The 576,716-nt window shown below is 37.2% G+C and overlaps 1 protein-coding gene and 2 non-coding genes across 3 annotated transcripts in view; 2 read left to right on the top strand and 1 right to left on the bottom strand.

Moving 5' to 3' along the window:
• Window positions 1-275,388: 275,388 nt before the first annotated feature.
• TRNAC-GCA (transfer RNA cysteine (anticodon GCA)) lies at window positions 275,389-275,460 on the top strand. The gene has a single exon. It is a non-coding gene; the product is annotated as a tRNA-Cys (tRNA).
• Window positions 275,461-352,162: 76,702 nt separating this feature from the next.
• Window positions 352,163-352,235, bottom strand: TRNAG-CCC (transfer RNA glycine (anticodon CCC)). The gene has a single exon. It is a non-coding gene; the product is annotated as a tRNA-Gly (tRNA).
• Window positions 352,236-574,227: 221,992 nt separating this feature from the next.
• The window catches only part of MGAT4C (MGAT4 family member C), a 12,169-nt gene continuing 9,680 nt past the window's right edge, over window positions 574,228-576,716 (top strand). Inside the window, exon 1 of the mRNA XM_069586360.1 lies at window positions 574,228-574,374. Within this exon, the coding sequence (XP_069442461.1) occupies window positions 574,228-574,374 (147 nt within the window). The remainder of the gene's footprint in view (window positions 574,375-576,716) is intronic.

The raw sequence follows: 576,716 nt of genomic DNA, 5'->3' as shown, positions 1-576,716 counted from the left end.
GAAATTTACCAAAGAAATAGACCCCCTTAAGAGATGATACTATTGGAGACCTCTTGATTCAAACCAATAAATATTAGTTGAGTACCTTCTACATTGCTAGTATCAAAGGAAAAATAGCTCTATAAAGACGACTTCACCAGTGTGGAGCTTGTTTCAACTTAAGTGTGCTTTCTTCACTTTCTTACCATAATTTCATTTGACCATCCATTATATAGATGCTGAGGATACAACTGAAATAAGCAGAAAATGATTCTGTATGACCTTCATGAATTTAACTTGTAGTGTGGAAGGCATCACTATAAACCAAACATACACATGCATGCATGTATGAGTATCTGTGCATGCATTTATTAATATAGTAATCTGAAGATATTCAGTGATGGAAAATAACAAGGAGGCAGGAAATTTCTTTATCTGGGAAAATGAGAATAGAATTCTCTCAAAACCGACATTTGAACTGAGATCTGAAGTACAAGACAAAATCAACCAAAGTGTTGTATAGGGAGCACTTTCAGTAGAGAAATTATCCTGTACTATGAAGCATCTTAATGTATTCTGAAATATGTAATAAATACATTCTTCCCCCAGAAAACAGGGAAGGTCATTTATTCATTTCTCTTTGTGGTTAGATTGGCCTATTCAGACATAACTTAGCAAGACTCAGGGTGTTTTCACCCTAGTGACTTGAATCCACTATTTTGTGGTATTTTACCTGTATTGTGTTTCAGATTAACTCTACTCTAAAACACAGATAAAATTATCAAATATTTATTTAATTTTGTGGGGAAATGAAACTGGCACAAGTTTAAACTGTACACTGTCATATATGATATGCAATTGAAATTTGTCTGAATAGCTTTGAGTGCTTTCTGTGACAGACATTTGTAGAAGCAGAAGCAATTAAGTCACTGGGCAAAGTGGCCATAAATTCCTGCCCTAATGGAGATGATAATTTCTTGGAACATTTTTATTTGTTAGAAGTGAGTCAGGAATATTGGATTTGATATGAATAAAAGGATAGAAGAGAGAGCAGAGGATAGGAAGATAATGAAGAGGAAATAGAAGGAAAAGCAGCCTCACTTCAGCGAAGGCTATAATTATAAAACTTTGACATAAGCAAGAAAAAAATACTGATATATAAAATTTTGTACTAAAATTGACAGAGAAAGATATTGACTCTGATGAAAATCATTATAGTAAACTGAAAATAAAATGAAAAATGGAAAATTGTGGTTTATGGAAAAGTAATCAAAAACTGTATTTTCTTATTTAATATCCTTGGGTAAAATTAATTTTTAACAAATAAATCAGTGATGACCAAATGCCTTGTATTGCTTGAAATGTGTTCACAATTTCCTTAAGTTAAAATTGCAGAAATATTACCATAGACTCAGTCTGCTATCTTTTCCTCATGCCTTTTCTCCAGCATCTCTGATTTTTTTTTAACTTTTAAATTAGTTTTTATTGTAATATAATTGATTTACAATGTTCTGTTAGTTTCTGCTGTACAGCAAAATGAATGAGTTATGCATATATGTCCATTGGCAGATGAATGGATAAAGAGGATGTAGTACCTATATACTGCGGAATATTAGTCATAAAAAAGAATGAAATAAAGGCATTTGCAGCAATATGATGGACCTAGTGATTGTCATATTGAGTGAACTAAGTCAGACAGAGAAAGGCAATATTATATGTGGAATCTAAAGAAAGTGATACAAGTGAACTTATTTACAAAACAGAGTCACAGATGGTGAGAACAAACTTATGGTTACCAAGCCTGGATACTGAGGAGAAGAGTTAAATTGGAATCGACATATATGCACTACCATATATAAAATAGCATTTCTGTTCTTAGCATATCATTTTCATGTGGCATCTAGATACTGACTTTTCAGGGATGCCTTCTTAGCTATGAGTATCTCCACCATTATTTTGGAAGGCTTCTGTGATATTTCAGTTTCTGAATCCAGAATTTCTTTTCAGATAAATGTACATGTGTCCATGTATTTACAAATTAGAGAAAAAGGAATTTTTTTAAAGTTTTCTAGTAAATAAACTTTCACAGAAGGTAGTCTTTAATCGTATAGATTTTTTCCTAAAATGTATTTTTTATTTGTCTTTGCTTAATTTTCTGACGTTTAAGTCAAAGGCTAGCATAACTTGAAAACTATAAAAGAAGCATTTTGTATATTCAAAAAACAAATATGTATGTATGTTCAGAAAAACATTTTTCAAAATGGTTCCATTTTTTTTTTCACCAAACAATAAAAAAATCTTCTCTTACAATGTTTGTGCTCATGCAGAGTTGCAATTAAAAAACCAAGCATTCCCCTCCTTATCCTGTATCTATGGCTATTAGATATATGAAATAATACATGAATATTTAAACATTTTTTCTTTTCCATTTTAAGATACAGTGATTAATGGTGATAAAGCTGTTTCACAATTTTTGACAAGAAAAAAATTGTAAAGAATTCTTTTTAAGGAACAGTGATGGAAACTACTGAATATCAGATACAATATGGAAGAAGAAAGTCAAACACATAAACATGCTTCAAACTTCAGTACAGTTATACAGATTTATACTACTCCAGAATTCTGTACTTCAGATATGATCAAAATAGGAATATAACCCTGATTCAAAGAGGCCACTGTCATGAGCACTGGGATCTATTCCTTTAATTAATTTCATTGTAGAAAACATGGCATAGAACTTAAAGAAGATATCTCTGACAATTTTTATTATGCATTGAGAAAAAAGAAAGTCCTCTGAAAACTGTTTTTCTTAATGAATGCAGTTTGAAGCTTCCAGTATTGCTGCTGTACACTGACACTTTCATAAAAGAAACAGAAATGTTCTTCTGGTGACCATGTTCTTACTACCTTTATTTTTTTATATTGATTGTGTACCTAAATGTTTTTTCAAGTACATTTCATTTTTTTCTGGTCAAAATACTATAATTCTATTCCATCAAGCTGAGATTTAAAGATTATTTTTCATCTAGTTTCTAGCATTTGTGCTTTCAAATATTACCAAAATAAAGGTTTATTTTATTTTATTGCTTTCAGGAAAAGGCCACACTGTTTCTAAAATCTTAAATAAACATTTAGAAACATATGGTAACTGAATAGTCATAATCTGGCACTATAGTAACAGCCTGTTTATATAAGAGGATTTTGTGATTTGAATATTGCTTATCATCTGATCTGGCAAGAAGATGTACTATCAAATATGTGCTTTATTTAGAAAAGACACAGCCTGTGGTTATGTAAAATTATTCAAACCATATTGAACTATAGACCAAGTTCTAGTTGAAATAAATATTTTGTGATATAGCATCTACCTTGGTTATCAAAGTTACTATATCTTATAAACCATTTTAGAAAAAATAATTGTAATATATTATCCAATTATCACTGCACCTATGGATTGATATTTAATGAGGTTTGCAATTCAGTCTTCATGTCAATAAGTTGTATTACTCTTTAGGCAAGTGTATAAATCATCATTTATAAATCAATTTATATTTTAATATGACAGAGGATGGCTATTGGAAAGAATATTGTGACAAAGAGACATGTAAATTAAATGATCATTACCTAATTTATCCTTTTAGATCCAGATAGAAAGATGTTTATTAATCTTTCTAAGTTCAAAGCACATTCTAGATCCAGAATTTTTGGAGACTCACTAGAAAAAATTAACAGGCTTAAAATGAGTTGAAACAAGTTAGCAGTGATTATAAAGCAATCACTGTTAAATACAAAAAGGGTTGCATGGGGAATATAAAAATAGAAACAAGTGCTTCCCTGGTGGTCCAGTGGCTAAGACTCTATGCTCCCATTTTAGGGGTCCTGGGTTCTATCCTTTGTCGGGGGATTTTGCATGCTGTGACTAAAGACCCCAAATGTGACAACTAAGACACAGCAAAGCCAAATAAATAAATTATAAAAAGTAAAAGTAGAAATAGATAATATACCTGTGTGAATATAACAGTTATCTAATCATGTGATGCTATTCACTAATAAGATAATCTGTTTCCAAGTTTCAGTAAACAAGCGTGTGTCTCCCTTCTCCATAATGCTATGCTAAGACTTTTATGTCTTCTTCTTAGCAAGCTGTGTCCTGCTTCCAAACATTGATTTGACTGGCCAAGTGATGCTCTATTTAGTATACGGTGTTCTAATTCTATTCTTACTTTACTTGATATAGCAAAAATACATTGTATACATCGGAAATAAAGCAGTGAAAGGTTTTCATGTTACACTGTGTTCTCAAGCATACTGACCGACCACCAACCAAAACGTTTGTATAGGGGATATATTTTAATCAACAACTCTTTTGACTATAGAATGGTTTTCACTCTTCAATTACTATTTTTCATAAACTTTTGGAAACATAAGACAATCCTTATGAAAATAAAGTATACAATATTATAGAAAAGTAAATTAGGGTCCAAATCATTTCACTAAAAAAGTATGTCAGCATAAGTTTTGTAAATTTTTATTAAAATGTAAATGAATAGATTAAACATATTTTTGAGTAATTATATATGTCTCCAAACAAATAATTATCAAATTTTGGTCTCCTTCCATGAGTATATTGGATGTCTTCTCAGTTATACATCCAGGAATTTAATTGTCTCTTAAGTATGTGCGATTGAAATTATTTGGATAAAAACACAATTCAGACCTTATTCTAAAAACTGTATAGTAGAAAGTTTCTCCTTTCTTTGAATCTAGGCTCTGCCATATGACATGATTACAATCATTCTGAGTTTAATGTGTTCTCTGTGTCAATGAGATATCAAACATGATGCAAGCAGAGGTTGAAAGGTATGTACTGGGGCTTGCTCTCTTTTTGAACTTAGAATTCTGATCTAATCACGTGAACAGCCTGAGCCAGCCTGATGGAAAGTCCACGTAAAGAAGCACCCGTGGCAGATTCATGTTGATGTATGGCAAAACCAATACAGTAAAGTGAAATAAAAATATAAATTAATTAATTTAAAAAAAAAAAGAAATGAGGGACTGTGGTTGATGGCCAGCTGCTGGGCCTGTGAGTGAGGTTTATACTATACTGAGTAGAGTCAGTCAAGCCACCAACTGACAATAGAGATGAGCTAGAATCTAGAATCCAGCCTAGACTGAAAGAACCATCAGTGACACATATGATAGAATTGTAGAAATTATCGAATGTTGACTGTTCTAAGGCACTAGAGTTATTACACAGCAAGAAATAACTCATCCGTTAGAGGAATCAAATGGACTTAAGTAAATTTCTTAGATGTAAAACATACTGATGACTTCACCTTAGTTAGACAAATTACTGATATTTTCAGACACTTATTTTCCCGTATTATAAAAAGGGAGGATTAAAAATCATTTCAGAACATTATAAAATGCATAATATTATGCCTGGCAAAACAACATATTTTAGTCTCATTATTTCTAAAATCCTATAAATTGGATAACATATGTTTTAAAATAATAAAGAAGAACAACGTAGGGAAACATCTCAAATTTTATGATAATTTCTCTTACATCTATTTGCAGTCAGAGCCTTCTCTCTGAGTTAATCAGGGAGGCTTCAAGGCTTATAAAAGAGCAGAAATGTGAAACTTGTCAGAGTCAGGTCAGAATTATAAAAAGAAATTACATATAGGGGCAAAACTATTTCAGAACATATAAATGACTAAATATCTATAACTTTATTTTTTTTTATTTAAAGGAAAAGTTAAGACAGGGAAAAGTAGTCTCAATAAATTAGCAAAATTTTTAACTGACCCAAAATTTGTTGCATTCCCAGCACATGTCCAGTACAATAATAGTTCAGAACTCAGTGAAAAGTGAGACAGACAAGCCAAGCACTTATTCACCTCATTTATTCCTTCATTCCACACATATTTATTCTGTCTACAATGCTGTTGTTGTTCAATTGCTCAGTCATCTCCGACTCTTTGCAACCCCATGGACTGCAGCACACCAGCCTTCCCTGTCCTCCACTATTTCTCAGAGTAGGCTCAAACTCATGTCCATTGAGTCAGTGATGCCATCCAACCATCTTATCCACTGTCATTGCCTACTCTCCCTGCTCTTAGTCTTTCCCACCATCAGGGTCTTTTCTAGTGAGTCAGCTCTTCGTGTCAGGTGGCCAAAGATTGGAGCTTCAGCTACAGCATCAGTCTTTCCAATGAATATTCTGGTGTGATTTCCTTTAGGAAGGACTGGTTCAATCACCTTGCTGTCCAAGGAACTTTCAAAGGTCTTCAAAACCACAGTTCAAAAGCATCAGTTCTTCAGAGCTCAGCCTGCTTTATGGTCCAACTCTCACATCCATACGTGACTACTGAAAAAAACATAGCTTTCACTATACAGACCTTTGTCAGGAAAGTGATATCTCTGCTTTTTATTACACAGTTTAGATTTATCACAGCTTTTCTTCCAAGGAGGAAGCATCTTTTAATTTGGCAGCTGTAGTCACTTTCCACCATGATTTTGTAGCCCAAGAATATAAAGTCTGTCGTGTTTCCATTTCTTCCTCTTCTATTTGTCATGAAGTGGCGGGACTGGATGCCATGATCTTTGTTTCTTTGAATGTTGAATTTTAAGCCAGCTTTTTCACTCTTCTCTTTCAGTTTCATCAAGAGGCTCTTTAGTTCCTCTTCACTTTCTGCCATAGGGGTGGTGTCATCTGCATATCTGAGGTTATTGATGTTTGTCCCAGCACTCTTGATTCCAGCTTGTCCTTCATCCAGCCTGACATTTCATGTGATAAACTCTGTGTATAAATTAAATAAGCAAGGCAATAATGTACAGCCTTGATATACTCATTTCCCCATTTGAACCAGTCCACTGTTCCATGTCTGGGTCTAGCTGTTGCTTCTTGACCTGCACACAGGTTTCTCAGGAATCGTTATGGTGCTCTGGTATTTCCATCTTTTTAAGAATTTTCTGCAACATATCAGTCACTAAACTAGTTTCCAGATACTTGATATAAAGAAAAAGGACAGGGACACTGCTCTGAAGAAACAGTGGGAGGAAAATATATATATTAAATAATAAGACAAACAAAAGTGTTTATCACACTCCTTTAAGTTTTGTGGAAAAAAAATAGAGATAACTAAATGGCTAAGAATAAAATGTGGTAAGGGAAGGACCCTTTCATAGGAACAGAGGAAAGGAGCATTGAAGATATTTTGGGGTATTGAGAAGAAAGATAATGAGGTGTCTTTTTGAATGTACCTGCAGCAAAAATCAGGTTAAGGCTTAAAAACTAAAATTTGATTAAAATTGTTAGATTGTTTCTCGATGAAACAGAGATCTTTGGTCATTATTTTAAGAAAATTTTCTTAAGCTTGTGTGAGTCTCTGGAATGTAAGACATTAGCTTTGTCTTTATTCTTACTTGGCTTCCATGGTGGCTCAGTGGTAAACAATCTGCCTGCCAATACAGAAGACACAGGTTTGATCCCTGGTTCAGGAAAATATCCTGGACAAGGAAATGGCAGCCCACTCCAGTATTCTTACCTGGGAAATCACAGGGATATTGTGGCTGGAGTAAAACTTTGTGTTTCTGAATTAGGAGTGGTTAGTGAATCTGAGCCAAAACTTCTTCCTATTTATTTTTGGAATGTAAGTTTTTTTTTGTTTGTGTGTGTGTGTGTGTGTGTGTGTTTGTTTTGTTTTTGCCAATAAGCATTCATAGCTTTGATTGTGTACAGTATTTTTTTTAAGGTTCTCATTTGTACTCAATCTTTACCATTTTTTGAATCACATGGATGACTTATTGAAAGATTGCTGAGCCCTCTCTATGAGGTTTCACATTCTGTATGTCTAGATTGGGGTCCAGCAGTTTACATTCAGAATAGATGCCCAGGTAATGCTAGCGCTGGTGGTTCAGAGACCACACTTTGAGAACTTTGTTCCAGTTAGTGAAAATTCCCCTCAGACACTTGCAAAGGTTTAAATGTCATGTTTTTATTAAAAAGTATTGATTTTTTAAAAACTCTATATCATTGGGGATATTTCAATAAAAATTTGGGTTACCTACAAGGTAATGCAATCTCTACAAAAACTTAAACCACAAGCAACTATAGTAATTGCATTTACCTGAAAGACCCATATTGATTTGTCTTTTAAGAGCTAAAGATCATAAAACTTAAGATGAGAGTGAAAATCTGGTTGGGGAATGAATCAGTTGGCAACCATTGTTGACATGCATTGTTGAAACATATTTTTAAACCATTACAAATATATGCCTTTCAAAGGTTATCTTTAAATTACTATCACTTATAATAGCTGTTGACAGAGTGACATATAGCTTAAAATATAATTTGACTTCTAAAATTACATAAATGTATAGTTTCACTGGGTTTGTTATAACTCTTTCATAAAACTTAGACTCCTTGAGCAATTGATCAATGTATTTTAATTTCTCATTTAAGCTGCCTATTTATAAGAAAATACAGTGGTATTTACATATGGACTGCTTCAGGTTAAATCAATAGCAATAAAATCAATTAATTTCTTTGGGAAATAATTTTGAACTTTTTAATCAGTTTTTGAACTCTTACATAATCCGCCATCTAGTGTTTAATAGTCATCAATAAGCTCAATTGATTGCAGCACACAAATTACTTGAGGTTCAAATTCTGGCTGTCTTTAATAGATTTAGTCTAGTTTTATGTGAACTGATTTTGATGTTCAAATGTATTTATACTAGTTAAATGAATTTTAGAAATTTCCAATTGGAGACTTTTTTGGAAGCATTTTCTCCTACACTGTAATGGTTTATTCTCCCTATTGAGAAAAGCATGAAGGATTGGGAAGATTAAGTATATTTACTTTATTTTCAAATATCCTATGTCAATATTTCCCTATGTTTGGGCTCCTTTGCAAAGAGCTAACTCACTATAAAACACCCTGATTCTGGGAAAGATTGTGGGCAGGAGGAGAATGGAGCAACAGAGGATAAGATGGTTGCATGGCCTCACCAACTCAATGGACATGAGTTTGAGCAAACTCTGGGAGATAGTGAAGGACAGGGAAGCCTGGAGTGCTGCACTTCACAGGATTGCAAAGATCGGGACATGGCTTAGCAACTGAACATCAATGACAATTGACTCGACTAGTACACTTAGTGGAGTCATAGATAGGTTCAATGAAAAATGCCTTAGAAAGCAACTCTATGATAGCTTTTGTGTTTCAACTTTGAAATCTTAGTTTGCATATTTATGGTGAAAATAGACCAAAGAAAAATATGACTACTTAAATATTTTTGATGTTCCTCCCTACTGCAGTGTACTTCTACATGGATGTTTTACTTATTATTTATGTATTATTTATTGCTGCCTAACAAATTACCTCAAAATGTAGTTTAAAAGAGCAATAAACATTTATGACTCCATGGTTTCTCAGTGTCACAAATTTAAGAATAGTTTAGCTAAGTCATTCTAGCTCTGAGTTTCTCTTGAGGGTCAGTCAAGATGTTGGCATGGATGCAGTCATATGATAATTAACTTGGACTGATATATCTGCTTCCTATATGGCTCGCTTACTTGCCTGGCAAATTAGTGCTAACTGTTGGTAGGAATCTCAAGTTCCTCATTATGTTGACCTTTCCTTAGTGTTGCTGGTTTCCTCAGAGTGAGTCATCCAACAGAAGGCATGGGGGAAACTACAATCACCTCAAGGACCTAGATTCAGAAGTCATACTCTGTTATTCCTGTCATATCCTGTTTCTTCCACAAGTCAGTTCTCTTCAGTAGAGGAGAGAACTAGTCAAGGAAATGGATACCAGATGGAAAAAATAATTGAAAATCATCTTGAGGATAGTTATCACAGATTATAAGCAAAACCCTAGACAGTTCTCTTATTTATCTTAATTTTGTGGGAATAGGCCAGGATATTGAAAAATCATAGAATCTCATCCATTTTATTTACTTTTATTTAGAATGGAGATAGATTTTCTTATGCTTACCTTTATCTCTCCCCATAACAGCTTATCTTACGTTTATTATGCACACCTATAAATTACTTATTTCATATTAACATCAAACCTCTGTATTTTATTAGGTAATATTTTATTAGGCCAATAAATTAATTTGTGGTCATGTGTTAATAAATTCCAACAGGCATATAAACACACAAATTTTCTGGAGGAGATTATTTTATCGTGAATATTTCACAGTAGGAATAAGACATCTGGCAATCAGCAGAGATCAATGACATAAATATCACCACAATGATGTTTTGATTCAGGTCAGTTGAGTTGGTTTACATGGGCCACTAAATCCATGGGGGAATTCTAAGATCTCATATTTTCTGTCAGAAAGTAACTTTTCTTCTTTAGACTAATAATGATACTGCTTTTCCTAAGTGAATGAAATTTATTCTTCAAAAGTATGGATTCAACTACCTTCTGTACATTATGTTGACTCAACCTATATTTCTTGGCAAATCAGTCCTGAGCTTGCAATTCAACTTTCAACTGCCAGTTGGAGAGCCTGAAGTACTGAAAATAGAATGCAGTCTGGAATCAGACATGAATTTAAATACTGGTTTCATAACTGTATTGGATTTGCAGCATTAGGCGCATTATCAAATTAATTCTGAGCCTCAAATTCTCATTTATATAATGATAATGATATTTTCCTAGCAAATCTGTTATGAAGATTAAAGACGATATATGGCTAGTTATCAACCAGACACTTTTTTCACCTGGAGGACATTTACAATGCTTAGAAACCTTTTGCTGTTGTTTTGTTGTCACATCTGAGTAAGAGGGGTATTTAGAGGCTAGAGTTGATGCCAAACATCCTCCAACACATAAAAAAAACCTTCTGCAGTGTAATGGTTAATATGTGTGTCACTGGGCCACAGGGTGCCCAATTATTTAACCAAAATTTAATTTGTGAAGAGTTCAGGAATAAGATTAACATTCAAAGTGGTAAACTAAATAAAGCTGTCCCTATAGTGTGTGGCCTTAATTCAGTCAGTTAAATGTCTATCGCGAACCTTAAGGCCTGATCCTCCTTCATTAATTGAGAACTCCTCCTACACAATGGCCTTCAAACTGAGACTCAAGCTTTTTCGTGCCTTTGAATTTGCACTAAAATATTAGTGCCTGTTATCCACCGAACTGAAAATGCACACTATCAGCTCTCCTGGGTCTCTGGCTTGCCAACTAGTCCTGAAGATTGCACACCCACACTTTTCTCATGTCGTCAAACACAGATATAGAAAACAATAATGAATAAACCAACCAACTTAAAACGAAACTAGAAATTCACGAAAGTGAAGATTAAGACTACCAAAACATCAGGAAGTCAAAATTTTACAAATGATATAACTATAAAAGTCTACATATGCATTTGATGGTAACTGTCAGTTCAGTTCAGTCACTCAGTCGTGTCCAACTCTTTGCGACCCCTTGGAGTGCAGCACACCAGCCTTCATTGTCCATCAGCCAACCCCCAGAACTTACTCAAACTCAAGTCCATTGAGTCAGTGATGCCATCCAACCATCTCATCCTCTCTCATTCCCTTTTCCTCCTGCCTTCAATCTTTCCCAGCATCAAAGAGTCAGTTCTTTGCATCAGATGGCCAAAGTATTGGAGTTTCAGCTTCAGCATCAGACCTTCCAATGAATATTCAGGACTGATTTGTTTCAGGATGGACTGGTTGGATCTCCTTGCAGTCCAAGGGACTCTCAAGAGTCTTCTCCAACACCACAGTTCAAAAGCATCAGTTGTTCAGTGCTCAGCTTTCTTTATAGTCCAACTCTCACGTCCATACATGACCACTGGAAAAACCATAGCCTTGACTAGATGGACCTTTGTTGGCAAAGTAATGTCTCTGCTTTTTAATATGCTGTCTAGGACAGTCATAGCTTTTCTTCCAAGGAGCAAGTGTCTTTTAATTTCATGGCTACAGTCACCATCTGCAGTGATTTTGGAGCCCCAAAAATAAAGTCTGTCACTGTTTCCATTGTTTCCCCATCTATTTACCATGAAGTGATGGGGCCAGATGCCATGATCTTAGTTTTTTGAATCTTGAGTTTTAAGCCAACATTTTCACTCTCCTCTTTAGTTCTTCTTCACTTCTGCCATAAGGGTGGTATCATCCACATTTCTAAGGTTACTGATATTTCTTGATTCCAGCTTGTGCTTCATCCAGCCAGGTATTTTGCATGATGTGCTCCGCATATAAGTTAAATAAGCAGGGTGACAATATGCAGCCTTGATACACTCCTTTCCTGATTTGGAACCAATCTGTTGTTCCACTTCCAGTTCTAACTGTTGCTTCTTGACCTGCATACAGATTTCTCAGGAGGTAGCTCTGGTGGTTTGGTATTCGCATCTCTTGAAGAATTTTCCACAGTTTATTGTGATCCACACAGTCAAAGGCATTGGCATAGTCAATAAAGCAAATGTAGATGTTTTTCTGGAACTCTCTTGCCTTTTCCATGATCCAACAGATGTTGGTAATTTGCTCTCTAGTTCCTCTGCCTTTTCTAAACCTACCTTAAACATCTGGAAGTTCATAGTTCACATACTGTTGAAGCCTGCCTTGGAGAATTTTGAGTATTACTTTGCTAAGTGTGTGAGATAAACACAGTTGTGTGGTAGTTTGAATATTCTTTGGCACTACCTTTCTTTGGGATTGGAATGAAAACACCCTTTCCAGTCTTGCGCCCACTGCTGAGTTTTCCAGATTTGCTGGCATATTGAGTGCAGCACTTTCACCCCATCATCTTTTAGGATTTGAAATAGCTCAACTGGAGTTCTGTCACTTCCACTAGCTTTGTTTGTAGTGGTGCTTCCTAAGGCCCATTTGACTTCATATTCCAGGATGTCTGACTTTAGGTGAGTGATCACACCATCATCATTATCTGGGTCATGAATGTCTTTTTTGTATAGTTCTTCTGTGTATTCCTGCCACTTGTTATTATCTTCTGCTTCTGTTAGGTCCATACAATTTCTATAAATTATTATAAATGTTATTTTATGGTGATTTCATTATTTTCACCTATAATCTTAGGTATTGTATTGAAATATAGATTTGTATTAAACAATGTTATTTTTTTTTAATTTATTTTTTTAATTTTAAAATCTTTAATTCTTACATGCGTTCCCAAACATGACCCCCCCTCCCACCTCCCTCCCCATAACATCTCTCTGGGTCATCCCCATGCACCAGCCCCAAGCATGCTGCACCCTACATCAGACATGGACTGGCGATTCAATTCTTACATGATAGTATACATGTTAGAATTCCCATTCTCCCAAATCATCCCACCCTCTCCCTCTGAGTCCAAAAGTCCGTTATACACATCTGTGTCTTTTTTCCTGTCTTGCATACAGGGTCGTCATTGCCATCTTCCTAAATTCCATATATATGTGTTAGTATACTGTATTGGTGTTTTTCTTTCTGGCTTACTTCACTCTGTATAACTGTATAAACAATGTTATTTTTAACTAAGCAGTTGACTTGATTTTCCAGTACAGACTATAGGTACTTTCATTCATTAACATTTATTTTTCAATTAAAAAATTTGTTGATGTATAGACAGTTTCATCAATGTTTCTTATAACAGCCACCAAGGACATCTGGGGCCAAACAATTATTTAACTCTTTGCTGTGTGTATTACTTAGGATTTTCCAGAAATCAACAGGCTATAGGGGTGTGTGCGTGTGTGTGTGCATGTATGCAGGGGGCTAGTTTCTGTGCTCAGATGAACAGCATTATTTCCAGTAATGAAAAAGTAACTTCATTTATTATGAGTTATACAGATCTCTATTTTTATTGACAAAACATATGGCTGTCAATCTCTTAATGAGAGTTAGCAATGTACTGTCTCATTTACTATTACAGAAACATTTATTTTCTTAACCATGATAACATTAGGAAAACTTTCATTGTTGATTCCCTTTTATCTTGTCTGTATATATATATATATATAAAATATTTGAATATTTCATTTTGATTTTACTGTCAAGAAAAAGGCATATGGGTGATGTATTTTCTATAAATTTGTCTGTGAATGACAACTCTGTTGGGCACCATATTTTCAGCTTGAAACTCTCTAGAGATTGTTACATTGTCTATTGTCCTCAGTTAGGTTTTATTTCTCTAGTAGTAACCCTTTTATTTCTCTAGTAGCAACCCATTTCTCACTGCCGAAATATTTAAAGTTTTCTTATTTTATTTCTAATCTTCAGTATACATGGTTCATCATTTTTTTTCAAGTTGTGTTTATAGACATATAGTTGATTTACAATGTTGTGTTAGTTTCAAGCAAAATAGTACAGTTATTCAGTTATATATCTATTTATTCTTTTTCAGGTTTTTGTTATATGTTATTGCAAAATATTGGATATTGTTCTCTGTGCTGTACTGTAGGTCCTTTTTGGTTATCTATTATATATAGTAGTGTGTATATGTTAATCCCAAACTCCTAATGTATCCTTCTTTACCATTTCCCCTATAGTAACTCTGATTTTGTTTTCTATGTCTGTGGATCTATTTCTGTTTCTTACATAAGTTCATTTGTATGATTTGGGGAGGGAGGATTTCACATGTAAGCTATATCACATGATATTTGTCTTTGGCTTTCTTCACTTGGTATGATAAACTTTAGCTCCTTCTATATTGCTGTGAATGGCATTATTTCATTCTTTTTAATGGATTAGTAATATTCCATTGTGTATATGTGTGTATGTGTGTATCACATCTCCTTTTTCCATTTATCTGTCAATGGATATTTAGGTTGATTCCATGTCTTAGCTATTGTAAATAGTGCTGCTGTGAACATTGGTATGTATGTATCTTTTTAAAATTTTGTTATTATCCAGATATAGGCACAAGAGTGGAATTATAGGATCATATAGTAGCTTTATATTCTTATTTTTGTTTCAGTTCAGTTCAGTCACTCAGTCGTGTCCTACTCTTTGGGACCCCATGAATTGCAGCACGCCGGGCCTCCCTGTCCATCACCAACTCCCGGAGTTTACTCAAACTCACCTCCATCGAGTCAGTGATGCCATCCAGCCATCTCATCCTCTGTCATCCCCTTTTCCTCCTGCCTCCAATCCCTCCCAGCAGCAGAGTCTTTTTCAATATTTTTGTTTAGTATACAGTAAATTCTCAACTAAAGACTCACTTCCAATTGAATAATTTTTTATTCACTTCCAATTGAATAATTTTATGTTACTATAGCTTATAAAATATGATTTTCTTTTTTTCAAAATAGATATTGAGAACCTGTGTATGATCAGTTTACTAGGCTTCCACTAAGGATTATGTTTTAACAAGATTACATGTCACTTGTACTTCCAAAGGTTAGTCCCAAGGACTATGTAATTTATGAACTTGGGAATTCATATTAGCTGTATAATGAATTGTAATAGTCATGTATGTTGCAGTATCTAGTAATATGTTTCCCTTTTTCTTTGCATAACACAATTGCCTCACTGGAAGGCAGCATTGATGGTGTTAAACAGTACATACTTTAAAAAAATTGTTTCTATTTTGGCTGTGCTGGATCTTTGTTGCCTGGGATTTTTCCAGCTGCAGCTTTGGGGCTGCTCTTCATTGCAGTGCACAGGCTTCTCATTGTGGTGGCTTCTCTTATTGTGGAGTACATGCTGTAGGGTGCCCGGACTTCAGTACTTGTGGTCCATGGGCTTAGTTGCTCCACACATAGAATCTTCCTGAACCAGGGAGTTGAACCTGTGTCCCCTGTACTGGCAGGCAGATTCTCAACCACTGGACCAACAGAGAAGTTCCAAATGGTACATTCTTAACATGGTAAATAAATTAAAGGTCAGTTTGCCATTTCCATGAGATTGTGTACACTTGACATGGATGGTCCTTTTAATGTAGTCAGATAATTTTCACTTTTCATGTACATACTAATTATTTTTTTTCAGTTTTCAAATATTTATTTGCAGTTATATTTCTATAAATTCAATTTTTATTAAGAATATGACTTCATAGGCATTTCCTCAAAGAAAAATTCCAAGGAGATTAACAATGAAATATCTAAAATAACTTTGTTTATTTTATTATATGATTTTATTTTTACACCTCTCTTTCAAATTCCAACTTTAAATAAAGGCTTAAGGAAATGTAATTATTAATGAAACTAACTGTTCTTAAGGATAGAGGAAGAAATGTGGCAATCCCAAGCTTGAATTCACAAAAGAATAATTAATGTGTGTATTTGCCTTTCTGGGTAGCTTATTAGTGATTTCAGTGGAATGTTTCAGAAGGATAAATTGCTTGGATTTGCAGAAGTTCTTTATTTATCATCATTAAAAGGCCTGTTGAAGGAGGATTTTTATGGCATAATGTATCACTCACTAAAATTCTTTTTAGGCAAACTGACAAAAAAAATATCTTAAATGTTATGTAGTCTGATTACATGGCTTGAATCTAACAATTATTTCTAATTTGTTGGCCTTAAGATATGGGGATGAAGAAGCTGAGTGAATCAGATGTTACATCTCTTTTCATGAGAGCTATACCTATATGTTGTGAACAAAGAATCTTAAGAACTTTAATATATAATGGGTTGATACTAATACTGGAAATCTGATTGAATTATCCTTTTATGAGACAACTATTGATAAAGAAAATTATGACTTAATATAATCACTTTAAGTTAATTCATAATTATGAGTCATAAAATAATAACAATAATGCATAACATAAATATTGGTTAAAATTCCATAATGTTTCATGTTTCCTCTATTGAATTAAAATGTCATTCCCCTATGCATAAAATAAATGGGCAATTGGCAAGTGATATTAGTTTAAACAAACATATTAAAGATGTTTCCAAGGCAACATAATTACTATGATATGAATAATTAGACTAAAAATACTTCCCCTGTAAATTATGTATTTAGAATATTTCCTCATTTGACGCTTGCCTTGTTTTCACAGTGTCCTTCTAGTTCAGGGTTGATTGCATAATATTTAGAACTCATTCTGCATAAATATTTTCCTAATTATCCCCTTCATATGGGTTTTACACTCAAAGATAAGAAAGAGAAATCAATTTGACTGAATAATTTATTTGAATGGTCATATTTCAATTGAGGAGTCAGAGCTAGCTTAAGTTATTTGCAAACCTAAAGCAGAATATAAAGCCAAATTGCTAGATCAAGGAAACTATTTAAGTTCATAAAAATAATACCAAAATATAGGCAGAACAGCTAGAAATAGAAAATGAATGGGAATTATAAATACATCTATTGTGAATCAAAATTTATTGTTATAAATTGGTAAGAATTATATTCTAGGGTGAAATGGATTTGGAGTAAAAAGATATAGGTACCCTCTGAGTTCTGCCATTTATTTGTTCTATAACCATTGTCCAATTATTTAATTTCTCTTAGCCTTTCTAAAGAAAATAATAAAATTTACTTCATATAGTTATGGTGAAGAATAAATGAGATAATATTTATGGCATAAAACTTTTACCTAGTATATTGCAGATCCTCAGCAAATTTTAAGAGAGCCTGAGATGAGAAAAGTCCTCCTTCAGGTTAAAAGAGATGGCCTAGAATATTCTGAAGAGAGGTGCAAGTAGGCCAAAAATAATTATGAAAAATAACTTTTGAACAGTTCAACTAACTCTTTCTCCACTGAATGAGCCACACTTGGAGCTAGTAAGGCCTTCAGTGAAAAGTTGTGTAAGGACTGGGTGACAACCTTGTTGAGATTACAGGGAAAGTTATTAGACTTGAGACTGGAACATGTCAAGGTCTTCTCCAATCCAAAGATTCAATGGTTAATGAATATGTTCATCTGACTATTTTGCAGACATTTATTCTACCAGAACTAGGAGCAATAGAACAAGATGTTTAAAAGTTGAAACTCTGAAATCTTAGCTGACTGTGTTGATATTCTGACATAATATCTCATGATTATATGAATTTGGGAAAATTATATGACCCCTCTGAGGTTCAGATTTCTTATCTATACATGGTACTAATCATTTCTATTGGATGTGAAGATAAAATGAAATAGTGCATGTTAAAGGCTTAGCCTACAACTTAGTAATGGATCTCCATAATTACCAGTGTTTTATCATTTATTAATCTACCAACTTGATGGAACTGATAGACCAAGGTTCTATAGAACTGATAGACCAAGTGATTTAGACTCTAAATCACTATGTGAGGAAACTTGAGAAAACAAGGTTTACAAATACAGTGACTATTTCAATAATGAAACGGGATCAAACAGTAAGTTGTTTACAAGAAACAAATGCATAAAATATCATCCATATTAATCAAAATATGGTAATCCAAAGATAGCTTTTATGATGCAGATTTATTAGGAGTGTACCCAATGTGTAGTTATCAAATCCATACTATTGCTTAAATTTACAAATATCTACATTGCTGAGCTCTTAAAGTTACAAGCATTTTAGTGTACAACCCAATCTACAGGTCATCTCATGAATGTACAATCAATTATTACTGCTGGTTATTGCAGTTCTCTTCCCTTAAATATACTTTTTAGCTTCTTTTCCTTCTTAGGCTCATCTTAAGTACAGAGACTTCAGTCACTTACTGTAATGGCTAAAAATTTATCCTATTCTAAGTTAAAGAAACCATAAAAGTAACATTATTTTTTTCTAAGTAGAAGTTCAGGTGTTAATAAAATTACGTTGATTTGCCATTCACCAATTAGATGGTTGTATAGTGCTGAATCGGAGAAGGCGATGGCACCCCACTCCAGTACTCTTGCCTGGAAAATCCCGTGGACGGTGGAGCCTGGTATGCTGCAGTCCATGGGTTGCTAAGAGTCGGACACGACTGAGCGACTTCCCTTTCACTTTTCACTTTCACGCATTGGAGAAGGAAATGGCACCCCACTCCAGTGTTCTTGCCTGGAGAACCCTAGGGACGGGGGAGCCTGGTGGTCTTCCATCTATGGGGTCGCACAGAGTCGGACACGACTGAAGCGACTTAGCAGCAGCAGCAGCAGCAGCATAAGGCTGAATAATCCATTTAACAATTTATGAAGCCAGTTGTTCAAGTTCCATTAACTGGTATGCCAGGGCACTGTGAATTTCACATTTGTCAGAAAATTTATTGTTTGTCTTAATTTGAAAGTTTGAGCTGCTACCAAAAGCTGTAAGAGCAAAACTCTTAATAAATATTAACTGAAACATTTAATTTCAGAAGTAATTAAAATAAAAAATGATGTGAGTAAAGTATTTTCCCTACTATGCTACCTGAAGGAAGAAATCTGTGAAATAGAAAGGCAAGGGGAAAACAAAAACAACAACAAAAACTTGTCTTCTGAGTTCCACAATTCTGTAATGGGGTAGAATGTTTGAAGAAAAGTGTCTTGAATATAAAAGTCTTAAACTTGAGAAGTTTGAGAGTTAAATTTTAAACCTTCAATTGATTGTCTTCCTTGTCTTAACTGTGAATGAAGGAAAGGGCAATCAGTAAACAGTGAAGCCCTTTACATAAGCCACATTCATAACTGCAGGCAATACCTCCTATCACACTGGGAAGCAAATTGATAGTCATTGGAGACTGCTGTGCCTGGGTGAGATATTCCCTGAGGCTAAAACCAGTCAGCAGTCAGGTTATTCTAAACCCCATGAAGCTTAAGAGTGGTTTCCAGGGTCAAACTCTTTGAGAGCACATTTGAATAATCTAATTTAGAATTTTAAAAGTGAGGGAAATGGTGGAAAAATCACTTGCTAACTGGCAGCATCCCTCAAATTGCAATAGAAGGACTCTCAGGTCTGCAATAGTTTATAAGGCATGTTTGTAACAAAACCAATGTTGCATGAGTCATTTGATATTGTAGGGAAAAAAATGCATTCTTAGTGCTCTTTTGTTTTCTCTGAAGATGAATTTACTTCTTCCCTGAGTACTTAAAAGGTGACCCTCTCCTTTGAAAATCATGAAAGGGAAGTTATCATTATCCCTAATAGCATTAAAGAGATTTCAGAAATTAGAAGATTGAAAATTTGCAAACTCTTATGCATTAATCATGTTAGGAGTTGGATTTTTCTATTTGTGTAAAAAATATGTATCACATGCTACATATTGTGTCTAGTTAGCATGGTTATATCCCTCATAGAATGCATATTATTTTCTTCAAGAAGATTGAAAAGCAAGTGATATTGAAACCATTAACAGAGTGATGATTCCTCTTCCAAAGGACTCATTCACAAAAGGAGAAAAGTGAGCAAAATTCTTGTTATGTGAAACTGTTCAGGCTATTAAAATGCCTATGGAAAGATGAATGCTTTTTTAAACTGATATATGCTTAAAAAAAAACACCAAGAATCACCAGAACTTACACAGGACTAGGGAAACAGATTCTTGGAGGGCACAAACAATACCTTGTGCACACCAGGACCCAAGAGAAAGGAGCAGTGACCCCACAAGATACTGACCCAGACATGCACATGAGTGTCCTGGAGTCTCCAGCGGAGGCATGGGTCAACAGTGGGCTGCTTCAGGGTCAGAGCCACTGAGTGCAGCCCTGTGTCCATGGGACCTTTTGAAGGAAGTCATTATTACCTTCATTAACTCCACCATAGTTTGGCCTCAGGTCAAGCAACAGAGAGGGAACACGGCCCTGCCCATCAAGAGAAAAATGGATTAAAGAATTACTGAACATGGCCCCACTCAACAGAACAAGACACAGCTTCCCCTTCAATCAGTCTCTCCCATCAGGAAACTTCCATTAACCTCTTATCCTTATCCATCAGAGGGCAGACAGAATGAAAACCACGATCACAGAAAACTAACCAAACTGATCACATGGGCCACAGCTTTGTCTAGCTCAGTGAAACTATGAGCCATGCTGTGTAGGGCCACCCAAGACTGACGGGTCATGGAGAACAGTTCTGACAAAATGTGGTCCACTGGAGAAGGGAATGGCAAGCCACTTCAGTATTCTTGCCTTGAGAACCCCATGAAAAATATGCTAAGGCAAAAAGGTTTGACACTGAAAGATAAACTTCTCAGGTCGGTAGGTGCCCAATATGCTACTGAAGAAGAGTGGAGAAATAACTCCAGAAAGAATGAAGAGATGGAGCCAAAGCAAAAACAAAACCCAGTAGTGGATGTGACAGGTGGTAGAAGTAAAATCCAATGCTGTAAAGAGCAATATTGCCTAGGAACCTGGAATGTTAGGTCCATGAATCAAGGTAAATTGGAAGTGGTCAAACATGAGATGGCAAGAGTGAACGTCAACATTCTAGGAATCAGCGAACTAAAATGGACTGGAATGGGTGAATTTAACTCAGATGACCATTATATCTACTACTGTGGGCAGGAATCCCTTAGAAGAAATGGAGTAGCCATCATGGTCAACAAGAGTCTGAAATGCAGTACTTGGATGCAGTCTCAAAAACGACAGAAAGATCTCTGTTCATTTCCAAGGCAAACCATTCAATATTACAGTAATCCAAGTCTATGCCCCAACCAGTAACGCTGAAGAAGCTGAAGTTGAATGGTTCTATAAAGATTTACAAGACCTTTTAGAGCTAACACACAAAAGAGATGTCCTATTTATTATAGGGGACTGGAATGCAAAAGTAGGAAGTCAAGAGATACCTGGAGTAACCAGTAAATTTGGCCGTGGAGTACAAAACAAAGCAGGACAAAGGCTAATTGAGTTTTGCCAAGAGAATGCATTGGTCAAAACAAACACACTTTCCAATAACACAAGAGAAGACTGTACACAGGGGTATCACCAGATGGTCAATACTAAAATCAAATTTATTATATTCTTTGCAGCCAATGATGGAGAAGCTCCATACAGTCAACAAAAACAAGACCAGGAGCTGACTGTGGCTCAGATCATGAACTCCTTATTGTCAAATTCAGACTTAAATTGAAAAAAGAAGGAAAAAACCACTAGACCATTAAAGTATGACCTAAACCAAATGCCTTATGATTATACAGTGGAAGTGGCAAATAGATTCAAGGGATTAGATCTGATAAACAGAGTGCCTGGATAACTATGGTTGGAGGTTTGCGACATTGTACAGGAAGCAGGGATCAAGACCATCCCCAAGAGAAAGAAATGCAAAAAGGCAAAATGGTTGTCTGAGGAGACCTTACAAATAGAGAACCAAAAGGCAAAGGAGAAAAGAAAAGATATACCCATTTGAATTCAGAGTTCCAAAGAATAGCAGGGAGAGATAATAAAGCCTTCCTCAGCAATTAGTGCAAAGAAATTAAGGAAAACAATAGAATGGGAAAGACTAGAGATGTCTTCAAGAAAATTACAGATACCAAGGGAACATTTCATGCAAAGATGAACACCATAATGGACTGACATGGTATGGACCTAACAGAAGAAGACGATTAAGATGAGGTGGCAAGAATACACAGAACTGTACAATAATATCTGGATCTCCACAACCCAGATAATCACAATGGTGTGATCACTCACCTAGAGCCAGACACCCTGGAATGTGAAGTCAAGTGGGCCTTAGGAAACATCACTACAAACAAAACTAGTGGAGGTGATGGAATTCCAGTGGAGCTATTTCAAATCCTAAAAGATGATGCTATGAAAGTGCTGCACTCAATATGCCAGCAATTTGGAAAACTCAAAGCAGTGACCACAGGACTGGAAATGGTCAGTTTTCATTCCAATCCCAAAGAAAGGCAACGCCAAAGAATGCTTAAACTGCTGCACAATTGTACTCATCTCACACAGTAGTAAAGTAATGCTCAAATTTCTCCAAGCCAAGCTTCAACAGTAAGTGAACCATGAACCAGATGTTTAAGCTGGATTTAGAAAAGGCAGAGGAATCAGAGTTCAAATAGCCAACATCTGTTGGATTATCAGAAAAACAAGAGAGTTCCAGGAAAGCATTTACTTCTGCTTTATTGACTACATCAAAGCCTTTGACTGTGTGGATGACAACAAACTGGAAAATTTTTCAAGAGATGGGAATACCAGACCACCTAACCTGCCTCTTGAGAAATGTGTATGCATGTTAAGAAGTAACAGTTAGAACTGGACAGGGAACAACAGACTGGTTCCAAATCAGGAAAGGAGTACATCAAGGCTGTATATTTTCACCCTGCTTATTTAACTGATATGTAGAATACATCATAGGGAATGCAGGGGAGGATAAACACAAGCTGGAATCAAGATTGCCAGGAGAAGCATCAATAACCTCAGAAATTCAGATGACACCACCCTTATGCTAGAAAATGAAGAAGAACTAAAGAACCTCCTGATGAAAGTGAAGGAGGAGACTGAAAAAGCTAGCTTAAAACTTAACATTCAAACAACTAAAATCATGGCATCCAGTCCTATCACTTCATGGCAAATAGATAGGGAAACAATGGAAATAGTGACAGACTTTATTTTCTTGGGTTCCAAAATCACTGCAGATGGTGACTTCAGCCAGAAAATTAAAAGACACTTACTCCTTGGAAGAAAATCTATGGCCAACATGAACTGCATATTAAAAAGAAGAGACATTAGTTTGTCTACAAAGGTCCGTCTAGCCAAAGCTATGTTTTTTTCCCAGTAACATGTATGGATATGAGAGTTGGATCAAAAAGAATACAGAATGCTGAAGAATTAATGCTTTTGAACTGTGGTGTTGAAGACTCTTAAGAGTCCCTTGGACTGCAAGGAGATCAAACCAGTCCATCCTAAAGGAAATCAACTCTGAATATTCATTGGAAGGAACGATGCTGAATCTGAAGCTCCAATACTTTAGTCACCTGATGGGAAGAACTGACTCATTGGAAAAGACCCTGATGCTGGGAAAGATTGAAGCCAAGAGGAGACGGGGACAACAGAGGATGAGATGGTTGGATGGTATCACTTACTCGATAGACAGAAGTTTGAGCAAGCTCTGGGAGTTGGTGATGGACAGGGAGCCTGGTGTGCAGTCCATGGGGTCACAAAGTGTCAGACACAACTGAGCGACTGAACTGAACCAGTGTTCTTGCCTGGGAAATCCCATCGAAGGAGTATCCTGGAGAACTGCAATCCATGGTGTCGCAAAGAGTCAAGACACAATTTAGTGACTAAACAACAACAAAGTAGGAATTAAAAGGGCTTAGGTTTCAGGACAGGTCTCTAGACTTAAAAAAAAAAAGAAAAAAATGGAGATAGCACAATAATGACCAGCGTTTTAAAAAAGGTTGCATTTCAATAGACAGCTCTATAGTTCTCTATGTATTTCAAATATTATAGTTCAACATGTATTCCAAAAATACATATTTTTATGTGCAAAGAGAAAGCTAAAATAAATATTTATGATCTTTAATTTGAAAAGGTCTGCCACAGAAGAATACAAAAAGAAGCCAGTTAGGGGACCTAAGAGTCAAGGTAGTTGGTGGAATGACAAGAGGCAACAAAACCAATGATGTGCACTAGAACTGAGGTATCATTTAAGTGGTGGTTGATAGTGCAACTGACTTGGTGCTAAGGTAAGTAATCATTGCCTTTATGGTCCTTAAATCTTCTCCCAAAGGAAAATGACTTTTTGCCAGCTATTGGAGCAAGGCTGATGTCTGGCAACACGCATTAAATAGGCAAGCAATCTCTTACCTAAGAATATGTTGTATTACCTTCCCGAGAGAAAAGGAGAAGGCAGACTGCCCACATTGCTGCTCATGCATCTCAGTAATAATGGTATGCTCCTCAGGTACAGCCAATTGCTTTCTATCCGAACAGAACAATGGCATTTATCCCTAAAGCAGATTTTATTCAGCTGCACTCAAACTTCATGAGTGGAGGCATTTCTCCCTAAGTACATAATCTAGAATTGAAAACAGTATTTTATGGAGCCAAGTGCAAGTTTGTATATCTAAAGCACTTGTCCCTTTATGATCAAGCCTAGCAAACCAAAGAAGAAGAAAAACAGTGTATTTCCTACTCTAACACTGGTCTGTTTGTCTTATCAAACTTGAAGAGAGTTTTGTCTTTTATACTGAAATTCCTTGTAATATGAATTAATGTTGCTCACATTGCTTTCATGTAATAGCTCCCATTAATATTTGCCAAAAGCAGAATCACAAGTTAATAAAGAGTTAAGTGAAGAGTAAAAAGGAAAATAAATATGTGAATAAAATGACTGAAGGATACACCAAAGTCTTAAACCTTTGAGAGTATCTTAGGGATCAGGGATGGAATATTTATGATTATATTTCTCCAAGAATGATAAATATATTCCCCACAGTAATACTTAGATTTTGTTTAATTTTTGTAAGTTTAAATTATTAGTGAAATTATTTTGCTACCACTCATCAGCAAAATGAATAACAATAGCAACAGGATGCAGAATAAAGTAATTGTATTTTCAACAAATTTTCTAAGCTAAAGACAATTTACTTTTTAATACTGTGTATTATTTAGCATGAATACCTAAAAAGAAATAAAAGATAATGTTTAAATCTGTCTTTTGAGCATTTCCTAGAAAGTCAAATACATATTTGACTTTAAGATCATTGCACACTTTGCTGTTGTTTAATAGTTAAGTCACATCCACCTCTTTGCAACCACCTGGACTAGAGCCCAACTGGCTCCTCTGTCCATGGAATTTCCCAGGAAAGTATACTGGAATAGTTACTATTTCCTTCTCCAGGGGATCTCCCCACCCAGGGACTGAACCCAAATCTCCTGCATTGGCAGGCAGGTTTTTTTTTTTTTTTAACCACTGAGCCACCCAGAAAGCCCTACAATACTTACAGATATAACATTTCCTGTTTCAGAAAAAAAGCATGAAATTGTCAGTACAGTAAAGCCATCTCTGTTATAAATTAGCAATTGGTTTGGTGGTCATGCATTCTTCAGGCTGTCACTATAATTTCCTTATTCACAATAATAATCTTCCTTTAATTTTGATCTCATAAAAAGATATACATTGATTATTCTATTATATGTATTTTCAAAACCATTTCCTAAGTCTTATTCCCTTAGTAAGCGAGTAATATTTTATAGAAAATAAAATTATAGTATGTTGGGTGATGTTATGTTTAATAACTTAAGTGAGGTATAATTTTTATGTGGTCAAATATATTTTCAGCAAACATTTTGATGAGAGTCCCTTGGACTGCAAGGAGATCCAACCAGTCCATTCTAAAGGAGATCAGTCCTGGGTGTTCATTGGAAGGACTGATGCTAAATCTGAAACTCCAATACTTTGGCCACCTCATACGAAGAGTTGACTCATTAGAAAAGATTCTGATGCTGGGAGGGATTGGAGGAAGGAGGAGAAGGGGATGACAGAGGATGAGATGGCTAGATGGCATCACTGACTCGATGGACATGGGTTTGGGTGAACTCTGGGAGTTGGTGATGGACAGGGATGCCTGGCATGCTGCAATTCATGGGGTCCCAAAGAGTCGGACACGACTGAGCAACTGAACTGCATTGAACCAATTCACACCCCTGAGTAAGCGCAATTTATTTATAAAACTTTTTCTTTAAATCAAAAAGTATTTTGCTCAGATGGTAAAGATCTGCCTGCAGTGTGGGAGACCTGGGTTCAATCCCTGGGTTGGGACGATCCCCTGGAGAAAGGAATGGCAACCCATTCCAGTATTATTGCTTGGAGAATCCCATGGTCAGAGGAGCCTGGCAAGTAACAGTCCATGGGATCCCACAGTCCGACACAACTGAGTGACTAACACTTTCACTTTTACAACCAATTCACACACCTGAGTAAGCACAACAATTTATTTATAAAACTTTTTCTTTTCATCAAAAAGTCTTTTGGTATTCTTTCACAGACTGTACCTACTTTCTTTCCTGTTCCCAGATGAGCCAACTGTCTATTTACTTTCATTCTGTATTAGATTTGTCTTTTCTGAAATGTCAGATAAACTGGAATCATTAGGTATATGCTCTTTTATATCTGGATTATTGTGAGCAGCATATTTTCTTGATTCATCCATTTTGTTGTCTGTATCAATAGCTTATTTTTATTACTGAATAGGATTACATTGAATGGATAAACCACACTGAATTGCAAATATACTTCTTGATGGACATTTGTTTCCAAGTGGGATCATACTGAATAAATTTGATATAAACATTATTATGCAAGTTTCTGTGAGCAAATATGATTTAATTTCTCTTGGGTAAAGTCTAAGATGGGTCAAACTGTAAGTATATCTTTAATTTTATTAGGAAATCCCAAATGATTTGCCAAATTGGCTGTGTCATTTCGCATTTCTTTCATTAATGTTTGAGACTACCGGTGCCTCCCCATCCTCTTCAGCACTTACTATTGAGTTTTTCTGATTTTGGCTAGTATGAAGGATGGATAGAGATATCTCATTGTTGTGTTAATTTTCATATCTCTCCTGAAACGAGGTTGAGTATATTTCATGTGACTACTAACTATTTGTATAGCTTCTTCTGTGAAGTAACCATTTAAAATTGATCTATTTCTTTAAAAAAAATCAAACAAACAAACAAAAAAAACCTCTGACCTATTTCTTTACTTTTGTTGTCTTTTTATTGATTTATAAAAAGTATTTATTTTGGACAAGTCTATTAAATATATATTTAGAATTCCTAGTCTGTGATTTGAGTTTCAAAGAAGTTTGTTTTGAAGAGCAAAAGTGTTTAAGCTTGATGAAGTGAATGCTGTCAATTTTTGTGCTTTTATTGAACCCACAATGTGTGATCTAACAGTCTTTATTCCAAGTGTAATGAAATTCTGACTCCATCATTTTATGTATGGTGATAATTTTTAAGTCCTACTTTTTTAGCTCCCCATTTCGCTTCATATCTTAGCAAGTTGATAAGAAGGTCGAGATTCTCCTTTAGCAGCAGTGAAAAGTTAAAACCCCGTATGCAAGGGAACCCTACTCCTGACCCAGCTCTCTCTACCATAAGGACACCAAGTCAATCTCCTTTCCTGACTTTTTCAAGCTGTTTTTCCACTGAATTAGTAAGCCTATTCTGCTCTTCCATAATGTCTTATCTTATGATTAATAAACTGTTTACTTTCAAATTTTCTGAGTCCTTTTTCTGCCACTTCAAATTAGCTATTAGACCTCTCCAGTGCATATTTCATTTCTACTTTTGTACTTTTAAACTCTAGTATTTCTATTTTTAAAATAATTATATCTCTTTATTGATATTCTTTGATAGATATCATCTTCATATTTTCCTTTAGTATCTTAAACATGATTTCCTTTCATTATTGAACATATTTAAAATAGCTTATGTAAAATATTTCCTAGTAACTCTAAAGTCTGGTTTTCTCAGGGATCGCTTGGGTTGACTACTTTTTCTAGTGTATGTGCTATGCTTTCCTGTGTCTTTGTACATCTCAGAATTTTTTTTTTTAATTTTAGTTTTTTATTTTTTAAATTTTAAAATCTTTAATTCTTACATGCATTCCCAAACATGAACCCCCCTCCCACCTCCCTCCCCATAACATCTTTCTGGGTCATCCCCATGCACCAGCCCCAAGCATGCTGCATCCTGCGTCAGACATAGACTGGCGATTCAATTCACATGATAGTATACATGTTAGAATAGCATTCTCCCAAATCATCCCACCCTCTCCCTCTCCCTCTGAGTCCAAAAGTCCGTTATACACATCTGTGTCTCTTTCCCTGTCTTGCATACAGGGTCGTCATTGCCATCTTCCTAAATTCCATATATATGTGTTAGTATACTGTATTGGTGTTTTTCTTTCTGGCTTACTTCACTCTGTATAATCTGCTCCAGTTTCATCCATCTCATCAGAACTGATTCAAATGAATTCTTTTTAACTGCTGAGTAATACTCCATTGTGTATATGTACCACAGCTTTCTTATCCATTCATCTGCTGATGGACATCTAGGTTGTTTCCATGTCCTGGCTATTATAAACAGTGCTGCGATGAACATTGGGGTACATGTGTCTCTTTCAATTCTGGTTTCCTCGGTGTGTATGCCCAGCAGTGGGATTGCTGGGTCATAAGGTAGTTCTATTTGCAATTTTTTAAGGAATCTCCACACTGTTCTCCATAGTGGCTGTACTAGTTTGCATTCCCACCAACAGTGTAGGAGGGTTCCCTTTTCTCCACACCCTCTCCAGCATTTATTGCTTGCAGATTTTTGGATCGCAGCCATTCTGACTGGTGTGAAGTGGTACCTCATTGTGGTTTTGATTTGCATTTCTCTAATAATGAGTGATGTTGAGCATCTTTTCATGTGTTTGTTAGGCATCCGTATGTCTTCTTTGGAGAAATGTCTATTTAGTTCTTTGGCCCATTTTTTGATTGGGTCGTTTATTTTTCTGGAATTGAGCTGCAGAAGTTGCTTGTATATTTTTGAGATTATTTGTTTGTCAGTTGCTTCATTTGCTATTATTTTCTCCCATTCAGAAGGCTGTCTTTTCACCTTGCTTATATTTTCCTTTGTTGTGCAGAAGCTTTTAATTTTAATTAGATCCCATTTGTTTATTTTTGCTTTTATTTCCAGAATTCTGGGAGGTGGATCATAGAGGATCCTGCTGTGATTTATGTCTGAGAGTGTTTTGCCTATGTTCTCCTCTAGGAGTTTTATAGTTTCTGATCTTACATTTAGATCTTTAATCCATTTTGAGTTTATTTTTGTGTACGGTGTTAGAAAGTGATCTAGTTTCATTCTTTTACAAGTGGTTGACCAGTTTTCCCAGCACCACTTGTTAAAGAGGTTGTCTTTACTCCATTGTATATTCTTGCCTCCTTTGTCAAAGATAAGGTGTCCATATGTGTGTGGATTTATCTCTGGGCTTTCTATTTTGTTCCATTGATCTATATGTCTGTCTTTGTGCCAGTACCATACTGTCTTGATGACTGTGGCTTTGTAGTAGAGCCTGAAGGAGTTTAATAATTATGTGGAAACTCTGGAAGTTACATTTCTCCTGCCCAGGGTTTTAATTTTTGCTGTTTATTTATTTAATGACTTTATTGAACTAATTCTATTAAGTCTGTTGTTGTTGTTGTTGTCATCGTTGTTGTTGTTTTTGTCCTGTGTGCCCACAGAAGTCTCTGTTCAGTTAGCTTAGGGGTCACCTGGTAATTAGAAATTTCCTTAAATGCCTTGAGCTAGTAATTCTCTTAATCTTGATTCCCGTGCACTGTGTCTATGTGCTGGTGTGTGCTTTCAGCACTCAGACAGCGGTTGGCAATCTGCCTTAGCCTTTATTCTTGCTTGCACATTCTGCATGTCACATGATGAAAGTTTTCTAGGGATTTAGTTTTTGGAGACTTGAAACACTTTGTGTTCCCTCAAGTGATTCTGAAGCTGCTGGGTTTTCTGGCTACCATGATGGTAAAACAGTTGGTCTTCAAAGCTGCTGTGAAGCTGAGGAAGATGGGAATAGGACTAATTAAAATGCCATAGAACTCGCCTTTCTACCTTATTCTGATATTTTTCTTGATTGAACCCTCCAAGAATCTAGTTCATTTACAGAGTTTTGGGGGAAAAATTGAGCATTTTTCCTTGTGTTTTTATTACTGTTATGAAGGAGTAGACATAGACATCCTTCCTCTATCTTCTGGCCCAGTGGAGAAGGGAATGGCAAACTACTTCAGTATTCTTGCCTTGAGAACCTGATGAACTGTATGAAAAGGCAAAAAGATATGACACTGAAAGATGAACCCCCCACATCTGTAGGTGCCCAATATGCTACTGGAGAAGAGTGGAGAAATAACTCCAGAAAGAATGAAGAGATGGAGCCAAAGCAAAAACAACACCCAGGAGTGGATGGAATTGGTGATGGAAGTAATCTCAGATGCTCTAAAGAATAATACTGCATACAAGAACTGGAATAATCTTCCTAGTCATTAGCCCATGGACTTACTTGTAAAAATTGACCATGATATATTTTAAGACCTCTTCTGAGATAGCCCACAGTCTGTGGAATGTGTTTCTCTGTGAATAAATCTACTTCTTATCTATCCCTTTGTCTCTTGAATTCTTCCTGCAATGAGACATCAGGAGCCTGAACTTCACTGAAGTCCTGAGACCACAAGTGTGATCTCAATTAAAAGACTGTGGGTTCAAATCCCAATGTGGATTTTGGCCAGGTTTGAGTTACGGTGTGTGGTTTCAAGTCCCAATCTGCATTGCACAATTTCATTACCGTGATACAAATTTTACAGTTGAAGAATAAATATTAATACAGTATTATTAAATAAAGCTCATACTTTACAAGAAGGTTCACTTTTTGTGTTGTACTGGTTTATGGATTTTGTCAAATGTACACTGTCATGTATCTGCCATTACAGTATCATACAGAATACAATCACTGCCCTTAAAACCCCCTGTGTTCCACCTATTGACCCTTCGTTCCCATCCCCAAACTCCTTTACTGTCCCTATAGTTTTGCCTTCGAATCTCAGATGTCATATACTTGGAATCAAAAGTATTTAGCCTTTTCAGTCTGGCTTCTTTCACTTAAGAATAACCATTTAGATCCCTCCTAGTCTTTCTGTGGCTTAGTAGCTGATTGACTCACTGCTGAACAATATTCCATTCCAAAATATGTCTGTAGCCTACTTATCCATTGACATATTGAAAGGTATCCTGTATGGATTATTTTTCATTATTTTAGTGGTATTTTTGTCAACCTTAATTTTAATTCCAATTTGTCAAATGGAGTTCCAATATGACAAATTCCAATGTAATGAAGATATTTTTCTATGTTATAGAAGTTTTTCCCTCTCTTTTAAAAAATTCTTTCCCATGCCATATAATTAGAACCTATCTTTGTTTATGTGATGATGTAGAAATTAATATCATTTATTTTTTTCTGTATGAATAGACAAATAAATTCCATTTTTAAAAGACCATCCTTTCCACCACAGTACTATAAGAAAGCTTATTCACAAATCTGGTGACTGTATAGGCCAGTTTCTGAACCCTATTCAAGGCAGTGTGCAATACAGGCAAACATTAAAAAAAGAAAGTCCGGAAAAACCCTGTGGAGATTTGTCTCTTAATCTAGACATCATTGTCTATCCCTGAAGTTATAAAACAAATATTCAATAGTACATCATTAAGTATGACATTTCTTTAAAGCTCATTTTTCCTAAGTAGACTTTTATATTAAGAAAGCATCGCCTATTTTTAATTTACTAGTTATTTTAAAATTATTTAATTATAATAAGGATTTGAATTTCTATTGAAAGGCTTTTCTTCATCCATTATATTATTTTTCTCTTTTATTCTTTCAATTTAATGACTTGCTTTGGCTCATTTTTCAAATGATAAATTAAATTTTCATTGAAGGAATAAATATAATTTGATTATAGCATATTATTTTTACATTTTGGTCAATTCAGCTTATTAGTATTTGCTATTTTTGTGTTTATATTCATACAAGATGCTGGCTTATAATTTTCATTTGTTGCAATGGCTCTATTCAGTGTTGATAAGTAGGTTCTACTGGCACCATTGATTGAAGTAAACTGTGTGTCTTTTCTTATGTCTTAAAGAGTTTATATGATATTAATGGATTCTTTCTTCCTCAACTGTTTGAGAAAATTAACTACAGAGCATTTTGTTTGTGGAATTATTTGTATTAATGGAGTAATTTCCTTAAAGTTCCACCTATATCTTCTCTATTTTCTTGTGTCAGTTTTATTATGTTTTGTTTTTAAAGGACTTTTTCCATTTCATATAAAATTAAAATTATTGGACTGATTTTTCATTATCTCTCTATATTTAGGCTCTAGAAGATTTATTTATGTGTTTTCTTTATCCCTAATATTTATAATCTCTTCTCTGTTTGATTGATTTTGCTAGGAGTTTATTTATTATATAAATAAATCTTATCTTCAGTATTTCCTTCCTTCTAGATTTTTGGATTTAGTTTGCTGTGCTCATTCTATTTGGAACACAAACCCACATACACACACACACATATTTAAGACTGTAAAATTGCCTCTAAGCTTTAGAAGCACTGTGCAAGTTTTTATATGTTAAAAAAAGCAGAATGTTTTCTACTTGATCTCTAGGCCTTATAAATTGGAAAGCTCTAATGGGAAAAAGAATAAAATTCCTACTTCTCTGTACTGGCAGAAGATGCTTTCTGGTACAGTAAGTTTTCTTTTAGTCTATTTATTATATTCTCTACTTGCTCATAGGAGAATGTTATTTTAATAAAAGTTCTTGCATCATAGTCAAAAGCAGAAGTTCTGATTTATGGTTGCTCTATGAAATAAATTATTCTATGAATAGAAAAATGAGAATTATTAGGAGGCTGTTATATTAGTTAAGACAAACATTGTATGTAGCATTGACTACATCAGGTATAATGGTGGCAAATAATTCTTTTTGATATGTCTTTTAAAATATGTCTGGCAGTAAGTTCCAGGGTATTAAAAAAAATGATTGAAAATGACTTCAAATATTTTTGCCTTAAGAACAAGAGAGATTGTTTTTCTCACTTTGCTCAGTCTGAGACAGATTCTCCTATCATAGAAGCAATATGGCTGTGGAGGTTTGATCTTCTCTGTTTTTTGTGATATATATATATATATTTGGGCTCCAAAATCACTGCAGATGGTGACTGTAGGCATGAAATTAAAAGACACTTACTTCTTGGAAGAAAAGTTATGACCAACCTAGATAGTATGTTGAAAAGCAGAGACATAACTTTGCCAACAAAGGTCCGTCTAGTCAAGGCTATGGTTTTTCCTATGGTCACGTATGGAAGTGAGAGTTGGTCTGTGAGGAAGGATGAGCACCGAAGAATTGGTGCTTTTGAACTGTGGTGTTGAAGAAGACTCTTGAGAGTCCCTTGGACTGCAAGGAGATCCAACCAGTCCATTCTGAAGGAGATCAGCCCTGGGATTTCTTTGGAAGGAATAATGCTAAAGCTGAAACTCCAGTACTTTGGCCACCTCATGCAAAGAGTTGACTCATTGAAAAAAACTCTGATGCTGGGAGGGATTGGGGGCAGGAGAAGGGGATGACAGAAGATGAGATGGCTGGATGGCATCACTGACTCAATGGACATGAGTCTGAGTGAACTCTGGGAGTTGGTGATAGACAGGGAGGCCTGGAGTGCTGCGATTCATGGGGTTACACAGAGTCGGACATGACTGAGCGACTGAAATGAGCTGACTGATACATAACTCTGATTAGGTTGGCTATCTACCCTGAGGTAATAGCCATGATGAGGGATTTTTAAAAAATTCAAACCAGTTTGTACACAACAGGCCCCAGAAATTTATGGTAGGTTTGTACTAGAATAAAGGAATGGATGCTTACAATGAAAATACCAAAAAACAAAAAAAAAATCAGTTCTACCAGTGTAATGATGAATAAGACAATCACAGGGAAAAACAGAAATAGATTATTCAAAAACAGAAGATGATTTAATATTTACAAGCTGAGGATTTCATAAAGTGAAGTGAAAGTCACTGGGTCGTGTCTGACTCTTTGTGACCCCATGGGCTACACAGTCCATGGAATTCTCCAGGCCAGAATACTGGAGTGGGTAGTCTTTCCCTTCTCCAGGGGATCTTCCCAACCAAGGAAATGAACCCAGGTCTCCCACTTGCAGGCGGATTCTTTACCAGCTAAGCCACAAGGGAAACCCAAGAACACTGGAGTGAGTAGCCTATCCCTTCTCCAGAGGATCTCTCCAACCCAGGAATCAAACCGGCGTCTCCTGCATTGCAGGCAGATTCTTTACAGCTGAGCTATCAGGGAAACCTGACAATTTCATAAGGAAATTAAAAACCTGATAATGATGAAAGAGCTAGTTTTTTCATCACCATGCTGATTAAGATTAGTGGGTCACTATTAGATTAGACAGTAAAGAATCCGCCTGCAATGCAGGAGACCTGGGTTCCATCCCTGGATTGGGAAGATTCCCACTCGAGTATTCTTGCCAGGAGAGTTCCCCTGGAGAGAGGGGCCTAGTGGGCATTCCATGGGGTCACAAAGAGTCGGACAGGAAGGAGCGACTAAGCACAGCACAGCATATTAGATTGAACTTCATGAAGAGGTATTTTGTGGAAAGAATATGAAATTTTACAGAAGAAACATAATTGTGCATCCTGGAAGCTCTATGAAGTTATCAATTATTATGAAAACGATTCCAGCATATTCTGGGGGTGTCCTGAAACTTACTGATATCTCTTACAGCTTCTAGTGTTACTATCTAGAGATAAAGGTTTTTAGCGTGATTTAGAACAGAGCATCAGAATCCATTTCTGGAAAAGAGGGATTTGAGTAGTTTCTGTGTACTGGAAGTAAATATTAGAAATATATTTAACAATGAAAATAATAAATATTTCCATTCAGTTCTATTAAATATTTTTATTCAGTTGCTGTTATGCAAAACATTGATAAAGGCAGTTTTTATATTCACTTTCTCTTCTCCTGGTCAAAGCAAAAAACTGGCTGCTCTAATTTTGAAATAACATGGTTCATAGGTATATATTCCTAAGAGGCAAATGTATCAAAGCTTAATTCTTTGGATTATTTTCTTAGTGGCAAGTTGGTTTTGTTAATGACATAAATAATGCAGGAAGGAATCAAGCAATTTAAAATCAATTATAAGAAAGTGTGTATTTTGAATTCAAAATAATTGCAGCTAACTAAATCCTTGGCAATTAAAGGCACCTGGATTTTCTCAGAAATACTTGAATTTTGGTAATAGCTGATATTTAAAAAGCTATGCAATATGTGTTTAAATTTTTAGTACCCTTAATTCAAGACTGTAAATGGAAGAGATAAAATTTGATAATTTTTTTCACTCTGAAAATAAACCTACTAATATATACTCAAATTAGATCTCTCTGCTAAGATTACTTTAAAAGCTTTATAAATATGATTTTATGAGAGACCCATATGGTAGCAGATACATTTTCTAGCATGAACTACAGTGCTTACAAAATTACTCAGAGCAATTACATGATTCATAAAATATTTAAAAGCATTTAATGATGAAAGTTTTTAAATGGCTAAATGGCGAACCCAATTACACTGAGCCGATTAGCTAAAGAAGTGTTTTTCCATAATCAGTGTTTACCTTTAAATAGAACTTCATGTATATACAAATATTTATTGTGTGACTTTCTAGGCAATCAGGTTTGTTAACCATTTTTCAAATACATAGCTTCCTTTTCTTGAAAACACACTTTTAATGAATGAATAACAAAAAAACCCACATTTATCTTATTTTCACAGGCATTTTTTTAAATCCTGAGAAAATGTTATTTATTACCTCATAATTTTGTATATTGACACTCATATCTCTGTGTCATGTACTTTACTTTAAAAACACTGAGAAAGTGAATCTCAATATTTTCCTCAGAGAGTTCATTTTCTCTTTCAGGTATATTGCCAGTAATCTATCTAATTATTTTTATTATATGCATTCATTTATTGAATGGCTTTTATAAGATAATTACTAGGCAAGTAGGATAAGTAAAATAAGAAATGGGCTTGAATATCTGAGAGATCGAGTCAATCTAAATTTTTCTTATTCATGTGGTAGTTAGCAGAACAGCATTCAAGGCTCCTTCCACTCTTGCCTTTACTGTGGATCATCATTAGCCAGAGAAGGAAACAATAGGAAAATTTTTAAGAACTCAGTTTGGAAGTGTTTCACATAATTTTTACTCAGTTACTGAAACTTGGTTATACAACCACACTTACGTGCAGGCAAGGTTGGGAAACTTGGCCTGTTTATCTAACTAAAATACCTAAAATAAAGAAGGGATCTACATTTATGAACAGTTATGTAAGCTTCACCATGCTAGGTAATACATTCAACTCTGTATTTATATATAAGAACTACTTTCTACTATCAAGGAACTTGACTTAGTGGTAGGAGACAGCAGAATTAGGTTACTGGAACAAAGCAGTGTAAGTGATAAAATAAGGTGCACATGAAGTTCTTTAAAAATAACAAGGGAATGAATGGGAAAGGGAAGATGTTTCACAAAGCAATTCAGTTTTGTTTCGAAGATTAATATAAATTCAGACAGTGAATCTGTTAAAAAAAGTGTGTAAAATTATGAAAGATGTTGTAGCTTAATAACTAGTTAATTATACTATAGTTAATTTTAAAATTTGAAAGTAGTTGTAAAACACAGAAAAGCAAAGGAAAAGTAATATGGACACCCCCCCGTACCCCCCTCACCAACCATCCCCAAACCAGGGTGCATAAATATTGACATTTCTCACATTTGCTTCAAGTATGGCAAATTTAATTATTGACTTCTATTTTTCAATTCTCCATTCAGCTTTATCTTGTTCCATTGTGGTTGGGCCTGTCCTCTGTGCCTCTGTCATCCCCATGAGAATTTCCTCTCTGTACCTCCTTGGGTCCCCCCTTTTTTTTTCTTTTCCCAGGAAAAATTGGTATGCAGATAATGGAGGCTTTAGATTTTTATTAAGTTCAGTTTAAGAATTAAACTTCTAGTTTTACCTCTTAAGAGAATATCTGTTTCTTTATCTGTTGATATGTAAATATACAGTTTTTAAAGAAACCCTACTGTTTAGACTGAGAATTTTTCATGAGTAACTTTAGCGCATACTATTAGCAGTAGAATCACTAGAACATTAAAGGTTCATATATTCAAATTTATTAGAAACAGCTTGTATTTCCAACTTCATTCTCTCCAACTCTTGGAAATATTAGGCCTTTCAAATTTTGTCCTCAGATGTTTATGCAATCATTATCTTATTATTACTAACAGTTAAATTTTCTCTAGTTAGTGTAAAGTTGAGTATAGTTTATACTTTCAAGGAATTATTTATTTTCCTTCTGCGAACTGCTTGTTTTTATTGCTAACCATTTATTTAATTTCAATTCTCCTTTTGTTACTCCTATGTCAAAAAAATTTATATTTTCTGAAACTAAATCTTTATGTTAAAATATTTTCTCCTTTATTTTGTTTTAATTTTTAATTTTAAAATACTTGTTCTTCCTATTATATTTTCTGATTTGTGCTATTTGTGTTTTTGTTTTAAAATATTTTCTATTCTCAGATGCCAAAAGTTTCTAAAATATTTTTTCTCTAATGCTTCAATTTTTTTAAATGATCAGTCTTTTGAAATTATTTTGATTTGATATGTTTGTATGAATTTAGTTTAATAAAACTAGAGATTGTGTACATGCTAGAGAGAGGAAGGTATATGACTGAAAAGGCAAAAATGAAGTGAACCAAAATCTGAGAGTCTTATTTTAAGTAAGTGTTTGGATTTTATTCTGTAGATCAGTGCTTCTAAACAAATATGTGAAAATTTCTAGAGGATGGAATTAGGTTAGGCAAATTTTTTGCTTGTTTGTTTATTTGAATAATATGACCCAAGCAGCCCAAATTATTAAAGAACAAAATGGATAACTGCACATTATTAAAATTACAATTTTTGATCTTTGGAAGACACAGTTTAAAAAAAGGCAAACCTTATGAAATAAAATATTTGCCAAGTATACCTAGCAAAGAGACAGGGGTTAGAGGGCATCCATGATTGTAAAGAGTCACAAGGTACTTTTTAACATGAATTAAATGTTTTATATCTTGATTGTAGTGGTGGTTACTATGACTGTATAAATTTACCAAAATGTGTCAGTTTTATATTTACAGTGAATACATTTTACTGCATATCAAACACAACTCAAAATCATTATTAAAGTTTTCTGTAGCTAAACAAATTTTGTTCCATATGTACAGATGCTAATTTTAAATACATATTTATATTTTTTGTTGTTAAAATACAATAAAAATATCTTAGAATATTGCTAACTAAAATATTAAAGATTTTAATATTTTTAATACCATGGAGGTATTTTAGAGTATTATTAAAGTATTTTAGAGAGTATCCATTTTAAGTTATTATTCACTTTATTGTACATTTTACAGTAGCTGGTATAGCTACATTTGTATTGCTGCTGCTGCTGCTCAGTCACTTCAGTCGTGTCTGACTCTGTGCGACCCCATAGACGGCAGCCCACCAGGCTCCGCCGTCCCTGGGATTCTCCAGGCAAGAACACTGGAGTGGGTTGCCATTTCCTTCTCCAGTGCATGAAAGTGAAAAGTGAAAGTGAAGTGACTCAGTCGTGTCCGACTCTTCGCGACCCCATGGACTGCAGCCTTCCAGGCTCCTCCGTCCATGGGATTTTCCAGGCAAGAGTACCGGAGTGGGTTGCCATGCCCTTCTCCCAGGGAAGGCCCCTAATCTTCTTTGCTGCTGCTGCTGCTGCTAAGTCGCTTCAGTCGTGTCCGACTCTGTGCGACCCCTTAGACGGCAGCCTATCAGGCTCCGCCGGGCCTGGGATTCTCCAGGCAAGAACACTGGAGTGGGTTGCCATTTCCTTCCCCAATGCGTGAAAGTGAAAAGTGAAAGTGAAGTCACTCAGTCGTGTCCAACTCTCAGCGACCCCGTGGACTGCAGCCCACCAGGCTCCTCCGTCCATGGGATTTTCCAGGCAAGAATACTGGAGTGGGGTGCCATTGCCTTCTCCGGTATGGAGTGGTAGACCTTGATATTTCTTACTGTTAAAAGGGGCTATCATTTGAAAAAATTGTGGAAAGAATATTGTCGCTGAGAATAATATTCAAATGAGAGGTAACATGTTTCCTCGTGGATTTTAGAATGATGATTCGCATTAGGATAAAAAAATCAAAGGACTGGAGAAGACTGAAACTTACCATATTATTGGAAATATAACTTCCACACTGTTGGAAATAAAATGTCAAAAATGTCAAGATAAATAAAATTGTCTTACTTTGGGTATTTTGAGAAAGAAAAGTCTAGGTATTTGTGGGATTATTAATTTACATCATTCTGAAGTCACCACTGATTTCAAATAATTCTGTCATCCTTAATTTGTAGCTTATGAATTGTGAATTAAAGCAGGCATTATAATTATTTCAATTCTGAGTTCATTCCTAATGGATTTCTCTAATTTACAAATAATTTAATTGTTCAAAATATATTTGTTTTTATTTTCTAAAAATGTACTGATGATTTCAAATAAATTCAGTCTTAATGCATATGTAGACAAACTGATCTCTATCCTTCTATCTAGTAAAATTAGAGAAATAAATATAAAATAAAGTAAATCTCAAAGGAAACTGCTCAGGAAACGATATTTAAAATAATACAGAAATCTTTATTTTCTCTGTTGTTTTGTTTGTAATTGTATTTGTACTTTCAACTGCCATAAAAGTCAAGTTATCTTAAAAATGACAAAATGTTAATTTATTGACATTTACTCTGAGGTAATTTAAAACTAGAAAATCTTCAGGTATTTCTTGTGCCACATATTAATGTAATCAGCTCCTGGAAAATTTAGAACTTCTGTAATGTAATGCTGGACATCACAATTCAGAAATAACTGTTTTGTAAATGAGATAATTTTTTGACAGCCAAAGTAAATAACCACTCTGAAACTTAAGAATAAGAAATAAAGACCATCTCCTGAGAGTTCAAATAATGTAGAGAAGAAAATCTGACGTGCACTGTCACCTTTTGAGGAGAAACAATTTCCAAGGCTAAGACCTAACTGGATCTATTCAAGGGATGAATACATGTATAAGAATGTAGAGTTGGGGGGTGGAAAGGAAGGATTATGTCTTAGTATCTAATAATACCCTACTTATGGACAAGAGTACTGTAGTTCCTAAGATAACAGATCCCTTTCACAGAAAAAAAGTGATCCCTTAAACAATGGAACCAACCAGCTGACACCAGTTATTTTTTCAAGAAATCATCATCTAATCATCCTACAAGGAGAGAAATGCCTGGCTGTGACACAGAAGTTTTCCTGTCTTTCTGTTATAGTTTTTGTTATAAATTAGAACATGATCTGGAGTCTCAGTTTATTCACAAGACTCTTGTGAGCATTTGATGATATTGGTCCTCCATCTGAGAGATGTGCCTATTTTAAATGTTAAAACTGTTCAGCTGAGGCCACACATCTGAAGATTGATTAATTTAGCACAGCTAGGCTCTTGGCAGGGACTCCTAGGGTCTGCTCACTGGACTCAGTGAAAATAGTAACTTTAACTGGCTTTCTTTTAAATTTATAAAATTATATTAGAGGTCATAGTCTTAGCTTTAGGAAACTTTATTAGATTTCATAAGTTAAACAATATTATAAAATGAAAAATAAGGGATTTTCTTTTGTGCTTTCTTAAGTGCTTTTTTTGGCAGGATGGATATTTTAACATCTTAATTATTGACAATGTATCAGTGAATGTGTATTATTCCCATTATAAAGTAGAAAACATACGTACTTATTCTCTAGCTCTCAATCAGATCTGGGATAGATCTTCTGATTCCAAAGTATGTTATTCTTCTCTTACAAAGTTTCCTTATTTTTTTTTGCTTGGAGCCCACAAACTTAGACTGCCTTGCATCTAGCAGTACTTTAGACCTATATTTTTTTAATTTTGATCTCTGTAAAAGGGCAAATAAATAAAGGTCAAATAACATGATGAGTTTGAGAATTATTTATCTACATTAGCAAATAAATGCAGTATTTTTAATTTGTTCTCAATTTTCATTTAAAATGAAAAGCAGTATTTGATTGTGCACTTTCTTCTATTACAAACCAGCTTAAGTGCTTTTAATCTATTAGTAACTTATTACAATTCTAGACTGATTGTGAGTACCAGAGCTACCATTCTTAAACTATGGACCTTTTTCAGATAATTTTAAGTGGGACTAGAAAGCAATAGTCTAAGTTCCAAACATTATCCTAAGAGCTTTCAATATTTAATCTGGTACTAATATTTTAAGGAAATTCCAAGCAATGGGTCTTTGATAATTATATTAGCGATTTTTTTTTTACTTCAAATATTATGCTACAAACTATTTGACACTTACAGTCATATAAAGTATCTTATTAATTGTAAATTTCCAATGGGTTAGCATAGTGGTTGCCGTATTCTCTGCACTTCTGAATGGATGAATGAATAAAGCATTTATAGCCTACATATAGACTTCTGAGTGAGTGACATGACACAGACTTAAATCGATCATTTATTCTTTTTTTTTTTTTCAACCAAACAGAAATTTCTTTATGTTTAAATAATGGTCATAATTACTCAAATACAACAAAAGCATGTATATTCTTTTTAAATATTCTGTAAAGGAACTGCTTTTTACTTTTTAAATGAGCATTCTTCCATTTATTTGGAGAGGGTGCAGTTGATTTTTTTTTTTTTTAAAACATCAAATCATTTATTCTTTAACATATTTTAGACCACCTTGTTCCTCTCCTTGTTTTTCCTGGGGAAAAGGGAAGGAGAAATTTACTCAGATATAATGAGTTGGACAAAGAAATTTTGGTAGAAAATAAGATTCTCCAAAATGCAGGGCTTTATGTTGGGCAAATTAGCAATGTCATTTAAACCAGTTAGTGTAATGCTGGGGAACATTTTGGACGAATGGTGTTACATAGGATGCTATCATGAAGTAATAACTGAAATTAATTCACAATAAGTGTAAAGACAATAACCTAGTCACAACAGAAGTATGAGAAAAAATATCCCTTGAAAGAAAATCAAATAGAAAAATGGAAGATAAGTTAGCATGGCTACCATTTTGCAATTCCTCTGTCTCATCAATTTCAAGTTAAGTTTTATCACAAAAAGCTTCTAACATTTTATTTTGTCTTTTTTATTCATATATTCAATATTATTGAGCACTTATTATCTAGAGCACTTACTATCTAGAAATGTATGATTTGCTGGGGAGTACAATGACATTCCCAGACAAAAATCCACATTCTTATATGGGAAATAGACAAATAAATGACAAATTAAAATGACAAAGTTTACTTTTGAAGTGTAAAGAAAGTGCTGTGGTAATATATGCAGATGAGTTGTTAATTGTTTTTAAATGAGAAGAAAGTTTAGAAATGGTTTCCAGAAGAAATAAAGTTTTACCCAAATCTTGAAAGAAGAATTGGTTGTAATAAGCAAATGAGAAAGTGAAGTGGAAAGGCTTTCAAAGTGTTGCAGACACACTTATTAAGGAATACTGATATGTTATGTTTATGAAACTATGGCATCCAATTTGTTTATAAGCATAGAGTGCATGGTAATGAGAGGTAAGCTGAGAAGAATAGACAGGACCAAAAAGAGTGGATTCCATTCTGTGTACAGGGAAAATCTATTTAGAATTTTAAGCACAGAAATGAATTTATTAGACTTACATTTCATAAGAGATCATTCATTAGACCATGGGAAAAAGTCAAAAAGGCATGGATGAGCAAGGCAAAAATTAAACAAAGCATGAGGCTTATAGTGTCTGCTAAAGATTGAAGTCCCTAAAATTAAAAAAAAGTTCCATATGAGAATGAAGGAGTGGATTGATTCAGAAAATAAGAGAATCATTCTCAAAACTGCAAATGAGCCCTTGTTGTCTAATGAAAAAAGTACATTTTTTCATTTTTAAGAACCTTGGGCTCCAAAACTCCTATTGATTTTTTTTTCCTGAAGAATCTTAATTTTTAGTTTAGAATATGAATACCACACAGTAATCAAAGGATGCCTTTAATAAGTATTTTTAAGCATATTTTTTAAAATTAAACTTTAACCTCTGTTAATGGAAAATCATATTCTAAGTTTTTGTTCCATCTCACTCAAAGTAGACAGAATGTCTTCAATTTCCATGTATCAATATATACATGAATATATTCAAGTCATTAGGTCAGTATGTGCCCAATATGCTACTGGAGATCAGTGGAGAAATAACTCCAGAAAGAACGAAGAGATGGAGCCAAAGCAAAATCAACACCCAGTTGTGGATGTGACAGGTGATAGAAGCAAGTTCTGATGCAGTAAAGAGCAATATTGCATAGGAACCTAGAATGTCAGGTCCATGAATCAGGGCAAATTGGAAGTGATCGAACAGGAGATGGCAAGAGTGAACATCGACATTTTAGGAATCAGCAAACTAAAATGGCCTGGTATAGGTAAATTTAATTCAGATGAACATGATATCTACTACTGTGGGCAAGAATCCCTTAGGAGAAATGGAGTAGCCATCATAGTCAACAAAAGAGTCCAAAATGCAGTACTTGGATGCAATCTCAAAGACAACATAATGATCTCTGTTCATTTCCAAGGCAAACCATTCAATATCACAGTAATCCAAGTCTATGCCCCAACCAGTAAAGCTGAAGTAGCTGAAATCAAATGGTTCTATGAAGACCTACAAGACCTTTTAGAACTAACACCAAAAAGATGTCCTTTTCATTATAGGGGATGGAATGCAAAAGTAGGAAGTCAAGAACACCTGGAGAAACAGGCAAACTGGGACTTAGAGTAAGAATGAAGCAGGGGAAAGGCTAATAGAGTTTTGCCAACAGAAAGCGTTGGTCATAGCAAACACCTTCTTCGAATAACACAAAAGAAGACTCTACACATGGACATCACCAGATGGCCAACAGTGAAATCAGATTGATCATATTCTTTGCAACCAAAGATGGAGAAGCTCTATACAGTCAGCAAAAACAAGACTGGGAGCTGACTGTGGCTCAGACCATGAACTCCTTATTGCCAAATTTAGACTTAAATTAAAGAAAGTAGGGGAAACCACTAGACCATTCAGTTATGTCTTAACCAAATCCCTTAGGATTATATGGTGGAAGTGAGAAATAAATTTACAGGACTAGATCTCATGGACAGAGCGCCTGATGAACTATGGACGGAGGTTCGTGACACTGTACAGGAGACAGAGATCATGACCATCCCCAAGAAAAAGAAATGTGAAAAAGCAAAATGGCTGTCTAAGGGGGTCTTATAAATAGCTGTGAAAAGAAGAGAAGCAAAAAGCAAAGTCAAAAAGGAAAGATACTGATTTGAATGCAGAGTTCCAAAGAATAGCAAGGAGAGAAAAGAAAGCCTTCCTTGGTGATCAGTGCAAAGAGATAGAGGAAAACAATAGAATGGGAAAGACCAGAGATCTCTTCATGAAAATTAGAGATAGCAAGGGAACATTTCATGCAAAGATGTGCACAATAAAGGACAGAAATGGAATGGGCCTAACAGAAGCAGAAGATATTAAGAAGAAGTGGCAAGAATACACGGAAGAACAATACAAAAAAGATCTTCACGACCCAGATAATCGCAGTGGTGTGATAACTCACCTAGAACCAGACATCCTGGAATGTGAAGTCAAGTGAGACTTAGGAAGCATCACTATGAACAAAGCTAGTGGAGGTGATGGAATTCCAGTTGAGCTATTTCAAATCCTAAAAGATGATGTTGTGAACATGCTGCACTGAATATGCCAGCAAATTTGGAAAACTCATCTGTGGCCACAGGACTGGAAAAGGTCAGTTTTCATTCCAATCCCAAAGAAACACAATGCCAAGGAATGCTCAAAGTACCGCACAATTGCACTCATCTCACAGACTAGCAAAGTAATAATCAAAATTCTCCATACTAGACTTCAGCAATAGATGAACCTTGGACTTCCAGATGTGCAAGCTGGTTTTAGAAAAGGCAGAGGAACAATATATCAAATCTCCAACTTCTGCTGGATATCAAAAAAGCAAGAGAGTTCCAGAAAAATATCTATTTCTGCTTTATTAACTATGCCAAAGACTTTGTCTATGTGGATCACAATAAACTATGGAAAATTCTGAAAGAGATGGGCATACCAGACCACCTGACCTGCCTCTTGAGAAACCTATATGCAGGTCAGGAAACAACAGTTAGAACTGGACATGGAACAACAGACTGAATCTAAATAGGAAAATGAGTACATCAAGGCTGTATATTGTCACCCTGCTTATTTAACTTGTATGCAGACAGAATACATCATGAGAAATGCTTGGCTAGATGAAGCACAAGCTGGAATCAAGATAGCTGGGAGAAATATCTGTAGCCTCAGATAAGCAGATGACACCACCCTTATGCCAGAAAGTGAAGAAGAACTAAAGAGCCTCTTGATGAAAGTGAAAGAGGAGAGTGAAAAAGTTGGCTTAAAGCTCAACATTCAAAAAGCCAAGTTCATAACATCTGGTCCCATCACTTCATGGCAAATAGGTTGGGAAAAAGTTGATACAGTGGCTGACTTTTGTTTTTTGGGGTTGGGGGCCCAAAAATCACTGCAAATGGTGACTGCAGCCATGAAATTACAAGACGCTTACTCCTTGGCAAGAATGTTATGACCAACATAGAAAACATATTAAAAAGCAGAGACATTGCTTTGTCTTTAAATGTCCATCTCCTCAAGGCTATGGTTTTTCCAGTAGTCATGTATGGTTGTGAGAGTTGAACTATAAAGCTGAACACTGAAGAATTTGCTTTTGAACTGTGGTGTTGGAGAAGACTCTTGAGAGTTCCTTGTCTATCCCAAAGGAGATCAGTCCTGGGTGTTCATTGGAAGGACTGATGCTGAAGCTGAAACTGCAATTCTTTGGCCACCTGATGCAAACAGCTGACTCATTTGAAAATACCCTGATGCTGGGAAAGATTGTAGACAGGAGGAGAAGGGGACGACAGAGGATGAGATTGTTGGATGGCACCACTGACTCAATGGAGATAAGTTTTAGTATACTCCAGGAGTTACTGATGGACAGGCAGGCCTGGCATACTGTGGTCCATGGGGTCCCAAAGAGTCGGTCGTGACTGAGCAGCTGAATTGACTGATATATATGAATGAAACATTAGTATTTGACCATATTTTCTCCTTTCAAATTCCTAAACAAGTATCATTAGCAAGATACACATCACAAATGTACATTCTCTAGCTAAAACATATATATATATATATACACATATACATATACATATAAGCCAAAATTGTAAATTCTGTGACATAACCAAACTATGGATTTCATACATTACTGTAAATTTACCAGACCTCTTTATTGGTCTCTGCAATCATCTCAACTAGATCAATAAAAATCTATAGGCTCTAAGAACCTGAGAAAATGGGTTTTGAAAATCTGATCCATTCTAAATAAGAAAATACTCTGAAAATCCTATATTTACAAACAATGCATTTCTTCCTAAATCCTTTCTTGAAAATAAGTTTAGAATTCTTTTGAATGTAGATATGCATCAAGAAGGTAGAAAATGGAAATTATGTAAACTCAAATCCTTTGACTAATCCATCATTTCTTATGAGATTATACTTATCCTGAATTTATTTGAAATTTAAAAATATACATTCACTTGGTCATGTTGAATACTGTAGAAAATGTTATAACTCTGACTATCTGCTAAGAATAAAGTACTGAACTGACAGAAGCATTTGGATTCGCTTTTCAAAGGATTTTCACTGGAATGTGATAACATTTATAAATTTTCTCACTCTGGCATATTTGCAGATTGCAATTTTCATGAAGCTGATTAAAATTGTATATAAAATCAGAATAGTTTTGCTGTAATACTTATAAGTAAGAGTAGAAATATCCTAATCAAATCTGGTAATGACTTAACAATTCTTCTGGAGTTTAAATACAACTTTACATTTTATTAATTTTGTTCCCTAAAGAGCAGGTGTGTGCGTGTGTGTGTGTGTGTGTGTGTGTGTGTGTGTGTGTGTGTGTAGTGAGAAACTTAAAATATAAATAATAAAAATCATTTCACTTACTAAGGGTGCCCTTAACTGGCTGGAGATTATTCATGACAGATAATGAATATTCTGTATCACTCCAGTTATCTGCTAATCATTCCTTTTACCATCTAAATCAGATTTGGTAATAGTTGTTATTGCTCAAAATACTTAAAGTATAGAAAAAAAAATAAGGTTAACATGGTATGTGACCTTTTAGAAGATAAATCAATGTGAATTTCTTTAGAATTTGTCTATAATACTTCTTTTACTGTCCAAAGATTTCTGCTATTGCTGGTGGTCCAACAGTGTGAAAATCACGACAGTTGCCTTACCACAGGTGGTTTTGCCCATTTTTATTTTAGCATGCCTGTTAAAGACTTGTTGTTCAGCTACTCAGTCTTGTCCGGCTCTTTGTGACCCTGTGAACTGCAGCACGCCAGGCTTCCCTGTCTTTCGCCATCTTCTGGAGTTTGCTCAAACTCATGTCCATTGAGTCAGTGATGCCATCCAACCATCTCATCCTCTGATGCCTGCTTCTCTTCCTGCCCTCAGCCTTTCCCAGCATCAGGGTCTTTTAAAATAAGTCCACTCTTCACATCAGGTGGCCAAAGTATTGGAGCTTCAGCTTCAGCATTCAGTCATCTCAATGAACATTCAGGGCTGATTTCCTTTAGGAAATCTGACTGGTTTGATCTCTTTGCTGTCCGAGGGACTCTCAAGAGTCTTCTCTACCACCACGGTTTGAAGGCATCATCTTCAGCACTCAACCTTTTTTATTGTCCAGCTCTCACATTCATACATGACTAATGGAAAGAACTTAACTCTGACTATACAGACATTTATCAGCAAAGTAATGTCTCTGCTTTTTAATACTCTCTAGGTTTGTCATTGCTTTTCTTCCAAGAAGCAAGCATCTTTTAATTTCATGGCTGCAGTCATCATCTGCAGTGATTTTGGAGCCCAAGAAAATAAAGTCTGTCACTGTTTCCATTATTTCCACATCTATTTGCCACGAAGATATGGAACCGGATGTCATGATCTTCATTTTTTGAATGTTGAGTTTTAAGTCAGCTTTTCCACTCTACTCTTTCAACTTCATCAAGAGGCTCTTTAGTTCCTCTTCATTTTCTGCTATAAGGGTGGTGTCTTCTGCATTTCTTAGGTTATTGATATTTCTTCCAGCAATCTTGATTCCAGCCTGTGCTTCATCCAGTCCAACATTTTGCATAATGTACTCTGAATATAAGTTAAATAAGCAGGGCAACGGTATACAGCCTTGACATACTCCTTTGCTAATTTTGAACCAGTCTGTTGTTCCATGTCCTGTTCTAACTATTGCTTCTTGACCTGCATACAGGTTTTCTAACAGGAAGCTAAGGTGGTCTGGTAAAATTCTCTTTAAGAATTTTCCACAGTTTTTTGTGATCCACACAGTCAAAAGCTTTGGCATAGTCAATGAAGCAGAAGTAGATGTATTTTCTGAAATTATTTAGTTTTTTCTATGATTCAGTGGATGTTGGCAATTTGATCTCTGGTTCCACTACCTTTTGTCAATCCAGCTTGAACATCTGAAAATTCTCAATTCACATTCTGTTGAAGCCTAACTTGACGGATTTTGAGCATTACTTTTCTAGCATGTGAAATGAGTGCAAATGTGTTAGTTTAAACATTTTTGACATTGCCTTTCTGTATGACTAAAACAAAAACACCTTTTCCAGTCCTGTGGCCATGGCTGAGTTTACAAATTTTCCTGGCATATTAAGTGCAGCACTTTCACAGCATCATCCTTTAGGATTTGAAATAGCTCAGCTGGAATTCCATCACCTCCATTAATTTTGTTCCTGGTGAAGCTTCCTAAGGCCCACTTGACTTCACAGTCCTGAATGTCTGGTTCTAGGTGAGTAATCAAACTACTGTGGCTCTCCAGGTCATTAAGATCTTATTCTGTACAGTTCTGTGTATTCTTGCCACCTCTTCTTAATATCTTCTGCTTCTCTGAGGCTCATACTGTTTCTGTCCTTGATTGTGCCTATCTTTGCATGAAATGTTTCCTTCGTATCTCTAATTTTTTAAAAGAAATATCTATTCCTTCCCATTCTATTTTTTTCTTCTATTTCTTTGCACTGTTCACGTAAAAAAAAACAAACAAACAAACAAAAAAAACACTTTCTTATTTCTCCTTGCTATTCTCTGTAACTCTGCACTCAGAAGGTATATCTTTCCTTTTCTCCTTTGCCTTTCACTTCTCTCTCCTCTCAGCTAATTGTAAGGCCTCCTCAGAAACCATTTTGCCTTTTTGCATTTCTTTCTCTTGGGGGTGGTCTTGATCACTGCCACCTGTACAATGTCATGAACCTCCTCCATAGTTCTTCAGGCACTCTGTCTGTCAGATCTAATCCCTTGAATCTATTTATCACTTCTACTGTATAATTGTAAGCTATTTGATTTAGATCATAACTGAATGGTCTAGTGGTTTTCACTACTTTTTTCAATTTAAGTCTGAATTTTGCAACAAGGAGTTCATAATCTGAGCCACAGTCAGCTCCCAGTCTTGTTTTTGCACTGTAGAGTTTTGCCATCTTTGGCTACAAAGAATATAATCCATCTGATTTTGCTATTGACCATCTGGTGATGTCTATGTCTAGACTTGTCTTGTGTGTTTGAAAGAGGGTGTTTGCTATGACCAGCACGTTCTCTTGGTAAAACTCTGTCATACTTTGCTTTTGTCCCTCTTCATTTTGTACTGCTGACCAAATTTGCCTGTTACTCCAGGTATCTCTTGACTTCCTACTTTTGCCTTCAAATCTCCTATGATAACAAGGACATATTTGTTGGCATTAGTTCTAGAAGGTCTTTGTATGTCTTCATAGAGCCAGTCAACGTCAACTTCTTTGGCTTCAAATTAGTCGTTGGGGCATAGGCTTGGATTACTGTGATATTGAATGGTTTCCTTGGAAAGGAACCAAGGTCATTCTGTTGTTTTTGAATTTGCACCCAACTACTGCATTTCAGACTCTTTTTTTGACTGTGAGGGCTACTCCATTTCTTCTAAGGGACTTTTGCCCATAGTAATAGATATAATGGTTATCTGAATTACATTTGCCCATTCTTGTCCTCTTGAGAGATTTCCATAAAAGCAGTACCCAAAATATCAGTTCTCCCATTTCCTAACTGCTGCTTTTCTGTTGAAATAGAATGTTTAGAGCAACACTGAGCCATATATTATAGAAAACATTTTATGTTTATTATTTAAAGAAATATATATGACTGGAACAAATTATTTAAAAAACTGCATATTTTTTATAATATATAGACTCTGCCTCACACAATTATGCCTTCTTAAATAAATATTTTCAAATTAATGAATAACAATTTATTATTATTTTTTTTATTTTTTATTTTTTTTTATTTTTTTATTTTTTAAATTTTAAAATCTTTAATTCTTACATGCGTTCCCAAACATGAACACCCCTCCCACCTCCCTCCCCATAACATCTCTCTGGGTCATCCCCATGCACCAGCCCCAAGCATGCTGCATCCTGCGTAAGACATAGACTGGCGATTCAATGCTTACATGATAGTATACATGTTAGAATGTCATTCTCCCAAATCATCCCACCCTCTCCCTCTCCCTCTGAGTCCAAAAGTCCGTTATACACATCTGTGTCTCTTTCCCTGTCTTGCATACAGGGTCGTCATTGCCATCTTCCTAAATTCCATATATATGTGTTAGTATACTGTATTGGTGTTTTTCTTTCTGGCTTACTTCACTCTGAATAATCAGCTCCAGTTTCATCCATCTCATCAGAACTGATTCAAATGAATTCTTTTTTACGGCTGAGTAATACTCCATTGTGTATATGTACCACAGCTTTCTTATCCATTCATCTGCTGATGGACATCTTGGTTGTTTCCATGTCCTGGCTATTATAAACAGTGCTGCGATGAACATTGGGGTACATGTGTCTCTTTCAATTCTGGTTTCCTCGGTGTGTATGCCCAGCAGTGGGATTGCTGGGTCATAAGGTAGTTCTATTTGCAATTTTTTAAGGAATCTCCACACTGTTCTCCATAGTGGCTGTACTAGTTTGCATTCCCACCAACAGTGTAGGAGGGTTCCCTTTTCTCCACACCCTCTCCAGCATTTATTGCTTGCAGATTTTTGGGTCGCAGCCATTCTGATTGGTGTGAAGTGGTACCTCATTGTGGTTTTGATTTGCATTTCTCTAATAATGAGTGATGTTGAGCATCTTTTCATGTGTTTGTTAGCCATCCTTATGTCTTCTTTGGAGAAATGTCTATTTAGTTCTTTGGCCCATTTTTTGATTGGGTCGTTTATTTTTCTGGAATTGAGCTGCAGAAGTTGCTTGTATATTTTTGAGATTAGTTGTTTGTCAGTTGCTTCATTTGCTATTATTTTCTCCCATTCAGAAGGCTGTCTTTTCACCTTGCTTATATTTTCCTTTGTTGTGCAGAAGCTTTTAATTTTAATTAGATCCCATTTGTTTATTTTTGCTTTTATTTCCAGAATTCTGGGAGGTGGATCATAGAGGATCCTGCTGTGATTTATGTCGGAGAGTGTTTTGCCTATGTTCTCCTCTAGGAGTTTTATATTTTCTGATCTCACATTTAGATCTTTAATCCATTTTGAGTTTACTTTTGTATGCGGTGTTAGAAAGTGATCTAGTTTCATTCTTTTACAAGTGCTTGACCAGTTTTCCCAGCACCACTTGTTAAAGACATTGTCTTTACTCCATTGTATATTCTTGCCTCCTTTGTCAAAGATAAGGTGTCCATATGTGTGTGGATTTATCTCTGGGCTTTCTATTTTGTTCCATTGATCTATTTGTCTGTTTTTGTGCCAGTAACATACTGTCTTGATGACTGTGGCTTTGTAGTAGAGCCTGAAGTCAGGCAAGTGGATTCCTCCAGTTCCATTCTTCTTTCTCAAGATTGCTTTGGCTATTCGAGGTTTTTTGTATTTCCATACAAATCTTGAAATTATTTGTTCTAGTTCTGTGAAAAATGTGGCTGGTAGCTTGATAGGGATTGCATTGAATTTGTAAATTGCTTTGGGTAGTATACTCATTTTCACTATATTGATTCTTCTGATCCATGAACATGGTATATTTCTCCATCTATTAGTGTCCTCTTTGATTTCTTTCATCAGTGTTTTATAGTTTTCTATATATAGGTCTTTAGTTTCTTTAGGTAGATATATTCCTAAGTATTTTATTCTTTTCATTGCAATGGTGAATGGAATTGTTTCCTTAATTTCTTTTTCTACCTTCTCATTATTCGTGTATAGGAATGCAAGGGATTTCTGTGTGTTGATTTCATATCCTGCAACTTTACTATATTCATTGATTAGCTCTAGTAATTTTCTGGTGGAGTCTATAGGGTTTTCCATGTAGAGGATCATGTCATCTGCAAACAGTGAGAGTTTTACTTCTTCTTTTCCAATTTGGATTCCTTTTATTTCTTTTTGTGCTCTGATTGCTGTGGCCAAAACTTCCAGAACTATGTTTAATAGTAGCGGTGAAAGTACAATTTATTATTATATATATCATATGTAATATATATAGTGTTGTATAGACTCTGTATTTGGAGAAGGAAATTCAACCCACTGCCATATTCTTGCCTGAAAAATACCATGGACAGAGCAGCCTGGCAGGCTATAGTCCACGTGGTCCTAAGAGTTGGACATGACTTAGCGACTAAACCATCACCACCATATACTATATATTAATACATATATAGTCCAGTTAATAATAATTACTAGATTAAAATAACATATATATTTCATTATATATATTATAGATGTGAAATTACACAGCCCAAATAGTCTAGTTATGATTATGATAAGACATCAGTTGTTTTTTTTTTTTTTTTTTACTTTATTTTACTTTACAATACTGTATTGGTTTTGCCATACATCAACATGAATCTGCCACGGGTGTACATGAGTTCCCAATCCTGGACCCCCCCTCCCACCTCCCTCCCTATACCATCTCTCGGGGTCATCCCAGTGCACCAGCCCTAAGCATCCTGTATCCTGCATCGAACCTAGACTGATGATTTATTTCTTACATGATATTATACATGTTTCAATGCCATTCTCCCAAATCATCCCACCCTCTCCCTCTCCCACAGAGTCCAAAAGTCTGTTCTATACATCTGTGTCTCTTTTGCTGTCTTGCATACAGGGTTATTGTTACCATATTTCTAAATTCCATATATATGTGTTAGTATACTATATTGGTGTTTTTCTTTCTGGCTTACTTCACTCTGTATAATTGGCTGCAGTTTCATCCACCTCATTAGAACTGATTCAAATGTATTCTTTTTAATGGCTGAGTAATACTACATTGTGTATATGAACCACAGCTTTCTTATCCGTTCATCTGCTGATGGACATCTAGGTTGCTTCCATGTCCTGGCTATTATAAACAATACTGCGATGAACATTGAGGTACACGTGTCTCTTTCAATTCTGGTTTCCTTGGTGTGTATGCCCACCAGTGGGAATGCTGGGTCATAAGGCAGTTCTATTTCCAGTTTTTTAAGGAATCTCCACAGTGTTCTCCATAGTGGCTGTACTAGTTTGCATTCCCACCAACAGTGTAAGAGGGTTCCCTTTTCTCCACACCCTCTCCAGTATTTATTGCTTGTAGACTTTTGGATTGCAGCCTGGTGTGAAATGGTACCTCATCAGTTTTATCAATTGATTGTTTATATATTTATAAATTGAGGTAATATTGATTTATAGCAATATATAAGTTTTTTTATAAGTTTACATTCCCACTTTTGTATACCCTATAATGTGCTCACCACCAAAAGTTTATTTTCCATTCATCACCATACAGTTGTTTCCCTTCAGTCACTTTGCCCTTTCTGCACCCTCATCCTGGCCCCTCACCCTCTAGTAACCACTATTCTCTTCTCTTTGTGTTTGTTTTTGCTTTTTTCAGATTTTTCACTTATTTTGCTTTAGTTTGTTAGCTAATCAGTTGTTTTATATTCTACATGTGAATGAGATCATATGGTACCTTGTCTTTCTCTACCTGACTCATTTCATTTAGCATAATACACTCAAGGTCTATCCTTGTTGTTTCAAATGGCAAGATTTCAAGACATCGATGTTATAAATAAAAATTATTCTCTGTGCAACTTAAATGTGGGTCCATTTTGAAGGAATATATAAATTCTTTATTATCATTATGTTTCCAGTACACCAAACAATTATTTTTCTGTGATTATTCTGTATCCAAATTCCATTTAGCAATGATTTATACAATACATATTATGTCCTGAGGATTATGCCAAATACTAACAAACCTTTGAGTTAGTGAATTTTATTCCCATTTTTCAGTTGAAGAAGCTGAGTTTTAACAAGTTTAACAATAGTTACACAGCAAGTATGATTACTAGAATTTGAAAACAAGCATTCTGACTTTGAGTTTAATTTTTAAGTTATTCTATTCCTGTTATATGGTTTATTATTTTTCAAAATGCATAGTAACATATATGCAATTAAAAGCTTAATTTCTAACTTTTCTTATTTTTATTGTTCTTTTAGGATGTTTGATCAGCTAATATGTGTGTTTGAGGACATGACTTTATGTTGTATTTTACCTATTGACTAGTTAGAAATGAAAGAACCCAAATTTTATTTAATTTCTGCAGTACAAGGAAAGAAACAGCCACATAAATGAAGTAGTTCATATCTCAGCAAAGTGCAAAGATAAGGTGCAAAATATGCATAATTTTGAATTCAACATTAATCTGACCATATCCCCATATGCCTCTATGGGAGACCTTTCTGTTTACTATTAAACAATGGGCCTTCATGTAAGAAAAATAAATCTGAATAGCCACAATATGAATCTTCTTCAGTAAAATGGAGAGTTTTTGTCAGTGAAGCAGTTCATAAAAGCAGTTTAACCTCCTTAGACATGAATGTGTATTTATAATTTAGATACTTAATTACTTCTAGTCAAGAGGGAGGCTTAAACATTTCTGTCCCTGACTTTCTGTTTGCTAAAGAAAGAGATCTCATTATTATAGTCTATCCTGGGGAGACCCTGGGAGAAGATCAGAAGGGAGTATGATATTGTATAGCAGCACAGGGGAAAAAAAGCTATAGCACAATCTTGTTTTTCATTTTATCCATTGATAGAAATTTCTGGTTTCTGTTGAACAGTAGATCATTTTATATGAATTCTCCATAGTCTGAAACAGATTTTGTGAACTATCATGCTTCAGTATATTTGGTATGAAAAGGCCCATTGTCACATCTGAAATGTCTAGTATTTCCTCCCACTTGTAATTATGTGTTAAAGGTAGACTTTATTCATTAAACCAGAAAGGAATGAGTATGCCTCTATCTCAGAAAAACAAATTTAGAGTATATTAATGTAAAGTTCAATAATAAATGATGTAGTGAACAGAATTGCTAACCTTTTAAAAATAATACTGTTAAGGACTATTCTGTTATTTTAATTAATCCTCTTAACACTGCTTTACACAGTTTCTCAATGCTCCTGAAGCCAGTCAATGGAAGATTCTTGGACTTGTTATTCCAAATTTTGTCTTTTTTAATGACAAGTTCAACATTTTTTCTTAGTTATAACATTGTTGTCTCCATATCTCTCTGGAAGTGTCATCTTTGGAAAGTAAGTACCAGAAATATATGGCATGCATGAGCAAAGAATATGTGTCACAAATCTCGAGAGTTTTTGTTTTTCCTCTCTTTTTTTCAGATTCTTTATAAATATGTTGTAGCAGGTTTTCTTCCTTGGAAAAAATGAAAGTTAGTCGTACAGGCGTGTCTGACTCTTTGCGACCCCATGGACTGTTGCCTGCCAGGTCCTCTCTCCATGGGATTCCTCAGGCAAGAGTACTGGAGTGGGTTGACATTTCCTTCTCCAGGTGATCTTCCCAACCCAGGGATGGAACCCAGGTCTCCTGCATTGCAGGCAGATTCTTTACAAATCAGCTACTAGGGAAGCCCCTCTTTCATAGAAAAACTGAGTATAAAAAGTGAGCAGTGCTCAGAAACCTACATTTGTCATTTTACACTAAGAGTCTTTCTATAAAAACACATTTGAAGCACTTCTTTTGTAAGATGCATAGCATTTTATTGTATGAATATCCCAGTGTATGAATCTAATCCACTAGTGGGGAAGTTTGTCTGAAGGTGGAGTTTTAAATCTTAGGGAGTTTGATTTTCTGACCCAAGGTTACACAGCCACAGCCTTTCGCTTTATCTGGAAAAGAAGCATTTTCTATGACATCGACAGTAAATTAAGTCTCTAGCTCTCAAGTCCCGACCTTTTGCCTCTTTTCTGAAAACAAGTTAAGGTACAGTCTATATTCAGATTACAGTATTGATTTACCCATAGTTTGCCATTGCCTCTTACATCAGTATCATCTCAGAATTTTTTGAGACTTTCATTCCTGCTTAAAGGAAAGCCTATTAATATCTACCTTCTTCTCCTCTCCCTCTTTTTCTCCCAGTTATAGCTACTTATCTACTATCCAGTAGTACAATTTGTTTCATTTGAAAAATCTTCTTCCAATTATTACTTTTTTCTCCATTTTTAACTGAGCCCTTAATTATTTTTTGACTGAAAGCTTACCTTTGTGGATCCCTTAAGCAATGGTTATTTTACAAGACTATATAAAAATTACTTTCTAATAGAGAACTTAAAGCTTCAAAAATCTTAATCTGTACTAAGATTATTTGTTACAAGGTCATGTTCTCCAGAATATATCATATTAAAGTGACTAGGTAGTAGTACGTTTAGAACTTGTAACCAGGAAGAAAAATATTTTTTAAATAATTAGATTTTAGCTATGGAATAAAACATGAAAACAATTCACATATTGGTGGATGAAAAAGTTGCAACTTCATTTTTCTTATATGGGGTTTCATTAATGAATACAGGATGTTAATTGAGTTTAATACCATACTTAGCTGAAGATGAGGCTTTCACAATGTTTGGTATCTGAGAAGCAATGGTATACCCAGATATAAGGCAAAAAAGTCCTCTGACTACTCATGAACACAGTTGCTAAAGATCTTACGCTTCCTTAGGCACTTGCCTTAAGCCAATTTACTGAGAATCCTATGTAAACAACCTTAAGTCTTTTCCTGAACCTGATGATTCAGTTTTCTAGAAAGCCAGAATACTAGCAGCAATAGTTCAAGAATGCCTAATACTGCTGGAGGCATACACACAGAAAGAAAAGATAGTGTAGAAGCAAAAGCTTTTGAGGTCATCACTTTATCCCAGCCCATTGTATCACTGGGGTTTCCTTGGTGGCTCAGATGGTAAAGAATCTGCCTGCAATGTGGGAGACCTGGGTTCGGTCCTTGGGTTGAGAAGATCCCTTGGAGGAGGGCGTGACAACCTACTCCAGTATTCTTCCCTGGATAGTCCCCACGGATAGAGGGACCAGGTGTGCTGCAGTCCATGGGGTCATACGACTGAGTGACTAAGCATAGCATAAGCATATTGTATCATTAGTTTTATTAATGGGATTTTTTTAAATTACAGAATTGTTTACCAGGAAGCAAAGTCTGTTATATGAAAATTTCTGCAACATGCAGTTAAAATACAAAAAAAAAACTCTTGTTACTTAAACATTATACTCCAAATGCTTGCATTGTAGAATACTATATTAAAAATTGGCTAATATTATAGTCATTAGAAATATCATAATTAAATTAGGTATCTGGAAAAAGCACTGCTATGATTCATAGCATTTTCATAAATAGTAGATAAATTACAGTGCTTGTGAATAATAGTTAATAAAAGGCAGTATCCTGTTTGCTCACCAAAATTCACTGTCTCCCCAACTCAGCTTCTGTCTCCTACATTATGTTAAGGGCTCACTCATTGGCACTGAGGCTTCCATTCTGTGCCTGTCATAATTCCCTCCAAAATTTTCTCACATCACTTGCTCATCTTCAGGTCAAGACTTTTTCAAATACTATATTCTGTACAGTGTATATTCTAATTTTACCCCTTGATTTTCCTTTTTTTCCTTTCTTATTTGAATATATTTAATTACTATTTTAAGTAATTATTGGCTTTTTAGCTGTAGACCTTTGTATTTTTTTCAGTTTCCTCTAGGAATTACAATATGCATATGTAAATTATCACAGTTTATCCAGAGTTAACGAAGTACTACCTCAATTAAACTTAGAAGACTTATAACCATATAGGTCACATTACCCTCCCTTATTAATCTAGGTTTCCGTGATCATACGTATGATGTGTGCATACACAGAAAATTCTACCCTATTTTTCTTTTCACTTTATATATATATATATATATATATATATATATATATATATATTTTAAAGAACCTTGTAGCAGAAATATAGTTATTTTTATCCATATGTTTACCATTTCTATTGGTCGTTCTTCATTCATGGAGATTTAGATATCCCTCTGGTCTAGAAAATATGATCTAGATTTTCCTTTTGCCTGAGGAATTCCCTTTAACATTTCTTTTGGATTGGGTTTTCTGGAAATAAATACTTCAAGTTTTTCTTATCTGAGATTCTCCTTATTTTTTCTTTATTTTCTGAAATTTTTTTAGTTGAATATAGAACAAAAATGGTTCTTTTTTTTCAGAGGTTTAAAAATGCTCTTCCATTAATTTGTGGCTGTCTTTAGTGTCTGAAGACAAATCCATGGCATTTTAATGTTTCCCTGTCCCAAGAATTTAAGAATAATACAAATTAAGTATTTGTACATATTTGTTTATATTTGTATTTATGAGTGTGTGAATATATATACACACATATGCACATGCATATGTAGGGAGAGAAAGAAAGATAAGTGAACTAAATGTATGCTATTATTTTGATAAGAATATATGGATTTAAATGACAGGAAATTATTTTTTAATATATCATTATTCCAATAATAACTGTAACAATGCATATGTCATAAAAGAACAGCTATAAAATTGCAAACATTCATAACATGATGTAAATTATGATTATAACAATTGAATTAGGTCTAAATGGTCTGTGTATTTTCTGCATTGATCCCCAAAATATTTAAAGTTAATAGAGATATGTATCAGTTTAAAATAGGTACAGTTCATAAAATGAAAAGCAATTAAATCACATGAAAAAAATTTCTCTCACACTTATAAAAATTTGATCATGGTTCATAGATTCTCATTTAGTGGGGGTGAAGGATAAGCTAGCTTACTTTATCCTCACCATGAAATTCCTTCCTCCTCAAGTTCGTCTGTCACCCAAGATGAAGTCCTGTTGTCATATCTGAACTTCAGAGAAGTAAAAAGAAAAAGACGACCGAAAGAATTCAGTTCCCAATTGAGTCAGTGGTATTTAAGTACCTCTCCTGGGAGACACCTACTGGTCATCTCTAGATGTAAAGACTGGAAATTATGGTCCTTTAGTTAGTTGTGGAGAAGGCAATGGCACCCCACTCCAGTACTCTTGCCTGGCAAATCCCAGGGACGGGGGAGCCTGGTGGGCTGCTGTCTATGGGGTCACACAGAGTCGGACACGACTGAAGCGACTTAGCAGCAGCACCACCACCACCACCAGCAGTTAGTCTTGTACCTTTTAGGAGGAACTTATTTGGAGTTTGAAAGTGAAAGTGGAGGTCGCTCAGTCTTGTCTGACTCTTTGCGACCCCATGGACTGTAGCCTACCAGGCTTCTTTGTCCATGGGATTTTCCAGGCAAGAATACTGGGGTGGGCAACCATTCCCTTCTCCAGGAGATCTTTCTAATTCAGGGATCGAACCCAGGTTTCTGCACTGCAGGCAGATTCTTTACCATCTGAGCCACTGGGAAATTATGATCCTTTAGGTAGGCTTGTTGCTTTTTGGAGGAACTTAGTTTGAGTTTAATTAGTAAGAAAGCAGGACTGATGGAGATAGGGCCAGTAAGTTGTAGTTATTTTTAATTTGCTTTAATTTCAATAATTGAGATATGTTTAGTGTTAGAAAAAAGCATTGAAAGATTATCCATGTGCTCTAGAATTTCACATCCTATAGGGATAGTAGTTCTAAACATAGTTGCAAAGTCCTATAAAACGATAAATCTGGTATTAGGAAGGACTCCAAAGAGTAAGGAAACCAGATGCTCCTTGTTTAGATCAGGGAATAGAATTCCACAAAGATTTTGGATTGGCTAATCTCTCAAGGTCAGAGTGAGAAAACAGAATACCATCTCTTTATTTAAGTTTGATTTTATGTCCAGAACACTGTACTTAATTGAAAAATCACTGCATTTTCTAAGAATGTACATGTGCTTTCTGAGGTAGGTGATAATTTAAATAGTGTTGCTCTTAAACTGTTGTTCAGAAGTTTTATCTGGTGTGCTTTTCCTTTATAAAATTTTGTTAAATGATAAAGAGACATTGAAAGTCAACTAATTGATCTGAATGCCAGTTGTAAGTAGGGAATTACTTTAAAAGTAAGAAGAGGTGAGGCATGTTTGCATATGGCTACATATATTGAGTATTTTATCACTAATGAAAGTCATCTTTGGAACCTTTAAAGTGTTAGTCTTTCAGTTATGTCTGATGCTTTGTGACCCCATGGACTGTAGCCTGCCAGGCTTCTCTATCCATGGAATTCTCCAGGCCAGAATGCTGAGTTAGTAGCCATTCTCTTCTCCAGGGGATCTTCCTAACCCAGGATCAAACCTGGGTGTCCGGCATTGCAGGCAGATTGTTTACCATCTGAACCATCAGGGAAGCAAAGGACTATGAAAAGAGGGAAGTACTATAAGTTAGCATAAGTTTTAAGTAGTATTTTATGTTTTATGTAATTTTTATACATGAGCAACTAAAGGAAACAATAGACACTAAAAATTTAAACATTATTTAACTTTTAAGATTTATGTTTAGGTCTGACTAGCAGAAAAGCACAAGACAAGATGGTGGATATGAGTTGGCATTACCCTGATGTGGGTTAAAAGTTGAGGTATGCCTTCACTAGATATCAACTTTACATTGGAAGAAAAACCAGACACTCTCTTTCCAAAGTTCCTATAGGACGATTTGGTCTTTATGCAAACATACATTTTCGTGTTGAGAATTATTTTAGTAATTTACTCTTGTGCAACAATTAATCTCAAAGATTAGTGGCTTAAAAAATCATTTTTTTTTCCTCACAGTTTCTATGGGTCAGGAATCCAGGTGCTGCTCAAGTGGGTTCCCATGATGCTGCAGTCACATCAAGGCTCAACACGGAAAAATAGTTTCTTACCTCATTTGCATGACCATTGGCAGGATTTCAGTTCCTTGCTGACTGTTCCAAGACTCTAGTTGCTAACTGTTGGTCAGAGGACTCCTTCAGTTTCTTCCCTAGGGAACCTCTCCACGGAGGATCACATAACATAGAAGCTTAATACATCAGGGAAAGTAAGGGAGAGAAGAGTGAGGGCCAACAAGATATAGAACACTAGCAAAACAGAAGGCACAATCTTCTGTAACTTAAAAACAGAAGTGACAGTCCACCACATTGACATTTTCTATCCATGAAAACAAGTCTCTAAGTCCAGCCTACAGTTAAGGTGAGGGATTATACAAGGATGTAAGTGTCAGAAAGCAGGTATCCCTGGACACCATCTTAGAAACTGCCTACCACAAGATTAACTGATATTATATACTTTAAATGAATAGTACTATGACTCAAATACACCAGGTGTTTAGCATTTCAATAAATACATTGTTGGCAGATCCAGTGTGTCTGAGGTACGTGAGACATGTCAGACAACAAATTAAACAAATCCCCTGACCATGAGAGAGAGAGAAAGGAAAGAGACAATGAATAATTAAAATGAATAATTAGTTTTATACAAGAAGAGGGTATTTGTTGTGGAAAGAAGATGGAGAGAGTCTGGAATATAGATGGGAAGTTGGGGATGAATTATTGTATTAAGAACACTATTTATTGAAAGCATAGCATTGTAGCAAATACTTGACAGGGTGAAGTAGGTAATGAAATAGGTATATGGGGAAAAGGCACACCAGACAGAGAAAAAGCTAGAGTAAAGCACTAAGTTGGGAATGTGACTAGAGTATCTGTGAAACAGCAAGGAAGCCAGTGTGACTAAAACTTAGGACAGGGAAGATTTGTGGAAGAAGATATTGGGAAAATAGCAAGGGATATGATTATATAAGGCATTATAGATAAGGTATTCCAAGGACTTGGACTTTTAAATGAAGGGAGAAGCAATCATAGTATGTTAAACAGAGGAAATTAACATGATACACCTTACATTTTTGAAAGACATCACAGGCTCCTGAATTTATGTGTGTGCGTTTATACATAATTTTATATATATGTAAAATAGATACTTACGTGAGAATGGGGACAGTTGGAACAGAGAGATAAGTTATGAGGCTATGGAAGAAAGCTAGGAAGATGTGATGCCTGTGCACAATGCTAGAAAAGAAAATTCAATGATTGTATTCTAGAAAAGCACTTAAAATAGAGTTCCCTGGTGGCTCAGATGGAAAAGAATCTCCCTGCAATGCAGGAGACCCAGGTTCAATGCTTGGGTCGAAAAGATCCCCTGGAGAAGGGTATGGCAACCCATTCCAGTATTCTTGCTTGGAGGAGTCCATGGACAGAGGAGCCAGGCAGGCTACAGTGCATGGGGTCACAAAGAGCCATACAGGACTGAGTAAATGACACCTTCACTTTCAAGATAGGAGTGTAGGATTAAGAGATAGAGACTACTCTGTATAAAATAGATAAGCAAAGGATATATTGTATACCATAGGGAAATATGCCATTATTTTGTAATAACTTTAAACTGAGTATAACCTATAAAATATTCAATCATTATTTGTACACATGAAACTAACATAATATTGTAAATCAACTATACATGAATTAAAAAAAAAATAGAGGTAAGAAGGTTCTATGATAGACTAAACAGTCAGTGTGGAGGAAAAGGAGACAAAGACAGTCCCAGTGTTTTTGGCTACACATTTCTTGAAAAGTAAAACTACAAGGACGGGATCATCATCAGCTGCCATGAGGAAGGCTGTACGTGTAGCATGTTTTATTTTACGGTGGAGGGATTCAGTATTCTGGTTTGAATATGTTTAGTCAAAATGCCAAGTAGACAATAAGGTATATGAATTTTGAGTTAAGGAAATACTTTATGGCTATGCAAATATATTTGAGACATGCCACTGTATAGATAGAAAATAGAAATGAATGTAGCTAGTGAATAGAACTAGGAATGCAGAACTATTGGTCATTTAATAATGTGGAGAAACACAATAGCTTAAATTAAAGCTATTCTGAATTCTTAAATTATTGCTATTCTGATTAAATAGCAAACACAGCTACGTTTTATTTAACTTAATTTGAGCTTTGCAAATCTTCCATGCATTTAGTTTTGGCTCAAGAGCTGGGGTACATTTAGATTTCCCTGAATGAAGGGAGACCATTTCCTTTTTTCTCTAATATTACAGAGAAGTCTGAAAACATTATTTAAATTGATAGTGGAAAGGATAAACATATCGATACTGAATAGAAAGCTGTTTTCAGTTATTGTTCATTAACTATCTAAAATATATATTTATTGTTACAAAATATATATTTAATTATAAACATATGTTAAAATAAAATTAAAGCATATAAAAATAGAATTCTGAATTAACTCTATTTTTGAATAGAGTTACACATGTATTACAAACATGTATATGAAATAATAATTTAAATTATGGACTTGGAATGTTATTACAAAGGTCCAAACATAACATTGATTATAAAATATAGAACTTATTTTGCAGTGTGAAAATATATATTGCAAAATTTTTCCAAAGGCTCACGTGTTCCTACTTGATTGTACTCTGCTGTTCTGCCATCCTCAACATGGAACTTCCTTCTCTCAGTCTAAAAGAGCTACTCTGATTCTCACAACATGGACACACTAAGTCTTTGGGGAATGGAAATAAAAAATATCGATGTCTTACAATTTGGTAAATTCACATAAACTGCTGCAGATTAGTGAAAACCGCACAACTTTGAATTTTATAGAAATAAATGGAAATAATATTAGTTTTCAAATACTTAGCATCACATAGAAATGAAAGTATGTTTTCAGTAGAAAGAGTCCAAGTCCTTGATACAGAAAACCCAGAGCTGATCCTTCACTCCCTGTTACTAGCTACTTAACTTGTGCTAATTATCTTACTGTCATGAACCTCAGTTTGCTCACTTGCAGTAAAAGGTAAACAGTAATTCCACTGCTTATATCAAAGAGTTGCTAAATGACCCAACAAAATATTGTGGACATTGAAGCATTTTCTATAGTACAATATATGTATAAATAAAATATATTATTCACATATGAATATTAACCTGACCCATATCAATGTCGTAGATTTGTTTGTGAAGACTGAAATGGTGTTCGTACTCAATGAATAATTAATTTTTATTTTTTCAATAAAAGGGGGGCAGTAATGTTCTTTATATGAATGTTATTGTTTAGTAGCTCAGTCATGTCTGACTCTTTGCAATACCATGGACTGTAGTCCACCAGGTTCCTCTGTCCATGGAATTCTCCAGGCAAAAATACTGGAGTGGGTTGCCATTTCCTTCTCCAGGGGATCTTCCCAAACCTGCGATCAAACTCAAGTCTCTAGCATTGGTAGGTGGATTCTTTAACACGGAGCCACCAGGGAAAGTTATGAATGTTAATTCAGTATTAAGAACTTTACAGGATACATTCTCTATGTGGAGAAACTAATTGAGTAAACAAATAAGTACTTATTTAAAAACAACAACAACAACAATATATTTGGATAGATAGGCTTATTTTGCTTCTACAAATTTTGAAGGGTAATATCTTGAGGGCTTGTGTTCCTAAACATTTTCTCTAAGAACATCTGCAGAAATTTGAATGTACAATCATCAAAGTAAAATTTTAGTGCAAATGAATTAGGTGTAGATTGAGTATAGATGGTTATTTGAAAGGCTGATGTTACAATCAGATATAAGCAGGTGCACATATCTGAATGATCATGACTTCCATATTCACTGTTTTCAATATAAAATCACTTTAAGAAGTACAGATGTAGTTTTCTGTATTCCCACTGCTTGTGTGTTCTTACTTAAATACTGCGAATGATTCGGTAATGTTTAAGTAAACAGTTTGCTGTAACTTTAGACAATTTCGTTAGATTAGCAGAAGACTGAGCACCAGCCCTGTGTGATATTCTATGGGGTTAAATTACTGCATATTCTCCAAATGACCTAATAAACTTTGCTCAAACTCATCAATGAGGTGTCACGGAAAAAATAATGCAAAACTACCTCCCAGTTCCACCATCTTGTAGTATGGCAACACCTGTGAATAAACTAGATGATGAACCAAGCTTAAAAAGTGCCCAGGAGAGAAGGTTGGCTAAATTAAAAACTCTTTAGCTCTGTGGTTCTCATTTCTTAAGCAACAAAAATATTTCTGAAATAGCATAAAGAACTGGATATAGTTAGTAAGTTACAAGAAAGAATAGGATATACTGATTTAAACAAAGTATTTTACTATGTATTTTATACACTATATTTTGCATTTATTTCTACCTATCAATGTTGGCAAACCACCGTCCCAATACATACAGATACAGGAGAAAATTAGCCAAATAAGATAGCATTTTACTTAATCTAAGAGAGAGAGTATACAATGTTTTTCTTTTTTGCTATATCCATTAAGCACATAATTATTATGTTTGCATTCTTGCTACACATGGTGAATATTAAGCAAAGAATTAAAACAAAGTAAGATGAGCATTCTTAGAGAAAAACTTTCAATATGAAGGTGTTTCAGGTGAATCTAGCCTAATTTATATCAGGAAGATATACCTGAAAAAGTCAAGTACTGGTGGATAAATGGGAGCTTGCAAAGACTAAGTCCCAAAAGGATAAAAGGGATGGGGTGTCCCTGGCAAGAACAATAACACATAGAAAAGGAAACCAGAATTGAAAGAGACACATGTACCCCAACGTTCATCACAGCACTGTTTATAATAGCCAGGACATGGAAACAACCTAGATGTCCATCAGCAGATGAATGGATAAGAAAGCTGTGGTACATATACACAACAGAGTATTACTCAGCCGTTAAAAAGAATTCATTTGAATCAGTTCTGATGAGATGGATGAAACTGCAGCCAATTATACAGAGTGAAGTAAGCCAGAAAGAAAAACACCAATACAGTATACTAACACATATATATGGAATTTAGGAAGATGGCAATGACGACCCTGTATGCAAGACAGGAAAAAAGACACAGATGTGTATAACGGACTTTTGGACTCAGAGGGAGAGGGAGAGGGTGGGATGATTTGGGAGAATGGCATTCTAACATGTATACTATCATGTAAGAATTGAATCGCTAGTCTATGTCTGACGCAGGGTGCAGCATGTTTGGGGCTGGTGCATGGGGATAACCCAGAGAGATGTTGTGGGGAGGGAGGTGGGAGGGGGGTTCATGTTTGGGAACACATGTAAGAATTAAAGATATTAAAATTAAAAAAATAAAAAACTAAAACAACAACAACAACAACAAAAAACACATAGAAAAGCCTAGACACAAAGGAAAATTCCAGAAGTATTCCAGAAACTATAGAAAACTGAATAAAACTTAAAGTGAAAGTGTTACTAGCTCAGTCGTGTCCAGCTCTTTGCAACAGCATGGACTGTAGCCCACCAGGCTCCTCTGTCCCTGAAATTCTCCAGGCAAGATTCCTGGAGGAATCGCCATGCCTTTCTCCATGGAATCGTCCCGGCCCAAGGATTGAAGCTGGGTCTCCCTCATTGCAGGCAGATTCTTTACCATCTGAGCCCCCAGAAAAACCCCAAATAAAACATAAGCCTAGTTCAAAATTGTTGAAAAGATATGACAGAAATCATCTTCTCCAGGCAAGATAAATGCAAGATAAGATCCCAAGAAAGATACTAATACAGATTTCCATTACATGAAGTTTTGATTTTTCAAATTTCTCAGTGTTTAATTTTTTAACTTATTTTTAAACATATTTTGATGAAAGTGAAAGTGAAATCGCTCAGTCCTGTCCAACTCTTTGTGACCCCATGGACTGTAGCCTATCAGGCTCCTCCGTCCATGGGATTTTCCAGGCAAGAGTGCTGGAGTGGATTGCCATTTCTACATAGTAAATGCATGGCCATTAATTTCTTGTCAGTCGTCACTGTCTACAAAATAGGGCAAAATATCTCCTAGGCTCCTGACCTTATAGAGTTGGCTCGATGGCCAATTTGAAGCAGCTATCAGAGTTGCAAGTCTAGATCCTGGAAGGTCTGAAAATGCCACAGCTCCATTCACTACATACAGAAGTGCTCCAGATGCTCTCTTTGTGTCAGTGTTTTCTATCATGTCTGCATCCTCTCCACCAGATCATGATCTCATCATAAAGGCAGGGACCCTGTCTTATTCACCTTTATAAGCAATTCATTTCTAAGCACAGTGCCTAAAAATAACAGGTGCTCAGTAAATATTTATTGAATAAATGACTACATTTTTTTTAAGTTTGAAAACTCTTAGGAGTAAATCCTAACAGTGTATTTCCTCTTGTAGAACAACTATTCCTGAAAACACATTATGTGTAATGTATTCCAGAAAGTCACAAGCCCATTTTATAGTGAACTAAACTTCTGTTATATTAAGGAATGCATGCAATACCAGTTATTTTAATGCTCATCTTATTTTAAACTGAGCCTTTCACCATCTGTTCCAACTCTTAAGCCGTGGATACAAAAGAACACATTTCCCTATTGCATTTGTAAAATGTAAATATAAATGATTTAAATACATTTATATACCCATGAAGTAATGCTGCATGCAGCTGGCATGGGGCTCCCTTATGTTGCAAAAAGAAATAATAAAGGGGAAAGCCTGCTGAAACAGAGAGTTTTACTCTCTATGACTTTTTGTTATGGCACTGGAAGGTCAAGTCTTTACTATAGAAAAATATTGATTTTTCTCAGTAATGAATTTCATTTGCAAACTATAATTTCTCTTTTGTTCATTTTGTTGAACTGTTCTTGAATGGATTTCAGTTTCTCTACAGAAGTCACAAAATTCTATGAAGTCCAAATTAATGGACATTTGGGTCCCTAATAGAATTCTGAGTGCACTTTGTGAGCTTTCATTGATTTTGCTTTGGATTCTTTGCAATGAGGCATAAAGTCCTACCAAAAGAATTGTTTACTGAGCCTAATTAAAGTATAGTCATCCATATAATCTTCGGCAAGAAGACACTTTAAAATTTAACAAACGTGCCTTTTTTAACCTACCTGCATTGGGAAGTTACTGTAACAATAATAAAAAAGAAACATAAAATATGTGCTCTAGTGCTGCTTGTTACATCAATATCCATTCCCTATAATAAACACTTGAAAGGGTTTGAGACCTATAATTTTCTAGAGAGCTACATCCAAATAAAGGATATGAGGCATAACAAATATGTATATTTCATATTCTAAAATATGTATATTTTATATTATATAGGAAATGAGAATTGACCAAAAAATATGCCAGAACTTTGCAACTCTTTTGCACTGTGTTAAAATAACATGTTTATCCTCACCCTCTGAAAAGAATGAGACATAATTCTCATTAGAGTGTGGTTAGTAATGTGTGCTATTTAGGCCATCACCTTGTTTACTGCTGTCATTTAGTGATAATACTTTAAAAAATGGCAAGAACAAAAAATTAACAGCTTAATATCCTTGAATTAGACTGGTGGCTCCCAAAACCTTTATTCACAAAGTACATTGCTCAGGGAAAGAAAAACCTAACAGAGTATATTTTACTACTTACGTCTGAGTTATCTTCAGCTATAGACAATCCATAATGTGCTATTTTCTATTATTAAAGATAAACCTTACACATACAAACACATATAGACACACACACTCACTATCCTGCAATGTGGCAAAAATATTATAAGACCACAGAAAGTAGTTCAAAAAAGGGGTCATAAAAATTCTACCAGAAAAACTATTAAGTATCAGGTTTAAAAATGTTATTTGTAAAGCATTGTCTTCTATTTTTGTTTTAAACATGACAATTTAACTACCTATACATTGATGGTGTACTTCTTCATTTTCTATATTCCATAATGAAACCCCCAAAAGTGTCGATCTATTGAATTAAGGCAGCATAGATTTAATATAGGACAGTTTGCCTCTTTCTCCTGTTACCACTCCAGCCCAAGAGGTTGAAGTGTTTAGAAAACAGGTATATTTCATACAAATTCAGCTGCTTTATCACTCACAATGTTTCTAGGATTGAAGAACTAGAATTACAAGTCTTCAGAGTACAATGTCAGTATCTAACTAAATAAAGATGTCTAAAAATCATAAAATATAAGGAATAAACATTTTAAAATAGGAAGCTTCTGAAGAGTAGGTTCTTTATATAATTGTTGGTGTTACATAGTGTTTATTCAGTAAATTACTAATCTCTCTAAGCCTCCATTTCCGTAGTATCCTGGGGTGAGAGTAGAGGAAGGGAGGACAAGCAAATGGGGTTTAAGGAAAAGAAAGTTAAGTCGCTCAGTCGTATCTGACTCTTTGTGACCCCATGGACTGTAGCCTACTAGGATTCTCCATCCATGGGATTTTCCAGGCAACGTACTGGAGTGGGTTGCCATTTCCTTCTCCAGGGGATCTTCCCAACCCAGGGACTGAACGAACCCTGGGATCGATCTCCGTCATTGTAGGCAGACACATTACTGTCTGAGCCACCAGGGAAGTCCAAAGGAGTTTATTTCTGTGGATAAAGTTGTAGATGCTTCTCCTTAACTCAAGTTAGATTTTCTTAGACCCAGGAACCATGTGAGTCTTTGTATATTGATGTAGGCTCGCTGCTCAGGTGTTTCCAGGCTGACATGAAGGTATCAAGGTGCAGTTCTCATCTAGGGGCTTGAGATTTTCTTCAAACATAACTAGCTGTTTGCAGATTTCATTTCCTTGTGATGTGTGAGTGAGAAATGGAAATCTCATTTCCATTCTAGCTCTTGGCTAGAGTCTATTTTTAGCTCCTAGAGATCACCTGCAGTTCCTTTGAAATGAAGTCGCTCAGTTGTGCCCAACTCTTTGAAACCCCATGGACATTAGCCTACCAGGCTCTGCTGTCCATGGGATTTTCCAGGCAAGAATACTGGAATGGGCTACCATTTCCTTCTCCAGGGGATCTTCCCAACCCAGGGATGGAAACTGGGTCTCCTGCATGGCAGACAGATACTTTACTGTCTGAGCCACCAGGGAAGCCCAATGGGGCAATTTGCTTTTGGGCGAATTTACAACATAGCAATTTGCTTTCTCCAAATAATCAGGAGAGAGTCTTGTGAGGGTTCACTTTCTTTTGAGGTATCATCTGAACACCCACCCAGGATAATCTCCATTTTGGTTAATTCAAAGTGAACTGATTTGTAACCTAATCACTGCTGTGATGTTCCTGTCATAGTCATACTTAAGGGAAGGGAATCTCACATCAGGTACAGAATACTTAAGGGCCACTTAAGAAATCTATCACCTTAATGATAGCGTAGAGCTATCTTTATTAATATTTGGCTTTAAATTCTATCTCATTCTTCTAAAAGTTCCAGTTGTGTGTTTATTTAAATGTATTATTAGCATATTCTATTAGCATAATAATTTTATGATATAGATATGTTTTGATATAGATTTATGTTTATATGATTTATAGTTATATAATTAAGATATATGTATATGTTGGGATACGTTTTCAAAATATCTTACTATTTTTCTACTTCTCTAAGAATTTAGTGTGGTGATGAGGTTGTGGTGATATATGAAAATATTTTTTTTAGAAAACCGAAACGTCATTTGAAGTCGAATCTGAAAACTTGCCTCACTCTTTTCATGACCATCTCTAAGACTAAAGCCAAAGTTAAATAGCCTGGCTTTATTGTTCATATATTCCAAAAGTATTCTACACATTATTAAAAATATTTTCTTAAATAACTTCCATAAAAAGAGAAGAAACATTTGCCTGCAGGAATCAGTGTTATAAGATAATTGCAGTTTTCCCAATTTTTACATTTGTCTTACTCTGAAAGAGCTCACTGCTACTCATGACACATATATAGATCATACCTGTTTATGGCTTTTCCACAGTCTCAAGTGTGGCCTTCCTGAGTCATGAAGAGTAGACTGAATGTACATGAAATAATCTCACATACTGATATGCACATATTGTGCACCCAGTGAGTAACTGTTTTTTTCCTTCCTGTTCCATGCCCGTAAGTGGGCATTTATGACAGCCCTCATGTATATAAATATTAAATGCAAATAAGACATAACAACAACAAGGCTGAGATAGATTCATGATGATACTGTACTGAGAACTGGGAAACGGGGAATCTGGCATTGCTGAGAAAGAGGCTGGTTGCATTTCTAAGAGATTTTAGGGAAGGAATGGCAAGGGTTATGCGGACACTCAGGCAATCAAGGCAGTAAAGACTAAGAATCTGGATGGGGATGTAGAATAAAATAAACACAAAAAATGAGGCATGTTTTAGTTTCACAATCTCTAATGATTGTATTTTTAAACATATTCTACAATGCATCTAAGGTAGCTGCTAAAATAGGTAGCAAATAGCATATTACTATCCTATAAGGGTGATATTCTAAATTCAGAGCTTTATGAGTTATTTTCTGTGCTTGCTGTTAGTAATATTTTTTTCTTTTAATTTTGTTCTTTGCTTTATATTGGTGATGAAAAATCTAATACAAGATTTTCTGACTTTAAAATTCTAGCTCTTTAAAATTACTGTTTAAAAAATATTTTTATAGTATTATGGCAGTAGATATTCACTTGGGTTATTGCATACTGTATCTGTCATTTTATTTATTATTTTTATTGTATTTTTTGTATTTTGACAAAGTTCTGCTAAAACACAACCTTGATTTTCCTAGAGATATCTTCATTCTTTAGCAAATGGGAATTGGAGTAATTGCTAACAGAATCATCATCAGCCATAGCCCCTACAGTCTAAGATCTCTGACAAGAATTCTCTCTGGCTGAATAAATCAACATGCTATTTTCTTTTCCTTTAAAGCTAGGATGACATTTCAACTAAACAATACTGAAAATAACTTTCCAAATCAAGCGATCTCCCACATATATGTATTCTTTTTATCACGACCTGAAAGCAGATTGATAGTCATAAATCAGATGGCTTTTCTGCCAGATTTTGGTATGGCTTAGCTGAAATAAATGTACTCAGAAGTAAAATTGACCACTTCATAGAGACAAGCAGAAAAGTCTATTATTTTAAAATGATCATTTTAATCCTGGGTTTTATGCATTTTTCAAATAGGTCAGTAGGATTGAGTATTAATTTGCATTTCTCTTCCACTAATTATCTTATGTGCTTTGAGAAAGTAAGTAATGGAAGTTAAATAATGAAAACAGGTATGCTAAAATTGGGCAAGAAAGTGTTATAGTGCTCTAAGAAGTATGCCAGTTATGAAATTGTCTTATTTTCTTGGGATAAAATGATGGTCTATTAGATTTAATAATTCAAGAGAATTTTTTAAAAATTGAATCTCTTCTAAAATTATAATCCTGTCTTAGTTTTCTATTATATATATTTAGTATATTCTACAATTAACGACTGTCATAGTCACTTACGTTCAGTGAAATAGGGGTTTCCCAATATATTAATACTATATATACCTGAGGTTCCAGTGCAATCAGTTTGCAGTAGGATCCAGGAAGCCAGGAATCTGAGTTTTGAAAATGCTCTCCAGCTGTTTCTTATGAAGGTAGTTGAATGCCTATCAGTAGACTGATAGTGGAACCACTATTTTACCAGACCATGGTAAAAGTTCTAACAGACATTTCTGATAGGGCATAAGATAAAGAGCTAAGACACTACAGGATTCTTACAAGATTTTACATCATGTAATTTTCAGATGTTCATTTTCTGCTTGATCTACTTAACTTCCCTCCAGGGTCATACTAGTATCCTCTACCTGTGCAGGTGAGTTTGCCTGCCCCCCAAGTTTTCCTCAGTAAATGATCAAATAGAAGTTGGCTGAAATAGACATACCCTGAGTCAAAATTTTAAAACAAATTAAACTCTACCTCTGTTTTGTGAACTTTTTATCAGGATTACATTGCACTATCAAAATTCTTAATATGTAGAACTCAGTTCATTATAAATCTTAGCTATTGTTGAAACATTTCCTTTCTGGCAGGGTGCTGAGGAAAAGAACAATGCCAGACTTTACCAATAAGGATAGGAATGTACCTGGGTGTCTGGAAGCTATATACTATTAATTTTAGAATTAAAAACACCATTTTAGGTTAATATGTAAAGTTATCTTTTTTTTTTTTTTTGTCTTGGTCTGCAGGCATGGATATGTGACTTTACTTGCATATTTGCCATGTTAAGATTATATGGTTTTGTGATTTTATATGGATGTATATTCAGTCCTTTCAAACGTAAAACTGGGAACTTCCAAGTGATGCTTTTCATCTGCTTATTTTCCTAAAATCAGATTTTCAGAGAATTCTCTTTAGGAACACTTCATTGTCCCTATGAAGGAAGAGCCTTCCTTGTGTGTGTGTGTGTGTGTGTGTGTGTGTGTGTGTGTGTGTGTATGTTTTACTTTCAGAAAGAGTAAGAGGTTTAAAAAAAAGTCCCATTTCTCCAGTAAAATGATATGAAAGAAATAAAACTTTCAGTTTAGTAAAAGGAATTGAACCAGGGTCAACCTCATCCAGAGAAGCAAAAACTTTTCTCAAATAAGTATTTCTCCCACAAAGAGTGATTCAATTACTGTATTAGTATATATAACCTGGGTTGTTGGAAAGACAGAGAATCGTGTTGAATAGTTGGGACATGTCTTTGAAGGACATTCTGCTTTTGTGGCTAAGTTATTTGATAATCAAATATATCAGAAATTAATCCCTTTTCATTCAAACACATTTACTACTCCTTATTTTTAAATTTTTTTCTGAAGCTATAGATTTAAAAAATGATGAAAGGGTATTTTCAGTTAAATAATGGATAAGAGGACTCATAATCAGCCAAGCAGGTGATCTGAAAATGGCATTAAAGCCAGTGTAATAAAATAACTCAGTCATCAACTCAAAAACAGTACTAGTCCCTTTGTATGGTTTATTGGTTTAGAAATATATAAGAAAAGATGTGTTAAGAGAGACAAGGGAATGCAGGAACATGTTGAGACAGAAACAACGTAAAATATAGTGGATAAAATACCTCAGTGTTAGAACTTGAAGTTCCTTATTTAACACGAATGCCTTCAGATTTTGGAAAGTTCATTCTTTTTATGAATTTGTGATTTTAGAAAACCAAACCACTACTGCCATTTTTAAATTGTTCTCCATGTCATTGAATTTCTTCTTTGCTTACTGCCCCAGCGCTGAAAACACTAGGTTCTCAGTGACTATTTTATTCATTTCGCTGCTGATATAAAAAAAAATTATGTTCAAATTGTTGAGTTAATACAATCTATGTGGCATTTGTGTAATAATATCTTCATCATCTATCTCTTTGCTTATATGTAGTTACATAAATGAGTACATATATAAGTCTGTACTTTTAGTATAAACTATGATATATAAACTGTGTGACAGTTTCCCACTATGATATAGTGTCTCCTAAAGAGTAGTAGCCCTCTGTATTTATAGTATCTTACCAAAAATAAACATATTTTCTAAAAAAACTGTGAGAATGAGAAAATAACAAATAATTTTTGCAAGTATTTTCTGCCAATTTTATCAGCTTTTTAAAAACATTATCAAATAGGTCCCAAATGTATTGAGTCATGCAGTTTCTCCCCCTACCATGATTCATCATAATTTGTAAGACAATAGATAATAATAATTTAATGATATGCTTGGCACATATGAGTAATTTGTGGAACAAATTTGGTTTGGGCAGATAATATACCTAGTTAAAAGGGTATATGTTCCAATGGTCTTTACAGTAATGTAAAAATTTCTGGTAGGAATCCAGTGAACAGACCTCTGTTTTTTATTTCTGCGTAACTTAGTTTCCTTGACTTAGGGGTGACCATCTTGTTGCAGCCAACTTCTATAATGCCTGTAGGGGGCTGGAGAGGGATAGATTCTATGCCAGAAGAAAGCACAGTTGACAGGACAATGAAAATGCCACAGCTGTAAATGATAGAATCAAAAGTTTGAGGGACTCAAGTTCCCAATGGAATCTTTGAACCACTACATCAGTCTCACTTGCCCACCTGACATTGTGGTGGTGGTAAATTGTTATTAGTATCCATTAATGTACAAAGCTAGTAATCATAACCTTTGCCCTTTATTAATCATTTACACTGTGTTTGGCAATGCACTTTATATACGAGATCATGCATGTTATTTAAGTAAATCCTCTGAGTGGTTATTTTATTCTCATTTAAGAAAAGAAAGCCAAGAATTATAGAGTTGAAATAACTTGCTCAAACTTTCATTTCAGAATACAGTGATGGACAGATAATAGTCTTAATCTCACATAGAGCAACAATAAAAACGAGCTACATTAAGAGAAACTAAGTAGAAAATAGCTGCTAAGGGCTTCAAAAATAAACAGAGAACTGGCAGTCACGTGGAATTAGGAAGTCAACATTTGGAATTCAGGACTAATAAGGAAGAATGACTGGTTAATACCCCATATTTTCAGTGGAGACTGCAAGTTCAGTTTAGTTCAGTCACTCAGTCCTGTCCAACTATTTGCGACCCCATGAACTGCAGCATGCCAGGCCTCCCTGTCCATCACCAACTCCTGGAGTCCACCCAAACCCATGTCCATTGAGATAGTGATGCTATCCAACCATCTCATCCTCTGTCGTCCCCTTCTCCTCCTGTCTTCAATCTTTCCCAGCATCAGGGTATTTTCAAATGAGTCAGTTCTTCACATCAGGTGGCCAAAATATTGGAGTTTCAGCTTCAACATCATTCCTTCCAGTGAACACCTGGGACAGATCTCCTTTAAAATGGGCTGGTTGAATGTCCTTGCTGTGTGAGAGACTCTCAAGGGTCTTCTTCAACACCACAGTTCAAAAGCATCAATTCTTTGGCACTCAGCTTTCTTCACAATCCAAATCTCACATCCATACATGACCACTGGAAAAACCATAGCCTTGACTAGACGGACCTTTCTTGGCAAAGTAATATCTCTGCTTTTGAATATGCTATCTAGGCTGGTCATAACTTTCCTTCCAAGGAGTAAGCGTCTTTTAATTTCATGGCTGCAGTCACCATCTGCAGTGATTTTGGAGCCCAAAAAAATAAAGTCTGACACTCTTTCCACTGTTTCCCCATCTATTTTCCATGAAGTGGTGGGACTGGATGCCATGATACTAGTTTTCTGAATGTTGAGCTTTAAGCCAACTTTTTCACTCTCCTCTTTCACTTTCATCAAGAGGCTTTTCAGTTCCTCTTCACTTTCTGCCATAAGAGTGGTGTCATCTGCATATCTGAGGTTATTGATATTTCTCCCAGCAGTCTTGATTCCAGCTTGTACTTCTTCCAGTCCAGCATTTCTCATGATGTACTCTGCATATAAGTTAAATAAGTAGGGTGACAATATACAGCCTTGATGTACTCCTTTTCCTATTTGGAACCAGTCTGTTATTCCATGTCCAGGAGTTCCACCTAAAACCTAAAAACAAATAAAAATTAAATCATCTCTAAATAAATCAAGTGATCTCTCTATGAATTTCTGCCTGCTACCAAAAGTAATAAGCACAAGTAATTGGTTCCGCTAGAAGATATCACCAAATGACTGAATACCAAGAGAATGTGTATAATGTGAAGGAAATCCTAGAACAGAAAATTCTGATAACTGAAATAAAGAATTCAATCAGTGGGTGTAAAAGAAAATTAACATTGCTGAAGAGAGGATTACTGTCTAATCTTCTTTTAAAGCAATCTATTGAATTAAGCAATGAATATCCATCATGAAGAACAGAGACCAAAAAAATTTCAAAAAAAGAGAGAGTTACATTTAATTAGAATCATAAGGGAGAGAAAAGAATAGGCCGAAGCAAAATTCAAAGCGATACTCATATATAATATTCCAAGTCTGATGAAAGATAAGAGACTGAAGAAACTATAAAAATCAAAAATGAGAAGAAATTCTAGCTACTTCATGTAAAATCTGCTGAAAAATGAACACAAAAAATCTTTATAAGGAGTCCAAGGGAAAGGCATCTTGTCTTCAAAGGAACTAAATGAGATTGAGATTGACAGCTGACTCACATTCTTTATAAAATCACCAGGTGTACAACAGATATAACCTCAATAAAGTAAAAATGAAAAAATGACGTTTTCAATATCTACCACATTTTACAAAAATGCATATAATACATATATAACATGCATTATATATGGTATTATTCCAGTATTAAAAATTTCAAAAGCAGATGAAGTTAGTCTATGATAACAGAAGTGAAATAAGTGGTTACTGCAAGATTGCGGGGAAGATTGATGCCTGGAAGAGACCATAAGGCAAGATTTCATGCTCCTGGAAATATTCTATAATTTGATTTGTTAAAAACCAGAATCAATAAATATGTTGTTTGTAAAAATTCATCAAGCTAAATAGTTAAGAATTGTGCACATTCTATATATTTTTTAATTATCTTTTTCAAGTTAAAATTTTATTTTTATAACAGTGTTATGATCACAAGAAAATTGAGTAGAAGGTACAGAGATTTTTCATATATGCTGTTTGTCCCCACATTTACATAGCATCCTCCATTATCAACATCCCCCACTGGAGGTGTATATTTGTTACAATCGATGAATCCACACTGATATAGCATTATCACCCCTAAATCTACAGTTTACATTATGGCCATTCTTGGTGTTGTACATTCTGTGTGTTTGGAGAAATGTATAATGGCACATATTCATCCTTATGATATCATGCAGAAAATTTTCTCTGCCCTAAAACTCCTTTGTGCTCTCTTGTTCATCCTTTGTCCCCTCTCCTAAATGCAGATCCTTTTTTTCCTTAACTTTGTAGTTTCGCAGTCTCAGTGAATTTTCCAGAGTGTCATATACTTGGAATCATACAGTATGTAGTTTTTTCAAATTGACTTATTTCACTTAGTAATATGCATTTGAAATTATGTCTTTTCATGGCTTAATTTTAGCACAATATGTTAATAACATTCTATTGCATGGATGTACCACTGTTTTATTTTTTTATCATCCATTCAATTATTTAAGAACATTTTGGTTAATTCCAAGGTTTAGCAATTATAGTTAAAATTGCTGTAAATATCTGTGTGCAGATTTTCGTGTGGACATCAGTTTTTACGTCCTTTAGATAAATACCAAGAAAGATTGCTGGATTATATGCCAAGGGTATGTTTAGTTTTGTAAAATGCCATCTAACTGTCTTCCAACATTGTTGTACCGTTTTGCATTTCTATCAGCAATATATGAGAACTCCTGTTGCTCTACATCCTTGCCAGTATTTGGTATTGTCAAACTTCTTTTAATTTGCATTTTCCTGATGACGTATGATATGGAGCATCTTTTCCTATGCTTATTTGCCATCTGTCTATCGTCTTTGTTTAAGTATCTTTTATTAAAATTTTTTTGCCTACTTTTTAATCCAGTTGGTGCTCTCTAGTGATTTTAAGAGTTATTTGTGCATTTTAGATAATAATCCTTTATCAGAGGTGTCTTGTAGAAATATTTTCTCCCTGTTTATGGCTTGTCTTCTCATTGTCTTGACTCTGTCTTCTGAAGAGTTTATTTGTTAGATGTTACATGTGAATGTTTATTGATATCCCAAAGTGTAACTGAAACAAAGGGAGATAAATTACTTTGGAAGTGAAAATTGAAGGACCTAATAAAGAATGAGATATGCAGACAAAAGAAAGAAAATAACATGTATTATACTGTGTAAAGCAGTTGAGCTAGCACCTGTCTCATCAGAAGGATTCGATAAATATTAACTGCTACAGTAATGAGAAAGAGTAGCAGAAGAAAGAAGAAAATGCAGCAAGGAGAAGGGTTGATTGAGAGAGAAGTCAGAGGAAAAAAAGGGATTAAAAAAAGAAAAAAAGCAGCAGTATTAACTGTGAGAATTGCCATTCAAATTCAGTATTCATTTAATTATCATTTATTTTTTGCTTGCCACTTTTTAATGTTTTATTTTATAGTGATACTCAATGTTGTTACATACATACGTGTTGTTCCATACATATGTGTTGATACATGTATTTGTTTAAAATCTTTAAAACTAATATGAAGACCAGCTTATTTATTTTGAAGGAGTTTATTATAACTGACTAAAACATCATTATCATAAGCTTTTTGTACAAGTACAGTTTTGTACATGGGCTGCCGTCTATGGGGTTGCAGAGTTGGACACGACTGAAGCAACCTAGCAGCAGCAGCAGCAGTTTAAATTTTGGAATCTATGCAAATGAGACAAAGGGAAAAGAAGGTGCATCTGACAACTGTTTCATAAAAAACATAGAGTTTTAAATGATATGAAGGAACAAAGTGTGGTATAAAGGACCATTGTGTTGCATAACTTCTTGTGCACCATTTCCATTTGTAGAAAGCAATTTTTTGGAGTTGTACACTACTATTGTGATCCATCTGAAATTCAACTCCTTTTACTTTTTCTGGCCTAGCCCTTATAATTTTTCTTAGTATTAATAATTTTATGGAGATATGGTTTAAACAATAAAATATAAAGTATAACCATTTCAAGTACATATTTTGATGAGTTTTTATAAATGTGTGCCACTGTGTAACAACCTCCACATTATGATACTGAAGTTTCTTCATTTTAAAATATGCCCTTTTCAGTCAGCATTTCTGTCCCCAATCCCTTTGCAGCATATTGTTAATCTACTACTCTCTGACATAATCTGGATTTCTTTTTTGTAACTATACAAAATATCACAAAATTTATTTTGCTCTCAGGTAGAGGTAATACAATGTTAAATGACTTAACTATGAGATGATTAGTCATATACATATATTCTGGAATACTAAGTTGATATAAAGTTATGGCATATATATATCATGGCCCACAAAATTAGTAAAGACATGACCCTCAATGGGATTTTATTTATATATATTTTTCTTACTCTTCACTGCTTTTATTTTTCTTATGTATTTTCTTTTTTCTCTCTTTTGTTTTTTCTTGGTCTCCTCACTATTTAAAGAGATCCCATTTTCTTCTAAGGAAATTTTGAAGGAGACCAAGTCTACTTAAAGCAAGAAAAGTCACAATGAGATCAGTTACCATGACCAGTTACAACTGGTCAATCCATGGGGTTATTGTTGAAAGCAATTCCATTAAACTTGTTTACTTTTTACCTATAAGTGATTCTTGTGCAGTGCAGTGACTTTGTGATTAATTTAGTAATGAATAATCTCAAATTTTATGACTCTATTGACACAGTTTTGTTATTTTAAGTTATGGCCGTGGTGTTTCCAGTTATTCTTTTTAACTCAGACCTAAGTGTTCAGTCACAATTGTAGATACAGAATTCTGCTTATTCAGAGAAAATGTGCCCTTTGGAATACTGTTTTTGCTTTAGGGCCCCTATTCTATATACTATGTTCTCCTTGGTACTATTCATCTCTTGATTCATTTGTATCTTTCTATTTCAAATTTATCTATTATGTAAAACTCTAGTGATGCATGATCAAACAAGCCATCTTCTTACTAGTGTATGATCTGATAATGGTAAATGTTTAGATTGGAATTTAACTTGTAGGTTTGCATACAGCACTTTCGTTTCCAATATGCAAGGCCTGTTCTAGGCATTTCACATGTTTTATTTTCTTGTCTCTTTACAATCAATGAAGAAAATGAGTGCTACTATCTCCTTTTGATAGATGAGAAAAATTTAGCATAGAAAAAATATAAAACTCATAAAATTTTACATATAGTCAAACATATTTTGTTATCAGTGTGATAGGCACACTTTTCCACCATAGCTAATTGCATTCATATAGATCAGAAGAGTGAGTTACATGATTAGCTTTAAGCCATGATAGCAGTTTTCTTCTTATTGAATGAACAGTAGATAATATAGAAAACAGTACATAATGTTCAAATTAGTAACGTGAGGAAAAAGCATCAAGATAATACAAATGATAAGGTACTATTTTATGTTTCTCCTGTTTTCTAAGACATTGATTTTGTAAATCTTTCCCCCAAAGCAAGTCTTTTCTCTGTCGGAATCTCAAGAAGTTTTGTAAAAAGGTAATGCAAAATGAAAGCAGAGTAATATCTGTGCTATACCAGTATATTATTTTGAAAAATAAATGCATTATTTACCTTGACAATGTCATCTGTAACATCCTTCCAGGGATAAATATGATTATTCACATGGCTATTTTCCTACTGGGACATTTTAACCTGATCTGTATGATTGTTTTCACTATCAGGACAAAATGGCCTATTCCCTTAGCAGTGTGTTTTCACAACCTTTCAAATTCGAAAGAACATATAACATATGATTTTATTATATATTTTTGTGTCTATATATATACATATATATGCATTGTGTGTTTATATATATAAGTTTTTGAAACATACATATCTAGAAAAGTACAAACTCTTAAGTTAATGACTCACTAAATTTTCACAGGGACCATATCTCTATAAATATAAACCTAATAGGAAAGAAAATATTACCAATATTTCAGGAAACCATTTCATACATCTTCCTAGCTATCTTCAGTTTAGCCACAAGATAACAAGTAAGCTGACCTCTATTACCATAAATTAATTTTGACCATTTCTGAAGACTATATAAATGTTATTATAAAAGATATACACACCAAGGAAACCAGAATGGAAAGAGACACATGTACCCCAATGTTCATCGCAGCACTGTTTATAATAGCCAGGACATGGAAACAACCTAGATGTCCATCAGCAGATGAATGGATAAGAAAGCTGTGGTACATATACACAATGGAGTATTACTCAGCGGTTAAAAAGAATTCATTTGAATCAGTTCTGATGAGATGGATGAAACTGGAGCCGATTATACAGAGTGAAGTAAGCCAGAAAGAAAAACACCAATACAGTATACTAACACATATATATGGAATTTAGGAAGATGGCAATGACGACCCTGTATGCAAGACAGGGAAAGAGACACAGATGTGTATAACGGACTTTTGGACTCAGAGGGAGAGGGAGAGGGTGGGATGATTTGGGAGAATGACATTCTAACATGTATACTATCATGTGAATTGAATCGCCAGTCAATGTCTAATGCAGGATGCAGCATGCTTGGGGCTGGTGCATGGGGATGACCCAGAAAGATGTTATGGGGAGGGATGTGGGAGGGGGGTTCATGTTTGGGAATGCATGTAAGAATTAAAGATTTTAAAATTTAAAAAATAAAAAACTAAAATTAAAAAAAAAAAAGATAACACGCCTTGTGTGTAACATCTTTTCTCAACATTATGTTAAAGAGACTCACCCGTGTTGTCATGTATAGCAATAGTTAATTCTCATTGACAGATTTTATTATATTACATGGATATTCTGAAACACATTTATTTATTTTACTGCTAATGAACAAATTTTGTATAGTTTTCAACTTTCAGCTATTGCAGAGTTCATGCAAACAATAAAATGTACACCTTCTGATCCCATTTTCTTATATTTTTTGAGTATGCAATTAGCATTGTGGTTATTGGGTTATAGGATAAATATATTTTTAGCTTTACTGTATACTGACAGATTTTCAAAGTACTTGAGCCAGTTTGCTAAACAATAACTTTTAATAAGAGTTCTACTTGTTCCACATTCTTCCCATATCCTGAAATAATGTTTTAGACATTTTTTTCAATAAGGTGGTCATGCATTTCCCTGATAAGAATTGCTGTTGATCACACTTTCACTTGGTATTTGCTGTTTGGACATTGTCTTGCATGGAGTGCCTGTACAATTTTGGCCTTAAAGTATTAGATTGATTGTATTTTTCTTGTTAACTTCAGGAGTTTTATGAATATGTTTACTATAAATATTATTGAAGCATAATTGCCATAAATTGATCTATCCATATGTAAAGTGTGAAAGTTGATTAGTTGTAATGTATTTATAGACTCATGAAACCATCAAGACAATCAAGATAAAGAACTCATCTTTTACCCACAAAAGGTTCCTTATGACCATTGATTATTCCTAAGCTCTCTTAACCCATTTTCTAGTCTCCAGACAACAACTAATCTGCTTTCTGTCGCTATGAATTAGCTTACATTTTTAGAATTTTATATGAATTAAATCATGCATGATGTACTCATTTTATTTTGCTTCTTTCATTCAGTATAATTACTTAGAGATTGCTCTATATCATTGTACATATCAATAGGCCATTACTCTTGGGGAGCTGTTGTTTACTGAACACAGAGTTTTGGTTTTGCAAGATGAAAAAAGTTCTGGAGATGGTTGTACAATAGTGTGAATATACTTAACACTATCAAACTTAAAAATGGTTAAGATGGTAAATTTTATGTTATGCATTTTTAACACAATAAAAATAAAATTAAAACTACTTTTTATTTTTAGCTTAAACAATTGGTAAATTTTACAAATAGAAAACAAACAAGCAAACAGACTGGAGAGAGGCAACAACTGCGAAGACATAGTAGAATCTATTGTTTTGTTTTGGTTATGTTGAATTTAAAAATACATGTTAGAGAGGCAAGAACTGACATCAGTAAGCAGATGGAGAATCTCCTTTGGATTACAGTGGAAATGTCAGATGTAAGTTTGATAACCAAAAGGATATAGATAATAATTAAAGCCATGGACCTGAATGAGAACACCTACAGGACAAGTATAGATTGAGAAGAAAATGTGTTTCAGGATCAACAAAGTAGTAGTATTCAGGTAAAGGAGCACAAGCCAGCAAATGAACCTAAAATGGAAGGCCTGGAAATTGTGATAAACATCACAAGCATATGGCATCACTAAAGCCAACAGGAAACAAAGCTTCCATAAGGAATTAGTAAACCAAGTTCAGAAACTATTGATTGATCAGTTAAGATGAGATTTATTTGAATGACTCACGAGTATGGGCTCTATAAGGGTTAATTGAAAAGGAATTGAAAAGTGAAAAAGACCTTTTGAGATATTTTCAAATGAAGAACTATACTGACACAGGAGAGTGTGTATATTAAATTGAAGAAATACATTGTTGGTGGGAGGGTTTTATCTCTAAATACAGGAAAATGTTAAAACAGATTTAAATGATGAGAATGATTCAGTTTAGGAAGGAGAAATGATGTGAATGAAAGATTAGCAAGCGAAAAGTTCTCTGAGCATCTAAAAGAGTTCATGGTTATAATTCAGAGGAGTTTGGCAGATGGTTAGAGTGGATTAGGTGAATTGGAGAAGGCAATGGCACTCCACTCCAGTACTCTTGCCTGCAAAATCCCATGGATGGAGGAGCCTGATAGGCTGCAGTCCATGGGGTCTCAAAGAGTCGGACATGACTGAGCGACTTCCCTTTCATTTTCACTTTCATGCATTGGAGAAGGAAATGGCAATCCACTCCAGTGTTCTTGCCTGGAGAATCCCAGGGACGGGGGAGCCTGATGGGCTACCTTCTATGGGGTCACACAGAGTCAGACATGACTGAAGTGACTTAGCAGCAGTAGCAGCAAATAGTGGTTACTATTTTCTCAGTGAGGAAAACTTAGGTCAATTCTGTCCATTGTAATTAAGAAGGTAGAAAGTGACATAAAGAAAGGAAAAATACTTATCTTCTTCACTATTTTATCCTAAAAACTTAAAAAGGAATCTGTTACCTAGTAGGTATTTAATAGGTAACTCTTAAATTTTAAAAAATGCTTAAATTAAATCACAAGAAATTATCTTTTCAAAGTTCATTTGCTAATCATTTCCAAAGTTATTATGTACAGGAAGAGACCTTTTGTTTCTTCAGTGTGTTGCAGCTGCAGATACATTATAATTCTCTAAATGTTTATTCCCCATTTCACATCAGCAAGCTAAATCACATAAACTGTCTCGTAAAATTTTTTTTTTTTAAGATCGAAACATAGTTGACTTACAATATTAGTTTCAGGTGTACAACATAGTGATTTGATATTTTTGTGGACTATACTCCAATATTGGCTGTTTCCCTGTATTGCACATTGTTATCTCTGTAACATTTATTTTATACATAGTAGTTTGCACCTCTTGATCTCCTTCACCTATCCCCCCTTCCTCCCACACTTCTCCCTATTTTTTTAAATTCCAGACATAAGTGAAAACATAACAATATTTGCCTTTCTCCAATTTATTTCAATAAGTGCCACAGCATCCAGATTCATCCATTTTGTTGTAAATCGGAAAATTCCATTCTTTTTGTGGCTAATATTCTGTTGTGTATATATATGTGTATCTTTATACCTTCATCTGTTTCTTAAATTGCTTTCATAGCTTGGTCATTTTAAATAATGATACTATGAATATTGTTATGCACATATCTTTTTGAAGAGTGTCACCTCACACCTGTCAGAATGGTTATTGTCAATAGGATAAAAAACGGCAGGTGTTGGCAAGGATTTGGTAAAAAGGGAATCCTAGTATACTATTAATGGGAATGTAAATTGGTTCAGTCACTATAGAAAACAATCTGGAAGTTCCTCAAAAAATTAAAATTAGAACTACCATATGATTCAGCAATTCCACTGGAAAAAAACTGAAAGCAAAAACTTTTTTTCTTTTTTCATCTTGGAAATCCTGTTTTAGAAAAAGTGGTTTAAGACCTAGTTGACAACATCAGAAGATCCTATCTTTAAGAATTTAGTAATTTGTCAAATCATTTCTTTTTATGAGCCTTATTTTTCTCATGTGTGAAATAGAGAAACTTAACACCCTCTTCATTATTCTGATGAAAGAATTAAATGAGAATATGTTAGTGGAAAATTTTATAAAGGCAAATGAGACAATTGTTCACAGATACAAACCTTAAAATAAGTATGAAGGGCTTCTTCCCCCACACTCTGCCTCTCTAAGTAACATAATGAGAAGATAAGCCGTCTGTGTTCTTGGAAGGGTAGTGTATGTATATCCATCTGTAGTATTCTGAATTATATTTAAATTTTTAAATGGCACTGGTATCTACAGATAAAAATAAGGAATGTTCTGCTTTCAAGGATTTAGGTTCTTTAAATTTAAAGATTTTACTTTTAAAGACTCAGAAACACATAGAATTTTACGCTTGTAGAATATCTAGATTTTTACCTAATTCTAGGAGACATATCTTATGAATTATAATTTTTAACTTTTAGACCTTTATGCAATTATAATTGTATAGTTGTAAATTATTTTGGTATACTTGTTTAATTTGTATGATGAAAAATAACCTATCAAATATGAAAATGCAAAATAACCCTACAATCTTCTATGTAATTAATTCATACTTTCAAAAGGTGGCACTGCTGATTGTTTAACCAGACCTTACACTCATGGGAAGAAAGGCAAAGATCACATACTCATGTAGTTGTAAGATCGATGTATTGCTCAGATATTGTTAGAAATGATACAATTTGAGACTGGTTTTTATTGAGGCTTATTTTTTGATCTAGTGTTCACTTTTTCTTGGTAACAGAAATATGTCACTCATAGTTATGATCAGTTAATGCTCCTGTAAATATTTAAATTTTAAAAAATAAGAAAAAAGTCCAGGCAGTTTAACCCCTTCATTGCTGTCATAAAAATTGAAGGATGTGATTGTGTTTGGACCCCCTTGGAGGTCTCAGCAGAGGAATAGTGGGACATTTAACAAGACTTAAAAATCCAAGTGAGTTGGTCTCAGATTCTAGGGTAAATTGTATGCATTATCGGTATGGTTTCTGTGCAGAGCAGAGATGTGATAGGTCACTTGATTTTGATCAAATTGTGAATTATGGAGACCTAATAATATTGGTTTCCCTTAGCATATAAATAATAGACTGAATATTGTCCAATTAAAAATGAAGACATACAGATACCAAGTAAATTTGTTTAATGATGCCATATTGATTTAAAATGCTTTTTTAAAAAATCTTGAACCACACTTTCAAAACCCAAAGATATTGACATAGTATTAATAGTATAACTGACACTCACAATTTTATGGTTTCTTTAAAGACACTAATCTCAGCAATGAATAGAGGAAATCAAACAGCAAGTATTGAAAGACACAACATCAATTGGCCTGTTTAGAAAAAGTCTACCAGGGTAACAGTGACTAGATTCAACATGCAAGTACCATCATGAGGAATATTTATAACACTTTTTTGAGAGCCAATTATACTGTTTTTTGTGGTGTGTGTGTGTGTGCATGTGTGTGCACGCAGAGACTGGAGATCACCCAGATCAGTCATGTACACAAAGCCGCTTTGGGTCTGTCTTTTCAAACAAGAGCTGCAGAAAATGTTATAACAAGTTTGAAGCTTTATACCACTCTGGTAAAAGAAGCTTTCTTTTTCTTTACAGTGGTGAGAGTTTGATAAGAAATCCTTTTAAACCATAATGTGGTCAGGGAGTGGAGAAGCTATTCTATGTAACAAGTCATAAAATGTTTCCTTTTCTTTTGAACTGTTTTTTCATGATGCTTTTTGCCTGTATGTTATAGTGAAATAAAACTGGAACACTAAGTCATACTGCACATGTTAAATTTGTACTGGAGGTAGGGGAGTCTTAAAGTACTCGTTTCCAGAATGAAATGTGGTGTTATTTTGCGTTTTATACTCTAGATCTCCTGGTCAGGACAAAAGGAAAAAAGTCAGCATTCTGACACTGTGGCTGAGAGTGAATCCATGTATAAATTTTCCCCTGACCAGTGTTGTTATTAATGCTCTGAAGCTCACCACCATAAAGCTTCAAGAACGCAACCAGATTTGATGTCTGGGTTTACTTGAAAGCATTTCCAATCCACTCTAACTTCTTTATCTTTTAAACATTGGAAAAGCTGGGGATGGAAATGCTGGATGAGTTTGTCTACTACGGCATTTTTCTACTATGGCATTTAAGCTCTAAATAATATAAATGCACATATATATAAAGAATATAAGGTTTTGTTTTTCATAATAATTCCTTTTATCTGTAATGTGAGTTAGTATTTCCAGAAAAAAAAAAAACCTCCCTATTATTAATTCTACTTGAATTCATGTCTGTCTAAAATGACAGGAAACAGTTGAGTATATCAATAAATGCATATGCATATATATACATTAATATATACAAATATTTGATATATGCACATTTAATTTAAGATAATGGCAGATTTATTCATTATAGTAATATGAGTCCCACAGAAACTAATCATTTTAAGTTTGCATTCATGTAAATCATTTTCTTGGTGAGCATTTGTTCAGAAAAAGATGCATTAAATATCAAAAAGACTTTAAAACCAGTCAGCTGCATTGAAGGCTAAATCTATGTTTTAAGGTGTACTTTGTAGTTTCCAGTACTTTGAATATATCTGTGACTATATAAGTACCCATGAATATGAATATGAATTTTTTAAGAGTTTATTCCAGAGTTGTGCTCCCAGCTTCAAAGATGTAAGCAACTGGTAATGTCACTATACAGTTACAGTTCAGTCACTCAGTCATGTCAGACTCTTTGCAACCCCATGGACTGCAGCACACCAGGCTTCCCTGGCTATCACAGATTCCTGGAGATTGCTCAAACTCATGTCCATCGAGTCGGTGGTGCCATCCAATTATCTCATCCTCTGTCATCCCCTTCTCCTCCCACCTTCAATCTTTCCCATCATCAGGGTCTTTTCGAATGAGTCAGTTCTTCTCATCAGGTGGCCAAAGGATTGGAGTTTCAGCTTCAGCATCAGTCCTTCCAATGAATATTCAGGACCAGTTTCCTTTAGGATGAACTGGTTGGATCTCCTTGTAGTCCAAGGGACTCTCAAGAGTCTTCTCCAACACCGCAGTTCAAAAGCACCAGTTCGTAAGTGCTCAGCTTTCTGTCTGTCACAAATTCCATTCTTTCCCTATCTATTTGACATGAAGTACTGGGACTAGATGCCGTGATCTTAGTTTTCTGAACGTTGAGTTTTAAGCCAGCTTTTTCACTCTCTTCTTTCACCTTCAACAAGAGGCTTTTCAGTTCCTCTTTGCTTTCTGCCATAAAGCAGAAATGAAAAATCAGAATTGAAAAATCAGGTATATTATTTTCTTTGCAGCTGAAGATGGAGAAGCTCTATACAGTCAGCAAAAACAAGACCAGGAGCTGACTGTGGCTCAGATCATGAACTCCTTACTGAAAACTTCAGACTTAAATGAAGAAAGTAGGGAAAACCAGTAGACCATTCATGTATGACCTGAATCAAATCCCTAACAGGTATACAGTGGAAGTGACAAATAGATTCAAGGGATTATATCTGATAGAGTGCGTGAAGGTCTATGAACAGAGATTCATGACATTGTATAGGGGTCAGTGATCAAGACCATCCCCAAGAAAAAGAAATGTAAAAAGACAAAATGGTTTTCTGAGGAGGCCTTAAAAATAGCTGAGAAAAGAAGTGAAAGACAAAGGAAAAAAGGAAATATATACCCATCTGAATGCAGAGTCCCAAAGAATAACAAGGACAGATAAGAAAGTATTCCTCAGTGACCAAGGCAAATAAATAGAGGAAAACAATAGAATAGGAAAGACTAGAGATCTCTTCGAGAAAATCAGAGATAAAGCAAGGGAACATTTCATGCAAGACAGGCACAATAAAGGACAGAAAGAGTATCGACCTAAGAGAAGCAGAAGACATTAAGAAGAGGTGGCAAGAGTGCACAGAACTATACAAAAGAGATCTTCATGATGCAGATAACCACAATGGTGTGATCACTCACCTAGAGCAGAGATCCTGGAATGCGAAGTCAAGTGGGCTCCAGGAAGCATCGCTACGAACAAAGCTGGTGGAGGTGATGGAATTCCAATTGAGCTATTTCAAATCCTAAAAGAAGGTGCAATTTAAGTGCTGCACTCAATATGCCAGCAAATTTGGAAAACTCAGCAGTGGCCATAGGACTGGAAAAGGTCAGTTTTCTTTCCAATCCAAAAGAAAGGCAATGTTAAAGAATGTTCAAACTACTGCAAAATTGCACTCATCTCACACACTAGAAAAGTAATGCTCAAAATTCCCAAATAAGGCTTCAACAGTACATGTATCAAGAACTTCCAGATATTCAAGCTGGATTTAGCAAATGCAGAGGAACCTGAGATCAAATATCCAGCATCTGTTAGATCACAGAAAAAAAACAAGAGAGTTCCAGAAAAAAAATCTACTTCTGCTTTATTGACTACACCAAAGCCTTTAACTGTGTGGATCATCAGTTCAGTTCAGTTCAGTTCGGTTCAGTCTCTCAGTCGTGTCCGACTCTTTGCGACCCCTGTAAAATTCTTAAAGAGATGAGAATATCATAGCACCTTATTTGCCTCCTGAGAAATCTGTATGCAGGTCAAGAAGCTACAGTTAGAACTGACCATGGAGCAATGGACTGGTTCCAAGTTGACAAAGGAGTGTGTCAAGGCTGAATCTTGTCACTCAGTTTATTTAACTTATATGCAAAGTACATCGTGTGAAATGCTGGGTTGGATGAATCACAAGTTGGAATCATGATAGCCAGGAGAAATACCAATAACCTCAGATATGCTAATAATACCACCCTTATCGCACATGCAACTCTAATAAGTCAGTAATAAATATTCATGTTCATTTGATCATTTTAATAAGTATTTATTGAATATCCACCTTCCTTAAGATCAAGGAGAAGAAATATGCAGCTTTTAAATAAATGTATAACACATGTAGATTTAAGAATGACTCAACAGACGTACTTGAAAATAATTTGTATTGAGGTTTTATCCGAGGAAAACTAAAGGAGAGTATTTTACATGCAGCGTCAGAAACAGTCAGGGACAACAATAAAGGCAAAGAGAATTAATTTTTCAAGTTTAAAATATAATTTGAGCCTTTAATACATGATCCCAAACTACTGTTGCAATGCCATTTTCCCCTTTTATCCTCTTTTAAATTATGCATCCATTGAATATAACCCATTTTAAATACTTGTGCTGTGTACATTGTAGTAAAAGAAATATAAAGCAGCCCTGCCCTTGAAAGAGAGTCTGGTCTAAAGGGGAGCTAAGGCCAAAGAAAATTATATCACCATAGGTCCTTATAGCTAATAAAATGATAACAATATCAATACTTCAGTTAACATTCTGTGGTTTCTGCCCTCTTAAAAAGTGTGTGTTGCCCTTAGGCACCTGCAGCAGGCAACAACGACAGCAAAAAGTAAACATATATGTGTGTGTGTGTGTATATATATATATAGTTTCATTATTACCTTTACCTTTAGAAATATTTATCACATGCACACACTCAATTTCACAAGTCAGAAAAGAAAGCAAATGTATGATGCATGTAGCTCCTGTGTGTGAGTATAGCACAGCAGGACCTCCCAGAATTTTTCGCCTTTATCCCTTTACTTTAGTTATTTATGCCAGGAACATGGTTTTTCTATTGTCTGGTGTCCAGGTTTTATGCATCCTTTATAGCTCAGCATAGAGGCTACTTTATATAGTGATGTCTTCCCAGCACACCTCATGCTCACTTCAGGTAAAATTATCTCTTCCCTCTTGAAACGTTATTATCAGTTTATCATTGCACAGAAAGTTCAGTTCAGTTCAGTCGCTCAGTTGTCTGATTCTTTGTCACCCCATGATCGCAGCATGCCAGGCCTCCCTGTCCATCACCAACTCCTAGAGTTTACTCAGACTCATGACCATCGAGTCGGTGATGCCATCCAGCTGTCTCATTCTCTGTCGTCCCCTTCTCCTCCTGCCCCCAATCCCTCCCAGCATCAGGGTCTTTTTCAATGAATCAACTCTTTGCATGAGGCGGCCAAACTATTAAAGAGTTTCAGCCTTAGCATCATTCCTTCCAAAGAACACCCAGGATTGATCTCCTTTAGAATGGACTGATTGGATCTCCTTACAGTCCAAGGGACTCTCAAGACTCTTCTCCAACACCACAGTTCAAAAGCATCAATTCTTTGGCACTCAGCTTTCTTCACAATCCAAATCTCACATCCATACATGACCACTGGAAAAACCATAGCCTTGACTAGACAGACCCTTATTGGCAAAGTAATGTTTCTGCTTTTTAATATGCTATCTAGGTTGGTCATAACTTTCCTTCCAAGGAGTAGGCGACTTTTAATTTCTTGGCTGCATTCACCATCTGCAGTGATTTTGGAGCCTCCAAAAATAAAGTCTGACACTGTTTTCACTGTTTCCCCATCTATTTCCCATAAAGTGATGGGACTAGATGCCATGATCTTATTTTTCTGAATGTTGAGCTTTAGGCCAAATTTTTCACTCTCCTCCTTCACTTTCATCAAGAGGCTTTTTAGTTCCTCTTCACTTTCTGCCATAAGGGTGGTGTCATCTGCATATCTGAGGTTATTGATATTTCTCCCAGCAATCTGAATTCCAGCTTGTGCTTCTTCCAGTCCAGTGTTTCTCATGATGTACTCTGCATATAAGTTAAATAAGCAGGGTGACAATATGCAGCCTTGACGTAGTCTTTTTCCTGTTTGGAACCATTCTGTTGTGCTGTGTCCAGTTCTAACTGTTGCTTCCTGACATGCATATAGATTTCTCAAGAGGCAGGTCAGGTTGTCTGCTATTCCAATCTCTTTCATGATTTTTCACAGTTTATTGTGATCCACACAGTCAAAGGCTTTGGCATAGTAATAAAGCAGAAATAGATGTTTTTCTGGAACTCTTGCTTTTTTGATGATCCAGCGGATGTTGGCAATTTGATCTCTGGTTCCTCTGCCTTTTCTAAAACCATCTTGAACATCTGGAGGTTCACAGTTCACATATTGCTGAAGCCTGGCTTGTTGAATTTTGAGTATTACTTTACTAGTGTGTGAGATGAGTGCAATTGTGCGATAGTTTGAGCATTCTTTGGCATTGCCTTTCTTTGGGATTGGAATGAAAAATGAGCTTTTCCAGTGCTATGGCCACTGCTGAGTTTTCCAAATTGCAGGGAAATGTTGAAGTTTATGAGCAGCATGCAAATGTCTTATTTCATAATCACAAAGACAATGAGACACCTTTGTTACACATTCTCTCCTTCCAGACATTGTTTTCAAAGTCTGCTCTTTACTTGTTAGATATTCCTTCCCCTTCTTTTCATTTCCTTCAGATGACAGTCTTTCCTTCTGTTTCACTGGGAAAGTAGGTGTCATCTGGTGGGGTCTTCTCATGTTCCTTTACCTCCAAATATAAAAAGCTTACTTCATTCTACACCCATTCTTCTCTTTGCAATTTTCATAGTGAGAGGAAAGCCCCAGATTTCTATCAGTGTTCAACCTCTCCTCTACTGCTGACTTCTGGGGTAGTCACCTCAGGCAAGTCAAATCTCTTCTAAGCATCAGTTTTATTTTCTCCATAAAATCCTTCCCACTGGAAGTCTGTGTTAACTCTATATTCCTATGAATTCATGGCTGGGATGGCACTTTCTCCTCCGGCTGCATCCATATTTCTGCCTGTATCCACAAACTTCTCAAAGGGGTTTTTGTTGTCAGATACCACTTTCACAACCCTGCCTGCCCCCACTTCTCTTCAGTCTTACTCTGCCTCCATGCCTCTTCCAAACCTTCTCAGGTAGCCACTTGACTTTCTCGTTGGTAAATCCATTGGGCACTTTTCAGTTCTCATCTTGCTTTCCCACTAATATATAAACATTGACTATTCAGTCCTTTTTGAAACATATCAACCTTTAATTCCCTGATTCCACATTTTTATAAATGTAGTTGATTTTCCTACTTTTTGGTGGTTTCTTTTTCTATTCTTTCTCTTTTACTGGACCATATGTTTAAAAGGGCTACAAAACTCAGTCATGAGCCTCATACACCTCTCCTTGTTTTCTCTTTCCCTCCCTCCCTTTCTCCATGACCTTTATCACTCACATTTAAACACATTTTGAAATATCAGCATTCTTACAGTGAATTGTACCAAGAGCTATGTTCACCCTTTGATAAAATGGAGAGATACCCAACAAGCATATTATATTTTGGGTCAGCCAACAAAATACCCTCTATTGTAAACAATATTTGATTTAAATGACCATGTTTCTATTTTTATTTTTTTTTATTTTACTACTGAGCATCACTGTCTTGTTTCATATATTAACTATTTCTTTAGATAAACAAATTAATGGAAAGAGAAAGCATCGAAAGGGAGTAGAATAAACAGATTTTTTACTATCATATTAATAATATATTCTTAACTTTCGACAAAATAAGTAATAAACGAGCCAACATATGAGAAATGGTGCAAATGCTGATGTGGTTATCTTTGTTTTGAGGTCTGTGAGATTTAAGCAAAGATTCCTGGTGGAGAATTTTTAACCAAACTGAGAAGCAACATCTGAAAAGAAATGTACAGATAAGGAAGTTATATCAATTAAGCTCTTTTGGGTTACAATAAATAGGGAGAAAAATTATTTGCTTCAATCATTATTCTAGAAAATATATTTCAAAGTAGAATTCACTTAAAACTAAAATCACTTGCTTTTTAATATTAATAATTATAGAGTAAATACCTTTAGATATTACAGTATTTGGACATTTACCTAGAATAAAAAATTACAGAGAAATAAGACTAACAATAATGTAGATATGATGAGAAATTACAGGGGAGGGGGATAATGACTTGTAACTAATGAGTGAATACAACCTACTTTGAAATAGACAGTGAAAATTTCAGCCTGGGAAATAAGAGGTCAAGGAAACTTTACTCAACTGCAGGTTAGAAGAAAGGAAGAGAAGGACACTGAGCACAGAGTTAAATCTGTCTCTAGAAGAAAATAAAGGGATTATATGAAATACCAGTGAAAATATAAAGGTTAGTGTGAGTGCGTATATGTGTGTGTGTGTGTGTGTGTATAACATGTACTCTGATATTTAGATTAATCTCTATCCATCATAGACATGCTTCATATTGCTTTGACTTGAGTTTTCTAGGTGCATTATTTCTTGTGTTAATATAAATATGATAATTCTAACTTTCCTTGTGTCTTTAAAATTCAGACTATATTCTAGGAATTATAAAGAGTTTTCTTTTTTTTTTCTATATGTCTTTCAAATGTGGTTAACCCCATACAACAGATTCTTGACAGATAAATTTGTTTTATGTGTGATCCACTGATAGATAAACTTAAAAGTTTGCTATCAGTTTTTATAGAATCAGATGAGCACTACTCAGGAAGATATAACAACTGATTTCTGTTCAAATGAGTTAAGCTGGATCATGGAGACCAAGAGAGATATTCTAACATCTTTAGAGTATTTCTGATAGCAGGGAACATGGGATGGTTTTTCTCTAGGACAGTTAATAAGCTGACAAATGATCTCTAGGTGTGCATAAGTAGGTTTGGCTTAAAAAATTTTAAGGCAGATACCCTTACTGATAACTCCCTCATTTATCTATATGCGTCAAATACCACCTCCTCAGAAAGACTGCTGTAGCTTCCCCCTCCTGTGATCACTCTGCATTCCATCACCACACTTTCTCTACTTGATATTTTATTATTTACTTGATTATTATTGTCTACTAGACTAAGGGAAACTAGGTTTAACACTGTGCGGTAAATGTGGGGTATTAACAGAAAAAAACACTGTGGTTATTCTACATTGATAACCATGGCTATTCTTTTGTGGCATGGTCCATTATGTAATTATTGTGACAGGTAAAAAACACTCATAACATTATTTAGTTAACATTGACACTTTATGTCCAACACTAACTGATACACACACACACACTCATATACACATATGCGCAGTATATTAAAGAAGCTTATGACATTTAATTAGAAAAGTTTTATAAAAAGCTGGATTTTTTTATTCTCATTAATTCATGTATCTTTTCTGAGATAATACTCTATGTCATGACAAGAAAATAAAATTGACTCCTATAAGTAACTTGGAAATTGTTTTCATTTGTTACTTTCAATTCTTCAGGCAAGGCTGGTTACTATGGCTGCAAGGTCCTGTGTTTGACAAAGTTTATTTCAGTTCTTCCACCACTATTTGTGAATTTAGGCAAGGGAGATAAACTCCCTCGTCACTGTAATGAACATAACATTTCCATCTCTACAAAATGATTAAGATTAAATAAGAAAAATAAATAAATACCAGCTACAAGAATGCCTGGCACACATTACTACAAACAGGTTAGTCACTATTCTTTTGAGGTACTTTTTATATCTCAGATATCCACTAACAATTGTCTTTATGTGATAATTCTCAGAAGGCAACCGTATTTTCTTCCATTCCTAATATTTTTATTAGGTTACCATTGCACTAACCATTTTGCCCCCATGATTTTAATAGCCATCCTTCCCACTGTTAGTCGGTCCCTAAATATTATCATAGTCTTTTCCTCTGTCATGTGTGACAGACATGTGTGGCTGCTCAGCTGCTCGGTCATGTTCAACTCTTTGCTCCCTCCTGGACTGCAGCCCAGCAGGCTCCTCTGTCCATGGAATTTGCCAGGCAAGAATACTGGAGTGCGCTGCCAATTCCTCCTCCAGGGGATCTTCCCGACCCAGAGATCAAACCAGCCTCTCATGCATCTCCTGCATCGGCAGGCAGATTCTTCACCACTGAGCCACCTGGAAAGGCCCATATGATTGACAGAGTGCCCTATAATCAAATGTTAAATCATGCAATTTCTTTTTCTCAAGGTCTCTCACACCTGGTTCATTTCTTTCCATTTCCATGACATCCCTTTGATTAGAAATAGATTTGGAAAATATATTCAAAGAAGTTTTTGAAAAGAAGCAAGGAGGCTTTTATATTTATAAAAGACTATTTGCCTTAGGGAGTTTTGTATCAGAGAATGGAAAACGAAGACTACAAGCTAAAGATAACCTGAAATAGAACAAGAATCAGTGGTGTCAGATCCTTCATCAGAAACTAAACGGAGAGTAGCACTCTGAAATCTATAGAGATGACATGGAATGGTATCAGTACTGTGTGCGGACTTACCATTTTCACAATACACAATGCTTGAAGTCTCCCAGAGTAAACATAACATTAAGAAAGAGCCATGCCTATTTTTCAAAATGTATTTTCTCCTTAAAATATCTAAATTATGCTGGCATAACGTAATTTTGGATTCATTAGTTTGTTGTTTCGGGATGAGAAAAACTTCAGAGCATTTGACTCATTAGGATGAAGTTTGTAAATATTTAGGAATGATATTCAGATTTTAAAAACATCTTTTAGTTTCAAATATAACTGTAGTACAATCCAAATATAGCCCCAAAAGCTTCATGGAACACTGTCTGAAAATCCCTATAGTTCTAGTATGCAAGACAGAGGATATGTTTCAAGGACCAAGAACATAAAGAAGCATCTAGAATAACAGCTGGAGGTCAGGCTGAGGGTAACATTCAGTGAAGGCTGAAGCTGCTGATCCTGGTGATGTTCATTTTTGGACACCAAGGTAAAGACTGAGACTGGTTTCATGTTTTAGTTAGCAAGTCTTGGAAATAGCCGCAGAAGACAGTAGTTTTTATACTAGACTCTAGTTTTCACTCTTACTGATTTAGAAATCTTGATAAAATTACCTTAAGTTATTGAATCTCAGTTTATTCAGTTGACAGATATAAAACAATTACTCTCTTATAGGTTACAGTAAAGATGGAGTACAAAGTTTTAGTAGTCATTTAAAAGTGTTAGTAGGATTTTGAATGGAACTGTATGAAAAGTCAGAGAAATCATATGTGCAGATATTTGGAATTACAATATTACAGTTGCAAGGAAATTATGACTTTTCTTTCAAGTAATGGTTAAAACTTAGATTTTGTTGAATACCAAGTACATCAAATCATCTCTTCCTTAACCTAGTTCAACCTGGAAAACCACATATAAATGTATGGATGATGACTCTGCTCCTGCTACTGCTGCTACTAAGTCACTTCAGTCGTGTCCGACTCTGTGTGACCCCATAGACGGCAGCCCACCAGGCTCTTCTGTCCCTGGGATTCTCCAGGCAAGAACACTGGAGTGGGTTGCCATGTCCTTCTCCAGTGCATGAAAGTGAAGAGTGAACGTGAAGTCGCTCAGTCGTGTCCGACTCTTAACGACTCCATGGACTGCAGCCTGTCAGGCCCCTCCACCCATGGGATTTTCCAGGCAAGAGTACTGGAGTGGGTCACCATTGCCTTCTCCAGGATGATGACTCTAGGTGACCAAAAAGAGTTAGTCCAAAATGAATTATTCCTAAAAAAGATAAAAATAGATCAGTAGTTGATGTAGGTTTTAAAATCTCATGTCCTATTTATCTTTCAGTAATATATTTTTAAAATCCTAAATTTAACCTGGTCATGAATTAAATTATGTAGTTCATTGTTTGGAGCAGAAGAAGTCTGATGCCAAATATAAGACTTTATACTATATCTAACTTTTATTTTATAGCTGCTAATTACTTTATAAGATTTAAAATAAAAATGTACCAATTATTTAATCGTGCAAATATATACATAATAAACAGATTGCTGAGAGCTAGGTGGGTAGATGGAGTCTCCTATATTAGATATGTTAGATATTAGATATACTTTTGATAAAATGTTATTGATTTTATACTCTGAAAAGTAAATGACTGTAAAAACAATATTACTTCCCTCATTACTTGAATTACATTTACCATTAAATTAAAAAAATCAAGATGTTTTAGTACCAAGATCTTGACGCCTAATTCTTTACTGTACCATCAAGATGACAGAAACAGGATTTTGCAACACTTTCTGAACAAGCAATGATGAAACTGAGGCCTGCATTCAGAAATTATTTTCTGTTATGCTCCCAACTTGTTCTTTCTAGATACACAGTTAAAAACAAGTATGTGAGGATCAGGTAACCTTAGTTCAAATCCCAGTTGCAATACCCACCAGTTGTGAGAAACTGAACATGTAACCTAAACCCGTGACAACTACATTTTCTAACATGGAGATAATAGCATCTATCTTATAGAATCTAATGAGACCATCAAGATAAAGAATTCAGTCATGAATTATATATAATGCATATTTTTCCCATTTCTATAACCTAATATAACATAAGTTGACACAGAGATTTTATACTATATTAGATTTAAATATTCTATATGGGCAAAAAGTTTCACCTTTGTGACATTTTAAAACACGTGTGAGAATCATGTATTTCACTTACACCAATATAAATGGAACAAAATTTTCTATTATTTGACATCTAAAAATATGACTGCTAATGATATGGGGGCAAGTTATATGCAAAGTACATCATGAGAAATGCTGGACTGGAAGAAACACAAGCTAGAATCAAGATTGCCGGGAGAAATATCAATAACCTCAGATATGCAGATGACACCACTCTTATGGCAGAAAGTGAAGAGGAACTAAAAAGCCTCTTGATGAAAGTGAAAGAGGAGAGCGAAAAAGTTGGCTTAAAGCTCAACATTCAGAAAATGAAAATCATGGCATCTTGTCCCATCACTTCATGGGAAAGAGATGGGGAAACAGTGTCAGCCTTTTTTGGGGGGGCTCCAAAATCACTGCAGATGGTGACTGCAGCCATGAAATTAAAAGATGCTTACTCCTTGGAGGAAAAGTTATGACCAACCTAGATAGTATATTCAAAAGCAGAGACATTACTTTGCCGACTAAGGTCCGTCTAGTCAAGGCTATGGTTTTTCCAGTGGTCATGTATGGATGTGAGAGTTGGACTGTGAAGAAGGCTGAGCGCCGAAGAATTGATGCTTTTGAACTGTGGTGTTGGAGAAGAGTCTTGAGAGTCCCTTGGACTGCAAGGAGATCCCACCAGTCCATTCTGAAGGAGATCATCCCTGGGATTTCTTTCGAAGGAATGATGCTAAAGCTGAAGCTCCAATACTTTGGCCACCTCATGCAAAGAGTTGACTCATTGGAAAAGACTCTGATGCTGGGAGGGATTGGGGGCAGGAGGAGAAGGGGATGACAGAGGATGAGATGGCTGGATGGCATCACTGACTCGATGCACGTGAGTCTGAGTGAACTCCGGGGGATGGTGATGGACAGGGAGCCCTGGCGTGCTACGATTCATGGGGTAGCAAAGAGTCGGACACGACTGAGTGACTGAACTGAACTGAACTGTGTGTAAATGTGCAGTGTGTGTGTGAGAGAGGGCTGAGAGAACCAAAATTTTCTATAATTTAATCAGAAAAATACTTCAATTGGCCACGCACAGGCTTTGAGGTGTTAGAAACTCTTCATTTTGAAGGGATGGAAAGTGAAAAGCAGAAAATTATTTTAATATGTTGAAACATTGTCAGTGTATTGATATGGCATTATAATGATAGTGTATATTACTCCTTACCTTTCCAGTAAGTGGATGATTCAAATCTTCGATATAAGTGTGGAGTACATGTCAATTTTTACTGCATGCCATTCCACAGAGAAATCTAGAACAAGAGCATCCAATCTACACACCAAGGGATAAGGTGACCCCTCCTTAGGAAATACACCCTCTCCTTTCCTAGAAATACACAGAACAAAGCTATAAGAGGAGGATCCCAAAGCTGATGTTTTCCTTTCTTTCTTAATACTTTCAGCCCCTGCCAGCTGACATTAACAAGGCACAGACCCGTTAAATATGTGCAGTTGTTTGTATGTCAGTTATATCTCAATAAAGCTGTTCAAAAATAAATAAATAAGGCACAGACACTCAAACAGGACAATTACAACAGAAGATATTTTTATTTATGCCTTACAGCTATAGACATGTTTCCATACAGCACTGAAATACATGCTCATTAGGAGCAGGGACTTAATCCCAGAACCATTTCTGCTGCCCAGGTTAGCTGTATAACACTGGGCAGGTTGCCTAAAATTCCTAAAGCCTTTGTTTCCTTATCTGTGTTAAGGTAGATGATACTTGTTTATTCTACATATGATTGTTACACTTTATATGTGAACATAGCCTGAAATGATATGCATATTTAATATAGTACCTGGTGTCTTACAAATGATCAATAAATAATAATTATTAGAATTTTATTGTGATGATGTTTCCTCTTCTACTGTTCTCAATGTTTAGTAATAAGGCAACAGGCTTTGAGTCAAAGGGTGAAGGAATGGCAGCATAAGGTTCTCCATTCTCTTCAAATGAAAAAGTATACTAAGACTCCAGGAACACTGCTGAAATAGAAAATACCCGAGAATCACTGGCAACAATGGAGCCCACATTCAGAGTAGTGACGGGGCAGATACTAGTGCTCTCTAAGTGAGCACTAAATGGGTGATATCCCTCTAGTATTGAATATATGGTAGTTTCAAAGTGAAAGATCCTCATTAGAATTTAAAAATGTGTATTACATTTACATAGCCTGCTTCTATTATGGAAAGAAGAAAAGGTTTTACCATCAAATATATAGTTATTATTACGGGAGTGTGTGCTAAGTCGCTCAGTCATGTCTGACTCTTTGAGACCCTTTGGACTGTAGCCCTCCAGGCTCCTCTGTCTGTGGAATTCTCCAGGCAGGAATACTGGAGTGGGTTGCCATGACCTCCATCAGGGGATTTTCCAACCCTTGGATCAAACCCACATCTCTTATGTCTCCTGCATTAGCAGATGGGTTTCTTGTCACTAGCGCCACCTGGGAAAACCCAGATACTGATATGTGTGTAGATTATTACTTTCATTAGTGAGCATACTAAGAAATAGAGTATATAGTTATTGATATATGTATAGATTATTACTATTACAATCAGTAACTTTATTAGCATATTTAAATTATACAGAGACAGAAAATAAGTTGTAAAATCCCTCTGCAATCAGAAGTAAACTCTGTTAAACAAAAGCAAGTTTAATACCCTTCCATTGACCTTGCAAAACTCTAAGGTGTTGATGAAGTTATTTGCATCCAGTACTTTAATACTCATTGGCATAGGATCATCAAATAATTTTCTTTGGTATTTGGTGCAAGACACTACAGATCTGAGAGAATGGACTCAGCACTACCTAAAATGTGCCACAGTCAGGATCCAAATCATCAAAAGCAGGTGTAATATTTGCAACAGGTTTGAAAGTACTGAGCTAGGGCATTTCTTATTCTTCTTAAAGTATGATGAAACTGTGCTTGGTGTCATGTTCAAAACAAGACATCTGGAGCCACTGCTTTGTAGCCTGAGCTTGAGTTCAGGTTATACCACTTAATGGCTGTGTTGCTTTTAACAAGTTACTTTATCTCTATGTGCCCAGATTTATCATATGGGCAATTGATATGTGTTCAACAGTTATAAAAATTAAAAAATTTAATAAACATGATCTTTAGAATCTTGTGTCTGGCATAAGAGATTATACTGTATAGAAGTATTTGTAATGATGATGATGATGTTCATGCCTAGCCAGTCTTACTCATGAATCAATTGACTTCAATGATTTAGGAACCTAGAACAATCAGATATTTCCTAGTTATGACTATTGAATATTAATTAGTTGGTAAATGCATCATAATAAAGGAAAACTTGAAAGCTGATCCTCAAATGTAACAACATCGAACAAACCAGTAAATCCTAAAGGAAATAAACCCTGAGTATTCATTGGAATGACTGATACTGAAGCTCCAGTACTTTGGCCACCTGATGCGAAGAGCCAACTCGTTGGAAAAGACCCTGATGCTGGGAAAGATTGAAGGCAGGAGGAGAAGGGGACAACAGAGAATGATATGGTTGGATGGCAACACCGAATCGATGGACATGAATTTGACCAAGCTCAGGGAGTTGGTGATGGGGTCTCTAAGAGTCAGACATGGCTAACTGAACTGAACTGAACTGATTTGTGCTGATAGAGTTAAAAACAAATTTGTTTACCATATGTTTTCTGAAACTTCCCAAAGGTATTCTTTTAAATTTAAATAGAATATTTTAGACTGATATAATGTTAAAACTATGGCTTAAATAAGCAGAGACATTACTTTGCCAACTAAGGTCAGTCTAGTCAAGGCTATGGTTTTTCCTATGGTCATGTATGGATGTGAGAGTTGGACTGTGAAGAAGGCTGAGCACCGAAGAATTGATGCTTTTGAACTGTGGTGTTGGAGAAGACTCTTGAGAGTCCCTTGGACTGCAAGGAGATCCAACCAGTCCATCCTAACGGAGATCAGTCCTGGGTGTTCATTGGAAGGTCTGGTGCTGAAGCTGAAGCTCCAATATTTTGGCCACCTCATGCAAAGAGTTGACTCATTGGAAAAGACTCTGATGCTGGGAAGTATTGGGGGCAGGAGGAGAAGGGGATGACCGAGGATGAGATGGCTGGATGGCATCACAGACTCGATGGATGTGAGTCTGAATGAACTCTGGGAGATGGTGATGGACAGGTAGGCCTGGTGTGCTGTGATTCATGGGGTTGCAAAGAGTCAGACACGACTGAGCGACTGAACTGAACTGATGGCGTAAATAATGTTATTTCAGGTTTAATGACAATAATAATGCTTTAAAGCTTTAAAAGTATTTGACATTTAATGTTATTTTGTTTACCCCACTCTGACTACATAAAGCAATGAAACACATAACATTTGACACTAAAGGGAAATATTTGTGTAGTCTTAAAATGTTCATTAACTTACTAACATAATAAAATTAGGAGTAATTTACATTCAAGCAAACAGCAGTGGCAAAGAGAGACCTGCAAGAAGAATCTTATAGAATACAGTAACTAATTTTTCTTGAATTTTTCTCATAACTGTGCTGTAAAAGGGCATTTATTTTGATTTTTGTGCTGATTGCTTTCTGCCCATTTTCCATCTTTCTCTCTGCACTGCACAAGAAAATGTATAGGTGATAGCTCTCAGCATTTCACACTGGTGGGAGAGATTAGCAGGAGTGGTGACTTTGACAAATCAGATATATTAAGCCTTTGCTGGAGGGATTTACTGCAGAAAAGCTGGTCTGTCAATGTAACCAAGATCCTTTACTTTTCCCAAAAAAAGGCAACATTCTTCAGAATACTATAAAGAAACTGAACCTAATTGCCTGTACGTCAAATTATTGTTTTGCAATATCCTTGTAGAGCTTTGTAACATTAACCAACTATTGACCTATATCATCTTATAAAGAAAAAATACAAATTTTATGTATCATTTCTACATGGGAGTTACCATGGGCATAAAAATTGATTTAAAAATACTACTTCTTGGACACAGAAGTTGCTCATTGGTCAGAATATTTCGGGTCTATTGCAGTCTTACAACCAAAGCTATTGACATGTTTGTGTTTTTATATGCTACAGCAATTTTTAAGATTGTCAAGAGCTGAAAAATGATATTTTTCCGAATGCATGACTCTTTCAGAGATATTGATGTTCTTTTAACTGATCTGTGAGTAAGTTTGGCAAACAAATTGGTTTCCCTTAAATTCCATTTTTAGTGGTTAAGGCAGCTACCCAGGGCTTCTCACAGTTTCAAGGTTGTGAACATCAGCTCTATACCTGCTGATAGAATTTTGTACTTCAGTTACCTGTGCTTAAGCCAGCATGAGAGTGGGATAAAGGAGTGATAGGGATAGTGGCAAAGCAGATTTGAGAAGAGTGTTTAAATGGTAGAATATTTATTATGAAATCTGTCTCCATTTATCATAGTTCTGAGAGTCCTTGATTGTCATCATTCTGCCTTATGTATCCTTCTATCTCTGAAAGGAATTCCAATTCTAAGCCTCCATTCAAGAAAAATCATACTTTGTACCTAACCTTTGGTAACCTTAGTGTTTTACTCTGCACTAATCTTGTCTATATACTAAGTTATTTGAGAGTGATTCTTGTGAATGATTTACAGATTAAAACATGATTTCTGTGCATGCTCCATATTTACATGTTTCCTTAAATCTATGCTAGATATATTTGACATTATGGGATGTTATATGGGACATGTTGTATGGGGTTTATATTTTTTTCTCCTTAATTTTAGGTTTGGAAAAGACTTCTTGATAAATTCTAAAATATGATTTTTAGAATAAAATATCTCTAAAGTTCATTCAGAATAAAGTTACTACATGCAGAAGATAGATGTTGAGAACCAAGGTAATAAGACTCAGTCGAATTCAAAATTTAAAGACTAATGATAGATTTGATAAATGTAACTAAGGGCCCAATATCTGGTCATCTAAATGTCATAGTCACTACATCAGCAAGGGTATAAGCGATACTCTAATCACTGACACATCCTAAACACTTTTTAGTATAATTGAGTATTTGATCATTAACAATACTTCATAAAAAGCTTTCTCCTATGTCAGCCATGGAGAGATACTTAAAACAAGGACAAAGAAGACTCGAGTTTGAGATATGTTTTATCCAAAAGAGCTGTTCAGATTCTGACCCAAATTACATTTTGTCTGGTTCACTCGAAGTGGGGAAAAAAATGAAATGTCTACCAATTTGACAGTATATTCAGAGCTTTAACCTAACATTGAGTTGGCTGTGATTCAGATTTTACCAGAAACATTAAGTAAAGAATTATCCACAAGGCTAAATTGTTCACGCTATAGGCCATGTGGCATTGCATTATATTCCTAGAGTTGTTATAAACTATCAGTGATTTTGAATGCAAATTGTTATATGGTACAAATTACAATGTGACTTGTAGGGTATTTTGAATGTTTTTATGGTTTATTTCTCAGAAAGAGAGAGACATAATGTTTGGAATTCATCTAGAGAGTGATTTCATATTATAAGCTGCTAAATCTTGGCCCAACCTATTTTGTGGGACCATAAATTTTGCTCAAATTTAGAGAATTTATTAATAGGATTTGCTACCCAAAATTGTTGTTCAGTTGCTAAGTCGTTTCCAACTCTTTGCAACGCTGTAAACCCTAGGCTCCTCTGTCCTACATATGTTATCTCCCAGAGTTTGTTCAAATTCATGTCATTGAGTTGGTGATGCTATCTAACCATCTCATCCTCCACTTCTCCTTTCTGCTTTACTTCAGTCTTTCCCAGCATCAGGGAAAGATTGATTTTTTCAATGAGACATCTCTTCATATCAGGTTGGAGCCTCAGCTTTAGCAACAGTCCTTCTTATGAATATTCAGGGCTGATTTCCTTTAGGATTGACTGGTTTGATCTTGCAGTCCAAGGACCTCTCAAAAGTCTTCTCCAGCACTGCAATTGGAAAGCATAGATTCTTCAGCGCTTATCCTTCTTTATGATCCAACTCTCACATTCATTCATGACTACCGGAAAAACCACTGTTGTTGTATTTACATTTATCAAATCTATCATTAGGCTTTATATTTTGAATTCAGCTGAGGCTTTTTGGTTCTCAAAATCTATCTTCTGTATATAGTAATTTTATTTTGAATAGCCCTTAAAAAATTTATTCCAAAATAATATTTCCCAATTAGTCAAGAAGCCTGATACTTTTAGAAAGAACATAGTTTCAGATCTAAGGAGAAAAAAATGTAAATACCATACAACATGTCTCATATAACATCCCATCACGTCAAATATATCCAACATATGTTGCTTTTTGTGACCCCATGGGCTGTAGCCTGCCAGGGTCCTCTGTCCACAGGATTCTCCAGCCAAGAATACTGGAGTGGGTTGCCAATTCCTATTCCAGAGGATTTTCCAGACTCAGGAATTGAACTCAGGTCTGTTGCGTTGCAGGCAGATTCTTTACTTTCTGAGCTATAGGGAAGTCACCTATGAATTAGGTTAAACAGTAAACTTTTATAAAGCGTATTTTCGTAAAGGCTACATGAATAATCCAGAGTTTCACAACCAAACAAAACAGTTAACTTAAAAAGAAATTTGGCTTTATTGGCAATTCCTTTACTAAAGGGAGCATATTCATATTTGTGTGAAGTATGGGCAACTTTTTCTATCACACTTGACTTCATATTTGCCTCTCCACTCAAGGCATGCATACAAAGCAATCTCCAGCCCTGGTTTACAGCGGTCCTACAACAATTCCCTTAAGTGAAGTGAAAGTTTCTCGGTCATGTCTCAGTCGTGTCTAACTCTTTGTGACCCCATGGACTGTAGCCTACCAGGCTCCACTGTTCATGAAATTCTCCAGGCCAGAATACTGAACTGGGAATACTGGACTGGGAATAGGTAGCCATTCTCTTCTCCGGGGATCTTCCCCAACCCATTGACTGAACCCAGGTCTCCCACGTTGAAGGTGGATTCTTTACCATCTGAACCACCAGGAAGTCCAAGAATACTTGAGTGGGTAGCCTATCCATTCTCCAGCAGAACTTCCTGACCCAGGAATTGAACTGGGGTCTCCTGAATTGTAGGCAGATTCTTTACCAGTTGAGCTACCAGGGAAGCCACCTAAATGGCTCCCATACGACCACCCAGTATTATACTAGCATAATCATACGACCACCCAGTATTATACTAGCACAATCATATTGATTCCTTGAGCATTTGGGGCTCATTTTTGTTAAATTAACCAACTACTGCAAGACAACTGTGTGAACTAAAATGGCTTAACCCATTCATCTCCACTTAAATTTATAAATATTACCGATCATTGCTCTGTGTGGATTCTGACTTTCCTATTCCCTGTGGTTCATTTCCTAAAACTAAAATATCACCCTTATTCTCTTCTATTCTCCTTTAAAAATTCAGAATAAGGCTCTTACTCCATTCCTTGGTATAGGAAGCTGGAAAACTGGCTGAGCTGCAAAAGTGTTCATGTGACTTTATATAGTTTATATATTTATATACGTCTACATTTACATTGTATATGTATACACAAACACACACAAGCTGAAAAAAAATATATATAGGTTTCTTTTGCTCCTTTATAATATTGCTGGATCCAAGCCTTTGGGTTTGAAATGGAGGAGTTTTCAGTAGGGAATTTTAACAGACCTGTAAGGTTAAAGCCTTTCCAGGTGGCTCAGTGATAAAGAATCTCTGCTAATACAGGAGATGCTGATTTGATCCTTAGGTCAGGAAGATCCCCTAGAGAGGGAAATGGCAACTCACTCCAGTATTCTTGCCTGGAAAAATCTCTGAAGGGCTACAGTCCATGGGGTCACAAAGAGTCAGACATGACTTAGCAACTGAACAACAAAGAGGGTTTGTACCTAAATCCTCTTAATTTAGGTACAAGAAATTGTACAATTTAATAAAATTCTGCATTTTTCCCATATTTAGATAGTAATTATGTAATAGATCATGAAGCTTTGAAATATGAAGGAAAAATATTTTTGTTTCCTTCATGATTTCTATAAATACATTTGATTGAAATAGAGTATCTAATAAGTGCAATATTTTGAAAAAAAATTACTGTTCTCTAATGTAAACCTTTTTGCAATAATTTTAATAACCCCCAAAACTAGAGAGATCTGACAGTTGTTCCCATGAACAAAAAAAAAAATGGGATTTTTCTGAAAGTCATTTCAGCAGAAGATTTGACCACAGCCTTCTAGCAGCATTATTTTACAGAGTCATAAATAGTTTCTTGGCAAAATCCAATCAATTTTCTTCCTTTTCCCAGTTGTATTTGCAAATCTTTCTAATACCTTTTTCTTCATTATCTTACCTGAAGCTTTACTTTTTTTTAACTTTGTTTTTCTTTACTAGCTCTTCTCTTTATAATCAATTTATGATGTACTCAGTTCCTTGCAATATTCTCTAAACATTAAACATTTGCAAACTCATTTTTCTAAAAAAATGAATAATTATTCATTGTCAGTTTTGTGTTAAATACTTAGGCAATCTATCAACTACTCTCCTGGACTTAAGTTTGTTTATATTTATGGCTCACGAATCTTATGTTCTGATCAATCAGTCTGTCTCCAATTAGTTACAAGTAGATTTGAAATGAGAAAATTAAGATCATAGAATATTTTATCAAAATCTTTTAAAATGGCTTCTTCTGTTTTAACAAAGGCAAGGAGTTAGTTCTGTGAATGTAAGAGCTTTGACTATATAATTATGTAATTTACTCAAACAGTATGCTACTGCTACTGCTAAGTCACTTCAGTCATGTCCGACTCTGTGCGACCCCATAGACGGCAGCCCACCAGGCTTCCCCATCCCTGGGATTCTCCAGGCAAGAACGATGGAGTGGGTTGCCATTTCCTTCTCCAATGCATGAAAGTGAAAAGTGAAAGTGAAGTCGCTCAGTCGTGTCTGACTCTACGTGACCCCATGGACTGCATCCTACCAGGTTCCTCTGTCCATGGGATTTTCCAGGCAAGAGTACTGGAGTGGGGTGCCATTGCCTTCTCCATCAAACAGTATAGTGATTAATAATAAAAGTTCTGGAATGTGAATGGGCTGTATAATATTTGCAGCAACTTCTAAGTTTTGTTTGTTTTTCACAGATAAATGAGAAAGGTCTTGTAAATTGTGTGATATAGTAAGTACTCTTTAAAGCCTAGGTCTAATAATGATCATCACAATTGCCTTAATAAGTGTGATCAAGAAATCTGTCTCAATTCCTCTCTGGACTATACATACTCCAAAGTGACAGTAAAATTCTCAATATCATATACTATCTGTAAATATCTCATTCAAATTATAGAATTATACAAGTAATTATTTTTAGAGTCAAGCATTTATTAATCAAAAAATATGCACAAATAGCCACATTTAGAGTCAGGATAAATATTTAAACACAAAATATTTTTGTTTTGTTCAATTTATATAAAGTATAATTTAATTAAATAAGTGTTACATAAATGTGTATGGGCATGCCTAGTTAAGTTGGACTGTTGGAGACCCTATGGACTGTAGCCCACCAGGCTGCTCTATACATGGGATCATCCAAGCAAGAATACAGGAGTGGATTGCCATTTCCTCCTCCAGGGGATCTTCTGGACCCAGGGACTGCATCTGCTGCACTGGCAGGTAGATTCTTCACCACTGAGCCACCTTACATCTGCAAAACTCTATTTCCAAATGAGGTCACACTCACGGGTACCAGAGGTAGCATTTTCATATATCTTTTTCGGAGACACAATTTAACTCTAACACTGACCATCTTGTTTTATTGTTCCTTCCTTCTCCCAGTCTTTCACAGCCTTTTCCTGGATGCACTATCTTGTCTATACATCAAGCAGTGTGCCAACAATACCCATAATTTGTGTTCTTCCTATTCTGTGGGATCCAATTTAATAATCTTTTGTCGCTGCTTTTCGGTTGCTAAGTCATGCCTGATTCTTTGCAACTCCATCAACTGCAGCATGCCAAGCTTCCCTGTCCTCCACTTTCCTGGTGTGCTGTGTTCATAGTCACTCAGGTCCACCTCTTTTTGATCCTGTGAACTGTGGCCTGCCAGGCTCCTTTGTCCATGAAATTCTCCAGGCAAGAATACTGGAGTGTGTTGCCATGCCCTCTTCCAGGGGATCTTCCCAACTCAGGGATCGAACCTAGGTCCTGCATTGCAGGCAGATTCTTTACTGTCTGGATTCTTTATTCCAACAAGCCCTTTGGAGTTTGCTTAAATTTGTGTCCACTGAGTCAGTGATGCTATCTAACCATCTCATCTTTGGCTGCCCCCTTCTCCTGGCCTCAATCTTTCCCAGCATCAGGGTCTTTTCCAATGAGTGGCTCTTCCCATCAGGTGGCTAAAGTACTGGAGCTTCAGCATCAGACCTTCTTATGAATATCCAGGGTTGATTTCCTTTAGGATTGACTAATTTGGTATTCTTGCAGTCCAAGGGACTCTCAAGAGTCTTCTCCAGCACCACAATTCAAAAGCATCAATTCTTTGGCACTCAGACTTCTTTACGGTCCCATTGTCACATCCCTCCTTGACTAATGACAATACCGTAGCTTTGATTCTGTGGACCTTTGTCAACAAAGTGATGTCTTTGCTTTTTAATATGCTGTCTAATTTTCCTGCCAAGGAGCAAGTGTCTTTTCATTTAATGGCTGCAGTCACTGTCCCCAGTGATTTTGGAGCCCAAGAAAATAAAAACCGTCATTGTTTCCACTTTTTCCACTTCTATTTGCCATGAAGTGATGGGACTGGATGCCATGTTCATAGTTTTTTAAATGTTGAGTTTTAAGCCAGCTTTTTCACTTTCCTCTTTCACCCTCGTCATTTAGTAACCTTCCTGCCCCCAAATCTGGCAAAAGGCTTTCTTTTCTTTTTCACATATGTAATTATAGGGTTCTGGAGTCAATTTTGAAACTTTTAAGGCAGCTACCGCTACCCAAGTGTAGTGTCAGTCTTCAACTGAGTAAACACTGCCATTTGTCAATAATTCTTGATGTTATAGCTGGCCCCTCTTCTGGTCTCTACTTAGTCATTTAAAAACCTTCAGCATTTTCTCTAAGTCCTCTACCATTTCAAGATAAGCTTAATTCATGATTAAATCAAATACTGGTTTGTAAAGGAAAACTTGAACCTCAGAAGGTAAATTCATCCATCCCCACAGACAATTTATCTGGAAAAGCTATAACACATTTATTTCAACCCCAGAAGAATACCTATTTTTCTCTTCTAATAAGATATGCTTCCCATTGGCTTTATTGTTCTCTGGTGGTTCAAACAGTAAAGAGTCCACCTACAATGTAGGGGATCCTGGTTCAATTGCTAGGTTGGGAAGATCCCCTAGAGAAGGCAGTGGCAACTCACTCCAGTATTATTGCCTGGAGAATTCTCTAGACAAAGGAGCCTGGCTGGCTACAGTCCATGGAGTAGCAAAGAATTGGATATGACTGACCAGCTAACACTTTCACTGTTTTCACTTTTGATTAGCAATCTCAATTTAGTTAATATTATCTTTCTTAGTGCATTATCAATCTCTATCTCTTTTGGATTTTTTTTTCCCTTAGCATAAATATTTGTGTACATATCCCTCAATATCAAATTAAAAAAAAAAAATCTTTCCTATGAGAGCCTGGGCTTCTCTAGTGGCTCATTTGGTAAAGAATCTGCCAGCAATGCAAGAGACCCAGATTCAATCCCTGGATTAAGAAGATCTCCTTGAGAAGAAAATGACAACCCACTCCACTATTCTTACCTGGAGAATTTCATGGATAGAGATATCTGATGGGCTACAGTCCATGGGGTTACAAAGAGTCAGACAAAAGCAAATAACACCTTCGCTTTTCATGGGATCCTAATTTTCCACCTTGCTATTCTGTTTCATTTTATTTCCTTGTCGTTGTTGCTGTTTATTTGCTCAGTCGTGTCCAGCTCTTTGCGGCCCCATGGACTGCAACATGCCAGGCTTCCCTGTCCTTCGCTATTTTCCAGAATTTGCTCAAGCTCATGTCTATTGATTCAATGATGCCATCCAATCATCTCTTCCTCTGTCTTTCATCTTATTCTTTATTAACTAATGTAATAGATTGCATACTTCAGAGGTTTGTATACTCATTAATCTTTTTACAGTTTTGCCAGGATGATTTTTCTAAAACTCAAATATTAGGATATCATTCCTTGGCTACTAAAATCTTCAGTTATTTATGAACTTACCATTGTCTACTGGTAAAAAACTCTAAACTTAGATTGTTATCAAGATCTAAATACTATGGAGCTTGTCTACCACTCCAAACTCAGGTTCCTTCACTGCTTAAAATATGCTACATGCGTATGTATTTATATGCCCTCAACCTTATTAGCGCCTCTCGCCATTTACCCCCCTCTCCTCACAGGCATCATGTTGTACTTATCTTTTTATGTGTGGTAATTACCATAACATCTAGTGCACCATGGAGATTAATAAATGTAGAATGAGTGGTAATTGAGGAAAAGAAGTCTGATGTCCATGCCATTCAAGAGGCCTTTCTAAATCTGCCCTGGTTAGAGCACCTGAAGGTGACTGTGCTCTCTTCTAGAATTCAGACTTTCTGATGTAGTGAAGTAATTCTTGCTAGATTTGAAGCATAAACATTTCATCGGGGTCCAGTGTCACTGTGGCTCCCATCCATTTCTTTTCCTCCCCACAGTTTTCACATAGATTACTCATCCATCACTGCTACTAGGGTGGGGACATAAAGTAAAGAACAGATATCTTTGCCTCGATTCTGTTTCACCAACTGAAACTCAAGATGCATCCTGCCATAGATCATTGTTATAAATTCTCGTGTGTGGCAGTACAACTAGAACTCAGTCACATTATGGGTTAAATTTGCTTTGTAGGGAAAAGGAGCATTTGGCCTATAAAATGAGCAATCATTTATTACACTGAATTCAGCTTCAAATAGCTACTACTTCTGCTGATTAAATTAGGGAAATGTCAGTTTGGGAAATGTAGCTTGAATTAATAAGCAGTTCTCCCCATCTGGTTCAAAGCAAGACAGCCCTATAACAAGTACACTTGTAGCACCTATTGAACAGTCAGCCATTAAGGTACATAGTCAGGAAACCAGAAAAGGCACCGTGCTTAGGATTATAGATCTTCAACATGGACTAAATTTATTTTTGCTCAAAAAAGTGACTAATCATTGTTTTAAAGCATCTACAGTTAAGGAAATTTTGTTACAGCTCTAAAAAATGAGATTTCTTTTGACAACTCATATATTGTCTAAATCAATAAAAAGTAGCTAATATGTGCCTAGCATTTTATAAAGGAGACTCTTGGGTTTGAAATTATTCTTATGAGAATAGGATTAACTTGCTACATTTTGCTGAACAAGTACAATATTGTAAACACTGTGTTCGTGAGGCGAATAATGAAAAGCAAGAATCTATTTTTCTGTACACTTTTTCGATTGATGCATATGATTTCCTGGTCTGAGAATATGTCTAATGCTAATTAAAATCCATTCTTAGAAGCTACAGGTTTTCTCACAATAGTAAATTTAGCTCAAGGTCTTGATTCTTAAAATTAATTAGCTGCATGGAAATTAACAAATTATTTGTTTTACCTTTTTCTCTCTTTTCATACTTCATTCAAATTTTTTCTTAAATACTTGCAAAAGAAATTAAAAAAAAAACTTTTGAATTTCATTGATCATCTTTTTGATGTTTCCTCCTTGAAATGCTTTCTTGTTTGAGACAGCTAAAACTGCTGTTAACTACCATTAACGTGCAGGTCTGGTTAGTATAAACATTACTGAACAAAAATGTTTCTCTCTCTAAGTTTCTTTCTCTCCTGCCCTCCCTCTACCCTCTTGCTCCTCCATTCCTCCTTCCTGTTCCTCACAACTTCTGTTATACTAACTTGGTCAAGTTCCAGCCAGGTTAAATCTAACCTTCATGACCAAATGGGGAACTGAAGGAGCAGACAGAAATTGCACTTTGCTGACTGGTTTCATAATCAATTCATGAGCATAATTTAGATGGGCCCCTTGGTGTGACATGGTCTTACAGCATTTTCAAGAAAAGTTACTCTCAGAAATCTATTATTTTATAACATCTCTGATCTGTTCAAATGTCCCACACCACCCCTGTCTACCATTCAGCTGCCTCCTCTTTTTCCATTAATGCTGAAACAAAAACTCTCAAAAGAGAACTCACGCACCATTTCAATCTACCATCCATACCTCTCAGCCTATAGATCTCATTCCTTCCCACCTAATTTAGAACATAATTCCAGCAATTTGTCATTTGCAAGCTGGTGTTTCTTGCTATGAATGCTCTGCTGAGTTTCAAAAGCTTGTATTCAAATATTAGGCATTCTGTCTTCAGGTCTGACATTTCATTTTATTCTTTTGCCTATGAACAGTCTTCTTTGCTTCTTGTTATTACTTTTTCACTTAGCGTTTTGGCCAAAATCTAGAAAAGTCAAGTCATTCTTCACCGTTTCCTCTTCTTCAACAGCACCTTCCGCATTAATTTTAGTTCTATCTATGAAATTACTGTAATTATCTTGCAACCTCTCTATTCTTATTTCAAGTAGTTTTTTTAATACTTGGACTTATACCTGGGATCGTACAATGGCTCTACAATCAGTCTCTTTGCCTCCATACCAGATCTGAAGTGCATCTTGCACATCACTGTAAATGGTTATCAATCTAACAGCAAAATATGGAGTCACATTTCATGACTAAAATGTTTTATACTAATTCATTATGCTCTGAAGTCGGATAAATTTATGAAATATTTCTGCCATTCTGGGGTCTTTTCTTAAAATTTTAAATTTTCATGCTCCTGTTTTCTTGCAAATTAGGAATAAAAAGAATAACTTTTAAAGGCTTGTTTTAATGATCAAATGATATGATACATGTAAAAATCTTAAGTGCCCAGAATACACACGCATTCTATAAATGCTAATTTGCATTATTGTTATTAATCTTTTATCTTTGGAGTTTTTAGTTTTTTCTATCATGGTATATTATTCATGTTGTTATTGTTTCTAGTATTTAGTACAGTTGATAGAACACAGTATTTCTTACATAAATTTGGTTGTCCCAGTGAATAAACTTTGAGTTATTCTTCATTAATATTTGCATTAGCTAATTTCGAGAAATAAAGTGACCTAATAGAAACAGATAATCATGATGGTGTGATCACTCACCTAGAGCCAGACATCCTGTAATGTGAAGTGGGTCTTAAAAGACATCACTATGAACAAAGCTAGTGGAGATGATGGAATCCCAGTTGAGCTATTTCAAATCCTAAAAGATGATGCTGTGAAAGTGCTGCACTCAATATGCCAGTAAATTTGGAAAACTCAGCAGTGGCCACAGGACTGGAAATGGTCAGTTTTCATCTCAATCCTAAAGAAAGGCAATGCCAAAGAATGCTCAAACTACCCCATTATTGAACTCATCTCATACCCTAGCAAAGTAATGCTCAAAATTGTCCAAGCTAGACTTCAGCAGTACATGAACCATGAACTTCCAGATGTTTAAATTGGATTTAGAAAAGGCAGAGGAACCAGAGATCAAATTGACAACATCCATTGGATCATCAAAAAAGCAAGAGAGTTCCAGAAAAATATCTACTTCTGCTTTATTGACTATGCCAAAGCTTTTGACTATATGGATCACAATAAACTGTGGAAAATTCTTCAAGAGATGGGAATACCAGACCACCTTACTTGCCTCTTGAGAAATTTGTATGCAGGTTAATAAGCAATAGATAGAACAGGACATGGAACGATAGACTGGTTCCAAATCTGGAAAGGAGTACATCAAGTCTGCATATTTTCACTCTGTTTATTTAACTTCTGTGCAGAGTACATCATGAGAAATGCTGGGCTGGATGAAGCGCAAGCTGGAATTAAGATTTCCAGGAGAAATATCAGTAACCTCAGATATGCAAATGACACCACCTTTATGGCAGAAAGTGAAGAGCTAAAGTGCCTCTTGATGAAAGTGAAAGAGGAGAGTGAAAAAGTTGGCTTAAAACTCAACATTCAGAAACCTAAGATCATGGAATCCGGTCCCATCACTTCATGGCAAATAGATGGGAAACAGTGGAAATAATGGCAGATTTTATTTTGGGGGGCTCCAAAATCCCTGCAGGTTGTGACCAACCTAGACAGCATATTAAAAGGCAGAGATATTACTTTGCCAACAAAGGTCTGTGTAGTCAAAGCTATGGTTTTTCTAATAGTCATATATGGATGTTAGAGTTGGACTATGAAGAAATTGAACGCTGAAGAACTGAGGCTTTTGAACTGTGGTGTCGGATAAGACTCTTGAGAGTCCCTTGGACTGTAAGGAGATCCAACCAGTCTATCCTAAAGGAAATCAGTCCTAAATATTCATTGGAAGGACTGATGTTGAAGCTGAAATTCCTATACTTTGGCCACCTGATGCGAAGATCTGAGTCATTTGAAAAGACCCTGATGCTGGGAAAGATTGAAGGCGGGAGGAGAAGGGGACAACCAAGGATGAGATGGTAGATGGCATCACTGACTTGATGGACATGAGTTTGAGTAAGCTCTGGAAGTTGGTGATGAACAGGGAAGCCTGGTGTGCTGCAGTCCATGGGGTGGAAAAGAGTCTGACAGGACTGAGCTATTGAACTTAACTGAATGGAAACAACTTAGCAACTAAACAACAATAACAATGGAAACAGTATTATAGAATTAAGTTCCTTACAGAGCATGTGATGAAGTGGAATCCTTCGCTCTCACTCTTTCTTACCTGTTAACTGTTTCTATTCAGAAGCTTAGTCCTGCTTTCTCTACTACAGCTCTGCAGCCCAACTTGCAAACACACTTGTGGCATCCAAGGAAAATATATTAGAATGAAAATGTCTAAAGTCTTTTCCTAGTCTTTGTACAAATTCACTGAGTGCCTGAACCTAAAAAATATATAAACCATTCTGGAAGAAGATTCTGAAACTTTGAAAAAAATAGCTATATACTGTTTGGTGAAATCGCTCAGTCATATGCAGTCCCATGAACTGTATCCCATCAGGCTCCTCCATCCATAGGATTTTCCAGGCAAGAATATTGGAGTTGGTTGCCATTTCCTTCTCCAGATACTATTTAGAGGACAGCAGAAATAATCAAAGGTCTAAAATGGGCATTTTATTCTGGGAAAATAAGGACTACAGTTTTATCTTTCAAATAGCACTGCAAATAGTGAGCTCAATTTAAGTGTTTCTTCAAAGAGGAAAAGGAAAAATAAATCGTTTAATAAGCTTGATTTGTTGAGAGTCAAATATTGTAGGATTTATTTTTGATACATCCCTACCTACCAAAATTTCTTATAATTCTTTCAGTGATAGTCTATTCCAGAAAGAGAACCTAGCTATGATAGACCAACTAGGAAAGCAAAAAAATAAATAAAAAAGAAATAAAAAAATAAATATCAAATATGTAAGAAGTTTTGTGCATACCATTTCATATATTCCACTTGTATGAATGATTGGGAAAAAAAGATTATTTCAGTTTGTTCAAGTTAATATTTTCTTTACCATAATCTTCTAAAACAGTGATATAAATCCCCTAAGAACACTCACTTATTCCCAGAAAATAAATGGTTTTACCCTTTAAATTTTGAGTGAATGAAAGTCTATGGATAGGTCATATTTCTATTAAAGGCATACCCCAAGGAGCATATATTTTATAAAATAATTTCATTTTGATGTCAGCCACATATGTATTCAAATGCATTTTATGGTCACAGTATTTGTTTTACTTTGCTCTGTGTGTTTAGTTCTGGCTGTGCTGGGTCATTGTTGCTGTGTGCGCTTTTTTTCCTCTAGTTTTTCTCCAGTGGTGAGCAGGCAGCTACTCTCTAACTGCTGTGTTCAGGCTTCTCATGGCAGTAGCTGCTCTTTATGTGGAGCAACGCTCTGGGGCAAGCAGGCTCCAGTAGCTGCAGCAGTTGGGACTCCCAGACTCCAGAGCAGAGGCTCAATGGTTGTGGTACATGGACTTATTTGCTCTCCATGAGGGATCTTCACTGGATCAGGGATCAAATCTGTAGCTCCTGCATTGGCAGGCAGATTCTTTACCACTTGAACCACCAGAGAAGCCTGGTCACACTATGTTTTAAAACGCAAGAGTTTTGGTCGTTCCTGCAAGTGTGTGTGTGTGTGTGTGTGTGTGTGTGTTTCTTGTTGCCATCAAATTACAGGAAGTATTTTTAATCTATCCTGGGAAGTTGCCTGGCAACAACATTAAAGTCAATTGCATTGCAGGGTGCAATATGTACCCATGTTTGGATTGCTATTTATCTTCATTATAACTAAGTAATTTAGGCTGTCAAGTCTCTTGTGACTATTGGATATCTGTTAACTATACATTTAATGCTTGACTACACTGTGCTTCCAAAAAAGAAAAAAAGCAGCTATAAATTTCTGTGTTGAGTTTAAACCTTATGGCAGATATAATACTACGATATGTCTTCATCTTCTTGAAAAAACATTGTCTTTCTACCAAGTGTGTACTAAATGGACCTTACAGAGTAGTGAGGGGTGTGATTTATTCACAAATTCATACAGAATAAACAGTTTTATGACACTGTCTCCAGTTGCACCTGAGGGAATTGTTAAACCAAACAGCAAAGTGACTAAACTTAAAAAAAAAAAAAAAGCAATATCCAAGGCTAGGAACCTCCACTGTAAAATGTTATTAATACTACTGAATCAGAATACAGTGCATTTTTTAAGCAAATAAAAACTTTACCCAAACTTTTTTTTCTTCCTCAAGAATATTGAACTCTGCATACTCAATATTCTCATATTTCACAGTAAAAAAGAATAGTAAAATGTGATGAAATTACTTCCTCTTTACACCATTGAGTTATATCCTAAGAGCATTTATTATCTTAAATAGCATCTTCAATTGTAATCTGGTATATAATACCCAAAATTATAATACTGAGGAAAGATGCTTTTTATATACCCTATAAACATGCTTTAATAAAGATATTAAATTCTATCATGCTTTAAATCACAATATTAAATAAATTACATAATAAAATTGATAGAAAATATGTGAATAAAATAAAAACTATTTTTTAGTGTTTGCATGTTGAATATATCATAAACAAAGAAGATAATTTTATTTAAATAAATTAAATCACCTTTAAAATTTTGTGTAGTAATGTAAGTTACTTTGGTTTTTACATCTAATAAAAGAGTACTAAGTACTTCTGCTGCTGCTGCTGCTGCTGCTAAGTCACTTCAGTCATATCTGACTCTGTGTGACCCCATAGATGGCAGCCCACCAGGCTCCCCCATCCCTTGGATTCTTCAGGCAAGAACACTAGAGTGAGTTGCCATTTCCTTCTCCAAGGCATGAAAATGAAAGTGAAGTCGCTCAGTCGTGTCCGACTCTTAGCGACCCCATGGACTACAGCCCACAGTCTCCTCCATCCATGGGATTTTTCAGGCAAGAGTGCTGGAGTGGGGTGCCACTGGCTTCTTTATTTATTTGCAAATCTTAAACACTAATGTCTTTGGTCATCATTAAACTATAAAATGCTAAATGTCAAGGTATGGTATATGGGAAAATAACACAAAAAAGAGTAGAGATATAACTGATTGACTTTGCTGTACACCTGAAACTAACAATGCTGAAAATCAGTTGATTGGGAACACATGTAAGAATTAAAGATATTAAATTTAAAAAATAAAAATTAAAAAAAAAAAAACAAAAATGCTTTAAAAATAAAAGTAAGTTATGGTAAATGAATTTGAAAAAATGATAATAGTTTATAAACCTTTCATTTGCTTTGAAATAAACTCATTAAATGTTACAAAACTATTTCAGCCTAGTGAAGTGCAGGTAAGTTTTTCTAATTAAAGATATGATTTTATGAGGTCAGCATCCCTCTGAACTAGACCAAAAAAAAAAAAAATAGAAAAGTATAAGCCAATATCACTAATGAATATAGATGCAAATATACTTGACAAAATATTAGCAAACTGAATCAAACAATACATTAAGAGTATTGTACACCATGATAGGCATTTTCCTAGGGATGCAAGGATTTTTAAATATTTGAAAATAAATGTAAATAAATAAATACATACATAAAAATATAAATATACCACTTTAACAAATGAATAAAAATCATGATCATCTCAATAGATGCAGAAAAAGCTTTTGACAGAATTCAGCATCCATTTATGATAAAAACCCTCCATAAAGAGGGTATAGAGGGAACATACTTCAACATAATAAAGGCCATATATGACATCATCACAGCTAACATCATCCTCATTGGTGAAAAACCAAAAGCATTCCCTCTAAGATCAAGAACAAGACAAAATGCTCACTCTTCATGACTTTTATTCAACTTAGTTTTGGAAGTCCTAGCAGTAGCAGTCAGAAAAGAATAGAAAAGGAGTCAAAGTTGGAAAGGAATAAGTAAAACTGTTCCTCTTTACAGATAACATGATACTATACATTGGAAATTCTAAAGAGGCCGCCAGAAAGCTTCTAGAGTTCATCAGTGAATATGATAAAACTGAAGGATACAAAGCTACAGAAACATGTTGCATTTCTATACACTAATAGCAAGCTATCAGAAACTGAAATTAAGGAAACAATCTCATTTACCATCACATCAGAAAGAATAAAATATCTGGGAATAACCTATATAAGGCTTCCCTCATAGCTCAGTCAGTAAAGAGCCTGCCTGCAATGCAGGAGATTCGGGTTTGATTCCTGGGTTGGGAAGATCCCCTGGAGAAGGAAATGGTAACCCTGTCCAGAATTCTTGCCTGGAGAATGCCATGGACAGAGGAGCCTGGCAGGCTACAGTCTAGGAGGTCTCAAGAGTCAGACATGGCTGTGCAAATAAGCACACATAAAAGGAGGAGAAGGACCTGCATTCCAAAAGCTATAAGATGCTGACTAAAGGCAATGAAGATGACACAAACAGATGAAAATTTATACCATGTTCTTGGGTTGACAGAGTTAATATTGTTAAGATGACCGTATTACCCAAGGCAAACTATAACCTCCATCAAAATACCAATAGCATTCTTACAGAGCTAGAACAATTAATTTTAAAATTTGTATTGAAATGCAAAAGACCCTGGGGGGGAAAAAAAAAACAATCTTGAGAAAGTGGAAAAGAGCTGGAGGAATCATCCTCCCTGACTTCAAACTATGCTACAACACTGTAGCCATCAAAATAGTATGGTCCTGGTACAGGATAGAAAGTTGAGAAATAAACACACACACATATGGTCAATTAATCTATGACAAAGGAAGCAAGAGTATACAATGGAGAAAAGACAGTTGAAGCAAGAATATACAATGGAGAAAAGACAGTCTCTGCAATAGTGGTGCTGGGAAAACTGGACAGATACATGTAGAAGAATGAAATGAGAAGATTCTCTAACAACATACACAAAAACTACCTTAAAATGGATTAGACCTAAGTGCAAGACCAGATACTCTAAAACTTCTAGAGAAAAACATAGGCAGAACACTTTGGGACAAAAATCACAGCAATATATTTTTGGATCTATGTCTTAAACAAGAGAAAATATACACACAAAAAAAGAAATGGGACCTATTTAAACTTAAAATCTTCTACAGCAAAAGAAACCACTGACAAAAGGAAAATATACCCTACAGAACAGTAGGAAATATTTGCAAATGATATATCCAATAAGGGGTTAATATGTCACTTTTATAAACAGCTCATGCACCTCAACATCAGAAAAAGAAAAATTAAAAGAGGGACAGTAGAACTTAATAGACCAATTTTTCCAAAGAGGAAATGAAAATGGCCAACAGGCATGTAAACAGATTCTCAACATCAGTAATCAGCAGGGAAATGCAAATCAAAAGCACAATGAGATATCACTTCACACCTCTCAGAATGGCTGTCATCAAAAAGAACACAAATCGTGCACCACATCTGTTGAGCCTATACTCTGGATCCCAAGAACCACAACTACTGAACCCACGTGTCACAACTACTGAAGGCCACGTGCCCTAGAGCCTGTGCTCTGCAACTAAAGGAGCCCCCACAGTGCAACAGAGAGTTCTGTTTTCTGTAACTAGAGAATAGTCCATGTAGCAATGAAGACCCAGAAGAGCCAAAAATAAAGAAAGTAAATTTAAAAAATAATAGAACACAAATGAATAGAGTTGCAGAAGATGTGCAAAAATGGGACCCCTTGTATGCTGTTGGTGGCAGTGTGAACTGGTGCAGCCACTGTGGAAAACAGTATGGATATTTTTCAGAAAGCTAAAATTAAAACTAACATATGACCCAGCAATTTCATTCCTGGTTATATAACCCTCCCTCCGTCCCCTGCCGAAAAAAAAATCACTGATTTGAAGACAAACATGCACCCAAATGTTTATAACAGCATTATTTACAATTGCTGAAATATGGATGCAACCTAAGTACCCTTCAACTAATGAATAAAGAAGATGGAATGGAATACTACTCAGCTATAAAAGAAATGACATTTAGCCATTTGTGGCAACAAGGAGGGACTTGGAGAACATTATGCTGAATGAAATAAGTCAGAGAAAGATAAATACTGTATGATATCACTTTTATAAGTGGAATCTAAAAAATAAAACTAATGAATATAACAAAAAGACACAGACACAGATACAGAGAGCAAACTAGTGGTTAAAAATGAGGAAAGGGAAGTGGTGAGGAGAAACATAGGGATGGGAGATCAAAAGGTACATGCTAGCAGGTGTAAAAATTGTACAAAAATATAGTGTACAACATGAGGAATATATATATATAATACATATAGATGACTAATAAAGACCTACTGTATAGCACAGGGGACTCTATTCATTACTCTTTGAAGACCTATATGAGAAAAGAATCTAAAAGAAACTGAATATATGTGTATATTTATAACTGCTTCTCTTTGCTGTATAGCAGAAACTGACACATTATAATCAACTATACACCAATAAAATTATTAATAAAAAATAATTCTTCTGAAAGGGTTGTCAAAGTCTATACACAGTTGGTGTCCTTTCAACTGTTTCAGGGTACACATTTTCTTTATAATTGACTTTTTCTTCAAGACTCTAAAACCCTTTTTATTTCAGTGTCAAACCTCTGATGCACTTTTCTTTAATTAAAAATTAATTTTGAGAAATTTAGAGTTCATGAAGTTACATAGTAATAGAGATATCATGTATTGATTGCCCAATTGTGACATCCTGAAAAAAATATCACAGTAGGGATATTAATATTGTTACAATCAAGATACTGAATGTTTTCATCAGCTCAGGGATCTCTCACATTGCCCTTTTTAGCCAAATACTCTTCCCTCTAATTTCCACTCTGGATTTATCCTATGACAAACACTGATCTGTTCTCAATTATATAATTTTGTCCTTTTAAGAATGTTGTAGTAATATAAACTGAATAATGCAGTTTTTATTATTACTGCCTTAAATTTCATTTTATTTTATTCCAAATTTCCATTTGGAATTGACTTTTTAAATTCAGCATTAACTCCCTGGAGATTCAACAAGGTTGCTCCATGTATCAATAGTTTATTTTTCTTTGTAGCTAAGTACTCACATTAAAGGGCTTCCTAGGTGGTGATTAAAGAATGGTCTCCTTGCTCACATAACATACAGTCACATTACTAAAGGATTATTTATAGTAGTTCTTTTCACACAATATATTATTAATATGTCTGGCTTTTAAGAATAACTACAAGGTATGCTAAAAGGTAAAATAAATAAATAAATAAAATTTTAAGAAACATACATTTTGAAGAGGAAAAGCAAGCGTCAAAACTAGACTCAGATATGGCAGGGATGTTGGAATTATCATGCCAGAAATTTAAAATAACTGATTAATACACTGGACTTCCCAGATGGCATTAGTGGTAATGAACCCGCCTGCCAGTGCAGGAGACATAGGAGATGTGGGTTTGATCCCTGGGTCAGGAAGATTCCCAGGAAAAGGGCATGGCAACCACCCTAGTGATTTTGCCTGGAGAATCCCATAGACAGAGGAGCCTTGCAGGCTACAGTCCTTAGGGTCAGACATGACTGAAGCAACTTAGCACACATGCACACACTCACGCTAAAGCTATACCTTATTTGTTTACTTGCTCGTGTATAGATCCTGGGTTAAAAACTATAAATAAATCTGATATAACATTCATGTAGAACTTGTTTATTTTATAAACTTAGATTTTTTTAAAAATGATAGTATACATGTTTCAATGCCATTCTCCCAAATCATCCCACCCTCTCCCTCTCCCTCTGAGTCCAAAAGTCCACTATACACATCTGTGTCTTTTTTGCTGTCTTGCATACAAGGTGGTCATTGCCATCTTCCTAAATTCCATATATATGTGTTAGTATACTGTATTGGTGTTTTTATTTCTGGCTTGCTTCACTCTGTATAATCGGCTCCAGTTTCATCCATCTCAACAGAACTGATTCAAATGTATTCTTTTTAACGGCTGAGTAATACTCCATTGTGTATATGTACCACTGCTTTCTTATCCATTCATCTGCTGATGGACATTTAGGTTGTTTCCATGTCCTGGCTATTATAAACAGTGCTGCGATGAACATTGGGGTACATGTATCTCTTTCAGTTCTGGTTTCCTCGGTGTGTATGCCCAGCAGTGGGATTGCTGGGTCATATGGCAGTTCTATTTGCAATTTTTTAAGGAATCTCCACACTGTTTTCCATAGTGGCTGTACTAGTTTGCATTCCCACCAACAGTGTAGGAGGGTTCCCTTTTCTCCACACCCTCTCCAGTATTTATTGCTTGCAGATTTTTGGATCGCAGACATTCTGACTGGTGTGAAGTGGTACCTCGGTGTGAAGTGGTACCTCATTGTGGTTTTGATTTGCATTTCTCTAATAATAAGTGATGTTGAGCATCTTCTCATGTGTTTGTTAGCCATCCGTATGTCTTCTTTGGAGAAATGTCTATTTAGTTCTTTGGCCCATTTTTTGATTGGGTCATTTATTTTTCTGAAATTGAATTGCATAAGTTGCTTGTATATTTTTGAGATTAGTTGTTTGTCAGTTGTTTCATTTGTTATTATTTTCTCCCATTCAGAAGGCTGTCTTTTCACCTTGCTTATATTTTCCTTTGTTGTGCAGAAGCTTTTAATTTTAATTAGATCCCATTTGTTTATTTTTGCTTTTATTTCCAGAATTCTGGGAGGTGGATCATAGAGGATCCTGCTGTGATTAATGTCTGAGAGTGGTTTGCCTATGTTCTCCTCTAGGAGTTTTATAGTTTCTGGTCTTACATTTAGATATTTAATCCATTTTGAGTTTATTTTTGTGTGCGGTGTTAGAAAGTGATCTAGTTTCATTCTTTTACAAGTGCTTGACCAGTTTTCCCAGCACCACTTGTTAAAGACATTGTCTTTACTCCATTGTATATTCTTGCATCCTTTGTCAAAGATAAGGTGTCCATATGTGTGTGGATTTATCTCTGGGCTTTCTATTTTGTTCCATTGATCCATATTTCTGTCTTTGTGCCAGTACCATACTGTCTTGATGACTGTGGCTTTGTAGTAGAGCCTGAAGTCATGCAAGTTGATTCCTCCAGTTCCATTCTTCTTTCTCAAGATTGCTTTGGCTATTCGAGGTTTTTTGTATATCTATACAAATCTTGAAATTATTTGTTCTAGTTCTGTGAAAAATATGGCTGGTAGCTTGATAGGGATTGCATTGAATTTGTAAATTGCTTTGGGTAGTATACTCATTTTCACTATATTGATTCTTCCAATCCATGAACATGGTATATTTCTCCATCTATTAGTGTCCTCTTTGATTTCTTTCATCAGTGTTTTATAGTTTTCTATATATAGGTCTTTAGTTTCTTTAGGTAGATATATTCCTAAGCATTTTATTCTTTTCATTGCAATGGTGAATGGAATTGTTTCCTTCATTTCTTTTTCTACTTTCTCATTATTCGTGTATAGGAATGCAAGGGATTTCTGTGTGTTGATTTTATATCCTGCAACTTTACTATATTCATTGATTAGCTCTAGTAATTTTCTGGTGGAGTCTTTAGGGTTTTCTATGTAGAGGATCATGTCATCTGCAAACTATGAGAGTTTTACTTCTTCTTTTCCAATTTGGATTCCTTTTATTTCTTTTTCTGCTCTGATTGCTGTGGCCAAAACTTCCAGAACTATGTTGAATAGTAGCAGTGAAAGTGGGCATCCTTGTCTTGTTCCTGACTTTAGGGGAAATGCTTTCAATTTTTCACCATTGAGGATTATGTTTGCTGTGGGTTTGTCATATATAGCTTTTAATTTCTCTATTAAATGCCTAAGATTTAATTGCTTGCTGTGTGGTGGTTACATGTGTAGTTTTTAAAGTAAATGCCAAACAAATTTCCAGATAGCCTGTACTGTTTTTTTTCCTACAAACAATGTATGAATGATTAATTTTGCTATATCCTCACCAGCATTTGGTTCTGTCACTGTTTTTTTGCATTTTAGCCGTTCTGACAGGAATGTACTAATATGACTTGCTTTTCTCTAACTGCTAATTATATTGAGCATCACTAGCTCATTTGCTTATTTTACCTGCTTATTTGCCATTTGCATATAGCGTTCAGTGAAATGTCTCAGTGTCGTTGGCTCATATTCTGATAGGATTGCTTGCTTTTTACTACTGAGTTTTGAGAGTTCTATATATATTTTAATACTATGGTTTTGTTGAATAGGTGCTTGGCATATATTTTCTTTCACTTTCAAATGTCTCTTCCTCTTAGTAAGTAATTTTACAAAGCAAAAGTGTTTAATTTAGGTTAAGTCCAGTTTATCAATATTTTGTTTTGTTCATCATCATTTGAGGGTCAAACCTAAGAACTTTTTGACTAGTCCTAGATTCCAAATATACTTACCTACATTCTATTTTTTCTAAAGATTTATAATTTGTTTCATATCTTACATTTCCACGTAAAGTTAAATTTTTTTCAAGATATAAGACTTAGGTCAGAATTAATTTTTTTTGTGGGGGGAGGGGGGCAGACGGTGTCTGTGTATGTCAAGCTGTTCAACCATTTGTTGAAAAGACAAACTTTCCTTCCTTGAATTGTTTTTTCAGTTTTGTAAAAACTTGATGAGCTTCCCTGATGGTTTAGTGAAGAATTCTGCAATGGAGGTGACCCAGGTTCCATCCCTAGATCAGGAAGATCCCCTGGAGAAGGAAATGGCAGCCCACTCCAGTATTCTTGCCTGGAGAATCCCATGGACAGAGGAGCCTGGCCGGCTCCAGTCCATGGGGTCTCAAAGAGTTGGATACGACTGGGTGACTAACACTTTGGGTGAGATATGTTTATGTGGATTATTACAGGGTTGTCTATTCTGTTCTGTTGATCTTTGTCTATCCCTCTGCCAGTCTGTAACTTTGATTATTGTACTTATATATTAAATCTTGATATCAACAGACTAGTGTTTTCCCACTTAATTGTTCTTTTTCAAAATCGTTTTATTTTTTTTTATTTATTTTTTTTTAATTTTTAGTTTTTTATTTTTTAATTTTAAAATCTTTAATTCTTACATGCATTCCCAAACATGAACCCCCCTCCCACCTCCCTCCCCAGAACATCTTTCTGGGTCATCCCCATGCACCAGCCCCAAGCATGCTGCATCCTGCGTCAGACATAGACTGGCGATTCAATTCACATGATAGTATACATGTTAGAATGTCATTCTCCCAAATCATCCCACCCTCTCCCTCTCCCTCTGAGTCCAAAAGTCCGTTATACACATCTGTGTCTCTTTCCCTGTCTTGCATACAGGGTCGTCATTGCCATCTTCCTAAATTCCATATATATGTGTTAGTATACTGTATTGGTGTTTTTCTTTCTGGCTTACTTCACTCTGTATAATCGGCTCCAGTTTCATCCATCTCATCAGAACTGATTCAAATGAATTCTTTTTAACGGCTGAGTAATACTCCATTGTGTATATGTACCACTGCTTTCTTATCCATTCATCTGCTGATGGACATCTAGGTTGTTTCCATGTCCTGGCTATTATAAACAGTGCTGCAATGAACATTGGGGTACATGTGTCTCTTTCAATTCTGGTTTCCTCGGAGTGTATGCCCAGAAGTGGGATTGCTGGGTCATAAGGTAGTTCTATTTGCAATTTTTTAAGGAATCTCCACACTGTTCTCCATAGTGGCTGTACTAGTTTGCATTCCCACCAACAGTGTAGGAGGGTTCCCTTTTCTCCACACCCTCTCCAGCATTTATTGCTTGCAGATTTTTGGATCGTAGCCATTCTGACTGGTGTGAAGTGGTACCTCATTGTGGTTTTGATTTGCATTTCTCTAATAATGAGTGATGTTGAGCATCTTTTCATGTGTTTGTTAGCCATCCGTATGTCTTCTTTGGAGAAATGTCTATTTAGTTCTTTGGCCCATTTTTTGATTGGGTCGTTTATTTTTCTGGAGTTGAGCTGCATAAGTTGCTTGTATATTTTTGAGATTAGTTGTTTGTCAGTTGCTTCATTTGCTATTATTTTCTCCCATTCAGATGGCTGTCTTTTCACCTTGCTTATATTTTCCTTTGTTGTGCAGAAGCTTTTAATTTTAATTAGATCCCATTTGTTTATTTTTGCTTTTATTTCCAGAATTCTGGGAGGTGGATCATAGAGGATCCTGCTGTGATTAATGTCTGAGAGTGGTTTGCCTATGTTCTCCTCTAGGAGTTTTATAGTTTCTGGTCTTACATTTAGATATTTAATCCATTTTGAGTTTATTTTTGTGTGCGGTGTTAGAAAGTGATCTAGTTTCATTCTTTTACAAGTGCTTGACCAGTTTTCCCAGCACCACTTGTTAAAGACATTGTCTTTACTCCATTGTATATTCTTGCATCCTTTGTCAAAGATAAGGTGTCCATATGTGTGTGGATTTATCTCTGGGCTTTCTATTTTGTTCCATTGATCCATATTTCTGTCTTTGTGCCAGTACCATACTGTCTTGATGACTGTGGCTTTGTAGTAGAGCCTGAAGTCATGCAAGTTGATTCCTCCAGTTCAATTCTTCTTTCTCAAGATTGCTTTGGCTATTCGAGGTTTTTTGTATATCTATACAAATCTTGAAATTATTTGTTCTAGTTCTGTGAAAAATATGGCTGGTAGCTTGATAGGGATTGCATTGAATTTGTAAATTGCTTTGGGTAGTATACTCATTTTCACTATATTGATTCTTCCAATCCATGAACATGGTATATTTCTCCATCTATTAGTGTCCTCTTTGATTTCTTTCATCAGTGTTTTATAGTTTTCTATATATAGGTCTTTAGTTTCTTTAGGTAGATATATTCCTAAGCATTTTATTCTTTTCATTGCAATGGTGAATGGAATTGTTTCCTTCATTTCTTTTTCTACTTTCTCATTATTCGTGTATAGGAATGCAAGGGATTTCTGTGTGTTGATTTTATATCCTGCAACTTTACTATATTCATTGATTAGCTCTAGTAATTTTCTGGTGGAGTCTTTAGGGTTTTCTATGTAGAGGATCATGTCATCTGCAAACTATGAGAGTTTTACTTCTTCTTTTCCAATTTGGATTCCTTTTATTTCTTTTTCTGCTCTGATTGCTGTGGCCAAAACTTCCAGAACTATGTTGAATAGTAGCAGTGAAAGTGGGCATCCTTGTCTTGTTCCTGACTTTAGGGGAAATGCTTTCAATTTTTCACCATTGAGGATTATGTTTGCTGTGGGTTTGTCATATATAGCTTTTAATTTCTCTATTAAATGCCTAAGATTTAATTGCTTGCTGTGTGGTGGTTACATGTGTAGTTTTTAAAGTAAATGCCAAACAAATTTCCAGATAGCCTGTACTGTTTTTTTCCTACAAACAATGTATGAATGATTAATTTTGCTATATCCTCACCAGCATTTGGTTCTGTCACTGTTTTTTTGCATTTTAGCCGTTCTGACAGGAATGTACTAATATGACTTGCTTTTCTCTAACTGCTAATTATATTGAGCATCACTAGCTCATTTGCTTATTTTACCTGCTTATTTGCCATTTGCATATAGCGTTCAGTGAAATGTCTCAGTGTCGTTGGCTCATATTCTGATAGGATTGCTTGCTTTTTACTACTGAGTTTTGAGAGTTCTATATATATTTTAATACTATGGTTTTGTTGAATAGGTGCTTGGCATATATTTTCTTTCACTTTCAAATGTCTCTTCCTCTTAGTAAGTAATTTTACAAAGCAAAAGTGTTTAATTTAGGTTAAGTCCAGTTTATCAATATTTTGTTTTGTTCATCATCATTTGAGGGTCAAACCTAAGAACTTTTTGACTAGTCCTAGATTCCAAATATACTTACCTACATTCTATTTTTTCTAAAGATTTATAATTTGTTTCATATCTTACATTTCCACGTAAAGTTAAATTTTTTTCAAGATATAAGACTTAGGTCAGAATTAATTTTTTTTGTGGGGGGAGGGGGGCAGACGGTGTCTGTGTATGTCAAGCTGTTCAACCATTTGTTGAAAAGACAAACTTTCCTTCCTTGAATTGTTTTTTCAGTTTTGTAAAAACTTGATGAGCTTCCCTGATGGTTTAGTGAAGAATTCTGCAATGGAGGTGACCCAGGTTCCATCCCTAGATCAGGAAGATCCCCTGGAGAAGGAAATGGCAGCCCACTCCAGTATTCTTGCCTGGAGAATCCCATGGACAGAGGAGCCTGGCCGGCTCCAGTCCATGGGGTCTCAAAGAGTTGGATACGACTGGGTGACTAACACTTTGGGTGAGATATGTTTATGTGGATTATTACAGGGTTGTCTATTCTGTTCTGTTGATCTTTGTCTATCCCTCTGCCAGTCTGTAACTTTGATTATTGTACTTATATATTAAATCTTGATATCAACAGACTAGTGTTTTCCCACTTAATTGTTCTTTTTCAAAATCGTTTTATTTTTTTTTATTTATTTTTTTTTAATTTTTAGTTTTTTATTTTTTAATTTTAAAATCTTTAATTCTTACATGCATTCCCAAACATGAACCCCCCTCCCACCTCCCTCCCCAGAACATCTTTCTGGGTCATCCCCATGCACCAGCCCCAAGCATGCTGCATCCTGCGTCAGACATAGACTGGCGATTCAATTCACATGATAGTATACATGTTAGAATGTCATTCTCCCAAATCATCCCACCCTCTCCCTCTCCCTCTGAGTCCAAAAGTCCGTTATACACATCTGTGTCTCTTTCCCTGTCTTGCATACAGGGTCGTCATTGCCATCTTCCTAAATTCCATATATATGTGTTAGTATACTGTATTGGTGTTTTTCTTTCTGGCTTACTTCACTCTGTATAATCGGCTCCAGTTTCATCCATCTCATCAGAACTGATTCAAATGAATTCTTTTTAACGGCTGAGTAATACTCCATTGTGTATATGTACCACTGCTTTCTTATCCATTCATCTGCTGATGGACATCTAGGTTGTTTCCATGTCCTGGCTATTATAAACAGTGCTGCAATGAACATTGGGGTACATGTGTCTCTTTCAATTCTGGTTTCCTCGGAGTGTATGCCCAGAAGTGGGATTGCTGGGTCATAAGGTAGTTCTATTTGCAATTTTTTAAGGAATCTCCACACTGTTCTCCATAGTGGCTGTACTAGTTTGCATTCCCACCAACAGTGTAGGAGGGTTCCCTTTTCTCCACACCCTCTCCAGCATTTATTGCTTGCAGATTTTTGGATCGTAGCCATTCTGACTGGTGTGAAGTGGTACCTCATTGTGGTTTTGATTTGCATTTCTCTAATAATGAGTGATGTTGAGCATCTTTTCATGTGTTTGTTAGCCATCCGTATGTCTTCTTTGGAGAAATGTCTATTTAGTTCTTTGGCCCATTTTTTGATTGGGTCGTTTATTTTTCTGGAGTTGAGCTGCATAAGTTGCTTGTATATTTTTGAGATTAGTTGTTTGTCAGTTGCTTCATTTGCTATTATTTTCTCCCATTCAGATGGCTGTCTTTTCACCTTGCTTATATTTTCCTTTGTTGTGCAGAAGCTTTTAATTTTAATTAGATCCCATTTGTTTATTTTTGCTTTTATTTCCAGAATTCTGGGAGGTGGATCATAGAGGATCCTGCTGTGATTAATGTCTGAGAGTGGTTTGCCTATGTTCTCCTCTAGGAGTTTTATAGTTTCTGGTCTTACATTTAGATATTTAATCCATTTTGAGTTTATTTTTGTGTGCGGTGTTAGAAAGTGATCTAGTTTCATTCTTTTACAAGTGCTTGACCAGTTTTCCCAGCACCACTTGTTAAAGACATTGTCTTTACTCCATTGTATATTCTTGCATCCTTTGTCAAAGATAAGGTGTCCATATGTGTGTGGATTTATCTCTGGGCTTTCTATTTTGTTCCATTGATCCATATTTCTGTCTTTGTGCCAGTACCATACTGTCTTGATGACTGTGGCTTTGTAGTAGAGCCTGAAGTCATGCAAGTTGATTCCTCCAGTTCCATTCTTCTTTCTCAAGATTGCTTTGGCTATTCGAGGTTTTTTGTATATCTATACAAATCTTGAAATTATTTGTTCTAGTTCTGTGAAAAATATGGCTGGTAGCTTGATAGGGATTGCATTGAATTTGTAAATTGCTTTGGGTAGTATACTCATTTTCACTATATTGATTCTTCCAATCCATGAACATGGTATATTTCTCCATCTATTAGTGTCCTCTTTGATTTCTTTCATCAGTGTTTTATAGTTTTCTATATATAGGTCTTTAGTTTCTTTAGGTAGATATATTCCTAAGCATTTTATTCTTTTCATTGCAATGGTGAATGGAATTGTTTCCTTCATTTCTTTTTCTACTTTCTCATTATTCGTGTATAGGAATGCAAGGGATTTCTGTGTGTTGATTTTATATCCTGCAACTTTACTATATTCATTGATTAGCTCTAGTAATTTTCTGGTGGAGTCTTTAGGGTTTTCTATGTAGAGGATCATGTCATCTGCAAACTATGAGAGTTTTACTTCTTCTTTTCCAATTTGGATTCCTTTTATTTCTTTTTCTGCTCTGATTGCTGTGGCCAAAACTTCCAGAACTATGTTGAATAGTAGCAGTGAAAGTGGGCATCCTTGTCTTGTTCCTGACTTTAGGGGAAATGCTTTCAATTTTTCACCATTGAGGATTATGTTTGCTGTGGGTTTGTCATATATAGCTTTTAATTTCTCTATTAAATGCCTAAGATTTAATTGCTTGCTGTGTGGTGGTTACATGTGTAGTTTTTAAAGTAAATGCCAAACAAATTTCCAGATAGCCTGTACTGTTTTTTTCCTACAAACAATGTATGAATGATTAATTTTGCTATATCCTCACCAGCATTTGGTTCTGTCACTGTTTTTTTGCATTTTAGCCGTTCTGACAGGAATGTACTAATATGACTTGCTTTTCTCTAACTGCTAATTATATTGAGCATCATTAGCTCATTTGCTTATTTTACCTGCTTATTTGCCATTTGCATATAGCGTTCAGTGAAATGTCTCAGTGTCGTTGGCTCATATTCTGATAGGATTGCTTGCTTTTTACTACTGAGTTTTGAGAGTTCTATATATATTTTAATACTATGGTTTTGTTGAATAGGTGCTTGGCATATATTTTCTTTCACTTTCAAATGTCTCTTCCTCTTAGTAAGTAATTTTACAAAGCAAAAGTGTTTAATTTAGGTTAAGTCCAGTTTATCAATATTTTGTTTTGTTCATCATCATTTGAGGGTCAAACCTAAGAACTTTTTGACTAGTCCTAGATTCCAAATATACTTACCTACATTCTATTTTTTCTAAAGATTTATAATTTGTTTCATATCTTACATTTCCACGTAAAGTTAAATTTTTTTCAAGATATAAGACTTAGGTCAGAATTAATTTTTTTTGTGGGGGGAGGGGGGCAGACGGTGTCTGTGTATGTCAAGCTGTTCAACCATTTGTTGAAAAGACAAACTTTCCTTCCTTGAATTGTTTTTTCAGTTTTGTAAAAACTTGATGAGCTTCCCTGATGGTTTAGTGAAGAATTCTGCAATGGAGGTGACCCAGGTTCCATCCCTAGATCAGGAAGATCCCCTGGAGAAGGAAATGGCAGCCCACTCCAGTATTCTTGCCTGGAGAATCCCATGGACAGAGGAGCCTGGCCGGCTCCAGTCCATGGGGTCTCAAAGAGTTGGATACGACTGGGTGACTAACACTTTGGGTGAGATATGTTTATGTGGATTATTACAGGGTTGTCTATTCTGTTCTGTTGATCTTTGTCTATCCCTCTGCCAGTCTGTAACTTTGATTATTGTACTTATATATTAAATCTTGATATCAACAGACTAGTGTTTTCCCACTTAATTGTTCTTTTTCAAAATCGTTTTATTTTTTTTTATTTATTTTTTTTTAATTTTTAGTTTTTTATTTTTTAATTTTAAAATCTTTAATTCTTACATGCATTCCCAAACATGAACCCCCCTCCCACCTCCCTCCCCAGAACATCTTTCTGGGTCATCCCCATGCACCAGCCCCAAGCATGCTGCATCCTGCGTCAGACATAGACTGGCGATTCAATTCACATGATAGTATACATGTTAGAATGTCATTCTCCCAAATCATCCCACCCTCTCCCTCTCCCTCTGAGTCCAAAAGTCCGTTATACACATCTGTGTCTCTTTCCCTGTCTTGCATACAGGGTCGTCATTGCCATCTTCCTAAATTCCATATATATGTGTTAGTATACTGTATTGGTGTTTTTCTTTCTGGCTTACTTCACTCTGTATAATCGGCTCCAGTTTCATCCATCTCATCAGAACTGATTCAAATGAATTCTTTTTAACGGCTGAGTAATACTCCATTGTGTATATGTACCACTGCTTTCTTATCCATTCATCTGCTGATGGACATCTAGGTTGTTTCCATGTCCTGGCTATTATAAACAGTGCTGCAATGAACATTGGGGTACATGTGTCTCTTTCAATTCTGGTTTCCTCGGAGTGTATGCCCAGAAGTGGGATTGCTGGGTCATAAGGTAGTTCTATTTGCAATTTTTTAAGGAATCTCCACACTGTTCTCCATAGTGGCTGTACTAGTTTGCATTCCCACCAACAGTGTAGGAGGGTTCCCTTTTCTCCACACCCTCTCCAGCATTTATTGCTTGCAGATTTTTGGATCGTAGCCATTCTGACTGGTGTGAAGTGGTACCTCATTGTGGTTTTGATTTGCATTTCTCTAATAATGAGTGATGTTGAGCATCTTTTCATGTGTTTGTTAGCCATCCGTATGTCTTCTTTGGAGAAATGTCTATTTAGTTCTTTGGCCCATTTTTTGATTGGGTCGTTTATTTTTCTGGAGTTGAGCTGCATAAGTTGCTTGTATATTTTTGAGATTAGTTGTTTGTCAGTTGCTTCATTTGCTATTATTTTCTCCCATTCAGATGGCTGTCTTTTCACCTTGCTTATATTTTCCTTTGTTGTGCAGAAGCTTTTAATTTTAATTAGATCCCATTTGTTTATTTTTGCTTTTATTTCCAGCATTCTGGGAGGTGGATCATAGAGGATCCTGCTGTGATTTATGTCTGAGAGTGTTTTGCCTATGTTCTCCTCTAGGAGTTTTATAGTTTCTGATCTTACATTTAGATCTTTAATCCATTTTGAGTTTATTTTTGTGTGCGGTGTTAGAAAGTGATCTAGTTTCATTATTTTACAAGTGGTTGACCAGTTTTCCCAGCACCACTTGTTAAAGAGATTGTCTTTACTCCATTGTATATTCTTGCCTCCTTTGTCAAAGATAAGGTGTCCATATGTGTGTGGATTTATCTCTGGGCTTTCTATTTTGTTCCATTGATCTATATGTCTGTCTTTGTGCCAGTACCATACTGTCTTGATGACTGTGGCTTTGTAGTAGAGCCTGAAGTCAGGCAAGTTGATTCCTCCAGTTCCATTCTTCTTTCTCAAGATTGCTTTGGCTATTCGAGGTTTTTTGTATTTCCATACAAAGCTTGAAATTATTTGTTCTAGTTCTGTGAAAAATGTGGCTGGTAGCTTGATAGGGATTGCATTGAATTTGTAAATTGCTTTGGGTAGTATACTCATTTTCACTATATTGATTCTTCCAATCCATGAACATGGTATATTTCTCCATCTATTAGTGTCCTCTTTGATTTCTTTCATCAGTGTTTTATAGTTTTCTATATATAGGTCTTTAGTTTCTTTAGGTAGATATATTCCTAAGTATTTTATTCTTTTCATTGCAATGGTGAATGGAATTGTTTCCTTAATTTCTTTTTCTACTTTCTCATTATTCGTGTATAGGAATGCAAGGGATTTCTGTGTGTTGATTTCATATCCTGCAACTTTACTATATTCATTGATGAGCTCTAGTAATTTTCTGGTGGAGTCTTTAGGGTTTTCCATGTAGAGGATCATGTCATCTGCAAACAGTGAGAGTTTGACTTCTTCTTTTCCAATTTGGATTCCTTTTATTTCTTTTTCTGCTCTGATTGCTGTGGCCAAAACTTCCAGAACTATGTTGAATAGTAGCGGTGAAAGTGGACACCCTTGTCTTGTTCCTGACTTTAGGGGAAATGCTTTCAATTTTTCACCATTGAGGATAATGTTTGCTGTGGGTTTGTCATAAATAGCTTTTATTATGTTGAGATATGTTCCTTCTATTCCTGCTTTCTGGAGAGTTTTTATCATAAATGGATGTTGAATTTTGTCAAAGGCCTTCTATGCATCTATTGAGATAATCATATGGTTTTTATTTTTCAATTTGTTAATGTGGTGAATTACATTGATTGATTTGCGGATATTGAAGAATCCTTGCATCCCTGGGATAAAGCCCACTTGGTCATGATGTATGATCTTTTTAATGTGTTGTTGGATTCTGATTGCTAGAATTTTGTTGAGGATTTTTGCATCTATATTCATCAGAGATATTGGCCTGTAGTTTTCTTTTTTTGTGACATCTTTGTCAGGTTTTGGTATTAGGGTGATGGTGGCCTCATAGAATGAGTTTGGAAGTTTACCTTCCTCTGCAATTTTCTGGAAGAGTTTGAGGAGGATAGGTGTTAGCTCTTCTCGAAATTTTTGGTAGAATTCAGCTGTGAAGCCATCTGGACCTGGGCTTTTGTTTGCTGGAAGATTTCTGATTACAGTATCAATTTCCGTGCTTGTGATGGGTCTGTTAAGATTTTCTATTTCTTCCTGGTTCAGTTTTGGAAAATTGTACTTTTCTAAGAATTTGTCCATTTCTTCCACGTTGTCCATTTTATTGGCATACAACTGCTGATAGTAGTCACTTATGATCCTTTGTATTTCTGTGTTGTCTGTTGTGATCTCTCCATTTTCATTTCTAATTTTATTGATTTGATTTTTCTCTCTTTGCTTCTTGATGAGTCTGGCTAATGGTTTGTCAATTTTATTTATCCTTTCAAAGAACCAGCTTTTGGCTTTGTTGATTTTTGCTATGGTCTCTTTTGTTTCTTTTGCATTTATTTCTGCCCTAATTTTTAAGATTTCTTTCCTTCTACTAACTCTGGTGTTCTCCAACTCTTCCTTTTCTAGTTGATTTAGTTGTAGAGTTAGGTTATTTATTTGACTTTTTTCTTGTTTCTTGAGGTATGCCTGTATTGCTATGAACTTTCCTCTTAGCACTGCTTTTATAGTGTCCCACAGGTTTTGGGTTGTTGTGTTTTCATTTTCATTAGTTTCTATGCATATTTTGATTTCTTTTTTGATTTCTTCTGTGATTTGTTGGTTATTCAGAAGTGTGTTGTTCAACCTCCATATGTTAGAATTTTTAATAGTTTTTCTCCTGTAATTGAGATCTAATCTTAATGCATTATGGTCAGAAAAGATGCTTGGAATGATTTCGATTTTTTTGAATTTATCAAGTTTAGATTTATGGCCCAGGATGTGATCTATCCTGGAGAAGGTTCCATGAGCACTTGAAAAAAAGGTGAAATTTGTTGTTTTGGGGTGAAATGTCCTATAGATATCAATTAGGTCTAACTGATCTAATGTATCATTTAAAGTTTGCGTTTCTTTGTTAATTTTCTGTTTAGTTGATCTGTCCATAGGTGTGAGTGGGGTATTAAAGTCTCCCACTATTATTGTGTTATTGTTGATTTCCCCTTTCATACTTGTTAGCATTTGTCTTACATATTGTGGTGCTCCTATATTGGGTGCATATATATTTATAATTGTTATATCTTCTTCTTGGATTGTTCCTTTGATCATTATGTAGTGGCCTTCTTTGTCTCTTTTCACAGCCTTTGTTTTAAAGTCTATTTTATCGGATATGAGTATTGCCACTCCTGCTTTCTTTTGGTCTCTATTCGCGTGGTATATCTTTTTCCAGCCCTTCACTTTCAGTCTGTATGTGTCCCTTGTTTTGAGGTGGGTCTCTTGTAAGCAGCATATAGAGGGGTCTTGTTTTTGTATCCATTCGGCCAGTCTTTGTCTTTTGGTTGGGGCGTTCAACCCATTTACGTTTAAGGTAATTATTGATAAGTATGATCCCGTTGCCATTTACTTTATTGTTTTGGGTTCGGGTTTATACACCCTTTTCATGTTTCCTGTCTAGAGAATATCCTTTAGAATTTGTTGGAGAGCTGGTTTGGTGATGCTGAATTCTCTCGGCTTTTGCTTGTCTGTAAAGCTTTTGATTTCTCCTTCGTATTTGAATGAGATCCTTGCTGGGTACAGTAATCTGGGCTGTAGGTTATTGTCTTTCATCACTTTAAGTATGTCTTGCCATTCCCTCCTGGCCTGAAGAGTTTCTATTGAAAGATCAGCTGTTATCCTTATGGGAATCCCCTTGTGTGTTATTTGTTGTTTTTCCCTTGCTGCTTTTAATATTTGTTCTTTGTGTTTGATCTTTGTTAATTTGATTAATATGTGTCTTGGGGTGTTTCACCTTGGGTTTATCCTATTTGGGACTCTCTGTGTTTCTTGGACTTGGGTGATTATTTCCTTCCCCATTTTAGGGAAGTTTTCAACTATTATCTCCTCAAGGATTTTCTCATGATCTTTCTTTCTATCTTCTTCTTCTGGGACTCCTATAATTCGAATGTTGGAGCGTTTCATATTGTCCTGGAGGTCTCTGAGATTGTCCTCGTTTCTTTTAATTCGTTTTTCTTGTTTCCTCTCTGATTCATTTATTTCTACCATTCTATCTTCTATTTCACTAATCCTATCTTCTGCCTCCGTTATTCTACTATTTGTTGCCTCCAGAGTGTTTCTGATCTCATTTATTGTGTTATTCATTATATTTTGACTCTTTTTTATTTCTTCTAGGTCCTTGTTAAACCTTTCTTGCATCTTCTCAATCCTTGTCTCTAGGCTATTTATCTGTGATTCCATTTTGATTTCAAGATTTTGGATCATTTTCACTATCAATATTCGGAATTCCTTCTCCGGTAGATTCCCTACTTCTTCCTCTTTTGTTTGGTTTGGTGGGCAACTCTCCTGTTCCTTTACCTGCTGAGTATTCCTCTGTCTCTTCATCTTGGTTATATTGCTGCGTTTGGGGTGGCCTTTTTATATTCTGATAATTTGTGGAGTTCTCTTTATTATGGAGCTTCCTAACTTTGGGTGGGGTTCTATCAGTGGCTTGTCAAGGTTTCCTGGTTAGGGAGGCTTGTGTTGGAGTTTTGGTGGGTGGAGCTGGGTTTCTTCTCTCTGGAGTGCAATGGAGTGACCCGTAATGGGTTATGAGACATCAAAGGTTTTGGGATAATTTTGAGCTGCCTGTATATTGAGGCTCAGGGGAGTGTTCCTGTGTTGCTGGAGAATTTGCGTGGTATGTCTTGTTTTGGAACTTGTTGGCCCTTGGGTGGAGCTTGGTTTCAGTGTAGGTATGAAGGCATTTGATGAGCTCCTATTGCTTAATGTTCCCTGAATTCAAGAGTTCTCTAATGTTTTCAGGCTTTGGGTTTAAGCTTCCTGCTTCTGGTTTTCAGTTTTATTTTCACAGTAGCCTCTAGACTTCTCCATCTATACAGCACCGATGATAAAACATCTAGGTTAAAGATGAAAAGTTTCTCCACCTTGAGGGACACTCAGAGAGGTTCACTGAGTTACAAGGAGAAGAGAAGATGGAGGGGGTAGTTAGAGGTAACTGGAATGAGATGCGGTGAGATCAAGAGAGGAGAGAGCAAGCTAGCCAGTAGTCACTTCCTTATGTGCGCTCTATAGTCTGGACCGCTCAGAGGTATTTACAGAGTTATACGGGGAAGAGGAGAGGGAGGAAGTAGATAGAGGTGACCAGGAGGATAAGAGAGAGGAATGAGTAGGAGAGAGACAAATCCTGCCAGTAACCAGTTCCTTAGGTGTTCTCTACCGTCTGGAACACACAGAGATTCACAGAGTTGGATAGAGAAGAGATGGGGGAGAAAAGAGACAGAGGCCACCTGGTGGAGAAAAAGGAGAGTCCAAAGGAGGAGAGAGTGGTCAAGCCTATAATCTCGCTCTCAGGTAAAATTGGGTAGTGAAGTTTGGGTTTTTAAATGTACAAAATTGACAACAAAGATTAAAAATCTGGAGTAGAGGTTGGATTTTCAAAGATACAATATTAAAGAAAAGCAGAAGGAAAAAGGAAGAAAGAAAAAAAAAGAATTATTAAAAAACAAACAAACAAACAAAAAAACAAAACACCAACAACCATCCAAAGAGTATATATGGTGTTTGCCTTAAAAAAAAAAAAAAAGTCTTTTTTTTTAAAAAATAGTAATACTAGGTTATAGAAATAAAAATTAGAGGAGAAATAGAAGACTTAACAATTAAAAAAAAGCTCGGAAAAAAAAGAAAAAAAAAAGCAAAAGGCAAAAAAAAAAAAAGAATGATTTTAAAAATATTTAAAAATTAAAAATATATCTGGCTCTTCTCTGATGTTATGGGCCGTGTGGGCTCACTTCCAAGGTGGTTCCCTCTGTTTAACTTCTTCTGTTTGCTGGTTTTTAGGCTCACTAGTTCAGTCGCGCTGTGGGGAGGGGGGATGCTGCAAACAAATAGCACTGCCGTGTGTACACAGTATCTCTGCCCCGCTTGACCTGTCCTTTCTCGCGGCGTACAAACCGCTCCGGCTCTATGATGCTCAGCCGGGAACCGTCTGGGGCCGGCCCTAGGCTGCGTGCACTTCCCCGGTCCAAGCCGCTCAGGTTCGGCCCTCAGGCAGCCCTCAGAGGCACAAATGCGGCTGGGACTGCGCTTTGTGCCCTTCCCAGGTCCGAGTAGCTCAGGAGTTTGGCGAGCGCGATCGCCGCGGCTTGTCACCTTTTCCGCCGCTACCGCTCAGCTCTCTGGGTGGACCGCTGGCGCACCCCGTGAGGCAGACTGTGACTGTCCAGCACCCCCAGAAGTCTTAGCAAAGGAGCCTGCTTGCAGTTAGGTAAGTAAAGTCTCTCCGGGTCTGCAATTGCCCCTTTCCAGTCCTTACGGCTCTGGCTGCCTGTCCCCGGCGGGGAATGGTCTGCAGCCGGCTTTTTCCGCTCCGTCCTTTGTTCTGTGCTCAGTCCTGGCGGTGTCTTATGTTCGAGCTTTTCGCGTGGTAGCTATCCCACAGTCTGGTTTGCTAGCCCAAGTTAGATCGTTCTGGTTGCGCTTGGGGCGTTCCTGCCCGATTCTTGCAAAGCTCTGCAGCCCGCGCCTCCCGCGCGTCCCTGCCCTGCCCCCACTTCCCAATGGCGGATGCAGGCGTCTGTGCTGCTTTTCCGCTGGGGGAGTTACTGGTGGGCTTGTAATCTCTTGGTTTTAATTATTTATCTATTTTTCCTTCCTGTTATGTTGCCCTCTGTGTTTCCAAGGCTCGCCACAGACTCGGCAGGGAGAGTGTTTCCTGGTGTTTGGAAACCTCTCTTCTTAAAATTCCCTTCCCGGGACGGGCTTCCCTTCTCGGGACGGAGCTCCCTCCCCACCTCCTTTGTCTCCTTTTTCGTCTTTTATATTTTTTCCTACCTGTTTTTGAAGACAATGGTCTGCTTTTCTGGTTGCCTGATGTCCTCTGCCAGCCTACAGAAGTTGTTTTGTGGAGTTTGCTCGGCGTTGAAATGTTCTTTTGAGGAATTTGTGAGGGAGAACATGATCTTCCCGTCCTATTCCTCCGCCATCTTTTTCTGTCTCCTCATGCAAACTTTAAAAAAATAATTTACGATGCCGTAAAATTCACTCATTTTTTAGCAAATTTACTGAGTCGTGCAGCCATTACCATAATCCGATTTTAGAAGTTTTCCATTCCTCCCAATGAGATCCCTTGTGGCTGTCTCAAAATCGTTTTAGACATTTGGACTCTTTTACTTTTCCTTATCAATTTCAGAATAATATTTTATTATAGTAGTTCTCTCCACTTTTTTGCATCTTTTTTTATTTCAATAGACTTGTATAATTTTATTGTATAAAATCTGTGCACATTTTGTTGTCTTTATACCTAAATATTTTTGAACAGTTATTAAGTGGTACTTTTGTAATTGAAGACTTTTTTTATTTTTATTTTTTGGAAAAATTTAAGGTTCTCAACAAAATTGAGTGGAAGATATAAAAATTTCCCATATACTTATTGCTCCCATACATCTATAATCTCCTCTATTATCAATGGTGTATTTTTAACTTCAGTGTCCACATGCTAGTGTATAGAAACATGATTTATTTCTGTATGTTTATCTCACATCACTTGAACATACTTTTTATTTCTATGAGCTTTTTGTAGATTTCCTGGTATTTTCTACATAAGTAATCATATCATCTGCAAGTACAGTTTTATCCCATCATTTTCCTTCTTGCTAATATAAATAAAATAGACATTAGATATAGATATTAGTTTGAATGGGCCCATGGGCTCCTTTATGAACCTTTCAAAAGTCGAAGTGAAGTCACTCAGTTCTGTCTGACTCTTTGCTCTTTCCAGGCAAGTGGAAAGCCATTTTCCAGGAGTGGGTTGCCATTTCCTTCTCCAGGTGATCTTCCTGACCCAGGGATTGAACCCAGGTCTTCCACAATGCAAGTAGATGCTTTACCCTCTGAGCCACCAGGGAAGCCTCTTTAATTGGTGGCAAAAAGTCAGGGGAAAATCTCAGAGAGAGGTGAATATGAGGCATAAACATGTAAACTGTGGAAAATGGTGAATATAAAGATGCTTAAAACAGAATTTTGAATGTGGACATACTCAGTTATCTTTGAGCTTAAATGAACGTGAAGCTGACTGTTTTATTGAGCCATCCCTTTATTCTGGACATATATATCAATATGAAAAAGGACCATACTAGTTTCTGGGGGCATAAAGGAAAGAACCCATTTCCTGCTCCCCATGAGACTCTTCTGTATTTTGAATCAGTTCAGAAGTAATAGTGGGCAATTTGATACTGCTAAGGAGAATAGTGTATTAAAAGATTAGCAAGTATAATAGTCAATATAATAACAATAATTTTTAAGCAGCCATCAATACTTGAGAATTTGTATTCATTATGTGTGAATGAAGCTTTTAAATATGTAGGTTTTGGTAGCTTGGATACAAGTGGTTTTCAAATTGTACTTTGAAAAATGCTCCTATAGAGCAATTAATGAGTACACGCCAAGGAACATCTGTGAGTTTAAAAAAAAAAATGAGAGAGAGAGAAAAGACGAGCCAGAATGACATAAAATAAGTAGGTAAAGATAACTGCTGGAAAACCACAGAATACAGTGTCACAAAGATTTTTTTTTATTACAAATTGGTACAAACCTGCTTTAATCTTTCATGAATAGAGCCAATTAATGTTAGTTTCTTCACTCTAATGGGATAATTAATTTCACAGTAACAAGGTGTGTAACATGATATCATAGCTTCATCTCTCTCTACCTCATCTGCCACTTCTTGCTTTCCGGCATGCTACCTACCCCTCCAGTGAGACACAAAGCTATGGCATTTGGAGGAAAAGATATTTCATATATGGATATCAGCCTTCCATAGAAATGTGATGTGAGCTGAATAATGGGCATCTAGGTAATTGCCAATAGAGTTAATTTCCTGCTGGTGGTCAAATGCGACAATGTCCTTTCACCAAAAGGTACAAAGGAAAATCAGTCTTTTAAGATGTGTAAAACTTGATAATCTTCAAGTCTTTTATGCTTTCAAATTCTTTAGACTTGCAGCATAAAAGCACTTATTTACATAAATGAATGATTATAAATGAATAGGTTTTTTGTAAAGATTCTCAATTTGGCAATGCATAAGAATCAGTGGGCTGCCGTCTATGGGGTCGCACAGAGTCGGACGCGACTGAAGCGACTTAGCAGCAGCCGCAGCAGCAGCAAGAATCACCTGGAATGCTTTTAAAAAGCAGGCAGACATGCTTCACTCTGGAAAAATTAATTAGAATTTTTGGAATGTGAGCCAGGCATCCATATTTAAAACTATCCCAAATGAATCAAAAATATAGCTATTTTTTTAGATCAAAGAGTTGAAAATAAAAATTTACCTTTTACTCTTTTACTCATTTTACATTTACTCTTCATTTTACAGTATCTGTCATCACAGAATCAAAAACGTTGTTTAATACTAGTTATTATCTGGAGAAATTAGTATTCTATAGGAAAAAATAGCAAAATAAGCACAAATCAATAATTTACATTTAAATATGGGCTAAGAGAATTAGTTACAGGAAAATATACTAACTATAAATGTCCAGCATACAGTATGTGAAGTTACAATTAGACTGTATTTCCACATAATACTTTTCTGTTGCATTTTTGATTAATGATCAATTTGTGATAGCAAATTATTTTTGTGAAACTTTGAGATATATTGTTAGCACATTCCACAAACACATATTACTACCAACAAGCACACAAAAAACAGATGTATGTTGTGAAGGCACTCACTTTAAGACTATGTTGTACTTTTCAAGGAAAAGAAAATCAAGGACTTACTATGGTATTATAGTCAATGTGCATTGAATTGTACATCCAAAAGGCCACTGCACATTAAAAATACAAGATCTCTATGATACTTTGGTTGGCTATGCATAGCAAGGCACAAATTTTACTGAAAGATTTTCCTTGAATATTGTTTTGGAATTTTAACCTAAGCTTAATAATTCAGCTCAATGCTTTCTAACATTTTGGGTAGTATACACTTTTGAGGTATGTAGAGTAGTTTCCATTTTATGTGTTTATGTTAAAGCAGATTTTTTAAATGTGTTGAATGTGCATCAGTTTAACTATTATGACATTTTTTGTTATGAGTACTTAAATTGATTAGGAAAGATAAGTAAATCATGAACTGTATGATAAACTAATAAAATATTAATATTTTAATATGATTAATAAAATAAGTAAAGTAATATAAGATAAAAAGTAATGAAATATTGTTAATAAACAATGATCTTTTTTTCAGTTCTAAAATTTAGCAAGATTTTCTCATATGTGAGAAAGAAACTGTTTAGAACTCAAATTATAAATTTTTAGTATCAAAATTAGTTGGATTCTCTGTTTTCTGGAAGTCATTTATTATGTACAAGTTTTTGCTTAATCTTACATCACTTTACTAAATTATTAAATGTCCCTATTTATCATCCAAAAGATTATATTTTAATTTTTAAGCTCTTAGATATATTGTTTCTTGGCAAGAGAATACTGATAAAAGTGAGGAGGAAGGGACTTATGAATGTACTCCCACATTATCCCTTAAACTGTTGTTCTTCAGTCACTGTGTGATTCTGTGACACAGTGGACTGACTGTGACTGACTCCACGTCCGACTCTGTGACCCCCATGGACTGCAACACATCAGGCTTCCTGTCTTTCGCTGTTTCCCAGAGTTTGCTCAAAACTCATGTCCATTGAGTTAGTGACATCATCCAATCATCTCATTCTCTGTCTTCTCCTTCTTCTCCTGTCCTCAGGCTTTCCCAGCACCAGGGTCCTTTCCAGTGAGTCAGTTCTTCATATTAGGTGGCAAATGTAGTGGAGTTTCAGCTTCAGCATCAGTCCTTCCAATGAATATTCAGGGTTGATTTCTTTTAGGATTGACTGATTGGATCTCCTTGCTGTCCAAGGGACTCTCAAGTATCTTCTCCAACCTCCAACTTTCACATACATAAATGACTACTGGACAAACCATAGCTTTGACTATATAGACCTTTGTTGGCAAAGTAATTTCTCTGTTTTTTAATATATTGTCTAGGTTTGACATAGCTTTCCTTTCAAGAAGCAAGCATCTTTTAATTTCAAGCCTGCAGTCATTGTCTGCAGCAATTTTGGAGCCCAAGAAAATAAAGTCTGACACTGTTTCCACTATTTCCCCATCTATTTGCCATAAAGTGATGGGACTGGATGCCATGATCTTAGTGTTTTGAATGTTGAGTTTTAAGCCAGCTTTTTCACTCTCCTCTTTCACCCTCATTTAGAGGCTGTTTAGTTCCTATTCACTTTCTGCCATAAGGGTGGTATCATCTGTATATCTGGGGATGTTGATATTTCTCCCCCAATTTTGATTCCAGCTTGTGAGTCATTCAGCCCAGCATTTCTCATGATGTACTCTGCATAGAAGTTAAATAAGCAGGGCGACAATATACAGCTTTGTCAAACCCCTTTCCCAGTTTTGAACCAGTCTGTTTTTCCATGTACAGTTCTCACTATTGCTTCTTGACCTGCATACAGTTTTATCAGGACACAGGTAAGGTGGTCTCGTATTCCTGTCTCTTTAAAAATTTCCCACAGTTTGTTGTGATCCACATAGTTAAAGGCTTTAGTGTAGTCAATAAATAGTGAAATGATATTTTCTTTGTTCACACATAATATTTCTCAAAAGAAAAAGAACACAATCAAACATGGAGCCAGGAAAATATTCAGGGGCCTAATATCAGTAAAGTTCCCAGCTTTTTTTTTAAAACAAGCAATAACATTAGAATGGCTTAACAATAGCTAAACAATGTTTACATTTCTTATTTCCAAACAACAAATTTACCCAAGATATCTCTTGTGTCAGAGCAAATGACAGATACCATAACCAATATCATATAATCAAATGGCTATGTTTTTCTGTTAATTGAGAAGTACAGAGGTATGTATTCCTTGCGTTCATTTTATGACTTTTCTCTCCTTTTCTGCCACACTTTCATTATCATGTTAGAGACCTCATCACCACATCATGGCTGTTCAGCTCCATCTACCTTATCCTGTGAGAAGAGTGCACACGAAAATGAGGCAGATTCTGGGAGAAAAGATGAGTTGTCTTCACAGGACTATCTCTTTATTTCAGGGAGAAAAATCACTGAAATCTATGACAGACTTCACTTTCTGTTTCATTTGGTCTGAATTGGGTATTTGGTCTGACTATGCCCATCCCTGTACTCCTTCTTGGCACAGTGGGACAAGATCATTATGACTCGTTCAACCATTGTTGCCAACTGGTAACACTGGCATTCTGGATGAGGCAATTCTGTATATTGTAGGACTGTCCCTGGATCCCTAAGCACTAAATGCTTATAGCTAATCACAACAGCCAACACCATTCTTCATATTTCTTGGAGGAACACTACTGCTATCTGTTGAGAACCAGTAATTAGGACATCCGTGATTCATTCTCTTGGCAAACAGAGAATAAATTCATTTATTGTTTATCAAGGGAAAAGGAAGACTGGTCTTGGGTAGATGACCAACAGTGTCTGCCATATCCTAGAAGGAAATAAGTTAGTGATTTGATTAACTTTTACAGATAATAGAGAAGAAAATAGGAGGTTCCAACTTTTGTTGGCTAATTGTGTTTTATTGTTTTATCTTGCCAAACTTTAATTTTCTCATCTCTGAAACGATGGCTTTGGACTGCATGATATCTTGCATTGCTTCCAATCCTAGAGAACCTCAGGTGTTAGATATATTGTAACTTAGAGATGATGCATACGATAATTTAGAGATTTTCTATGAGATTCTATAGCTTTCCACAAAAGGACGCTTGCCACAGCAATCTCTGGAGAGTAAAATAAGAACATTTACTTATCCAAACAAATTTAGAAAATATATACTGCCTAATTTTAATGATAAGAAAAACAAAGTTACATAAATGTTTTTTATTTAATTTTCCAAAAAGCTAGAAATATAATAATGCTTTACCTGGGAAATTTAACTATCTAAGTTTTGTTAAATTCATGTTTGCATAAATATGGGAATACTTTAAACAAGCAAATATTTTTTGCAGTTATTTGTGTACTGAAACACTTCAAAATAGCAGTGAAACCTTAAAAACATAGATCACCTATGCATCAAATTTATTTAGATTTTTTGTAATAAGCTTATTTATATTATACAAGTTACAGAATGTTTTCTCAACAATGATAATTTTGAAAAAGAAAAAGAAATTTTGTCAATAGGTAAAATCTTCAATCATTAACACATATGTATTATATTTATATTTATCAATCAGGTATTTACTGGATGTTTATTGCATATACCAAAGACTGTGAGCAATTTGACTTCACAGTTTCAACTATCTTGCATGCCTAGCTCCTATACATTCTTTAACTCCGGGAGTGTCATTTGCTCTCAAAGTCTCCTCTCAATACTTTTCCATGATTAAATATTCTCCTTTGTGGTTTTTGTTGCACTCTGTACTCCTTAGGCTCCTTAGTGCTCCTTAGCCTCTTAGGTGCTCCTTAGGACACTTAACCACTTACAGAAATTCCCTAGTTACTTGCTCTTCCTCTATAAGATCATAACTTTTTTCTTGGTATCTCTATTGCCAAACCTTTTGCTTACCTTTTAGATACATATTATTTAATAATCATCACAATCTTATAAGACAGGGTTTTATTATCCCCACTTTATTGGCAATAAAACCAGGATATAAAGAGGATAGATAACTTACTCATTAAACACTGCTAATATGTAGCAGAACTTATAATAAAGCACAAATGAACTTTGCTCCATGATCACTTATAAATGCCAATTTTTGATTGATTATATTAAGATACCAACTTCCTCAGTGAATATTACTACTAGACCTTATCAGACACACATACAACTTCCTTTAATCCAGAAATCAATGCTATTTCTTCTCTCTAAAGAGAAAAAGCTGGCATTGAAAACATTTGCTATTTCTGTATTAAACATAAATGTGTCCTCAAAAGAATTATTCTTTGGAGACTGCAATGATAAAATACACATAAATTATGTTATCTTGTTTTAAAATGTTAGTAAAATTTTATACATTAAAATATGAAACATTTCTGCTATTATTATTTCCCATAAATATTTGCCTAAATTAGATAATACTTACTAACCTATTACCCAACAATAAAATATAAAATATTAAACCTTAAAATATGAATTTAATTAACAAAAATAAATCTTTCTTAACTACTGACCTGCCTCTTGAGAAATTTGTATGCAGGTCAGGAAGCAACAGTTAGAACTGGACATGGAACAACAGACTGGTTCCAAATAGGAAAAAGAGTACATCAAGGCTGTATATTGTCACCCTGCTTATTTAACTTATATGCAGAGTACATTATGAGAAATGCTGGGCTGGAAGAAGCATAAGCTGGAATCAAGATTGCCAGGAGAAATATCAATAACCTCAGATATGCAAATGACATCACCCTTATGGCAGCAAGGGAAGAGGAACTAAAAAGCTTCTTGATGAAAGTGAAAGTGGAGAGTGAAAAAGTTGGCTTAAAGCTCAACATTCAGAAAATGAAGATTATGGCATCTGGTCCCATCACTTCATGGGAAATAGATGGGGAAACAGTGGAAACAGTGTCAGACTTTATTTTTGGGGGGGGGCTCCAAAACCCTGCAGATGGTGACTGCAGCCATGAAATTAAAAGACGCTTACTCCTTGGAAGAAGAGTTATGACCAACCTAGACAGCATATTCAAAAGCAGAGACATTACTTTGGCAACAAAGGTCCGTCTAGTCAAGGCTATGGTTTTTCTTGTGGTCATGTATGGATGTGAGAGTTGGACTGTGAAGAAGGCTGAGCGCCGAAGAATTGATGCTTTTGAACTGTGGTGTTGGAGAAGACCCCTTAGAGTCCCTTGGACTGCAAAGAGATCCCACCAGTCCATTCTGAAGGAGATCAGCCCTGGGATTTCTTTCGAAGGAATGATGCTAAAGCTGAAGCTCCAGTACTTTGGCCACCTCATACGAAGAGTTGACTCATTGGAAAAGACTCTGATGCTGGGAGGGATTGAGGGCAGGAGGAGAAGGGGACGACAGAGGATGAGATGGCTGGATGGCATCACTGACTTGATGGACATGAGTCTGAGTGAACTCAAGGAGTTGGTTATGGACAGGGAGGCCTGGCATGCTGCAATTCAAGGGGTCGCAAAGAGTCGGACACGACTGCACAACTGAACTGAACTGAACAGTAGTTAAGAAAATGTAATAGTCTCTTAACAATAATCAATACTCCAGAAAGTCATATTTCTAAACTACAGAATTATACTGCTGTATTATAAATTTTTTTTTTTTTTTAATTCTGGCTTACAATAAAGTCACAAATCTATGAGTCAGCTGCGGCTCGGTGGGATTTTGTTGAAATCAGTTAATTGACTATATCAATCCATGGTTCAACTGAGCCTAATTCCAGAATCTCATTTGTATCCAAATCTATTTCTTTGAGTTTGCATCATGAGTCTGGAGCCAGGTTGAAATGTCCAGCTGATAATGGAGTGAATGCTCTCTCACAGAGGATCCCAGGAGGACATAATTAAATCAAACTGCATGGGTGCATTGAAGATATCTCCACTCTTGTGTTTCTTTCGTATGGCTGAAGCAAGTCACATGCCCACCTCTTTGTTATGAGGAAGTATACTATAACTTGAGAGAAAAGAGAGAAAGCAAACATTTATTAAATAATAATTTCATTAATCACATATAACATTCTTTTGGAAATATAGAATTTGACAATCATATTTTGAAAGAAAAAACCCTCAGCGTTAGACATAACAAGTTGTGAAATGTTAATATTTTATTTTTAGACTCAACAGCTTCAGTGAGACTCACCTTATACCTCTCATGTTCTTTCCATATACTGGAGGGAAAAAATAAATCTCATGTTTAGAAATGAAACTAAGATCATCAAGTTTCAGTGATAGTGTGTTTCAGTGGATATATTTCTTAATTGGGAGGCAGGTCTTATATAATTTCTATTATCTCCTCTGATAAATCTAGGAGGCTCATGTATAAAGTAAGTTTCATGATTTGATGTCTAAGTATTGCTTTAAAAATTACATTTGCTCTTTAAAATATTACTTCATTGCCACCAATATTGCTTTTCATATGAAAATAAAGAATCCTAATGAGCTAACTTCTCACTCCAAATCTTTAAAAAATACATGCAAAATGAAGTAATTGTTCTCCTGTTGGAAATCATAGTATATTTCCTTTCCTAGAGGATGATAAAATTAAAAATTATGCAGTAAGTATTGGTTTCTTTATCACATTCATATTTTCTGCTCCAAAACATACATTCAAATCTAATTAAATACAAATTCATAAATAACATGGTAAAAGCTTCTGACTTTTCCACATTTTTCTGATAGAATACAAATCTAATGTTTTAATAATATATTATTATTACAGTCTCATGCTGCATTTATAAAAATGCTTTGCAGAAATCATTTAAGATAAATGTTTTGAATATTTATATTACTGAAGGAGAAAGAAATTTCAGCACCCATGTCTGAAATATAAGCATCTATTTGGTCTTGCACATAAGTGCCTTAGCATTAGTGTCTTGAAACTGCACTCTTACTGAATTTCATAATACTAGTTCATGTTCCTGCTTCGTAAAACAATAGGGCATTTTGTCATGGTGCCTTTGCAATATACACATTCATCAAATTATGATTAGCTAAGGTCAAGCTTGCAGCTACAAATAACATTCACAGTATTTGATAAATAATGCAATAAAATATCATTAACTGCTCAGTGTAATGGATGATCTACTTCTTTCCCCTTCTTTTGCTCAGATATAATCTTTGGGCTGCAAAAGTCACACTACATCTCTGGTAATAATGGCTTGTTATTGAATCCATTAACTTAATATTTTCCCATTTTATTGCACATTTTAGATAAAATAACCAATTGGCAGCATTTATAAATAATGCCATTGAACATTGAACACTGTAGGTTTTTACCATGCTTCCTTCCTCATTTGCTTTTTGTATGTAGCCTATGGATTTATTTATAGATATAAAAATCATAAATGCAGAATATAAATATAGAAATTATGTATAATCTAAGCATAAATATTCTCAAAATTTCTTGATCTAAAATGTCAACATAATGTGGTTGCAAGTATTATTCATATTTAATTCTAAATTGATAATAATAGTATAGATATTATATATTGGTGAAATAAAAATACACATTTCTTACTACTATGAAAATCCATATGTAAGTTTATACATATAAATATATACACACACACACTCATATATATTTAGTAATATATATGTAGATGCACACTCACACATAGAGTGTAATAATATTAAGTAAAAGAGGATGCCCTGAATATTAACTTATATGAATCTTGAATTCAAATGATGCACAATCATTACCTCTGGGGAGATTATGACTAGCAAGTAAGTAGGCAGTAAAATTTTTGGACACAATCATTTGGAAATTCTTCAAGACATGAAAGAATTAATTCAGACAACTATTTTGTTTTGAGAAAATCTGTTAGAAGGGAAAGAAGCTCATTATAGTGCCTGAAATATTGCCATTAGATAATATTCATAAAATTGCAACAATATTTAAGCCAGTTTATATAAAATGAGGAACAAATATGATAAATTTTATCCATGCAACTCTCTTCAAATTTTAATCATTTGGTAGTTTAGACTTCTGGGAGGAAATTTATGTAAAGTGATATGTTTAAATAGCTATGCAAACACAATAGCTAAGTTGAGCATTTTATGAATATATTTGCATTATGTATTTAAAAATTCAAGTAGAAAAAGAGAATTCCTCTCAATACTTGGCGTATACAGTGGCATACATGACTGGCATGCTCACTCGTGTCCAATTCTTTCACAACCTCATGGACTGTAGCTCTTGCCAGGCTCCTCTGTCCAGACAATTTTCCAGGCAAGAATACTGGAATGGGTTGCCTTTCCCATTCCAGGGAATCTTCATGACCCACGGGCCATCCTTTTTCTCTTGCATCTCCTGCATTGGCAGCAGATTCTTTACCACTGTGCCACATGGGAATCCCTGGCATATACAATGACGTAATCCAATTTTTATTAATATTTTCCTGAGGTCCACCAAGATATTTTAGCCATTATCAACTTTGTTCTATAGTGATTTTTTTCCTTTAAGAATAGTAATCCAAAATATTAAGTTATTTGAACTTAAGCAATTTCTTACAATTTTTTGCCTTTAGTCACCAGATGGTGCAAACTTTGAAATAAGCAGAAACAATATAACTGCAAAGAAAAGGAAGAAGCTATTTACACAATTCTGTTTCAGAATGTGAACCTGGGGTAATCTTTCAAAATGAAATATGTTTCCCTATGATGGTGAAGTCCTGAAAATGAATGGAGAGTACGCCGCACAGGACAAGGAAGCTCATTCACCAGTGAGCACTATCTGTATATGCCAGTGACTAGGAACCTGAGGATCAAAGGGAGATCCCACAGCTTCAGAGTTTACTGCACAGTCAAAGAAAATAGGGAAACGCAGATTCTTCTCAGCTACACTATGAGGACAGGTCATGCAACCACCTGTTTTTCACTGTATCCCTGGAGTTTGGGCAGACTAACGCAGAGCTTTGTACATAGCTGATTCTCCAAAATAAGTATTGAAGGATAGGAAAAATATTGCTCCTAAACAGTTGAGAGAGAGCACGTTGGATGCACACCTAAGCCACAATGAAAGATAGAAAAAGATACTATGAGGAGATGCCATCCAGATTTAATTTTCAGCCATGTGAAAGAACTAGCCAAATAAGTGAAAGGATCTAAGCAAGACAGATGTGAGTAGAGGCAACATGGCATACAGGCAGGAGGAGCAGCAGATGAGCAGGTTCAGTCCCACAAAGTTCATGGTGAATTTTAAGTCATGACCTGTGGCTGGAGTGGACTGTAGATAGTGGTGAGTGGCCAGATGTGAAAGCAGCAATATGCGGCGACTCTGATCATGAAAGGTCATATACGCTTTGAGTGTATATGCATGAGCCATTCAGTTTTAACTTATAAATGATGAACAACCCATGAAAGACTTAGAAAAATGAGATTCAGACTAATATTTTGATTTTTTATAAAATCACTCTGGTATCCAACTGGAAGGGAGGAGTTGAGATGAACAACTAATTAGGAGTTTATTTCTCTAATTTCTCTAATTTACTATGAACAGGGCTCATAGTAAAGAACAGATACTAAGAGAGAAATATTTAGATGGATTTGAAAGTTATCATTTTAGAGATGGAAGGCATAGAGTTTATGCTCCAGGAAACCATTTCATTATGTTGTGTTAGTCTCTCAATTGTGTCCAATGCTTTGCAACCCTATGGACTGTAGCCAGCCAGGCTCCTCTGTCATGGAATTCTCCAGGCAGGAATACTAGAGTGGGTTGCCTTTCCCTTCTCCAGGGGATCATCCTGACCCAGTGATTGAACCTGGGTCCCTGTATTGCAGGTGGATTCTTTTTCCTCTGAACCACCAGGGGAAAATGACCAAATGAACTGAAATACATAGGTTACTTTTTTTCGGGCTTCACAGCTTGTGCTAGTGGTAAAGAACCCACCTGCCAATGCAGAAGATGTAAGAGACACAGGCTCAATCCCTGGGTCTGGAAGATCCCCTGGAGAAGGGCATAGCAACCCACTGCAGTATTATTGCCTGGAAAATCCCATGGACTGAGGAGCCCGGGGGCAGGCTACAGTCCATAGGGTTTCAAAGAGTTGGACATACCTGAAACGACTGAAGAGACATCCCCCCTCACACACACATTAAAGTATTTCATTTCATTGTTGCTTTGTTTTAGATCATCATGCCAGTTAAAAGTTATGTAACTCTCTGCCAGATCCATTGCTTCAGCACCTACTGTTTTAAGAAATGTTGTACCATGTTGTGGAATACTGTAGAAAAGTATGCAAAAAAAGAGTTAAACATTTTCTCTAGTTGTGTTTCAAATGGTAGCATACAATTTCAAAATATTTTTCTTACTAGACATGGGGAATGACTTCCCCATGCGGGAGTACATGGGGAAAAGGACAGGGGGTTAGGAGAAATTAAGTAAGTCAAAAATTGTTAAAAATTGACACTATGAATTATTAGATTACTGAGTAGAACCATTGACAAGTATCCATACAGGTAGGAGAACAGGAGAGCTGATTGTGAGAAGCTGCAAAGAAGAAGCCATAGGAAAAGGATGTAGCAGCTATGAACTTACACAGGGGTTGAGATTCTGTCCTACCCAGAACACTAATCCTTAAATAGGAAGTTAGTTTTATATTAATCTGATTAATGTGATTGGTGGGCTTTCCTGGTGGCTCAGTCAGTAAAAAATCTGCCTGCAGTAAAGGAGACATGGGTTCTATCCCTGGGTTGGAAAGATCCAGTGGAGAAGGAAATGGCAACCCACTCTAGTATTCTTGCCTGGAAAATCCCATGGACAGAGAGTCCACGGGGTCGCAAAGAGTCAGACACGACTTAGCAGCACCAAAGCACAACATGATTGACATCTTGATTGTGCTGTTATAGAAAGGAAATGAGAATCTGTAAGTATTTTGTTACACTTTAGTGTAAAGTGAATAACAGAGATTAAGTAAATCTTATTCTCTTAAAGGCAGAATATTTTCACAAATTATGTTTGATTCCTCGCCTCTTCATGTATTAGTTTATAAATCTGGGCAAAATGTTTGAATTCTTTCAAGCTCTATCATACACTAATTATCATAGGACAGACTTTATTTTGTTTTCATGAGGATAAAATGAAATTATTCATATAAGTGGCTTAGTACTTTCTATTTGATATAGTGCTTAGGTTTAGTCTCATCATGATTTTTCATCCATTTACTATTTTAGGTGCTGAAGAAACAGCCCTGCTTTAAGACAGAAGTCTATGCCTTCATGGTACTTAACTTCTGCTGAGTAAAATCATACTTATTTTCCTGTTTTAGCTTTCATAATGTTTTTCATCTCTGAGATGCTATATACAGTATTCCAACATATTGGGTTGGCCAAAAAGTTTGTTCAGGGTTTTCTGTAAGATGTTAATGGAAAACTCAAGCAAAATTTTTGTCAACCCAATATGTAGAATTATTGCTTTGGTAATAATTCCAATTAGCAGAACAGTTCTTGTTTTCCTGTTAAAAACTGTTACGAGAGTAAATCTTTGTAACTAAGAGAAAGGAAAGCTAGATAAAACAGCATTTCAGAAAACTGATTAATTTCTTCCATTTTTTTCAATGTATCCAATATCACTAAAGCCTTCTGTAGTAGCTCTATTTCTTACCATTTTCTACTTTACAGGAAGACTGTGAATTGTGATGTAGATCAAGAATTATTAAGCAGAACAAACTTAAACATATTCTAGTGTTACAGCACATTAGTCAGTGTTATCACAAAAAAGAAAGAAAAATGAATCATGTAAAAAATAATTGTACTAGGCCTATTCATTTCTAGTCTTTGGCCTATCCAGCAATATCTAGGCAACCAGCACATTTAGAAAACACTGAGTAAAAGACTAGAATAATACTTGACTGTACTATTCTTCCTACAAAATGCCATCTGTGAGTCCCCATACATTTTTCCATGCAATGATTCAGTGATTTGTTTATGAATTTGCCTTGGGATGTTAAAGGAGTATATTTAATAAGAACATCTTATGCTAAGTCAGGGAAAATGAAATGCTTCATTAGAGAATATCAGACTGGAAAAAAGATACAATGACAGAGATGAGATTGTTGAAAATTATAGTAGGAATGAGTAAGCTTTAAATCATGGTGGTTGAAAGTAAAATTTTAATTATTTTTACCTATTTTAAACAAAAAGAAGCCTATTATTTCCTATAGATTATATATGTTACCCCAAGAATGCTTAAAAGTAGCAAATTTTTCAATAAATAAATTACACACCAGTATCTCTCATAAATATAGATGAAAAATACTCAGGAAAATATTGACAAGTTAAATCCAACAACATATAAAAGGAATTATACAACACAATTAAGTGCAATTTATCCCAGATATACAAGATTGGTTCAACACTGGAAACATAGTTAATTTACTCTATCACATCAACAGACTAAAAAAGGAAAATCATGTGATAATATCAACAGATGAAAGAAAAAAAACTGATGAATTTGAAAATGATTAATAAGAAAAAATCTTAATAAAATAGAGATAGAAGAGAACTTTCTCAAAACTGGCAAAGAGTAACTACAAAAATGCACAGCTGATATCATACTGAATAGTAAGAAACTCAAACCTTTCCCACTTGTACCTATCAGGTACAAGATAAAGATATTCTAGTACAATAAAAAAAGAGAGAGAGAATGGAGGGGAGAAGGGAGGGGAGGGAGAGGAAACAGAAGGGAAGAGAGAGAAAGAAGAGTGGGGAGAAAAGAATTGGGAAGGTAGAAATAAACTGATTTGTTCACAGATGACATGACTGTTTATGTAGAAAAAAAAATTTTTTTAATCAAAACAAACAAACAAAAAACAACTCCTGGAATTAATAAATGATTATACCAAAGTTGCAAGATCCAAGGTCAGGGTAAAAAAGTCAACCACTTTCCCATATACCAGTATCAGATGAGATTTGAAATTAAAAACAATCTCATTTATATTAGCAACTTAATGTAAATAAGTAAATATATGTGCACGTGTGTGCAAAGTCACTTCAGTTGTATCCAACTCTTTGCAGCTCCGTGGACTGCCACCCACCAGGATCCTCTGTCCATGAGGTTCTCCAGGCAAGAATACTGGAGTGGGTTACTATGCCCTGTTTCAGGGAATCTTTCTGACACAGAGATCAAACCACATTTCCTGCACCTCCTGCCGGCAAAGGTCCATATAGTCAAAGCTATGGTCCTTCCAGTAGTCATGCATGGATGTGAGTTGGGCCATAAAAAAGGCTTAGTGCCAAAGAATTGATGCTTTTGAACTGTGGTTCTGGAGAAGACTCTGTGGTTCTGGAGAGTCCCTTTGACAGCAAGGAGATCCAACCAGTCAATCCTAAAGGAAATCAGTCCTAAATATTCATTAGAAGGACTGATGCTAAAGCTGAAGCTCCAATACATTGGCCCCCTGATGTGAAGAGCTGACTCATTGGAAAAAATCCTAGTGCTGGGAAATATTGAGGGCAGGAGCAGAAGGCAACAACACAGGATGAGGTGGTTGGATGGCATCATCAACCCAATGTCCATGAGGTTGAGCAAATTCCAGGAGATAGTGAGGACAGTGAAGAACAGGGAAGCCTGACTTACTGCAGTCCATGGGGTCACAAAAAGTCAGACTGAACTACAACAAAAGACCCAGAATAGGCAACACAGTGTTGAGGAACACTTGACTTCAAGACTCACTGAAAATCAACATTAAACAATACAAGGTGGAATTGGCAAAAGTATAGATAAATAGTTCAGCGGAACTGAATGGAAAGCCTAGAATATAGATCTTCCTAATCTGCCAAATAAGGAGTTCATGATCTGAGGCACAGTCAGCTCGCAGTCTTGTTTTTGTTGACTGTATAGAGTTTCTCCATCTTTGGCTGCAAAGAATATAACCAATCTGATTTCAGTGTTGACCATCTGGTGATGTCCATGTGTAGAGTCTTCTCTTGTGTTGTTGGAAGAGGGTGTTTGCTATGACCAGTGTGTCCTCTTGGCAAAACTCTATTAGCCTTTGCCCTGCTTCATTCTGTATTCTAAGGCCAAATTTGCTTGTTACTCCAGGTGTTTCTTGACTTCCTACTTTTGCATTCCAGTCCCCTATAATGAAAGGACATCTTTCTTGGGTGTTAGTTCTAAAAGGTCTTGTAGGTCTTCATAGAACCATTCAACTTCAGCTTATTCAGCATTACTGGTTGGGGCATAGGCTTGGATTACTAGTCAAGGCTAGGGTTTCTCCAGTAGTCATGTATGGATGTGAGAGTTGGACTGTGAAGAAAGCTGAGTGCCAAAGAATTGATGCTTTTGAAATGTGGTGTTGGAGAAGACTCTTGAGAGTGCATTGGACTGCAAAGAGATCCAACCAGTCCATTTTAAAGGAGATCAGCCCTGGGATTTCTTTGGAAGGAATGATGCTAAAGCTGAAACTCCAGTACTTTGGCCACCTCATGTGAAGAGTTGACTCACTGGAAAAGACTCTGATGCTGGGAGGGATTGAGGGCAGGAGGAGAAGGGGACGACAGAGGATGAGATGGCTGGATGGCATCACCAACTCGATGGACATGAGTCTGAGTGAACTCCAGGAGTTGGTGATGGACAGGGAGGCCTGGAGTGCTGCAATTCATGGGGTTGCAAAGAGTCGGACACGAGTGAGTGACTGAACTGAACTGAATCTGTCAAAGCTGATCTTTGACAAAGGAAAAAAGACAATAAAATGGAGCAAAGACAGACATTTTACAAATAGTGCTGGAACAACTGGACATCCATTCAGGAGAAAACTTAGATATACATCAGTATGGTGATTACTTTTTAAACACAATACCAAAGAAACAATTCATAAAATTATTAATTAATAATTTGGAATTATTAAAACAATTTCTGCTTTACCAAAGACAATAATAAGACAATAACAAAAATCACAGACATGGAGAAAATATTTGTAAAAGCCACATCTGATAAAGGACTGAAGTACTAGGAACTCTTAAAACTCAAATAAGAAAATTAGCAATCTGATTAAAGGATGGGCCAAAGAGCTTAACAGACACCTCATCAAAGAAGATATGTGAAAGAAAGTCGCTCAGTTGTGTCCCACTCTTTGCAATCCCATGGATGATACATTTCATGGAATTCTCCAAGCCAGAATACTGGAATGGGTAGCCTTTCCCTTCTCCAGGGGATCTTCCCAAACCAGGTATCAAACCAAGGTCTCCCTCATTGCAGGCGGATTCTTTATCCACTGAGCCACAAGGGAAGTCTGAGGATATGTAGTTGACAAATATAAATAAGAAAAGATAACCCACAGCATATGTCACTAAGAAAACACAAATTAAAACAACAATGAAATGGTTTAGTAATACACAGACATACTGTTTATTCCCTTGCAAGGGAAAGCAAGTAAATTCCAGAAAAATATCTACCTCTGTTTCGTTGACTACACTAAAGCCTTTGACTGTGTGGATCATAGCAAACTGTGGAAAGCTCTTAAAGAGACGGGAATATCACATCATCTTACCTACCACCTGAGAAACCTCTATGCAGGTCAAGAAACAAGTTAGAACCCTGTATGGAACAACTGATTGGTACAAGATTGAGAAAGGAGTACCACAGGGCTGTCTGCTGTCATGCTGACTGTTTAACCTAAATATCATGAGCAATCATGAGCAATTCTGGGCTGGATGAGTTACAAGCTGGACTCAAGATAGGTGGGAGAAATAGCAACAACCTCAGATATACGGATGATACCACTCTAGTGGCAGAAAGTAAAGAGGAACTGAAGAGCCTCTTGATGAGAGTGAAGGAAGAGAGTGAAAGAGCCAGCTGACACCTAAATATTAAAAAGAAAAACCTAAGATCATGGCATCTGGCCCCATTATTTCATGACAAATAGAAGGGGAAATGTGGTAGTAAGGACAGATTTCCTCTTTGGGTGTTCAAAAATCATTGTTGGATGGTGACTCCAGCCTTGAAATCAGAGGATGATTGCTTCTTGGCAGGAAAGCTATGACAAACCTAGAAAGTGTGTTGAAAAGCAGAGACGTTACTCTGCTGACAAAGGTCTGTATAGTCAAGACAATGGTTTTCCCAGTGGTCACATACAGTTGTGAGAGCATGGTCAGAAAGAAGGCAGAATGCCAAAAAATTGATGCATTTGATCTGTGGTGCTGGAAACGGCTCTGGAAAGTCCTCTGGACAGCAAGGAGATCAGACCAGTCAATCTTAAGCAAAATCAATCCTGAATACTCATTGGAAGGAATAATGTTGAAGCTGAATCTCCAGTATTTGGGTCACCTGATGCACCCACTCCAGTGTTCTTGCCTGGAGAATCCCAGGGACGGCAGAGCCTGGTGGGCTGCCGTCTATGGGGTTGCACAGAGTTGGACACGACTGAAGTGACTTAGCAGCAGCAGCAGCAGCAGCAGCAGATGCTAACAGCCAACTCCTTGGTAAAGCCCCCAATGCTGGGAAAAATTGAGGGCAGAAGGAGAATAGGACATCAGAGGATGGGATGGCTGATGGCATCACTGATGCAATGGTCACGAACTTGGACAGACTTTGGGAGATGGTGAGGGACAGTGAGGTTTGGCGTGCAGCAGTCCATGGAATCACAAAGAGATGGGCATGACTGGGCGTCTGAACAACAAAATCTGTGTTTATTACACTTTGCATATATTGTCTTCTTTAATACAGATTGAAGGTTCATGGCAACTCTGTGTTCAGCAAGTCTATCAATAACATTTTTTCAACAGCTTTTGTTCACCGTGTGTCTCTATGTCATGTTTTGGTAATTCTCACACTATTTCACTTTTTCACTATTATATTTGTTATAGTAATCTCTGGTCAGTGATTTTTGATGTTACTAGTGATTTTGGCATATTTTAGCAATAAAGTATTTTTTTAAGTATTTACATGGTTTCTTATGCATGATTCTGTTGAAAGCTTAATAGGCTGAACTGTACTAACATAATATTTGTATGCACAAATAATAGAAAAAAATCCATATCACTCATTTTATTGTAACATTTGCTATATTGTGGTGGTCTGCAATCAAACTCACAGTATCCCTGAGGTATACAGTACACAATTATTGGAATGGCCAAAATTCAGAACACTGGCAGTCACACCAAATGCTAACGAGGATATAGAACACTAGGAACCTTCATTCATTGCTAGTGGGTATGTGAAATGACAGAGTCACTTTGGAAGACTTTCTGGTGGTTTCTTACAAAGCTAAACATATTCTTACCATGTTGTCTAACAGTTGTACTCATTGGTATTTACTCAAATGAATTGAAAATTTATGTTCACACAAAAGCATGTACATGGATGTTATAACAGCTTTATACACAATTGCCAAAAACTTGGACACAATCAAAAGATGTCCTTGAGTAGATGAATGATAATTAAACTGTAGAACATCCAGACAATAGAACATTGTCCAGCACTAAAGAGAAATGAGCTATCAACCTATGAAAAGACATAGAAGAATATTAAATATACATTACTAAGTGAAAGAAGATGATCTGAAAGGGTTATATACTGTATGATTCCAACTCTATGACATGACATTGTGGAAAAAGCAAAAATATGGAAACAGTAAAAATGTAGTGATTTTCAGGATTTGGGGTGATGAGGAATGAATAAGTGAAGTACAGAGGATTTGAGGGGCAATGAAAATACTCTGTATGATACCAAAATAATAGATATGTGCCTACAACATATCTAACAACAAGAGTGAACCCTAATAAACTATGGACTTGGGTGATGAAAGACGTCAATATGTTTCATCAATTGTAGCAAACACACAACTCTGGTCAGAGATGTTGATCATAGGGGAGGCTATGTAGAGGCAGGAAGTATACGGGAAATCTCTATGCCTTCCCCTCAGTTTTCCCATGACCTAAATGTGCCTTTAAGCAGTAGTCTTAATTTTTAAAATGCTATCTGCAGTGGAGACTTCATTAATTCATGCCTATAATTCTAACAGTTCTATTTTTAATATCCTTAATAATTATAGTTTCTACCATTATGAGCAGTAAGCCCTCACTAGTGCACCACGAAACAGAAAACTACTGCACAAAATCTGAAGGTGTGCTCCATTTTCTTCTTGAAGGGCATATGCATGGTAAAACTGAGCTGTATGGCCAGAAATGCCTCATTTCAAATCTCAGTTTGGTAATTTGTTTAACTGGGATTAATGTCCTCATTTATAAAAATGTAATAAGTAGTAAGATACCTGTAAAGAATATAATGTATATAAATCCAACCTATTCATTTTTTGCCAATAGTATTTAATAAATGGCAACTGTTTTTTTTTTTTTTGCTGTTATTCTCTAAACTCATCAAAGAATATAATCCCCTTTAAGTGCCTGTGGAGACTCTGTTCTCTTTATGGGACTGTAGCTAGCGTCTATTGGATATACAATAAAGTCTTCTGAGTGCTAGATATATTACCTTATGTGTGGTTACAAAATTATTCTCACCACATCATTATCTTCAGCACACTCTTCCAGAGATCAAGGTCCTTCATCTGTGAGTTAAATTCCAATCTTTTGCATGAAATTTAAACACTGTAATCTGGCTTCCACAGCCAGTGTATTTTTACTTTATACCACTGAACCCTGCACTATGTGGTAATGCATCTCATTTTTTTAATATGTATTCTTTGCCATATCTTTTCTACCTTTTTTACAAAAAGCAGGATAATCTTGACATTGTTCCTCGATGGTAAAGTGATAGTTTTGTTTTGTTTTGTTTTTCACTTTTGTCATCACAACCTAATACAACATTTGAAACCTACTAAAAACTCAAACTATTATTTGTTGAATGCATGAATAAAATTTACAACTATGTAAACCAGTGGCTGTCAATGTGAAGATTTCACTGAATAAATTAATGACAAGATGTTGAGAAGAAGGTCAGTGAAAATGGGGCAGAAAGGACGCAGATTAAGTTGTTCAGTAGATGTTATCCATGAAAGACGCTTAGTTCATGTCTTATTGACTCACACACTGATTTTTCTCAGCTGTTCAAATCTGCTGTAATATGGTTCGTTAACTCCATGCACAATAGAGAATTCTATCACTTCCAAAAATAATGTTTTCTTTTGTGATGGCATTTTTGCCTATAATCAATATTTAGTCTGGAAATACACAGAAATGCTATACATTTCTTCTTTTGATCTACATATGAGGAAGACAAAAACAAAACAAAAATTCAACATGAACTGTATATAATAAGAATAGCATAGATTTATTCTATTACACTTTCACCATATCCATCATTGAACAGTCATGTTAAATGCTTACAATAAGATCAGTCCCAGACTAATATTTGAATCCTTAAAGCTGAGTCAGTTTAGTTAAACAAAGTCTGAAGAACTGAATGCATTTAGTTTAGAAATGTTACAGTGAAAATAAAAATGGTGTTGAGATCATGCGCATTTCAGATCTGCTTCCTCTTGAATCTCAGTACTATTAGTTACTAACGTGAACAATGTGATTAGTATCTCTTGGACTTAGGCTTCTCATCATGTATAAAGGTATAATAAGGCTTAGCACTTAGTTTTACAGTGAAAATTAAATGAGTTAACATATAAATACTGTCGACACTAAAAGTTATATAAATAATTGTCTTCTCTTGCCTTTTATGGTAATTTTATTTTAATAATTATTCATATTGCATATGTGTGTATTTATGTGTACTTAATTTCATTTATAATTCAATAACTTCCAAAATGGAATATGAGGCTGCTTAGAAATATAGCTATTCTATCATTTAAACTGCATATTTGTTGAGCATCTATAATATACAAATTGATGCCCTGGATGTGCTAGACCTAGTAACAGAAGAAAATTTGGTGCTAAACTAAACACAGACAGAGGAAAAACCATAATAAGAAATAGAGGTTGAGGCAATCCATTGTAATTGAATGTAAAATTGTCTGAAATACATGGCAAGTCACAGTTTATCAAATATATTTGATTAAATGCAACACTCCATTGTCTAATTCCTTTGTTTTGGATTGCCACGATCCAAGGAATGACCATATAAAAACATAAAATACTTCACATAAACTTGGGTTGTCTATCCATAGAAACTTTCAGAGGAGAAGTATATCCTATTCTTTCAGTAGATGGATTGCATAATTCATCATTTCTCTAATAGTATCCAAATAAGAAACTGCCATTTACTTTATTTATACCCTGTATATAATAGGTTAGAATAGAATATGTGATTTTAAAGCATTAGTTTTGTTAGAGATTAATTGCTTTTATCAATAAGAATTTGGAGATATTTTATAAGATTAAGATACTCCAGGGTGTATTTTATTGATCCACTAATACATGATTTGGGTGGTTAAAGCACTTAGCCTTTAGGTTTATAGCTCAAAATGTACCCTAGGCATGAATAAATGGAATAATAAAATGTACCCTGGAGTGTCTTGATGTCATATTAAAAATAATAAAACACATGAACTGATATCTTCTGAATTCAAATAAAGAAGAGGATAGCAATACAAACATTCAGTACTCTGAATTGCATTAAATTGACACTTTGTCAAAGCCTAATAATATGGTTACTGTAGGTAAAATTTTGTTCTACTCATTATATTTTGTTAAATTTGTTTTCTAAAAATCATTTAATGGACTTGGAAAAAAATCTTGTTTAACTTTGAAAATCCCAGAGGCAAACATTGAATACTTAAGTACAGAAGTATTCAACAGAAACATTCTTAACATCTCTACTTTCCAAAAGAATGTTTCTTTCATGATTTATTGTCTTATTTAACTTCTAGGTCTTGTTCTCAACTTTGGGTTAATTTATTTTTATTTAATTCACTTCAAACAGTATTGTGTACTTTCAACATGACAAAAACTAGGCCAGGAACTTTGCCAAGTACCCCGGATTCAAAGATGAATAAAATACATTCCCCACCTTTAATTATTCACAGTCAAGTAAAGAAAAACAACATAAGTAATTTCATGCAAAGGGAAAAGTACTATAATTCTAAATTCTACCTTCAGGGTAGAAAGGAAAGCTTTAGAATAGCATATTAATAAAAAAGTATGAAGGATTTAAAAGTAAAGGAAAAGACAGCAGCCTTGCTGACGAGGTGGGTCACCATCACCAGTGAGAAGTGTCCTTTGATCTGCTCAGAGTTTTGGACTTCTCCCGAAAGTCAGCAGGAGACCGCCAAATTCTGCTGTTGTTGTTTTATTTTATTTATTTATTTATTTTTACCAAGGGAACATTAAGAGAAAATTTTATCTTTTGGAAAGCTCCCTCTAGCAGCAGTGTGGAAGATTGATTGTCCTGGAGTGAGGTAGTTACCAAAGTGTAAGTGAGAGATGGTAGACGACCAGAGAGGGTGGGAAGGAAATGAAGAGTGAAATTTGAGGGAAAAGTCCGAGTTACAGCTTTCCCCCTTCATAATGACAAGGCTGGACAGCGAGTCCTAGTGACTGTAAAGATTTAGAATGTGAGAGAGTAGCATGGAAACATATGCACTGCCATATGTAAAAAAGTGGCAATTTGCTGTATGACAATCTGCTGCTCTATGACAACCTAAAGAGGTGGGATGGGGTGGGAGGTGAGAGGGAGGTTCATGAGGTAAAGGGATATACTTATCCTACAGCTGATTCATGTTGATGTATGGCAGAGACCAACACAATATTGTAATGCAGTTATCCTCCAATTAAAAATAAATTTTAAAAAGATGTAGGATGTGGAGGTAAAGGGCAGGAAGGAAAGGAAGAATGCTTTTAGAATATTTGCTCCTCTTTAACTGGAGCAGTAAGTAATACTAGCCCAAGGGAAGTAAGCACCTTTCGAAACTTTATTAATCTTGCAAGTCTCAGTGTAATTTTTTTTTTTTTTTTACTTACAGGAAATAGTTCCTAAATCAGGTGCTCTAAGATCCTAGTTTTTCTTTCTCTCTTTCTCTCTCTCTACACACACACACAAAACTGCATAGTTTTGTGAAGTCATGCTAGTTAAAGGGACTACCCTCCCCAGTAAAGCAGTAATTTTTGAAAACAGGAAACCTGTCTTATTCATCTTATTATTTATTAGACTTAGCACAATGCATGTCATTAGACATAATCAATCAGTACTACTGAAATAAATGTACCTGAGGAATTATACATGCATGTTGACTCAGAGAACTTTTGGATATTAAGCAGAAAGAGTGGCAAGCAGAAAAACAAATACTGAGAAGTAGTAGAGCTCACCATGATGTGATAAGAATCATTCATTAGGCATTTTGCCCTTAGTACTCTACACTGCCCTCATACTTACCTTTTGACTCTGTATATCTAGTCAGGTTGCTTCCTTTGTTAGAACCCATCTATCCTCCATTACTTTATAAAGGAAATTCAACTTCTTTAGTAGAAACAAAGTCATTCAAGATCTGATAACTGTTTACATGTGGTAGCTTATTGAAGCTCATCACCAGCCAAGTTTCCACTTATAGCATACAGTTCAGCTAAATTCAGTGCTTGTATTTTTCTTACCCATCATGTTTATTCCTTGATGTTTGATGTTTTGTACATGTTGCTTCCTTAAGTTGAACATTTCTGTTTATCTTTCAATGCTGAGTGCAAGTATCAAACCCTGGTGGAAGAATTCCTCATCACTTCCTGTCTGAATAGGAGAAAGGAATGGTTTGGTCTTAGAACCATTTGCAATTCTTGGCCTGTAAACATCATGTTCTGATTCAACATGTACCTCTCATTGTTGCCATGAACATTTGACAGTATGGGACAAACCACCTTAAACTGAATAGTAAATAGCTGAATAAAAAGAAGAAATAAAAGGGAAACTCCCAGGTGTCACAAACAGAGAAGGAACTTGTGGCTAGAACAGTAACATTTTGAACTGATACAGTTGAAGCTGATAGCCAGGTATGATATGAGACAGATATACTTCCTGAATGAGCTATGTTTTTAAAGCCCAGGATAGAATGGAGAAAATCTTGCAGCAGAAGTATACAATATTTACTGGGCACCAAGTTCATATATATATAAACTTATTCAGTTGCTAAAATTGTGTCCAACTCTTTGCAACCCCATGCACTATAGGACACCAGGCTCTTATGTCCATGGGGTTCTCCAGGCAAGAATACTGGAGTGGGTTGCCATTTCCTTGTCCATCATTTAGATACACACACACACACACACACACACACACATATATAATGTGTACATTTGAACCCAAGGGATCAACAGCAAAAATAACAACAAAATCAATAATGACAAGTAGATATTCATTTAGTGAAAGCCCTGAAATTCAGGAGAGAAACAAATGCAAAACAAATCTGAAGAGAACCATTCTTATATCCCCCAGGTTCATGCAACTGTATAACACTTAGAAAGATTCACAATAAAAATGTACAAATCAAAAGACAGAATGATATTAAAGAATAAATGAAGGACAATAGTCTCCAAAATCATTAAGAAGTTTGAAAGAGACTGAAATCAGGAAGCATTTTATGTTTAAAGGAATAAAAGGAAAGTTTAAACTCACACATAATAACAACAATTTGGTTTGGAGAGAAAGGAACATATCTGAAAAATGATTAAATAGAACTTTTAGCAATGGCATACATAGTCAATAAAATGAAATCTTAATTGATAAGTTAAACAGCAGATCAAACATATCTAAATAGAAAGATTGTTTAAATGTAATTGAGATTTTAGAGAATTTAAAATATTCAACATAGAGGACTGAAGCACAAAACATATGGTGGGAAAAGGTTGGGAAATACACGAAATAGAATTAGAAGTGCCAACATATAAGTAAAGGAATTTCCAGAAACAGATAATGTGTGAAAAGCAATATTTAAAGTTATAATTGCAGAAGGGTCCCCAGAATAGATAAAATAATAAAATCTCAAGTTAAAGAATCAAATGTTATCTTCACTAGAAAACAAAGGGAAGAGAGTCACATCTACACATATAAAACTGAATAAGTCTGCAAATAAGAGAATATTCAAGAAAAATTATATAATATTTTTAAAGATATTAGAATTTTAACAATAGCTGACTTCTCAAGAAATAGAATCCTTAATACCCAGTATCTTCAAATGTCTGAGGAAAGTAACAATCAGTCAGAAATGTGGTATCAGGAAGATAGTGGACAAAAATTCTCTTTGCTTTGGTAATTTACTGACTAGGGAAGAGTGAAGAACACACAACGTTGTTCTCAGCTAAAGCTAAGCTCGGTGAATGGAGGAATATATTTGTGTATTTTTTGTGCTCTTGTAGTCACTGCAAGCCCTGAAACTAACATGTGCCTTATTGATAGTCAATTCTCATAAATAAGTATTGATGAGAAGCGGGAACAGAAGAGGAAAAAAGATGGTGAGGGCAAAATAAAAATATTCTTTTAAAAGGTCTGAAAAATATACTAAGATCTTTATTCAAAAGCTGCATAAATTTGTACTATAGTTGGTAATAACACAGAAAGAAAAAAATGAACACAAAGTAATGGTAAGCAAATAAATTAGTAAACAGTTTGACTATAAAATAAAAGATATATATATATATATATATATATATATATATATATATATATATAACCAAAACAACCATACTGATTAGTAGCAGTACATGTATAAGTTAGATGTCATTTTAATACCAACCTACATGAAATAGGTAGTTCTTTTGCTTTTCTGGTTCTTGGAATATGCTAAAGCAGGGCAAGATACTGAAGTAACTTGAGATTTAGTTGACTACAATTTGCAAATTTCAATTTACTAGTAACTAAAGTAATAGAAGGAGATCAGCCCTGGGATTTCTTTGGAGGCAATGATGCTAAAGCTGAAACTCCAGTACTTTGGCCACCTCATGTGAAGAGTTGACTTATTGGAAAAGACTCTGATGCTGGGAGGGATTGGGGGCAGGAGGAGAAGGGGACAACAGAGGATGAGATGGCTGGATGGCATCACCAACTTGATGGACGTGAGTTCGAGTGAACTCCGAGAGTTGGTGATGGACAGGAAGGCCTGGTATGCTGCAATTCATGGGGTCACAAATAGTCGGACATGACTGAGTGACTGAACTGAACTGAACTGAAAGTAATAAAGTCACTGAGCTTCCCTGGTGGCTCAAATGTAAAAAATTTGCCTGCAATGCAGGAGTCTCAGGTTCTATCCCTGAGATAGGAAGATCCACTGGAGGAGGGCAGGGCAACTCACTCTAGTGTTCTTGCCCAGGAAATTCCATGGATAAAGAAACCTGGTGGGTTACAATCCATGGGGTGCCAAAGAGCTGAACACAACTGAAGTGACTGAACATGCATGTAAAGTAATAGAGAATATGTAAATCCCAAGTGAATAAAGACAATATAAAACATGAAGGTGGAGGATGGTGACTACATGCTGACCACAAGCAAGGAGCCCCTAGTCAGGTTGGGACAGAAGGTTGAGATTCTGGAGATATCACCCTGATACAGCAATACCAATCAATCGGAAGAAAGTCACACACCCTGCAGCCCTCAAGCCCTCATCCCAGATTTTGCCTTTAAAAATCCTTCTCTAGAAACCATCAAGGAGTGGTTTTTTGAGTGTGAGATGCCCCTTTTGCTTGCTTGATGCCCTGCAGTAAAGCTTTCTCAGCTGCAAATTAACATTTCAGTTTGTTTGTCCTCACTGTGTTGCACACACAAACTTGGATGTGACAACAAGATGACTATTCTGAAAAAGTCAAAAGGTAGTAAGAGTTGGCAAGATAGGGGAAAAAGGAAACCTTTGTGCACTGTTGGATGGAAATGTAATCGGTATGTGCATGTGTGCATGCTAAGTGGTTTCAGTGGTGTCCAACTCTGCATGATCCTTTGGACTGTAGCCCGAAAGGCTCCTCTGTCATTGGGATTCTTCAGGCTAAAATACTGGAGTGTGTTGCATGTCCTCCTCCAGGGGGACTCAGGGATTGAACACGAGTATCTTATGTCTTCTGCATTGGCAGGTAGGTTCTTTACCACTAGCACCACCTAGGAAGCCCCATAATTGGTATAACCATCATGAAAAACAATATGAAAATTCCTTAAGAAATTAAAAATAGAGCTAACATGTGATTCAGAAATTCTACTTCTGAGTATATATCCCCAAACACAGAATCATTATCTTGAAAAGATTTCTGTACTTTCATGTTGATTGTAGTATTTACATTAGCTATTACATGGAAACAATCTAGGTGTCCATCAACAAATGAGGAAAAATGGTATGTGTGTACATATTATGCAATGAAATGGGACATAATATACAGTAAAGTATTTATTATTCAGCTTTGAAAAAGTAAGAAATCCTGTCATTTGCAATGACATATATAAGCCTGTAGGACAGTAGTCTTGTATAGATGTGAGAGTTAGACTATAAAGAAAGCTAAGCACCGAAGAAATTGATGCTTTTGAACTGTGTTGTTGGAGAAGACCCTTGAGACTCCCTTGGACTGCAAGAAGATCCAACCAGTCAATCCTAAAGGAAATCAGTCCTGAATATTCTTTGGGAGGACTGATGCTGAGGCTAAAGCTCCACTACTTTGGCTACCTCATGCAAAGAACTGACTCCTTAGAAAAGACCCTGATGCTGGGAAAAATTGAAGTCAGGAAGAGAAGGGTATGACACAAGATGAGATGGTTGGATGGCATCACCGACTCAATGGACATGAGTTTGAGTGAGCTCTGGGAGTTGGTAATGTACAGGGAAGCCTGGTGTGCTACAGTCCATGGGGTCGTAAAGAGTCAGACATAACTGAATGACTGAGCTGAACTGAACTGAGGACATAGTGACAAGTGAAGTGGGCTCAGCACAAAACAATAAATACTGTATAATTTCACTTACATGTGGAAGCTGAAAATGTCAAACTCATATACAAGTAGAAAGTAGAATCGTGGTTACTGGTGTTGGGGACGTGTAATTTTCTCGATTCTGTCTTGTCACAACAAAAATTTGAAGCAATGGACCAGCATTACAGCCCTCGAACAGACTGTGTCACAGATCTCGGACAGATCAGTGTCACAGCTCCGTGTTACAGCTCAGTTCTACTTAGAAACTAAAGGAAAATACATCCTCGAGGTGTGAAGGCATGCTGACCCAAAAGACAAGAAGGAAGAGAGAGAGAGAGACCCCCAGCCCTTTGGCTCCTCTTTTTATATGTTTTTTCTCCTTCCCCTGGGCTTGCTGTATGTAAACTGGGCTAGCCAGGAGTGCTGTTTTTTCTACCTAAGGTCCTCATTCTGGTCCTCGGACCTTTCTTTCTTCTATTTTTGTGGATTTTTCCCTTCCTTGTCTTTTAGCCACCACCATTCTGGACTCCTTTTTCCTATTCTAACTACCTAACATTCCCCCCCTCAAGAGATGGGAGGCCCAATTCTTTGGGAATAGGGGCATCAAGGTCTCTCTGGCTACTTCCTGCTGAACTGGGATGGCGAGGGGCATTGGGCTTCCCCCCGCCCCCCTTGCTAGTCTCAGGCCTCAGAGTCCTTATAGCAGTATCCATCTAAGGGTGAGTGATATTTTCTGTGGTTGGCTGTAGTTCTATATATCCTTGTTGAACTGACACTGCATGCTGTAGCTTGTTGACCTGGGCAGAGACAAAATGGGTTAGACAATTGATAATACATGGAGCAGTCACAAGCAGCAACAATATGGTATGACAAGGACTAGTAGGGGCATTAGCAAACTCCAAATTTCCATCGCCAGGATGGCTCAAGTCCCTCCTTATTCAGGGATCAGAAGATCTATCTCCTGTATGTTTTAGAGTATAACCCCTGCCAAGCTGTGTTGGCCCTTTAGAGCTGTCCTGAGAAATCTTATCCCCATAAACTAGATTTGGGGGGTGTTCATTAGAATGGCACTCATTTGTAGTTCTGAATAGGTATCTGAGATCTCCCAGGGGCTCACAGGTTTATTGAGGGTCCTCTTCTGTTTTATCCTATGGCTTGACTCTTGAGTAGTGAATCCAGGAGGCATGTTGGTAACTTGACAGCGGTGGGGGTAGAAAGGATTACAGGGGTCTGTATTCCATATGAGCTGGAGTTGAACCTTTAGGAACCCATCTTTCCAGATTTTGATTAGGACCTGAGTCCATGGAGCATATAGTGGTGACTCCTTAGAATCTTTTGGGTCCTGGTTCACACCCCACAGCATATATCCTGTTGGAATTGACCAATGGCCATAGTATAAGACTGGAGGGTCTGAGCCTCTGGATCTAGGAAGAGGTCATTGACATAAACAAAAGGTCTCCCATATAGCATCTCATAAGGATTAAGACCAACCTGTTCCTTAGGGGTAATACGGGTTCAGAGGAGAGCTATTGGTAAAGCATCCTTCCATCCCAGGGAGGTCTCCTGGGTTATCTTTTTTTATCACTGATTTTAAGAATTGGTTGGCTCTTTCTACTTTTCTTGAAGACTGAGGCTTCCAGGCACAATGGAGATAATAAGTAATGTCCCATTGTCACTTTGTAAAGACCTTGGCAGACCAAACCTCGGAATGATGTCATGGAGCAGTTTTTTACCACCTCCTCAGCTTTCTTAGTCCAGGTTGGAAAGCCTTCAATCCATAACCCCATGATGTATCTATCATATCTATTTATATCCTTGAGAAACTGGCATCTGGGTGAAGTCCATCTGCCAGCCCTCTCCTGGGTATGTCCCACATTGCTGGGCAGGCTGGGCCAATTGTGGTCTTTGAGCTCCTTGAGGGTTGTTTGATTGGCAAGTGTGACAAGAGAAGACCACTTGCCTTACAGTCTTTTGGAGGCCTGTTCCTCTGAAGGACCTTTCTAGTAATCTTTGGAGGGCCTTCTCCCCTAAATGAGTGGTGGCTTGCAAGGAGTTAACCAACTTCCACTGGAGGTTCCCAGGCAGAAAAAGGCGTCCCTCCTTTTGGAACCACCTCATATGATCTTCTTTAAAGCCCTCATTCTTACCTTTAAGAGTCTCGCCTTCAGTATATGAAGGAGTTTCTGGCAAATTAGTCTGTGGAACTAAGGTGGCAACCCCTGGTGGTGGTCATTGTTCTGGAATGCTGCTTTCTTAGCTGCCTGATCAGCTGCTTGGTTCCCTCATGCCACATCCATGCTCCCTTTTTGGTGTCCTTTATAGTGGGAGACTGAAACCTCAGCAGGTAGATGGACTGCCTCCAAGAGTCTAAGGATTTGATCACCATATTTGATTGGGGACACTCGGGTGGTCACTTGTCCTCTTCTTTCCAAATAGCAGCATGCGCATGTAGCACCAGAAAGGCATACTTGGAGTCAGTGTAAATGGCCACTCTTTTTCCTTTTCCAGCTCTAAAGCTCGACTCAGGGCTATGAGCTCAGCTAACTGGGCTGAAGTACCTAGTGGCAAAGTCCAGATTGGTAAACTTTTGGAGGGCCTCTTTTATCCTTTCCAGAAAGGCAGTGGGGTTCTTGTTGGGCTCCTAAGTTATTGCTAAGACCTGGGCATAGCTGATTACTTTTTGCTGGGCTGCTTTCAGTCCTGCCTTCACACAGATCAGAAAATGATCCCTTTCCCAGGTATCATGCTCAGGGTCATTATAATTCCAATTAGGATCTGAGGAAGGACTGCAGTTCCCCCTACTGCGTATTTATCGCTTGACACATGAAGCCCCGTTGTTGCATACCTTCGGGCTTCCTGTAAGACCCTAGGATTCTCAGGGTCAGATAAAGTTTGACTAAATACCACCATGATGTCCTTCCATGTTAAGTCAAAGGCCAAGGTAATGTGTTGGAATGTATCGATATATTTGCCTGGGTCATCTGTATAGCTTCCAAGTCTTGTTTGATCTGTCTTAGTTCTAAGAGGGAGAAAGGCTTATGGACCCCAAGTTGGTCCAAATGCTCCTGCAGTTTCGACTAAGGGACATACTCGTGTTGGCTTTTGTGGAGGGGATGCTCCTGGATATGGGGGCACATTTGCATACAAGGAAGGAGCCCCAGGCAACTCAGGAGCTGTGGGAGGTGAGCCTTCAGGGGTGGGGAGGGGGGCGGTTTCTTTTGGTTGCTGGTGCCTAACACCATTTGCCTAGTAGGCTCACTTTTAGGGCGTACAATAATCCTGTACTTAGACAGAGTTCCTTCATATCTCTTAGTCGGAAGAAAATTTGGACATAGGGGATCTCTGTCATTTCCCGTGTCTTTTGCAGAATAATTCTAGCTGCAGGATGGTATTGAAATTTAAACTCTCATCCTCAGGCCAGTGTTCCTTGTGCCCCAGAGGATACTGTGGCCACACAGTGACACAAAAGCATTTTAAGTGACTTCTCCTTAGAGTTAGAGGATCCATCAGCTTCCAGTTATCAAGGATGCATCTCAAGGTCATCTGCCAGGAAGTGGATTGGTTATTTCCCATGAAAGACAGTCATGACAGGGAGGAAAAGAAAAGAGAAATAAAGGAAAAGAAAAAACTAATAGGCCTCCTTCAATTTCCATGGGAGGACTTCCTTAAGGGGTGAGCCTGTTTGAGGCTTATCCTACCCAATACTGTTGCAACCTGAGAACCAGGCATTCCTGGGTCAGGGTACAGATCCCCAGGAAAGCTGAGGCGTGACAGCCTCCTGGAGATCTAATCCCTGGGCAGGTTGAGGCAGGTCGGCATCCAGAGAACTGAGTCCCTGGGCAGGTCGAGATGTGATGACCTCCTAAGACCCCTGGACTGGCGGATCCCCAAGCAGGTTGAGGCATGACAACTTTTTGAGGACCAGATCCCTAGGCAGGTCAAGGCAGGTCGACTGCCTGGGACCCCCGGACTGGAGTTGGGTGTCCCCAAGGTCTCCAGTGTGACCAGTGCTGGGTGGGATTAAGGGGTTGTAATTTTAATTCATTGCCAGTTTGTTCACCGCAGATGGTAATAGGTATCATGATGTAAAGCAATCCAAGGCTGTTCCCTGAGATTGCAAACTTGGTGAAACAGTCATAAGCCTTATCCTCTTACAGCTATAAGGGAATGTAAGTCACTGATTTCCTCCCCTAGTCCTCCATAAAAGCAGCTTAGGGTGTTTCCAATGGTAAACATTTAATTGTCATAGACCCACTTTAGGTAATTACAGAAATAATGACAAAGGAATGGGTTATCTGGTCCTGTTAGGGGAATTCTGTTCAGTTCAGTTCAGTTGCTTAGTCGTGTCTGACTCTTTGCGACCCCATGAATCGCAGCACACCAGGGCTCCCTGTCCATCACCATCTTCCGGAGTTCACTCAGACTCACGTCCATCGAGTCCGTGATGCCATCCAGCCATCTCATCCTCTGTCGTCCCCTTCTCCTCCTGCCCTCAATCCCTCCCAGCATCAGAGTCTTTTCAAATGAATCAGCTATTCGCATGAGGTGGCCAAAGTACTGGAGCTTCAGCTTTAGCATCATTCCTTCCAAAGAACACCCAGGACTGATCTTTAGAATAGACTGGTTGGATCTCCTTGCAGTCCAACGGACTCTCAAGAGTCTTCTCCAACACCACAGTTCAAAAGCATCAATTCTTTGGCTCTCAGCCTTCCTCTCAGTCCAACTCTCACATCCATACATGACCACTGGAAAAACCATAGCCTTGACTAGACGGACCTTAGTCGGCAAAGTAATGTCTCTGCTTTTGAATATGCTATCTAGGTTGGTCATGACTTTTCTTGCAAGGAGTAAGCATCTTTTAATTTCATGGCTGCAATCACCATCTGCAGTGATTTTGGAGCCCAAAAAAATAAAGTCTGACACTGTTTCCACTGTTTCTCCATCTATTTCCCATGAAGTGATGGGACTAGATGCCATGATCTTCATTTTCTGAATGTTGAGCTTTAAGCCAACTTTTTCATTCTCCTCCTTCACTTTCATCAAGAGGCTTTTTAGTTCCTCTTCACTTTCTGCCATAAGGGTGGTGTCATCTGCATATCTGAGGTCATTGATATTTCTCCCGACAATCTTGATTCCAGCTTGTGTTTCTTCCAGTCCAGGGTTTCTCATGATGTACTCTGCATAGAAGTTAAATAAGCAAGGTGACAATATACAGCCTTGACGTACTCCTTTTCCTATTTGGAACCAGTCTGTTGTTCCATGTCCAGTTCTAACTGTTGCTTCCTGATCTGCATACAGATTTCTCAAAAGACAGGTTAGGTGGTCTTATATTCCCATCTCTTGAAGAATTTTCCATAGTTTGTTGTGATCGACACAGTCAAAGGCTTTAGCATAATCAATAAAGCAGAAATAGACGTTTTTCTGGAACTCTCTTGCTTTTTTGATGATCCAGTGGATGTTGGCAATTTGATCTCTGGTTCCTCTGCCTTTTCGAAAACCAGCTTGAACATCACGGAGTTCACGGTTCATGTATTGCTGAAGCCTGGCTTGAAGAATTTTGAGCATTACTTTACTAGCCTGTGAGATGAGTGCAATTGTGCGGTAGTTTGAGCATTCTTTGGCATTGCCTTTCTTTGGGATTGGAATGAAAACGGACCTTTTCCAGTCCCGTGGCCACTGCTGAGTTTTCCAAATTTGCTGGCATATTGAGTGCAGCACTTTCACAGCATCATCTTTCAGGATTTGAAACAGCTCAACTGGAATTCCATCACTCCACTAGCTTTGTTCATAGTGATGCTTTCTAACGCCCACATGACTTCACTTTCCAAGATGTCTGTCTCTAGATTAGTGATCACATCATCGTGATTATCTGGGTCGTGAAGATCTTTTTTGTACAGTTCTTCCGTGTATTCTTGCCACCTCTTCTTAATATCTTCTGCTTCTGTTAGGTCCATACCACTTCTGTCCTTTATCGAGCCCATATTGGCATGAAATGTTGCCTTGGTATCTCCAATTTTCTTGAAGAGATCTCTAGTCTATCCCATTCTGTTGTTTTCCTCTATTTCTTTGCATTAATCACTGAAGAAGGCTTTCTTATCTCTTCTTGCTATTCTTTGGAACTCTGCATTCAGATGCTTATATCTTACCTTTTCTCCTTTGCTTTTTGCTTCTCTTCTTTTCACAGCTATTTGTAAGGCCTCCCCGTACAGCCATTTTGCTTTTTTGCATTTCCTTTCCATGGTGATGGTCTTGATCTCTGTCTCCTGTACAATGTCACAAACCTCATTCCATAGTTCATCAGGCACTCTATCTATCATATCTAGGCCCTTAAATCTATTTCTCACTTCCACTGTATAATCATAAGGGATTTGATTTAGGTCATACCTGAATGGTCTAGGGGTTTTCCCTACTTTCTTCAATTTAAGTCTGAATTTGGTAATAAGGATTACATGACCTGAGCCACAGTCAGCTCCTGGTCTTGTTTTTGTTGACTGTGTAGAGCTTCTCCATCTTTGGCTGCAAATGATATAATCAATCTGATTTCGGTGTTGACCATCTGGTGATGTCCATGTGTAGAGTCTTCTCTTGTGTTGTTGGAAGAGGATATTTACTATGACCAGTGCATTTTCTTGGCAAAACTCTATTAGCCTTTGCCCTGCCTCATTCTGCATTCCAAGGCCAAATTTGCCTGTTACTCCAGGTGTTTCTTGACTTCCTACTTTTGCATTCCAGTCCCCTATAATGAAAAGAACATCTTTTTTGGGTGTTAGTTCTAAAAGGTCTTGTAGGTCTTCATAAAACCGTTCAACTTCAGTTTCTTCAGCATTACTGGTTGGGGCATAGACTTGGATAACTGTGATATTGAATGGTTTGCCTTGGAGACGAACAGAGATCATTCTGTTGTTTTTGAGACTGCATCCAAGTACTGCATTTCAGACTGTTTTGTTGACCATGATGGCTACTCCATTTCTTCTGAGGGATTCCTGCCTACAGTAGTAGATATAATGGTCATCTGAGTTAAATTCACCCATTCCAGTCCATTTTAGTTCGCTGATTCCTAGAATGTCGACGTTCACCCTTGCCATCTCTTGTTTGACCTCTTCCAATTTGCCTTGATTCATGGACCTGACATTCCAGATTCCTATGCAATATTGCTCTTTACAGCATCGGACCTTGCTTCTATCACCAGTCACATCCACAACTGGGTATTGTTTTTGCTTTGGCTCCATCCCTTCATTCTTTCTGGAGTTACTTCTCCACTGATCTCCAGTATAAGTGGGGTGGAGTAATGTTGCCTACAAGGGGGAAGGGTCCTGGTTGTAGGAGTAGTAATTGGCTTAAGAACAAATTGATAAGAGGCAACAGACCAGATGACCAGATGTTCCATAAAAGTGGAGTGGAGATTTGATTTGGTGGGGTGGGGTTGGGGGGGCGGTGTATGTTTGTAACTTTAGGAGAAGGGTGGTAAGGGTTTGGGCCCAATTGGTCTGCAGGGCTAACTTCCAAAATGGCAAGCATTATCCCTGAAAGCCCAATTGCCTTTGAAGAGATGCCAAGAGATGGACTTCTCACAGGCATTGTGTCCCTGTCTCCCACCCTAGCAGGTCCACTGAGAGATGCTGTTGTTGCACATGTTGTAGGAAACATGGAAGATGAAGGCCTGAATATCCAGAGGGATTGGATATTATACAGTATTTCTCTCCCAAGGGCCAGCTATTTTCTAGTTGTCCTTCCAGAAGATTGTAGAGGCAGCACTGTGGGCCTGGACGGGGCTCAGGAAAAGAGCATGAAACAGGAGGGAAGGGGGCAGGGCACAGCTTTTGAAAGAATGACATTGAACAAGGGCATAACATAAACCGATTAAAATCAACTGGGTGCAAGATGACAAATCAAATTCAACTAAACCTTGATCCCCAATCTGCAAGCTAGATGACACATCCAGGTGGCAGGACAGTTCCAAGGCACTGTCAAAAGACAGAGGAGTGGGTGGTTCCCCAATGGTTGGGATGATTCTCCCGCTCATTAGCATATGAATTCACCCAGCTAGCAAAAACTAGCCACACTACATCCCATGGCCAAAGCACTTGCCCCTGCAATGGCCCACACCCTGCTGAGTGTGCTTCTCTCTGAATCCAAACAAGTTCACCTCTTTCCTATCCTATCGCTGTGTCTCTAACTGAATATTTGCAATAAGACATCAGAGCCTGAGCTTCATTAGGTCCTGAAGCCAGGCATCGTGGGTTTTGGCTGGGCTCAAGTCCCAGGAGAGAGCAGCTGAAGGACAGAAGGAAAAATGTGCTAAGGAATCCCCTTCATAACCTGCCAGAAAATCTTCTAAATACCTGACCTGTGCTCACAGTTTTCATTGGCCTGATCCTTGGCACAAAGACCATTAAGGACAGAAGAACCCCCACCGGCTTGGGTAACAGCTACTAGAGTGCAGAGGATAGTGGATCCTTCAGGACACACTGAGGAGTAGCCTCTCCAGAGTCCCTCAATTGCACCCACTGCCACTCACAGGGGTTAGGGGGGAGAGGGTTCTAGGAAATAAGGAAAGAAAGATTATAAAGGAATTAAGATTGTAAAGGAATTAAGAGATTGTAAAGAAATTAAGGCATATGTCCTTCCAGCCATAGGCGTGAGGACCTCCTATCTTAACCGGAAGTCTTATGGAATCTGAGACTGAGCCACATGAGCTTTCTGCTGAGTTTGTTTTTTGCTGTCCCAGTTGGTTTCCAGCACACTGGGCTTCTTATTGCCCACCCTGTGCTGGGTTTTCTTCCTGTTCCACTTCCACTGTGGGAGCTTTTGGTGAGTTGGGTTCCTGCTGTGCTTGGCCTCCTCTTTGCCGGGGCCACGCAGAGGTTGTTTCAGCCAGGTTAAACTGGAGTCACAGCACCATAGATGTTGGGAGAGTGTGTAATTTCTTCTGTTCTGTCTCCTCACAACAAAAATTTGAAATGACAGACCAGCATTACAGCCCTTGGACAGACCGTGTCACAGCTCTAGGACAGATCAGTGTTACAGCTCCGTGTTACAGCTCAGTTTTATTTAGAAAATAAAGGAAAATACATCCTCGAGGTGTGAGGGCATGCTGACCCAAAAGACAAGAAGAGAAGAGAGAGAGGAGCCCTTTGCCTCCTCTTTTTATATGTTTTTCCCCCCCTCCTGGGCCTGCCCTATGTAAACTGAGCTAGCCAGGAGTGCTGTCTGTTCTACCTGATATCCTCACTCTGGTCCTTGGACCTTCCTTTGTCCTACTTTTGTGGATTTTTCCTTCCTTGTCTTTTAGCCACCTCCATTCTAGACTCCGTTTTTCTATTCTAACTGCCTAACAACTGGAAATGGAGATCATAGATATTAGTCAGATGTTACAAACTTTCCATTAAGCAGCATGAATAAATTCTGGAGATCTAATATACCAAGTGATAACCACAGTTAACAACACTACTTTTGTTACCTAAAATTTCCTAAGAGGGTACATCTTTAATATTCTCATCTCACACACACACAAATAATAACTGTGAATCTGTGGATATGTTAATTAGCTTGATTGAGGTAATCATTTAACAATGCATATGCATATCAAACTATCACATTGTAAATTTAAGTATATACTAATTTTGTCAATTATGTATCTCAGTAAAGCTGGAGTGAGGAAGAAACTTAAGGCCAGTCACAATTTTATGAATGATGTTCTTACATTTTTGAAAAATGAGTATATTACCTGGAATGTATATGTGGTAATTATATTAATATATCTAAAATACTTTGTGTTAAAAGTTTCAAAATAAAAAAATTAAAGTCTGAGATTGTGATGCATAAGTAATGGAATATTTTTCATGATTTCATTAGTATTCTTCTTAGGAATTTTTATAGAACTGAAAGAGATTTTTAAGCTAAAAGAGATGTATGTACCTATAAATAGTTATCCCAAAAGTCACAAACTAAATAGCAGCAAGCTATTATTTGATAGCCAAAGATGTCACATAATTAATCCAATGGACAGTAGCCTTCTCTTGGGAAATCTTGTTTGGTCCTTTAGAAGTTATCCCACCATCACCCTTATACAGACATACTCACTGAGGAAAAAGACAGCTTTATTGCTGACTAACACTTAAAAGAAGTGACATTTTCTCAATTAAGCCTTTTGTATTTTAGGTATTTTAAAACACACTTGGTTAGTCTCTATTCAATGTATATAAGGTACAATCAATTGAAAGCTTTCTGATACTTCTAAAAGACTAACAAGAAATAGTAGAGAAAAAGAATTTAGTTTTGTTTAACTGTCTTAACAACGTTTGGCAAAAACATTTAAAGTGCTATTTTTCAAAGTCAGTTTATTTTGGGGGAGTGGGGACAGGTAAGCTTTTCTTCTTTGGAGTAGCAAAACTGTCAAGGAGTGAAAAAAAAAAAGTAACCTTTTAGTTCTTAGGGCCTTATCTAATCAATTTAAAACAAATTCTTTTTTGAGAATAAAAATAAGTTTAACATAAAACACTAAAATGGATTTAAAAGAGTGCAAATATAGTTTCTTTTCAAATTATATTCACTTTTTCTTTGAACAGACATCTCAAATTTAGTGAGAGAACCCATATCCTTAAAAGGTTATTTCCTTGATTTATTTATTTTTTATTTATTTATTTTACCATATCTGTTCAATTTTCTTGAAGAGATTGTCTTTAAAATTCATGCTATGTTTGGGGAAAAGAGGGTATAGGGGTAAGTTGGAGAATCTACAATTCTCATTTTATTCTGGAAGATAATTCTGTTTTCAGAGTGGAACAGGTATCAGGAAAATTTAGCAAAGAAACAGAACAAAGAAATGGTACAGTTGCCAAACTTCTCCCAATACAGGTCATCACTGCATGGATTCATTGTTTGGTTTAAAAAGAATAGTGAAAACAGCAAGCATTCAATTCAAATGTAAGAACACATGCACCTAAAAAACTGATTTATAAGACAAAGAATGAATGCATCCCTTCAGCTAGATTTAGCTTCAGTGCCTGCTTTCTCAGTCCTATCTGTCTCTGTGTAACCCCAAGAACTGTATCCCACCAGATTCCTCTGTCCTTAGAGTGATCCAGGGAAGAATACTAGAGTGGTTGCCATTTCCTACTCCATTGGATCTTCCTGACCCAGGGATTGAACCTGTGCCTCTTGCATCTCCTGCATTGGCAGGCAGATTCTTTACCACTAAAGCACCTGGGAAGCCCGTTAGCGTCAGTAGCTTTACACTAAGAATGACTGAATGAAGTTTCATTAGAGTTGAAAAGAAGGTGGTCAGGGACTGGTGGTAGGTAAGACGAAAATTCATCAAGTGCTGATGAGGAAGTATTTGAAAGCAGACAGATTATAAAAGCAAATCTTTCATCTTCATATGTGTATCTAGAAGATACTTTAGGTTTATCTTTGTACTTGCTATTATAAATTCACAGTTCTTGATATTTCAAACCATGAGTTCAAGTCCTGAGGTTCCCTTGTTTATTGTTGGTGCAGTAAATTTAAAGGAAATTATGTAATAAAAATTATTTTGCCAAGACATTTATTTCAGTAAAAACAAGACAGTTGTATGACATAATTAAAAATGGATACTTTTCATAAGAGGAAAGAAAAACTGTATTTTTTCCACTTACCTTACTAATGGATCATTTCATTGTTTAAGGTGGCAATATAATCATCTAAATATAGTTATTCAGTTTCAGCTCTGAAAATGTTTCACATAAGATATAAGTTGAAGTTATAAGTCAGTTTCTAGTATAGCTCTTTTTAACAGTCCTTCTAAAGCTAGTGGATATGTCATTTTTGCATCCTTCCCTTCTTATTTTCTGCTTCCTGAAAGCTGAAAATGCTGGGATTGAAGTAACAATATTCCAAACAACTTAAAGGTGGAAATCATTTGCTTTGCGTGGATAATCAGAAGCATTCCTGGTTCTTTGATGACCACAAAGCTGCCAAGCAGCCCAGAACTTCTTATCTCAGTCTCACCTGAACTATCTCTGTATCTATCCATCTAGCTGTCTGTCTATATTTGTGGTTATTATTATCTGTGTTGTTTGCATTTAGACCTCATCTAACTTCTGGAAACAGTCATGATGATGAGGATAGCACTGAACACAGTACACTCTGCACCAACCTTTCTTAAAATTTGATAATTTCAATAGACAGTTTTCATTAGCTGATTCCTATGAATCAGTTGCTCCAAACACATGGTTCCTGCCAATTCCACATTATTTATTTATCAGATATTTATTGAGTCTGGCATTGCTTTAGGTGCTGGAGATAGTAACAGGAGAAAAAAGCTTTTCCTCTACCCTATAAGGTTTAACACTGGGACTCTCAAATTAAATTGACCAAAAAAAAAAAAAAAAGTTAAACAGATTTATTTTATTTTTATGTGTTTGAAGTCTCCATAGAAAAAAAGTGGGTTCCCAAGCAATGGTTAGACTTGGAAGCTTATAGTTTTAACAAAGGGGAATACACTGTGGGCTAGACAAAGAAAGGGAAATTTGGGTTTCTGGGAGGGTAAATGTAAGGGGAAATTAGTGGAATGTAAAGGCTATTTTAGTAAGCTTTTTGTTTGTTTTGTGGGTTTTCATTTTTGATTTTGCTTTATTTTTGGTGATGACTTGTCTTAATGTTGAGTCTCCATCTTCTTCATGGCCATAAAAATCTCTCAGAGAAAGGATTTCGGGCAGTCCTCATTTCTCTGAAGTTTCTGTCTTTAGTCACAGAAGGGAAGTTCTAAGAAGGCTTCTTTCTGGGTCTGTTGATTCTCAATTACCTTCAGCTCAGAATAATCCATGTTCAAAAGTGGCATATGACAAGGTGGTGTATTCTGAGTTCCTACAGGATAAATTATAATATAAAAACAAACAGGGCCTCTGCCCCTTGAGGGACCTAAACTGGTAATAATTTTTGTCAATAATGTTAGAAGCACATATAGAATAGAATCTGTGGCAGTTGCTAGAAAAGAGAGAAACTCATCAGCATCAGATAGTGTTAAAGGAGGTAGGGAGGGTAGCAGGGCTAGGAATGAAACAGCAGGTACAATTCTCTCAACAACAAAAAAGTCTTTAGCAAAGAATAATTATCAACCCTAAAAAAGGCACTGCATATTTCTTAAAGGATATTCTAAAATGAGATAGAAAATGGACAAAGAAACATGTGAGAAAGATCTGATAATGTAAGATTTGTTACTAGCGAAGAAATAGTGGAAGCCTTGTGTGTTTAAGGGAAACAAAAATTTGATGCCTGGAGTGTCTTGGACATGGCATGTACTGTGTATGTGAATGTGTGTGTGTGTGTGTGTGTGTGTGTGTGTGTGCATACGCAACAGGAAAGTATAATCAGAAAGGCCATAAGAAGGAGTGTGAATTTTAGATTTTTATTTAGGTATAATAGAAATCCATCAGAGTGTTGCTGATTGTAGATTTATCTGAGATAGATAAACATTTCTACATATGTTTTGCAAATACTAATACAAATGAATTTAGGAAATGGAATAATCATATCTAGTTGGGAAGACAAAGAAAAATAAGCATCATTACAGATTTTTCTTTAAAATAGACTTTGTTTGATTTTCAAGGAGACAGATGTCCAATTCATTCTTTAAAGTCTACCTGAAATACGTCTTTCTATTTTTTTTAACTTACTCTGATTTTATCTGCTTTATGCTTCCTACCTTGCTAAAATAGTTTTTCTCCTATTGCCCCAAAGTTCTTTGATCTTTAATATCCTCTTAGATTATAGTAGAGATTTATTATATCTCTCTAAGCTCCAGGTACTCTAAAACTACTCTATTACAGCACTATTCACACAGGGCTTAAGGATAAAAGTTCTGGATCCAGACTATCTGGTTTGAATCTGTGCTCTCCATATACTATGAAGATTGGGCAAATTACTGAACTTCTATTTGCTCTAATTTTTTCATGTGTAAGAGAAGAATAACAATATTATCTATAAATGAATTAATACATGTAAGTAGTAAAAAGCAGTGTCTGATAAATAAATATGCTAAAATATATATTAACTCTTTCTCTTATGATTACTATTGCATTTTAGCTATACTGGAGATGACATATGATTTGTGTGACCAAACAAACTCCCCTTATAAAACATACCAGATGACAATCACAGAGACATCTGCTACAAAGTTCACCCCAACAGAGATTACAGTATTCACTTTTCAACTTTAGAAACATTCTTCTAACTAATCAGAATGCTATTTCAAAATGTAAACTTGATCATAGTTGTCTGTTTTTAAATGCTTCAGTTTCTCTTTTCTTTAGAAAATTCTCTGTGACTTGAGCAGCCCTCATCATTGATATCATCATAGATGACTGGCATTGTCTGTTTCATCCTCATCACCATTGATCCTTTCCATGTCCTAAAGCTTGTGCTGGGTTTCCCTGGTGGCTCATCTGGTAAAGAAGCTGCCTGCAATGTGGGAGACCTGGGTTTGATACATGGATTGGGAACATCCCTTGGAGAAGGGAAAGGCTACCAACTCCAGTATTCTGGCCTAGAGAATTCCATGGACTCTATATCCATGGGGTCACAAAGAGTCAGACATGACTGAGCAACTTTCACTTTCAAGGCTTGTACTGAATATTTTATCTACATTTTTTCTTTTAATCCTCACAAAATCTCATGAAGTGAATATTTTTAATCTATTCATTTATGAAATGGGGAAACTGAGGGTAAGAGAATTTAGACTACTTGCATAAATCATATAATTTCCAAGAGATAGAGCCAGATTTCAAAGCCTGAGAGTCTGATACCAGAGCCCGTGGCATTGAACTTAAGTTATATTACCTCTCCATAAACATGTTGATTAGAAGAAAAATGAACTATATGATTAAATGCCTTTTCTTACCTTTTTGCTACATCTCAGTCTCATTTCCCACATCACTGTGTACAATGCAGACCTTCTGATATTATTTTCTTTACACTGAAATGTTTATTTTGTCTCTCAACTTTCACACACGCTGGACCCTCTTCCTGGGGCATTTTCCCTTGTGCAATTTCCCCGAATGATACCTCATCTTCTATGAAGTAATAACTTCAATGGCACTTGTTCTGTTACACTTTTTATTATCTACGCCACATGGCTCAGACAGTAAAGTGTCTGCCTGCAATGCAGGTGACCTGTGTTCTATCCCTGAGTCAGGAAGTCCTGGAAAAGGAAATGACAACCCATTCCAGTACTCTTGCCTAGAAAATCCCTTGGACAGAGGAGCCTGTTAGGCTACAGTCCATGGGATTGCAAAGAGTTGGACATGACTGAGCAACTTCACTTTCTTACCACTTTTATTTGTTGCCCCATTCTGTTCTCACAGTTATAGTGTTGATCACATTATAAGAATCAGTTTACATTTCTGAGTCTCCCAACTAGACTGTAGGTTCTATTAAGACAAATAAATGTCCACCTTCTATACTGCTGAATTACTACTGTATTGTCACATAATAAATGCTTGAGGATATAAAGGAAAGCTTGCAACAGATGGAGTTAGACAAGGAAGACTTTATTCAGACTATTGCAAAAGGGGGAGATATTGAACCTAACTGCTGAAATACAGGGTAAGGACTTTTTAAAGGTTGGGATGAGCTGGTGAAAAACTACTAGAAGATATTGAAGAGAAGTTAGTCAGTGTGATGAGGTCATCTGTGCTTGTCACTAGTGCTTATTATTAGGCTCAGATCCACATGTAAAAACTGGGAGATGAGGTGCTATCTTTCTTGATAATTACATCTCAAAAGAATGGCTCCCAAGTCTTTGAGAAAGACATTCCTGGGTCGTTAAATCTGGTGAGACATTAGGAAAAGATCTCAAAGGGCCAGAGCAATAATTCACAATTGCAAGCTTAAAGTAAATGCTCTGAGAAAAGGGAGGTCAGGAAGAAACTTGTGTGAAGTTTAGTGAAGCCAAAGGGAATTGTAAGGCCAACTTAGTCAAGATCTATTTGTTAGATAAATGGATAATAAATCAGAAAATTTGACCACTTCATACTACAGTTTAAAAAAAAAGCGTGACATGTACTGATTGAGAACTTTTGCATGACTTTGTATTTATAGTTTAGATACACACATGACTTTTGCTTTTAAAATATTCAATCTAATTGTTCTGATTACCTTTGCATATTTTTCTAAATCATAAAAATAAACTAACATTATTATAATATAGTACTTCACAAGTAGATTAATGTTTTGGTTGAATATTTTAGTTCTCAAATACTGCAGTTTCTAAGAAATTACTGATGATGTTAGAGTGCATTGTAAATAAATAACTCAATATAAACATAGTCCTTGGTTAGAGCACAAATAATAATTTAAATGGTGTTTAATATTGCTTAAATTATTGTGGCTGTAAAGAACATCCATCTAATATAATTAAACCTGTATAATTTCAAAGAAGGTAAACTTAACAGCTACATTAATATTCCCCAGAGTGTCACTGAATATGGTATTGGTTATGTTTTCAAAGTAGTTTTGCTTTCCTTTTTGGACATTAAGAATTTTATGAATCATTTGAAGTATAAGATAGCAGTTAGTTTAGCTATATATATATCATATTGTTCAGTTTAGTTCAGTAGCTCAGTCATGGCCAACTCTTTGGGACCCCATGAACTGCAGCATGCCCGACTTCCCTGACCATCACCAACTCCCAGAACCTGCTCAAGCTTATATTGTACATTCTTTAAATTATACATTTATATATATTTTTTCCTTTCCAGCATCACCCTTTCTCTCCCAATTCCAGAAGCCCAACCATGTGCATGTTTATAGAGGTTAATCTCAGGCCTGAATTTCATTAACTGACCATATCCATAGTTGAATTTCTACAGTAATGAGTTCATTGGGCAGAAATTTTACAAAGGTTTGGGGGGAAGGGTGGGGTAAACATTATCTACATTTGAAAGGACCAAATTTACAAATCAGTAGCTTTAATGAAATTTTTTTCTCCTTGATTAACTGGGGGTTTATTTGCATGCATTCTAAGTGGCAGTGCATGGGAAACTAAGATTTTTGTTATTCTGGTTTAACACAGACTCACCCAGAAAGCACAACCTTGATTTTGCATGAGAAGGACCATCGACAGAACCTAAAACGTGAGTCCTGTTGATTTATACTATTGAATTCTATGCAATATTACTGCCCTTGTAATAAGATATGGCATTAATGAAGATATATAAGGAAAGTCTTGATTTATGTATTAAGTCTAGACTATAAGAGGTATAGGAAGTAAGAACTGTTTTATCTTCATATCAACTTAAGGAATTCTAGTAATCAGTAGATACTTAACTTTGAAGAAGATAATATATGTGTGCTTTCATTGATACTTAATTTAAAGCATATAGCTTTATATAGTTTTAATAGTCTAATTTATTTATGGCTGATAAAATATATAAATATATTCCATTACAAATAAACAGTTTCCATGCTATTTTATGCATTTTTTAATCTTTTCTATAATTATTATCCCTAAGTACATAGAGTATGTATTTAGTGTCTCAGTTTTTCTCTGAGTTTTTTCAAAAGGAATAAGGAGTTGTTTCAAGATAAAAAAGATTGGTGCATCTTTCTTCCTTGTTCGGCCACAGATCTTTCAGTTACTGACTAACTGTTGGCATCTCTTCTCCTGTTGGCTTCTGATAAGTCGTCTTTGATAACCTGCTGTTTTTTCTTGCACTTTTCCATGGCTACAACTCTAGGGTATCAGAACTGTCAAAAATAAAAGTAAAGAGTAGAGGCACAGAGCTTATGAAAGTTAGAGAAGACCTAAGGCCTGGTATCAGCTGATGAATTTCTCTGCTGGCAGGTAGTTTTCACTTTACCCCATTTGCTGTCACAGTGTACAGTACCTGAAATAATAAGGGAATTTTCCGCCAATAATGGACAATGGGGGCTGTTTGCTTTGTGAGAATCTGCCAAGGCAACATGCCATGTGGCTTTATCTTTGAAAGTGAGCGTGAAACAAGCTTGCCTGGCTGCAGATAAGCGACTTAGAAGGAATCCTATTCAGATATACCTGTCACTAATTTATCTGGAGGTTTTGTGATTCATACATACTGCTCTGCGTGCGATGAAGCATTAAATTGGTTTCCTCTGGGAGCAGGTCACATTCAGGGGTCGTCAGGCCTGTGCTATGGGATGGTGCATGCTTGATTCATATAACCTCTCACTACTGAATTTTTATCTGTTAGAAGGCTGGTAGTGTGAACATATGTTAGATGATCTCTTGCAAAGTTTGAACATCAAAGAGACTGACAAAAAATTTATCTGTTAATATGCAAGTGTTTGTAATAAAAAATTAATCAACTTTTCTGCTGTTAGCACAGTCATTTATTCTGATAATTGAGTACAGATATGTTTCCCTATAATGGCCTTACTCTTGATGAGTGTATTTCTGTGGCTCCTTTATTTATTGAAACACAGGGATGTGTGCTTAACTGCATTACTGTATGGTTTTAAAAAAATGCACAGTTTATTTGAAACAGGTCTCATGAAAGAAAAACTTTAGGAAACAAAGAGTTTTCCCATTTAAAATATAGTTTTCTACTGTGGCAATTCTACCTTATTACTCTATATATTTTGAAAGACAATGGCATACCTTGGAAAATGAGACACATAGTGTTTCAAATTTGAAAGGAATATAAAATAAAGATATTTAACGAATGCAAGAACAAAACCGAAAAAAAAAAACCCTATTCTTCATTTTATTATTTCCATGATGGGGTACATAAAACTAAAACCTAATATCTTCCCTTGGGTTTTTAACTGTACTCCATTTTGTGTAAAATTAAGTCAATAAATGACAAAGAAGTAGTTAAATGAAAGCAAACTGTGAAATATTTCTAAAGTGTTTTTAGCATGCATGACAACAGTCTTAACAGTGGGTAAATTGGCAATATAAACTGATAGGTTTATTTTTTTAATTTGAAATTGTTTCTTCTGTATCACAATTCAAAAAAAAGAAGAACAAAAAACTTTATCATTTCATGAAATAGCAAAATGAAAGCTCTTACAACTGGATGAACATGATGACTTTGTGCTGCTTTTATATGGTATAAGTATTTTGATTTTGTCCTAGTTGTAAACATGTGAAACATTTAATATAAAACTGGAATTTTCTTATTAATGAGTTAAAGCATAATTAGGCTATTATTGTAGGAACCAATAGGTCAATTATGCATAATTGATAATATTCAAATAAAATATTCTTCAAACTTCACAATCCATAATTCAGCTATGATCTTAAACTCTTGTAAGGTTTCATAATAAACAGGAGTGTGAAATAAATATATTTAAGAATATTATTTTAAGACTTCAAAACAGTCTACTAAGCATTTTCGCGGAGGGGGGGGGGGGAAGAAAAGTAGTTCATGAAACTAAGGGAAAAAATGCTATTATACTATAAACAAAGTACACATGATTATGCATATTTCTGCTCCCTTCTCCCCACTCTATTTTTTTGTCTATAGACAATAAAACAATATGTAAACTTTTAATTTCCCATATGTTTATTAAAATCTACTATATGCCTCTCTATGAGATATTTTCTTAATTTCTTTTAAGAAAAATCTTTTAAAATACAGACTAAACTTACATTATTTTGAGAGTAATTAAAATGAATCATTTTGTTAGAGACATTTAAAGGATCTAACAAGCATTTTACTGCTTAGATTATAATGGTACTTTTAGACATTTTTCTGTATCTATCATCAGTTTTTCCTCTGTCCTGATTTTTAATGATATATTTCAGGTGTACAGCATTATAATTTAACATCTCTATACACTACAGAGAAATCACCACCAGAAGTCTAATTACAATCCAGCTCCACTCAGTTGAACCTGGTTTGCTTATTTTGGCTACTCTCAAATTCCTTCCCCTTAAATAATGACTAATCTTATCTCTGTATCTATATGTTTATTTACTTTTTTCAGATTTAACTTATAAGTGAAATCACAAGATATTGTATTTTTTTGTCTGACTTTTTAAACTTAGCATTATTCCTTTAAGGTTCATCCATGTTGTGGCAAGTGGCAGGATTTCATTCTTTTTATGGCTGAGTAGTAAATGGCACCCCACTCCAGTACTCTTGCCTGTAAAATCCCATGGACGGAGAAGCCTGATAAGCTGCAGTCCATGGAGTTGCAAAGAGTTGGACACGACTGAGTGACTTCACTTTCACTGTTCATTTTCATGCATTGGAGAAGGAAATGGCAACCCACTCCAGTGTTCTTGCCTGGAGAGTCCCAGGGACGGGGCAGCCTGGTGGGCTGCCTTCTATGGGGTCACAGAGTTGGACACGACTGAAGCGACTTAGCAGCAGCAGTAGCAGTTTTCTGTTGCATAAATATACCACAGTTTCTTTATCCATTCTTTTATTTATGGACATGTATGTTGTTTCCACATCTTGACTATTTAAAATAATGGTGCAGTGAGCATAGGGGTATGTATATCTTTTTGAATTAGTATTACCTTATTACCCAAAAGTGGAATAGCTGCATCATATTATAGTTCTATTCTTAACTTTTTGAGGAATTTCCATAACTATTTTCCATGACTTCACTATTTTACACTCCCATTTACAGTGTATGAAGATTCCTGTTTTCTACATACTCTCCAACATTTGTTATTTCTTATCTTCTCAATAATAGCCATACTTTTTGTCTATGCTTTATGTGGTGAGTGAAGCGAAGTGAAGTCCCTCAGTTGTGTCCGACTTTTGCGACCCTGTGGACTGTAGCCTATCATGCTCCTCTGTCCATGGGATTTTCCAGGCAAGAATACTGAAGTGGGTTGCCATTTCCTTTGCCAAGGATCTTCCCCACCCAGAACCTGGGTCTCCTGCATTGTAGGCAGATGCTTTTACCGTCTGAGTCTGCTTCAGTTCAGTTCAGTCGCTCAGTCGTGTCCGACTCTTTGAGACCTCATGAATCGCAGCACGCCAGGCCTCCCTCTCCATCACCAACTCCAGGAGCTCACTCAGATTCATGTCCATCGAGTCAGTGATGCCATCCAGCCATCTCATCCTCTGTCGTCGCCTTCTCCTCCTGCCCCCAATCCCTCCCAGCATCAGAGTCTTTTCCAGTGAGTCAACTCTTCGCATGAGGTGGCCAAAGTACTGGAGTTCCAGCTTTAGCATCATTCCTTCCAAAGAAATCCCAGGGCTGATCTTCAGAATGGACTGGTTGGATCTCCTTGCAGTCCAAGGGGCTCTCAAAAGTCTTCTCCAACACCACAGTTCAAAAGCATTAATTCTTTTGCGCTCAGCCTTCTTCACAGTCCAACTCTCACATCCATACATGACCGCAGGAAAAACCATAGCCTTGACTGCTGCTGCTGCTGCTGCTGCTAAGTTGCTTCAGTCGTGTCTGACTCTGTGCGACCCCATAGATGGCAGCCCACCAGGCTCCCCCCTCCCTGGGATTCCCCAGGCAAGAACACTGGAGTGGGTTGCCATTTCCTTCTCCAATGCAGGAAACTGAAAAGTCAAAGTGAAATCGCTCAGTCATATCCAACTCCTAGCAACCCCATGGACTGCAGCCTACCAGGCTCCTCCATCAGTGGGATTTTACAGGCAAGAGTACTGGAGTGGGGTGCCATTGCCTTCTCTGAAAGCCTTGACTAGACAAACATTAGTCGGCAAAGTAATATCTCTGCTTTTGAATATACTATCTAGGTTGGTCATAACTTTTCTTCCAAAGAGTAAGCGTCTTTTAATTTCATGGCTGCAATCACCATCTGCAGTGATTTTGGAGCCCCCCAGAATAAAGTCTGACACTGTGTCCACTGTTTCCCCATCTATTTCCCATGAAGTGATGAGTCTGCTTACACAACTGTAACTCTACCAAATGTTTTCATTTTAAAGATTATTATGAATATTCCAGATTCTTTTCCATTTCATCTTAGAATTAGTTAATATTCTCTTGATATTTTGACTGAAATTATATTAAAGCTAACAAGTCAGAAAATCTGGCATCTTAAAAATATTGAGTGTTCTCATTTATAAAGATAGTATAGCTCTCCCTTTATTTAGGTCTTATTTTATTTCTCTCTGAAGCAGTCCTACTTTTCATAAGAGAGATCCTACAGATATTTGCTAGACTTATTTCTACTTGATATATGTTGATACTATCATTAATGGAAATATTTTTAAAAGTTTATTTCTCATTGCTAGTATATAGAAATATATGCAATCATTTTTTATACCAATCTGTATCCTGTGAGCTTGCTAAATTTACTTATTACTCCAAGTAATTACTCTAAGTAGATTCTGGAGGCTTCTCTGTAAACACAGGCATATTATCTGATATTGTTTTTCATGCCAACTTTTGTATTTTTATTCCTTTGTCCAATTTATCTAGCTAGGACTTCCATTACAACATTAAGCAGAAATTATGAAAATGAATTCTTTAGTAATATTCTAAATGGTAGAAGAGAAACACTAAAAATATGATTTTAGGTTTCACATATATTCTTAATGGGATTGAGAGTTCTACTCTCTTTCTTGTTGTTTGGTCACTAAGTCGGGTCCAACTCTTTGCCACCCCGTGGACTGCAGCATGCCAGGCTTTCTTGTCTTTCATTATCTCCTGGAGTTTACTCAAAGTCATGTTCATTGAGTCCATGATGCCATCCAACCATCTCTTCCTCTGTCACCCCCTTCTTGTGCTGCCCTCAGTCTTTCCCAGCAGCACATATATTTTTGATGAGATGGAAAGAGTTCTGCTGTCTTCCTAGGATTTTAAAAGGCTTTATCATGAATGAGTGCTACATTTGAAATATTTTTTTTCTGCACCTTTTTGGACGATCTTATTATTTGTCTTCTCTATATTATATATATGGCAAGTTGCACTGATTAATTTCTGAATGCTAAACCAATCTTGCATTCCTGGAATATATTCCAATTGATTATCATGCTTCATATCTTCAGCCTCTTTCATATATATGACTGGATATGATTTGCTAATATTGTCTTTAAAAAATTTGTGTTTATGTTTATAAGAAATACTGGATTATTAATTTCTTTCAAGTCTTTATATCTTTTGGTGTCAAAATATAAAATAAGCTTTGGAAGGGATTCTTTTCCTCTATTTTCTAAGTTTCTGTCCTATTTCTTCTTCAAGTAATTGATAAAATTCACTGGAATAGCTACTTAAAGAGCTATTTTAATAGCTATTTAAATAGCCTAGAATTTTCTTTATGGAAAAGTTTTAAAATGTAATTTCCTCAATGGGTTTGTGTGTTCAGTGGCTCAGTAGTGTCTGACTCTTTGTGACCCCAAGGACTGTAGCCCAACAGCCTCCTCTGTCAATGGGAGTCTCCAGGCAAGAATACTGGAATGGGTTGCCATTTCCTACTCCAAATTTCCTCAATAGATAAAAGGATATTCAGTTTATCTTTATTACTTTATATCAGTTATGGCAATTTATGTCTTTCAGAAAATTTGCCTATTTGTTTTCTAAATTATTGCATCTATTTATATAAAATTATTCATAAAATACTATTTTGAAATATTATAAAATTTTATTTTTGGTTAATCTGTAGTAGTGTTTGCCTCATTCTTAATATTGGTATTTTGAATTTATCCTTCTTTGTTTTCCACAAATATGGGTAATGATATAATAATTTTATTAACCTTTTCAAATATCTTTAACTTTGTTGATTTTTAAATATTTTTTTAATTTTCAAATTAATTGATATTAGTTTTCCATCTTCTAAATGTAGGAGATTAGATTATTATTTCTGTACTTCACCAGTTTAAACTTAACATATTTTCTCCATGCGCTGCTTAAACTGTTACATGACCGTTCACATGGTCTGCTTTCATTCATGTACAGTTTGAAATGATATCCAAATTCTTTGTTTTGTTCTTTGAACCATGGATTATTTACAAGTTTGATCTTTAAATTCTAATTATTTGGAGATTTTTTAAATTGGTTCCTAATTAATAGCTTTATGGTAAAATAGTATACTGTACACTCTTAATTATTTGAAGTTTATTGGCAGTTGTTTTATAGTCCACTATATGGTGAATGCTCTATGTACTAAAAAGACTATATATCTCACAGTTTGGGAAAGAGTGCTTTTAATGTCAATTAGTTAATATAAGCTGATAATTTTATAGGTTGGTTTTTTAGAATTTTGCTTTCAATTATCAAAACAGTGTTAAAATCTCCATGCAAAAGTGTAGATTCTTTCTTCAATTCTGTCAATTTTTGTCTCATGCATTTCAAAATTTTGCCATTAAGTACATATATAATTGGGTTTGTTATGTCTTCTCAACGAATTGACCCCTTTTATCACTATGAAGTATCTCTTTGGTGTCTGAGAATCCTCTGTCTTGATGTCTCCTTTGTCTCTAATTTTTTATCTCATTAAGTACAGGTCGGGGGCGGGGGGGGACTTAAAGTGGTGTATTTTCAAGAGTGACTGCTTTGAGTGGAAAAATTACTTCCAGCCAAATTTGCCTCACAGCTTACTGATGTCGTAACAGTAAGGGTTACAAACTGAAAAGTTCTAGCAAACAAAGGGAGGGTAGGATGCCTAGGATTTTCGCATGGCCTAGGTGACATCAGGAAGATTGTATACCCCATAGTATTGAGCCAGTGAGGAACTGGGGAGGGACTTGAGTGCTAGGGTAGAAATTGCTTATCGAAGTACACAGTGTGCCTGCCCACCAAACACCAGATCCTGCAAGGCAGTTATTAAAGCCTTGCTTCCCGCTTCACTTCATCTTCAAGTCCGTTCTGTGGGTTTCAGCTGGTGGGCTTTATTTTCCACAGTGAATACTAAATAATCAAAGCATTAACTGAAAAAATTCTTATAGTAATTATAGTATTATAATAATTACTATTTATAAATTAAAATATTTATTTAAAAATTTTCCAATTTGATTCAGTAATTTTTTAATACTCACCCACAGTAATTGAATTAAAAATATCACCCAGACATTATTTTATGCAGAAAGGCATTTGAAAGGCTACAAGATAAAAATTGTCAGGATATGCATATCATATTTAAATGAGAGACTCTAAGGCAGGAGTAAATAACTGAAAGCCATATTTTGGAATCTGCAACTAATATGGACATTATTGGTCAATGTTTCACTTTACGCATTGAAAAATTAATTCTGTGAGAAACCAAAATCTAGTTTCAAACACAAATATCATTAAGGTCTAGAGCATCAATGTTCTTTGTTCTACAAACTATTGGTATAAGGTCCTTGTGGAGACATCAAAACTGAAAGAAAGAAATAAAGGTTTAAAATATTTACTGATAATAGGAAAATGGAAAATATCAATGTAATACTATCCTTAACCAAGTTCCTAAATCTTCAAATCCATCATCTTTTCAGTTATAAAAATGATCATAATTCATAAAGGAAAAGTCTCTATCTTCATGTTTCCTTCTAGCTTGGGGGAAAAAAAAAAAGACTGATTTCAATTCGGGTGTCATTGACTCAGAGCAAAATATTCTCAAGAGTAAAAGAGTAAGGGCTTAATTGTATAATGGAAAAGTGAGAAGAGAATAGCCAGAACAAATACCATTCATGTTAAACACCAAAATATTCTTCTAGGAGAGTAGACATACTTGTGTGATTATATACATAGAAAGAAAAAGAGCTATTTAGGCTATGTCCTTGTTCTTCAATGTTTACTCTCAATGTGATTATTCTTACCTTTTGTACCTTAGACCATGACTCCCATGCCCTTTAATTTAAAAAGTATATGTCAAAATCTTCATTATATTAATTATTTTAATAGGGTATGGAAGGGTTACTTAATCATACACACACAAAGACATGTAAGGGAAAAATTTTGGCAGAAAACAATTAGATTGAAATGCCAAGTTAAGCACTGCATTAGGATTGTGGCAGTTAGCTCAGTTCAGTTCAGTCTCTCAGTCCTGTCTGACTCTGAGTCCCCAGGGACTGCAGCACACCAGGCTTCCTTGTCCATCACCAACTCCCAGAGGTTACTCAAACTTATGTCCATCAAGTCGGTGATGCCATCCAACCACCTCATTCTCTGCCGTCACTTTCTCCTCTTGCCTTCAATCTTTCCCAGCATCAGGGTCTTTTCAAATGTCAGTTCTCCATATAGGTGGCCAAAGTATTGGAATTTCAGCTTCAACATCAGTCCTTTCAATGAATATTCAGGACTGATTTCGTTTAGGATGGACTGGTTGGATCTCCTTGCTGTCCAAGGGAATCTCAAGAGTCTTCTCCAACACCACAGTTCAAAAGCATCAATTCTTTGGTGCTCAGCTTTCTTCACAGTCCAACTCTCACATCCATACATGACTACTGGAAAAACCATAGCCTTGATTAGATGGACCTTTGTTGACAAAATAATGTCTCTGCTTTTTAATATGCTGTCTAGGTTGGCCATAACTTTTCTTCCAATGAGCAAGCATCTTTTAATTTCATGGCTGCAGTCACCATCTGCAGTGATTTTGGAGCCCCCCAAAATAAACTCTGCCACTGTTTCCACATCTATTTGCTATGAAGTGATGGGACCAGATGCCATGATCTTAGTTTTCTGAATGTTGAATTTTAAGCCAACTTTTTCATTCTCCTCTTTTACTTTCATCAAGAGGCACTTTAGTACCTCTTCACTTTCTACCATATGGGTGGTGTTATCTGCTTATCTGAGGTTATTGATATTTCTTCCGGCAATCTTGATTCCAGTTTGTGCTTCATCCAGCCCAACATTTCTCATGATGTACTCTTCATACACGTTCAATAAGCAGGGTGACATTAAACAGCCTTATTGTACTGCTTTCCCTATTTGGAATCAGTCTGTTGTTCCATGCCCAATTCTCACTGTTGCTTCCTGACCTGCAGACAGATTTCTCAAGAGGCAGGTCAGGTAGTATGGTATTCCCATCTTTTGAAGAATTTTCCACAGTTTGTTGTGATCCACGCAGTCAAAGGCTTTGCCATAGTCAATAAAGCAGAAGTAGATGCTTTTCAGGAACTCTCTTGCATTTTCAGTGACCCAACAGATGTTGGCAATTTGATCTCTGGTTCCTTTGCCTTTTCTAAATCCAGCTTGAACATCTGGAAGTTCACAGTTCAGGTACTGTTGAAGCCTGGCTTGGAAAATTTTGAGCATTACTTTACTAGCGTGTGAGAAGACTGCAGTTGTGCAGTAGTTTGAGCATTCTTTCGCATGGCCTTTCTTTGGGATTGGAATGAAAACTGACCTTTTCCAGCCCTGCGGCCACTGCTGAGTTTTCCAAATTTGCTAGCATATTGGGTGCAGCATTTTCAGAGCACCATCTTTTAGGATTTGAAATAGCTCAACTGGAATTCCATCATCTCCACTAGCTTTGTTCATGGTGATGCTTCATAAGGCCCACTTGACTTCTCATTCCAAGATATCTGGCTCTAGGTAAGTGATCACACCATCGTGATTATCTGGGTTGTGAAGATCTTTTTTGTATAGTTCTTCTATGTATTCTTGCCACCTCGTCTTATTATCTTCTCCTTCTGTTAGATCCATACCATTTCTGTCCTTTATCAAGCCCATCTTTGCATGAAATGTTCCCTTAGTATCTCTAATTTTCTTGAAGAGATCTCTAGTCTTCCCCATTCTGTTGTTTTCCTTTATTTCTTTGCATTGATCACTGAGGAAGGCTTTCTTATCTCTCCTTGCTATTCTTTGCAACTCTGTTCAGATGCTTATATCTTTCCTTTCCTCTGTTGCCTTTCACTTCTCCTCTTTTCTCTATTTAATGCAGTTTCACATGCATTCGTGTTGCATTTAGCTGAAGCTGTCCCTCTACATTCTTTATCATGTTTCATTACTTTGTTCTTACATTTTTTTTTTTTTAATTTATGACTTGACTTAGATGTCATCTCTTCCGGGCTTTCCCTGAACTACCAAACTATAGTCAAACCTCCTTCTGGTTGTATGCATAGCACCTTGAGATTTTTTCCATTATAACACATTTCAGAGTAAAAATAAGGCTCAGTAGTATGTCTATAATTTTAAAAGATTGTATACTCACTAAAGAGTATAGTACCTGATACACAGAAAACCACTGCTAGAAAATGGTTATGTTTTACACACCTTAAACTTCACTGTAGAAATTTGACTTATTTCATTTTGTTTCTGTGCTGGTAATGATAGTATCTTATAAACCCAATATATGTTTAAAAAGGAAACTTTAGATAAAGATGGTAGACTGGACACTTACCTCTGCTTTTTTTCATCTTCAAACTCTAATGAAATGGCAATAAAACAGATATTTTGTTTTCATTTCAAGACACAGAATTTTAGGTCAGGGAGATTGGGAGTTGAGAATAATGCAACAATACTTTGCAAGCTGGGAAATATCTGGGTTAGAAGTAAATAACAAACACATCAGAAAAATAAACCTGAAGCCAACAGTGGGGAAAGGCAAGAAATAATGTAATTGACTTCATCCTGCAGAATTCCCCAAAGTCTTAGTTATTTGAAGCACAAGATATCTCTGATTGTTAGGATAAATGATGGGGTAGGATAGAAGAAAAATTAGAAGTTATTAACACTGAGAAACTGTTAGTTCTCTGAACTGTCTGTGTTTTGAAAATAGTACCCAGTTATTTGTGGCAATGTCTTCATAGCTTTCCAATTAAGTCAGAATTTTAGTTTATTTTGAAATCCTATTTTATTAATCATCTCAATTTCCTCCAGTTTTTGTGTTCATATTTTTTAAAGTTTGACTTTTTAATCATAGTTCTGTTATACTAACCATAATGTCCTTGGTCTGGATTAATAACTCAATGCATAAAACACAAAAGGCTTTACCCAGCACCAGGTATACTTTGCTCAAAGAGAGAATATATGGCAACTGGCATTAAACAGAGATGAGACTAGGGTGAATCAAATGAAGATTTGAGTTTTGAAGGTAAGGGTATAGCAATCAACTCAATAATCCAAACAAAGCACATTTTAATACAATATTTTAAAATTAATGCTTAAATCTCAAATTAACAAAATAATTTTAAAAATGAAGGAAATATAGGTATTGTTGATTTTTTTTCTTTTGTTTCAGCTCTAGTGTGGTTCAGCACAGGATTGCAATAAAATGTTAGAAGGTAAATGAGAATAGTTACCAGGAAGAAAAACAAAGAGACAAAGAAATGAGAACTGGAAGAGAAAAATTAAGCAAATGAGTGTATTCATCTAGGAGTTCCAATATCTGAGTTATTGACTTTCAAAAAAAGGGAAATAAAAAGAATGGGGAAAAGTATCAATAAAATAACAGTACAATTTTCAAAAGTTGAAAAACAATTTCTCATATTACAAGACTCCACTACATACTCATTACAGTGGATGGCAATAAAAGTGAATCCAGTCATGGTAAACTTTTAGGAGTATGAAAGTTTGTGCAGACTTTTAGGGATGAGGCAGGGCAGTAAAGTTATCAGACTGAAAACACCAAAACCCAGAAGGGATTCGAATTTTTGAATAGCACTTATTTTCTGCCAAATTCAGATGTTTTCACAAACCACAATTTTTTTAAGGCAAAGATATCCGCATATATCTACAGAAATCTATCTACTGGTGATAAATGTTTGTGATGGAAAGAACAGAATAGTTAATGAATAAGAGCTAGGAAATGCCCAGCTGTGCAAGTATCAAGATGTTGAATGAAGCCAGAGGTTAATTTGATTAAACCCAGACAGTAGGGGGACTCGACTTTCTGGTCCAGGTCCCCCAGCCTGGGAAGCCCAATGTGGGGGTTCTGAGCCTTTGCTCCTCAGGGAAGGCCTCCAGGAGGGTGGTATCTTTCCCATCTGTGGGTCATAGCACTGGGAATGTGAGTCCTGTCCAGACTGTCTTTGTCCCTCCTAACCATCTCAGTGTGGCTTTTACACCCGTGGTGGATTCATGTCAATGTATGGCAAAACCAATACAGTATTATAAAGTAAAATAAAGTAAAAATAAAAAGTTTAAAAAAAAATAAAGATGTCCTGCATCCTAAAAATAATTGACAATAAAATGGAATGGAAGAGGTAATGTCCCACACAGCTGAAAAAAATAAAAAAATATATAAAAAAATAAAAAATCTTTAGTTGTGGAATATTTTTTCTGCTAGTCTTTAGGTCATTCTCAGAGATAGTTTCTCCAATTGAAGTTGTCATTTTGGTATTGATTTCAGGTAGGAGCAGGGCTTAGGTTCCCAAACAGAGATTAAGGCTGAGTCATGGTGAAAGCAGCAAATCCTAGCTACTAGACCAGTGGTCGTTGACAAGGGTCCTGGCCCTTCATCTTTGCAGAAAAGAATTTCCACAAAGACAGAAAAGTAGTGAAGCAAGTAAAGTATTTATAAAGAGGAAAAGGAGTATAATACACATGGGTAAGCACATGGACAGACTCAGAGGGAAAATCCCTGAGTTGCACCCTCATGGCAATTTAAATAATTATGTCGGAGCATTTTTTTCTGATTTTCCTTCGGCCAATCAATTTGATTTGCCTGGTTCACAGTTCATTTGGTATATCTTGGATCCTTCCATGTTTGTGCATGCATCTCTTAGCCAAAATGAATTCAACTGCAAAGGCCTCTGGGTAGAGTGCAAGGGTCCAGCCCTGGTAGATCCAGGGAATTCAAAGCGGGGTCGGCGTTAGCATAAGAAAAACATTTATTTATTAATATAGGATTAGATTAGGAAGAAATAGTGTAGTAGGAAGATTTAGTGGAGAGAAGAGGCTGATTAACTTGGGTTACGTGGAAAACCAATAAAGTTCCAGACAAGGAGCTTGCACCATCTACATTAGGCCGCCGGCGCCCGTTTGAATATCGGGAGAGTGCCCTGCCTTGGGCTCTCTCTCTTACGGATCTTAAAAGCCGGGACAAGTAAGTAGACATAGTGAGCCTCCACGCCCCAGATGGGAATTTAGCCTGAAATTAGAGTAAAGAGGAGACACGGGGGAAACCAGTCCAGTGACTGGCTCTCCTATTGTCCTTCAAGGCCTTTTATACTTTTGATTATACATAGAGATCAATGGGTAATACAAAATTATGTAGTGTTAGCAGCCCAGACTCTTTCTGTATATGTTTTTGTATACAAAAGGTCTCAGGTGATTTACATTATCTTCTGGCCAAGAGGCTTGTTAACACTTTTTGGCTCTCTTCCTTAATGAATGTTAATTTCGTTTCCCCTGAAGTGTTTTTCTTTAATCTGCATCTCCTTAAAGCATTAAAGTTACATCTCTATAGAACAAAGGTGCAGTGGGTTATAACAAAGAAGGTACTTAACTCAAAGATCTAATGTTGCTAATACCAGGTCTACTACTTGTTTTTCTATATACCAACTATATCTAAAAATAAAGGATATAAAAATTTAGCAGCAAGTATAGGCTCAACAAATGAAACCTTTAATCAGTCCTATTCTAATGACTTTTGACTCTTCGGAAGCCCCTACATTCCTAGGATGTTTTAAGCTTCCTGGGCCTCCTGCGGTCAGGAGGCCTCAAACAATCACATACACACTTGTACAAGTCCTGCAGGCAGGCTAGAAAGCCATCAGAGGGGGTTTTGGATTGAAACACTCTTTCAAATGCAGAAGACTGAAGTCCTGAATTGACTTTTTCCAGAGAATGTCAGAAGAGTGGAAAAGCAGACAGATTCTTATTGGGGGGGGGGGGGGGGGGGCGGTGAATGCTCAGGAAATTCCAGGGGGAAAACCTGAGGTCTCATTAGCCTTGCCATCAGAGCTCTGTCGAATGACCTTGTCACGAGTGAAATTCCTCACGCTGGCTCCCGGCAGTAGAGCATCACTTGACATTGCTCCCCCACTGGCTTGCAAGGAGACTTTTCTGCACATGCGTTATTGGGAAAGTCTCCTGATTTGAGGAATGAGAGATATGTGATCTGGGCAGCGCCCAACCTCCCTTAATTTTCTGCTATTCTCACCTTGGAATTTAAGTCAATAGAGAATGAATCTCCAATTGCTTTACCCTCATGGGAAAAGGGGCAACATCTGCCTCCTTCCTCAATACGTCCATGGGAGAAGGCAAGTCCAGGATCTTCCTACTCCACCAAATTGTTCTACCCTGCTACTCAGTCTAGAATTCTGTCTCCAAAGTGTCAGTCAACTGTAAGCATAGATTAAATACCCTGTTAAACATTCAAGGTCTCAAAACATTAATTTTCATGCATCATTTCTCAGAAATCCACAAAAACAGTAATGGATACCAAGAAAGAAATACAGAGAGAGAGAGAGAGAGAAATGAGAGGTTTAAATAAGAGGAAATGGACATTCCCAGGATAATAGTGCAGGGGAAACAAGGAGAATGGCTGTGTGTCAGACATAGAACAGGCCAAATATGAGCACAGTGGAGATCTCTGAAAAATTTCTCCAAAAAGAGAAAATTGATAGAATACCTACTATGATCATTTTGCGAGAAGATTTAGACAGCTGGGGGAGAGATCCAGGTGAATAAGCAATAATAACAACAAAAATAGCAGCTATAAGAAGTCCAAGCAAACTTACTGCCAGGAAAAATTAAAAAGGTAGGTTACATACGATAAGAAACATTATGTAACTGTAATGTGAATAGTATCTACATGGTAAAAAAACTGGTGTTTTTTTTTTTTTTTTTACTTACATTAAAATAAAGTTAAATTATAAGGAAAAAGTAGTAAGGTTGTCCATGGTTATTAGGGTAGGGAGAGGAGAAAGTGCTACGTTCTTTACTGTCCTGGTGAGTTGCTGATAGAAGGTGTCTAAAATGGAAAATAAAGCAAGTAGCAACAACAGAGCAGTTACAAAAGTTGAAAGTGTTTTCAGGTTTTCAGGGGGCTGATGAGGAGGAGGGGTCACTGGTAATTCTATTAGTAAAACAAAAAGTAAAAACTAATTTAATGCCAATCTTTAAACAATTATTCTGATTACTGCCATAAAATTCACCTGTTGGACTAGTTATTAATATGTTATTTCGGTATGCTTTACAGAGTCATGCATAAACATGAATACACACCCAAATGCATAAACACTTACACTTACAATTGAGCCTGGTTAAAATGTTTTCTGGGCTTCCCTGTTGGCTTAGCCATAAAGAATCCGCCTACAATGCAGGAGACTAAGGTTTGATCCATGGGTGGGGAAGATCCCTTGGAGGTGGGTATAGTAATGCACTCCAGTATTCTTGCCTGGAGAATCACATGGATAGGGGAGCTTGGTGGACTACAGTCCATGGGATTGCAAAGAATCAGACATGACTGAAGTGACTGAGCATGCACTCAAAATGGTTTCTAAGTATTCTTCTTTCAGTTCAGTTCAATTCAGTTGCTCAGTCCTGTCAGACTCTTTGCGACCCCATGGATTGCAGCATGGCAGGTTTCCCTGTCCATCACCAACTCCCAGAGTTTAACTCATGTCCATCAAGTCGGTTTTGCCTTCCAACCATCTCATCCTCTGTCATCCCCTTCTCCTCCAGCCTTCAATCTTTCCCAGCATCAGGATCTTTTCCAGTGAGTCAGTTCTTCACATCAGGTGGCCAAAGTATTGGAGTTTCAGCTTCAACATCGTCCTTCCAATGAATATTCAGAACTGATTTCCCTTAGGATGGACTGGTTGGATCTTCTTACAGTCCAAGGGACTCTCAAGAGTCTTCTCCAACACCACAGTTCAAAAGCATCAATTCTTCAGCGCTCAGCTTTCTTCATAATTCGACTGTCTCATCCATACATGACTACTAAAAAAAAAAAAAAACAAAAAAAAAAAACATAGCTTTAACTAGATGGACCTTTGTTAGCAAAGTAATGTCTCTGCTTTTTAATATGCTGCCTAGGTTGGTCATAACGTTCCTTCCAAGGAGTAAGCATCTTTTAATTTCCTGGCTGCAGTTACCATCTGCAGTGATTCTGGAGCCCCCAAAATAAAGTCTGTCATTGTTTCCCCATCTATTTGCCATGAAGTGATGGGACCAGATGCCATGATCGTCGTTTTCTGAATGTTGAGTTTTAAGCCAACTTTTTCACTCTCCTCTTTCACTTTCATCAAGAGGGACTTTAGTTCTTCACTTTCTACCATAAGGGTGCTGTCATCTGCATATCTGAGGTTATTGATATTTCTCCCGGCAATCTTGATTCCAGCTTATGCTTCATCCAGCCCAGCATTTTGCATAATGTACTCTGCATAGAAGTTAAATGAGTAGGGTATTAGCAGTTACTATTAACTAAATTAAAGATAATTGGATCTATAGTATCAAAAAATACATGTCTGTGTTTGTCTTCCCACTACAAATAAATGTGTTTGATATTGATCCAGTAGCTTCAAATTGTTATTCATACTTGTGTGAGGCATCAGTGAAATAGACAACATTTATATCAAAATAATTGCTATGCTTCTAAACATCTACTTAAGTCAGAAAAATTGACATTTATCCTATAAAACATATTAGAATAGCTGAAAAAAACTTAAAAACTCTCATCTGGAACTGAACTTGTCATTTTAATACTTCAGAGCTGAATAAAAATCACTAGGAAGTTGTTCTTTGGGGAAAATAAACAATTGTCATTAGATTCATAAGACTTCCATCCAAGTGGCTCTAATAAGCCACATCTCCTGAGGATGATACAAGCCAAGTAAATATCTAGTCATAAATTTGGTGCAGAGAGCAAATGTTACTGGAAAAGAGACATTGACTGTTTTCCTAGTTTGTTTTGCACAGACAGGGGAAAAAAAAAACCCACCTCATTTCTTTATGGACATGTTCCCAAAGTATTTATTTTCTTATTACTTTACCTCCTAATAGAACATTAGAATTTCTAAATGGTATAGTTACTATGTTGCTCATACAGTTTTCCCTTTAAAATTCACACAATATATTAAGTGGCATATTTGAAACATGCTCTAATTACTCCTGGATTCAGATCACATGTGTAGCAATAAAATCTACTGATAAAAGTTAAAGCAAAAATGAAATTAAAAAAAAATCAAAATCTAACAAAAAACACAATGTATGTAAAACAAATTTTAATCAATAGGTATCTAAAATGCACAAAATATGAAAAAGATGTGATATAATAGGCATATGTGTCAGAAACCATTTCTTGATGATACCAGGCATACTTATGTTTCCTAATACAATATAATATGTTTTCTTAATATGCAGTTTAATACACAAGAGCATCAACCACTATTTTACTTCCCATGAGTATCTACAAAAATTTGAGAGACAGCTAAAATAAAGTAGAAATATATAAGCAACCTTAGAGGAAAAATCTTTATTTTGTTGCTACTAGTGAAGATTTAATTTACTTGTTAAGAAAAGGTCAATGAGTTTGTGACAATACACCTAATTTTCATTACTATATTCAATTGAAAAGAAGTTCTGCTTCTAGTGATAAATCAACTAAAGAATAAAATTCATTGAAGTCTATTTTTATTCCTACTTTTCTTTTGATTAGTAAAGGCTTATAAAGAAAGTTTAACATTGTCTGCATTCAAAGACAGTATTTTGTCTTCTACTAATTTCTACATCTTATAACCTTGAATGATTTCTGTGAATAAAACCTGATTGATTCATTTAGACTAATGGGTAAGATTTAGTAGTTTACTGTAGCCTTTAATTTTAAATATCATGTTGGTATGAAAGGGATTATGCAAATCATCAATAGTTTTATTGGGATATTTTTCAGTCAAAAGGAAAAACACATGCATATTTATTTTGAATGATTTTAATGAGTAATATAGAAAAAAAACATATTGTGACTTTTGTTTCTTTTTACTCTTATAGTTATTTTTTAATTCCTATAAAATTCCTGTGAATGATGACTTGAAATACAACACCTATAGGACAATATTATGCTTTTCTTAAAGTATAAAAGCTGAATTGTCATTGTTTTACATAATTTGTTTCTTTGCCTACTGTATATTAAAATTGCTTTAATTGTTTTAAGACTCTTAAAAAAAGCTATTGGTTCTTTTCATATTTCTACTTCTTTAGTCTTATTTTAGGAAATAGATGAAATAAAACTGTAACAAATTAACCACTAACAGATTAACAAAATCAAGTAAAACTTTGAAATGCAGATTATGATTATTTACTCTCAATTCCTGGTGGTTCAGATGGTAAAGAATCTGCCTACAATGCAGGAGAGCCAGGTTTGATCCCTGGTTTGGGGATATTCCCTGGAGAAGGAAATGGTTACCCACTCCAGTATTCTTGCATGGAGAATTCCATGGACAGAGAAAGGTCTGTAGGCTACAGTCAATGGGTTCTCAGAGTTGGAAATGACTGAGTGACTAAACTTTCACTACTTTCACATGTACCTTTAGAGTAAGAGGCAAGTTAGCTTATGGGCTATGTACATTTCATTCTTATACTTTATCATTTCTTGATACAAAATAAAATAAATATGACAAAAAGATGTATTTCCTTATTTTATACGATTCTTCAGCCACCATACCTAGGAACAAAATTTTTAGACACAAAAAAACATTTGGTATTTTAAAATATGTTTCATATACTTTAAACCAGAAGTGTAGTCTTTCTTCAAATGTATTCACAATGATGATATTCATAAATAATATATATAATTAGTCAATTTTTCAAATCTTTTATACTCTGAAACTGTGATTGTCTTTGAATGGATTCCTTTATTTTCTTTATATAATTCTTTTGTACAATTTAATTTTGTGATTGGCTAATGATGGAGAAGGCAATGGTACCCCACTCCAGTACTCTTTCCTGGAGAATCTCATGAGCAGAGGAGCCTGGTGGGCTGCAGTCCATGGGGTCGTGAAGTGTCGGACGCGACTGGGCGACTTCACTTTCACTTTTCACTCTCATGCACTGGAGAAGGAAATGGCGACCGACTCCAGTGTTCTTGCCTGGAGAATCCCAGGGATGGGGGAGCCTGGTGGGCTGCCATCTATGGGGTCGCACAGAGTCAGACACGACTGAAGTGACTTAGCAGCAGCAGCAATGACAACATCAAAACCAGATTTCATCTTAATTCAATAAAATATTATGGGCATAAGCAAGTAAGTTAAATGTTTTAAGTCATCCTTTAATACTATCATTGATTTTTCTTCAATTCTATTTTTTAATTTGAGGATACTTGCTTTACAATATTGTGTTGGTCTCTGCCATACATCAACATGAAACAGCCATAGGTGTACATTTGTTCCCTCCCTCTTGAATCTCTTTGCCATCTCCCACCCCATTCCACCCCTTTAAGTTATCACTGGCACAGAGCACCTGACATGAGCTCCCTGCATCATACAGCCAATTTCCACTGGCTATCTATACTGCATATGGTAATGTATGTGTTTCCGTGCAACTCTCTCAATTCTTCCTACCCTACCCTCTCCTTCCCCTATTCTGTCCAAAGGAAAAAATTAACTAAAACAAAATATTTATTATAAAAATCAGTATTTCTTTAGCTGATAAGTTATATCATCTACAGCCTAGAAAATCATGACTATGTGATTAATATGTACATAAAGATAAGCATATTTATTATTTATCTAATCAGGTATAAAAATTAACACATAAGCATATATAATTATTAAGATTTGATAACAAGATACTTTTTAAGCAATTTTTATATATATCAGTGGCATAAATATTATATTAATAATATAATTTTTCAAATAGTTGTTGAAATCATTATTCCCATATACAGATTCAGTTCAATTCAAGTTTAGTTCAGTCACTCAGTCGTGTCCAACTCTTTGCGACCCCATGAATTACAGCACTCCAGGCCTCCCTGTCCATCACCAACTCCTGGAGTTCATGCACACTCATGAGCATCGAGTCAGTGATGCCATCCAACCATCTCATCCTCTGCTGTCCCCTTTTCCTCCTGCCCCCAATCCCTCCCAGCATCACAGTCTTTTCCAGTGAGTCAACTCTTCACATGAGGTGGCCAAAGTACCAGAGTTTCAGCTTTAGTATCATGCCTTCCAAAAAACACCCAGGGCTGATCCCCTTTAGAATGGACTGGTTGGATCTCCTTGCAGTCCAAGGGACTCTCAAGAGTCTTCTCCAACAGCACAGTTCAAAAGCATTACTAGCTATCTAATGCATGCGTTGTTGTTCAGTCACCAAGCTGTGTCAATTTCCCTTCAGTTTCAATGTGCATGAGCTAGTTAAGAGTACCTGATTAAAAAAAAAAAAATTCCTTCCATCCAGGTTGGAGACAGTCCCTTACATTATGTATTTTTCCAGTCCTGGTTGCAGGTCATGAGGCATCTGATCATCCAAAGATAGATTACTGAGATAAGCTTTAGAAACAAACTTAGGGTGGTCTTTAAGAATTCAATTAAATTTTACATTAATATCACATAACAACAAAGAGCTATCCAAGAAATGAGTCTTACTAGACACAGACTTCCATTAACAAACTGGGATTTAACATTTATTGAAACATCTTTTTCTCCCTAAAATTACCCTCATTTCTATCAAATATAACCAAATTAAGGCTAGTTTGTTTGCAAAACAGGTCTTCTCTCACTAATTTTGCCCTGATGGTTTATATAACCATAATTAATCATACACTTTTTATTTTGTTGAACATTTATAGAGTCTTAGACTGAACTTTTAAAATAAAATAGGTCTGGGAAACTTATCCCAAAGGCTCATCACAGATTTCACCTGACAAATCTAGGTGAATTCTTCCCTTTTAAAGTTCTCAAGAATTCCTTGAAATTTTTGTACCTGTTAGTGAGATAATCTTCCTAACTCATTTGATAAACTTAACCTAACAGTGTCCAATTTTTGGAGGAGTCAGATAGAAAATATAATTGTTTTGTTTATGACATATAATTTTACCAAATTATTGTCATAATTAGTTTGAGAGAAAGGTTTTCCCTACTCCCGGAAAACACAAAATTCAAACTTGTAATTTTTCATATAGAAACCATAAAAGTTACAAGCATATCCGCTGGTTCATTCAGTCCTTTTGTTAACTTTTGTGAAGTCATCAGGTTTTCTATTAGAACACATATGTTCTATTAGGACATATCAGAATGTTAAGAATTCCATATAATTTCTAGAATATCTATATTAGTAATATTTACCATACATTATAACATGAGAGGATTTATTACTCATTTGATAATATTTTTCATGTAATTACCCAACCAAATAAACACAATTAGTTTAATGTCTCTCTCTGGGATATTTCAGGGACCCTCTGAAGCACCCCAAAGTTAGCGAGAATCAAAGGAACTTCAAAAGAATTCGATTTAGGAAGTTTTGTCAAAAAAATCAATTAAAACAGTTTAGAACATTTGGTCAGATTTAGTGAATGTTGAGTGTATATCATTGTAGACAGATGCTTTACCGTCTGAGCTACCAGGGAAATCATATATCATTGAGCTTGCTGATACGTCACAACCGGCTTATATACAGAGGCTCAAGGTCTAGGGAATGTCGACTCCACCATCTTGGACCTAGTTGGCTCTAAACAGTTTTCCTATGGCTGTGTCATTCCTAACAAAATCCACTTATATAACTAATTGTAATCCAATTTTAGAAAATCCTGATCATGTATAACTCTTTTCAGTATTTTATCATACCTTTTTTTTTTTTAACCTGAAACCACACTTTTTACTTTCCTTTAGCAACCAAGAACTAACTTTTCTATTAATATTTTATAGATTGGTGAGCATAAATACCAGTGATAACTTCTAAAACACTTGCTTTCTTAGAACATTTTAGGATGGCACCAAACATTCATTTATAGTCCAAAATCTCTTTAGTTTTTCTGTAAAAGGAAATTAGTATTTAGTAGTAAATGTTTCAAAATTTTATTTTATTTGGAAATGATGTAACTATTCAATAGACTTCCAACACTTAGTTTAGCACAACCCTTAGAAATTCAAATTACCCCAGTCTGGAGGGACTGTTTTAGGCAGATATTCCTAAAGCATAATTATCCCTAATAGAGTTTATCTAAAAGCTCATATCTCATTTACATTTTTTTAGAAGTTTCTTCACTTAAGGTAATTTCCTTGTTGACAAACTTGAAACAGGTATGATAATATTTAACTTATATTACACCTAGGTACAATGAAAATATTCTACTTAATGTTAATTACTCTAAGACATGTCTATATTAGGTCAACAAAAAATTAATATCAGATATTTAAAATTGAATATTTCTCAGTTCACATGAATCTGAAATTTATTGTTTAATTTAGAATTATTTGATTTATAAGTGCTTACTTTTCTTTAAGCCAATTAAATAGAGCTAGTTTACAAATTAACCTCAAAAATATTATCCAGAGACAAAGACATACTGAGACATATTTAGACAGACATAACACAAGATCCAGCTTTATTTTCTAAGCTGGGTCATGAATTAGATATTACTATATAAAATTTACTAGTTTATAAAAACAGCTGGAATAAATAAAAATTTTAAAGGCTTTTTCCCATTTTTCCTTTAGTGTCAGGAACTAGAGATGGTCTAGATAAGTGTTCCTGAGAGTTGTGGTCTCAAGGCACAGGGAAAACAAATCTAGTTCTTAAAAAATGACGGCAGGTCTAAACCAAATAGTGGCCAGACAAGGCAAAGTGGCCATCAGAAATCACAACACAGAACACAGAGTTAAAGCACACACATAGACCTGCAGCCCTCATCAGACACTCCCTTAAATACAAGAATACAGTCTCTCAGAAAACCTCCTATAGTGACACAGAGCTTCAGATCCAATACTAAAAGAGCAAATGAAAATATCCCAGGTCTTCAAAGATTTCAAAGGGAGGGAAGGAAGCCAGGTTGAAAGAAGAAGGGGGAGGAGGCAGGGTAGGGGAGCAAAAGAGGTGGCCTTACAGATGTCTCCTGCCACCTGCAGATACCCAGGCATTATGGGACTTCACCCTAGGCCTCCAGGGAGGATTAGAACTCAGCCCTACCAGAAATCACATCAGAACAGAACCAAAATTCAAGTTCTCTGCCAAGAGGAGGTGATCAGTCTCTAATCCTCAGCTCAGGCTGAGGCCCTTTGTCCAGATTCCAGAGTCTAGGACCAGGGGACCAGAAAAAAAGGGGAAGGATAGGAAGGGTTAAGAAGAGGAAAGAGAGAGGGAAGGGAAGAGAGGTCAATAAAGAATCTTGTTCCTTACACGGTCAGGGCACTCTGGCCAGTTGTCTGTGTCAGGATGAGACCAGGGTCCCATATGCAGCTGCTGGGTCTGATCCATTGGCAGGCAAGCTGGTCCCTGAGTACCCCAAGTGGTTAGGATGTCAGTTGCAGTGGAGAAGAGTCCCCGCCAGAGTCACCATTTGTTGCAGGAAGGGGGACTCCTTCCAGGGCCCCAAACTGGGCTCTTTTCTAACACTTGGAAATGAATTGTCTGAGGAGATACATGTGCTGAAAAACCAAGAGGTTTTATTGGGAAAGGATACCCAGGTGGAGAGCAATAGGGTAAGGAAACCCAGGAGAATGTGGCAGAGTTTTATGGGTTTTATGGTAATGGGATTAGTTTCAGGGTTTCTTTAGCCAATCATTCTGATTCAGAGTGCTTCCTGGTGGTGCCGCCTTGTTCAGCCAAGATGGATGCCAGAGAGAAGGATTCTGGGAGGTGGTCAGACATGTGGTATTTCCTTTTGACCTTTCCTGAACTCTTCCAGTTGGTGGTGGCTTATTTGTTCAGTGTTCCTTACTAAGACCTCCTGTCGTAAAACAAATCATGCAGATGGTTATTATGGTGCCTGGCCAGGGTGGGTGGTTTCAATCAGTGCGCTTTCCCAATAGGAGGAACAAAGGGAATGGATGTGAAGAAGTAGGGTATATATTGAGAACTCTGTCGGACATTTTTTACTTACATAGTTTTATTTTATAAGAACATTCTGTAAACTACCATCTTTCCTTGCTTGTTATCACTATCTATTTATCTATCTCTCTATAAGTGAGTTTTCTGGGGGGAAAACATAAAACTTTTGATGATTTGATAGATAATGAAGTGGGAAGAGTTAAGTTTCCATCAGATTTATTATTTTCTAAATTTTACCTTAAATTTTTATTAATATAAGCAATTTTAATATTATATCCATTTTATTTAGGGTTTCATTGAGACCTTTTAAAATTCCACAATTATTTTTTTTCTGTTTCCTGTCAATAAGTATGCATATGACTAAGTGTTATTATATAGATAGTTAGCATGCAAGATAACCTCCATGAGAATATTTCTGGGGGCTTTATTAAGTCTTTCAAATCCCTCTAAAATTATACTATGCATGGTACCTCATGTGTTATTGAATTTTACAATAGCATTTAGGAGACAAAGCTGATGAAAATGAGCAACGTTTCTGAAGAATTTATAATCTTTTAAATAATTACTTGAAAACTGAATAAAATCTGGAATTAACTCCCCTCCCCCTTCTGACTATGTACACAGAAACTGAAGCAGGCATTATTGTAAATTCGATGTACTTACAAACTCAGTCTAAAGTATCTTATCTCACACTACTGCAATTTTGAAGTCTTAAAAACGAATGCTCTATGACTCCTATTTGAGCACATTCCTGAGCTACCAAAAATGAGGGGACATAGTGTCTGGAGACGGAGAAGGCAATGGGCACCCCACTCCAGTAAAGGGATTTTCTTGCCTGGAAAATCCCATGGACGGAGGAGCCTGGTAGGCTGCAGTCCATGGAGTCGCTAAGAGTCGGACACGACTGAACGACTTCACCTTCACTTTTCACTTTCATGCATCGGAAAAGGATATGGCAGCCCACTTCAGTGTCCTTAACTGGAGAATCCCAGGGACAGCGGAGCCTGATGGGCTACCGTCTATGGGTTGCACAGAGTCAGACACGACTGAAGTGACTTAGCAGGAGCAGTGTCTGGAGAATATTCTCTCTGATTTTCAAGTCAAAGCAAATGAAATGACTTTCTTACTGATCACTTCCACTGAATTTCAACAAAGCAGCAATACTGACAGCTCTAATAGCAGGAGCTCTAATAAAAATAAATTTAAAAGAACCTCTAAATTCTTTTTTTCTAAACAAATTCAATATAATACTAATCTTGCTTTCATCTCTTAAAAAAATAAAGACAAGAAAAAGGTTAAAGATGTTGATAAGATGATGACTCTAAAAAAAGGAATACTAACCATGTTAGTTCAGTGTTTTAAAGCAGTGGTTTAGAATAGAGAAACATGTAAAGAGCTGTCTGATCTCAAAAGCAAAAATTAATAATATGTTTCAAAAGAACATAGTACTAAAGAACATAGGAGTACTTGAAAAAATATAATTTATAAAAGCCATTTCAAACATTTTATTAAAATATTCATCTATGAACTCCCTGGCGGTCCTGTGGTTAAGAGACTCAGTGCTACCAGTGCAGGGGGCATTGGTTTGAACCTAGTTAGGGAGCCAAGATCCCCCTTGTGGCAATATGAAACCAAAAATTAAAAACAAAACCTAACAAAGCAAAATGAACATATACACAAATAGAAGTGCAAAAAAAGAGAGTAACTATATCATTTAAAATATTTTTTAAAAGATTAATATACTAAAGTTTCAATAATGTCTCCCAATTTTCCTCTTTACTTTTATAATTAAAAAAAAATAATAAACCAAGCTGTCAAGATACTTGCTAAAACTTTATAAAAGTCAAATTAAAAATTTCACTTTGTCTGGAATTTATTTTTTTAAATTCTTTTATTTGCATCCAAGAGGAAATTTATCTTTTTTATGTCATAGCAAATCTCAAATTTAATCAAAATTAGGACCTGGAAGAACAAGAGTATGAATGTTGTATTTTAGGCACGGGATATTGTAGTCTTTAGAAAGCACACTTTAGATAATTAGGTATTTGAATAATTTAATTGATTTGATGTTAGTTATTTATTATTTATTGCAAAATGATAATGGCTGAGCTCCATCCCCAAAAGAGCATATTTGAACTCTTGATAATAACCATGGTCAGAGAAATCATATTTTAAAAAATTGAAAAAAAACCATGAATGTAGAAATTGCACTTTAGATCAAAATGTCTACAAAGAAACTGAAATGGCCTTGTATTTTAAAATAAAAAGTATCACATTATTTTTTCTATTCTTTAAATTGTCAGATTTTTAAAACAACTATTACGAAAAGGTTTTAGAGACTGTTGAAAAGCAAAACATAAGGACAGATACCTTAAGACTCTTATTTTTAAGGAAAATTATAGTATATCTTGGAGAATTTAAAACATATAGAATAATATTAAAATGTATCTAGATTTTTTAAATATCTATAAAAATTGTTGACCTAAAACAAACTACCAGGTATTTTTCCAGCAAGGATGGGCGTATTTGGGACCATCAGAGAATTATAATTTGGGGTCTGCAACCATGATGACCCACATACAGGCCCTCGGACAGCTCTGCTGAATGAGAACACTTTATAAAAGAGGGAAAGAAAGCCGAGAGGCCTGTGGTCAACAATGTCACTAGCTTTCCATCCGCTGAGTCTTGCTGGGACAGAAGAGGACTCTCTTCTTCCTGTTGGCCTCTGCTGTCACTGCAAGGCATGAGAGCTTCCTCTTCTGGTCTCTTCACTCTATTTAATTGAAGATTCTGTTTATTAATTTTCCACAGGTTTTCTAGTTACAATGCCTTTCCCCCTCTCAGTGCCAAGAAGGACATTTCCTGGATGTAGTGTTTCATGTTCAAGGAAAAGTGCACAGGTTGGAAACTTACTGAATCTCATATGAGTAACTAGGAGGGCTAGTAGGAAGAACTCTCAGCACTGTTTAATCTAAACTCCTTCCATTTTATGTAGATCATGGACATCGGAGGTCATCTTAAGTGTTTTGTCATCATCAAAGTTTTGAAGGCAAACTTCCAACAGGACTGGGCTGGAAAACTTTGGAAAGCTGTCTCCTCAGATGTTGCCTTCTCCAGTTCTGGGAAATATCTACTTTTAGGTCTCCAGATGGTATATGGGTCTAGTCAATATTCGGCATTTTTTCAGATGTGTCCCCTGAATCCAAAAGTCTGTTCCCTGGCCTTTGCTGGCACAAGATTTAGAAATACTTGATAGGGGCCTTTCTAGTGAGACTGAAGAGAGTTCTTGAGGTATCTTTTCCAATAGGCAATATCTCCAGGCCTGAAGGTGTAATGTTTAAAGTCTTCACCTCCCAAAAGTGTACTGTGTTAAGATTGCCCTACCAAAACATTGTTATTTTTGATCAAGAAATTAGACCTTTGCAATATAGGAGGATCTCTTCTTTTATCAGTTTTGGATAAAAGGAAGCAGAATCCAAGTGCTTCCAGTGTCCTGTGACTATCTCAGAGGGTGAGAGTTTACGAGTTCCCAAAAGGGTGGATGAGATTTAGAAGGATCAACAACAGTGCTTTTGACCAAACTATGTGAAGAACCTCTATAAACTTTTCCAAATGAGTCTTAATAATGCCATTACTGTGTTTGACTAAACCAGAGGATTGAATATAATAAGTGCAGTGAAAGTATTGTAAAACCAAACAGTGATGACTTCTCAAAGTAACCTGGCCAGTAATATGGGTTTATTGATCAATGTGAGGTTCAAGAGGCATTTCCCAAATTGGTGTACTATTTTCCAAAAGGGCTTTAGCCACAGAAGAGGGAGTGGCCTGTCTGCAATGGAAGGCTTCAGTCTTAGTGGGAAAACATAGAGACCATGACTAAAGCATATTTTACTTATGATATGGTGTAAGACATATGACATCTATTTGTCAGACCTCCAATGGTCTATTAAGCGCTTAAAATGTCCAGGAAAAGTGCAAAAATACACTTCCTTGCATTTTACTTCTGACAATTGAAATAAGTGAAGTATGTACTTTTCACAGCCTAATGGTTAATGTTTCCCCACCAATGTTGATTCATGAATGTTATCATTTTGTTAGAAGATCAGTGACTTAATGCATCTAAAATAGAAAGGAATAGAAATTTTATAGTCTTCATTAAGACTAAGATGTTATTTGGTCCAAACCAGAGCTTTCTCTTTTTGTCAGCACAAGTTTCCAATCTTGTTTTTCCTTTTCTGAGGCCAGTTGTTGGGTTTCTCTACCCAATTCTTAATTATCATTTGGATCAATATTCCTGTGGACCATAAATAAGGTTTGGTTGCTGTAAGCTTCTTTAAAGGCAGCATTTCTTACAAAAATATCAGCAAGGTGCCTTCCCTTAGCTTCCAGATAGTCAAGTTTAGCATGTTCCAGAATCTTAAAAATAGCTAAAGTGGTGGGTATAAGTGTTGCATCCAATAATTACTGTATATTTAATTTTATTTATAACTGATAGTAAGGAAGCTATGTACAGACCGCAGCATCCCAAAATCATGAGCTACTCCAAAAGCGTATCTACCATCAGTATAAATACTGGCAGTTTTATGCTTTTATAAGTATAAGCCTGTGTAAAAGGGTATAATTCAGCTTGTTGGGCTGAAGTAGCCATAGATAAAGATGCAACCTCAATAACGTCAAAAAGAGTTGCAATCATACTCAGAACCCTGTCACTTTTTAAATAAGCACTCTCAGTGAACCATACAAGGCAGCGTTACCTAGAGAAATTTCTTGCAGATCATCACAAGGAGTCAAGAGGTGGTCTGAGAAGTCACTAGAGACTTCTTTGATGATAGAAGGAAGAAAAGTTAAGGTTAAGTTTCAGGATTAAGGTTAATAACAATGTAGAAGACTTACATGATGGGCAGTTAAGAAAAAGACTTCATAGAGTGAGGTAGGTGAGGTGAGGTAACAGACCAAGAAATACTGTGTGATGAGTCAAGGGAGCTCCTACTGTATGGTGTGCAAAAAGGTTTAAAGAGGATCCCACAATGATTCTCTTAGCAATCTTAACCAAAGAGGCAGTGGTAGTGTCGGCTCTCAGGCGAGGAGAGTAGCCTGGAGCCACAGGGTACAGTTGCTGACTATAATACCCTGTATGGGTCCCTGGTGGTCCCTGTGTTCTTGGGTGAGTACCCCCAAGGGAATTCCTTTTCTTTTCATATGCATGAAGGAAAAAAAGGAATCTGATCATTGGGATGCCCAAGAGCAGGTGAGTTCATCAAAACTCTAGTGAAGCCATGAAAATTATATTATCTGATTCTTACCGTAAAACTCATTTGGTTGTTATTGCCTAGTAAAACATACAGAGATTGGGCCACAAGAGAAAACTTGGAATCTAATTTCAACAGTAATCCACTAGGCTGAGAAAACCTCATGGTTAGTGCTTAGCTTTGGGTTTCAGGAAATTTAGACCACTATCAATCTGGATTTAGGCTTAGGCTTTGTTCTCATATTAGATGCCCTAAACATCAAACCTAAGTTTGGGCCTGGAGGAGGCAATGGCACCCCACTCCAGTACTCTTGCCTGGAAAATCCCATGGACGGAGGAGCCTGGTGGGCTGCAGTCCACGGGGTCGCTAAGAGTTGGACACAGCTGAGCGACTTCACTTTCACTTTTCTCTTTCATGCATTGGAGAAGGAAATGGCAACCCACTCCAGTGTTCTTGCCTGGAGAATCCCAGGGACAGGGGAGCCTGGTGGGCTGCTGTCTGTGGGGTCACACAGAGTTGGACACGACTGAAGCAACTTAGCAGCAGGTCTGGGCCAGCTGCAATTTTTCTCTGGTGAACTTCTTTTCCTTTAAGGCTGAAAACAAGTGGATGCTGTCAAATCATCCACATATTGCAGCGAAGTAGAACCTCTAGGGATTGTTCTATCATCCATAGCAGCCTTTAGGATTTGCAGGAAATAAGGGCTCTCAAAAAAAAAAAAAATCCTGAAGCATTATTGTCCAGGTGAATTGATTCCTCCCAAATGAAGGCAAAAAGGTACTGTTTAGCTTCATCAAATAGAATACTGAACAATGCACTGTGTAAATTAATTATAGTAAAGAATTTGTTTCCTGTACGAATGAATGTTAATAAAGGTATGGAAGCTCAGTTCAGTTGCTCAGTCGTGTCCGACTCTTTGTGACCCATGAATCACAGCACGCCAGGCCTCCCTGTCCATCACCACCTCCCAGAGTTCCCCCAAACTCATGTGCGTCAAGTCGGTGATGCCATCCAGCCATCTCATCCTCTGCCATCCCCTTCTCCTCCTGCCCTCAAACCCTCCCAGCATCAGGGTCTTTTCCAATGAGTCAACTCTTCGCATGAGGTGGCCAAAGTATTGGAGTTTCAGCTTTAGCATCAGTCCTTCCAATGAACACCCAGGACTGATCTCCTTTAGGATGGACCGGTTGGATCTCCTTGCAGTCCAAGGGACTCTCAAGAGTCTTCTCCAATACCACAGTTAGGAACAACAAGTTTTGTGGGATAGGAGTGTTTTTTATTGTTTGGAGGTTCTGGGCAAACTTTTACCCTTGGCCTTTAGGTTTTCTTACTCATAGAATGAGAGTGTTACAGGAGATAGCACGGAGCATAATGATGCCCTTATAATCTGTTATGGTCTTTATGCCTTGAAAGGCTTTTTATATGAGACTCATTAATTTTGGGAAGCAGTTTCAAGGAGTCTTGTGAAACTTGATGGGAGATGTATGATGAATTTTGCTGATATCAGTTGAAGATTTGGTCCATAAGGAAGGTGGTTGCTAATTCAATAGAAACAAGACCAAAGGCTTTTTCAGCTAGTTTCTTTTCCAAAGGCTGAACTGGACAGTTTCAGTGAAAGCAGCCCCTGTTCTTCTTCTTCTTCCTTTTTTTTTTTTCTTTTTTTTTGTAGCCCCTGTTCTTGAAAGAATGGGACAAAGCCTAATTGGCTTCAATTGTAAGAATCCTATATCAAAATTAGACCAAAGTGCCAAACAAGTACTTGCATCCAGAACAAGGCATTAACTAGAAAGAACAAAATCTTAAAACAGATCCAGAATAAAGTCTGGAGAGTTTCAAATGCAAGGAGTTTGTGAGCTCAAATTCAGAAGTAAAATGTGCCGTCAATCCCTGGGCTCAGCAAGAAAAGCAGTGAGGGAAAACAGGCTCAAATATTGGTACCGCATTTGTTTGCTCACCAGCCCTGGGACCTTTGGGAGTCTTCTCTGGTCCTCAAACAGGCTGCCAAAATGTTGACCTACAACAAATTTCCAGATATTTCTCCAGCAAAGATCGTTTTATTCAGGATCATCAGAGAAGTGGAATTTGGGTTTGCAAACAGTGAACCTTGTTCAAGTTCTTCCCCAACCTCCCCCGATGGCAAGGCAAGAGTATTTCTGAAAAAGGGGAAAGGAAATTGAGAGGCCAACAGTAAACAAAGTCCTTGGCTTTTCACTGAGGGAGTCCCTGCCAAGAAAGAAACATCTTCCTTCTTCCTGTTGAGTTTTGCTATCATCACATGACGTGCGAGCTCCCCCTTCTGGCCTCTCAATTCTATTTGCTTGAGATTTCTGTCTATTATTATTTTTTTTTATTACAAAATATTTACACTTTTAGAATGTCAAATTAAAAGAGTTTTCTTTCATTCCTTGGAAATCCTCTATTTGATCTTACATATCTTATCAGTTGAGGAACAAAAATAGGATTAAATGATGTATATTATTTAGGTGATAGATTTTGATACAGTAAAGAAAATGATATGGTAATAATTAGAGCTAATAAAAATCTAAATTTCACTTTATGATGTCATGAATCTTATTCACAAAGAAGGGACTCTACTACCTGATTGAACTAATGCAATCAGATTTGCATTTTAGTCAGATAAATTGAGATTGTGGAGAATAATTTGGTATATAGAGGAGATGATAGGAAAATCATGTAGGGGTAGTAGTAACAGGTTTTTCCTTGACAGTTACACATATGAGGTACAAAGGAGTGAATTATATTTGGGGGTGGGTTAAAAAATACACTTAACGTGAGTTTTCTAAGAGGAGTAGGTGTTACATCTTGAAAAACAGGGATTGGGTGATAGAAGTTGAAATTCCAGGCAAAATGGAAAGGATAGCAAAGAGCACATGGAAATCACATCTTTATCACTAACTAATGCTTTCTGGCTAAGGTATAAGACCACAATGGTAAAGGTCAGAGATAAACTGGCAGTCTTATCTCTTAAGAGTGATAAAAAACAGCAGCCTAAAAACCATTAAGAACAGGAACCTGGAGTGATTCTGAACGGTGAATATAACAGAGGAATTTTGTACTAATGTGGAAGATGTACCATTATGATGTTGTGATGAATGTGAGAGGAAATTTTTTACATTTTACAAAAAATATTATATGATTTACTATAGTGTAATATAATGTAATATAGTCAATATTTTTTGTTGGCTTCTTAGATCTAGAAGCTATGTAATTTAATCCAATTACATAGTAAACTCATGGTACAAAAGAATATAATAGAGAAAGAAAACCTATATACTTAATTTATACAGTCTAGAAATTGGGCTTAATATGAATGTGTGTGTGTGTGTGTGTGTGTGTGTGTGTGTGTCTGCGTCCATGTTCTCTAAGTGTCTCCAACTCTTTGAGGCCCCATGGACTATAGCCCGCCAAGCTCCTCTGCCCATGGAGTTTTCCAGACAAGAATACTGGAGTGGGTTGCCATTTCCTATGCCAAGGGTATGTTTCAACAATTCAAGGGGTCCGAGATTGTAGTGGGCTGGCTAGTACCAGCACCATCCAGTCTAGGGAGCCAGCTTGCATATAGATGCTATGAGACATCATGTGCATCGAGTCATCAGGGTGCTGATGCATCAGCTTGCATCAAGATGCTATGAGACATCAGGGCAATGATGTGTCATCCAGCTGGGTTATGGTTGTCCCTGAAGCAGAGACAGTGCTGTTTAGTACTAATATTTCATTCTGTGAAAAGTATTGGAAAAGAAAGTTCAGGCTAACCAGAAAGATTCAACATTATCTTTTTCTCTGAGGGGTGAATTTGAACTGAGTATGGACAAAAAGAAAATTCTCATAAAATACATTACATATTTCATGTTACCCAGGGAAAGCTAAACCAATCTTTCCTCACAGAACCAATTTCTCCTTCATAACTTGTTTATATAGTACTAGCTTCATTTTTCCTTTGATTTCTCTAAGAGGTTTTCAGTGAAAGTATCTTCAATGGAAATTTAATATAGGGCTTTATTTTGCCTGGAGTTAAGTTAAATTTGTTGTTTTATTTCTGAAAGCTGAACATAAGATGTACACAGAGAAGGAAAATGGCACTTCTGAGATTTATTATTACAAAATGCAGTTAAATATATTTTTAAAAAATAATTTGGTTGTGGCATCTAGTAGCAGTTATTTGAAAATAAATCTGTTAAAAGGCATTAAACTATAAAATGTCTCAAGAGATTGCTATGTCTCTTACATATATGAAACACTCCTCAATTATCTTATTGAAAATTCATTCCTTGACAAGGTGGTTTATTCCAGTGTTATTCATTAGAAGAGACATCCATATTTTCAGCCAAAGTTGAATTATATCCCACACTCCAACTTCTCATATCCTAATTGTTCAGGAAAAAAAGTGTTCATATTGTCATCAACTTAATATATATGGGCTTCCCTGGTAGCTCAGCTGGTAAATAATCCACTTGCAATGCAGGAGACCCTGGTTCAATCCCTGTGTCAGGAAGATCCCCTGGAAAAAGGATAGGCTACCCACTCCAGTATTCTTTGCTGGAAAACTCCATGGACAGGGGAACTTGGCAGGCTACAGTCCATGGGCTTGCAAAGAGTTGGACATGACTGAGCAACTTTCACTTCAGTAACATGTATGTAGTGTGAGTCTGTGTGTGTGTGTGTGCGTGCGCACACACGTGCACACGCTCAGTTGTGTCCACCTCTTTGCAGCCCCATGAACTGTAACCTGTCAGACTCTTCTGTCCATGGAATTTTGAGGCAAGAATAATGGAGTGGGTTACCATTGTCTACTCTAGGAATCTGCCTGACCCAGGGATCAAACCTACACCTCTTGTATCTCCCGCATTGGCAGGCAGATTCCTTACCACTAGTGCAACCTGGATATATGCCTAACATCAAAGCTACCATCCCAGGCATACTTTCTTCCACTCTCAACCCCATTCCCCAGAAGAAAAAACTACCCCAGACTTGTTTGTTATTCTTTTCTCTGACATATTCAAATCCTCTAATAAAATGCATATCTATGTTGTATTTTTATCATTTTTTGGATAACACCTGCCTTTCTTCCACTAGGGATTTATAGCTATCCTAGAAATTTAGATTCTCATTCTCATTTCTTGTTTCTTCAACTACTGTTATTGTCTTTTGACTCTCTTCTTTACAATGATATTCCCTTCTTTTCTTTGGCTCTCCCTTCCCTTCAGTCTCACAACCTTTGCTATCTAGAGTTCCATTTTTGCTTTGCTTATATTGATGGCATTTAAATACTCTTTTAACACTGTTCTCATCTACTATCCCTTGCAAAAAGATTGATTATAACTGTTGAAAATTAATACACAAATTAGCTTTATGCAAGTGTGCATACTGTAGTCAATGACCATTTCATTTTTCTTTCTGTACAGCTGTTCTTTTCTTGAATTTGCTTTCTGTTTTTTCTCTCTCTTTTTTTACACATTGTACGTGTGTTTGATGTTTCAGCTCAAACTTTTTATTTTTAATTCCACATGCTTTTACTTTAGGGCCCCTCCTCCTCCTGTTCCAATCCAGGATAGAAATTTCTATGCCTGATGCACAAGTGATAATGTATAAATTCCCTTTCTTTATTTCCTGATTTTGAAGCTACTCTCCCTCAGTTAGTTCAGTTCAGTCACTCTGTCATGTCCAACTCTTTCGACCCCATGAATTGCAGCACGCCAGGCCTCCCTGTCCATCACCAGCTCCCAGAGTTCAGCCAGACTCACATCAATCGAGTAAGTGATGCCATCCAGCCATCTCATCCACAGTCGCCCCCTTCTCCTCCTGCCCCCAATCCCTCCCAGCTTCAGAGTCTTTTCCAATGAGTCAACTCTTCACATGAGGTGACCAAAGTACTGGAGTTTCAGCTTTAGCATCATTTCTTCCAAAGAAATCCCAGGGTTGATCTTCTTCAGAATGGACTGGTTGGATCTCCTTGCAGTTCAAGGGGCTCTCAAGAGTCTTTTCCAACACCACAGTTCAAATGCATCAATTCTTCGGTGCTCAGCCTTCTTCACAGTCCAACTCTCACATCCACACATGACCACAGGAAAAACCATAGCCTTGACTAGACGGACCTTAGTCAGCAAAGTAATGTCGCTGCTTTTGAATATGCTATCTAGGCTGGTCATAACTTGATGTACCCTTTACTCAAGCTCAGTCCCCTGGAAGGCAAATTCTGAGATATAGATTAGAATGTAAGAGGTTTTTTAGAGTGTTCTCAACACCTACAAAATAAAAGGAAACAGAAAAGAGAAACTGAGTGAAAATACAGTCTTACTGAAGGTTCTGATGGGATGATCCTTCAGGAATTTGTACCTCTAAACCCTACTTCCATTTGGCTGTTTGTTTTCAACTGTCTGATGAGTTTCTTCCTCTGCTTATTCATAGTTCTGATTTGCCACTAGAACCTTTAACACATTAATCACTATGAATTGCCTAAGTATGTTTTTTTGTGTTTACTCAATTTGTCCGTGCATGTTTCTGTGTCCTTTTTTGTGTGTTATTTGGGGTACTTTGAGCTTTTCAACCTGTGGATTGATATTTTTATTGAAATTTTGGAAAATATTATTTCTATAATTTTTGCCCCAATTCTATCAATGTTAAATGGCTGGACTTTATCCCATGAGTCTCTGAATATCGGTTTCACTCCATTTTTCAGTTGGAATGTTTCCATTTCCAGGGCTTTGTGCACACTGATTTTATTCTTTGTGGTTTCTAATCTGATGTTAAAGCCACCATATATATTGAAGAAATGAAAGTGTGAGTTGCTTAGTAGTGTCTATTAGTTCACTAGGCTTCTCTGTCCATGGGCTTCTCCAGACAAGAATATTGGAGTTGGTTGCTATTTCCTCCTCCAGGGGATCTTCTCAATGCAGGGATCAAACCTGGGTCTCCAGAATTGCAGGCAGATTCTTTACTGCATGTATATACCTTGTGTATATATACACAATCACACACACACACACGCACATAAAGCATGTATTGGATGTTAAATTGATTAATTTTTCCTTTCATCTTGAAATCTGATTCTAATTATTGAGTTTTCTTCTGGTCTACCAGAGTCATGTCCGACTCTTTGTGATCCCATGGACTGTAGCCTACCAGAGACTCCTTCCTCCATTGGATTCTTCAGGCAAGAGTACTAGAGTGGGTTGCCATTTCCTTCTCCAGGGGATCTTCCCAATCCAGGGATCGAACCTGGGTCTCCCACATTCCAGGCAGACGCTTTAACCTCTGAGCCATGATGGAAGCCCAGGATTTCCTTGGTGGCTCAGATGGTAAAACGTCTGTCTACAATGCGGGAGACCTGGGTTTGATCCCTGGGTTAGGAAGATCCACTGGAGAAGGAAATGGCAATTCACTTCGGTACTCTTGCCTGTGAAATCCCATGGACAGAGAAGCCTGATAGGTTACAGTCCATGGGGTCGCAAAGAGTTGGACACGACTGAATGACTTCACTTTCACCAGAGTCATGTTTTCCTGTTTCTTCTGGTAACTCCATGATTGCATGATATATAATTTGACCCACTACTTTTTTTCTTATCTTTTTCTTAGAAGTGTTGAAGTCTGTGTCAGGGAGTTCATTTATTTTAAAATCAGCCTGATGCTTTCAAAGCTTATTTTTAAAATTTGCTGCTGCTAAGTTGCTTCAGTCATGTCCGACTCTGTGCAACCCCAGAGATGGCAGCCCACCAGGCTCCCCCATCCCAGGGATTCTCCAGGCAAGAACACTGGATGGGTTGCCATTTCCTTCTCCAGTGTATGAAAGTGAAAAGTGAAAGTGAAGTTAAAATTTGCTAGTGTGTCTAAACCAGAGAAGGCAATGGCACCCCACTCCAGTACTCTTGGCTGGAATATCCCATGGACAGAGGAGCCTGGTAGGCTGCAGTCCATGGGGTCACTGAGGGTCAGACAGGACTAAGCGACTTCACTTCACTCCTGTCTTAAGGTTTATACTTTCCTATATTTTTATTGAATGTCCTAATAATAGTCAGTTTGGATCCTAAACATCTCCCAGTCCTGTGTCACCTAAGAGAGTTGTTCAGTTTCTTGTCCTCAGTTGTTATTTTCCATAGTCATTGTTCTTTATCTCTGAGCATCTCAAGTGCAGAATTGTAGAGCTTTTTAACTACATAGATATTTCATGCGTGATAATTTATCTTCAGCTTCCCTGAATTTGTTTTCCAAACTTAACAAGGATGCCATATTTATTTTAACGCCTTTCTTATGCCACATTCTTGGTTGGGCTTCCACGCAGAAAGAACACACAGAGAGGTCAACTCATTTATTATTTTATTTTTTCAGGGATCAAAGAATGAATGAATTCCATTAGTCAAATGTTTGAAAACTACTGTTTTATATATTACATGGTGTTTTATAGCTATTTACTGAGTAGGGATGGAATTAGTGAACATTTTGGCTTACTTCTAGTTATTGGCGATTTCAAATAAAAATGTATGAGAATTCATGTGCACATCTTTCTGCAGACATATGCTTTCATTTCTTTTAAGTAAATTCTTGGAAATACAATGGCTGAATTAAAAGACAGGTAGATGTATGTTTAAAGTTTTAAGAAACTTCCAGTAATTTCACAAAGTTTGTGAGAATCTTCCAGTGTTGCCGTATCCCACTCTGCACCTGGTATGATCTTTTCTTTGATTTCTCTTTTCTACTTTTCTTCTTTCCTCCTTTTCTTTCTTTCCTCTTTCCTTTCTTTCATAGTTAAAAAAAAAAGCACATAACATGAGATCTCCCCTCGTGACAAAATTTTAAGTGTACAGTACAGTGCTGTTAACTCTCAGGACAATATGTGCAACAGATCTCTAGAAGGTTTTTATTTTTCATAATGGAAACAAAGATGTAAGTTTCAGTCCTGCAAGGTGGACTTTCTTTTTAAATTTAGAAATTTTACTAGCTGTGCAGTTTCTATGGACTGAATTGTGTTCCCCGAAAAAGTACATGTTAAAACCCTAATCATTCTGTCGTTTTTGAGATTGCATCTGAGTACTGCATTTCGGACTCTTTTCTTGACCATGATGGCTACTCCATTTCTTCTGAGGTATTCCTGCCTGCAGTAGTAGATATAATGGTCATCTGAGTTAAATTCACCCATTCCAGTTCATTTTAGTTCACTGATCTCTGTTCGTTTCCAAGGCAAACCATTCAATATCATGGTAATCCAAGTCTATGCCCCAATCAGTAACGCTGAAAAAGCTGAAGTTGAATGGTTCTATGAAGACCTACAAGACCTTCTAGAACTAACACCCCCCAAAAATGTCATTTTCATTATAGGGGACTTGAATGCAAAAGAAGGAAGTCAAGAAACACCTGGAGTAATAGGCAAATTTGGCCTTGGAATGTGGAATGAAGTAGGGCAAAAACTAATAGAGTTTTGCCAAGAAAATGCACTGGTCATAGCAAACACCCACTTCCAACAATACAAGAGAAGACTCTACACCTGGACATCACCAGATGATCAACACCGAAATCAGATTGATTATATCCTTTGCAGCCAAAGATGGAGAAGCTCTATACAGTCAACACAAACAAGACCAGGAGCTGACTGTGGCTCAGGTCATGTAATCCTTATTACCAAATTCAGACTTAAATTGAAGAAAGTAGGGAAAACCACTAGACCATTCAGGTATGACCTAAATCAAATCCCTTATGATTATACAGTGGAAGTGAGGAATAGATTTAAGGGCCTAGATCTGATAGATAGAGTGCCTGATGAACTATGGAATGAGGTTTGTGACATTGTACAGGAGACTGGGATCAAGACCATCCCTATGGAAAATAAATGCAAAAAAGCAAAATGGCTGTCTGAGGAGGCCTTACAAATAGCTGTGAAAAGAAGAGAAGCAAAAAGTAAAGGAGAAAAGGATTGATATAAGCATTTGAATGCAGAGTTCCAAAGAATAGCAAGAAGAGATAAGAAGACTTCTTCAGTGATCAATGCAAAGAAATACAGGAAAAGAACAGAATGGGATAGACTAGAGATCTCTTTAAGAAAATTAGAGATGCCAAGGGAATATTTCATGCAAAGACGGGCTCGATAAAGGACAGAAATGGTCTGGACCTAACAGAAGCAGAAGATATTAAGAAGAGGTGGCAAGAATACACAGAAGAACTGTACAAAAAGATCTTCATGACCTGGATAATCACGATGGTGTGATCACTCATCTAGAGCCAGACATCCTGGAATGTGAAGTCAAGTGGGCCTTAGAAAGTATCACTACGAACAAAGCTAGTGGAGGTGATGGAATTCCAGTGGAGCTATTTCAAATCCCGAAAGATGATGTTGTCACAGTGCTGCTCTCAATATGCAGGCAAATTTGGAAAACTCAGCAGTGGGCACAGGACTGGAAAAGGTCAGTTTTCATTCCAATCCCAAAGAAAGGCAATGCCAAAGAATGCTCAAACTACCGCTCAATTGCACCCATCTCACATGCTAGTAAAGTAATGCTCAAAATTCTCCAAGCCAGGCTTCAGCAATATGTGAACTGTGAACTTCCAGATGTTCAAGCTGGTTTTAGAAAAGGCAGGGGAACCAGAGATCAAATTACCAACATCCACTGGATCATGGAAAAAGTGAGAGAGTTCCAGAAAAACATCTATTTCTGCTTTATTGACTATGCTAAAGCCTTTGACTGTGTGGATCACAATAAACTGTGTAAAGTTCTGAGAGAGATGGGAATACCAGACCACCTGACCTGCCTCTTGAGAAATCTGTATGCAGGTCAGGAAGCAACAGTTAGAACTGGAGATGGAACAACAGACTGGTTCCAAATAGGAAAAGGAGTACGTCAAGGCTATATATTGTCACCCTGCTTATTCAACTTATATGCAGAGTACATCATGAGAAACGCTGGGCTGGAAGAAACACAAGCTCGAATCAAGATTGCCAGGAGAAATATCAATAACCTCAGATATGCAGATGACACCACCCTTATGGCAGAAAGTGAAGAGGAACTAAAAAGCCCCTTGATGAAAGTGAAAGTGGAGAGTGAAAAAGTTGGCTTAAAACTCAACATTCAGAAAAGAAAGATCATGGCATCCAGTCCCATCACTTCGTGGGAAATAGATGGGGATACAGTGGAAACAATGTCAGACTTTATTTTTTCGGGGGCTCCAAAATCACTGCTGATGGTGACTACAGCCATGAAATTCAAAGACACTTACTCCTTGGAATAAAAGTTATGATCAACCTAGAAAGCATATTCAAAAGCAGAGACATTGCCCATTAAGTTCCGTCTAGTCAAGGCTATGGTTTTTCCAGTAGTCATGTATGGATGTGAGAGTTGGACTGTGAAGAAGGATGAGCACCGAAGAATTGATGCTTTTGAACTGTGGTGTTGGAGAAGACTCTTGAGAGTCCCTTGGACTGCAAGGAGATCCAACCAGTCCATTCTGAATGAGATCAACCCTGGGATTTCTTTGGAAGGAATGATGCTAAAGCTGAAGCTCCAGTTCTTTGGCCACCTCATGCAAAGAGTTGACTCACTGGAAAAGACTCTGATGCTGGGAGGGATTGGGGGCAGGAGGAGAAGGGGACGACAGAGGATGAGATGGCTGGATGGCATCACGGACTCGATGGACGTGAGTCTGAGTGAACTCCGGGAGTTGGTGATGGACAGGGAGGCCTGGCGTGCTGCAATTCATGGGGTTGCAAATAGTTGGACATGACTGAGCGACTGAACTGAACTGAAAACCCTAATTAACGTGATGCTCCTTGAAGATGGATCCTTTGGAAAATAAGATTTAGATGGAATCCTAAGAGTGGGGCCCTCATAAGTATAATTAAGTATAAAAACTGTATAGTTTTGTTGCCATTGTAAATGGAGTTTGATAAATGGCTTTATAATAGTTTTAAATTTATCTTTTGATTTCAACTAAGAAATCCTTCCTAGAGAGTTTTCCAGGTATCTTTACTTATCTTTTCTTTTAAAGTGCTATTCAGTTATATCAGTGAAATGCTTATATTTTTATTGCAATGTTTTAAAATTGCCTTCTTAAATATCAAAGTCTGATACTGTTTAAGCTGCCTTCTTCATTATCAGGGATTCTAGAAGACTAGTCTTATATTTCTCAAACTTTTTCAGGGTTTTAAATCTTCTCATCTCTGTTGAATATTTACTTTATAATTTCCAAGGATATCACAACATCATTGGATAACACGTTGCTGGTGAATGAAGAGAGAGTAAACAGAGAAAAAATGTTAAGATATTCATTAATATTGTTTATAAACCACTAGCTTGAAAATAAAATAAAATAACTATAATTTTTCTTATTTTTTGAATCGGGCAGATTTTGGGAGATTTTATGAATTTGAACACAGTGGTTTCACATAATGGAGATCAAATTGCTTTAGATTTAGTATTTTTCTCTGATTTCAACTGTAGGTTTCTTATTCTTTTTCTTATGTCTCACTTCTTTATCTTCTATTTTTATCAGCTCTACTCTGTGCTATTAAAATGTCCCACAAACTTCATCTTTTGTGCTAAGCTTTAAATGATCTCTACAAGAAACAGAGAGTGAATGGAGTCAAAAGATAGAAAAAGATAATGTGAGAAATCTGAGGGGGTGGTGCTATATTGCTTTCTGAAATAATAAATATAGGAAACGTTTGTCCCTTTCCAGTAAATACAGAGCAAGAAAACATAGGCCTACATGAGAACAACTATGGTTTGGTTTAATTCATTGAAGCAGAAGTGATTTATTTAGTTACTTCAACTGGAATTAATTCCAAATACTACTTCGGTCCCTACAATTTCAACAATGATTTAAACTTGTTTCACATTTGTGCATCCCATTTCACGGTGCTGGCTCTTCTTCCATATATATTGTAGATCATTTGGAAAATGTTTTTAGAAACACATAAGCTTTCCCTTTTTGTTTCTAGCATTTATCACCAACCAAAATATTATTCCTAATAATCTTGGTCATTAGGACCTAGTTATCCTTATCATATTAGTTTCCTTGCTAAGATGTAATTTAGTTAACCTGCAGCTGCGGCTAACTTGCTTCAGTCGTGTCCGACTCTGTGCGACCCCATAGATGGCAGCCCACCAGGCTCCCCCATCCCTGGGATTCTCCAGGCAAGAACACTGGAGTGGGTTGCCATTTCCTTCTGCAGCGCATAAAAGTGAAAAGTGAAAGCAAAGTCGCTCAGTCGTATCCGACTCCTAGCTACCCCATGGACTGCAGACTACCAGGCTCCTCCATCAATGGGATTTTCCAGGCAAGAGTACTGGAGTGGGTTGCCTACAAAACCATATTGCCCCATCTTTCCAAATAAGCTCTGTTCTTTATTGATTGCATAGTCTTTGTAAGTTCATGAAAGACTAATTAGTTTTTTTTTTATCCTGGATTTTCTCATTTATAAAAATGTGATTTGTTCTTTTGGTTAAATATCTTAGAGGTCTTATGCTGCCTTCTGCTAATCATTACTTGTCTACACTTGAGTTACAGCACATACTGCAGCTATTAGAAAATGATTTACATAATATATTTTAGTAAGCAGATTGTGATACTTATGCCTAAAGTCACAGATTTCATGATCTTGAAAACAGGACCATGACATTTTAATAGCAGTACAATTTGTCTCTGTACAATTTGTTTTTCCACAGTTCTGACCTAAGCTGTGAGATTTCATTATAAGCCTACATGAGTTAGGTGCTGTATCTGTAAATACCCTCCATAATTTCTCAGAGACTATTTAGAGGAAACCAGTAAGAAATTATAGCTTATTTGGAACTTAATTTTATAATACTTCAAATTGCTGTAATTTTGTAAATACTGTTTACCTCATAATAGAAGCGAAGAAGATATCCAGTGTTATGTTTCACTAATTGTGGATTATCGTAGATATTAGCCATTACTCTAAATCTATCAAAGCCTGCCAATTAAGTTAATATAGAACCACATTGTTATATATCAAAAAAATCCAGGAAATTCTCAATATCTAAGAAAAAATATGGCATGTGAAAGACTCTAAATACTTTGCTTGGAACCAAGGAGTTCCAGCCCCCGTGGATTAACTTTAGATTTGCCACTGAAGCACACACTTTGCCATCCCAACTCTTCCACATAATGATAGTTGATGGGCTTACTCAGGTTCAGTGGACACAGCTTTAGAAATACTGTAAATAACTTGTGATCATTCCAACTAAAATTACAGATTCTTTGTACTTCATGTAAAATGAGTTTGCCATGTATGAATTGAAATATTAAAATATAAAATATTCTTTAAGTTGTATATGTATATTTTTTTCTGGAAAATGTGCCTGTACCATATGCTAGGCATTATACGATGTATTTGTATCATATTACACCATTCAATCAGAACAATACTGCAAGGCCATTATTATAATCATTTCATAGAAGAGTGAAACAGGCTAAGAAGAGTTAAGTATTTGCCCAAGTGGCAGAACTGGAATTGAATAATATTTGTATGAGTACATCACAGCTTTGCTTTCACAGTATTTGCATGAGAAAACTGAAATGAACAAGCAAGTGTGTTTATAAAAAAAAAAGTGATAGCATTACAAGGGACTTGCTATTCACACTCTCCAGATTTGGGGTGTAGAGTCAAGCCTGATTCTAAAAGGAATTGCCTCCCATTTCTCTTAACTCTTTTAAATGTTCAGTTTTTGCTGAACTTTTCATTTGACTCTGCATGTTTTAGAAAGAGGAGGTGAGGTTTGTAAAGGGCAAAGGAAAGACTAGGTAAGCAGCAATAAAATACCCTGATAAGCAGAATAATTTTCAGGGCCTAGTATAAAATGAACTTGTGGGACTCGCTAAGTAGGGAGAAAAAGTCTTCTCTTCTGTGGTTTCTCTTGAATTGTCATGGAGATTTTTATCTTCTACCTAATCCCATGTCCCTCAAGCATGGGGTTACTCTCAGGGTGAGCAAAGGGGCTCACTGGCACGTGGAATCAGTCCCGTGATGCAGCGCCTAGATTTACATGGCTCAGCCAATCCATGGGTCAGGAAGATCCCCTGGAGGAGGGAAGGACAGCCCACTTCAGTATTCTTGCCTGAAAACTCCCATAACCGGAGGAGCCTGGAAGGCTATAGGCCAAAGGGTAACAGAGTTGTACACTACTGAGCATGCACACACACACATATATATGCATATATACATATGTATATATGTAGGGGGTGTAGCTGGGTAAGAGAAAGATAAAACTATTCTTAAAATTTTGACATCTTCTAGAGTCTATTGATTAGTATCCCGGGTGGCACAGTGATATAAAGGATCCTCCTGCCAATGCAGAAGCACAGGTTCAATCCCTGGGTCAGGAAGATCCCCTGGAGAAGGAAATGGCAACGCACTCCAGTATTCTTGTCTGGAAAATTCCATGAACAGAGAAGCCTGGCAGGCTACAGTCCAAATGATCGGAAAGATTGGATGCAACTGGGTGACTGAGCATGCACACACTAGTGGGGGTCTCTTCTAATCTGAGCAGTTTACTGAACAGCAATAAAATCACTGGGAAAAAAGATGAATGATACAAGCATTTCTTAATAATTTTGCCCCTAGGATTTTATTGTTTCCGAGGAAGTTTCAGCACTGTAGCCACTGACTTAGAAAACTTTCTTTTGTCATTTACTAGCCTGTATCTAAAGATCCAGTTACTGATTGTCAGGGAGCTAGCTGAGAATGCGTCACTGATCCAGGTTGTTGTTCAGTCCTGCACACATTAGCAGGGCCACGCCATAAACAAATTTCAAAGTACTTATTTGCTTCAATTTTTGGATTCAGTTCAGTCAGTCACTCAGTGGTGTGTGACTCAGTGTGACCACATGGACTACAGCTAGCCAGGCTTCCCTGTCCATCACCAGTTTCCAGAGCTTACTCAAACTCATGTCCATCAAGTTGATAATGCCATACAACCATCTAATCCTCTGTCATTCCCTTCTCCTCCCACCCTCAATCTTTCCCAGCATCAGGGTCTTTTCAAGTAAGTTCTTCTCATCAGGTGGCCAAAGTATTAGAGTTTCAGCTTCAGGATCAGTCCTTCCAATGAACATTCAGGACCAATTTCCTTTAGGATAGACTGGTCAGATCTCCTTACAGTTCAAGGGACTCTCAAGAGTCTTCTCCAACATCACAGTTCAAAAGCATCAATTCTTCAGTGCTCAGCTTTCTTTGTAGTCCAACTCTCACATCTATACATGACCACTGGAAAAACCATAGCCTTGACTAGATGGACCTTTGTTGGCAAAGTAATGTCTCTCCTTATTAATATGCTCCCTAGGTTGGTCATAACTTTTCTTCCAAGGAGCAAGCGTCTTTTAATTTCATGGCTGCAGTCACCATCTGCAGTGATCTTGGAGCCCTCCAAAATAAAGTCTGCCACTGTTTTCCCATCTATTTGCTGTGAAGTGATGGGACTGGATGCCATGATCTTAGTTTTCTGAATGTTGAGCTTTAAGCCAACTTTTTCACTCTCCTCTTTCACTTTCATCAAGAGGCTCTTTAGTTCTTTTTTGCTTTCTGCCATAAGGGTGGTGTCATCTGCATATCTGAGGTTATTGATGTTTCTCCCAGCAATCTTGATTCCAGCTTGTGCTTCATCCAGTCCAGCATGTCTCATGATGTACTCTGCATGAAAGTTAAATAACAAGCATGACAATGTACAGCCTTGACATCCTCCTTTTCCTATTTGGACCAGTCTGTTCTTCCATATCCAATTCTAACTGTTGCTTCTCTACCTGCATACAGATTTCTCAGGAGGCAGGTCAGGTGGACTGGTATTCCCTTCTCTTTAAGAATTTTCCAGTTTGTTGTGACCCACACAGTCAAAGGCTTTGGCATAGTTGATAAAGCAGAATTAGTTGTTTTTTGGAATTCTCTTGCTTTTTCACTGATCCAACAGATGTTGGCAATTTGATCTCTGGTTCTTCTAACTTTTCTAAATCCAGCTTGAACATCTGGAAGTTCATGCTTCATGTACTGTTGAAGCCTGTCTTGGGGAGTTTTGAGCATTACTCTGCTAGTATGTGAGATGAGTGCAATTGTGGGTGGTGTGAGCATTCTTTGGCATTGCCTTTCTTTGGGATTGGAATGAAAACTGACATTTTCCAGTCCTGTGGCCACTGCTGAGTTTTCCAAATTTGCTGGCATATCAAGTGTAGCACCTTAACAGCATCATCTTTTAGGATTTGAAATAGCTCAACTGGAATTGAGGATTTTGGATTAGGAGGCAATTTAAAGAGTTGGGATAATATGGTAGTCGTCCTAATACAATTCTAGCAGCTGACTGAGCACTTTTGGATTGAACTGGATCTAATAATACTACGGACGCACAATTAGCATTAATATGTCATTGATTTCACTTTTATTATTAAGTCAAATACTAATCCTAAACAGTCTCCTCAAAGAATATAATGTTCTAGTTACAGTCAGTTCAGAATTCCACTGTGACTTTAGATAAGTCTTTTCTCCTTGAAGTCCTCTTTGAAAAAAGTATAAGTAAGGATAAAAATCGAATATCACAAACTTATTTTGAATGTCAAATAAAAGAATGACTATAAAATACTTAGCACAGTGTATTAACAAAAATATGTTCATACTAAACATTAGTACAAAAGAATTAACCCTTGAAGACTTCTGTATTTGATTTAAGCAGAAGAAAATACCTCTTTGTTTACTTCTCAGATTTTTTGTTTTGCCATCCTGCTTCTTTGTTAAATGGTTTATTTATTAAAATCACAACCATCATCATTAGGCTGTTACATGACCAAGCAAGAAATCAAGCTTTTCTTTTTTTCTTTTTGCCAGAAAAAAAATTCTTTTATATTCCTGTTCTCCAGATCTCTAAGTGAAAGTGAAGTTGCTATTAGTCTCATAAGCCTTTATAGATTTATATAGATTCAAAGTTTTCAGCAATTATATTTAGAGAGAAATTAGACATGAAAACTCTAAACACAATAAGGGTAAGTTTGCTATTTTCTTTTTATTTTCTCTCTAAATGTATCTGGCACAAAATAGGAATTTAGACATTTTTTGCATAAGTAACGGACTTTTGGACTCTGTGAGAGATGGAGAGGGTGGGATGATTTGGGAGAATGGCATTGTAACATGTATACTATTATGTAAGAAACGAATCGCCAGTCTATGTTCTATACAGGATACAGGATGCTTGGGGCTGGTGCACCGGGATGATCCAGAGAGATGATATGGGGTGGGAGGTGGGAAAGGGGTTCAGGATTGGGAACTCATGTACACCCGTGGTGGATTCATGTCAATGTATGGCAAAACCAATACAGTATTATAAAATAAAGTAAAAATAAAAATTAAAAAATAAATAAACAATAAAAATTTTATATATTTTTAAAAGTAAGATTTTCAAACATGCTGAAAAAAAGGAATGAACTTTATAGTACCCCTCCCAGGTGGCACTAGTGGTAAAAACCCACCTGCCAATGCAGGAGACATAAGAGATGTGGGTTCAATTCCTGGGTGTGGAAGATCACCTAGAGGAGGAAATGGAAGCCCACTCCAGTATTGCCTGAAGAATCCCCATGGACAGAGGAGCTTGGTGGGCTACAGTCCATGGGGGTCACAGAGTTGGACACACTGAGGCAACTGAGCATGCATGCATGCCCATATGAACACACCCACTGTTAATATGTTACTATACTTGATTTATCAGTTATCCCTCCATCTACCTACAGTTCAATCCTTCCTTTTATTTATTTCAAAAAAAATCAGGTATACATACTCCTAAAAACCTTAACATATATATAATCAATTAAAGGTCAATTATTTGTTAATTAGTGGCACAATGGTGAAGAATCCACCTGCCAATGCAGGAGATTCAGGAGACTTGATTCAATCCCTTGGCCCTGGAAGAGGACATGGCACCCCGCTCCAGTACTCTTGTGTGGAAAATCCAATGGACAGAGGATCCTGATGGGCTGCAGTCCATGGGGTTGCAAAGAATTAGACGTGACTGAGCAAAGGTCATTTTTTGTGAATTTATTTTAAAATAAAATGTCTGTATGATGAACTGCACAAATCTTAAGTGTATTACTTGATACATTACGACAGCTGTGCAAAACTTTGCAATCCAATTGACTATCAAGGTACAGGACATTATCATTATGCAATAAAAGTCTTCATGCTTTTTTATAGCCAGATTCCTTTCCCATCAAACCCCAGATGTAACCACAAAACTGATTAATTTCACCTATTTTAAAACTTTATGTAAATGAAACCATTCTACATATACTTTCTTGTATAAACTTCATTCTCATCTCTTGAGATTTATATATGCTATTGTGTTTATTGATAATATCTTCATTTTTATTGCTGAGCAGTTTTCCATCATATGAATATGACTTACTTTTCAAAATCCAGTCTGTTGATGGCAACTTAGGAACTTACCAGTTTTTACCAGTTTTTCTTAAATCTATATGAGCTTTCTTGACAAGCTGGTGTGGCCATTATCTTTAACTGCTTACTCTTCAGTAAATATGTGTGCATGTTAGTCACTCGGTCATGTCCAACTTTTTGCAACTCCATGGACTGTACCCATCAGGGTCTTCTGTCCTTGGGATTCTCTGGGCAAGAATATTGAAGTGGGTTGTCATTTCCTTCTGCAGGGGATCTTCCCAATTCAGGGATCAAACCTGGTCTCCTGCATTGCAGGCAGATTCTTTACTGTCTGAGCCACTGTGAGTGAGTAAATATTTAGGAGTACGGTTGTGGAGGTAAATAACAGAAGTAGCTTTAAGTTCAGTTCAGTTGCTCAGTTGTGTCCGACTCTTTGCAACCCCATGAATCATAGCTGCCAGGCCTCCCTGTCCATCACCAACTCCTGGAGTTCACTCAAACTCATGTCCATTGAGTCGGTGATGCCATCCAGCCATCTCATCCTCTGCCGTCCCTTTCTTCTCCTGCCTCCAATCCCTGCCAGCATCAGGGTCTTTTCCAATGAGTCAACTCTTTGCATGAGGTGGCCAAAGGATTGGAGAATCAGCTTCAGCATCAGTCCTTCCAATGAACACCCGAGACTGACCTTCAGGATGGGCTGGTTGGATCTGTTTGCAGTCCAAGGGACTCTTAAGAGACTTCTCCAACACCACAGTTCAAAAGCATCAATTCTTCGGCACTCAGCTTTCTTCACAGTCCAACTCACATCCATACGTGACCACTGGGAAAACCATAGCCTTGACTAGATGGACCTTTGTTGGCAAAGTAATACATCTACTTTTCAATATACTATCTAAGTTGATCATAACTTTCCTTCCAAGGAGTAAGCGTCTTTTAATTTCATGGCTGCAATCACCATCTGCCATGATTTTGGAGCCCCCAAAATAAAGTCTGACAGTTTCCAATGCTTCCCCATCTATTTGCCATGAAGTGATGGGACCGGATGCCATGATCTTCATTTTCTGAATGTTGAGCTTTAAGCCAACTTTTTCACTCTCCTCTTGCACTTTCACCAAGAGGCTTTTGAGTTCCTCTTCACTTTCTGCCATAAGGGTGGTATCATCTGCATATCTGAGGTTATTGATATGTCTCCCGGAAATCTTGATTCGAGCTTGTGTTTCTTCCAGCCCAGCGTTTCTTATGATGTACTCTGCATAGAAGTTAAATAAGCAGGGTGACAATATACAGCCTTGACGTATTCCTTTTCCTATTTGGAACCAGTCTGTTGTTCCAAGTATCTTTAGGCTTGTCTTTAAAAAGACATTGCCAGATCTTTTCTCAAAATGTTCGTAACTTTAGTTTTATTTCCTTGTTAACTTATAATTTATAAATTAGACTAAGCTACTCATTCCCTTGCTTCTATCACCAGTCATATCCAAAACTAGGTGTTATTTTTGCTTTACCTCCATCTCTTATTCATTCTGGAGTTATTTCTCCACTGATCTCCAGTAGCATATTGAACACCTACTGACCTGGGGAGTTCATCTTTCAGTGTCCTATCTTTTTGCCTTTTCATAATGTTCATAGGGTCCTCAAAGCAAGAATACCACCCTGGTTTGCCATTCCTTTCTCCAGTGGACCACAGTTTGTCTGAACACTCCACAATGACCCATCCATCATGGGTGGCCAACATGGCATGGCTCATAGCTTCATTGAGTTAGACAAGGCTGTGGTCTATGTGATAGATTGGTAGTTTTCTGTGATTGTGGTTTTCAGTCTGTCTGTCCTCTGATGGAGAAGGATAAGAGGCTTATGGAAGCTTCCTGATGGGAGAGACTGACAGAGGGGGAAACTGGGTTTTGTTCTGAGGGCAGGGCCAGCTCAGTTCAGTCACTCAGTCATGTCCAACTCTTTGTGACCCAATGATCGCAGCACACCAGGCCTCCCTGTCCATCACCAACTCCAGGAGTTCACTCAGACTCGCGTCCATCGAGTCAGTGATGCCATCCAGCCATCTCATTCTCTGTCGTCCCCTTCTCCTCTGGCCCCCAATCTCCCCCAGCATCAAAGTATTTTCCAATGAGTCAACTCTTCACATGAGGTGGCCAAAGTACTGGAGTTTCAGCTTTAGCATCATTTCTTCCAAAGAAATCCCAGGGTTGATCTCCTTCAGAATGGACTGGTTGGATCTCTTTGCAGTCCAAGGGACTCTCAAGAGTCTTCTTCAACACCACAGTTCAAAAGCATCAATTCTTTGGCACTCAGCCTTCTTCACAGTCCAACTCTCACATCCATACATGACCACTGGAAAAACCATAGCCTTGACTAGATGGACCTTAGTCAGCAAAGTAATGTCTCTGCTTTTTAATATGCTATCCAGGTTGGTCATAACTTTTCTTCCAAGGAGTAATTGTCTTTTAATTTCATGGCTGCAATCACCATCTGCACTGATTCCGGAGCCAAAAAAAACAAAGTCTGACACTGTTTCCACTGTTTCTCCATCTATTTCCCATGGAGTGATGGGACCGGATGCCATGATCTTCATTTTCTGAATGTTGAGCTTTAAGCCAACTTTTTCACTCTACTCTTTCACTTTCATCAAGAGGCTTTTTAGTTCCTCTTCACTTTCTGCCATAAGGGTGGTGTCATCTGCATATCTGAGGTTATTGATATGTCTCCCGGCAATCTTGATTCCAGCTTGTGTTTCTTCCAGCCCAGAGTTTCTCATGATGTACTCTACATATCAGTTAAATAAGCAGGGTGACAATATACAGCCTTGACGTACTCCTTTTCCTATTTGGAACCAGTCTGTTGTTCCATGTCCAGTTCTAACTGTTGCTTCTTGGCCTGCATACAGATTTCTCAAGAGGCAGGTTAGGTGGTCTGGTATTCCCGTCTCTTTCAGAATTTTCCACAGTTTATTGTGATCCACACAGTCAAAGGCTTTGCCATGGTCAATAAAGCAGAAGTAGATGTTTTTCTGGAACTCTCTTGCTTTTTCGATATCCAGCAGATATTGGCAATTTGATCCCTGGTTTCTCTGCCTTTGATAAAACCAGCTGGAACATCAGGGAGCTCATGGTTCACGTATTGCTGAAGCCTGGCTTGGAGAATTTGGAGCATTACTTTACTAACATGTGAGATGAGTGCAATTTAGCGGTAGTTTGAGTATTCTTTGGCATGGCATTGCCTTTCTTTAAAATTGGAATGAAAACTGCCCTTTTCCAGTCCTGTGGCCATTGCTGAGGTTTCCAAATGCTGGCATATTGAGTGCAGCACTTTCACAGCATCATCTTTCAGGATTCTAAATAGCTCTACCGGAATTCCATCACCTCCACTAGCTTTGTTCGTAGTGATGCTTTCTAACGCCCACTTGACTTCACATTCCAGGTTGTCTGGCTCTAGATGAGTGATCACACCATCGTAATTATCCAGGTCATGAAGATCTTTTTTGTACAGTTCTTCTGTGTATTCTTGCCACCTCTTCTTAATATCTTCTGCTTTTGTTAGGTCCAGACCATTTCTGTCCTTTATTGAACCCATCTTTGCATGAAATGTTCCCTTGGTATCTCTAATTTTCTTGAAGAGATCTCTAGTCTTTCCCATTCTGTTCTTTTCCTCTATTTCTTGCACTGATCACTGAAGAAGGCTTTCTTATCTCTTCTTGCTATTCTTTGGAACTCTGCATTCAGATGCTTATATCTTTCCTTTTCTCCTTTGCTTTTTGCTTCTCATCTTTTCACAGCTATTTGTAAGGCCTCCCCTGACAGCCATTTTGCTCTTTTGCAATTCTTTTCCATAGGGATGGTCTTGATCCCTGTCTCCTGTACAATGTCACGAACCTCCAACCATAGTTCTTCAGGCACTCTATCAGATCTAGGCCCTTAAATCTATTTCTCACTTCCACTGTATAATCATAAGGGATTTGATTTAGGTCATACCTGAATAGTCTAGTGTTATTCCCTACTTTCTTCAATTTCAGTCTGAATTTAGTAACAAGAAGTTCATGATCTGAACCACAGTCAACTCCTGGTCTTGTTTTTGTTGACTGTACAGAGCTTCTCCATCTTTGGCTGCAAAGAATATAATCAATCTGATTTCACTGTTGACCATCTGGTGATGTCCATATGTAGAGTCTTCTCTTGTGTTGTTGGAAGAGGGTGTTTGCTATGACCAGTGCATTTTCTTGGCAAAACTCTATTAGTCTTTGTCCCTCTTCATTCCACATTCCAAGGCCAAATTTGCAGGTTACTCCAGGTGTTTCTTGATTTCCTAGTTTGGCATTCCAGCCCCCTATAATGAAAAGGACATCTTTTTCGGTGTTAGTACTGAAAGGTCTTGTAGGTCTTCATAGAACCGTTCAACTTCAGCTTCTTCAGTGTTACTGATTGGGGCATAGACTTGGATTATCGTGATATTGTATGGTTTGCCTTGGAAACGAACAGAGATTATTCTGTCATTTTTGAGATTACATCCAAGTACGGCATTTTGGACTCTTTTGTTGACCATGATGGCTACTCCATTTCTTCTGAGGGATTCTTGCCTGCAGTAGTAGATATAATGGTCATCTGAGTTAAATTCACCCAATTCCAGTCCATTTTAGTTTGCTGATTCCTAGAATGTTGACGTTCACTCGTGCCATCTCTTGTTTGACCACTTTCAATTTGCCTTGATTCATGGACCTGACATTCCAGGTTCCTATGCAATATTGCTCTTTACAGCATCGGACCTTGCTTCTATCACCAGTCACATCCACAGCTGGGTATTGTTTTTGCTTTAGCTCCATCCCTTCATTCTTTCTGGAGTTATTTCTCCACTGATCTCCAGTAGCATATTGGGCACCTACTGACCTAGGGAGTTCCTCTTTCATTATCTTATCATTTTGCCTTTTCATACTGTTCATGGGGTTCTCAAGGCAAGAATACTGAAGTGGTTTGCCATTCCCTTCTCCAGTGGCCCACATTCTGTCAGACCTCTCCACCATGACCCGCCCTTCTTGGGTTGCCCCATGGGCATGGCTTAGTTTCATTGAGTTAGACAAGGCTGTGGTCCTAGCGTGATTAGATTGACTAGTTTTCTGTGAGTATCGTTACATACCCACAGTTTTCTTTGAGTAAGATAAAGGCAATTTCCTTCAAAAGATCCCATGCTTGTACTACTACACTCAGAGCCCCCAACCCTGCAGCAGGCCACCAAAAACCCACACCTCTGCTGGAGACTCCTGAACACTCACAGGTAAATCTGGGTCAGTATCTTGCAGGGTCATTGCTCCTTTCTCCTGGAGATAACTCCACAAAGAATGAAGAGACAGAGCCAAAGCAAATACCACACCCAGTTGTGGATGTGACTGGTTTTGGAAGCAAGGTCAGAGGCTGTAAAGAGCAATATTGCACAGGAACCTGGAATGTTAGGTCCATGAATCAAGGCAAATTGCAAGTGGTCACACAGGAGATGGCAAGAGTGAACATCGATGTTTTAGGAATCAGCAAATTACAATGGACTGAAAAGGGTGAATTTAACTCAAATGACAATTATACTTCTACTGTGGGCAAGAATCCCTTAGAAGAAATGGAGTAACCCTCATAGTCAACAAAAGAGTCCAAAATGCAGTACTTGGATGCAATCTCAAAAACAACAGGATGATCTCTGTTCATTTCCAAGGCAAACCATTCAATATCATGGTAATCCAGGTCTATGCCCTGACCAGTTATGCTGAAGAAGCTGAAGTTGTATGGTTCTATGAAGACCTACAAAACTTTTTAGAACTAACACCCAAAAAAGATGTCCTTTTCATTATAGGGGACTGGAATGCCAAACTAGGAAGTCAAGAAACACCTGAAGTAACAAGCAAATTTGGCCTTGGAGTACAGAATGAAGCAAGACAAAAGCTAATAGAGTTTTGCCAAGAGAACACACTGGTCATAGCAAACAACCACTTCTAACAACACAAGAGAAGACTCTACACATGGACATCACCAGATGGTCAACATCGAAATCAGATTGATTATATTCTTTGCAGCCAAAGATAGAGAAGCTCTGTACAGTCAGCAAAGACAAGACCAGGAGCTGACAGTGGCTCAGACCATGAACTCCTTATTGCCAGATTCAGACTGAAATTGAAGAAAGTAGTGGAAACCACTAAACCATTCAGGTATGACTTAAATCCTTTGATTATTCAGTGGAAGTGAGAAATATATTTAAGTGTCTAGATCTGATAGACAGAGTGCCTGAAGAACTATGGTTGGAGGTTCGTGACATTGTACAGGAGACAGGGATCAAGACCATCCCCAATATAAAGAAATGCAAAAAAGCAAAACGGCTGTATGAGGAGCCCTTATAAATAGCTGTGAAAAGAAGAGAAGTGAAAACAAAGGTGAAAAAGAAAAATATACCCATTTCAGTGCAGGGTTCCAAAGAATAACAAGGAGAGAAAAGAAAGACTTTGTCAGTGATCAACACAAGGAAATAGAGGAAAACAATTGAATGGGTAAGACTAGAGATGTCTTCAAGAAAATTAGAGGTACCAAGGTAACATTTCATGCAAAGATGGGCTCAATACAGGACAGAAATTATATGGACCTAATAGAAGCAGATGATATTAAGAAGAGGTGACAACATTACGCAAAAGAACTACAAAAAAGTTCTTCATGACCCATTAATCATGATGATATGATCACTCACCTAGAGCCAGACATCCTGGAATGTGAAGTCAAGTGGGCCTTAAGAAGCATCATTATGAACAAAGCTAGTGGAGGTGATGGAATTCCAGTAGAGCTATTTCAAATCCTAAAAGATGATTCTGTGAAAGTGCTGCACTCAATATGCCAGCAAATTTGGAAATCTCAGCAGTGGCCACAGGACTGAAAAAGGACAGTTTTCATTCCAATCCCAAACAAGGGCAATGCCAAAGAATGCTCAAACTACCACACAATTGCACTCATCTCACATGCTTGTAAAGTAATTCTCAAAATTCTCCAAGCCAGACTTCAACAGTATGTGAGTCATGAACTTCCAGAGGTTCAAGCTAGTTTTAGAATAGGCAGAGGAACCAGAAATCAAATTGCCAGCATCTGCTGGATCATTGAAAGAGCAAGAGAGTTCCAGAAAAACATCTACTTCTGCTTTATTGACTATGCCAAAGCCTTTGACTGTGTGGATCACAATAAATTGTGGAAAATTCTGAATGACATGGGGATACCAGACCACCTACCTGCCTCTTGGGAAATCTGTGTGCAGGTCAGGAAGCAACGGTTAGAACTGGACATGGAACAACAGACTGGTTCCAAATAGGAAAAGGAGTACTTCAAAGCTGTATATTGTCACCCTGCTTATTTAACTTATAGGCAGAGTACATCATGAGAAACGCTGAGTTGAATGAAGCACATGCTGGAATCAAGATTGCCGGGAGAAATATCAATAACCTCAGATATGCAGATGACACCACTCTTATGGCAGAAAGTGAAGAACTAAGGAGCTTCTTGATGAAAGTAAAAGAGGAGAGTGAAAAAGTTGGCTTAAACCTCAACATTCAGAAAACTAAGTTCATGGCATCCAGTTCCTAAGCTTAATGGCAAATAGATGGGTAAACCATGGAAACAGTGACAGCTTTGTTTTTTGGGGCTCTGAAATCACTTCAGATGGTGAGTGCAGCCATGAAATGAAAAGATGGTTACTCCTCAGAAGGAAAGTTATGACTAACCTAGACAGCATATTAAAAAGCAGAGCTATTACTTTGCCAACAAAGTCCATCTAGTCAAAGCTATGCTTTTTCCAGTAGTCATATATGGATGTGAGAGTTGGACTATAAAGAAAGTTGAGCACCAAAGAATTGATGCTTTGAACTGTGGTGTTGGAGAAGACTCTTGAGAGTCCCTTGGACTGCAAAGAGATCCAACCAGTCCACCCTAAAGGAGGTCTGTCCTGGATGTTCATTGGAAGGACTGATATTGAAACGGAAACTCCAGTACTTTGGCCACCTGATGTGAAGAAACAACTCATTGGAAAATACCCTGATGCTGGGAAACATTGAAAGCAGGAGGAGAAGTGGACCACAGAAGATGAGATGGCTGGATGGCATCACCAAGTCAATGGACATGAGTTTGAGTAAACTGCCAAAGTTGGTGATATACAGGCAGGCCTGGCATGCTGCAGTCCATGGGGTTGCAAAGAGCAAGACAGGACTGAGCGACTGAAGTGAACTGAACTCATCCCCCGGTAAAAGAGAGGTGAACATTAAGTGTAAGGCATTGCACAGCAGGATGACCCTGTCAGTAAAGCCAGTCCTTTTAAAGATGCATAAAGATGGAAAAAATATAATTTTATGAAAAGAGAATATCTCATACTTTTTAAATTTATTTAATTTAAAATCACTCTGTGGAATAGTCTAGATTCTTATTAAAAATAATAATGTTAGGCTTTATTCCTATAAAGAAAATAATCAAAATATTATTTTGATTATAATCATAACAGCATTTATTTTGATACATTCAATTAAGTGCTAGATATCCTCATGTATTCTTTTGAGCCAAACCTAATTTAGACCATAATTGAAATTACAGTTCTTTTTAATATAGACCCAGTAGCATATATCAGTTTTCTAGAGTTGCTTCAGTTCAGCTCAGTTCAGTCACTCAGTCACATCTGACTCTTTGTGATCCCGTGAACCACAGCACGCCTGGCCTCCCTGTCCATCACCAACTCCTGGAGTCCACTGAAACCCATGTCCATTGAGTCAGTGATGCCATCCAACCATCTCATCCTCTGTTGTCCCCTTTCCCTCCTGCCCTTAATCTTTCCCAACATAAGGGTCTTTTCAAATGAGTCAGCTCTTCTCATCAGGTGGCCAAAGTATTGGAGTTTCAGCTTCAACATCAGTCCTTCCAATGAACACCCAGGACTAATCTTTAGGATAGACTGGTTGAATCTCCTTGCAGTCCAAGGGACTCAGAAGAGTCTTCTCCAACACCACAGTTCAAAAGCATCAGTTCTTCGGCACTCAGCTTTCTTCACAGCTTTTCTTCTCACATCCATACATGACTACTGGAAAAACCATAGCCTTGACTAGGTGGACTTTGTTGGCAAAGTAATGTCTTTGCTTTTCAATATGTTATCTAGGTTGGTCATAACTTTACTTGCAAAGAGTAAGCGTCTTTTACTTTCATGGCTGCAATCACCATCTGCAGTGATTTTGAAACCCAAAAAAAAGAAAGTCTGACACTGTCTCCACTGTCTCCCCATCTATTTGCCATGAAGTGATGGGACCAGATGCCATGATCTTAGTTTTCTGAATGTTGAGCTTTAAGCCAACTTTTTCAGTCTCCTCTTTCACTTTCATCAAGAGGCTCTTTATTTCTTCTTCACTTTCTGCCATAAGGGTGGTGTCATCTGCATATCTGAGGTTATTGATATTTCTCTTGGCAATTTTGATTCCAGCTTGTGCTTCCTCCAGCCCAGACCAAACTGCTATAACCTATGTAACTTGAAACAACAGAAATGCATTGGCTCACAGTTCTGAACCCTCAGAAGTTTGAAATCAAACATGTCCTGACTTGCTCTTTCTGACCTGTAGGGGAAAAATCTTCCTATTCTATCTTTCTCTGGTGGTTTGATAGCAGTCCTCAGCATCCTTTGGATTGCAGCTTAAGCACCTCAGTCTCTACCTCCACTTCACATGGTACACTCTCTTTACATGCCTGTGTCTCTACTCTTTTGTAAGAACACCAGTCCTATTTTTTTATGGCTTAACCTAATGACCTCATCTTAACTTGATTACATTTTCAAAAACTTTATTCAAATAAGGTCACCCTCATGGGCACCAGTGGTTAAGAATTCACTGTATCTGTTTAGGGATCACAATTCAACTCATATCATAGACCATATATTTAATTTATTTCCCGTTGTGAGTGTAGTGTGATATGGCAGCAACATTTAAACGTTAGTCATTTCCTTCTTGAATATATCAGGATGTTTGATCATGCAGAAATTATTTGACTGTTGGAATAAGTATGTATTTTGGATTTTGCTAGCAGTTTTATTTTTAAATTTTATCTTCCTAGTCTAATAGTTTTAGAAACAATCATACAGAATGCAGATTATGGTAACAACTCTTTCCTTCAACTTATTATGTAAAAACACCAAACAATAACAGTCCATTTCACAAAATCAGCAAAACATTACTGACTGAAAAAAACAGCTTAAAGAGTGAGCTTGTACAACTCTGCATCAAGAAAGCCTATTTGCCACCAAAAAATATTTGGGGTAACTGAAAAATAACGTTTTAAAAAGATTGTGCTTATTAGTTATAGTTCTAGCAAAGCCATTGATTTTTTTTTTCTCTTGCTTGCACTAATGGAAGTTTCAAATCAAGTAGATTCAAAATCTCCTAAAAGTACTTAAATTTCATAAAGAAATAGAACTTCCTTACCTCATGTCATTTTGAGAGATTAACCTATTATAAACTCAAGTTTTATTTGCAATGCTCACCATCTATTCTAATAGAAAAAAGAAAAAGACAGACATAGAGGTGAAGAAAGAAGAGATTGATTTTAAACAATGTAATGAAGGAGAAACTACAAAGTGTCATAGGTAAACAAACCTTTGAAAATAAATATATTCTAGCAAAAGTAAAAAAAAAAAAGAAACATACTAATTAGCTATGAATTTTGGACAACGTTTTAAGTCCAAGACAGAATACATTTGTATGTTCTGTGTACAGAAGCAAAAAGTATAATAGCCTGCCTTACAGTACACAGAAATGGAAGGTCAGCATTATCTAAGTTGGCACAACTAGATGAGGCTAGAGACCCTGAATTTGATTGATTTTTTTTTTAACTCTAAAGGTTAGTAACTTTACTTGAAAAAAATCTTACCTTAACCATTCTCCAGGGTTTAACTGCAAAGTCTGGTTTTAAGTCCCAGCTGTAGAAGAAACTAAATCGAGGTAGACAGAAATGAGTTCTATCATAAGATTCTGATTTCATCTATGCCTAGGGGCACACTCAGCTAATGGTGTCCTTCAAAAAATTAATGGTTTATAAATGTGGGTAGGTAATTCCATTAGATTCTAAGTCTTGTATTTCAGTTAATAAATTCAGAGAAGACAGCATGGTTTGGAGGATGAAAGATCAGCATATAGACATAATCAATAAGTAATAAAAACAACTTAAAACATTTACTTTAAAAAGAATAGGTCTGTATGCTTATTTATTTATTTTTTACATTTTTAATATAAATTTATTTATTTTAATTGGAGGTTAATTACTTTACAATATTGTATTGGTTTTGTCCTACATCGACATGAATCCACTACAGGTATGCACGTGTTCCCCATCCTGAACCCCCCACCCTCCTCCCTCTCCGTACTGTTGTAAATTCTTCTGCCCTCATTTTTTATTAGAGCAATATAACTGAAATTAGTTCCACGAAACAAGAGGATTAAAATGTTAGGAGTTACAATGATAGTACTGGAAATAGATGTGAGAAAGAAAAAAGGGGGGGGGGGTAAAATTATTATCAGAAAACTAAGGGCAAAAATTTGAAGCTCTACTCTATGAGCTGATGGCAAAAACTTGCACCTTCACAGCGTTAAAGGGATTAAGCCCTCAGATCCTTTACTCAGAGTAAAACTTGTCATTGCTTCTCAGAATCTTGACCTCTTAGCTTTCATTTGGCACACCACGGTCCTTCAGTCCAAACAGAGATAGTGAAAATGTGTCAACTTTTGAGATCGCTGGTTGACGTGGAGTCAGATTTCCTAATAATTTTAAGGCAAAGAATATATCAGCTTAGAAAAGTAAATCGCTAAACAAACAAAAAAGATGGCAGCTATTGCCTCTGTTTCACTGACAGCTCCCTACAAAAGATAGATCCTCATACAGCAGAGGCAATCAAATTATCCTCAAGTTTATTTACAATTTGACTTAAAAAAAAATGTTCAGCTATTTAATCAGATGTGTCAAATTTTATATTTATTTGAAGCATTTTAGAAAACCTACATTTATTGACATTTCTATTACAAGAAAGTTTAAATCCATGTTTAATTACACATTGGAGCAAAATATCAATTCAGGAAAGAATAATTACAATGAATATTAAAGCTATATTGAGACTGAGACAAGAAACTTTTTATTCAGGTATGGATTAAACCTAAACTTTCATAAGTGAATAAAATAGATTAATGAAATATTATAATAATACAAAACAGAACATTTTCTTTTTGGAAAGTGACAGGAGTTTCTGCTGCCTCTTCAGCTAGTAGTAAATAGGTAAATATTCTTATAAATACTGTATCTTAATCAATCCTAAGATTCTACCAGTCATAGGGTATATTATAAATCTTGACTAGTACCTTTTGTGTGGAAAGTTGCACCAGTGCACACAGCAATTTATAATGAAGCTTGATTGGAGAAATATTAAAATGAGAAAACACTATTTTCACAAGAAAAGAAATATCATGTGATATTTTAGAATCCATTTCTTTATCTTTTATTTATTAAAGTGGAAACACTTTGCACCAGGATGGGGGACAGTCATCTTGTGGTATAGCATTCCACCCATCAACACAGGAAAAACTGATGAAATTGGAGATTATGTCTTTCAAAAAATGAAAGAAAAAGCCATGCAAATGCTGTGCCATACATTTGGTGGGAGAGTATATATATGTATAAGCAAAAAAAAAAAAAAAAACTTCTGAGAAACACATCACTCATTAAATACAATGTATTCTAAGTTATGCTAATTTGTAATTCATAATAAACACCGTATATTGACTGAAACTTACTTTCTACACTCTAAAAGATAAGAAAAGGTTTTCTAAGCAAGTTGATAATGTAAACAGGAAATCATTTATCCTACTTGAGAGTGAGAGTCAGGAAATTTTTCGAAGTTTGGCAACAGTATTGTTAAAAAATAAATGAGCTCATGATAAATCTTATGTGAAAAAGTATTGACTAGACTGCTTGAGATACAAAGCCCAGCCAACCATAAACTGTTTCCTTCTTTAATGCTTTGAGATTATCAGAATTTTCAGTTTGTGAAGCCTCCAGTGTGGATGAGTTAATAAGGATCTAACATTGAGCTACTACTTCTTGATAAAACGTAAAGGGCTGAGAAGTGGAATGAAAGAGAGTTACTGTCTCTCAGGGCTCCCCCTTGCCCTTGCCAGATGAGATCTGCTGTCTCTCCATGAGTCCCCTGGAGCTTCCCTTGTGGCTCAGCTGGTAAAGAATCCGCCTGCAATGTGGGAGACCTGGGTTTGACCCATGGATCAGAAGATCCCCTGGAGAAGGGAAAGGCTACCAGCTCCAGTATTCTGACCTAGAGAATTCCATGGATACAGTCCATGGGGTCTCAAAGAGTTAGACATGACTGAGCGACTTTCATTCTCTCACTCCCTGAGTCCCAGTATCACAAGCAAATATTTCATTTAGATCACCTGGCCCACTGTTTTGAATTGATTTAATCATTATTAGAGCACTGTTTTTAGACTGTAAATTTCTCTATTTTAGGATTATATTTAGCATAACTTTTATATCCTAAAGGCTAATGATTGCCTAGAATATTGCAAGTGCTTAAGAAGTGTTGAAATGATAAGTGTTATTTTGAATTATTTATGAAAGTATCCCTCCGCAGAAGTTTCAGGTGAATTTTGGCAAAAACAAACAAACAAACAAACAAACTAACAGATAACTTTCATTTGAGTTTCATGTCAGTTTTGTAGTCGCTAAGTCATGTTCTACTCTTTGTGGCCCCATAGACTGCATGCAGCATGCCAGGCTTCCCTGTCCTTCACCCCAGAGTTTGCTCAAACCCATGTCCATTGAACTGGTGATGTCATCCAACCATCTCATTCTGTCACCCCCTTCTCATCCTGTCCTCAATCTTTCCCAGCATCAGGATCTTTACAAATGAGTCAGCTCTTTGCTTCAGGTAGCAAAAGTGTTCGAGATTCACCTTCAGCATCAGTCCTTCCACTGAATATTCAGGGTTGATTTCCTTTAGAATTGAATGGTTTGATATCTTTGTTCTACAAGGGATTCTCAAGAGTCTTCTCCAACACCACAGTTCAAAAGCATCAATTCTTTGGCACTCAACTTTCTTTGTGGTCCAACTCTCACATCCATACATGATTACTAGAACCACCATAGCTTTGACAACAACGAGTTTGTTTGCAAAGTGATGTCTCTGCTTTTTAACATTCTATCTAGGTTTGTTACAGCTTTTCTTCTAAGGAGAAAGTGTCTTTTAATTTAATGGCTTCAGTCACTATCTGCAGTGATTTTGGAACCCAAGAAAATAACATCTGTTACTGTTTCCACATTTTCCCCTTCTGTTTGCCATGAAGTTATGGAATTGAATGTCATGATCTTTGTTTTCTGCATGTTGAGTTTTAAGCCAGCTTTTTTACTCTCCTCTTTCAACTTCAGGAAAAGGCTTTTTAATTCCTCCTCACTCTCTGCCATTAGAGTGGTATTATCTTTACTGGCTTTAAGGTAAATTAAAATTATGAAATAAAATTAACAGAAAATAGTAGCATTTTTAAAGATCAGGCCTTTTTCTTGATTTGAAAGAATGTATTCAATTTTATATTATTAAAACAAGATACATGTTTTAAAATAACACAAAAGTTTAATCTACTTGTGTCTTTCTCATGCAGAAGCAGTTAATAGCTCTATTCAGTCCTCGACATGGAGGGGAAGTGAGTTCTTCTGCATCCTGCCTCTGTATTCCTCTGCCTGAAATTTCGAATTTTGCCTAGAGGGACCTCAAATATCATTTGTTCCAGGACTTTCCTGAGATCTCAGTGTTCTGGATGGAGACAGTATAATCTCCCAGTCAACTTGATAGTGTTATGCAGTGCACATTTATTTTATACTCAGTGCATGAAATGAAAGTACAGCTGAGTTTTCATAGGAATTCAGACAGGGAGAAAGAAGGGGCAATTGCTCCATGGCAGTTTATACTAAATAAAACCATAAATGCACACTGATGTTTTTCTAAAACAGCATGTTGACAAGCTGATTATACATGGAATTTGAGGATGTGCAGTAGCTCTGTCACTTCTTGGATAAAACAATCACTCCAAATCTGTGCTTATAATAAAAGAACAACTCTTCTCAGTCATTCCCAACTCATTTCTAAATTCACACTCTATAGATGTAGACAGGGTTTGATCAATTTCTGGTCAACTGATATAAATTGCCATCTTCAATTTCATTATTTTAAGAGACAGTGGAGTTTCTGAAATATATGTATTTTTAAAATCTCAGGACCATGTCTTGATGGTCAGGAGCAGACAACTAGTTTCTGCTATAATTTACTTTCTAATAGAATACAGTATGTTTTCCTTCTGTGATAGGTATTTTTGATGACTTTCATCTCAGTGTGAGGCTCCTATCACTTCTTAACTAACAACAAAGAAAAAGAATAGGGAAAAAAATGCACAGGGAATAAAATGCCATTTCACACTGGGTGCTTTGTAAATGTGAGCCAACTCTCACAAATCCTTTAGGCATCAGTAGAAATGGAGCTGAGCCAGAAGAAAAGAAAACATGTCCAAACAGAGAAAGTTTGTTGAGCAAATTGAAATTCACACCTAAAACTGAAAACTTTGAGTTAAACCTACTCTAAAGGGTAGGTTTACTTTACTTTATTATTTTTTTTTTACTAATTTTTACCTTGGTTTAATTTTAATTTTACTCATTTTTTCCTAAAATGCAAATTTATTAAATATTGATTTTTGTTATAAATTCTTTGCATAATTTCAGTTTCTCCTTCCACTTAATCTTTCAACATAGTAATTATCACACAGGTAAATGGAAATAAAAACATAATGGTAAATATTGGAACAATTTCCTCTGAGTTTGCACACAGAAAAGTAAAATATACTCTTCTGTGTAATTATAGCTCAATATGACAAATATAATCTGGCCTTATTTTCCCAAACCAAAATCCTTTTATATTATTGCATAATATGTTTAATGAAAACAGTTTGGGGATAATTTACAAAACTTTTACCCTGAATACTGTGTGATTTCATTACTTGAGCAATGAGTATCAAGCTTGTGAAATGAAAGTATTTTGTAATCTGAAAGTAAGATTTTATATAGGAGGAAAGATTAAATTTTATCAAAAGGACAGGTAGAATTAATAATACATTAAATATTATTTGTCCCTTGGGACTCTATTTGAAGTATAAATATAGTTCTCTTCATTTCTAAATTTGATTGACATTGTCATTTACTAACATTGGAGAGATGTTTTTTGAGCTAGAACTTTGCTGGCAAAACTCAACACACTCTATATATGTTTTTGCATCTCTATTATATTTTGTTCTTCATGACCAATTAAGTGGAAGTATGATTAATAATGATTTGGATTTTCACTTCTTGTCTCACTGAAAGCCAGCTATAACATAGTGATTTTAGACTTTTCATTTTGAAACCAGATCTTTCCAGGCTACATATTGACTAGCAATGTATGAAAATTACCATTTCTTCACATCCTCACAATATTTGATTCTGATGAAATTTCTAATTTTTTAATACCAGTGAGTTTGCCTTCAAAGTTACTTCTTCAGATTTCTTTTCTAAACCCTTTGTCCATTTTTTTTATTATTTTCTTCCTCTTTTCTGTTTCATTTACTATTATTTTTGTTAAGTTGTTAAGTCATATTTGATTTTTTGTGATGCCATGGACTGCAGCATGCCAGGCTCCTCTGTCCTCCAGTATCTCCTGAAGTTTGCTCAAATTCATGCCCATTGAGTCAGTGATGCAATCCTACCATCTCATCCTCATCTCCTCCTTTTACCCTCAATCTTCCCAGCATCAGGGTCTCTTCCAATGAGCTGGCTCTTTGCATCAGGTGGCCAAAGGATTGGAGCTTCAGCTTCAACCTCAGTCCTTCCAATGAACATTCAGGGTTGATTTCCTTTAGGATTGACTGCTTTGATATCCTTGCAATCTATAGGACTCTCAAGAGTCTTCTCCAGCACAACGATTCAAAAACTTTAATTTTTTTTGTGCTCAACCTTTTTTATGATCCAGCTCTCACATCTGTACTTGACTACTGGAAAAATAATAGCTTTGACAATTCAAACATTTGTTGGCAAAGTAATGTCTCTGCTTTTTAATATGCTATCTAAGTTTGTTATAGCTTTCCTTCCAAGGAGCAAAAGTCTTTTAATTTCATGTCTGCAGTCACCATCCACAGTGATTTTGGTGCCCAAGAGAATAAAATCTGTCACTGTTTTCTCTATTTCCCCTTTTATTTGTCATGAAGTGATATGACTGGATGCCATGATCTTTTGTCTTTAATGTTGAGTTTCAAGCCACCTTTTTCATCTTCTCCTTTCACCCTCATCAAGAGACTCTTTAGTTCCTCTTTTCTGTTTACCATTAGAGTAATATCATCTGTGTATCTAAGATTTTTTCTATTTCTCCCAGCCATCTTGATTCCTGCTTATGATTCACCTAGCCTGGCATTTCACATGGTGTACTCTGCATATAAGTTAAATAAGCAGGGTGACAAGATATAGCCTCGTTGTACTCTTTTCCCAATTTGGAACCAGTTGTTCCATGTCTGGTTCTAACTGTTGCTTCTTGACTTGACTATGGGTTTCTCAGGGGGCAGGTAATTGGTCTTGTATTTCTATCTCTTTAAAAATTTTCCAGAGTTTCTTGTGATCCACAGAATCAAAGGCTTTAGCATAGTCAGTGAAGTAAAAGTAGATGTCTTTCTGGAACATCCTTGCTTTCTCCATGATCCAATGAATGTTAGCAATTTGAACTCCGGTTCGTCTGCCTCTTTGAAACCCAACTTTTACATCTGGAAGTTTTCAGTTCCATAGTGCTGAATTCTTGCTTGAAGAATTTTGACCATAACCTTACTAGCATGTGAATTGAATGCAATCACATGGTAGTTTAAACATTCTTTGGCATTGCCCTTCTTTGGAATTGGGATGAAAATTGACCTTTTCCAGTCCTGTGGCTAATGCTGAGTTTTCCAATTTTGCTAACATATTGAGTGCAGGACTTTAACTTCATCATCTTTTACTAGGATTTTAAATGGCTCAGATGGAATCTATCCCTTTCAGTCACTTTGTTTCTGGTAATACTTCTTAAAGTCCACTTGACTTCACACCTAAGATGTCCAGTTCTAGGTGAATCACCACTTTGTGATCCAGGTCATTAAGACCTTTCTTGTATAATGCTTCTGTGTATTCATGCCACATCTTCTTAATCTCTTCATTTATTACAGATAGTCCATTGTTTTAGATAAAGGTTAGGGCAAAGGTTAACTGAATTCTGCCAAGAGAATGCACTAGTCATAGCAAATACCCTTTCTCAACAACACAAATGACAAATTTACATATAGGCAAAACCAAATCACATAATCCAAATCACTGCAAATGGTGACTGCAGCCATGAAATTAAAAGATGCTGACTCCTTGGAAGGAAAGTTATGACCAACCTAGGCAGCATATTAAAAATCAGAGACATTACTTTGGCAACAAAGGTCCGTCTAGTCAAGGCTATGGTTTTCAAGTAGTCATGTATTGATGTGAGAGTTGGACTATAAAGAAAGCTGAGTGCTGAAGAATTGATGCTTTTGAACTGTGGTGCTGGAGAAGACTCTTGAGAGTCCCTTGGACTGCAAGGAGATCCAACAAGTCCGTCCTAAAGCAAATCAGTCCTGGGTGTTCATTGGAAGGACTGATGTTGAGGGTGAAACTCCAATACTTTGGCCATCTGATGCAAAGAGCTGACTCATTTGAAAAGACCCTGATGCTGGGAAAGATTGAGTATAGAAGGAGAAAGGGATGACAGAGGATGAGATTGTTGGATGGCATCACTGACTCAATGGAGATGAGTTTGGGTAAACTCTGGGAGTTAGTGATAGACAGGGAGTCCTGGCATGCTGTGGTTCATGGGGTCACAAAGAGTCAGATATGACTGAGCGACTGAACTGAACTGGTAACCAAATGGTCAATACCGAAATGAAATTGATCACATTCTTTGTATCTAAAGATGGAAAAGCTGTATACAGTCAGCAAAAACAATACTTGGAGCTGACTGTGGCTCAGATCATCAGCTTCTCATAGCAAATTTCAGGTTTAAACTAAAAAAACTGGGAAAAAACACTAAGTCAGCCAGGTGTGACTTAAATAAATGTCCATATGAATTTTCAATAGAGGTAATGAAGAGCTTCAAGGGACTAATTCTAGCTAACAGTGTACTTGAAGAACTACGGACAGAGGTCCGTAATATTGTACAGGAGGCATGAATAAAGCCATCCCAAAGAAAAAGAAAACAAGAAGGCAAAGTAGTTATCTGAGGAGGCTTTGCAATAATGGAAGAATGGAGAGAAGTGAAAAGCAAGGGAGATAAGGAAAGGTACATCAATTAAATGCAAAATTCCAAAGAACAGCTACAAGAGGCAGGAAGGCCTTCTTCAATGAACAGTGCTTAATAATAGAAGAAAACAACAAAAGGGGAAAGACTAGAAATCTCTTCAGGAAAACTGGAAATATCAAGGGAGCATTCCCCCCAAAGATGGGCACAATAAAGGATAAAAATGGTAGAAACCTAGCAGACACTGAAGAGATCAAGAAGAGATGGAAAGAATACACAGAAGAATTGCATTAAAAATATCTTAATAAACCAGATTACTATGATAGTGTGGTTAGTCACCCAGAGCCAGATATTCTGGAGTGCGAAGTCAGGTAGGCCTTAAGAAACACTGCTGTTAATAAAGCTAGTGGGTGCAATGAAATTCCAGCAGAACTATTCAAATCCCTAAAGGATGATGCCATCAAGGTTTTGCAATCATTATGTCAGCAAATCTGGAAGACCCAGGAGTGGCCACAGGACTGGAAAAAGGCAGTCCTCATCCCAATTCCCAAGAAGGGTAATACCAAAGAATGTGCTAACCCTCAGACAATTGCACTAATCTTTCTTGTAAGTAAGGCCAAGCTTAAAGTCTTGCATGGTAGGCTTCAGCATTATACAAACCAAGAACTTCCAGATGTTCAAGCTGGGTTTAGAAAAGGAAGGAACTAGACTTCAAATTGCCAACGTTTGCTGGATTATAGGGAAAGCAAGGGAATTTCAGAAAAACATCTACCTCTGTTTCATTGACTATACAAGAGCCTTTGACTGTGTAGATCATAACAAACTATGGAAAGATTTAGAGAGATGGGAATATCACACCATCTTATCTGTCTCCTGAGAAACATGTATGTGAGTCAAGAAGCAACAGTTAGAACCTGGGATGGAGCAATTGATTGATTCAAGATTGAGGAAGGAGTATGACAGACCTGTTTGCTCTCACCCTGTCTGTTTAACCTATACACTGAGCACATCATGAGAAATAATGGCATGGATGAGTTGCAAGCCAGAATCAAAATAGGCAGGAGAAACATCAACAACCTCAGATATGCTGATGATACTACTCTAATGGCAAAAAGTGAAGAGGAACTAAGCAGCCTCTTGATGAGGGTAAAGGAGGAAAGTGAAAGAGCCAGCTTAAGATTAAATTTTTTTCTTCTCATTTTTTTATTTTTATTTTTAATATAAATTTATTTATTTTAATTGGAGGTTAATTCCTTTACAATATTGTATTGGTTTTGCCACACATCAACATGAATCCACCACGGGTGTATACGTGTTCCCCATTCTGAACCCCTCCTCCCACCTCCCTCCCCATACCTTCTCTCTGGGTCATCCCAGTGCACCAGCCTCAGGCATCCTGTATCCTGCATCGACCCTGGACTGGCTATTCATTTCATTTATGATATTGTACATGTTTCAATGCCATTCTCCCAAATCATCCCACCCTCTCCTTCTCCCACAGAGTCCAACAGACTGTTCTATACATCTGTGTCTCTCTTGCTGTCTTGTATACAGGATTATCGTTACCATCTTTCTAAATTCCATATATATGCGTTGCTGCTGCTGCTAAGTTGCTTCAGTCGTGTCCGACTCTGTGTGACCCCCATAGACGGCAGCCCATCAGGCTCCCCTGTCCCTGGTATTCTCAACAAATGGGACCTAATTAAAATTAAAAGCTTCTGCACAACAAAGGAAACTATAAGCAAGGTGAAAAGAGAGCCTTCAGAATGGGAGAAAATAATAGCAAATGAAGCAACTGACAAAGAACTAATCTCAGAAATATACAAGCAACTCCGGCAGCTCAATTTCAGAAAAATAAATGACCCAATCAAAAAATGGGCCAAAGAACTAGACAGACATTTCTCCAAAGAAGACATACAGATGGCTAACACATGAAAAGATGCTCAACATCACTCATTATCAGAGAAATGCAAATCAAAACCACAATGAGGTACCATTTCACACCAGTCAGAATGGCTGCGATCTAAAAGTCTACAAGCAATGAATGCTGCAGAGGGTGTGGAGAAAAGGGAACCCTCTTACACTGTTGGTGGGAACGCAAACTAGTACAGCCACTATGGAGAACACTGTGGAGATTCCTTAAAATGCTGGAAATAAAACTGCCTTGCTGCTGCTGCTGCTGCTGCTGCTGCTGCGTCGCTTCAGTCATGTCCAACTCTGTGCCACCCAAGAGATGGCAGCCCACCAGGCTCCACTGTCCTTGGGATTCTCCAGGCAAGAACACTGGAGTGGGTTGCCATTTCCTTCTCCAATGCATGAAAGTGAAAAGTGAAAGTGAAGTGGCTCAGTCATGTCCAACTCTTCGCGACCCCATGGACTGCAGCCTACCAGGCTCCTCCATCCATGGGATTCTCCAGGCAAGAGCACTGGAATGGGTTCCATTGTCTTCTCCTTATGACCCAGCAATCCCACTTCTGGGCATATACACCAAGGAAACCAGTATTGAGAGAGACACGTGTACCCCAATGTTCATCGCAGCACTGTTTACAATAGCTAGGACATGGAAGCAACCTAGATGGCCATCAGCAGATGAATGGATAAGAAAGCTGTGGTACATATACACAGTGGAGTATTACTCAGCCATTAAAAAGAATATATTTGAATCAGTTCTAATAAGGTGGATGAAACTGGAGCCTATTATACAGAGTGAATTAAGCCAGAAAGAAAAACACCAATACAGTATACTAATGCATATATATGGAATTTAGAAGGACTAAATATTAAAAACATTAAGCTCATGGTATCTGGCCACATTACTACACGGCAAATAGAAGGGGAAAGGTGGAAGCAATGACAGATTTCCTCTTCTTGGTCTCCAAAATCACTGAGGATGGTGACTTCAGGAAAGCGATGACAAACCTAGACAGTGTGTTGAAAAGCAGAGACCATTACTCTGCTAAAAAAAAAAAGGTCCGTATAGTCAAGGCTATGATCTTTCCCGTGATTACTTATGGTTGTGAGAGCTGGACCTTAAAGAAGGCAGAATGTCAAAGAATTGATGCCTTCCAATTGTGGTGCTGGAGAAGACTCCTGAAAGTCCTTTGGACAGCAAGGAGATCAAACCAGTCAATTTTAAGGGAGATCAACCCTGAATATTCACTGGAAGGACTGATGCTGAGGCTGAAGCTCCAGTATTTTGATCATCTGATGCGAACAGACAACTCACTGGAAAAGTCTCTGATGCTGGGAAAGACTGGGGGCAGTAGAAAAGGGCATCAGAGGATGAGATGTCTGGGTGGCATCACTGATGCGATGAACATGAACTTGGGCAAACTCCGGAAGACGGTGAGGGACAGGGAAGCCTGGTGTGCTTTAGTCCATGGGGTCACAAAGAGTGAACATGACTTAACAACTGAACAGTAATAACACTGTTTTAGGTGTTAAACTGGTAAGACCAGTTTTGTGTTGCAAATGTGTCTTCACGTAATTTTGTCCCTCAGTGAATAGAAATCAGTGTTTTGATATACTTATCCAGTCTCTCTTTGTCTTTAATGTTTTTCATTCATTTGGACTCTATAGATTCTCCAAACCATGACCATAAATATGCTGCCCTACATTCTCCTCTATTCCTTGTATTATACGTTTCTGTATGTATGCAAGTATGTATCTATTTATCTATTACTTACATGATTTATCTATCCTTCTTTTATATTTTTCTCCAGAAAGTGAAGCATTGTTTTCTAATATCCTTTACTTTAAAATTAATTATTCTCCACTGAGCTTTGGTGCTACAGTTATCATGGATCAAGTTATCATATTTACATGGCCTCCCTGTCTGTTATTTCATTTATCTGCATTAGTAACACAATATTTGTATTCATATGACTTTATAATATGTCTAGATAGGATGAGGAATTCCAAATTTTTGCCCTTCTTTTCTCAAAGCTGAATTAGATTTTCCTAAATCTCCTAAAGCTCTTAAATTGAAAAAACATGATCAAAGGAACCACATACTCACAAATCTCATCAGGATCAATTCTGTCTTTTAAAAACAGACCCTTCTTCTAGTTTCTGATTGGTATTCTATAGAAATCTCATCAGTCCTCCACACATGGATAGTATTATCAGACAAGGATTTAGAAAGTGTTTACACTCAGGCTTTGGGTCCTAACCCTTCTGCAACTAAATTGATTCCACAATTTTCCCCTTAAGTAATATTCATAGATTCAAATGTAGTTTAAATAAAACATCAACAGGTAGATAGAATAAAATTCTAGATAAAATTCATTTATATAGTTTTTTGGATAAAGGTTGGTATGTATTCAATATATGTATGTATGTACATTTATATATATGTATACACATATTTCCTATCAACTTTGAAATTACAATATTATTGTGCATCAGAAATGTAACTATATACACCCCTGCTTACCCTTTTTTACAGGAATAAACTCCAGGACACAATCATTACAGTTGTTAAATATTCACAAGGTAATGTCATAACTCTTACATATTGATAACTCAGAGCTTTTGTGAGGTATTCAAAAACCCAGGTCACCTTGTCAATGGTGAAAATATAGAGTATTACTTTGCCTCCCTATGGATATATTTTCTATTCATTTCATTGAGGTTATATCTTCTGTCAAGTTTTTCACTGTAGATTTAACCTTTCTTTTTTTCACTTGGGAAATATTTTCTGGAGAAAAGGGAAATCTATAATTTCATTTTGTCTTCATCTGGCTTCTTTACAAGAAAATATTTTAATCCTTGACTGTTATACTTTCGTAAAATGGTACAGAATAAAAGTCATCAGAATTATCTGTCTAATTTGAGTTTCTGTCCAATTTGAAAATTGAGTTTTAAAAGAATATTCAAATTAGGAAAAAAGGTGAAATATATCAGCCTACCAGGCTCCTCCATCCATGGGATTTTCCAGGCAAGAGTACTGGAGTGGGTTGCCATTTCCTTCTCTGTCTATTATTTTAATATATTTTACATAACTTTTAATATTTTAATAAATTATTTATAATCATTTTTCACGGAAATGTAGTACACTTAGGATGAAATTAAGGAATAGATAAGCAGGATTAAACCATGGATAGCAAAAGGTTAAGGAATTTTGTACAAAGATGTTATTATAGAAACATATTTTGTTTTTAAAGGGTCATTCTAACAATGTGGTGAGTTGGTTCAAAGTGAGCAAGACCAATTGAGCAATTTTGAAATGACTGAAGTAAGAGATTTTGTCCCAGGTGTTGTTGCAGTAGAAATGAGACTGATAAGTGGACTGAGTTTTCTAGGAAGTGTCTTTGATAGTACTTATGGTTGATTTAGTGTTGGGGAAGATGGGAGGGAAAGGAGTACAAACAAATGATGGAAGACTTGCAAGTCTGTGGCTTAAGCAGCAAAATGCTTTGGGATTTCATATACTAAGATAAGGAAGATGAAAAGCAGTATATTTAGGAGTTAAGATGAGTTACTCAGTTTCTGACTCTTTGGCTTTATCTGAACACTACTCACATGAGGTAGCCACTAAGGAGCTGGCAATATGAGCCAGAAAGTAAGTCAAGCATAAAGCTAGAAATATTCAGGAAGTAAAGCCACCATTTTTTCTTACCTGGAGTTCTGCAAAAACCTTCTCTGTGGTCTAACATCTGTCTAGATCTCTTACATCATCTCATACCTTCTTTCTTTCTTCAGGGTCAAAGACTGCTCCAGGGGTTTTTTGTTTGTTTGTTTGCCTAAGAACATACCAAATGTTTACACATCTCAGGGTTTTTGCCCTAGCTGCTCCTTCAGTATAGATCTTCCTCACAGAAGACAATTTCTGCCCCTCTTCCTATGTATTTCACCACCTATATTTACTATAGTTTGTTTACCCATATCACTAATGATTAGAGAAGTATCTGGACTTAATATACATTTGTTGAATGAAAGAATCTATATCTGGATGTAGGAACAAACAAGATTAACCAGGGAATGTTGTCAGAGGAAAGAAGTGGGCTCCTTGTAAAACCATCAATAATATTGTCCAGCGCACTAACTGCAGGTGACTGCACAGGCACACTAAGTGCAGCCAAGAGGAGCTACCCCACGTCCGAGATCAGGGGCAGCGGCCTAGAGTGCCAGGTTGCAAAACCCAGGAACGGCCAAGAGGAGCTACCCCGTGTCCGAGGTCAGGGGCAACGGCTGGGAGGAGCTCCACCACGTCTGAGGTCAGAGAGACGGCTGGGAGGAGCTAGGCCGAGAGAAGCTACCCTGCATCCGAGGTCAGGGTCGATGGCCGAGAGGAGATACCCCGCGTCCGAGGCCAGGGGCCGCGTGGGAAAGAGCAACCCCACGACCAAGGAGTGGTGGCTGTGCGGGAGCAGGAGGGCCTAGAGGAGCCATCCCACATTGAAGGTCAGAAAGGGCGGCGTGAGGAGATACCCCTCTTCCAAGGTAAGGAGCAGCGGCTGCGCTTTGCTGGAGCAGCTGTGAAGAGATAACCCACACCCAAGGTAAGAGAAACCCAAGTAAGATGGTAGGTGTTGCAGGAGGGCATCAGAGGGCAGACACACTGAAACCATACTCACAGAAAATTAGTCAATCTAATCACACTAGGACCACGGCCTCTTCTAACTCAATGAAACTAAGCTATGCCCGCGGGGCAACCCAAGAAGAGCAGGTCATGGTGGAGAGGTCTGACAGAATGTGGTCCACTGGAGAAGGGAATGGCAAACAACTTCAGTATTCTTGCCTTGAGAACCCTATGAACAGTATGAAAAGGCAAAATGATAAGATAATGAAAGAGGAACTCCCCAGGTGAGTAGGTGCCCAACATGCTACTGGTAATCAGTGGAGAAATAACTCCAGAAAGAATGAAGGGATGGAGCTAAAGCAAAAACAAAACCCAGCTGTAGATGTGACTGGTGATAGAAGCAAGGTCCGATGCTGTAAAGAGCAATATTGCATAGGAATCTGGAATGTCAGGTCCATGAATCAAGGCAAATTGGAAGTAGTCGAACAAGAGATGGCAAGAGTGAACGTTGACGTTCTAGGAATCAGCAAACTAAAATGGACTGTAATGGGTGAATTTAACTCAGATGACCATTATATCTACTACTGCAGGCAGGAATCCCTCAGAAGAAATGGAGTAGCCATCATGGTCAACAAAAGAGTCTGAAATGCAGTACTTGGATGCAATCTCAAAAACGACAGAATGATCTCTGTTCGTCTCCAAGGCAAACCATTCAATATCACAGTTATCCAAGTATATGCCCCAATCAGTAACGATGAAGAAACTGAAGTTGAACGGTTTTATGAAGACCTACAAGACCTTTTAGAACTAACACCCCAAAAAAGATGTCTTTTTCATTATAGGGGACTGGAATGCAAAAGTAGGAAGTCAAGAAACACCTGGAGTAACAGGCAAATTTGGCCTTGGAATGCAGAATGAGGCAAGGCAAAGACTAATAGAGTTTTGCCAAGAAAATGCACTGGTCATAGCAAACACCCTCTTCCAACAACACAAGAGAAGACTCTACACCTGGACATCACCAGATGGTCAACACCGAAATCAGATTGATTATATTCTTTGCAGCCAAAGATGGAGAAACTCTATACAGTCAACAAAAACAAGACCAGGAGCTGACTGTGGCTCAGATCATGAACCCCTTGTTACCAAATTCAGACTTAAATTGAAGAAGGTAGGGAAAACCCCTAGACCATTCAGGTATGACCTAAATCAAATCCCTTATGATAATAAAGTGGAAGTGAGAAATAGACTCAAGTTGCCTAGATCTGATAGATAGAGTGCCTGAAGAACTATGGTTGGAGGTTCGTGACATTGTACAGGAGACAGGGATCAAGACCATCCCCATGGGAAAGAAATGCAAAGAAGCAAAATGGCTGTCTGGGGAGGCCTTACAAATAGCTGTGAACAGAAGTGAAAAGCAAAGGAGAAAAGGAGATATAAGCATCTGAATGCAGAGTTCCAAAGAATAGCAAGAAGTAATAAGAAAGCCTTCTTCAATGATCAATGCAAAGAAATAGAGGAAAAGAACAGAATGGGAAAGACTAGAGATGTCTTCAAGAAAATTAGAGATACCAAGGGAACATTTCATGCAAAGATGGGCTCGATAAAGGATGGAAATGGAATGGACCTAACAGAAGCAGAAGATATTAAGAAGAGGTGAGAAGAATACACAGAAGAACTGCACAAAAAAGATCTTTATGACCTGGATAATCATGGTGGTGTGATCACTCAACTAGAGCCAGACATCCTAGAATGTGAAGTCAAGTGGGCCTTAGAAAGCATGACTACAAACAAAGTATGACTACGAATTCCAGTTGAGCTGTGTCAAATCCTGAAAGATGATGCTGTGAAAGTGCTGCCCTCAATATACCAGTACATTTGGAAACCTCAGCAGTGGCCACAGGACTGGAAAAGGTCAGTTTTCATTCCAATCCCAAAGAATGGCAATGATGAAGAATGCTCAAACTACTGCACAATTGCACTCATCTGACATGCTAGTAAAGTAATGCTCAAAATTCTCCAAGTCAGGCTTCAGCAATACATGAACCATGAACTCCCTGATGTTCAAGCTGGTTTTCAAAAAGGCAGAGGAACAAGAGATCAAATTGCCAACATCCATTGGATCATGGAAAAAGCAAGAGAGTTCCAGAAAAAAAAAAAGAAAAAACAAAAAACAAAAAAAAACATCTATTTCTGCTTTATTGACTATGCCAAAGCCTTTGACTGTGTGGATCACAATAAACTGTGTAAAGTTCTGAGAGAGATTGAAATACCAGACCACCTGACCTGCCTCTTGAGAAATCTGTATGCAGGTCAGGAAGCAACAGGTATAACTGGAGATGAAGCAACAGACTGGTTCCAAATAGGAAAATGAGTACGTCAAGGCTATATATTGTCACCGTGCATATTTAACTTCTATGCAGAGTACATCATGAGAAATGCTGGACTGGAAGAAACACAAGCTGGAATCAAGATTGCCGGGAGAAATATCAATAACCTCAGATATGTGGATGACACCACCGTTATGGCAGAAAATGAAGAGGAACTAAAAAGCCTCTTGATGAAAGTAAAAGAGGAGAGTGAAAAAGTTGGCCTAAAGCTCAACATTCAGAAAAAGAAGATCATGGCATCCGGCCCCATCACTTCATGGGAAATAAATGGGGAAACAATGGAAACAGTGTCAGATTTTATTTTGAGGGGCTCCAAAATCACTGCATATTGTGACTGCAGCCATGGAATTAAAAGACACTTACTCCTTGGAAGGGAAGCTATGATCAACCTAGATAGCATATTCAAAAGCAGAGACATTACTTTGCCAACTAAGGTCCATCTAGTCAACGCTATGGTTTTTCCTGTGGTCATGTATGGATGTGAGAGTTGGACTGCGAAGAAGGCTGAGCACCAAAGAATTAATGTGTTTGAACTGTGGTGTTGGAGAAAACTCTTGAGAGTCCCTTGGACTGCAAGGAGATCCAACCAGTCCATTCTGAAGGAGATCAACCCTGGGATTTCTTTGGAAGGAATAATGCTAAAGCTGAAGCTCCAGTACTTTGGCCACCTCATGTGAAGAGTTGACTTAATGGAAATTACTTTGATTTTGGGAGGGATTGGGGGAAGGAGGGGAAGGGGATGACAGAGAACAAGATGGCTGGATGGCATCACTGACTCGATGGACGTGAATCTGAGTGAACTCCGGGAGATGGTGATGGACAGGGAGGTCTGGCGTGCTGCGATTCATGGGGTCACAAAGAGTCGGACACGACTGAGCGACTGAACTGAACTGAACTGATTGGTAGATAGGAAGAAGAAACGTTTCTGAAAGATTGGAAAGAGGAAACCTAAACTGGAGTAGAAAACCCATAAATAGGAAACAATCTAAGTTGAAATGTGAATATATATTAACCTCATAAAAGTATATGAATCGGAAAGATAGATAAAAATGTGGTATCTGGGAAGAGGTGACTCTGTGTTTGCTTTTTGGTTTATTTTATTTATTTTTGTTTGTATTAAATACTGTACAATCTAGAGTTTATTAGAATCCTCTGAGGATAAACTGGTTGAGTAGGGGGAGATAACGATTCTAAGTCCAGGATTGACCTTAGTCTTGAGAAAATACAATTATATTCTGCTGTAATAAAGAAGGAAATGAAAAGAATGTGAGCAGATGCAGGTAAATTTGCAATCTTGAAGCAGTAAGTTAAGGGAGTTCTTACAAATAAGCATTGGTTATCTGTAAAGTAATGGGCTTCCTCTGGTAGCTCAGTTGGTAAAGAATCTGCCGGCAGTGCAGGAGACCCAGGTTCAGTCCCTGGGTCAGAAAGATTCCCTGGAGAAGGAATTGGCAAATCATTCCAGTGTTCTTGCCTGGGCCATCCCATGGACAGAGGAACCTGGTGGGCTACAGTCCATGGGATCACAAGAGCCAGACACTATTTAGCAACTGAACCACCTATCTATAAAATGATAATCAATGTGTTCAGACTGATACTAAAGGTGAAAGAATCCTAACCTTTAGAAAAGTGAGTAATAGAAAGTATTAGCTCTTGTTCCCAACATGTAGTTAACTATAAAGCAAAAATAATGAAACTTTACTAAATATTTCCCACTGCCTTATAAAGACCATCACAGAGTCCCCTGAAGCCACTTTTTGCAGTCAAGATATCATACCTAGCTTTTGGGGTTGGAGAGGGCCTTCTGGCTCTGCTTTCAGTCCCATACTGGACCTGTTCCCTTAGCTTCCCTAACCCAACAGAAATATTATAAGTAAAAATTTAAGAATTTGTCATCTTGCCCAATATGGTAAATAAAAGAAAGAGTTAAAACACTTTTGATTCTGGGAACTGATTAACATGATGGTATGAGGGGTGTCCATTGTACAAAGGGGGAAAAAAAAACCAGATTGGAAAGCAGTATAGTAGGATAAAATTAAAAATACCTTTTGCTTCTTTGGTTTTATTTTTCAGAATATTTAAGCCCTGTGAATATTTGCAGGCAGAGGAAAAGAAGTATAGTTGAAGAGGAAGGGTGTGCTAGACAGGAAGAGAATAAATTTGGAAGCAAAGTTCTGGAATGAGAAATGATAAAAATAAGAATTTAGGAAGAAAAAGCAGTTTTAATGAGTGTGAAGAACACTTTTTCCCCTTGTGATAAAGGGGGGAAGATATGAAAATAGAAATAAGCTTCATGAGATTTGAATTAGAGAAAGCCAGGGGAGGATTGGGATAGGAGATCCAAGGAAAATATTAGTTAGAGGAGGGATTTGACTTGATATTAGTTAGGGCTTCCCAGGTGGCTCAGATGGTAAAGTGTCTGCCCACAATGTGGGAGACCCAGGTTCGATCCCTGGGTTGGGAAGATTCCCTGGAGAAGGAAATGGCAACCCACTCGAGTACTCTTTCCTGGAAAATTCTATGGACGGAGGAGCCTGGTGGGCTGCAATCTATGGCGCCGCAAAGAGTTGGACAAGATTGAGCTACTTCACTTTCACTTTGGTTAACTAAATAAAAGAGCTTCCAGAAGAGTCTCAGATACAGTTGGGCTGTATAGTTATTATTTTTTTATTCTTATTTTGTAGTTTCTTTAATACCACATGCCAAGTACACATCTAGGTCCTGGAGTATTTATCTTCTTGGTCCCAGTCTACCCAGGTAGAGTTAACACTCCCTGGTGGGAAAGGCTGTTACCAAGCATTAGAGCCAAAGAATTAAAGAAGAGAAGTGATATGGTACTGTGGTGTGGATTGCTTACCCTTTTTTGCACGGAACTACAAATACTGGACAGTGACTCAGTTGTTAAAAACCTGGTTTAGTGAGTAAGACTCTTTCTCAAATTAAAACAAACAAGCAAGGAATAGGTAATGCCACAGGATCCAGAATTCAAAATTCTTCAGTGGAAAGAGAGAGTAAACATTCTTCAACTCCCAAAGAAAGTTCAGGTTCTGAGTTCTAGAGTTTCTATAATTGCAATGAACAAGCCAAAGAATGGTGATAAAGGTGAAAGGCACAATGCTTTTTAGAATAACCAGCCTATTATCCCCTAGTAATCAATGATATTAAATATTAAGTTAGTGATATCTATTTTCTTTTCGGCATCCAACTGCCCCCTTCACTCCCCACACGCATGAACAAACCATTCAATTCCATGAGCAGTGAAGTAATCATATTCCTAAATAAAATCATTTTCAGTCTTTACATCAAACTAAACATTCAAATAATAAGACCTTAACAGTTTAGCATAAAAATCTTGTTTATTCAGGGTTGCACTAATGTTTAAAACATTTTCAAACATGCTTTTCTCTTTGGATCATTTGTGTGTATCTCTAACCTGTCCAACTAATTTTCTCATCTTTTCCTTTGTGTTAAATTACACACCAATTAGTTTTCATTAATTGTTTGGAGATTAGCCCAAACTCTTTATAACCATTAATAAACTGCTAGTTATGATCTAAAAGTCCCAAAGTCTCAGGTTAAAATAGCAAACAGTCATTTATTTTACCTGTCTGTCTCCCTAGTAATAATAGATAACTCACAGCAGCCATTTTTTTTTTTTCTTCTGTCAGGAAAGCTGTACCTACATGATTAAAATCGCACTCCAAGTTCTGTTATCAATTATACCAATTAAGGTCAAATAGAATAAAACAGTAGTCTTTGGGGAAAACAATATGAGCAATATAAACTGCTATTAATTTAAAGACATCATAGGATGTGAGAGTTGGACTGTGAAGAAGGCTGAGCGCCGAAGAATTGATGCTTTTGAACTGTGGTGTTGGAGAAGACTCTTGAGCGTCCCTTGGACTGCAAGGAGATCAGCCCTGGGATTTCTTTGGAAGGAATGATGCTAAAGCTGACACTCCAGTACTCTGGCCACCTCATGCAAAGTGTTGACTCTTTGGAAAAGACTCTGATGCTGGGAGGGATTGGGGGCAGGAGGAAAAGGGGACGACCGAGGATGAGATGGCTGGATGGCATCACGGATTCGATGGACGTGAGTCTGAGTGAACTCCGGGAGTTGGTGATGGACAGGGAGGCCTGGCGTGCTGTGATTCATGGGGTTGCAAACAGTTGGACACGACTGAGTGACTGAACTGAACTGAACGTAGGTACTGATGACAGCTTCTTTTGAAATTGTCATTAATAATCTCTAGACAGTCACCTACAACCACATGTCCAAAATCCACGTTATTATGTGTTCTTTGAATTGTGGGGAAAATTAGGCCCCAGAGAAATTCAGTGTTTGCCAAAAGGATTAGCTCACTCTCCTGACGTCTTTGCTAAAGCAGTAGAGTTATTTTTGTGTTTTTTTGTTTATATTTTTTAATAATAGACATGTAATAATTATGAATGTTGCTGTCTTTCCAAAAAAGAAGAAAAATTACCAATATTTAGCCTCTTTGAAGTCAATTAAAATAATTTTGCATGTGTATATCATATAAAAAATTTTATATTTATATTATTTGCTTACCTAAAATATACTATATATTTTTTATTTAAAATAATATTTTAATTTCATTATAAGATGAAATTGTTTTTGTTAAAATGTGTGTCTATACTCAGGGTCATTAATGCTAACTTACACAACAGCAGCAAACGACAACAGTAGTCCAGAAGTCCTAAAGGTTGAACGCAATTAAAGTGTATCTGTTGTTCATCCCTTTCTGAGTGGTTTGCCTGTAAACAGATTCCTACCATTTTTTAATGCCTCCATCTTTGTCTTAAAGAAGTGAAGAAGTGTGGAGGATCAGATGGGAGATTTAATGGACCAGACTTAGTCATAAAATTCCAAGCTGATTGAAATGCAGACTGAACAAAGTAACTCTGCATTTGAGATACATCAGACACAGTTTGATAATTCTCTAGCAGTATCTTGCTTGACAGCCTACTCTTCTGATCACCAAACATTCCTTTCATACTATCTTCCACATTCTCAACTTTCTCAAATGAATAATCCCAAATCTCACCTGGTCACAGCATCTGGTTTATATTCTGGGATGTTTGAATGGTGACAGTTATCTTCATCAGATTCATGTATGAACCAAAAATGTGGTTCTGAAATCTGAAAGGTAAAAAATCATGCTTTCTGCCCCTGATGCTCCATGTACACCTACCGCAGACAAAGACAGAATTTTCTCAACAACTCTTATTTGGAAAATGAGAGAAAAGAAGATACACAAAAGTAATTGATCTATGGCATTTATGGAATATAACAAGGCAGATATTGTAAAGTCCCACTTTCTGGGAAAAAAAATAAAGATTCTCAATTAGGCACCATTGTATTCCCTCAGAAGAATGCCTGTGTTAAGAAGATCAAATTCCTTGAAGGGTGTTTCATCTTATCCTTGGTGGTCATATCTGAAGTAGCTATTGAAGAATATATCTTTCTTGGCTGCATATAACATACAAAACCCACCTCATGCTCACGGAAATGCAGATGTCTAAAAGTCATTTTTAGGATTGTAGAGTCAAAGACTTTTTAACATGGACTTGTGGTTATTTAGCCATATGATTATTTTGAAAACTTGCAAACTATTCGGTTCCAGTCAATTTCAAACACAGGAAGCAAGAACTGCCAGATTTTGTTACCAAATACCTTTCTTTTCTTTGGTATCTTGCTTATCATTGCTCTCTCCATCTTAACTTAAATTCAGATAATCTTGAACCTGTCAAGCTTGAATTGTCAGAACATGTCTTTCATTTGATCTTTGGCACAAATCTGAGTCACTCTATGCAGCTGAGAAATCTCACTGGGTCTTAGTTCTTCAAAGTCTTTTACATACCATCTCTTCTTTCTCTCAACTTTTCTTTTCCCTTTCAATTCTACTTTAAACTTGCCAATTATTTTCTCAGCTTGCATCTTTCTTACAATACTTTGCTAAAACCATCCATAATAATACATACATATCGTTAATATCTATTTTCCAAACATCTCTAGAACTATAAGCTCAGTGAGCTTTGGACTGTCTTCTAAACTATCATAGGTGACAGCTTTTAAATGCCTTCTCACTGTAATCACCGATTAACCAACCTGTTTTATTCTCCTATTAAATAAAGATGCCCACTCCTAAGCCGGTGTCACATATTCTAATTTTGGTTTATCAGCATCTCACTTGAAGGTACTGGTTTTTTTGTATTAGTCATTGTAATTAGTACTATCTGCTGCAATAAGCAATCTCAGTCCCTTTGTGCTACTCTCTCATGCAAAGCCCAGTGTGAATGTTCCTGATTGCACAGCTTTCCTAAGAAGTACTTATAGAAAAAGTGATTTAGAGATTCAGCATCCTTGAATCTAGAAATCTCATTATATTTAAGCATATCCTGAAATGACTCCTCTAAGGGGAAAAAAAGAAATTGGGCCTGAAAGTTCACTTGTTATTCTCCAGTCATATGTTTTCAATATAAATGCAGAGAAGGCTATGAAATATAGGTTAGGTATGAACCCAGGGGGAAATATCAACAACCTTATATATGCAGATAACACCATGCTAATCACAGAGGAGAGTGAAAAAGCTGCCTTAAAACTCAACATTCAGAAGACTAAGATGATGACATCCAGTCCCATCAGCTCACGGCAAACAGATGGGGAAAAAAATGGAAAAGGTGACAGATTTTATTTTGGGGGCTCCATAATCACTGCAGATGGTGATGGCAGCCATGAAATTAAAAGACACTTGCTCCTTGGAAGAAAAACTATGGCAAACTTAGACAGATATTAAAAAGCAAAGACATCACTTTGCCATGTAAGGTCCATCTAGTTATGCTATGGTTTTCCAATAGTCAAGTATTATCATAAAGAATGTTGAGCACTGAAAAATTGATGCTTTTGAATTATGGTGCTGGAGAAGACTCTTGAGAGTCCCTTGGCTGAATATTCATTGGAAGGACTGATGATGAGGCTGAAGCTCCAATACTTTGGGCACCTGATGCGAAGAGCTGACTCACAGGAAAGGACCCTGATGCTGGGAACAATTGAGGGCAGAAGAAGGGGAATGACAGAGAATGAGATGGTTGGATGGCATCACTGACTCAATGGACATGAGTTTGAGTAAACTCTGGGAGACAGTATGAAGGACAGAGAAGCAAGGTGTGCTGCAGTTAATGGGATCAGAAAGAGACGGGCACAGTTTAACTGAATCGCAACAATGACCCCAGGAAAAAAAGTGACATCAGTGAATACCTCAAATACAAAAGATAATAAAGCAAGCTTTAGTAATCCAATGGAAAATGTTCTCATTTCATTTTCTGTCATTTTACTTCCTTTGGAAAAAGTAACTTTCTACTTGGAAACTATTGTCAAACTTCACGACTAATCAATTTATAAAGTATTCATGCTTCGTAAACATTCAGTTTACTGCCATGTTTTAAAATGCAAATACTTGTTAGCATAAAGAATTTTGGCCCATTAGCTGTATTATTTTCTACATCCCAGTTCTTGTTTCCCAAACAAGTACAAATATATGCCAATTTTGAAAAATGCTTTCATTGAAAGCTTAATGTGGAAATAGTGCATGGCCACTTACTGCTAAAGATGGAGGTTTAATTAGGGCATCTCTAATGTTCTTTTTCCTGTTAACATTGTATCAAAAGTGACACCCTTGAATTTAAGCAAAAGTCATGCTAGGCTAGCATTTTAATGTGTATGGAACTTCACAGACTCTCTCCAGCTCACTAAATAATCTAAATAATCAAGATCTGTTTTCTGATGACATTTTGAAAGAATAAAAAAAAAAATTGATACAGGAATTACAATGAAAAGGCTTTTAAGGTAATTTTTGTCCTGATTTGTAAGCAATATGCTCATTACAAAAAAAAAAAAAACAAAAACAAAAACAAATAAAGAATAAAAAATTAAACAAAATTTTTCAAAGAACTTATCACCCTCCAAACAGATAAGTTCTTTCTATTTTATTGTTGCTTCTCTGTATGTGTTTTATAATAAACATGATCTTCTACATATATAGTTTTCCATTTCCATTAAGTCATTAAAATATGTGATTTAAATGCACTAATAATATTTCACCCTATATATGTCACATTATCTACTTAATCTTCTGTTAGATATTTAGGCAATTTGTAATATATTTGCTTCCCTGGTGGCTCAGACGGTAAAGCGTCCGCCTGCAATGTGGGAGACCCAGGTTCGATTCCTGGGTAGGGAAGATCCCCTGGAGAAGGAAATGGCAATCCACTCCAGCACTCTTGCCTGGAAAATCCCATGGATGGAGAAGCCTGGTAGGCTGCAGTCCATGGGGTCGCAAAGAGTTGGACACGACTGAGCAACTTCACTTTCACTTATGGACTTGACTGTATCTGTAAAACATATCTTGATGCATAAATTTTCATATATGTCTCTGAAGCATTTAGGGTATATTAATGTTTCTGAGGCTTTTAAGCAGAACTATAAAATCATGTCCTCTGAATCAATGTGTCAATCTGTACTTCTCCCAGGAATGTACAAGAGTGCTTATTGCCATCATTCTTGTTTCAATTATTATTATCGCTTCCTATACTGTCAGTTTAATAGCTGTATAGTTTTTTAAATGGTTACTTGATTTCCTATGATGTTGTATACTTTGTATGTTGCCTGCAGTCTATGTTTAGATGTGTCATGTAAATGGCTTGTAGGATCACGGCTTTTCTTCATTCAATCTATGCTGACTTTTTGCTAGTTACAAGGTATAGTACTATACACTGAAGATGCAGTGGTAAACAAGACAGACAAGATCCCTATCCTTATAGAGCTTGTAGTTAGCAGGATAAAAGACATTGAATATGTATCAAAAAACTCTCTTAACACATCTCAACATAAATCACTCTCCAACTTAATCAACACCTTCATTCCTTCAGCAAAACATAACAACATAGAAGAGGCTGAACGCTTGTGGTTAGGAAGCTGCTGTCTGGCAAGAACGTACATTTCTGCTCCCTTCGCTTGAGTTATATGCCTACCAAGACTTAAATGAGTGTGATCACAAATTTCTTCTTCCAAGATGTTCTGGTTATGGTAATTTTGTACTTTCATGAATATATTTAAACAAAGAAAATATGAGTACAAAAGAAATACAGTTTTGTTTTTATAAGATTTTGATCCAGTATTTAGAAAAACTTAATTGTTAATACTATTAATTTACATTAAAATAGTGCATGTTTAGAAGGCATATGCACTTAGGGTTTTCTGATTAAATTTTTCTTCCACCTAAAATGAAAAGAAAGTGGAAGTTATCATATGTTCACAAAGTATATTTTTAGTTGGTAGAGACTGTATGGACCTCTACTCAACAGAGTGTTGCCAAAAGAAAAAGCCTTTAGCTATAAACTGAAGCAAAATAAATGAACAAACATAAAAATTATAATGTATATTTATATGGTTTATGTCACAATAAATGCCTGATACATACATATATAATTGTTCATGGTTTTGTCTTATTCTACTGTCTACTTGTAATTAATCAAACTGTTTGATAGTAAGATTTCTAATGTAATTAAGCAATAATAATCATGAGAGACAAGAGAAAACTATAAAATATTTTCATCTAGGAAGTATGATTTGCTTTCTGGCTTGATTTTTGGCAGATTTCCTCGCACTAGTTTAAATTCCAACCTCTAATAAATAGGAAGATCCTGGTCTAGATTTTAGAAATTGGTGAAATCCTGACTACTTAAACAAGTGCCTCTAGAGGAGGTTTGCAAGCCACAGTAATTACTTTTTATCTTCTCTAGCAATGTGTGTTACACATTACTTCCCAGGTGGCACTAGTAGTAAAGAACCTGCCTGCCAATGCAGGAGAAGTAAGAGACTGATTTGATCCCTGAGACAAGAAGATCCCCTGGAGGAGGGCATGGCAACCCACTCCAGTATTCTTGCCTGGAGAATCTCATGGACAATGGAGCCTGGCTGGCTACAGTCCATAGGGTCGCAAAGAGTTGGACACGACTGAAGCAACTTAGCGCACATGCACATATACACACATGTATATCTCCAAATCAGGAAACCAATAGGAATTTTTAATTATTATTATTTAAGTATCTCTCTCTTCTTTATTTTAAAAAGAGTTTTTATAAAGAACAATCCATTGTATAATTGTCGGTTTGTTTCCAAACTCTGGATAATATATTGGTATGCATCTATGTTGTATTTTACTTAATTATATAAACATTTTTTGGCTCCTTCATCACAGCATTTTGCTTAGATAATGCAAATACATTTATATTTGAGCTCACTTAAAAAAAAAAAAAAACTTTGTGTTTACCTTTAATTCATCCATAAACTTCAGTGCATCCAGCAATGTTTGTTATAGTGGATTCAGTAGGTACAGAGAGGATCAAATTGCAAACATTTTGAAGCAGCAATGCCTTAGCACAAAGTGTTGGACATGCTTTGAATTCTATACAATGATATACTGTATCTCTACAGAACTGTCAGGGTGAAGAAAAGGAGTATTGCAACAGTTATAAACATATCACATTCAGGTGTTTATTCAGACAAATAGAGATGTAGCTAGGTGTCATTTTAAACCTCAACTATTTATGACTTTGGCAGATAGTGAAAACAGAATGCATTTATAGCTCAGAAATGTAAAAACAACCAACAGTACATTGCCAATGGTTAGTGTATCAGGATTAGCATAAGCACATGAAACACTGATTGTTCTCATTATTTTTATTTCACATTTAATCATTTTATTCATAAAAGCTAGAACAGCTAAAAAGAAACTAAATTTGTTTCATTGTGAAGGTTTTTAAACAATTTTTTTTTATTCTCTCGTTTTCTATCTTATTCTTATAGGAAATATAATCAATTTTTTTTAACTGCCAAATTTACCTAGTGTGTTTCAGAGAAGGAAGACTAATAATTTCCAAAGAAGATAATGGAAATTGACTATATATATATATTTATATTTGTGTATATTATGAATATATCATATTATATGTATACGTATGTGAAACCTGTGAGAAACAGAGATGAACCTCACAAAGTGTCAGTTCTATGCCTGGTATAGCTTTCCGAATTGTGGGACAGGATAGGGAGGTGAAGTCTAAGTGAGTTTGGTGACCTCTCCTTCCTGAGAAACTAAAGACCAGAGTTTGACAATGATGAGGTGATTGGAACTGGTATTGAAGTCTACAGAAACAAAAAGCTTCAGCACTTTCCCTAGGGGTTCTAATTATGTCTTTTGCCAAAGACTGAGCTTTTCTGTACTTGCCCCAGGTAATGTTCTGCAAAGTTCTGCTCAGAAAAAAAAAAAAAAAAAAGAACAGCTGGAAAAAATACCAGGTATAACAAATCAGATTTCATCTGACTACTCTAATCATTTCTTTGAGAATACAGAAAAAAGACACGGTCTAGAATATCTTTTGCAAAAGGGTTTCTATTAACCCAAAATAAAGGCTACTCATTCTATAACCACATTTTTAAAAGCTGAAAAACAAGAGTGGAGATAATTACACTGATGTATCAGTAAATTAGCTGCCTGCCAGAGCAACATGCAATACATCAAAGGAATATAAATAAATCAGATTTTCAACAACACAAAATTCACAATGTTCAACATATATATTAGATAGCTGAAGAAACAGAAAAATGTAATTAAAAACTAAGCAATAAAAAAAATTCAAAACAACCACAGAAATGACAGGTCAGAATTAGCTGCTTCAGCATCTTAGACTGCTATTATAATAATTGAAAAGAAGGAAAATCTTACTAGAGAAATGGTAACTATGATAAAAGAGCTAAAAAAATTCTAAAACTGAAAACTATAATATGTCCAAAATGAAAAAAAAAGCACGCACTGGATGGACAAAAGACAAGATATTGTAAAATGTAAGTTATCTGGAAGATAGGAGAATAAAAATCATTGAAACCAATACACACAAAAAATAAATTTTTAAAAATTTAAGAGGCAGTCAATGACCTGTGGGACAATATCAAGCAGTTTAATATAGGTGTCATTGGAATCCCAGAAAGGGAAGGAAAATATATTAGGTAAATAAATACTGGCTGAGCATTTTTTTGAATTTGAGAAAAATAATACCAACTTGTAAATTAAAGAATTACAACAAACCACAAACAAGATAAAGTTTTTTTAAAAAGCCACACATAAGCATAATAGAGTCAAACTGCTGAAAGCCAAATATAAGAATATTTTTTAAACTAGGTGAAAGGGAAAAACATACTGCCTACTTAGGGAATAATGATAACTAGAACTCAATACCTCTCATTAAAAAAAAAAAAAAAAAACCAGTGAAATAACATCATCAAGGCTAACGAATAAAAAAAAAATTAAAGTATAATTCAAAGTCCAGAAATGTGTCCTTCAAATATCATCCAGAAACAAAGGTAATATAAAGATATTTTCTCATGAACAAAATGTCAAGAATTTACCACTAGCAGATGTGTAGTATATGAATGGTGGAGTAGGTAGTTAGGCTAAATGATGATGCCTGATGAAAATTAGAATCCATATCCTCCCCCTCAAAAAAAAACGACTTTCCTGGTGGCTCAGATGGTAACGCCTCTGTCTACAATGCGGGAGACCCGGGTTCAAGCCCTGGGTTAGGAAGATCCCCTGGAGAAGGAAATGGCAATCCACTCAAGTACTATTGCCTAGAAAATCCCATGGATAGAGGAGCCTGGCAGGCTGCAGTCAATGGGGTCGCAAAGAGTTGGACACGACTGAGTGACTTCACTTCACTTCATCCCCAAAAAAGGGGAAGGGGAATATGGTAATTATGTGTCTAGTGAAAAAGTCTTTTTTAAATCAGTTTTTTTTTAATTTCCCCAAAAGATAATTGATTGTGAAAATAATGAAACCTATAAGGCATTGTTTATAGATGATAGATGAATGCGTAGATAGAGGGATTGGCAGGAGGAGGAATGAAATGTATAACAGCTGCATAAAGGACTGGAAAGAAAATTGAAGCTCCTTAAATTGTTCATAAAATAACCTTCAAGACAGACTACTGTTTTAAATAGAGGGTGCATACTGTAATTCAAATAAGAACCACAAAAAGCATGGAAGGACAGAATAAAAAAAAAAAGAGAGAGAAGATAAAATGGAATAATAAAACATAACCCAAATGAAGACAGAAAAGGAGTGGGTAAAAAAAGGAAATGATGGAACAAACACAAGATAAATAGTAAGATGGTGGGGATGGTTTAGTTGCTAAGTCGTGCCTGACTTTTGCAACCCCATGGACTATAGTCTGCCAAGCTCCTCTATCCATGGGATTCTCCAGTCAAGCATATTGAAGTGGGTTGCCATTTCCTTGTCCAGAGGATCTTCCTGACCCAGGAATCAAACCCTGGTCTCCTGCATTGCAGGCAGATTCGTTACCAACTGAGATACAAAGGAAACCAAAATAGTAAGGTAGTAGATGCTGGCAAGTAGACATAAAACTATGTCAATGATTCTGTTAAGTGTAAATGAACAAAATAATCTAATTAAAAAGCAGAGATTGCCATAGTGATTGAACAAAGAATGACCCAACCATATGCTGTTTATAAGAGATGCATTAAGTATAAAGGCACAGAAAAAATTGAAAATAATAATATGCAAAAATACAAACCATAACAAAGCTTGAGTGGTTTTAATAATTTCAGACAAGGTTAACACCACAATTACTTTATTGCAACTCTACAATAAAGAGTATTAACAAAGATTTGTTAAAAGTCATTTCACAGTAGTGAAGGGTCAACATATCAAAAAAGAATGGAAATCCCAATGTGTAAGTAGTAACTGAGGCTCAAAATGTAACAGTAATTGACAAAATAGCAAGAGAGAAGTAGGCAAATTTATATAAAAAAATCTAAAAGTCATATGATACCACTTACATGTAGAATCTAAAATATGGTCAAAATGAACCTATCAACAAAACAGAAACAGATTCACAGACATGGAGATCAGATTTGTGGTTGCCAAGGAGGAGAAGTGTCAGGAGAGGGATGGACTGGGAATTTAGGATTGGTAGATGCAAACTATTACATTTGGAAGGAATAAACAACAAGGTCCTACTATCACAGGGAACTGTATCCATTCTCCTGGGATAAACCCTAATGGAAAAGAATATTTTTTAAAAATGTATATATATGTAAACTTAGGTCACTTTGCTGTACAGCAGAGTGAAATGACATTGTAAATCAACTGTAATTCTATGAAAAAGATTTAATTTTTTAATTAAAAAATAAAAGCTATAAATTTGAAAAAAAGACTCTAAATATTTTATATAAAAACAGTTTTGAAGGACCATACAGGAATTATCTGTTAATAAAAGTTTCTTTCTAGAATAGAGGCCATAGATCCCGAATGGAAAGAGCAGTTTTGATTTTTATTACATGTAATTTTTAAATTTTCAAATACTTTATAACTACAGGTTTTTTCATAATATAAATATAGCTAAAAATAAAAATAATTCCTTCCTTTAAAGAAACAGATCCCTTATGTAGCACTGACCATGTTTGTTTTTTTTTTTCATTTTTCAGTAATAATATCAGTTGATATTTATTATAGAATAATTAAGTGCTGATGTATTTGGTCCCTATTGTTGTCTAAGTTAAAAGGTCTCCTCTTTAACCTTTCAAGTTTTTAAGTTTCCACATAAACTTTAATGGCTTAAAACTGTACAAATTTATTTATTTTTTTATAGCTTTGCATGTCAAAAGTTTAAACTAGGTCAGTACAGCTGTTTTTCTTCTGCAGATTCTAGGGGAGAACCCATGTCTTTCCTAGCTTCCAGTGGTGGCCTCATTGTGTGGCTAATTGCCCTAGGTTACTTCAACCTCCACTTTCATCCTGACCTTTCCTTCTTTGACCATGACCCTTGCTTATCCCTCTTCTCAGCAACTTTGTCTTTACGTTGGACTGACCAAGATAATCCAGAATAATGTCTCCTCTTCAAGAACCTTGATTTAATGACACTTGGAAATTTCCTTTTGCTAAGTAAGGTAATATTCACAGGTTCCAGCAATTAGGACATAGATCTCTTGGGTAGTCATTATCTGACTACCACAGCTAAGCATTGTGCTAATTACCTTCATTCTTTATTTTATTTAATCCTTACACAATATTATCAGCAGGCTTTATTCAATCAAGGAAACAATTTTAGAGGGATGAAGTTCTCATGGAGGTGCACAGAAGTTGAGCTGCTACTGCTGCTGCTGCTAAGTCACTTCAGTCATGTCCAACTCTGTGCAATCCCAGAGACGGCAGCCCACCAGGCTCCCCCATCCCTGGGATTCTCCAGGCAAGAGCACTGGAGTAGGTTGTCATTTCCTTCTACAAGAAGTTGAACTAAGAAACTGGAAATGAAAAGTTTATCTTAATGGCTTCAGAACCTTTACTCTTAATTATTTTAATATATACTGTCATTAATATTTGGCTTCCCTGGTGGCTCAGATGGTAAAGAATCTCTCTGCAATGCAGTAGACTCAGGTTCAACCCCTGGATCGGGAAATTCCCTGGAGAATGGAATGGCTACCCACTCCAGCTGGAGTAGTTTGTATTCTTTCCTGGAGAACTCCATGGACAGAGGAATCTTCCCCAATGGATCAGTCAGTAAAGAATCCACCTGCAATATAGGAGACCTGGGTTCAATCCACGGCCCCTGGAGAAAGAAATGGCAACCCACTCTGATATTCTTGCCTGGAAAATCCCATGGACAGTGGAGCCTGGTGGGCTATAGTCTATGGAGTCACAAAGAGTCAAACACAGCTTAGCAACTAAACCACCACCACTCATTAATATTATCATACTGCTTTTAGGCATATATAATTTGTGATACTAGCTATTGATTATCATTTAAACTTTCAAGTGACACTTTTTGCTTGTTCTGACTCTTTGTGACCCCATGGACTGTAACATGCAAGGTTCCTCTGTCCATGTAATTCTCCATTCAGGAATACTGTAGTGGGAAGCCATTCCCTTCTCAAGGAGATCTTCCTGACCCAGGGATAGAACCCCGGTGTCTTGCATTGCAAGGCAGATTCTTTACCATCTGAACCACCAGGGAAGCCCAAATAATACATGTGGTATTAAATTAAGTTAAGCTAAGATAGATGACATTACTTTGCTGACTAAGGTCCATCTAGTCAAGGCTATGGCTCTTCCTGTGGTCATGTGTGGATGTGAGAGTTGGACTGTGAAGAAGGATGAGCACCAAAGAATTGATGCTTTTGAACTGTGGTGTTGGAGAAGACTCTTGAGAGTCCCTTGGACTGCAAGGAGATCCAACCAGTCCATTCTGAAGGAGATCAGCCCTGGGATTTCTTTGGAAGGAATGATGCTAAAGCCGAAACTCCAGTACTTTGGCCACCTCATGCAAAGGGTTGACTCATTGGAAAAGACTTTGATGCTGGGAGGGATTGGGGGCGGGAGGAGAAGGGGATGACAGAGGATGAGATGGCTGGATAGCATCACTGACTTGATGGATGTGAGTCTGAGTGAACTCCAGGAGTTGGTGATGGACAGAGAGGCCTGGCGTGCTGCAACTCATGGGGTCGCCTAGAGTCAGACACGACTGAGCAACTGAAGTGAAGATAGATAAACTGTTGAGTACAGATTAGTTTTGATTTTCTTGAACAGAACAACCTTATCAAATTCTTCAAACAACTTTAGTATTGTAGAATCCAAGTGACCATACATCTAAATGTCTGTGAGCCCCTTGACATGTTAAACTACACTTCAGCCAATCTGCAATCTCATGATCCAAGACTTTACTCTTAAGAAGAATTTTTTTGTAATTTTGTAGCAGTTCAATTTTCTCACATTCTTCTTTACAGAGAATGGTGTTAACTCTTAGGCAGAGATTGATTTTCAAGTCCACTTATATATTCTGCCCTGACATGTTTGGAGGCAAACAACTGACCCCAATGTTATTTTTCACCTTAATATAATAAAATGACTCCAGCATGTCTGGGTATATAATATGGATGGAGGACAGCTAAGCGTTCTTATATAAATACAGGTTTTGCTTCTCATTTAGTCCCTGAAAAGTCATATTTGGAATATACCATTTGAAACTCTGCCAAGGAATTCTTACATAATTAAATAAACTTTTTATGTCATTATTTGGTACAAAACCTCAGTAGTCCAAAAGTTTTCAAGGATTAATCTATGACATTCATGTGGGCTCAGGGAAGAAAGATATAGAGAGCTATTGTTTAATGGGTACAAAGTTTCAGTTGGGGAAGATGAACAAAATTCTGGAGAGGGATGATAGTGATGGTTTTACAACAGTGGGAGTGTGCTTAACCTCACTGAGCTGTTTAACAAAAACATAGTTAAAATAATAAATTTTTATGTTATGTATATTTTACCACAATACAATTCTTACTAAAAGAATAGCTCAATAACACTTTCAATAAAGATGGAAACAAGGGAGCTTCAAAAGCATGCATAGCAGAACTTTATTGACTTCCAGAGTAGTCCTTTTCCAATCGGTATACTCTAGATTTCATCACCTCTTAGTTCAAATATTCAAGTATTCACCAGTGGTCAGTGAATCTTCAGGAAGGTGAGGTCATTTAGCCTGAAGGAGACAGAGCCCTTTTCAGAGCAGTTCCTCTGAGAAATGAGTAGACAAACAAAAATTAATGGAGATATCTAATACAACTGACAACCAGACCAAAAAAAAAGAAAAACTAAATTGGAGAGTTTATAAATGAGTTAATACTGAAAAACTGCCTTTGTCCTAAGCAACACTGACTAAAATGCACTAACAATTATCTTTCATGATTTAAGTTAACTGGGATTTTTTTTTTTAAACCTACTGGCAAGAAATGCCAATAGATCTTAGGGACCAGATCTAAATTCAAGTGACAACCAGAAAAAAAAAAAATTAAGAGTGAATCTTATTTAAATATTTGTTGGAAATAAATAGAAATGACGAGGGAGTTTGTAATTCACCCAGTTCTGTCTTGCTGCAGCAAAAATTTGAAGTAGTGGACGGACCAGTGTTACAGCTCAGTTTTATTTGGCAAGCAAAGGAAAATACATCCTCCATGCATGAGGGCATGCCAACACAAAAAAAATGTAAAGAGAAGAGAGGCCCCTTGCCTCAATTTTGCCTCCTCTTTTTATGTGTTTTTTCTCTCCCCCTGAGCCTGCCCTGTGTAAATTGGGCTAGCCAGGAGTGCTGTTTGTTTTACCTGAGGGTCTGTCTCTGGTCCTCAGACCTTCCTTTCTTCTATTTCCATGGGCTTTTCCCTTCTTTCTCTTTTAGCCACCACCATTCTGGATTCCTTTATCCTATTCTAACTACCTACCTAATAGAAATAAATCCTATGTTTCAAAATTAAAATAAAGACAAATTTACAGATCAGAAATGACCTATACAAAGATATTTTAAGTCAATGTTATAAAAATTGTATGCATGTTCTTTCGAAACACTATGCTGTCGCTGCTGCTGCTAAGTTGCTTCAGTCGTGTCTGACTCTGTGCGACTCCATACACGGCAGCCCACCAGGCTCCCCCGTCTCTGAGATTTTCCAGGCAAGAACTCTGGAATGGGTTTCCATTTCCTTCTCTAATGCATGAAAGTGAAAGTGAAGTCGCTCAGTCGTGTCCAACTCTTAGCGACCCCATGGACTGCAGCCTACCAGGCTCCTCCATCCATGGGATTTTCCAGGCAAGAGTACTGGAGTGGATTGCCATTGCCTTCTCCCTCCAAACAGTATACAGCATAAAACACAGTATAAGAACTCTGTGCTCTTCTTTATAGTATTTTAACTAATCTTTTTAAGAACTTGTGATTCTCAGCTAAGTCTCACAACAATTAAGTAAAATGGCATTGAGTGAATAAAAACAGCGTGGTGTGAGATTAAGTATACAGTATAAGATACAGTATAAGAACTCGCTGCTCTTCTTTACAGTATTTTAACTAATCTTTTTAAGAGCTTGTAATTATCAGCTAAAGTCTCACAACAAATAAGTAAAATAGCATTGAGTGAATAAAAACTTAGCATGGTGTGAAATTGAAAACACATGCATATATCTATACACATATAAAATGTTGTGTTCCAGGTGTAGGTTGGAAAAGAATTTCCAGACATGATACAGAATGAGAGGGAAATAAAGTTTATTAGAATTGGAGACAGTGTTAGAACAGTGGGCCAGCTCAAGGGAGAATAAATATTGAACAGGGGTACTAGATTCAGTTTTTTACCCTAGGTGTAAGGAGCAGCATAGGGATCTTGCAGGTCATTTGCTGAAAACTAAGCCATGCCCGCGGGGCAACCCAAGAAGGGCCGGTCACGGTGGAGAGGTCTGACAGAATGTGGGCCACTGGAGAAGGGAATGACAAACCACTTCAGTATTCTTGCCTTGAGAACCCCATGAACAGTATGAAAAGGCAAAGTGATAGGATACTGAAAAATGAACTCCCCAGGTGAGTAGGTGCCCAACACGTACTGGTAATCAGTGGAGAAATAACTCCAGAAAGAATGAGGGGATGGAGCCAAAGCAAAAATAATACCCAACTGTGGATGTGACTGGTGATAGAAGCAAGGTCCGATGCTGTAAAGAGCAATATTGCATAGGAACCTGGAATGTCAGGTCCATGAATCAAGGCAAATTGGAAGAGGTCAAACAAGAGATGGCAAGAGTGAACGTCAACATTCTAGGAATCAGCGAACTAAAATGGACTGGAATGGGTGAATTTAACTCAGATGACCATTATATCTACTAGGGCGGACAGGAATCCCTCAGAAGAAATGGAGTAGCCATCATGGTCAACAAAAGAGTCCAAAATGCAGTACTTGGATGCAATCTCAAAAACGATAGAATGATCTCTTTTCATCTCCAAGGCAAACCATTCAATATCACAGTTATCTAAGTCTATGCCCCAACCAGTAACACTGAAGAAGCTGAAGTTGAACGGTTCTATGAAGACCTACAAGACCTTTTAGAACTAAGACCCCAAAAAGATGTCCTTTTCATTATAGGGGACTGGAATACAAAAGTAGGAAGTCAAGAAACACCTGGAGTAACAGGCAAATTTGGCCTTGGAATGCGGAATGAAGCAGGGCAAAGACTAATAGAGTTTTGCCAAGAAAATGCACTGGTCATAGCAAACACCCTCTTCCAACAACACAAGAGAAGACTCTACACATGGACATCACCAGATGGTCAACACCAAAATCAGATTGATTATATTCTTTGCAGCCAAAGATGGAGAAGCTCTATACAGTCAACAAAAACAAGACCAGGAGCTGACTGTAGCTCAGATCATGAACTCCTTATTACCAAATTCAGGCTTATATTGAAGAAAGTAGGGAAAACTGCTAGACTATTCAGGTATGACCTAAATAAAATCCCTTATGATTATACAGTGGAAGTGAGAAATAGATTTAAGGGCCTAGATCTGATAGAGTGCCTGATGAACTATAGAATGAGGTTCGTGACATTGTACAGGAGACAGGGATCAAGACCATCCCAATGGAAAGGAAATGCAAAAAAGAAAAATGGCTGTCTGGGGACACCTTACAAATAGCTGTGAAAAGAAGAGAGGCAAAAAGCAAAGGAGAAAAGGAAAGATATAAGCATTTGAATGCAGAGTTCCAAAGAATAGCAAGAAGACATAAGAAAGCCTTCTTCAGTGATCAATGCAAAGAAATAGAAGAAAAAAAGAGAATAGGAAAGACTAGAGATCTCTTCAAGAAAATGAGAGATACCAAGGGAATATTTCATGCAAAGATGGGCTCGATAAAGGATAGAAATGGAATGGACCTAACAAAAGCAGAAGATATTAAGAAGAGGTGGCAAGAATACACAGAAGAACTGTACAAAAGAGATCTTCACGACTCCCATAATCACGATGGTGTGATCACTCATCTAGAGCCAGACATCCTGGAATGTGAAGTCAAGTGGGCCTTAGAAAGCATCACTATGATCAAAGCTAGTGGAGGTGATGGAATTCCAGTGGAGCTATTTCAAATCCTGAAAGGTGATGCTGTGAAAGTGCTGCACTCAATATGCCAGCAAATTTGGAAAACTCAGCAGTGGCTACAGGACGGGAAAAGGTCAGTTTTCATTGCAATCCTAAAGAAAGTCAATGCCAAGTAATGCTCAAACTACCGCACAATTGCACTCATCTTACATGCTAGTAAAGTAATGCTTAAAATTCTCCAAGCCAGGCTTCAGCAATACGTGAACCATAAACTCCCTGATGTTCAAGCTGGTTTTCGAAAAGGCAGAGGAACCAGAGATCAAATTGCCAACATCCGCTGGATCATGGAAAAAGCAAGAGACTTCTAGAAAAAACATCTATTTCTGCTTTATTGACTATGCCAAATCCTTTGACTGTGTGGATCACAATAAACTGTGGAAAATTCTGAAAGAGATGGGAATACCAGACCACTTGACCTGCCTCTTGAGAAATCTTTATGCAGGTCGGGAAGCAACAGTTAGAACTGGACATGGAAAAACAGACTGGTTTCAAATAGGAAAAGGAGCACATCAAGGTTGTATATTGTCACCCTGCTTATTTAACATATATTCAGAGTACATCATGAGAAACTCTGGACTGGAAGAAACACAAGCTGGAATCAAGATTGCAGGGAAAAATATCAATAACCTCAGATGTGTAGATGACACCACCCTTATGGCAGAAAGGGAAGAGGAACTACAAAGCCTCTTGATGAAAGTGAAAGTGGAGAGTGAAAGAGTTGGCTTAAAGCTCAACATTCAGAAAACGAAGATCATGGCATCTGGTCCCATCACTTCATGGCAAATAGATGGGGAAATAGTGGAAACAGTGTCAGACTTTATTTTTGGTGGCTCCAAAATCAGTGCAGATGGTGATTGCAGCCATGAAATTAAAAGACGCTTACTCCTTGGAAGAAAAGTAATGACCAGCTTAGATATCATATTCAAAAGCAGAGACGTTACTTTGCCGACTAAGGTCCGTCTAGTCAAGGCTATGGTTTTTCCTGTGGTCATGTATGGATGTGAGAGTTGGACTGTGAAGAAGGATGAGAGCCGAAGAATTGATGCTTTTGAACTGTGGTGTTGGAGAAGACTCTTGAGAGTCCCTTGGACTGCAAGGAGATCCAACCAGTCCATTCTGAATGAGATCAGCCCTGGGATTTCTTTGGAAGGAATGATGCTAAAGCTGAAACTCCATTACTTTGGCCACCTCATGCAAAGAGTTGACTCATTGGAAAAGACTCTGATGCTGGGAGGGATTGGGGGCAGGAGGAGAAGGGGATGACAGAGGATGAGATGGCTGGATAGCATCACTGACTCGATGGATGTGAGTCTGAGTGATCTCAAGGAGTTGGTGCTGGACAGGGAGGCCTACCGTGCTGCGACTCATGGGGTCACAAAGAGTCGGACACGACTGAGCGACTGAACTGAACTGAACTGAACTGAGTTAGTCTTATTGGATGGAGGAAGTGGGGGGTGTTAAGGCAAATACCTGCTCCTATATGGGAAGGAGGAGAGACATATTATACTGGTCAGGAGGACATGGAATTCATTAATAGACATGGAAATCATTAACAGTTGCAACATTGGGGATGAAAAGGCAGGTCGATAAGTGTCTGATTTTTCCATTCCTGCATTCCAAGACCCTCCTTGGTTTTATCTGCTCTTGCATTCTAAGACTTTCCTTGGTTTCATCTGCTCTTGTGTGTCCTTGGGTCACCACATTCCTAGTCTAATTCTTTAGCAGAAATGGTAACGGACAACCGAAGGGCCTTAGATTATCTCCCAACCAAACAAAGGTGAGTTTATGCAGTCATCAACAAAGTTTTTGCACATATATTAACAGTAGTGGCCTAGTAGAAGAGGATATTAAGAAAATATATGAACAAGCTAAATGGTTACTTTCCTTTGGGAAAGGGGCCCCAGATGCAAATACCATTTGGGAAACTATCAAAGGGGCCCTACCTAATGTAACATGGTTTTAACCTCTCCTTTGACCTTCCATCACCTTCCTCCTGATATTACTGTTTAGCCCATGTATTAACACATTATCTAAAGTTCATCTCCCAAAAGGTTCAGAAGATCCAGTTCCAAATGATCTTACAAAAAGGATACCAGCCAGTGGATACTCGGACAGTGTTATATCGTTCATGGATATACCATGCCATATCGTTCTGTGGAGTCCACTTTCCTCCCTAAGTATACCCTGACAGAGAGCAGGCAAAGGGAACCCAGAGCCCCATGACCCCCCCGTACAGCCTGAAGAAGCCGGAGTGGTCATCGCCACTTCTCCCTTGAGACCAGGTTCCCAAATGCCTGAGAAGGGAAATAGGTAAAGAGACGTGAGCAGGGTATCAAAAGGGGCCAAATAATTGGCCCTAAAAATAAAGAGAGGAAGGAATGTGGTGACCCAAAGACAAAAGAGCAGATGAAACCAAGGAGGGTCTTGGAATGCAAGAATGGAAAAACCAGACCCTTACTGACCTTCCCTCCCATTCCCAATGTTGTAACTATTAATGAATTCCAGGTCTTCCTGACCAGTATAAACATATAGGGAGAAGATATTTGCCTTTCTCCCTCCCCCACAATAAGTCTATCTCATCCAATCAGCAAATGACCTGCCAGACTCCTATACCACTCCTTATACCCAGGGTATAAAAATGAATCAAGGACCCCGGTTCAACATCGACTCTCCCTGACTATCAAGAAGCTGGCCCACTGTGCTGGCAGTGACTCGTCCCACCCCACTCTAATAAACTTTATTCTTATTTCATCCTGCCTTGTGTCTGGAAATTCTTTTCCAACCCATGCTCAGATCATGACATATATATACACATACATATGACAGAATATATTTAAAAGTCAAGTGTAGTGTGTATATATGCTGGGAGTTGTGTTTAAGTGGAGGACCAAATATTTTCTCTACTTGTTTTGTAGTCAAAACAAACAAACAAATCACACACAGAAACTAAACTTGCCTTTTGGCAATGCACTCCAGTAGTCTTGCCTGAAAGTGAAGTCGCTCAGTTGTGTCCGACTCTTTGCAACCCCATGGGCTGTAGCCTACCAGACTCCTCTGTCCATGGTATTTTCCAGGCAATAGTCCTGGAGTGTATTGCCATTTCCTTCTCCAGGGGATCTTCCCAACCCAGGAATCAAACCCGGGTCTCCCACACTGTAGACAGATGCTTTACCATCTGAGCCACCAGGGACGTCCTTAGTCTTGCCTAGGAAACCCCATGAACAGAGGAACCTGGTGGGCTACAGTTCATGGGATCACAAAGAACTGGACGTGACTGAGCATATATATATACACACATATACATATACATACACATTGAAAACATAAGATGGAAATTACTTCCCCAAAAGATTATAAAATGGAAATTACATAGGAAATTAAATATAACTACATCCTGCCAAAGACTTTAATTTTACATACATTTCTGTGTAGTATATTGAAATGGCTAGATGTTTGTTTAACCTACAAATCATATTGAATATCTAACCTAGCAAGCAAAATCAGACAGATGGTCTTTTTGCAAGGGCCTTATATTGTAGTGGGAGATACAACATTTAAAAAAGAGAAATAAATCTATTTATTGTAATAATAAGTACAATGAAAGAAAGGTACCTGGAATCAGAGCATATAATTGAGATTTGGCTTAATTAAGGAGATCAGGAAAGACTTCTTTGATCAGGGAATGTCTGATTGGGATGAGTACAGACATCTGAATAAAGAAGGAAATGGGGTGGATATAAAGCATTTAGACAGAATACAAAAGATGTGTAAAATATGAGACTAAAGCTAAAATATGTAACATGACTATGAATGAATAATGGAACATTCAAAAAACTTTTATTTTGATAACAAGGAGTAATATGAAAACAAGAATGTGTAAAGGGCATTTCAGTCAGTAGAAGCTGATTTTACAAGCAGGTCCTCTGGGAAAGGTGTTATGGCAAGAAATGGGACTAAAATCTGTTATATGAGATGCAGAAGAAAGAGAATAAGAGTGAGATTAAGAAGGCTGGTAGCAGATGAAACTAGAGAAATTAGAGCTAGATCAGACAGGACATTCTAAATTATCCTAGGGAGGGTCCCTTTATTTTTATTTTAAGAATAACAAGAATGCCTGAAGGGTTTAAAACAAGGCATGGAGGTGGTAGAAGTGGGAAATTAAGGATTTGATACACTGGAGTTACAGGGTTTTTCTGGTGGCTCAGTGGGTAAAGAATCCTCCACAGATCCCTGGGTTGGGAAGATCTCCTGGAGGAGGGCATGGCAACCCACTCCAATATTCTTGCCTGGCGAATCCCCATGGATGAAGGAGCCTGGTGGGCTACAGTCCATGGGGTCACAAAGAGTCAGACATGACTGAATGACTAAGCACAGCACAGCATGCTTGCCTTACAGGTCTCGTTCACTATGATTTTTACTCTCCTCCAGCACAGATCCAACACTAAAGTACAACACACTTTTGATATGCCTCTCAATTAATCATGAATTCTATTACATCTGATCAATCCAAAATAATTCAGAATGTGCTTGAGTATCTTGATATCTTCTTGGTCCTAGTTGTGTGTATTGAAAATCAATACAGTACTATGTAGATACAGGTTGCAAAATATTGCTCTTAATCAATCACATTATTACATATCTAAAAAGTTGCTTTTCCCAAGAAATTGCTTCTAGTAGTTTGCTAATTTGCTTTATTTTTTTCTATTAATAAATGTACAAAACAAACATTTAATATTTCAGCCTTCTAGGTAAACGTTCTTATCTTCACTGACCAAGAAGAAAACCGGTCTGCTATATTTTATTTAATGTTTCAAGCTCTCACCTGACAGAGTTCCTGGAGACCAAAGTATGGATTCTATTCATATCTGTATCATAGCAGTTCACACAATGTCAGGCCATCCATATTTGTTGATTGAATGAATGGAAAAGAAATTCATGCAATTCCTTTTGTATATAATCTCCTACAATATTTAACTAACTCTTATAATGTCACTTCCATTCAATAAATATTTAATGAGTATATACTCTCCCACTCCAGCACTCTTGCCTGGAAAGTCCCATGGATGGAGGAGCCTGGTAGGCTGCAGTCCATGGGGTCGCTGAGAGTCAGACATGACTGAGTGACTTCACTTTCACTTTTCACTTTCATGCAATGGAGAAGGAAATGACAACCCACTCTAGTGTTCTTGCCTGGAGAATCCCAGGGACAGGGGACCCTCATGGGCTGCCATCTATGGGGTCACACAGAGTCGGACATGACTGAAGCGACTTAGCAGCTTATACTCTCCACAAGAAAGTGATAGGCAAATTTTTATAGGTCCCACACACAAGTGTTTTCAGATATTTCTTCAATAAATAGCTTTGTTGAGAACCATCATTGTTTTAATATATACCCCATTGACCCTCCAGATTGTGTTATTTTCAAGTATTTATAAACGTTTTTACAAGCATTTACAAGTATTTATAAAAGTGAGTAAACTTTCCTCTTGAAAACACAAAAGTACAGTTTTCTCTTGACAAACATGATGTTGAACTTCTTGGGTCCACTTCCACATGGAATTTTTTCAGTAGTGAATACTACAAATCACAAGAGCTGAGGTTGATTGAATCTAAAGATACAGATGAACTGCATGTATAGAGTGCTGATTATAAATTATACACAAATTTTCAACTGTGCCAGGGGTTGGATCCTAACACGTGAGTTGTTTGAGGGTCAATTGTGTATCTATATTTGGTCTATAATTTTTTTTCTGTTTCCAAGATAATTATGTAAGAATAGAATGCAATTTAGAGTAAATGGTCATCTCTTCTTTGAGTAATTAGTAAGTGCTAAGTAATGGCCTAAATAATTTACAAAACCTTTTTCTCCATTTAACAACTTTAAAAATCTTTTGAGATAAATTACAATTATGACTTCATCTTAGAGTAAGTTAGAAAATCCCGTTCAGAGAAGGTAAATAACTTAGTGCTTTCCAAGATGATATAATTATTAAGTATAAAACCAGTAATTGAACTGAGAATCACTGATTTACACTCTGTGCTCTAATTTGGTTTCACTATTGGACAAGAACCAGGGAAATTAAGTAGATCATACCTAAATCTACGTTATCATTTCCTATGGAAACACACACTGCTTTAAAAATCATTTTTGAGTCAGGTACTTCCATTGGGAACTTGGCAGTTTGTGGATTTTTAATGTTAGCTGTTTGCAATAGTAGGTGTCATGCTATTAAGATACGGTTATTCCTGTTTTAAATTTCAGTTAAAAGAGCCCTAATTAGCCACATAGCAATCAGGAAGGAATAAGTTGAAAGACTAGCTAGAATTAAGATACAATTTTAAGACATGGGTACAGCGTCTATTCTTAGTCTCATTGGAAAACTTAAACCTGGTGGAATGGCAGCAAGAGGGTGAACCAATAAAAGATGAAACGAGCCAGTGATCAAGAGTGGACCTCTTGTTACAAGCATACTCTGTATCTCTTTTCATGTGTTTTTAGTTATCTTATTATCCTCTTCCCCACACGCAAATTTATGAGATTTTCAACATAAATTTCAATTTTATGTTGAACTCATCCATCCACTATTTCAATAAAGACTTTTTAGAGCAGTTTTAAGCTTACAACAAAACTGGAAGATACAGATTTCCCATATACAACATCACTGGGAAATAATGATTTTCCATTATCAACGTCACTCACCAAAATGTTACATTTTTACAGCTATCATGAAAAAAATCCTCCAACAATAAATTCTGGAGAGGGTGTGGTGAGAAGGGAATCTTCCTACACTGTCGGTAAGAATGTTAATTGGTATAGCCACTATGGAGAAAAGTATGGGGATTCCTTAAAAAAAGAAAAATAGAGCTACCATATGACTTTGCAATCCCACTCCTGGGCATGTATCTGGAGAAAAGCATGGTCTGAAAGGACACATGCACCCCAGTGTTCAATATGATATCAACCTATATGCAGAATCTAAAAAGAAATGACTCAAGTGAACTTAGTTTTGAAACAGAAACAGACTCACAGACTTAAGAAACTGAACTTCTCCCTTGGGGAAAGGGTGGGGTGAAGGGATCATTAGAGAGATGGAACTGACAGGTACTCACTGCCGTATGTAAAATGGATAACCAACAAAGACCTACTGTATATAGCACAGGAAACCCTGTTCAATACTATGTAACAACCTAATGGGAAAAGAATTTGGAAAACAATACATGTGTGCATTAATACATGTATAGATGAATCATTTCACTATACACCTAAAACTGTCACAACATCGTTCATTAACTATGCTAAGTCGCTTCAGTCATGTTCAACTCTTTGCGACCCCATGGACAGTAGCCCACCAGGCTCCTCTGTCCACAAGATTTTCCAGGCAAGAATACTGGAGAGGGTTGCAGTTTCCTTCTCCAGGAGATCTAGCGAACCCAGGGCTCAAACTCTCGTCTCATACATCTGCTTGGCAGGAGGGTTCTTTACCACTAATGCCACCTGGGAAGACCCTTAATCAACTATACTCCAATATCAAAAAAAAGTTTTTAAAAAGAGCACTTTTTTTTTTTTAAGTCAAGAATAAACCTCCATTGACACAGCATAATCACTTAAAGTGTATAACTTGCAGTTCATTCTTGGTGATATGTATTCTATGTATGTGTTAGTCACTCAGTCGTGTTCAACTCTTTGCGGGATAATGGACTGTAGCCTGCCAGGTTCCTCTGTCCATGGAGTTCTCCAGGTAAGAAAACTGGAGTGGGTTGCCATTTCTTTCTCCAGTGTATTCTGTGGGTTTGGACAAATGTATTATCACATGAATCCATCATTATAGTATCATACTGAGTATTTTCACTGCCTTAAAAATCCTCTGTGTTCTTTTCATCTCTCCTTCCCTGCACTCAATACCACATATCAAAACCAGGAAAAGGCTCTCAGTTTCTCTCTAAACTGTTTTCACTGCATCCCACAAATCTTGATATGTAATATTTTCATTTTTATTTGGTTCAAAAGATAATTTTATTTTTCTGAGATTTCTTCTTTAGCCCATGTGTTTTTCATCCGTGTGCTGTTTAATCTCCATGTATTTGGGGATTTTTCAGCTATCTTTCTGCTGTTGGTTTCTAGTTTAATTGTACCATGTTCTAAGAGCAAACATTGTATGGTTTCTATTGTTTTGAATTTTTAAGGTGTGCTTTATGGCCCAGAATGTGATCTATCTTGATGAGCGTTCCATGTGAGCCTGAGAAGAAATGTATTGTGCTGTTGTTGGATGAAGTAGTCTGTATATACCAATTATATCCTGTAGATTGATGTGTTGAATTCAGCTATGTTCCTACTGATTTTCTGCTTGTTGGATTCATTTCTGAGAGGTATTGATGTCCCCAACTATGATAGTGGATTCAACTATTTCTCTATGAATATCTATTGATTATTGCCTCACACATTTGGATGCTCTGATATTAAGCCCATATCAAGGACTTGTATATCTTCTTGAAGAATTCTCCCTTTATTATTGCATAATCCATTGGCTTATCCCTGATCATTTTTCTTGCATTAAAATATGGTCTGTCTGAAGTAATATAACCAATCTTACTTCTTTCAGTTCTCGTTAGTATGGAATATCTTTCTCTATCCCTTTAAATTTAAATATGTCTTTATTTTTAAAGTGCATTTTCTGTAGAGAATGTATAGTTCAGTCTTGTGTTTTAAGCCACTCTGATAATCTCTTTTAATTGGTATATTTTGACCATTAACATTCAAAGTGATTATTCATGTATCAGTAACTGATTCAGTTCAGTTCTGTCCCTCAGTCATGTACGTCTCTTTGCCATCCCATGGACTACAGAACGCCAGGGCTCCCTGTCTATCACAAACTCCCGGACTTTACTCAGACTCATGTCCATTGAGTTGGTGATTCAATACAACCATCTCTTCCTCTGCTGTCCCCTTCTCTTCCCACCTTCGATCTTTCCCAGCAACAGGGTCTTTTAAAATGAGTCAGTTCTTCACATCAAGTGGCCACAGTATTGGAGTTTTAGCTTTAGCATCAGTCTTTCCAATGAATATTCAGGACTGATTTCCCTTAGGATGGACTGGTTGGATCTCCTTGTAGTCCAAGGGACTCTCAAGAGTCTTCTCCAACATCACAGTTCAAAAGCATCAATTCTTTGGTGCTCAGCTTTCTTATAGTCCAACTCTCACATCCATACATGACTACTGGAAAAACCATAGCTTTGACTAGATGGACCTTTGTTGGCAAAGTAGTGTCTCTGCTTTCTAATATGCTGTATATGTTGGTCACAACTTTTCTTCCAAGGAGCAAGCATCTTTTAATTTCATGGCTGCAATCAACATCTGCAGTTCTTTTGGAGCCCTCCCCCCACCTAAAATAAAGTCTGTCACTGTTTCCAGTGGTTCCCATGAAGTGATGGGACCAGATGCCATGACCTCAGTTTTCTGAATGTTGAGTTTTAAGCCAACTTTTTCACTCTCCTCTTTCACTTTCATCAAGAGGCTGTTTGGTTCCTCTTCACTTTCTGCCATAAGGGTGGTGTCATCTGTGTATCTGAGGTTATTGATGTTTCTGCTGGCAATCTTGATTCTAGCTTGTGCTTCTTCCAGCCCAGTGTTTCTCATGATGTACTCTGCATAGAAGTTAAATAAGAAGTTAAATAAGGGTAACAATATACAGCCTTGATGTACTCCTTTCCCAACTTGAAACCAGTCTGTTGTTCCATGTCCAGTTCTAACTGTTGCCTCTCGACCTGCATACAGATTTCTCAAAAGGCATGTCAGGTGGTCTGATATTCCCAGCTCTGTAAGAATTTTCCACAGTTTGTTGTGGTCCACACAGTCAAAGGCTTTGGCATAGTCAAAGAAGCAAAAGTAGATGTTTCTCTGAAACTCTCTCGCTTTTTTGATAATTCAACTGATGTTGGCAATTTGATCTCTGGTTCCTCTGCCTTTTCTAAATCTAGATTGAATATCTGGAATTTCACAGTTCATGTACTGCTGAAGCCTGGCTTGGAGAATTTTGAGCATTACTTTGCTAGCATGTGAGATGAGTGCAATTGTGCAGTAGTTTGAGCATTCTTTGGCATTGCCCTTATTTGAGATTGAAATGAAGACTAACCTTTTCCAGTCTAATGGTCACTGCTGAGTTGTCCAAATTTACTGGCATATTGAGTGAAGCACTTTCACAGCATCATCTTTTATGATTTGAAATAGCTCAAGTGAAATTCCATCACCTCCACTAGCTTTGTTTGTAGTGATGCTTCATAAGGACCACTTAACTTTGCATTCCAGGATGTCTGGCTCTAGGTAAGTGATCACACCATCATGATTATCTGAATGAAGCACAGCAAAGGCTAGTAGAGTTTTACCAACTTTTACACATTTGTCATAGAAAACACATTCTTCCAACAACAAAAGAGAAGACTCTCCACATGGACATCACCAGGTGGTCAATACCGAAATCAGATTGATTATATTTTTTGCAGCCAAAGATGGAGACACTCTACAGTTAGCAAAAACAAGACTGGGAGTTAATTGTGGCTCAGACCATGAACTCCTTATTGCCAAATTCAGACTTAAATTGAAAGAGGTAGGGAAAACCATGGAAAACCATGGAGAAGGAAATGGCAGCCCACTCCAGTGTTCTTGCCTGGAGAACCCCAGGGACGGGGGAGCCTTGTGGGCTGCTGTCTCTGGGGTCGCACAGAGTCAGACATGACTGAAGCGACTGAGCAGCAGCAGGGAAAACCACTAGAACCTTTGGTTATGACCTAAATCAAATCCCTTATGATTATACTTTGGAAGTGAGAAATAGGTTCAAGGGATTAGATCTGATAGACAGAGTGCCTGACGAACTATGGGCAGAGGTTCGTGACACTGAACAGGAGGCAGGGATCAAGACCATCCCCAAGGAAAAGAAATGCAAAAAGGCCAAATGTTATCTGAGGAGGCCTTACAAATACCTGCGAATAGAAGAGAAGTGAAGGGCAAAGGAGAAAAGGAAAGGTATACGCATTTGAATGCAGAGTTCCAAAGAATGGCAAGGAGAGATAAGAAAGCTTTCTTCAGTGAAATGCAAAGAAATAGAGGAAAAGAATAGAATGGGAAAGACTAGGGAAAATTCTTGAAAATTTTTCTCTCCAAGAAAATTAGAGATATCAAGGGAACATTTCATGCAAAGATGGGAACAATAAAGGACAGAAAGATTATGGACCTAACAGAAGCAGAAGATATTAAGAAGAGGTGGCAAGAATACACAGAAGAACAGTACAATAACTAGATTAATCTACCATATTTGTTGCTGTTTTGCCTGTGTTCTTTGTTTCTGTTTGTGTCTCCTTTTTTCCTATCTTTGTGATTAACTGAGCATTTTATAGTTCAATTTTCTCTCCTCCTTAGCATACCAGTTACTTTTAAAAATTCTTTTTAGTCATTACCCTTGAGTTTACAATATGTGTACAATTAATCCAAGTCCACTTTCAAAGAGCATTATACCACTTCATAGATAGTGTAAGTGCTTTACAATAGGAGAAAAATCCTAAAATCTTCCTCTCATCTTTTGCATTCTTGCTGTCATTCATTTCACTTATACATAAGCATGCATATTATAGGGACTTCCCACCCAAAGAAAGTGGTAAAGCATCCTCCTGCCAATGTAGGAGACACAAGAGACATGGGTTTGGTCCCTGGGTCCAGAAGATCCCCTGGAGTAGGAAATGGCAACCCATTAACAGTATTCTTGCCTGGAGAAACCCATGGAGAGAGGAGTCTGGAGGGCTACAATCCATGGCGTCTCAGAGTCAAACACGACTGAGCGACTGAGTACATGCTGAGTACATATTCTAACAGAGCACCTGTCACATATATTATGCATGAGCATACATATTCAGATGCATTGTTATTTTGAACACTGTTATGTTAGATCAATTAATAAGTAAATGTTTTATTTCATTTATTCCTTCTCCAATGCTTTCCTTTCTTTATGTATATCTAAGTTTCTGACTTATATGTGTTTTCCTTCTCACCAAAGAATTACTTTTAATATTTCTTTCAAGGAAAGTTTACTGGCAACAAATTCCCTTAATTTTTGTTTTTTCTGAGCATGTCTTTATTTCTCCTTCACTTTGAATGATAATTGCACAGAACATAAAATTCTATGTTCTTGTTGGGTTTTTTGCTTTCCTCTCAGAATTTAAAATATTTCACTCTTCTTTCATTTCTCACATGAATTCTGAGGAGAGATCAGATGTAATTCTTATCTCTGTCCCTCTACAGGTAAGTTTTCCCCCAAGTTCTTACAGGAAGTTGTCTTCAGTTTTGATTTTCTGTAGTTTGAAAATGATGCCCAGATGTTGGCCTTCATCGTGTTTGATGTTCTCTGAGCTTTCTGGACCTGTGATTGAGTATGTGACACTAATTTGGGGGAGATTCTGTTATTATTGCATGAAATATGTTCTTCTGTTTCTTTATCTGTCTTCCATCTCCTTCTGACATTGCTATTACCTTTGCACTATATTATGGATACACTTATGTAGTTGCCCCATAGTTCTTAGATATTCTATTTCCTTTTTTTTTCCTACTTTTTTTTTTCTGTATGTTTTTCCCATTTGGAGGTTTCTATTGAGATAGCCTCAAGTTCAGAGATTCTTTCCTCAGCCACATTTAGTATATTAATAAGCCCATCAAAGACATTCTTCATTACTGTTACATACTGTCTACTTATCCATCATAGCCTTAATTTTATTAATCACAGTTGTTTGAAATTCCTTGTCTTATAATTCCAGCTTCCCTGCTGTATCTGAATCTGGTTTTGATGCTTACTCTGTCTCTTCAAAATGTGTTTTTTTATTTTTTTAAATTTTATTTACTTATTTACCTTTTAGTATGGCTTGTAATTTGTTTTAAAAGCCAGAATATTAATAATATACTGGGTAGAAAGAGCAACTATAATCCTTTAGTAATGTGACTGTATGGTATGTGGGCAAGGAGACCCTTCTATAAGCTTATGATTAGTGTTTTAGTGAGGCTGTTCATCATGACTGTGACCTTCACATGTGTTTCTGAGTCTTGCCCCACTCCCACCTTCATCAGTGGGATGACATGGCTGGAGGGACTTGTTGCTAAGTCATGTCCAACTCTTTGCAACCCCATGAAATGCAGCACACCAGGGTTCCCTATCCTTCAGCATCTCCTGGAGTTTACTCAAACTAATGTCCATTGAGTCGGTGATGCCATCCAACCATCTCACCCTCTGTCATCCCCTTCTCCTCCTGCCTTTAATCTTTCCCAGCATCAGGGTCTTTTCCAATGAGTCAGCTCTTTGCATCAGATAACCAAAGTATTAGAGCTTCAGCTTCAGCATCAGTCCTTCCAATGAATATTCAGGTTTGATTTCCTAATTAATCTTGGTGAAGGTTGTTCCTCTCCGCCAGTTAAGTTAGGTCTGATAAAACCACTTCAGACTATGCTCCGGTATAACTATGCGCTCTAGAAAGCTGACCTTGTTAACCTTGTTAAAAAGAACGGAATATGTAGATTTGTTTCAGAATAATTCATTTTCCCATCCGCCTACCAGAAACACAATCTTTGTTTTTCCTTATATTCACTGTGAGAACCTGGCAGAACTCCAGGAAGTAAAAATCACAAAATTGTGTCATGCCCCCACCATCAGGGACTGAATCCCACTGTGGTTTTTGTCTCTCAGACCTCTCCCTGCTGAGCCTCTGGCAATTCCTCAGGTAGAGTTCGGGTTTTCCACCCTGATGCTGGCTCCTGTGGTTGTGTCAGCTTTTGGATTTCTGCCCTGGTAAGTAGTGTGTCTCTGTATCTTCCTGAGTATCTATGAAGATTTGTTCATTTTCTGGTTTGTTTGACTTTTCATTTGTTAAGACGAAGTGACTACTTTCAAGGTTCTCACAGGCTAGACTGGAAACCAGAAGTCCTCTCACTAATTTTTAAAAATCTGAATGCAGTAATTTTGCCTTTGGTGATTCCTACCATTCCAATGGTTATGTCACATTTAAAACTTAAGATTTGTATTATTGATTAGTAGACAAGGGGTAAATTCCCTTCTTTTAAATAACCTTTGGCTTTCCTTGCCTTTTACGTGCCTCATTTTCCATTGGTATCCTTAGTTTTCTATTCAGTCAGTTCAGTTCAGTCGTTCAGTCGTGTCCGACTCTAGGCAACCCCATGAATCGCAGCACGCCAGGCCTCCCTGTTCATCACCAGCTCCCAGAGTTCACTCAGACTCACGTCCATCGAGTCAGTGACTCCATCCAGCCATCTCATCCTCTGTCATCCCCTTCTCCTCCTCCCCCCAATCCCTCCCAGCATCAGAGTCTTTTCCAATGAGTCAACTCTTCGCATGAGGTGGCCAAAGTACTGGAGTTTCAGCTTCAGCATCATTCCCTCCAAAGAAATCCCAGGGCTGATCTCCTTTAGAATGGATTGGTTGGATCTCCTTGCAGTCCAAGGGACTCTCAAGAGTCTTCTATTACTCGTCTCTAATTTGGGCTTAAACTCTCTCAGAAAAATACACCTCCCTTCAATATAATAAAACAAATCAAAACTCTTTTGGTTTTCTTTTTTTTAGGTTACTTTTTATTACAATATTCTTACTGGAGATTGCTGTCTTTCTTTCCTAATCTGTACATGATTAGTCTAGGTCTGCTACCTAGCTGTCACCGTAAAATTGCTTTTCATCATCATCAACTGGAAAATTCTCATGACGTCTCTCAAAAGTTAGATCATTTCCTGAATGCGTATTTTTCTCTTTCTTGCTTTACCCATTGTTCTGATGGAGCATATGTTACAGCGGCTTCCTGAGAATGGGTGTGGAAGGTGACATTTTTATGAGTGTATGTCTGAAGATGTCCTGACTAATTGCCTCAGATTTAATTGGTAACGTTGAGGAGTATAAATTTCCGTATCGAAAATCATTTAGCCAGAATCTGCTGTTCCATTGGGTTCTTTCTCAGTTTGACTATAGAGAAATCTGGTACTGGTCTGATTCCTGAAGTTTTTGATGCGACTCGATTTTTTTCTTACTTCAGACTTGGAAGATCTCTTCATCCCCAGTGATTTTAAATTGCATGACAATGTGTTTTGATGTGGTTCTTTTTCATTCATTTTGTTGGAGGCCCCATAGCACCTTCCAATATAGAAATATGTGTTCTTCCAAGATGTCACTCCATCACTGCATAAGGCAGAAAAAAAGAATCTGTCTCCATTTTTAAAGAATCTTTGTGGAGAGGCATCGAGTACCAAGGGGAATTTTTTTTTTTGCCAAAACTCCCCTAATAGGCAGTTTTTTGCCAAAACTCCCCCTAATAGTCACAGCTAAACACAAATGTAATAGAAGAAGGTAAACTCTGGCAGGAAAAACAGCCTCTTGTTATTGCCTATGTTTCCACACTGTTCTCTCAATGATTTGATTTTTTTTTAATGTTTTTTTTTGTTCAGTTGTTGTCATGTCCAACTCTTTGTGACCTCATGGACTGCAGCATACCAGGCTCCCCTGTCATTCACCATCTCCCAGAGTTTGCTCAGATTCATGTCCATTGAGCCAGTGACACCATCCAAGCATTTCATCTGTCGCCTCCTTCTCCTCCTGCCCTCAATCTTTCCCAGCATCAGGGTCTTTTTCAATGAGTCAGCTCTTCACATCAGGTGGCCAAGGTCTTGGAGCTTCCCTGATGGCTCAGGTGGTAAGGAATCTGCCCGCAATGAAGGATACTCTAGACATGAATTCGATCCCTGGGTTGGGAAAATCCCCTGGAGAAGGGAATGGTAATCTTGCCTGGAGAATTTCATGAACAGAGGAGCCTGGTCGGCTACAGTCCATGTGGTCCCAAAGAGCTGGACACAACTGAACAACTAGCACTAACTGATTTAATGTGAAAAGAGAGAATGTTTTCCAGGCATACAGTTTCAAAGATGCACTGATAGAGATGATAGATAAATATGACAGTTATATCACAGATGCTTAAGTTGCACCCATGTGTCATTTATCTTGACAAAGTTTAAGTTTCCTGTAGCCTTTATAGCAATAATTTACCTTTGGTGAGTCCATGGATTAAGTTGAATGAGTTTCTGGATAATGATCAAACAAGATTTGGTTAAAGGACCTTAATTCATATTGAATCTCTACAATCTCCTGAAACAATGGCTCTAATTTAACTTTAAAAAAAATGACTAGAAAGAACACCCCGGCATTGCCTATTTATTGACCACAGTTGTATGCATACCGTGTTACTGAATCACTTCAGTAAAGTGTATCACCGGTAAAGCATAGTGGACAATACATTTCTTAATAGGAAAAACAGTAAAAAAAAAAAAGTACAGGAATACAAAGGAGGTTATTTAACAACACTTGAAAAAAATAACAAATTTAAAGTAAATCATTTTAGTCCTACACTGCTGAAGATAAGAAAGCACTGAAAAAAAGCCTTAAATAATGTCAGATTTATATGAACAGTTGGAAAAAAACTGCTTCTTACAGATCATTATGAAACGAAGATAAGAGAATTAATTTTAAAGTAATTTTAAACTTTAAATATAATAAGAAAGAAGCTGACTATATATATATATATATATATAGGTATACACTAGTACTAAATTAGACACTCAATCCTTAAAATTCTTAGGGTGTCTATAATTAGCTTCCTATTAACTTGAGCAATTATTTAAAACTTTTTTTTTTACATTTACTTAATTGTATATACCCAGAGAGATAAATATAAGCACTTCATTACAGAGGATTTAACAAAATTACTATTCTCACTTGTATCTTTAGAAATGTACCATAATCCAACTTTATTAAGATGATACTTAATGATTAATTCTGAAGATATGAGTTCTTCTATACATATGAGAATGAACAATTAAAATAATGCATATCTCAGACACAACGCTTGATTTGTTAATATAATTCAGTGAAATCAGAGAGAGCTATAGAAAAATTAGTCACTTATTTTCTGTCATAGGTTGTTTGCTTTTCACAGAATCAATTCACTCCCAAGTACAGATACTAGGATTTTTTTCCATTCCACACACAACTACTATCCATTTTGGTACCATCCTCTGAAGCAATGGCCTTGTAAGCATCCTAGACTTTCACAAAAAAATGCATAGGACATTTAGGGTGGAGCTCAGTATTGTCTTATGTCAACAGATGGAGTCACTTGTCCCAGATAATATGCAGAAGAAATCTTGTCTCAAGGGAGCACTGGTTTCTAGATGTTGTTCTGGCAGGTCTGGGCACTTTAAGATTAGTTTCCAGTGTTGCAGGGCAGTCTCTGAAGGCTGAATCTCCTCCTCTTTCCATCACCCACTTACTCCTTATCCTTTTGTCTTCCTCACCTACCGCTGATCATGCTTCATCACAATTTCTTCCTCAGACTTACCAGATAGGTGATGTTCATCTCTTTACTTTGGTGTTGCAAAGTAATCTGTATTTTTCCTTATTCATTCTCCAAAGTATGTTTTAACATAAAAACTATGCCATGTTTCCTTCACAGACTTCACTTTAGATTTTTGAAACACTTTTTACTTATTTCAGTAAAATCTGCCATTAGATATCAAAACCTTTACCTCACATATGCAAAGGTTTTGGCAAAGACTTTCAAACCTGGCAACAGAGAGACATTTAGATGTGAACACATACCAGTACTTCCCATCCCCCACACGCTGATATTCTCATGCAGATAGCTGGGTTGGGACCTGTCTTAGTCTGTTTAGGCTGCTATAACAAAGTACCATAAACTAGGCAGCTTATAAACAACAGAAATGTACTGTTTCACAGTTCTGGAGATGAGGAAGGTCAAGATCAAGACAGACACCAGCAGATTTAACACCTTATAAGAGCAAGCTTCCTGGTCCACTGATGGCCTCACATGGCAGAAAGAACTAGGTAGCTCTCTGTGGTCTTCTTATTACAAGGGCACTAATCCCAGTCATGAGGCTCTACCCTCATAATTTAATCACCACAAAGGCCCACTTCCTAATACCATCACATTGGGCTTTTGGTTTCAACATATAATTTTGGGGGGGGATGGGAGGCACAAATATTCAGTTCATTGTGCGTGCATGCTGAGTCACTTCAGTCGTGTTCAACTCTTTGCAACCCCATGAGCTATAACTCAACAGGCCCCTCTGTCCGTGGAATTCTTCAGGCAAGAATACTGGAGCAGGTTCTTTGTAGGTCCCTATATATTGGCATTTCCCAACTGAGATTCAAATGAGTAGTTTTGATTGAAAAATAGTGGCTTATAGTGTATAATAGCCCTTTACAGTCTTTACATTAACCTCCCTTGGCATCTGTTTCAGTAAACAAAACAAAAAAGAACAAATTAGATGCTAAATGTAAAATATTTAGCAGAGTGTCTTAGAACCAACTAAACATTTAAACCAGTGATGATGATATTTTTCACTCTTTTACTATTACAATAATCCTAATCCTCCTTGTAGTAATGTGGATTCTTCTGAATGATTTGAAGAGTCTCCACCTAAAAGGTAGACATGATAAAATACTGTACAATGATTAGTCACCTATTTACCATTATCTTTCACGTGTAAACATCCATATGTGTGAAGCAATGTTTTGAGCAAAATTGGTTCTACATTAATAATCCCTTTCTCCTAATAAATGTAAAATGGTTGTATTCAGATGTTCCTCTTCAAGAGCTAAATTCAATTCTAAATTTCTGTGAGTTTAATGGTGTTCTGTATTTGTCAAGATAGAAGTAGTAGGCCTTGATTTGATCTAATTGTGGGTAACATGAGACAAAAGTGTAACATGAGACAAAAGTGGGGGAAACTGGAGTGAAAGGGAAAGGTCATGAGTAAAACTGTAAAATTTATGTCAGGAACAAAGCAAAATATATTTATAAGAAAGCAAGCAAAGTATCGTTCACTACGGAGTAGTGGGCAAACAGAATAGTTATTCAGTGAACCTGGTGGAAAAAATTATCTTGCCCACTGATTTTTAGATCTATCACAGAGATTAATCATGATGTTCAATCAAAATCTAGAAAAATAAAATAGAGTACATATTCACTAGAGATATCTTCCATAATGAGTTAATGTTTTCAGTTTGCATTAGGTGTTCTGAATCACGAAGACAGCATTGGCTTCTTACCTTCATGTCTAAGTATTCACATTTCTGTAACATACAAAAGGAGAGAATTTTCTTTACTTTTATTTAGCCATTTTCTTCTCCAGAGTAAAATTTACTGACACATAAACATAGTTAAACATCTTGGGAATATTTATTCTCAGAAGAGAAGGTGATATGGCCTAATAATTCTAAGTATTTTCAAAATTTTATCTACCCAGGAAACAGAAATAAAGATAACACACTAAAGCTGCCACACAATAGATTTAAGGTAGACATAAAGAAAAAAATTACAGTGAAGATGACTAAGTGTGAAAAAAGGAATACAATCAAGGTCAGTAAATAGATATTCTTATCAGATTTGATTATTCCTTGAATTTAGTCTATGAAAAAATATAACCCTCAGAAATTTCTTACTGTACTGTTCAGTTATCATTGATTCACAAAGTTGTTTTGAACATTGTTTGCATTTTAAAAAGCAATATAGATGTTTTGTGAAACAAAATAAAACCATTTATTTTGAATAGATTAACATCTGAAATGTGGTTGGGATGAAGCTTTTGGGCATGTGTTAGCAAAAAGTTGTGTTTCAGTGACACATTTAAAGATGATTTAAATAATTCTTGCTTTTCACTTGGTAACAAGTACCCTTAATCACTTGGGCTTCCTAGGTGGCTCAGTGGTAAAGAATACACCTGCCAATGCAGGAGACAAGGGTTTGATCACTGAGTCCAGAAGATCCCCTGGCCAAGGAACTGGCAACCCACTCCAGTATTCTTGCCTGGGAAATTCCATGAACAGAGAAGCCTTGTGGGTCACAGTCTGTGGGATTGTAAAGAGTTGGAGTGACTGAGCATGCGTCCACAATAAATCACTTATTCCTCCTAGAATGAAAAGTTTCCTAATATAAACATTCATGCATGTAAGTGTTTTATATACTTTTCCATATTGCATTTCTCTAATAATAATTATAGTAACAACAAGGCAAAGGAGAAAAGGAAAAATAAACCCCTTTGAATGCAGAGCTCTAAAGAATAGCAAGGAGAGATAAGAAAGCCTCCCCCAGTGATCAATTTAAAGAAATAGAGGAAAAAATAGAATGGGAAAAATTTGAGGTCTCTTCAAGAAAATTAGAGATACCAAGGGAACATTTGATACAAAGATGGGCACAAGAAAGGACAAAAATGGTATGAACCTAACAGAAGCAGAAGAAATTTAGAAGAGGTGGCAAGAATACACAGAGACTACACAAAAAAGATCTTCATGACCCTGATTACCATGATCGTGTGATCACTCACCTAAAGCCAGACATCCTGGAATGTGATTCAAGTGGGCCTTATGAAGCATCACTACAAACAAAGCTAGTGGAGGTGATGGAATTCAAGTTGAGCTATTTCAAATCCTAAAAGATGATGCTGTGAAAGTGCTGCACTCAATATGCCAGCAAATTTGGGAAACTCAGCAGTGGCCACAGGACTGGAAAAGATCAGTCTTTATACCAATCCCAAAGAAAGCCAACAATTGTGCTCATCTCACATGCTAGAAAAGTAATGCTCAAAATTCTCCAAGCCAGGCTTGAAAAGTACATGAACCATGAACTTCCAGATGTTCAAGCTGGTTTTAGAAAAGGCAGAGGAACCAGATATCAAATTGCCAATATCCACTGGATCATTGTGAAAGCAAGAGAGTTCCAGAAAAACATCTACTTCTGCATTTGACTGTGTGGATTACAACAAACTGTGGAAAATTCCAGGGAATTTTGGGAATTCCAGGGAAGATGAGAATACCAGACCACCTGGCCTGCCTCCTGAGAAACCTGTATGCTGGTTAAGAAGCAACAGATAAAACCAGACATGGTAAAACAGACTGGTTCCAAATTGGGAAAGGAGTATATCAATGCTATATATTGTCACCCTGCTTATTTAACTTATATGCAGAGAACATCATGTGTAACGCTAGATTAAGCATTTCCAGGATGGACTAAGCACAAGCTGGAATCAAGATTGCCAGGAGAAATATCAACAACCTCAGATACACAGATGACACCACCCTCATGGCAGAAAGTGAAGAGGTACTGAAGAGGCTATTGATGAAAGTGAAAGAGGAGAGTGAAAATTTTGACTTAAAACTCAACATTCAAAAAACTAAGATCATAGCATCTGGTCCCATCACTTCATGGCAAATAGATGGGGAAATAATGGAAACAGTGAGAGACTTTATTTTCTTGGCCTCCAAAATCACTGCAGATTATGACTGCAGCCATGAAATTAAAAGACGCTGCTCTTAGAAGGAAAGCTATGACCAACCTAGAGAGCATATATATATATATATATATATATATTTTTTTTTTTAACAAACATGGTGCCATTCCCCCCTTTTTTTTTTTACTTACTTTCTTTCTTTCTTTCTTTCTTTTTTTTTAAGCGAGACAGCAAAAGAGACACAGATGTGTAGAACAGTCTTTTGGACTCTGTGGGAGAGGGAGAGGGTGGGATGATTTTGGAGAATGGCATTGAAAGATGGATAATATCATATAAGAAACGAATCACCAGTCTAGGTTCGATGCAGGGTGCAGGATGCTTGGGGCTGGTACACTGGGATGACCCAGAGGGATGGTGTGGAGAGGGAGGTGGGAGGGGGTTTCGGGATTGGGAACACGTGTACACCTGTGGCAGATTCATGTTGATGTGTGGCAAAACCTAGATAGCATATTAAAAAGCAGAGTCCTTTGCCGACAAAGGTCCATCAAAAACCTAGTCAAAGCTATGGTTTTTCCGGTTATCATGTATGGATGTGAGAGTTGGACTGAAAAGAAAGCTGAGCATTGAAGAGCTGATGCTTTTGAACTGTGGTGTTGGAGAAGACTCTTTGAGAGTTCCTTGAACTGCAAGGAGATCCAACCAGTCCATCCTAAAGGAAATCCATCCTGAATATTCACTGGAAGGACTGATGCTGAAGCTAAAACTCCAGTACTTTGGCCGCCCGATGGAAAGAACTGACTCGTTGGAAAAGATCCTGATTCTGGAAAAGATTGAAGGCAGGAGGAGACGGAACGCTAGAGGATGAAATGATTGGATGGCATCACTGACTTGATGGGCATGAGTTTGACCAGCTCTGGGAGTTGATGATGGACAGGGAAGCCTGGTGTGCTGCAGTCCATGGGATCGCAAAGAGTCAGACACAACTGAGCAACTGAACTGACTCAAAAGATGAACTAGTGTATTAAGAGTATTAGAGACACAGATGTGTATAACGGACCTTTGGACTCAGAGGGAGAGGGAGAGGGTGGGATGATTTGGGAGAATGACATTCTAACATATATACTATCATGTAAGAATTGAATCGCCAGTCTATGCCTGACGCAGGATGCAGCATGCTTGGGGCTGGTGCATGGGGATGACCCAGAGAGATGTTATGGGGAGGGAGGTGGGAGCGGGGTTCATGTTTGGGAATGCATGTAAGAATTAAAGATATTAAAATTTAAAAAATAAAAAAATAAAAAAATAAAATGTGTAAAAAAAATAAAATAAAATAGTTATAGCACAGTGCTATAAGAAAGAATCACTTGTGTATTTGAAAATAGTATGGAAAAATAAAATATTATTATTAACATTAAAAAAAAAGAGTATTAGTGACCACAGAAACAGAGCTGTCATCTTATGGATAAATAAGCAGTGGGTCTATTGTTGATGGCTATAAGATAGAGTAAAATGCTATATTCTTAATATTTTTGGCTGCTCAGAGTATCTAGCAATATTCACAATAGTTTAAACCTTGTTTACATTTCTAAGTCCTGCCTGTAAAATTATCACCTGAAAGATATGTTCATTTCTTCTAAAGTTAGCATTAACCTAAACCTTATTAATATGTAGGCTGGGAAACATTGGGAGGTTGGTTTCTCCAGTTTAATTAGCCTTGAGTTGCTGATTTGTTTTGATAATATAAATAATTAGTTTAACCACAAAATTGATGTAACAGAAATAATTGTCAGGCAATTAAATACTGAAATGATTTCAACTCTTGGGAAATATATAGTAGTATGTAAGGATAGTAATAAAATTGAGATACAGTTGGGCTGAAGTACATCAGCCCAAAAATCATCTCTTACTTGATTTATCAAAAATAATTTTATAGATGCCACATTGTTCATATTAAAAAATTCACTAATATAAATTTGCTACATTTATTCCTGTTGTTTTTTTTTCCCTTTATAATAAAGTTTTACATGTTTGCTAATGTTAAAATAATTGTTCTTTGGAATTCACAAGTTAGCAGGATATTTTAGTGGGAAGAATGTAATAAATAATAAAACAATGTTGGTAAATTCAATATAAAATGTATGTGTAAGTTTCCTTTTTTATGAAATTGGAATTTTTTTTTAGCTCTGGAGAGAAGTATGCTTTCCTTTTCTACGTGCATATGATAAATAATATAGTCAAAAAAAGACACCTTTATTTTGCAGTCCCTTAATGGTTTAAAATTTTATGTTTAGGTTTTATTTTTTTATGCAATCAGGTTGTATTTTTTGCTAATACTATTTTATGATAGTGGTAAGAATTTTTATGTCTTATCATAACTGTTCACATTACATATTGGCAGTCTTATTTTTGGCTTTAACTCAGACGTATATGCAGACTGATGTTCAAGTATCATTAGTCTTTCTAAAAGGACATACTGCAAATAAATCAGTGAAAGGCCCTGATCTTTACTATATCTGCCCTTCCTAAAGAATCTCTATCAAAGAATTACTAAAACTTCATAACTTCCACTCATCATTAATTTCAGATGATTACTGTCTACCATAAGGAAATATACTGTTTCAGTTCTCATATGTAGAGTACCCTACTAGAGTAATACAACTGATTTCCACATATGATATATCATTTCTAAATTTATCTGAAGGTTCCTTGAGTGTCTAATTAAAATTATTTGAAACTAACATGAATTCTGTCCTAATGAATTGGAACAAAATTTAAAATTAATTATATGGGGTAAAGATTAATTCACTATTGTTAGCCAGTATTATTTTAAAATGTATCTGCTACATTTTCTTTCTCCCCTATTCATTCTCTGAGGGATTACATTATACATTATATGCATTTACTTTTCTATTTTGTGCACAATTCAAATATTTATGCTTTCACATTTAACAAGTGAATGCCCTTAAAATTTATGATGTATTAATTAGTCCTGATCTTGTGTAATGTGTAAGAACAGAAATACATATTCATAAAAATCTTATTTACATATTTTAATAACATAAAACTAAGGGCCCTTTACCAAGGCATTAAGTTATTAATGAATCGTGTGAAGAGTGTGGGTATTTGATCAAAGTGTTTTCAAAGCACTAGGGATATTTCTATTTCTGCCTTCACAGTGTCTGATGTGGATGTGGCATGGCATCACCCAACCCAATGCAAAATAAAATATGAAACATTATAATCTGAGTCACCAGGATATACATCTAACTTAAAAGTTAACTGGATGAGATATTCTAGTTAATTTTTAAGATAAATGGCCACCATATATATGGCCTTCCCTGGCGGCTCATATGGTAAAGAATCTGCCTGCAGTGCAGGAGACCTGGGTTCCATCACTGGGTTGGGAAGATCCCCTGGAGAAGGACATGGCAATCCACTCCAGTACCCTTGCCTGGAGAATTCCCTGGAGGGAGGATCTGGGGGGCTACAGTCCATGGGGTCACAAAGAGTCAGACACGACTGAGCAACTAAGAGCACGCGCGCGCGCGCACACACACACACACACACATGTATAAGCATGTTTTTTATGTGCAAAAAGATATAATCTAATTTTGCTAGTTATCTATCTCTGCCATTAAATATTTAAACTATTAAAATTGTATATAATGTATAAAATGGAGGGGCACAGTTTATTTCATAAATAATTATTTTCTCCATGACATCATGACATATCTTCTTAGCAGTTACAATGTCTAACTATTATCATTTGTCTACCAGAAACACTAGTTGACATTCCCATTGTCTAAACTCATCTTCCTGATCTGTAATTCAACTTTATGTCACTTTGCATGGCAATGAATTTTTTAATACACATTTCTATCTAAACTCCCATGTTTTTAGGCAGAAATAAATGAACAGTGTCTTTCATGTTGGCCCAAAGTATAGTTTGATAATCTTCTCAAATTTAGATTTGTGCACTTGACTAGTATGATTAAACTCCAAATAATAGCAGAAAAGTCAACAAGTTCAAAAGGAGACCACTGAGTGAATCACTGATATAAATCAAGTTAATCTGCAACATTACTTTCTAGTTGAAATTATAAGAGCTTAGGATAATTCTATTTCTTAACTATTTTGAAAGTACTGACTTGAATATTCATTTTAAATTACCCAAATGCCTTTAAAATGAACATTTCATCTTTTACATAACAACAGTAATATTATTGCATCTTATATTTATGTAATAGTTTTTATTTTACTTAATATAGTCCATACATTATCTCATTTAATCCCTATATCAACTTTTTTGGTGTAAGTAACATTGTCATTCTCATTCTATACATGAAAGTTATTAATTTTCTGAAGTTCTTACAGATAGTATGTGATAGAGCAAGGATTGGAGACTGGGGCTTTTGAATCCAAATCTAAAATTCTTATCCCTATACCAGTATTAACTTGCTACTAAGAATAATCAAATAAACTAGTAGTCATGAAAATCAGGACTTGGAAGGAAAATTTGAATTGGTCGCCCACGAAAATGTCTTTTCATATATTTTCAATTTTTAGAATTCTCATTGTGCCATGCAATAAAAATAGTTTTCTCTCTTCGGAAATGTGGAGGAATTATAAGAACTCTTTGTCTTGAATCCGTTATTCAGAAGGACATGAACCAACATAATGGTACACAAGGGCACTGTTGGTGACCTTCCTTTCCCTAAAGATGGGGGTGGATGCTGAGAATTTCTCTCATTCTGTCTCCAGGTGGGTCTACTATTTGCATGCTCCTCTGCACAGCTGTCAAAGGGCTTGCCCCGGGATATGACTGGGCTGGATTTAGAAGGAGCTGGTCATTGAATAGCTCTGGTAATGCTTGCATCTCACAGGTATGCGGCTGACAGCTCCTTTTGGTGGGGAAAGCTTGGATATATTTCAAGGTGATTGTAGTTTTGTCCCTCTGGCAGCAAGCTGCTGCAACCAGCTTAGCCATTATCCTCCTCTCCCACTGGATTTAAGCCTAGGGAGAAGTCTGGGGCTTTTGTCAGAATAGAGGGCAAGGGATAGATAATTATCCCCCATTTGCACTCAAAGAGTACTGCACTATATTATAAAGTAGCCTTCAATTACTGAAATGGGCTTGTGTACAGTTCCAGTGACTTATAAATTAGTCTTTGTAAAAAATAAAATTTAGCTTTATCGCTAGTGATGTTGTACTTTTAGTATCTCATACTTTAAGCTTTATTAAAAAAAAACTTTATTTAACATGTAACATTTTTAGCATTTAGAGAGTAATATTTAACATTCAGAGATCAATATATATTTTCATTTCAAAAATTTTATTAGATTTTGCAGTACACGTGTCTACCGTGACCAAATTGATCAAAAGCTCCACGGTGCAATTGTCTGTCTACACTGTAATTTTTCTCAATTTGACCCTCTTAATCTCCTGGGGGCAGTTCTGTAAAATCAATGCAAAGTAATTAGAAAATTTTAAATTCTAGATGTTGTGAATATATCAGTTGTCTCCTTTAATATCCATTCAATGGAATACCTTTTATAAATACTATTATTTAATAAACATATCTGGAAAATAAAATTCCCATAGATCCTAATTAATTAATGATGTAAATTTGCCTTAGCATATTTGGGGAAAGTATTTTCAGTTTTCTATTCTCCAGTAGCTCAGCATCACTTTCACTCCTCTTTTGAGCAAAAATTATAGTCAGAGATGAGCATTTCAATTTGCAGCTGACAGTTTAGGGTTAAGATATGATTCCAGGTAACAGAAGCCAATGAGAGTACACCCAGTTGATGTTTGTGACATCATCTTCCAGTCGGAGTACATAGAAGCGCTGAGGTAGCGTTCAGTTTCAGCCCCAGTGCCATTATGATGGATGTTTACATCTCTTCATTGAGAGCCAATTATCTCGCTTTTGTGTGAGGCCCAGGGATCACTCATGCTGCCAGGCTGCACGGAGCACTGTTGGATGTAGCTGAACCAATTGTTTTCTCTGTCTCTGGTAAGAGCCTCTTCTGTTTTACCTTTTCTTTCAAAATAAGGGTAGATGTATGTAACAGGGGAAACTGTGAGAAACTAGTGTCGGGGTTGAAAAGGCTTACTATTTGGTAAGCTTTTAATCAAAGCACTGTTCAGCAGCATTAAAAGGAAGTGTGGATTTAGCAAAATCAATTTTAAAAGAGCATACTAACATGCACCTGGAGAACTAATTTGCAGTAGAAAAAGAACAGCAGGTAATTCAGCTTTTCTTTCAAAAAAGGAAAGTAACTTATATTATGAGATTATTATTTTGAATGTCTTTAAATATATGTGCATATGTATATACTCTGCTCCATTGCCTTATAATTTGCTGTTAGTAGCAAAAAGTAGAAGTAAAGCTGGTCAATCAGATAGTGTTGCTATAAATTTAAAATGAGTTAAAGTTTCTAATTGTTGAATGATAGTTCTTTGGAACAGTTTTTGAAAGTTGTATCTATATGGGAAAACAGAATTTACCAAGGAAGCAAAGGCTTTAGCTTCTGAAATGAAGTTGTAGTACTTTATAACCATATTTATTATTTGTAGCCTAAGGAAATAATGCTAGCAAATAGTGTTAAAAAATGGTGTTTTTTTTCTGGAATTGAAAGATGTTAAAATCGTATATTTCATTAAGTGCTTTTGAATGCATAACAAAATTATATGTTTTATTTATCTGAAAAATATTTAAGTCCTGAAATTAAAGCTTTCAATCACTTAATTATTTATTAGTAGTGATATTTACACCTGGGGATCCTTACGGTATTGTAGCAAAACAGATATATTTATAGCTGTTGAATTACTATGGCCATAGATTATTAAATCTGACAGGAATCCTGAAAAATCAAATACAATAAAAGCTTTTAATTGAGAATTTTCACATGCTACCAAATGAATTCAGAAACACTTTTAACTCCTCAAATATTGTCTATTATCACAGTAGAAAGCAGAAGACTATTGTTATCTCAGAGTTGAATGATATTTACGAGATGAAGACACAGAAAAGTGTAAATAGCTGTTATTTACTAGAAGATGTTGTCTTATTTTAATAGCATCTCCACTTGTTCTAGGGTAATGAAACTTTTGAATAATGACTTGTCCATCAAGCTGTGACACCTTCATGTTTTCCAGATTTATTTTTACTCTCCTTTAACACAGAATATTTCTGCCTGTGCAAACCAGTAATTTGGACAATTAGAAATCAGAGTTTGGAGATGCTCAGTTTGTGCTTGGAGACAGCAGGGACTTCTCAGCGATGTCACACTTCTCTCTCTTCTACCAGCCCAGTCCTGTTTGTCAGTGCTTGACATTACTGTTGTTCGACTTGTCTCCTTCAGTCAATTCAGGTCTGAACAAAACTGAGTTTATAGAAAGTGTCAGACATGTATTAATGGAATCTAAAGAACTGAGATTGTTGTCTCAGTCAGGACAATTTATAATCAACCAAACTGCAAATGCTTATAAGCATGATCTGGGGTTAATTTTTTTACAGGGAGATTTATGTTGGCCTACTCTGTAAATTTCAAAAATCTACAACTGGGAATCCAAAAGTTTTGATAGGATGAACTTGAAAGCCTGATCTACAGCTTCAAAATGATTTTTTTTGTGTGTGTGTGCCATTAAGTACTTCAAAGTAGAGTTGAATAACTCAGAGGTATTGACTGTCTTTTTCACAGGTGATCAATCTTGAGTATGGTAAAGCATTTGTTTCCTAACACTTAATTCTCTTAAAACCTATTTATATCATCTGTCAACAATGGAGAAAGTCATAGCCAATTAACAGTCTACGCATTTAAAACTCTATTTCTGCTGTGCATAAATGCTTTCCTCAGTGGTACAGTCTCTAATCACAAATGCACTGCTTTGGTAGTGATTACAGTTTTAAAAGTGTTCATCTCTTTGTTTTCCTTTGAACAACTTTGTACAATATGAATATCCCTGATATGACACCTGGATGGTAGATTTCACTGACAGAAAGTTTTTGCTTTTAATTTCTTTTTTAAGAGAGGACATCAAGGGGATTGTAGCGATTTTCCATGCCACAGATCCCTAGGAAGGAGTCTTGGTGCAGGGCAGCATAGGTGAAGGATGCCTGTGCTACATGCATGCTTATGTTAGTTACCTCTTTTCCAATACTTATGTTTTTTTTAATCTGCACTTTATCATCTTGTATCATTTTGCATTTTCCTTCTCCATATTATCTTATCCAATTTTTGTAAATTGTGTAGCAAATGAATGTTACTAAGTGACAGGTTTTACCAATTTTAAGCAGAGATGGAGAAAGTGCACAATGATAAAAAGATTCCTGTTATTTCCTTCTGAAGTTCTTTGCATTTCCAACAGGCTGAGGGTGATATATTGATTCCTTTTGAAAATTGTTCCTCATGTTATGTTATTACTTATTCCATAATAACATTTTTGCCTTTTAAACACCTTAATCTTCTCCTACAACTTAGTTTATATTAGCACCTTCATTAGTGTCTTTAGATTATTGAATGCATGTTACCATTTAGTTTTCTACTTTCTCAGTTGAAGTATTTGTAAGTGTGATGAATTCTTCACTTGCCTTAACAATGTGAAATTCTGGACTTGCATGGCCAACTCTTTAGTGAAAAGCATAATTTTGTAACCACAATGTCATCTTAGTGTAGGCTTATATTAGCATGTGAATGTATGGATATTTAGGTGTATACATTGCATGCATAAACATAATTCTTACAAGTATCTTAAAAATTTAACAGTTGTTTATATGGATATACTATCATTTGTTCTTAACATTTGATATATGATAATGTTATTGATACCATGGTACTAAGAAAACAGAGACTAACAGGTTTTAACTTATTGCCAAGATCACCTACTCAGTACATCAATATATGAAGAAGGTGCAGAAATAGGTTTTCAAATTTTAATGCCCCAATCAATCAGTATCTTTTTTCTTTCTCTCCCTTCCTCTTTCCCTCCCTCCCACCATGTATCTGGCTATCTAACTAGTCTACTACTAGTTTTATTTTATTGTCTACCCTATGTTATGTACTCTTTAGGTGCTTGGGATTTATTTATAATTGAACAATATAAAAAATCATTGCTCTTATTCATGTTTATGTTTTTCTGTCTGGCAAGCTCCACTCTTTTGAATTACTGAAAATAAGAGTGTATTTAAAAAAAAAAAAAAGAGTGTATTTCAAGGTGTGGCTGAAAAAAACACAGAGAACTTGCTAGGAAACAGGAAACATTAGTTAAAGGATGGGCTTATTTGCATTTCTTATGTATCTATGTATCTTTAAGTTCGCAGGTATTTTCTAATCTAAACTAGATTTGCAAAACTCTAGATATTTTGAAGGAAATGGCAACCCACTCCAGTGTTCTTGCCTGGAGAATCCCAGGGATGGGGGAGCCTGGTGGGCTGCTGTCTATGGGGTCGCACAGAGTCGGACACGACTGAAGCAACTTAGCAGCAGCAGCAACAGATATTTTGAAAATGTCTGTTGGTCATTTTATAACTTATCTTTTATTCTGAATGTGATCAATGCAACTTTACAAAAATAAAATGCTTTAATTACAATAGATTCCCCAAAGAGCATTTTAAAACAAAGTTATCTTGTACTGCAGAGCATATTCAAGCACTCAAACTTTATATTTATCCTCTATAATAAAGTTCCTGAGGATTATAACGTATTGAGTTTACAGTTGTTTGGCTTTAGAGTTTAGATAGTATAAATTGAGTGAGAAATGGATGAATTTTGTCTTTCTTTTTATTAAAAAAGTTAACAATATCTTCCAAATGATAGTAGTCTGTGTTTGAATAAAGCAAAATAGAGATAATCTGAAATTTAGCACCCATTTTTCAATAGTTTGGCATATATTAATTCTAGTTCCTAGGGCAGTTGAACTGAAAGTAAGATTTACTACCTACTGAATTTATTTACAGATGCCTAGTGATTTAAAAGAAAAAAAAAAAGAGGGGGAGAGAAGCCAGAAATCTGGCCTACTCAAAGAAAATCAATCTGCACACAGAACCTACCAGTTGAAGATAAACCACTTTTAGATGGTATCATTTAATTAGCCAGTGAAGAGTCTATCTAGTGACATACACGTAAATTGTAAAATAACTCCAAGTTGCCTGCATGAACTTGATTTAACAATTTTTTTTGTTTGTTAATATTGGATAATAATAAAATTATATCACTGAACTGAACTTAGTCTTTTTGCTAATGTGCATGTGAAATGCACAGAATGAGGGAGTAAAATTAGAATGTAATAATAGCATGCATTAGCTAAATTCAAGAGATATTAAGCCATACATGTTTTGCCAAGAAAGTGTGCCTTGAATTTAGCTGATTTTATCTAATAATATTCCAGAATTAGTTTTGATAACGTTTATGATAAATAAAATGTAAACTGACATCCAGGTGGGTGTTTTAAATGTAAGAAGGGTCTACCAAAAGCAGAGGATTGTTTTGTAACACTGAGTATAAGGACAATTTTGGTCCCAGTCTTCATTCAGAAGTGCCCCTCTGCCCTTATGCTATGGCACACTGTAACTCAGAGGTGTACTATAGCATTTGAATCAGTGTGAAAATGTATTTTTCCTAGAATAGAGTATACATATTAGTACTGCCAACTCAGAACTGTGTGAAATTTATAATGTGGAATAAAACATGATAAAATCTGCTGTAATTGATCAAGAGGCATGATGGAAAGTTCAGTTCCAGCAACTGTTCTCAATTTTAAGCGCATGAGAGACTATGAATGGGTGAGCAAATAGTTCGGCTTAGCAGGTAATAGCAGATGCTCTTCAAGATAATTTTTGTTTGTTTCCGTATTAGTTTTGTAAGCACTGTGGTAAAAGTATGGTTTCTGGGAGCAGACTACCAGAGTATTAATACAGTGTCTTGCTTCCCCTTTTTCAGGCCTCGGTTTCTACTTATAAAAACTGAGGGAAAAAGAATTATCCACCTTATAGGGTTGGTGAGAAAGTTTTGTGAGCAAATCTTACGAGCACTGGGAACAGTGTCTGGCATATAGTATGTTTCTAATCAGTGTCACCTCCTTTTAGGATTTTTATCATTATTGACTTGTTTAGTATTGTGTGTGTGTGTTTATGTGTGTGTGCGTGTGCGGTCATGTTTTAGTTAATTCAGAAGTTTCATTAAAAACCAATTTTACAAGCAAACTCTCTGGTATAGCACAAATGGAAAAACTTTGGGAACTATTCCTTCTATTGACTGTTTAAAACTTGATACTGATCTCAGAGGACTTTAGTACTAAATGTATAACCTTATCCACCTGCAATGTGAAAGATCTGGGTTGGATCCCTGGGTTGGGAAGATCCCCTGGAGGAGGGCATGGCAACCCACTCCAGTATTCTTGCCTGGAGAATCCTCATGGACAGAGGAGCTTGGTGGGCTACAGTCAATGGGGTTGCAAAGAGTCGGACATGACAGAGCAACTAAGCACATAGCCTTATCACTTATTATATATGAGATTTTTGATGTCTTTGATTTCACATTTTTAATAAAAAATGGATTATATAAAAATGTATTAAATAACATTTAGGAGATTTTTCCTTGCCTGGAGAATCCCAGGGACGGGGGAGCCTGATGGGCTGCCATCTATGAGGTCGCACAGAGTCAGACATGACTGAAGTGACTTAGCAGTAGCAGCAGCAGGAAATTTTTCTAACTTTAAAATTGCATGATATGAGATGTTGCATGTGTGTGTACACACACACATATATGTATAAACATACCTATGTGTATTTAACTCAAATGAAAAATCCTATAGATTTATATTTTGCTTTATTTGCCTTTCTTTTTAATTTTATTATTTGTTTTATTTTATTATTTGTTGTGGGTTGGTTAGTTTGAAACTTGTAATTATAAAAGGTTTTGTTTATTCTGATATTTGTGGAGGTCAGCACTCTCCTTCTTTACAACAGCTCATGCTCTCACTTGGGTGATGGAGTGGTGATAGAATAAGGCTAAAGTCCTTTTCCAGCTAATGCCATTCTGAATCCCTAACACCCTGAAAGCCAAAATAAGTGTGTTTTGATTTTTTAAGTCTCTCTGTGTGTTATGTGTGTAGATGTTTTGCTTTATTTTAGTGGAATGTGCCTAAACTTACATTAAGAGAGATACAAATAGAAAAAGATAAAAAATATTAATTTCTCTTCAGTTCACAATTTTGTAGAATGAAGGTGTTAATATATTGGTAAAACATTTTTTTAAAAACCTAGTCATTTTATTAAGGCATTTTTTTCCCCTTACTTATAAATGCACTGGCTTATTCCATAAATTCTTTGAAGCATAGACAAACAACTCTTGAGCACCTATTACTTGCCAACAATGAGCAAACCACTACCAGTGCTCTGAAAGGGCTCATGGTCTAGAGATCAACATATAATTGAATATAAATAATTACAATATATTGTGATAGTGTTATAGTAGAGATATGTACAGAGTGCTGAGAGAAAATTGACAAGTGACTTATTCTATTAATACCTGCAAAAAAAAAATCGAAACTTTTCCAAAAGAAGCTATCATTTTAGGTGGCTTTTTAAAAATGAGTAAAGAATTTTCCAGGTGGAGATCATCAAAGGCTATTTCCTACAGAGGAGCCTCCAGTAAGGATGGCATCCCCACCTGTGGGAGGAGAAAGCACAGTGTATTCAGATAAGGACCAGTGTTTGGAATCACTGGAGGCAGGGACCAGGAGAAGCTAATTAGCAACTAATTATCAGAACAAATGCTGGTTGTAAAAAACCAGTAGGGACAACCTGGTCATAACCAGTACAACCTGATCATAAAGGCATAAGTACAAGTCTTGGCCTGAAGGTTAAATTGAGTTTTTTTTTTTTTAATTTAAATACTGTAGAAAGTCTATGGTGAGATAGATCACTATGGTTTTGAATAAATGCTCCTGGAGAAGGGAACGGCAACCCACTACAGTATTCTTGCCTGGAGAAATCCACGAAGAGAGGGACCTGGTGGGCAAAGAGCTGGGCATGATGGAGTGACTAAATACTTTTATGCTGGAATGCTTTCTAAAAGATGTAAGAAGCAAAATTACCTTGGGATTATTTGAAACAGTCTGACCCATCAAAGAAGAAGAAAGGGCAAAATAATCTACCTCATTAAATTTTAAATAGCATTATTAGATTCCCCATTCTATTAATTTATTTTAAAGTATGAGTGATATCCAGTAGGGTGACTAATTACATAAGAATACTGAAGAGGGTCACACAAAACAAAATTGAAAAGTGTATCAGAGTTTTGGAAGGAGTCCCTGAGTTACTCTTGATGATACTGATCAAACATCAGCTAAAGATAGAAAATGTCTGATCCTAAATGACCCAGTGTTTCCATAACTGGCTAGCTCTAAGCTCAGGGGAATGGATTCTCTCTCATCTGATGACTCAATTCACTCTGCGGTGAAGTCGCTCAGTCGTGTCCGACTCTTTGCAACCCCATAGACTGTAGCCTGCTTGGCCCCTCCAACCATGGGGTTTTCCAGGCAAGAATACTGGAGTTAGTTGCCATTTCCTTCTCCAGGGGATCTTCCTGACCCAGGGATCAAACCCAGGCCTCCTGCATTCCAGGCAGACGCTTCAACCTCTGAGCCACCAGGGAAGCCCAATTCACTGTACTTATTTTTAAATTACTTAACATTAAATAAAAGCTATTTGTTTTTCAATTATTTTAAAAGGAAAAAAAATGAAACACTTTCATTCCCTTCTTGATATGATTTAGGTGGCATGTAATGTATACTAAGGGCTTACCTAGTGTCTCAGCTGTAAGGAATCCACCTGCCAAAGCAGAAGATGCAGGCTAGATCCCTGGGTGGGGAAGATCCCCTGGTGAAGTCAATGACAACCCACTCCAGTACTCTTGCCTGGGAAATCCCATGGACAGAGGAACCTAGCAGGCTACATGAGGTCACAAAAGAATTGGACATGACTTTGTGAATAAACAGCAGCAGCACCAATGAAGCCATTAGAGAAGCGGTGATCCAGGAAAGGAAACATTGTAGGGAAAGTGAAAAGAATATAACAAAAGGATCCACTAGCATACAGTATTGTGCTAGTTAATCATAGGGAATGTGATAACTAAGATTCCTCTTCACGTACTGAATTCCTGCTCATCATTCAAATTGCAATGAAAGAAATACACTGTTAAGGTAGTCCTCCTTGAGTTCCTTGGCCAGGTCAAATTTTTCCATTATAGGCTTTTAAGAATAATATTTAACATGTACAAGAGTTGCAGGATTTTTTGATTAATAAAAATTTTTAATTGCAATCTTCCCAACTAGACTTTTAATTTTCATGAAAATGATGGCCAAGCCTGTTTTGAGTCATCACTGATTCTCCCTCATCTAGCATAATGTCTAGTGTAAGGATAGCCACTAAATAAAAAGTATAGGCACTTAGAAGATAGAAAAAAAAAAAGAATAATACTTTTCCAAGATAAAAACAAAGGCACTGAGATACTAGTGGATCTTAATAATAAAAAGGAAAGTTGAATGGACTTTCTGAGAGTATTAAAATAATGGATTGGTCAAAACTCATTCCATTTACCCTGTTACATCTTACAAAAAACTCAAACTTTTTGGCGGACCCAATACTTGCTCATCTCTGCAGCCTCTTCATCACTGATATGTGGATGACTTATAGGGGGTACACTTGAGCTGCATGTCAAACAAAAATACTATCAATGTCTACTTGTAAATTGTGATATAAATATAGCAAAAGTGCTTTGGAATACAGATATTTGTATACGAATACAGATATGATGAAATGTAGACCCTGTAAAGGTTATAGAAATTGAGTAACCATATGTACAACTTGTACCAGGTATAACTAGTTTTACTGAACCTAGAAAAAAGTATAATTGAGAATGTTCTGGCCAACCATATGAAAGACAGCAGAAAGGCTCAAAATACAGGGAAAAAGGAAATTGTACTTTAAACTGAAGAGAAGGTCACTGGTGGCTTTAAAGAAAGTAGTTTGAGATGCTAGGCAGCAAAGAAATTGATTGTTAGGAATTGAAGTCATGTTCAAGCAATTTAGAACTGAAAAGGAATGAAGACCTGCTAGACAGAACTGTCAAATAATGACTTCTTCCTAAATGGAAAAAATGTATTCCATGGGTAGATGTGTGAAATATTAAGTAACATTTACCCTTTTAAACTGGTCTTCATAACTTGTACCAAACATATACATAAAAAGTAACTACATGTTGTACACCATTGTTGTTATATTTAAGACATCATCATTGTTTAAAAAAAAGGAAAACAGCATATCCAAAATGTAGAAAATTGTGGGGATTATTTACTCAGAAGTTAATTTATTCTCATAAAAAATTGTTTTAATTAAAGCTTTCTGTAAGCATCTTTATAGACAATAAGCAGCTCTTGCTTTGTAAGTAAATACATGAATAAACCTCCTGACAGTAAGACTTGAACCCTCCAGAAGGGCAAAAAATATTCCAAAAAAAAAAAAATCAATCTGTACCAGGAAATATCTACAACCTGCTATATAGAAGAGCTCCCGTACCATAAGAGGTTGGAGAAATAAGCTGAAACCCCAAAAAGAGAAAGATATGTGGTGGATATTGGTTAAAAAATCTGTATGATTAGAGAATAAGATGAATGTAAAATAAATGTAAATAAATAGAAAATTTTGTATTTTGGTATATGCAAAAATACACATTTAGCATTAGAAATTTTTTTTCAAAGTTGGCCACACATTGAGCTATTTATTCTGGTATCTCTGCAATGATTATAGAAATCTTAAAAAGAGATTTGTGATTTGCCTAGAACAAAAAACATTTTGCTTAATTTACTTGTTCTTGTGATTTGGGGAAAGGTCAGAGTATCTTTAAATATTCTAGCTAGGGGAGAAATGAGATTTCTCCTCTTTCCAAAATAGTCCCGAAAAGAAAGCAATAGAATTTGACTACTAACTCTAGCAACCTACAAGAGAGGAGGATGTGCTGCCGCAGATTCAGAGAACAGCAAGGTCAAAGAAGGGTTTTGAAATTAGAAAAGCCCACAGTACTATGCCTAGGGAAAACCATGGCCACCTCAATGTAAAAGAATGTTCTCTCTATGTTGTTTTGTAGTTAGACTAGACTCCAGAAAATCTAGAAGCAATCTGAGGATTCTTGTGAAATCAAAAATAAGAAAAGTCCAAAAAGAAAAAAGGGCAAAACATGGTATCTGAGGTCAGAGAAGTGGGAATCTAGGCAAGGTGACTGACTTCAGAGACAAGATTCTTATTTTCAAAAAGTCTAGGGAAGTGGCCTCATGGTGGAAAACTGGCTTGATAACAAGGGACCTGAGAACTGGGAAAGGGCTAACTTGTCCTCACTTATAAGCAAAAACTCAAGGACTGTGTGGAGGTGCTGAGGTCAGAGAAATTCTAGAATCTGGGGTGTATTTGAACCTATAGTTTGGCTAGATGGCTCCATCAGTGAAGAATAGAGGCTTGACTCGAAGCCCCATTATTTAGTCTATTCATTTGAGCTACTGACTAGGGTATGAAAGCCAAGGGTTAAAACTGTGTGGGCTGTGAAGCCAGTCAGGTATGCATTAATTTCTGGCTTCACCATTTACCAGTGGTACAGTCATGGGCAAAGCATGTTACCTCTCTTCATCTCAGTTGTCTTATCTGAGGGACACTGTGGGGATCATATGAGATGATATTATATAATATATATCATCATATGAGATGATATTATATTCATTTAGCACAATAATGATATCCTGTTCCTGCTGGATAACTACTGTACTTTATTTTTATGACTAACCTGTAAACTCTACACATCAGTTCCATTGCTCCTTAAACGCACCTCTGGTTTAGGTACATAGGCCCTCTACTTGGAGCACTCTGTGTTGTCAATTCCTCTTCATCCTTCATGTCTCAGTTCAGATGTCATTACTGGCAGAGTAGACAGATTCCTTAAGTCTCTTTTGCAATGGGGAGGCATCTCTCTTTTGTGCTTATACAGCACCTGTACTTTCCCTAGCATGTATTTTAATTGCCATTTCCTTCTCTGTATCTCCCATTAGACTCAAAACTCCATATGTTTGGGGATTTCATATGTTTTATCTGGGACTTCCCTTGTGGCTCAGCTGATAAAGAATCCACCTGCAATGCGGGAGACTTGGGTTCAGTCTCTGGACCCTGGTGGATCCAGGGTAAATCAAAGGGGAGTCGACATGGTGAGGAAAAAAGTATTTATTTAGAAATATAAAAAGAGATTAGGAAGAAATAGTGTAGTAGGAAAATTAGTGGAGAAATGAGGCTGAATAACTTGGTTTACATGGAGAACTAATAAAGTTCCAGACAAGGAACTTGTGCCATCTGCATTAGGCCACCAGCACCTATTTGAATAGCAGAGGGTGCCCTGCCTTGGGCTCTCTCTCTCATGGATCTTAGAAGCTGGGGCAAGTAAGTAGACATGGCAAGCCTCCACGCCCCAGATGGGAATTCAGCCAGAAAATAGAGTAAAGAAGACACAGGGGAAACCAGTCTTTCCAGTGACTGGCCCATCCTCTATTGTCCAGAAAGGCCTTTTATACCTTTTTTTTTGTACATAGAGATCAATGTATAATACAAAATTATGCAGCGTCAGCAGCCCTGACTCTTATCGAGACCAGGCTTTCTCTCTGCATACCTAGTTGTATACACAAGTCTTAGATGATTTACATCATCTTCTGGCCAGAAGGCCAATTAACATTTTACGGCCCTTTTTTGATAAGGGTTTGTCAACCAGAAGACTTATTTGCCCTAATAGTGTTGTTCTTCCCAAAGTCTGGTGCCACTCTCAGAAAGCACTAAATAAAGTTACATTCTTACATAACAAAGATACAACAATTTATAACAATGAAAGAAGTACAGTGATTTATAACAAAGAGAAAGTTAATTAACTCAAAAGTCTAGTGTTGCTAAAACTAACATCAAAAATTACTATATTCCTTTTTCTATATCCCAATTACATTGATTAATATCCTTCAGGTGCCTAAAAGATAAAGAATATGGAGGCCTGGCAGCAGTCATTGACTCAACAGTGAAACCTATCACCAGTATAATTTTTAGCTTTTTAGAAAAGGCTCTGTATCTTTAAGATGCTTTAAGCTTCGTGCCTCTCTTGGTTGGGGCCGTAAACAATTCACAAGTTGTAAAAGTCTGGGCAGACCGGTTAGGTAAGTTAGAAAGCCATCAAAGTGGTTTAAACTGAGACATTCTTTTTATATGCAGGAGACTGTTAACTGAAGCCCTGAGTTAACTTTTTCCAGAGAATGTCAGAAGAGTGGGAAGCACAGTACAATAAAGCAGGCAGACTCTGGTTTTGGGGGGTAGATGTTCAGGAAAACCCAGGGGGAACCCCTGAAGCCAGATCATGCCTTTTCATTTTGTTGGGCTTCCTTCCTCATGACCTTTGCCACGGGTGAGATTCCTCACGCTGGCTCCCGGCACTCTGGGTTGGGAAGATCCCCTTGGAGAAGAGAACAGCTACCCACTCCAGAATTCTGGCCTGGAGAATTCCACAGACTGTATAGTCCATTGAGTCAGAAAGAGTCAGACCTGAATGAGAGACTTTCACTTTTCCTGGTAGCTCAGCTGGTAAAGAATCCGCCTGCAGTGCATGAGATCCTGGTTCAATTCCTCAGTCGGGGGATAGGCTACCCACTCCAGTATTCTTGGGCTTCCTTGGTGGCTCAGGCAGTAAAGAATCCTCAGGCACTGTGGGAGACCTGGTTTCCATCTTTGGGTCAGGAAGATCCCCTGGAGGAGGGCAGAGCAACCCACTCCAGTATTTTTGCCTGGAGAATCCCTGTGGAGAGAAGAGCCTGAGGGTGCAAAGTCAGATGCAACTGAGTGACTAAGCACACTACAGCATGTTTTATCCACTGCTGTTTCAGCAGTGCTGGCATAGAGTAGACCATTAAATGGTGATTAAATGAATAGATGGTGAAAGACCCCAGACTTAGATCCTTTAGGAGAGAAAGAATCTGAAAGGAGTTTTCTATTACACTTTAATTTAGGGGCTGGTAATTGGATAATAGAACTACAAGATCCGAGGTCCTTCAGAAGGTTGCAGTGGGTCTCACTCCTGTTAATCCTTGGCCCTCTCAAGATGAAAGCTTGAGGTATTGTGCACAGCCCAAATGCTGCCATGTCAGTCACCATCTTCCTCTTTCTAGTTGGTGTAAACATTCCTGAGAACCAATCAATGAAGGACAGCCCATCTTCAGTCAGAGCAAAGCATTCTGGGAAGCACCCTATGGATGCTTCACTTGTGTGCATGTGGGCACACCCTGTGCAGCCCACTGCTCTTCTGAGTATTCAGACGCCCTCCTCTTACATTTATTTTATTTTTATTAACTTATTTTGACTGTGAAAAAAAAAATGTTTAAACTCTACCAGCAGTGCTACCTACTGGAATCAGTTTGGGAACTTGAAGAATGCATGCAGAGCCCTGAAGAGCTGCAAATAGAAGTCACAGGGACTAAGCTAGGCTATGGTCCTCTTTTCTTCTCCTTGTGTTATGTTCTCACTGCCCTGCAGGAATGTAGCAGTCTTTTAATGCTCTGTGACAAATTACCCCAATTCTAGATGCTTAAGGGCTTCCTAGGTGGCGCTAGTGGTAAAGAACCTGCCTTCCAACCCTGGAGATGTTAAGAGAGGTGGGTTTGACCCCTTGGTCAGGAAAAGCCCATGGAGGGGATTTGCATGGCAACCCACTCCAGTATTCTTGCCTGGAGAATCCCATGGACAAAGGAGTCTGGTGCGTTAGAGTCCATAGTGTAAGGAAGCGACTTAGCACACTTGCACTCACGTATATAGATGCCTAAAACAATAGACATTATCGCACCGGTTCAATGGGTCAATGATACAGGCGCAGCTTAAACAGATCCTTTGCTCAGTCTTAAGAGGCTGCAATAAAGGTGTAGCTATGTGCTTTTCTGGAGTTTGGTTTCTGTTTCAGGCCTAGGTGGTTGCTGGCAGAATTCAGTTCCTTGTGGCTATAGAATTGAGGTCCTTATTTATTTTCTTGCTGGCTGTCAGCTGGGAGCCACTCTCAGCTCCTACAGCTGCCTGAGTCCTTTGCTAAGGGGCTGTCTCGACAGGGCTGCTTAGTTTCCCAAAACAGTAGGGGAGTCTTTGCTAGTCTGCTAAGATGGACTCTTATGTAACAATATGATTGTAGGCATAACACCCTATCACTTTTGCCATAGTCTATTGGCTATGCATCAGTCACAGGTTATGCCCATACTCAAGTGGAAGGAATTATACAAGGATGTGACTCTTTGAGGGTCACCTTTGAGGGTCACCTTGGGATGTGTCCACCACAGGGAGCACTCACAGAATATTCTGAGACCTCTATGTGACTGTGAGCCACCATTACCTAACCCCTTAAAGACTTTCTACAAAACTCTCTAAACTTACAAGAGGCCAGGCTCACAGGAAAGAGCTAATTTTGAGCAAGAAGGTGGATCAGTAATCAAGAGAAACTGATCATTAGAGCCAGAAAAATGGCCAATTGCCTCCTTCTAATTTGCTCAAGAAGGAAAACGCGTAGCAACATGTACTTAACCATGGGTCTGGGAGCTAGGGCAATAGCTGTCGGGTTTGACTGTCATTAGACATTTTACATTAGGGATTCCTATTTTCAACCCATTACGAAGAGGACAGTTGAGTGTCACATGGCCAATGTCCTTACTTGGGGCCACCACTGTTGTTTCTCTGCTTATTAAAAATTGGGGCTTCCCTCACAGCTCAGTTGTTAAAGAATCTGTCTGCAATGCAGGGGACCCCGGTTCGATTCCTAGGTCAGGAAGATCCACTGGAGAAGGGATAGGCTACCCACTCCAGTATTCTGGTCTGGAGAATTCCATCGACTGTATAGTCCATGGGGTCACAAGGAGTCGGACACGACTGAGTGAGTTTCACGTCACTTTAAGTCAAAATACCTGACAGTCTTCCAGTTCCTGGGCTCCTTTAGTAGCTAGAGTCAGTTTTCCTCCTCCTACTTTGCTGAAAGCTCTGAGGGGCCAGTAAAACCCTTAAGAAGCTGGGAAGGGAATGTGTATGTGTGTGTGTGTTGAGCGGGGGTGACTGCCTTTCATAAGCCATTGCTGAGGTATGTGTTAGTCTCTCTGTCATGTCCAACTTTTTGCAACCCCATGGACTGAAGCCTGCCAGGCTCCTCTGTCCATGGAATTCTCCAGGCAAGAATACTGGAGTGGGTTGCCATTCCCTTCTCCAGGGGATCTTCCTAACCCAGGGATCGAACCCAGGTCTCCCACATTGCAGGTGGATTCTTTACTATCTGAACCACCAAGCATTTGCACACAACTGGGATTTGTTGGCACAGCTCAACTTTCAGCATTCCCCTTCCACTTTTCTTCTTCATTTGTTCTTTCTATATGCCTTGAAATATCCTAATATTTTATTCTATTTTCCCTGACAATAAAACCAAATCAGTAAACTGCTACTGCTGCTAAGTCACTTCAGTCGTGTCTGACTCTGTGTGACCCCATAGACGGCAGCCCACCAGGCTCCCTCATCCCTGGGATTCTCCAGGCAAGAACACTGGAGTGGGTTGCCATTTCCTTCTCCAATGCATGAAAGTGAAAAGTGAAAGTGAAGTCGCTCAGTCGTGTCCAACCCTCAGCGACCCCATGGACTGTAGCCTTCCAGGCTCTTCCGTCCATGGGATTTTTCAGGCAGGAGTACAAAGGCCCTTGAAATTTCAACTCCTAAGTCAAGTGTCCTGATATACAGAAACTACAGGATTGAAAAAGAAGTCACTACATGTGGAACACACAGGAAAAGAAATAGTGGAGATGATAGCAACTTTTGAGAATCTAAGAAGACCATCAGGGCTTCACTCAAACATTTAAAATAGAGAAATGAGGCAGTTTCAGGTGAAAGAGAGGTTGAACCTGCAGCAGCATCAGTGGTTGGCAAAGACAGCTTTGGGAGTACTGTGTTTTTTGCATTTATCTTGCGGACTCTGTAATGAGAGGGGCTTTGCTACATGTCCTCTACAGTTCAGCTGAATGGTTCCATTGCTGTGATCACCTTGGACAGTTCACAGCGTAAAGAGGAACAGGCCTAACTGAAGCTTGAAGCCCTGGAGAAAACTCAAATTTCACTCAGTGATCTTTAAATGCTCCTCCTAGGATCTTACGAAGCTGTAAAAGACTCAGTCAAAGGGAGATACCTGGGTGATTTGAGGGCTAGTAAAGAGAAGAGGGTAGGCATTGAAGTCAGAATAACTTCTGAGACACTGGGAGGCTAACATCAGTAACAGGCACGGTTTCAATTTCTTCCTGTCCCTCAGTCTCAGGTGATGTGAGGGCCGGGTGGCCCACACATGTTCTGTAGGACCAAACTGATTAGTCCGGTTAGTCAGACTGAAGTGAAAGGTCTGTCAGCAGGTCAGAACAGGCTGGGTGGCCATGCGGGAAGACACCTGCAGTGAAGACTGGGGAAGGTTCACTTGGCATTTGGGTGACACTTTGTTGAGCGCTTTCTCACATACAGCGGTCAAGCTAGTCTAGGATCTGAGATGAGCCCTGGCTCAACTGCCACTGAAGATTCATGTCTGCTTTTCACTGCCTCTTCCTCTTGGGAAGGATAGTTCTGGGCTAAAGGAGGTAAGGGATGGTCTTCCTAGACTTTCAAGAGTCAAATCTTGACTCAGTCTGATTACTATGAGGACCAAAGTAACTAAGCACAGTAATGAATTATAAGCTATTGAATGAAGTAAGAATTTATGAGTCCATATCAATAATAAATAAATAATAAATAAATAGAGGAAGAGGTATAGCCTTTATTTACATTAGATTCAGAGGACCAACTAGGAAATGGAAAGAGTAGAAGTTGCAAAATTGTCATTTTGCTTCCAAAATAGTTCCAATAGATTGGATCAAACAAATCACAATTAGATGCAATATCTGGGCTGGGGGGTTTGATGTGGAGCAGAATATCTGTATAGCTGTAAAATGTCTCATAGAGACTGTTTCTCAGGTGAAAGGAAGAACAAAAAAATTATTACAGTGGAAAATCAGGCAACACCTTGACTGTTGTTTTAATTTTCAAAATTAACATCATCAGTGAAAGACAGATGGCTGTTAGGCATCCCCAGATTTGATTCCCAGAAACAAACAAATTTATCTATGTATTATTTTTGCCTGGGATCATCAATCTAAAACTAATCAGGAAACATCAGACAAATCCAAAACGAGAAACATTCAAATAAAGAAGAGACATTGAGGTTTTTATTTCTCAAAACTACTAATGTCATGATAATCAGAAAGGTACTAACATGATTCAGAGTGAAGGAGGCTGAAGAGATATAGTAGCTAAATGCAATCCCCCATCCTAGACTAAAGGATATTTTTTGATCCAAATACTTTTGTATTGTGGACACTTATTATTTAAAGTATTATATCAGTATTATGCTGTGTGCTAAGTCACTTCAGTTGTGTCCGACTCTTTGTAACACCATGGACAGCAGCCCACCAGGCTCCTCTGTCCATGGAATCCTCCAAGAAAGAATACTGGAATGGGTTGCCATGCCCTCCTCCAGGGGATTTTGCCAACCCAAGGATTGAGCTCTTGTCCCTTACGTCTCTAACACTGGCTGACAGTTTCTTTACCACTAGCACCACTTGGGAAACATTAGTATTAAATTTACTTAACTGGAGAATTTTAGTGGGTTATGTAAGAGAATATCATTATTCTTAGGAATTAAAGATCAACATATTTAGGATTAAAGGCCATGGTATGTGAAACTTCCTTCAAATGATGAGAGAGAGAAAGAGGGAGAAACAGGTGAGATTAAGCAAATAATAGGGTAAAATGTTAGTAACATTTGAATCCAGGTTAAGAGTATATTGATGTTCTTTATACTATTTTTATTCCTGCTTTGTTGTTGTTCCGTCACTAACTCATGTTCCGCTCTTTGCACATGAGTTGAGCATGACTCATGGAGTGCTGGACTGCAGCACTCCAGCCTTCCCTGCTGCAGTCCAGCACTCCATGAGCCATGCTCAACTCATGTGTAAAGTCCTTCACTGTCTGCCAGAGTTTGCTCAAATTCATGTCCAATGAGTCGATGATGACATCCAACCATCTCATCCTCTGTGACCACCTTCTCCTCCTGCCCTCAATGTTTCCTAGCATCATAGTCTTTCCCAGTGAGTTGGTTCTTCACATAAGGTGGCCAAAGGATTGAAGCTTCAGCTTTAGCATCAGTCCTTCCAATGAATATTCGGGGTTGATTCCCAGTAAGATGATTGGTTTGATCTTGCAGTCCAAGAGACTCGGGAGTCTTCTCCAGCACCACAATTCAAAAGCATCAATTCTTTAGCACTCAGCCTTCATTATAGTCCATCTCTCACATCCATACATGAGCACTGGAAAAACGAGGGCTCTAACTCTATGGACCTTTCTTGGCAAAGTGATGTCTCTGTTTTTTAATACACTGTTTAAGTTCGTCATAGCTTTTCTTCCAAGGAGTAAGCGTCTTTTAATTTTATGGCTACTCTTTAAAAAATTTTTCCATTGTGCTGCATGACATGCGGGATCTTAAGTCCCTGACCAGGGATTGAATTCCCCTGCATTGGGAGCACAAAGTCTTAACCACTGGACTGCCAGGGTAGTCCTTCTTGCTACTTTTTTAAAATACAAATTTAAAGTTATTACCAAATGTAAAGTTCATAAATGAGTTATCCAATATATATTTCTAAGTTAAAAATATCTAATATGGTATATTTATTTGCTCTCTCATGTGTTTGAAAATGAATATAAACACTAAGACACACACTCTTTAATATTTATGAAAGTATCTGGAAACATACACATGACAAGAAAGTGTTGTTGACTTTTGCCTCTGGGTCAGGGACTGTGTATCTGGATGGGAGAAAGACCTAGTTTTTACCATATAACCCTTTTGTAATGTTGAAATTAAAAAATATATGTACCTTTAAAACTGAAAATGATAGCTTAATTTAATTCAGTTTAATACATGTTAATTGCTATGGACATGAGTCTAGGCCTTAGAAATATAGTGAAAGAGCTTCTTTTGAATCGTTTGACCTCAAGTAACACATGCTCTACTTGAAGAGATGAGGAAAAGATCTTTTAATCAATGAAGAAAGGCAGGAAAACTGAGATCCTGTTATTAAAACGAAATAAGGGGGAAAGAAGTACAGAACCATGTTGTACGTCTGGATCTCCCACTGTTTTAACTGCACCTCACCTGAAACATTTATACTTTATTTTTTTCACTTTGTAAGAAATTAAGTAACATTTTCCCCACTGCTTTCTACATAAGGGTGTTCTGCTGCTGCTAAGTCGTGTCGGACTCTGTGTGACCCCATAGACCGCAGCCCACCAGGCTCCCCCATCCCTGGGATTTTCCAGGCAAGAACACTGGAGTGGGTTGCCATTTCCTTCTCCAATGCATGAAAGTGAAAAGTGAAAGTGAAGTTGCTCAGTTGTGTCCACTCTTCGAGACCCCATGGACTGTGGACACCCAGGCTCCTCTGTCCATGGGATTTTCCAGGCAAGAGTACTGGAGTGGAGTGCCATCACCTTCTCCAAGGGTGTGCTAACTATTAATAAAATTATTTTATGGAAATTATTGAACTTCATTTGAAAAGGTCTGAAATAAATACAAATAGATAATAATATTAATGTCAGTTAAAAAATACTTCTATGAAACATGCTCAAGTGTGGAAGGAAGAAAAAAAAGGAGAGAGGGAAGAGGAAAAGGAAAGGAAAAGGATATAAGCCTTCTTATATTAACTTCTTTAGACTTTTACCTGCTCTCTGAAATTTCTGTGTAATTTGGCATTTTACAGCAAATGTAGTCATGTTCCTTCCCTCACAGGCTTCCAAGAAAGCAGTTTTCATGTTTTCAAGGCCAGTTTTATTGAGACATACAGAAAGTGATGATTTTGGGACAATTACCTTGCAGTCATTCCACTGAGATTGAATCAAAGTTTGCCACGGTCTCTGACAACTGTTTTGGAACACATCCAGTTTAATAACATAGTTACTATGGAACATTTCCTAAAGGAAAAAGACAAGAACATCAGCAGAATACCACTATATAAACACAAAGTTAAAAAGACTGTGTGTAGAAAGGGTGTTAAGGGTCAACTTTTAAGACCACAAAAGCAATAAGTTCTAAGTTTAAAGTTGAAACCTGGGACTTAGAGTTTTCCACAGTACCATATATTACTGCCTGTATTGAATAATTTTTGAATGTTATTCTGATAACCGCAGAATGCATGAGGTCTACTAGAAATGAACATTTTATATTTTTAACATTAATACTATTTGCATAATACTTTTTTTCCCAAATGCTTTCACATTTATTATCTTACTTGAGAACCTTTGCTGCTTGTCCAATGGCATTTTCATTAAATCACATCCCTTCTTCAGTAACTTATTCTTTCCTTTTGTAAATGAAAAGTACACTTTAATTGTAATCATAAATAATTATATGATTTATTATTTTGCTGGATACTATATTGATTATTGAATATAAAGGTTTAACAATTTGAGGATGGTATATGATACATATTTAAATATGTTACAAAGCAATGCCTATGCTGCCTAGGTTTTCTGGCACAATTAGAACTGTCCTTTCAGCAACACCTTTGTAACTGCTGACCCTGAAACCCTATAACCTGAATTCAGATACATTCTATAACAATGCGTAGCATTCTACACATGATAATTTGCATGGTAATGCCTTTTTTATGTTTTGGTAAATGTGAAGATTATAATAGAAAACATCAAATTTTGTAGCAAAATAAGGAAATTATGAAAATGTATAAAACAGAACAAGATAACCCTCAAGACAGTTCTTTCAATCATAGATTATTCTTTTCAGATAACTCCAAGCATCTCCTACGTGTTCAGACTTTGTATTACTTAGCCATGCAACATGTTGGGAGGAGACTATCTCAAATTTTTCAGCATGAAAGAACCTGAAAGCTGATTGCTAGAAGTGACAGGAGTGGGCAGTAAAATATGAGCAAATCTAGTCTGTAGCCGTGAGTCTAAGAAGCTGTGATTATCCTGATGAATAATTGCTAGAGGTGGTTTCCCAACTAAGGCGTCTGTTCGTCTTCTGCCAGTACATCACACATTTCAGTGACAGAGGCTGGAAACAAGGGGTCAGGGAATAGGTGAAACTGGAGAAGTTGGCGAGGAACAGAGGAAATATTACAAAAATGAATCTTATAACGCCTTGTATGAACTTTGCATTGTTATTCATATGGAGGAGGAAGTCACCAGCGTTTCAACTTTATTAAAGGAGTGAACAATATATGTTTATATTTTAGGGGGAAAAAGTTCTGTTTGATTCTGTTAATGAAATGAATGTAGACAACTTTAGAACAGAGATGGCAGTCAAGTGTACACTTACTTGAGGGTTATTGAGGAAATAGATGATATGGCCTGAACCTCTGTGGCATATGACTTGTGGCATACGGAAGAGAAGGAAATGAATTTGGGCAAGAAGGATCAACAGAATATGCATCATTCAAGTGAACTGAAGTTCATGAGAAAGAGCTGTCCTGGGAATCATAAGAATATAAATAAATCTGTGAAAATTGGTGAAATATCACAGTGATGTGAGAAGAGCCTTTTTTAAGCAGAAAAGAATTAAGGACTGGTCTTTGAAAAATATCAACACTTGGGAAAGGCAGAAGAAAATACATAGCTCAAAGAATGAGACAAAAAAAAATCTAAGAGAAAAGTAAGATAAAAGGAGTTAAGAGAAAGAAATATTTCATGAAGGTGGGAGGAGGCAATATTGTCAGTATAGTACTAGTTAATGTGAGGGGAAAAAATAGCAAACTGACAAGTGTCCATCAGTTTTAGCAAAAAGGAGGTCATCGGTGACCTTGGGAATAGCAGATTTAGTGGAGTAGTGAGGAAAGAATGCAAATTAGCTTGGGGTTTAGGAACGAATTAGAAGTAGATTGAGGGAGACAAAACTCAAGCTACTAACGTGAAGCGAGAAAGAGAGGCATTAAGTAGAGGGGACAACTGGTGTCGGCCATGAACTCTGGACTGATGTATGTATTTGTCAAGAATTCTGACTTATGTACCCAAGAACTGTCAGTACAAACTGGGACTTATGCTTACATATACTGTTTACCAGACACAGATTGGTACCTATTTTGCATTTAGAATGATACTTAAACCACAACAGCATGCTGACTCAGCAGAGTGGTTCATACTTGATGGAAAGTTTCCCTCAAGTGTGCATGCAAAGTGCAGTGCTCGGCATATAGTCATTCTTCAATAAGCATCCGCATGACATGGCTAAAGGACTGGGTCTATTAATCTTGAGTTGCCTATCACTTTGGGAAAATCAATTCACATCCTTAGTTTTCTTTGCTTATCATTTCTCCCCAGAATGATGCTTCTATATCAATGTAACTGTTGGTTTTGAAATTGGCCCTCATACACAGGGCTAAGAGAGACAGAAGAAAGAGGCAGACCACTCTATGTTGGTAGGTGGCAGTTTTAATAAGCAAGGGAACTTACTTACAAGGCTTATCTTGGGGAATCATAAGACAAAGAGATCTCCACAACCACCTGCTAATATCTTAAAAGTTTACATAGAAGACTTTACTGAGCTTTCCAGCTGGCTCATGGTGAAAAATCTGCCTGCCAATGCAGGAGTCCCAGGGTTTTATCCTTGAGTTGGGAAGATCCCCTGGAGTAGGAAATGGCAATGCACTCCAGTATTCGTGCCTGGAAAATTCCATGGACAGAGGAGCCTGATGGGTTATAGTTCACGGGGTCACAAAGAGTTGGACACGACTGGGCAACTGAGCATGTGCATGCATGTTGCGCAAATGTCACAAATCTCACTCGAATGGCCTCAACATCACAATACTCTCAAGGTTGCATCTTGGGTAGCTTCTAGTGTGGGAAAGAAAAGTGAAAGCACACTCCAAGGCCAGGAGTGAGGATGAGGAGTCTGACTGTCTGGCTCCAGCTTGAGAGGCAACTGGCAGGCATGTCCTCTTGATTACCTCCTCCAACATTTCACCCCTTCGTGACCAACTTTTACAATTTTATATGGGTCCCTGGCATGCAGCGTGCCCTGAGCTGTCAGCCTGGGGTTTAACTAGCATGGAGGTAGCTCAGCTTGGGGTGCCATCTTGCTGTTTTGGAGACAGATGCCATAGCAACTGTATAGGCACGTGTAAGAGAAAACGCATTCAGATAATGATTTTCAAAAGAAGTAACTTTTTTTAACCAAGAGCCCCATGACCCAAACCACTGATTGACTAAGGTAATGGTCAGATCACTCAAGGCATTCACTTGTGTTTTTATGTGGTTTAATAAAGATGACACATGGGCCAACTGATTAGGCATGAACACGCAATGTTCTCTTTGGATAATAGTGTGGGTGCCTCCTTGCAGGGTAGTAATAATGTGCAAGGCTGTTTCACTTTGGAGGAAAGCTTTTTTATTAGAGACATTTCAGCGTTCAGTATGGACAGGCTTTGTTGGCTATCACTTGAGGCTTACTGAGGGAATTTAGTAAAGGCTTCTATGTGTGCTGTAAACGTCTGCTAGGCCAATGGAGGAGACAAAGACAGTGTCCAGATGATTGTACCAGTGGAAAACAGAATGTGTCCACCTGGCCTGGAAGAGAAGGAGGTTGGTGGCTTCAGGAACTTGACCTGGTTGGCATGCTGTGCATGCTAGCCGGTGGAGGCCACGCTGTTGGTGTGAGACGATAGACTGGGGGTGGAATACACCAGACCAGGTCTCCCATTTTCTCCCCTCTTTCAATAACACGTGTTCCATTTCCGGTATAATGCATTTTTAAGAGGTCTGGCATACAGTACTAAATACTGAGTTGTTTCTTTTCACTCAGGGGTTCAATGTAACTTGCCTGCCCTGATGTGACATCTCATAAATTTTAGTGGATGTCTTTCTCAGGCATGATGGGGCTTGGTGGTCTCAACAGCATAATGCATTGATCCATGATAAGAGTCAGGGCAGAGGCTGTTTTGTTGTTGTTGTTGTTGTTGTTGTTGTTTTTTGTACATGATCTCTATACATTTGTAGCATTGGATATTTTGGCCTGGGTCTCCAGTCTGGTATGCGGGTCAAGAAGTCCCACTGGGTAACCATTCAAAGGTGTTAAAGCCTGAGCAGTACATTAGTCCACCCAGCCAAAGTGGTTTTACTTGTTAGTAATTTAATCTACTGCTTTAATATTCTACCTTGCTTTCCATTAACCCTGCTGCTTGCAAATTATAGAGGAAATGGAACTTTCACATCCTGTTCTTCTGCCCAGTTTTGCATATTATGACCTTGGAACTATGGCCCCAGATTACTGTCTATTTGATGAGGCTTTCTGTACATGGTACTCAGCTCTTCTAGTCTTCTAATGGTGTAGCAAGGTCTGTGTGACAACAGGGGGAAACTTTGGGTTAGTCTAGATACAGTGTCCATGCAAACCAGGGCCTATTTAGAGCACTCAGAGGAAAGAGGCCAATATATTCAATTTGCCAATCCCTCGTCAGTGGGGGACTCCAGTGAATGGCGTTAGACTCCTTTGGCAGTTATGTTGAGTGGTGTTTAGAACATGCAGGACATGCTGTTACTGCATTAACCAAGAAACTCTGTCTTAAGAGTAATCTGGCATCCTTGGCAATACACTACCCTCTGGAGGCACTACAGTGGACACTCCTCAAGTGCGCTCAATCTGCTGTACTCATGCGTCAGTCACTAGGCTTCATTTTCAGGTGGGGCAGAAGCTTCCAGATTGCCAAGGGGTATCAGTGCTTTATAAGTGGGAAAGTGAAAGACAGTGAGGACTGCCTCAGGCTCTTTCAGGTGAACCCAAATTTCTTGACCCCAGAGGACTTATTCATGATCTTCCACCCCTCTGCTTTCCATTGTCTAAACCATAGAATTAACCCTTTTAGAATAGCTCAACTGTCAGTACAGAGGATTAACAGCCAGGGCTTATGAGTGATTACCAGCCAAACCACTGAGTTCAGCCCACTGGCTGTGGCGCTTCCTTTTTTCCCCAGGCATCTATATACCAGGCATCAACAGGAATTTCCCCTGCTCCATGTCTGCAGGCCACCGGGATAAGGGTGGGGGTGCTTGGAGGATATGCATACTTTTCAGAGCCTGGAGGAGCCTGCAGTTTTAGAGACTGAGGGCTGGTGGACAAAGTACTCCTGTGCGGCAAGTGGGCCACTAAGTCAAAGAGGGAGTTTAAACCATGACACAGGTCAGTCCGCAGTACGTATTCTCAACCCACCACCCCTTGATAGGTAGGGAAGTTCTTACCAGGCTAGGCTATCCTTCTGTGAGAGGATCTATGGATAAATGCAATGTCCGCTGATTGCAATGTCCCAATATGCTCTATAGGAGTATATTGGGATGTTGTGCCCTACCAGAGCTGAGACCAAAGTCTTAAGAGTACTCTCTCCTGTTCTTTCTGATAGTGTACAATTCATACCATCTGGAGTCACAGACACATCAAATTCAGATGGTAGTCCTGTTTAGGAGATGCTCAGAGCTCAGCTGGTGAAGAATCCACCTGCAATGCAGGAGACCCTGGTTTGATCACTGGGTCAGGAAGATTCCCTAGAGAAAGGGATAGGCTACCCACTATAGTATTCTTGCCTGGAGAACTCCATGGACAGAGAAACTTGGCATTTTATAGTCCATGGGATCGCAAGGAGTCAGACACAACTGAGCAACTTTCTCTTTCACTGGTAGTTTTGCCTTCTTAGAGGCAGCTTGTTTTGATCCCCAGTTCCATAAGTGCCCCTTCTTTACCAGGTGGTATAAGGAATGGAGGCACTGTGCCAAATGAAAAATAAAGATCTTTCAAAACCTCCAAATCATTACAAAGTCTTGTATCTCTTTCACATTTGTAAGGGCTGAATAGAATTGCATCTTCTCAATTCCAGATTCCAGAACAGAGCATGTATTAGCCATCTAAACAACTCCCCAAACTTCTGGCTGTGCCTGGACCTTGAATTTTCTGGGAGTTCATCACCCATCCTCTCCCTCTCAGATGTTCTAGCAAAGTCGCAAACTGATCTGCGGTAGAGGCAAGTCTTCATGGGTTAGCATTATGTCATCAGTGAAATGGGCCTGCTTTATTGCTCAGGGAGGGAAAAGAGGGAAAGATCTTGGATTACTTCCCATGACATATTGTAGGTAATCTTGGGGGAGCATTTGAAATGTCCGTCGTTGCCTCTTCCATGTGATCTTAATTTTTAGACACTTATCAGAGTCTTTTCCATAAATCTCAAAGACAAAGCACTTTTGTAGGAACATATTATCAGAGTAAAACAAAATGATCTCCAAACCACTTTATGATCCCAAGGCTGTGTCCTCGGATAGCTTCTAATAAAAGGAATGTAGAACACACATCTCAAGGATGGGTAGGGATGAGGAGCCTCTGATTTGGTGCATTCATGGCTCAACCAGCAGACATGTCCTCTTGATTACCTCCTCCAAGAGCAGGATGAGCTTATATCTTTTTCTATTTAAAATGACCCTATTTAAATATATCTTTTTCAGATGTTATTTAGAATTCATATATATATAAGTACATAGTTCATAGGCACATAATTCACAAATTTACATATTTTTATAATATAGCAGACTAGATGATTTTTCAAAGTGAATTGTGTGTACCAGATAAATTTTCATCTTAGTAGACTTGCATGCCTTTTTATTGTTTTTACTGTTCCTACCATGATGACATGTATTATTTTTAACGATTAGCAAGTAAAAGATTATCAAGTACCAAGTGACTATAGTATATCCAGTTTTGGATAAGAGCACTTAATCAATTACAAAATACTTCTGATAAACCTACATATATCAAAAAATAAATCAAAAACTCCTGAAACTATAATGGAATAAAAAGAACACAGCTGAGTTGTCTTTAACTGATTTTGATAGTAAAAATAAGCTAGATATATAATTTATATATATACTTACTAGAATTTCATCTCACAGAGGAAACTTATTATGAAAGATTATATATAGTTCCCAAGGAGGAGGGAGAATCAGTTCTTGAGTTATTTAAACAGAATCTATGAATATTGTTAGATGCTTATGTAATACATGCTTAGAAAGGGAATTCCTGATCATAATTTTAAAAAGCTATGTAAAATAAATGAAATTATGTCTTCTGCTTTGCTATTATCAAGTCTGCTTAATTCACCCTTCACTCTAGTCAGAACATAAAGTAAATTGTCTGGGAATTCACCAACAAACCTTTGAGACTGTGGTGATACAACTGTGAAACCTAACAACTCAGAGGGAGATTAAAGGTTCCATTCCTGAAACACAGTAAGAATGTCACCTATCAAAGGCTGCACCTTTGGAGTCCTCGTAATAAAAGTCTCAGTCGTAATCTAATATGCCATTAACATCAGAGTGTCTGCCAGCCTACAATATTGGTTTTGCTTTAAACATGTTGAGTACTAACCACCTGGCTTGCTTCCAGATTCCTAGTTGCTTGCGGGGTAATGACTGAAACTTTATCAGAGAAACTTAGCTCTTTGAAAAGAGACTTGCATGTAAGCGGCTTATGAAGAAACTGTTCTCTGCAACATGTCACTTCATTTCTAAAATATGTGTAATTCACACTGAGCATCAGAGGCATTTGTTTTGCAAAATTCCTAAGACTACACCACACTTGCTGTTGTTTAGTTGCTAAGTCATGTCTGATTCTTTTGCAGCCCCATGGACTGTAGCCTGCCAGGCTCCTCTGTCCATGGAATTTCCCAGGCAAGAATACTGGAGTGGGTTGCCATGTCTTTCTCCAGGAAATCTTCCTTACCCAGAGATCAAACCTGAGTCTCCTGCTTGGCAGGCAGATTCTTTCACTGAGCCATCTGGGAAGCCCAACTGACCAGTTAGGTACACATATATGATAAAGCAATAGTTTTGCCTGTATTCCCCTTTATGATAATTTACCCATACAAAAAATAAAGATATTTTTAATGGATCTTGCCTCAGGATAAATTATCTCTTTTAGCTTAAAAGTTGCTTAGAGGCAGAAACATTCTCTTTTCAATGATGTAGAAAATATCATCCTTGTCACTTATCAAGCAATTAATTTGCTTGAAGAGGATGTTTTAGAAAATTCCTATTAGTGGCTAAAATCTGATTTATAATCTCTGTAGATTTCTAAGACATTTTATCTGATTACCAGAACAATCAGTGATACTAAACTTCAGGCATAAATTTTTAGATAGTTTTATTTCCATTTGAGCAAGTCCTTCTACGACCTCAACTATTGTAGGCAACCATGACTGTTCAGGATCGTGTTGACCCTGAGAAAATGCAGCAAGGAAAGGAATGACCAATTCAGAATGTAATGGAAATTACTTTTTCTTTTTGGCACATGAATTAGGAAGAAAGTAAGAAAAGGAGAGTGTTTAAAGTCGATAGTCATCTGTTAAAGGTCACATTTTCAGTGACATCTTTGCTGCAAATCTGGGGGAGAAATTCTTCAAAATCCTTCGCTTCATCTGTAGATGGCAAAGGTGAAATTCCTTTTGTATTGTTCAGATTCTTTTTTTTTTTTCCTCTTGGTGTGTTACCAAACATACACATGAAAGTGCACTTGTTGTGCTTTCAAGCCTTTTCCTGATCCAAATAGCAATATGTTGGCATGATCAGCTTCACCTTTGTGACAAATTCCTATTTTCTACTATGTAATTAGATCCACTGACTGGATACATTTATTTTCTCCCAAAGATAACTAGTTCAACTGAAATTCATTTATACAAGCATTGTAGTTTAGGTCTAATAACGCTTTTGTGTTAAAGGATGGATGAAATCGAAAAGGTCAAAACTTATTTGACTCCCTTTAAATGTTTAATAGCTTGTTTACTTAAATTTATTCTATTTGAAATGCCAAGACATTTGCCCTTTTCATGTAGCTTGCAGGGCTACTCATTAATATTTTTTTCTGATGTCCAGTCATTTCAAAATATTAAACATTTCACAATACATCTATATGTTGATAAAAGTCAATTAAACAGTTCCTACCTTCAAAGAGTGCTCAGTCTGATGGATGTTAAGAATCAGTTAAAGATGCATCATAGCCACCATTGTCAGTGCCTTTTCATTTGTTCAGTACATACTTATAAGCACCTATTATATACCAGGCACAGTTCTAGGGTTTAAACACATATCAATAAATTCAACATACAAAGATCTCTGCCCTTACAAAGAGGTTCCATCTTGTTGTGTAGTAACTAAGTTGTATCTGACTCTTTGAAAACCCATGGACTGAAATCCACCAGGCTCCTTTGTCCATGGGATTTCCAAACCAAGAATACTGGAATAGGTTTCCATTTCCTTCCCCAGGGGATCTTCCTGACCCAGGGATCAAACCCACATCTACCTGCACTGGCAGGCAGATTCTTTACAGCTGAACCTCCTGGGAAGCCCTTCATCCTAACAAGGAGCAATTAAACTATTTTACATTCTGATCAATAAGATTAATGTCTTCTCCCCCCATGGGAACTTGTCAGGGCATGAATAGGCAGAGATGGAAGTAAGAGAATGGAATTATCCTTTCTTCTCTTTAATAAGGACAATATTTGGTATCGGTCATTTTGAAAATACTTCTACATGGTCATATTGTGCTTTTTTGAAACTGTGCTTTCTTACAAATTATAAGCTGATAATTTGCTTATAGAAGTTAAGTCTAATACTATTTCCTACTGTATAAACTAAATTATGTTTTTCACTTTTACCATGAAGCTTTTCCTGACTGTTCCTGACAGAAGTCTATTCCGCTTTACCCTGGAAAACAACTCTTTATTAAAAACTTCTTTCATGATGCTCATTTTGTTTTTAATTTTGTAATTAGCCCTTTCTATCCTCACTTTCTGGAGAAGGCAATGGCACCCGACTCCAGTACTCTTGCCTGGAAAATCCCATGGACGGAGGAGCCTGGTATGCTGCAGTCCATAGGGTCGCAAAGAGTTGGACACAATTGCGTGACTTCACTTTGACTTATCACTTTCCTGCACTGGAGAAGGAAATATCAACCCACTCCAGTACTCTTGCCTAGAGAATCCCAGGGATGGGGGAGGATGGTGGGGTTCTGTCTATGGGGTCGCACAGAGTCGGACACGACTGAAGCGACTTAGCAGCAGCAGCAGCAGCATCCTCACTTTCAACATCCTCCATGGATTCAACCCTCTATAGATGAAAAATATTTGGAAAAAAATTACAGAAAGGTCCAAAAAGCAAAACTTGGGTTTGCCATTCACCAGCAACTATTTACACTGTACTAGGTATTACAAGTCTAGAGATGTTTTAAAGTATACAGGAGGAGTGCATAGGTCATATGAAAACACTATACCATTTTATATAAAGGATTTTAGCATTGGCAGATTTTGGTGTCTTTGGGGGTGGGGGGGTACCTGAAACCAATCCCCCTCAGATACTGGATGCCAAGAGATGACTATATGATTATGTGCTTTCTGGTATCATTATGAGATTGTAAGCTGTGCTGTGCTTAGTTGCTCAGTCGTATCCAACTCTGCAACCCCATGGACTGTAGGCCTCCAGGCTCCTCTGTCCGTGGGGATTCTCCAGGCAAGAATACTGGAGTGGGTTGCCATGCCCTCCTCCAGGGGATCTTGCCAACCCAGGGATCAAATCCAGGTCTCCCGCATTGCAGATAGATTCTTTACTGTCTGAGCCACGAGGGAAGCCATACTTACAGGCCAAAACTATGTAGTAGTCATTCCGTTATCTCTGAGACCTAACCCAGCTGATGGCTCCTACTGAAAAATATTTGCTATATTAATTTGAGATATAACCAACCTAAATTAAGAATTAGAACAAAGAACATTTACATGCACACATCGTATTCTCCATTACTAGTCTCTAATTCTCAATTTGAATTTTGGTGTGATTTTGAATTACGTGTGTTTGCATCTACCTGCATACCTAAATGCTCTGTCATATTCTCCCAATATGTTAGGAACAAAAGTATAATTTCTGATTTCTATAACTGAGCCATTTTTCCCAAGAGACAAAAAGTAGCTAATTAAAATATCTTATTTTTATATTAATATAATATGTTTTTACTCATTATTCTTATAATTCATGTTTTAAGAAATATGCATTTCTAAAGTCATCTAGATTGTATTTTGTGACCACATGTACCTATATCATTATGTGAGAAGTTACAACTCTATTATGACTAATTATTCAAAATTTATAACTATTTTTCATTTGCTTTCCAGTATATTTGAACATCTCTGGTCATTAATATTCAGGTTGTTCATTGATTTATGAACAGTACTAGTTAGAGTATCTGAAACAAAATTAGGAAAAACATCAACTCATTTTTTCTCCCGCTAAATCTTTATACGTTTCATGATCACCCTGGATATAAGAAAGCACAAGTTCACATTGATAATCCCTGATAACATTCACTAGCTAGTGGAGATTGGTTCCTGAGGAATTAGTCAGTTGACAGGCTCTGTTTGTTTAGTTTGACTTTGCTGATCTTAACGAGAATTAATTCTCCTAGCTGTGATGAATATATAAGTGTTGTAATGACATACATCTAACAGTTCCTTGCTGACTTTATTTTTTTTTTGTTTTGTTTTATATAGGAGTCTTACATACACAAACAGAAAACATTAGGATTTGTTGGCATGAGGAATCAGTGTCAAAAATGCAAATCCTACTTCCTTCTGTTTCAAAAGGAAAATTCAACATTCCCTTTATTAAAGTGCAGACAAGTCCTGTGAATGTGAGCTTACTCTTGTCTCTCCCCTCCCGACCTTGCCTCCATCAATATTGATTTAAATGTTTCCCCTGATTAATGGAAAGCTCCAGAAACTCTCTTTGGGGATTCAAAGGGCTCTTCTTACTTCAAGCTAAAGATATTTATTCCATTGTTTTAAATAAACATTTTTTAAGGAAAGCATTTATTGCATGTATTTTAGATTTATTGCATGCATTTTAATTTCTTATAAAATATACACAAAAAGGCATCTTAAAATCATCTGTTGATAAATAATGATGCACTCAGGTAAAATTTTAGGCTATTGATCTTTTTTTGATCTTCATGTTTTTTCTAGTCAAATGAGTTTCCCTAAGGGATATTTAATTGATTCCCTCTGGTTTTATTCTCCTTTTCTATTAGGTTGTTTTCCTTGTCTGTAAAAAAGTCAGTAGATAGAAGAGATGGATGTGGATACACAGTTTCCAGAGAAAATGAGCCAAATGAAGGGACCCTATCTTATTCTTTCTTTGCACCTGCAACATCTAACAAAGTGCTTGATGCATAATGTAGTTCAATAAATATTTGTTAAAGTGAACAAGCTGTACCAGGAGGTCATGCATAAGATCTACTGAAACATGTTATTGTACTTGAAGGAATAGGTACATGGAGAACATCAAAGTCATGACTCAGAAACTTAGAACATCAAGTTCTAGTCTAATACCAAGATGAAAGATTCTGGCTCATGTTTCTAGCTGTGTTACCACATCATTTAAGTCCATTATGGAATAGTAATGCCAAACCATTTATTATTTTATTTCTTTTCCTCTGCCATACCCACAAAATAATGTTAGCACATCAGAAGAAAGGATTATTTGGGTCAGATACTCCTATTTTTTCCCTGAATTCTCTCAAACACAGATCCTAAACTATCACAATTAAGAACAGTACATTAAAATAGAGATTCATGAAAGATGCTAATTTTGTAATGCTGAGTAAAAACCATCAGCACAATATTCTATGATCAAAAATATATTTAGCAAGACCAAAGTTTGAAATTCTATTCTGTATGTTAAAATACTGAAATCTGATGCATGATAACAGAACTGCCATATTGAACCTATCAAGAATTCATTTACATGAGGGGATAAGTCACTTGAAATATTAGTTATTTTATCCTGAGAAAACTTGTGCCTGACTCTAAATGGAAAGCTACAATTAAAAAGGAGGAATATTTACTAAATCTCTTATTGAGGCATTAGGAGCACAGGACATGTTAATATTTAGAAGAGTGTGGCAGCAGCAGTGATGACTAGGACGTTTCATCTCTACCTAGAGTTACTGTTGGTACTCACTGGAATATGAAATAGACACTGAGCTGTGAGAGGGGATTGTTCCTGGGGGACCTGTATTTTGAGGACATCACAGCAGCATCTCAGCTTTGTCAGTGCCTAAGGCAGGCTATCAAAAGTCGTGGGAATGAAAAGAATGGTGGCTTAGGCGTTCTCAGATGGAATCAAAATTACGAGGCAATACTGCCAAGGAAGAAAATGATAGAACCGAAATGGAAGCAAGACTATTTCATATACACACTTGAAACACTTCCTGCAGAAAACAAAACAAGATGAGAAGGGATTTGAAGAGCCTAGAGGTCCTAAATAATTAGGCAGGGGTGATCCCTATAAAGACATTTTGATATATTATTCTGACAATAGCATGATAAGAAAAAACATAAATGATATTAACACATGCTTTTAAAATTCATGGGAAATAAAGAAATTTTAGACTTAATTACCTTAAAACAATAACAATATGCATGCTATGGCGCTGAATTTACATGTATTTCTTTCTGTTTTGCAGACTTTTTTTGTATAGTACTTGTTTGTATTATGTTCTTTAAAGAAACCAGTATAGGTAGTCAAAACTACTCTGCCCAGTAATTTACGTTTTGACTACTTCTGAGTCTCATTTCTATTTTCATTTGTCTCTCCATCCCATTATCCCCAGTCTTAAAGGATGTTTCCTGAGCACATGAAATTCTAAGTGTGAACTTTGGACCAGATTCAAGGTACAAAGTATCAGTTCCTTCTCTGGATTGATGATAAGGAGATGATCATTGTTAGCTTTCAAGCTTCTATTCAAAAAATAAATATGCTATGGACTCCAGTCAGAACACAGATATCTCTCTTAGATCCCTTTTTTGAACTCTCTCCTGCCCTGCTTTGCACATTAGTAGCAACCCTGTTTAGGCCTTAAAAAATGAATTTAGTTGTTATACAGAGTTTGCTCACTCTAAATTCAATTTTTAAATATAAGTTCTGAAATATTACTTATTTGACTTTTTTAAAAACACATGAAGTTATGCAGCTGACCCTTTCCTGTAATATAAGCAAAGTGGTGCTTGTCTGGTGAAGGTAAAGATTCAGGAGACTTAACATGAATGCATAGATCTTGTCATCAAGTGACTCAGAACATCTTTAAATAACTATATGTGTGTCTGTCAGAAGAGTGAGATTATGTGTGTTTAGGTGCAGGGATGATGTGGAGTTAAGGAAACAAATATTGAAGATGTTACGCCTTATGCCTAAAACACTTTACCATCAGGGATGTGTTTTCAAACATAGAAAGTCCCACTTGCCATCCCTGCTGTGTTTGAGGACAAACTCAGTTGGCAAAAGAAAACCAGGTAAAGCCAAAATAATTTCTAAAGACTATAAAATTTTGAATACCTTAATAGAAACCCCAAATATTAAACTCAACTGCATACAAAAGGCTATTTCACCTGTTTTATTTTCTGCTTTTCCTCCACCTCTTTTGGAGTACCAAATTATCTTCCCCTCCCCTAGAGCCCATTTTCTGAGACTTAAATGATAATTTAATAAGAAATTTTCAGTGGAAACACTGTTCAAGGCAGAATTCTAATCACCAGCATAAAACAAAACCAAGACTGCTCTTTTGGTTTTTTGCAATCTAGTGAGTTTAGATTGGAAATAACAAACAAACAATTACTTTAAGACATGACAATTGCTGGAAAGGAAATAAAGGAGAATAAGGGGAGAGGAGAAAATCATGATATTTTAAATATTTATAAATCAATATTTTATATCATGATCTCTCTAATATGGTAGTTTTGATTAGAAATGTGGAAGAAGTGATATCCAGCCACCAAGGTCAGAATATTTTAGGTGTAGAGAGTTAATGCCTGGAAATAGGCACATGCTGAAATAGAAGAAGGCCATTGTGGATGTAGTAAAAAGAACAAGGGCAAGAGTACTAGATCAGGTGAGAGGTGATGGTGGCTTGGACTAAGATCGTAAAAATGGAAGTGATGTCAAGGACTTGAATTCTGGATGAGTGGGTAAATACAGATTCCAGCTGAAGACTCAGTCCTGGGCCACTCTATTAGTTGGAGGTTGGAAAAATGAGGAAGAACCAGAAAAAGAGACTAAAAAGCAGTATTTATTGAGAAAGGGGCGGGGGAGGGGGGGAGAAAATGATATCTTTAATGCTGATAAAGAAAACAAGGAGGTAGTGATCAAACGTAGCAAAAGCTGAAGAGATTATTAAGGACTGGAAAATGAAGACCATTGAACTTGGCAACATGGAATCCATTAATAACTTTGAAAAGATAATCTTCACAGGATAATGAGAGCAACCTTACTTGTGGAGACTTTTAAAACTAGTGGGAGAGTCAAAAAGGGAGAGAGCAACATGTACACCCATGACTGATTCATGTCAATGTATGGTAAAAACCACCACAATATTTTAAAGTAATTAGCCTCCAATTAAAATAAATAGATTAATTTTAAAAAGTATTTGAAAATGTTTAAATGACAGGTGTTTCATTGGTTAGACTCAGATATTATCATATAAATCTGGAATAAATATTTTGAAAAAAAATGAGTGAGACAATAAAGTGCAATAATGAACAAATGAATATGTGTTTGTGTGTCTTGAAACACGTTCTTGAGAAAATGTCTGTGTATGTCTGTAAATGGGAGCAGACAAGTGGAGAACTTGCTAGGTAGATTGGATTGTGGCGTCAGAAGAGATTCTTTTTTGAGTTGGGAACCATTATATAACTTTATATTCTGATGTGAGCAACACAGTAGAGAAGGAAAAAAAAAAAAATTACCCATAACAGAGAGAAAGAGGGAAGCCAGTTGGAAAATGTATATCCAGGAGTATGCATAAAGGGCTGAAATCCAGGCCATTAGGTAGAGGAATTGGTTTTAGGCACATGATCCTTTCTTTTTCTTTTTAATAGGAGAAAGGACAGATATGTGGTTGAGTATGTAGGTAGGTTAACTGACTTGGTAATTTGCATTGAGGTAGGAGGGCAGAAATCTAAAAGGTTCTTATCTGATTTCTCCTATTTGCTCAATGACAAAAAGAACAAGGATATCAGGTGAAAAGGAGAGAGGAAATGTTGGAGGCTCAAGGAGGTAGTGATGAAACTTTCACCAGAATTGAGTTATTCTCAGGTATTGGAAGGAAAGGAAATGAGCAAAGGAGCTGATAGATTTCCTCACCAGTAAATACAGATCCTCAGAAAGGACTCCTCATAAACTGTATTCCAGTCATATGGAATTCTTTTCTTACTCCTCAAATATATCAGACATTAAGGTCATTGAAAATTCTGTTGTCCTCATATGAGAACTATCTAACTTTTAAAAAATAATGTATTGTTTTCTTAATTTTTATTTATTATTATTGGCTGTGTGGTGGGGCATGAGGGATCTTAGTTCTCTGACCAGGGATTGAACCTGGGCCCCCTGCATTGGGAGTGCAGAGTCTTGGCCACTGGACCACCAGGGAAGTCCCAAGAACTATACAACCTTTAATCATTTTTTAAACCTCAATTTAAATCCCAGGAAGTACTCTTTGTACTTGCTCCTACCATTGCAATTATCATATCATATTGTACAAACTTCTTTTCTTTCTCCGCTGACTGTGTATTCCTCATATGGTGGCATTACATCTCCAGTAACTATGGGGAAAATATTGCACATTATAAAATTACAAATATCTGTTATTACATGCAGCTGATTTTGTTTCATTTTCTCCCTCTCAACAAAATTTAATTCAGTGAGTACCTACAAATTTGCAAGGTAAATTTGCATTAAAATTATATGTTGTTTTTTAAATTGGAAACTATTAGAAGCACTTTTACTTCAACTTCATGACTGGAGAGTACAAGTTGCAACAGCCATTTGGAAAATGCATATGTCCACTATGGTGTATGGAGATTTGAGAAAACAACAGCAACAATAATAACAACAGAAACTAGGAGGTAAGAAAGCAATAATAAAGATTATATAATTCCTAAACTTTAAAAGTTCATTTTTGGGTTTAATTATTTCTGAAGAGATTAAAATTAAGTACAATTCATCTTCTGGCTGAGATTTTTTTAATAGTGTTCCATAATTAACTCAAGCCTGTTATTCAAACTTTGACTGCCATCCAAATATAAAGGTATAATTTAGATGGATAGAAACAGACTTTGCAAGAAAACAGTGTAACAATAAAATCCATTATTTTCTTATTTTATTCAGTGTCAGGAAAGTATAATAAAAAAAAATCTGTCACTTTTGATGGAGAAGAGAGTGTAATTAAATTTAGTCCTACTTGAGAACTTTGTTTCAATTTGATTTTCAGTTAACCAAAGCTCATTGTTTAGTTTAAAAGCTTGCAAATTTGGTTGCCTTATCTGCACAAAGGGATACATTTGAAGTGCCACACCTGATTTTAAAATACATTTTCAGGTCTCTCTGATCTGTATTATAATTTTACTTAAAGCGGATTCTCTTTTTAAAAGGAGAAATTTTTTTCACATTTCTTATTTTCCTTTTTCAGACAGCTTATATTTGGGGTTTTTATACTGTGGATTGTACCTGTGTGACGGATACAAGTGCAGAGTTTCTTTGAGAATTCCTAACTTATGTGTGTGTGTATGAGTATATTGTTGAACAAGATGGAGGGTGCAAAGTTATCCCATTTGTTGTTGAAAGATCTTTCTTTTTTCATTATGATATGATAGAAAGTACCAGAGACTGATTAAAAAAAAAAAAAGAAACCTAAAAATGATACAAAAGAATTTACAAAACAGAGAGAGGCTCAACACAGAGAAAGAAAACAAACTCATGGTTGCCAAGAGAAGGGATAGTTAAGGACTTAGGGAAGGTCATGTGCACCCTGCTACATTTAAAATGAATTACCAGCAAAAACCTATTGAATAGCACATGGGACTCTGCTCAGTGTTATGTGCTAGCCTGGATGGGAGAGGGGGCTTTGGAGAGAATCAGTTCAGTTCAGTTCTTTTCATGCAGTCGTGTCTGACTCTTTGCTACCCCATGGACTGCAACTTGCCAGGCTTCTCTGTCCATCACCAACTCCCAAAGCTTACTCAAACTCATGTCCATTGAGTTGGTGATACCATCCATCCATCTCATCATCTGTCTTCCCTTTCTCCTCCCACCTTCAATCTTTTCCAGCATCAGGGTTTTTTCCAGTGAGTCAGTTCTTTGCAATCAGTGGCCAAAGTATTAGAGTTTCAGCTTCACCATCAGCCCTTCCAATGAATTCCTTTAGGATGGACGGTTTGGATCTCCTTGCTGTCCAAGGGACTCTCAAGAGTCTCCTCCAACACCACAGTTTAAAAGCAACAGCTTTCTTTATGGTCCAACTCTCACATCCATACATGACTACTGGAAAAACCATGGCTTTTACTATTTGGATCTTTGTCGGTAAAGTAGTGTCTCTGCTTTTAAATATGCTGTCTAGGTTAGCCATAGCCCTTCTACCAAGGAACAGGCATCTTTTAATTTCATGGCTGCAGTCACCATCTGCAGTGATTTTGGAGCCCAGAAAAATAGTCTCTCACTGTTTGCATTGTTTCCCCATCTATTTGCCATGTGGTGATGGGACCAGATGCCATGATCTTCATTTTTTGAATGTTGAGTTTTAAGCCAATTTTTTCACTCTCCTCTTTCATTTTCATCAGGAGACTCTTTAGTTCCTCTTCCCTTTCTTTGATAATGGTGGTATCATCTGCATATCTGAGGTTATTGATATTTCTCCCAGCAATCTTGATTCAGTTAGTGCTTCAAGTCTATTGTTCCATGTCTGGTTCTAACTGTTGCTTCTGGACCTGTATACTGATTTCTCAGGAGGCAGGTAAGGTAGTCTGATATTCCCATCTCTTTAATAATTTTCCACAGTTTGTTATGGAAATACAAAACCTATGAGAATGCTATACCCCAATACAAAATGTTTTTGGTGTTTAAAATATATAAGTAAATTTAAAAAAAAGAAAAAAGCTGTATCTCTAATAGATAATCCAGAAAGACTTGATTTTAGGCAGAGGAGCTTTGTTCAACCTTCTGCAGTAATGTCTATGGCAAAGAATCCCCAAAATAAGAGATATGCTGTATGTACATGTAATAATTGAATCAGGCAATGTTACACTGACAAGAAGCACAAAACTGGAGATTAAAGAAAAGAAATGAATAAAATCCCAGAAATTAAGTCACACAAACTTACACCTACAAAAATGCACAGCTTGTGGGGAAAAGGACGCCAGGGATAGCAGCCACATATCCTCTTTTAATCTGAAAGATATGTATACCCTAACTTACTCCAGAATGCATGATCCAGGGGGAATCTTGTAAATTATAGCATTCTCATAGAAAACAATCCGTACTCCATAATGAAATCTAATATGGAGTTCTTCCAGGCTTAGGGTATAAAGGTAAATCATGAAGACCCTTTGAGGCCATAGAATTTGAGACTAGAACCCACAAGAAACTGATATTGAAACTACCAAGTGATATTTTGGGGGCTCCGAGGAGCTCTGGTTGTTTATGTCTCAGTGCAAAAGTTCAGCAAGAGACAAAATTATAGATAAGAAGTGATTTATTAGAATAGGACACTTATAAGTCTTGCAAATGGGCAGGAGAGCATTGTGTTGACCCAGGTACTTAGTGGGTTACATTTTTATAACCAAAGGGAAAGAGGAAAGGGTGAGAAGACCACCTCTTTCCTTGTTCTTCTAGTCTTCCATCATTAACTCCTCCTACATGTTGGGCAGGGGAGGTTTGAAAAAATTGAGGCCTTGGTATCATGAGTGTCTTTCCCTTTGAATCATCACCTTTCCCTGAATTATTGTTTTGTGTGTGCAGAGAGCATGTCCTTGGGGTCATTAACTTGTTGAGGTCTTTGGGCAAGGTACAGGCCTTATTTATCCACAATTGTTATATTGTCTTGAGGCATGACTTGGGGCTCCATTGTATGGATTTGTTGCTAAGCTAGTTAGCTTGGTTTTGTTTTTAGGCAAGCTTGTCTGGCTTTGATGCTAAGTGACTTGCCCTGCTTTATGAGCCAAGCAAGCCCACATTGTTTCAGGATTTTCCCATTGCTTTCTTGAATGATCACTCACTCACTTTGGTTTCCCAAAGTGAAACCAAAAGTTTAAGTTTAAGTTTTTTCTCTGGTTATAACCCCCAGTGGGATTTCTGAACTATTTGATTATTCTACTCAGTCCCTATCAATATGATGCAATTTGACCTAACATTAGAATCAGACTATTGGATCCAAAGGAAAGAAACTTACATTTATTATTTAGCAAATAGCCATTGTGCATGTATTATGTTTCAAATATTACTCTAGACACTAGGAGTAAAGCAATGAATGAGACAGGTCTCTACCCCCATGAAACATTCAAAAGGTGAGTGGAGATGGACAAGAAATAAAAATCAGAAGGTAAGAAGTTTTCTGAAGAAAATAAAACAGGATAATATAAGAACTGATTAAATGGATGTTTCTGGGGGAAGGTCTTTCTGATGATTTGATCTTAACAGAGAATGACAAACACAATCCAGAAGGGAAAGGGCCTATGACTAAGGAAACAGGAAATGCAAAGACAGAAATGAGAAAGAGCTTGAAGAGTTACATAAACAGAGAAATTCAGTATGTCTAGACTATAGGGATAATTGGAAGAGTAGTCAAAAATGACATAACGCAAGAGAAGAGGATGTAGACTGGGATACTCTGTGGAATGCAACCAGAACTTAAGGGATGCAACATAACCTGATTAATTTTTTTCAAAGATCACTCAGACCCGCAGGAGAGGAGTGGATTATATGGGCACATAATGAAAACAGGAAAACTATTTAGAATAGTCCAGTAGACGGGTGATGGGGATTTGATTTTAGGCACAGAGATGAAGAAACTTGAAACTTGCTCTAAACATTTTTATCACCACACAATCTTCTCTCATTTTCAAACTGCATCTGTGGTTCTCTTTCACTTTTAACTTTCATTTGGATGGGCAAAAGCCCTTGTTAAGCACATATTATACAATCCAATTCCATATATGAGATATGTGAATATTGATGCATATAACTTTTGAATAAGATGTGATCAGTGTCTCAGTTTATTTTCACTTGATCTTAGCCAAAAGGCCAGGAAGCAGTTCCATGCATTTTCAAATTGATATGCTAGTTTCTTTTAATTAATCTGTGTTGAAGGACCATTAAACATAAACTATTTACTTACTTATTTGGCTGCATTGGGTGTTGGTTAGGGCATGCAGGATATTCATTGCATCATGTGGACTTTTCATTGCATTGAATAGACTCTCCAGTTGTGGCACGAGATCAATAGTTTCAACATACAGGCTTAGTTGCTCCAAGGCATGTGGGATCTTCCCCAACCAAGTGTCAAACCCATATCCCCTGCATTGAAAGACAGATTTTTAACCACTGGACGATCAGGGATATCCCAAACATAAACTCCTATGATGGTTGTTCTTTGGATTTTAGAGAATAATGATATAACTATTACATATAACAGTGAAATAACACAGTGTAGTATTATTGACTATTTCTATTCACTGTGAGATTTAAAACTAAGTGACAAAAGAGGTGTTTATTTCCTTGTATTGCTTTATGGTACTGGCATAACTTTATCACCAAGCAGTCATTTTTCCCCATTATCTGTGAACCCACCTATCTATGGCAGAGAATTCTAGTGGAGATGGCCTCGAACAGGCAGAGCAGCAGCAGCTCTAAGGAAGGAGCAGTAGGTCTCGGACTCACTTTTGGAAAGAAGCTGACAAGCGCATGTCTGCCCCCAATTGATCTGTCAGTTTAGATCACTGATGCCAAAAACCAGAAAGGCAAATTTATTAGAAAATCTCAAGTAAATTAGAAAGATATCCTCCAGCCACAAGTTCCCTTATCCTTCAGCACGGGAAGCTAATGTTCCAGGAGTTTAGCTATTGAGCTGGTAAAGAAGATGTCACACCCTGAAGTCCATGGGGAACCACGTCAAATTGAATTCACAGAACACACCAGTAAATGCTTTCTTTTAAAGATACAGTCCCTGAGAGAAACTTTTTTTGTAATTTATGAAAAAAACAATAATCTCACTGAAAAGACATAAGTGCCTTTCTTTTTCTGTTTTTAATAACCATCTAGTTTCATATAGCGATCTTCAATATGAGTTGATACTAAAATATCAAATATCAATTAGGTGATGAAAGTAAAATCCAATAAATAAATGTAATCATTAAAGTTTCTACTGCCCATTTTTTTTTAAATCTTTGGTTGTGGTATAACAATGTCATAGTGATATTTTTTCTCCTGTCAGAGAATAGCTATACTTGCTTTTCAGTGATTCTGTTTTGTTCAATGATATATATCCTCTGTATTCAAAAACTGTGATAACAAAAGAACTATATTATGAGAAATTTAATATAATGCCCTGTATCCTTGGGTAGAATAGATTAGAATATTTGTAATGTGATTTCATAGGCAGTTTGATGAAACAGTATTTCATTTGAAGAAAACTTGTTCTTGCTAGAAAAGGATGATTTACTGGATATACAAATGAGATGACTATTCTTACTTTATTTTCCTCATCGTTATACTAGCCATATTGGAATAGGAATTCTATGACTACAGTCTTTGAATTTAGAGAAGCAGTTATTATCTTTCTTTGATGGAAATATTAGGAGGTAGCATAAAATTTTTTCCCTCTTTTGAAAAGACCAAAGCACTGAAAAGTTACCTGGGTTATTAACACTTAAGTCACACAGCAGCTCAAACTTTCAAGGACTAAATATGGATCTGGGGATAATCCCTGAAAGAATTCTACCTTGGACAAAGAAAATGACTAAGATCACATCTACAGGATTCACCTTAACAGATGCAAAAATAAAGTCATGTAAGAAGAAACTCTTGTCTGGGTTACCTCCTCTGGAAGTAGGATATGAATAGCAAAAGAAACTAGTAGAAGATATGGGGGAGATGTGGAAGAGACAAGGCATTAAAGACCAAGTTAAAGATGAGAAATAGCTGTGGAATTTTTTCTTACAAAGACAATGGAAGCAAAGGGCATATTGCCGTATGCTAATCCCAATCTCTTGGCTTATTCTGTGTCTGTTCTCTATGTTCTAATAAAGCTTTGTTCATATACTTACCACTTCACACCATATTATTAGCTGACCTCCCTCTCCAATCACATAAGAAGCATAAGAACAAACAGGGAGACTCTTATTTCTTTATTCCCAGTGTCTAGCACTATATCTAGAGTATATCATTTGTCAACTCTCTATCAAATGAAGGAACTAGGTTCAGTACCATACGATCTCAAGAGAGACGAAGTAAGTAGGTAAACATTGAAAAACAAAATAAGTATTACTCTAGAGTAAAATCTGAGATAATATGGAAGCACACACATTGGTATAATTCTATTAAATACAAAGACATTTGACCCTATTTAGCCTATATGTAAATGATGCTTTATAGAAAATGATAATTTCATATTAAGTATTTTGAAATATTTAAAATATTTTTAATGCTTTTAGGTGACTTTATTGTTTCCTAGTTGGATGCTAGTGATCTAGAACTCAAGAAATCCAATGCCTAGAGTGTTCTGGACCTGGACTAAAGTTGAGTTTATGGGTGAGTGTTAGATGGTACCACAGGAAAGCTATCAACCCTGGGAAGCAAGACAGAGCCTGACATATCACATCACAGTTCTTTAGAGTTAACTGGTTTATTACTGACAATTCTGTTTACTGAAATTCTGAACTTTGTTACCAGGGAAGAAAGCTGCTGAACATTGCATCTGCAAATCAGACTTTGCCCCAAGATGAATCTAGACATTTAGAAGAGATATATATTAAAGGCAGAGTTGAGCATCACAACTTGATTAGGAAATATCCATTAAAGAAAAGTAGAGACACCTAAGATAAACCAGCTGCTATTATTATCTGAATGCATTTATCTGTGTATAAAATCTTAGATTCAAATAAAATATCTGTAACATATGGGACTTGGTGATTAATGCGCAGGTAAATGGGAAGCGAAAAGGATTTCAAGAAAAAGGAAAGTGAGAAAGCTGAGCCTAAATTTTCAGGCTTCATCTTTCAAAGGATGACAGAATTATAACCTGTGTTGCTATTAGAAGGCAAGATAGAAGGCAGATGAGTGAGAGTATTAGAATTTCTATCTTAGCCCAGAAATGATATTCAAGAACTTTTACCCAAGAGGATTTTTTTTGTTGTTTATAGGATAATAAAGTTATTTCTCACTTTCATCTTGAGTGACTGTGGGATAGAGAACTGAGAACTGGTGGGAGTGATTGAAGAGGGATAAAGAAAATTCATCTTCTTCTCACTTGTGTCGAGCTAGATTCCTTAATCTCATGCTTCTTTCCCTCTTATGTCTAGTCTTGCTTTTGAATTGTTTGCCCATAGGGAGATGGAAAATACAGATAATTTTTATTTCAATCAACTTGAGAAATAAAATTGATTTGCTTAAGATCAATTAAATTAAACAATAGGTTGGGAAGAATTTCATGTGCTCCAAAAGCTGATGCTGATGCTAAGAATATTAAGAATGTTGAAAGTTCTAAAATTATTTCAGTTTAAAGCTAAATATGAGTCATATGAAAAAATAACTGTCAAAAGTTATAATATCTTTTAACTAATGGTTTCCTTAGAAGAAAATAATTCCAAGGGCTAGAAATAAGATTTTGGCTTTAACAGTATGACTAATAATAAATCACAATGTAGATTTATCTTCATTAAGCTTTGCAAATTTTTTCTTTCTGAAGGATAACTGACTTTAACACAATAAAAATTTTAATGATTTAATTCTTGTAACTGCTGTTAAATACTGTTCTATATTCAGAGAACAATTAAAATGTATGCTGTGTGCAATATTAAATAATATGAAATATGAACTCATCATAGAATTATGTATACAAAATGTCATCAACTTTTGTTAAGTTATATTTTCTTTAATTATAGGTAAGATCTACTTTCAAAAATCTATTAGTGCAAAGTTTTTATGCATACTGGTAGTAATACTCTCATTGGAATAATGTAATGTCATTTTACTACAAGATTTATATTGAAAAGTATATATAGAAGAAAAACAGAAAGGAATTTTTGAGGCTAATCAAGTTGTTAAAGAAGCACATATGAACTTATAGGTTCTTACCAAGTTTATTTTCTGTTTGCATAGTCTCTTACTCAGTTCAGGTCAGTCGCTTGGTCGTGCCTGTCTCTGTGAGACCCCATGGACTGCAGCACACCTAGCCACTTGAATACACCTAGTTTGGTGACAATCAATCTACTAGTTAAGATTTTTGACCACATAGTTGAAATTTGGATTTTAGATTAAAAAGAATCTAGAGGTTAACTCTCTAAAATGTTCCTATCTTCAGGCCTTGAGGGATTATAATTATGCCAGGGATATCACTTTGCTGACAAAGTTCCATGTAGCCAAAGCTATGGTTTTTCCAGTAGTCATTACGGATGTGAGAGTTGGACCATAAAGATGGCTGAGTGCCAAAGATTTGATGATTTTGAATTGTGGTGCTGGACAAGACTCCTGAGAGTCCCTTAGACTGCAGGGAGCACAAATCAGTCAATCCTCAAGGGAAATCAACCCTGAATAGTCACTGGAAGGACTCATGCTGAAGTTCCAATACTTTGGACACCTAATGCGAAGAGCAGATTCACTGGAAAAGAGCTCGATGCTAGGAAAGATTGAAGACACGAAAGGAGAAGCGGGCAGCAGAGGATGAGATTGTTAGAATCACCGACTCAATGGACTTGAATTTGAGCAAACTTTGGGAGGTAGTGGAGGACAGAAGAGCCTGGCATACTGTAGTCCATGAGGTCGCGGAGGTTGGGTATGACATAGTCTGAACAACAATAGAAATTAAACAGGTAAAGAACACTTCATTCTAGGCTATTACTATGGGGGATAGAGCTCAGAGTAGAGCTCAGATAGAGCAGTCTGAACTCAACTCCACTGAAAGGAAAGGTTAGAGAATTTTAAGAGACTTAGGGAATAAAGACCAACTGTGTTGGTTAATTGGCACTTCCCCAACAAAAAGTAAACTTTTTCTTATCTTCATAGGAAAGGAGTTTACATTTTGGAGTGAAGCTCTGACCCACCTAAGCCCACTGTACTCTTACCTTCCCAGATTCTGGGGGTTGATTAGTAGCCCACCTCCTTGATGATTCCATATCACAACAATGCCTCCCAGTTCCTTAAGAAAAACAATCCTAGGGTATAAACTTGACAAGAGGCTATTTAAAGAGATTTACATCTCAAATAGGCAGAGAAGGAATTGTTAACTACAAATTTTCTAAAGTTCCCTAAGGAAAGAGAGGATCTCTGTATTCAGGCTGCCTGGATTTGTTAGGATTGGGGAGAGAAAGAGAGAAAGCGAGATTGCTTGAGAGGCAGAAAGGAGCCTTTCTAACTTTGGGCTTCCCTGGTGGCTCAGATGGTAAAGCATCTGCCTGCAGTGTGGGAGATCTGGGTTCAGTCTCTGGGTCCGGAAGATCCCCTGGAGAAGGGAATGACAACCCACTCCAGTATTCTTGCCTGGAGAATCCCTGGTAGGGCTACAGTCCATGGGGTCAAAAGAATCAGACATGACTGAGCAACTTTCACTTTCAAGCTTAATCAAACTGAGGGAAACATTATTATCACTCTGTCAAGTATCAGATTTGTAGGAAAAGCACAGAAGGAACCGCATCGTTGATTTGGTTTTAGGTAGTGTTTTGTTTTGTTTAAGTATAGTGAAATGAAATACCCATATCGATAAATAAGGATGTCACAGCCATTAGGGATTCCAGCCTTCCAAATATAAATTTCTGAGCCCAGGAAGAATAACAGCTATCCAGCAGCCATCAGCCACTTCCCCTGGAAGCCCTGAGGAAGTGAGGGGAATGTGAGAAAGCACAAGAGATGGTCATCAGCCATATCTGCCACTCCTTGTGTGATCCAGGAATTAAGGATGTGTCTAATCAAGAAGCAGAGATGGATGACCCAGAGGGATGTTGTGGGGAGGGAGGTGGGAGGGGGGTTCATGTTTGGGATCGCATGTACACCCGTGGTGGATTCACCTCAATGTATGGCAAAACCAGTACAGTATTGTAAGGCAAAATAAAGTAAAAATAAAAATTAAAAAAAAAGACACAGGAAAAGGAAGAGACAGTAAGAAAATGTTTGCAAATCATATATGCAATAAAAGATTTGTATAAAAATAAAAAGAAGCAGAGATTGGTCACAGATAGCTGAGATGCATGTGAAATGAATGAATTCAGTGAGCCCAGATGCTTGCATCCTTCCATACATAGAAGAGCACTAAATTCCTTAGTTTGAGATATCTGGTTTTCCTTAATTAACAATAATATTCTGATATTCAGATTACCTGCCCTTGCTAACTGCCAGACTTCTATATTGCCTGATTTCTACCCAACTCCCCACTCCCCGTCTCCCTCCCCAACCTCCTCACAGCAGTTTCTCAGTGTTACTTGAGATACTGCCTCCCAGGCTTGAAGTCTTAAAAGAAATATTCCTACCAAATGAAACAACTCTCTACTTTCCGGCTGTGACTATTTTTTTAGTCAACAGTTTCAATTCAGTATATACTCTATTCATGTGAATAAAATGATCCATATACATAATTCCTTATAAATGTTTTATCATATTTATTTAAATTTACTCATATATCTCCCTGTGTCATTCTTTTTGCATTTTTTTTTTCTTCAAAGCCATTCTAGTAAAATGTTCCTTCTGGCTAAATGTCTCATTGTCTCAAAATGTTCTTCAGGGAGGGTCTACTGGTCGAAAAATCTCTCAATTTTGTTTGGATTTTTTTTTAATTTGAACCTATTTCTTGAAATATAGTTTTGTTCAAAAGTTTGCTGCCATGTTTTGGTTCTTTGAATTGTCTTTCTGATTCTAAGATATTTAGCACTCTGTTAGTCTAGAGTTAACTATAATGCATTAAGGAATTTGTTTATATGTATTTCTTCTATTTTGGCCAATATTCTTTTTTTATTTTAAAAATTTTTTAGAGAAAATTTTTTTCTCATTTTAAAAATTAATTAATTTTTTAAATTTGAGGCTAATTACTTTACAATATTGTAGGGGTTTTTGCCATACATTGACATGAATCAGCCATGGGTGTACATGGACAATATTCTTGAATGAAGTAAACTGGAGGGAAAGTTCCTCATTCAACCTAACATTCTACCTGACAACTGATTTGAAAATGTTGAGGGAGAAATCAGTTTGGAACTGCTGAGGCAGCTAGAATTTGATCAGAGTAATAGAGGGAATGTAACTGCAAAGAAATGACTCCAAAATTCTGCCTAGAGGTGTTTGACAGTCTTCAAGTGAGAATTAGTCCTTATTAGTTCAAGGCAATTACTAGACCTAGAAGAGAGTAGCTGCTGGTCAGCTCAGATCTAAAAAGGAAGTGTTAGAGGGCATATACATCACTAAAGTTATGCCTTAGCTTTGGGAGCCCACCGGAGGACCCAGAATGTTCTGTTGGAATAAGGACATCACTTTTAATCAGATCATAATCCTTGAGTTAAGGAGACAACATAAATAGCCCCATCCTATCCATGCATAAGATAAAGCCTAAGATGATGGATAGGTTTATGGCATAGATTATGGTGATGGTTTCCAAACTCATCAAGCTATATATAGTAAATATGTATAGCTTTTTGTATGTCAATCACACCTCAATCATACCCAATAAAGTGGTTTTTGTTTTTTGTTTTTTTTTTTTTACCTGACAGAGTCAGGAAGGTCTGTCACAAACTTTACTATCAGAGAAGAAATATCAGTGCTATTGAAAGGAAAAACAAAATTGATCTCTTCCATTCAAGGTGACATTCACAATATGTAAGATTAAATAAAATTAGCTTTCTAAGAAAACAGAAACTTGTTACATAATTACTAGCAAAAGCAGTAGATAAAAGCAGAGGCTAGATGAGATAGATTTTTAATTAATACAATCATTAAAATATGTTTAAACAGAGTTAAAATATATACATATTAAGGAACAGTTGGTAAAACTGCAAAGAAATAGATATTTAAAATGCAAATGAAAATACTAACACAGAAAATGCAATATATGAAGAAAATTCATTAGATACCTAAGTGGCATTTTAGTCATGGGGGAAAAAAGAATCAGTAAAATTTATGACAGATCAATGGAAATTATCTAAGTTGAAGATTCAAAAATAGTGAAAAAAGTTAAATGGAAATGTAGGAAAATATCAAGAAAGCAAGATAATTGACTAATTGTGGTTCTCAAAGGAACAGAGAGGAAAGACAGGGCAAAAAAATATTCAAAGAAAAAATGATCAAAATTTGCTAACTTTTGTGAAATATATTAACCTGTATATCTAATGATTTAGTGAAACACAAGCAAAATTTTAAAAAATCCTCAAAAAATGTTAGCAAATGAATCCAGTAATAAAAAACATAGCTCATCATGATTAATTGGATCTTATCGATGAAACTCAGGGTTGGGTTAACACTGAAAGAGTAATAAATCTAAGTTGCAACATTAATATAGGAAAATATGATATGAATACAATCTTTATGAATGTATCACTTGGCGATCTTTTAGAATCTATGTAATAAACATCAAGTACACAATAAAATGAGAATAGATGAAGAAGCTCTCAATCCGATGAAGTATATTTCTGAAAAACCTAAAGCTAACATTGTACTTAATAACAAAATATTGATCCTTTTCCCCTAAAATTTGAAACGTGGATGTGAGGTGTTGTGATTTTATTTAACATTTTACTGGTGGTCTTGTGAACTTGCCAATGTAATCAGGCAAGAATATAAAAGGAAAATTTAATCAAAAGCTGAAAAGAAAGGAGGAAAGCATTCCTTCTTCACACAAGACATGATTGGATATGTGCAAAATCCTGAAAGGTGTATACAAATATTATTGCTGTTGTTGTTCAGCTGCCCAGTCATGCGACCCCATGGACTGCAGCATGCTAGGCCTCCTTGTCCCTCACCTTGTCCTTGAAGTTTGCCCAAGTTCATGTCCATTGCATCGGTGATGGCATGCAGCCATCTCATCCTCTGATGTCCTCTTCTTCTTCTGTCATCAGTCTTTCCCAGCATCAGGGACTTTTTCAATGACAAGTCAGTTATTCGCATCAGATAACCAAAATACTAGAGTTTCAGCTTCAGCATCAGTCCATCCAATTAGTATTCAGGGTTATTTCCCTTAAAATTGATTGGTTTGATTTCCCTGTTCTCAAAGGTACTCTCCAGAATCTTCTCCAGCACCACAATTTGAAGGCATTAAATATGACAAATATTAAGTACTTAAATTTCACAGGATACACAGTCAATATGTAATAATGCAATTGTATATAATAGTAACAATCTATTGAAACATTAAAACAAAATACCATCTTCAATAACATTAAAATCATAAAGTCTTATTAATATATTTACTGAAAAGCATGCAGTTTCTCTATACTGAAAATTAAAACATTTATGAGAGAAATTAAGGAAAATCTATGGGAAGATAAATCATGTTCATGTTTTGGAAGATCAATATTTTTTAAATGTTTGTCTTTTTGAAATTATTCTGGAGATTCAAAACAACCTTTGTAAAAATTCCAACAGCCACTTTAATACAAATTGACTGACCAATTCTCAAATTACTCCAGAAATTGGAAAGAACCTAGAATAGTCAGAACAGCTTAGAAAAGCAACCATAAAACTGGATGACATACACTGTCTGATTTCAAGATTTTTATATGTCTTTATTCATCAATACAGCATGTTATTGGCATAGGGTTTACAAATAACACAATGGAACAGAGTAATCTGCACATACCAGATAATGGTAAATACACATGTGTATATAATCAACCGGTTTTCAACAGAGGTGTGAAGACAGTTCAATGGAACATGTAAATGCTTATTTCACATACAGAAGTTATTTTGAGATGAATTATACGCAAATTTAAAGCTTTCAGGAGAAGGGAAAGGCTACCCACTCCAGTATTCTGGTCTGGAGAATTCCCTGGACTTTATAGTTCATAGGGTTGCAAAGAGTTGGACATGACTGAGCAACTTTCATTCCACTTAAAGCTTTTAAAACCATATACGTTTTTAGGGAAAAAAAATAAAAAATAAGTTTACCTCCTTGAAAATACAAGCCTCAGTCTATGCACTATATAAAGTCATTTTTATGAGGTTTAGAAATAGGCCAGATTAATTTATGAGAGATAAAAATATAGATTGCCTATGCAGAAAAACGGAGAAGGCAATGGCACCCCACTCCAGTACTCTTGCCTGGAAAATCCCACGGATGGAGAAGCCTGGTGGGCTGCAGTCCATGGGGTCGCTAAGAGTCGGACACAACTGAGCGATTTCACTTTCACTTTTCACTTTCATGCATTGGAGAAGGAAATGGCAACCCACTCCAGTGTTCTTGCCTGGAGAATCCCAAGGATGGGGGAGCCTGGTGGGCTGCCCTCTATGGGGTCGCAAAGAGTCGGACACGACTGAAGCGACTTAGCAGCAGCAGCATGCAGAAAACAATTTGACAGGAAGTGGTCATAAGGAAACCCGCTTGTGATGGAAATTTTCTATATCCTGATTTGGTGATTAGTTACATAGTACATACATGTGCCAAAACACATCTTAATAAACACTTAAGGGCTATACATTTTATTGTCTAAAAACTTTTTAATGGAATGATCCTTTAAACTCTATAGTGCTTTATGATTTTCAAAAGTTTCACACAAATTATTTCATATGATCCCATAATAACTCATCTTTCCCCCTACCCCTTTTTAGCCCCTCCTCCTCTGGTAACCTCTCTCCAGTGGTAATCACTACTTTGTTCTCTATATCTGTGATTCTGCTTTTCTGTTTTGTTTTGTTTTGTTTAATTTGCTAGCTTGTCATGGGCTTCCCTGGTGGTTCTGTGGTAAGGAATCCACCTGCAATGTCTAGGACACAGGAGACGTGGTTTCGATCCCTGGGTCAGAAAGATCCCCTGGAGGGGGGAATCTTGTCATATTTTTTAGATTTCACATATAAGTGATATAATACTGCATTTATCTTCGTTTGATTTATTTCACTTAGCATAATGCTCCCCAAGTTCATCCATGTTGCTGCAAATGGCAAAATGTCCTTCTCTTTTATGGCTGAGTAGTATACCACTGTGTGTGTATGTACATTGTAACATCAGTTGATGGACACTTAGGTTCCTTCCACATCCTGTCAATTGTAAATAATGCTGCTGTGAATATTGGGATACCTGTATCTTTTCAAATTAGTGTTTTTGGTTTTTTCAGATATATGCCCAGGAATGAAATTGTTCGGTCATATAGCAGCTCTGTTTTTAGTTTTTTGAGAAACTTTCCTACTACTGTTTTCCACAGCGGTTGCATCAGTCTACATCCCCACCAACAGTGTATATGGGTTGCCTTTTCTCCACATCTGCTACTGTATGCAAACTTTTACTTCAATTTTAAAACACTTTTAATGTAAGAATTAAAGATTTTAAAATTTAAAAAATAAAAAACTAAAAATTAAAAAAAAATTGGGAAAGGAGTAAAAAAAAATAAATAAATGGAAATTTTTATCAGGTGGTTTAAGTTTTTGACTTTCTGATATAGTACTAATGGTATCCGTTCTCCAAACATAAAAATATTGCATTTCTTTAGAAATTAACATTTTGCACATTACTGAGTATTTTAGATGCACTGTATTAGTAAACAGACCAGAATACAAACTCCATAAGAGAAGGTATTTTTAAAGTACATTTTGTTTTTACCAATTTATCTCCAATGTCTTCAACAGACCCAGGTGATCTAATAAATACACATTAATTACATACTGAATGAAGAAATGAAATACAACTTGGAAAAAATTGTTAAAAACCTTTTTACAAAATTATAATTGCCTTTTTGCTGAATTTAGAACATGCAGTTTATTCAAAGTAAAATTCTTTCCTTCTTCTCCTAGACTGTCTCTTAACACCATCATCTGTACCACGGATCTTTCCTTTTTCTCTCTGCTTTCACTCCCTGCTGCCATAAGCCTTAATGCTCCAACTGCTCCTCACTGCTCCTTTATCCCTGAGGTTTCCATGAGTGTTCAGATTTGTCTGTAATGATATGGTTTCTATTGGTATATCAAAAGTAATTGCCACATGAAGAAAAATCTGGAAATGCAGCAACAGCAGTAGTCTATCAGGATGTTTTAAGCCTAAATAAATTTTGGAAAAGATCAATTTGAAATGATCATTAAGATATAACCATTACAAATTATGCTATTAAATCCTTCAACAGAGCTTTGTTTCACACAGATGGCATTTTTCTTTGAAGATCCCAGTGAACTAAAATGAGAAGATTCTGGCCCAGAAATGAGAATTTATTACACATTTGTGATAACCAAGGTTACAAAAGTCCAGTATTCTCTGTGGCATACTCTATAGTACACCCTTGATGCCTTAAAAACAGGAAATTTCCATCTGAGAATGAAGATGTGCTGGAGCTTAAGCATTTTAGGGGAACAAATGCGTGGAGTTAAAACTAATACTTGGAGAAATGCTCTCAAATAAGTATAAGAGTGTCATAAAAGCATCAGTCCATTGTGAACCACATTCATACTCAAAGAATAAATTCTACCCACATGTCACAATGAATAGAAAGAGACATCTAAAATGACTCAAACTGACCAAAACATCACAGTAAAATGAGAGTAATAGATGGAATAGGAAGAACCTTCTGTGCTCATGAACAATGAAAATGTGAGGAAACAACATTATACAAATCCATCAAAATAATTTTCATAATAAACTCATTTAAAAAGATAATGCTTTATAACTGTAGAGAAGGTTATAAAAACAAACAAACAAACAGAAAAAAAACAAATCAGAATGGCAGCCACTATAATAATTTTAAACAGAAAAGTATATCATGGAATATATTCATTTGAGGTTTTGTAATAAAGTTGTTGTTTAGTTGCCAAGTCATGTCTGACCCTTTTGTGATCCCCATGAACTGTTGCCTGCCAGGCTACTCTGTCTATGGAATTTCACAGGCAAGAATACCGGAGTGGGTTGCCATTTCCTACTCCAAGGCATCTTCTCAACCCAGGGATCAAACCTGCATCTCCTGCATTAGTAGATGGATACTTTATCACTGAGCCACCAGCGAAGACCCTTGTGATAAAGTAGATATTGAAAAAAATGAAAAAAGTATCTCAACAGCCTTTAGACTCTACTGACAAAAGGAAACAATTTTGGTTTCAGAATTTGTGATTGGTTATGGTGCTGAGGAAGACTCTTGAAAGTCCTCTGGACAGCAAGGAGATCAAACCAGTCACTCCTAAAGGAAATCAGTGCAGAATATTCATTGGAAGGACTGATGCTGAAGCTGAAGCTCCAATACATAGGCCACCTGATGTGAGGAGCTGACTCATTTGAAAAGACCCTGAAGCTGGGAAAGATTGAGGGCAAGAGGAGAAGGGGATGACAGAGGAAGAGATGGTTGGATAATATCACTGACTCAGTGGACATGGGTTTGAACAAACTCTGGGAGATAATGAAGGACAAGGAAGCCTGGTGTGCTGTAGTTCATGGGGTCACAAGGAGTTAGACACGAGTAAGGGACTGAAAAACAACAATGTACTTATACATCCACTTAGACCATATAATTCAATTAAATGGTTAATTGGTTTTGAATGTATCTCAGTGACAACATGTTGGGAACTTCATGTTTAAAATATTTTACTAAACCTAATTGCATTAGCTAGTGTTTTGAATATATAGTTTGAAATATAGTTTCTCATAAAATTCTGATTCTATCCCTGAATAAAATATGATCCATGCTTTGAGCGTCACAATTTCCATTTACTGAGCTACTTAACCTAACAATATTTAAATTTACCTAATTTTGACCTTTGTTTCTTGTTAACTGTCAAGCAATACAAAGTGTATATTTCTCAAATAATAAATTATGTTTAATGTTTACCATATTTCACTGTTGCACTTAGACATTTCAATTGACACAAGGTATCCTGCCTATACTTAACAGTAATCCTAAGATTCCATTGTCTTTTCTCACTCAAAGTAGATCACAGCATTTCTACTTAAAAATACAGCACTATCTATTTTTCTACTTATCTGTCTGTCATCTCTACTTTCAAGAAGAGAAGAAAAAAATCCCATCAAAATATATTTTATATTTACATAGGAATTGTGAATATATACACATTATATGTTATTGGGAAAGAAAACCACTATTGTCCTTTGCGGCCTAAAAGGTCATAAATTAATAGCAAGTTTAATTATCTCTATGTAGTATACCCATGTTTGTGTAAACAATTAAAGCTATGGCTTGCTTTTTATGACTGTGTGTGTGTGTGTGTGTGTGTATTTCCATGTGCTACATAGAATGTTGTATCTTAGAATATTTTGGCTGAGTGCACATAAAACTTTCAGTTACCAAAAAAGATTATTGTCATTATTGGTGTAAGGTACAGTTCAGTTCAGTTCAGTTCAGTCACTCAGTCGTGTCCGACTCTTTGCTCCCCATGAACCGCAGCACGCCAGGCCTCCCTGTCGATCACCAACTCCCGGGATTCACCCAGATTCATGTCCATCGAGTCAGTGATGCCATCCAGCCATCTCATCCTCTGCCATCCCCTTCTCCTCTTGTCCCTAATCCCTCCCAGCATCAAAGTCTTTTCCAGTGAGTCAACTCTTCGCATAAGGTGGCCAAAGTACTGGAGTTTCAGCTTCAGCATCATTCCTTCCAAAGAAATCCCAGGGTTGATCTCCTTCAGAATGGACTGGTTGGATCTCCTTGCAGTCCAAGGGACTCTCAAGAGTCTTCTCCAACACCACAGTTCAAAAGCATCAATTCTTTGGTGCTCAGCTTTCTTCACAGTCCAACTCTCACATCCATACATGACTACTGGAAAAACCATAGCCTTGACTAGATGCACCTTAGTCAGCAAAGTAATGTCTCTGCTTTTCAATATGCTATCTAGGTTGATCATAACTTTCCTTCCAAGGAATAAGCATCTTTTAATTTCATGGGTGCAGTCACCATCTTCAGTAATTTTGGAGCCCCCAAAATATAAAGTTTGACACTGTTTCCACTTTTCCCCATCTATTTCCTATGTCACGACTTTAAAATTTAGAAAAAAAATCCACAAAAAACTGTCTTACTCTTTAAGTCCTAGATCATATTAATAACTGAATTAAACACACTGACACACTGATTTTTTATGTAACAGATTTTGTTTCAAGTTATATCAGTTCTCAGTTGTTTGAATGATGACAGCATTCATAATTGACAATTTCCTTAATTTAAACATCAGTTTCTATTAATAAAACTCTTTAAAGCCACTTTATTCAGTGTTTTGATTGGACAGCTTATTCAAATCATCATTTATTATTTTGACTTTTACTAACCATTCATGTATACCAAGTGCTTAAGTTTGAATATCTTGAGTCATTATGTTAAAAGTCAACCAAATGTTGACTTGAAATAATTAGAAAGTTTCATGGATGCAACAATTGATTTATCAGAATCTGTCCTTGATTTGTCAGACAGCTTGCCTGATAAAGTAATTAGTAGATTTTGTCACTGTATTTTTCACTGAATTGTGTATAACTTAGTCAATATGTTATCTGCATATTTCTTCCAGTTCCTGTCTTAGAAAAGATCATGATATGTGATCAGATTTGCATTCCAAAACTGTTCATTTAAACACCTAAAATTATTTTGGTATCTTCCCCATAGCCCATGTATTTGAAAATGTTATATATTTCCAAATATATTCTCAGAATTTCATTTTTATCTTTTAGCTTCCCTTTTTAGAATATTTTATTATTAGAATATTACTAAAATAATTTATAGAAATATCATTTTTTCTTTTTATTTTAATTGGAGACTAATTACTTTACAATATGGTAGTGGTTTTTGCCATACATTGACATGAATCAGCATAGGTGTACATGTGTCCCTCATCCTGAATCCACCTCCCAGCTCCCTCCCCATCCCATCCCTCAGGGTCATCCCAGTGCACTAGCCCTGAGCACCCTATCTCACACGTCAAACCTGGACTGGTGATCTGTTTCACATATGATAATATACATGTTTCAATGCTATTCTTTCAAAATCCCACCCTAGCTTTCTCCCATAAAGTCCAAAAGTTTGTGTCTCGTCTTGCATATAGGATCATCATTACCATCTCTCTAAATTCCATATATATGCATTAGTATACTGTATTGGTGGTTTTTTTTTTTTTTCTGACTTACTTCACTCTGGGTAATTGGCTCCAGTTTCATCCACCTCATTAGAACTGATTCAAATGTATTATTTTTAATGGCTGAGTAATATTCCATTGTGTATATATACCACAGCTTTCTTATCCATTCATCTGCTGATGGACATCTAGGTTGCGTCCATGTCCTGGCTATTATAAACAGTGCTTCAATGAACATTGGGGTACACGTGTCTCTTTCACTTCTGGTTTCCTCGGTGTGTATGCCCAGCAGTGGGATTGCTGGGTCATATTACAGTTCTATTCCCAGTTTTTTAAGGAATCTCCACATTGTTCTCCATAGTGGCTGTACTAGTTTGCATTCCAACCAACAGTGTAAGAGGCTTCCTTTTTCTCCATAACCTCTCCAGCATTTACTGTTTGTAGACTTTTTGATAGCAGGCATTCTGACCAGCATGAGATGGTACCTCATTGTGGTTTTGATTTGCATTTCTCTGATAATGAGTGATGTTGAGCATCTTTTCATGTGTCTGTTAGCCATCTGTATGTCTTCTTTGGAGAAATGTCTGTTTAGTTCTTTGGCCCATTTTTTTTAAATTGGGTCGTTTATTTTTCTGGAATTGATCTGCAAGAGTTGCTTGCATATTTTTGAGATTAGTTCTTTGTCAGTTGCTTCATTTGCTATTATTTCCTCCCATTCTGAAGGCTATCTTTTCACCTTTCTTGTAGTTTCCTTCATTGTACAAAAGCTTTTAAGTTTAATTAGGTCCCCTTTGTTTATTCTGGCTTTTATTTCCATTCCTCTGGGAGGTGGGTCATAGAGGATCCTGCTATGATTTACATCAGAGAGTGTTTTGCCTATGTTTTCCACTAGGAGTTTTATAGTTTCTGGTCTTACATTTAGATCTTTAATCCATTTATTTTTGGAGTTTTATAGTTTCTGGCCTTACATTTAGATCTTTAATCCATTTATTTTTGGAGTTTTATAGTTTTTGGCCTTACATTTAGATCTTTAATCCATTTTGAGTTTATTTTTGTGTATGGTGTTAGAAAGTGTTTTAGTTTCATTCTTTTACAAGTTCTTGACCAATTTTCCCAACACCGTTTGTTAAAGAGATTGTCTTTTCTCCATTGTATATTCTTACCTCCTTTGTCAAAGATAAGTTGTCCATAGGTGTGTGGATTTATCTTTGGGCTTTCTATTTTGTTACACGGATCTATATTTCTGTCTTCGTGCCAGTACCATACTGTCTTGATGACTGTTGTTTTGTAGTAGAGCCTGAAGTCAGGCAGGTTGATTCCTCCAGTTCCATTCTTCTTTCTCAAGATTGCTTTGACTATTTGAGGTTTTTTGTATTTCCATACAAATTGTGAAATTATTTGTTCTAGTTCTGTGAAAAATGTAGTTGGAAACCTTGTTGCAAGCAACTGCTTTTTGCCCTTTATATGTTATTGTTGATGTGTATGTTTGTGAAGTTGTGTGTGTTTGTACAGTTGGTATACACACACATATGCTTTTGCTGTATGGACTTCCAGGTGGCTCAGAGGGTAAAGAATCCACCTGCAATGCCAGAGACACAGGAGATGTGGGCATGATCCCTGGGTTGGGAAGATCCCCTGGAGGAGGAAGTGGCAACCCACTCCAGTATTCTTGCCTGGAGAATCCCATGGGCAGAGGAGCCTGGTGGGCTGCAGTTCATAGCGTCACGAAGAGTTGGACACAACTGAAGCTTCTGTGCACACATGCTCACGTGTGTGTGTGTGTGTGTGTATACATATAAATAGAGATGAGTGAGAGATAGGACATAAGTGAAATAGAAAAAGATTTGCACTTATACTAAAATAGCTTTCCAATTCCTATAAGCATTAGACAATAATCACAGTAGTTTCAGATATTGGTTTCCTGTTATTATTGTCAGCTTTCTTATATATCAATGAAGATAGATAACTATATCTATATTTGGTAAAATAGATATCTTTTCAGAAGATAGAACTAATAAATCTTAAATATTATAGTATTTTCATTTTTAAAATATATATTATCATATTCTAAAGTGATTATTGTGCAAGAACTGAAATATATTAACTCATAAGAAATTGCTCATTTCTTTTATAATTTATAGTGATGAGTATTACCATTTTAAAATAATTTGCTTTATAAATATTCTAATACAGTCATTGCAATATAATATATCTTATAGAATGCCAGATTATAAAGAACAACTATGAAAACTAATTTCAGAAACACTTAAATCTATTTTGAAGTATTGTAGAATTCTATTAGCAGACAGCTCTTGAATTAAGCCCCTTCAGAGAGGGGAGCTATATTGAGCAGTGACCAAATTCCTGGGTCACTTTTTCTTTACTAATTTCTGCAAAAATCGGGGTGCTGAGAAATTGATCATAGCTTCGGACAGTCTCTTGGGACTAGTAAAGTGAAAGTCAGGATTGATGTCTCTCAGGGCAGCCGGAACTTGAATGAATGAGGATCACAGAGATCACAGAATGTCACAGAATGAATGAGGATCACAGAGATCACAAGGATTAGGGAGCCTAATTTGTGACACCTACCTAAGCATTTGCTGATTTTTAAACTTTAGCCTACAAGGTAGGAAGTTGAAAGAGCTTTTTTACCAGTTTCACAGTCTGTGAGACAAGCACTTGGTTTAGGATTTGCTAAAAATGATGGGATCTGGTAAATACTTCAGTTTCAACTGGGGTAAGAGAAAACCTAAATAAACCCTCCTAAGGCAGAAAAAAATATATACCCTTTTGAATGCAGAGTTCCAAAGAATAGCAAGGAGAGATAAGAAAGACTTCTTAAGTGATCAATGCAAAGAGATAGGGGGAAACAATAGAATGGGAAAGACTAGAGATATCTTCAAGAAAATTAAAGATACCAAGGGAACATGTCATGCAAAGATGGGCACAATAAAGGACAGAAATGGTATGGACCTAACAGAAGCAGAAGATATAAGAAGAGGTGGCAACTATACACAGAAGAACTAACAAAAAAATCTTCATGACCCAGATAACTATAATGGTGTAATCACTCACCTAGAGCCAGACATCCTGGAATGCTAAGTCTAGTGGGCCTCAGGAAGCATCACTACGAACAAAGCTAGTGGAGGTGATGGAATTCCAGATGAGCTATTTCAGATCCTCAAAGATGATGCTGTTAAAGTGCTGCACTCAATATGCCAGCAAATTTGGGAAACCCGGCAGCGGCCACAGGACTGGGAAAGGTCAGTTTTCATTTCAATCCCAAAGAAAGGCAATGCCAAAGAATGTTTAAACTACCACACAATTACACTCATCTCACACACTAGTAAAGTTATGATCAAAATTCTCCAAGCCAGGCTTCAACAGTACATGAACTGTGAGCTTCCAGATGTTCAAGCTGGATTTAGAAAAGGCAGAGGAACCAGAGATCAAATTGCCAACATCCATTGGCTCATCGAAAAAGCACGAGAGTGCCAGAAAAACATCCATTTCTGCTTTGTTGACTATACCAAAGCCTTTGACTATGTGAATCACAGCAAACTGTGTAAAATTCTTAAAGAGAAGGGAATACCAGACCGCTTGATCTGCCACTTGAGAAATCTGTATGCAGGTCAAGAAGTAACAGTTAGAACCAGACATGGAACAACAGACTGGTTCCAAATTGGAAAAGGAGTATATCAAGGCTGTATATTGTCACCCTGCTTATTTAATTTATATGCAGAGTGCTTATTGTGAAATGCCGAGCTGGATGAAGCACAAGCTGGAATCAAGATTGTCGGGATAAATATCAATAACCTCAGATATGCAGATGACACCACCCTTATTGCAGAAAGTGAAGAAGAACCAAAGAGCCTCCTGATGAAAGTGAGGGAGCAGAGTGCAAAATTTGGTTTAAAACTCAACATTAAAAAAACTAAGATCGTGGCTTCTAGTTCCATCACTTCATGGCAAATAGGTGGAGAAACAATGTAAATAGTGAGAAACTTTATTTTGGGGGGCTTCTAAATCACTGCAGATGGTGACTGCAGCCATGAAATTAAAAGATGCTTGCTCCTTTGAAGAAATGCTATTACAAAGCTAGACAGCATATTAAAAATCAGATATATTACTTTGCTGACAAAGGTCCATCTTGTTAAAGCTATTATTTTTCCAGTAGTCATGTATGGATGTGAGATTTGGACTATAAAGAAGGCTGAACACCGAAGAATTGATGCTTTTGAATTGTGTTGTTGGAGAAGACTCTTGAGACTTCTCCTTGGACTCTAAGGAGAACCAACTAGTCCATCCTAAAGGAAATCAGGCCTGAATATTCACTGGAAGGACTGATGCTGAAGCTGAAACTCCAATACTTGGGCCACCTCATGTGAAGAACTGACTCATTAGAAAAGACCCTCATGCTGGGAAAGATTGAAGGCAGGAGGAAAAGGGAACAACAGTTGGATGGCATTACCATCTCAATGGATATGAGTTTGAGGAACTTCTGGGAGTTGGTGATGGATGGAGAAGCCTGGCGTGCTGCACTGCATGGCATCGCAAAGAGTCAGACACAACTGAGTGACTGAACTGAACTTTAGGCAGAAAAATGGCTTTGAATCAGTTGTATCCCAGACTGATTAAAGTACAATCATTGGAATTATTACATGTGAACATTTAACTTATAATGAATAATATGCACAGGAATATATCTGACAGGTCATTTCAACAGCAAATCGAAATTTATAAAATGAATCTTGTAGTAATTCTAAAACCAACATTAAGAGCATAGTTTATGATATAGCTAGAGTAGGGGTTAGTGAATAGGAAGACATTTTTAGGAAACAGACTGAAACACAGAAAGATATATTGCAAATACAGTAAAGATCATATGAGATGCATACATGTTGAAAAGTTTTAGCATATTTATTAGATCCTCAGGATGACAGGGGAGACTGCAGTCCTAAGAGGGCAGAGGAGTAGGATGGCTGCTGCTGCTGCTAAGTCGCTTCAGTTGTGTCCGACTCTGTGCGACCCCATAGACGGCAGCCCACCAGGCTCCCCCGTCCCTGGGATTCTCCAGGCAAGAACACTGGAGTGGGTTGCCATTTCCTTCTGCAATGCATGAAAATGAAAAGTGAAAGTGAAGTCACTCAGTCATGTCCGATTCTTTGTGACCAAATGGACTGCAGCCCCCCAGGCTCCTCCATCCATGGGATTTTCCAGGCAAGAGTACTGGAGTGGGGTGCCACTGCCTTCTCTGGAGTAGCATGGGGAGACCACTTTATCCCCCACCAATACATCAAAAGATCATCTGCATGTCGAACAACCTCCACCAAACAACTTCACAATGCTGGTGGGGAACCCCAGATGCCCAGAAAGGCAAACCAATCTCTTTCACAGGAGATAGGGCAGAAGATAAAGATGAAAAGAGAGACAAAGGATTTAGGGGTGGAGACCCATCCTGGGGAGGGAGTCGTGAAGGAGGAGACGTTTCCACACAATAGGAAATCCTTTCATAGGCAGCATCAGTAGGGAACTTTGGAATCTCAGAGGGCAGGATAACTGAACAAACAAACAAACATAAAAAACCTGTGCTGTTCATCCACTGTGAGCACCCCTCACACATGCCAGTAGTGTTTGTCTGCAGTGTGCCTCCTCCACAGCACAACCGAGAGAGTGAGCCCAAATAAATGGTCACTTTCGCCCCCTCTAGTCAGGGTGGAGGTTAGACACTAAAGAGATGTGTAAGCAGAACAGGCCAACCTAAGAAAAGGAGGAAGCATTCCAAAAGTGGCAGGCAAAACAGATCAAACTCCTGCAGCTAAGCTGAGAGTGTGCATTTGAGGGGCAACTGTAGACTTTGGTAACAAGTACAAGTGGGAACAAGTGATTATCTGACATGGAACTGACCCCATATATTTTTTTAAATTGTTGTGTTCAATTTTGTTTTTTTTATATTGTACTTTTGAGAGCCTAATATCTATTCTAGAGTTTTAATTTTTGCTTTTTGATATTTGTTATTACTTTTGTACCTTTACAATTCTAATGCTAATGAACAACCCAATTAACAAATGGGCAAAAGACCTAAATGGACATTTCTCCAAAGACATACAGATGGCTAATAAACACATGAAAAGATGCTCAATATCTCCCATTGTTAGAGAAATGCAAATCAAAATCACAATGGATTATCATCTCACGCTGGTCAGAATGGCCATCATCAAAGAGTATACAAACAATAAATGCTGGAGAGAGTGTGGAGAAAAGGGAACACTCATACACCATTGGTGGGAATGCAAACTGGTACAGCCACTATGGAGAACAGTGTGGAGATTCCTTAAAAAACTGGGAATAGAACTGCCTTATGACCCAGCAATCCTGAGGAAACCAGGAGTGAAAGAGACACATGTACCCCAATGTTCACTGAAGCACTGTTTACAATAGCTAGGACCTGGAAGCAACCTAGATGTCCAACCACAGATGAACGGATAAGAAAGCTGTGGCACATATACACAATGGAGTATTACTCAGCTATATAAAAGGACACATTTGAGTCAGTTCAAATGAAGTGGATGAATCTGGAGCCTATTATACAGAGTGAAGTAAGTCAGAAAGAGAAAGACAAATACTGTATACTAATGCATGTATATGGATTAGAAAGATGGTACCAATGCTTCTACATGTAGGGCAGCAAAGGAGACACAGATGTAAAGAACAAACTTTTGGACTCAGTGGGATAAGCCAAGGGTGGGATGATTTGAGAAAATAGCATTGAAACATGTATATTACCATATGTAAATTAAATGGCCAGTGCAAGTTCGATGCATGAAGCAGGGCCCCAAAGCTGACACTCTGGGACAACCCAAAGGGATATGGTGGGGAGGGAGGTAGGAGGGAGGTTCAGGATGCGGGAGATACATGCATACCTGTGGCCAGTTCATGTTGATGTATGGCAAAGAACCATCACAATATTGTAAAGTACTTATTCTCCAGTTAAAATAAATAAATTAATTAAAATTTAAAAAATAAATGTAATCATATTTTTTTAAAAAAAAGATGAAAGGGGAGAGAGGGAGAGAAAGGAAATGAGAAGTGTGAGGTCAGTTCAGTCAGTTCAGTCGCTCAGTCGTGTCCGACTCTTTGCGACCCCATGAACTGCAGCATGCCAGGCCTCCCTGTCCATCACCAACTCCTGGTGTTCACTCAGACTCATGTCCATCGAGTCCTTGATGCCATCCAGCCATCTCATCCTCGGTCATCCCCTTCTCCTTCTGCCCCCAATCCCTCCCAGCATCAGAGTCTTTTCCAATGAGTCAGCTCTTCACATGAGGTGGCCAAAGTACTGGAGCTTCAGCTTTAGCATCATTCCTTCCAAAGAAATCCCAGGGCTGATCTTCAGAATGGACTGGTTGGATCTCCTTGCAGTCCAAGGGACTCTCAAGAGTCTTCCCCAACACCACAGTTCAAAAGCATCAATTCTTTGGTGCTCAGCCTTCCTCACAGTCCAACTCTCACATCCATACATGACTATGGGAAAAACCATAGCCTTGACTAGACGGACCTTAGTTGGCAAAGTAATGTCTCTGCTTTTGAATATGCTGTCTAGGTTGGTCACAACTTTTCTTCCAAGGAGTAAGTGTGAGGTAGGTAAGGTGAAATAAAGCAATATGAGCGAAGAGAAGAAAAGAAACAAAAGTTATAATGGCTTCGAATTTTCCCAAATGAATGAAAGAAACTCAAGTTAAGAAAAGTTATGTACCTCAGGGCCTCCCAGGTGGTGCTAGTATGAAGAAACTGACTGCCAATGCAGATGTAAGAGATGTGGGTTCAGTCCCTGGGTTGGGAGGATCCATCCCCTGGAGGAGGGCACGGCAACCCACTCCAGTATTCTTTCCTGGGGAATCCCATGGACAGAGGAGCCTGGTGGGCTACAGTCCATAGGGTCACAAAGATCTGCACATGACTGTGACTTGGCATGGCACACCTGAAATATACAATATTTCAAATATACAAGTGAAATATACACATATAAAACCTAAGACTGCTAAAAACAAAGACGGAAAGAATGTCTCAGTTTTAAAAAGACGTAAGATTTACATGTTTGCATATGAAGGTGTTTTGAGAGGTGGTGAGTTTTCAAGCAATAAAAAAAAAATTTTCATTTGGCAGGAGCTCAGAAAAGATTATTCTCCTTGTTTATTTATGAGAAATCAGTGACTTCAATTTCTGCTTATGATAAGTGCTAAAAGGGGAAAATCTTTAAATTAAAAAGCACATTATAATATTTTTGAGCATCTTTTGATTTCTTGTTTTTCCTAAGATTCCTTGTTCAATAATACAAACTTCTCTTTCTCATTTTGTACAGCATATAGTTTTTATTTTTAAGTGGGTGGCTACCGTAATGGATTGAAAAGTTGGAAATGCTCTTTGGAATGTTATTCTCTAAATAGAAAAGACAGCTGAAATCAACCTTAATCTAGACATAGAAGGTTATGATTCTTTTTCTCTTTTTAGTTAAAAAGAGAAAAAACTTGTATCATAAAGAATAAGTCACTGGTTTCTAAAGTATGTTCCTATGTTTCCACATAAAACTTAAATTCAGTCCAGTCATCCTAACATAACTTCTTTAAAAATCACATTTAAAAAGTTACTTAAAAGTTACTATTTATTGCTTTGGGTAGTATACTCATTTTCACTATATTGATTCTTCCAATCCATGAACATGGTATATTTCTCCATCTATTAGTGTCCTCTTTGATTTCTTTCATCAGTGTTTTATAGTTTTCTATATATAGGTCTTTAGTTTCTTTAGGTAGATATATTCCTAAGTATTTTATTCTTTTTGTTGCAATGGTGAATGGAATTGTTTCCTTAATTTCTTTTTCTACTTTCTCATTATTTGTGTATAGGAATGCAAGGGATTTCTGTGTGTTGATTTTATATCCTGCAACTTTACTATATTCATTGATGAGCTCTAGTAATTTTCTGGTGGAGTCTTTAGGGTTTTCCATGTAGAGGATCATGTCATCTGCAAACAGTGAGAGTTTTACTTCTTCTTTTCCCATTTGGATTCCTTTTATTTCTTTTTCTGCTCTGATTGCTGTGGCCAAAACTTCCAGAACTATGTTGAATAGTAGCGGTGAAAGTGGACACCCTTGTCTTGTTCCTGACTTTAGGGGAAATGCTTTCAATTTTTCACCATTGAGGATAATGTTTGCTGTGGGTTTGTCATAGATAGCTTTTATTATGTTGAGGTATGTATATAGAAAACTATAAAACACTGATGAAAGAAATCAAAGAGGACACTAATAGATGGAGAAATATACCATGTTCATGGATTGGAAGAATCAATATAGTGAAAATGAGTATACTACCCAAAGCAATTTACAAATTCAATGCAATCCCTATCAAGCTACCAGCCACATTTTTCACAGAACTAGAACAAATAATTTCAAGATTTGTATGGAAATACAAAAAACCTCGAATAGCCAAAGCAATCTTGAGAAAGAAGAATGGAACTGGAGGAATCAACTTGCCTGACTTCAGGCTCTACTACAAAGCCACAGTCATCAAGACAGTATGGTACTGGCACAAAGACAGACATATAGATCAATGGAACAAAATAGAAAGCCCAGAGATAAATCCACACACATATGGACACCTTATCTTTGACAAAGGAGGCAAGAATATACAATGGAGTAAAGACAATCTCTTTAACAAGTGGTGCTGGGAAAACTGGTCAACCACTTGTAAAAGAATGAAACTAGATCACTTTCTAACACCGCACACAAAAATAAACTCAAAATGGATTAAAGATCTAAATGTAAGATCAGAAACTATAAAACTCCTAGAGGAGAACATAGGCAAAACACTCTCAGACATAAATCACAGCAGGATCCTCTATGATCCACCTCCCAGAATTCTGGAAATAAAAGCAAAAATAAACAAATGGGATCTAATTAAAATTAAAAGCTTCTGCACAACAAAGGAAAATATAAGCAAGGTGAAAAGACAGCCTTCTGAATGGGAGAAAATAATAGCTAATGAAGCAACTGACAAACAACTAATCTCAAAAATATACAAGCAACTTCTGCAGCTCAACTCCAGAAAAATAAACGACCCTATCAAAAAATGGGCCAAAGAACTAAATAGACATTTCTCCAAAGAAGACACACGGATGGCTAACAAACACATGAAAAGATGCTCAACATCACTCATTATTAGAGAAATGCAAATCAAAACCACAATGAGGTACCACTTCACACCAGTCAGAATGGCTGCGATCCAAAAATCTGCAAGCAATAAATGCTGGAGAGGGTGTGGAGAAAAGGGAACCCTCCTACACTGTTGGTGGGAATGCAAACTAGTACAGCCACTATGGAGAACAGTGTGGAGATTCCTTAAAAAATTGCAAATAGAACTACCTTATGACCCAGCAATCCCACTTCTGGGCATACACACCGAGGAAACCAGAATTGAAAGAGACACATGTACCCCAATGTTCATCGCAGCACTGTTTATAATAGCCAGGACATGGAAACAACCTAGATGTCCATCAGCAGATGAATGGATAAGAAAGCTGTGGTACATACACACAATGGAGTATTACTCAGCGGTTAAAAAGAATTCATTTGAATCAGTTCTGATGAGATGGATGAAACTGGAGCCGATTATACAGAGTGAAGTAAGCCAGAAAGAAAAACACCAATACAGTATACTAACACATATATATGGAATTTAGGAAGATGGCAATGACGACCCTGTATGCAAGACAGGGAAAGAGACACAGATGTGTATAACGGACTTTTGGACTCAGAGGGAGAGGGAGAGGGTGGGATGATTTGGGAGAATGACAGTCTAACATGTATACTATCATGTGAATTGAATCGCCAGTCTATGTCTGACGCAGGATGCAGCATGCTTGGGGCTGGTGCATGGGGATGACCCAGAAAGATGTTATGGGGAGGGAGGTGGGAGGGGGGTTCATGTTTGGGAATGCATGTAAGAATTAAAGATTTTAAAATGTAAAAAATAAAAAACTAAAAATAAAAAAAAAGTTACTATTTATTTATAAATTCATTTGTTTATATAATTTATTTAAAATTTAGAATATAATTATTATGATATTCAATAGTCATTAAAAATTTTCATTATAATGTAGTTTTAGTGACTATTTTTCTTTCAGTAAGTTCAAGTGGATGTAAGGTCTTTGGTGTCCCTTCCTCTTTTACACTGGCAGTGTGATTTTAAAATTATATTAATTAATTCTCCATAGGACATAACTATAAGCTCCAATGCACAAACCAATTATTTCAAATTTCCCAAATGCTGTCTCTAAAACAAATTGTGGAAAGAATTAGTTTTCCTTCTCTGTAGAATTAGAGGTTACATAGTATTGCATTTCTTTTGAACTTTCAGATTATCTGGGGTATTCCTCTAAGGCATATGTTTGTGCATTCTAAATCTATCTCCAGCTTGTCTAGGGTACCAACAGTGCCTCAGAATCTGTAGATTAAATTGGGATCACAGAGAGGGAATGAGTAAATTTCTCCAATTGGGAAGTTTTTCCTCATTTTGTATGTATGTTCCATATGCTATGCCTTGTTGCCCATAAGCAAGGAAGATATAATGTTTAACCTCCTGAGAGAGTTTTCAGTACTGTTTCAAATAATTTCTTTTGTATTTTGCCACCAAACAATCACAGTGCATGCAATTTCCAGTCCTCTTTTTCCCACTAGAAAGTCCAGTAGCCAGCGTGAACTCCATTCCCCTAAAATCTCTGGAATTTTCTGTCATTTCTCATCATCATTCTCTTTAGTTGTTTCATGCTCCTCTTTGAAAAAATACTTCTCCAGCAAAATTTGAGCAGAAATGTTGCAGTGGAAAAGAGAAATCCAGTCTCTGCTCACTGGAAGAAATGTAGTTTAAGACAGGCAGAAGCCCAACAGGTCCTTATCTCAGCAAGGCACATGCCTCAGCTTCCATTGCAATGCACTTTGGATGTGAATGCTTTGGTAATCTATTTTGGGAAACATCAGATAAAATTGTAAAGTAAAATTAAATAAATTAATTAATTAATTAAAAAATGAAAAAAAAAGAAATTAAAATTGCCATTTGATTTGTCAAGGTAATTTTCTCCTAATTCAAGAATATTTCTGGCTTTCTGGAGGTCCCCTAATCTTAAGTCATGTAGAGTATTCTTACTGAGGTGCAACTTAGGTAACTAACCCACTTTCAATATCTTCAAGCCTGTAATAGTAACTGTAAGAAATGACATTTTCTTTGCAATTGGCAAGTAGGAAGACATAATGTCTGTGGTCAAAGTAGACTGTGGTTGAGTGTGGATAACTGAAACGGAAAAAAAGAATAGAAACCATGGATAAGGGGACACTATTGTAGTGAAATGTGCTAATTGACTGCTTATGCTTCCATTCCTTATCACAAAGCATTACCATAATTCTATGTCTCCTTCAAATCTTATATTGATATGAATATCAATGCCAGAATTGAGTAACTAGTGCTGCTGAGCAGTAGATAAGTTAGTAGATAAGTTTTAAGTGACTGTCAATATAGCCTTCAGTTTAGAAACAAGCAAGTAACAAGGAAGCAGATCAAACTAAGGATTCAGGAGAAAAATCAGAGGCCAGGATCATAACAGAGGCCAGAGCAGAATTCAGTGGTATTGGTCAAGAATAAATAGGGATCTATGGGGCTTCTCTGGTGGCTCAAAAGGTAAAGAATCTGCCTGCAATGCAGGAGACTCAAGTTCAATCCCTGGGTCTGGAAGATCCCCTGGAGAAGGAAATGGCTACCAACTGCAGTGTTCTTGCTGGAGAACTAAATGGACCTGGCAGGCTACAGTCCATGGAGTCACACAGAGTGAGACATGACTGAGCAACTAATACTTAACTAAGTCAGATAACCTAGGTATTGTTGAGAGACAATATGGCTGTGGAAAAAAAAAAAAAAAAACTCAAAACATGACTAGCAATGAAATGGCATCAGTCTCATTATTAATATAAGCATCTTATTATTACATTAATGATTTTAAACAAGTTTTACATGTGTTTCTCTCTTAGTCCAGATGTAGTGAAAGGAAGCAATTGTCCTAATGAACAGGAATTTCTGATTAAGAGAGAGCAGTCTGGGAGGGAAATTTCTGCCAAAATTGTTGTTTATAAACAAAAACAGTAACAATAAAAATGTGATGAATAAACAAGATGTAGTAAGGCAAGAAATGTCATTTTAATCTTCTGAGAATAGTAAAAGCAAGAAGGAAGAAAAAAGAAATCAACATTCTACTTTTAATTAAATTCTCAGCATAACTGAATATCCATGCCCTCAACCTCATTCAGCCGCTCAAAGGAGTACTGAGATTGCAAATGCTCTACACAGCCAATATGCTCTGTGTAAACTGTCAAGTTAATCTTCTTTCCATCAACATATTTGTTATACTTTATTTCATATTATCAAAGCATCTTACATATTCAGTGATGAGTATAAGCAAACTGCCATCTGCATTATTAGCGGCAATTGAATATATTTTAAATATGACTGCTTCAGAGAGGCTAAAATTCTTATTCAATACTGTAAAAAATTATAATTCTCAGTCTAACAGATTCATCGCAATGTAATAAGACTGTTCTTAGCACAACAATGGAATGCTATGATCCAGATGTAAATGATTAGTAGAACAAGACATATTCAAAAATATATTGTATTAGACAATGTAATCACAGGTTATTTTTTTAAATCTTTTAGCATTATTTTAATTATTTTATAAATAATACTTCCATTTTCTAAAATAAGTCCCTTTTGCATATATATTTGTTAAATATTAGGGTATTGGTAATATAAAGAAAAATTATTTTTATGAATTTTGAATACATAGTTTGTACCACCTCTATTAGATAGTTGGAAAAATCTCATAGTTAAGATAATTTGGTTCTAGTTCACAGATATACTTGCAATAATTTCTCTACATGTTTTAAAATTTAAAATGGGTCCTTTTCAACTTTTTTGTTTCAAATTTGTCAACATTGACAGATTTTCTCTTGTTCTTTTATTAAAACTTTTATGCATCAATTCTGGTTAAAGAAAGTTAAAATAAAAGCCTATTAATCCCTATAGCAAAGGTTGCTTATATACTATTTTTGAGAATGTAAATTGGAAAAGGGTATAGAGTTTCCTCAAAAATTAAAACTAGAATCACCGTATCATCCAGCAATCTCATTTCTGGGTATGTATGGTGAAGGGAATGAAATCAGTGTGTCAGAGTGGTGTCTGCACTTCCATGTTCATTGCACCATTATTCACAGTAGTCAAGATTTGGAGATAACCTAAGTGTGCATTAATGGATGAATGGATAAAGAAAATATGATATGCGTACATTATTGAAAATTGCTCAGTGTGAAAACATAAATTTAGCCATTTATAATAACATGGATGATTCTGAAGGGCATTAATCTATGTGAAAAAAGCCAGACAGAGAAAAGCAAATACTGTATGATCTCTTTTATATGTAGAATCTAAAAAAATTTAACTCATGGTAAACAGTAGAATTCTGATTACCAGAGGCTAGGGTGGGGAAAATAAGGAGATGTCTGTCAAAGGGTACAAACTTTGTGATATAAGATGAATAAATTCTAGGGATCTAATATATAGCATGGTGACTACAGTTAGTATTACTGTACTGTAAACTTGACAGTTCTATTTAATAAGAGAATTTATCTTAAGTGTGTCACCACACACAGAGAAAAAGGTAACTATGTGGGCTGATGGGTGTTAGATTGATTGTGTTAATCAAGGGCTTCCCAGGTGGTGCCAGTGGTAAAGAACCTGCCTGCCAACGCAGAAGACAAAAGAGATGAGGGTTTGATCCCTTGGTTGGGAAGATTCCCTGGAGAAGGGCACGGGCAACCCACCGCAGTATTCTTACCTGGAGAATCCCATAGACAGAGGAGCCTAGCAGGCTACAGTCCATTGGGTAGCAAAGAATTGGATATGACTGAGCAACACTTTCACTTTCATACTATATATAGTAGATTCTACTTAGCCTATATACCTTGGAATCATTTTTGTTAAAACATGAAAGTGGTTATCAATATAAAACTAATTTCAAATACCAGGTAATCTACTATAAATATGTATTTCAAGTAACTGTATTAATGTTAATTGTAAGCTTATAACAGAAAATGTAAATAAGAATTAGAATGATGCAATGTACTTTCTTTTCCCTCACTTTCTATCTCTAAAATAATAAATCCATTCTTGCTTCTCAACATTTTAAAATCAGTAATATCATTTTATCTTTAAGTGAAGTTTTCTAAACCTTATTTTTATATCACTTCATCAGGAATGTGTAGGTTGTAAGAGCTAACACTTTTACAAGTGGAGCCATATACTTGAATCATAGAAATGGAAAAGAGTAATGAAGGATAGAATCTTAAGGAAAGCTTGGTTTTCAACAGCCAAAAGTGAGTCACAAGTAAACGATAATACATATATCTGGTGACATCTTCTTGCCAAGTATGGTACAAAATGTATGCATTTTCTCATTTAGCCTTCAAGTGAGCTTCCAATTAGGAAATAACTATCTAGATTTTGTAGATAACAAAAATTAAGATTTAAACAACATTCAATTCACTGGACTGGCACAATAAAAGTGACAGAATGTGAATGTATATCCAGCTGCGTCTTCTTCTGGGTCCTTAATGACTATACCATCATATAAAAAAAGATGGGAAAGAAGTGACAAGGAAAATACATAAAGACCAAGGTAAATTCATTGTAATAGTGAAAACAAAGAAATAGAAATATCCAAAATGAAGATGAATTTATTTAGTTGTGTGTGTGTGTGTTATTTGATGAGAGTAACAACTTTGTGTAATTTTGTTGTGAAAAACATAAATCATGGTATTAGAATTTCTATTTAATAATGTACTACTGGATATTTTTCTTTCCTTGTTTAAATGTGGTATTTTTCTAGTTGAATAAATAACTATTTACTGGAGCAAAAAAAAATTATATCATGTTACAAGCAAGCATAAACACAAACAGAAAGAAGGGGAAAAATTAATTCAATATTGTAGATCACAGAACACAGTGCAAACTTCAAAAATAAATGTAAAGGAGTCATGAACAGGGAAAGAACAAAAGTAAAAAAGATCAATCCCATTTCTTTTTACTTTTTCTCAGGCTGACTATTTTTGAAGAAAATGTATCCTAATGCACACATCTCCCCTACACCATTATCACCAAATTATATATTAACATTTCTCAATCAAATGACAGTTTAGAAATATTATAATGGACAATCAAACTAAGTATTAGATTACTATTTTGAGTAAAAATGTATTTTGAGAGATGCAAATAAATGTTATATGCTTATAATTGTGTAAAATGCTGGAGCTCATTGTGACCAATTTCTACTTTCAGGTGTATATTATTTTTAAAAAGAAACAATAACATTTAAAAAATAAGGCAGCTAATTAAAATAACCTTAAATAATTATTCTACTGTGGGCCTTACTGCTTGAGGTATAATAATAATTACACAACACACATCAGCATTTCTTAAATTATATCTTCCTAGTGCAGTAAATTGAAGAGAAAGTCATATTGTTTTAGTGATCTGCAGAATATATAAATGTTCACATATAATAAATTTAGCTGCCCAATATAAAAGTTGCTGATACAGAGTTAAACTAAGTGTTGTAGTATTAAAAACCGCTATTAAGTGAGGGGTAGCAGGAAGCTCTTCTAAGAAATATGGGGAATCCTGTTTAGGTTATTCTCTCCCAGGTACTAAGCGACCACACTGATCACAATTTATCCCAACCAAAACTGGAAGTCTCCCGCAGAACATTAATGCTTGCTTTAATGTAGATTTTGGTAGATAACATTTTTCTCTGTGACAGTTTCATATTCAGAATTGTATATGTGTGGCTCTGTATGCATATAATTTTATGATTAAGTTTAAAGTATAATGATCATAATTTTGTACCAGGAAAAGTCATCAATGATACTAATAACTTTAACAAATTGAATCAATACTATTGATTATTAAAAGATATGGTGGAATACATTGAGTCAGAACACCTGGGTTTAAAATTCTATCAGCTTCATTAGAGATGATCTCATTTTCATTTGCTTTATCACTACTAATCTAAGAAGAAAATCAAATAAATCCCAATCAGCAAAAAAAAATATGATCTGTAGAATAGATGGAAGGTAACCCTTTTTGCCCAGAGCTGAAAATCTAAGGCATGCCCTTAGCAAACTTAAAAGATATACAGACAACAGACAAAATCCATAAATCAAAATTTCAGTGGATGGTCAATTTTGTGTTGAAGATATTAGCTCTAACTGAGTGTTCTGGTTGAATATGGATTTGCTATATGTAATTACATCATGAAAACAGTTTATTATGTCTCTGCTGCTGCTGCTGTTAAGTTGCTTCAGTCATGTCCGACTCTGTACAACTCCATAGATGGAGCAGGGGTTCCCACCAGGCTCCCCTGTCCCTGGGATTCTCCAGGCAAAAATACTGGAGTGGGTTGCCATTTCCTTCTCCAATGCATGCATGCATGCCAAGTTGCTTCAGTTGTGTCCGACTCTGTGCGACCCTATGGACAGCAGCCCACCAGGCTCCTCTGTCCATAGGATTCTCCAGGCAAGAACACTGGAGTGGGTTACCAGTTCCTTCTCCAAAGCATAAAAGTGAAAAGTGAAAGTGAAGTCGCTCAGTCATGTCTGACTCTTAGCAGCCCCATGGACTGTAGCCTACCAGGCTCCTCCATCCATGGGATTTCCCAGGCAAGAGTACTGCAGTGGGGTTCCATTGCCTTCTCTGTTATCAAAGCCTAGATGTTTCTAAATAAATTATTTAGTTGAATTTATTTATATATTTTTAAGATACCATTGGATTCAGAATGTTCACTGATTCACATAAAGTTTTCTCCAGTAAGTTTTAATTAATGAAGTTTTCCCAAGTTGATTAATTCTGTAATTAATTATTAACCACTATCTGCTGCTGCTTAGCTGCCTCAGTCATGTCCAGCTCTTGTGTGACCCTTTGGACTGCAGTCTGCCAGGGTCCTCTGTCCATTGGATTCTCAAGGCAAGAGTACTAGAGTGGCTTGCCACGACCTCCTCCAAGGGATCTTCCTGACACAGGGATCGAACCCAGGTCTTCTCATTGCAGGCAGATTCCTTACCACTGAGCCACCAGGGAAGCCCCAACCACTATCTACATCAGAATACTTGTGATAAACAATAAATTGAAAATTAAAATATGATCCCTGACTTCAAAAAATGTACAATTTTAATATGAACATAAACATCATGACTATTGTATTAGTATATACTGGTGTCATAATCTTTGATTCCAAGTTTAGTATCACTTAGTGGAAATGTGCTTTTCAACACCAAAATTGCAATAGGCTAGTTACTGAGGACGGGTTTCAGTGAATGAAGTTAAATTAATTATTTAATAATTTCATGTGGAAATAATTTCACATGGATGTTGAGAGTTGGACTATAAAGAAAGCTGAGCACTGAAGAACCGATGCATTTAAACTGTGGTGTTGGAGAAGATCCTTGAGAGTCTCTTGGACTGCAAGGAGATCCAACTAGTCCATCCTAAAATAAATCAGTCCTGAATATTTATTGGAAGGACTGATGTTGAAGCTGAAACTCCAATACTTTGGCCACCTGATGCGAAGAGCTGACTCATTTGAAAAGACCCTTATGCTGGGAAAGATGGAAGGCAGGAGGAGAAGGGGACAGCAGAGGATGGGATGGTTGGATGGCATCACTGACTCAATGGACATAAGTTTGAGTAAGCTCTGGGAGTTGGTGATGGACAGGCAGTCCTGGCATGCTACAGTCCCTGAGGTCACAAAAAGTCGGATACGACTGAGTGACTGAACTGAATAATTTTAAACGTTTTCCAAAAATGAGTTTGACATTTTAAATTCCCTGACTTTTATTTTGCCCTCTTAATTAATGTGAGAAATGAATATGTTTTCTTAAATTATTTTCTTAAATGTTTGAGTTATTATGATTTATTTATTATTATTTTGAGTACTGTTTCTTGTTTACTATATAATACACTGTTATAACACTATGAAGGATGGGAAAGTAAGGGTTATGTAGTTTTCCAAATGTTGTTACACCATGTTAATTAAGGACATAGCAGTAGTTTAAGGCTACTTAATAGTCAAATTTTATTCCAAATACAGAGTTGTTGTTTTTTTTTCCTTCAAAAATAAGATTCATCCTTGAAAATGCTATGTCATGTTTGGATTTAAGTTGCAGTTTATTACCTTAATAATTTTGAAAATAGTTTTCAGCCTGTCAGAAGATATACTTATCCTCAGCTGAGTACCTAATCCGTTATAGTTGACTGTAATTCTATGCCTATGTGCCCTTGCTTCTCAACCTCCAATACATTTAGATAATTTTGGCTGTGGCACAAAAGCAATAAAAATAAGTTACAGACAGCAAAGCAGCATACAGGTTCTTTAAGCATAGTATTTTTCTTTGCATGTATAGTGCACCTTCAAATCTAAGTGTAAAATTTTTATATTATTTGATTTTAAAAATTATTAATTTAGACATGTGCAATAATCTGTAAGCACTGAGATTTGTTGTATCCTGGTATTGATGAGGCCAGAATCTACTATGACCAATACCAGACAGAAAAATAGATGAAGCAAGCAATAGATATGACATGTGTATCATTAAATTTTATAATTAATAGTATTTTTGGTATCAAAATGGGTTTATAAAATGGAATATTAAAAAGGTATAAATATCCAAACTTTATATCTCAGTCTTAATTTGATTTGGATCCAAATCTCATTGGGAATTTTTTTGTACTTGATAATATGATTCTAAAATGTTAAACGTGAGTAAACAGCTTAAGAAACTGGAATATTTTGAGGAGGAATAATGGAAACAGAAATGTCCTACCACATGCATAAAAACATTGTGAAGTTTCAATTAAACAGTTTTAGTAAAATTTCATTAGATAAGAAATATTTTTAAAGGAACAAAATATTTGGTCTTTTGGTACAGAAAGCGTCTGGTTTTTAGTCCATATCATATTTTACTACAGAACCAATAGATCAACAAAAAATATATGAATAATTTTTAAAAACTTCTAAAATTATGCTAAGATTATGTGTAATAAAAAACAGAATCCGTAACCTATGAATCAATGTCATTTTTAATTTTTAAAGTACATTTAACTGTGTAATTTGTGATATTGTCAACAAATACATTCTTTATATTTAAATCATTAATGTATCGCTGTACATGGAGACTTTAAGATATACAAAAATATAACATATAAAATTCAGATATCTACGTATTAATGTATATTGTATATAGCTGGCAGAATGGATGAAGCCATCATTCTGATCTAAATAGTCTGTCTAGAAATCTAATTGTCATAATTGAAATCTTTCTTATCTTGCACTTCCAATAGCCAGTCTGACTAAATTTTACTTTAAATAACCCTTAATACCTGCCACTTTTCTCCTAACTATCAGGTTATAACCTCCAAATACAATATTTTTACCTGGATGGATTACTCATTTTAGTAGCCATGTGTCCCACACATCCAATGCGACCTTCCCATATGCTAGCCTAATTGTACTGTTTTAAGTCCACTGTTAATCTTATATTAACAGTCTTCAATGACTCACTACCATTGCTCTTTTTCAACCCAGTGCCACTGAAAGGTCCTAGAGAGCCTTGTTTCATCCAGCACCTGCCTCCCTCTCTAGCTGCTTGACTTATTAATTTTATTCCCTCTCTCTTCTGTACACTAGCATTCTTTCAAAACCTCAAAGGGATCCTGTTCCCTGGCACGTCAGGACTTCTATGCATGTTCTTTCTTCTGTCTATAATGTTTTTCCCTCAATCCCATATTCCCAGTTATTTAGCCAAAGCATCTCTGCAATCCTAATACATGCTCATGAAACACCAAACACTTTTCCACTGAAGTTGTCACAGTTTTAAGTGAAAAATGTAGTTGTGTGACTATTTGATTAGTGTCTGTCTCTCCCAGTTGAATTTAAACTCCCTTATATATGGCAAAGAATTTGCCTGCCAATGCAGGAGGTACAAGAGACGCAACTTTGATCCCTTGGTTGGAAAGATGCCCTGGAGGAGGGCATGGAAAACCATTCCAGACAATACTGATCCTTGCCTGGGAAATTCCATGGACAGTGGAGCCTAGAGGCCTAAAGTCCATGAAGTCACAAAAGACTCAGATACAACATACCTGTCAGGAACAACATACCTGTGCTTTTGCTCAATACAGTGTTGCCTGGTTAGAGACAAGTACTCATTGATTGAATATGCGGTTGAATGTTAATAGCAAGATACATGCATTTCAGTTTTCCAAAATATTTTATATCATCTAGTTCTAGTTGCTCTTCTGGACAGTTACCTTCACCAGAATAGTCAAATTTACACAGAAACTTCAGGATAAACCATAAATCCTTTGGCCTGGCAGACGTAAGTCTCAGAGAAGCCCTCTTAAGACACAGCTACCCTTTAAAATTGACTCTTTTTAAAATTTATTTCATACTTCAACTCTTTAAACCTTCTGCTTTTGACAAATTGATTCAGACTTTATCTCGCAAAGGCATCCCATATTCTTTTGTTTCTAATGCATCTAATACCCTTCTTATTCTTTGCTTATCTAATTCCTGCATGTTAATTCCCTTTAGTCATCTCCAACTCTTTGTGCCACTATGGACTGTAGCCTGCCAGTTTCCTCTTTCTGTGGAATTTTCTAGGTAAGAACACTGGAGTGGGTTGCCATGTTTTTCTCCAGGAGATCTTCCTGACCCAAGGACTGAAATTATACATTAAAACCTAGTCAGGGCACTTTAGCTTTACTAAGCGTTACCTAAACAAAATGCTTCCCATGATGGCTTAGACAGTAAAGAATCTGCCTGCAATGCAGGAGACCCGAGTTTGATCCTTGGGCCAGGAAGATCCCCCAGAGAAGGAAATAGCAACCCACTCCAGTATTATTCGCTGACAAATCCCATGGACAGAGGAGTCTGGCAAGCTACAGTCCATGGGGTTGCAAAGAGTCAGACACGACTGAGCCCAACACTTTCACTTGCAAACAGAATGCTAATTGTCTTCTACCCTATATATATACTATGTTCCCTGTTCACTGTCATGCAGACTTCTGTATTTTATGTGCACGTATGTCTTTTGCAATTACTTTTCTAAAGTATCATGTAAGCAAGAGTCATGTTTCATATAAAATCATATTTATACCCAATAAGCATTTGCAAAAATAATTAAGTAATTAATGGATTAAAATTAAAGAAGTAAGGACTGAAATTAAGGAATTATGAAATACAGTCTTGGCAATAAATGCAAGCTCAATGGTTTCAGGTGATGTCTTAGTCTATCCAGTTCAGTTGCTCAGTCACATCCAACTCTTTGTGACCCCATGAATCGCAGCACACCAGGCCTCCCTGTCATCACCATCTCCTGGAGTTCACTCAGAATCACGTCCATCGAGTTCATGATGCCATCTAGCCATCTCATCCTCAGTCGTCCCCTTCTCCTCCTGCCACTAATCCCTCCCAGCATCAGAGTCTTTTCCAATGAGTCAACTCTTTGCATGAGGTGGCCAAAGTACTGGAGTTTCAGCTTTAGCATCGTTGTTTCCAAAGAAATCCCAGGGCTGATCTCCTTCAGAATGGACTGGTTGGATCTCCTTGCAGTCCAAGGGACTCTCAAGAGTCTTCTCCAACACCACAGTTCAAAAGCATCAATTCTTCGGCGCTCAGCCTTCTTCACAGTCCAACTCTCACATCCATACATGACCACAGGAAAAACCATAGCCTTGACTAGACAGACCTTAGTTGGCAAAGTAATGTCTCTGCTTTTGAATATACTATTTAGGTTGGTCATAACTTTTCTTCCAAGGAGTAAGTGTCTCTTAATTTCATGGCTGCAATCACCATCTGCAGTGATTTTGGAGCCCAAAAAATAAAGTCTGACACTGTTTCCACTGTTTCCCCATCTATTTGCCATGAAGTAATGGAAATGGATGCCATGATCTTCGTTTGCTGAATGTTGAGCTTTGGGCCAACTTTTTCGCTCACCTCTTTTACTTTCATCAAGAGGCTTTTTAGCTCCTCTTTGCTTTCTGCCATAAGGGTGGTGTCACCTGCATATCTGAAGTTATTGATATTTCTCCTGGCAATCTTGATTCCAGCTTGTGTTTCTTCCAGTCCAGCGTTTCTTCCAGTCCAGCGTTTCTCATGATGTACTCTGCATGGAAGTTAAATAAGCAGGGTGACAATATACAGCCTTGACATACTCCTTTTCCTATTTGGAACCAGTCTGTTGTTCCATGTCCAGTTCTAACTGTTGCTTCCTGACCTGCATACAGATTTCTCAAAAGGCAGGTTAGGTGGTCTGGCATTCCCATCTCTTTCAGAATTTTCCACAGTTTATTGTGATCCACACAGTCAAAGGTTTTGGCACAGTCAATAAAGCAGAAATAGATCATGAACTCCTTAGTACCAAATTCAGACTTAAATTGAAGAAAGTAGGGAAATCCGCTAGACCATTCAGGTATGACATAAATCAAATCTCTTATGATTATACAGTGGAAGTGAGAAATAGATTGAAGGGCCTAGATCTGATAGATAGAGTGCCTGATGAACTATGGAATGAGGTTCATGACATTGTACAGGAGACAGGGATCAAGACCATTCCCATGGAAAAGAAATGCAAAAAAGCAAAATGGCTGTCTGGGGAGGCCTTACACATAGCTGTGAAAACAAGAGAGGTGAAAAGCAAAGGAGAAAAGGAAAGATATAAGCTTCTGAATGCAGAGTTCCAAAGAATAGCAAGAAGAGTTAAGAAAGGCTTCTTCAGGGATGAATGCAAAGAAATAGAGGAAAACAACAGAATGGGAAAGACTAGAGATCTCTTTAAGAAAATTAGAGATACCAAGGGAACATTTCATGCAAGGATGGACTCGATAAAGGACAGAAATGGTATGGACCTAACAGAAGCAGATGATATCAAGAAGAGGTAGCAAGAATACACAGAAGAACTGTACAAAAAAGATCTTCATGACCCAGATAATCATGATGATGTGATCACTAATCTAGAGCCAGACATCTTGGGATGTGAAGTCAAGTGGGCCTTAGAAAGCATCACTACAAACAAAGCTAGTGGAGGTGATGGAATTCCAGTGGAGCTATTTCAAATCCTGAAAGGTGATCCTGTGAAAGTGCTGCACTCAATATGGCAGCAATTTTGGAAAACTCAGCAGTGGCCACAGGACTGGAAAAGGTCAGTTTTGATTGCAATCTGAAAGTCAATGCCAAATAATGCTCAAACTACCGCACAATTGCACTCATCTCACATGCTAGTAAAGTAATGCTCAACATTCTCCAAGCCAGGCTTCAGCAATACATGAACCGTGAACTCCCTGATGTTCAAGCTAGTTTTAGAAAAGGCAGAGGAACCAGAGATCAAAGTGCCAACATCCACTGGATTATGGAAAAAGCAAGAGAGTTCCAGAAAAACATCTAGTCTATCTAAGTCAACATCATTTCGTATTGTCGAGTTAGGAATTTTAACTTTTCTGACTGACTGCCAATAACCAATCTTAAACAGAGGGTGATTAAAACAATGATTCTCCAGGACTGTGACAAGATGAATAATTCAATAAATAAATCTGTTACATTCCAGGCAAAGGATCAATAATGAGGATGTGAAAATTTATGAAACGGAGTGTCTGGGACTCTAAGAAATGTCATTCTTAAAAGTAAATAATACTTTCAGTCTAGAATGTTATGGGGAAAAGCTGCAGCAATTTTGTTGAGTTGATAATTATTGCATTAAAATCGAGTTATATTGTAAACAAATTGGCTATCAGCTAGAAGTTTAAAAAAGTATTGCAAAGGGATATTGGCAGAATTTAGGTACTACTTGTAGAGATTCCACTCAGTGCAGTTCAGTCAGTCAGTCATGTCTGACTCTTTGAGACCCCATGGATTGCAATATGCCAGGCTTCCTTGTCCATCACCAGCTCCTGGAACTTGCTCAAACTCATGTTCATAAAGTCGATAATGCCATCCAACCCTCTCATCCTCTATCATCCCCTTCTCTTCCCATCTTAAATTTTTCCCAGCAGTAGAGTCTTTTCCAATGAGTCGGTTCCTTGCATCAAGTGGCCAAAGTATTGAAATTTCATCTTCAGCATCAGTCCTTCCAATGCATATTGAGGACTGATTTCCTTTAGGATGGACTGGTTTGGTTTCCTTGCTATCCAAGGGACTGTCAAGAGTCTTCTCCAACACCACAGTTCAAAAGCATCAATTCTTTGGTGCTCAGCTTTCTTTGTAGTCCAACTCTCCCATTCATGCATGACTACTGGAAAAACCATAGCTTTAACTAGACAGACATTTGTTGGCAAAGTAATGTCTCTGCTTTTTAATATGCTATCTAGGTTAGTCATAGCTTTTCTTCAAAGGAGCCAGTGTCTTTTAATTTCATGGCTGCAGCCACCATTCATACTGATTTTGAAGCCCACAAAAATAGTCTGTCACTGTTTCCATTTTTTCCCGATCTATTTGCCAAGAAGTGATGGGACTGAATGCCATGATGTTAGTTTTCTGAATGTTGAGTTTTAAGCCAACTTTTCACTCTCCTTCTTTACTTTCATCAAGATGCTCTTTGGTTCTTTGGTTTCTGCCATAAGGATGGTGTTATCTGCATATATGAGGTTATTGATATTTCTCCCAGCAATCTTGATTCGAGCTTGTGCTTCAGCCACCCCAGCATTTTGCATGATATACTTGGCATATAAGTTAAATAAGCAGGGTGACAATATACAGCCTTGATGTACTCCTTTCCTAATTTGGAACCAGTCGAATATTCCATGTCCAGTTCTAACTGTAGTTTCTTGACCTGCATACAGATTTCTCAGGAGGCAGGTCAGGTGGTCTGGTATTCCCATCTCTTTCAGAATTTTCCAGTTTATTGTGATCCACACAGTCAAAGGCTTTGGCATAGTCAATAAAGCAGAAGTAGATGTTTTTCTGGAACTCTCTTGCTTTTTCAGTGATCCAACGGATGTTGGCAATTTGATCTCTGGTTCCTCTGCTTTTCTAAATCCAGCTTGAACATCTGAAAGTTCATGATACACGTACTGTTGAAGCCTGGCTTGGAGAATTTTGAGCAGTTCTTTAGTAGCATTTGAGATGACTGCGATTTAGAGTAGTTTGAACACTCTTTGGCATTGCCTTTCTTTGGGATTGAAATGAAGACTGACCTTTTCCAGTCCTGTGACCACTGCTGGGTTTTCCAAAAATGCTGGCATATTGAGTGCAGCACTTTCACAGCATCATCTTTTAGGATTTGAAAGTGCTTAACTGGAGTTCTATCACCTCCACTAGCTTTGTTCATAGTGATGTTTCCTAAGACCCACTTGACTTCACATTCCAGGATGTTTGGCTCTAGGTGCGTGATCACTTCATCATGGTTATCTGGGTCATGAAGATCTTTTCTGTACAGTTCTTTTGTGTATTGTTGCCTCCTCTTCTTAATATCTTCTCCTTCTCTTAGGTCTTTACCATTTCTGTCCTTTATTGTGCACATCTTTGCATGAAATGTTCCCTTGGTATCACTAATTTTCTTGAAGAGATCTCTAGTCTTTCCCACTCTAATGTTTCCCTCTATTTCTTTGCACTGATCACTGAGGAAGGCTTTCTTATCTCTCCTTGCTATTCTTTGGATCTCTGCATTCAAATGGGTATATCTTTCCTTTTCTCCTTTGTCTTTTGTGCGTTTTCTTTTCTCAGCTTTGTAAGGCCTCCTCAGAAAACCATTTCATCTACTACCATGGGCAAGAAACACTTAGAAGAAATGGAGTAGCCATCATAGTTATCAAAAGAGTCTGAAATGCAGTACTTGGATGCAATCTCAAAAATGACAGAGCAATCTCTCTCTGTTCATTTCCAAGGCAAACCATTCAATATCACAGTAATCCAAGCATATGTCTCAACTGTAATGCTGAAGAGGCTGATGTTGAATGGTTCTATGAAGACCTAAAAGACCTTCTAGAACTAGCACCCCAAAAAGATGTCCTTTTCATTATAGGGGACTAGAATGCACAAGTAGGAAGTCAAGAGCTACTTGGAGTAACAGGCAAATTTGGCCTTGGAGTACAAAACAGAGCAGGTCAAAGGCTAACAGAGTTTTGCCAAGAGAACACACTGGTCATAGCAAACACCCTCTTCCAAGAACACAAGAGAAGACTCTATACAGGGACATCACCAGATGGTCATTACCAAAATCAGGTTGATATATTCTTTGCAGCCAAAGATGGAGACACTCTCTACAGTTAGCAAAAACAAGATGGGGAGCCAGCTGTGGCTCAGATCATGAACTCCTTATTGCCAAATTCAGACTTAAATTGAAGAAAGTAGGGAAAACTACTAAACCATTCTGGTATGACCTAAATAAAATCCCTTGTAATTATACAGTGGAAGTGACAAATAAATTCAAAGGATTAGATCTGATAAAATCCCTTAAGAACTATAAATTGAGGTTCAATTTTACTCAGAGAGGGTTCCAATTAGAGTCTGAATCAAATTTGCCTAAGATGCTTATTAAAATACAGATCACTAGGGCCTATTTCACTCAATCAGGAACTGCCCTAACTAAGTCGTAATCTCAGGATGAATGGCAGACATGAAGCCTTTCTACAGAGCTGGAACACGTTTAATTTTAGGACTAAGAACATGATATTTAAGATCAAGGTAGGAAGTTTGTTTTCTACATTTGCAGGAAATCTGAGTAGACTATCCCACAAGTTATGAAGATGTAGGACAGGCAATTATTTTTAGTGTGAAAAAGTCATTTAGACAAATAGTTCATTTAGCCTTTACACAACTTAAATTTTTTACCAGTAATGATTTCCTAGTTCATAACATAGTCTAGCACGTGACTGGCTATCTGTAAGGTTCATTGACCTAGCCACTTACACCGAGGCCTTATAATCTTTAATTATATTTTGTCAATTATTGTAATAAATTTTCAATATTTAATATTCTTTAATGTTATAGTTTATCTATTACAATTATTGTTTTTCTAATTTTCATTTTTATATTTTGTATAATTCTCTACAGTTCTCTTAAACGAGCATGAAGAGTTGCAGACCCTCAGTATCTCGTCTGTGTTGCTGATTCTTTTCAAATAAAATATTTGTACCAAGAAATATGTTATATATATTTCCCCATTTTATTTATATATTGTTTTAAGCACTTACTTTTTCAATATTTTTAATGATTATATTTTAATATTCTATTTCTAGTTTAGAGTAGCCAAATTCCACCATTAATTTGCTCTATTTTTCTGTTAAAAAAGCATCTCAAATGTCAATTAGTAGATGTCTCGAGCAGGTAAAAATGACCAGAATTCTAATTTTACCCTGTTATGAATTTTATATTTTAAGAATTGTAGTAAGACTTAGAAGATGGCCATCACGATGTATAAGACACAGACACTAAATAAATAACACATTAATGTATATTTATGAGGGGCTTACCATGTGCTCTGGAGATGCATAGTTGAATAACGTCATGATCTCTGCCCTCAAACAGTTGTAGTTTACCAAAAGATTATTTATGTAGAGTCAATGACCCTGCATCTAAAATAAATGTACCATTGCCAATGAAATATGTACTATTTTCTAAATTTTCATCTAGTCAATTCAGTTCAGTTCAGTTGCTCAGTTGTGTTCGACCCTTTGCAACCCCATGAACCGCAGCACACCAGGCCTCCCTGTCCATCAGCAGCTCCCGGGGTTTACTCAAACTCATGTCCATTGAGTTGGTGGTGCCATCCAACCATCTCATCCTCTGTTGTCCCCTTCTCCTCCTGCCCTCAATCTTTCCCAGCATCAGGGTCTTTTCAAATGAGTCAGCTCTTCACATCAGGTGGCCAAAGTATTGGAGTTTCAGCTTCAACATCAGTCCTTCCAATGAATACCCAGGACTGATTTCCTTTAGGATGGACTGATTGGGTCTCCTGAAGTCCAAGGGACTCTCAAGAGTCTTCTCCAACATCACAGTTCAAATGCATCAGTTCTTTGGTGATCAGCTTTCTTTATAGTCCAACTCTCACATCCATACATGACTACTGGAAATATCATAGCCTTGACTAGACAGACCTTTGTTGACCAAGTAATGTCTCTGCTTTTTAATATTCTGTCTAGATTGGTCGTAACTTTCCTTCCAAAAAGTAAGCGTCTTTTAGTTTCATGGCTGCAATCACTATCTGGAGTGATTTTGGAAATAAGATGAATTAGTTATCATTTCAATCACCTTTAACTACTCCTGCCTTTTCAAGGAAATTATGCTTTTCTAGTCATTTACCATTCTTTATCATTAAATCATTGATATCGTATAAGTGGATTTATCCTATTCATAAGCTTCTTGAATTTATTTTTGTGTTCCTGTATAACAAGAACATGCATATTAAAGAGTGTGGTGAATAAGAAGGCATTAATTATATTTGTTTAATTTGCATTACATATTTTTACGCATTGCCTTTAATCTCATTATGAGCTGATTCTTTTCAACTGAGGAAATAATGATTTAAAATAATCATATTTTAAACTCTATATGGATGTAATTGATTATAATTTTAGATTCAGGATTAACCAATGGCTGTAATGCATGTTTTTATAATTATATAATGAAAAATCATAAATTAAAAAGAGGGAAATGTGCTCATCTACTTACTTAGTTCATGAATACTGTTTCAGTTAAAAAATTTACAGCTGTTCATCTAAAAATCTTGTAGTATATGCAAGCTTGTTTTTCATACGTTGCCTATATTAAAATACCTCATGCCGTGATAGTATTTGCATTTCCTGCTTGATCTGTACTTCAACTAATTTTAAAGTTACTCCATTGGGTAAGATAATATAGGATAAGAGATAATTTTTCAGTATACAGAGCATTAATTACAACAATCATGCATGCCAGGAGGGGGGATGGGAATAAAGACAAGGGAGATTGACTAAATTGTCCATTAGCTCTATAACAAATTAAACTATTTTCATATGGTGACTTATCTTGCTCTTGTGGGGAAAAAAAAAAATTACATGAAATTTTGAGTCAGGCTGACCAGGGTTCCATTTGCATTCTACCATCTTTTAATTGTGAGATCCTAGGAGGAGAGTTATTTGAACTTTCTGATCCATAACTTACCTAAAAAAAAAAGAAAATATCAAAACTTCATGGAGTTTTTTGAGCATATAATAAAATTTATACATTTTCTTCTGTACTCTAGAATCAGAATCATTTTCACATTTTTTTCTGCATTATCTCTTTATATAATCTCTCCCATTTCATAGCTATTGTCTATATGCCAATGGCTTTCAATATATGACTTCAATCATTACATTGATTGATTACATTATAATTGTCAAAAAGATAAATTCAGTAATCTCATGCAAATGTAATAAGCAGATACCAAAGACTGTTTAACTTATTAATGACAGGATGCTAAAATCGATCCAAAGAACATATGCCAAAATAAATGTATATGTTTAAATATGTGTACATGCATGTATATATAATATGCAAGTTAATAAAAAAATTTAGGATAATATTTCTAAGTCAAAACTGATATTTGTCTCATAAGGCAGAAACCTATTTTTTTTTTCTATTCCACTAGACAGAAATTATATTCATATACACTTAACTACAACAACAAAAACAAATCTAGAAGTTAACCTCTGCCACTATACAGTTGGAAAATAGTCTAATTAATAGCAAGTCATGGCCAGCACCACATTGAAAAAAAACACAATAATCTATTTTGTCTAAGTTTAGGATAATTTTCCTGGAACACACACACACACACACACACACACACATATGTATGTGAAAGTGAAAGGCATTCTCTTTGAGACCTCGTGGACTATACAGTCCATGGAATTCTCCAGGCCAGAATACTGGAGTGGGTAGCCTTTCCCTTCTCTAGGGGATCTTTCCAACCCAGGGATCAAACCCAGGTTTCCCACATTGCTGGTGGATTCTTTGCCAACTGAGCCACAAAGGAAGCCCCAACATATATATACATATATATATATACACACATACACACATATATATATGTACATATATATATAATTTTCTATTATATGACATTATATATGTTATGCTCCAAGCCCGTATCTCCGAACCGACCGAGAGAGAGAGCAAGTCCACCACGGTACTGCAAGGGCAAGAAGGGAGTTTATCTCTAGCGCGCTAGGGCCCAAGTCTCATCCCACACAAGGGAATCTGACAAGAGCCCCGAACAAAGGAGAATGGCAGCTTATATACAGGCAGTTTTTTTGTCTCAGTTACAGGAGTAGCTGGCGTTACATGATTGGCCAGGCTGGATGAGCGCATATCCTGTCTCTTTCTGGTAAACATGACTCAGGTCCTAGAGCCCGTTGTTTGGTCCCTAACATTCCCCCCTGTCCTTAGATCATATAGAGGAATCTTTCTCTCAGTCTTGAGACACAGTTTGATATTGTTGTTGAAGCACAAACAGCTGTACTGTATTTATGCGGTTTTTTTTTTTTTTTTCACAAAGGCTATAAGTCTATTGATAATACATGGGCCAAAGGTAAGCATCAGTAGAAGTATTAGCAGGGGTCCCAGCAAGGTGGAGATTAGGGTGGTCAACCAAGGGGATTGTTGAAACCAAGACTCAAACCATCTTTGTTGAGCCTCACGTTTTCGTTTACTTTGGGCTAGTCTCTCTCTTATTTTGGCCATAGATTTTTTAACTATTTTTGTGTGATCAGCATAAAAACAACACTCTTTTTTTTTTTTTAGGGCAGCACAGAGTCCCCCTGTATCTCTCCACAGATCTTTTATTTATGCCTGGGCGCACCTGGACATGCCCAGAATGCATGATTTTGGAGCTTGCCCCTCTTCCAGGGTATATTTACCACCGGCTTAAGGTCAAAGTATAAGTCTGGCCACCAAGTATTTGGTGGATGTATTGCGGTGGTGGAGTTAAGCATCTCACGTGTTAGTCTATTTTGCAGCTTTCAGGTGATTTTGATGGGTTGATGTGGGTTTACTCTGGCAACTCCGGAGCAGAGTAACTGGGTCATCTACAAGATGGCCCAGCTGAGTTGTCCTGGTCCTGTTGGCGCCTTCGAAGCTTTAGCCTCAAGGGGTTGGACGGGTGCAGAGATGCTTCCCATTTTTTTTTAGCATCTTTCTGCTCTGCTGAAGCAGCTGGGTGTACGTGGTTGCAACGCACCCAAGGCCCAATACCGTCGACCTTTAGGACAGTTGAGATGGTAAGAAGAATAACATAAGGACCCTTTTATTTGGGTTCTAGTGCCTTGGTTTGGTGCCTTTTGACCCATATCTAATCTCCTGGGCCAATGTCATGTGAGGGAATAGTTTGTTTTTTTTTTTTTTGACCCACATGTATATCCCGGAGCAGTTTCCAGACACGAGAGTGCACCTCGCTTAAGGCCATCAAGGCCTCTTGGAATTGTCCCAACGTGGGAGGCGGTAGTTTTTTTTTTTTAAATATTGGACATACAGGGGGAGGTCTCCCATACAGAATTTCAAATGGGGTCAGATTAAGTTGATAAGGAGTATTACACGCACGGAAGAGGGCGAAGGGAAGGAGGGTCACCCAGTCCCCGCCAGTTTCTATAGCCAATTTAGTTAAAGTTTTTTTTAGAGTCCGATTCATTTTTTTTACTTGCCCTGAGCTCTGTAGATTGTATTTACAATGTAACTTTTATTTAGTCCCCAGGGCTAGGGCAAGGCTCTGAACTATTTGACTCACAAAAGCAGGTCCATTATCAGAGCCGATGGTCACTGGCAGGCCAAACCTGGGAACTATTTTTTTTTTAATCTTTTTTTGCCACTATCATTGCGGTTTCTTTTTTTGTAGGAAAAGCTTTTACGCACCCTGAGAAGGTATCCACCAACACTAACAAGTACCGGTAACCATACTTGCCTGGCCTTACCTCGGTGAAATCTATTTTTTAGTGTTGCCCTGGTCTTTTTTTCCCGAAACCTCAGTCTTGCATGTTGTCCTTTTCCTGGCCTCATCTGTTGACACACCTTACAAGCATGCACTATGTTCTTTACAGTAGTCTGGTGCCGGGGAAATCTGGCACGCAGTTTGAAAGAGCATCAGAGTCTTTTTTTTTTTTTTTTTTTTTCCCAGATGAGTAGACAAGTGCAAATGCTCACATAGTTGCCCGTCCCAACTGAGCAGGGAGTATCAAGTAGCCGTCTGAGTCTCGGTACCATCTATCTTTATCTTTTTGAAGGTTGGTGTGTTTTTGGATCCAAGCAAAGTCTGTGGATGAATACTCAGGGGTTGGGGGCAGAGTTTCCATACCTGGAGGTGGAAGTCCGATCGCCAACACAGGGGTGATGAAATCTTCATCAGCTACTTTTCGAGCTGCCAGGTCTGCGGCACGATTCCCTCGTGCCGTGGGGCTGTCACCCTTCTGATGTCCAGGTACATGTACTATTGACACAGCCCGAGGCATCTGTACAGCCTCTAAAAGTCTACGGATTTCAGGCAAGTTTTTAATTTCTTTTCCTTCAGCTGTCAAAAAACCCCCGTTCCCGATATATCGGGCCCTGGATGTGTACCGTGCCAAAAGCATAGCGCCTGTCAGTGAAAATAGTTATTTTTTTTTCTTTGGCTCTCTCTAATGCTTGAATCAGGGCAATTAACTCTGCCTTTTGTTCTGAGGTATCCAGGGGAAGGGCCTCCACCCATATCGTCTGTCCAGAGTCATCTACTACTGTGGCTCCCGCCTGTCTCTGTCCATCTTTTACATAACTGCTGCCATCTGTGAACCATTTTAGCTCACTGTTATCCAGTGGAGTATCGGTTAAGTCCTTTTGCATTGCTGTTACCTCAGCCAGTATCTCATCACAATCATGGAGGGGGCTATTTTTCCCCGGATTGGGCAAAAGAGTGGCCGGATTTAGAGTGCAGGGTGTTTGGAAATGAATCTGTGGGGTGTCAAGTAGCAAGGCCTGGTAGTGCGTCAAGCGGGCATTAGAAATCTATTTACCTGGGGGTTGCTTTAAAACTTTTTCTATGGCATGAGGAGTGTAGACCAAGAGTCTCTGTCCATAAGTCAGTTTATTAGCATCATGGACTAAGAGTGGGGTGGCCGTGATGATACGGAGGCAGGGTGGCCATCCGGCTGCCACTGGGTCCAGTCTCTTGGAAAGGTAAGCTACAGGTCGCTTCCATGGGCCCCATCTCTGTGTTAGTACCCCCCCCTTTTTTTTTATCTCCCGCTTTTTATCTACAAATAATTGGAAAGGCTTAGATGGATCAGGGAGGGCAAGGGCAGGAGCTTCTAGCAAGGCTCGCCTGAGCTCTTGGAAGGCCTCTTTCATTGGCTCAGTCCATTTTTAGTCCTTGTTTTCTTTGGTCCCTTTATATAGGGGCCTGGCCTTTTCTGCAAACCCCAAGATCCCATAGTTCCCAGAAATTTTCTCACTTGTCTAGGGTTAGCCGGCTCAGGGATCTGGAGGATGGTTTCTTTCATAGCCTGTGTTAGCCACCTCTGGCCCTGTTTTATCTTATAACAGAGGTATGTAACCTCTTGCTTGGCAATCTGGGCCTTTTTGGCACTAGCCCTGTAACCTAAAGCCCCCAAGGTTTGGAGAAGGTCACCTGTTGCCTCTAGGCACTCTTTTTCTGTAGCCGCTGCCAGCATAAGGTCATCAACATATTGTAATAAAACAATGGTAGGGTGTTCAACCCGATACTCATGGAGGTCTTTGTCCAGGGCCTCATTAAATAACGTGGGCGAGTTTTTGAAACCCTGTGGTAAGCGAGTCCATGTCAGCTGCACAGGGGTCTGACCACCGTCTTCCTGCCATTCGAAGGCAAAGATCTCTTGGCTTGTGGGGGCAAGAGGCAAACTGAAAAAGGCATCTTTTAAATCTAAAACAGTGTACCAAATGTAGTTTGGAGGCAAGTTGCTTAGCAATGTATAAGGGTTAGGAACCATAGGATGAATATCATTCACCCGTTTGTTGACTTCTCGTAGATTTTGAACCAGTCTAAAATCAGTTCCCCCAGGCTTTTCCACAGGCAACAGGGCAGTGTTCTATGGGGACCGGCACATTTTCAGGACCCCAGCGTCTATGAGGTGTTGTATATGAGAAGTAATTTTTTGTCGAGCCTCTTGACTCATGGGATACTGTCGTACCTTCACTGGGGAAGCACTGGCTTTTAGTTCTACAATGATAGGGGGCCTCTGTTTGGCTAGTCCCATTCCTGCAGTTTTAGCCCAGGCCTGAGGGTATCTTTGAACTCATGGTTGTACTTTGGGGCTTATTGTCGCTGGGGCCTCTGGCAAGTAGAGTCTGTATTCATCTTTTAATGTCAGAGACAGGACCTGAAGAGGATGCCCGGTCCCATCTAGAACCGACACTTGTCTGTGGTTGAAATGAATTTGGGCATTTACTTTAAACAGTAAATCCCTTTCCAACAAGGGTGCTGGACACTCAGGTATCACCAGAAAAGAATGGGTCACCTGGTGGGCCCCTAAGTTCACTTGCCGTTTTGTAGTCCACCCATATCATTTAGTCCCGGTTGCTCCCTGCACCCAGCTACTTTTTTTAGACATGGGTCCATCTTTTTGGTTTAAGACTGAGTATTGGGCTCCCGTGTCCACCATGAAGCCAACCGGTTTCCCCTCCACATTTATAGTTACCCAGGACTTGGGGAGGGGCTTCGAGCCCTGACGCCCCCTAGTCGCTATCCTCACCCGCGTAGAGGATATGATTGTCTGGAGAGGGAGTCTCGTTCTTGGGGTTCTTGGGCCCCTCTTTTAGATTTTTTTGGGGCATTTATCTTTTTAATGTCCAAACTCTTTACAAAATGCACATTGGGTTTTTTTCAAGCTTACGCCTTGTCATTTTTTTTCTTCAGTTTTTGAGTCCAATTTTTTTTCTTTTTGGAACCTGTTTTTGTTTTTAACCCCAGCAAAAAATATCTGGGACAGCTCTTTTTGATTTTTACGGTTTTCTTCAGCTCTAAATTCTCTTTCTTCTCTTCTAATGCGGTCCTCTCTCTCTTCTGGGGTCTCTATGATTAAAAACTCTCTCGGCTGCCCTCACTAGATCTTGCAAGGATTGTTCATTTAACCTCTCTATCTTTTGTAACTTTTTTCTAATATCGGGGGCTGCTTGATTTACAAATGCTAACATAACTGCCACTCGTGACTCATCTGCCTGTGGGTCCATAGGGGTATACTGTCTAAAAGCTTCCATTATCTTTTTTAGGAAGGCTGCTGGGCTCTCATTTGGCTCGTCTCACTGAATTTATTTTGGCCAAATTAGTTGGCTTTCTGGCGGCCGCTCTAAGGCCAGCCATGAGAGTCTGACGGTACACTCAGAGAGGCTCCTTACCTTCAGCTCGTTCGAAGTCCTAGTTGGGTCGCACCAAGGGGAACCCCTCCTCAATGAGGTTAGGCTGTATTGTGGGCCTCCCATCCACCCTGGCACATTTTTTCCGGGCTTCTGACAGGATCTATTTGTGCTCCTCTGTAGTAAAAAGTACCTGTAACAGTTGCTGACAATCATCCCAAGTGGGATTGTGAGTAAACAGGATAGACTCTAAAAGATCAATAAGACCCTGCGGTTTTTCAGAGAAGGAGGGAGTCTGGGTTTTCCAATTGTACAAATCACTAGTGGAGAAGGGCCAATACTGATATGTCTGCTCTCCACCCTCTCTGGCTGGCCCCGCCTGGACCGGAAATGCATGAACAGTGGAGGAGGGAACCTCCGGGTCTTCTTCCGCTATGCCAGCCCCCTTTTTTTTTTTTTCGCCTTTGCCTGAGTTCCCTAGGTGGGGCCCCTTTTTCTGGGAGGAGCTGAAGGCTTGGTTCTCTTTCTGGCTTCTCCCGATGAAACCTGTGGAACCTGTGGAAGCAAGGGCAGGGAAGAGGGAAGGGAAGTGAGGGGCTGAAAAACAAAAGGTTTTAGCCAGGCCAGGGGGTTTTCCACCAGGTCCTGTCAGACCAAAATGTATGGAGTTTAGTCTGGCTGGTGTCCCGAAGGGTAGGAGGGCGAGCACCTTTTTTCTGACCACTCAAATAGTAGGCAGGCTGAAGGTGCCTTCTTGTGGCCAGCTGACATCAAAAGCAGGCCACTCGGCAGAACAAAAAGTTACTAACTTGCTTTTTTTCACCAGCAATGATAGATTCTATACTCTAGACTTGAAATCAGAGAAGTGGTTAATCATAAGAGATAAAGGAGTAGAAGTTGTTTGTCCCATGATCACAGAAAAGTACACTGGGAGCCAACAGAGCACACAAAGAGCAACACAGACACCATGAATAGACAAACAGATAACAAACACAAGGTGGCCACCGACAATGCACTCAATCTTACCTGCAGGGTGTTCACAGAGCCAGCCGCCTCCCCAGCACGAAACCGGGCCCCGGCCTTACGCTGGACTTAATCCAGTAACCACAGCCAGCTGCCTCCCCAGCACGAAACCAGGCCCCAGCCTTACGCTGACTTAATCCAGTAACCAGAGCCAGCTGCCTCCCCAGCACGAAACCAGGCCCCGGCCTTACGCTGACTTGCCTCTGCACTTTACAGCCAGATGCCTCCCCAGTATGATACCAGGCCCTGGACTTAATCTGGGTTTCTGCAACGTTAGCACTGGTGCTCAGATCTCTTATCTCCTAACGAGGTTACTCCCTTCTACCAGGAGAGTTGTCCTCCCCGGTGGGACGGAGATCCCGGACGAGCCCCCAAATGTTATGCTCTGAGCCCGTATCTCTGAACCGACCGAGAGAGAGAGCAAGTCCACCACGGTACTGCAAGGGCAAGAAGGGAGTTTATCTCTAGCGCGCTAGGGCCCAAGTCTCATCCCACACAAGGGAATCCGACAAGAGCCCCGAACAAAGGGGGATGGTGGCTTATATACAGGCAGTTCTTTGTCTCAGTTACAGGAGTAGCTGGCGTTACATGATTGGCCAGGCAGGATGAGCACATATCCTGTCTCTTTCTGGTAAACATGACTCAGGTCCTAGAGCCCGTCGTTTGGTCCCTAACAATATATATATATATATATATATATATATATATATATATATATATATATATATATATATTTTTTTTTTTTTTAAACCAAGTTGGCATTTCCAGTTGGATCAAGAAGTGTCATCAAGCACTATAGATCCTTTGATTATTCTTTTTCCTTTGTATCCGCATACTGCCTCCATCATGTTCTGTTTTCAGTACTTAAGCCATATTATAAACAATCACATTTTGCACTTTTTTTTATTCCTGCCTCATTTGGGCTTCCCTGATGGTTCAAGTGGTAAAGAATCCACATGCAATGCAGGAGATGCAGGAGATAGAGGTTTGACCCCAGAATCAGAAAGCAAGATCCCCTGGAGGAAGAAATGGCGACCCACTCCAGTATTCTTGCCTGGAAAATCCCATGGGTGGAGGAACTGTGTGGGCAACTCCATGGAGTTGCAGAGTTGGACACAACTTAGTGACTAAACAACAACTATGATACCATTATCTTTCACCTATATCACCTCTATGTCTGCTTAAATGGTCGCCATTGCCTTCAGCCTTAACTCCTTACCATCCACTTTCCATATACATGCCACTAAACCATCCTGTTGCTATCCATTATGCTTAGATACAAAATGCCTACTCCTGTCTACAAGGTTTCCTGACCTGGCTCCGAACTAACTCACCAAGTTCACCTCATACTGTTCCCTGCTACGTACTTACTGCCCTTCTATTTGATTTTTCTGTTTCTGAATTCTCCAAGATCTCTCACACCTTGACAATAGTTCATCCCTCTACCCATGGTGGACTTCCCAGGTAGCTCAGATAGTAAAGCATCTGCCTCCAAAGTGGAGGACCCGTGTTCGATCCCAGCATCGGGAAGATCCTCTGGCAAAGGAAATGGCAACCCACTCCAGTACTCTTGCCTGGAAAATTCCATGGATGGAGGAGCATGGTAGGCTACAGTCCAAGGGGTCCCAAGGAGTTGGACACCACTGAGTGACATCACTTTCACTCTGCATGATATTCATCCAAGGATCATTATTTCTTTGGATGTTTGCTTAACTATCACCTCCAACTAGAGGCCTTCCCACTAGACCTCTCCATCTACATTAGCACTCTCCCAGGAAGGAATTCCACGATGGTCCAGTGGCTAAGACTCTGGGTCCCCAATGCAGGGCCCTGCGATCACTGGTCAGGGAACTAGATGCCACAACTAAGAGTTTGTATTTTGCAACTAAAGATACTATACGCAGCAATTAAGGCCCAGCACAGCCAAATGAAATAAACAGATAGGTTTTAGAAAGAAAATCAACTCAACTGTATAGTTTATGATTAGTCAAGTCAGTGGTTTTAAATAAATAAATAAGCACTCTCCCATTGGGCTTCCTTGATGGCTCAGTTGGTAAAGAATGTGCCGGCAATGTAGGAAACCTTGGTTCAATTCTTGGGTCAGGAAGATCCTCTGGAGAATAGATAGGTGAGATAGTGAGAATACCCACTCCTGTATTCTTTTTTTGTGTGTGTGTGTGTGTGATATAGATCTCAGATTTTATATACTCAATACACAAAATATACACAATTGCATAAATTTAAAAAATTAGTACATATATAGTAAAATGGATAAAATTCTTGTTACCGTGGGGCTTAACAGCTTTATTTTTTTAAATTAATTTATTTTTTTTTATTTTTATTTTTACTTTATTTTACTTTACAATACTGTATTGGTTTTGCCATACATTGACATGAATCCACCATGGGTGTACATGCGTTCCCAAACTTGAACCCCCCTCCCACCTCCCTCCCCATAACATCTCTCTGGGTCATCACCATGCACCAGCCCCAAGCATGCTGTATCCTGCGTCGGACATAGACTGGCGATTCAATTCTTACATGATAGTATACCTGTTACAATGCCATTCTCCCAAATCATCCCACCCTCTCCCTCTCCCTCTGAGTCCAAAAGTCCATTATACACATCTGTGTCTCCTTTGCTGTCCTGCATACAGGGTCGTCATTGCCATCTTCCTAAATTCCATATATATGTGTTAGTATACTGTATTGGTGTTTTTCTTTCTGGCTTACTTCACTCTGTATAATCGGCTCCAGTTTCATCCATCTCATCAGAACTGATTCAAATGAATTCTTTTTAACAGCTGAGTAATACTCCATTGTGTATATGTACCACAGCTTTCTTATCCATTCATCTGCTGATGGACATCTAGGTTGTTTCCATGTCCTGGCTATTATAAACAGTGCTGCGATGAACGTTGGGGTACATGTGTCTCTTTCAATTCTGGTTTCCTCGGTGTGTATGCCCAGCGGTGGGATTGCTGGGTCATAAGGTAGTTCTATTTGCAATTTTTTAAGGAATCTCCACACTGTTCTCCATAGTGGCTGTACAATGGAACAAAATAGAAAGCCCAGAGATAAATCCACACACATATGGACACCTTATCTTTGACAAAGGAGGCAAGAATATACAATGGATTAAAGACAATATCTTTAACAAGTGGTGCTGGGAAAACTGGTCAACCACTTGTAAAAGAATGAAACTAGATCACTTTCTAACACTGCACACAAAAATAAACTCAAAATGGATTAAAGATCTATATGTAAGACCAGAAACTATACAACTCCTAGAGGAGAACGTAGGCAAAACACTCTCTGACATAAATCACAGCAGGATCCTCTATGACCCACCTCCCAGAATTCTGGAAATAAAAGCAAAAATAAACAAATGGGATCTAATTAAAATTAAAAGCTTCTGCACAACAAAGGAAAATATAAGCAAGGTGAAAAGACAGCCTTCTGAATGGGAGAAAATAATAGCAAATGAAGCAACTGACAAACAACTAATCTCAAAAATATACAAGCAACTTATGCAGCTCAATTCCAGAAAAATAAACGACCCAATCAAAAAATGGGCCAAAGAACTAAATAGACATTTCTCCAAAGAAGACATACGGATGGCTAACAAACACATGAAAAGATGCTCAACGTCACTCATTATTAGAGAAATGCAAATCGAAACCACAATGAGGTACCACTTCACACCAGTCAGAATGGCTGCGATCCAAAAATCTGCAAGCAATAAATGCTGGAGAGGGTGTGGAGAAAAGGGAACCCTCCTCCACTGTTGGTGGGAATGCAAACTACCACTCCTGTATTCTTGGGCTTCCCTTGTGGCTCAGCTGGTAAAGAATCCGCCTGTAATGTGGGAGACCTGGGTTTGATCCCTGGGTTGGGAAGATCCCCTGAAGAAGAGAAAGATTACCCCTTCCCCAATATTCTGGCCTAGAGAACTCCATGGACTCTATAGTTAGTCCATGGGGTCCCAAAGAGTCGGATACGACTGAGCAGTTTTCACTCATTACTCTCCGTCACATCATCCCCCTTTATTTTATCAGAACACAACTTTTTTTTTAATTAATTTGTCCCATCTTCACTGGAATATAAGCTCCATGAGAACAGTTGTTTTATCTGTCTGATTCAGTGCAGTGTCTTCCGTGTCCAGAAATGGACTAGTCACCTGGTAAAAACACCACATATTTTCATTAAGAATGAATGACACAGATCAAGTGCTAGATGAGCTAAGCTCTCAATAAAAGTGACTTTCTTGCAGAAAATGGTTGGATCAACTAAATACTAAATTAATTTATATGTTTTCTCTGGTTTTCTGGCTATAGCTAAGATTGTAATTAGATCTAAATATATTGTGAGAACTAACAGGTCACTCTCTCAGTTACCACTAATAATAATGGAGCTTGGAATTTACTCAAGAAATATTCAACATCAAATAAGTACTGCTCCATGGCAGTAAATGTTGAGTTTTGTGTGTATGGTGTGTGTGTGTGTGTATCCCTATTACTTGCCTTATCTTTTCAACATGGTATGATTGATGTTATTCTACATCACTAAAATGTTTTTGTCTACAACATCAAATGTCTTCTTAAAGACACATGATTATGCTCTTCTAAAAAGAGAATGCTCACAGTGAGAACAGAACATATTGAGTATCTTGACTTTTAAGCAACAATTTTAGAGATAACTGTCTTTGTGATTTTTTATGTATATTTTTATTGACGTATAGCTGATTTACAATGTTGTTAGTTTCAGGTGATTCAGTTGTGTATATGTATATATATACTCTTTTCCAGATCACTTTCCATTATAAATTATTACAGGATATTAAATATAGTTCCCTGTGCTATGCAGTAGTCCCCTGTTGTTTATCTATCTTATATACAATACTGTGTATCTGTTAATTCCAAACTCCTAATTTATCCTCTCCACCACTACCCTTTTGGTAATTGTAAGTTTGTTCTTTATGTGAGTCTGCTTCTGATTTGTAAATAACTTCATTTGTAGCTTTTTGTTTACATTTTACATATAAATAATATATGATATTTTTCTCTGACTTACTTCACTTAGTATGACAATCTCTAGATCCATCCCTGTTCCTACAAATGGTTTTATTTCATTCTTTATATGGGTGAGTAAAATTCCATGGTGTATATATGAGTGTGTGTGTGTGTGTGTGTGTGTGTGTGTGTGTCCTTTCTATCCAATCATTTGCTAATGGACACTTAGGTTGCTTCCTTGTATCTTTTTTACTTTTAACTGAACACATGAGATAGAAAGTAAACTAACTTTTCAGAGGATTCAATGCTATATCTGTTTTGCAGTTTTAGGATTACACTTCCATGATTTACTTCATGGACAATTTATTATGTGCATTTATATATTTGTCTAGTGGGTGTGTGCTGATATATTAGTTTTACACTTGATTGTTTTTCTACTGAGTTGATTATCAGTAAATTCAAGAGATTCTCTCCAAAAATAGGAGAACTAGAAGTCAAGCACTTGTTGGATTTACAGCTATTTGTATTGAGAGAGGACAATTTCATTTTTTAAATATATTTTTTGGAGTTAATGTCAGGGAGGCTGTGATCCTATGGCTTTCTTCACACTTAGGGGCTTGCAAGGACAAAGAGTGTTTGTTCTACAACCAGTGGTACAGATTAGAATTGGTGGAGGAGAAAACATAACAGTTTGTACTGTCAGGATGAGGGTATAGCATCTTTAGCAGGATTGAAAGTGATGTAATCTGGATTGGACGCATTAGCAAAACCCTAAAGGACTCGTGGGAGTAATGGGAAAGTTAATTCTATATACCGCTCTCTTTTCATTTCTGAAAAAATACACCAGGACCTTTTATGTAGGTATATGTGTTCATGCAAATGCATATGTCAGCATAGATTTTCAACTCAAATTACATACTGACGTATTTCCTGGCATTACAACAGTGCCTGGTCTTTAATGTCCACTCAGTAAATCCCTGGGGCTTCCCAGGAGGCTCAGTGGGTAACAAATCCGGCTGCAATGCAGGAAACACAGGAGGCGCGGGTTCAGTCCTTGGATTGGGAAGATCCCCTGAAGGAGGGTATGGCCCTCTACTCCAATATTCTTGCCTGGAGAACCCCATGAACAGAGAAGCCTGGTGGACTATGGTGGTGGGATCACAAAGAGTCGGCCCGATTGAAGCAACCGAGTATGCACACACACTAAATCCCTAAATGTTTCTTGAATGCATGCTATATGAATAAGAGATGGTTTTCTTTCTAAACAGACTAGCCCTGTGAGATCTACCATGACAGAATAGGAAGCTATGTAAAAACCGAGAAATATAATAAGCATTATAGGGTAAATCTTCCAGGGAAAGCAACAGGGAATTAAAAAAAAAAAAAAAGCCCTATATCACCTGGCAAAAGGTGGAGAGGCTGAAGATAGAGAGGCAGTTCAAGAGAGTTTTCAGGAAGGTCAATCTTGAGGTCAGTGTTAGCAGAACTGCTGAACCTGAAAAGTGTGAACCTCGTGGTAGATATAAGCCTGGGAAAACGGCGTAGGGCTGGCAGGTCTGGCCTAGAAATTTCATGCAGGAATTTGAGGGGATGAAGGTTATAGAACAGCCTTAGTGGCAGGAACAAGGTGAGGCTCCCTGTGAGGAACCAGAGCATGAAAGCATGATCCAGGGCTTAAGCTACAAGCCATCAGTTATGCCTACTATTGAATGAAGTGCCTGAATTATGGAAATTGATCAATTAATCAGAAAGTAATTTGAAACAGGATATTATTTAACAGCTATAATTAGGTAACACAATTTTATTTTAATAAAATACATAGAAATATTCTTTCATCAATCTTTTCATATGGTGCCAAGATATGTCCCCTCCTCTGTGTGCTAGTACATTGATTTGAATTACACTTTATATTTCAGAGCAGAAAAGGGTTAACTTGGCAAGCCTGGATTGTTCAAACTCTGTACATTCCAAAGAAAGTTTTATCTTCATTATTGACCATTGGCTGGCTCTTGAGAGATAACCCTGAACCCTTGGAATATTGTACTTGCCAGGAGCATTTTTATATGCCTGAGGCCTTGAGCCAGTCTGTTTTAGTCCTATAAGCACTACATGCCTGTATTACTGACCCTCAGTAAAACTCTGGATACCAACTCCTGCCTGAGCTCACCACATTGGTAACATTTAGTATGTGCCCTCAAGCATCACTGATGGGTGATTGTTCCCATGTTACTGCACTGAGAGGGGACACTTGGAGGCACCATCTAGTTTCTCCTACACTTTGCCCCATGTAACTTTTCCTTTGTTGATTTTAAACTGTTTCTTTCCTCTGTAATAAATCATAACCATGAAAATGACAGCTTTTCAAAGTCCTTTGAGTTCGTCTAGAAAATTATTGAGCCTTCAGGTTGTCTAGGGACCTCTGACACAAATTTTATGAAACACATCTGAAACTGCAATTCAGATTGCAACTTGAACCCACAGTCTTAGGACTTCATGAAGCTCAGTTTTTTTGATGTCTCGTCGTAGGAGGAAGTCAGTTAGAGACAAAGCAATAGCTAAGAAGTGGACTTATTTGGAGAGAAATACACTCCACAGATAGGGTGGGAACATCTCAGAAGGCTAGAGGGCCCCACATTTGGGGTGATTACTTTTTATGGGGTGGGTAATTTCATAGGTTAATGAGCAGGAGGATTATTTTGAGAAAGAGGTGGAGATTTCTAGAAATTGGGCCCACTTTTTTTGGTTTTAATGGGCAGCCTTGGAATTATCACGGCACCTGTGTGTTTCATTTAGTAAGCTAATGTATTCAAATGACCATATAATGAGGCACAAGGTCCACTGAAAATCAAATCTTCTGCCATTTGGACCTAGTTGTTTCTAACCAGTTGTCATGTCCTGTGATTGTGTGTGCTAAGCTTCCATCGTGTCTGACTCTGTGGCTCTATGGACTAGCCCACCAGGCTCCTCTGTCCATTGAATTCTCCAGGCAAGAATACTGGCGTGAGTACCCACTCCCTTCTCCAGGGGATCATCCTGACCCAGGGATGGAACCCAGGTCTCCTGGACTGAGGACAGATTCTTTACCATCTGACTCACCAGGGAAGCCCATCCTATAGTTATGTTGTTCTTTTGAAGGTTGTGCCCTGCCCCCTTCCCTCTTGTTTCATACCCATAATCATTATCTATGATTTCTGGGATTTGGGAAAATGGCATTCTAACATGTATACTATCATGTAAGAATCGAATCGCCAGTCTATGTCTGACGCAGGATACAGCATACTTGGGGCTGGTGCATGGGGATGACCCAGAGAGACATTATGGGGAGGGAGGTGGGGGGGGGGGGGTTCATGTTTGGGAACGCATGTAAGAATTAAAGATTTTAAAATTAAAAAAAAGAGAAGAAGAAAGGGAAATTAATGGCACTTGAAAGCTGGGTGCAAATTTTTACCAAATTTATGATTTTTTAATTAAAGGAAAAATTCCTCTTGCAAAAACATGTATGATGAGTGACACATTGACTTGCAGTGGGCAAGAGGGAGTGGAAAGGCAGAAATACTTCTCGAATAACAGCTAGCATTTACCAAACATGTATTATCAGGGCTTTCTAGGTGGCTCAATGGTAAAGAATCTGCCTGCCAATGCAGCAGAAGCAGGAAACAAGGGTTTGATCCCTGGGTAGGGAAGATCCCTTGGAGGAGGAAATGGCAACACACTCCAATATTCTTGCCTAGAAAAATCCCATGGACAGAGGAGCCTGATGGGCTACAGTCCAAGGGGTCACAAAATAGTCGGATGTGACTGAAGACAGAAGCATTATTTGCCAAGCCTTATTGTATACACTTTATGTTTTAACTCGCTTAATCTTCAGTTTTGTCATATAAGAGGTATCTACTTGGATACAATGAGATGAATATCACCAAGCAGGGTAATTCTACTTACCTACTTACAAACAAGAAAGTTTGAGTTTTTAACTTAGCTTACTAATAGAATATTTCCCCTAAATACTCCCTAAATTTCTTGATAGTTTAAATCTCCATTTTATTGGGAACTATGGTACTTCTTTATAATTTATATCTGGAGATAAAATTTGATAAAGTGAAAGTTGCTCAGTCCTGTCCAACTCTTTGTGACTCCATGGATTATACACTCTATGAAATTCTCCAGGCCAGAATACTGGAATAGGCAGCCTTTCACTTCTCCAGGGGATCTTCCCAACCAAGGGATTGAACCCAGGGTCTCCTGCATTGAGGCTGAGCCACAAGGGAAGCCCAGCAATATTGGAGTAGTTAGTCTATCCCTTCTCCAGCAGATCTTCTTGACTCAGGGATCTAACTGGGGTCTCCTGAATTGCAGGTGGATTCTTTAACAGCCGAACTACCAGGGAAGCCCCCAGATTTGATACTGATATTGTAAATAACCATAAGTCATTTATTGAGGGAATATTAATATAATTTGAGGCCTCTGTTTAAGAATTATGGTCGAAGATATCATCTCACAAAGAGTCTCTATTTTAGCTTTTTGTAGCTTTCTTTTCCAGTACAGGTTTAAAATGGAAGTTGAAACTTTGTGCTTTTTACCCTTCCATAGCTATGGAATATTAAATGTTACTAGACTTTGTATGAAATGTTCAGGTAAGAAGGTACTATCTTATCTTGACATGCTTGAAATTTGTTTTAAGTAAAACCTTAAACAGTTAATTCACTTCAAAAAGCATATAAGGAATTATACTTATTCCGGAATTTAAATTTTGAATGTAAACTTTAGTCAATAAATGAAAATCAACTATTTCTATTTTGACTGATCTTGAAAGGACATATCCATGATATATTTGTCTCCTTTAATAGTATAATTTAAAAATTGGAATTTGTGGAAATATCAAATTTTCAGAAAAAATCCAATTAAATCTTTGAAAGTGAAGTGTTAATCATTCAGTCATGTCCAACTCCTTGTGACCCCATGGGCTTAACTCACCAAGTTCCTCTGTCTATGGGATTCTCAAGGCAAGAATACTGGCATGGTTAGCCATTCCCTTCTCCAGGTGATAATAAAATCTATAAGTGGCAATAGTTAATGTTAACTATTACCATGCTACTATTATTTCTTTGGTATGTGAAAACACTTTAAAATATAAGCATTTTTATATTAATGTGAAAGCTTGAAAATATCTCTCACATTGTATTTAGCATCAAGAACTCATTCTTTATTTTTTCTAATATACAAGAAAACTTACAATAAGCATGAGAAACAAGAACTTGAAATATCATATATTATAGACCCTCCCTCTGATAAATCATATCACAGTTATACTTCTATTTTCCTTTCTATAATTGTTAATAAAATAAGAAGGGAGGCTCAGCAGTGCTTGAGGAGAGATATAAAAATTGAACATTAATTTTATTCAGATGAGATGATTTGTATGCAAGCTGATCAGGCTACAAGTTTATCTCATTACAAGCTCAAGGCTGTAAGCATTTCATCATTTCTTGGGTGCCATTAAGTTTAGTAATATGACTGCCTGCATTGTGTGTTAAAATTGTGTGGCTGTTCTGCAATTCTGTATGATGATGAAGTGTTTGTGAATTTTTATTACTTCAGTCTTTAGTGCTCTCAACTTTATACTAAATAGCAAAGTTAATTGCTTGTACTGCTCTAATTGCATTGTTTAGAGAATACCATCCTTTTCCTCTTCAGTTGCAGAGATATTAGTAATATGCAGATTTTTGAAGTGCAATAATTGGCATGTGCAATAATTTGCACCCCAAAATGAAGTACGTAGGTCCACTTAGTCTCTGGCAGAGTCAATTAGCTCCTTGCCCTTTTCTCTGGTAATGCAAGTTCTGCTGATTTGAAGCAGTTACTGGGATGCTGATTTGCATATACAATTTGTTTAAGAAATTTTGATAAGAGCACAAATTTTTTAGTGCCAAAAAAGGTATGTTTGCAAAAAGCCGTTTAAAAACATACTGTTTAATTAGCATTCACTCTATTATTCTCTTCCAAATTGGTAGTTCATATGAAATGCTTCAAAATGCATTTTATTGGCATTATTTACTGTTTTTATTTTTTGCCTTGGTTCTTCAAATGTTTCTCTTCCTTTTTTGCTCTCACTGGAACTCAGTAACTATTCTGATTGGAAATAAAGCTCTGACATCCAGAGATATGACATTTAGCCTTTAATTTTGTTTCTCAAGTCTTGTCATATAGAGACCATTTTAGTTTTCTATTTGTGCTTCTACATAGTCCAAATAAAGAGTACCCCACCTATATGTTACAATCCAAGCTACTTTCTCCCTACATCACTAATTTCAGTATAATCACATGGAATTGTACTAGTGGTTTAAACCTTTACGTATAAACAATTTCACTCAATATAATCTGCATCTTTTCCCCTTCTCTGTGATTCACTGTGGTTTGCAATTTCTCTAACTTTGAAGGAGAGCAAAGTTAAATTTCCTTATACAAATATCTTTGATGCCACACGCAAAAGAGATTTATACTTAATCCAGGTACATGCTGTTTAGGCAGAAAGCATTATTCTAAACAATAGGAAAATTGTAGTATTTTAATTTTTTTGTGTATATTGTTGCTATCTTACCTCTTCTCTTCACCTTCACCTCATCGAGCCTCAGACTCCTCAGTATTTAGACCCACCTTTCTCTGGATCCAGGATGACACATATACACTTCAAATTGATAACAAATAAACAGTAATTACAGCAGCATACACACACAGTTCATAATTCCCATGAAGATAAAGAATCCATCCCCTACTGTTTAGATGGGCCTAGGCTAAGTCAGTTTGCTGAGAGCTGTGTAGTAGATGTGTAGTAGACTTTTATAGAGTAGATAGAGTTTAAGATAAGTAAAATATGCCGGTGAAAACAAGAGGGATAAAGGTAATTTGATATAGAAGTGCATGCAACAATCTAGAAAAAATAATGTTAGAATATACAAAGACAGTATCAAGCAAGGTAGATTGTTGTCAAAATTAAAGGTTCTGAATCTCAGGGATAATGACTTTTAAGTTATGCTGGTAACTATTGATAAGGAGGAGAAGGGGACGACAGAGGATGAGATGGCTGGATGGCATCACTGACTTGATGGAAGTGAATTTGAGTGAACTTCGGGAGTTGGTGATGGACGGGCCTGGCGTGCTGCAATTCATGGGGTCTCAAAGAGTCGGACATGACTGAGCAACTGAACTGAACTGAACTGATTGATAAGCTACACAATTTTTACCCAATGAATAAAATGTGAGTGCAAGCTCAGTCACACAGTATGTCTGACTCTTTGCAACCCCTTGGACTGTAGCCCACCAGGCTCCTCTGTCCCAGGGATCAAACCCATGTCTCTGGCAGCTCCTGCATTGACAGGTGGAAACTTTACCACTGAGGCACCTAGGAAGCTCCCAATGAATAAAATAATGCTATGGAATTCATGGGAAAGAAAGCTTTCAAGGAACTGGAAATGTTACAAATGTTCCATGCTTTATATTAATGCAAAAGCTTAAAATGGTCTCTCACACAGTATTAATAGTTAACATCAAGAACTCAGTCTTTATTTTTTCTAATATACACTACAACATGCATTGAAAACCAGAAATAAGAATTTAAAATATAATGTATGCTCGAATGAGAAGGTTGTACAATTTGCAATTTCTATGAAAGATTTAAATAGAATAAAAGAACATGGAGCAGAAGTCAGAAAATAATATTCTCCTTAAAATACTTTTAAAATAACTTCAAAAAATAAGTGATAGATATAACTTCTAATTATAAGTACATAAGAGTGAGTGTGAGGTGAGGTGTAGAAATGAGGAAGACTCATGTAAAAACAGCAAAAAAATTGTATCTTCCCCAGAGAATAGAGTACACATTCTCTAGGTAATTGAACAAATTAATATACATTAAAGTAAAAAATAAGAAAAGTTATGACCAACCTAGATAGCATATTCAAAAGCAGAGACATTGCTTTGCTGACTAAGGTCCATCTAGTCAAGGCTATGGTTTTTCCTGTGGTCATGTGTGGATGTGAGAGTTGGACTGTGAAGAAGGCTGAGCACTGAAGAATTGATGCTTTTGAACTGTGGTGTTGGAGAAGACTCTTGAGAGTCCCTTGGACTGCAAGGAGATCCAACCAGTCCATTCTGAAGGAGATCAGTCCTGGGTGTTCATTGGAAGGCCTGATGTTGAAGCTGAAACTCCAATACTTTGGCCACCTCATGCAAAGAGTTGACTCATTGGCAAAGACTCTGATGCTGGGAGGCATTGGGGGCAGGAGGAGAAGCAGACGACAGAGGATGAGATGGCTGGATGGCATCACTGACTCGATAGGCATGAGTCTGAGTGAACTTCGGGAGTTGGTGATGGACAGGGAGGCCTGGAGTGCTGCGATTCATGGGGTCGCAAAGAGTTGGACATGACTGAGTGACTGAACTGAACTGAACTGAACTGAAAGTGAAAAATAAGATAGAACAGATGGGTTCCTTGAAGCAAGTGTGGATATTCATTTTACCTGTGGTCTTCTGCACAGAATAACCTGTAGTCACAAGTAAGTAGAGTACACTCCAATATCAGGGTGTGTACACTTCCCTGATAGCTCAGTTGGTAAAGAATCTGCCTGCAATGCAGGAGACCCTGGTTCAATTCCTGGATCTGAAAGATCCACTGGAGAAGGGATAGGCTACGCACTCCAGTATTCTTGGGTTTCTCTTGTGGCTCAGTGGAGAAGGAAATGACAACCCACTCTAGTACTCTTGCCTGGAAAATTCCTTGGACGGACGAGTCTGGTAGGCAACAGTTCATGGGGCTGCAAAGAGTCAGACATAAAGGAGAGACTTCACTTTTTTTCCTTCTATAGTTCCTTTTGGAGAAGGAAATGGCAACCCACCCCAGTGTTCTTGCCTGGAGAATCCCATGGATGGAGGGGCCTGGTGGGCTACAGTCTACGGGGTTGCAAAGAGTCGGGGGCGACTAAGTAACTAACACACACACAGGCACACACACACACACACACACACACACACACACTTGTGGCTCAGCTGGTAAAGAATCCACCTGCAGTGTGGGAGGTTCGATCAATGGGTTGGGAAGATCCCCTGGAGAAGGGAAAGCCTACCCACTCCAGTATTCTGGCCTGGAGAATTCTAGGGACTGTTTAGTTCATGGGGTCGCAAAGAGTTAGACAGGACTGAGTGACTTTCACTTTCACTTTCGCTTCCAGTAGAACAGTTGGATTGTACCATGAGTGGCTGGTAGGAGAATGCATAGATAACTTTCTCAGGTGTTCAGATCATAGGAATAGGATAATTGTTATTCAGATATTACCGACCTATTGGAATTTGAATATATTCTTCAATTTCTGATCAGAAGGAACATCTGTAACATACTTCTCATGTCTCAAAGAATTGCTGTGGACTCTTTTTTTAATTAACAATTATAATGAAATTTTTCTTAAGCTAAAAGCATTTTTCATGTAAACACTTTTTCATGCCCCACCTAATAGTACAAGCCTATTCTTGAGGCTATGGCTGGCAGTGTGCTGTGACAGTTCTCCGCTGGGATCTAATATTGGATGGGATTTCTTTATTTAGTGAAAAGTACTTACTGAAATTTATTTTTCTCCTGTCTCTTACTGTTTCTCTCTTTAACATATTCATTAATGAGATTCTATCTTTTTATATACTGTTAATTTTTATTTCTTTTTGTAGCAGAGTTTTAATGTGATCAAATAAAAACAGGTAATGTAGATAAATTACTACCAAACTTTGAATCCTACTTCACTAATTTTCTGTAATTATTAGATCATTGTCAAATGTAAACATATTTAATTTACTGACAATAATAATCCATTATGAAATGAAAAAATCTATAGGAAGCACCTTCTGGACACCTGATTATCTCGGGAACATGAATGTTTTCACAACATTAAAATATAATTAGGTCTAGCTTTGGCCAGATTTAGAAGGGCTTGAAAATCTGCTCCTCGTAATTAATGTCTAATTGTGGGTAATTATGTTGTTTAGTTTTGTGCACAACCCAATTTATTTATTTATTTTTTTGCACCAGGGCCCAAGCCAATTATACTTTGGCCACAACTGTCAAGGCTATCAACAAATTAAACACTGATTGCCAGGGTTGCTTGATAACGGTCTCCTACCAATTTGCCTAAAGTAACGAGGTTCTTAAACTAGAAAAATCAAGTCTGCATTGAATGTTGGATCTCTCACATCACTTCTAATTAAACACGAATGGCTAGCCAGGCCAGAATTTCATTCAGAATCTAGAAGTGAATATCCACATATGTTATAGATATCTATTCCTAATAATGTTTAAAATATTTAGAAACTATTTAAATGTTGTAGGGCCTGACAGAGAATTTAGCAAGATTTTTGCATTTAAATAGCTTTCTGTTTCTGCAGTTGCTTATGATTTACTTTAATGTAGTAAAATAAAATCTTTAATATTTTTCTTTCCTTTCTTTTATTTTCCTGTTAAACAGCTACATGTCACAAGCTGAAACAATGCAAAATGAAAAGCATGCATTGAAAGTTTTTATAGTTTTATTGATTTTTTTTTCTCATTAGAAACCTCTTAAAATAAAAATGATTTAAAATCCCTAAGGACTAATTTTACAATATAACGTAAGAGCATTTTTAACTCTCTTGTTACAGAGACAACTTAGATAACTTTCAACACAGGAATTAAAACATAAAATCTCTTGTAAAAACCTTCCTATAATGATAATTACTCTACTCTTGCCTATAGCATCCCATAAAGATATGTCACTGAAAATATGTTACACATTACAGTGGTGATATATAATACCAAGATCCATGATAGAATGAATCTTCAGAGTGAAGGTATTTGGGGTTATAATTCATGGGAACAATAGCTTTTAGTGCTCTACAGTATATCACGAGGGTGGCAACTCAGTGATGAAATACAATACATAATCTCTTTTGTCACATACACCAATTTTTTTTCTGACTTGAAGAGTATTTTGTCTCTATTTTAATGTCATGATTCTTAGCACTGTAGCAAAAGTAGATATAAGAGTTGTACTTGAGGGTATATAACCAGCAGTGTAGTTTCAATCAGAGGAAGCTATCAGCAGTTTCACTGCATATAGGCTTCCTGGTAAAAGAAATATTTCACCTGCTGGAATAAAAGAATATTCATTAGTATGGCCTACAATGACTGTGTAAACCTGTTTAAACAGTAATGATTGTTTAAACCTGAAATAAAAAATTTGAATTCTAAGCATAACATGGACCAGATCATCAATAATATGTAAGAAAGTCTAAGGTACATGCAAGACTGTCCCTATTTATACTCCCCTGATGGTCTCACCTGGATGCCTTAGTGTACCTTAGTGACTCCCTCTTCAACTAACCCCAGAGATGGACTTTATTATATTTTCTATTCTTGTCGCTGGAATTTACTGAACACATATTATGTGCTAGGCATATCCTAGGGGCTGAGATCACAAAAAAGTCAACATGGTTTGCATTCTGGAAAAGGCTGCCATGGGAACAAGCCACCATAAATCACTTACTATCACAAGGGATCCTTGATCTATGATATTTTTTCCTTAATTTCTCCTCCCTCGTCCCACTAGTTCCTTCTTTTATGTGCTAGGATCAGCAATACCTACAATATGCCATAATAGTATGTTTAGTGATTAAAATTTCTGTTAAGAATACTTTCTCTTTCTTCTTCTTCTTCCCTTTTTTCTATATTTTTCTATCCAGGTTTTCAGGTTTTCTTTTTATTGGATTATCTTGATTTATTCTTTGGTTCTCCTCTCTATCAAATTGATGCTGATATAATAAAATAAGATAAAAATCTTAATATAAAATGAATTTAGCTTGGAGGAAAGAGAAAACAAAATTGGAATATGTGGAGGCATTTTCTAGCAGACTGTGGTTGGGATTACAGAAGTTAGATTTTGATGTGAAATATCTCATTTGATCACAGGTAAGTTTGAGAAGCAAATGGTATTGAACCTAATATTGAAGTCTCTCCTTCTTATAGTTATCAATCCATGAAAAGAAGTATGTGTACATAGGCCTCTTGTTAAATGAGTACAAGGACCCAAAGCTCTTTGGAAACCAAATAATGAGAAACTCCATCTGCAATCTCTCTATGTCTGCTATATTAGCTTGCTTGTCCTCTATGCATACGGCCTTGTTTCCTGCCTTCAGCATCCACTTGATTACCTTAAAGTACTCATGATCACATCACTTGACTTCTAGGTGTAGACAGTGGATCTAATTATCCAACCCTGAACTTTAGTCTTAATTTTTCAGAGAGAATCAACCTGGCATGGCTCAGAAGTTTGTCCCTAGAAGGACTGATGATAACCAGGGGTGCAGATCATAAAGTTTATGAGATTTTCTTCAAATTCCTGCTTCTGCATGCGAATATTGTTTGGATCCTAGCACAAAACCACTACCCTGAGAAAAACGGATGCTGACTCTCATAACAAAGAAGGCAAATTCTAATAAACCTTATATTATGGGACGGTACAAAGATTCTTCAGTTTAACTCTCCTTGGTCTAAGAGTTTGGAGATAATTACCAGATTGCAGAGGCTGCTTTAACCAAGAATAAATTTAGCAGGTATATCTTGCATTTGAATTGTGCTATCTGCATGACTCAAATTATATGCTTTTAGTTATGATATACTCACTGCCTCTGAAATGTAAAAGGTTTTTTTTTTTTTCTTTATGACTAAAATGCTAAGCTTGGACATTAGGAATAGTTGATAATTGGTTAAAAGTATTTTATATTTCAGCTTTGAAAAGTACAGGTCATCACAAAAAAGATTATAAAACCTTTTGTGAACATCTAATGGAAAATGTTCAGTTTAAAGCTGGCCCTTAAAATGTTAAGAGGAATTGTCAGTTATAGCTTATAATGGCCATAGTCCTTATTGTTTTATGCTCAGACGCATGAGAGGATTTATGAGGTAAAAGGCTCATAATCAGCGCCTTAAAATAGAGAAGTCCACCACTTAAATTTTCTAAAGTTTAAATTTACATTTTATCCTCATCTAAGTTATTTTGAAAAAGGATCTGAGCAGCTATTTATATGTCAAACTAAATTGGATTCATTTTACATTATTGATAATTTTTTTTGAGAAAGCTTAAATCTGTTAATTAATTTTGCATCTGTTCCGCTGCACCCTGCGCTTCTATAAGGCCTATACTTGCCCAGATTTAAGACTGAAGAAAGATCCCAGAGTCTGCAACAAAGACATCAATGTTTAATGGATGAAGGGGGCTTCCCTGTCTGAAGGAAGATCCTGGAGCAACACCCCACTGTGTGTGGCTAACAAGGTGGCAGTTTTCACCTGGGCAGGGCAGGGAGGTTGCCAGTTACAAGGAGGACTGATGTCAGGTTGGCTCATTGGTTACCAGGGAAACCAGCAGAGGGGCACACTCCTCACTGTCCCCTTAGATATCACGGTGACTAAAGTTAGACAAGTCATTAGCTGGTTCCTGAGGCAAGTATGTAGCAAGATCGGTCAGCTGAATAGAGCATAGGTGATGCAGGCACTGGTAAACAGGAGGCACAGAGAACAGCCATCTTGGGTGGCCCGACCATACAGTGTCTTTTCAAGCTTCACCCTTTTAAGAGTTTGGTGTGCCCCTTAACTTTTGCTGCCTGCAATTAACCACCAAATCTCAAAAAGCTTATCAAAAGAATCAAAGATATAAGTCAAAAGACTTATATCTCAGTCTCTGGATTAGTCTGTGGTATTTGCCTGATCTGCACTTCCCTCAGTTTTGCCTCATGTGACTCCCACATTTTTAAGGAACTGACAAGCTGGCCAAAGTATGTGCTTCTCATGGTGATGATAGAAGGCAAGATGGCATACCTAAAAGAGCAAGCACATTCCATGCTTCAGCTTTCATCATACCTTCTACATTCCATTGATCAAAGTGGTTCATGGCCAAGATGAATATTGATGGCACAAAAGAATACCTTCCTCATTTAGAAGTTGGGGGAATTGGGAATATAGAGAAGACATGAATTTGTGCTAAATAATAACTTACCACTTCTGGATGAAAAATTAATATAAAGTATAATGTGTGTGTTTGTACGAATATAGAGCTTAGCCATTCCCATTCAACATATATAATGAGCACTGACTATCGAAAATATTTGCCAGTGGCTCCAAACAATTTCGTAAACAACATAGAACCAGAGACTGCAACTGACCTCATGTGACACTGAATGTTACTAGCAGGCACATTAAAGAACACATGTAAAATTTCTTAATTATTTTTGTGATAAATGCTGTATTTAGAAAAAAACTACATACAATGGTAATTAATGAGAGGTCCTAATAAACTCTAAGGAATCAAAAGAAGCTTCCTTGAGGAAGCGACATTTAACATAACACAAAAGGAGTGAATTAATCAGGGGGCGGGGGGGGGGGTGGAGAAAGGTTAAAAAAAAAAAAAAGAGTTCCAGGAAAAAGTATCATGTATGAAGGTCTTAGGGCAAGAAAAATACCTTAAGGCCAGTGTGGATATAGAAGGCGTGGAGAGTGTTATAAAATATTAAATGATGGAGAGGTCAGAGCCAAAAGAATCTTTTGACAATGTTAAACTCTTAGAATTTATTCTAGGATCAATGAGAAACCATTAAAGGATTTTAGGCAGAGTTTGGGTGACTTAATCAGATTTGCATTTGTAAAAGGTCATAGTAGCTGCTGGATGAGGAATGGATTAGATCACACTATAAAATCTTGCAAAAAATGAGAGCAGCTGAATTTCTCACACACAATTGCTAGGATTATAAATATAAAATGCTTTGGAAAATTATTTGGCATTCAAGCTGAAGACATATCTCCAAAGACGCAGTGCTTCTACGGAAGTGTTTGAAGAAATCTCTATAATGTATATGTCAGAAGACATGTATAGAAATGTTGATTGAAGTGGCATTTATAAATATTAATTCATTCCTTAATTTTTAAAAAGTAACAACCGCCAAAATTCTGACATTAAATGTATAAAGTTGTATTATATGTATATACAGTGGAATATTATATAACAGTTTCATATAGCATATATGCATATCAGGAATACAATGTTGATTGAAAACGGTGAGTCATAGAATAATACTCACAGTATTTTTGTATAGTTAAGCACAGGGAAAATAAACAATATATTTTGGAGATACAGACAGATGTTTTAAGGACATGGGAATAAATATTAAAGCTGAAAGTTGGGATAATGGTAATTGCTGAATGAAGACAAAATTGACAGGATCAGGGAGAAGCACATAGAGGTTTTCTCAAACCAGCTGATAGAGAAATGAGTAGTATTTTAGCTTTATGCATTTTACAGCCTTTTATAATATCTTACAATTACCAAATATTTAATAAAACATATAAAATAGACTATTGTGAAAGTGAAAGTAAACTCACTCAGTCGTGTCCGACACTTTGCAACCCCATGGACTGTGGCCTACCAGGCTCCTCCATCCATGGGATTCTCCAGGCAAGAGTACTGGAGTGGGTTGCCATTTCCTTCTCCAGGGGATCGTCCCGACCCAGGTATTGAACCCAGGTCTCCCACATTCCAGGCAGACGCTTTAACCTCTGAGCCACCTATAGAAGGTTCATAATCTATAGAGATCATTTTGAAGATTATTGGAGTAATCCAGGAGAAATATAGTGAACTGCTCTTAGGGTAAGGCAAGTAAGATGTAGGACAAGGATGTTGTGAGAGATGGAAAAACAGAATTTTCCTTTGTGACCTTTGCATATACTTGAAAATTTCAGCTCTTCCTTCCATTTTCTCTTGCACGTAAATTATCTACTGTCTCTTCATCCCTCTTGATATAAACCAGATTGTTCAGTGGCTGCTAAACTGTATAAAGTATATCTATTCCTGAAACTAACCCAGTAAAACTTTCCACACTACTCCCTCAAATTTTAACTTTGAAGCCTTCTCATGCCTATCATTTTTGTTAATAGAATTCTTATGGTAACAATTATCTGGCTGATTTGCTTCCACAATGTGATTATGTGATACATGCAATGGGAGTTGAGATAGATTATATGCAGATGATATCACTTTAATGGCAGAAAGTGAAGAGGAACTAAAGAGCCTTTTGATGAAGGTAAAAGAGGAGAGTGAAAAGCTGGCTTAAAACTCAGCATTCAAAAAATGAATATCATGGTATCTGGTCCTATCACTTCATGGCAAATAGAAGGGGAAAAAGTAGAAACAGTGTCATATTTCATTTTCTTGGGCTCCCAAATCAATGCGGACAGTGACTGCAGCCACAAAATTAAAAGATGCTTGCTCTTTGGAAGAATAACTATGAAAGAGAATAAATATGAAAGAATAACTATGAAAGCAGAGATATCACATTGCTGAGAAAGTTCCATATAGTCAAAGTTATGGTTTTTCTAGCAGTCACGTAAGCATGAGAGAGTTGGACCATAAAGAAGGCTGAACACCAAAGAATTGATGCTTTCAAACTGTGGTGTTGGAGAAGACTGTTGAGAGCCCCTTGGGCTGCAAAGAAATCAAACCAGTCAATCCTAAAGGAAATCAACCCTGAATATTCATTGGAAGGAGTGATGCTGAAGCTGAAACTCTAATACTTTGGCCACCTGATGTGAAGAGCTGACTCTGCAAAAAAGCCTAATGCTGGGAAAGACTGAGGGCAAGAGGAGAAGGGGGAGACAGAGGATGAGATGGTTGGATGGCATCACTGACTCAATGGACATGAGTTTAAGCAAATTCTGAGAGATGATGACGGACAGGGAAGCCTGGAGTGCTGCAGTCCATGGGGTCCCAAAGAGTCGGCGTGACTTAGCAACCAAACAAGAGCAAACTTTTCATTCTGAGGTATATTGCGTTTGAGTTACCTGTGAGACAGCCAAGTGGGAATATTGAGTAGAATATTAGATATATTGTCTAAGGCTTAGAGGAAAGTCTAAGTTGAAAGTGAAAAAATTGCTACTAGCATTAGCTATCCAAATAGATGAAATCGCCTAGAGAGTAGGCAGTGAGAAAAGCATCTAAGTTTAAGTGCTGATGAACTCAACATTTATATGTCAGAGGGAGAAGCAAAAGCTGGAGACTGAAAGCAATGAAGAGGAGCTAGAGGGTATGAGGTAAAACAGAAGCAGATGTTGTCTTAGGTTATGTCTTCAGAAGCTATCCTTAAGATGTTCTAGTGATTTACCAGAAAAGTGCTCCTGAAGACACTGGTAATGAAGTGGGAGCAAGTGTGCAATTTCAGGCAGTCTCACTTTAGCCTGAATCCTTAGGAAAGACCTAAAGGTGAATTGCTTCTCAGAATTTTTCCCTACTCAATGCAAATAATTTGGACTTTTACACTTCCACAAGGTGTTTGCCAAACTCTGTTCCATGAGGTTTTCGACTCCTGGGTGCTGTTTTGCAAAACAAGAAAAGTCTCAATTGCCTGCAAGTGGCCTCAAGGTATAATTACATGTGAAGGAAGTTAGAAGCAAGGATAATAGAAAGGGAATAACGGTATGTGTGTCTGTGTGACAGCTGCTCAGTTGTGTCCGACTCTTTGCAACCCTATGGACTGTAGCCAACCAGCTCCTCTGCCCATGGAATTCTACAGAATACTGGAGTGGGTTGCCATTTCCTTCTCCAGGGGATCTTCCCAACCCAGAGATCATACCTGCATTTCTTATGTCTCCTGCACTTGCGAGGGTGTTCTTTACCACTAGTGCCAACTGGAAAGCCCACTAAAATCGTATCAGATATTAATTAACCAACTCTTTCAGGTTAGATAATATATGTGTGATTTAACTCCTTGTCTTGTCTCTTTATTGTAATCATCAAATGATAATTTGTTGTTGTTGTTCAGTCGCTCAGTTCTGTCCGACTCTTTGTGACCCCATGAACTGCAGCATGCCAGGCTTATCTGTCCTTCACCATCTCCCAGAGCTTGCTCAAACTCATGTCCATTGAGTCGGTGATGACATCCAAAAAGCTCATCCTCTGTCATCGCCTTTTCCTCTTGCCAGCAATCTTTCCCAGCATCAGGGTGTTTTCTAGTGAGTCAGCTCTTTGCATCAGATGGCCAAAGTATTGGATCTTCAGTTTCAGCATCACTCCTTCCAATGAATATTCAGGGTTGATTTTCCTTTAGGATTGATGGGTTTGATCTCCTTGCAGTCCAAGGGACTCTCAAGAGTCTTCTCCAATACCACAGTTCAAAAGCATTAATTCTTCACCTCTCAGACTTCTTTATGGTCCAACTCTCTCATCCATACATGACTACTGGAAAAACCATAGCCTTGACTATATGGACATTTGCTGGCAAAGTCATGTCTCTGCTTTTTAATATGCTGTCTAAGTTGGCCATAGCTTTTCTTCCAAGGTGCAAGTGTCTTTTAATTTCATGGCTGTAGTCACTGCCTGCAGTGATTTTGGAATCCAGAAAAATAAAGTCTGCCACGATTTTCATTGTTTGCCATCTATTTGCCATGATGTGATGGGGCTGGATTCCATGATCTTCGTTTCTGAATGTTGAGTTTTAAGCCAGCATTTTCACTCTCCTGTCTTACTTTCATCAAGAGGCTTTTTAGTTGCTCTTCGCTTTCTGTCATAATCAGTCTTGATTACAGTTTGTATTTCATCCAGTCCAGCATTTCTCATGGTGTACTCTGCATGCAATTAAGTAATCAGGGTGACAATATACACCCTGGATGAACTCCTTTACCAATTTTGAACCAGTCTGTTTTTCCTTGTCTAGTTCTAACTGTTGCTTCTTGACCTGCATACAGCTTTCTCAGGAGACAGGTAAAGTGTTCCCATTTCTTTAAGAATTTTCCAGTTTGTTATGATTGACACAGTCAAAAGCTTTAGTGTAGTCAATGAAGCAGAAATAGATGTTTTCTGGAATTCTCTGGGTTTTTCTATGGTCCAACAGATGTTGGCAATTTGATCTCTGGATCCTCTGCCTTTTCTAAATCCAGCTTGAACATCTGGAAGTTCTCCATTCACATACTGTTGAAGCCTAACTTGGAGAATTTTGAGCATTATTCTGCTAGCATGTGAGATGAGTGCAATTGTGTGGTAGTTTGAACATTCTTTGACATTGCCTTTTTCTTGGGGTTGGAATGAAAATTGCCCTTTTCCAGCCCTGTGGCCACTGCTGAGTTCTCCAAATTTTCTGGCATATTGAGTGCAGCACTCTCACAGCATCATCTTTTAGGATTTGAAAGAGTTCAGCTGGAATTCCATCATCTCCCCCAGCTTGCGATGCTTCCTAAGGCCCACTTGACTTTGCACTCTAAGATATCTGGCTCTAATGAGTGATCACACCATCATGGTTATCTGGGTAATTAAGATCTTTACTGTGTATTTCTTCTGTGTCTTCTTGCCACCTCTTCTTAATATCTTCTGCTTCTGTTCAGTGCATACTGTTTTTGTCCTTTATTGTGCCCATCTTTGTGTAAAATGGTCCATTGGTATCTCTAATTTTCTTGAAGAGATCTAGAATTTCATTCTAAATGATAATTATAGATGCCTTTCCTAATCACTGTATCTAAAATTTAATATCTGTCCTCCACATTACTTCCAGCCCATTTTTCCCTGTCTCCTTACCTTCTTTTTATTTCATAGTAATACAAGTAGCTGACTTTAATTGTATCATATACTCATGGGGAAATTTATTTTGTATCTTCTCTAGTAGAATTAAAGTTCCATGATGACAGAAACCCCTCTCACTACCACCACCACCAAATACACCCTTTTTTTAAGAGCACTGTTGCTCATCTGCTCAGTCACTAAGTGCTGTCCAAATCTTTGTGACCCCATGAGTGATAGCCAGCAAGTCTTCTCTGTCCATGGGATTTTCCAGATATGAATACTGGAGTGGGTTGCCATTTCCTTCTCCAGGGGATCTTCTTGACCCGGAGATGGAACCTGCTTCTCCTGCATCTGCAGGCATACTCTTTACCACTGAGCCACCTGGGAATCCTTTGAGAGCACTACTTGGAACATAAAGAAGAGTCATTCATTATTTAAGTTTTATGTACTTATTTGTAGGCTGTGCTGGGTCTGTTGCCATGTGAGCTTTTCTCTGGCTGCTGGGAGCAGGGCCCACTCTCTAGCTGTGCAGGCTTCTCATTGCAGTGGCTTCTCTGTTGTGGAGCACAGGCCCTCTGACACATGGGTTTCAGTAGCTACAGCACCTGAACTCAGTTACTCTGTGGCATGTAGGATCTTCCAGACCCAGGGATTGAACCCATGTCTCCTGCATTGGCAGGCTGATTCTTCACCACTGATCACCAGGGAAGCCCTCATTCATTCTTTAATCATTGGATGAAATGACTGATACATTCAGCCAACTTAAGGGGATTATTTTCTTGACTCTGTTTTCTTTTCTTTTTTTAAATTTATTATTATCTTATTTTGAAACACTGTGCAGCTTGTGGGATCTTTGTTCCCTGACCAGGGGTAAAACCGATGCCCTTGGCAATGAAAGTGGGAAGTCCTTCTGACACTGGCTGCTAGGGAATTCCCTATTTTCATGTTAAGGAATCCTGTTTGCAAAATCTCATTCTCTTTGCATATTAAAAATCTATAAAAATTAAGCCACAATTTATTCCCCAAACATGATACAAATCCTTGAATTATTCTAAAGATTCTAGAACTATAATTTTGGTCCCAATGAGTAAAATAACTTTCTTCTGTAATCTTTCTTTAGTTAGAACATATACCTAAGCCAGATAGTCACAGTAATGATTCCTCGAGTGTTTACATGGTAATTAATTTGTGTCCAGATTCCAAAGTCAGTTTAGCAATTATATGCTTGGGATTAATGTATTGATAGATTGCCTCAGTCTGAAGTTCATTCATTCTTTCCTGGTAAATTAGATTTCTATATGATATTAAGGTGCTGCTAGATCAAAGACAGTATAGACATTATCCTATAAAGGCCAGATTCTTATAAGTCTCACTTTGAGGCACATAGTTTAGGGACAATATATAAACACTCAGTGTACTTTTGTAATTATTACACACACACTCGAATAGATCTGAAGGAGATTGAGTCCAGGTGTAGTTCATAACTTTTATTTTTTAATCTTTCCATCATTAATTTCCTATTTTTTTTTAAATAACACTATCTCAATACCCCTGCTTGTGCAATTACACTTGTCAACCTTTTCATGCAGCCTTACAAATAAGGTCATGAACACATTCGCCTTTGATGATCACATGGCTATCTCTCTCCAGAACTTGGATTTTGAACTGAAAAATATTTAAACAAAAATATCAGGAACTGATTCTTAGTAATGGAGCTCTCCTGATGAGAACCATTAGTTCCTCCTATCATGATACCAGAAACATTTTTGGATCTTGCCCTTCTTGATCTTCAGTCTTTCCTGGGATTCTGGAAACTATTCTAAGTCCTTGTAATAAACTCATGTTATGTTTTATTAACCCAAAGCTTGTTTCCTTTACTTAGAGAATCACAAATGCAGAGGCCCTATTTATGATTCTTTTAGTGCCCACAACTTGAGGAACATATATGTGATCTGGTAAAAGAAAGGAAATAAAAGTGTAGTTTCGTGGCATTACCTAAGTCCTATTTATTACTTTCTAGAATTTGTATTGTTAATGGGCTTTAAAAACATTCAGTTATCCAAAGATATCCAGCAGATTTGTCCTTGATGATCTGAGAAGCTGTGAATGATAGCTCACATGTAATAAAGGTTTCTTTTTCTAAATTCAGCTGAAATGCTTCATTCTAGGCAAGTCTGTTATTAAATCCTCACATATGACAAACGACTTTCTCTTAGCCTCTCTTTCCCTCTTCACTGTCCATCATCTTAGCCTTGGAGATCAGTGCTCTACTCCTCTGAATGCATTAGTCATTCATGAATAATGACATAAAAGCTTTGTGATCCTCTGAAAAGGGAATTCTTTATTATACTTTTCTAACAACGATTAATATCTATAACACTCAGCGGTTTTCTAATTTTCTTTTATAAAAGAGCAAGCTGTAACTACATGACAAAATGTCATGGGGTCCAAAATTATTACCAGTTTCAATAGTGAAAGTAAGAGAGCAAAAAAATAGAAAAATGAGCTATACTGTCATCAGATATAAGAAACCCTTGATTTAAAAAATACAAAACAATGTTTTGGAGGTGAGGAGATTATTCAGTTTAGAACAATTAATTACAACAAAAAGAACACTATATTTGAAAAGGATTTATCAATATTTTCCATCCAAATCTTGTGAGGATTCTATAAGAAATTAAAGACTTTAAGTTTATCATAGCTAAAATGTGAAGTATATGTATTAATAGTTATATATTTTCATAATAGTGTTGACAATGGAATAAAATTACTAGTTAATAAAATGTATTTTTGGTAATTATATTTGTTGATAATTTCAGCAAGAATATTATGAAATAAAATAATATTTGAATCTAAGTGAGAGGCTATCATAATTGAAAACAAAAATGGTAACTGTTGTGGGCATGTTATAATCACTTATACCATAATTAGGACTACTTTATCTGTTTATGTGTTGCTCTCCTTTCTTGAATTTAAGAAAAATAAAAAATTCAAACACAGTACCTATATTGTTTCATGTTTCTCTTAGATATTTAAAGTTAAATTGGGAATAAAATCTTTTAGTTTGGAGTATTTAAGAGCTAAATTGCATACCATTAAGTTCTCCATCATATGTGCTACTCTATTTTTGTTTTTTCTTAATTGAATATGCATCTTTCAAGATAGCCAGGGCAATACCAAAATAAAATTTCAGATTTTTCTCTACTCAGGTAGACTTCATCTCCTTTACTTACCTGAGTGTTTACTAAAGACAATCTATTACCCCAAACTTTGTTTTTTATTGTTAATTCCAGTGTTTTTTTTTTTAATTTACACAAAAGAATTTTAAATCCATTTACAAGGGGAGAAGGCAACATGGGTAGTTACAGAATGACCTGCATTATAGTAAGTGTAATAAGTCAGTGTGCTAAGCACTAACTTAATTCCATTTATGACTCCACTAGACTAGCCCTGGGTATGTTTAGAGAATGCAAAAGGATATGAGGAAAAGGATTTGTCCATCTAAACTATTGCACTACTCCAATGAAGTAAAGATCTTCAAATGCTCCATCACATAAACTCATTTATTTCTAAATGACTCCAAAATTTAGAAGGCAGAACAAGTAGGAATGTCCTCATTTACAAATAATTCAACATTTGTATCTGCAGCCCTCCACAACCACTGGTTTAATTTCTATGTGATTGCATGTTGGGGGATTTTTATAAATATAAATTCTGTGATATGATTTTAAGGAATATAACTTTCATGCTTTTATCAATTCAGTTCAGTTGCTTAGTCGTGTCTGACTCTTTGGGACTCCATGGACTGCAGCATGCCAGGCTCCCCTGTCCATCACCAACACCCAGAGTTTACTCAAACTCAAATCTATGGAGTCGGTGATGCCATCCAACCATCTCAACATCTGTCATCCCCTTCTCTTCTACTTTTAATCTTTCCAAGAATCAGGGTCTTTTTCAGTGAGTCAGTTCTTCTCATCAGGTGGCCAAAGTATTGGAGTTTCAGTTTCAGCATCAGTGCTTCCAATGAATACTCAGGACCAATTTCCTTTAGGATAGACTGGTTAGAACTCCTTGTAGTCCAAGGGACTCTCAAGAATCTTCATATCAAAGTTCAAAAGCATCAGTTCTTCAGCGCTCAGCCTTCTTTATAGTCCAACTCTCACATCCATACATGACTACTGGAAAAACCATAGCTTTGACTTGAAGGAACTTTGTTGGTAAAGTAATGTCTCTGCTTTTTAATATGTTGTTTATGTTGGTCATAACTTTCCTGCCAAGGAGTAAGTGTCTTTTAATTTCATGGCTGCAGCCATCATATGCAGTGATTTTGGAGTCCCCCCAAATAAAGTCTGCCATTGCTTCCACTGTTTCGCCATCTATTTGCCATGAAGTGATGGGACCAGATACCATGATCTTAATTTTCTGAATGTTGAGGGTTTTTTTTTTTTTTACTTTACAATACTATATTGGTTTAAGCTAACTTTTCCACTCTCCTCTTTCACTTTCATCAAGATGTTCTTTAGTTGTTTTTTTTTTTTTACTTTCTCTCAAAGGGTGGTGTCATCTTCATATCTTAGGTTGTTAAATTTCTCCCATCAGTCTTGATTCCAGATCGTGCTTCATTCAGTCTAAGGGTTTTTCATGATGTACTCTGCATATAAGTTAAATAAGCAGGGTGACAACATATAGCTTTGACATACTCCTTTTCCTATTTGGCAACAGTCTGTTGTGTCGTATCCAGTTCTAACTGTTGTTTCTTGACCTGCATACAGATTTCTCAGGAGGAAGGTCATGTGGTCAGGTATTCCCATCTCTTTCAGAATTTTCAACAAATCCACACAGTCAAAGGCTTTGGCATAGTGATAAAGCAGAAATAGATGTTTTTCTGGAACTCTCTTGCTTTTTTGATGATCCAGCGGATGTTGGCAATTTAATCTCTGGTTGCTTTGCCTTTTCTAAATCCAGCTAGAACATCTGGAAGTTCACTGTTCATTGATTGTTGAAGCCTTGCTTGGAGAATTTTGAGCATTACTTTACTAGCGTATGAGATGAGTGCAATTGTTTGGTAGTTTGAGCATTCTTTGGCATTGCCTTTCTTTGGGATTGGAATGAAAACTGACCTTTTCCAGCCCTGTGGTCACTGTTGAGTTTTCCAAATTTTCTGGCATATCGAGTGCAGCACTTTCACAGTATCATCTTTCAGGATTTGAAATAGCTCCATTGGAATTCCATCACCTCCCCTAGCTTTGTTCATAGTGATGCTTCCTAAGGCCCACTTGACTTCACATTCCAGGATGTCTGGCTCTAGGTGAGTGATCACACCATTGAGATTATCTGGATCATGAAGATCTTTTTTGTACAGTTCTGTGTATTCTTGCCACCTCTTCATAATATCTTCTGCTTCTGTAAGGTCCCTACCATATCTGTCCTTTATTGAGCCCATCTTTACATGAAACATTCCCCTGGTATCTCTAATTTTCTTGAAGAGATCTCTACTCTTTCCCGTTCTATTGTTTCCTCTATTTCTTTGCACTGATCACTGAGGAAAGCTTTCTTATCTCTCCATGTTTTTCTTTGGAACTCTGCATTGATATGGGTATATCTTTCCGTTTCTCTTTTGCTTTTCACTTCGCTTTTTTTTACAGCTATTTGTAAGTCCTCCTCAGGCAGCCATTTTGCTTTTTTGTATTTCCTCCCCACCTCCCCCCACCCCCGCCCCTTGTGGATGGTCTTGATCCCTGTCTCGTTTACAATGTCATGAACCTTTGTCCACAGTTCATCAGGCACACTTTCTATTAGATCTAGTCCCTTAAATCTATTACTCACTTCCACTGTATAATCATAAGGGATTTGATTTACATCATACCTAAATGGTCTAGTAGTTTTCCCTTCTTTCTTTATGTCTGAATTTGGCAATAAGGAGTTCATGATCTGAGCCACAGTCAGCTTCTGGTCTTGTTTTTGCTGACAGTATAGATCTTCTCCATCTTCCAATATGATTTCCATGTTGACCATCTAGTGATGTCCATGTGTAGAATCTTCTCTTTTGTTGTTGGAAGAGAGTGTTTGCTATGACCAGTTTGTTCTCTTGGCAAAACTATTTGCCTTTGCCCTGCTTCATTCTGTACTCCAAGGCCAAATTTACCTGTTACTCCAGGTCTTTCTTGACTTCCTACTTTTGCATTCCAGTCCCCTATAATGAAAAGGTCATCTTTTTTGGAGGTGTTAGTTCTAGAAGACTCACTCCAGTACTCTTGCCTGGAAAATCCCATGGAAGGAAGAACCTGGTAGGCTGCTGTCCATGAGGTCGCTAAGAGTCGGACACGACTAAGCGACTTCACTTTCACTTTTCACTTTCATGCATTGGAGAAGGAAATGTGTTCACTGAAGTGGTCTCACTCCACTTCAGTGTTCTTGCCTGGAGAATCCCAGGGATGGGGGAGCCTGGTGGACTGCTGTCTATGGGGTTGCACAAAGTCGGACACGACAGAAGCGACTTGGCAGCAGCAGTTCTAGAAGGTCTTGTAGATCTTCACAGAACCACTCAACTTCAGCTTCTTCAGCATTACTGTTCGGGGCATAGACTTGGATTACCATGATATTGAATGGTTTGCCTTGGAAATGAACAGAAATTATCCTGTCATTTTTTGAGATTGTATCCAAGTACTGCATTTCGGACTCATTTGTTGACTATGATGGCTACTCCATTTCTCCTAAGGGATTCTTTCCCACAGTAGTAGATATAATGGTCAAAAAGGGATTAGCTGCATATCTGAGGTTAATGATAGTTCTCCTGGCAATCATGATTCCAGCTTGTGTCTTATCCAGCCCAGAATTTCACATGATGTACTCTACATATAAGTTAAGTAAGCAGGAAGACAATATACAGCCTTGACATACTCCTTTCCCAGTTTGGAGCCAGTCCATTATTCCATGTCTGATTCTAGCTGCTGCTTCTTGAGCTGTATTCAGATTTCTCAGGAGGTGGGTAAGGTGATCTGGTATTCCCATCTCTTTAAGAATTTTATAATGTTTATCAGCTCTCTTATTGAGTTGGCCAAAAAGTTTTCTTGGCCAACCCAATATATATGCACGTCAGTCTACCTCTAATCCAATCCAGTGACTTCCACCCTTAACAATGCTACATAAAGTCTTCTCCAGGAGTCTACCTTAATGATTCCTGAAGAATACACAGGAAGTTTCTTGGTCATGAGGTGTACATATATTTTTTCACTGAAGATCTACAAATTTTCTATAAAAATAACTACATCAATATACATATGTGCTGACAGTTTTTGAAGTTACTGGCTGCAAACATAACCAAAATATGGTAGTATTGGATTTTCTTAAGTTATTAACTATTTTATCAATTAATATTATTGTTTGAATTCTCAGTTGTTTCATTATAGATGAAATGAATATCCCTCGGTATGCTGATTAGCCATTCAGATTTCTTCTTCAGTGAATTTCATAATATCTTTCTTCTTCCATTTTACTGTTGTATTTTCTATTCCTACATGCTATTGCATTTCTGTCACTTCGTGAAAGTACCCTGTATATTCTAGTACCAACTCATGTTTTGTCAAATAGCTTTTCTTAACTGATCACTATTAATATATCTACCACAACTATAATTGAACAAACATCAATTAGTATTCACGTCTTTCTATATCTCTTTTACACAAAATTGTGCAAGCATGGCTAGTAGCAAACAATTAACAAAGGCACTTCATTCACACATTTAGAAAGATACTTAAATCTCAAATAGTTGGGAGATAATTCTCCCAAGTAAAAAAGAGAATATGTCACTTTGTTCCATAACTAAGACTAAATGTAGACTCAGTAAAGAAACAGAATCTATCAAGATAATGAGTGAATGATGCAATAAGTAGAGTTACATGCATAATTTCACTTAATATGACATAGCTATTTGGAATTCTTTTGAAAGTGGAAATGATAGCAGTTAACACTGTCAGTTTTTCATTTGTGTTTTAGTTACACTTTCTGCAAATAGTGTAATCATTTTATATATTTCCTGAACTATGGAAAAACCAGTAAGAAGAGTGATTCTAAGGAAAAGTTCAATAGAAAAGTCAGGGGGAAAAAGCCAAACATTATTGAACTTTAGAATCTATTTATATTGACAAAGCAAAGTTCATATTGTAGTTATAACGAAGCTTCTCGTTCCATTGCATTAAAAGCTACCTATTGTATTTGCCTCCAAATAAGGCAACTATTTCAGATGTTCCAGCCAATAAGAAAGTATTTATTTAGTAGTTACTAAATATATTGACGTTAGTTTCAGGATAAAAATGTATGTTTTTTAAGCTTTAGCACTTCAGTAAAAATTCATGAACCTACACAGACTAGCAATTCCTGAAATGAATTGGTGTTGAAAATTATCCAGAGAGAGATCAGCTTCTTATAACAAAACATATTATGGAATTATTCCTTTTACTCATTTGTGCCACATACAGTTTTACTACCTTTAGTGTTATCCATGCGTTAAATTATGCTAGATGGTTTGGTTCTTATAACTGAATTAAACAGGCTACATGGTAGTTGCTGTTTGAAGAATACTATTAATTATAGCACTATATTAACATATCCAAAGTTGTATGTATATAGTATACAGCCAACATTCTTTATTTTTTCAAATTAAATTGAGTGTTTCCTTAATAGTTATGTTATACAGACTGAAAAATAATCTGTTATACATATTACCTCTTTAGTGTTAGTTGTCCATTTGTGTCCAACTCTTTGTGACCACATGGACTATAGCCTGCTAGGGCCCTCTTTCCATGAGTTTTTCCAGGCAAGAATACTGGAGTGGGTTAGTGGGTTGCTATTCCCTTCTTCAGATGATCTTCCCAACCCAGGAACTGAACCCAGGTCTCTTGCATCACAGGCAGATTCTTTAAGATCTGAGCTATGGGGAAGTCCTTATGACCTCTTTGAAAGTGAAAGTCACTCAGTTGTGTCCCACTTTTTGCAATCCCATGGACTATACAGTCTATGGAATTCTCCAGGCCAGAATACTGGAGAGGGTAGCCATTCCCTTCTCCAGGGAATCTTCCCAACCCATGGATCAAACCCAGGTCTCCCTCATTTCAGGCATATATTTTTTTTTTTTTTTTTACCAGCTGAGCCACCTGGGAAGCCCTTTCTCCTCTTTCAGCTCAGTTCAGTTCAGTTGCTCAGTCATGTCCGACTCTTTGTGACCCCATGAATCGCAGCATGCCAGGCCTCCCTATCCATCACCAACTCCCTGAGTTCACTCAGACTCATGCCCATCAAGTCAGTGATGCCATCCAGCCATCTCATCCACAGTTGTCCCCTTCTCCTCCTGTCCCCAATCCCTCCCAGCATCAGAGTCTCTTCCAATGAGTCAACTCTTCGCATGAGGTAGCCAAAGTACTGGAATTTCAGCTTTAGTATCATTCCTTCCAAAGAAATCCCAGGGCTGATCTCCTTCAGAATGGTTGGATCTCCTTGCAGTCCAAGAGACTCTCAAGAGTCTTCTCCAACACCACAGTTCAAAAGCATTAATTCTTCGGCACTCTGCCTTCTTTACAATCCAACTCTCACATCCATACATGACCACAGGAAAAACCATAGCCTTGACTAGATGAACCTTTTTTGGCAAAGTAATGTCTCTGCTTTTGAATATACTATCTAGGTTAGTCATAACTTTTCTTCCAAGGAGTAAACGTCTTTTAATTTCATGGCTGCAGTCACCATCTACAGTGATTTTGGAGCCCAAAATATAAAGTCTGACACTGTTTCCACTGTTTCCCCATCTATTTCCCATGAAGTGATGGGACCAGATGCCATGATCTTCGTTTTCTGAATGTTGAGCTTTAAGCCAACTTTTTCACTCTCCTCTTTCACTTTCATCAAGAAGCTTTTTAGTTCCTCTTCAATTTCTGCCATAAGGGTGGTGTCATCTGCATATTGTATTAAGTGTTAGTCACTCAGTTGTGTCTGACTGTTTGTGACCCCATGGATGGTAGCCCTTGAAATCCATGGACTTCTCCTGGTAAGAATGCTGGGTGAGGAATCATTTCCTTCTCCAGGAGATCGTCCTGACCCAGGAATCAAAACCAAGTCTCCTGAATTACAGGAGGATTCTTTACCTTCTGAGCCACCAGTGAAGCCCCACTATTGTCTTCTTTTATCAGTAAATTATCAATAAAGAATTTGGGGTCTAGAAAGATAAACATCAAAATCTGACCAGTGACGTGAAGCCAGCAAAAATTCACTAAGGTACTTTTCAGCACATTTTTTTCTGGAGAATATTTAAAGTGATTTCTATTGAAAGAAGACATATATAATAAAAGAATAAATGTTAAATTCAATACAGCTCTGAATAGTTGCAAAATGTCTACCATTGATGAATATGTATTATGTCAGCTATTTTCAGATCCTTTGCTACAAGAAAATTAATGGATCTAGATAATATTAAAATGTGAGTATACAAAGTTATGAAAGAAATGGAAAACTCAGTATAACAAGAACATCTTCAACCAGGGAGAGGAAGATAAGAATCAACTGTCAGGATAAGAAAAAAATAAATTAATTAATATTTATTGATCTTCAAGCATAATATATACATTATCAACTTCTAGATCTAGATATTCCTACTGTTTTATACCAAAGCAAAAGATAAATATTATTATTACATTTTAAATATGTAGGGAAAAAATGGAAGCTCAGAAAAATTTTGTTAGTGAAACAAAGCTAAACACACAGTAACTGGAAAAAATCTATGTGTTTCTGATACTGCATTTTCCTCTGTACCTGTATTTCACATGAAAGGATGATTAGTGAGATTAGGAAAGCTCAAGAGAAATCACTACAATCAAAACTAATGAAAAGTAGAAATTATTTAGTGAATAACCACAGTATTATCACTTGCAGCAAAAGTAGTAAATATTATAACAATAGTAGTACTAGTAATAGTAATAATAGTAAAGATGTGATAGTTGTAGTGGTGATAAGGAAATGACAGCCCACTCCAGTATTCTTGCCTGGAGAACCCCATGGACAGAGGCTGGCAGGCTACAGTCCATGAGGTCGCAAGTGTAAGACACAACTTAGCGACCATCCATGGAATTCTCCAGGCAAGAATACTGGAGTGGGTAGCCTTTCCCTTCTCCAGGAAATCTTCCCAACCCAGAGATCAAACCCAGGTCTCCCACATCGCAAGCAGATTCTTAATCAGCTGAGCCACAAGGGAAACCCTAGCAACTAAACCATCACCATTAATAGTAAAAATCATCATAATAAGAAGTACTGATTATGTCAACATATATTCAAATTAAATAAAATGTAGTTTTAGTTCAGTGGTTAGGTTAATTTCGGAGAAGGCAATGGTACCCCACTCCAGTACTCTTGCCTGGAAAATCCCATGGATGGAGGAGCCTGGTGGGCTGCAGTCCATGAGGTCGTGAAGAGTAGACACGACTGGGCGACTTCACTTTCACTTTTCACTTTCATGCATTGGAGAAGGAAATGGCAACCCACTCCAGCGTTCTTGCCTGGAGAATCCCAAGGATGGGGAAGCCTGGTAGGCTGCCATCTACAGGGTCCCACAGAGTCGGACACGACTGAAGTGACTTAGCAGCAGCAGCAGCAGCAGCAAGGTTAATTTAGGTGGGGAATATTTCAACTGTTTTTACTGGAGTTTTGTAAATTTAAAGTGAACAGTATATCTAGACATTAATATTAACTTTAATATTAGGTAACACATATATTATTATAAACTGAATATCTATTTCAAGGAAAAAATAATGAAAGCTTTATTTCTGCTAGAGTCTAGATTAAATTGTATTCTTATATTTGCTTTTTTTATATATGAATTTCTACCAGCTTTCTTAATAAAGAAGAAGGCAATTCTGAATTTCCTTATCTCAAGATACTGTGTTCAAATAAGCAATTTATACTGAATGAGGAATGCATTGCCTTGTATTTCCCATGTTTATAGTATATATATTTTTTCTATAGTGGTATTTAATTTAGAATATAAAATTCTATATTCTTAAATTTAGGTATTATTTTGTATGCATTTTATCAGTCAAAATATTTTTTGCTTCTTTTTACCTCATTTTTTAATTTAGAGTATACCAAGGACCTGTAACAATCATAGATCCAACTATGTTCTAGCCCAACATTACAGAAGGTTTTGGAGTTTAATTTGGTATTAAAATCAGCAGAGTGGTTGATTAAGTGAGAAAATTAGTTTATTACTTTAATATTCAGAAAGGATAGAAATTTTAGGCCATTGGTTTCCTTAGCAATAAAGAATCTTCACAAACTGGTAGATTTCTGATCCACTTGCTTTTGATGAGTTTAATATGCAGTCAACTGATGGACAGGGAGACCTGTCGTGCTGCGATTCATGGGGTCGCAAAGAGTCGGACACGACAGAGCGACTGAGCTAAACTGAACTGAACTGAATATTCAAAGTTCTTTGCTTTCTCTTCGTACAATCCAGCACAGGCAGGAAACTCTGGTTCATATTTTAAATAAAATATTGTGTTGATTTGATTTTCTGTGGCTTATTGAGGTGTTTTTTTTTTTTTCTTCTTCTTTTTTTCATCTTAATCTTCGGACTTCCCTTGTAGCTCAGTCGGTAAAGAATCCACCTGCAGGAGACCTGGGTTCGATCCCTGGGTTGGGAAGATCCCCTGGAGAAGGAAATGACAACCCATTCCAGTATCCTTGCCTGGAAAATCTCATGGACAGAAGAGCCTGGTGGGCTGCAGTCCATGGGGTTGCCAAGTGTCGGGCACAACTGGGCAACTGACACTTACTTAATCTTTGAATATAGCTGGTGGCTCAGAAGGTAAAGCGTCTGTCTGCAATGAGGGAGACCCGGGTTCGATCCCTAGGTTGGGAGGATCCCATGGAGAAGGCAATGGCAATCCACTCCAGCACGCTTGCCTGGAAAATCCCATGAACGGAGGAGCCTGATAGGCTACAGTCCATGGAGTCACAAAGAGTCGGACACGACTAAGCGACTTCACTTTCATATGTTTTATATGTTTGTCTGCCCTTATTTCTAATTAGTCTGCGATGGTAGCCTTGAGCTTCTCTTTGACCTGAGTGATTCCAGTAGTGACTTTCTCTATATATATATAATATCTATATATCTATGCCTATACTGATACCCATTACAATATACACACACATCAGAATTTGCTGTGTTGCTTTAAATTGCTCTAAATTTCTTGGTATAGTGTTCTCTTCAATCATGTTTTCAAAAATGAATATTTTTCTAAACTGGCCTTCTGTTTTCTGTAATAATTCAATTTCATAGGAAAGAATTGTGCCTCTTTCTATATGTAGCCCTTGTGTTATGTACCTGGTAATTTTAAACTCTTTGCTTATCCTTCTTTGTTGCATATCCTTATCTTGTTTTTCACATAATCTAATGAACTGCGCTGTTCTATAACACATTATATGAGGCTTCCCAGGTGGCACTAGAGGTAAAGAACCCTCCTGACAATGCATTAGTCATAACAGATGTGGTTTCAATCCCTGGTCAGGAAGAGTCCCTGGAGAAGGGAATGGCAACGCACTGCGATATTATTGCCTGGGGATTCCCATGGACGGAGGAGCCTGGTGAGCTATAGTCCATAAGGTCACAAAGAGTTGAATATTATATAGGTCAAGAAAGGAAAAGTGGGAAAGGTTACTTTCTGGTTAAACTTCATTAATTCAAGAACAAGAATGGATGAGACCCAAAGGCACCATGAATAGGGAGCTTTTATTCTGGCTATAAAATTCTTCCCTGAGTATGATGTGACAGCCTAGATTTACCAACTGCAACATGATGTTTATTTTTTAATAGATATAGTTGTCTATATCTAATGAACATAGGGGCAATTCTGCTTATTATTAACTCCATTATCTGATGTATGCTCCAGACGTGCTGGATAAATTCAGATTCGTCATTCAACCTTCTGCTACATACAGAAAAAACACTGCCATACCCAGCTTCGTCCTTCCGAGTAGGTAATTAATGAGTTTTGATTAGAATTCAACCTACATTCCCAGGAAGAGTATTTGCCACACAAATAGAGAGTTGTGGGTTGTGTAAGTATATTCCTCATTCTGGTCACATCTATTCATTCTCTTTCATGGAAATTTCATCAAGTATGTAGCATATATATATCATCTTTTCCCAGTTCTTAGAAACAATACAATTTTTTTTCTAAAAACTTAAAGAGAATGAAAATGGCCCCAAAGATGGCCCCTTTGAAAGATGTACCATAAAAAGGCTTCCTCACTCCCAAAGGGAAATTTGTTTAAGCATTATGTCTTCTCTGTGTCTGGTAAAGATATTACACTAAGGGGAATATATTAGATTTACTGTATGGCCCTGTCTCTGTGCCAGGTAGAAACTGTGAGTTTTCCAAAATTTATCCTAGTGCCTGGTAACTTCTTTCAGCTTTCTGAATAGCGTTATCTGCTATAGGACCACAGAGGCTACTATTTTCAGTAAGTAACAAAATGATGTGCAGTCCAGACTTTATGAGCCAAATCTGTTCGGCTGCTGCTGCTGCTGCTAAGTCGCTTCAGTCGTGTCCGACTCTGTGCGACCCCATAGACGGCACCCCAGCAGGCCCTGCCGCCCCTGGGATCATTAACATTTGCCCCATAAATTAAGATTGCTTTTTGAGCTTTGTCAGGATAGGACTGATTTCTCAGCCATGCTGTTGCTTCCTGAGATAGAAAATTATTTATAAAAATCCTTCATGCTCCACATTTCTTTCATTATTTTTACTTTCATCAATAGTTCCTCAGATTTTTTTAGAATGTGAAATATCTCTTTCATTAACTCACAATGTTTTTATGGCTTCTCCACTTTCTAAATTTGGGTAGTAACTCAAAAAAGAATTTAGGGGAAATAATATTAATAGGACTTTTATTTCACTTTATCACAACTATCCTTGGATTAAATAAATAAAATTTGCCTATGAATGGGCTATCTAGTAATTTTCCCCTTCTCTGAAGTTTTAGAAACAAACTGATTGAAGTATTTAAAAATGTCTTAAGCCTCACAGATTTAATATGGTAATTTAACAAGATAGCATGATAATTTAACAAAGAATTACTTTGAGGGCACATGATTTGCCTTTTTTCAGCCCACATAACTGAGCCTGGTGCAGAGTGGTTGTGGTGGTTTAGTCACTAAGTCATGTCTGACTGTTGCAACTCCATGGACTGTAGCCCGCCAGGCCATTCTGTCCATGGAATTCTCTGGGCAAGAATACAGGAGTGGGTTGCCATTTCCTTCTTCAGGGGATCTTCTTGACCAAGGATTGAACCTGGGTCTCCCACATTGCATGCAGATTGTTTTTTTACCATTTTAGCCACCAGGGAAGCCCCTGGTGAGATCTTTCTGGGTAGTTTTCTTCAAAATACTTTTTAATGCAAACTATCAAGTCATCATGAACCTTACTTTCTTTTTTTAATTAGCTTGAAACATGTAGAAATAAAAATGCATTTTTGTTGACACAAATTTTACAACTTTTGATGCTGTATTGTGTCTGATTTACCTTGGGCTGATTTTAATCTAAAAGTGTCACAGAAAGTCACTACGTTTTCCTCCGGACAAAGTGAGAATATAAAATAATCTAGTCTAAATCATTGTCTCATTTCTCTTTGCATATTTCAAGATCATATCAGGATATTTTGCCATCACTTCAGGTACTTTGAGATATCAGTGCTGAAAAATCAAGAGTTTTCTCATTATTAATTATTACTAAAATTCATTCAAACAGAGTAATGTTTAGAATATATTAAAGACAACATATACTTTGGGATATATGTATACCTCATACGAAGAAACAACTCATTGGAAAAGACCCTGGTGCTGGGAAAGATTGCAGGCAAAAGGAGAAGAGGGTGGCAGAGGATGAGATGGTTAGATAGTATCGCTGAATCAGTGATATGAATTTAAGTGAACTCTGGGAGATTGTGAAGGACAGGGAAGCCCGGCTTACTGCAGTACATGGGGTCACAGAGTTGGACTTGATGACATAGTGACTGACAACAAAATACATAATTGTGTGAGAGATACAAGTGGCAGACTGATTTTCTTTTCACTACTGCGTTGTATTCAGTATTGATATATTGGGTGATTTTTTTCAGTAATTGGACACACACAATTGTTTTACTGCTATAATTATGATGAAATCTTTTCAAAATAAGAACACAACCATTGTTTTCAAATTGACACACAAATATACAAGCACATGCACACACACACACACACACTGAAAGAACTTTCAACTATTTTTGTTTATTCCTGTTTATTGTTCAGCTTGTTCCACTTTTATACACTTTATAGCATCTCCTGGCAGATTAATTGGAAGCTTAATGGAACCACTTCCATCTGAGTAGATCAGCTTGCAGTGTTTATATTTCTGTAGTGTAATGTTTACTTTCTTAATTTATGTAATTAACTTAGATGAGATGCTTGCATACTACTTTAGCGATGTTATGAATTAATTACTTATTTAATTACTTATAACTCAGATAAGATGAAAAGTGCCATAAAAAATTTAAACACTTCGATTATAACAACTTCTTGCATAGCTGTAATTATGAAAAAAAGTACTAGAAAATATGAAGTTGTCACATAAAAAAATAGAAAATAGAGTACAATAATAGTAATGACAAAAGAATATTAAATTTTACATCTTGGGATATCAAAAGAAAAATGGCAGGAAAAAAGTGATTGTGTTTCTATAGTGCCTGAGTAAATGCCTCAGTTTTTCTTTATTTTTACATGAAAAAAAAAGTAAAGTGTGTATTTTGGCTAATCAAAAGCATTCAGTTAAAAAACAAATGCATTTCGTTAACTCTTCATGATTCACAATGTATAAACTTGAGTTTCCAAATTATTGCAATTATATTGCCTTTTGGGAAACATGATATTCATTTTTCTAATAGCTATGAACAATGGCATGGTAACTCAACATTTTCTAATTATAATAGCAACTGCAGTTTAAAGATTGTAGCTCTTTTGCCAAAAATTTAATTATTTCTGAGCAATTTCAATAAAATCTGCCAACAAAGAATTAAAAAATAATGTATTCATGTTAGTGTCTTACATGCCTCAATGCATTATTCATTTTTTGAACAGGAAGTTTATAATCTGAATTTTAAAATATTATTAAAATTAATAATTCTCATAACCTTCAACGGAAAATTATGTTCCAAAAATATGGGTTGCTTCATTAAGTGAAATCAATTGTTTATAGAAACATAGAAGGTTAAAATGCAACCTACTTTTAACAAATAATTATTCCTTGTTACAAACATGTAACCTGTTGTCTCTATTATACATTTGTTTTGTAAAGAAAACAATTGAGTGTTTTTCTAAAATGCCCTCCCCTTCACTACAATAATTCTATTTCATAGGAAAAAGAAATCTCTCTTTCCACAAGATTGTCATATAATTGGTAGTCTTACTCTGATAAGGAATTGCAACTTTCCATTTGGGTGGCTGTAGTTTGCCTTCTGCTTGCAGTTTGTAATTTTTTGGTATGTTAAAATCATAGGTAAGTCAGAATCACTCTAGACAGCTATTCAACCCTCTTTCCCTACTGGGAACATTATGATAGGTTAGCCATCAGCACAGATTCCTGTAGTTCAAGACACCATTCTGCCCATGATGCCTCCCCCCCCCCCCAACATTGGGGTAATTAAGTCCACCTTATATCTGACAGATAAGTAGTGCTGCATTGTGACTAGGGAGACCAAAACAGAGGAGGAAAAGCCAGTACAAAACACGCTTATTAGATTGACTGCCACCCTACGTAAAAGAGATGAGGTCCACAGGGACCTTCTGATGAGCCAAATATAAGGAAATCTCAAAAGATAGTAAAAAAAATGCATTTGGGGTTTCTATTTTTATGCTACAGAAAGAAATTAACTGTTTAAAGGCTCTCTGATGTTTTCTGCAGGATTTCCTATATTTCTATTATTCTTGAAAAGGAGATTCCACTGTGGTCATACAAAATGGTTTTATGATAAGTGCTCCAGTTAGTTAGTTAGTTAGTTCAGTCACTCAGTCGTGTCCAACTCTTTGTGACCCCATGAATTGCAGCATGTCAGGCCTCCCTGTCCATCACCATCTCCCAGAGTTCACTCAGACTCATGTCCATTGAGTCAGGGATGCCATCCAGCCATCTCATCCTCTGTCGTCCCCTTCTCCTCCTGCCCCCAATCCCTCCCAGCAGAGTCTTTTCCAATGAGTCAGCTCTTCACATGAGGTGGCCAAATATTGGAGCTTCAGCTTTAGCATCATTCCTTCCAAAGAAATCCCAGGGCTGATCTCCTTCAGAATGGACTGGTTGGATCTCCTTGCAGTCCAAGAGACTCTCAAGAGTCTTCTCCAACACCACAGTTCAAAAGCATCAATTCTTCAGCTTTCAGCTTTCTTCACAGTCCAACTCTCACATCCATACATGACCACAGGAAAAACCATAGCCTTGACTAGACGGACCTTAGTTGGCAAAGTAATGTCTCTGCTTTTGAATATAATATCTAGGTTGCTCATAACTTTTCTTCCAAGGAGTAAGCGTCTTTTAATTTCATGGCTGCAGTCACCATCTGCAATGATTTTGGAGCCCCAAAAAATAAAGTCTGACACTGTCTCCACTGTTTCCTCATCTATATCCCATGAAGTGATGGGACCGGATGGCATGATCTTCGTTTTCTGAATGTTGAGCTTTAAGCCAACTTTTTCACTCTCCTCTTTCACTTTCATCAAGAGGCTTTTTAGCTCCTCTTCACTTTCTGCCATAAGGGTGGTGTCATCTGCATATCTGAGGTTATTGATATTTCTCCTGGCAATCTTGATTCCAGCTTGTGTTTCTTCCAGTCCAGCGTTTCTCATGATGTACTCTGCATAGAAGTTAAATAAGTAGGGTGACTACATACAGCCTTGACGTACTCCTTTTCCTATTTGGAACCAGTCTGTTGTTCCATGTCCAGTTCTAACTGTTGCTTCCTGACCTGCATACAGATTTCTCAAGAGGCAGGTCAGGTGGTCTGATATTCCCATCTCTTTCAGAATTTTCCAGTTTATTGTGATCCACACAGTCAAAGGCTTTGGCATAGTCAATAAAGCAGAAATAGACGTTTTTCTGGAACTCTCTTGCTTTTTCCATGATCCAGCGGATGTTGGCACTTTGATCTCTGGTTCCTCTGCCTTTTCTAAAATCAGCTTGAACATCAGGGAGTTCGCGGTTCACGTTTTGCTGAAGCCTGGCTTGGAGAATTTTGAGCATTACTTTACTAGCATGTGAGATGAGTGCAATTGTGTGGTAGTTTGAGCATTATTTGGCATTGCCTTTCTTTGGAATTGGAATGAAAAGTGACCTTTTCAAGTCCTGTGGCCACTGCTGAGTTTTCCAAATTTGCTGGCATATTGAGCGCAACACTTTCACAGCATCATCTTTCAGGATTTGAAACACTCAACTGGAATTCCATCACCTCCACTAGCTTTGTTCATAGTGATGCTTTCTAAGGCCCACATGACTTCACATTCCAAGATGTCTGGCTCTAGATTAGTGATCAGATCATCATGATTATCTGGGTTGCAAAGATCTTTTTTGTACAGTTCTTCTGTGTATTCTTGCCACGTCTTCTTGATATCATCTGCTTCTGTTAGGTCCATACCATTTCTGTCCTTTATCGAGTCCATCCTTGCATGAAATGTTCCCTTGGTATCTCTAATTTTCTTGAAGACGTCTCTAGTCTTTCCCATTCTATTGTTTTCCTCTATTTCTTTGCATTGATCGCTGAAGAAGGCTTTCTTATCTCTTCTTGCTATTCTTTGGAACTCTGCATTCAGATGCTTCTATCTTTCCTTTTCTCCTTTGCTTTTCACCTCTCTTCTTTTCACAGCTATTTGTAAGGCCTCCCCAGACAGCCATTTTGCTTTTTTGCATTTCTTTTCCATGGGGATGGTCTTGATCCCTGTCTCCTGTACAAAGTCACGAACTGCATTCCATAGTTCATCAGGCACTCTATCTATCAGATCTAGGCCCTTCAATCTATTTCTCACTTCCACTGTATAATCATAAGAGATTTGATTTAGGTCATACCTGAATGGTCTAGCGGTTTTCCCTGCTTTCTTCAGTTTGAGTCTGAATTTGGTAATAAGGAGTTCATGATCTGAGTCACAGTCAGCTTGTGGTCTTGTTTTTGTTGAATGGATAGAGCTTCTCCATCTTTGGCTGCAAAGAGTATAAACAGTCTGATTTCGGTGTTGACCATCTGGTGATGTCCATGTGTAGAGTCTTCTCTTGTGTTGTTAGAAAAGGGTGTTTGCTATGACCAGTGCATTTTCTTGGCAAAACTCTATTAGTCTTTGCCCTGCTTCCTTCTGCATTCCAAGACCAAATTTGCCTGTTACTCCAGGTGTTTCTTGACTTCCTACTTTTGCATTCCAGTCCCCTATAATGAAAAGGACATCTTTTTTGGGTGTTAGTTCTAAAAGGTCTTGTAGGTCTTCATAAAACCGTTCAACTTCAGCTTCTTCAGCGTTACTGGTTGGGGCATAGACTTGGATAACTGTGATATTGAATGGTTTGCCTTGGAGACGAACAGAGATCATTCTGTCATTTTTGAGATTGCATCCAAGTACTGCATTTCAGACTCTTTTGTTGACCATGATGGCTACTCCATTTCTTCTGAAGGATTCCTGCCCACAGTAGTAGATATAATGGTCATCTGAGTTAAATTCACCCATTCCAGTCCATGTTAGCTTGCTGATTCCTAGAATGTTGACGTTCACCCCTTATTGTCTTGAATTTCAAGTACTAATCTAACATTCTACCCTGGACCACAATGAAGCTTTAGTCTCTCAGTTGAACTCCTTTAATTAATGGCACCAGATACATGCCATAGTGCAAATTTTAACAGTGAATAAAGTGAGACAGTGGTAGGGTCTCAGAGTTTTAGTAAACCATTTACTTTTTGCATTCCTGGATCACATTATTCTTAATCTCATTATACCTATTTTTTATCCATTAAATACAGATACCTCTAAATTGACAGTCTCAGCATTCTCTCTTTTAGTTATATTACATTTCAGGGTAAATTCATCAACTTCCTTGTCTTTATCTTAGACATTTTACAGATACATGATAAATTCATATCTCACCCTTCTATTGAATACTGGTATCCAGAAAAAATTACTGTAATGTCACTTATTCCCCAAATCTTTGAGATTACTGCCATGGACATTCCTGATTTTTTCTGGTTATATCCTTTTTTCCCATAAAATAGGAGTGTTAGCAAGCACTAAAATGGATGAATTCTGTAAGGTTATCTATATTCGAGTGGGTGCAAAAATATTTATAATGTCTGGTTATCCCCAACTACTGTCATAAATCTCAGTGGCTTTCTTGAAAGGAAACATCACAATATTTCCTAGGGTAGAAAGACTTCAAAACTTCTACTAGTATCTTTAAAACTGTGATAAAAGAAGGTGAAGAAGTGCAGTTGGAAGGAGAGAAATTGAAAAGTAGACTTTTAAGGTCAGAAATCTATGAAAATTAAGAAGCAACAGTTAGAACTAGATATGGAACAACTGACTGGTTCTAAATTGGGAAAGGAATACATCAAGGCTGTATTTTGTCACTCTGATTATTTAACTTATATGCAGAGTACATCATGCAAAATTCCAGGCTGGATGAAGCACAAGCTGGAATCAAGATCGATGGGAGAAATATCAATAACCTCAGATATGTAGATAACACCACCCTTTGGCAGAAAGTGAAGAACTAAAGTGCTGCTTGATGAAAGTGAAAGAGGAGGGTGAAAAAGTTGGCTTAAAACTCAACATTCAGAAAACTAAAATCATAGCATCTGGTCCCATCACTTCATGGCAAATAGATGGGGAAACAGTGGAAACAGTGACAGACTTTATTTGGGGGGACTTCAAAATCACTGGAGATTGTGACTGCAGCCATGAAATTAAAAGACGCTTGCTCCTTGGAAGAAAAATTATGACCAACCTAGACAGCATATTAAAAAGCAGAGATATAACTTTGACAACAAAGGTCCATCTAGTCAAAGCTATGTTTTTTCCAGTAGCCAAATGCTTTTGAACTGTGGTGTTGGAGAACACTCTTGAGAGTCCCTTGGACGGCAAGGAGATCCAACCAGTCCATCCTAAAGATCAGTCCTGAATATTCATTGTAAGGAGTGATTCTGAAGTTAAAACTCCAATACTTTGGCCGCTTAATGTGAAGAACTGACTCATTAGAAAAGACCCTGATTCTGGGAAAGATTGAAGGAGGGAGGAGAAGGAGACGACAGAGGATGAGATAGCTGGATGGCATCACTGACTCAATGCACATGAGTTTGAGTATGCTCTGGGAGTTGGTGATGGTTAGGGAAGCCTGGTGTGCTGCAGTCCATGGGGTCACAAAGAGTCAGACATGACTGAGCGACTGAACTGAACTGAAAGTCATAAAGATAAGGGTTCAAGTCTGAGCTCTATCTAATAACAGCTCTTTTGCCTTGGGCACCTAAGAGAAAGATGATAAAATTATTTCTATATTTATAAATATGCCAAAAATAAAATGGATAGGAATTACTGTGAATATTATAGATAATAGATTTGAATCATTTAACATAGTTTATGAAAAAAATTGTAGGTGCAGGAAAGAAGGAGGCACAGTGAGATGTATTAGTAAAAACTAAAAAAAATAAATAAATAAACTGTGTAGGAAACTGAACCAATAAAGAGAGTTAAAGACATAATTAGGCACACACCTTGGGAAAAGTCTTGGAGAAAAATGGGTAGATTCAGTGCAGATAGAGAAAATCTAACTCAGGAGTTTAGCAACCCACAGGCATGTTTTATTTTACACTACTAAAACCCCTGTTGTATTTTAAATGGTGAAAGTATGGTATTTCATTTTCTCTTGAGATTCAGCTTTGAGTTTGCTGAGATAGGTCACATGTCTCTTACTTTGCTGGGCATTTTTTAATCCATTATCTGAACTAAAGAGGATGTGTTTCTGTTTCTCCAAGTATGACAGATAGATCATAATGGAAATAGGACAATTAGACTAGTCTAGGTTTCTTAGTTTATTCATGAGCAGTTGTTTTTACCCCTGGATGCGGACAATATGAAACCTGAAACCTGGTTTCCGTTCTAGTTCAGTGTTCTTCCTGCTCCATCTTCTTGCATTTTTTATCTTTTCACAATACCCAGCACTTCCAGAGTTAAGTAACAACTACACTGCTCTCTTGGCTTTAATGCTGTACTTATCATCATTTTAGTTCTGAGTTCTCTTATTCACCTTTATATTTTTTTCCATAATATTTCTTCCATCTTATCTAAAGGTTTGCCAAATGTAAACTTTAGTGTGGGGAAAAAAACAAAAAACAACAACCTATAAGCCTGTAAGTCTCCTTTAGCCAAAAGAACAACTTTCTTTTGAGTACTTGTCATTAATAATCAACTTGGACAGCAAAAGGAATATTGTGGAATACCTAGAGTCTGTAACTCTGCTTCAATATTGCTTAAGTCAGTCTAGAATAATGATAATCCTTAAGAGTTCAATGTATGGCAAAACCAATACAGTATTGTAAAGTAAAATAAAGTAAAAATAAAAATTTAATAAAAAAAAGAGTTCTTTCTTGTAATTTCTTCTGAAAGCACTTAGGAATTTATTTTATCATGCTTCTGAATTTAAATTTTTGAAAAACTAGTTTATTTTACTGAATAATACCTGAATAAGTATGTAATGAATTTGGTTAGCTGCTAACCAGAGTTATATATTTACCACACTTTGGCAATTACCATTCATTTCATCGGAGGCCAGGATCTCACTGTACAAGTCCAGATTATTGCAATGGTTTTGATTCTCTTGTTTCCAACCTCATCCTTCTCAGCTCTATTTGTATACTTCTGGATGAATGATTATAAAGCAAAACGTAATGTGTTTCCACTGGCTCCTTTTTTCCTCCCCAGTATCTCTGTAATTGAAACCCTTTCATAATCATTTCTTTTTTTTACCTTTCTCTTTATATTTCACTGTATGATGTTCCATGACACTTTGTTTCAAAAAGATTCATCTCTATTATCATTCTCACACGTCAGTTTCAATCCTTTGTCACACTATTATTCTGTCTCCTCCTATTTGGGGAGACAGGTCTAGTCCATGAACTATTTAATGGCTACTACAGCCCACAATCATCTCCCTAATTGTTAATCTTTTGTCGCTTATGTCTTCTTTATGACTCAGCTTTAATCCTTGGTTGGTCTTTATTTCATGTATGTTCATTTGCTACAAATAAATTGTATGTAACAGAAACCATGTAAGATGTTTGTGTGTGTGTGTGTGTGTGTGTGTTGTCTTCAGTTTTTAGCACAGTAAAATGCATCAATAGATGTTTCATAAATAGGTTTGGCTAACTAATCAATTTCATCCTTTCCTGCAAATGTGAACAAGGACAGAGTTAGCACTGTCACTGCTGATCTTTTTCAGGATGCTATGAATATTTTTTAACTATTTCTATAAAGAAAAATGGACTCTTCAAGGACATTTAGCACACCTATAGGATTAAATGTAACAACAACAATAAAATGCTGGAAATTGGGAACCAAGAAGAAAGGTTACATAGCACCACTTAGGGAATACTGAAATGTCAAATACCCTTTCAAGGTGATAGAGATTTTAACTAGAGAGCTAAATATTGCTATAAACCTGAAGCTCACTACACCTTTAGCCCTAATCACAAGATTTTCCATGCATGAATAATACGTAGATGATATGAATCACAGTTTTCATCAATTCTTTTGTATTTAGACAATATGCTTCAAAGTGTGGCTTCTACTGGCATGCATATGTATACTTGTACAGTATATACACGTGCATATATACATTTGGCACTTTGTATCAACAGCATTTTCCAGTAGTTATATTTTTCAAACAATTGCATTACTAAAATGACTGGTAATACACTTTCAGCCCCAGGTGTCTCTATTTTCCATTTAGAAGTGATTACAGAAAGATTGAAAAGATATTTTGCATTCCATTTGTGGTTGTCTTTTATTGAACTTGGTTAATGTAACATGCTTCTGTGATTTTAGGTTTTTAAAGTAAGTGCAGTCCCCTTGGAGGTGTTTGTGCATAAGTGTGGGTGAAAAATACATAGCCATTCTAGTTAAGCTTTCAAATAATGTCTTTAGGAAATGTTTGAAATTGAGGCTTAGGTTATAGTCTTTTCTTAAATGTGCAGACACAACTCCCACTAATCTTACAGGGAATTAGACACATCCTGGTGGCTCAGATGGTAAAACGTCTGCCTATAATGCAGGAGACCCGGGTTCAATCCCTGGGTCGGGAAGATCTCCTGGAGAAGTAAACGGCAACCCACTCTAATATTCTTGCCTGGAAAATCCCACGGATGGAGGAGCCTGGTAAACTAGAGTCCATAGGATCGCAAAGAATCAGACACTTAGTCGCTTAATGAAGCAACTTCACTTCACTTACAAGAAACAGTAATCTTAAAATCTTTTGGTTCAAAGATTTTTTAAAATCCCTCTTTCTAAAATAATTAAATAGAACAAAGTTCAAATGTATTTGTCTTTTCTGTGGAAAATCTAGAAATTAAATCTGACTTTATATATCTTCAAATGTAAAGGGCTTATTCTAGAGGCTTGTGCTGAATATACAGATTAACACTGACTGACATTATTTTGCAAATACACAAGAGCAAGATTTGATTTCAGTTGCAGAGCCACAAATAGCAAACCTTCTTACATGATTACACAGTCCTGACAAATGCTTGATAAACTGCCTAAAAATCTCTGTCTTCATTTCCTTCAGTCCTAATGCCATTAATTTCTAGGTAGTATACTGACACATTTATATTTTTATACCTGAGTAATAATGTTTCTTGTGCAGTGTGGGAACATTGCTTTTTGTACATAAAGTTATTCCCCCTGAAGTGCCAGAAACTTTACATAGTTTAAAAATTATAACAATTACTTTGACATTTGACCAAATTTATAGAATAAATTTCTATTTCTTAAAGTATCATGATACTTATATATTTTTGCTCTTTTTAAAAATATTTATTTATTTGTTTGGTTGTGTCAGGCTTTAGTTGCAGGATTCAGGATCTTTTGTTGCAGTATGAGGGCTTTCTAGTTGTGGTGTGCAGACTCCAGAGCATGTGGGCTCTGCAGTCGCCATTCACAGCCTTAGTTGCCCCATGGCATGTGGGATCTTAGTTCCCTGACCAGGGATCAAAGCCACATCTCTTGCATTGGAAGGCAGATTTTTTAACCACTGGACCACCAGTAAAGTCACTGATATTTATATATTTAAATGAAATGAAAATACTGCATTTCAAATATCTGAAAAATAACTATCTTTAGTATCTTTAAACTTTAAAGAGGATGTGGATTAAAAAAACAAAGAACAATAGTTTCACTATGGAAAGACTACATATTTCAAATTCATAGTAGGCCAGGAGAACCATGACTTTAACTGAATCCTGTAAGTCCTGTAAATGATTTTTAGAACTCTTTAATCATTTTAAATCTTTCATGAGCATCGTTTTTGTCACAAGTAGAGTGATAAAATATTTTTAGATTAAAGTTTTATTAAAACTGAGAAAATAAATGATAAGTTTTAGGGATTATGTTGTGCATGCTCAGTTGCTTCAGGCCTATCTGACTCTTTGTGAGCCTGCCAGGCTCCTCTGTCCAGGGAATTCTCCAGGTTATGTTGTAGAAAATTTTATTTGTTGGAATTTCCTTTAGTATTTAATGTACTAAAAAATAGTTAACAAATTTTAAAAATTAATTTTATGTTTTAAGAAGACTGGGTTTCACAATCAAATGTAAATACAACTGAAAAGTTAACAGGGCATCATTTACTAAACTTCTGATTTCTCCCATTTTTATTTTTTAATTGAAGTATAGTTGACTTAGAAGATTATGTTAGTTTCAGGCATATTTGTTATTTTTATAGATTATATTCCATTGTTGTTATTGTCAGTCCCTAAGTCATGTCCAGAACTTTGAGACCCCATGGACTGCAGCATGCCAGGCTTCCCTGTCCATCACCAACTCCTAGAGCTTACTCATACTAATTTCCATAAGTTGGTGATGCCATCCAACCATCTCATCCTCTGTCATCCCCTTCTCCTCCTGTCTTCAATCTTTCCCAGCATCAGGGTCTTTTCCAATGAGTCAGTTCTCCTCATCAGGTGGCCAAAGTATTAGAGCTTCAGCTTCAACATCAGTCCTTCTAATGAATATTCAGGACTTATTTTCCTTAGGACTGACTGATTAGATCTCCTTGCTGTCTAAAGGACTCTCAAGAGTCTTCTCCAACACCACAGTTTGAAAGCATCAATTCTTTGGTGCTCAGCCTTCTTTATGGTCCAACTCTCTCACCCATACATTACTACTGGAAAAACTTTAGCTTTGACTATGCAGACCTGGAACAGTGGCTATACAGTGCTGGAGCAGCTGTGAGGAGATACCCCACATCCAAGGGCAGAGAAGCCCCAGCAAGCAAGACGGTAGGCACTGGATCAGCTGCTGCACATTGCTGGAGTGACTTTGAGGAGATACCCCCTATCCAAAGGCAAAGAAGAAGCCCCAGCAAGACAGTAGAAAAGGCAAAATCACATTTAGAATCAAACCCCACTCCCATCAGAGACGCTCAGAGCACTTAAACATACCTTGTGCACACTAGGACCCAGAGACCCAACAGAGATTGAGACAGAACTGTGTTTGAGTATCTCCTGAGGAGATACAGGTAAGCAGTGGACTGCTGCAGGGGCAGGGGCTCTGGGTGCTATAGACCTAGGTATGGCACAGGCCCTTTAGGAAGAGGTCACCATTAATTCCACCATAGAGCATTCAGAAATTACACAGGACTGGGGAAATAGACTCTTAGAGGGCACAAACAGAAACTTGTGTGCACCAGGACCCAGGAGAAAGGAGCAGTACCCCACAAGAGACTGACCCAAACTTGCCCATGGGTGGCCAGGAGTCTCCAGCAGAGGTGTGGGTTGGCAGTGGCCTCCTGCAGGGTCAGAGGCACTGAGTGAGGCATGGGACCTTTTCAAGGAATTTGCCACTAATTCATTACCTCCTCCATAGTTTGACCTCAAGTCAAGCAACAGGGAGGGCACACAGCTCTACCCATTAACAGAAAATTGGTTTAAGATTTACTGAACATGTCCCTGCCCCTTAGAACAAGACCCAGTTTTCCCCTCAGTCAGTCTATCCCACCAGGAAGCTTACATAAGCCTCTTATCCTTCTCCATCAGAGGGCCGGCAGATTGAAACCACAATCACAGAAAACTAACCAATCTGATCACATGGACCACAGCCTTGTCTAACTCTGAAACTATTAGCCATGCTGTGTAGGGGCCACCAAAGACAAATGGGTCATGGTGAAGAGTTCTGACAAAACGTGGTCCATTGGAGAAGGGAATGGCAAGCCGCTTGAGTATTCTTGCCAGAGAACTCCATGGACAGTATGATAAGCCAAAAAGATAGGACACTGAAAGATAAACTCCTCAGGTTGGTAGGTTCCCAATATGCTACTACAGATCAGTGGCAAAACAACTAAAGAAAGAATGAAGAGATGGATCCAAAGCAAAAACAACACCCAGCTGTGGATGTGACTGGTGATGGAAGTAAAGTCTGATGCTATAAAGAGCAATATTGCATAGGAACCTGGAATGCTAGGTCCATGAATCAAGACAAACTGGAAGCGGTCAAACAGGAGATAGCAAGAGTGAACACTGACGTTTTAGGAATCAGAGAACTAAAATGGACTGGAATGGATGACTTTAACTCAGATGTCCATTATATCCACTACTGTGGGCAAGAATCCCTTAGAAGAAATGGACTAGCCATCATAGTCAACAAAAGAGTCCAAAGTGCAGTACTTGGATGCAATCTCAAAAATGACAGAATGATCTCTGTTCATTTCCAAGGCAAACCATTCAATAGCACAGTAATCCAAGTCTATGCCCTGATCAGTAATACTGAAGAAGCTTAAATTGAACAGTTCCATGAAGACCTACAAGACCTTCTAGAACTAGCACACCAAAAAGATGTCCATTTCATTATATGGTACTGGAATGCAAAAGTAGGAAGCTGTGAAATACTGGGGAACAGGCCAATTTGGCCTTGGAGTACAGAATGAAGCAGGTCAAATGCTAATGAAGTTATGCCAAGAAAACACACTGGTCATAGCAAACAACCTCTTCCAACAAAACAAGAGAAGACTCTACACATAGACAACACCAGATGGCCAACACTGAAATCAGATTGATTATATTCTTTTGCCACTGAAGACGAAGAAGCTCTATATAGTCAGTCAAAAATAAGACCAGGGGCTGACTGTGGCTCAGACCATGAACTCCTTATTGCCAAGTTCAGACTTAAATTGAAGAAAGTAGGTAAAACCTCTAGACCATTCAGGTATTACCTAAACCAAATCCTTTACCATTATACAGTAGAATTGACAATTAGATTCAAAGGAATAGATCTGATAGACAGAGTGCCTGAAGAACTATGGACAGAGGTCCATGACATTGTATAGGAGGCAGTGATAAAGACCAATCCCAAGAAAAAGAAATGTGAAAAGGAAAAATGGTTGTCTGAGCTGGCCTTACAAATAGTTATGAAAAGAGGAGAAGTGAAAGGCAGAGCAAAGGAAAGATATACCCATTTGAATGCTGAGTTCTAAAGAATAGCAAGGAGAGTTAAGAAAGCTTTCCTCAGTGATCAATGCAAAGAAATAGAGGAAAATAATAGAATGGGAAAGACTAGAGATCTCTTGAAGAAAATTAGATAACAAGGGAACTTTTCATTCACAGATGGGCATGATAAAGCACAGAAATGGTATGGACCTAACAGAAGCAGAAGATACTAAGAGGTGGCAAAAATACACAGAAGAACTCTACGAAAAAGATCTTCATGACCCAGATAATAATGATGGTGTGATCACTAACCTGGAGCCAGACATCTTGGAATGGGAACTCAAGTGGGCCTTAGGAAGCATCACTATGAACTAAACTAGTGGAGTTGATGGAACTCTAGTTGAGCTATTTCAAATCCTTAAAGATGATGCTTTGAAAGTGCTGCACTCAATATGCCAGCAAATTTGGAAATCTCAGCAGGGCCCACAGGACTGGAAAAGGTTAGGCTGCATTCCAATCCCAAGGAAAAGCAAGGCCAAAGAATGCTCAAACTTCCACACAATTGCACTCATCTCACACGCTAGTAAAGTAATGCTCAAAATTCTCCAAGCCAGGCTTCAACAGTACATGAACTGTGAACTTCCAGATGTTCAAACTGGATTTAGAAAAGGCAGAGGAACCAGGGGTCAAATTGCCAACATCTGTTGTATCATTGAAAAAGCACAAGAGTTCCAGAAAAACATCTGCTTCTGCTTTATTGACTATGCCAAAGCCTTTGACTCTGTGGATCACAACAAAGTATGGAAAATTTTTAAAGAGATGGGAATACCAGACCACTTGACCTGTCTCCTGAAAAATCTGTATGCAGGTCAAGAAGCAATAGTTAGAACTAGACATGGAACAACAGACTGATTACAAATCAGGAAAGAAGTATATCAAGGCCATATATTGTCACCCTGTTTATTTAACTTATATGCAGAATACATCATGAGAAATTCTGGACTGGGTGAAGCACAACTGGAATCAAGGTTGCTGGGAGAAATATCAATAACGTCAGATATGCAAATGACACCACCCTTACAGCCGAAAGTGAAGAAGAGCTAAAAAGCCTCTTGATGAAAGTGAAAGAGGAGAGTGGAAAAGTTGGCTGAAATCTTAACATTCGGAAAACTAAGATCATGGTATCTGGTCCCATCATTTTATGGGAAATAGATGGGGAAACAATGGAAACATTGAGAGACTATTTTGGGGGGGCTCCAAAATCACTGCAGATGGTGACTGCAGGCATGAAATTAAAAGACAATTGCGCCTTGGAAGAAAAGTTATGACCAACCTAGACAGCATATTAAAAAGCAGAGATAATACTTTGCCAACAAAGGTCCATGTAATAAAAGCTATGTTTTTTCCAGTAGTCATGTATGTACATGAGAGTTGAGTATAAAGAAAGCTGAGTGCTTTTGAACTGTGGTGTTGGAGAACACTCTTGAGAGTCCCTTAGAATGCAAGGAGATCCAACCAGTCCATCCTAAAGATAAGCAGTTCTGAATATCATTGGAAGGACTGATTGTTGAAGCTGAAACTCCAATACTTTGGCCACCGGATGCAAAGTACTGACTCATTAGAAAACACCCTGATGGTGGGAAAGATTGAAGGTGGGAGGAGAAGAGGATGACAGAGGATGAGATGGTTGGATGGCATTCCTGACTCAGTGGACATGAGTTTGAATATACTCCATTACTTGGTGATGGATGGAGAGGCCTGGTGCGCTGCAGTCCATGGGGTGGCAAAGAGTTGGACATGACTGAGCAACTGAAATGAACTGAACTGATGCAGACCTTTGTTGGCAAAGTGATGTCTCTGTTTTTTAATATGCTGTCTAGGTTTGCAATAACTTTTTTTCCCCAAGGAGCAAGCATCTTCTAATTTCATGGCTGCAAGCACCGTCGACAGTGATTTAATAAAATCTGTCACTGCTTCCACTTTTTTGCCATCTATTTGCCATGAACTGATGGGACCAGATGCTATGATCTTTGTTTTTTGAATGTTGAGTTTAAGCCAGCTGTTTTACTCCTCCTTCATCGTCATTAAGAGGCTTTTTTGTTCCTCTTTGATATCTGCCATTAGGGTGGTATTATCTGCAAATCTGACATTATTGATATTTCTCCCAGCAGTCTTGGTTCTAATTGTGATTCATCCAGCCTGGCATTTTTCATGACATACTCTGCATATAAGTTAAATAAACAGGGTGACAATGTACAGCCTTGATATACTCCTTTCCCAATGTTTAGTGTAGTCAATGAAGCAGAAGTAGATATAAATTTCTAATATAACATTGGTTATATCATCTGTAGTATTCATTTTGTCTAGCAAGTCTTACTTGATTTAACTCCAGCCTCAAGTAGCAGCACTCTTGCCTTGCCATCTTGTAGTCACTCTGACCTTCTTCCCGCCCTGAAAATACCTGAAATCTGACTGTGTTTTTGTCCATGAGTTTTCTTTTCTCTGCAACACTCATTCCATGCTTCATCTAGCTAGCTCCTATTTATTCTCCAGTTTAACACTCCTCCTATAAAATCCCTGCCTGATTCCTAGTCTCAGATCCTCTGTTCATGCTATCCAATGCACCTTGTCAGTTTCTCCATTACTGCTCAGCCTGTTGTAATTAATATTTAGGGTGATCACTCATTTTTCATATGCTTCCTCCACCAGCCTAAAAGCTCTATAAAGTCAAGGAGTTTTTAATTGTGCCCACCGATTTTTTTTTTCCTTTTTCCTGATGACTAATAGCACATTAAACAATAAATACTGGTGAAAATAAAAGAATAAGTTATATTCTGTTTGTTCTACTTGTAAATATGCCATAAACATTTTTTGAGATATATGAATCACTTTAAAATGGGTGAATAGCAATAATAATGATGATAATGATTATGAAAATTATAATAATATTGAAAAATATCATTTTTTACAAAGCCAGTCTACTATACAATAGATGGTTTAATTAAACATTTTGAACTTGTAAATGACATTAATATGAATATCTTTATGTATAGTGCTGTTTTACTCTGTTCAGTTATTTAATAAAACTTCCCATATTACAAAACAGAAACAGATTCAACAGGCCTAGAAAACAAATTCATCTTTACCAAAGGGGAAAAGTGGGAAGGAGAAGTAAATTAGGAGTTTGAGATGAACATATACACACTAAAGTATATAAAAGATAATCAACAAGCACATACTTTATAGCACAGGGAACTCTACTCAGTATTCTTTAATAACCTATATGGGGAAAGAGTCTGAAAAAGGATTGGATATATGTATGTGTATAACTGGCTCACTTTGCTGTACACCTGAAACCAGGACAACACTGTGAGTCAACTATGCTCCAATAGAAAAACTTTTTTAAAGGAGTTAAGGCGATGGATAGATAAACAAAGCTCAACATTTTAGTCTGAAAAACCAGAAAACTTCCCAGAAATAGCAGCTAGGATAAATGTGTGACCTTTTTATGGATATATTTGCCACAAATTGCTTTGCGAAACTAGTTGCATTAATTTATAATGCCATATACCAGTGCCTCTGTAATACCACAAGTGGGTTCATATTGTGCTATTAAAAACCTGTCTTGGAAGACGAGATAAAAGACATAACTAAGAACATGTTGGTGTTGGTGTCTAGTGACTAGTTTTGTTTTTTTTTAAAGGATATTTGATAGGAAAGAATATTTGATTAGCTTAAGGCTGCAGATGATCTGCAGTTGGTTGACAGTGGTGCTCACTGTTGTGATTTCCCATGTTGTGGTGTCCCATATTGCAGATTTGCAGTATCCCTGCAGCCTCTGCTCCTCTTTAAGAATCAGCCAATCCTGTACAGTCATCTGTATGGTTCCAAACTCTTCACTAAGATGTGTGAGCAACTGCAGAGGGTTAAGATATTAAAATATTGCACAAAAAGAAAAACCATCAGCAGTTAATTACTTCTTCATTCTTACTCAATTTTATATTTGACTTGCCCTAGAATAAATTTATTGAATATAATCCAATCATAACAGCATTTCCTCAGTTCCATCTGAAAGAATTACAAAATCCAAAGGTACATAAGGCAGTTTAAATGATGCATACATTTTTAGTCATGTAAAATAAGTAATTTTTCTTAATAAATTCATTGGAAATCTTTGAGAATGCAATTTGCATTAATGACTTCATTAAGAAAATCTGTCAACTTTAATTGGTTTTGCTAGGAACTAGAAATGATAGTCCATTTACTAAGAACAATTTTAGGTAAAATTCAAGTAATTTAGTAATATCAGCAATAATAATTACCAAACCAAAAATATATGAGATGTAATTCAATACTTTGCTCTCTAAGTAGAGGAGAGGCAAGTTACAAAGCCTAAGAAAGAGAAAAAATTATATTGACATCTTTTGTGTCATCTGTGCAAATACTAAAAATCTGGGAATGTAAATTTTATATTTCGTTCGGTCATATTTGGTTTACTCAGGTGGCGCCAGTGGTAAAAGAACTTGCCTGTCAATATAGGAGACACAGGAGACCCGGGTTTGACCCTTCAGTTGGGAAGATCCCTTGGAGAAGGAAATGGCAACCCACTTCAATATTCTTGTCTGGAGAAGCCCATGGACAGAGGAGCCTGGTGGGCTACAGTCCATGGGGCCACAAAGATTCAGACATGAATGAAGAGACGTAGCACAGAACAGCACAAAATAACATAGTGGATTTATACTTGACCTGTAGTACTGACTGTATAGCATTATATCTGGATTATCATCTTGTTTCTTTAAAAAAAAAAAAAAAGATTCTCACAATGATGTTCAGGAATTCTATTTAAGAAAATAACTCTGAGTTGAATACTTAAACTTTTATTATTCAATCTTTCCTCTCATTCATCAATGCATGTGATTTTTAAATATGATAGAAACTAGAATTTTGAAATACAATTAAAAATTTAAATTTGCACTAAATGTGAATATATGAGGTATGTTATCAAGGCTTGTAAAGTTCTCAATTTCAATTTACACTTTTTTACTGAAGTAAAATCTTTAAGTATAAAGCATATTTAAATGATTTATTTTTTAATTTTCCAAAGCAAAACACCTATACTTCAAAGTTAAACATTCACTAATGTGTCAAAAAGGCAAAAACTAAACTTATGACTAGTATCATCCTGTTTTATAAATAGGAGAAAAATAAATAAAATCCATGAAATTTAAAACAATTTAAAATTTATGATGTACATGATAAGGCAGTATGCATACAAGTTCACTCTGTATAGAGGCATTTGTAGAATTTTGGACTAAAACTAGGAAGAATGAAATACTAAAAAAGTTTTCTGAAAATGATGTTAGAGACTATGGCTATCATTTTCCCATTAGATTCAGTACTACATACTTATTTTGCTTGTCACTCTGTGAACCCACTGCAATATAAGAACTCAATAAATATTTTTAAAATTAGTGACAAAATATAATTCCCAACTACACATTTATTTTGGTGAATTGTTTGAGCAGGATTCTTATGTTGAAAGAGTATTCTACCATATTTTACATCATCTGCCGACCATTCTCCTAACACAGTTGTTTAGTTTCTAAGTCATGGCCAACTGTATGGACCGTAGCCCACCAGGCTCCTCTGTCCATGGAATTCACTAGACAAGAATACTGGAGTGAGCTGCCATTTCCTCCTTCAGGGATCAAACCCAGGTTTCCTGCATTGACAGGCAGATTCTTTACCATCTGAGCCATCAGAGAAGGCTTCAAAAGATTGAAAGCAAAAGGAGAAGGCGGCAGCAGTGAATGAGATGGATAGATAGCATCACTGACTCACTGAACATGAATCTGAGCAAACTTTGGGAGATGGTGAGGGATAGGGAAGACTGGCATGCTGCAGTCCAGGGGGTCACGAAGAGTCGGACTTGACTTGGCAACTGAAAAACAACATCATTCACATCAAAGAAAGACTAACTTAAATAGACAATTTGCTCATCAAATATTTATTAAGTAACTATTATATGATTGACATGACTAAATTCTCAAGATGCAAATTTGAATTAAAGATGAATAACATAAGAATCTTATCCTGGAGGCTGTCTGATCCAGGCACTATAGCTATTCACTACTGTCCTCTATCCACCTGGCCTCATCCATGAATTAGGTCTAAAAATATGGTCACCAGAAGCTCCCCAACTCATATTTACCACATTTGCCACTGGGAAAGGGTGACACAAAAAATGTTCTAAATTAAGATGGGAAAAAGAAGCCACTTGGAAAATATTCTAATTTTCTCAGCTTTTGGCAGGTTTGTAGCCTGACTAATCAACTAAATCTACATGGTTGATGAAGGAAAGGATATTAGTGGCAGAGCCTGGGCCAAGTGTTGCCTCCTTGCCCCATTCTTGGTCTATAAGAAGACGACAACTCACATTCAAAACAAGGTGCAAAGGGATGTGAGTTTAGATAAACCAAGAAACAAACAGGAGATCTAGATTAGTTACCATGGCTGCTGTAGCAGATTACTACGAAGTTGGTGGCTTAAAATAATAGAAATGTAGGGACTTCTCTGGTGGTCCAGTGGTTAAGACAGCACTTCTACTGCATAGGGCATGAGTTCAATCCCTGGCTGGGGAAGTTCCGCATGCCACACAATGTGGCAAAAAAGAAAATAAATTTTAAAAAGACACAAGAAAGAAAAAACAATTATTCTGTCAGTTCTGGAGGTCAGAAATCCAAAATCAAGGCCCCAGCAAAGTCACCGAATGTCTAGGAGAGAATCCATCATTTGCCTCTGCCAGCTTCCAGTAGCTGTTGGCATTCCTTGACTCTGCCTCTGGGTTTACAGTGCCTTTTCCTCTCCTGTGTGTGCTGTGTTCTCCTCTGCTTGTTTTAAAACTCAATCAACCTCTCTCTTAAAGGAATACATGTATTTACATTTAGGGCCCACTTTGTATTCATGGTAAACTTCCCTTATCAAGATCCTTAACATAATCTTTTACCAAATACGATAATGTTCCCAAGTTTCAGAGATCAGAATGTGGACATCTCTTTTGGATCACCATTCAGCTCACACAAGACTCATCCTTTTAGCTGACATGTATTATCCACGCTAGTCAAAAGACTAATCATAACTTGGACACTTATAGCACCACAGAAAGCCAGTGATTCAAAATATAGTTTAAATGCAGCTCTTCTTCTGAATATAAAAAAAGATTATATCAATAACTTAAAAATTGATACTTATTTTTGCCAACATGTTACTTGCAATATGGCGTCCCTGGAGGCTCAGATGGTAAAGAATCCACCTGCAATGTGGGAGACCTGGGTTCAATCCCTGGGTCAGGAAGATCCCCCAGAGAAGGAAATGGCTACCCACTCCAGGATACTTGCCTGGAGAATCCCCATGGACAGAGGAGCCTGGCGGGCTTCAGTCCATGGGATCACAAAAAGTTGGACAAGACTGAGTGACTAACCATAGCACAGCAAGTTTCAATAATGAAATTTACCTTTGCTAGCCAAGATAAGTGAATGCAAAAATCTTATACATTGCAAAACTTTCCTGTTTTCTATTGCATGTTGTAGAAGAAATACTAACTACTATTAAATTTAAAGGGCTAATCCCAAGGGAAAAAAGGGTAAACAATAAATCTGTAAGGCTTGTAATGGAGTTCTCAAAGTGGAAAAAATTGCCATTTTACTTTATTTTTATTATTTATTTTTAGTTTTTTATTTTTTAAATTTTAAAATCTTTAATTCTTACATGCATTCCCAAACATGAACCCCCCTCCCACCTCCCTCCCCATAACATCTCACTGGGTCATCCCCATGCACCAGCCCCAAGCATGCTGTATCCTGTGTCAGACATAGACTGGCGATTCAATTCTTACATGATAGTATACATGTTAGAATGCCATTCTCCCAAATCATCCCACCCTTTCCCTCTCCCTCTGAGTCCAAAAGTCCGTTATACACATCTGTGTCTTTTTTCCTGTCTTGCATACAGGGTCGTCATTGCCATCTTTCTAAATTCCATATATATGTGTTAGTATACTGTATTGGTGTTTTTCTTTCTGGCTTACTTCACTCTGTGTAATCGGCTCCAGTTTCATCCATCTCATCAGAACTGATTCAAATGAATTCTTTTTAACAGCTGAGTGATACTCCATTGTGTATATGTACCAAAGCTTTCTTATCCATTCATCTGCTGATGGACATCTAGGTTGTTTCCATGTCCTGGCTATTATAAACAGTGCTGCGATGAACATTGGGGTACATGTGTCTCTTTCAATTCTGGTTTCCTCAGTGTGTATGCCCAGCAGTGGGATTGCTGGGTCATAAGGTAGTTCTATTTGCAATTTTTTAAGGAATCTCCACACTGTTCTCCATAGTGGCTGTACTAGTTTGCATTCCCACCAACAGTGTAGGAGGGTTCCCTTTTCTCCACACCCTCTCCAACATTTATTGCTTGAAGATTTTTGGATCGCAGCCATTCTGACTGGTGTGAAGTGGTACCTCATTGTGGTTTTGATTTGCATTTCTCTAATAATGAGTGATGTTGAGCATCTTTTCATGTGTTTGTTAGCCATCCGTATGTCTTCTTTGGAGTTAGTGTTGAGTAAGACTATAATATAAGAATACCTTAATATGATCTGTCACTTCCTTCTCCATTATGAAGTTCATTTATTTTTTAGGTTAAGTAATGCTGACTCTTGGAGAAGGCAACCCACTCCAGTACTCTTGCCTGGAGAATCCCTGGGACGGGGGAGCCTGGTGGGCTGCCGTCTATGGGGTTGAACAGAGTCGGACATGACTGAAGCGACTTAGCAGCAGCAATGCTGACTCTACACATGGACATCACCAGATGGTCAATACTAAAATCAGACTGATTATATTCTTTGCCACCAAAGATGGAGAAGCTTTATACAGTCAGTAAAAACAAGACCGGGAGCTGACTGTGGCTCACGTCATGAACTTCTTATTGCCAAATTCAGAGTTAAATTGAAGAAAGTACAGAAAACCACTAGAGCATTCAGGTATGACCTAAATGAAATCCCTTATGATTATACAATGGAAGTAAGAAATAGATTCAAGGGATTAGGTCTGATAGACAGAGTGACTGAAGAACAATGGACAGAGGTTCATGACATCATACAGGAGACAGTGATCAAGACCATCCACTAGAAAAAGAAATGTAAAAAGGCAAAATGATTGTCTGAGCTGGCCTTAAAGTAGTTGTGAAAAGAAGACAAGTATGAAGTTATGAAAAAAGAAAAGTAAAAGGCAAAGGAGAAAAGATATACCCATTTGAATGCAGAGTTCCAAAGAATAGCAAGGAGAGATAAGAAAGCCTTCCTCTGTGATCAATGAAAAAAAATAGAGGAAAATAGGATGGGGAAGACTACAGATCTCTTCAAGAAAATTAGAGAAACCAAAGGAACATTTCATGCAAAGATGGGCACAATAAAGGACAGAAATGGTACAGATCTAACAGAAGCAGAAGATATTAAGAAGAGGTGGCAACTATGCACAGAAGAACAACACAAAAAAATCTTCCTGACCCAGATAACCATAATGATTAATCACTCACCTAGAACCAGACATACTGGAATGCGAAGTCAAGTGGGCCTTAGGAAGCATCACTACGAACAAAGCTAGAATTCCAGTTGAGCTATTTCAAATCCTGAAAGATGATGCTGTCAAAGTGCTGCACTCAATATGCCAACAAATCTGGAAAACTCAGCAGGGGCCATAGGACTGGAAAGGGTCAGTTTTCATTCCAATTCCAAAGAAAGGCAATGCCAAAGAATGCTCAAACTACCACACAATTGCACTCATCTCACACACTGGCAAAGTGATGCTCAAAATTCTCCAAGCCAGGTTTCAGCAATACATGAACCGTGAACTTCCAGATGTTCAAGCTGGATTTAGAAAAGGCTGAGAAACTGGAGACCAAATTGCCAACATCTGCTGGATCATGGAAAAAGCGAGAGAGTTCCAGAGAAAAACCTACTTCTGTTTTATTGACTATGCCAAAGCCTTTGACTGCGTGGGTCACAACAAACTGTGGAAAATTCTGAAAGAGATGGGAATACCAGACCACCTGACCTGCCTCTTGAGAAATCTGTATGCAAATCAGGAAGCAACAGATAGAACTGGACGTCGAACAACAGACTGTTTCCAAATCAGGAAAGGAGTATGTCAAGGCTGTATATTGTCACCCTGCTTATTTAACTAATATGAAGAGTGCATCATGAGAAGTACCAAGTTGGATGAAGCACAAGCTGGAATCAAGGTTGTTGGGAGAAATATCAATAACCTCAGATATGCAGATGACACCAACTTTTCACAGAAAGCAAAGAAGAAATAAAAAACCTCTTGATAAAAGTGAAAGAGGAGAGTGAAAAAGTTTGCTTAAAACTCAACATTCAAAAAACTAAGATCATGCAATCTGTTCCCATATCTTCATGGCAAATAGATGGAGAAACAGTGGAAATAATGACAGACTTTATTTTGGGGGGCTCCAAAATCACTGCAGACGGTGACTGCAGCCATGAAATTAAAAGATGCTTACTCATTGAAAGAAAAGCTATGATCAATTTACACAGCATTTTAAAAAGCAGAATCATTACCCTGCTGACAAAGGTCCATCCGGTCAAAGCTATGGTATTTACAATAGTCATGTATGGATGTGAGAGTTGGACTGTAAAGAAAGCTGAGCACCGAAAAATCATTGCTTTTGAACTATGGTGTTGGAGAAGACTCTTAGGAATCCCTTGGATAGCAAGGAGATTCAACCAGTTCATCCTAAAGGAAATCAATCCTGAATATTCATTGGAAGGACTGATGCTGAAATTGAAACTCCAATACTTTGGCCACCTGATGCGAAGAACTGATTCATTGGTAAAGACCCTGATGCTGGGAGAGATTGAAGGTGGGAGGAGAAGGGGATGATAGAGGATGAGATGGTTGGATGGCATCACCATCTCAATGGACATGAGTTTGAATAAGCTCCAGGAGTTGGTGATAGAGAGGGAGGCCTGGCATGCTGCAGTCCATGGGGTTGCAAAGAGTCAGACACAACTGAGTGACTGAACTGAATGTTGTCTTAAAACCCTATCTCTTGAGCTGTTCAAATATTTGTCAAATAAATAGATTCAGAGAGTTGAAACTACTACTTCTTTTCCAAATCACTTTGATGGACTAATATGAACTCATTAGCTTTTTGCAATATTTCATATATTAATTTTTAATTTTAATAGTTGTTACTTTTAAATTGTTCCTAAAATTATTCATAAAAGCAAATAGATTTTTCAGTGGTTTTAAATATGTAGCTAGATTAATAATTTGGCTTTATATAACATCTATTACAACAGGTTCACATACTACTTTTCCACTTTTTTTCAACATCTATTTTAACAGGTTAACATAATGTTGGTTAGGTAAATAAAATTGCTTAATACAAATAGGAGGTAGCAAATGCTATCTTTGCTCCATATTTAGCACCTTCATCTCACTTAAACATTAAAGAAGTTTTAATTTGCAGTTACAATGAGAGCATATACTCTATTTCTACATCATAAGCATGGTCCTTTATTCCCTGTACTTAGTATTCAAGTTTTCATCAGTATTTGTCTCATTTTCCACTAATAGTTTTATTCTGATGAAGTATAATGACTGTTAAATGAAATGTAAGGGACATTAAATAGTCATAATTCTTTGCTTTTCTCTGCCATTATTAATTAGTCTGCTTGATGGTACAGACTTTAAGTAAAACACATTGTTTTTTCCAAAGATGTTTTTATTAATAAAAATATTTTGGAAAAGTATTCTTTGATATATACAATGCAAAAGAGATTTTCAACTTGGGGATTTAAGATGTTTATTCCATTAAGTTTAGTTTAAGAACACTGAAACTCATAATCTACATGCAGCCTTTGAAGTTCATAGTCGGCTGGTAGAGTATCAAGGGTCGATTAAATTTCCTTATACTTAGTCTCAAGCATTGCTCTGTTATACACACCTCTCTCTCATCAGCATCACCCTAATCTAAATGCAACCTTTCCTGTACTGAAGTTTTGGCAACCTATTACTAGATAGTTTTGGAGTACCCACTGTGATCTAGCCTGACTGGAGCAGGCAGGTTGATGCTATGCGTCTGAAGGGAGAGCTAAGCATAATTACCTATCTCTAAATTTAGAATGGTATCACTTTAAAAGGTATTTTTACCCTGGAAATTAGGGAGGCTTACCTTCTATCTCTGAACTATTTTCTGTCCCTTTACTTTTGCTATGTCAATTCATCCACAGAGAAAGATTTTCTATCCTCTTAGTATATTTCAATGCACAGTTAGATTTTGCTTCCAAAACTCTTATTCTCTGGGAGGAAATGGTCTTTCTCTGTTTTGAACTTCACCAATAGTCACCCTTTCTGTAACTAATCATGTGACAGTAAGTTATCTATGTTCACATAGATTTTCTTCATTGGTATTCTACAGATGAATGGAAAAAGAGAGAAGTAATAAACATCTATGTCATTACTTTAAGCTCTAATTGTTATTTTAGCAACAATAAACTAATAAATTAATTCTTATTCAGTAGTTTACAATTTGATGCAGAAATCTTGGGAACCATCTTACAATTCAGTATGCCAAAAATATTTAAAAGAATATAGTCTACCTTACCCACCCTCCTTCTCCACTAACCCTCAACTGTTCTGATAGCCCAGTTATTAATATTTAAATCAGAAAAGAAAGAAGCAGAAAAAAAATTGCAAAATTTTATTGAACCATTTGCATGGAAATGACTAAATTTTTTCTTGCCTTGCTTAGAATGGGTGCCTTAAAATTAAAATTGAACGCATTTAAAAGTTAACTTTATATGTATGCATATTTGAGTTTGTCAATTATAAATAATATACAATCCACACAAGGAATGGGGAGCTATAAAAGTAGCAAATTATTGATATACATCAAAGTAGTTTCTGTGACATTATATTTTAAAAATTAACAAAAAGTTATATGATCTTATCATGACAATGGGTGGCAGGCCTTAGGGAACAAGAACAAGGGAGGGTTTTGTCTTCTTTGGAAACAGTGTATAGATACTTATAGAGAGCAAAGAGGAACTAAAGAGCCTCTTGATGAAAGTGAAAAAGGAGAGTGAAAAAGTTGGCTTAAACCTCAACATTTAGAAAACTAAGATCATGGCATCTGGTCCCATCACTTCATGGCAAATAGATGGGGAAACAATGGAAACATTGAGAGACTATTTTGGGGGGCTCCAAAATCACTGCAGATGGTGACTGCAGGCATGAAATTAAAAGACAATTGCGCCTTGGAAGAAAAGTTATGACCAACCTAGACAGCATATTAAAAAGCAGAGACATTACTTTACCTACAAAGTCCATCGAGTCAAAGCTATGGTTTTTAAAGTAGTCGTGTATGGGTGTGAGAGTTGAACTATAAAGAAAGTTAAGTGCCGAAGAATTGATGCTTTTGAATTGTGGTGTTGGAGAAGATTCTTGAGAGTCCCTTGGACTGCAAGGAGATCCAACCAGTCCATCCTAAAGGAGATCAGTCCTGAATATTCATTGGAAGGACTGATGCTGAAGCTGAAACTCCAATATTTTGGCCACCTGATGTGAAGAACTGACTCATTTGAAAAGACCCTGATGCTGGGAAAGATTGAAGGCAGAAAGAGAAGAGGACGACAGAAGATGAGGTGGTTGGATGGCATCACTGACTCGATGGACGTGAGTTTGAGTAAGCTCCAGGAGTTGATGATGGATAAGGAGGTCTGGCGTGCTGCAGTCCATGGGGTCGCAAAGAGTCGGACACAACTTAGGGACTGAACTGAACTTATTAACCTTGAATATTCATGATAAATCTTTTTTTTTTTTTTAACATTTTATGTTTAACAGTTTAATCCCATCTCTAAGAAAGATAGAAATTACTTGTTTAAATTCATAAGTATTCTAGTAAGAGGAAATTATTTCCTCAAAATCTTCAATCAACTCAACAAAATTAATAAGGAAAAGGCAAAGGGCAGCAAATAAGTTATAAAAAAATAGATACCATTCCTAAATCTATCAGATTGTAATAGCAATAAAAAGCAATAAATTTGATAGCAATAAATGTGCATATGAATTAATTCCTTGAATAAGAAATCTTATATTACGATTTTTAAAATTCTGGTTTACACTATTTTTCTGGAGGAAAATATAAAGTAAAGTAGGCCAAAGATCGAAATGGAGAGAAAGAAAACAATGTAGCAATATGATAAAATAAAAAATGCAAGAATCGAAATTAGCTTTTACATACTTAAAAATGAATTTCAAAATGTAGAGAGCAAACACTATTTGAAGTGAAAGGAGACACTGATAAATAATAAACCATATTAATAAGAAAACAGTACATCTTACAAATCAGTGGAAAAAGAAGACAAAAAGAGAAAAATTTAAGTAACAGAAAATATACATTTTTTAAAAAATATAAAATTTATTTGTTTTAATTGGAGGCTAATTACTTTACAATATTGTATTGGTTTTTCCATACACCCACATGAATCTGCCCCGGATGGATATGTGTTCCCCATCCTGAACTGCCCTCCCACCTCCCTCCCCATATCATCTCTCTGGGTCATCCCAGTGCATCAGCCCCGAGGACCCTGTCTCATGCATTGAACCTGGACTGGTGATTCGTTTCATATATGATAATATACATGTTTCAATGCCATTCTCCCAAATCATCCCACCCTCACCCTCTCCCACAGAGTCCAAAAAACTGTTCTATACATCTGTGTCTCTTTTGCTGTCTCACATACAGGGTTATCATTACCATCTTTCTAAATTCCATATATATGCATTAGTATACTGTATTGGACTGAACTGAACTGATACTGTATTGGTGTTTTTCTTTCTGGCTTACTTCACTCTGTATAATCGGCTCCAGTTTCATCCACCTCATTAGAACTGATTCAAATGTATTCTTTAAACAGCTGAGTAATATTCCATTGTGTATATGTACCACAGCTTTCTTATCCATTTGTCTGCCAATGGGCATCTAGGTTGCTTCCATGTCCTAGCTATTGTAAACAGTGCTGTGATGAACATTGGGGTTCACGTGTCTCTTTCGATTCTGGTTTCCTTGTGTGTATGCTCAGAAGTGGGATTGCTGGGTCATATAGCAGCTCTATTTCCCTTTTTTTAGGTAATCTCCACACTGTTCTCACTAGTGGCTATACTAGTTTGCATTCCCACCAACAGTGTTAAGAGGGTTCCCTTTTCTCCACACCCTTTCCAACATTTATTGTTTATAGACTTTTGGATAACAGCCATTCTGACTGGCATGAAATGGTACCTCACTGTAGTTTTGATGTGCATTTCTTTGATAATGAGTGATGTTGAGCATCTTTTCATGTGTTTGTTAGCCATTTGTATGTCTTCTTTGGAGAAATGTCTGTTTAGTTCTTTGGCCCATTTTTTGATTGGGTCGTTTATTTTTCTGAAATTGAGCTGCAGGTGTTGCTTGTAAATTTTTGAGATTAATTCTTTGTCAGTTGCTTTGTTTGCTATTATCTTCTCCCATTCTGAAGGCTGTCTTTTCACCTTGCTTATAGTTTCCTTTGAAAATATACATTTTAAAAGATATAGTGAAATATTCATGAAAAGTAACTGTGTATCAACCACAAGATTATTACAGCATACCTGAAGTACACAAAACACACCTCTCATATTTTATGCAAAAATAAAAACAGAAAATTAGAAGTTGATGGTATGGAAAACAGCAGAAAGCATATACGTGAAAAATATTTAAAGTGAAATTCTCTTCTAACTAAAATCTTAGCTTTCATAGAATGGAAAAACAATGAAATGTTTAGAAATGAAAGAACTTCAAATAAAAAGACTCATGGGATCATACAAACCATGATCTAGTTAATGCTGCTGCTGCTGCTGCTATCACTTCAGTCGTGTCTGACTGTTAGCGACCCCATGGACTGCAGCCCACCAAGCTTCTCCGCCCATGGGATTTTCCAAGCAAGACTACTGGAGTGGGGTGCCATTGCCTTCTCCGTATATAGTTAATAATAAGCGTCAAAAGAAATATACAAGTCCTATATAAAAATAAATTAAAATATTGATCTTTATTGACAGAAATGAAGCGATCTTAAAATAGTGAAGCACCACTCTCATGGAACATGGCAAATTGTATAAATTTTCTCTAAGCACAAACTATAAAAATATGTTTATACCATAAAACTAATGAATCTGTTATGGCACAAGCATAGAAAATGTATAAGTAACTTGAGAATTCAGATATAAACTGTCATATAAAGTACAATATAATTTATTTTAAGAGTAGAATTTCAATAAATGCTGAACTATTGTGAAAAGGAAAGTTTTCTGTCACTGAACAATATTTTGACATTTGAATTTTCACAGCATGGGTATGCCTGATTTTCTTTGTAAAGAAAGCAATGACTTATGGAAAGTTGCTATTTACTTGAAAAAATAAAATTGGTCTGCTCATATATATGCAATTTAGATAAATGTTATATGAAGTAATTTGTAGCCATTTCCGAATAAATGAAATATATAAGTTAAAAACAGCAAAAAGTTTATAGAAATATATTTATGTACATAAGTGTGTTTGTGTAAAAATATATATGTATCCCATTTTTACATTATAAGGTCTTTGCATATATTAGACGTGTATGGGAAAAGAATTAAGATTAACTGTACAGATATTACTGATCAAGGAGAGGAAGAAAAAGAGGGTTGAGCTCTTTATATGTCTCCTAAAACTGTGACAGAAACTGGGATTACATAAAGCATCTAATATATTGCCTCTGCCTTCTAGCGATTCACACACTGTGGTGGGAAGCCAAACCTAAATAAAACAATGCATGAAATGAAGGCAATATATGACTGTGCCAGAATCCTGGCCCACTGGCACTCTGTCACATATGTCTCGATATTTCCAACTTAATGGAAACTTTCAGAAAGTGCCATCACAAATTTTCTCATAGCGTGGGGTCAAATTATTTGAGCAGTTTCATAGCTGATAGCAGGGAAGGAACAAAAGAACAGATTACCTGGAAAATACAATACCATGATATCCATGTTCCAGCATTGATATTTAGAAAAGGAAAACAAAAATGAAGGGCCAGGTAAAAGGAGAATAGAGGGTGATAAAATAAAATCATTTTAACTCTTTTATAAGAATATTTTTATCCCTTAGTAGACATTGCATGTTGTGTATTATATACAATATAACTTAAGTACAGAAAATGCTTCTCCTAGGAAATGGTTTTCTAAACAAAGCAATATTTGAAAAGTGAGGAAGAAGAGTCTATCAACTGATACTAAATGTAATTCAAGCAAATGTTTCTTCCATTAGTATAAGTGTCAAATGACAGATTGCTGCCTTCTATTTTAGTAAAATTCTAATTAGAATTAGCTTGGAAATGAAACATTCAGTGGTTGAAAAGCAACTGCATTTTCAGAGGAAGATGCAGTAATGGCAGAGAGTACAAACAGTTCAAGGTAGATAACATTTCTTAATTTAGGTACCTGTGGTTTTCCATTGTTGTAGAAACCAGTTTGAATAAAATTTTTCATGAAATTACTCCTAATAATGAAAATAATAGGCTAATTTTAAATGAATTAAAGGGACTTAAACACACCTATCTAGTTTCTTTTTTTAGTAAATACTATCTCTGATAAGTTAAATACAGAAGTGTAATGAAATTTCTGCATCTATGGTAAGTAATATGTCAAAGATATATACTCTATATTCTAACTTGCAGTATGTATTTCTGTAGATACGTTTCCCCAGATTTGTAAATGCAGTGCCTTCAGGTCAAAGCCATTTCCATTAAACAAACTAAAAAATGTAATAAATTTTGTTCCCTATGCTATTGAAAAGAGTAAAAGCGAGAAGTGATGTGGGAAGCAGTAAATAATTTGCATATTATGTTAGTATCCAACATTGCAATACAATATCAGTTGCATTGTTATTCTAAAGTCAATGTAAAGATTTTCTGGCAAAGAAAGGGCAAATTCAAGCCAAATTATTTTCTATAAAATGTATATATGTTCTGTTTCTCTTATTACTTTCCTCCAACTTATTACTTTTTAAACAACATTTCATATTCACATAACAAACTGCAACACTATATGTGAGGGGGTGATATAAGAAAACTAGAACAAGTTTAATACTTGACTTACAGGAATTAGCAAGAAGTAAGACATGACTTTAAACTTAATAGTACAGAGATGGAGAGAAGGGGGTGATTACTAGCTAATTTCAATATTGCTCATAGGCAAGAAAAATTAGGAAACAGTCTTCCTTTCCCCTTCCCTCCAAAAACACCAAAGAAGCTAGAAGTTTTCATAAAAGCATTAATGTACAGATAATATCTAGAACAAAATATTACCATTCCTAAATAATACAATTCAGTTCAGTTGCTCAGTCATATCCAACTCTTTGCAACCCCATAGACTGTAGCAGACCAGGCCTCCTTGTCCATCACCAATTTCTGGAGCTTGTTCAACTCATGTCCATTGAGTCAGTGATATCATCCAACCTTCTCATCCTCTGTTGTCCCCTTATCCTCCCACCTTCAATCTTTCCAAACATTAGGGTCTTTTCCAGTGAGTCAATTCTTTGCATCAGAAGGCCAAAATATTGAAACTTCAGCTTCAGTATCAGTCCTTCCAGTGAATATTCAGGTTGATTTCCTTTAGGATTAACCAGTTTGATCTCCTTGCTGTCCAAGAGACTCTCAAGGGTCTTCTCCAACTCCATAATTCAAAAGCATCAATTTTTCGGCGTTCAGTTTCCTTTATGGTCCAACTCTCATGTCCGTACAAGACTACTGGAAAAACCATAGCTTTGACTATACAGACCTTTGTCAGTAAAGATGGCTCTGCTTTTTAATGTGTGGTCTAGGTTTGTCATATAGCTTTTCTTCCAAGGAGCAAGCGTATTTTAATTTTATGGCAAAAATCACCATCTGCAGTGATTTTGGAGCCCAAGAAAACAAAATCTATCATGGTTTCCATTGTTTCCCCATCTATTTGCTATGAAGTGATGGGTCTGGATGCATGATCTTAGTTTTTTTAATGCTGAGTTTTAAGCCAACTTTTCACTCTCCTCTTTCACTTTCAAGAGACTGTTTAGTTTCTCTTTGCTTTCATAAGGGTGGTGCCATCTGCATATCTGAAGCTATTGATATTTCTCTCTGCAGTCTTGATTCCAGCTTGTGCTTCATCCAGTCCAGCATTTCATGTGATGTACTCCATTTGCAAATATATGTATAAAATTCTAAAAATAGTTGTGAATAAGAGGAAATACATTTAAAGGACTAGAACAGGCAGCTAAGACATCAAAACCAGGTAAATATTGTACATTAGTATAAAAAGTAATTTTAAAGCATTCTTTTAAAATCAAAAGTAAGATGACAAAAGTTAAATACATATTCAGAAACACAGCACAGGAAACTATCTCAAGTAATTTTAAGTATCCTTAGGAATATTATAAAATGTGAACACTTAATTAGGATATATTAGGGGATATGATACTAGAGTTGAAATATCCCCTGTGTGAAATGATTCTAGAGGTATCCATAGATGGTAGAGCTAGAAATACAGAACTCATCTACATCTATTTGCTCAATGATGCACTTTATAGGCTACTGGGCAAGGAGAGCAGGAAAAAACAGATCTAGAATCATTTACCAGTCAGAATAAAGGGGCAGAGGAAGGGAAGAAATTATAAAATAAATAGGTAGTAAAGGCTGGATGGCATCACCAACTCGATGAACGTTAGTTTGAGTGAACTCCAGAGGATGGTGATGGACAGAGAGGCCTGGCGTGCTGCGATTCATGGGGTCGCAAAGAGTCGGACACGACTGAGCGACTGAACCGAACTGAACTGAAAGTAATAGGAGTATATATTTACTGTGCTATGCTGTTCTTAGTTGTTCAGTCATGTCCTACTCTTTGTGACCACCTGGACTGTAGCCCACCAAGCTCCTCTGTCCGTGGAGATTCTCCAGGTATGAATACTGGAGTGGGTTGCCATGCCCTCCTCCAGGGGATCTTTCCAACCGAGGGATAGAACCCAGGTCTACCACATTGCAGGCAGATTCCTTACTGACTGAACCACCAGAGAAGCCCTTAAATGTACTATGGCTTCTTTATTCAGTCATCTGTTGATGAACATCTTGGTTGCTTCAATGTCCTAGCTATTGTAAATATTACTGCAATGAACATTGGAGTAAATTTTTTTTAAAAAAAGGATCAAGAAGAGAGTAGTGCTTTAGAAATTATGAAAAAGTGCATTTAGAAGTTAGATAGTATTCAAGAGCACCCAGGGCTTCCCTAGTAGCTCGAATGGTAAAGAATCTGCCTGCAATGCAAGAGATGTAAATTCAACCCATGGGTCTGGAAGATCCCCTGAAGAAAAGAATGGCAATCCACTCCAGTATTCTTGCCTGGGAAATCCCATGCACAGAGGAGCCTGGTGGGTTACAGTCCATAGGGTCCCTAAGAGTTGGACACGACCATGCAACTAACAATTTCACTTTCCTTCACTTTCAAAAGCACCTAATACTACTGGAGATTTGGGCTCAATGCAGTCTCCTAAACCAATAATTTTTGCACTATAGTATGAGCAATGCCTTTTATTAGGTATTAACCTCATAATGTAATTTCCTTGTTATTAAGCACTGTGCATAATTTATAGGACATAGCAAAATGATTTCACATATTAAACTCCAAAGGAATGATTAATGAGAAGCAATGTGAATTTAAATATATCTTGGTATTTTCTGTGTGGTCAGTTCTACCAAATGGCTATTGAGAAAGTTTTGTCTATCAGGAACTTCAGGAACCAGTTGCAGGGGAAAGGGGAAACATACTATCAAATGATTTGATAGAATGCTGGGTGAAGAGAGAAAGTGTTCTATATGCAAAATCAAGAAAGTCAAGGAAGGTTTGAAAAATAGGAGAACTTTAGTTTTAAAGAGTGAGTAGAAAGGGACATACTAATAAAAGGTATTTAATGATAGAAAAAGTGAGGTTATAAAGGAGAGAACAAAAGAGTTCAGGGTTAGCTTTGAAAGAAGAGTATCTACATTTACCTCTGATATTACATGGCAGATGAGAGCATGGAAACAAAGGTTTGATGGGGGATGGAGGGGATCATGAGAGATAGCTTTATATGTTGAGTTCACACTGCAGCACTAAAGATTCAACTTAACTAAATATAATGGCAAAGGGAAAATGGATCTCATCTTTTTTTAAGATTTTGTGTATTTAATTTTGGTTGCGGGCTTTCTTTAGTTGCAGCCAGCGGGGACAACTGTTCCTTGTGGTGGGCAGCTTCTCATTGTGTTGGCTTCTCTTCTTATGGAACATGGGCTCCAGGCGCACGGGCTTCAGTAGGTGCAGCACACGGGCTCAGTAGCTGTGGCACATGGGTTTAGCTGCTCCGAGGCATGTGGAATCTTCCCGAACCAGGGACAGAACCCGTGTCTTCTACACTGGCAGGTGGCTTCTCCCACCAGGGAAGTTCTGGATCTATTCTTGAGTAGAATGTTTAAGGTTAAAATAAAGAGTTCACTTGAAATCCAAAAATACAGCATTAACTGAGAATTTAGTTAAAATGAATTTATATGAATTAGTGCTAATTTTTTCCTAGGGCATACATGTTCTACATATACAAATCTCCAATGTTAATATAATATTTTCACTTCCCTTTTTAATATTTTCAAACTCTAACTATAATTATGAGCTTGGGAAATTAAATCACATAAACTCTTTAAGCCTCAGTTTTAATATAAATAGAAGAATAGGGTAAGATAACTTACCTGCATCTTACTTCCAAGTTGTATGAGCATTATTGCCTAATCAAACATGTTAGTGGAATGTGCAGTAACATGATAGCTGCTCTTGCATACTAAAAGACAAGTTTTAACTTCTTTTTCATAGCCTCTAATGACTGATTTTTTATGTGAACCAGGGTGATTGTGTGTGTTACGCCCAGAGTCCGAGTCCCCAAAACTGAGAGAATAAGACATCCACAGCAATGCAAACACAAAAAGGGAATTTATTGCTAGCTTGAGCCAGGGCCCAAGTTTCATCCAACGCAGTGGAGTGGAACAAGGGCCCCGAGTTCTGAATCACCTATACTTTTATACAGACGGTTCTTTGTTTCTGTAACAGCATAGCTGATTGGTTAAACCGTACGTGCGCACGGGACTTTTAAACCTCTCATCCCTATCTGGATTGGCTTGGGTCTGGTGCGGGCGGGGGGCTATGGGGGTTTTTTCTGATTGGCCTAGCTACACTGCCTGTAGACCTGCCCCTTAGAGCCTGTCCTGGCTTCAGTTTGGTCCTAACAATGTGGTTATTTGAGAGAAATATGATCTGCAATGAGAAAAAAAAAAAAAAAAACACAAAGATCCCTTTTCACTTTGGCAAATATTTTTATCCTGTCATATATCAGAGAAGACTAGAAAGCCAAGGGTTATTGTAGGGTGACAAGGAAAAAGCTCTACTTACTTCTTGAAGTTAAAAAAAAGAAGGAAAAACAATTTCAAGTTCTTCCTGTGAAACTGGGGAGTATGGCTTAGTGCCTCGGGGGTCCTCTCTGGGGAACTGTTATGTGATAAAGGAAAGGCTAGCTTCTTTCTCATAATGCCTTTGTGTGTCTGGTGAATGCCAGAGGCATTCATTTAGAGGTTATGTGAAACTTCTGTGGCAGCATCAAGATGCGGTACACTTCAAGGGCTCCTTATCGAGCTATCAGGACCCAGAAACATACCTTTGTCAAGAAACATCTTTTTATCATTTTTTTCCCTGAAACTCTATATTTAAGTTGTAGATTTTTAGTGCAATCACATAAAATAAGAGAGAAGGTGTAAAGCTGTGAGTTTCAAGCTCTCATTATTTCTTTGTGTTTGCTGTTAGTTACCTAACTTCCAGCCATTTCAGGACAAAGTCTGCTAGTTTCGAGATACTGTCATTCATACTTAAATTCTTCCTGCCTGATTAGTCATTTTATGTTCTGCTTCCTTTTGCATTTGGCTAGTGATATTGAAATTCATTAATACTTCCTATAAAACAAAATATCCTGAGGATTCTCAGGGTAATGTTAATATATGGAGTCAGTGGAGGAAAAGTGGTTAACAACCCATCACTATTTTCATGTTAAGAAATTTTGACAATTATACGTCAAGGTTTTGTGTTTCTGCCTCATTTACTCAACTCTTAGGAAATAGCTGTTATTCAAGGCTACTGCTTTTGTTCTTTCCTTCCTACTAAATCTTTTTGAAAACATTTGAGGCAACTTTTTTTTTTCTCATATCCCTGCTTTAGCATAAAGAATTAGAATAACCCCTGAGCTTAGCACTTCAACTTACTTTAAATGCTTTCCTTTTGGTTTTTCATACTTTGTTGTGAGCTAATTTGGTTTGGTACTTTATGTGACACTTTATAGGAAAGAGGAAACAAGTTTAACCTTTTAGATAAATCACTGCAACCGGGGAAACAAGATGAATCTGTTTTCCTCTGAATTTTTGTTATCCAATAGTAAATTAAACAATAATTTGTGGCTATGGGTTTAAGAAAATACAGTTTAGGAAGAGTCTAGGAAGCAACCCAAACACATGCTAATTTTTTCTGCTGCCCAGATGACCTAACTAATGGGCCTGGAAGAAGAGTCTATGGCTTCCAGTTTTTAAGAGGCTGTGACAGTAATTCAGTTTCTAAGGCATGTCCCTCCCTTGCAACCCCATGGACTGTAGCCTGCCAGGATTTCCCAGGCAAGAATTCTGGAGTGGGTTGTCCTGCCTTTTCCTTCTCCAGGGATCTTCCCAACTCAGCAATCAAATCTGCATCTCCTGCATTGCAGGAAGCACAATGCATTGCAGTTAGTCTCCTGCATTGTTAAATCAACAGATATCTTCCTAAGAAATTGGATTTTAAAAACATTTCCCTGAGAACTGATGATCTAATGATTGGGTGGGGAATGGAGGAGGAAGAACATCAAAGATTTTAATTAAAAGCAAACAAGTTCAATCTAATACAGACAAATGTACACACAGTGTTTTATTGATCCTACAATAGTTTAAATTCACAACTATATCTATATGTTATTGCATCATGCTATGAAATTTATGCAAGAAGTTTGCTACAAATAAATGCAATGTATTAAAAATATAGAGATTCTACAGAATGGTTCTTTGAATGAAAATGCAATAAAACTATGCAAAGTATTTCAGGAATTTGTTGATAATTCTTCAGACAATTCTTCAGATAAAAGAACAAGAGTCTAAGCATATTTCACATCATTTTACTAATCTGATATTTATGTTAGGCTCTCTGAGAATTGTACTGAATCTTACAATTTAACATGTATAACCTGTTTTCTCTTTTCCCTGAAGATGCCTAACCTGTAGTTTATATATGTTAGTACTACATTTTTTTCACACAATAAAGATTATCCTTTAGAAAGCATCAGCAAACACTATATGATTGAAAAAAATCTAAACAGTCTCTCAATAAAATTAGGAATAAGGCAAAGATACCCACAGTAGCTACTAAAATTCTGTATTAATTTTAAATGTTAAAATCAGAGAAGACAAAAAAAGTGATAAAAATTCAGATGAAGAAGAGACTAATTTGTTGTTAGTTACAGATGTTATACTGGGATACATAAAATCTGGAAGAAGTGGCTGCAATGGCCACGGGGGCCTCAGTGGTACCTCTGGGTTCAGTGGCAAGGGCCCGGGGCAGGTGGCATTGATGCTGGAGTTGATGGTGTGCATATGTTTGGCCTCAGCTGCCTGCATGATGCAGGGGTTGGTGCTGGCCCACGATGGCGACACTGACTGGGGCTGCTGTGTGTGCATGAACAGTCCAGGTGCCAGGCATGCACTTGTGTGGCTGCAGGGACTAAGTGCAGGCTCAAGTGCAGTAGTGCAGGCTGGTGACACGAGTCAAGGTCAGCAGCATACAGGTCCACAGCCCCTGATAACCCCCGCTTCCGCAGCTCTCACCACCAAGGATCATGCAGTTGTGATGTCATGGACCCCAACTGCTTGAGCTAAGGAGACATCGTATCCCCCCCCAGATGGAAAGTTGCCAGGCACCCCTGTACTTGGTACCCCTGCTATTAGATGCAGGTCAAAGCACACTCTATGCTCCCATCCATAGTGAAGCATCTTCTTACCAAAGCCCGTCCAGAAAGTCTGGAAACAGTGAGTGCTTCTTCAAACACAGAGACACTGACACAGCGCTGCAGAGCTCATGAAATCAGGGAAACATGACGCAGCCCAGGGAGCACAGTGGAGGCCCAGGGACTGACACTGAAGATACAGAGTTCTGTGGACTCACCAAATCTTTACATTCAGCTGCCCTTTTGAGTAATAATCCAAATTTTTAGTCATTTCTTTCTTCTCATGAAGTAGTCAGGAGGAACCAGGCTACCAACATTTTGCCTAGAAATTTCCTCAGCCAAGTATCTGGTTTCACTCGTGAATTCTACTTTCCATAAAGCATTTGGAGACAAACGCAATTCAGCCAATCTCTTTGCCACTTTATAACAAAGATTGCTTTTCCTCAAGTATCCAATAATATATTTCTCATTTCCATCTGAACCCCATCAGAGTGGCCTGTACTGTCCACACTTCTCCAACATTCTGTTCGCAAGTACTTTGCTAGTCTCTAAGAAGCCTGAGGTTCTCTCTTCAGCTCCCCTCTTTGCTTTCGAGGTCTCACCAGAATACCTTGTAAAGGTCTATTTAGCAATGCCATTTTGTTTTGTTTTGTTTTCTAACATGCACCTCAAAACTCTTTCAGCCTCTGTCTATTAAATAGCTCCAAAACCACTTCTGTATTTTTACAACTTTATAGCAGCAGCATCCCTTCTTCCAGGTGCCAATCTCTCCCTTGGTCCATTTAGACTGCTATCATGCTTGCACTCAGTCGCTCAGTCATATCTGACTCTTTGCAACCTCAAGGGCTGGCCGTGGGGTTCTCCAGGCCAGAATATTGGATTGGGTTGCCATTTCCTTCTTCAGGGGATCATCCTGACCCAGGGATCGAACCCCTGTCTCCTGCATTGCAATCAGATTCTTTACCATCTCAGCCACCAGGGAAGCCCTTAGTCTCCTATAACAAGATACTACAGACTGAGTGGATTAAGTGACAGACGTTTATTACTCATAGCTCTGAGGCTAGGGATTCAAGATCAAGGTGCTAGCATATTTGGTGATGAAGCCTGCTTTCTGGTCTATCTTCTCACTGTTCCCGCATGGCAGAAGCAGCCAGGGGGCTTTCCGGCAGTACATTTTAAAGGGCACCAATCCCATCTGTGAGGCCTCACATCAGTACCCAGTCATCTTCCAAAGTCCCCACCTCCATTATCATCACTTATTGGGAGTTAAGTTTCAACATATGAATTTTGAGGGGACATAAACATTCAGTTTATGGAAGATTAAAGTGCAAAAAAAAATCAAGAGAGTAAAGTCAGTCAAACATGTTAGAATTATTTTGCTATTGAAAGATTCAAATTAACTTTGGGTTTGTAAACAACCTCTCATTTTCCCCCACACCATTGACTTTTATAATGAACAACCCCCTCAAAAAAAGGTATTTATGTAAGGAGAAGTTTCAAATATATTTTGTATCATTTGTAATAGTTTGATCCTTATATTAAACTTTCCTTTTAATAATTTTGTAGTAAAATTTACAATTTACCATTTGCAACTGCACTGGAGTATTTTTCTATTTTTTCAAAAGATGCCTATACTGTGGTTGATGCATGTCAGTACTAAATCTTTCTTAAGAAGACCTCATATTTGACAGAAAGATATGCTCCAGAATGTCTCTGAAGAAATACAGCAAGACAAATGAGTTGTTGCCTACCAATTCCTTTTTTTTTTTTTTTCAGTATAAGCTTTTACTTTATTTCCAGTTAGTCAAAGGAATCCCACTGGGAAAATAAAGACACATGATAACACTGAAAAGAATCATAGGATTCTAGTGGTGAAAAGACCTTAGAGAGGGTTCACTCAGGAGTCCTCAATTTGCAGATGAGGAAATTGAGGGCAGTCTAAGGTTGCACAGCTGGTTTAATGGCAGTGCCAGAATTAGAAAGACCATTTCCTGGTTCTCAGTCCAGTGCTCTTTTGATTATACTGTGCTGTGGCCCACTTCATGACACCTCTGAAAGAGGGTTCTCATAAAGCATCTATGCATGACTCACAGCATGTCCAACAGAAATACTTTTAATGCTGAAAAATGCCTACCAAGGATTCTGCTACTAAGACCTCCCACTGGGCAAGGGGCCTTTAGACAGCACATGGCACAAACTGTAATGTCTCCATTCTCTAGTGACATGGAGCCTTCACAATGTAGGCTTTTTTTTTTTTTTAATGATGATTTTAAGCATCCATCTCAATCGTCAGTTTTTCTATACCAGGTCCCATGAGATAGTCTACAACCTCTCGCACTCAATAATGTTATGTTTTAGGGTAACAGAAGGTACTTCAGTATCGTTGATCTTATCTGTATAGATATCTCTTTTTTATTTTTTCTTTATCCGTTTAGAAGCCAGTGTGACCTCTCTGGCCCTTTCTGTAACTGAGCAATTGAGCAAAGCTTCAATGTAAGACCTGTATTCACAGCAATAGCGCAAAATGTCACTGAGATGCCAACCCAGAATTCAGTCAATTCCTGTTCCCAAATAACAGATAATTCCTGTTCTGTGCTCCAGGAGCTGTAACAGACATTGTTCTCTGGTGTCATCATTTGTGCTAGATGAACACTATTCTCTTGAATATTACAGAAAGCTGGATTCCTGATGAATTTGTAAATTCAAGTGGACAAAAAAAAAAAAACAGCTATCAAAATAAATGTGATGCTATGATAATTAGGATGTTTGAGATATTAAAAATGAGGCCCTTGATTTTTGCCCAATGATAGCTCATTCTCTAGTTTGGATCACATTCTCATATTTAAATCACTTTGACTATGCTGCCTTCCCATCATCCCAAAAAGTCACCATGGCAACAAATCAATTGCAACGAAAACCATCTCGCTACATATTGTTCTTTAACATCTATAGGTTACTAGGATGTGTTTTGGAATATAATCCATCATCTAGGAACTTTCCAAAAATGTTATTCTTATTTCACTATTACTGCTTCCTCATCTAACCACATATATTTTCTCCAGTGTGAAGTGCTAAAACTATCTTACATTACAAAACACAAACCCTCTGTCGTTCCCTTGAATAACAGAGAAACAATAGTGATTTCTATTTCCATCAATGAAATGTTATTTACTTTTAATTGTTTTCTTTAAGTTGAATGCCTAAGATATACTTACACAATTTAAAGCCTTGATTTCATGTATAATTTGTTTTAAAAATACACAGATATTTCCATGCAGACAGCATAAGCCTATTCTAAGAATTAAACACTTTAATCTTGTTACCTAAAAATTTTACCAGTTAATGGAAAACCATAATTGTATTTTAAATCATACTCACACTAGGAAGCTAACTTTATGGGGCAGCGTATTTATTTTAATATGTCCTCCCTTCAGTTAATAAATGTCTCTTTCTCTTTCTCCACACCTATTAATTTTGAGTAGAATATACAACCCCAACCATCCACTGTTATTAAAGCAGTAATGTTAACCTCTGGTTGCAGTGTTTTGATTCCCATTGAATTCATGGTACATTTGAAGTGTGTGTGCATATGTATATTCACCGACTAGTTTTTATAAGCAGATTGAGGCATACTCAAAAGGGGTAATCCTTTAAGCTGATTTAATAGCACTTCATATATTTTCAATTTTTTGTAATGTTCTATTTGTTGATCAGGCAAACATATGTTGCCTATTTCCCTGATAATCAAAATAAAATAAAAAAGTCAAAAATATAAAGGAAACTTGAAAAAACAAATCAAAACTTGAATTATGATAAAAGCCTTAGTCAGTTCAGTTCAGTTTAGTTGCTTGGTCCTGTCCGACTCTTTGTGACCCCATGGACTATAGCCAGCCATGTTCCTTTGTCCATGGACTTCTCCAGCCAGGCAAGAATACTGGAATGGGTTGCCATTCCCTTCTTCAGGGGATCTTCCCAACCCAGGGATCAAACTCAGTCTCCTGCATTGTAGGCAAATTCTTTACCATCTGAACCACCAGGGAAACCCAAATATAGTTCTAAAAAGCACAACTGTACAGCATAACAGCTGGCATACAGGGGCCGGCATTGAGTGAACAGGCAAGAAGAGATACTGACTGGAGGACTGAGAGGAGGTGGGAGACTGTAGAGCTGAAGGATTGTCAGCAATAGGAGACAGAATGAATAAAAGTGTTAGTCGCATCTGACTCTTTGCAACCTGCAGCCTACCAGGCTCCTCTGTCCATGGACTTAGCTAGGCAAGAATACTGGAGTGAGTTGCTATTTCCTCCCCCATGGTATCTTCCTGATGCAGGGCTTAAAACTGGGTCTCCTGCATTGCAGGCAGATTCTTTACAGTTTGAGCCACGAGGGAAGTAACTTTCCCAGCCAAAGGAAAGGAGTAGGATTGTGAAAGACAAAGCAGTCACTTTAGTTGAAAGCAGAATACTTAAATATAGCAGCTGGCAGAAGGACGACCAAAAACTATGGATAGTAAGGTGAGAGTGGAGAGAGGAGAAATGCAGGTCACACTCTGATAAGAAAGATGCCTTGTCAACAGCATCAGAAAACACAGGACTCAAACAGTGGTATACTATTGGCTCTGTAAGTCACCCCTGGTAAAGAGGTATCTGGAAGGTTAGAGAAATCTTGTCCAAGGTTAAAAGTATGCAGGGCCTGAGCTATGGTCACCCAGTGTAACAGAATGGATAGCACAGCAAGAAGCACTTCTGGGTGCCAGTAGGGTAGATCAACTGGAAATTTAAAAAGGAAAATGGAAAGAAAAGGAGAGGAGAAAAGGTGGAGGGCAAACCCACTGATGATTTAGCCATTCCTTTCAATGACCACATGCCCAAAAGGAGAACCTGTCCCCAATAGTATCCATTTCACTTTATCTTCAATGTTTAAATATTCTTCATGTTTAAAGATACAAAACTGTGACTTTAATATAGCACATATATATATATACACTTTCTTACATATTTTGTACATGTGCATTGTCCATTTCCCATGTATGTTATATGTGTATATATATATATATATATATATATATATATATATATACATATTTTACTCATTTCATGTGTTAGCAAGGTCATGCCCAAAATCTTCTAAGCTAGGCTTCAACAGTGCATGAACCAAAAACTTCCAGATGTTCAACCTGGATATAGAAAAGGCAGAGAAACCAGAGATCAAATTGCCAACATCTACAGGATCATAGAAAAAGCAAGAGAATTCCAGAAAAACATCTACTTCAGCTTCACTGACTATGCTAAAGCCTTTGATTGTGTGGATCACAACAAACCATGGAAAATTCTTAAAGCGATGGGAATACCAGACCACTTTACCTGAATCCTGAGAAACCTGTTTGCAGGTCAACAAGCAACAGTTAGAACTGGACATAGAACAACAGACTGGTTCCAAATTGGGAAAGGAGTACCTCAAAGGTGTATATTGTCACCCTGCTTACTTAACATATGCAGAGTACATCATACAAAATGCTGGAATGGATGAAGCACAAGCTTAAAACAAGACTGCTGGGAGAAATATCAATAACCACAAATGTGCAGATGATACCATTCTTATGGCAGAAAGCAAAAAGGAACTAAAGAGCTTCTTGATGAAGGTGAAAGAAGAGAGTGAAAAAGTTGGCTTAAAACTCAACATTCAAAAAATTAATGTCATGGTAATAAACTAAGAATTATATGTGTGTCAGATTTTCCTCAGGGTTTTACAAACTTTACCCTTCAGTGTATGTGCTTCTCATGTTTTAGAAAATCCTTGCTTTGCCATTCTTCAGCTCAGTTCAGAGGAGTCACTCAGTCATGTCTGACTCTTTGCGACGAAACCGACAGCAGCACACCAGGCTTCCTTGTCCATCACTAACTCCCCGCGTCTACTCAAACTCATGTCCATCGCATCTGTGATACCATCCAACCATCTCATCTTCTGTCATCCCCTTCTCCTCCCACCTTCAATCTTTCCCAGCATCAGGGTCTTCTCCACGTAGTCTGTATTTCACATCACGTGGCCAAAGTATTGGAGTTTCAGTTTCAACATCAGTCTTTCCAATGAATATTCAGGACTGATTTCCTTCAGGATGGACTGGTTGGATCTCCTTGTTGTCCAAGGGGCTCTCAAGAGTCTTCTTCAACACTACAGTTCAAAAGCATCAATTCTTTGATGTTCAGCTTTCTTTAGAGTCCAACTTATACATCCATACATCACTGGAAAAACCATAGCTTTGACTAGATGGATATTTGTTGGTAAAGTAATGTCTCTGCTTTTTAATAAATTTGGTCATAAATTTTCTTCAAAGGAGCAAGCATCTTAATTTTATGGCTGCAGTCACCATCAGCAGTGATTTTGGGGCCCCCCAAAATAAAGTCTATCATTATTTTCATTATTTCCCCATCTATTTCCCATGAAATGATGGGACAAGATGCCATGATCCTAGTTTTTTGAATCTTGAGTTTTAAGCCTACTTTTTCACTCTCCTCTTTCACTTTCATCAAGAGGTTCTTTATTTCTTTTTCGCTTTCTGCCAAAGGGTGGTGTCATCTGCATATCTGAGGTTATTGACATTTCTCTCAGCAATCTTGACTCCAGCTTGTGCTTCATCCAGCCCAGCATTTTGTATGATATACGCTGCATATAAGTTAAATAAGCAGGGTGAAAATATACAGCCTTGATGTACTCCTTTACCGATTTGGAACCAGTCTGTTTTTACGTGTCCAGTTCTAACTGTTACTTGTTTACCTGCATACAAATTTTCCAGGTGGCAGGTCAAATGGTCTGGTATTCCCATCTCTTTAAGAATTTTCCACAGTGTGTTGTGGTCCACACAGTCAAAGGCTTTGGCATCGTTAATAAAGCAGAAATAGATTTTTTTTTTCTGGTACTCTCTTGCCTTTTCAATGATCCAATGGATGTTGGCAATTTGATCTCCAGTTTCTCAGCCTTTTCTAAATCCAGCTTGAACATCTGGAAATTTACGGTTCATGTACCGTTGAAGCCTGGCGTGAAGAATTTTGAGCAATACTTTGCTACTGTGTGAGATGAGTGCGCTTGTGCAGCAGTTTGAGCATTCTTTGGCATTGCATTTCTTTAGGATTGGAATGAAAACTGACCTTTTCCAGTCCTGTGGCCCCTGTTGAGTTTTCCAGATTTACTGGCATACTGAGGCAACACTTTAACAACAGTTCAACTGGAATTCCATCACCTCCACTAGTTTTGTTCATAGTGATGCTTGCTAAGACTCACTTGACTTCACATTCCAGAATGTCTGGCTCTAGGTGAGTGATCACAATATCATGATTATCTAGGTCATGAAATCTTTTTTGTATAGCTCTTCTGTGCATTGTTGCCACCTCTTCTTAATGTCTTCTGCTTCTGTTAGGTCCATACCATTTCTATCCTTTATTTTTCCCATCTTTGCTTGAAATTTTCCCTTGGTATCTCTAATTTTCTTGAAGAAATCTGTAGTCTTCCCCATCCTATTCTTTTCCTCTACTTCTTTCCATGAATCACTGAGGAAGTCTTTCTTATCTCTCCTTGAATTCTTTGGAAGTCTCCATTCAAGTGGGTATATCTTTCTTTTTCTCGTTTACCTTTCACTTCTCTTCTTTTCATAACTATTTGTAAGGTCAGCTCAAACAACCATTTTGTCTTTTTGCGTTTCTTTTTGTTGGGGATGGTCTTGATCACTGCTTCCTGTACAATGTCATGAACCTCCATCCATAGTTCTTCAGGCACTCTGTCTATACGATCTAATCCCTTGAATCTATTTGTCATTTCCACTATGTACTCATAAGGGATTTGTTTTAAATCATACCTGAATTGTCTAGTGGTTTTCCCTACTTTTTTCAATTTAAGTCTGAATTTGGCAATAAGAAGTTCATGATGTGAGCCACAGTCAGCTCCCTGTCTTGTTTTTGGCTGACTATATAGAGCCCTGTCTATCTTTGGCTGCAAAGGATATAATCAGTCTGATTTCACTAGTGACCATCTGGTGATGTCCAGGTGTAGAGTTTTCTCTTATTTTGTTTCTCTTATTTTGAAGATGATGTTTGCTGTGACCAGTGTTTTCTCTTGGCAAAACTCTGTTAGCCTTTGACCTGCTTCATTTTGTACTCCAAGGCCACATTTGCCTGTTACTCCAGGTGTTTCTTGACTTCCTACTTCTGCATTCCAGTCCCGTATAATGAAAAGGACATCTTTTGGGGGTATTAGTTCTAGAAGGTCTTGGAGGTCTTCATAGAACTGTTCAACTTAAGCTTCTTCAGCACTACTTGTCAGGGCATAGACTTGGATTACTGTAATATTGGATGGTTTGCCTTGGAAATGAACAGAGATCATTCTGTCGTTTTTGAGATCATCCAAGTACTACATTTCAGATTCTTTTGTTGCCTATGATAGGTACTCCATTTCTTCTAAGGAATTCAAGCCCACAGTAGTATCTAAATGGTCATCTGAGTTAAATTCACCCATTCTAGTCCATTTTAGTTTACTGATTCCTAAAATGTCAGTGTTCCCTCTTGCCATCTCCTGTTTGACCACTTCCAGTTTTTCTTGATTCATGGACCTAACATTCCAGGTTCTTATGCAGTATTACTTTTACAGCATCGGACTTTACTTCCATCACCAGTCACAGCCACAACTGGGTGTTGTTTTGCTTTGAATCCATCTCTTCATTCTTTCTTTAGCTATTTAGCCATTGATCTCCAGTAGCATATTGGGCACCTACCAACCTGGGGAGTTCATCTTCCAGTGTCCTATGTTTTTCCTTTTCATACTGTTCATGGGGTTCTCAAGGCAAGAATACTGAAATGGTTTGCCATTGCCTTCTCCAGTTCAGTTCAGTCGCTCAGTCGTGTCCGACTCCTTGTGACCCCATGAATCGAAGCATGCCAGGCCTCCCTGTCCATCACCAACTCCCGGAGTTCACTCAGATTCATGTCCATCGAGTCAGTGATGCCATTCAGCCATCTCATCCTCAGTCGCCCCCTTCTCCTCCTGCCCCCAATCCCTCCCAGCAACAGTCTTTTCCAATGAGTCAACTCTTTGCATAAGGTGGCCAAAGTACTGGAGTTTCAGCTTTAGCATCATTCCTTCCAAAGAAATCCCAGGGCTGATCTCCTTCAGAATGGACTGGTTGGATCTCCTTGCAGTCCAAGGGACTCTCAAGAGTCTTCTCCAACACCACAGTTCAAAAGCATCAATTCTTCAGCACTCAGCCTTCTTCACAGTCCAACTCTCACATCCATACATGACTACTGGAGAAGCCATAGCCTTGGTTTTCCAAATTTGCTGGCATATTGAGTGCAGCACTTTCACAGCATCATCTTTCAGGATTTGAAATAGCTCAAGTGGAATTCCATCACCTCCACTAGCTTTGTTCATAGTGATGTTTTCTAAGGCCCACTTGACTTCACATTCCAGGATGTCTGGCTCTAGATGAGTGATCACACTATTGTGATTATCCGGGTCATGAAGATCTATTTTGTACAGTTCCTCTGTGTATTCTTGCCACCTCTTCTTAATATCTTCTGCTTCTGTTAGGTCCATACCATTTCTGTCCTTTATCAAGCCCATCTTTGCATGAAATGTTCCCTTGGTATCTCTAATTTTTTTTTTGAAGAGATCTCTAGTCTTTCCCATTCTGTTGTTTTCCTCTATCTCTTTGCATTGATCCCTGAAGAAGGCTTTCTGATCTCTTCTTGCTATTCTTTGTAACTCTGCATTCAGATGCTTATATCTTTCCTTTTCTCCGTTGCTTTTCACTTCTCTTCTTTTCACAGCTATTTGTAAGGCCTCCCCAGACAGCCATTTTGCTTTTTTGCATTTCCTTTCCATGGGGATGGTCTTGATCCCTGTCTCCTGTACAATGTCACGAACTGCATTCCATAGTTCATCAGGAGCTCTATCTATCAGATCTAGGCCCTTCAATCTATTTCTCACTTCCACTGTATAATCATAAGGGATTTGATTTAGGTCATACGTGAATGGTCTAGCGGTTTTCCCTACTTTCTTCAATTTGAGTCTGAATTTGGTAATAAGGATTACATGACCTGAGCCACAGTCAGCTCCTGGTCTTGTTTTTGTTGACTGTATAGTGCTTCTCCATCTTTGGCTGCAAAGAATATAATCAATCTGATTTCAGTGTTGACCATCTGGTGATGTCCATGTGTAGAGTCTTCTCTTGTGTTGGAAAAGGGTGTTTGCTATGACCAATGTATTTTTTTGGCAAAACTCTATTAGTCTTTGCCCTGCTTCATTCCTTATTCCAAGGCCAAATTTGCCTGTTACTCCAGGTGTTTCTTGACTTCCTACTTTTGCATTCCAGTCCCCTATAATGAAAAGGACATCTTTTTTGGGTGTTAGTTATAAAAGGTCTTGTAGGTCCTTTTAGAACCGTTCAACTTCAGCTTCTTCAGCATTACTGGTTGGGGCAGAGACTTGGATTACCATGATTTGCCTTGGAGATGAACAGAGATCATTCTGTCGTTTTTGAGATTGCATCCAAGTACTGCATTTCAGACTCTTTTGTTGACCATGATGGTTACTCCATTATGGTCATCTGAGTTAAATTCACCCATTCCAGTCCATTTTAGTTTACTGATTCCTAGAACGTCGATATTCACTTTTGCCATCTCTTTTTTGACCACTTCCAATTTGCCTTGATTTCTGAACCTGACATCCCAGTTTCCTATGCAATGTTGCTCTTTACAGCATCGGACCTTGCTTCTATCACCAGTCACATCCACCGCTGGGTACTGCCTTCTCCAGAGGACTACATTTTGTCAGAACTGTCTGCCATGATCCATTCATCTTGGGTGGTCCCTACATGGCATGGCTCATAGTTTCATTGAGCTAAACAAGGCTGTGGTCCATGTGATAGGTTTGGTTAGTTTTCTGTGGTGTGGTTTTCATTATGTCTGCCCTCTGATGGATAAGGATAATAGGCTTATGGATGCTTCCTGAAGGGATAGACTGACTGAAGGGGAAACTGGATCTTGTTCTAATGGGAGGGGCCATGTTCAGTAAATATTTAATCCAATTTTCTGTTGATGGGTGGGGCTCTCAAACTATGGAGGAGGAAATGAAGATAATAGCAAACTCTTTAAAAAGGCCCCGTGCTTCAGTCAGTGCCCCCAACCCTGCAGCAGGCCACTACCGACCCACGCCTCTACCACAAACTCCTAGACAATCATGAGCATGTCTCAGTCAGTGTCTTGTGGGGTCTCTGCTCCTTTCTCCTGGGTCCTGGTGCACACAATTTTTGTGTGTGTGTGTGTGTATGTGTGTGTGTGTGTGTGTGTGTGCGCGCCTTCCAAGAGTCTGTTTCCCCAGTCCTGTTTAAGTTCTGGTGGTTCCATGGTGGAGTTAATCATGACCTCCTCCAAGACAGCTATGCCATACCCAGGTCTGCTACACCCAGAGCCCCTGTGGAAGGCCACTGATGACCAGAACCTCCACAGTGGACACTCAGTCACAGTTCTGGCTCAATCTCTGTAGGTTGGGCATGCATTTTGTGCCCTTCCCAGGTCTGAGCAGCTCAGGTGACCAGATGCTTGGCAAGCGCACCGTCCCAAGTGGGCCGTGCATCTTGGAGGATGTCAACCCTCCAGGATCTCAGGAAGATGTGGTTAGAAACTGGGAGCCTGCTCACAATTTCATGGAAGATGCCCTCTCTGGGGCCGAGATTTTAGCAACCCCTTGCCTTCTGGCTCTGGCTGTTGCAATCAAGCCTCTTTGCCTCTGGGCAGGGACGGGCTGGTATGCAGCTGACTAGCTCTTCTTTGATATTTGTTCATTGCTTTGTTCTGTGAGTGAGCCAGGCTGAGAGTTAGATTGTTAGGTTTGAGCCTTTCACAGGAAAGTTTTCTTCTCCGCAGTTGTGGTTAGGCATGTATTGTGTGTGTGTGTGTGTGTGTGTGTGTGTGTGTGTGTGTTTTCTTTCTCCTAATTATGTTGCCTCTGAGATTCTAAAACTCCCCACAGACCCTCCTGTGAGAGAGTTTCCTACTGTGTGGAAACTTCTCCTCCTTCATGAGTCCCACACCAGGACAGGTCTTCATTCCTAACTCTTTTGTCTCTCTTTTTGTATTTTTATTTTGTCCTACCTCATTTCAAAGAGAATGGGCTGCCTTTTTGGGTGCAAGGTGTCCCCTGCTAGTGTTCAGAAGTTGTTTTGTGGAAGTTGCTCAGCATTTAAATGAGTTTTTTATGATTTTGTGGGGGAAAAAGTTGTCTCCCCATCCTATTCCTTTGCCATCTTGCCATTCTCACTGAGAGAATTGTGAACTTTCACATATGTTAGAGTGGAAAAAAATTGAAAACTAATCTCCTTGGTTCAATATGAAGTTTTTGAGTTAATTGGGAACTCATTTTCAGGAAGGCAGCCTTTGGGAGAACTAATACAATCAGATCATGCAATTTTGCCATAAGCAAGGTTGGTAGAATGTTGGTGAAGTAGAACAACAAGGTCATCAGGTTAAAATCTGATAAACTGGTAATACCCTACTTGACTTCCCATGGGTGTTCTTCAGCCTGCAGAAGAAAAATAAAAGAACACTGATTTTTAATCTAAAGTTCTTTGTCATTAAGTTAATAGGTAAAACATTTTATATATTTTAATTACCAAACTAATATTAAAATTGAAAGAACTAAAATTGTAATATCCATTATGAAATTTTTCTTTTCCTTTTTTCTTCTATTGAATTACAGAATTGTTTCCTGAAAGAAGACATAGATAGATCTATACTGGCCTCCAGTATGGCATATGAGATGGAAGTTTGAACTGAACATATATATATATAATCTCATTTTCAGAAGCTGCAATATCCAAAGTAACTCTACCTTTCATGATTTTAGATGAAAATGGCAACAGAAATAAGAACTCCAAAATAGCTATTAAACCTTCATTTGAGAAAGTGTTGCATTCTGATGCTGGAATGCACACTTCTCAAAACACTAAAAAAGCTATTTCTGAAAAATATTTTCTAGTCGACTAGAAACACTTACATAAATCTCAAGAACTTCACTTGCAAAAGTACCTATTAAAAATACTTTAAAAAAACTCAGTTACTAAATACTATGTCATAATCAATAAAAGCTTGAAATTCATACTTTGTGAAATAACTTGTATTCTTATAGAAAAAGTCAACATTCCAGTCTGATTTATGGATATTTGATGTAACTCTTAAGATTCTTCAGAGTCCTTGAAAACTGAATTGTTGACTAAAGTGCTTTTTTATTTGTTTTGTATATATTTGTCTTGAAGTATTGGAGAAGGCAATGGCACCCCACTCCAGTACTCCTGCCTGGAAAATCCCATGGAGGGGGGAACCTGTTAGGCTGCAGGGTAGCTAAGAGTCGGACATGACTGAGCAACTTCCCTTTCACTTTTCACTTTCACGCATTGGAGAAGGAAATGGCAACCCACTCCGGTGTTCTTGCCTGGAGAGTCCCAGGGACGGGGGAGCCTGGTGGACTGCCATCTATGGGGTTGCACAGAGTTGGACACGACTGAAGCAACTTAGCAGCAGCAGTCTTGAAGTATATTTTGCATATGGAAATGAAAATGTAACTCCTAGTTCTCTCAGATGTCCCCATACTATAATACTGTTAACAGTGAACTTTTGTTGTTGCTCGGTCTCTCAGTTGTGTCCAACTCTGCGACCCCATGGACTATATAGCCCACCAGGCTCCTCTGTCCATGGGATTCTCCAAGCAAGAGTACTGGACTGGGCTGCCATTTCCTTTTCCAGGGGATCTTCCCCAGCCAGGGATCAAACCTTCATCTCCTGCATTGGCAGGTGGATTCTTTACCACTGAGTCACCAGGGAAGCCCATAAGTATGTATGAGCATAGTAAATCCCAGAACTTAATTCCAGAACTTCTCAGATTAAACTGCAGGCTGATGCCGAATACATCTTGATCTGATATCAATCTTCCTCTTGCTTTATCATTCAGGCTCCAATCCTGTTTTGGTCTAGTTTACATTGATCCATGACAATTATGGTAGAAAACCTGCCTGCCAATGCAGGAGACATAATAGATGCTGCTTGGATCCCTGGGTTGGGAAGGTCCCCTGGAGGGTGGCATGGCAACCCACTCAAGTATTCCTGCCTGGAGAATCCCATGGACAGAGAAGCCTGGTGGGCCACAGTCCATGGGGTTGCAAAGAGTTGGACATGACTGAAGCAACTTAACATGCACGCACGCACACAACAGGTCCATCACTTCTTTGCTCCAGGAATGGGGATCTCAGACTACAGTGACTCAGAGTTCACTCAGTCTTGATGGCATTTATTTTTTGGTACCGTTTTCCAAACCTTCATACCAGATTCATTCCCTTCAGAAATGCATTATCTTCCAAGCTGTCTGCTGCAGCTGCTCCTGACCTTGGGTATGACAAGTCACCCAAATTGAAGGTGACATCCAAGAAGGCCAAAAAGTCTTAGATATTTTTCTTTTTCAAAGAGGAAAGCTATCTGGATAATGACATATGAAACTAGCTAATTCTCCTGTATTTATTATCATGAGGAAAAAAGAGGGTAATATGTTGACACAATGTTCTTTTTCAAATTCAGTTTCAATTCTCTTCAGTTATATATTTATTTTATTCAGTTTATTAGTATATTGTAATTATCTCTTTCTCCCTACCTACAAACCTACCTACCTATTGATCCATCTAATTAATTCATTTCTAAATCCATTTATTCAAATATCCTTTGCTGCAAAGAGAAGAGAAATGAGGAGACAATGAGGAGAGAAAGAAGAAAGAAAGAGTGCTAATTATGTCTTTGTGGCTGCATGAATCTATTTCATTAATTATGAAATTCACAGAAGTGTATAGACTTATTTTTATATTCACAAACATATTTTACTTTTTATTTTATTTTTTATTACTTCTACTCCTTTTTCACATGGACAAGAACAACAAGAGCATTTTCAACATGGGATTTTAAAACGTATGAGAGAAGAAACAGATAATAAGGCAAATTCAGGAATTTCAAGAAAGTTCTGTTTTTTGTTTTAGAAAGTTTTTTTCTGAATCATTAGTTTAGTGATAGGAGTGTGCTTGGGTTATTGCAACAGAGCTAAGAGAGTGTGACAAAGTATTTATGAGTGGGGGAAATGCCATTTACTAGCTCCATAACCTTGGGCAAGTCACTTAATCCTTTTGTTCACGCTATTGTCTGTAAAAGAAGGATAATAATGGTAATAATGGTGATAATTATTTCATAGGGTGTTTTGCAGTTTGAATATTTTAATATTTATAAAGAGCTTTGAACAGTAGTTGGCAAACAATAAACACACTATGTACTAGCTGTTACTTGTCTGAATACCCTTTCAGAATGAAAGCTCATGAGAGCAGATTTGCTTTTATGTTCACTGCTATTGTCTAGAACTAAGAATTGAAAGTATTCAATAGGTCTCATATTGAAGAGGCAGTATAGTGTCCTAATTAGGAACAGTGATGATGAAGATAGACCCCCGCAATAAAAATCCAGGCTCTGATAATAGCTGTTTTACTTTTGCAGGTTAGTTAATTCTGCTATTTAGTTTTTGATTCTGCAAAATGAGGAAGTGATCATTAATTTCGCGTGTCAGCTTGACAGAATCTCAGGGTGACCAGATGTTTGGCTAACATTATTTCTGGATGTGTCTGTGATATGTCTCAAGATGAGACTAGTGTTTGAATTGGTAGAAAGAGTAAAGTAGACAGCACTCCCCAACATAGGTTGGCTTCATTCAGTCTGTTCAGGAGATCTGAAGAGAACAAAAAGGCAGAGGAAGGAAGAATTTACTCACTCTGCCTACCGTTGAGCTGGATCATCAATCTTTTTGTGCACTCGGAACAGGACTTATACCATTGAATCTCCTGCCCTTAGGCCTTTGTACTCAGTGTGAAACTACACCACTTGCTTTCCTGGTCTTCTCATTTGCAGATGGTTGTGCTTTGCTGGGCTGCGCTATGCTCTGCTGTGCTTAGTAGCCCAGCCGTGTCCAGCTCTTTGCAACCCCATGGACTGTCACCCGCCAGGCTTCTCTGCCCATGGGGTTCTCCTGGCAAGAGCACTGGCGTGGGTTGTCATGCCCTCCTCCAGGGAATCCTCCTGACCCAGGGATGAAACCCAGGACTCCCACATTGCAGGTGGATTCTTTACCATCGGAGCCATCAGGGAAGCCCTTGCAATGGCACATCACTGGAACCCTCAAGTTTCATAATTCTATCAGCCATGTGCATCTATAAATAGAAAGAGAGCAAAAGAGATCTTCTGTTGGTTGTGTATCTCTGGATAAATATTTTATCCTGTAAATGATACTCTTATAAGCCAACTGCAAAGGAATAAAAGCACTTTGGGCTATCTCTGTTAATATTTTCTGTCTAATTTGATCCTCTTTTTTGTTATAGAGCTTATTTTATTTTTTTTCCCTCCAAAAGAGATTGCTCTTTTGAATTTTGACTTTCTTTTAGATCCAAATTTTTCATTATCCACCAATTCTCATGATGCTTTGGTACTTTCCTAACCTCCAAAAATCAAATAGTGTCTTGCCTTGGTATTTTCACAATGCATTCAATATGATTGAGTGCACTTCCTTCCTCTCTTTGTTCTTTGTCTTATCATATTCTCCATTGTCTACCTCTGCATTTAAAAGCAATATTACTTTGGGGCTATCTGTGTTATTTTGTAAGCTTTGGCCTTCAGCTGTAATTTAGAGTAAAAGGTAATACACTACATGATAATCTAGCTTTCATCTTTGTTTAGAAATGCCAGCATACTCTTGAATAAGCACATTGGGTACATGTTATTCCAAGGATTTTGGCAAAATAAGGAGTTTGCTTATTGGTTGGTCAATTTATTAAAAAGTGGTTATTAACCACATTACTAGAACTCAGTACATGAATATGATTCCAAATACAATTGCTTATGAATCTGGTAGAAGGTAACTATTCTAGATGTGTGTGTTCTAACAAATATACCCCTGTATGTTCTAGTAATATTTTATCACTTTTCTAAAAAATCTCTTCAGGAATAAACATAGCTTTGAAATTCCAACTTATTAACACATAGAGAGCACTATAACTTTTAAAAATTGTATTTCTATCTATACAAATAAATATTATTAAGGAAATTTTAATTCCAAACCATCAACTTAAAGTTGAAATTTGGAGAAAAAAAATATGCATTGATAAATATTTTGATTGAATCTGTACACAAGAAATTGACTGGTTGATTAACTTTTTCTTTCACATTGTTTCATTCTTTTAATGTGTATTTACTATATCTATTATTTATCAAATATTTGCAAACTATCAAAGAAAAAATCAGTTCTTGTAAAGGTTGGGATATAATCTAAATAGATAGATATTAAAAATAAATAAATGAGTAAACTATATAATATATTAGAAAGTTACAAACGCCACAGAAAAGGAAAAGACAGGACAAGCTGAGTGATTCTGGAATGCATGTTTGAAGAAAGGAATTGTGAATTTGATAGATAGGATAGAACTCATTGAGAAAGTTATGCCTGAATAGTGACTTGAAAGAGGGTAAGTGTTAGGGCCATGAGAGTATTAGGAAGAGAGATTTTTAGTAGGAAAACTGGAACATCCAGTGCAAAGTCTACCTACATCAAGAGGCTCACAGCATGTGCAAAGAACATGGAAGATAGTGTGTCTGCTGCTGAAAGAAGAAGGCAAGAACAGGAGACCAATGAGGACTTTTTTTATAGCATTGTTTAACAGGCATTTCAAAAGAAGTGAGGAGATAGTATAATGCTTGTATAATGATAGTATAATTAGCAGAATGAGGCTGTCTGATTTTCATTTTAATAAAAGTGAAAGTGAAGTCGCTGAGTTGTGTTCAACTCTTTGCAACCCCATAGACTGTAGCCTGCTTGGCTCCTCCAATCATGGGGTTTTCCAGGCAAGAATACTGGAGTGGGTTGCCATTTCCTTCTCCAGGGGATCTTCCTGACCCAGAGATTGAACCCTGGTCCCTCCTCTAGTTAATCTGTTTAGCATAAATTGGGGAGTGGGCAAGGAGGCAAGGTTGCAAGAGTGAAAGAATGGAGATGAGCAAAAACGATAGCTAAATCCAGGGAAGAAATCATAATAACTTGCAACCAAGGTGAAAACAGTAGTTTTAGTGAGACATGGATATACTATGGATATATATTAAATCTAGCAGCATTTCCTAGATATTGATTTTAAAGAAGAGTTGACACTAAGTAACCTCAAGACCTGGAAACAAAGAGTAGACATTGACTGGGAAAGACAATATTGTATAGATTCTTCTGCTTGCTTAACCTCTCATAGCCTACACTGTTTACTTTTCCCTCAGTGCCATCTTATATGTGGAAAATTAAGATTGGAGACTTTTCCACTTTACAGGTATTAGGTTTTAGATAAATGTTGTTGTTATTTAGTTACTACTGTTTGTGACCTCATGGACTGCAGCAGGCCAGACTCCTCTGTCCTCCACTATCTCTTGGAGTTTGTTCAGATTCACGCCCATTGAGTCAGTGATGCCATCCAACCATCTCATTCTCTGCCACCTCCTTCTCCTTTTGCCTTCAGTCTTTCTGACCAGCAAGGCCTTTTCCAATAAGTCCGTTCTTTGCATCAGGTGGCCAAAGCATTGGAGCTTCAGCTTCAGCCTCAGTCCTTTCAATGAATGCTGCTGCTAAGTCACTTCAGTCGTGTCCGACTCTGTGCGACCCCATAGACGGCAGCCCACCAGGCTCCCCTGTCCATGGGATTTTCCAGGCAAGAACACTGGAGTGGGTTGCCACTGCCTTCTCCAATGCATGAAAGTGAAAAGTGAAAGTGAAAAGTAAAATTGAAGTCGCTCAGTCATGTCCGACTCTTTGCGACCCCATGGACTGCAGCCTACCAGGCTCCTCTGTCCATGGGATTTCCCAGGCAAGAGTACTGGAGTGGGGTGCCATTGCCTTCTCCATAGTCAGGGTTTATTTCCTTTAGGATTGACTGGTTTGATCTCCTTGCAATCCAGGGGTTTCTCAAGAGTTTTCTGCAGTACCTCAATTGAAAATCATCAATTGTTTCAGCCTTCTTTATGGTCTAATTTTCACATCCATACATGACTACTGGAAAAACCATAGCTTTAATTATATGGACTTTGTCTGCAAAGTGTTATCTCCACTTTTTAATATGCTGTCTAGGTTTGTCATAGCTTTTCTTCCAAGGAGCAAGTGTCTTTTAATTTTATGGCTCTAGTCACTGTATGCAGTGATTTTTGGAGCCCAAGAAAATAAAATCTGTCACTGCTTCCACTTTTCCCCCTTCTATTTGCCATGACGTATTTGGACCAGATCCCATGATCTTAGTTTTCTGAATGTTGAGTTTTAAGCCAGCTTTTCTGCTCTCCTCTTTTACCCTCATTAAGAGACTCTCTAGTTCCTCTTCACTTTCTGCCATTAGAATGGTTTCATTTGCATATCTGAGGTTGTTGATATTTCTTCGAGCAATCTTGATTCCAGCTTGTGATTCATCCAGCCCAGCATTTCTTGTGATGTACTCTTCATAGAATCTAAATAAGAGTAATAATATACAGCCTTGTTACTACTCCTTTCACAATTTTGAGCCAGTCAGTTGTTCCACTCTAAGACTCTAACCATCGCTTCTTGACATGCATTCAAGTTTCTCAGGAGACAGGTGAGGTGGTCTGGCATTCCAATCTCTTTAAGAATTTTCCACTGCTTTTTGTAATCCACACTGTCAAAAGCTTTAGAGAAATAGACTAAGTAAGATCTAAAACACATACATATACTCTAATTATTTTCTAATTTTGCATGCTGTTATTGACCTAGTCACTTGTGGAAGAATCATCATTGATGGGTGTTTTCAATATTTGAGAAATAAATCTATATTATCTCAACTTTGACTTGAATCAATATGTTTGTACGTAGAATTGTCCAAACCAAGAATATGAGAAGTTTTGCAGGGAGATGCTTATTAAAAGAATACTGGAAGATAAACCAGATAAGCTAAAAAGTCATATATTTTTAACTCCTCAGAGAACTGAAGATACAAAATTAAATGACCAAGTTCCAGCAAAATAAGAGCCTATCCAGGAGTAAAAGAATCTCATAATTTTTTTTTTTTCCATTCCTAACGGTTCTACAGCAGAAGGAGACTCTCTGCCTTAGGAGGAATAAGGAATAAGGAGAAACGAATACAATTTTTAACAAGCTGTTAATGGTTACACATAAGTTGGAGCACTGGATTACAATTCTGAAGGGTTTCCATCACAAATCAGTCCTATAGCATTGACCAAGTGGAGCATCAGCAAGTGCAAGGACAGGGCCTGACAAAGACTGGGGCAAGGAAGGAGAGCTAAGAAAGCCCAACCCATGGCCTACAGGGCTTTCCAGTACTGCAGAGCTAGAGCTGGTCTGGGGGCACGGTAGCAAATAGAGAGAGATCTTCAGAGGCCTGGAAAGTTGGATAGTAAGAAGAAAGCCACAATAATTCACAAATCTCAGACAGCCAGCTTAACTACAGATTACTGTGACTCAGGCCCTCACACAGCCAAAGGAAGCCTTTTAATGACTTAAAAGAACACACAGAGTAAACCAAAATTAACTGAAGTGGATGTTAAATTTGAAATTTTAGAGATGTAATTCAGTTGGATTTGGCAGAGACCCAAGGGAATCAAGGACTCCTCTGAGTTTTCAGTAAGGCACATGTTCAGTTGAGAGGATTTAGGGATCCAGGATCTATGTACAATGTTGACCAGCTAGCACTTACACTTCTTCTCTTGATCTTATTCTCTATGCCAAGGAAGTTCACTCCTGCTTTTATCTCTAATCATCAACCTGGACTAGCAGGACTCATAATCTATTATATGCCTTTTACAAACAGATGATCCAGTATCTTTAAAAATGAAGTCCAATGGATCAGATATTAAAGATGCTTTTGGCAATTTTCATTTTCACTGTGTATCTCTTTACTTGAAAGCTATGCACCTGGCCCAAGATTTCTTGCTCTATATCATCAGCAAGTTGGAGGTCTGTATTGGGATGGAACAAGGGAAGAATTTGATGGGAGGAGGTCCTCATTCCTCCCACCACTTTCCTCCAGGAAGCATATGAAGATTGTCCTCCAACTCCATTATTTTCTACAGATGGATTTTTGCTGACCAACACCATCCCCCATCAGTGTTGGTAAATAACTGTCATTTACCAGTGACATTCCCTCATCTGCCTTGTTTAAACCCAGGACTTCACTCCCTACAGTTATTTCCTGAATAGGAGCCCCTATTGGACTAAATTCTTCCCATGACTTATTTTGCATTTTCTTTCTTTTGCTTTAATGACTATAAATTAATTGTCTTTAGACAGTAGCTCAGTTGGAGACTTAACAAAATTGCAGTCCTTAGAACAGAATTTCATAGTTAAAATTGATATTTCAATTAAAATTATTTGAAGGAATTATTTTGAATTTCATGGACTTTCTAGATTGGTAGGTGTTGTGTTCTACTGTGACTAAATACCCAATCATGACAAAAGCTATCATAGACATTTTACATGAAAAGTTAAGCAATTAGATTGACTTGAAACATTTATAAGCCATATATGTTTCCTAAAAATTACAACTGAAAGTTTCTTGAGCTTTGCCTAAATAAATTTTAGTCATTAAAAAGAATTCATTTGAATCAGTTCTGATGAGATGGATGAAACTGGAGCCAATTATACAGAGTGAAGTAAGCCAGAAAGAAAAACACCAATACAGTATACTAACAAATATATATGGAATTTAGGAAGATGGCAATGACGACCCTGTATGCAAGACAGGAAAAAAGACACAGATGTGTATAACGGACTTTTGGACTCAGAGGGAGAGGGAGAGGGTGGGATGATTTGGGAGAATGGGAATTCTAACATGTATACTATCATGTAAGAATTGAATCGCAAGTCTATGTCTGACGCAGGGTGCAGCATGCTTGGGGCTGGTGCATGGGGATGACCCAGAGAGATGTTGGGGGAGGGAGGTGGGAGGGGGGTTCATGTTTGGGAACGCATGTAAGAATTAAAGATTTTAAAATTTAAAAAATAAAAAACTAAAAAAAAAAAAAAAGAAATGAAGTCAGTTACATCATGAAGCTCCGTTATAGACTATTTATATGATCATGTTAATAAAAAAAAATAAAATAAAATCACCAGGGTAATTATTTTTAAAAAAAAGAAAGAAAGAATTAAGCAGAATGCAAAATGTGAAAAATTCAGTGAATGACAAACAGCAGCTTAGATATAGCTAAAGAGAAACTGCATCTACATGATAAAAAAGAAACTGTCCACAGTGCAGCTCAGAAGGACAAAAAGGAAGTAGATATAGAAGAGAAATATGGAAAAAAGAGAGTGAACATAAATCTAATTAGAGTTTCACAAACAGTGTGTGGGAAGAACTCCAGGAACTGCCTGGCAGCTTCTAAGCCACAACAGAAGCTGGAGGTGGTAGAATGACTTCAGGTGCTGGAAGAAAATGCCAGTCCTGGATGCGCGTGTGGGAAAAGCATCCTTTAGGAACCAGGACTTAATCCAGACATGATCAGATTAACAAAGAGAATGTGACATTAGCAGAGCCTCATGAGGAGAAATTCTAAAATCTTTCAGTCAAGATAAAAGTCATCCTACATGGAAGGTCTGAGATCCAAAAGGAATGAGACTAAAAAGTCATAAACTTGCATTAATCTAAAAGAATGTTGGCAGTATAAAGCAAGAATAATAACTATTTGTGCCTACAAAAACAAGAAATAAAATACACAATGCTGTGCTATGCTTAGTCACTCAGTCATGTCCGACTTTTTGTGACCCCCATGGAACGTAGCCTGGCAAGCTCCTCTGTCCATGGGATTATCCAAGCGAGAATACTGGAGCGGGTTGCCATGCCCTCCTCCAGGGGATCTTCTCAACCCGGGGATCCAACCCAGGTCTCCCGCATTGCAGGCAGATTCTTTACTGTCTGAGCCACCAAGGACACCCAAAATACACAATACTAACACATAAGAAATAAAAAGTTAACAAGGATTTTTCCAGGCTTATGCTGTCCAGGGAAAAGTTTAAATAAACGTCCTGATTAACTTTAAAAATAAAATAAAATAAAATAAAAAACAAATGAAAGACATAGAGGCTCTGGGAAAATACTATAAAGGAAAACTATTCTTTGAGTGACATGAAAACTTCAGAGGGCAGTCTGTCTAGAGGCTTCCCGTAGTGTATCAAAAAGTGGATTAGAGTGCTTCAGCCTCAGATAGGTCTGTCATCCCGAGATCTCTACTTCCTTTGGAAAAATAGAAGCTTTAGGCCTCCTTTTAGTCAGTAGCCTAGCCTCTAGGGAATTGAGAACCAAATTTTCAAAAGAAAATGCTTTGTGTCCATTATCTTGCTTCCTGCTTCATTTCTGTTTCAATTCCAAGTAAGAGGGCCATCTCCCATTTCTCTGGTCAGTTTCAGACACTGATATGCATCATCATGTGTGGAGCTGGTGACTCACTCCACAAGTGTTAGACTCCTGCTCAGGGGTTGCTGCTCACATGTTCTCACAGAGAGCTGGTCAAGTGAGAGGAGCAAGAACCAGAAGGACAGAATCTTTGTCATTTTATTTCATGATAGCCATGGTAATTGAAGATTCACAGTATGCTTTTCTGTCAAAAAGTACACATACCTGGCTGCCGCAGTCTAGGTGAAGGAGCCTTTATCATACAGGACACATCAGATTGAGACTTGAAGGATCCAATAGCTGCTCTTCCAGGGTGGATGTATCCCCTAGGGGGAGGGAGGGAGTGGTCAGGGACTGTCTGCATCCACAAGAGAACAAAGGAGATAGTTGTTTCCATCCAGCAGAATGGAAACTAGAAACACTGGTTTTAGCCCAGCTTGTCAATAGAATTGCAGTCTTTCTGAAAGGAGAAGAAATCAGCAAAGGGATGAGTATAAATGTGAACAAAGAGAAGGACAGACCATGAAGGACGAGCTACTGTAAACATCTTAAGGGGAGATATAGATTTTCCAGATTTTTCTAGAATTCCATTTCCATGGAACACTGCAGCATATGAATTGAATGAGATGTTTGTATAGACATTCACAGAAAGATTGCAGTAAGATGCAGTTCATCTTCTAATTGAAGTCTCAAGAAGAGGATGATCAACATCACTGTAGAGGTTACAGACCTTTCAACAGAAGTGACATTTGATCAGAGTTTTGTCTAAGAAAATGGAATATATGTTCAAAAGCACTGAAGCTTGAAAGTTCATATGAAATGTGTTCGAAAAATGGCAGGTAATTCAGTGTGGCTGAGGCATAAAATGCTTGATGGTAATAAAACACATGGCTAAGAAATGTATCAAACCAAACAGACAGTGAGAAGAGAAAACAATAAAGGAATCAAAATCAAATGTGTTCTAACCAGAATCGCATTTTAAGACATCATTTGGGCAACAGAGTTATCTGATTTGCTTATTTAATTGACACTATTAGACAATCAGCCAGTCAGTCAGTTCAGTCGCTCAGTCGTGTCCGACTCTTTGCCACCCCATCAATCGCAGCATGCCAGGCCTCCCTGTCCATCACCAACTCCCAGAGTTCACTCAGACTCACGTCCATTGAGTCAGTGATGCCATCCAGCCATCTCATCCTCTGTCATCCCCTTCTCCTCCTGCCCCCAATCCCTCCCAGCATCAGAGTCTTTTCAAATGAGTCAGTGCTTCGCATGAGGTGGCCAAAGTACTGGAGTTTCAGCTTTAGCGTCAGTCCTTCCAAAGAAATCCCAGGGCTGATCTCCTTCAGTATGGACTGGTTGGCTCTCCTTGCAGTCCAAGGGACTCTCAAGAGTCTTCTCCAACACCACAGTTCAAAAGCATCAATTCTTCAGCGCTCAGTTTTCTTCACAGTCCAACTCTCACATCCATACATGTCGGCAAAGTAATGTCTCTGCTTTTGAATATGCTATCTAGGTTGGTGATAACTTTTCTTCCAAGGAGTAAACGTCTTTTAATTTCATGGCTGCAGTCACCATCTGCAGTGATTTTGGAGCCCCCCAAAATAAAGTCTGACACTGTTTCCACTGTTTCCCCATCTATTTCCCATGAAGTGATGGGACCGGATGCCATGATCTTCATTTTCTGAATGTTGAGCTTTAAGCCAACTTTTTCACTCTCCACTTTCACTTTCATCAAGAGGCTTTTTAGTTCCTCTTCACTTTCTGCCATAAGGGTGGTGTCATCTGCATATCTGAGATTATTGATATTTCTCCCGGCGATCTTGATTCCAGCTTATGTTTCTTCCAGCCCAGTGTTTCTCATGATGTACCCTGCATATAAGTTAAATAAGCAGGATGACAATATACAGCCTTGACGTACTCCTTTTCCAATTTGGAACCAGTCTGTGGTTCCATGTCCAGTTCTAACTGTTGCTTCCTGACCTGCATATAGGTTTCTCAAGAGGCAGGTCAGGTGGCCTGGTATTCCCATCTCTTTCAGAATTTTCCAGTTTATTGTGATCCACACAGTCAAAGGTTTTGGCAAAGTCAATAAAGCAGAAATAGATGTTTTTTCTGGAACTCCCTTTTTTTTTGATGATCCAGCGGATGTTGGCAATTTGATCTCTTGTTCCTCTGCCTTTTCTAGAACCAGCTTGAACATCAGGAAGTTCAAAGTTCATGTATTGCTGAAGCCTGGCTTGGAGAATTTGAGCATTACTTTACTAGTGTGTGAGATGAGTGCAATTGTGTTTCAGTTTGTGCATCCTTTGGCATTGCCTTATTTAGGGATTACAATGAAAAGTGACCTTTTCCAGTCCTGTGGACACTGCTGAGTTTTCCAAATTTGCTGGCATATTGAGTGCAGCACTTTCACTGCATCATCTTTCAGGATTTGAAACAGCTCAACTGGAATTCCATCACCTCCACCAGCTTTGTTCGTAGTGATGCTTCCTAAGGCCCACTTAACTTCACATTCCAGGATGTCTGTCTCTAGGTCAGTGATCACACTGTCATGATTATCTTGGTCTTGAAGATCTTTTTTGTGCAGTTCTCCTGTGTATTCTTGCCACCTCTTAATATCTTCTGCTTCTGTTAGGTCCATGTCATTTCTGTTCTTTATCGAGCCCATCTTTGCATGAAATGCTCCCTTCTAATTTTCTTGAAGAGATCTCTAGTCTATCCCATTCAGTTGTTTTCCTCTATTTCTTTGCATTGATCGCCGAAGAAGGCTTTCTTATCTTTTCTTGCTATTCTTTGGAATTCTGCATTCAGATGCTTATATCTTTCCTTTTCTCTTTGGCTTTTCGCTTCTCTTCTTTTCATAGCTATTTGTAAGGCCTCCCCAGACAGCCATTTTGCTTTTTTGCATTTCTTTTCCATGGGGATGGTCTTGATCCCTGTCTCCTGTACAATGTCATGAACCTCATTCCATAGTTCATCAGGCACTCTATCTATCAGATCTAGTCCCTTCAATCTATATCTCACTTCCACTGTATAATCATAAGGGATTTGATTTAGGTCATATCTGAATGGTCTAGACAGCATTTATAACAGGAATATATTGAAAAGCCAGGAAGATAGCTGCTATGTAAACAGTAATACTACTCGGAACCTGAGTGCTTGGGAAAAAGAGCTCTCAAAAGTTTCAGTGAGAAAATGTCTTCCTTAATCCATAACTTTTTCCCAATATCATGTTATGTGTCTGCCCTTGGTTCATAAGGGAGTAGTTAACAGACATTATTCCCCCTTCCTCCAACCAAGATTCACCAATGAACTCCCTGCCCTTCTCCTGAACTTAACTATATGATTACAATTTGGAATTTGTGAATTTAACATTCCTGATTTTTAAGCTGTGAAAGTCCACATTGTGTAGTAATTTTTATACACGTTTTAAAGGCTTTAAGGCTGGTATGCAGAAAGGAATCAATTAGGGGAGTTCCACACAGCCAAACCACCAGTTTTTATACTTTAGTTTAACTTTTTTAAAAAGTTCCCCTAGTCTTTGAAGATGTAAGTATTGTAAAGTGATTAAAAAATAAGAAAAAGGAGTCAATAAGGAAACAACAGAAAATTGTTATCTTGACTTGTTGAATTGTTATGTTGACTGTTATGTTAAATTGACTCTTACAAATTCACTCATTAATATAAATTATTGAGATGATAAAGGAAAAAACTAAATCCAGATAATTAATATTTTGAATAAAAGATGAGAAGGACATGGGAATCACACTGCGTTATATTAGGTTGGTGCAAAAAGTAATTGTGGTTTCAGATCATGAATTTTAAATCATTATAACTCGGCTCAAGCACATCTTTATCAACCAAAATAGGAACCATTACAATCAACACATTTTTGCCAATAAAAACTAAGTTTCTTTATTCCTATAGCATAAAAACCCATGCTTTGGGATTCAACAAACTCTTGGAAAGCATTTTCTGCATCCTGTTGGTTGTGGAAGTATTTTCCCTGCAAAAAGTTGTCAAGATGCTTGAAGAAGTGGTAGTCAGTTGGTGAGAGGTCAGGTGAATATGGCGAATGAGGCAAATCTTCATAGCCCACTTCATTCAAATTTGGAAGCATTGGTTTTGCAATGTGTGGTAGAGCACTGTTGTGGAGAAGAATTGAGCCCTTTTTGTTCCCAGCTACAGGTGTTGCAGTTTTCAGGGCATCTCATTGATTTGCTGAGCGTACTTCTTAGATGTAATGGTTTCATTGGGATTCAGATTGACAACAGACCGCCAAACAGTGACCATGATATTTTTTGGGTGCAAGTTTGGCTTTGGGAAGTGCTTTGGAGCTTCTTCTCATCCAACCACTGAGCTTGTCATTGCTGGTTATCATATAAAATCCACTTTCTGTCACAAGGCACAACCCGATTGAGTAATGGTTTGTTGTTGCATAGAATAAGAGAAGATGACACTTCTGAACAGTGATTTTTTTTTAATCATCTCATGAGTCACCCACTTATTGAGCTTTTCACCTTTCCAATTTGTTTCAGTGCTGAATGACCATAGAATGATCTACATTGAGTTTTTCAGAAACTTCTCATTCATTTGTAAAAGGATCAGCTTCAATAATCCTCTGAATTGGTTGTTGTCAACTCCTGATCACTGGCCACTACACTCCTCATATTCAAGGCTCTAGTCTCCTTTGTAAAGCTTCTTGAACCACCACTGCACTGTATGCTTGTTACTGTTCCCAGGCCAAATGCATTGATACTGTGAGTTATCTCTGCTACTTTATAACTTGTTTTGAACTTGAATAAGAAAATTGTTCGAATTTGCTTTCTATCTAACATCATTTCTGTAGTTCAAAATAAATATAAAATAAAGAGCAAGTAATAAGTCTTTAGCAAAAATGCATAAAGCTAGAAATGTCACAGATGAGTCTATTTAGTTGGCATCATAGCCTTCTTAGATGGCCTCCTTAGTTCAGCTAAGGCAAGCTATAATCAACGAAGGAGCAAAACATCTTATCTTTCCAGTGTGAAGTGTTTGAAGATCATTAATTTGCCTTTTCATCATCTCAGTTCAGTCACTCAGTCATTTCCGACTCTTTGTGACCCCATGGACTGAATCAAGCCAGGCTTCCCTGTCCATCACCAACTCCCAAAGCTTGCTCAAATTCATGTCCATTGAGTTGGTGATGCCATACAACCATCTCATCCTCTGTCATCCCCTTCTCCTCCTGGCTGCAGTCTTTCCCAGCATCAGAGTCTTTCCCAATGAGTCATTTGTTTGCATTGGGTGGCCAAAGTATTAGAGTTTCAGCTTCAGCATCAGTCCTTCCAATGAATATCCAGGACTGATCTCTTTTAGGATGGATTGGTTGAATCTCCTTGCAGTCCAACGGACTTGCAAGAGTCTTCTCCAACACCGCAATTCAAAAGCATCAAATCTTCAGCGCTCAGCTTTCTTTATAGTCCAGCTCTCACAACCACACATGACTATGTTGTTTTCACTTTGGCTCTGTCTTTTCATTCTGGTGTTATTTCTCCACTCTTCTGCAGTAGCATATGGGGCACCTACTGACCTGGGAAGTTCATCTTTCAGTGTCATATCTTTTTGCCTTTTCATAATGTTTATAGGGTTCTGAAGGGAAGAATACTGATGTGATTTGCCATTGTCTTCTCCAGTGGACCACACTTTTGTCAGAACATCTCATCTACAGTGAAGGAAATTTTCAAGGTTAAGCTAATGATTTTTCAACATTGTAGGCACTAAATTTACTTGCACATGTTTAAGAAGTCACTGTAGCTAAACATCTCATTTACAAGTCAACTTAAACATTTGGGCAGTAACATGTGTAGGCCAAGGGATGTTAGAATGAAATTGACACTTCCTAGTTTCCCAAGGATCTTTCACTTTGCTTGGCTGACTCTGCAACTCCAGTAAAGTGCAGCCAGACTCCAGTAAAAGAACAATTTGCCTGTTCTTACCTTAGCTGCTGTTTGCTTTTCAATACTCAACTTACAGATATGAAATCTATTACTCAGCAGGCAGTGCTTGCACAAATGAAAGATAAATTTTTCTTCTAGATAGGACAGATCAGTGAAACTCATAAAATATTAATGATGAAAGCTTTGGGAATTAGACATATCCCTGACCATAGGTTTCTCTTAACAGTGAAGCACAGTGAGTTTAACCCACCATTTTTTTTTTCCTTCTGTAAAATTTCATCAAGAATGATATGAAGGGAAAATAATGCATGATTAAAGATTCAGATGAGCACAGATTTTTTTGAGAAAGGTAATTTTTCTGTCTTTCATTTTCTCTTATATTTTGCATTCCTTATCTGCTGTAAATTTCAATGAGTGATGTAGTGTGGCCGATCTGATTCTTAAAGCTGCTCATGTGCTCATGAGGGATACTGCTTGAGAATAATACAGAAAGTACACAGTTCTTCTTATTTAATTTAATATACAATAGAATAATAGCTCTGTGTGTGTGTTAGTGGCTCAGTCCTGTCCAAATCTTTACAACTCCATGGACTGTAGCCCAACAGGCTTCTTTGTCCATGGAATTCTCCAGACAAGAATACTGGAGTGGGTAGGCATTCCCTTTTCCAGAGGATCTTTCCAACCCAGGGATCAAACCCAGGTCTCCTGCATTGCAGGCAGATTCCTTATCATCTGAGCCACCAGGGAAGCCCAATAATAACTGACATTTATATAATTGGACCAATTCATTAATCCAAAACGTAGAGATCTGTTGAATGTGTATTCAAATATATATTAGTAAAGAAGTACTTTGTATTCTTCAGAAAGTAATTGTTACAGATAATTTTCACTTGCAAAGACTTATTATCTTGAAAATCCTTCCAAGACTATTAAAAATGTACAATTAATTTTAGGTTTACTATTTTTCTGTAGAATGCTTAGTCAATTACCATTACTGTGAGCTTTTTTTCAACATACATTTTCATTTCATTCAGAAACAAAATTTACATTTATAACATATGAGGATCATAGAAATTTATCATTCTCTTATTATGGTAACCTGAGTACTTACATGTATTTATAAATATGTGTGTATATATTATATACTTAAGTATCCATAATGTTAAATATTTGAATATTCAAAGTCTAAATTTAGGACAGTTGTTGAAAATGATAAAATAATATTATTGACCAATTATTTTAAAAATGATTTTATTTTTATGCTAACAATAATTTGTTGCATGATTCACAGTGTTTTTAATCATGCTAAAAAGCAGAAGTATATTAAAAGTAACTATTGTTCATAGTAATGCCTCATAAGGAAGACAATCACCAAAAATGAAAGTCAGTTCAGTTCAGTTCACTTCATTCGCTCAGTCGTGTCCGACTCTTTGCGACCCCATGAATCACAGCACGCCAGGCCTCCCTGTCCATCACCATCTCCCGGAGTTCACTCAGACTCACGTCCATCGAATCAGGGACGCCATCCAGCCATCTCATCCTCTGTCGTCCCCTTCTCCTCTGTTCCCAATCCCTCCCAGCATCAGAGTCTTTTCCAATGAGTCAACTCTTCGCATGAGGTGGCCAAAGTACTGGGGTTTCAGCTTTAGCATCATTCCTTCTAAAGAACACACAGGGTTGATCTCCTTCAGAATGGACTGGCTGGATCTCCTTGCAGTCCAAGGGACTCTCAAGAGTCTGCTCCAACACCACAGTTCAAAAGCATCAATTCTTTGGTGCTCAGCCTTCTTCACAGTCCAACTCTCACATCCATACATGGCCACAGGAAAAACCATAGCCTTGACTAGACGGACCTTAGTCGGCAAAGTAATGTCTCTGCTTTTGAATATACTATCTAGGTTGCTCATAACTTTTCTTCCAATGAGTAAGCATCTTTTAACTTCATGGCTGCAGTCGCCATCTGCAGTGATTTTGGAGCCCCCAAAATTAAAGTCTGACACTGTTTCCACTGTTTCCCCATCTATTTCCCATGAAGTGATGGGACCGGGTGCCATGATCTTCGTTTTCTGAATGTTGAACTTTAAGCCAACTTTATCGCTGTCCTCTTTCACTTTCATCAAGAGGCTTTTTAGTTCCTCTTCACTTTCTGCCATAAGGGTGGTGTCATCTGCATATCTGAGGTGATTGATATTTCTCTCGGCAATCTTGATTCCAGCTTGTGTTTCTTCCAGCCCAGCGTTTCTCATGATGTACTCTACAGAGAGGTTAAAAAATGAAAGTAAATACAACTAAATCATATCTATTAGAATTTGGCATATTAAGAATGCCATTTAAGGTGCTATATATTAATAACTAGAAAAATAAAGCATATTTTTCATTCAGACACTTTATTTCTCTAAATAGAATAAATTCTTATAATAAATTTGTTTTTATATTAAAATAACATTTATTGAAAGGAAGCATATGACTATCTAAGCAGAGAAATTTATTTTTGCTTAATTACCTTTATAATTAAATATCTTATTTCATGAATCTTTTCTCAAGTACTTCCCAATGATACTTTTCCTCACTATACATATACAATTATACAAAATCCAACAAAATTCATCCACACACTATAAAATATCAGATCTTTTGTTAAAACATATCTTAAAATATGTTTAAGGTCACATCACTAGTAAGTAAAAAGACTCAAGACAGGTCCATAACAAGACACCTGGTCCTGAAGCATATTATTATATTCTGAAAACCAATAATTTATTCATAGTTGCCGGGTCATCTGAACATCATCTCTAGGGTCTAGAATCCCTTTATCAATATATTCCATTCATAAGTTTGAAAATAAACTCCATAGCCCAAATGGCCAGCTCTAGCCAAGTACCAAAGCTTGCACAGAATTAAACTCATTGTTGCTACAGCTTTCTGCATGCCAAATTTTTGGGGGTCTATAGCTAGGCCTCCTTAAATCCTACCTCCTTTCTGCCTCACTCTAATAATTGTAGGTGCCATACTCTCCATGCTGAGGTATAACCAATTATCTATAACAATCATAACTCTACATTTAGAAACGAATTTATTTGAAATGAAAATTCTAAAATAACTGCTACCATTTTAAAATATTAATATCAATCTCCCATTGCCACTGTTTTTCCTATATCTGGAAGCTACAAAAGAAAAAACAAAGTAGAAAAAATGTACAGAGACTCTCTGTTCAATTCAGTTCAGTCGCTCATTCACGTCCAACTCTTTGCGACCCCATGAATTGCAGCACGCCAGGCCTCCCTGTCCATCACCATCTCCCGGAGTTCACTCAAACTCATGTCCATCGAGTCAGTGATGCCATCCAGCCATCTCATCCTCTGTCGTCCCCTTCTCCTCCTGCCCCCAATCCTTCCCAGCATCAAAGTCTTTTCCAATGAGTCTACTTTTCACATGAGGTGGCCAAAGTACTGGAGTTTCAGCTTTAGCATCATTCCTTCCAAAGAACACCCAGGACTGATCTCCTTTAGAATGGACTGGTTGGATATCCTTGCAGTCCAAGGGACTCTCGAGGGTCTTTTTGACCACAGAAGCTAACCACATTACATCTAAGTAGAGATGAAAGAAGCTGATGGAGACAGCTGGAGAGGCAGAGAAATCTGTGCCTCAAGAGCATCTGAATTCTCACCATTAACTGTTGTGTAAAATAATAAATGTTTATATAGCATCAAACTTCAGAAAATAGCATTATTGGTTCCTTGAAAGTATCTAAGAAGCACAGGAAAGCACAAACTATTTAAAAATATAAGTAGCACTTTTTTTTTTGCTCTTTATTTTATTTTTTTTTACTTTACAATACTGTATTGCTTTCACCATACACTGACATGAATCTGCCACAGGTGTACATGAGTTCCCAATCCTGAACCCCCTTCCCACCACCCTCCCCATATCATCTCTCTGGGTCATCCCAGTGCACCAGCCCCAAGCACCCTGTATCCTGTATCGAACCTAGACTGGTGATTCGTTTCTTACATGATAGTATACATGTTTCAATGCCATTCTCCCAAATCATCCCACCCTCACTCTTTCCCACAGTGTCCAAAAGTCTGTTCTATACATCTGTGTCTCTTTTGCTGTCTCACATACAAGGTTATTATTACCAGCTTTCTAAATTCCATATATATGTGTTAATATACTGTATTGGTGTTTTTCTTTCTGGCTTAATTCACTCTGTATAATTGGCTCCAGTTTCATCCACCTCATTAGAACTGATTCAAATGTATTCTTTTTAATGGCTGAGTAATACTCCATTGTGTATATGTACCACAGCTTTCTTATCCATTCGTCTGCTGATGGACATCTAGGTTGCTTCCACGTTCTGGCTATTATAAACAGTGCTGTGATGAACATTGGGGTACATGTGTCCCTTTCAATTCTGGTTTCCTCGGTGTATATGGCCAGCAGCGGGATTTAAGCCCAGTTGAGAAACATGCAAACTAACAATATATTTTCCTCAAGCTATCTTTGCTTAAAGAATATGCAAATGACTTTAAAGACATTATTAGAGACTTCATGTATTCATTGTGTTATATCTGCACAATTTTCTTCTGAATAACTTTGTTAACAAAATCTGGCAGTCAATAACAAACTGTCTTCCAAGCAATGAATTTATAATGTTGTAGCAGGAACAATCTCTTGAATGTTTTACACCTTTATAGCTGATGGAAAAATCAAAACATGGATAAACATGGAACAAACTAGCCCATACAATTTTTAGGTGATGTGAAGCTAGGTAACATGCACTGCAGTTACCTTCTAAAGACAAATAATTCTGTGCTTATGTGAAATATTGTAAAATGTATCTAATTTATTTGCTAGCTCAAATAAAATCAATGATAATGTTAAAAGACATATGTGTGTATTTTTATAGCATATAATATAAGCTTCAAACATTTAATATGGCTACTTGTAATGAATAATTTAACTTAATATAAAGAAATATTCTGTGAGATACATTTATTAAATAATTATATTAAATTTTCTTTCTATATTTTGGAAAACTAGAAAGTATGAATATAATATGGTTGCATGGGAATAGCAAATTATCTAGAATAATTTTTATTTTACTTTTATAAATAACAAGAGGATTGAATTAGTAATATTGGACTTTCTTTTTTCCAGTATACAACATTTTCTACACAGGACAGACTGTGACAACTTCTTTCTTAAGGTGAGACTGAGTGTAATTCACAGTGGAATTTTGAGGGGCTATACTTTATATATTTATTGAAGATATTTATCATTTTATATTATCAAAGATATTCCACAAGTCAAATTGTCTTAGGGCAGTTAGTGGTGGTGGTTTAGTCACTTAGTCATGACCAACTCTTGCAACCCCATGGACTACAACCCACCAGGCTCCTCCGTCCATGGGATTTCCCAGGCAAAATACTGGAGTGGGTTGCCATTTCCCTCTCCAGATGATCTTCCTGACCCAGGGATCAAACCCTTGTTTCCTACCTTTCAAGGTGATCTGAATTGCAGGCAGATTCTTTACCTCTGAGCCTAAATCTGAGGGTATCTGCTTATAAGTTTTATATGCATGCATTCTATTTGTTCAACAGTACTTTTTTCACTATAAACTCTAAGGGATGTTTATTGGCAACTTCTGAGTTTATCAAAGCATATAACTTGATGTTTTTATTAAAACTTGGAAATTTATTGAAGCTAAAAGAAAAAAAATACAAGTCATAGTTAGAACAATAATAAAATATTCTATTACAACTAATACAATTAAGATACCTCATGAAGCAAATGAATGCACACACACACACAGAAGCATGTTAATGTCTTTAAGTTTTTCCTAAAATGCAAGTATATTAGATTATTTTTTTACCAGATGCCATCAATGTTTTTAGACAATGTTGTGGCTATTTTTGCTCTATTACTCCAAGAATTAGATATGTTATTATTATATCATAAATTAATATTAAGTTTATTTGCATATTCATCACTGTTTTTTCAGTGTTCCTTCTTATTAGAACTTTCACCTTATCTATTTACCTGAAGTACATTTTTAGACTTTGCTTTGGTGAAGATTTTTCAGTTTTTCTTTGTCTGAAAGTATTTTGTATTTGGCTCTTGTCCTTAGAAAACGATTTCTCTGAACTGTGAATCTACATTGCTAGGGATTTTTTCTGATTGAAAAGGGGGTACATACAAAGAAGAATTAGAGGCATTGCATGTTTAGAATCTCTTAAAATGCTAATGATTAATTATTTATATTTTACAAATGATGTAAATAATGACATTTTTCTCTTTGGTCTCAACTTAAAAGGCTGTCCTCTGCTAAAACTTTAATTCAAACTAAGTTTCTACCTCCACAGGTCTCCAACCTTTTCCTTCATAATTCTGATATGATTCTGCTACTTTTTTCTCTTCGCTGGAGCAAGGACATTATCATATTAATTTTAATAAACTATTAAGCCCTGTCAGCAGTGAAAAGGAGTATGCGTGAACGTGTGTGTGTTCAGTCATGTCCAACTCTTTATGACCCCATGGGATAGCCCTCCAGGCTCTGTCCATGGGATTTCCCAGGCAGGAATACTGGAGTGGGTTACCAGAGATGGAGTATAGTCTTTGTTTGATTCTGCTTTTGAAGAAAACAAAAACACTTACTTTGGGTTCCTCTTCTAATCTTTTAGGCTCCTTGAACACACAATATTAATTTTAGAGCCTTTGGGATTCTTGTAATTACTATTAATGCTTACTGTTTAACTAAGCAGGCAATTAATAAAGTGCCCATGTAGACTCTCTAATGAGAGGATATGGTAATTGGAAAAGGTGGCTAAAATTGGAAAGGACATATTCACAAGTTTTATTCTCTTTATTCATGTGAAAAATGTGTATATAAAGTAGCTGTTTTGGGCATTTTCCAGCATAAACATTTCAAACATTTTTGTTTACTCCCTTTGGAGCCTAGCACTTTCACATTGGTTTAAATTAGTAAAATTTATTTGTGGAAAATAGTATTAAAATGTCCATGTTTTTCAGTATGAAATCCATGATTATTTTTTACTTTAAAATACAGCACATGCTATTTTTTCTATTTTTTTCAAAGATAATGTGAAAATGCCATTACAAAAACATTCAAATATTCAGTTGTAACAAACTGTTTCTTGCCATAGGGAGACTTTCAAATATAAATTTTAATCCATCAGAACTGAGATCATTTCCATAAGCTGGTTTATTGTGTAAATTTTATTTTTCAAGGGTCTAGTAGCAATTAAAATTCACAATAATTTGTATTGTCCCAAATACTTGTAATGTATGTAGTTAGTTTTTCATTTCAATGCATTGAAGGGTTCAGTTCAGTTCAGTCGCTCAGTCGTGTCAGACTCTTTGCGACCCCATGAATCACAACACAACAGGCCTCCATGTCCATCACTAACTCTCGCAGTTCACTCAAACTCATGTCCATCGAGTTGGTGATGCCATCCAGTGATCTCATCCTCTGTCGTCCCTTTCTCCTCCTGCCCCCAATCCCTCCCAGCATCAGGGTCTTTTCCAACGAGTCAACTCTTTGCATGAGGTGGCCAAAGTATTGGAGTTTCAGCTTCAGCATCAGTCCTTCCAATGAACACCCAGGACTGATCTCCTTTAGGATGGACTGGTTGGATTTCCTTGCAGTCCAAGGGACTCTCAAGAGTCTTCTCCAACACCACAGTTCAAAAGCATCGATTCTTCGGCGCTCAGCTTTCTTCACAGTCCAACTCTCACTTCCATACATGACCACTGGAAAAACTATAGCCTTGACTAGACGGATCTTTGTTGTCAAAGTAATATATCTCTGCATTGAAGGGTTGCTGCTGTTGCTAAGTAGCTTCAGTCGTGTCCAACTCTGTGCTATCCCATAGACGGCAGCCCGCCAGACTCCCCTGTCCCTGGGATTTTCCAGGCAAGAACACTGGAGTGGGTTGCCATTTCCTTCTCCAATGCATGAAAGTGAAAGTGAAGTCGCACAGTTTTGTCTGACTCTGAGCAACCCCATGGACTGCAGCCCACCAGGCTCCCCTGTCCCTGGGATTTTCCAGGCAAGAGTACTGGAGTGGGGTGCCATTGCCTTCTCCGGCATTAAAGGGTTGAGTTCAGTCATTCAGTCGTGTGCGACTCTTTGCGACCCCATGAATCGCAGCACGCCAGGCCTCCCTGTCCATCACCAACTCCCGAAGTTCACTCAGACTCACGTCCATCGAGTCAGTGATGCCATCCAGCCATCTCATCCTCTGTCGTCCCCTTCTCCTCCTGCCCCCAATCCCTCCCAGCATCAGAGTCTTTTCCAATGAGTCAGTTCTTTGCATGAGGTGGCCAAAGTATTGGCGTTTCAGCTTTAGCATCAGTCCTTCCAAAGAAATCCCAGGGCTGATCTCCTTCAGAATGGACTGGTTGGATCTCCTTGCAGTCCAAGGGACTCTCAAGAGTCTGCTCCAACACCACAGTTCAAAAGCATCAATTCTTTGGTGCTCAGCCTTCTTCACAGTCCAACTCTCACATCCATACATGACCACAGGAAAAATCATAGCCTTGACTAGACGGACCTTAGTCGGCAATGTAATGTCTCTGCTTTTGAATATGCTATCTAGGTTGCTCATAACTTTTCTTCCAAGGAGTAAGCGTCTTTTAATTTCATGGCTGCAGTCACCATCTGCAGTGATTTTGGAGCCCCCCAAAATAAAGTCTGACACTGTTTCCACTGTTTCCCCATCTATTTCCCATGAAGTGATGGGACCAGATGCCATGATCTTCATTTTCTGAATGGTGAGCTTTAAGCCAACTTTTTCACTCTCCACTTTCACTTTCATCAAGAGGCTTTTTAGTTCCTCTTCACTTTCTGCCATAAGGGTGGTGTCATCTGCATATCTGAGGTTATTGATATTTCTCCTAGCAATCTTGATTCCAGCTTGAAGGCATTGAAGGGTAGGGCTCTTTAATTACATATTCTACTTCAGGCATTTCCACTTTTCTGACTATCTACTGCTAACTCAAAGAGTTAAAGAATTAAGCAAAAGAAGCTATTGTGTCAAATACAGTTGAATTATCCAGCTTCATATGTGATATTTTAGTAAGCTATTACTCATTGCAGTATGCAGTATTAGCCCACAGAAAATTTTAACTGTTTATCATCGTGTCATCAGAGCAGATGTGTTGTCCCATATTATCTGTCTTTTGTTATAAACAGAGTTCTCAGAAACTGAGTAATCATTGCTCACATTTTATTTCAATTCTTTACATAATTTTAGAGCAGTGAAGCATATCCAGTTCAAAATCTTTCATTTTGGTCTTCATAGAGTAAAATTTATGAGCAACTTAACCTCCCCAAGTGCATCATTACCACAATTCCACTGGGATTCTTCAACCTTCAACCTCAAGCTAAATTTGGCAAAATTTTGAATGGATGTTCTCCTAGTTAAAATTCTCAGCTTCTGTATTTCTATATTCCATGGAAATTATTGCTTTCTATAAAATTGGCAAGTAAATATTTGCTTACAAATTAGAATAATATTTATCTGCATGTGTTTTAGAAAGGAAATAAGCCTCATGTTTAAAATATAGAATAATAAGACTGAAAATGACTCAGTATTATTCTAGAAATGAAAACACATATATCCACAGTCTACAGATCTCAAGGCTTTAGAATTGCAATATACTAGGGGAATTATGTCTTGAAGGACAAAACAGTGATTTTTATTTGAGAAACAAACTGCTATTCTCATAATGTAGAATGTTAAATAAATAAGAAAAGTGTAGCAATTCTCAAACTATTTTGTTATAAGGATCCTGTCTTAAAAATTATTGAGGACTCCAAAGAGGTTTGTTATGTGCATTTTACATTGATATTTACTGGATTAGAAACTAAAATATAAAATTTAATATATTCATCATTTACTTGAACACTATTACTTATAAATAACATGTTTTATGAAAAATAGCTGCCTTTTTTAAGCAAAGCAAAATTTAGTGAGAAGAGCAGCATTGTTTTCTATTTTTGCTAATCTCTTTAATGTGTGGCTCAATAAGAGATTGTTGGATCCTCCTTTCTGTACTGTATTCATTCTCTTTTGATATCACACCTTGTGAAGACTTTGGAAATCTCCACTGTATACTCTTTACAGAATGAGGACTAAAACACAAAGTCTTAATATAATTATCAAAGTAATTTTAACCTTGCAGTTGCACAGAAAAAGGTGATGGAGATCCCAGGTAACCATTGATGACACTTTGGAAATTGCTGACTGGTGGCTTGAAACAGCAGTGTAGTTTCCCTCTGAGTTTCCAGGTCACCTGGACCATTCTGCCATCCTGGACTGGGCTTGACTGTGCTCCTTGGCTTACTCATGTGTTTGTGCTCAACTCCTCCATTGTCTGGAAGCTGGCTGCTCTAGGAAGGCCTTGGCTGAGATGATGACCTTTGTACCTCCAGCAAGCTAGCCTGGCCTGTTCCCATGGCAGTCAGGGTTCTAGGAGGGAAAATTGAAGCATGAAAGGCCTGAGTTCTAGGCTTAGATCCGAATACACTGTCAATTCTATGGCACTCATTTGGCTGAAACATATCAAAAAGTCAACCCACACCCATATGTGGAAAATAGGCTCTACCTCTTGATGAAAGAAGTTACAGTCATATTCGAAAGGGAGTACATCACACAGAAGAATTTGGGGCATTTTTTCAAATGCCCTCTGAGCATCCTAGCTATGCCTCCTCCTAAAAAAGGTAAAGGTAATTCTTTGCCTCATTTTCAATGTATTTAACTCTCTTGTATCTACTGTAGGAATCTGAAAGGACATACTTAGAAATAAGTGTTATCACTTAAAATGTATTAGTTTGGGCCCTACACTGTCAATACTTACATGTAACCAGGGCTTCAGATGTCACCAGGTCCTGACACATGAAAGTGAAAGTGAAGTCGCTCAGTCGTGTCCGACTCTTTGTGACCCCATGGGCTGTAGCCCACCAGGCTCCTCCATCCATGGGATTCTCCAGGCAAGAATACTGGAGTGGGTTGCCATTTCCTTCTCCAGGGGATCTTCCCATTCCAGGGATCAAACCTAGGTCTCCTGCATTGAAGGAAGACGCTTTAACATCTGAGCCACCAGGGAAGCCCCCTGACACGTGGGTTCACACTAAATAAGATACATAAGACATTGAAATGGATGACAATTTTGCCAAGATTTGAATTTACAATTAGAAATATAAATATTATTTGAGTTGGATAGATATACATGTATGCGTAATCATCAATACCACTTATTAAAGTTAATAAGTTATATAAAACAGTGGATAAATCATCAAAATTCACTCTTACAGAGACCAGAAATAGCCAAAAAATATAATTTGAGCATACTTCCACCTTATAAACAATCAAATATACAATCAGAATGCTTTTCTCTAATTATTAGGATATAAAATATGAGGTCAGATGAATAAAGATCCAGTGAAATAAAGCTCAGAGAGTCATATCTCATGAAAAGACTTATTTTTTGCTTTTTTCTCTTCTAACAGGATGAAAATGCTTAAAGTGTATATGTTACATCTCTCTCCACCTCAAGGATACCCATACCATTAGAAACAAAAATACCCTAAACTTTTACAGCTTGGGTTCCCTTTCCTCTGGATCAGATGTTGCATACTCAACTGTCAAGAATCATGTAAGAAATATAAATGAGTAATGCACTTCAGTAGTAAAATATTGAGAAATTGGAGGTGGGGAGATTATATGAAAGAGAAAAGGCTTCTCCGTCTAAATTTGCTTAGTCATTCAGTCATGTCCTACTCTTTGCGACCCCATGGACTATAACCCACTGGGCTACTCTGTTCATGGAAGGCTCCAGGCTTCCAAGTATTCTCCAAGAATAGTAGTGTGGGTAGTCATTCCCTTCCCCAGGGGAATCTTCCCTACCCAGGTAGGTTCTTTACCTTCTTAGCCACCAAGGAATCTCCTCCCTTGCCTGCATCTAAATGAGGATTAGTTAATGCTTAGGTCCAGTAAGTTGTTGTAATGTGGGAATGAAAGTCTATTATTGTTGTACACTCTAATTTTTAAAAAAAAGCTAGACTTTTATATCAAATTCTTCCTTCTTCACATATTCATGGACCAAGTTAATTCTGTTAGAACCTAGAATCTCCCCTAGCTGGCCATTTTTGTGAAACTTGGATCATTTGAACATTGCAGATATTGTCATGAAATTTCCATTTTTTATGCTTTGTTTCAATTGATATATTGCTTCATTATTGCTGTTCATTCATATTGATATTGATGTATGAATATTGATATCATACATATTCATAATCTAGTCTTGCTCTCTCTTTAAAATTTTATTCAATCTTTGTCTCTCATGCATTAGAATGTAGGACTATCCTAAACAAATTTAACTCAAATAAAACTGTAAAAGGTCAGCAAAAGCCAGAGAGAATGTGAGAGATACAGAAATAACAACTTACATAAATTTGTGTTAGGCAGTTTTACATTCCATTTCACTTGGTATACCTCAGTGACATGAGAAGGAAATGGGAGACATAAATCTGTTATTCCCACTGTTATCACTAGTTCGCATAGGTGAACATCTTACTCACCAAACAGAATTTGATTCTAGTGCTTAAGATGCATGTATTGTATGTCGTCATTGTTGTTTAGTCAGTAAGTCGTATCTAACTCTTGCAACCCGGACATAACTCACCAGTCTCCTCTGTCCATGGGATTTCCTAGGCAAGAATACTGGAGTGTGTTGCTTTTCATTCTCCACAGGATCTTCACGACTAGAACCTATCAGGATAGGTTCCCCATTAAACCTATCTCCTGCATTGCACGTGGATTCTTTACTGCTGAGCCCCAGGGGAAGCCCGTAAGCCTAGATAGATTACATTTGATTCTCAATAGAAAAAGCACAATCATTTATAATGAAAGAACTACTGACTATGGTGAATCCAGTTTTAAACAGAATATCAATCTGAAGTGTAGCATGATATTTCTATTTCTCCTATATTTGATTATATATGTTTTATATTTTACTTTGTGACTTTGGATTTAATGACTACATAAGACACTACGATTTTAGACTTTAGGCAATTTCAAATCTTGAAAAGGAAACCTCAACCTAGCCTTTGTCCTATCAATAAATTAAATCTTCCCCTTGGAGTCCCTAGCATTAATATTTTTCCTTATGCATAAATTTGCGATTGAACTAATGATCTTCACATTTTGATGTATCTTGACTATTCTATGATTATCAGCTTGACTTTTAGATCATTTTTTAAATAATTTAGGACTTCCCAGGTGGCACTAGTGGTAAAGAACCCACCTACCAATCCAAGAGACATAGAGACATAGGTTCAATCCCTGGGTTGCAGTATTCCTGCCTGGAAAATCCTATAGACAGAGGAGCCTGTCACGCTACAGTCCATAGGGTGGCAAAGAGTTGGGCATGACTGAAATGACTTAGCACTCATGCACATGCTTTGAATCACTGAGTAAATTATAAACATTTTCCTCCAGATTACAATATAACTAATATTCTATTAGAAAGCAATGCATAACTATGTGTTGTACCTAATCAGTTTTTTGCTTTGCCTCTTCAGCCTTCTTAAAAAAAAAAAAAACAAAAAAAAAAAACAAAAAAACACCTCAACGGTTTGTGCATAAAAGATTTCTCAACAAACGTTTGTTGGACATTTATACAGGTGAACTTTTCAATGTGTTTTTTTTCTGTCTCATGTACAAGTAGTTATACCCCCTAATATTTAGACACATTACAAGCTTCATAGTAGAGTGAGGATCTCTTGCAGACTATATTCATTTTTATTCCACAATCATACTGATTTCAACTTCAATATCAGTCTGCTGCTGCTGCGCTGCTAAGTCACTTCAGTCATGTCTGTGCGACCCCATGGACAGCAGCCCACCAGGCTCCTCTGTCCCTGGGATTCTCCAGGCAAGAACACTGGAGTGGGTTGCTATTTCCTTCTCCCCATATCAGTCTAAAACACAATATCTTAGCCTTTTCAAGATAGCTTTGCAAAATACCACAGCCTGAATAGTTTATCAACAACAGACATTTATTTCTCATTAAATATTATATTTTCAATGGTTGAAAAAATAAACTTGGACTTCCATAATGTTCATTTTAATAGAATTATAGGCACGACAAATGTTTGTCTAAGTCAGTTGCTACTTGTAGTTAAGAAATGTGTTTCTTATCATTAAACAGTCATTTCTAAGCTGCCCTTCCAAATACAGTTATATGCAATTAAAATTAACCCTTAGACACAATCTATTCTGTTCTATTCTGTAACCATTATACTTTCACAGTTCTTTCTAATGTTAATGAGAAGTTACACACCTTCGTCAATGAATAAAAGGACAACTCTGAGCCAGGATCTAGGTTGCAATACAGCCATCTTGTAAAGTTCCTCATTAGCTGAAATAAACTGTCATCACTAATATCACAGGCAATAGATTTAAATTAGGTAGGTGACTCCTTCCTCGCTGAAGAAAATGAATCCAAAGAAAAACAGTAATTACTAATCATCAGGAAGTATTTTAGCAAGTTCTGAGACCTTGCCTCCTGACACATTGTAAAGCAGGAGAAGATGACTGCCACAAGAAGCAGAAGGGAAATTTTGTGTTATCACACAGCGAGAAGACTCAACAAGTTTTTACCAGCCAGTATCTCTGCTCAAGTAGTTGAAAAGCAGTTTGTATATATTTAAATACTAGATTATTTACAAAGCGTACTGAAAAAAGCACTGGCCCAGAAGTGTTTCCATTATGTTAAATAGCTGTTCTCACGTGTGGTAGCAGATCTGGTCCCAGCCTCCGACTGGCTGTGCACTGCCTTTTTTTCCCACGAGTCACCCTACTTTTTAACCCTATATCTTTTGACCTGACATTGACATTTATATTTGCCTTAAACTATAAGAAGACCTGATGGGCCTGGAGACCTTTTCTAGTATGAGTCATTCTATTTAATTCATTGTTTGATTTCAATGCTGAACTGTGTGGTACTATTGATGTAAAAGGTGTAGAAAGCTTATGAAAACACAGAATCAATCACCTCTTTATTACTAGTACTAAATAATAATAAAACAGCCCCCACTGATTACATTTAAGAAACTTAAGAAAGAATAGTACACTTAAGAAAGTATAGTATACTTCGATTATATATCAATAAATTCAGCATTTATACGTCTGCAGTCTACTTTGTGGCTGCCAGATGGTTAGATTTGGAAATTTAAACAGGTATAATTTCTACAGGTTTTGAAGTAGAACTGTGAACTAAGTGGGAGCAGTTAATTCAACTGATTATGTTGGGGTACAGAATTGATCTAATGGACTTTTCTAGGGTATGTGCCAAGTTCTCGTTGCTTTGTTTTCTCCTATAATCAAAGAACAGAGAAGGCAATGGCACCCCACTCCAGTACTCTTGCCTGGAGAATCCCATGGACGGAGGGGCCTGGTGGGCTGCAGGCCATGGGGTCGCTAAGAGTCGGACATGACTGAGCGACTTCACTTTCACTTTTCATTTTCATGCATTGGAGAAGGAAAAGGCAACCCACTCCAGTGTTCTTGCCTGGATAATCCCAGGGACAGCGGAGCCTGGTGGGCTACCGTCTCTGGGGTCGCACAGAGTCAGACACGACTGAAGTGACTTAGCATAATCAAAGAAATAACCCTTGAACTAAGTTGTTAATGTGCCAGTTTTAAAATGAAGAGCCTGAGGATTAAGACCTTGCCTAAAATCACACAGCCAGTAGTAGAAAATCCAGGATGCAAATTCAGGCATATCTAGCTTCCACAGTATCTCTTTCAAGCAAATGAGGATGAGATTTAGAGTTGAATTTTAAGGGTGAATTGGGGCTAATTAACAAGGCATATGCTCAGTCATTCAGTTGTGTCCAGCTCTCTGTGACTCCATGGACTGTATTCACCAGGCTCTTCTGTCAAGGGGATTCTCCAGGCAAGAATACTGAAGTGGGTTGTCATTTCCTCCTCCAGGAGATCTTACTGACCCAAGGATCGAACCCTCATCTCTTGAGTCTCCTGCACTAGCAGGCAGATTCTTTACCACTGAGTCACCTGTTTTCTAAGAGTTAGGAGACAATTAAGCAGGCAACAAGACAGTAAATCAAGGCACAGAAAACAACAGAAACAATGATAGGGCACAGATGATAAGGTAAATGGCACAATTTAAGGAGTAGACCCCCATAGCCCTAATATTAATTGTTAGAAGTAATCCCAGAAAAATAGATTAGAAATGTAGGCAGTAGCTCAATTACAATGCATCTCACTTGAAATTTCAAGGAGGTGTAAATCATTCAAAGGTTTTAAACAAAAAAATAGCAGCATTGTAATGAATCTTTAGAAAAATAATGCTATTATAACAATATGCTTGATGAACTGTGGAAGTGAAGGGATGTTGGTGGGTCTTTTAGACTCCTGGACCCAATTCCAAACTTTTTGTGTCAGAGGGTATAGAGTACTTTTCTCATAACATCAAACAATTCTCAGACACCAGAAAACTGTCCAAGAATTCAACTTGATTCTGACACTGTCTACTGGGAAATAGCATCAGGTCCTGCAGGTTGAGGGCTCACACTGCTTCACAATACCCTACCACCACCACCACCACCACTTCAGATGCCAGCCGCAAGCCCAAATTCTTGCCTATGCTTCTAACCAACTGGATGAAGCTCAAAGGTTCCCAAGACCCCTTCCCAGGATTGATTAACTTGTAAAGTGGCTCAATACTCAGAAAAACATTTCACTTACTAGATCACCAGTTTAATACAGATTGACACAGAGGGATTTAATACAGATGGAAAAGATATCTAGAACAAGGTATAGGGAAAGGATGCAACGTTTCCACACCCTCTCCAGACGTGCTACGTTGCCAGTACCTACACATGTCCATCAGCCTGGAAGCTCTCCGAACCCCACTCTTCTGGGTTATTTTAGAGGCTTCATTACAAAACCTTAGTTGATTAAATCATTGACCATTGGTAACTGATTCAACCTCCAGTCCCTCTCATTTACCAGGAGTTCTGAAGGTGAGACTGAAATTTCCAACCCTCTAATCACATGGCTGGTTCTCCTGGTAACCAGCTCCCATCCTTAGTGCATTTCTCAACTCATCTTATTAACACAAGAGACATTTTAAAGCTTTTAGCACTTAGGAAATGCCAATGGTTTGGGGAGCTTTAAGCATAGAACTGTGAACAAAGACCAAATATATATTTCTTATAGATCATAGCACTGTAAAAGTGACCTCAAGTGACCTCAGCCTGAAGGAGCTGAAGCAGGATTTTGCTTCCCTGCCAGAGAGATTGAGGGTCAGGCCATGGCAGGGAGAGCTTTGAGTCCTAACCACTAGGCCACAAGGGTTCAGTGGCCAGTGAAACATCTTAGCCCATCAGCTATGTAGAAATGAATTTCCACAAAGAAACAAAGTGATGAAGCAAGGTAAGTATTTATTAGGATGTAAAAAGGGTACCTGTGGACAGACACATTGGTGGGCTCAGAGAGGGGGAGAGAGAGTCAAGACCTAGCGGTAGTTTCAATTGCTTTTATTGGAAGATCACCAGTTTAATACAGAGGGATTTAATACAAGTAGAAGAGATATCTATAACAATTTCCTTCCAATTTCCTTTGGCCAGTCGTCTTGCTTTGCCTGATTCTGAGTCTGTATTTGGTATATCTCAGGGTCCTCCCACGTGTACACACATGTCTCAGCCACGATCGATTATAGCCAAGAGGCCTATGGGGAGGTTGGCATCACTTCCTCAGAGGTGATACCTTCTCTCTATTGATCACCAAGGAGACTTTCTGCACATGTGTAGTCTGGAAGGTCTCCATGACCTCCAGAATGAGAAATATATGGTCTCTTACCTGGGCATAGCTCAGCTTCTCCTCTCTCCTGCTATTTTGGAGTATCTCTCAACAGTGGACAAAAGCCACTCATCCTGGGACCCATCTATCTCCTGCCTCAGAAGGGCAATTAATAAACACTGTAAACTGTGTGTGCTCAGTCATGTGTGACTCTGAAATCCCATGGATGTAGCCCACCAGGCTCCTCTGTCCATGGGATTTTCCAGGCAAGAATACTGAAGTGGGTTGCCATTTTCCTCTTTCAAGGGATATTCCTAACCCAGGGATCAAAGCTGAGTCTCTTATATCTCCTGCACTGGCAGGAAGATTCTTGATGACTTGCGCTGTCTGGAAAGCCCTGGTTAAGTAAAACCCAATAACAATCAACATGGGCATCTGAGTCCAAGCAACCTTGTTAAGCCAATCTATTCTGGAGTAATTCTGAGGATTAAATACAAAATCTTTGCAAAGCACATATCTCTATTCCTGGCAGATAATAATCCTCTAAAAATATTAATTGTTGACTTATTCCATAATTAGGAATTAATATGATCATTTAACAGATATTTGTTGAGGGCTTACTGTATGCCAGGAACTCTTCAATGAACTAGGCGTCAGTTCAGTTCAGTCGCTCAGTTGTGTCCGACTCTTTGTGACCCCACGGACTGCAGCACGCCAGGCCTCCCTGTCTATCACCAACTGCCGGAGTTTACCCAAACTCATGTCGACTGAGTCAGTGATGCCATCCAACCATCTCATTCTCTGTTATCCCCTTCTCCTCCTGAATCTTTCCCAGCATCGGGGTCTTTGCAATAAGTCAGCTCTTCGCATCAGTTGGCCAAAGTGTTATAGTTTCAATTTCAAGATCAGTCCTGCCAATGAATACCCAGAACTGATCTCCTTTAGGATGGACTGGTTGGATCTCTTTGCAGTCCAAAGGACTCTCAAGAGGCTTCTCCAACACCACAGTTCAAAAGCATCAATTCTTTGGCACTCAGCCTTCTTCACAGTGCAACTCTCACATCCATACATGACCACTGGAAAAACCATAGCCTTGACTGGACAGACCTTTGTTGACAAAGTAATGTCTCTGCTTTTTACATATGCTGTCTAGGTCGATCATAACTTCCCTTCCAAGGAGTAAGCATCTTTTAATTTCATGGCTGCAGTCACCATCTGCAGTGATTTTGGAGCCCCCAAAATAAAGTCTGACACTCTTTCCACTGTTTCTCCATCTATTTGCCATGAAGTGATGGGACCAGATGCCATGATCTTAGTTTTCTGAATGTTGAGGTTTAAGCCAACTTTTTCACTCTCCTCTTTCACTTTCATCAAGAGGCTCTTTAGTTCTTCTTCACTTTCTGCCCTAAGGGTGGTGTCACCTGCATATCTGAGGTTATTGATATTTCTCCTGGCAATCTTGATTCCAGCTTGTGCTTCCTCCAGCCCAGTGTTTCTCATGATGTACTCTGCATATAAGCTAAATAAGCAGGGTGGCAATATACAGCCTTGACATACTCCTTTTCCTATTTGAAACCAGTCTGTTGTTCCATGTCCAGTTCTAACTTCTGCTTCCTGACCTGCATACAGATTTCTCAAGAGGCAGGTCAGGTGGTCTGGTATTCCCATCTCTTTCAGAATTTTCTTTTTTTTTTTTTCTGCCTATTTTTTTTTTAATTTTAGTTTTTTATTTTTTAAATTTTAAAATCTTTAATTCTTACATGCATTCCCAAACATGAACCCCCCTCCCACCTCCCTCCCCATAACAACTTTCTGGGTCATCCCCTTGCACCAGCCCCAAGCATGCTGCATCCTGCGTCAGACATAGACTGGCGATTCAATTCACATGATAGTATACATGTTAGAATGTCATTCTCCCTAATCATCCCACCCTCTCCCTCTCCCTCTGAGTCCAAAAGTCCGTTATACACATCTGTGTCTCTTTCCCTGTCTTGCATACAGGGTCATCATTGCCATCTTCCTAAATTCCATATATATGTGTTAGTATACTGTATTGGTGTTTTTCTTTCTGGCTTACTTCACTCTGTATAATCGGCTCCAGTTTCATCCATCTCATCAGAACTGATTCAAATGAATTCTTTTTAACAGCTGAGTAATACTCCATTGTGTATATGTACCACAGCTTTCTTATCCATTCATCTGCTGATGGACATCTAGGTTGTTTCCATGTCCTGGCTATTATAAACAGTGCTGCGATGAACATTGGGGTACATGTGTCTCTTTCAATTCTGGTTTCCTCGGTGTGTATGCCCAGAAGTGGGATTGCTGGGTCATAAGGTAGTTCTATTTGCAATTTTTTAAGGAATCTCCACACCGTTCTCCATAGTGGCTGTACTAGTTTGCATTCCCACCAACAGTGTAGGAGGGTTCCCTTTTCTCCACACCCTCTCCAGCATTTATTGCTTGCAGATTTTTGGATCGCAGCCATTCTGACTGGTGTGAAGTGGTACCTCATTGTGGTTTTGATTTGCATTTCTCTAATAATGAGTGATGTTGAGCATCTTTTCACGTGTTTGTTAGCCATCCGTATGTCTTCTTTGGAGAAATGTCTATTTAGTTCTTTGGCCCATTTTTTGATTGGGTCGTTTATTTTTCTGGAATTGAGCTGCATAAGTTGCTTGTATATTTTTGAGATTAGTTGTTTGTCAGTTGCTTCATTTGCTATTATTTTCTCCCATTCAGAAGGCTGTCTTTTCACCTTGCTTATAGTTTCCTTTGTTGTGCAGAAGCTTTTAATTTTAATTAGATCCCATTTGTTTATTTTTGCTTTTATTTCCAGAATTCTGGGAGGTGGGTCATAGAGGATCCTGCTGTGATTTATGTCTGAGAGTGTTTTGCCTATGTTCTCCTCTAGGAGTTTTATAGTTTCTGATCTTACATTTAGATCTTTAATCCATTTTGAGTTTATTTTTGTGTGCGGTGTTAGAAAGTGATCTAGTTTCATTCTTTTACAAGTGGTTGACCAGTTTTCCCAGCACCACTTGTTAAAGAGATTGTCTTTACTCCATTGTATATTCTTGCCTCCTTTGTCAAAGATAAGGTGTCCATATGTGTGTGGATTTATCTCTGGGCTTTCTATTTTGTTCCATTGATCTATATGTCTGTCTTTGTGCCAGTACCATACTGTCTTGATGACTGTGGCTTTGTAGTAGAACCTGAAGTCAGGCAAGTTGATTCCTCCAGTTCCATTCTTCTTTCTCAAGATTGCTTTGGCTATTCGAGGTTTTTTGTATTTCCATACAAATCTTGAAATGATTTGTTCTAGTTCTGTGAAAAATGTGGCTGGTAGCTTGATAGGGATTGCATTGAATTTGTAAATTGCTTTGGGTAGTATACTCATTTTCACTATATTGATTCTTCCAATCCATGAACATGGTATATTTCTCCATCTATTAGTGTCCTCTTTGATTTCTTTCATCAGTGTTTTATAGTTTTCTATATACATACCTCAACATAATAAAAGCTATCTATGACAAACCCACAGCAAACATTATCCTCAATGGTGAAAAATTGAAAGCATTTCCCCTAAAGTCAGGAACAAGACAAGGGTGTCCACTTTCACCGCTACTATTCAACATAGTTCTGGAAGTTTTGGCCACAGCAATCAGAGCAGAAAAAGAAATAAAAGGAATCCAAATTGGAAAAGAAGAAGTAAAACTCTCACTGTTTGCAGATGACATGATCCTCTACATGGAAAACCCTAAAGACTCCACCAGAAAATTACTAGAGCTAATCAATGAATATAGTAAAGTTGCAGGATATAAAATCAACACACAGAAATCCCTTGCATTCCTATACACGAATAATGAGAAAGTAGAAAAAGAAATTAAGGAAACAATTCCATTCACCATTGCAACGAAAAGAATAAAATACTTAGGAATATATCTACCAGAATTTTCTACTGTTTATTGTGATTCATGGTCAAAAGCTTTGGCATAGTCAATATAGCAGAAATAGATGTTTTTCTGGAACTCTCTTGCTTTTTCCATGATCCAGCAGATGTTGGCAATTTGATCTCTGATTCTTCTGCCTTTCCTAAAACCAGCTTGAACATCTGGAATTTTACGGTTCACATATTGCTGAAGCCTGGCTTGGAGAATTTTGAGCATTACTTCACTAGCATGTGAGATGAGTGCTGTTGTGCAGTAGTTTGAGTATTCTTTGGCATTGCCTTTCTTTGGGATTGGAATGTAAACTGGCCATTTACAGTCCTGTGGCCACTGCTGAGTTTTCCAAATTTTCTGGCATATTGAGTGCAGCACTTTCACAGCATCATCTTTTAGGATTTGAAATAGCTCAACTGGATTTCCATCACCTCCACTAGCTTTGTTCGTAGTGATGCTTCCTAAGGCCCACTTGACTTCACATTCCAGGATGTCTGGCCCTAGGTGAGTGTGAGTGATCATACCATCATGATTATCTGAGTTATGAAGATCTTTTTTGTAGAGTTATTCTGTGTATTCTTGCCACCCTTCTTAATATCTTTTGCTTCTGTTAGGTCCGTACCATTTCTTTCCTTTTTTGAGCCCATCTTTGCATGAAATATTCCCTTGGTATCTCTAATTTTCTTGAAGAAATCTCTAGTCTTTCCCATTTTGTTGTTTTCCTCTATTTGTTTGCACTGATTGCTGAGGAAGGCTTTCTTATCTGTCCTTGCTGTTCTTTGGAACTCTGCATTCAGATGCTTATAGCTTTCCTTTTCTCCTTTGCTTTTTGCTTCTTTTCATAGCTATTTGTCTGAGTTCCTCAGACAGCCATTTTGCTCTTTCTGTTTCTTTTTCTTGGGGATGGTCTTGCTCCCTGACTCCTCTCAATGTCATGAACCTCTGTCCATAGTTCACCAAGCACTCTGTCTATCAGATCTAGTCCCTTAAATCTATTTCTCACTTCCACTGTATAGTCACAAGGGATTTGACTTAGGTCATACCTGAATGGTCTATTGGTTTTCCCCACTTTTTTCAATTTAAGTATGAATTTGGCAATAAGGGGTTCATGATCTGAGCCACAGTCAGCTCCCAGTCTTGTTTTTGCCGACTGTATAGAGCTTCTCCATCTTTGGCTGCAAAGGATATAATCAGTCTGATATCAGCGTTGACCATCTGGTGATGTCCTTATGTAGAGTCTGCTCTTGTGTTGTTGGAAGAGGGTGTTTGAAATAACCAGTGCATTCTGTGAATAAAACAGTTAAGGTCCTTGCTCTCAAGGGACTTACTTTCTAGAGAGGGTGGGAGAGTCAGGGAAAAAATGGTAAAAATATTAGAAAAAAATGTCAGACATTTCTGAGAGAATTGATAGAACTTGATTATTTACAACATGTGTGATGGTGTGTATCATAAGTGAGGGCAAAGGAGAAAGAGTTAGGGATGATGCTGAGATTTTTTTTTCCTTCAGGCAGCAGTGAAGAGGCATTGTCTTGTCATTAGCCAAAATAAGACAGCAGGCCCAAGAACATATAACCAGAGATGAGGAGAAGGGCAGCAAATGAATTCAGTTTTCTAATAGAACATGCCAAGTTGCAAATACCTGTACATCCAGGTAGAGATGGTGGGCTCCAGAAACTGGCTTCTACAGATAGTATGCTGTAGTAAGTTAAAAACAATTTTGTCTTTGTTAATATCTGTCTCCAACTCCCAGCAGAACATGTGCATGACGATTTTCTTGCAGAAAATAATATATATTTTGAAGACAATACTATCTGTAACTCCATGACTAACTCACAGTAAGATTATGACAACGATTCTGTTGCCCATTTTTCCTGTCAGTATTTGACTCTATTACCTCTCAGATGCATGTAGCAAATTTGACTGGTCTGGTTATCTTATTGTATTTACAGGTTCCCTCCAATAGGACCAATGTTCTTCCTTTCTAGCCCCGCTAAACAGAGATACTTTTTTAGGCTGAGTTTAATTAAATATTTAATTAGAATTTTAAATCTCTTTATTAAAACACCCTAAGCTTTTAAAGAAAAACATTATATTCATATTTGCATCCTCGTGGTTTATCCATGTGACACTTAAATTAACAAATGAAAAATTGAAAAAAAATGTGATGTGACAGACAAGAGAATGAATACACAGAAAAACAGATCGTTGTAATTCTTCACCTACCCTTATCTGAACAAAAATACTCAACTGTATGATTCCAAAGGTCACTTTCTAGAGGTGCAATTCCGATATTAAAATTTGACTATTGAAAATAAGTGAGGACGTTATGTAAAGAGGTCTTACATTCAGAGACCTTTCACGTGTATAACAATGAACATATTCAAATTAAATTAGAATAAAATTATTTTAAAGAAATACCATATAATAGACTATTTCATAAAAAATCTATAGATACAGAACAAAATAATATATTGAAGCTTTGGATTGTTCAACCTGGTTTTATAATGTTTTGAATTTCTCTTGAAATGAAAAAAATAAACACAAGTTACACTGGAACTTTGATTTCTTTTAAATCCAATTTATCTGCTTCCCTGTGTAGTTACACACTTACTATAGAAACAGCTACTTAATTCCAATAAAAATAGAGATAATCTTCAGGAACTAGAGATCATATTTTCCCATTTACATAATTTGATTTCAAAAAGCGTGTGCGTGTGTGTGTGTATGTGTGTGTATGTGTGCTCAGTTGCTCGATCATGTCTGACTCTTTGCAATCCTGTGGATTGTAGCTGACCAGGCTTCTTGATCCATGGGATTTTTCCTATGTAAAATGGTCATTCGATTTCTAATCCACTGTCAATATTCCATTTAGAGTGATTTCCCTAATGTCCCTGCATTTAGAGGGGATTTGCAGGTGGCTCAATGGTAAAGAATTTTCCTGCCAAGGCAGGAGACATAAGAAACACAGGTTCCATCCCTGGATTGGGAAGGTCCACTGGAGAAGGAAATGGCAAGCCATTCCAGTATTCTTGCCTGGAGAATCCCATACACAGAGGAGCCTGGAACACTGCAATGCATGGGGTCACAGAGTCTGACACGACTGAGCACGCATGCAGGCACCCTGCATTTAGGGACTAATTTATTAAACCTATTTTCTGATTTTAATTCATTTGTCATTTCCTAAATTAATATTCAATCTCAAAAATGGGCAGAAGAGAAGTTTTAGTATATGGCATTCTATTGCTGAAATAACCAGAAAACATCTTTCCTTCTAACTTTAAGGTAGAAAGAATGCATGTGGTTATGATTGTGGACTCTGAAATCAACTTCTTCTGACTTGAGTCTTTCCTGCCTCTATCACTTCCAGGTGATACATCTTTGTGTGTGCATGTGTGCTAAGTCACTTCAGTCGTGTCCGACTTCGACACGCTATGGACTGTAGCCCGCCAGGCTTCCTCTGTCCATGGGATTCTCCAGGCACAAATACTGGAGTGGGTTGCCATGCACTCCTCCAGGGGATATATCTTTGAAAGTCATTTAACCTCAATAAACCTGTTTCCACATAAGTAAATGACAAAAATAATAATGGTGCCTATCTCAGAGGTTTGTTCTGAAGATCAGATGAATGGAGACACAAAATTCTTAACACAGAGCCTGGCCCTTACTAAAAGCTCAACGTGCTGGTTATATTAATAAATAAATTTGGATATTATCTGCCTGTAGTGTTTGTAACACTGTCCATTAAAAATCATCAGGCATTTTGATACTGCTTGTCTTTACTTGGGATTCCCTGGTAGCTCAGCTGGTAAAGAATCTGCCTGCAATGTAGGAGAACCCTGTTCCATTCCTGGGTTTGGAAGATCCTCTGGAGAAGGGAACGGCTACTGACTTCAGTATTCTGGCCTGGAGAATTCAATGGGGTCGCAAAGAGTTGAATACGACTTTAATTAGTTAAGTCTTTTAAAGGTCTTTTGTAAGTGCCAATCATATGACTATCACTATGTTAAATGCTACAGACAATAATAAGAAAATTGAAAGTATAGTGTTTGATACACCAGTGTGAATGATGAAAGGTATAATAACAGTAAACTTTCATAATAATTACATGAAAAGAAAAATATACTTAAATGAGGGTGTGCAGTGAAAAGTCTTTGGTCATTTCTTTTAGCTACGATGTGGCTTTTTCTTATTTCCTTTACTGCAGCTTTTGTTTTAATGCGATGATCTTAACTCCTAACCTCCAGAATCTCCTAGCAAGATCAAATTCCCACCTACACTTTTGGAGACAGCATAGTAAACAGAATAGTAAAATAACATCTTATAGTTAGAATCATACTCCTTGAAGTTTCACTAAGGATTATTCAAATTTTAATTAGAGATGTTTTTGTCTGCATTCTCAAATGGCAAATTCATTTATTAATAATCCATCCAAAATGTTGGGGAATGTTTCTAAGGTATACATTTTTCTAAATAAATATAAAGATAGTTTCCCTGATTGGAAGAAATCCACAATCTGTTAGGAAAAAAAAATGTTATGTAAAGAAATCCTTGCAATGAAATGTTAAACATTATATAATGAATAAGTTACATTAGTTTCACAGATGACCCTAGATAGTACTGACTACTTCTACCTAAAAGAGGGAAAAATCTCACACTGTTTCATAGAGGAGCATCACTTGAGCTGCTGGGGTGGGGAGTAGGAAAAATGTTTGAACAGATGTAGCACATGGTCATAAGATGGAATGCTGTCAACTGTAGAAAAGGGCCAGAGAAAGTGACAAGAGCTTTCAGTAACTTGTGAAAAAAAATTGAACTCTGCATCATCAGCAAATGAAGTCATGAACTGTCTCATGCTTGGGAGTGATGTGGTCAAATTTGCTTTAAGAAAGATGAAGACCGTATATACGACACAGCTAAAGAGACACAGAAGTATAGAACAGTCTTTTGGACTCTGTGGGGGAAGGTGAGGCTGGGACGATTTGAGCAAGTAGCATTGAAACATGTATATTATCAAATGTGAAACAGATCGCCAGTCCAGGTTTGATGCATGGGACAGGGTGCTCAGGGCTGGTGCACTGGGATGACTCTGAGGGATGGAATGGGGAGGGAGGTGGGAGGGGGGTTCAGGGTGGGGAACACGTGTCCACCCACGGCTGACTCATGTCAATGTATGGCAAAACCACTACGATATTGTAAAGTAATTAGCCTCCAATTAAAATAATTTTTTAAAAAAAAGATGAGAAAAAGGAGTGTGAAAAGTGATATGAAAACTACAAGACATTCTTTAAATATGGCAGTTGATGGATCAGTTTTAACAACATGTGTTTAATGCTTTCTGGACTAGATACACTAACTTTCAAAGGCTGGAAAATTTAAATATTTTAAGTCATTGGCTAATGTATAAAATCAACTATTATATTAATTATGTCATTAATATCTATAATATTTTATATTGATGAGTTATTACAGCACATGTATATTTCTAGGAAAAATGAGTGCATTAAAGTCTAAACTATTATTTCAAAGATAAGCTTAGCAAAATGAGAGGAATTTTAGAATTAGTCAAACCTCTGAAAAATTCCAGTAAAAGCAATTGTGGCCACAGGGCATCAAAAAATTCTGAACTGTTTTATGAAACATGCACATTTTCTGTGAAAAATCAGTCTACTTAACAAATGCTACCATACACAAATACATTGTTGTTGCTATCTTAATTAAAAGGACCCTTTTCAGTAACATCTCTGGCTCTGGAGGAATTAAAATCACACAGATTGGAAGAGCTAAGAAAGCTTATTTAACTAAGCTGTCAACAATAATCTCACAGATCTGCTTAAATTTATTGGGAAGTGGTGAGGTCTATTTGAAATGCTGACAATAAACACAGAACCAGTTCTAAATGTGCTACATTTAATACACAGAAATATATTACAAGGTTAAAGGAAGTTGGCAGTATCTATCATAAATGCGCCTACCCTTTGACACAGAATTTCACTGATAAGATTATATCCAAAAATTATGCACAAAAGTATATAACCCAAATCTTTACTGTAGCATTTTTTTATAATAGAGAATATTTAGAAATAGCTAACAAATATATTTATAAGGCAAGGGTCATATAATTGTTTCAACTAGAATGTTAAGCTATATAAAAGAAAAAGTACCCTACTTGAACTGAATATGAAAGAATTTCCAGCATATATGAAGAGATAAAAAAACAAGTTAGTACATATAATGATTCAATATATGTGTTATTTTAAGAAGAAGGTAAGTGTGTGTGTATATGTCTGTGTGTGTGTGGGGGGGGGGTAGAAAAGGCCCTGGAAAATTAACTTACCTGGTTAGGGTTGGTTGGGGGGAATGGTTATCTCTAGCAGGAATTTGGGGGCCTGGTAAAGGAGGACATTCACTGCTTCTATTTGTGTATATCCTTGCATTATCTGCATCATTTAAAAATGAAGAGCTCTCTTTCTATCCCCATTTCTTATATTTGGACTTGAACATTTCCTTTGTTTATTATAGTATTTTAGAATCTATTTGGATTTATTTTTACTGATTTATTTTATTTTTGGTAGCATTGGGTCTTCATTGCTGCCAATGACTTTCTCGTGATGTGGCAAGCAAGGGCTACGCCCATCGCAGTGGCTTCTCTTGCTGCTGAGCACAGGCTCTAGGTGCCCGGACTCACTAGCTGTGACTCCCCAGCTAAGAGGGCAGGCTGAACAGCTGTGGCACCTGGACCTAGCTGCTCCGTGGCATCTGGAATCTTCCTTGACCAAGGATTGCACCCAGGTCTATTGGTAAGCAGATTCTTACCTGCTGGAACACAAGGGAAGTCCTGTTTTTTCATTTTTATACTAGCAAAAACATGAAATTTCAGCACTAGTGACATAAACATGCCATCATAACTGCAAAACATTATTTCTCCTAATTAATCATTGCCATTTACTACCATGGGTTAGTTTGGCAGGTGAAATTTATGCAAGTTTTTTTTTGTCATATGAATGTATACTTTATTTTGTACAGGAAAGCTAAGCATTAGAATCTAGTTGATAATGAATCACTGTCACTACATGAAGAGAGACAAGATAGTATAATGTTTGAGCATAATACATAAAGTCAAATAGACCCTTGGCTTGAATCTCAGAAACCATGTGACCCAGGACAAGTTTATTAAACATTCCCTAAAGCCTTTTTTCCTTGATTGAAAAATGAATATCGTGGTATCCACTTACTAGAGTCTTAGGATTAAAATAGATAATGCTTGTAGAAAGTCCTATAGCACATTGCCTATCATATAATAATTCCCTAAAGTTTAGAATTCTTTTAGTGCTTTTTGTTAGCTTTACATCAATAGCTTGTTTTCAATAAAGTATATAATTTCTGAAACAACATATGAAAATATTATTGTATGAGTTTTTCAATAATAGTACATAATCAAAGCTGTTTAATTATCTAATAATATATTTTGCTTCTGAATATATAGAATATAACTATGCTTATATGAGAGAGCTAGACATTAGCCTTGAAAAAACATATTTTATATAATTATTTCATTTTATTTGATTATCTGCGCACTTCTAAGAATCAGTGATCTTTGAAGCACATGTGGGAAATAATGGGAAAAGATGACAAGATTGAACACAGGAAAATTGGGTTTTCACTATTCAAACTATTAATTTCTTACTAAAATGTGTTTTTCATGTGAATTTTCATTATGTATTCAGGCTGTAGCTTCCTAATCAATAAAATAATTCATACCATTGGAGAATAAAAAAGAGGGAAGACTGAGAAGTTGGTATAAAAATTATATTTAAGGAACTGATAATGAATCTAGGTTAACATGGCTATTTTTAAATTCATTTACTTCTTTTTTTAAAGTTACCTAACAATCTACTTTAAGAAATCAGTAACTGAGAGGAAAAGACAAAGTCTTGATTCTGTTTCCATGTGCTAGTAAATCAAATGAACCAAGATTGTCATACAACTGTTAATATTATTAGGCTTAATCCTTACGTTAAGGGTCTGGGAATTGAAAAAAATAACCTGATACATTAAAAATTTTTAAGACCTCTGATAACAAGGTGGATAAGGGGAATTGAGACTTTAAAATACATTTTTTTAAATGTCAGTTATACCATGGCTAGAAATATCCCTAGGCCACAGATACAGATTTCCCATTTGAGAATTTAACTATGGAAATGACTGTCAATTTCACCGTGACCAGTTTACAGGACAGTTAATATAGGGCAAATATATTTGTTTTCTTATATCTACATTATCACTTTAGTCAACCTGAAATTATTTATCAATCTGTATGATACAGAAACTTATGGCCTAAGTTGTCCTTTTAGGTACTGGACTATAGTAATAAGTTTTTATATAAGTGAAAACTGTATGTTCCATAAAATTCATATATGAGCAGTAATGTTACAACATGAAAAGAAAAAGAAGAATCAAAACATTCTTAGGCTCAAAAAACATTAAATCTTTGCCATCAGAACTAATTCCGTCTAATATTTTTGCTTCACACTCTTTTGCATAATTTTTAAAATATTTGTAGAATTTTAGGTGCTTTTTAAACAAATATATTATTTTAAATATATTATATGCCTACTAACAAAACTGAAAAATATAGAATATATGGGAGAAAATAACAAGCATATTTAATTTGTATGAAGTGCATACAGCTAGTATTAATATTTTATTATAGTTCTTTAATATTTTTCTCTATGCATTTTAAGTTAAAGTTTTATGTGATTTAAGAACAGTAAATAAATAAGAGTATATATCGATCTTAGATGAAAGATAATATTATACAAGATAATAGGTGACTTACTGACACATGATAGAGGACATTTTCATTCAGGAAGAGTTTTTAAGATACAGAAACAAATTTTCTTTCCTTAAATTTCTTGACAAGGAGGTGACTTTTAAGTTACTTTCAGATGGGTATAAACAAGAACCAAAATTCACTGGCAATTACCTTTGTAAACTCCAAACTGCATTAAAGTTATAACCATCATAAACCAGTTCATGAACTGAAAAAATCCAGTTATGGCTTCAAGTGGCCATAAACAACAGGTAACATCTTATTTGAACATTGGCTACAGTTTTATAAGCAGATTTCTTGATTCTAGAAAATTCAAAGGTTCAAAAGAGGGACTGAATTTTGTAGTACTTAATATAGAGTCCAAATTCATTGCTCAAATTTAAAGTGAATGTGAATATTGTTGTTTAAAGCTAAGTCTTCTCTAATTCTTTGCAACCCTATGGACTGTAGCCCATTGGCTCCTCTGTCCATGGGATCTCCCAGGCAAGAATACTGGAATGAGTTGCCATTTCCTTCTCCAGAGGATCTTTCCTACCTTCCTTCACCAGGGGATCTTCTCAAACTGCCATCTCCTGCATTGGCAGACAGATTCTTTACACTGAGCCACGAAGGAAGATGTTAGTAAAATTTTAAGGAAAAAGAAAACAACTTCAGGGACTTCCTTGGTGGTGCAGTGGGATGGTGGCACAGGAGGCTAGGAATCCACCTGTCAGTGCAGGACACAGCTTTGATCTCTGGTCTGGAAAGATTCTACACACTGTGAAACAACTGAAGCCCACACAAAGCAAAGAATACCCAGCACAGCCAAAAATAAATGAATGTTATTTTTTATAAAAGGAAAACAACTTCATAACACAGAAATATTACACTCTACAAGCTGCTTTTTGCTCTGCCTTTTCCTGGAATCATCCGCACCCTTATCCTGTTACCTGTCACCTCTTCTATGGGATATTTCCTGAAGATACCACTCCAAAGTAAACAGCACACCTCCCCACTTTCCCTCTTTTGTGTCCCTACTGCAACTTGTGCACATTTCTAAAGTCCTGGGCTTCCCAGGTGGCACTAGTGGTAAAGAACCTGTCTGCCAATGCAGGAGACAAAAGCATTGCAGGTTAGATCCCCGGGTAGGGAAGATCCCTTGGAGTATGAAATAGCAATTGGCTTCAGTATTCTTGCCTGGGAAATTCCATGGACAGAGAAGCCTGGTGGGCTACATTCCATGGAACCACAGAGTCAGACACAACAGAGCAACTTTTTTCTAAAGTCATACGTGTAATACTTTATGGATTGAATTTTGGCACGTGTTTCTTCCATTTACCTTACGCTAAAGAGTGGTGCAAAAACATGGGCATATTAACCTTCTTTTCTAGCACAATGTCATATGCATATTGGAATATAAATAAATGAAAGGTCAAAGCAATATTTAACATCCCTGGTGGCTCAGACGGTAAAGCGTCTGTCTACAATGCGGGAGACCCAGATTCAATCCCTGGGTCAGGAAGATCCCCCAGAGAAGGAAATGGCAATCCACTCCAGTGCTATTGCCAGGAAAATCCCATGGACAGAAGAGCCTGGTAGGCTACAGTCCATGGGGTTGCAAAGAGTTGGACATGACTGAGAGACTTCACTTTTACTTTCAGGGCAACATAGATGAAACAATCACTTAGTGATGTTTCTAAAAATTCCTGATACCAGCTATCAGGAAAGTATTTCTAACCACATCATGTGTTTTTTATTGTATTTCCCTCTGTAAGGTTTTATTACGTTTTGTTTTCTGTTCTCATTAAGTTAGATGTGAAATTGCGGTCATTGTGCTTGGTATACTTCCCTGGTACTTAACTGAACTCCATGTTTAAAAGAAGGATAAATAAATTGGTGATGAATTATGCATAATATACTTAATCATTCTGATTTTAAAATTTAATAACCTTAATAAAAATAATTCTTACTTAAAGAGAAAAGCAATTGCTCTTCTAATATAGAGTATTATTTAAATAAAATGATTTATCCACATATCGTATTGTTGCTGTTGTTTAATCTCTAAGTCATGTCCAACTCTTGTGACCTCATGGACTGTAACCTACCAGGCTCCTCTGTCCATGGGATTTCCCAGGCAGGAATACTGGAATGAGTTTCCATTTCCTTGTCCAGGGTACCTTCCCGATCCAGAGATCAAACTCATGTCTCCTGCGTGGCAAGTTGATTCTTTAGTACTGAATCACCTGGAAATCTACCATTTATTATATATATATTGTTATCTACTCAAATTGGTATTTAGTATTACTAAATTCAAGTTAAAGTTTACCTGGTACATTGGCATGCAAAAATGTGTGGCAATTTTACTGAGACAACATATTATAGTCTTTTACACTATACCAGTGTATAAATGTTTGTACAATTCCTTTGAGGGAAAAATAATAATCTTATGTATTAGTGACAGGAATATGATAATTAATATTCCTCAAGAGTGTTGCTTTATCCAAATTTTAACTGATTTGGAAGCACCTAAATGCAAAAAAGCAAAACAGCTGTCTAAGGAGGCCTTACAAATAGCTGTGAAAAGAAGAGAAGTGAAAAGCAAAGGAGAAAAGGAAATATATAAGCATCTGAATGCAAAGTTCCAACGAATAGCAAGGAGAAATAAGAAAGCCTTCCTCAGTGATCAGTGCAAAGAAATAGAGGGAAACAACAGAATGGGAAAGACTAGAGATCTCTTCAAGAAAATTAGAGATACCAAAGGAACATTTCATGCAAAGATGGGCTTGATAAAGGACAGAAATGGTATGGAACTAACAGAAGCAGAAAATGTTAAGAAGAGGTGGCAATACACAGAAGAACTGTACAAAAAATATCTTTATGACCCGGATAATCATGATGATGTGATCACTGACCTAGAGCCAGACATCCTGGAAGGCAAAGTCAAATGGGCCTTAGAAAGCATCACTATGAACAAAGCTAGTAGAGGTGATGGAATTCCAGTTGAGCTATTTCAAATCCTGAAAGATGATGCTATGAAAGTGCTGTACTCAATACGCCAGCAAATTTAGAAAACTCAGCAGTGGCCACAGGACTAGAAAAGGTCAGTTTTCTTTCCAATCCCAAAAAAAGGCAATGCCAAAGAATGCTCAAACTACTGCACAATTGCACTCATCTCACACGCTAGTGAAGTAATGCTCAAAATTCTCCAAACCAGGCTTCAGCAATACATGAACTGTGAACTTCCAGATGTTCAAGCTGGTTTTAGAAAAGGCAGAGGAACAAGATATCAAATTGCCAACATCCACTGGATCATCGAAAAAGCAAGCGAGTTCCAAAAAAACAGCTATTTCTGCTTTATCGACTATGCCAAAGCCTTTGACTGTATGGATCACAGTAAACTGTGGAAATTCCTGAAAGAGATGGGAATACCAGACCACCCGACCTGCCTCTTGAGAAACCTATATGCAGGTCAGGAAGCAACAGTTAGAACTGGACATGGAACAACAGACTGGTTCCAAATAGGAAAAGGAGTACGTCAAGGCTGTATATTGTTACCCTGCTTATTTGACTTATATGCAGTGTACATGATGAGAAACGCTGGGCTGGAAGAAGCACAAACTGGAATCAAGATTACTGAGAGAAATATCAATGACCTCAGATATGCAGATGACACCACCCTTATGGCAGAAAGTGAAGAGGAACTAAAAAGCCTCTTGATGAAAGTGAAAGAGGAGAGCGAAAAAGATGGCTTAAAGCTCAACATTCAGAAAACGAAGATCATGGCATCTGGCCCCATCACTTCATGGCAAATAGATGGGGAAACAGTGGAAACATTGGCTGATTTTATTTTGGGAGGCTCCAAAATCACTGCAGATGGTGATTGCAGCCATGTAATTAAAAGACGCTTACTCCTTGGAGGGAAAGTTATGACGAACCTAGACAACGTATTAAAAAGCAGAGACATTACTTTGTCAACAAAGGTCTGTCTAGTCAAGGCTATGGTTTTTCCAGTGGTCATGTATGGATGTGAGATTTGGACTGTGAAGAAGGCTGAGCACTGAAGAATTGATGCTTTTGAACTGTGGTGTTGGAGAAGACTCTTGAGAGTCCTTTGGACTGCAAGGAGATGAAACCAGTCCATCCTAAAGGAAATCAGTCCTGGATATTCATTGGAAGGAGTGATGCTGAAGCTAAAACTCCAATACTTTGGCCACCTCATGCGAAGAGTTGACTCATTGGAAAAGACTCTGATGCTGGGAGGGATTGGGGGCAGGAGGAGAAGGGGACGACAGTGGATGAGATGGCTGGATGGCATCACCGACTCGATGGACATGAGTTTGAGTGAACTCCTGGAGCTGGTGATGGACAGGGAGGCCTGGCATGCTGCAGTTCATGGGTTCGCAAAAAGTCGGACGCGACTGGAGCGACTGAACTGAACTGAACTGAACTGATCTCTCAGATAAACTCTTTGAGCAGACTGGAAAGCATAAAATATTACAGATTTAGAAAGAGAATCTATCATTTATCATACCAGTACAGCGTATTTGCTCAGTAGTATACCTGGACACAGGACCTTATCTAATCCTTGTTTCCCTTATTTGAAATATAAGAATGACTGTAAATATATTCTTGTTTACTTCATGAATTTTGCGGAAGATTAAATGCAATATACCTCACAACCCTCTGAATGAATTAGTTAGCACCATCATTTTCATATTCTTTCTTCCTCACTGAGATTTAAAACAGCTTTCAAAGCTATACCATTCCTTAGCACTAACTCTTGCATTCTCTCTAAAGTAGTTAGTTCAGTGTTTGTTTTTATTGATTCTACTCTAGCCAGACCTTTTCTAGCTCACTGGAAAGAAATTAGAAATCTGTAAGAGACATTGGTAAATTCAGTACATGTCTTAGCTTCAGTGTTGAAAATGCCTCTCTTTCTTCCCAATCCTCATCTCAAGTTTTGCTATTTTTATATTTAGTGGCAGAAAACCTTCAGCCTATCAGGGTTACACATTTTCTATCTGCACTGAAGCTTAAAGGAACCAAAAGATCTTGCTGGTCATCATTGTGACCCCTATGGAATCGTCTAGCTGCTATAATTTTCCACTTCGCTACCACCTATAGCTACACATGGACAGCACAACTTGGGATTGTTAAAAAAAATTTTAATGGAAAAAACAATTACATTTGTTTCTATCAATATCAGAATATCTGAACCTTTTGTACAAAACATGATAATCACGTTTTATAAGACCCTTTTCATTTTCATGGGGTAGTGAAGCTTTTCCTCTGTCAGCAACCTTCTTTTCTGTTCACTGGAAAGTATTGGATACTGCCCTGAGAGCATGTGCAGCCATCCACAAAGCAATGCCGGGAAACAGACTGGGCGCGCATTAAACAAGGCAAGCCAAGCAAGTCAGATGCGCGTCGCGGCATATGTCAGACAGAGGAACAGCTGACTGCAAGACTTACATGTTTGCTGACAGGAGGTTAAGTATTGGATACAAGCCCGTGTGATGTGAAGAATGTAATTTACCTTAACATTCTGTTGATTTTAAAATAGACTATTATATGTAATATAAATTATAAGCTTAGTGCCCTGGGGGAGATTAATATAGTCACATTCATTCATATAGATAGGAATACGGTTTTGCTTTCTTCCATCTTTTTATTTATGGACCATGGAATAGTTTGCATTGGGAATCATGATTTTACCCTACATAACTGGAGGGAGAGAATTGAACTCATTAACATTTGGTGGTTTGTCCAGGTAATATAATCCAGGTAACATTACAGAAACATGATAATATGCATAAGCATATTGTCATACCCTCTAAGCAAATGGTTCTCCTGTGTAATAATTCACTTGTCACTTTGTATCAGTATAAATTCATTACCAAATGAAAGGATTTTCTTAAGTTAATGAAAACTAACATAAGATTCCCCCACAGTGTCTTCCAAGAAGAAATGTAAGGATGTTTGTACAACCAACACTTTACCTGCCTCTATGAGCAATGATTTGAGGTCGATAATAGATATTCATAACATCACAAAGAATCTTTATTCCTATACATATGTATGCAGATATGTGAAGTGTGTGTGTTAGTCACTCAGTCATGTCTGACTCTTTGTGACCCTATGGAGTATAGCCCACCAGACTCCTCTGTCTATAGGATTCTCCAGGCACAAGTACTAGAGTCGGTAGCCATTCCCTTCTCCAGGGGATCTTCTGGGCCTAGGTATTGAACCCAGGTCTCCTACATTGCAGACAGATTCTTTACCATCTGGGCCACCATGGAAGCCCCTTGTGAAGTAGTAAAGATAAAAATATAGTCCCATGAGTCCAGTGAATATCAGTTCCCAAACTGCATGGCTTCTAAAACTTTGTACCATATCTGAATTCTGATAAGCAATAGGTCAGAATTCATCTGTTGGAGGCTCCTGAGCACAAGCCATTTATTTTGCTACTGGTCTTCTAAGTGTTCAAGTGTCTTTTAAGTGTCAAGACTAATTTTTTTTTTTTGCTACATTAAATGTCCCCCAAAACTTTTATTTATTTTGCATATAAAATATTTTAATCCATTAAACAATAAAACTAGCAAATGTCATTATCTTCATTTCTCAAATAAATTATAAAAACAAACAAGCATTAAAGAGTCTGGTTCTTTGATAATGGACAAAGTTAAGTTTAATGTGCTCATTTGCATTTCTGCAACCAAAGAGCCCAGAGATTACATTGTAGGTCTAGGTCATGGCAGGGAAGCTCTTTGACAAACTCTTTTGAGTGTTGTGCTGTGAGAAAGAAATGTAAATATTCACATGTTGGTAGTTTCTTCCATAAGCAAAAATGCACACACACCACAAAAAGTAGCTGTTTGCTTTTTTTTCTAAGACTTTTTTAACATATATATGTGTGTGTGTGTGTGTGTGTGTGTGTGTGAGTCACTCAGTCATGTCTGATTCTTTTGTGACCTCATGGATTGTAGCCCACCAGGCTCCTCTGTCCATGGAATTCTCAAGGCAAGAGTACTGGAGTTGGAGAAGATCCCCTTCTCCAGGGAATTTTCCTGATCCAGGGATCAAAACCAGGTGGTGTCCTGTACTGCAGGCAGATTCTTTACTGTCTGAGCCACCTACCATTTTTAAAGTCTTCATTATTTAAGTTGTTACAATATTGCTTCTGTTTTACCTTTTGGATTTTTGGCTGTGAGGCATGTGGGATTTTAGCTCCCTGACAAGGAATTGAACCCACATCACCTGCTTTGGACATCGAAGTCTCAACTGCCACTGGACCACCAGGGAAGTCCAGGAAAGATTGTTTACAATCTTAAAGGAAAAAAAAACTCCACTAAGTAATCAAGTACAATGATAGACGTTCAAAACAATGTTTTACATATAGGAAGCTCAGAATCCAACAGGAAATAAGACTTACAAATACTATATGAAGAAGCAGAAACTATTAAGAGACATATAGATAAAATAGTAAGAGAGTTAAAAAAAAAAGTGATGAACAATTTTTGACCAAAAAAGAGATTCAGAGAAATCTTTATCAAGAAAGTACCATCATGGTGATATAAAATTAAATTCCAAAAATGTGAGCGCTGGTAAGAGAAGAGAGCAAATCCACAAAGATTGAATGAAAAGAAATGCGGAGATTGGTACTTTTCTTAAGCTAATGCTTAGAATACACCAAGTTTCAGAAAGAAAAGGAATTATGTACAAAAGCACATCCACATACATAGCAATTTATATTAAGGCCTTTGAGAAATAAACTGTGTTGCACCAAACAATATCCTTCTTGGTCTTATGTACTTCTAAATTGTTCAGTCCCTAATTTTTTCTAATTAGGAGCAAAAACTCCAAAACTAACACAGATTGGTTTTCACTTCTATGTGACTTAGTTTAGCCTCTAATGCAAGACTGATGACACTCAGTGTTGAGTTCCAAAAGAGAATCTGACAGACCTTACATGAAGGTCTGCTCTCTTTCCCCAGGAGCCATCTTCATCTTCCCCAGAGCCAGTTATACTTCTGTGTCTGGAAATTGTATAGCTCCCCTGGCACTCTCCTATCAGCACACAATATGACTTTCAGTAGCTTGGGTCTTGTCTCAACCAAAGTCCTAGTAAAACCAAGCCATCTTGCCATGATTCAAGCAGGACTTTCAAAAACCTTCTGGCTCTAAAATTTTTCAGAGGTAGGTGGTTTTAAGCCTGTGACAAAACTTGAAGACACAGGAGCATTGGACTTGTTGGATAGAAAGTTCCGATAAATGTATGAACACCTTTTTTCTAAAAAAGGTGCTGTCTTATTTTAATAACTGTTCTCCATCCTGCTGATATGTGTATGGTAGTTTATCAAAGATTTTGAACCCAAATCCAGAAAGGGTTATTATCGTTAAGTTCTACTTGACCCTTCCTTTTCACCCATCCATCCTCCAGGGAAATTAATTCCTTGGATCTTTTTTCTGAACTGTCCAAAAGAATCAAAATTATTCCACTGGTGTTCAATGTAGAGTTACAGTAATTTAAGGGTTGCATGTATGAGAAAGTGGTATAGCCCATAACCACTCACATGCTGATGAATCCAAATTATAGAGATGGTCAACCTTGTAGGACTTCAAAATTAGTTGAGCCATAGACTTGTGATCACTTGCTTTGCATTTTCTAAAAGATGTGAATTGTGTACAAGTGAAACATTATGAGAAAACAGTTTAACTTCTTTAAAAGTCAGAGGGAGGACACTGGGATTGGCAGCCTGATACTTGGGTCACCATACTGAAACTCTCTGGATAAAGCTAGTAAGGTTTCAAAGTATTTCTTCTTCCAGTTATTGTAGCAATTGCTGAAGCTTCAGTTTCAAGCAATCCAAACTATACTGTGGAACTTTGCAATGTGTTTCTTCCCGTTAGATGACTTTGGACAAAATCACAAAGTGTATAAATTTCAATGTCCTCAAGAAAAAGATGTCAGGCTTCTGCTTTCCATACAGTCCAGAAAGGGGATGCTACCCTGCGATGTATTCTCTGCTGGCCCTTTGACTCCTCATTGAACTCTAGGTGATTGTTCGTGGCCTCAAGCATGCATAGCTTGAAGCAAAAGGAGACAATGCCTGAAGCACTGGCGCCACCACCATACTGGACCTCAATTATTTCATTATTTCCTATAGAGAAGAATTTTTTTTTCAATTCAGTACAAAACTACTCTTACAAGAACAGGGGTTGCAAAAAGTCAGGAGCTTAATGATGAAGACCACTCATCACAAAATAGGACAAACTTTGGTTATTTTAGCTCAGGAGTGGGAAGTAGAAGCCCAATACGATGGATATAGAAATTGTAGTTTTGACTCAAAAGAACTGCCCAGGCCTTCTACCTCGTTGGCTTTTCCCAGTGTCACTTTCTCATAAAATGCAGTGTAAAAATTAAAATGCAGCTGATTCTACAACTTGAAAAACAAATGCATAAAATCGTTCTGAAAGAGGCATTAGGTTCTTCTTCCCGATTTCTTCCAAAGAGCATTACTGAAACGGATCAACTGAATTTGTCTTCTGCAGACAGCTTCCACTGTCTAAGTCCTGGGATTCAGTAGTGTGGGGATGTTCATGTTTGAATGCATTGGCTGGTTGAGCTCTGTGCAGGGCCGGCTGTTCCTCCTTGATAACCAAGTTATCCAATGAGGCATTGTTTTATCATGGTGATGACACAGGTGATTTGCAGGCAGCTTTCTTGACTTCTGCCTGCCTGGGGGCACATCAGGACCTTGTTATTATGTTTTTTTCTACTAACCTCACCAAGCAAGCATCTTTTTAACACCTCAGGACTGGAAACGCATCCTGACATCTCTGTTGCGCCATCTCACCACTTCTGGTTTAGGAGCTGGTACTTCCAAATCTTCTTCCAGTTTAGGTTCTGATACTTTAGAAACATGTTAAACAGCGAAAAGGTAGGAAAAACCATCACGTAATTGCTGTTTCCAAAGTTAAAGTATTAACCTGAACTTTGATGATGACCATACGAACAGAATGGAAGAAACTGTGGCAGGTTATGAGAGAGAAATTGAGGTCTGGAGACGAGGTTCTCTGTCTATGGGAGACCAGGAGTTTTTCTTGTTGTTGTTGTTGTTGTTGTTGTTTTCCAGATAATTTGACTAGGAGATTAGAAAGCTAGGTCTACCAAAAATGAGACAGATAGGTGGAGCAGGCTGGAAGGGAAAATCAGCTATACTTTTAGGTTCCTGGTGTTTGAGTGTGTGTGTGTTAGTTGCTCAGTCATGTCCCACTCTTTGCAACCCCATGGACTAGAGCTTGCCAAGCTTCTCTGTCCATGGAATTCTGCAGGTGAGAATACTGGAGTGGGTCACTTTGTCCTCCTCCAGGGGATTTTCCCAACCCAAGATGGAACCTAGCAGATTCTTTACAATCTGAGCCACCAGGGTGTTTGAGTAGGCAGAGGAAAATCTACTCAGAGGTAATAGTCCTTATTGAAAAATTGGAATTAGGTTCAGGAACAGGTACTACTTGAGAATTTAAATTTTGTATTTTGCTCAAAAAATGTTTGTAGGAGAGGTTATATCATGTCAAAAGTTTGCAAACGGAGACAAGAAGAGGTTAGATGGAGCACTGAGAAAGAATATTACAGAAGGGAAAGATGATTATTAAGAAGATCCTGTATATCTTGGTGTGAGTGAAGTGAAAGTTGCTTTGTGTCCGACTCTTTGCAATCCCTTGGACCATATAGGCCATAGAATTCTCCAGGCCAGAATACTGGAGTGGGTAGCCTTTCCGTTCTCCAGCGGATCTTCCCCACCCAGGAATCCAACTGGGGTCTCCTGCATTGCAGGCAGATTCTTTACCAACTGAGCTATGAGAGAAGCCCTTGGTGATTGTTTGTAAATTGAGAAGACCAAACTCGGATAGCATCAGTTTTAAATAGTGAGAAAGAATAGTACCTTCTCACTGATTTACCTGTTTCATTGTCTGTGAATACAGCTATATTTATATATGTATAATTATGTGTATATAAATCTAGAGGAATATATGTCACACTATAATTTCAAAATCCTTTGTGATATATATGAATATATGATATACATTTTATATGTAAGTATATTTATCCATGTACTTATATATGATGATGGGAATTATAGAAATGATTGCTTTCTATTGAAGAATGAATTACTTGGCATGGTGACACATTAAAATAATATTACACATTCATGTATTTGATGTTTTGTTATAGTAGTTTCATATACATAAACATTTAGCACCTGGGTCTTCCAAAGGGAATGTGATTCTTCCATAAGCAAAAACCAATGAAGTCTTTTTGAACCAGATGTGCCAACTTGGCATACATTTGGAGTGGAGCATAGGGTTAATATACGTTCTAATTTCCATGCATGTGTGCCTGCACAGTTGCTACAGTTGTGTCCAACTCTTTGCCAATGAACCATAGCCCCCCAGGCTCCTCTGTCCATGGGTTTCTCCAGGCAGGAATACTGGAGTGGGTTCCCATGTTCTTCTCCAGAGGATCCTCTCTGCCCAGGGATCAAACTCCAGTTTCCTGCATTGCTGGCAGATTTTTTTTTTTTACTGATGAGCCAGGGGAAGCCCTCCTATTTCCATAACTGTATTCAAAATCAGCAGTGTTGTATTAGAAACTTGTGACAAAGAGACTGTTTTTGAAAACACTTGCCGTAAATCTGCTAAACAAAGTATGTTCAGCATTTCCCATCGTATACACAAAAGATAAACTATATTGTAGCATATGTTGTTAACAGCTGAATCTCTGGTGACATTTAGGGTATATAAAAATGATATATCAACTTGAGAAAATAATTCACTCAAGCCATGGTAATAAAAGTTCTTGTTTTTCTAAATAAAACTAATCTGTAGCAATCAACCCATTACCTTTGAATAACACTTTCAAACTTTTCTGAAATTATTTAAGGCAAAGTGGTAAATTTCTAACAAATAAGACATTGCTTGAATATGGAACCAAATACTCTTCAAGTAACTTATGCTCATTTGTGATACTAATATTTTCAAGTAGCAAAGTTCTATATGTAAGTTATATGTATATTATCAGGATATGGTCACCTGCTTAAAAATTTGAAACCAAATTTTTACTTATTTTTAACAATTGCAGTTTAAAGGATAGTGAAATTGTGTATGCCTTGTTGGATTTAGTGGTTTCCTATAGATAATCAGTATTATTAGTAGCTTTTAACAACATTCTGTCTTTTTATACTGGGACCTGAGAGACATACTGTTCCAGTGTCTGTGGATTAAATCTAAGTTTCAATAGCTACCCAGTAACTCTATCTTGCTATCTAGCTACCTTGCTTTTAAATCTCTCCCCTAGCCATCCTATTTCCACCTTACTATTGTAGACCACCATATCTCTTTCAAGGAATAGGGCTCTATCCTCCTGTGTTGGATTTTTTCTTTTATTGTGCAGAAGCTTTTAGTTTTTGTGACAGTACTATACTGGTTTAATTACTATATCTTTGTTCAGTTCAGTTCAATACAGTCAGTCAGTAATGTGCAACTCTTTGCAACCCCATGGACTGCAGCATGCCAGGCCTCCCTGTCCATCACCAAATTCTGGAGTCCACCCAAACCCATGTCCATTGAGTTGGTGATGCCATCCAACCATCTCATCCTCTGTCATCCCCTTCTCCTCCTGCCTTCAATCTTTCCCAGCATCAGGGTCATTTCAAATGAGTCAGCTGTATGCATCAGGTGGCCAAAGTATTGGAGTTTCAGCTTCAGCATCAGTACTCCAATGAACATTCAGGACTGATTTCTTTTAGGATGGACTGGTTGGATCTCCTTGCAGTCCAAAGGACTCTCAAGAGTCTTATCCAACACAAGAGTCTTATCCAACAGTTCAAAAGCATCAGTTCTTCGGCACTCAACTTTCTTTATAGTCCAACTCTCACATCTATACATGACTACTGGAAAAACCATAGCCTTGACTAGACAGACCTTTGTTGGCAAAGTAATGTCTCTACTTTTTAATATGCTCTCTAGGTTGATCATAACTTTCCTTCCAAGGAGTAAGTGTCTTTTAATTTCATGGCTGAAGTCACCATCTGTAGGGATTTTAGAGCCCAGAAAAATTAAGTCAGCCACTGTTTCTCCATCTATTTGCCGTGAAGTGATGGGACCAGATACCATGATGTTAGTTTTCTGAATGCTGAACCTTAAGCCAACTTTTTCACTCTCCTCTTTCACTTTCATCAAGAGGCTCTTTAGTTCTTCACTTTCTGCCACAAGGGTGGTGTCATCTACACATCTGAGGTTATTGATATTTCTCCTGGCAGTCTTGATTCCAGCTTGTGCTTCCTCCAGCCCAGCATTTCTCATGATGTACTCTGCATATACGTTAAATAAGCAGGGTGACAATATACAGCCTTGACGTACTCCTTTTCCTATTTGGAACTAGTCTGTTGTTCCATGTCCAGTTCTAACTGTTGCTTCCTGACCTGCATATAGGTTTCTCAAGAGGCAGGTCGGGTGGTCTAGTATTCCCATCTCTTTCAGAATGTTCCAGTTTATTGTGATCCACACAGTCAAAGGCTTTGGCATAGTCAATACAGCAGAAATAGATGTTTTTCTGGAACTCTCTTGCTTTTTCGATGATCCAGGGGATGTTGACAATTTGATCTCTGGTTCCTCTGCCTTTTCTAAAACCAGCTTGAACATCTAGAATTTCATGGTTCATGTATTGTTAAAGCCTGCCTTGGAGAATTTTGAGCATTACTTTGACAGCATGTGAGATGAGTGCAATTGTGTGGTAGTTGAAGCATTCTTTGGCATTGCCTTTCTTTGGAATTGGAATGAAAACTGACCTTTTCCATTCCTGTGGACACTGCTAAGCTTTCCAAATTTTCTGGCATATTGAGTGCAGCACTTTCACAGCATCATCTTTCAGGATTTGAAATAGCTCAACTGGAGTTCCATCATCTCCACTAGCTTTGTTCGTAGTGATGCTTCCTAAGGCCCACTTGACTTCACATTCCAGGCTGTCTGGCTCTAGGTGAGTGATCACACTATTGTGATTATCTTGGTCTTGAAGATCTTTTTTGTACAGTTCTTCTGTGTATTCTGCCACCTCTTCTTAATGTCTTCTACTTCTGTTAGGTTCATACCATTTCTGTCCTTTATTGAGCCCATCTTTGCATGAAATGTTCCCTTGGTATCTCTCATTTTCTTGAAGAGCCCTCTAGTCTTTCCCATTCTATTGTTTTCCTCTATTTCTTTGCACTGATCATTGAGGAAGGCTTTCCTATCTCTCCTTGCTATGCTTTGGAACTCTGCATTTACATGGGTATATCTTTCTTTTTCTCCTTTTTTAGATAGTTTCAATTAGGAAGTGTGATGCTTCTAGTTTTGTTCTGCTTTCTTAAAATTATTTTGGGATCTCAAAGTCCTTGTAGTGTCATGCAAATTTTAGGGCTTTTTTTCTATTTCTGTGAAAACTGCCATTGGAGTTTTAACAGGGTTCATATTTGATTTATAGATCACTTTGAGTAATATACATTTTAACAATATTAATTCTTCTGATACATTAGGATAGAATATTTTTCTATTTGTGTCTTCTTCAATTTCTTGCATCAATCTCCTACCCTGACTTTTAAAACTTGCCTCCTGGCAGCAAACTGGAGAAATTGTGTCTTACTTCTTTTTTTTCTTTTTTTCTTAAGGATATACTTAAGGCTATATACTGCCAGTATCTGAAAAAAATAAAAAGCATCATCAACTATTGATGAAATGTAATTCCTCCTGGAAATTGGGGAAACTTTAGTTTTCTTTTCTTTCAGTTACTGATTTGAGGATCAGATAATGGTGTAGTAGTCACATCCAATTGTAGCAAATAGGTTTCTTACTTTCTCTCTCTCTTTTTATTATTACAATATAATCATAAATTTATACTAATTTTGTATTTTACTATCAGAGTAATTTTTTATCACTGTTTTTTCCACAAGTTTTCTCAATATAAACTTTTTCAAGTTGTTTTCTGTGACCCCACTAACCTCTGAGATCTTCCTTGTTTTATGGAAAAACAAAAAGCCAAATATCAGAGTTCCTTCAGATATTTCCATTTTCTTCTCAGTAAATTTGTTTGACATTGGTCTGAAATTATTATCTTTTTTGGTTTTGTTTTTTTTTTTTTTTTTTTGCTGTTTCTATGTCTTCTTGTCCTTGAATGTTCATTTTTTTTTTTTCCTGGAACCATCTAATTCTGTGTTTGAGGTGAGAGAGAACTTTGGGTAGATTACTAGCTTTCTTAATCTTTCTTTTATTATGATATAATTTAATGTTGTTAAATAAATGACACATACTTTGGTCTGTCTCTTGACCTCTAATTTGGGCTCCTCAGCTAGTTCTGCTTGTCCTTAATGTTATTACTTTTATTTACATATAAATTGTGTTATATGTGTTATTTTATTTTTCTCTTGGTTGTGCTGAGGGTATATACCACAGAAGGTTTATTTGTGCTTTGATTGTTTTGAATGAATTTTGGAGGATTATAAGTTGGAGGACTGGATATTAAAACTTTAGGTGACTACCATTTTTCTCTAAGGACTTTATTTCTGTTTTTGTTAACTCTTGGAATTATATTACAAGGTTTTGGTGGCAGTGTTTTGTTTTATTTTGCATTAATACAAAATGCACAAGAGTATTATCTTCAAAGCTTTATATTTTCCACTTATACCAGTTAAAATTCCCCTGACTGTTCAGCAATAAATAATCCACCTGTATTGTAGGAGACATAGAACATGTGGGTTGGATCCCGGGTCGGAAAAACCTTCTGGAGGAGGAAATGGCAACCAATTCCAGTATTCTTGCCTGGAAAAATCCCATGAACAATGGAGACAGGTGGGCTACAGTCCATGGGGTCACAAACAGTCAGATATGGCTGAACACACATACATGCACTCATCAAAGAAGACAAACAATACTACTTGAAATATCATATATGACCCACCTCATCGTGTTATAGGGGCTTCCCAGGAGGTACTCTAGTGGTAAATAACCCACCTGCCAATGCAGGAGACATAAGAGATGGGTTTGATCCCTGGGTCGGGAAGATCCCCTGGAAGAGGGCATGACAACCCACTCCAGTACTCTCGCCTGGAGAATCCAATGGACAGAGAAGCCTGACAGGCTACAAGCCATAGGGACACAAAGAGTTGGACCTGACTAGAGTGACTTAGCAGCAGCAGCAGTATCATATTATATATTTATGTGTATTTTAAGTTAAACAAGTTTAATCAAAATTTTTCTTTCTGCCAAGAAAATTATATTTATATTTATTATATTATTTTTATTTTGTGCAACAGATAAATGTCATAAGTTATTGTGTCTATTGGTAGAAATGTATTTAAAATATCATAAGAAGCCTAATTAATAAACTGTATACCAATAGTAGTTAATAAAGCAGACTCTGATAATTCTAAGATTTGAAAGTTGGCATCATAGCTTATGGAGACACCTCAAGGAAGCTTTGTTTTTCTTAAATTATAAAATTGGTCTAATAGTGGTATTAAAGTTTTAGCATTGGTATGAAGATTCAATGAGCTACCTATGCAAAGTATATCACCCAGCACTTACAAATATTTAACAAATATTAGTAGATATGCATATTATTTTATTTATAATTATCTACATTTGAACTTTGCAAATGCAATTTGTGTCACATCATTTGCATTTTCTCTTTATCTCAAAAGAGTAAAATTAGGATGGAATTCTTCTTGACTTAGCATTTATATTAAACTTAAAACATTCAACTTTCAGAAACAAAATTATAAAGTATTATGTATTTTTAATCTTATTTTCTTGAAAAAAAGTTTGCTGCTTATGCTTCTGTGTCCAGGAAATAAAATGTCCTTTATTTTCTGAAAGACACTAGAGAATTCTGAAAATTAAAAGTAACGTTTAAAAATATGATGATATATATGCTTTTAAAAATATGGAAAGTTCAGAAAATTAAAAAGAAGATTGAAAATTCCTGATCATTCTGCTACATTGAAATAATGACTGTTAACATCTTATAGATTGTTTCCAATTTGTTTTACAGACATCCCTGCTTTGCTATACCATAATAAGACTTTGGCTCACAAATACAATTGTTTTATCTTTGAAAAGATTTTTAGAAGTATAATTGCTGAGTTAAGGGGAATAAATGTATTTTATGCTATTGTCATCTTCCCAAATTGACATTTAGAAATATTGTGTCACTTGTGTGTAATTAGATTCTAATTCTTTGTCATTTCAAATTCAGATAAAAAGCTTTTTATGGGGAGGGAGGTGGGAGGGGGGTTCATGTTTGGGAATGCATGTAAGAATTAAAGATTTTAAAATTTAAAAAATAAAAAACTAAAAAAAAAAATTATTATAAAAAAAAAAAAAGCTTTCTGTGTTGTTATAACCCATTTCATTACTTAACCTTGCTCATAAGTTCCTTTGTATACCATCAAATGTGCATTTAGGGCTACGTTGTGAATGGCTTCAATCTATTAACACTACAAATATTGAAACATCTTCTCTACTTTCACTTGTTGGTTTTCATTCAAATTTGTGATGAAAACACCTCCACGTGTATGCTGATGACAAAGCATGAGAAAAGTCCATGGGCAACGTGGAGGTGTGGTTCTAAAAGCTCTGACACTGATGTTGAGAGCCTCTGGTGAGATGAACCTGGTTGGAGGGGAAGACGTACACCAGGGTGGATAGCTGTGGGCCAGGATAGAAGTTCAGGCACAGGCTCCCAGGCCGAGTTTCCTGGTGCCTTGGCTTGAGGACTCAGGCCTGCTACATAGTTGATGGGTTCTGAAAGCCTTGCTCCTAACCAACACTCAAGGCTGCATTCAGCGACTACTTCTGTTCTTCACAGAACTAGACTCTGAGGCTGAAAATCCCTCCCAAACACCTTTTCTGCAAGAATCTTCTCTCTCAATGTTGTCAAGACATCCCCAGGTTCAGAATATACAACTTAAACCCAGTCTCTCAACCAACCAAGGGTCCTGGATCATCCATCCACAATACTTTTATTTTTTTATTTAAATAGGCCAGGTCTTAGTTGAGGCATGCGGAATCTAGTTCCCTGGCAAGGGATCTAACCCACACCTTCTGTATTGGGAGCATGGAGTTTCAACCACTGGACCACCAAGAAAGTCCTACAATGCTTTTACATTAATGTTAACAGATCTGAGTCCATATTTCAGCCCTCTCTGGAACCAGAATACGTAACATAAACTTTATCCTAACCCATGGTATCCCTCAGGATGGGTCCTGAAACACCTCAATTCCACCTCTTCCTTCAACCCAAACTCTCATGGTTGTACATCCTCAGTGTTCTTGGAGCATCCTCTCCTAGACCTGAATCAGGCACATCCTAAAATATAGACGGCAGCACCAGAGTTCTGTGCTGCAGCCATGAAATTAAAAGACACTTGCTCCTTGGAAGGAAAACTATGACAAACCTAGACAGTGTATTAAAAAGCAGAGATATTACTTTGCCAACAGATATTTGTATTGTCAAAGCTACAGTTTTTCCAGTAGTCATGTATGGATGTGAGAGTTGGACCATAAAGAAGGCTGAACACTGAAGAATAGATGGTTTCAAATTGTGGTGCTGGAGAAGATTCTCAGAAATCCCTTGGACTGCAAGGAGGTAAAACCAGTCAATTCTAAAGGAAATCAACTCTCAATATTCATTGAAAGGATTGATGCTAAAGCTCCAATACTTTGGCCACCTGATGGGAAGAGCCAACACATTGAAAAAGACCCTGATGCTGGGAAAGATTGAAGGCAAAAGAAAAGGGAGCAGTGGAGGATGAGATAGTTAGATAGTGTCACTTACTCAATGGGCATGAATTTTAGCCAACTCCAGGAGACGGTGGAGGACAGAGGACCCTGGCATGCTGTAGTCCATGGGATCACAAGGAGTTGGACACGACTTAGTGACTGAACAACAACACTGGAGTTCTGAGATTGGCCACTGAATATAAAAAGATAAGTCTTTCACCAGACCCTACTTCAAAACAGTCCTTCTCAGGTGACCCTGAGACTTCTGCCTCAAGAATCCAGACTCACGAGCATTTGTGCTAACAGACCCCAGCTGCATCTAGACTCTGTACCCTGTAGGCAGCCCCTCCAGGTCCTTGGGGCCTGGGGCCCTACCAGAATATCATTCTCTTGAAATGAGCCACAGATGGAGAGTCTATAGCATTAATCCTGCTTCTTATCTTTGCTGGGCCAACTTAGGATGGTTACAGCTGCAGTGAACATGAGAGGGCATCTTATCCTACTCAAATCCAGAAAAAAAAAAAAAAAACTTTTACAAGCAGAATATTTTATCTGTAGATTGAGGACCAGGTTACAGTACACTTCAGATTATAGAATGAGACAACAGAATTTAACTTAATGTTTTGGTTCAAAAGTGATATGTATGCATTTTCTTATTGGAAAAGATAAATGGTGAGTCTGTTGACACACTTTTGACACATAAATGCAAATTAGAAACTGACCCTATTCTAAAACTGACATCACAAACCAAAAGGTGAGATGATTTAATATATGGTCTGCTATTAGGCCTACTCTGATGACCCAGACGGCAAAGAATCTGCCTGCAATGCAGGAGACCAGGGCTCAATCCCTGGGTAGAGAAGGGGATGGCTACCCACTCCAGTATTCTAGCCTGGAGAATCCTAAGGACAGAGGAGCCTGGTAGGCTACAGTCCATGGAATCACAGGAGCCAGACATGACCAGGTGACTAACACTTTATACTTTATTAATGTTTCATTTCAGTTCAATCGCTCAGTTGCGTCTGACTCTGTGCGACCCTGTGGACTGCAGCACGTCAGGCTTCCCTGTCTGTCACCAACTTGCAGAGGTTGCTCAAACTCATGTCCATCAAGTCAGTGATGCCATCCAAACACTTAATGCTCTTTCATCTCTTCTCCTCCTGCCTTCCATCTTTCCCAGAATCAACGTCTTTTCCAGTGAGTTAGTTCTTCACATCAGGTGGCCAAAGTATTGCAGTTTCAACTTCAGCATCAGATCTTCCAATGAATATTCAGTAATGATTTCCTTTAGGATTGAATGGTTTCATCTCCTTGCAAACCAAGGAGAGTCATCTCCAACACCACGTTTAAAAAGCATCAATTCTTCAGTGCTTAGCTTTCTTTATAGTCCAACTCTCACATCCATACATGACTACTGGAAAAACCATAGCTTTGACTAGATGGTCTTTTGTCGGCAAAGTAATGGCTCTGCTTTTTAAATGCTGTCTAGTCTGGTCATAGCTTTTCTTCCAAGGAGCATGTGTCTTTTAATTTCATGGCTGCAGTCACCATCTGAAGTGATTTTGGAGCCTCCAAAAATAAAGTCTGTCACTGTTTCCATTGTTTCCATATCTATTTGCCATGAAGTGATGGGACCAGATGGCATGATCTTAGTTTTCTGAATGTTGAGTTTTCAGCCAGCTTTTTCACTCTCCTTTTTCACTTTCATCAAGAGGCTCTTTAGTTCTTCACTTCCTGCCACAAGGGTGGTGTCATCTGCATATCTGAGGTTATTGATATTTCTCCCAGAAATCTTGATTCCAGCTTGTACTTTATCCAGCCTGGCATTTCACATGATGTAAAGCTCAGTCGGTTAATCATCTGCCTGCAATGCAGGAGACCCAGGTTCGATTCCTGGGTCAGGAAGATCCACTGGAGAAGGAAATGGCAACCCACTCCAGTATTCTTGGCTAGAAATCCCGTGGACAGAGGAGCCTGGCAGGCTACAGACCATGGGATCGCAAGAGTCGAACACTACTTAGCAATTAAACCACCACCACTCAGCACATAAGTTAAATAAGCAAGGTGACACTATACAGCCTTGACGTACTCCTTTTCCTATTTGGAACCAGTCTGTTGTTCCATGTCCAGTTCTAACTGTTGCTTCCTGACCTGCATACAGGTTTCTCAAGAGACAGGTCAGGTGGTCTGGTATTCCCATCTCTTTCAGAATTTTCCACAGTTTACTGTGATCCACACAGTCAAAGGCTTTGGCATAGTCAATAAAGCAGAAATAGACATTTTTCTGGAACTCTCTTGCTTTATCCATGATCCAGAGGATCTTGGCAATTTGATCTCTGGTTCCTCTGCCTTTTCTAAAACCAGCTTGAACATCTGGAAGTTCACGGTCCACATATTGCTGAAGCCTGGCTTGGAGAATTTTGAGCATTACTTTACCAGCATGTGAGATGAGTGCAGTTGTGCAGTAATTTGAACATTCTTTGGCATTGCCTTTCTGTTAGCCTTTACTCTGCTTCATTTTGTAATCCAAGGCCACATTTACCTGGTACTCCAGGTAGCTCTTAACTTCCTACTTTTGCATTCTAGTCCCCTATAATGAAAAGGACATCTTTCGGGGGTGTTAGTTCTAGAAGGTCTTGTAGGTCTTCACAGGACCATTCAGCTTCAGCTTCTTCAACATTACTGGTCAGGGCATAGACTTGGATTACTGTGATACTGATTGTTTTGCCTTGGAAACCAATAGAGATCATCCTGTCCTTTTTGAGATTTCCCCCAAGTGTACTGCATTTTGAACTCTTTTTTTTTTTTTTTGACTATGATATCTACTCCATTTCTTCTAAGAGATTCTTGCCCACAGTTGTAAATATAATGGTTGTCTGAATTAAATTAACCCATTCCAGTCCATTTTAGTTCACTGATTCTTAAAATGTTGAGATTCACTCTTGTCATCTCCTGTTTGACCACTTCTAATTTACCTTGATTCATGGACCTAACATTCCAGGTTCCTATGCAATATTGTTCTTTACCACGTCCAACTTTACTTCCATCACCAGTCACATCCACAATTGGCTGTTGTTTTCATTTTGGCGCCATCTCTTCATTCTTTGTGATGTTACTTGGCCACCTACTGACCTGGGAAGTTCATCCTTCAATGTCCTATATTTTTGCCTTTTCATGCTGCTCATGGGGATCTCAAGCCAAGAATACTGAAGCAGCTTGCCATTGCCTTCTCCAGTGGACATGTTTTGTCAGAACTCTCCACCATGGCCCATCTGTCTTAGATGACCCTACTACATAGCATGGCTCATAGTTTCATTAATCCATTATTGTTTTCCAGTATCCAGTTTTTCTTTATTTCTCAGTACACAGAAGATTATACCTCCCCACTCCCTTGAAATTAGAGTGGTAATACTATTATTACTATTGCCAGTGAACTGTGAGCAGTTCACAGTGCATAGCTCTATATTTGGAAAAGCTAAATTGTTTCACTTTCACCTCATAAGAGACACAAAGATAAATTCCAGGTGTACGAACAAAAGTCTGTCTATTAAAACAAGCCAAAAAACACAGAAGAAAATAAATGAGACAGTCTGTCTGATATCAAGATAGGGAAGAATTTTTTTAAAACATTATATGAAAAAAATATATGTGCATCTCTACACATATATTTATAGCTACAAATCAAGAAAAAATAACTCTCAAGAAGAATATGACCGAAGAAAATGGACTTTCATTAACATTCCTTTCTCCCAATTCCTCATCTTCTTTCCTATAATTTTCAAAGATTCAGAAATGCTTTCTTGCATTAATTCATGCAAGAGACATTGTTAGCTGGATATGTTTTAGACATTGTTGTAAAGGTTGGGGTACAGGCCTTTTTCGCCTTCTGAAGTTCTTTATGCCCATAATACTTCATCCTAAAGCAGAACCCAAGAAGACATAGTATATAACTCAACAAGGCATAATTTCCAAAAATCGTTGCTTATGGACAGAATATGATTCCACTAACCTTTTGATCATTTTAGGTTTTCTACATAATTTTTAAAAATATCAGTAATCTAAATAAATTTTGTAATTGTAGTGGATCATAAAACGTAGAAGAGTGAAATGGAAAATAATTAGGTTTCCACTAACCCTACCAACTCCATTTTGGCTTTTTATAGTTCATAAATCATTATAAACAATAGATTGAGCAAGGCAATGTTGATATGCCACTCCAGGATTTACACTGATTTAGCAAGAATTACTGGGAAAATTAACAAAGTTATATAACTGAGTTTTTGTGTGGACTCAACCCAAAACTTTAACTTCCTTTGTGACTTCCCTTTCTCTCACTCAAATTTTCTCCCTATATTTCTTTTCAGTGGACCTACTCTGAGATCAGTACTAGCCCCGAACTTCTAGTGTCTTCTATTTTTATTACATTATAATATGGGGAGGTAGATGTTACCTTAATGCTTGCTTTTCTTTTATTTTCATTCTTTCTCATCAGTTCAGTTTGGTCCCTCAGTCGTGGTTGACTCTTTGTGACTCCATGGACTACAGCACACCAGGCTTCCCTGTCCATCACCATCTCCTGGAGCTTGCTCAAACTCATGTCCTTGGAGTCGGTGATGCCATCCAACCATCTCATCCTCTGTTGTCCCCTTCTCCTCCTGCCTTCCATCTTTCCCAGCATCAGGGTCTTTTCAAATGAGTCAGTTCTTCATATCAGGTGGCTAAAATATTAGTTTCAGCTTCAGCATCAGTCTTTTCAATGACTATCCAGGACTGATTTTCTTTAGGATGAACCGGTTTGATCTCCCTGCAGTCCAAGGGACTCTCAAGAGTCTTCTCCAACCACAGTTCAAAAGCATCAATTCTTTGGAGCTCAGCTTTCTTTATAGTCCAACTCTCACATCCATTCATGACTAATGGAAAAACCATAGCTTTGAATAGATGGACCTTTGTTGGCAAAGTAATATCTCTGTTTTATAACATGCTGTCTAGGTTGGTCATAGCTTTTCTTCCAAAGAGGAAGTGTCTTTTAATTTCATGGCTGCATTCACCATGTGCAGTGGGGACTATTATTTTCTTAAATTATTGTTACCAATATTTATTTGTTCAGAAATAACTGCTTTTCACTTTTACTAACACTACATCAAGATAAACCATGGCATTATCTTTATGTTAATGTTTTGATAAATTATGCCAACTTTTATTGTAAAACTGTAAACAATTTTGATTCAAATATCTGGAGATTAAAATTTTATAAAGGCCTGTTGATTGATATGGTGAAGAAATATTTACATGCATAATTAATTGTTAGTAATTCTGTGCCTCTTTTCCACAGGAAAGAATGCTTAAATTTCACCAAGTGAAACATATTTTTGATATACTAGATAAAATGCGATGCCTGCGAAAACGTTCTACTGTCTCATTCTTGGGAGTTCTTGTCATTTTCCTTCTGTTTATGAACTTGTACATTGAAGATAGCTATGTTATGGTAAGTCTTGGAGGTTGATTATTTGTTGTTCAATTAAGGCATAAGTCAAACAAGACAGTCCACTTGCAACATAACTTCAGTCCAAGATATTGAAATAGCCTTAGTCTGAGCAATATTATAACATATATCTTTCCTATCTAGCTACTTTTTTATATCAATTATACATTGTCAACAGTATAATTGTTTTGGCTCATGTTCCAATGCTTTATTTAATGCTATATGCTATATTTAATGCAAATATGCACATCTAATTACAAATAAGTTAGCTATCATCCCTATCTGAATTAATTGTATGTCTGTGTGTGTGTTTGTGTGCTTAGTCCCTCAGTTGTGTTCAACTCTTTATGACCTCATAGGCTGTAGCCCACCAAGCTCCTCTGTCCATGGGCTTCTCCAGCAAGACTACTGGAATGAGTTTTCAGTTCCCTCTACAGCAGATCTTCCTGACACAGCGATGGAACCGGTATCTCCTGCATTGACAGGCAGATTCTTTAGCACTGAGCCACCAGGAAGCTCATAGTAGTATATTACATATTTATTGAAAAAGATACACTTATAAGTGGAACTGGGCAGAGTCACCTGTAAATAGACTAAACAAATTTTTAACAGGTATTACTCCTAGATAGCATATTTAAAAGCAGAGACATTAACTTGCCGACTAAGGTTTGTCTAGTCAAGGCTATGGTTTTTCCTGTGGTCATGTATGGATGTGAGAGTTGGACTGTAAAGAAGGCTGAGCACTGAAGAATTGATGCTTTTGAACTGTGGTGTTGGAGAAGACTCCTGAGAGTCCCTTGGACTGCAAGGAGATCCAACCAGTCCATTCTGAAGGAGATCAGCCCTGGGATTTCTTTGGAAGGAATGATGCTAAAGCTGAAACTCCAGTACTTCGGCCACCTCATGCGAAGAGTTGACTTATTGGAAAAGACTTTGATGCTGGCAGGGATTGGGGGCAGGAGGAGAAGGGGACGACCAAGGATGAGATGGCTGGATGGCATCACTGACTCGATGGACATGAGTCTGAGTGAACTCCAGGAGTTGGTGATGGACAGGGAGGCCTGGCATGCTACGATTCATGGGGTCACAAAGAGTCGGACACGACTAAGCGACTGAACTGAACTGAACTCCTTACTTTCTTTACTTTTCTATATTATCAAAAATTTTCAAATCCTGTTGTCTAATTAATGATACTAAGTGTGCTATTTTGTTAAGAAGGAATGCTTTATTAATGTGTGACATCTCATTTGGATCTTGAATAGCTGTACACGACCACCATGTTTTAGCCTTATAGTCACTAAAAAGTATTAAAGAATGTCAAGAACTAAAGATAAGAATGTGAAAATTATTCAATAGTTTAAAAAAGGTAAAATTAGCAAGTTAGTAGATTTTTCCCCATGTCTGGCAGCGTGCAGTTATCTTGGTCCCCTGTACATGCATGCATGCTAAGTTGCTTCGGTCTTGTCTGACTCATTATGACTCTACAGAGTATCCAGGCTCCTCTAGCCATGGGATTCTCCAGGCAAGAATACTGGAGTGGGTTTCCATGCCCTCCTCTAAGAGATCTTCCTGACCCAGGGATCAAATGCTTGTCTCTTGCATCTCCTGAATTGTCAAGCAGGTTCTTTACCCCTAGAGCCACCTGAGAAGCCCCCAACCAGGGATCAAACCCATGCCCCCTGCAATGGAAGTGTGGAATTTTAACCTCTGAAGAAACTTACTAATGATATGCATTGGGACACCAAGGAAGTCCCTAATTTTATGGGGTTTTTTTTTTAGGGGAGTAGTTTTCTATTTTTTGGTCACACCACACAATTATAGATACTTAGTTCCTGACCAGGGAACAAACCCATGCTCTCTACAATGGAAGTACAGAGACTTAACCACTGTGCTGCCAGGGAAATTCCCTGAATGAATTTTAAGTGAATTATGAAAGTATACAAAAAGACACATTCTGGCTGATTGTGAGAACTCAATATGTCTCTATTATTTATTTTTGTTATGATTGTCACATAATTCATGTCTACTGAGAATAATTATGGACATTATTTCTTATTTACTTTTTCCATCATAATTGATGTTAAGATATCTGAGAAAATTCTAATACTTGTACAATTATTCCTGTTTACATATTTCAGAAAACCAAAGCCTTTGAACATACAGAGAACTGGAAAGTACTTTTTTTCATAAAAGCATGCTGAAAACTTTCAATTAATAGCTTAACTAGAGAGACTCTGACAACAACTTCAAAGATCATTTCCTAGTAAAATGTTTTATTTTATTAATTGAAAATGATTTAGTAACTACCAGTTACTTGCCAGATACTATTCTATATCCTACAAGCC

Source organism: Ovis canadensis, chromosome 3 (genome assembly GCF_042477335.2).
Source record: "Ovis canadensis isolate MfBH-ARS-UI-01 breed Bighorn chromosome 3, ARS-UI_OviCan_v2, whole genome shotgun sequence".
In the NCBI taxonomy this organism is placed as follows: Eukaryota; Metazoa; Chordata; class Mammalia; order Artiodactyla; family Bovidae; genus Ovis; species Ovis canadensis.
Note: the sequence above shows the minus strand (reverse complement) of the source record. Positions and strands in the feature narration are given on the sequence as shown.